At 33.4% G+C, this 576,716-nt stretch overlaps 17 protein-coding genes, 3 long non-coding RNA genes and 1 other non-coding gene across 22 annotated transcripts; 5 read left to right on the top strand and 16 right to left on the bottom strand.

The window, feature by feature from the left end:
- Positions 1-16,409: 16,409 nt before the first annotated feature.
- Positions 16,410-17,949, bottom strand: LOC149904939 (uncharacterized). Its single transcript, XM_090106870.1, has 2 exons — positions 17,711-17,949; positions 16,410-17,616 (listed from the first exon to the last, which is right to left on the bottom strand). Exon 2 carries the CDS (start codon positions 17,541-17,543, stop codon positions 16,410-16,412), a length of 1,134 nt encoding a protein of 377 aa, XP_089962996.1. The 5' UTR covers positions 17,544-17,616; positions 17,711-17,949.
- Positions 17,950-37,315: 19,366 nt separating this feature from the next.
- Positions 37,316-38,240, bottom strand: LOC149904938 (uncharacterized). The gene is made up of 3 exons (XR_016457247.1): positions 37,984-38,240; positions 37,793-37,854; positions 37,316-37,718 (listed from the first exon to the last, which is right to left on the bottom strand). It is a non-coding gene; the product is annotated as an uncharacterized LOC149904938 (long non-coding RNA).
- A 153,455-nt stretch (positions 38,241-191,695) lies between these two features.
- On the bottom strand, positions 191,696-191,767 carry TRNAM-CAU (transfer RNA methionine (anticodon CAU)). The gene has a single exon. It is a non-coding gene; the product is annotated as a tRNA-Met (tRNA).
- Positions 191,768-267,949: 76,182 nt separating this feature from the next.
- On the bottom strand, positions 267,950-270,387 carry LOC149904936 (uncharacterized). Its single transcript, XM_090107122.1, has 3 exons — positions 270,362-270,387; positions 268,653-268,857; positions 267,950-268,400 (listed from the first exon to the last, which is right to left on the bottom strand). Exons 1-3 carry the CDS (start codon positions 270,385-270,387, stop codon positions 268,236-268,238), a joined length of 396 nt encoding a protein of 131 aa, XP_089963248.1. The 3' UTR covers positions 267,950-268,235.
- A 33,997-nt stretch (positions 270,388-304,384) lies between these two features.
- LOC149904935 (uncharacterized) lies at positions 304,385-306,360 on the bottom strand. Its single transcript, XR_016457239.1, has 3 exons — positions 306,078-306,360; positions 305,889-305,950; positions 304,385-305,814 (listed from the first exon to the last, which is right to left on the bottom strand). It is a non-coding gene; the product is annotated as an uncharacterized LOC149904935 (long non-coding RNA).
- A 1,647-nt stretch (positions 306,361-308,007) lies between these two features.
- LOC149904934 (uncharacterized) lies at positions 308,008-310,054 on the top strand. The gene is made up of 4 exons (XM_090107121.1): positions 308,008-308,236; positions 308,768-308,875; positions 309,313-309,398; positions 309,900-310,054. The coding sequence occupies exons 1-4, from the start codon at positions 308,008-308,010 to the stop codon at positions 310,047-310,049; spliced, it is 573 nt and encodes a 190-aa protein (XP_089963247.1). The 3' UTR covers positions 310,050-310,054.
- Positions 310,055-311,613: 1,559 nt separating this feature from the next.
- Positions 311,614-353,765, bottom strand: Pus7 (pseudouridine synthase 7). Its single transcript, XM_090107120.1, has 11 exons — positions 353,316-353,765; positions 352,642-352,855; positions 344,611-344,752; positions 343,647-343,767; positions 341,966-342,160; positions 336,644-336,818; positions 316,529-316,714; positions 315,775-315,913; positions 314,339-314,612; positions 312,637-312,788; positions 311,614-312,002 (listed from the first exon to the last, which is right to left on the bottom strand). Exons 1-11 carry the CDS (start codon positions 353,564-353,566, stop codon positions 311,614-311,616), a joined length of 2,238 nt encoding a protein of 745 aa, XP_089963246.1. The 5' UTR covers positions 353,567-353,765.
- Positions 353,766-357,652: 3,887 nt separating this feature from the next.
- On the bottom strand, positions 357,653-363,204 carry LOC149904932 (uncharacterized). The gene is made up of 4 exons (XM_090106874.1): positions 362,656-363,204; positions 362,437-362,547; positions 359,855-360,040; positions 357,653-358,918 (listed from the first exon to the last, which is right to left on the bottom strand). Exons 1-4 carry the CDS (start codon positions 362,872-362,874, stop codon positions 358,232-358,234), a joined length of 1,203 nt encoding a protein of 400 aa, XP_089963000.1. The 5' UTR covers positions 362,875-363,204; the 3' UTR covers positions 357,653-358,231.
- A 676-nt stretch (positions 363,205-363,880) lies between these two features.
- LOC149904931 (odorant receptor 4-like) lies at positions 363,881-368,837 on the bottom strand. The gene is made up of 5 exons (XM_090106875.1): positions 368,053-368,837; positions 365,471-365,567; positions 364,886-364,990; positions 364,328-364,483; positions 363,881-364,030 (listed from the first exon to the last, which is right to left on the bottom strand). The coding sequence occupies exons 1-5, from the start codon at positions 368,835-368,837 to the stop codon at positions 363,989-363,991; spliced, it is 1,185 nt and encodes a 394-aa protein (XP_089963001.1). The 3' UTR covers positions 363,881-363,988.
- A 2,279-nt stretch (positions 368,838-371,116) lies between these two features.
- Positions 371,117-511,868, top strand: LOC149904927 (uncharacterized). The gene is made up of 8 exons (XM_090107432.1): positions 371,117-371,546; positions 505,080-505,233; positions 505,471-507,892; positions 508,098-508,284; positions 508,799-508,971; positions 509,348-509,573; positions 510,102-510,429; positions 510,717-511,868. The coding sequence occupies exons 1-8, from the start codon at positions 371,384-371,386 to the stop codon at positions 511,165-511,167; spliced, it is 4,104 nt and encodes a 1,367-aa protein (XP_089963558.1). The 5' UTR covers positions 371,117-371,383; the 3' UTR covers positions 511,168-511,868.
- Positions 379,396-381,118, top strand: LOC149904930 (uncharacterized). The gene is made up of 3 exons (XR_016457242.1): positions 379,396-379,752; positions 380,287-380,428; positions 380,779-381,118. It is a non-coding gene; the product is annotated as an uncharacterized LOC149904930 (long non-coding RNA).
- LOC149904929 (putative palmitoyltransferase ZDHHC24) lies at positions 448,405-449,251 on the bottom strand. Its single transcript, XM_090106826.1, has one exon. It carries the CDS (start codon positions 449,235-449,237, stop codon positions 448,431-448,433), a length of 807 nt encoding a protein of 268 aa, XP_089962952.1. The 5' UTR covers positions 449,238-449,251; the 3' UTR covers positions 448,405-448,430.
- Positions 472,857-473,836, bottom strand: LOC149904928 (uncharacterized). The gene has a single exon (XM_090107019.1). It carries the CDS (start codon positions 473,505-473,507, stop codon positions 472,857-472,859), a length of 651 nt encoding a protein of 216 aa, XP_089963145.1. The 5' UTR covers positions 473,508-473,836.
- Positions 511,869-515,828: 3,960 nt separating the features above from the next.
- NT1 (Neurotrophin 1) lies at positions 515,829-530,233 on the top strand. 2 transcript variants are annotated; one of them, XM_090107464.1, is made up of 8 exons: positions 515,829-516,312; positions 525,111-525,479; positions 525,827-526,001; positions 526,475-526,661; positions 527,686-527,832; positions 528,309-528,479; positions 528,789-528,912; positions 528,990-530,233. In XM_090107464.1, the coding sequence occupies exons 1-8, from the start codon at positions 515,893-515,895 to the stop codon at positions 529,983-529,985; spliced, it is 2,589 nt and encodes an 862-aa protein (XP_089963590.1). In that variant the 5' UTR covers positions 515,829-515,892; the 3' UTR covers positions 529,986-530,233. The 2 variants fall into 2 exon arrangements, with proteins under 2 accessions (XP_089963590.1, XP_089963591.1); XM_090107465.1 differs by lacking the exon at positions 525,111-525,479.
- Positions 530,234-530,489: 256 nt separating this feature from the next.
- On the bottom strand, positions 530,490-535,258 carry LOC149904925 (uncharacterized). Its single transcript, XM_090107463.1, has one exon. It carries the CDS (start codon positions 535,191-535,193, stop codon positions 530,709-530,711), a length of 4,485 nt encoding a protein of 1,494 aa, XP_089963589.1. The 5' UTR covers positions 535,194-535,258; the 3' UTR covers positions 530,490-530,708.
- A 1,508-nt stretch (positions 535,259-536,766) lies between these two features.
- LOC149904924 (uncharacterized) lies at positions 536,767-539,898 on the bottom strand. Its single transcript, XM_090107119.1, has 2 exons — positions 539,855-539,898; positions 536,767-537,361 (listed from the first exon to the last, which is right to left on the bottom strand). The coding sequence occupies exons 1-2, from the start codon at positions 539,896-539,898 to the stop codon at positions 536,767-536,769; spliced, it is 639 nt and encodes a 212-aa protein (XP_089963245.1).
- A 5,872-nt stretch (positions 539,899-545,770) lies between these two features.
- LOC149904923 (uncharacterized) lies at positions 545,771-548,586 on the top strand. The gene is made up of 3 exons (XM_090107439.1): positions 545,771-545,851; positions 547,672-547,768; positions 548,365-548,586. The coding sequence occupies exons 1-3, from the start codon at positions 545,834-545,836 to the stop codon at positions 548,493-548,495; spliced, it is 246 nt and encodes an 81-aa protein (XP_089963565.1). The 5' UTR covers positions 545,771-545,833; the 3' UTR covers positions 548,496-548,586.
- A 336-nt stretch (positions 548,587-548,922) lies between these two features.
- LOC149904922 (cytochrome P450 6B5-like) lies at positions 548,923-550,508 on the bottom strand. The gene has a single exon (XM_090107057.1). The coding sequence runs from the start codon at positions 550,465-550,467 to the stop codon at positions 548,968-548,970; it is 1,500 nt and encodes a 499-aa protein (XP_089963183.1). The 5' UTR covers positions 550,468-550,508; the 3' UTR covers positions 548,923-548,967.
- Positions 550,509-552,728: 2,220 nt separating this feature from the next.
- Positions 552,729-560,357, bottom strand: LOC149904921 (cytochrome P450 6B5-like). Its single transcript, XM_090107250.1, has 3 exons — positions 559,446-560,357; positions 559,204-559,206; positions 552,729-553,316 (listed from the first exon to the last, which is right to left on the bottom strand). The coding sequence occupies exons 1-3, from the start codon at positions 560,355-560,357 to the stop codon at positions 552,729-552,731; spliced, it is 1,503 nt and encodes a 500-aa protein (XP_089963376.1).
- Positions 560,358-564,275: 3,918 nt separating this feature from the next.
- On the bottom strand, positions 564,276-565,914 carry LOC149904920 (cytochrome P450 9e2-like). The gene has a single exon (XM_090106856.1). The coding sequence runs from the start codon at positions 565,833-565,835 to the stop codon at positions 564,336-564,338; it is 1,500 nt and encodes a 499-aa protein (XP_089962982.1). The 5' UTR covers positions 565,836-565,914; the 3' UTR covers positions 564,276-564,335.
- Positions 565,915-573,630: 7,716 nt separating this feature from the next.
- LOC149904919 (cytochrome P450 6B5-like) lies at positions 573,631-575,215 on the bottom strand. The gene has a single exon (XM_090106891.1). It carries the CDS (start codon positions 575,204-575,206, stop codon positions 573,704-573,706), a length of 1,503 nt encoding a protein of 500 aa, XP_089963017.1. The 5' UTR covers positions 575,207-575,215; the 3' UTR covers positions 573,631-573,703.
- Between the last annotated feature and the right edge of the window lie 1,501 nt (positions 575,216-576,716).

Here is a 576,716-nt window from a genome sequence, read left to right as displayed (position 1 = left end):
GCAACGTTATTATTACTTTGTAAAAAATTTGCATATACAACCTGCATATTATTTTAACAAATTTACCAATGTTTTGTAAGTTATATTTTCAAATTTTATAAGATAAATTCTTCACTAATTACCATATAATTGTTTCATAAATTAAACCGTTTGTGCCGGCACGGGCGTAGAGGTGTAATGTATACGAGCCTTTAGATGTATAAGATTCTATCCATACTAATTATTATCTGTGACCATCACTTTTATCTCAAGTCTTAATTTCATTACGCATTAAAAAAAACTAAAGCCCAAAATAAAAGTAAAAAGCAAATAAATTTATCATACAATTACCATAATGAGTATGATTTATAATAATATAATTTGTTTTAAATTACAGTAAAAGCGTGCATTTTGCGTAAATATTTTTCTAAATAACTAACTATAATTTTTTATCTAAACGCAAATTTCTGGTCGGTGAAGCCGCATAATTTATTTGGCTCTGTTTATTTTGTTAATTAAATTAAAAACAAACAGTTATGTGAGATTTTATTCGGTTAATACGGAACTTCATTTTTTTATATCACGAATTTCGTACACTATTTTGAATATTATCTATATGCAAATTATACTCGCTCTTATAGTTTTTATAAATTGGTTTCATAACTATGCTCTATGCATAAACATATTTTTTTAATTTACATTACCAGCCTAAGGCCTGCGCTAGTATACTGATATAATAGGTATATGAAGACTCTTCTCACAGAAAATGTAGGTACCATACCAAAGATCGAGAATCCTGTGCGAAAAATAAAATGCCAAATTTATCAATTCGATATTCTTGATGCCTTCGCTTTCGGAACCGACAATTTTTTGAAAGAACAGAAAATGGAATCTAAAGTGTGTGTTTTAACAAGTTTTATTATAGCTTTATCTGTATGTTTGTTTGTAACCGACATTGTATGTATCGGATAGATTTAATCCAAAATTTGAAAACTTAAAAAGAATGCGTGACAATCTTAGTGACAACTGACAATACAATAATTTCAAGAAATTATCTTAATATTCTGTTTATAATCGCCCGAATCAAATATTTTCTTACGTATACTCTGTATAAGAGCAAGCGAGACAATTTATTTCATTTTTAAGCGTGTTTTAGTTTTTTAACGATATTTATTATTATAATAAAAACGAAATAAAATAAATTTTAAACAAACTGGCAATCTATTGAACGCTGTAAATCTTCTAGACGTCCTCCCGCCGAGCGAAAATTATGATCATTGATTTGTCGTTTATTAATATACTATATTTTTTTTATAAGATTCCTTGATTAAGGTTAAGATAATAATATCTAAATATTTTTAAGATTTGCAATGTGTGACACAAAAAATAGATGTGCTGAATTTATTTATTATCAATTAATTAATTCAATTGTTATTCATATTTATACACTTTTATTCAATACGAAGTACCAGGCGCCCAGAATGCCTAAAGAGTTACGGAGCACACTGCACGACGTAATATTATAATCAATTTATGTTAATGCCCTTATCGGCCTGCATTTCGCGAATGTCGCACCTGCGCTGCTAACTGTACTAAGTAGGCACGTATTTATATTAAGATTACGATGTTTGTAAGGATATTTATACGATACTGGTCAACAAGCAGAACCATTGGAAGTGCGTAGGTTAAAGCTTCCGTGGCATAAATTAAAATTTTATTATGTAAACATCAGAATATTATGTGGTAAGTGCAAAGTAGTAACGAAAGTGATACAATTTTTTAGTCTGAAACCTATTTTATTTACGAACTGGCAAATACAAGAATTTTCTACATTTATCCTCATAAAACAATGTTTCTCATTAGAGACATTCGTCTGCGAATTCCATTAAAGTTTTAATTTAAAATAAAGAAAGTAAATGTTCTTCAGTCTATTTCTGTCGATGTATTTTTTATTAATCTAATAAAAATCAAATTCAATAAATTGGTGGATATCTCAAAATAAAACGACAACTTTACGACACTCATATAGTCACAACTATTTTTAATATCGATTTCACATGTAGAAATTCTTTATCATTTTTATATTAGCTTACATTTTTTTTGAATTTCGTTTTGTAGAGTCGGCCGTGAGGTGCCGACCTTGAAGCACTATGTCAAGGAAATACTGTCCTTAGATATTATCTACATGTTGTATGGTTATCCTTGATACAGTCAGACTAAAGTGTTATTGTAGAACTGAGGTAATACGGGTTAATAAAATTGCCATATTTGGAACTCTTCCCTATTGAATAGAATTTAAGGAATAAAATAAGCGAAGACATTTTGAATGATATAGGGTTGCAGAATAAATAAAGAAACACTATTGAAAAATTGCTAAGTAGGTCAATTTTGTGACAACTTTTCTCTGAACTAACAGCTAACAGCTGTTATTTAGACTTGTATATTAAACCACCGTGTTCAAACTTGTTCGAATTGGGCTGTTTGATTCACATTATTTGCATATTTTTTTAAACCTGCCGATCTTTTCATTCAGATCAACCGATCGACGGACCATGGATTGTGATCAGACCCAGCGACAGGCACGTCTCCCGCCAGACGCAGAACAGTTGACAGACGCAGAAGCTGACGGACGCCCTACATGGCCACGCCAAATAGAGCCTGCTACGTTGCGGGAATAATAATTGATTTGTAAGAAACCTTACTTACTTTTGGTGAGCACTATTTAAAGAACAAAACCATGAATCACGCTATTGTTTATGATGTGACGTAGAGTTTGGATATAAATTGAAAATCTAACGATGAAAGAATATAGTTAAGTTTAAGAAATAATCATTTATATTGGTAGTCCTTTAGACACCATAAACGACTACCTACTATACTAGTTACAGAAAAAAGGCTTTACATAGATGTACAAATTTAAAAATTGGCGTGTGTTGTATGTAGAGCATGAGTTAGAAACATTCTAATTCGCACTTGAAAATCAAAATATAAATTGAAAAAAAAATTATATAAATCTCCATATATTTAAATTTAACTAGATAAAAATAAACGTTTATAAATTTTTATTTACCTACCTCCGCTAATGACTTTTATTTGGTTTTCGTTTTAGAAACAATCCTATAAATATTATGATTCAGAAAGTGGATGCTAACTTTTACGATTTTTGTTGCTGTGTGAAGCAAAAATACCGCACATATTTGAAATTTGATATGCGAATTTATAGCTGATAATAATCTCATACATATACTAGCTACCGGCGCGAGGCTTTTCTCCGTTTTGTTGAAAACTTAACAAATTTGTATATACTAAAAACTTCCTCCAATCACTACTCTATCTATTAAAAAAAACGCACCCAAAATCCGTTGCGTAGTTTTAAAGATCTAAGCATACATAGGGACTCATACACGGCGCAGGCAATTTTTTATAGGTATATATAATAGGTAATAATATGTACTACGTAGTGATTACGGAAGTGCGTTTTAAAGTTACAAATCAAACTGCATGAAGAAACGAATAAAAATCACTCATCTTAATTTTGTTTATTAATTAGTTACACAGAGAAAGCCTGAACTCGTAAACAACGGCGATAAAATTATTTACCATATTATCTTTTGATCGTCCTCGACGAATTATAACAATTTCTCTTAATTTCTAATATATTCGACAATATGAATAATGCTAACGATATTTAGTTTAAAATAAATCACGCGACGTTTTCTATTGTAATAAGGTAATTAACGTTTAGGCACTTGACTATTTGTTATGAATAATTTTTTGCAATGTATGAAACGATACAGTATAACTTGTATAGTATGTAGTTTAATATTAAAATATTTTATTACGGACAAAAATATTCTCTTCAATTTTAATAATGTTTAAACTGTATAGGTTTAAACTGTATGTTTTTGCTGTTTGTATTTAGATTGCAATCTATACTACCTCAGTTATGATACACACATTTAGCTTTTAATTCTTTCTAAGTTTTTTCCCCTCAAACAAGAGACATACGATGATAAACTAATTATGCCACAAAACACTTTCAGAAATGAAAATGGAGTAAAATTTTGACTCATTAATAACGTAATAGCAAAGATAAGATCTCACTATAACATACCGTACATGGTAATGTGTTTCATTATTGACAGTTATAAAACATTGAGTTAATTCAATTTGCGCTTAATTGTACGTTGTCGAGAAATTGAAGACTTTTATGTGTACTTTATGAGTTTTTTGGAAGTAATGTATTATGTTGTGGATGTACGAAAAATACAGCTAAAACTTAAATTGAAGATTTTGTTAAATATGTTGTAGTATTATAATTTAAATAATGTATGTAAAATATTATTAAACTGTTCACGCACGCTTTGCTTGAATGTGCAATTTACTCATAGTAAATTAACTTGAGGGATATAGTAATAGTACTATCCCAACAAAAACATAAATGTAAAAATTGGAGCCAAGTTCAACCGTCGACTTGCCGAAAAAAGAATTGAGATCTAAATGTGTGCCAAGTTCTGTAGACAGTCCAGAAATTTATTTACTAAGATGTATAAAATTCTTAGGTGAACTGAAAACTCAATTGTTTTATTTTCCCTTATAGAACAATGTTTATTCAAAATATGATTTTTTTTTAATTTTAATAAAAGAATTATTTACACATAGCAAACAACTAATGACCTACTGAACCTCATAATTTAACCAGGCTAGTTTTTAGGTACTGTTTATCTATATAATATCTTCTCAAATTGCTGATATTGAACGTTATTATTTTAGAAACTTGTAAAAACTAGCCAAGTCAAATTATGAGGTTCAGTAGGTCATTAGTTGTTTGCTATGTGTAAATAATTCTTTTATTAAAATAAAAAAAAAAATCATATTTTGAATAAACATTGTTCTATAAGGGAAAATAAAACAATTGAGTTTTCAGTTCACCTAAGAATTTTATACATCTTAGTAAATAAATTTCTGGACTGTCTACAGAACTTGGCACACATTTAGATCTCAATTCTTTTTTCGGCAAGTCGACGGTTGAACTTGGCTCCAATTTTTACATTTATGTTTTTGTTGGGATATCATTACTTTTTGTACAGAAAATTACTTTGCAAAGATTTAATTTATGTATTTAATGCTTTTTATAAACGATTTTATTTTATTTTTTCTTGCGTTTTCGTTCGCTCTATATATAATTTACGTGCTCGGGACTCACTAAGAGATCATTTTAAGAATACTGGTATCCTTACTGTACCATCACAGTATATATTTAATAATATTTTGCATGTACACAAAAGCTCTGACTTACACACAAGAGTAGGAGATAGACACGATTATGGCACAAGGAACAGGAATAGAATTGAAATGCCATTTTTCCGATTAGCCAAAGTTAAAAATTCATTTATGGGTCAAGATATACGCTTATACAATAGAATTCCTCACAATATTAAAGAGTTTAGTAGTTCTAAATTTAAAACTTACATAAAAAATGTACTAGTTCAGAGAGCGTACTACAGTATTCAGGAATAAGTATATGGACGATAAAGACCCATGGAGGGTTGTCGCGTAAAAACCACAGGACAGTTCTTTGGCATATTATGTACTTAGTTAGATATAAGTTACATATTATGTAAATTTATTGACATTATTTTAAAAGAGCAACTATGGAGTTTCTTGCCGATTCTTCTCCATAGATACTGCTTTCCGAATCGGTGGTAAATGTTAAAATACTATGTAATGACGATTCGAAAGTGCTACTAAATAGTAGGTAGTCTAATTGAATAAATGAATGTTTGAATTTGAATTTGAATAATACACTTGTTAATAATTATATTGCATTAATCAATCTTACACACGTCAAGATGAAGAATAGGTATTAAATAGCAATAAAAATATATTATTTAAAAACTTTTGTATAACTGTTCAGGCTATTGCCTAAGTTTAGTATCTAGATTTTTACTTGGTTACATCTACTATCTTTCAGTGCAAGTCCTATCAAAATCGGTCCAGCCGTTCCAGATAAAAAGGGCAAAGTTTGAAAAAAGCGTGTGTGCCGAGCACACGTGTCAGAAGTAAAACTTCTTTGGCAAGATGCAAAGATCGTCGTAGAAGAATCGTCGCCTTACTCCATGACGTGACGGTATTGTCATGACGCGATCTTGACATTTTACTCTCAACGCGCCTAAGAAGTTTCACTTATTATAATTTTAATATTACGCAAATTAAATCATTTCGACCTTCGACGAAGCCTTCTTCCATTGTACTGAAATTAAAACTAAACTAAACACTCATAATTAATAAAGAATAAATAAATGTGAATATGTAAAATTATATATTATTTTTAACTGTATGAGCAATATTTTTATTACAATTTTCTTTTATTTTATGTAGTGATGCAACGAATACGAATACGAATATTCGTATTCGCCGAATACTAGACATTTACCGAATATTCGTATTCGGCGAATATATACGAATATTTAAAAACGAACATTTTTGTACGCAACTCTATTTACTACAGATTTAAAAATCGCGCGTTAAAATATGACGTGTGCAGAGACTGCTGATCCACTGGCCTTTTGGCGAGAAGAAAGCCTTTTTTCAACGGCTGGAAACATCCAGACTTAAAAAAAAATCGCCTAAAACCAGAAAATCTAAGAATTTTGTGTTTTTTAAATAAAAATTTGCCTATTGTAAATTTTAATTATTAGAAGAGTAAACATTCATTAAATAAATAAGTCTTTTATTACCAAGGCGAGATATTCGTATTCGTATTCGTATTCGCCGAATAGTAGGTTTGATATTCGTATTCGTATTCGTATTCGTAAAAGTAGTATTCGTTGCATCACTAATTTTATGTTTAATAACAGTTTTGAATAAAGAAATCATGCAATCGAAGTAATCTGCCCTAGCGATACTAGCGCGAGTGAGTGTGATGTCAGAGGCGCATCGAATCCACAGATGTTTCGCGCTAAAATATGTAAACTTCAATAATCTATATCTCAGTCATTTATTGATGGATTTCAATTTTTTTTTCTGCCACTGATTAGTTTTGATCTATATTTTAACACTATTATGGTGAATATAATATTTTCTATTTTTTTTAACTTTTCCATTTTTCCATACAAACAAAATTAATGTCATTGAAAAAAAAATTAAATACAGATAAATTCAGTATTTTCTGATTTTTTCCTTTGTACACTCACTATTACCTAGTTGATTACAAAATTTGAACTTTCTAGGTCATCTGGAAGTGGGTTAGGTTTTGTATATGTCTATAAGTCAGTCAGTCTTAAAAATTGCGATTTTTGGACATTAATATCTACGCAACTGTTTAATCTATATTTATGAAATTTAAGGTTCTTGTTTATCTCGAGGTCCTCTTGATATGTACCAAATTTGGTTTATTTAACTTAAATAGTTTTCGAGTTATAAGGGGGTGAAAAGTGGCTCGAAATGGTTCGTGTAAATATACACACGGCCGCTGCTCGCCAGTTCTCTTCGCTTGAACTTGGCTTGACACGCTGCCGCGTGTCTAGATGTAGTATGTACTACTAATTTAAATACATGCATATAGTAAGTTCTTTTCCTCATTTTTATTTTTATTTCAGCCAATAACGAAATTGACTTTCAATATTATGCCTGGTGAAAAAGAAGACATTTGTCATATGAGAAATCATTGAATGAAAATCTTTTTCAAAAGAGTAAAAATTTAAATTAGTAAGAACAATTTAACCAAGCGACGTAGAGCGTCAGTTACCTATGAAATAATTGTAGATTTCATAATAGGTTGTCGGCATGAAGAAATTCAATAAATACATAGATATATAATATGAGGTTTTCGATGAAATTCCTGGCATTGGCAGTTTTATCACGTAGCGGCGTAATCGCGTTATATCTAACTACTGGTATACGCCTACACCACTCCGCTTATTGAGAGACTAGCTGCGCCCGCGGGTCTGCTTGTCATCGGCTACTGCTGTTTGTGAAAGTAGGTGGAAAACTTTTCAGATTTATGTTAAATGTTTTGTAATAATCAAGTTGCATTTGAATGCATGAGAAATCATCATTCATCAAATCATCAACAATACATGCATCGTGTTTTATTGTTTTAGCGTAATGTGGAATAAGAACCAATAACAAATTCTAAATTGAAAACTATTACCTTAAAATCAATCAATTACGTAAACATATAAGTTACCAATCAATTCTTTTAAAATGTAGGTAAGTATTCATTTTCCTAATAACAGGGACTACTTTGTTAGGGCGACGGAAATACGAATACAGTTAAAATGTATATTAAATCCGACACTATAATGTAAAAAGTTACGATTTTATCAGATCCTACTAATAAGTCAACCAGCCCTTTAAAGGACATTTAACTTTTTATTGCAGACCAAAATATTAATAAAGCGCATTCATATTCTGCCTATTTTGTAAATAAACATAAACTTTTAAGTTTCCTTATTTCGCGTTTAGTCTAACTATGGTCTAGACTCAGACGTATAATTGAGATAAAGGTAAGTCTTGTTTCTTAAGCTTCCTCCTTGAAATAGCGACATTTTTCCTTCAAATGGTAATAGCGCGGAATTGCCTTCATTGGTTAAATATAATGTGGAATTTAACACGATTGAAAATAAAGTATAAATGTAACTACGCTATGGTGTAGTGGTTAGAAACGAGTGAGGAGGTCCCGGGTTCCAAATTCTAATACACGAGAAGACTAAGACGGTATCTGTTACCAAGGTTGAGCAGATAATCAATTGTACAAGGAAAATATTAAAAACATTAACCTGTACTTTTAACATTTCACATTAAATTGAAGAATTTAAGTAAGCAAATTAAATCAACTTAATTGTTGCAATAGGAAAGATTTTTGATCCAATGATTTTTTTATCAAAGCTGAGCTTCTGTGACATGAAATATTAGTATAAAATTATACTTGGAAAGGAATTCCAAATATTTCAACGTAAAGCTGAGAAATTGCTCAATTCTAGCACATCCGATAAATACATCCTAACATAGGAAAATATTTAGTAAACATCATTGATATAACCTGCAGTAAAGGAAGCCGGTATAATTTCCTATAGAGACTACTTCCTGTACATCAATTCTTAAGTTTGGTAAGTCCTTGCTACGTGCTGATGTGATGCTTCCTTGAAAACTGGAGGCAAATCTATACTAATATTATAAAGAGGAAAGGTTTGTATGTATGTATGTATGTATGGTTTTCACGCATAAACTACTGGACCTATTTTGATGAAATTTGGCACAGATAATCTTTAGACCCTGAGGAAGAACATAGGCTACCTTTTATTGCGAAATATGTACCGCGGGCGAAGCCGGGGCGGACCGCTAGTATATTATAAAGTGATAATCTTTGATACTGTAGGTGATACTTGATATGAGGTGATAAAATAATAAGATAATTTTTGTTAGGTATCAACTGTATTCGTTAAGTATGGGACTGTAAGGCAGTAAACAAAAATTTTCAAACTGATTGCATTTAGCATTAAGAATTATATAACTAGGTACCTAATACAATTTCAAAGAACAGTCAAATTATAATAAAAAAGCTAAGCTATTATTATATAGGTATACCTATATATATTTTTTTGTACTGCGGATTCAGATATATATGTACCTAACATTTTTCTTATCAGTTTGCCATACAATTAAAAACACAATAATGTAAGTACAAGCCAAACACTTTACCCGCGTATATTAGTGAAAATGTGTGCGTTGTGTGAGTGAAAACAAACAAACATACATATAAACAAGCCGGCGTCACCCGGATGTCGCTTCATAGTTGGGTATGTGCGGCTCGTCGTGCGTAGAAAGTGTCGTCGGGACGCACTTTTATAGTGTACGACACGACCACGATAAATTTATATTCGATTTTGTAAAAATATCGTGATATTTGAAGTTAATAATTATTTGAATCAGCGGTATAATTGAAATTCTTTGATTAATATATTCCATTGCATACATTTTCTACATCACTTTTCTTCTCTTATTAGTGAAATAATATATGTTTGAGCCACAGTATTACTATGGTAATACTGTTTTTATTAATAATCGGTAAAATTAGTTATTATATTAAAAGTAGTTATTTTTATTAATAATCGGTAAAATTAACCAAAACATAAGAAATATTTTAGTATATTTAAATATTAATCAAGTTTTATTGTATTCATAAATAATACTTACCTAATTAATTTATCAAACCTTATCACGACTCCATAAACTATTAGGTTTTACATTTATACGATACAAATAAAATAATAATCCTTCCGTTCTTCATTTATTATTTATTCAAAAGGTATGAATGTCGTTAGCAGTAAGTGTCCCCGTACCTGACTGCGCACCGGGCGCTATATATTACCATCGTGAGACGTGGCCAATGCCATCGAATACCTAATTACATTCGGTTTCTAGACTAGAGAAAATTCGTCTAAACCCAACTCTCACTGTCGTCCTTTTGTTACTGATTCTAGCCCACACACTTTTAAGTAATACCCTTTTTTGGTTAACTTGATACATACGAAGCAAATACATTTTCTTTCAGTTTCAATCTGTATGTTCCTTGTTATATAAAAAGTGTCGTCTTGTAGATATCATGCTTGTTATTTAAAGTTTACTTGAGTTTTTACAAAAACAAAAGCAAGTTGTAAAATTGTGGTTTTATTTTGTTTAACCTTACGGGTCATATACGAGTAGTTTGTTTGTTTTCAGCTTGCCACCACTAAACAACAACATATTGAAGATACCTATTTAAGTAAGTTCATTACCCCGTACTAAGTTTGTTTAACTTGCGTTCAGTAAGAAGCAGTAATTGTCCCCTTTCTTAGGTGTCATCGCTGCGTTATTAATTGCCAATAGTTATGTCACCGTTCATGCTGCTTGTAAAAAACGACGTCACAACTGCTATTCCTTACATTGTATGGCCATTTAAGATGTAAAGTAAGATACAGTCATTTATCGAGGAAAAAACTGGTTAGTTTTGTTATAACAACCGGATCGTTAAATTTATATCGATATTTTGCATTATTGTAGCAACAATGACGTTGTTTATGCAAAGATTCAAACAAAAAATCGAGATATTGTTTGCCCCGTATACCTTTGTCAGGAGCAGCGTCTAAACCCGCCAATAAGTTGACGTCCCCGGAGTTTGATCCCACATTTCCATTAATTAACGTCAAAAACGCATTAAAAGAGAAAGTAAACAAAAGACATCGATCAGACGAAAGGAAGACTGACGTCGAGACGGCCACAAAAACGGGGAGTGGATGCAATAACTCAAAACTTGGTATATAGCCGCAGTAGGTAAGTTACGCTGTCGTTTTTGCCCGCTCTTGTCACCCGTCAAACAGTCGTCGGTCTCATGATGGGCTGCCTTCGATGGACGCCTGCCAACCTCCTGCCTAGCTGCAGAACGCTGTAACTCCCCTACACGACTATCGTACATTCAGCTTTATGTCGAGCAGTATAAAGTTCACAATGGATTGATATACAATTGCGTGGTAGATCGTTTTAGGTATCGCACAAGCAAGTGGTAGTGTTTTTTTGCCCTTCTCGACCTGGCGGGCTCAACGGAACTGCTTGCTATTGTATGGTAATACTCGGCCGGATTTTGTTCGGCTCAATTATATTATGAAGCTTAGGCAAAGTCAAAAGTCACCCAAGCGCCTTTTGTTGGGCGCGTGGCGTGTTAGAGATATTCGAAATGTAGGATGGGTAGTTATTTTCGGTTTGAGGACGCTAGTTAACTGGGTATTTGGAAAGTCACCTTGATAACGTTATGTAAGCATTCATAAACTAAAAAAAAACTGACATGATTTCTTGGAAATTTTTGAAAAAATTTGAAAATAAAATTTGTATGTTGTACCATTTTATTGACCTTTCTTAAGTGTATTTATCGTTCATATTTTTATCCTGCGTTACATAAACAACCGTTTGTATCATTATCTATAAATCATCCCAATATTTTACAGGGTTTAACGACATTTGGCGATAACGCTACCACGAGCCCAAAAGCCCAAAAGCCTATAAGCAGATCAAAGTTGACCGCGGCCATAAGTTCTGAACTTTATCGACTTCGCCGTGCACCTTCCGTGATTGAAAAATTGTTCCCATACGACGAAGACGGTGCGGATAGAGCTGGAATGCGTTTCTTTGGGGGTTCCGTCCTATTAATTAAATCTATCCATATACGATTTATCGCAATTTTGAATGCAAGTGTCTTATTCCTTTGTCTGGAATGCCGTCAAAAGAAATTAACATAGAACTTTAAAATATGTTACATTTTGCACCTACAACTATGTAAGTATCAAAAACAAAATTAATATTAGTTTTCTGCCGAAAATTCTAATTCCAAGGAAACATGCACATTCATAATAACATGTCCAAAGCAAACATTAAATCCTACTGCCAGCGCTTTATGAATGCACTTAGAAAGCAGTGACATAAATATATCAAAATAAGCTACAGAAGTAAGAGAACCTTCCTACGTAACCCTAAAATCTATTCCCTACAAGTATTCGTCTGATTATCACTGGTCTTATTGAAAAATCTTTAACATATTCCCGATTGGACACGGATTACGGCTCGTTATTTGGCTACTGTTAGATTGATTCTAAATTATTGCCTTTCGGACCATGGGCACACAGACACGGTCTATATTAAGCGATATAAATGTACGCATTTGAATATGATTTGCGTAAATATGTCACTTTTAGTTCAATAATACGTAGGATTTGATATATCCATCGAATAAACGGTTATAATTGATGATTTATGAGTTTTCGCTCGAAATCGCAGTTGGCACGCTCAAACTGAATAATTGAGTAATGATTGCTGTTTTGTTGTATACAATACAATTATTTTTCTAATATAAATATAAGGTATTTTCCCAAGTTTTGGGCGACACAAAACACAATTGAGTTTCTCTGTAAATAAAGTTTTTATTGTAATTAGTTTACATAGTTCACATTTAGTATTCATTAGTTCAATTTCACATTTAGTATTAACACAAGATCGTACCTGTAAATAAAGAAACAACATTTAATGTTTATAATTGTGTCGTTTCTTAATTAAATCACAATAAAGGATCAATAGTAATTTTATCCACAATGACGAGCGCTTTTTGTGAGATCCATAGATTACCTTCAAGTTTTCTTTACCACAGATTAGACTCAAACATAGAATTATAAACTGTTTTGATGTTTCGGTCAGATTGCGCGGGAATTCAAATTAATGAAAAATATATTTTTCATTACATCTCCCTCCCAAAGAGAAAAATAATGAGCTCAACACTCTTCAAGTGCAGTCAGGGGCTGGCGTTAGTTTCGAGATGTGGAAAAAATTTGATTCTGACTTCCTATGATCCGTGTTTATCCTGTAAATTGACTTTGATATTTTTTCTAAAATTTTGTAGGGCCCAAGTTTTAATACATCAAGCTTCTTCCTATTAAGTCTGTTTCCATTCTCCACAAAAACGGTATCACCAATTTTGAAGTCTATATGTCTGCGATTTTTATCATAAATTGTCTTGTTGTAATCATGTGATCTGATTGTATTTTCAAGAGCTTTTTCCCTGGCCTGGAACAAATTGTATTCTGTCTTCTTTTGCTTCAGCTCATTTGGTAAAATTGTCACATCTGTGCCATAGAGTAGGTATTTTGGAGCATACCCTGTAACAGTGTGTTCTGTTTCGTTGTAATTTTTTACACAGTTGTGGGCTATAGTTGACCAAGCTATTTTTGTTTCACGTTCATTTATCCGGCACCTGATTCTATTGACTAGCGTTTGGTTTAGTCTTTCATTTATGCCATTTGAGAAAGGAGAGTTCACTGCAGTAAAAATTAATGAAATATTCTTTTCATCCAAAAAATTTTTGAACTCCTTTGAATTGATACCTGGGTACTGGTCTGAGAGTATCAATTCAATCTCATCTGTTTCTGCACAGTTGCTTATCAGTTTGATGAAATCATTTGCATTTTGAGTGCTTGATGTTAAAATATATGCATACCTAGTAAAGTGGTCTGATAGCAGGTGTAAGTATCTCTTTGTTGATCTAGAACCTCCAAAACCCCCAATGGTATCAATAGAGCATATCTGAAAAGGTTTTGTAGCAGGACCCAAGTGGGACATCAATCCATATTTATTTTGTCCTCTTGATTTATTTTTTAAACATACTATACAATTTTCACAGATACTTTTTATATTTTTTGACATGTTTTCTGCTGTATACACTGAGCTAATCATTCTTTGCATCTGTTTAATTCCTATGTGACCAAGATCTGTATGGACATTTTTCATAAATTCTAAGCTGAATTTCTCAGATATAATTATTTTCTCTTTTTTGTTTACTTTCTTGTAGTAAACATTGTTCCTTATTTGTAACTTATCTTTTCTGCACTGTATATATTTATTTTTTATTTGATCTTTTAAGATGTCTTCTAGTGTTATTGTGTTAACTATTTTTAACTGTTCATCTTGGTTTTCATTTGCTTCCAACACAGGATTCCTACTGAGGCAGTCCGCTTCCAAATTATCTTTTCCTGGAGCATATTTTATATTAAAATCATACTGTGATAGGTAGTATGTCAAGTCGCCTAATTCTTCATCTGTTCTCGCTTTCAAATTCATATGTTCTAGTGGTTTATGGTCTGAATAAACTGTAAATGATTTTCCTATCAGCCAGTACTGCCAGTATCGCACTGCTTCTTTGATAGCCAAGCACTCTAAATATATCGCTTTTTTTTTCTTTTGGGCTCCATTAAGTTTCTTAGAAAAATAAGCGACTGGTTTTTCTTTTCCATCTAACTGCGTCTGTTTCAAAATAGCTCCAACACCTTGAATAGAAGCATCTGTGTAAATATTAATCGGTAAATCTTTATCAAAAATTTCTAGCACTGGTTGAGAGCATAGGAGACTTTTTATTTTCTCAAATGCTTTCTGACATTCATCAGACCAAATAAATGGTTGATTTTTCCTAAGTAAATTATGCAACGGATCTAATATTATCGCACTTCCTGGTATATATTCATTATAAAAATTGATTTTTCCTAGAAACTGTCTTACATTTTTCTGAGTTTTAGGAGTAGGGAAATTCCTTATCGAAATCAGATTATCTTTCACTGGTTTAATAGAATTATTTTGAATTATATGACCTAGGTATTTTACAGAGTTTGATGCAAATGTACACTTTTTAAATTTTAATCTGAATCCTTCTGTTTTTATGGCTTCAAACAGCTGTGTTAGGTGATGGATATGTTCGTCAAAAGATTTTGAAAATATCAAAATGTCATCTATGTAATTTACAGCAAAATCTGTGAGTCTGTATTTTCTTAGTATGTTACTTAATATCCTTTGGAAAATTGCTGGTGCAGTTTTTAGACCAAACGGGAGACAAGTCCACTGGAAGTGTCCTTCTTGTGTTACAAATCCTGTCTTCTTCCTGTCTTCTATTCTCAAAGGGATAGACCAGAATGCAGAGTTTATGTCAAGTGTTGAATAAAAATTGCAATTTCTTGTCTTAGTTATTAAATCTTCTATTAGCGGAAATGGTTGGGCTTCTGGTACTACAATCTTGTTTAAATCTCTGAAGTCTATACATAGCCTTGATTTTTTATTTTCTTCTTTTTTAAATGCCAATGTGACAGGTGCAGCAAATGGGCTGTAGGATTCTTCTATAAGTGTATTATCCAATAATTTACCTATTTGCTCTTCTATTTCTCTTTTGTCTTCGACAGTGCATCTGTAGGGCCTTTTATTGCAATATGTGTCTACTAACAAATCTATTCTGGCTTCATAGCCGTTAACAGTTCCAACATCATATTTATTCTTTGCAAAAACTGTGTTATATTTATTAATCAATTTATTTATTTCCGCTTTCTGATATTCATTTAAATTGTTAGTATTTATTTCAAAATCCTCTTCTTTTACATTTTCATTAAAATTAATCCTATATTCTTTCTTTATATTTTTGTTTTCTATTATTTCATTAGAAGCTTCTTCCACTTTCTTTTGTTTTTTTCTCTTAGTATTTATTTGTATATTTGTATCAATATCTTCTACTTGTTCTTCATTCAAGTTTAGTTTTTGGGTAATTTTTAAGTCCTCATTTTGTATTAACTTGAACTTCTTTATCATGTCTAATCCAATCAAAAAATCATATTTGAAGTTTTGTTCATCTATAATGTATACTTTGACATTTTCTTCTATTTTAAATATTTTAATTTTTAAGTTTGTCAAACCACTTGCCTTTTTGACACCATTAATTGTTACTAAATTTGCTTTGTTCAAACTGTTTCCTTTGCCTTTTAGTTTTAATAATTTTGAATTAATTAGAGAAACATTTGAACCCGAATCATATATTCCATCAATTGCTAATGTATCATTTATTAACAGTTTGACATTTATTAACGGTGTCACTATTAGTTTTTTTGTTCCGTTTCATGTAATTCTGCTTCTATCACTGAGTTATTTATATGTTTTATGTTTTTCTCTTTTGTTTTATCATCTTCTCTTGTTTTAAACCAACAGGCAGATTCGGGGTGATAGCGAATTCCCTTTTTTAACATTTCACAAATTTTACATGGGGTTTTATCTTCGTTTTTATAGTTGCCTTTTAAGTTTCCATATTTTCTATAGTTAGAATAATTCTTTTTGTTTTCCAAATGTTCAAACTTTCTCAGTTCATTGAAAAGATCTATTGTATCTTTCAATGTTTCCCTATCAATCCTGTTAAGTACATGTTCTGGCAAACCAGCCGCAATAAGGTCTATTAGGGTACCTGAATCCATTGTTTTCCTTATCTCGAGTAAAAGTTTTTCCTTTTTCACTGCATAGTCTAGTAAAGATCCTGATTGATACTTGAACGATAAAGCATACTTGCTAGATGTCCAACCTTTATTGGCATAGGTTTGCAAGAAACTTGATTTCCATTTTGACCATTCGGAGTGTATACTTAACTTTATCATCATGGAAGAATACCAATCAATGCATGATTTTTCTAAAAATAGTCGGAAGATTTCAATTTTTTCTTCATCTTTTATTATATCAAACCTTGTACATTCTTTTTCAAATACATTCATCCACTCATATGCACTTGAGTTTCTTCCGTCAAACTTTTCAATAACAAATCTCTCGGCTAACTTTTTTACGCTTTGTTTTTCTTTGTTTTGTTGATCTTCAACTAATTTTTCTAAAATTTTTATTACAGGATCTTCAGAATACTTTTTACTCTCAAAAGATAATTGTTCTTGGGTACTTTCCTCTAGAAATTGGTCCTGGAAAATCATGTTGCCGTCCTCATCAACATATGTTTTCAAAATATCCTCTGTAGTTTTTATCCAAACATTTCTGGTTTGATATCGTTTTTTTAATGTATTTTTCACAGTGGTGAAGCTTTTCGAGGCTAAGATATGTTTATGAAACGATATTGTTTGATATTCTTCAGGGATTAAGTAGACTCTGTCATCTTGCATGGCAATTGAGGTTATGGCAATAAAGTTTGACTTTCCATCTGTTGTTGGTTTTACTTGGAACATAAATTTTAATTTTTCCATCTTCTTACAATAAATGTTGTTTTATAAGGTATTTTCCCAAGTTTTGGGCGACACAAAACACAATTGAGTTTCTCTGTAAATAAAGTTTTTATTGTAATTAGTTTACATAGTTCACATTTAGTATTCATTAGTTCAATTTCACATTTAGTATTAACACAAGATCGTACCTGTAAATAAAGAAACAACATTTAATGTTTATAATTGTGTCGTTTCTTAATTAAATCACAATAAAGGATCAATAGTAATTTTATCCACAATGACGAGCGCTTTTTGTGAGATCCATAGATTACCTTCAAGTTTTCTTTACCACAGATTAGACTCAAACATAGAATTATAAACTGTTTTGATGTTTCGGTCAGATTGCGCGGGAATTCAAATTAATGAAAAATATATTTTTCATTACATAAATATTATGTAATAGACACTTATACATAATAGGTGATATTAAAATATCAAATTCAAATAAAATAATAATGTAACTCAAAACTATGGAATTTTTAAGTTTTTTGTTGTTGTTTGTGGAAGTATGAAGCTAAAATATTGAGGGGAGTTTTTTTGCTCTACAATTTGAATAATTGTATAATTATTGTGTCTATGACTTTGTGTTCTTCCTTTTCATTACTTAATTAGATTAAGACAATATTGTGTATATTGTATATTACCTTAGCCGTGTGGTGCCGGCCTAGAATAGCACTACCCCATCTCTACCCGTGGGTGTCGTAAAAGGCGACTAAGGGTTAACTACATGCAAACGGGCAGCAGCGTTATGCATGATCTCCCTCACCATCAACTGCGCTCGCCAACCCGCCTGCCAAGCGTGGCGAGTATTGGCACTTTTCCCCCCGTAGACTCAAAACAACATGAAAAGTACGACCACAACCAGGCCCCTAGTACCCGGCAGCCCCGCTATTCCTGGCTACGGTAGCGGTCATGGTAACGGCGGGGCGGGGGGTGCTAAGAATCACCGGATGCGATCCGGCTACCACTCCCGACGACCCCTGGCCCTGGTAACATACAACGCACGCACATTGAGGACGGACAAAAAGATTGTTGAGCTGGAAGAAGAATTGAGTAAATTACGATGGGATGTTATAGGGTTATCAGAAGTCCGAAGAGAGGGGGAGGACACGGTAACCCTGACGTCCGGTAATTTATTCTTCTACCGGGAGGGCGACCAAAAAGCCCAAGGTGGAATAGGGTTTATCGTTCGCAGACCCCTCATCAACAATATCATAGCCATCGAAAGTGTGTCGAGCAGGGTAGCGTACCTGATCCTCAAAATATCAGATAGATATTCTTTGAAGGTCATTCAGGTCTACGCACCGACCTCAACACACTCCGATGAAGATGTGGAGGTTATGTATGAGGACATCAGTAGAGCCATACACACCTCGAAAACACATTTCAATATTGTGATGGGGGATTTCAACGCGAAACTGGGCAAAAGAGGCGATGATGAGTTGAGAGTGGGGCAATTTGGATTTGGGCAGCGCAACCCGAGGGGCCAGAGGCTCGCTGAGTTTCTGGAAAGAGAAGGACTCTTTATGATGAATTCTTTTTTCCAGAAATCTCCGCATAGGAAGTGGACCTGGATAAGCCCCGACGGTAAAACGAGGAATGAGATTGACTTTATCATGACAACAAAGAGACATATATTCAATGATGTTTCTGTGATCAACAGGGTGAAAACCGGCAGCGATCACCGTATGGTAAGAGGCACATTGAATATAGATATAAAACTCGAAAGGTCTCGCTTGATGAAGTCAACTCTTCGACCGTTCCGCACCCAGATTCAGAACCCCGAAAGCTTTCAACTCGAGCTCCAAAATCGCTTCGCTTGCCTAGGCGATGACGTATCTGTGGACGATTTGAACAACAGGCTTATCGAAACGATTCGTACGGTAGGGTTGCATCACTGCAAGATTCCCCGTAAGAATCAATCACAAAAACTTTCCAACCATACCCTCAAGCTCCTGGCAGAGCGACGCTCTTTGCTACTGAATACTTCCGACGATGCGAAGTCATATAGGCAGCTCAATAGACGAATTACAAAGTCCTTGCGACACGATATCCGCTCCTTCAATACTAAAAATATTGAAGAAGCGATACAGCGAAATAAAGGCTCAAAAGTGTTCGCAAGAGATGGATCTATTGGGCAAAGCCGGCTGACTAAGCTGAAGACGGAAAGTGGCAAAATTGTGTCGTCTCAACCGGAGCTACTAGGAGAGGTCGAGAAGTTTTATGGACAACTTTACACCTCCGTTGCTAAGCCTGTTGCGAGTCCGGCGAAAGATCCTAGAGCCCGACTTACCCGACATTACACCGAAGATATCCCGGACATCAGCCTGTACGAGATTAGGATGGCTCTCAAACAGCTTAAGAACAACAAGGCGCCGGGTGAGGATGGAATCACCTCTGAGCTTCTGAGAGCGGGTGGCAAACCAATCCTCAGAGTGCTACAGAGATTATTCACTTCCACCTTACTCGAGGGCACAGCGCCACAAGCGTGGAGCAGCAGTATGGTTGTCCTCTTCTTCAAAAAGGGAGACAAAACCCAGTTGAAGAACTACAGGCCAATATCACTGCTGAGCCACGTTTATAAGTTGTTCTCGAGAGTCATCACGAATCGTCTCGAACGCAGGCTAGATGACTTCCAGCCTCCCGAACAAGCCGGTTTCCGAAGAGGCTTTAGCACCATGGACCACATTCATACGCTGCGGCAGATTATACAGAAGACGGAGGAGTATAATCTGCCATTATGCTTAGCGTTTGTGGACTATGAAAAAGCCTTTGATTCGATCGAGACTTGGGCCGTGTTGAAGTCTCTCCAGCGTTGCCGCATTGACTATCGGTATGTCGAAGTGTTGAGAAGCTTGTATGATAACGCCACTATGTCAGTCCGGGTTCAGGAGCATTGCACGAAGGCAATTCCTCTGCAGCGCGGCGTCAGACAAGGAGACGTCATATCTCCAAAACTTTTTACCGCTGCTTTGGAAGATGTCTTCAAGCTCCTGGACTGGCAAGGATTTGGCATCAATGTTAATGGCGAGTACATCACTCACCTTCGATTTGCCGACGATATCGTAGTCATGGCGGAGTCCCTGGAGGACCTCAATACAATGCTCGGTGACCTCTACAGAGTTTCACAACAAGTGGGCCTTAGCATGAACATGGACAAGACGAAAATCATGTCGAATGTCCATGTTGTGCCCACTCCGGTTTCAGTTGGAAACTCTGTGCTCGAAATTGTTGACGAGTATATTTACCTGGGACAAACTGTCCAATTAGGTAAGTCCAATTTCGGGAAAGAGGTCAATCGTCGAATCCGACTCGGATGGGCAGCGTTCGGGAAACTATACAACATCTTTTCGTCCAAGATCCCGCAGTGCCTGAAGACGAAAGTCTTCGAGCAGTGTGTGTTGCCAGTGTTGACCTACGGATCTGAGACGTGGTCCCTAACCGCGGGCATTGTGCACAAGCTCCGCGTCGCTCAACGAGCTATGGAAAGGGCTATGCTCGGGGTTTCTTTGCGTGATCGAATCAGAAATGAGGAGATCCGCAAAAGAACTCAAGTCACCGACATAGCCCACCGGATTAGCAAGTTGAAGTGGAGCTGGGCTGGGCACATAGCCCGTAGAACCGATGGCCGTTGGGGCAGAAAGGTTCTAGAATGGAGACCACGTACAGGACGACGCAGCGTAGGACGGCCTCAAACAAGATGGACAGACGACCTGATCAAGGTGGCGGGGAGCCGCTGGATGCAGGCCGCTGGTGATCGGCCGTTCTGGAAGTCTTTGGGGGAGGCCTATGTCCAACAGTGGACGTCCAATGGCTGACGACGACGACGACGTATATTACCTACTTATATTACAAATTAACAAAATAAAAGCAAGACAATAGATGTAAATTCTGCAATCGTAAATGTTACTAAGTTACCTACGATAATATTAAAACTTAAAAGCCTACTTAATTTTTTTTAAGCTATTGCATAGCTTCTATCGCGGGCCTTGAGCGCGGGGACCGAATGGAGAAATTCCGTAACGAAAAAACCTCACGCTCCCCACTCCGACGGACACGGAGGTGTGGCTTGAAGGCATGCTGGGCAATAGCTTTACCGCGGCAGTCCCCGAGTGCCACATGTCTTTTTTTTGTATGAAATACAAAAAAAAAATATTTAATAATTTTGTAAAGATACAGTGTAAACAAATATATATCCATGTCTATACTTTTTAGCCAATAATACATACCTTCAGTCTTTTCACCATATATTGTGTGTTTTGTATCATTCTGGAGCATAACACAGAGAATAATTTAAACATTTTATATTTGTCGAGCACATTACGACAAGTTAGTCGGCTCCACGCGGCGCTCACAATTTATGTCCCCCTGATCCAGAGCATCTCTGTCACATTTGTTTATAATATTGTCTTCATTTTTCTATGTATTTCAAACTTCAAGCGGAAAATATGGTCTTGAGTAGGTAGTACCGTTAGGAATAGAATCAATTGTTGGATGTACAATTTATTGGTTTGCATTCGTGTATAATATAAATTAAGAATTATAAATAAACCGTCTCTTATTATGTTTTTTTCTTCTGTTTAACTGTTGCAATAATATTCATCAATTCTTAACATAAAGACAGTAATTAACATTACAGAGAAATGCCACATATCGGCCTTATCAAATAAAGAAATAAATTAAGTTAGGTACTTGCTACCATCGTACAATATCAACAACATTATTTTCGAAAAACGTCATCGGGGTCTTGAAAAAATTCCAGAACAAAGGGGTTCAAAGTCCACACGGAAGACACGAGTATGTGGAGCGCCCTTAGCAGTGACCCCTGGACACAAATTACCATTCAAATATATTCAATACAGTCGACAATGACCGGCGGTTGGACGCAAGAAACACGATAAATTTCACATCGGCTAACGTATGGGTAATTTGATAGTCTTAGTGACCGGTGGTCAAGAGTTCCACCTGCCTGTACTCATCGATGATCTTCGATCGAAGGGTTATAAGCTGTTACTGTGATGTTGGTTCCGTAGATTTTTTTTATTGCAATCTAAATTGTAAAAATATTTTGTCTGAAAATTTATCTATTTGCTATTTCAGTAAAAAAGTAATGAATTGAGGAGGTTATTAATGTTTGAATTTCGTTAGTATGTAAATTTATTTTCCTTAGATTTATACACACAGAATTAATATCAAATTAATGTGATTGATGTTCATAATTATTATAATGAATCAAAACGCTATAAGTAAATAAATATTACTTCCATCGTTCGTAACTGGTCAAATTTAAACCACTTCACACAGAACCCTAAGCCTAGGCTTGACCGTTGGAAAGAAGTCAATTGTCACGAGCGCTGTAAATGAAATCGGATAGTTTTGTGCAAGTTATGGGCGAGGCTTGATCGCTCAATTACCGATGTTTTGTTTGGTGAGGAAGCGATAAATATTGAACCCAATGGGAATGTAAGAAATGGTGTGGATCATTGCTCCACGATTACACGTGTCGCGTTAGATAACGTGGGAAGGGACTTGGAAATTCAGTCTTGTATGTTCCTTACAATATTTGAAAGTTACGTAAATCACGTAGTGATATATACGATAATGTGTAATCGTGTTAACTTTTAAAATTTAATTTATTTAATATTTTCTTAGTGCAAATGTACCTATTGGTCAGCTGTATTTTCAATCATGCCCTTGTCTTGTGATTTAGTTAATCCATACTGCGTGTAGTAATAACTTCCTGCATAACGAGTTATTCCAGAACGATTTTGTATGACAGTCGGAGACAACGGTTTGTATGTTGTTACGTCATTGTTTTAGTTAATCAGCTAAATCAGATCACCAGGTTAATTCCATTTTAGCTAGGAATAGCAAAAATATTATGCTGATAGAAATAGTAGGCCTTGGGAATGAAATTATCGTAAGTATAGTATCGTATCGTATCGTAGGCGCGTAGCTCATGCGCTGGCTGAAGAACTGAACTACATTCGCGTCAAAAAAAAAATGGAACTAATTTTAATTAGGTGTGGAACACATAGTAACGCATAACACTTTCCCAAGATATCATTGATATTCCTCATCATTACCACATGTAGAAAAATGATCTAACGGAGCTACTAAGGTAAACGGTAACAGTTGACAGTCAACAGAGCGGTGGGAGTTGGCGGCGGTTCCGAGAAGTGTGGACACAGCCTAATTAAACATTCATTGTCTATTTTATGCCGAAAGACGTGCTAGCTACAGATGCGCCACTTGTATAAGTTTAAATTGACTATTGGATATTTAAGAATGGTCTCAAACTAGTCTGCACTTTGTCTCATCAAACCATCAACGAAACTTTATTCCATTTAATTTTGTACAAATTTAGTTTATACAAACTCCTATATATTTTTAAATGCTTGACATGGGACGTGTGATAAAAGTGTGATCATCGCTGTCAGGTCTGTAGACAAAACGTACAGTATTGGAGAAAATGAGTACCTATATGTCTTACAGATCCAGGAGCCTTTCAGCTAAACAGAGTTCATCATAACCCATAAGCAGTAAGCACTACTACAGCGTCTACTGGCACCTTCTACTCTATGTCCCCGGCAGCTCAAAGGGCCAGCATGTTTGTATCACATAGTGGCACCACACCGCGAGCCGCATGTTACACCGCTTGTCGAAGTCGGTCAATATTGGAACACGACATTCACAGTTCATATCGAGCCGATTGTTTTGGAGCTACGTGAGATTTTTGTGTTTGGTGTCACTGGCGGTTTGTTTTGACTTATGTAATCGATGTCTTTGTTACAATTAGTGGTACAATGCGAGCCAGTTATAGGTAGTGAGAGATTTTCAATGTTTAAGAGGTGGATAAGTATCATATTAGTTTTTAAAATATTTTTTTACAATACAGACTAAAGCTTACAAGTAGTTTACATTCAAAACTTTTGCCAATAACAAAGTGATTCCTACCCTTTTGGTCTTCATACTGAATGACCTGAAGATGACGAACAAAGTTATTCTTTAAACCATAAGAATGTATTTATATCGCGAATTGTGTTCCAATCAGGAGGATGTTATGACAGTGCACACACGGTTTAGCGAGACACGACACGGCATTTCTCCTTTTGGGCCGGGCGCGACCGCCTAATCTGATCGCTTCTTAGTTTCAATCATATGGAGATGTGCATAGTGTGGACATGCTTCTTTTGTTATACCTCATAATATAATTTGTGGTAATTTAGGTAATATATTCTGCATCACTAAGTCAAATTCATATTATTATGTGTGCCGAAATTCAGATCGATGGAAAATAGGGGTTAAACGCAAGTAGGTACATATATTATCTTTGGAGGTAAGCACGATTCCATAGGACAAGCTGCACCTGAAAAATAAAAAATAAATATGTTAAATTGATTTTTACCTAATCCACATAAAGTAAATGCATTAGAAACACTATAAATTGATTCCTTACATTCTATGAACTAATTCCACGACACAAGTGAAAGGATCTAATGATAATACGTGTCAATTGAATACCATTAACATTATCATAAAATATCTAAATGTTTAACAGGCGTATCTCCTCAATTCCGACGCGAGCGGAGATTAGCCCATGAAATCGGATAAAAGTCAAGTAATAAGCTCGCGACGTTTGTCCGATAACGGAATATTTATATTACGAGACGCGACGGGGACGCGACGACACCGACACGATTGCTACACAACGTATTTAATAAATAAAAAATATCAGACTGAAATTTATACTTCATAACTTGAGATACGTAATTGTGAATATTTTATACAATATGAATGTTCTCTTGTTTCTTGTAATATGGCTATTATGTAAATCAAATAAAATAATAGAATTTAAATTATTTGGAACTTTTATTGCAATATTTGTATGAGTTTGTATTACACCAATTATTTAATATACAATTGATTCATTGTGTGCTTCTACACAAAATATTCAAACATGCGAATAGCTGTTGCCCTACAAATAGGAATCAAAATAATTTGGGATTCCATCATTCCATCACATTGTCCTTTTATCCACTTTGACCAAATAGCTTTTATTTTACAAGCTTTGTGAAACGAAGAACGAAAACATTATTTAGCAATTGTAAATACCACTCAATACGTTTTAAAAATGAAGTCGTCAAAATTAAAAATACAACGATATCACAAGTTTTGAACGTAATTTTATAATATTGCGTAATCCTGCCAATTTGGAGATCATCGATCAACTCCTGAAGATAAATAATATTAATGATTTCGAACATTTTAAATGAGCCTTTACATAAATTAAGTGCCATTTGATAAATAGATAAGATGTAAGCTGATCTAATAATTAATATATAATAATATTATAGCACTTTTATGTTCGGTAGCTTGCCTTTATAGTCATCTGCTCTTAACGTAAAATGGCTTGCGTATTATTTTTAAATGTTAGAACTGCAATTGCATCGCAAAAACATGGTATACCGCTTTCTCCGGTAGTACCATGACGATAAGCCGCATCTGCTAACCTTTTAGCCCGTGTAGGCTAATTGCTTCCGTCACATAAAAATAAATATTCACTAAGTAAGTTACGTTTTTAGTAATTTTCCGTTTTAGCCGGGCTCTTGTAGTGTTTGCTCAGCGAAGGTTGCCGAGTGTTTGCGCGCCGATGTTTGGCTTCCAACGATTGTCTTGTCAGCTACTTAGATGCGTGCATGCTGTTTGACTTGCTGTGTAATGGTTTTGAGAATTAAATTTTAAACTTGATCGCTTTTGTTTTTGGGGTCTAATGCTTGGTCCGATTTAGGGTTTGTTGAACTGATTACATGTGGGCATTGGTTACAATAACGTTACACCTATGGAATAATATCTGGCATACCTATTTGTACACTTCTTCACCGTATAATCAAACCTCATCCTAGTTAGCAATTAATTTTAATAAATGCCAATTCGCAATATGTTATAACATTGGAACAGTGCTTTTCCAATAGCGTGTACGCATAATTTTTTTAAGTCAACATTCCGGTATTTTTTATCGAAACCACTGTGACTAGATCAACTAGAGCGATTTACATTTTTTATGTACTTTTGGATCGAATAGTAGGTATATTGAATAGGTCGGCAAATAGTTTTATAATCACCTGTTGGTACATGAGTCGCGAAATAAATCAACTAAGTCAGGTCGGTAGGAATGTGAGGTCGCGCCGCGCCCACCGTGCAGCGCCGCGCGTGGCGCCTAGTGCAGTCAACTTCTGTGCGATCATGCGTTACTTAGGATGGGAGCTGGCTGGGATATTTTATTGTTAAATGGGATATCTATTGTAGGGAAATGTTTGATAATTAAATGTTAAATTATATTGACATTAGATCAGTATCTAATGTCAATATAATTTAACATTTAATTGATACCAGTGTATCAATGTTAAGAAAATCAGTTATTAAGTAAAAAAATAGAAGTAATTGAAAGTTGTAGCTTCGTGTTTGATAGATGTTGTGTAGGCTTTGTAAGAAACATATTATTCAAGGATAGATAAGGATATTAGAGATTAATTTTAACTGAATTCAATTTCAATTACTGGTCCTATTTCTAGGTAAAATATAAATGTAAATGTCTTGTTCGACGTATACAATGTATAAACAGCCAAACACATAAAAATTGTAAAGATTTTCATATGATTATAACAGTTAAGAAATTTCTCAGCCCGCTCCCTGCCTATGTTTATGTTTCGCTTGCTACGCCTGTTAGTGCTTTTTGCAAGACGCTCTTCCATTTAGCTACTAATACGCTTTTAACTGTGTCCTTATACAGTATTTATCTTATTTCGCAATATTATTTCTATCTAAATCTTAAACAAAAAAATTATAGCGTCTTTTTCTAATGTAAATAGCTAATTAATAAATATGTTTCGAAAAACTTTGAACTATTTTACATTTATCTTCGTGAAATATACGTTTAATATGTTAATTTATAAAATTCTTAATTCAACATCTGTTTAGAAAAGGCATTATTTAAAGCAAAGCACCATTAACAATTAAGAATGCCCACATTGATAAGAATTACTACTTTTAATTTATAAAATAATGTATTTTTATGTAAATGTTTTTGTATTTTATTTATTTAACTCATAAAATGCATATTTAATTAAGCATTGATTTTCACCATTAATTCATTATGTCATTATTTTGGAAATTAACATTATTATCTTTATTTAGTACATACTAGCTTTCCTACCGCGGCTTCGCCCGCGTTTCCAAAGAAAAACCCGCGTAGTTCCCGTTTCCGTGGGATTTCCGGGATAAAACCTATCCTATGTGTTAATCCAATTTACCTATATGTCCCTCTATATGTGTGCTAAATTTTATAGTAATCGATTCAGTAGTATTTGCGTGAAAAAGTAACAAACATACACATACACATCCATCCTCACATACTTTCGCATTTAGGTATATGTAATTAGCAAGATAGGATAGGATAGCATTTATAATATAAGTAGGATTTCCTATTTAAAAATGTCTCAATTTTTATAAGAATAAACTCTATGTAATTTTTTAATTCACAATTATGTAGAACCTTATTTGTTACATGTAAGTATAATATTTGTTTAATTATACAAAAAAAAAATAATCTGTATAAAAATTAAATGTTAATTTACATGTATTTTCAGAGTTCTCACGTTTATTCTAAATATATCGTTTCCTAATTCACTTTATTCACATAATATCTTTATAATACATAGAAACATAATATATCTAACAAGGATCTTAGTTCATCAACATTAGTGGATCAAGGTTCCTATAAAAAATGCTAATGCAAGATGATTCTAATTTCAATACAATCTTTATCAAGATTATACGCATCTTAATTTAAAATAAAAAGTAGTTAAATAAAATCTTATGGCCGATTTTATCTTCGCAATTAAATTTTAGCCGCTATTTCTATGTCTATATCTCGTTGTAGGCGCTTTCTTAAATATTTTAATGAAATACAAATTCTTGCACTCATTTTTGGAATATTTTAGGCTCGGACGTTAATATGTTTGGCAATTAAGAAGAAATAAAAACAAACAATATTGAGGTATATGTATTAGAGCGATACTTTATAATTTGCATATAATTAGTATCACCGGTTTTGTAGAAATAGTAAGAACTTCTGTTACTACTAAATCATAATATTTTCGAAGACACACGAACTCATATTGAATTTTTCCATACGTTAGACGTATTTCGTAAATATGAAAGATTGGTCAAAACATTTAAACACATATGACCTGATCACAGCGTCCGTAATAAATTCGCTATAATAAAAATCATGCAAACATACAATATAAAAGATTTGCTACTACAATAGCAGTGTTCCCGCTGCGTGGTATCGTCCAAAACCAGTAGGTACAAGTATATACATTAATCAGGTAATAACATATATCATTATTTAGAAATCGACTAGAACATTAAATTTACGATACGAGTTGCCAAATTAACGAGCTGAGATGCGATAAGATTTAATTAAGTTTAGTGAATTTTTTAGGCGTCGTTCGAACGAGTTTGGAGCCGGCCATAATGAGAAACTAGTCTTATATCTACACGGTGACAGATACAATGTTGATTTATAAAAACATATTTGAAAATAATGTGTCAAAGACTGAAATACTTGAATTTACAAACATTCCATACAAAAAGATTTCTCTATGCTACGTATTATTTAGTGACGAGTAATTTGATTGTCATTGTTTACCATTGAAAATATCGTATAGGAGCTACCAACGTTGACAAGTGAGCATTTTAGTATAGTTGGTTCTTTGATATACTGTTCCTCTTGCTATTTCGGTTAGAGTCCGGGCTGTCTGGCTGGTCGCAGTGGTTGCGTTTTTTAGTGCGCATCTCATCTGCACAGGATAATTTCCTTAATTTAAAGTCATTTTTTAACGCGTAATTTTTAATATTTTACCTTTAGATAGATCCATTAGACATAATTTTTTAATTGCAAGACGTTTTTTTCGTTGTTAAATAGGTGCCAGACGCAATTTTTTATTTCGTTTTTATACAAAATTCAAATTATTTTAGAATGTCTGTAAATTTCATATTATGTTCTTCAAACATAATATAATCTAAAATTAATTAGCCAGACGCTAATTCGATTGTTAAGTATTAAATAATGTGTATAAATAAAAAAAAGTAATGAAGCATGCAGCTCATCAGCTAGTGTATTTTAACTATGCGACAGGAAATAATTGCAAGAATACAATATTATTTACACTTGTTCTTATAAATAAAAGCTAAAATGAAAAAAAATAAACATAAAAGTGAAAAATAAATTAAAGTTACCATACATTGAAAAGAATGGAATAAAAACTTTATCAATGAAGGTTAAACAATTACATTGTTAAATTTAAAAAGCCATCTTCATAATCATCATCATCGTCATCTTTCCTCACACTGTCAGAATTATTTATGTTATCGTCTAAGGAATTGTTATTGTTTTCCAATATTCCATCATCTGTAAACAACTAGAAAGTTTGTTTCAATATTGATGTACACACATACACACACACAACACACACACACCACACCACACACGACACACACACGTGAACACACACACACTCGCATGTTTAAGTTTGTATTGAATTTAACTAAAGTAGTTAGCATGAATTTATATAGGTATACTAGCGGTCCGCCCCGGCTTCGCCTGTATGGTACCTACATGTATAAACTATCATATCTCTCAAGTTGGATCGAACTGCACATGGTGTGCGAATTTTATTATAATCGGTTAAGTGGTTTAGGAGTCCATTGAGGACAAACATTATGACACGAGATTTATGTATATATATTAAGAATTAAGATTAATGAATTAATATTGTTATCATCATCACTACATAGTATAAAACAAAGTCGCTTTCTCTGTCCCTAGGTCTCTTTAAATCTTTGAAACTACGCAACGGATTTTGATGTGGTTTTTTTAAATAGATAGAGTGATTCAAGTGGGGGGTTTATATGTATAATAACATCCATTAAATAGTGGAGAATTACTGTTATTTTTGAGGTTTCTAATGTGATTTCGTAAATAATTACATTTTTTCCACTTACAGTGCAAACGCAGGCACCCTACGAGTTTTATCAAAATAATGTACTAACTATAGTACACATTGAAAAGGTCTACAGAAAAGTCCGTGATGGTATATGTCTATCTCTTATGGATAACCCATAATAACTTATTTTGTCATTTACTTTTTACGACAAATAATGGCTAATTTTCTAATAATTATGTCTGATGGATCTATCTAAAGGCAAAATATTAAAAATTACGCGTTAAAAAATGACTTTAAATTAAGGAAATTATCCTGTGCAGATGAGATGCGCACTAAAAAACGCAACCACTGCGACCAGCCAGACAGCCCGGACTCTAACCGAAATAGCAAGAGGAACAGTATATCAAAAAACCAACTATACTAAAATGACTTTTTTTTAAACGTTAATAGCTCCCGTACCAATAGATGGTCATGTTAATCATCTTATAATGGACGCCTAAATAGCCAATTAGTACTAGTTTCCAAAGAAATTTATTAAAAGTAACGTTTAAAACGTTCGATGATACTTCGCCATTTATTGCAAAAACAAAATGCGCATCTTTCTGTTGCAATATATTAGCATTGGTAAAAGTAATATTTATTTTAATATCTGTTTATATTTCTTCATTACTGTGTTGTGATATATAGTTCCAATCTCTGCGTGTTAGAATTGCGAGTTTTTGAAAATTGTGACTCTACATAGTATTTTAGAAGATCAAATTTTTACTATTAATGATAATCTCTTATTCATGTTATAAATTAGCAAACCATAACAGCATTGGAAACGTGTAACATTATTAGTAAAAATTATCACGAAAAACGAAAAAAGCTTCCCTTAAAACTACCTACATTTAACTGTAGTAACTAGTAACTAGGAACATTAGCACACATAGAGCCCTTAGTATTTTTTGTAGGCGCCCGCGCCAGCGCATTGCACTGAACAGCAGCATCCCGTTATGTCGAAGGGAGTTTGGCAGAGGTTAGAATAAAGTAAACCCACTGAGTGACTGAGTGGGCAAACATTTTACAATACATATAATATTCAAATATGTACTCGTTTGACATGTGTGTGCTACTTGATTCTTTTGGGCTACTGCTAATACTCACTTGTTTGATCATATCGTATCGGTATAGGTATTTATGATAACAAAACATTAGAATGCATATGGTGAGAATATACAGAAAAACGTATGCAATTCTTATTAAGGTTGTATCTTTGTCATTAAATCTATAAAATAAATAAATAATATGTCTGACTGCGAGTATAATAAAATTGTGAGGATTCTAATACGTAATACGTATAATACTATGTATTTCAAGTATCATTTCTTTATTAACCATCCAGAACATATAATTTAAAATTCGTCACCAGCCTATGACATCATACTATTGTAATAGACATTGTTCTACATACAAGAGAATACTAGTGTTAGATCATCTTAGTTTTGAAAGCAGGTGTGGTTCAACATTTGGCGTAAAATCTAGATCAAGTGAAACGGTATGCGATGTGTAGAAATCGCTTTTTTGGTTCCAAAATTAGTGTTTTATTTGTAGATAGAAGAATTTATGGTAATTATCAAAAGAAAATTAGTTATTTATATAGAAGATGGTAATGGTATTGTTTAATTTATAAGTACAAATTAATTATAATTTTCTTATTATTATCATGAACAAAACATTGAACATTGTAAAAAAATGTAGTAAAGATATAGAAATGCGCTAATTCCTACGCCGCAAATAGATATATATAAGACATTTTTTGCTATCAAAATTAGCGAGCGCATGTCAATGTCGATTAAAAAATTACCTTAACGAATGCGATATATTAACATATTATACCAATATATGAATCAGCACAAACACATTGAAAAGCTCTTTCAAAATAGTTATTTCTCAGTGATTTGTGTCATGTAGAAACAGATTATTGGTTTTGGTAAAACTCTAACGGTAGAGTGGCATGGCCACTTCACCCGCGAGTAGGCGGGACCGGATTATGCTAATGCAACTAATTACTATATTTAATTATACTATTTGTGTATAATTATTTATCTGTAGGATATTTGGTTGTTTTTTTTATGAGATACTGTATCACGTGTGTTTGTTTTTTTAATATAAATTTATTGTATACTCTTTATAACGTCGACAAAAAAATGAGCTTTGGTGCAATTATACAATTTGCGGAAGTTAAGCTTGTTATTTTGTATAAATAAATTTAATTCATATAGTATGTAAATATTATGATTCGAAGCAATAGAAAAACGGGTATGATTAAGTATATAAATCTTATTTTACGAGGCTTATGAACTCATGGTTTTTATTATACTATGTATCTAATACGGAGTATCGAGCAAATATCAAGAAGCTCATTTTTCTTTATAGATCAAATAGATTAAATGCAACGAACACGTGATACAATATCTACGTGGTGACGTCAATCGGTTATTAACATAGCAGATATAATTGCCCGCACAATATTTATTACTAGATCTCTGGACACGTGTTTTTATTAGAAAATCTAGTACAATTATTGCTTGGAGAATGAGCTTAAATGTTACTATTAATTTGTATGTAAATTCCTTGTGTAAATTGCAAACTGTAAATGATTTAATTCATATGTCACACACGACAAGCATCTATAACGTATTTTTGTAATCAAATTATTTAATTATTACAGCTTTATTATTAATAAATTGTCTTTATAGTAATTGAAATTTTTTCTTTTGGTTTCTCATATTAAACTGTTACGATCTCTATCAACATCCACACACATAAACTTCACAGTTTCCCATCTAATTTGACTCCCAAATCAATACAAAATGATATGTTAACACAATTTAACACTCTCAATTTCTCTTCAAATAGCTTGCATAATAAACCGAGTTGTAATAAAATAAATATCGAGATCCCTATCGCATAACGCGGTCCAGTGACACTAGAACTTAGAACAAGTATGACGAAATCGTGGCACGGGCATCTGTCTACCGGTTTTTAGGGTTCCCCAGAAGGCACAGTATGCTCAACAAGTAAACTGAGTAAATTATATCAAGAACATGATGAAGTATGCAAATGTATGTCTCGAAAATTTGACTCCTACAGTCGAATTTTTGTGACAATCTTTGAGAATATGATTAGTGCGTAAGACTGTTTGTTGAGTGACAATGTCAAGTTTTGTTTGCTTCTTGATCAAAATGAATAAACTTTGTGCTCATAGTAGTTTCAATTTTCATGTTTAAAACACCTGTCTCTATATTTTGAAAAGTGATGTAGAATGTGATGAAAAATACCATAATAACTTATTTTTTCCTCTGCTCGTGTTTAAGTATCAGTATTTGCTTGATCGATAATGAAGGTCACTTTCATATGACATAAAAGATAATAAGGATTGATTGATGGATTAATTTCTAATGCTGCATAGTGTATTTTAGCTTAGTAAATTAAAGCAGTCATATAGTATTTAAATATAATGAAAGGTGTACAAATACATATTCATTAAAAATGTGATTTATAACAATCTAGAGCACTAAGCCTTTTTTGAAGATATAATATATTGTAAAAGATCTAATTGTAGATATGTTTAATAGAACTCTAAACTTAATTCTAAGTATTGTACCACATTTTATCTGGTATCACTTCAAACGTCCTTGAGCTGCGTGAAATAACATTAACAAAGGCTAAATCTAAACAGATTACATTGCTGCTGCACAAGCGACAAGGCACTGTCCACTCAGTGGTTTTCCTTGAATCTACGACGCACAATGTTTACTCTCTGTTATGATTATTGAACTATGGAATGTTCTAAATTGTACAGATTTGTTTGCTCTTTTAGCTGATTTCGTTTATATTGATAACGATAAATGGGGTAATTTATTCGTTGATCGTTGGTAATAACAAGTGTAATGCAAATTTAATTGGGCAGGTTAGGTGGTGGGATACTTATTTAATATTATAAAGCAGAGGAGTTTGTTTGTTTGATAGCTTTAATCTCAGGAACTACTGGTCCGATTTGAAAAATTCTTTCGGTGTTAGATAGCCCATTTATCGAGGAAGGCTATAGTCTAGATATCAACACGCTTAGACCAACAGGGGCGGAGAAATGCGGGTAAAAATGTTTATTTAAGTTTTATGTCAGTTGATGTTATTGTCCATAAAGAAATGCGTATTGAAAATATTTCGTACTTGTTATAATATAACTGGGATTTGAAATATTCACACAAATTCACAAGTTACGTTACGCTTTCGATAAAAAACACTTAACAACAATAAAGTAAGAGGTACATCGAGTGAAATGGTGTAATTATGGTAGACATTGACAAAAATACGTTTCAGTCGGTTTAGTTCAGCAATTACGAGAGATACCGTCACGGCTTCAGGCTCTTATTGCCATGTCTCAAATGTTAACTTTCTATTTTGGTTAATGGAAATTTATTGTCAATTTCATACTTAGCTAAATATTTAGCAATATTGTAGTGGATACACTTTATTGTGTGACATAAGAAGGGTCAGATATCAGGAGATATGTCTGAACGGCACTTATTTTACCTTACCTTACATAGATAGTTACCTTATACTTATACTTGCGTTATGTGATTGCTTTTAATAAAATATGGGTATAACCTATAAACATGGGCGTAGCCACGGTGGGGCAGGGTGAGGCACTTGCCCCACCCTGGCTCTGACCTGGAAGGTACCTAACCAAATCTAACAAAACTAAATTATCTATGTACTAACTACAATACTTATCTGTAAGAAAATTCACACTCTGAAGTCGTCAGTCGACACAAAAAATGCGATCAAAACAAAGCTAGTACACAAATGCAATCCTTTTTTTGTGATTTTTGGATTGATTTCGTGGTGTAAATAGGTGAGCAATAAGTTTTTTTTGGATTAAGATCGAATTAAAGAAGATAGCTGATGCTTGGAAAAAAATGAAAATAGCCGATGCTTCTATGTCACATGATAATATGTACTTTGGTAACTGAAAGAGTAGTGTAGTCGTCGTCGTCGTCATCGTGATATTTCATGATAAAAATAAATTAATGAATTTAATTATTGTATTTATAGAAAGCTAAACGATATAATATAGTGGTAGCCCTAACCATATTTTTAGGTTTCCGAACCACAAAAAGAAAAAACGCAGCAAGCAAGCAGTGAAAAAATCAAGCTACTAGCCAACACATTAAAAAAATACAGCCGCTTTTGCTGAATATTTTTAACATTCGCAAGTGTAGGTCGCAAGGAATCAAAACCTACAGTACTTCCCGTGAACCCAGTATCTTGAAATTTTCTATGAAATAACGTCTTATAGCGCAGAAAAACATAAATTTAAAGTTAAAAGTTACAATATATAAAAAAAACATGTTTGTATGAAACCCTCGGTGCGCGAGTCCAATTCGCACTTGGCCGGTTTTTTGGTTGTGTTCACTATAAACTTCATCCATGTAGTATAGAATACAACTGTTTACATTTTTCCGTGTACCTACTTACAGATACAGGGTAACCATTTTGTATGAAATAAAAACCGGCTGTAATGTAATTAAAAAAAAATCATTTTTTGCTTTTCGCAATTATTTCTATATTAATTAATGTCTAATGTCGAAATTTGCGAAAACTTTCACAATTTACGGATGTATCTGCTGATTGCGTTAAGACGATACACAAAAAAAAATCCACTGCTTGGCGGGCGGAGTCTAATAGCTCGCTATCGCGAACGCGGGTGTGCGCGATGTCATTCTTCCATACTCGCCGCGCTGCCGCTGGCCGACTCGGGACAAACATGTATGGAGTCGTCATACAGTTATAATATTGTTATACATATATTTAATTGTTGATTTATTGGTTTTATTTTCTTGCTTATAAACACAAAATTATCTTCTTTTTAACAACTACTTAGACATTATTAATAATTATTAATTATTATTATTTCGTAATGTTTACTTTATTACAAAATAATACAGGTTATAAATAATCTTTAAAATAACAAAAAAAATTGTTACTCTGAAAAAATGAAATGGTACCTAATTACGCGGACTACTGAATTGATTTAGATAGAATTTGATGCTGACGTAGATATTACATCATGCCCAGAAATGAAAGGTACTATTTCTGAAAGAAGTTATACACCCTAATTCTTCTCAGTCAAAGTCAAGAGTGGAAGATATCGCTAATACAGTAAAACTGATGCGAAACTTTGGATGTTAATTTGTATATTTTTTTGTTAGTTGTTACTTAATCACGTCAAGACTACATTACCAATTTTGATAAAATATAGCTAATTGCCTGGATTTACACATAGGATACTTTTTATCCGAACTGAACACTTCTGTGGGATAAAACAGGATTCACGATATAACCTAATTCCACGCGGGCAAAGCCGCGGTCGGAATGATATTTTTTTAAATAAAAAAAATTGTTTAAAAAAAACACAAAATATATTGACGCATGTATTTATTTTTTGCACTCTATTATAATTGTAATTATTCATTACAAATAATCAAAATAAAATAGCCAGAACAAAGTTAGGCCCTGGTAGGATAGGTAGGCAGGTACAGAAATGTGAGACGAACACTGGCTTATTTATACCAATAATAATGTATTATAAATATTAAATTAAGTTTACTTTCTAACAACAAAAATACATAATATTAGCTAATGTGAAAACGAATCAACCAATCATCCCACAACAATGAAATCTGTACACAAATATTCATCCAAATCGGTTTATGTGATTAGGAGGAGTGACTGCAGCGCCATCCTCCGGGCCCAATTGTGTTTCCAGATCACCCAGGAACTCAATTTAATATACTTACACAAAATTTTTCGAAATGAAAACTCACATTACTATGTAAATATGAATATAAACCGGTTTTAGTACTAAGCAATTTCCCGCACAGGTGTAGTAAGTATAAATGAAATAAATATCAACATCAAATTCTTTATACAACATACTTATCTACCACCTACTAAGAAATTCTTGAAATTTTTTCGTATTTTTTTAAAATATAATACTACTCCAACGAGCTCCTGTTCCATAATTCCATATTACGTCCACCATACTTCCACTAAGTTCACCATGATTTTTTATTTCTTTGCACTTTGTTGCTTTTTGCTAAAAATGGAATCATGCGATAAAACCAGTAGAGCGTTGATAACATACATTTTTGACTGAATAAAGGTACTTACGAAGGAGTGGGTTCACATTGTGAACAATCAGTGGGTTTATTTTCCTTCTGGATTCCGGATTTCTGAAAAGATTATTTATGCTATAAATGAAAAAATCTTACACATTCGTTATGTACTTAAAACAGGGGTACATAATATCAAACATCGTCTATAATACAATTATCATCAAATTTAAAATAAAACCAACTTACTTCATTAATTTGTTCCAATTGTAAGCATTCTTTTTCCTCCAACCTTTATGTTTCTTCTTCTTATTTTCTTTATTGTCCCCATTTTGTCTTATCGTGTTGTCACCCTTTTTTACGATTGCGCAAGCGACACAAGTTCCCCGTGTGACGGCCGTAGCGGGAATGACTCGTGCAGCGATCGGGGTAGGAAGGTACAGGGCGGCTCTCGCTATATTGGCTGGTCAGGCGCTAATTTCAAGTATTTCTTGTTTATTTCAAAACCATCGCAAATTTCAAAATTCTAACACGGTAGACGTATAGGTTGTATATTTTATAGTTAATATCCAAAAAGTCGTAACTTTACGTTTGTTATTTTGAAGATGCCAGAGATTAAAAAAAAATAACAATGAGAACTTTGTATTTTTTTTCTATCGAGAAAATATCATGGAATCATGTTTCTAAAACGGTAGACGTATTGTGTTACTATTGAACTTTCTTGTCAAGAATTTTCATCACGACAACTTTAATAATATAAAAATTACGAAGGTTTAAAAAGGGCCGTAAATGTTAGAAAAATTTATTCATCACCTTAACATAGAAGTTTGATTTTATTACATTTCTATAGATATTATAGACCTGAGTTTTTGTGAATATCAATTTAATGCATGTGAGCGTTCATGAGTAAAAGGGTTGTAAGTAATTAAAAATTATTAAAAATATTTTTTTATATAACGTAATTAAAAATTCATGTTTTAATTGATATTTTGGTTTTATGGCATTCAAATGCTTTATAAATATAAATTTATAAAGAATAGAAAAAAAAATATATTCTTTATAAATTTATAATTCATGTTTTTCGTAATTATTCCTATATCTAATATCTGTGTTACTTTGTACCAAATTTCAAGACTCTGTGTTCATGGGAAGTATACCCGGTAGGTTTTGATTCCCTTCCGAATGTCGAAATTTGCGAATATTTTCAGCATTTATGGCAGTATATTTTGATTGCGTTGGCTTATAAATTTTTTCACAGCATCAAGGGATCATAGACTTGATATATTCGATATAAATTTCAGCTTTATACCTCCACGCGTTCCTGAGAAAAAGGGTTTTGACAGACAGACAGAGAAACGGACAACAAAGTGATCCTATAAGGGTACCGTTTTTTCCTTTTGAGGTTCGGAACCCTAAAAATAAGTTTGTTCACCCTCAGTGCGCGAGTCCGACTCGCACTTGACCGGTCTTTTCCTTTTGAGGTTCAGAATCGTCAAAATTAACCGGGATAAGGGTATAGTTGCTAGTTACATAGTATTTTATATTTTTGCCCCACCCCAAGCCTATGGCTAGCTACGCCCATGCCTATAAATACAAATTTCTTATTTTAATGTCATGAACTCTACATTCAAAATACGAATTTTGATTTTTTTTTTTACAATAATATAGAACCAGCACAAAACCTTTTTAAGTCAAGTCCGCCTGTACAGTTGATTTTAAACCTGCGTTATTTCTATAGAAAAGCGTATATTTTGTAGTAATTTAAAGGTAAAGCCGTGAAGTGTGAGGTTCAACGGCCTAGCTAGTGTGTGCCCGCGTGTTCACTTCAATTACAACTACATTTTTCGCCTGTCACGCCCGCTGCCTTGCTTAATGTTCGAAGCTCTTTATTAAATGTTCTTAATCTAATTTAGTACTTCAATTAAATATTTTTAATTATTTTTTTGAACATTTTCTAAAGGTGATGGGAACTACTGACTTTGTTGTGGCGTTTTTTGAGTTTTATTCGTTTTAAATGAGTTTGATGCTTTCTAGTGTAAATTTACTCCCGTAAATTAATTGTATATTTTTTTAAATTTTTACGTAATTGTTGAAGATTTGTGTTGTATATGAAGCAATTCCATGCGAGTAAATTACATATATAAAAAGGACATAGTAACATTAACCTGCAAAGGGGAGCGTATTTTTAGAAATTGACTTATTTAGAAATAGATTTGAAATCGCTTCACGAAGCAAAAGCTCCTACAAGCTTTCGTAAATAAACAAATATAGTTCAAATAAAACGAATTTTATTTATTTATGAAAACCAATAATTGCCTGCACAAGCTAGAGGCTAAAGGGTCGTAAATATACTTGCATGCAAACCCTTCTATGTCATCGATGGGCTATTTACTCGACTGCGTACCATAAAATATGTTATGAGCTCCCGTGCGTGGTAGCACTAATTAATTTTGCTCGCGGCGGAATCGTATCTTAGACCACGGGATTAGCGTGTTGCTTGATCTATGGGCGCAGTGGTAATGGGTTTTTATCTCGTAATATAGCATTATAGATTAAAAAACTAGTCTGAGTGGTTATTTAGGAGCGTTTATACCTAAATAGCTATAATAGTATAAATCGGATTTTATTTTAACCTGTTACCTTTTATTTATACACTAGCTGCGCTTCGCGGTTTCACCCGCGTGGCTCCGCTCTTGTTGGTCTTAGCGTAATGATATATATAGCCTATAGCCTTCCTCGATAAATTGGCTATCTAACATCGAAATATTTTTTCAAATCGGACCAGTAGTTCCCGAGATAAGCGCGTTCAAACAAGCAAACTCTTCAGCCTTATAATATTAGTATAGATTCAACGGATTTGGAGCTTTTTTTCTATTAATGAAAGGAAGCTTGGAGTATAGTCATCACCTTGGAGACAGATTCACTTTCTGATTTATAGTTTATTAAAATCATATTCTTCCAAAAAAAAATTATTTATATATTTATAAACAAATTATTTTTACAAAATAATAAATAGAATCTGTATTTCAGCACAAATTTGGTTTCTAGATTAATTTTGATATTTTAGGTATCTTTGCTCTGTTTCGAATAATACAAAAACAGTTCTAGAACAACTTGCTCATAAATAATACGCACTAAAAATGTTTTTAATTAGCCTCATGATTTAAATGTTACTACTAACAAATAAAATTATTTTGGCGTGATTCATTTTAAATACAAGTTTTCGCGCGAAATTAAGTTTTAATGAGTTTTTTGAATAAAAAGTTTTCTTATGTAACACAAGGTCTGGATGAAATGTAAAATTTTACGAGTTCAAATCGGTTCTTTTATGACACATTAAGTTGACGTAAAGTACGCAATACAATGGTTAATAAATTACTGTTTATTGCTTTGTGTAAGTTAATTTATAAATAATCAGCCCATTTCAATGTTTAATGACATGTTGGAGCGGGTAATTGATTATTTTTAACATTTGTGGATTTTAAGACTTGTCAGTTTTAGGTACCTAGTGTAAAAGCTCTATCGTTTTTTAAATGTTTTAAAAATGAAATTTTGTTTTGACCAAATTGTCCCGTGACGAAGGTGTGATGGCGATGTATGTTCAATAGTAAATAATGTTTTTAATTTGACGGGCGTAACAAAGCCATTTATATCTATGTACTTAGTTATGATAAGAAAAATGTAAATCAATTGCTCAATATATGTACTTATCTGATTTATTTTTACTCATTACTTACTAAGCTCTAACATTTGCTTCGATTATTAATTCTTAGTTAATTATGATAAATGGGCGAACCTCGTAATTCGACCGAAATGTAATCAGTCAGTTAAGATTAGCAAGCCGTTGAAAACGCAACATGGCTTGAGCGTTTATTTCTTGAGTTATCAGTTTGAAACGCAATGTTTTGGAACTTTTTGTTGCATTAGTTCTAATTAAACAGCGTGTACTCAGAGAGAAACCACTATATAAATCTCTGGCTAGTTACTCGGTCAGAATTAATTGGCCGTCACTGCGGCTATAAAGACCCCTAACCGTATCGACTTACCGAAAAATTCTACGCTTTCCAACTACGCGCACGGGCTCTCTCTACCCGTGTTGAGTCGGACACAGAGCGACTCTGTGTTAACGGATACGTAGGATGGAAACGAAGTAGCCAAGTTTTGACTTTGAGAAATTAATTGGCGGAACGAGATGTTTTTAATTGGAGGTGAAGCGAACGCACTTGGCCGCTACATGAGCGTCGGCACATGCTCTGCGGTTTGGAGACAACCATACTCTGTATTTTACATTTTACAGTTACTTAATTTCTATTCTATAATGTTAATACGGTTTTTATTCGGTGCTAAGAGACTTTCTTTTTTTTAGACTTTTAAATTATTTAATTACCGTTAAATATTATTATAAACAGCCTGTAGGTATATAATTAAAGCGCAGCTTAACTCTGTGTAACTGTTATAATGTATTTTATTGTTATATTATAGATGTTTAGTCGCAATTTAAGAGGAAACGGTCGTGTTTATTTGTTATTTATTTTAATATTATGACCGCAAATCTCTTCACCATGGGGTTACAAACATAAATGCCGTTAATATGCAGTTTAACATAAATCGGTTACCTTGGCAACCAACAAAGTATTTCTTTGTTTATAAAAAAAATAAGTTTTATTAAAAAAATGCACAAATAAAACTAAATTTAAATGAATAAAGGAAAATAGTGTTTGTTTTAGCATCCCATTTACATTGTTAATGAATTCAAGATGAAATATAGAAACTTGTTAATTAACTCGTTAGTGTATTAAGAATCATTTAGAATTAAAAAACTTTTCATTTAAAATGACAACATTACATTAGCAATAATTATATTATAAACGGTTTGGAGTTTTATGAATAATCCACAGATAAGCAATTAATTTCGAGAAAGTTGTACATGGACGATATTTTCATCCAAACCATATTGTAATTAATTGATTATATTTTGTTTAATGATAAATAATTATTATAAACAAATTATCGTATCGCTATTCTACGAAGTATTCTTAATTTTTTTTTGATATTCGTTTAAGTCTTTATTGTTATAGCGTGACCAAGGGAAATAATATTTTCCATACATAATACTATTGTCTGGCTAACGAAAGATGAGACTGGAAAAAGGCGGCAAATTCAAAAAATCAATATATGGCAACTTAGGTTATAGTTGGAAATATAGTTTTAATACTTTTATTTATTATTTTCTCTTACGAGCAAAAAAAACAACAAACTCTTCATCTTTATAATATTGTTTTATGTAATATACTGAGTACAGTTACGTGATACAGATAGACAAAAAAGAACACCGAATGAAAGCAAGAAAAAACACAATAACAATTAAATTTTGTTTAATCAATCTAAAAATTCAACCGCGAGTGAATAGTAAGAATCACTATCATTATCTCTGACTCTTATTATGAACCCTTCCATTTCTGCAGTTATTCCATCTCGTTTTTTATAGGTACTATCTTCCAACACGAATAATAGAATCCGGTCCGGTCATAGAAGAAATCTCGTCAAGATACTGATTTTGTGTCTTTAAACATTTTGAACGAAACAGATCATTCAATTTTTTTTTATTATTGCTTGAATAGTTTATAACTGGACTATTGGTATCATCCATGTTACTTGCAAAATAATAAATATTAAACAATGCAATCAAAATGAATAGTATCAAAATATCAAAGTCACACTTAACAATGCATTGAGATATTTCACGTAAACACTCTTGTTTTTCCTTGAAAACTACATCTCTTTCAACTTGTTTCTTTTCAAATTTACTAATCATAGTAAAAAGAACCTTTTTTAAGTCGCATTTCAATGTTTTCGTCTCGTTTTCAATTAGAAATCACTAAAATCTCGGAAATAATTTTCACTTTGACACATCAACAACTCAGGTTTTAATAACAATTACGTAATTAAAAGTGTTGCCATATAAATTTTCGAAATAAAAAGCCAGTCTCATCTTTCGTTAGCCAAACTCTATCTGAGTCGTGTCCACTTCGCTGGGAGCAAAATAGTGTTGATATTTCACGCTAAAATATATTAATTAGGTATTCCGTATTAATTACAAATAATTTAGCTTTCAACTTCAAACTAACTTTAAAATCATTTCCTTATTTACAAAGATGAGGCTTGATACTATTTCGTACACAAAACCAAAGTAACAATGTATAATTAGTACATAATAATGTAGCAAAATATTATCTACAATTCTCTTAATTATCGCTCATATTAAGTAAATTATAAAGTGATACATTGTAACGTCACATAGCGGTGACGGTGTCGCCTCGCATCCACATGGCTGCTCACACGTCGCTCTGGTCTACTAACGAATTCGTAAAGCACTTATTTCTAGACACTTTCTAGTGCCTAATGAAACCTAGGATTTTAGACTGGAAAGTAGATAAGGACTAGTTTGAGTGCCGTTTTTGCTTTAGTTATGCAAATATGTTTTTTATTAAAATTTCTTTTTGGTTTTTGTAAGATGTGTTTTTTATTATAATTTTGTTTTAAGTTTTTGAAGTGCTAGTTAACTTTCTTTTTCAGGTGTTAGGACCTCGCACTTCAATTAAAAAGTCGGCACTTCGAGATCAGACAAGCGTGTAAGAAATAAATACATTTTTCAATTTATCAGCACACTAGCTGTGCTTCGCGGTTTCACCCGCATTGCTACGCTCCTGTTGGTTTTAGCGTGATAACATATAGCCTATAGCCTTCCTCGATAAATGGGCTATCTAACAAAGAAATAATTTTTCAATTCAAGTTCCTGAGATTAGCGCGTTTAAACAAACAAACAAACAAAAACTTTATAACATTAAGTATAGATTATCAATATTGCTACTGCTCGAAAGTGATGGAAAACATCGTGAAGAAATTTGCATGTTCAAAAATAAATAATTCGACGACATAATTGTGACATCTGCGATTTGCGAATCCGCACTTGGCCAGCGTGGTGCATCGCCTGCAAGCTCATTGGAGCCTGGTATTGCAATGGAACATGGCCGGATGATGAACCACTCCCTGCTTCTGGTATCTGAAAGAAAAAGCGTTGTTTATGGTACTTGCTTTTTATGACCTTATTTTAAATTGCAATACATTAAAAAGTGAAGTCCCATGTCCCCGTAGTGGGGTAAGGGGCAGATGCATTATGCATACATCTGTTTCACTGATCGATTTTTTTAGGGACAAGTAGGTGATCAGCCTTCTGTGTCCTGCCGGACCGAGACATTTTTTTTCTTCATCTCCACAGGGAATCGAACCCAGGACCCCTCAGTTCTACGCTGTCGTGTCAACCACTGTACCAAGGAGGCAGTCAATACATTAGGACATACTAAATTGCGATTTTAATCGGAAAATTTTCTTAAGATTATGATGATCAGTTAGTTTATTGATTGCATTCCATCGTTAACAATTTAAAACAACATAGACAGTCATCAACTCTACGCTATCTACGAATTGTAACTTTAATTACCAAACTATAAAACACCAATTATCATAACTTTTATCTCAATCATTAGCACTTTGATTTGTGCTGGAAAGCTATCAGTAAAAGTGTTTTCGCTTTCTCCAGAACAAGAAACACCCACATAGGATTAGACCGCCATTTCGGTTTTGAAAGTTGGTAATGTAATGTAACGAAATTCCATGCACAGGTATTAGCTATCTATACTAATATTATAAAGCTGAAGAGTTAGTTTGTTTATTTGAACGCGCTAATCTCAGGAACTACTTACTGGTCCGATTTGAAAAATTCTTTCGGTGTAAGATAGCCCATTCATCGATGAAGGCTATCATCACGCTAAGACCAACAGGAGCGGAGCGCAGCTAGTGTATAATTATCTGGAGCTGTAATATTAATTATTATCGTCGTATATACGTATATATACGTCTAGGTAAGTACCTATGTATCTATTTAATGCTGAATCTTCTTAAATTCTATCAACTGTTATATTTCTGATTATATTGTGTGCTTTATATTATGATGAAGACTCCGATTTGCTCCATTTAAGTACAGTTAGACTATATATACCTTTCAATTTCTGTTTTTTTTTGACGTACCTACACTAATATTATTCGCTGTCAACTTGCGTGATAAAAATAAGCGGGTATGTCCTTAGAAGATATGGACATTTTTTCAGTAGGTACGCAAAAATTAAAGCATACAATGTTGCAATACTTAATGTATTGAAATTCAGAGCGGAAACTATAATTTACCTATGCCTAATATCTTTGGCCTAATTTGTCACAACGCTTATGCTAATTTGGAAAGACATATATTACAAATGTTGTACAACGTTTATATACTTTTTGCACGGAGTTTACCGCCTCTAAACACCGGAACTCTCATAACAACAGTAGTCAAGATGTATTAAGATTTGTTAAAGTTTTAGAACATACAGAAGCGATATTGCTACGTTAATACATGAATACCAGACAACCGTAGGAAGAATTTGCAAAAAAAGTTAACTCGTTGCATCCATTTGTAAGCTATCAACACGAAAGCGATTCATCATGGAACATTATTTAAGAAGTTGCGTAAAATCATTGATAAAAACGCGGCAAAATGAGTCATGTAGCATTGAATCTGGTAAATATGTATGAAGGAATGCAAGATCATTTGTCATTCGGACCTCCGAAACAAAGTTCATGTTAATTGATGCTAATTGTTATTAATTATACATTAAATGATTTTTCATTGCGTTAAATGGAATGCTTGGGGGTTATGGATGGTTTTGCGATTACTTTTGGTTAAGGATTTCGTTTGTAGCGAAATTGGTACAAGTTTCGACGTATTTGTAAATAGATATATGTATTCTGAGTAATGATTTCAAGTGATAGGAAGATATCTATGTACACTCATTTTAAGTCAAGTTATCATTTACAAATTTTATTCGTATTTACAGGGTTATCAAAATAAATGTTACGTATTTTAATTTTATAAAATATATTCAATAAAATAGTAGAATTTGAGCTATATTGGTCTTATAATAACAATATAACTATCGTACGTAGAAAATTTTAATGATTAATGGCAACTCACTACTGACATGTAGAGTTGCGATTCCACTTATTACTTCCACTTATTGTTGGGGTTCACATTCACAGATCACATTTGATGGAAAACTATTTTTTTAATAAGAAAAATATTGTAATAATAGTCATATTATAGGCCGAGTCTCAACTAGAGGTCCGCGCCACGCCGGCGTGCCGCCGCCGAGAGACCCCGGCGCGCCGCCGCCGCCGCCGGGTCACAGAAAAATTGGCGCCGAATTCAAATTTTGCCCGCGAACCATGTGTCATGCACGCGTTGTTGTCTACAACACGGCAACGTCGCATCGATATAGTAGACAATGTCTACTATATCGATGCCAGATGTTTTACTCCAAAAGCTAGCCAAAAAACACTCCAATAGATTTATTGATGAGGATGACGACGTCGCTCAAGAGTGTTGGAGATATTTGGCTACGGCTAACCCTTCAGATTTAGGAGATGTAGAGGACAACATTCTTAAGTTCTGGGAACAAAAAAAAGTTGTATTTCCTTGGCTTGCCGGATTAGCGCGATCGCTTCTATCTATCTCAGCTACAAGCACGCCAAATGAAAGGGTTTTTTCTGTAGCTGGGCTAGTCTTAACTGCGAAGAGATCGCGTCTAAATCCTGCAAAAGTTAACAAAATTATTTTTATCCATGATAATTATAAACATGATTTGTTACAAATCAGTAACATTCATTGCTATGCAGACGAGACGACATGCTCTTTATCCCGGCCGTGCAAACACCTCAAAGGAAAGCCTCAATGAGAGTGTCTGAAGTCGAGTCTTCTCTCCAAGAAGTCTCAGATTGGGGCGAACTTAATCTTGTCGAGTTCAATCCCCTAAAGACACAGGTTTGCGCGTTCACCGCTAAAAAGACCCCATTTGTCGTAGAACATCGGTTTAAGAGTACTCCCCTTAGTATATCGCTGAAAATCGGAGTCCTCGGAGTTGAAATCTCGAGTGACGTTCAATTCCGCAGTCATTTGGAAGCGAAGGCTAAATTAGCCTCGAAAAAACTTGGTGTGCTCAGTAGATCGAGACAGTACTTCAAGCCGGCCCACCGACTTCAGCTGTACAAGGCTCAGGTGCGACCGCATATGGAGTACTGTTCTCATCTCTGGGCCGGAGCCCCACAGTACCAACTCCTTCCTCTTGACCGCATCCAACGTCGAGCAGCTCGAATTGTCGATGATCGTAGGCTTTCCGATAGGCTCGATCCTCTGTCAGTGCGAAGAGACGTTGCGTCTCTCTGTATACTGTACAGAATCTACTATGGGGAGTGCTCTGAGGAATTGTTCCACCTTTTACCAGCCGCACAGTTCAACCACCGGACCACACGCCGTAAAAACCAGTTCCATCCGCACCATCTGGATGGTTGGCGCTCCACCACTGTCCGCTTCACCCGCAACTTCCTTCCGCGTACGGTGAAACTGTGGAACGATTTGCCACCTGCGGTGTTCCCGAACAACTACGACATTGGGGCCTTCAAGAAAAGAGCTTATTTGTCCATAAAAGGCCGGCAAAGCACTTGTAACACTAGACACCTGTAACACTTCTAGTGTTACAAGTGTTTATGGGCGGTGGTGACCACTTAACATCACGTGGCCCACCTGCTCCTTTGCTTGCTCTGACATAACATTGCCAATAAAATTATTGGCAATGTTTATAATTATCATGTTCATCACTAAATAGTTAAGCTACTTGATTTTAATAAAAATATTTTTTCTATTAAACTTAAAGAGAGATTTTTCTACTGCCCGCCCACCCCCTAATAACTTTAAAAATAACTAGCCCACGCCGGCGACGCCGCGCCGCGCCGGGTGCCGCACCCGGCGCGCCGCCGCTGGGCTTTTGGACTGCGGCGCGGACCTCTAGTCTCAACTCGGTATTATGATAAGTTCAAATTCATTAAAAAACAATTCAACCACTATTTTTAGGGCAATTAAATATTAAGATTTTTATACTTTTGGCAATCAAGATCAATAATCAAAATAAATGATATTTAATGTGGATAAAACAAGGCTATAAAAATTTACGACCGATACTTAAAAAAAAACAAATATAATATTTTTTATTTCCAATAGAAACTGATGAACCAGAATTATATTTAATTTATTTATTACAACACACTAAATGGATCTGTCGTTAGTTCACAAAAAATAGATTCTTCCATCTTTTAATTAAATTAAAGTGGTTTTTACCATACATTATGTTTTATCTATAAGTTGGTCTTTAATAAAAACTCCGAGTGACACATATTGGCCGGTGAATGTTGGAGCCGGTTCTAAAATAAACAAGAATTTGTAATTAACTCACTATGTTTGATTATTTTATTGGTTTAGCCGTGTTTTAGAGTTGTTTGCGTTATTCTGCTCTTAGTTCTAGTACATAACCTATCTGCTATAACGTATTTATAGTCTTATCTCACTATAAATTATTTATCCTTTCAGCCGAGCCCGGTTAGAATATTTTATTGGATTAAATATATTGAAATCATGGAAGTTGTTTGATGTTGATATTATTTCAGATTTGTAAAAAACAAGTAGTGTTTATGCAATAAAAACACAATAATGTTGCTACTTCATAATATTATGATCAACTACAATTAAAAACGCTGACTATAATTAATGAATTAATGACACAATAATTAATTAAAGTTGTTTATGGAGTGACGTTATCTCGTGCTCTGATCATGATTATTTTAAAACAAGCAAATTATTGTCATCACCAGAGCAAAATTGAATACATAAGTGTATCTAAAATATTAGAGAAATAACTATGTGGAATGCTGAATAGATAAAACGAAATATTTGCTATCGCTATTCAAATTAGCAAGCATATTAAACTATCATATAAGATGGTAATTTACGTAAAATAAAATGCTCAAAATGAGATAAAAAAAAACTCGAAATCCGGGCACGCGTTTGGTCCGCATTTCACCATTTCTCCGCGCTACAAACGGGCTATTACCTCGTCGGGCTGTCTCCGCCGCGCGAGCGCACGCGCCTCAACTCGAAAACATATTATAATATATGCAGATACTTGCAAAAGATCCGCTTCATTTTTTGCTCTCGATTCTAGGGCAATAAGCGACGCGATACATTGAAAAAGTTAAATAATATTCATGACATGTTAATTTAAAGATTTATAAGTGTTAAAGCTCGGTAATTGAGCGGCGGAACCATTAATTTGTGAGGTTTTTGTGTTTGTTTGACTCTCGCCAATACAAACTGCGCGTGCCTGGCGTTTGGAGCTTGTTTGCGTGAGATGAGTGGAATGGTATCACCAAACAAATGTTGCTATGGGTACAAGCTTTGCTGGGATAATGTGTTTTTGGCTTCTAGTGACGCGTCACTATTTTGTAAGCAAAAACTTTCATCTATATCACCTAGTAGCTAATACAGTTTTCGAAAGCTCGTCAAAAAGCTCATTTGCAATGTGTTGTTCAAACTCTATGATTTTTACAATGTGTTTTAGAAATTGCGTTTTTCGGTCAGTCAAAAATTGTGTAGCTGTGAATGAAAGTTTACCTACGTGATTTACACACGCATTGTTTTAATTATAGTATATATAATGTATTTTTGAATTGTATAATTTAATAATTAAACAACGCACAGCGTATATCACAGTGCTTAAAATTTGCAAAAAATATACATTAAAACCAGTTTTTCGATTTAGCGAAAAAAAAACATTTTTAATTACCTACTTGTACAAGTACTAACGAATGAAATTTTAAAATATTTTATAAAAGATTTTTTGTTGAAGCAGCTATCATCAAAAGCCACACAACAGTTAAAAAATTCCATACACTATGAATAAAAAGTGTTCACTATCCATTCACTGTTTTCCAAGTATCGGCATAGAACAATGTAACAAATTGAAATCGATCAGTCGAAATCGATATAAATATCTGGAGGTCCGCAGGCTGTATGCAAATGCGTGCTCCCGAGTTACACGGGCAGCTAATAGACCCACTTGTTGTAATTCCCACTTGTTTCTACTTCATTTTATTTCATTTTGCTTTTATTTATAAGGGCAATAAACTATGCAACGTGTACGCTATTTATGTAATCGATTTTATGGATGATGCTCCATAAAAATGGGTATTAGGTGGATACAAGTTTGTAATTTACTTTATAATTGCTTAGCGTTTGACTCGGACAATCGCGGATGAGGTTTTTTGTAGATTGGAAGGAAGTCGTAAAGCATTGATATGATATTTTTTAAATATTATTTGTATGTAGGTCTATTACTTTTTTTTGTATTACGTTGTTTGAAAAAAAAGAGATAGATATTATTTTTACATTAATTATTTTGTTAAAAGTGTGAACAATAAATATCTTACATAGATATTTATTGTTTTTTTAAATTTTTATGTTAAATGAAATCAATTGCATACGCCTCTTAAATTGCAAATACACCTATCGTGAGTTCGTTAGTTACTATAAAAAATACTATAAAAAAATCTTGAAACCATCGTATCCAGGAAGACATCTAGCAGCGATCATAAATATCGAAATGCTATTTTATACCCGATAAGCAATTTCGATATTCAGCCAACGTAAACGGGCGTTGGCTTGTCCATACATGGCGTTGAAAAAACGTTGGTATCAAATAAAAACGCACTAATTACATAGCTTCATTTGAGCGTGATGGTGTTTTTGTCGCGTTCCGCACGGACGGGCTGGGAATCGAAATGTTATGAAGCCCTTACTGATCCCGTATAAGGCTCGGACCGGACGGCGCATGCAAACCTCGGGTGCGGAATTTTAATCGTAACTTCCCGAAAATATGCGATAGTAATTATTGTTGTTGTCCCATTTGCATAGACCTGCTTTGGTGGATTGCTGGATCGCTTTAGGAGTTTAGTTGGCTTCCGAATAAAGCGCGCTTTCAGGGCATCTATTAGGCTTAAAACTTTAAATTTGTGCTTAGGATAAAGTTGATGCGTTGTTTGTTAGAACAAGATAATCTTAGAAAAACCCACTGGGGCCAACAGGTGTGGAACGTTAGTGAAAAGTGTCGTGAAAATGAGACAAAAATTGATTTTAGATTCTCGATGTAGCCAAGTCAAGTCCTCAAAAAGACAATTTCATAAAAAAGCAAGAACAAAAATTTATATTACATTGATAGAGCCCACGAAAACATGTTTGTAGTGCGTAATTTTAATATTTCTGCCTTCGTACTATGTTGATTTTAACAGACGACGGCGCCAATTTGAAAAAAAATCATCAAACAAAAAGTAATTAATATCGGTATAACCTGAAGTTTTAACAAATAGACTAGGGACCTAGAGCTTTTTTTCACAGATTTTCTAGCATGATTTGGTTTCATAAAAATACAATTAATAACCTTATAAGAAAATGTTTTACCATAAACAATCTATAATCTATATATCCACCATTATAAAGATAGTGTAAGAAAATATTTTCTGAAAAAATTGCCTTACTGGGAGTTTATAATTAAAGCAAAATCATATTTGTTAATTTATCAGTCTCTTACATAAAGCGAGATCGCTCACAGCTCGATAAATAAATATCGATCGGTTCCAAGTAATTGCGAATCGCAAAAACTGTGTTGACTTCACGCGAGCAAGGGGACAAGGGATGGGCGGAAGCGGTAGCGATTTGTTAGCTATATGAATCATGCTTTATGTTGTTAGTTCAATATAGTGCACACATTAACAAACAAGGCTGTAACAGGTATGGATGTATTAAACCTATTCACAACTAATGTATTACATACCTACTTACCTACTAGATTGGGTCAATTTCATTTATTTGTGTACCAACGGTACAGAAAACGGTACGGTACTGAAAAACCGAAAAATCAATGCAATCCTTTTGGCTCTCACGCAATTTACGAGAACATACAATTATCAAATTATCTTAAACTATAAATTGTAATAAATAAACTTCCACGTGCACGCCCTGCTAATCCACTCGCAATATCCTGCGTTATTTACCAACCGTTCCCGCCTGTCTCTTGCACCACGTACAATATTTACTGATTTGGTTGCATTATCCGTTGATTTAGCACAAACAATCGATAGCTCGGATACGTCGCACCGCGCACGCTATCCGCTCGTTGGGATATACGATGATTTATAGCGACGAAACGCATCAATGCCTTACTGTTATATTATTGGCTGAATTTGATCAGTATTCCTTTATGTTATCTAATGGCAGATAAAAAAGGTTAATTGTGTTTGATGTGATTACTTAAGTTGTCTAAAAATATAATCATTAAATATTATAATATTGATATTTAAAGTGAAACTTTTATTACATCGTCTCAAACTTTTTGGTCTGTGTAGCGCATGTCGCGTGTATCGCGGCTGCCGAGTAGGTATACCTACTCGGCACGCGACATACGCTACACAAAGCAGTGTTCGGAACCGTTCGAACAGTTTCACTTTTACCGTGGTTTCATAAAACCACACATCTTTTTTTTTGTAAGCTTTTGTAATACCATTGCATTTTTTTACCCACTAGATAATATGCTTGCTTAGATTCCTAATTTCCTCTTCTTCTCTAATTTCTAATTTGTTAAAAAAAACTAAGCAACAGTTCTTCAAATACTATAATAAGTTTAAATAACATTTATATTCAATGAAGATTTGTAAAAAAAACAGTGTTTCATCCAAAACATCATTAGAAAATAATTTGCATTCTAAAAAGATATTTGACGCAAATGACTCCCTCTAATTACCCTTTTTTAAACTCTTAACTTAGTTAAACTATAAGAAAATGTTCTTAGCAAACGGTTTCCACGTTATATAATGGAAAACAAGTGATCCGAAGACAATAAATTAATGGTTGATGATCCTTTACACTAACAGATGTTTTTGTGCACGAGCGTGTAAAACGCGGCGTTTTTCTTCCACTCAATTGGTCTTATCATAATATATTAATGCCAGAAACCTTTCCAAAGGACTATCTGTATTCTTGTGACTTATATTTACTATATTCTCAGGAACGATCTTATTGTGATAGACACTAGTACGAAGATCTATTAAATATGAGTATTGAGTTTTCAATAAAATCCTTAAACTAAATGGATTCTGCGCTTGCGCCAGGATCGACAATTAGTTACAAGTTCGTGTTGTAACTTAAATCATTGCATGTTTTTAGTTCACTAGTTATTACATCCGCCGTTAAACCTCCCTCAATTTTTTTCATCTCAATGGATATATAATTTATAATCATTTTCATCGTTTAAAAATTCAAGGAAAATTAAAATCAGCATCTGAACAGAGTTACATAGTTGTTGAGAGACTGTAAAGGTTAAACTGTAAACTTAATTATAAACACAAATCAAGCCCTTATTGTATAAATTAATGAAAACATAAAACTAAACGAGGCTTTATTGAATAATATTAATGAAATTGTTACCTTTTTTCACTATTTTTTGCAAATAAAGATAAGATTAGGATGAGAAATTTGGTCGTGATTGTCGTCGTCACCGTTGGTAGTGTGACCGAAACATTAGCCAAAGGTCATAAGCTTATGTCAATAGCGAGTTATATTTTTAGCGTTTCTGCCATTTATCTAGAGGCCATTTTCTTCCCTGTCTGAATCTTACTGAATCGAAAACACACATTTCAAAAGAATAAGGAAGTTATAAGGACATTTTATATCCCTACTACCTAGCGTTCCCCCGCTCGCTTATCACCATCGTAAACTTGCGATATTATGAAAGAAACAAGTACTTATAATTACGAGGGAAATGCAAACCCTATCTCATTGATACGAAGATAAACTAAACGTTTAATTGATGGTCGATATTATCAATTCGAATAGATACAGCTGCTGATTAAGGTTTTATTTTTGTACGCATGTTTATTGTGGCTTCTGTTAATACCTCGTTTAAGTAACTGTGTTTGTTTTTTATTTAATTTAATATGAATATAATATTTTATAGTTATAGAGGGCTTTATATTTTTATGAGATTTGTTAAACGCTTAGTTTCTAACATTACCTACGGATAAACAAAGCATTTACTAATTTATACTAAAACAATATACAGTTATTTTTTATCAGTCGTACTATGATAGTATGTTAATGAGATTAAATTGAATTTATTTACAATTTAAAAACGATCAAAAGTTTTATGATCTCTCCAAATTATAAATGCATCTTAAACAGGCATTCGCTAGATTTTCGTTATCTAAAACGCGTTAAGAAATTTTAGGCTAAATGGCATGTTTAAAAGGTGAATAAAATCGATATATCTCGACTGATGACGTCACGAGATGGTGCTTATCACGATATATGTGACACTAATGTTTATAACATATCTATAAGTTGTAGATAAGTGGTGTTCGTAGTTAAGTCTATGTAGTCAGCGATACAGGCCCGTTCCCACGTACCGCCAATAATTATAAAAATAACTTTTTATTACATTGTTTTTTACCGCGATAATTAGTGAAACCGGTTTCAATTAGTTTAAAACGTAAGATTTGAAAAATTGATAATACTGCACATATATATTTGATAGTTTATTCGCAGTTATCGCTTCTTCCTTGATGATTATAATATTATTATTTTATTTATACTTATAGTTAATATAGTTGTACGAGAATATGTGTCTTTGTGTTTGTATGTTAATTTATTATTCTTAGGGCCGATTTTTCAACGCTTGCGGATAAAACTTATTTGTCGAATAATGTATAAAACTACCATTTTAAAAACGTATTCTAATTGCCCGTATTTGACAGTTTACGTGACATTTTAATATTATCGTGTAATTATTTATTGGACGGATAAGTTTTATCAAAGCATTGTAAAATCAGCCCTTAATTGCTCAATTGGATTGGATGAACTTTGATACATGGAAAGTTTGATAACATATCTAAAGCTAGGAGAAAATAAATTTTGTTTGTGGTTAACTCATATTTTACAGAAGCTTTGAATACATTATTTTTTATATTAAAATATTCTATCTCTACATTTGAACAGTACTATTTTCTATAGCTTTTCCGTTTTGGGTAACATTTTAAACAGCAATTATAAATTGACCTATAGGTATTACAATATTATATAGGTTAAAAAAGGTTTTATATACTGGTAAAAATATTATATTTATATGTATCCTTTATTCCCTCATCCTACTAATATTATAAATGCGAAAGTTTGTGAGGATGTGTGTGTTTGTTACTCTTTCACGCAAATACTACTGAACCGATTACAATGAAATTTAGCACACATATAGAAGGTAACTTGGATTACCACAAAGGATATGTTTTATCCCGTAAATCCCAAGGGAACGGGAACTATGCGGGTTTTTCTTTGAAAACGGGCGGAAAGCTAGTATAAACTCAAACTCAAACATTTATTTATTCAATTAGACTTCTTATAGAAGCATTTTTGAAACGTCATTACATTTTTTAACATTTACCACCGATTCGGAAAGCAGTATCTACGGAGAAGAACCGGCAAGAAACTCCATAGTTGCTTTTTTAAATCATGTACCAATCACATTTAAAAAATGTATTCCATACACACAAGAAATAATCACCATTTAATTGAGTTAAAAATAAAATAAATCAAAACGTGATTGATCGTATGATATCAGTTGTCAAGAACAAGGATTAGTATTAATAAAAACAATTACCTAATATGGATGTAGGCTCAGTGGCGCCTTTAATCAATAAATAAATAATTAACATTACATACATCACATGAATTTATTTGAATTTTTACATGCATTTGCAAAGATTACAAACAGATTATCATATCTAATACTTGTGAACTTGAAGTTTGTTTTATTTTCCATTTTTAATTTTAGTTTGTGTAAATTTTTGTTATTTTTAATGTACAAAAACTGTTTTAATTAAATAAATTGTACGTGGCAACAATCGAATTATTATAATGCTTATAAAAAATGTGCAAACTTATTTCAAATTAGGGATAAAGCCTTTATAAATTAAAGCAACAAAAAACAAGGAAAAAGGCATAGGAAAATCTACAGACAAAAAATATAATAGCACACAAAATCATGCCATTATCCATTATCTATGATAATATTATACACAAACAAGATTTTTATATTTAAAATATCAATTATACACATTGTAGAATTATTCCTAACACCGGTTTTTTCAAATTTTTTCCAAACAATTTTTTATGAAAAAATGCATTGTTTATTTTTTATAATATTATTATAATGTAACATATCAGTACTAATAATACAAATTTAAACTCTATTTTTACTTGTTCTCCAACCAGAACAAAACAAAAGATCATCAAAGAATATATTAAAATGTCCCTTAATTATCCACTAACGGAACATTAGAGTCGCAAACACAATTGGAAACTAACAAAAGATCTCATGAATGAACGCGTGGCAGACATGAGGCATGCTAATATACGAAACAAACAAACAGTTTCAATTACCACGCGGTAATCCCAATTTATTTGAATCACAAATCGCACACACACAGTTTTAGCGCGTAGAATAAATAATTTGATATTATGCAAAAGATGATGGCGACCTTGACATACACCCATAAATAAGAATATCTTAGCCGCTCATACATATGGACGCTCGCACTCAAATATGGTAAGTGTTTATGAATAAATTTTATTATTTAAAACTCGGTATGTTCATTACTAAAACAAATACTAGTAAGGTGTAGTAACACAGGATGTTCTTTTCGCGAACGTGATTGTGTATGTCGGGACAAAAATGCGATCGAATACGAGTTTTTATGTAAGCGGTTAGATTGGAGCGTAGTCAAGGTGAGCGAGGCTGCGCCCACGCGCCTCCCGCCTTGCGTCAGCGATCTGGGATATTGAGACAATACGCGAGTACATGCTGGGCTGCGTGTTACCGGCTCTTACCGGTTACGCAATGCGACACCTAACGTCTCCATTTTTATTGTTTGCTATTTTCTATTGCCGATTTGACAATGTTTATTGCCTAGTCTAAAACATTTCGTAACTATAAACAAATTACCTATCTATCCTAAGTCTAAAAATGGAAAAACGATGGTGCTCTATGGTATAAAATAAAATGTACTAAATTAGCACATACTTTACGCAGAGAGCACACACATTATATATTATGTCTTCCCAAATTATAATTTAAAACGAAATAGGAATCAGTCAGAAACACCCTGTGCTTGAAGCGAGTGAGTGCAACAATAAAAACAAAACAATCGAGTGTTGCCATTAAACAAATTCGTGAATACGTATTACGTAATGCAACTCAATGGCCGATATTAATATTTATACGTCGCACCGATTTGAATAGATCGCAGATATCGCTCGTTAGCGCTTCGCGTTTTGTCTAGCCGACACGATGTCGTGTGATGGAACGAATACGATTTTTATTATGTTTAATAATTGTTCTAATTTTATCGGTTACTGTTGGTGTGAATATTTGCTAAATTAGTAATTTTTTGTCTCTCATTCAAATCAATTAAATAAATTCATACTAAAAAACGTTATCAATCGGTGTATAATTCAAGTTTGTGCTTCATGTTTAATGTATTTTATAACGACCATGTGCTCATAATATAATATTATATCCTTATCTAAAGATTTAAATACGAAACGGAAGACTAAATTACGTATTATAATTCGACACATTCTACTGGTATTCTGACGATATTTTCAATACCAGATTTTGCTAATAAACAATAGTAATATTATTATTCAGAATATCGTGTCGTATGGTGTAAATCTGTCATGGGTGTGAACAAGGAGATTCTATCTCAATCTAGCGTTTCTTGTAAATATTGCCAGCAATTACCTTATCTGTTTATTTTTATATAATCTGTGCTTTATTGTACACGTGCCAACACTTAGAATTAGAGTTTAGTGTAGCTGTGTGTAGGGAGATGAAATAAAGAATGCAGTCAATAGAAATTATATATTCCTCTAAATTACACAAAAATATAGTACTTTAATTTACTAACTACTAGACGTGGGTCGGTAGCGCGAGTTACGGGACAACTGGGGGCGACGCTATATGAAAGTGCGACGCGACCGAAAATCCTGCGTCAGCACAGCACCTACAAGAGCATTAATATTACATCTTAACAAGATCTATAGAATGTATCAAGAAAACCATTTACATCCGATTCAAAATATTTTATTACACATTGTGTCATCACATTTGTCTATAAGCTACATACCTAATCTTTAGATCAGTCCTAATATTATTTCACTGTAGATATTATAATCATACGAAGCATCAGATCAAGATGCACGTGATGACGTCACGGGAGCTTTTTCTGGAGCCATTCATAGCGATTTCAATAGAGGTTTTTGTAGCGTGATGTCTTTAAGGTTAAAATGTTAGGGAGAAAATTAGTTTGAGTAACGAATTGTATTATTGGAGAGTGATGAATGAATTGTTATTTATGTATTAACTAGCGGTCCACCCCGGCTTGCCCGTGGTACATGTTTACGTTTTCTCTACATAAGAACCATCCTCGTACTTCAAGGAATATAATAAAAAAAGAATTATTGAAATCGGTTCAGCCGTTCTCGAGTTATGCGCTTACCAACACATTTTGCGATTCATTTTTATATATAAGAGAGATAATTGAAATAGAGGGATTTGCAGTTTGCTCTACACTATGACAAGTGATGTTTTTTTAAATAAATAAATAAATAAACTTAAAATTTTACCTACCTATTTAATAACTTGGGAGATGCTATAGATAGATAATTAAAAAGGTATGGTACCTAGTAAATAAAACTTTTTTTGAAAGGTTTTCTAGTAAGTGATTCGATCCTATAGGTAGATACTTAAATATGTATTTTCGTTTTAATTTCACATTCGGATTAAATCTCAAAATATAATCAAACTCATCGAAACGAATTGTTTCCAATCCTTTGTCCTGACTATAGCACACTTAATACCCGTATAAAGCCCTGAATGTCAGAGCCGAATAGCGACAGACCTCGGGACAAAGAGTACGTGGCCCACAATAGCGGGGACTATATTAGCCCGCGACTACGCATCCTTTCTTTGTATTGTTTTTATAACTGTTACCGTGGATCGGCGCGTAGAATATTGATGTGATGTACATTTTCCGGTCGCCATGGCAACCGTTGTGCTATCATACAAAGATCATACATTTCTTCGTTGTTTGAGATTATTATTTACTAGCGACCGACCCGCAGCTTCGCCCGCTTTGTCTAAACCCAAAAAATTATATACTAAAACATTCCTCGAAAATCAGGACATCAACCTCGATCTATTTAAAAAAAATGTATGCGTGTACTAGAGTACACACGTAAGAAGTGAAACTTCTTTATGACCTTAAAAATGTCACGAGTATGGCGTAACGCAAAAATGTCACGCGTACGGCGTAACGCAAAAATGTCACGCGTACGGCGTAACGCAAAAATGTCACGCGTACGGCGTAACGCAAAAATGTTACACTAAATTTTTGTCCAACCCCGATTAAGAAGTTTCACTTCAAAAAAATGCATCAAAATACGTTGCGTAGTTTTAAAGTTTTAACTTTTAAGCATACCTACATAGGGATATAGGGACAGAAAAAGCGACTTTGTTTTATACTATGAAGTGATGATACATCTTTAGATAAAGCGTGATGCAGAAACACTTACAGAAACATATTATAAATTGCAAAATTCATTTTGCAATCTGCTCTTTCTCACACTCTAGCAATCGTAAGATTAGAATTCAGGCCATAGTGAGCCCACGCTTAATTTTTCTATAACATAAAGAGGTTTGTTTACTTAATAAACTATATAGTTTAAACTATATTGATTCCATATAAGCATGCACCCACGCTCCTACGTCATGGATAACGCCTGTTTAGATTTTTTATGAAAATAACAGCTCATAGTTCAAACATCACTACATAGTATAAAACAAAGTCTCCTTCTCTATCCCTATGTCCCTATGTATGCTTAAAACTTTAAAACTACGCAACGGACTTTGATGCGGTTTTTTTAATACATAGAGTGATTCAAGAGGAAGGTTTCAGTATATAATCTATTAGGCTTTCGACAAAGCGTGCGAAACCGCGGGCGGAAAGCTAGTCTACATAAAAAAACTTTATCATCCTTATCCCAAGGGTTCTATGCAAACTTCATAATGAGTAAACACAGCGGTTATTTTCATAGTTGCAATAAATGCTTGTATAACGGACACTTAAAAGTTACATAACATATTATTAAAGCTATAAATCTTGAAATGAACACTAATGATAACTGTTAAAGAGTAAATTTCTTAATTTAGTTAGACAAGGTCACAACTCCGCAATACAAACTGTGTAGAAACATCCTTTTGTAACTAACCCTGAATTAATGTGATTTTAACACGAGCGTTTCATACGCGACGTTCTTTTACTTTTTTAGCGTTTCAAACGCGTCGTATAATAACACAATTTTTATACTTTTCAATAATTTTCTATCGATGTGATAGTATATCTATTTAATTTTAAATTATTTATTGAACGTCTTAGAAAACAAGCTTATAAGACCGTTAATTAAGAGCCTAGCCGTTTAAGAAATGATCGGAATGACAGTCAGCCATTCAATCAAACAGTAAAATAAGGAAAACGATTTCGATCTATTCCAAGTAATCACTTGCTTATTAATAAATAACATAATTTAGCTTGTCCTGTTGTCAACAACTTCGCTTTTATTTTTGTTTTTATTTGTGTACTAGCTTTCAGCCCACGGCTTCGCCCGCGTTTTCAAAGAAAAACCTGCGTATCTCCCGTTCCCGTGGGATTTCCAGGATAAAACCTAGCCTATGTGTTAATTCAAGTTACCCTCTATATGTGTGCTAAATTTCATTGAAATCGGTCCAGTAGTGAAAACCATACATAGGTACATACATAATTACAAACCTTTCCTCTTTATAATATTAGTATAGATTCCCCAAATAAATTAAATTTCAAGTAGCTTAAAAACCGCTGCGTTTGTACCACTAGTTACACTAAAAGATACCAAAACAGACACATAAGAATAACAACGAAAATCTTACCTTATCCTCAAAACTTAAAGTTTAAATTTACCTAATAATAGCTGAGATGCGATACAACACGATACGATAAGAAAGCGACAATGCTACATATCGGCGCGACTCGCGAGTATTGTAGAGATTAGAGGTGATTGACGTAAATCGGTATTTTTGGAATATTATATAATAAAGCTATTTTTAAAACTATAACACAGCTATAATCTATGTAAAAGGACGTTTACTTTCGATATTTGTCTGTACGATAAATTACTGTAATTGATGTTCATATAGGTAAGCAAATATTTGGCATTATGTCATTTCTTCTTTAAAAATCAGCACAAATAACATTTAGACATCTTTTAAACAGGGTCTTCTATTACCAAAATATTATCGCTATCTCATAAGGACCTTTACCAACAAAAATAGTACCTTCGCATGCAAATACCTTCAAACTTCAATGATAAAGTGATAATAAGTGGCTAATTATGTCGGAAGCAGTCACCTGTCACTATCTACGAGTAGAGGTCACGCGAAGGTCAAGCGAGCCCGAATCTAGATAAGGTGTACGTGCGCCGCCGTGGGATCAACATGAGTAGCCTGGAGTTATAGCGTAGTATCATAGTAGCTTATACATAGTATAGAAGTTACCTGTATAGTACCATAGTATATTACAGTATAGGAGTTACCTGTATAGTAACAAAGTATGGTATAGTATAGGAGTGCATGCATAGTAACATAGTATGTATATTATAGAATAGGAGTTACCTGTATAGTACCATAGTATGTTATAGTATAGGAGTTACCTGTATAGTAACAAAGTATGGTATAGTATAGGAGTGCATGCATAGTAACATAGTATGTATATTATAGTATAGGAGTTACCTGTATAGTACCATAGTATGTTATAGTATAGGGGCTACCTGCATAGTAAGTTATAATACGGTCTATAGTTGTTACATGCATTGTATCATAGTATGTTATAATATAGGATTTACCTGCATAGTACAAACCATAACATACTTACAAAGTATGTTATGGTATTGGTAGACGCGTGAATGTGTGAGGGAATGTAAAGAAAGGAGTGTCATTGGTTGCGGTCATAAATGCTATGTTATGGGTACAGTCTCTTATTCCATGTCATATACGACTCATATTGTGCTCATAGTTAGGACGACATGTAAAACTGTTTTAATTTTCGAGGTTAATGGTTGATATGAAAACTAGGCACAGGTAATTGTCCACTATATAATATATGTAGTGCATTTTCCGTGGGCTCTAACAAAAATTTTACGCTATCAGGATTTGTTAATTTATGTTTATAACGCGCCTCCCAAGTCAATTGTGGTATCATTGAGTCAAAAGCTTTAGATAAGAGATGTAAGGGTCCCAACTAATGATTAGTGATAAACACCTAAAAATGTTACTTTTGACAAAGAATCCGAACAATAATAACAATAAATACGTAGCATACGAGGTCATTGCCACGAGCACGTGGGAAAGACGAAACAATACTCCCGTCTCACGATGGAAGATAACATTTCGGTAATTATTTAACTGACGCTTCCTTTGGTTCACTTCCTAACATTTTGTTGATATTTTAATTAATAAGCTTTTAAAGGTTATGATAGTAAGATTTTTTAGTAAATTTGGGGAAAGCTTTCAATCATAATAATGTAAATAGATTAATTATATTCGATTGTGATTCCTTACTGGAGAAATTAAGTTTTAATAAGCAGATGATAATTGAGCTTTTTATAAAACTGTTATAATCAACAATTATTATGAAAGTTTAAAGTTACAATGACGATTAAATTACCCTTTTGAAATTCTCCTTGCACATACATAGAATTAATTAGAAAATAATCCAACAAATAGACATCATTATATGGGTTAAGAAATCTCTCATAAAAAGCAATGCCTAATCAGAACAGATTCCGTGTTCACCGATTAAAAAACAGAATAAAAACATGCATACGTCTCGAAAAGGTAAATACTAAAAACTAAATAGATTACATTAGATCGTGTCCTCGCGCGCAAGGTATTTCCTCAAGCAGGAAAATGCGGGCCTTCCGCCGTTCCAACGTGGCCAAAACTTATCTATACGTATTGTTTTGCTTCTTATGTACGGTCAGCAGATGGTTTTTTTATATGTAGAGAATGAGAAATTTATAAAGAACAGCATTTGAATGCTATTAAAACTAAATAAAGTAAGGTAGAGTTTTCGTTACAGTAACGAAGTATATTTTGAATTATATAATGATTGATTGATTTGTTTATTATATTTATTGGCAAATGGTGTAATTATTTATTGATTACTCAGAGTTCGATAAGAATACGATGTATTCTCATGCATTGAAATATTTAAATTGAAACCCAAATATTGATTAATTCTTTAATAATATACTTTTGAGGGAGCCTTTAATTAGTCATGATAATTACATAGGTACTATTGTGATATAGTCCATATACTAAAATTATTCTGTTTGCATAATATTATAATAATTTGAATTTTAATATGGCGCTCTTTTCCATTTTATATCTGCGAGTGAAACCGCGCGGCACAACTAGTACACACATAAATCAAAATCAATCAAACACATAGAGAATGTAATACCTACTACATATATACATACACTTTCCACAAATGATAATTAAAGAATTAAAACTCCGTACAAGGCCCGGCGCCCGGCGTTTCCTGCGATAAACGGAGAGATAATATTTTGTTTTATTGTTACGTGTTATCCGCATAACGCGATTGTCTTGCTTTGAAGGATAGCTTTGCGTTTTTTCGAAGTATTTTTTGTTAGGTGATAAAAAGAATGTGCAATGCAAGGTGTGCAAGTGAAAATATTTTGTAAAAATTTAAAGCATGAACCATATTTTTAAATACCGTAAAATCCTTTTAAAAATACATATTTTAATTAAGTGTTTAATATATAAATTGCAGACAGTTATTTAGAAGACTGATTATTAAGAATTGATAAAACATCACACGGACAACGAAATTGACCAGTCTTCTTTAAACGTTTAAAAAAGGGATTAGAAATAAATAGCCACAAAATGTACTTTAATATTTTTAGCATTATATTCTAGTACAATGAAACAGCAAGGGTGTATTGTACTACGACACTAGCGATTGATGACCATCGCGGATTACTGATCCCTTTATAAAGGGCCAAATCGAACACATTAGTCCTGTGACAGTTACACCTATTTGCTATACATTGCTGCTTATACAGTAGTGTTGTTAAAGATAGTGATAGTAAAAGTGCAATGTATTGGTAACAAGTATCAAATGTTGTTCCTTTTGTAGTAATGATGCTTTCGATGTAAGGGTGGATCTTCGTGCGTGAATTTGGACATTAGATCTCATCTATCATCAAATGATTTTGATCGATTTTAAATGTAAGGACGATAGATTTGAACGACAAAGAAGGATATAATTGAATTAAATAAATACTCTACTAAGTCTTGTATAGGTACCTACTCGTAACTACTTCTAATAATTACTATATTAAAAAAAATAAGTATGTAAACTATAACATCATCATATTTTATGGAAATTAACGTCAATTGTGAAATTTTTTAAGATGCATCATCTCTATCTTACATGATTTGTTTTCCTAACGACTAAGTGACCATCATTACTAGACTAGCTAATTTTAAGTAAGTATTTTCCAATAAACATAAGTGATAAGACCGAATAATTAACGAAATCTAGAGTCACACCAGGCCCCAATACATACAAAAATTAATGTACTTGAAACACGACACTGTATTTTAAACTACTTTAAAGCCTGTATTTCATAAAAAGGAGGTTTAGAAAAAGGGTTTATTAAAGGGAAACCAAACATGTGAAGACATCAAGCAATTATGAGGAATGCGTTGGTATCGTGACTCACTGTGCGGATGTGTGATTCATACATATTGTTATTGACTTTAAACTCAGTTTAAACTCTGTTTTGATATTTATCCTACATTTTATAATTTTTTATTCAATTTGATATTTTCTAAGTAATCGAATGTAGGTATGCTCTAAATTGCTCTATGGCGTTTAATTCTTTTGAATGCCTTATTTTCTTCTCTTACATTAAATATAATTGAGTTCCTACTATATTACTAACTACAATCATATACAGACAGATTTTCTGGCATTTCAAAATTGTTTTCTGATGCAGTTCTTACGAACACACAATTTAACTTTTTTTTACAACTTTTGGCAATTTTCTCTATTTTCCTACTCCTAAATTGCGTAAATCAACATTATTTTAGATAATAATATTTATTTTATTGTTTTTGTATCATAGTTAAAATAATATACAATATAAGATACGATATTTATTTAGCGCATTTCCCTGCCTTTGTTGCTCCAACACTATTATATTCACCCTTCTCTCCGCACAATGTGTAGGATCTACTCTGATCCATGCTATAATAGCGATCGATCATGCGACCCCAAATATCCAATATTTGAAATCTCTTTAATGCTATATAGATTACCAGCGACGATGGAATTTTGTTAAAGATTAGGTTTATTAAAATATATTTTTTTTTTGTTTAAAGTTTTCTGTTTTAATTATTTTATTTATTTATTTATTTATCCTTTATTGCTCTTAGATTTAAACTAAAATATGAACTTAATCTAATTATAAATTAAAACAAATGGCGGTCTTATCGCTGAATAGCGATTTCTTCCAGACAACCGGAGTACGGAAGGAAATTAGTTAGAGGAGAGGGATAGGGCAGAGCATAAATATAATATGTAAGAATATAATATAAAGATATGTATAAATATAATATATATATCCACAAAAGTATAGGAAAGAATAATTAAAGCCATAAAAACATGATAATAAATATATAAAGCGACAAAGATATAATATAATATATAGGTTATTAAGTACGACAAGAAGAGTGATAGTTATCGCTTACCATTATTTTAAACTTATTCAATGACTGTGCCTTTTTTATTGGCTCAGGTAAAGCGTTCCACAATTTAATAGCCTGAACAGTGAATGAAGTATCGTAGAAACGAGTAAGATGTTGAGGCATTCGTAATCGATACATTTCAGTGGAGCGAACTGGTTCATCATTGTTTCCCCTGAAGACAAATTTTTCTTTTAGGTATTTCGGCATCTTTGGGTTAAACATAACCTGATAGAGAAGATGCAGCACATGAGCATCCCGGCGAAATCGGATCGGTAGCCATTTGAGTTTAGACCGGAACTCAGATACATGGTCATATTTCCGTAGACCAAATATGAATCGTATACAGAGATTTTGTAGACGTTCGAGTTTGTTTATTTGATCTACGGAGAGATTGACATAACTCACATCGGCGTAGTCAAGTATGGGCAAAAGGAGGGATTGTGCTAACAGGATTTTGGTTGGGAGAGGAAGGAAATTTTGTAGACGACGCAAAGACGCCACAGTTGCGTACATTTTCTTGCTAACCTCCTTGATATGATGCCTCCAAGATAAAGTATTGTCGAAGTACACACCAAGATTCTTAACAGTTTCGCTATAAGGGATCAACGTGCCGTCAACAACAATAGGAGGGAGATTCACCCAATTCACCCTTGCAATTAAAGAAAGACTGCCAATGATTATAGCTTGAGTCTTTAAAGGATTTACTTGCAAACCATAAGCCGAACTCCATGAAACTATGCTTTGCAAATCCTTGTTGGTTAAATTGATAGCCTGGTGTAAATCGTCAAGGGTTGATTGGGTATAGATTTGGAGATCGTCGGCATACATGTGGTAGTCGCATGTTAAGTTGTTCGAAATGGAGTTGATGAATATGGAAAACAATAATGGAGATAGGACCCCGCCTTGCGGGACACCAGCGCCGATTTCACACCATGATGATACAACCTCATCTATTCGTATACGCTGACGCCGCCCATGTAAGTAACTGGAGAACCAGTCGATTACCGGAGGCGATAAGTTAAGAGAACGTAATAGACTCAGGAGTACATCATAATCTACTGTATTAAACGCGTTGCTAAAATCTAGTAAAGTTAAGACTGTAAGCTTTTTATTATCCATTCCGAAACGAATATCGTCTGTGATCTTGACAAGTGCAGTGGTCGTACTATGACCCGATCGGAAACCAGATTGGAGAGGATTAAGAAGATTGTGCATGTTTAGGAATCTGTGGAGTTGTAATTATGTATTACTAGTAGGCTAAAATGTACTTTATTGTGTAGACTATAGAGAATAAAAAGTCAACAGATCGTAAAATACAAATAGTTTGTCAGACTTATTTTTAATTGTTAGATACCTATAATATTATAATTCGGCGCTAGACAGGTGAAAATTATCATCAGATGCAGCATTTATTAGTTCTAACTTAAACTTCATGGCATAAAATACTGAGTTTTTTTCGACTGCAAAGTCTAGTTTCTATTAATTCCATTATATAAAAAGCAATAAAAGTAAATGGATGATAGATTAAATGTTATATCCTTCACCTGGCCTTGTCTGTCAAATAGTGCTAAAATGGTTTGATACGATTAAAACGCAATAATCCATTGAAATGTGTTTGTGGGCGTGTGTGTGTGTGTAATTGATGTGCCTGTCACACATGCGCAAAATATGTTCTTGGTAATGCGTGTTGAATTGTTGGTTTTGTTGAAAATGGTTTATTTTAAACGCAATTACGGTGGAAAGGTGGAAATAGTGGCTTGTATGTATTTGTTTTGAAAAGGCTGCAAGGTGCCTCTTTCGACTAAATTGTTAAATTTTATTGTAAAATCTATATCTAAACAAATAATTTTATAAAGCTGAAGAGTTTGTTTGTTTATTTGAACGCGCTAATCTCAGGAACTACTGGTCCGGTTTGAAAAATTCTTTCGGTGTTAGATAGCCCATTTATCGAGGAAGGCCATATATTATCACGCTAAGACCAACAGGAGCAGAGCCGAAACCGCCGTAGCACAACTAGTTACAAATATTACAATATTTTTTTTATTGATACATTGCTGATTTGCTCCGGTTATCAGTGTACATATCTGTTTTTTCATTTATCAAGGATACTATTTGCAATCAAAACACCATCCACCTCAGCTATTCCTGTGTAACATAGGTACATACATAAGGAATATACTCATAGGAATTTGTGCCTAACATCTAAATTTAGCAAGTTACCGGTAGCCTTTCCACGCGCAACCTTGAGGCAAGATGTCGCGCAACATCGCCTGCGACCTACTTCAGTCTAGACCAGCTGATCTTGAGTCCACTTGGGCCTTATTTATAGATTTAGCTGGCTACTGTCTTGGTATGTGATAAGAGATAACAAATATATTGTGTGGACATTAAAGGACGCGTTTTCAATTGTAAAAGACATTTGCGAGGACGTATAGTCGATAACAATAAATAATTGTGAATATTATTATTTTTTATAGTCAGAACTGACTTGTGTTTTTTTAAAAAAAACGAATCTTAAGATTCGTCGACTAAGAGCTTTAAAAAAATGAGTATGGCAGTTCTTCTATATCTATTAGCGATTACCTATGGGAGCTTTAAAAAATATTGTATGAATGATTATTTTCTATAAGCAATTAAGTGATAAAAATACAAATGCACGTGGATAAGTGTGTGCAATCTTAATCTCATTGCGAGAACTAAGTTGCGATTAAGTACTTATTGATTGCAAAAAACAAGTAATTAAATGTTCATGTCTAATGCATCCTTCTTAAATACTTAACGATTAGCTTACTTTTTCAAGTAATATCATGAAGTATATTAATTTTGTATCTTAAAAGCATTTATTAGACTATTTTAATATAATAATTTTACCCTTATTGATTACACTAATAATTTACTCTTTTACAAAGTTATGATTGTTTTTTCATGAGCATTGTTGAAGTGAAACTTCTTTAGGTGCGTTAAGCGGTTGAGGGTATTTCAAGGTCGCGTCATGGCAATACCGTCACGTCCTGGAGTAAGGCGACGATTTTGTCTGAATCTTGCCAAAGAAGTTTCATATCTGGCACACACGCTCTTTTTTAATTACTTATATCCTTTTAGTTATCTCAATGATTATTAACCTACCAACTATTTGATTTTTTAAAGCTCTTATGGTCATAATGTTAATTGTTATCCAATAAGTATGCAGACGAGCCAATCGAACGGATCATTAAAAATAGACATACAGAAGCCAACAAGTAAGTTAATTATAATCAGCATGGCGAGTCGAAGATCATAATCAGCTCAGCATGACGCCAGCGTCTGCCATCTAGGGACTTCCGTGATGCTATGCCTATTTCACAGTTAGCGTTATTTTTAGAACTTGCAAGCCCACACTTGTATTGAATAGATGATAAATAAATGTTTTTGGATATGATATGGATCGTTAACTTCCAAAATGTGTATGAAAAATTGGTAATTTATAAACACAAGCAGGTATTTTATTTTATGAAATCGTACGAGTAGATACATATGGATTTACAGTCTGAACTCACTCTCTGAAAGATAAAATGTATATTTTAAAATTAGCCATATGTGTGTCTCTCTGTGCATCCCATATGGATGGAATGGAAAGTCCTGTGAAAGAAAAAAAATATTGCAAATTTGTTAACACTATGATTATTGGAGTACATCCCTTCGTCCGTCTTTTGTGCATTATTTGAGATTATTTAGACACTGAACAAACCTTGTCGTAAAGTTGGTATGGGTTTTTATAGATCTTAGATTAATAACGATGTGATAAAGTCACGATTGATCAGATAAATTTGTACTATACCAAGAATATTTATTATTTCTATCAATTATATCTCTATATTTTATACTATTAATGTTCCTATAAATAATTTTAACAAAATATAATTACTGCGCTGTCGTTTAAAACAATTGCCTAATAGAAATTATCACTTGAAGGTGCCGAGATGTTTAATCGGACTTTGATAAATTGACAAGTTATAGCAAGTGACATTTGTATAGGAATTGATAGTTATTAATATTTTGAATACTAGTTTGTACTTGCGACTTGGCACGCATTTTATTGTGGAAAATGTGTTCCTTATGTTTGCCATTTCAGGGCTAAAATATTAGGGTTGATTGAGAAGGAGTCGACTTTCATTACAATCGGTTAACTACTTATTTGGCTATAAAAAACATATTTTATCATTATTACCTGAACATTAATTATACTATTATGAATTAAAACTCAGCATCCTACAAGATACACACACTATCAACCCTACACCCTCATGTGCGAAAGCTAGTCACTAACCATTGAATTGTAGTCACCAACTATCACATAATATATTTATTTATTTATTCTATATAGTAAAACCAAACCATGCAAAATGTTCAAATGGCAACCTTATGACTCAAAACCATTTCTGCCAGGCAACCTTCAGGCAAAGGGCAAATCAGTATCTTAAGTTAGTTAATATAATATTTTATTACCTCTAAATAAATCTAGCATCAAATGTGCAACGCAAAGTCAAATATATTTTGATCGCGTCCATTTTGATAAACACAAGTGACATATTGTCGTGTCTAATTCTGCTCTATCTGTAGATCTGTTTCACTTGTAATGACAGACAGACATTATTCTTTGTGATTAATAGTACTAGTTTCAATAAACAGGCTAGGTTTATGGTAAAAATATTTTCAACTTCAATAAGGTACTTAATTTTGTTTTATAGGTTCTATGAATGATGTTTTCTTGATATTGATGCTTTTTTTAATATTTGAGATTTGCCTCATCAAAATGTATTTTATTATTGATATTACTTTAAAAAAATACACTTATTAATGTTTAAACTGTAGATGCTTTTATAACAATATTAAATTGCAAAATAAGTCACATCTTTATAACCGTAGAAAGATACAGTTTTAAAGAAATTATATTTTTACGTAGTTTTTATCGTACACACACTATCTGAAGCAATAATGTCATCATTTTATTGACATCAAAAGTGCGAAGAAACTTCTCTATAGAATTACAGGCCCACTGAAATACAATTTTAATCCATAATATTCAAATGCTAACAATAACTTATAGCTTGTAAAGACATCGTGTAAATAAGTGTAAGTAAGAGACAGCTTTATTGTAGTTTGCGGCGTAATCATAAAGTTACTTGTATTGGCATTTGATGTACGGAACTGCGTGACTATTGTCGGTGATGTTGCTGGCAAGTGAAAGATTCGGAAATTAGGAAAATATCTGGATATTTTTTTAATGTTTTAGTTTTAACTGACTTTATCCAAGTAAGACTTTAATCATAAGATATCTTGATTCTTTGTGAAAGTGTTCACTTTTTACCTTAATGTGTCAATTTTGCAGTTCTGTTCTTTAGAAATAAAAAGACGTGTGGCACTCGGGGACTGCCGCGGTAAAGCATGTTATGCCTTCAAGCCACACCTCCGTGCCCGTCGGAGTGGGGAGCGTGAGGTTTTTTCGTTACGTAATTTCTGGATTCGGTCCCCGCGCTCAAGGCCCGCGATAGAAGCTATGCAATAGCTTAATATGTGGAAATATTTTGATTTATAGCGTGTCACAATAAACGTGGATTTTATCTAAACACCCAGTTACTTGCTGGTACAGTGGAGGAAACGAATGAAATGTTGGACCATATATCATTATAATATGACACATAATATATACGATGTATGGTTATCATGTACTTGTAAATTATAGCCTAATATAAATTAATTGTATATACATATTATGAAATCTGAAAAATAGTGCCTAGATTTTTTTTTTAATCATAAATTCTAAACTCTCTCTTATAGTTTTTTAAAACAAATACGTCCTACATTTTTTTTTGTAAGGTCAATAAAATATTGCATATCAATAAATTAAAATGTCCATTTTTACAATTGATCGGTGACATAGGTATAATACCTAGCAGTTAGCTGTCATACTTGTCAAGAGATTTAAATTAGGACGCTTGTGAAGCGAGTTTTGCTGAGCCGTTTTTGATGTCTTGTATTGCTCGAATTTTTGCAGTCGATTGAGTATACATACTCAATCGACTGGTTTTATTAAAACAATTCTAGTTATCTATATATATAAAACTCGAAGGTATAGTGATCTATCAACGCACAGCCCAAACCACTGGACGTATCGGGCTGAAATTTGGCATGCAGGTAAATGTCATAACGTAGGCGTCCCCTAAGAAAGGATTTTAGAAAATTCATCCCCTAAAGGGGTAAAATAGGGGATAGAAGTTTGTGTGAATCTTTTTATTCCTTCGGTGAATTTGCATGAAATTTAGCACACATATAGAGGGTAACTTGGATAAACACATAGCATAGGTTTTATCCCGGAAATCCCACGGGAACGGGAACTATGCGGGTTTTTCTTTGAGAACGCGGGCGAAGCCGCGGGCGGAAAGCTAGTTAGTAGTTACATATAAAATTAAAGACTTCTTTATAATTTTGAGAAAATTAGGAAGCCATTAATTTATTTACATAAAATTAATAGAAATAAAATAAAATATTTTTTATTGAATATTCATATGTTTGCACAGATTTCGAAGTTATTTCGATCTCATTAATTATATTACATTTTAATAGAAAATTTTCCACCTTATAATTTATGCACTAGGCCTATCAGTTTCTAGATTAATTAATATTATTTGTTAATAAAATTAAATAGTACAATCAGATACATAATATATTCGGTATCAAATGGTTATTTATGTTATAGGTATAGGTAATAAAAAAGTTAGCGACAAGTTTTGAAACCCAATACTAGTCTGTCGGAGCCACTAATAGTGGATAGATAGTTTATGTTGTTGTTTGTTGGTCGCCTTGACGGCGCTTAGACTTAGAAAACTGGATGAGAATTTTATTGACTAATAAGTTTAGGACAAATTAAAATAATATAAAAAATCCTGCACTATTATTTTGTAATGTTACTTTAGAAATATACGCCTTGTGGCGGTGTTTTTTTATTATTATTCATCTAGTTTATCATAAGGTTTTACAAAGGTACTAGAATAGAAATATATATGTAGGTAGCTCAAAATTTGTGATGATCTTTCAAATGTAATAAGAACCTTGTCGTTTAGAGGTTACTTGAAAATAACAAAAATTAGAAGTCTATTCAAAAAGATAAACCTTAAATTAAATTCAAGTTGTTGCTACGAGGAAAATATTATATTGCATACCTACATTCAAGTTTCAGTTTGAAATTAAGATATATACAGAAACACACATTCATATTTATGTCTCCAACAGGCATACATTAACATTTATTTTGTACATTGTAGAAATGTTTAAACCACTTTGCGATATCTAGCACGAACTAAATCCTTGTTCGAGATCACTTTCCGACTCCTAGCTTAAACATCTGGATTCTTTTTTATCTAAATATCTTTTGCAATCTATCGCTAGGAAAACTGTAGTTAGAAAATTGAGATTTCATTGTATATAACGATAAAATTTTGTCACTCATTTTTGTGATAGTTATATATTTTTAAATGAACATGGCCGTGTAAACGAGTTAATTCAAAATTAAAATTATAAATTGAATGATAAGATAAACTTCCTGATGTAATATTATTATATATTGCACCATCTAGTTCCATATATCAATGACCATAGTCACGTGTCGCCTCTATACTGTATATTGATACCAACTTTATATCAATGTATTTCTTCCTTATTCACAAATTATTTAAAACTCATTTTGTATTTGCTTAGAAAATAAGTTCGTCCCATTTGAGAATTATTTTTGCGATCGTTAGATTAAAATATTGCGTCTATTCGTAATTAAATACATATTTTGTATATTTATTTTTAATTTGAAGAATATTTTTTTTAGAAACATAATATTCATTTAAACAAATAATTTTTATTATTAAAATTTAATAATAATAATGAGGGATGTGTTAGGCCGCGGCGCAGATTCATATTACATCGGTTTTTTATTAATGTGGTTGTTCATTTGTATTTTTATGTGGACTTTTTTCAAGCCAAATTCCATGCTGCCTTACTCGGTCGCCACTAAAACTCCTTATCAACTGCAAAGAAAGCAATTAAAAAAACCCAGCTAATATTGTCGATTAAGTTCTATATTCGCGTATATTTTCCGTGTAAGTCTAGAACATTTCCCGCGTCCATCAAACAGTGATAAAGCGAATAATATCGTATAAACGCTGATCGATAAATAAGGTGGATATATTGCAATTTGTAGGCAGTGGACATTCCGGGGGCCGGTTAGCATTGAGGCTTCACCGGTGAAATATAGCCCGGGTATACTTGCCCGCAAAATTGATTTGTAATCGGATGAAAGAAAATAAAATGTAGTGAAATTAAGAAAAATAATAGATTCAGTTTTATAATAACATAAAAGTAATCAGGGATCAGAAATATTGATTTTTCTATTGCTCTATATTTTAAAGCAAAACTGCACTAAACTTTTTCTAGTTCAAATAAGTTTTTGTTACGTTGTTTATTGTTATTAGAAGACTGCCCATTACATAAATTTAAATCATGCCAGTCAACAAAAAATATGAAGAAAAAACTTAAGTAAATAAAATAGTTTACAATGTTGTTCGCGACAGTACGAGCCCGTCGTCCTTGCTGGGATAAAGCGCGTTAGTTCGCTAATCATTTCCTTTGCCATTTTCATCTATTTAGAACGCAGTAATACAAAATACAACCAGTAATTAAATGTTTAGTGCGTAAATATTCAATGTAAAACAATAATCGATGTTGAATGAATTTTGTTCAAGACAAATTTGATGAATACCAGCCAACTACGCTTGAGACTTTAATAAATTAGATACAATATACATAGGCGAATATGTTATTGTAGTGAACAATAAATTATAATATTCTATAACTATTCTATCAATCACATAGTCAGCCAGAAGACTTCGGAGAGAGCTCAGGTAGCGATAGCTACTATTAAGTATTCTGTGGCTCAGACGCAAGATCCACAGCTAGGTATATACACGAATCCCGATCTACGAGGTATTAGTTGTTTTCCAACACCACCTCCCTGACTTTGGGCTTTTATTGATATTAAATAATAATTAATTAAATATTGTTAATTACTGTTAAAGTCTTTTTTTTTCGTCTTGATCTAGGACAACTTGTATAGATTCGTCTGAGCTGACGGGGGAGCTTTTGCAGCAATACAATATATTTTAAGTTATAACTAGAAAAATCGTCATAAGGTACCGTACGTACGTACATTTATCTATTGCGCATTATCCTATAATTGCATGCCATATATTATGCACCTACTTGTTGTCTTATTGATCAAAAAATTGTTATTTGTATCAATATATTATGTTAAAATTATTAAAATATGCTAAAACACAAACGCTCAAGTAATTTGCTTACAACAAAATTGCCATATTTCTTAACAGAGGGTAATGTTGTGGAAAAACAAATCAATTATTTGTTATAGTGGTGTGTGTAAACAGTTTGAATATGTTTGAAATGCCAGGTTATTATTATAGCAGTGGTGGCTCAGTGGTGAGACCTTGGACTTCGAATCGATACCTAAGTCCAGGGTTCGAGACCAGGCGAGCGCGCAGGAAAAAATATATTGATTTTTCAATTTATCTGCGCATGTTGTAGCATCACCACTGCTCGAACGGTGAAGGAAAACATCGTGAGGAAACCGACATGTCTTAAAATCAAAAGTTCGCTGACATGTGACATCCGCCAACCCGCACTTGGCCAGCGTGGTGGATTATGGTCTGTGGTCTCCTATGGTCATAGGAGGCCCGTGTCCCAGCAGTGGGAACTGTATATGGGCTGATGATGATGATGATGATGCCAGTTTATTCTTTCCTTATTAGGTCGAGATATTAAAAATACACCCGATCATCTGTAACATAGGTAAAAACAAATAATAATATATCATGGAAATATACATACATTATCTTTGAACGCATTAGAGAATATAACAAACATGTTTGAAACGCGACCGCAAACAAAATGGACTAAAATATTTTGGAAAGTTCGTCTCCATTAATGCCTTTCTATAAGATAATGAAATAAATTGCTTGTAAACGGCAGTGAAACAAAATCTTAACACCTGTATCGAAAAGCGGAATTAGTATGATAATAGCCCCCAAGTATGCGCTCCGGCCGAGTCTGTATAATGAGGGCATATCCAATGCCGTTTTTGTACGCAACGGTACAAATAATTGCACATATCAGGAGCAATGTAAAGCGCTAATTACATAATTGCAGCGTGTTTGTTTTGTTTAACAGTTGTATAATTGCGTGGTGATTGGTGTTATTTGAACGTTTTTGCAATGTTCGTTTAACGAATGATTGCTTTATATTTATGAAGTGCGATTTTAATTTTATCACTTTATTTTATGTTTGACTAATTATGTAATTAAATTAAATTGTATATGAGACAAATATGCTAATATTCGGTGTAAATTTTGCATTAATCGCTTGAAGCGAGATTTTTTGCAGCTTTCATTTTTATATTATATTGATTTTAAATAAAACAAACAATTTTATTAGTCTGTGATTAATATCTCTATTTATAAAATTTTGTAGATATCTGTATTGTAATTTTAAAAGTATATTCATTATTCATTTAAGTACTTTATTTTTTTTAATTACTGTTACATATAGGTTACTTATATTTTACGTATGTATTTCACTGATATATCTTCTAACCTAGAACCAAGTTTTTACCGTCATTCGTTTCTGTCCGTTCCCTTTTTAGTTTTTGTTACTACCAAGCTATGTAACAATTAGCATTAATTATTTTTTGTCATTTTCAATAATTTGAATACAATTTATAGATTTCAAATACCACAGATTCATTACAGGACTTTAAACTAATTAGGTATATACATGATGTTAACGAAAGAATTGTTGAATTATATTATTATACAACCAGTTAAAGATGTATGTTCGTTATTCCTTAGTCTTCAAACCGTAAGGCGGAATTGAATGCAATATACTACATAAGTAAAACATAACTTAGTGGAAGACTATCGTAGTCAATGGTTTTTGGCAAGCTGCAAGTACCTACATTTTTTAGACAAACGTCTGAGTAATCACGCTCTAAAAGGGCGGAAAATGAAAACTATGCATATCATTTAAAAATAAGGCGCTCATAATTAATCAGTCAACCAAATAGGTGGGTTGTAAATCTTTTCCCGCACATGTCCGTCACGTCGTGGTGACGTCACGCATTGTCACCGGGTCGTTCACTCGGCCATCGAAGCTGATTGATGGCGGCTACGTGCAGCAGTCTTCCTTCTTGGCAGCGACGCGATGTCGCCAACGTCTGAACGCTGACTAACTCATTTTCAATGGGAGTTCGAATTTTTGAATTTTGAAGACGTTTTGTTTTTTTCTTTTTTTGTGATGTGCCAGTTTTAAGTTGCTACAGATTACAAAAATTCTGGTGTTCTATCTAATATTTGAATAATCTTACGAGTCAATAACATATTATGTATTATTATTTAAAGAAACGGTTAAAATCAAGCCGGTAGAGCTCGCGAGCTTTGTGAGCTTGAGGTAAAATTTACTCTACTCGCATTAAAACATGGTATTATTTTCTTATATTATTTACTCAGTTACATACAATATAGGTGGCTGATAGATAAATTGATCGTTAACACAAAATATGTATATCACAGCAATCATAAAACAACGTTGAATACTCAAAATATGAGCTTTCCTATAATAACATACCGCCGACTTCATTACAGGTTACACTAATTATTTAGTCTTAGACAAATTAGTTGATGTTAAAGAAGATCATCATAATCAATATAGTCTGTCATGGCACAAAATTGTTGAAACACAGCTTTTCAAAGCCAGCCCCTCGGAGAGGCGTGCGCAGCCGGGCGTCACGGCTAGTAGCGTTTTTTGTCGCGTGAGGGTAACCGCCACTTTCATTATTACAAACATCACCTAATATGGCACAAAGAGCGATTCTTGCCCGTTTCGATTCATCGAGCAGTTTTTATATCGATTCGTGCAACTGAATGTTAGACCGATTGTTTCGCTGATATTTTTCTGTTTTTTTTTTTGCGATGTTTTATATTGTTGTCAGACATTTCAGCTATTTGTGTTAGAGCTACATTTATACTGTTTTAATTGTAAGAAAAATCATTAAAAATAGCTGGCATAAATTGTAATAGAGCATTGAACGTTTTTCTATCCGACAACTACATCTTTACTAATATTATAATAAAGAGGAAAAGTTTGTAATTATGTATGTATGGTTTTCAAGCATAAACTACTGGACCGATTATGATGAAATTTGGCACAGATAATCTTTAGACCCTGAGAAAGAACACAGGCTACCTTTTATTGCGAAATATGTACCACGAGCGTAGCCGGGGCGGACCACTAGTTGACTATAAAATAATATTATATTTTTTCACCTAAGAAGCAGGTAATCATTAAGGTGTATTTTTTATATTTGTATATTTTGTGTCGACCCTCAAAAATAAACCAAGAAAACTCACCACTATCAACCCTGTTACCTGTTCTACGGACTATTCTAAAAACATTCAATAAATATAATGCAAAAAGATCGATACATGATTATAATGATGAATCCCACTATCCCATAAAAGGACCGTGCGTGACTCCTAGATAACTTGGTAACCAATCACCATGCCTAATAAACTAAACTAATTAATCATGAATGGTAGAAAAGATAATTCAAAACAATTGTCATATTTTGAAAACAAAGTACAGGTAATTATGCAAAGTAAAATATTAGTTACGAAGTATGTATTTTATTGCACGCTTCAGGAGCTTTCTGTTAGTATGTTAATTAATAAATAATTATTAATAAATAAATATTTATTAATTAAGTATGTGTTCGTTATCTGTACGTAATTTAAATTGTGATAAAATAGCTAACTATATTAATAAGTAATTATTTTTAAAGCATTGTTTAAACCGAATTTAGAAAGGTAGAGATTCTTGATTCGAATGCATGCATAATTTTTATGGGGACTTATTTTTATGTTAAATAGTTTATCATTTTTCGATCATAAGAAATACCTACTTAAATGTTTTGATGTAGACAGTAAGTATATTTAATTATTATTTATTATAATTAGTTCTGCGTAATTCCGCTACTATCCGGTCAAACAATTTGTGGTATTTATTCTGTGCTATTATTTTCTTTTCGAATTAGAAATTTATCATATTTTGGTTTGTTTTATTTACTTTCTACAGGCGTAAACATATCGTTGTATAACTTTATATCAAGTCAAAATAATATATACCTATAGAATAAACATATTCTGTTTTAAAATGGACCAATTCTGTTCATATTTTACACATCCTTTATCCTTAACCACTCTAACTTGACCCGTCACCGCTCATACTCTTATCCTATACGTATTAGTTAGTTCTTTAAAGAAACGAATCTTCAATGGCGGCGCTTATCATTCCCTCTCGCTCACACACGGCCGTACGGTATGCAAAAAAAAAATGGAAAAATAAAATCACTAAAATGTATTTGATTTTCCCTATAATAGCTTTTATCATAAATTTACAATGACAATTATGCATTTGCGAAAGTAAATAATGTTTTATTGGAATTTGACAAAATATGTTCTTTGGGAAAAGTTGTTCAGTTTTATGGGCTTATTACAAGTATTATGGGGATTTTATTACATTCTGTATACGTAAATATGATAATTCATATAAATACACAAATACAATAACAAAAAAGTTTGTCAACAAACAATTTGAAATAATTAATAAAATAATTATCAATTTACGTTATTTTTATTTTCTTTTTTGATGATCCTACCATCTGTCAAAGTCAGCTTTGGCCGCCATTGAAGATTCGTTTCTTTATTGAACTGACTAATACGAGTAATTACATTGAGGTAAAAGTGTCAGGGGTCAAGCTAGACTGGTGAGCTCGTGACAATCAGTGTTGAATATGTATGCATCGGAGCAATTTGGATTTGTAATAGCGAGCAAAACAACGGGTAATGACTATGTCAGGTTTTAGCTTAATGTAGCTGAGAAAAGATTTAAGTTTAAATAAAATGCGTTACTTGCCTTATTTTAGAGATAGATAGAAATTATAATCTTTCTATAAGCACCTAAGATAAGTTTTTAGGAGCCTTTCTATAAGCACCTACATATTATTATAGTTTGATTTTTTTAAATATCTTCAAAAATAGTTCATTTCGTTACCATCTTACTCTCATATTTTATTTAAGGTCGAAATTATTATATATATGTGAATTGTGATGATAATGTTATATTTTTCACTGAAATAGGACAAGTAAAAATCATCAAATCGGTAGATACTGGCTGTATGTACATGTTTAAAAAAAATGTTATTTTCAAGTCGAGCTTTTTCTGCGCTACAAAAGATAACTAAGCTTTTAAATTTTTATAAAATAAAATCATATCATTAATGTAGAAGTTAAATATGCGGTTCATAAGCTGAAACCATACAGCGCTGGTTTTCACACCGCCCAAAGGTTACCTATGCAATAGCTATCATAATTATTAGAATTGTTAAATTTTAAACCGTTGCATATACCACCAGATGGCGCCTCTAGGTGGCATCTGCTACAAAGGTTGTAGTTTATCATTGATTGTCAATAGCTCAGGAAACTCATTTGCAATTCAAATACGTTTGTAGCTACTACGTCACGGTAAAAATTGCGTGACGCACGGAAGGTGGTGGTTTGGTTCCGTAGTATATTCGTTTATTAATGTAACTCTTCAACATAACTAAATTTACATTATATTTGTTTATAGTTAGTTTATAATTTTTAGATATGTGATATGAGATATTTATTACTGACTCTATATTAATATTATTAACAAGAATTATATGATTATGTGTATGATTGTTTGAAATGCATAAAATAAATCTTTCACCAGCGGTATAAGCTCTATCATTTTTTAATCAAAGTGAAAAAAAAACTTAAATATTGAACATACAAACATATGGTACGTAGATTTACATGTTGTATTTGCAGTAAAATGTATGTAATAAATAATATTAATTTCCTATAATATTTTGCCATTCCAATCTAATAAAAACCAAATAAAACTCGCGCCACGCATCCCTAAATAGCGGTACAAGTCGCAGGGTTGGCATTAACATATAAATAACAAGTGATTTGAACTATCGGAGTTAAATGGATCATATTTATGGCTCGGAATTAGCATACCTACAGCTCAATGCAGCTGCAGTCTGCACTCACAATGTCACCTGAGATTCGCACTTTGCCCTTTGATTGTAATTTTGTATCGGTTATCGGTACATATAAAAAAATATTTTGAAGTATAAAGAAAATAAAGTCTCTCTCTAATTACTTTAAACCTAAAAATTCATTAAATAATTGATCTTAGCATTTTATTGAAAATGAGAATAGGTAAATTATGAAATATGTTTGTTTTAATACTTTATGTTTCTTTATCACATGAAATTGTAATGGGATCTGGTTGGATTTAATTTTTTCTTTTATATGTATCAATTTAACTAAGAAGGAAGCGGAACCACAGGATGGTTCCTACCTAGATACTATTTCTGAGTGCAAAACTCATTTAAATAGTCATAATAAATTAATTAACATTATATTTTATAGTTTTATTTACATGCAATTGTGTATTTTGCACATAAATTAAAACGAACTGATATAATTTAGTTCCTACTCAAGTTAAGCACATATTAACACAATTCCTGTTATAAGGCAGCTGTAAATAAAACTAATAAATCGCCATTATCCTCACACCTTTACTATTATAATGCTAATTCTAACAAAACTATAGAAATCAATAAATTCAATAAAATCATTTAAATAATTCGACAATTAATCAAACGCGCAGTGATCAAGCTAAAATTATAAATTCAGTTTCTATTGTTGGTGTATATTTTAATTTTATATATCGTGACATTATTTACTTATTTCTTTTTGTTACAAGTTCGTGATTCTATCACTAATACCTACCTACCTATTTGTATTTTAATTCTTTAAAAGTATTTGACTAAAATACATTCATTAATATTAATGTTGCAATCAATGTATTTAAAAGTTTAAAACATTGAAATGTAAAACATTAACAAATCTGATTTAAAACAAAATCTGATAACATCGAATCGTAAGTCGTATTAAAATCACATTTTTGAAGGAAGCATAAGTTGTTTACAAAATGTCCCATTTAAATTAACAAAAACTAACGGAAACGGTGTATAATTTACAGAAAATATACAGTAGCCCTAATTTAAACAGAACTATAATCAAAATAACTAACAGTTCATCTATTAACAATCAGCGGAAAAGACCTTTAGTTTATAATTTCTTATCCAACTCAAATCTAATGACGAAATTAAACGCCGTGTCAAAGGAACAACCGTTAAACTGTTTATAGTGGGACGTTCCGACTTTCCGCCTACGAATTACCGATCAAAACGAATTTTAACATGCATTACGACTACCGTTTGAAAAAAAAGGCGGCGGGCGAAACAATAAATTCGCTAAATAATAGTTATCGAAAAATAAGCTAAAACATTATTGTCATCCGGAAAACATTAAGCATTTCAAACGAGCAAGACAATAGAGCGGAGACAATAGCGCCGCAAAAAGGGACCGAGCTGGAGGTGTTTTTTTTTTTTTTTATAAAAAATATTGTTTTTTGCGAAAGGTCCGACAATCAGTGCGTTCGCCTTTTTTAACGTTTGTTTATTTTGTCGGTTGCTGTGTAATGTGTTTTTATATTAAAAAGCAAATCGGTAAAGTCGTAAAGATAAGAAAAATATGGAAAAAGTTACGGCCGCTAGCTTCTGAGAACGGTTCGATCGACCACGATCTACGTGTTGTACCACAGTTTTTATATCACGTACATTTATCAATTATTATGATTACAATAATAATGATTTTCTTTTACAACAATTTATCTTCATTTACAGTATATTACAATGTTCAATCGAGATTAAGTTGTAATTACTCTAAGTTTTCTTCGAGAGCAATAATTATATTACTTTTTATTTTAAAATGTAAAAGCTTATTTAATGATATTGTAATTAGGATAGTGCATATTTCAATTTAAATATTTATGAAGGGGGTATACCAAATTTGTTGTCACATATGTTTGTTTTTTGTGTTAATGTTAAATAGATGGTTAATGAATAAATTGACAGTAAAAAGTGCAACACACGAAAGGGAATGTAATGCTGAATATCATTATACTGTAATTGATATTATGTATGCCTGTTTATCTGTTAGAAAGGTTTTTGCAACTGCCTTTCTAACAGATAAACAGACATGGACGATTGATAAGTGACCACGGGACTGCTCCTTCATATCTCTCACCCAATTTCATAATGTCATGAAAATTATATAAAATGAAAACTTCAAGGAAAGCTCGCCTCTAAGTTACGTACTCTTAACCCAATAATCTAAATTCTAAGCTAACAAGATTTTTTCCATGACAAAAGCGCAAGGTGTAAAGTTCAGAAAAATACAGTTAAATGCAAAAGGCGTTAAATGTGTCACGGAGTAACGGCGGGCTTCCGAACACCGTAAAGGAAGTAATTACATATTCTAATCCAAATCCCGGTTCGTATGTCACTCCACAATAAAACTAACTAACGCAACGGTAACTCATTCTTCTTGCATGAGAAAAAATCAACCGCATTCTTAAGACCCTTCGAAAAAATTGCATACTTTCCTATAATCCAGAAAAACAAAACCAAGATCGCAATCTAAATCAAGCCTTAATAGCAAAATCTAAGAACCATATTCCATTGAACCCTCCGCCGTGTGTAACTTTAAATTTATGCACGCATTTGCATAATGTGCATAGCCCCTAAATTTTATTGAATAAAAAAAATAGGATGGGTAAAACTTTTTTGCATATTCTTACAAAGGAAACGGGTTAAACCATTCAGGAAGTAAACTGTCGTGGATCTCGACTTCGCGGGTTAAAAATCAAAGTTCAAAATAATCATAATGAACTTTAACTACAGTTCCTAGGGGACAAAATCGCGAAACAGAATTATTCGCATTACAACCTTTGTTAAATAATCCCTTCCGCGATGCACAATAGCCCAAAATGTACCTGACTGTAATTTATGCGAGAATATTAAGAGAAATGTACCTGCCCTTTTTGAATATTAAGTGCAACCTAACCCCTGACATTATTGAATAGGGTTAAGATACTATTTGAATGGGAATAATACAAAAAATGCAAATAAACTGTCCCCACATCTATGCAAGGGTTACAGGTACGGAGCGAAAAAATCGCAACCGTATCGCGAGTGCAGAAGGGACCCCATTTTTTCTTTAGAAACTATCGAAGGAGCCGCGTAGTGAATGCACGCACTTGTCACCTTGCGTATAATTTGGGTGTACGGTTCTTTCTTATGCAGAGTCGGGGTCGCACAGATAGTTCGTTTTTTAATAGCGTTTTTTTATTAGGGGCCATATGCAAAGATTTATTGTTGGGCGCCGGGATGTGCGTGAGAATATGAGATAATCGAATTTGCCTATACTCATCCACCCCAAGCAACCCTTTCGATTGAAAGGAATCATGGGAAGATGTGAATATTCAAACAAGGTGTCATCTTTGTGAATATCGATTGCCGTTGAGTCTTTTATGAGCGCATGGGAATTGATACAGTGAAAAGGAAGAGTTCGAACCTTTTTTGCATAATCTATCGGCGAAGATGCTTTGTGCCTCTAACGGAATATTTCTAAAGGGTTCAAAAATGTCGTTAAAAAATCGAGACCGTTACGTTTTTTGCCGGCTACTGTCCTCTCATTGTCGCCCGATATTTTTTGCTTTGACCATAACTGTTTAATGTGTACGCTTTAAGCGTTTGTCGAACAAAAGAATTTATGAATTCAAAATTAATGCAAATAAGGCTATAAATCGCTCGGAACATATTTATATCGAGATTTGTGGGCGTCGCTCGCGTAGCAAAATATTTGACTAATGATTTAGATATAACTTTATTAATATCTTCGCTAAATAGAAATAAGTATGTTTATTTTTTGTAGTGTCGGGTAATTCCACTCGGTCGGATGAGACCATATTAGTTTTTATGAGTTTTAGTGTTTTATTTGTTTGCTCTAGTTTCGGGTCGGGACAGTTTAAATAAATATTGTAGGAGAGGTAAATGTTTTGAACATTATGAGAACAAAGGGTTGGGCAAGCGTGAGCGCTCGTAAAATAGTATTGTGGTTAGTTATATTGGACCGAGTGTAATGTGTTTTATTTTGTATAATTTTTAAACTCCGTGTGTTGATAAGAATAAATGATGTTAAGTAGATAAGAATATTATGTATACTAAAATTTTATCGCTTTCCGTATTTGTATTTACAAAAACGTAATATCACGATGATGCAATATAAGAAAATGTCATAATATACTAATAAAAACACTAGCGACATCTTTTAATATTACCAGGAACTCATAAAAGTTAAGCGCCGTTAGTTATTCCTCCCAATTATGGATAATAATTACATACTAATTGTGGAATAGTAAGAATATAACTCGATGTATCCATCTGTCGATAACTTGTAAATTCATTACACCTTTATTTTACATACATTAGCATTAATACGGGCTTCTGTGTACATTTTAATAACAGAGGCGCGTGCGCAAGATTTTTGAATGAACGATCTTTTATTGAATGCATAATTAGTAATTTAAATGTTGTGGTTAGGGTAAATATATAAATATTTGTTACGAGTGTGATTTGTGAATGTATTTGAATATTTTTTACGTTTAAGTTATGCTAAATGGTTATAAATATTATGTGAGGAGTTATTATTTATTCTCGTAGTTAACGACACACATTATTTGATAACTATGACATACAGTGATTTTTTGGTGAAATAATTGTGTATTGATTAGGTTATGTAGATAATAGATCACCACGTGGAGGTCTCAATTTTTCATAACCTAAGTCGAACATTAAGAACACCAAATATTTTTTTCGGACTTACCATACACAAATTTCAGTACAAACCATTTTTTCTCAACAGTGTTCCAATTTTTTCCGCCCCGCTTTCACCATAAAGAAATCGTCAGCAAACAGTTATAAAATTTCGCGTTTTTTGCTCCAATAAAATGGACATATTGTCCCTTCACAGTGAAGGGTTAAATTATGCAAATTGCTTATAAACAAAAGTACCGGTGTTGTGTCGATTGTTCATATTGTAAGAAATGGTACTTTTTGTCAACTAAAACTTGCGTAAGCTTTTAAGTGTTAGTTTTTGTAATGCAAACAGTGAGTTACAGTTTTGGTAAAGATATGGAAATATGTGTTTTTGGAATTTCATTGTATTTAGATGTTTGATCGTATTATCAAATGTTTTAATCTAGTTATTAATCATTATTTTTATGAAGAAATGGCTCTATTAAAGCTTTATAAATATTGTTGAGTCATATAATCGTTCTTTTTATAACTTGAGTGAACTTTAAAGGATACAATCTCTTCAAAAACATTAAAAGATTAAGTTTCTCATCCAAAATTAATCATTTTCTATTAAATAATATAAGAACTGAGGTCACGGCCACTTATTATTTCTCATTACTAGAAAGAAATTTATCTACAATTTACTAGAAAGGAATTTAATTGTTCATAAAACGGTTTGTGTAATTTCACCGTAATTATTGTAACCTTTACGAAGCACCGGAGCGTTTCTCAAATGTAACATTTAATAATACGTGCTAGTAGTGGTATGTGAGACGCGAATTATGATTTATGTTTTTACTGTTGCTTGGGGCATGAGTTTTTGAACGACGTACTCGAAATCGCCTTCGTGTTTAGTGCAGAACCGAAGCTATAGGAATTACGTATTTTACTTGATTTAGAAACGATTACATAGAACTTAAACAGGGTTGCAGGAGTTGTAAAACAAAGCTGAATCTTATATTTAATATGTACCTACTAAAAAGGCATGTCTTTAAGATTCAAAGATTTAATAAATAAAAAAAATAAAAAAAAATAAAAGATAGTATAGTTAGAAATGTTTTTCTTAAATGGCTTTTTCTTAATTTAGCGTGATGTGAAAATGCCTAGGTGGAATAAGGTAATTCAAAAAGTTGACTTGTTTCTAAATCTTGCCATAATTTACATAAGCAGCCCTATATATTTTAACAATAAAATATAATATTCTAAAATAAAACATTTCTCTGGCGTGTCCATGGCAATTTTCTTAACTCCTAATAATTTGTAATAACAAAATTCTAGCACCCTAATTTTAATAACAATATTCAACTTATTATTATAATAAAGTTGCTACTAATAGACTATATAAATACATCCAGACAGAAAGTTGTTCTTGTCATCAGGTGAACAGCCTTTACATAAAGTAAAACATGTTTTCAACATATTCCGATAAATGTTATCTCAATAAGTTTGATAACATTTTGTATCGTTTTTCTGATGAGATGTGCAAACTACTTGCAATAAAAAAATATATTAAAAACAAGCTATTAATGATGTTCCGTATTTACTATTTCTATGTTTAATTTTTTTCTATTTATATACTTAGTTGTAACTGCGGGTTTTATTGAGTTATCTAAGAATAGAATAGAATAGAATAGAATAGAAACACATTTTCACATCTGTCAGTTTATGATTATTATTATGTTTCCCGTATTTAATTCCCATGTATTAGTTGCACTATGATTTTATATTGGTTTTCAAAATATTCAAAATATTCTTATAGTTTAAAATAGCGTTGATATAATTCTTATGAGAAAAATTTAGATCGTCATCAATTGAAATAATTTAAGCTCTCATAAGCTTCGAAAAAAGCTTTTAAGTAAACTATATAGGTAAATAATAAATATCCAGGGCATTATAAACTTTCAGAATCTGACTTTGTATTAGAAATCAAATATTAAATTAAAAAGTCTACGAAACATTTATTTAAGGAATTCTTCTCTATAGAACTTCGATAGCTCAACTAGTGCCGCAGTTTCTTCAAAATAGATACTTATTTCTATATAATACGTATAATTATAATCAGCATCTACAGACTACACCAAATAAAATATAGAGTACACAGATCGAACCGGACGGTAGCTCACAAAGTATGTACTTTATATCGCTCACGTCAAAACATAATTGAATCTTGTTAAATACAACGTTATCGTAAGAAGATAACTATAATTGCACTGCGAAAGGTTCTGTCCGTTCGTAGGGAATTAAAAATGATGTTTATTGTTCCCTTGCTCTCGCGTGTTTTAAATTTGACTGTGTACTGTTTCAATGTCACGCGAAAATTATTTGATTTAAAAATTTTATGACCGTGTAGTAGTTAAAGCAAAAAAATAGTTTTGGGTACGTCTCCTCTCCTGTGGAATGACGTTTGATAGTACCTACTTACTCTAGTTTATGCGGATTAAAGGAGGAGGAAGGGATATTCGGTTCAAAAGAAGAAGGGATGTTGTCATAACATATTGAATACATGTAGGTACCTAGCAATTTTAGCCATTTGGAAAAAAAAATATTTTACCTAGATCAATTTCTTGGAATACTTTACTGCGGAATATAAAATTAAACCAATTCTAAAAACAGTTGTCTGTGATTTGCTGATAATCATGATAATTTAAATTTTGAATCTGAATTTCATACAACTCATTTTTATTTGGCTCTTATTAAACCTAGATAGGTACTATGTATATATTAATTCTTATAAGAAAAACACAGAAAAATTTATAATAAGCATTTTTAGAATTTTCAATATAAATGACCCGGATCTTGTTTAAATATAGATTTATTAAAAGAATAGGCTATTATAATAAAAAAGCGTGTTTTAAAAAATCTAAACGATTAGACATCCTCAATAAAAATATCATAGATTTTATATTGCGGATTGAATTACTAGGACTCAAAAACTATTAAATTTATTAATAACTAATAATAATTGTAAAAAAAGACATTAAGGAATTTTCCACAAATATCCTTTTAAGGAGCTTTTTAGTATCCAAACCCAGTTAATTTTTATTATTTTAATAAAATGGTAGTAAATTATAGACTACCCTCTAGGCCACATGCTCTAGGCTATGTTCGTATAGTAGGTATTTGCATGCATCATTTTTTTATTTGATTTAATTTTTTTTTGAAAGAACAGTCAACACTTACATCCTGAATAATTTGTATACTGTATAAAAATACTTACAGCAGTACTTTAAAACTTAAGTAAGAAAAAGTAATAAAAAATAATCCTATCGGAAGAATAATAATTTCGTACAGCCTTAAATTCACCATGTCCAAAACAAATCAGTAATGATATAGCATTAAATATTTTGTTGGCAGATTAAATAACAGTGCAAGTGAGTTATGGCCAGCAGAAGCAACGCCGGGGGAACAACTTGTATGTTTTGAGAATTATTTTAATAATTCATGGACATGTAAGGGAGGGATCGATGTACTTTCTTTTTATTGGTGTTGTAGGTACCTATAAGATTTTAATTCTAATATATTTTATAATACGAAGGTTTTCTGTAGCATATTTTTTACAGATTTTATATTATTTTAAGATATATGCAACAAATTGAATATTCAGATAAAATTAACTGGTTGGATAACATTAACATAAGCGCCTTTTTATTTATTCAAAAAGGTTTGAGTCGTCTCAATACTGAGAATAATAATTAACGTTAATTTATATATTTCTAAACAAAACTAATACAAAGCTAAATAAGCAATCAAGTAAGAACATTCAAAGCGTTGGAATATCGTAACTAATAAATCCGACTTTAGAAAAATGATAATCGCTAATTAGTCACGGAGGTTTCAAGACAAAATTGTAGCTATCGAGAAAAAAACACGAATGACCGCAAGCGCATCCCGATCGATACGTATAATCGATACTTATAAATCGATTCTGTTATGAGACGATAAAATCGAGTTGGATCGCCGCCGGCTACCGGGCGTCGGGCTAAGCGACGATTACTCGCCGATCGTCTTATTTCTTAAGACTGTGGTCTTGGCTGAGACTATGGTAGAGCGGGAGCGACAGCGGATTGGAAAACGCTGTATTTGACAGTGACGGTTTATAAATTGACATGTGCTGTGCTAATATGAAGATGGATTAGCTGACAGAGACCGTTTATAAAATGTCACAAGCGTGTTTAGCTGAAGTTCTATACTCACCGAGTGATGCGTACATTAAACTAAATGATAGAGTTAAGTATATGCTGTTGAATTAATTATCTCCTCCTTTAGTAACCTGTAAAAGAAAACGCTTTTCCTAACTAGTCAAACTTTCACAATTATTTACTTACAAATAATTATGTGGCTCCTGTTTAAGTCTCGTCTTTATTTACGAGCATAGCTTACAAGCATGCTAAATAATATTATTAAAAGCAAAATCGCTCATTTATTGCGTATGGATAAACCCGGCCTTACCAACGCAAGATTATCGATAAAATAATTAAATGGTTAGTCTCGAAATCGATTCTCGAGTGTTGTTATCGAGGAAGGGTTATTTGTTCCCTTTTTTGGCGGAATAGCGGACCTGTTTTGAAAATTGCGTGAGCGATCGAAATTATTCGCCTTAATTCGGTTATAAGCTTTTGTTCAGAATCATCTTAGAATAAGAGAGTATAAGAATTTGTGCTTATTATCAGTAAGCATCTGATTATTATCTAGTTCATTGTCAGTAAAACAATCTTATTAGATTTATAAATAACTTGTCTAATACTTAAAATTACTATGACGTTTATGCAAACAACATAATATGCCCCTTACATACGAGGAATGAATACACAACAAAGCTTACAACAAAAAATTCAACAACGATCTTTAAAACTTTTAATATACCTACTTCTGAAATTTGGTCATCCATACGTCACACAGGAATAATTTCGACACCATTTTAATGGTTCTTAAATTACATCCATACGTCATTCCACACAATAAGGTGCATTAAAAGACATTAAATTGTCGCATATGTAAGTCACCAACAAGTTAATTGTGTCGATGGCGACGGCTGTGATTTATAAGAGCTTTGTCGGCTTATCGGCTTCCGCTGGACCTTTGTATCTTTTATCCTTTTATGTTTTAAAACGTTAGGAATTCGTGCAAGACTTAGAGGTTGGTGATGAAATGGACAGTACAATAATTATATTGTGTGTTTATGGCGCTTGATTAGAAGTTAAAATCGAAAAGAATAGATTACAATCCTACTAAAATCTTAATAAAAGTAACAGACAAGTGTTTTTGTTAATAAGTGTATTCGTGATAATGTTATGAGCTATTTATTTACATGCACTACATTACTTTTAATATAAAGAAATTTTTGGTAGGTACGATTTTCAAGTTTTATTTAACAACAAAGCGTAGTTCGCGTCGATGAAAAGTTATTTAAATCTAGAGAAATATACAACGAGGTCATTAAATTATTATTTCACAGTTTTAATGAATGTTTTAATCACTTTGACAGAAGAGGTCTTATCACTAATGTATAATTAAAAATTATATCATCTACTAAAAGAAAACACCGTAAAACTCAACCAGTATTAAAGGTGTCAATACGTTATTCGTATTTAAATATGAAAGAATCACAAATGCTTTGACAAAGGCCTCCCAAACATTTATGGCCGTCGAATGAGCAATAAAATGGCGAATATTCTTTATTATTGCTTTAGGATTTGTTTCCTGTTTAATTTTGGTTATGAGAGATAAAATGTTAAAATAAAAGCTGTATTCAATCAATCTTGAAATATATTTCAGCTTTTGTTTCAGCTGCATTAAAAAGTGGACTCTATATTCTCTAGATTCTCGATAGAATTAAAATTGAGCAGTTTTCTTATAGTTTTCTAAATAGAATTATGAAAATAAATTAAAAGGTAATAATTTTCAACATAGATGTTCAGCGTGTGATCAAAATTTGGAAATAGAGTTGTCTCCATATTCCTACTGAATTTAATATTAAATATGGTTTCTTACATAAGAGATAGATTTACTTTCTTACATAAGATCAAAGAAACAACTCTGAACATATCAATCTCCAATCAGATAGCATAACAATAATGCAACGAAAATGAATAACAAACAAATAATGAAAAAATAATTAATTTCCACGCGGGAACGCTCTCCAGACGTGTAGTGATGAATTGACATGTAGCCGGGCCATTAAGAGGAGATAAAAGGCATTTAACTCAATCCACGGCGCGGTGCCCGATCCGCCGACACTACCTTTGTGTACAGGGTGCTTTATTTTCATAAATCCAAGGTATTATAATACATTAGAAAGGTTATGTGATTATTCAAACTGAAGTTTCTAACATCTAACTAATATTATTGTAATTTGAAAGTTTATTTGTTTGTTTGTTACTCCTTCACGAAAAAGCTGCCGATTTTCATGAAATTTGGCATACAAAATCTCAAGGGAACGAGTTTTCTTATAACTAAGCGGGCGAGGCTGCGGGCAAAGCTGCGGGTGAAAAACTATATAAACCAAATATTTCAACTTACTACTTAAATTTTTAATACATCTTAAAAGAATATACACAATTAATCAGGTTAAATTTAATTGGTAGAGTTCTAGTTAGAGAGGATTATAAATTCGTAACACATAATTAATACATGAAGTTTATTGTCTTGTGCTTTAATTTATGATGTCCTAATAATAGCTATTTCAACTGGTGACGATTCTTTGCTATCAGATGATTAATGAATCAACAAATTAGTTTTAAATATCTAATAATTTTCTATAAATCTATATAACATGAAAAATAATTATCAACCGACGTCCATATAGTATAACAAGTTTATGACTATATGTCTATATACTAACAAAAATATTCGTTCTAAAAACAACACGCTGTATAAGGGCACGGCCGATAACCGCGGTTGAGCCGTTCGGTAGCTCACTAATGAACTCCCAACAGATACAGCGCTACAGAGATTAGCTTATTTTTAAACCTTTTTAAACCTGCTAGTAACTTCGATAACTTACTAACGGGCTACCATTGATGTCGCCGCTGCTACTGTAACCTCAGCTTCACTAAAATACGGAAATTTATAAAAGATCTTATGTATAGAAGAGTGGAAGTGATTCTAGTTGCATAAACTTCTTCTTTAGTTCGTTTTTGTTGGTGTTTAAAACTTAAACTGATGTTTCAATATAATGTTGACTGCAAAATACGCGAATGGCTTGAAGTATCAATAATTCCCTTCAATACAATATTTAAATCAACTCGAAATAAAAATCATCTTCTCTCGTCAAGATGTAAAGAATTTGTATTCTGATTAGAAATAATCGCCTTTTTTAACTTTCTTCTTTTACTTAAGTTAGAAAAAGTGCACTCAAATCTAAAATATATATATCTAGCAACTATATATTTAACGTTAACGAATCTAAGCGATTTATTTTTATTACTTAAAAAATATAACAGTATCACATACACTATAAACTTATATCTCAAATGTGGTACTTTAAAAAAATGACCATTGATAAACACACACACACACACACACTTACAAAAGTTGATTATTTTCAGATTGACTTATCATTGACGAGTTGATAAAAACCTATAAAAGTTTACGTGATTCTTTAAATTGACTTTGATTCACCATTGACGAGACACTTCCAACTTTGAACTTAAGCCCTAATTGGCCCAATCTGTTCAATGCAGTGTGGGTAGTGCGTGATATCCTTATCAGCTGATATCGCAGCCGTTAATTAACTTGTTCATTAGAGCCCGGCCGTGCGTGTATAACACGGGAACTATTTTTGTATTTTTCCTAATTAAAATTTAATTCTTGTCTCGCATGAAGCGAAGGCTTGAGATCAGACCTAGTTTATGATACGATTGATTTTTTCTACACCTACCTGAAAACCTAAAAACAATAAAAACGTCCCTATATTTCTTACTACCTATATTATCTGGAATTGGGAACAAACCTGAGTACGTATTATTATGAAAGTGTTTTACTGGCAGTATAAAATAAATATATATATCTTGGTCAGAAAGACACAGATAACAATATATGTACAAACCACAATAACAATAAACATCGTTCAATTTAGTTTAAAAACAAATTCCAATAAGACTATTTAATAAAGCAGTAACTTATTAGATTTTATCATTTTTATTTTGAACAAATAAATGAAATATTGACATTAACATAATATCATCAAATGTATTTCGACACAAAATTGATTCAGTGACACACTAAGCCGCAGACTTAATGTACCATTTTCTAAGCAATAATAACGGTGCCCTAGCGTAATTACTTATTAGCCGCTAATGCATCTTAGTCCGAGATCCAGTTGGGAAAAAATATATATTCTATCTAAAAATCCAACTGGACATGTTAATAGTAATAAAAAATTTATGAAGTTTCTTTTTATATTTAAAATATTATTTACTCCTAACTTAAATAAGTAATAGATCAATTTCTTGCAGTCACTTGATTGGTTTGAAATACACCGAAATAAATAAGGTGAACGGGCTCCCAGACAGAATTTTTGAATGAACTAAGCTTGTATTATGATTGTTAGATTATAGGGAACACTTCGTAAAAGTCTGTGAAAAATCTTACAGATCTAGCAAAATATAGTCTATGAATGTTTACAAAGTGCAATACCTATTGTACCTTCTACACGTTAACAAAAAAATCTAACTTCTATCTCCATTCCGTCAGCCCTATCAAATTTAATTGCAACTTCAATAATTGAATCAAACTAAAAGTGAAATTAAAACGGCCTCTGATTCACATTTAAGAAATAATCCCCAACCAGACCTCGTACTAACTCTCAAATCCATTGACCCGCCGGCTTCTTTACAATATTTTTTGTTTTATTCGTTCACGAGATACAAGCAACACGGCATATATTAAGCTACTGAATTTGAGGACCCACGTTAAGATAAATGATGTTATTTATATGCATATTGATAACACGGAATTAGGACCTTTTAAGTAATGAACACTTTGAACTTTTATTTCTGTACTTTATAATGGACGGGTTTGATGTATGGGGTGTGTTTACTAGTCTCACCCGGTTTTGCCCGTGTTGAGTTGGTAAATTAAATATTCGTACAGGGTTTTTTAACATACTTTGTTTAATAACAAAGTTTATTATGTCTTCAATTTGCTTCTAATAAGCGACAATCCAATTTGATTTTGAAGTATTAAAGATTTTGTCACAACATTGAAAAATACATGCTCTTAAAATATTCGTATAATTTATTTGAATATCACATCTTTATTAATTATTATCCAAAGATCAATCTTTCGGGCAAGGAAAATAATATTTCAATACTTACCTCTACGCGATGTTAGGGGCGTTCTCTCGTGATGTATAGCGCCAATCGCCAAAACCAAATTGTGGCATTTGTTCTGCGGTTTTGCGGTCCTTGTGGTTATTATTCTTATACTTTAGTTCAACAAGTTAGTGTGAAATATGTGATAATTTATGACAATAAAATAAATATTCTATTAGAAAGGTCAATTGTCATTGGCGAAATTGTAAGCTCTAGAAATATAGAGGCTGTTTCTTCCTATAGTATTTGTCGTAAGTTTTCTTTAGGCAATAAAATATTGCCTTAATTCTGATAAGAAAGTATATTTCCTTGTAAGTTTCGATGGATACAGCAAGTTATAATTATACCTAAATATATTTAAATTCGTAATTAATTAAATTCGTAATTTCCCCTTGAAATTGTAAATTCTAAAGTAACTAGTGCTATATAAATATCAAGGAAAGACCAGGAATGAATGTACTTATTCAGTTGGAGTGTTAGGTTTGTTTGCAATCGTGTTCCATCAGCGATGGTCACGAGTCCGATAGAGATGTCCAGTAATTAGCTATATATTGAGCTTTTAGCTGCGTTTGCTTTTATAGTTTTTGAATAAATTGTGACTTAGGTCTTTGCACTGCACTTTTCCATGTGTATTTATTTTGTAACAGATTCGACTAAGAGATATATGAAATGCATCGCATGATATTGGCGGTAACATTTAATTGTAACGAAATCAGATTGAATTGATTCCCTTTTTAATCTAAAACATTTACTAATCTTACCTATAGTCAGGTGTTTATGTATCAATGCACACCAATACTAAGATTATTTTATATTTCTGTAACTTGACTATTAAAATAAATGAAACAGCACACGTCCCAGATAAAACGACGCTTTTAACGTGCAATAAAATCCAAAAGGGTTTGCAAATTGCGGCATAAACACCAATAAATACGAAATCCGTTAAAACCGTATCCCAATACGGTTTCCCATAAGTATACCGACCTTTCTAATAAGTTTAAAAGCCAAGATTACATTCCCGGATCCCGTTTTAACGAGAGCCAAGGTCGTACCTCCCGAGACACTTATACCATCTTATACGGTACAAGGGAAACGCATTTGAGACGGTAGCTGCAGATAGAGGTCGCTGTTGTCTTATCTAGCCGATAAACTAGATAAGCAGGTGGGAGGAAACTACGCACGGATTTATCTACCGAATTTCTTGGACTATTTCCATTTAATTTTATTGTGCTGACGACTTTAGACTATCTATAGGACAAGTATAGTGGTGCAACAATGTATAATGTATTTATTAATTAAGAACCCGTTAGTTCCCTACATTCCTTATAATTTTACCATCACAAAAAGGAGTAATAACTCTAGGTTCCTTTGCCAAATAGGAATGTCAAAATTAATCCATATCTGTTTAGCAATTCTGGTGTAAAAACGATTGACAGGCATTGCATTTACTTTTGCCTGTAGAGCGCGTTTTAAACATGTTAATTTTATTGCTACTGTATTACTTATGTATTTATATATTTTGTATTATTTCCGAAAATTATCAAATAAAATTTGTAATTGTAATTGTATAGTGACTATTTATTGAAATAAAAAAATATTTTAAATTATTTATTGTTTATGACGACAAGTTAATTTGTATGTTAAATTTATTTATATATAAAAAATAGACTAGGTAATAAGGTATGTTATCTATGATCATAGTTAACTCCTAGACACGGTTGTAATACCAGGCACGCATGAGTAGTGAGGAGCTTCGAGTGTCGATGGAAAAACGCAGTACTTGCACGATCTTAATGAGAGTGGACAAACTGGATGTCCAAGGGCTTATACGTTAGCTTTATATGGATACGATTGTACGTAATTTTTGTACTTTGTATATATTATTTTCTCTGTATCATTTTATTACAATTAAACCATATTAAAATTATTACAGAAGAAAGTTCAGAGTGTTGTACGATTTTGAAGACTAAAACACAAATTTCTCGTCTAATTGCTTAAATTTTTTATAATCTCTTATCCATACTAAATTGTATTATAATTTAGTATGGATAAGAATTCTTCATTTTATTTCTTGCATTATTAACATTAATTAGAATATTGTATTTTCAATAATCTTGTATACTTAAACGAACACAAATTAAGACCTCGAAGCATACCATAAACACATCTGTTAATTGACATATTAAATGTAATTGCGCTATATTTTAATTGCAAGATGTCGTATCCACAGTATTTCAAGCAGGCATCATATCACGCGCCCTAAAAGGCAGTGGTATCATTACTTCGACCGGTCGCTACTGGCCACCTTCTTGGCGCGCTGCTAGCCTGGTACTTGGTCACCTAGCCTCGACTAAACCTTATTATATCGATATTTCTTTCGATAATTGTTATTTACTTAAGAAATGTATATAAAAGTTCTTGTTTTTGTTTATTAAACCAAAATAAAAATAATTATGGAATTGGATTACGTTAATGTTCGAACTTCAAAGCATATTTTAGTTTTCAGTCAGTTTTGTGTTACAGTTTTAATGTAAAACAAATAATATATTCACAAATTATTAAATACATATAAATACCTAAAGCTTTGAGAAAATTGAATTCAAAATGTGATTTTTAAGCTCTCAAAAAGTTTTCCAAGTTGACCTTGTACAAATTAGACAAATCAATTACAACGGGTGTAACACACTGAAGTAATTATAAAAGTGTATTATCCCACATATCATCGAAGAACAATATTTAACCGAAGATTAGTATTGAAAAATAACAGCTTGCATAGTGATACGCCTATAAAATATAGATAAATTCAGTAGCCAGCCTGTCATAGAAGCAAGGCTCAAAACAGGCCATTATAGGCAATTTTCAGAGCTAGCTGTCGGGTGCAATTTTGCCGTATTATACAGTAGCCGACTTGCAGGTAATTGGTAACATTTATTACGTTGTAACAGCCGATCGTTCTATGGCAATATTTAACAGGAGTTAGTGATGGCTTTGGAAAAATCTGGTTAGTTTGATAAATAAGATGAATTTTCAGCTGACTCATATTAAGACAGATATTTTTAGGACCAAGACAAAAGACAATCGAAAATTTTTTAATGTATTATAAAACACTGTGTTGTACATGTCTTGCTTGAAATTGCGGACACCTATATTTATTAAGCCTAAAATATTCATCCAAAGAGGATATTTAATATTAGTTTATAGGAATATAATATAAGGGTTGATAAAATAAAACAATTTTTATCAAAAATGTAAACTACCGATTTTTTCGAAGAAGTAACTAAGATAAGAGTAAATATCAGGGTTTGATACACAACCATGTAATGACAGGTCTCCGCCAATACGCAGTTATTTTCATTTTATATTACATCGTCATTATGGCGCGGCGTCAAGAATTACGTCGAAATATATTCTTATAATTATTATATCATAAGTATTAACCCCTTGACCACAATAGATTTTCTATTGTGTCTGTGATTCCGGGGACTGAGGGGTTAAATAAACTGTTATATTTATTGCAATTTCATTAATAATCGGCATTATATGACCTCCTTTTTATAACATAAACTCATAAAATTATTTATTTTCACCGATCCATAATAAGTTTGAATTAAATCTGTCCGTTTAAACTTTTAAGTGTGTCAAAATCAACTCCAAAGAAGTCGGTTACATAAACATACAGGTGAAGCTAATAAAAACGTGTTAAAAACGATTGTTTTTATTTTTCTTTTATTGATAACGATGGTTGACAAACATTCCTATAAATTATTCATTTAAATTATAAAATAATGTAAAATATGTTGTAGTGTTATTAAACAACTTTTGAATCACTTACAAGACATTAAACATAACGGATTGCAATTACAATAATGCGTAAATTAAATATGATGAATTAATTTGCTTTTAAATGTACATAATATTATAATTTACTAGCTGCGCTCCGCGGTTTCACCCGCGTGTCTCCGCTCCTATTGGTCTTAGCGTGATGATATATAGCCTAGGTATAGCCTTCCTGGATAAATGGACTATCTAATACCGAAATAATTTTTCAAATCAGACCAGTAGTTCCTAGGATTAGCGCGTTCAAAAAAACAAACAAACTCTTCAGCTTTATAATATTAGTATAGATAAGTTGACTTCGTTTCAATACCTGTATAATATGAAAGATGTAAACAAAATCCCACGTGTGGTCCCATAAGTTGTAATATTTCCGTGGTTTAATACAAACAAATAAAAACAATAATTATCACACGCTGCATACAACGAATAAATACATATTATATTTGTATAATTTCTCATTGAAACGAGCGACGTGTATTGATTATCATATTTTAATACTATGTTATATTAATTGAAGTAGAAATTTTAATTTTATATTGATTTGTTGTATTTTTATACGCTTTTTCGCTGAATAACTTTCTGTTGGTGGTCATGCTATTTTATTTTTCCTTTTACGTCAAATAAAATATAATTATCTGGTCAATACGGTACTCGTTTACGGTATCTTTTTAAATAAATAAATAAATAAAAGTTCATTTATTTGCCTTCACAACTTAAAACTATTACAAAGGAACTAAATATGTAAACGTGTAGCATTTTCGTTGTGAAGGACTAGTGTCTGAAATAGGTCTTTGAAAGACCTGTAGTACAGATCACTAGCCCCCCTCGCGGATAGCACTACTAAAATACATTTAAAGTTTCAATAACTAAATATCAATCGACAATAAGAAGAGAAAAACAAAACAATAGACTGAACTTAAATTTACTTCTGCTTAAAAAGTAACTTAAAATTATATACGTGACCAGTGTGTTAGTGTTTGTCTGTATGTGTGCGCGTGTATATGTATGTTTGTATGTGTGAGTGTGCGTGAATGTGTATGTTTGTGTGTGCGTCTACGTGTGTGTGTGTGTGTGCGTGCGTTTTTGCGTTTGTGCGTGTGTGTGCCATACACAATAAGATGTTAATACAGTGCGAAATAAACATTAAGTTTTTATATTTAAAAGATTTTCAGTTTGTTGGTAATCTAGGGTTTTCAAATAATTAGTTACGGCTGATTTACAATTATATTTATTTTGAGGATATATGTTTAACGTTTTATTTATTCGGTTATAAAGAAAAGGTCCCAAAAAGCAGAAAAAATTGTGTGAATGAAAACTTTTGAATTGTAAGGTCGGGCATATTTTATCTTTACGACGTTGGGTAGATTGTAAGTTTTTGTCAAAAACTAGTTGAGAATGCTGTTTTATGATTGTCTGTAGTATAAATGATTGCCTAACTGTCAGTAAGTCCCATTTTTTGTAAAGCTCGGTGGTAGGAAAACGGTAAGGGAGGCCAGCACCAACTTTGAGGATCGAGCGCTGGGCACGCTCAACTTCTATCAGGTAACACTTAGCACTACCGCCCCAAGATGTGATACAATAATTTATTAAAGAGCTACAAAGGGCAAAGTAAACCATTTTAATGACTTGGTGATCTCCTATATGTCTTAAGCCTTTAAAAATGTAAATTAATTTACGCAGTCTTGTAACAAGAACATTTATATGTGGTTTGAAAGATAGGAGCTGATCAATAGTTATGCCCAGATATTTAATAACTTCAGTCCTCTCGAGTATGGGACATTGGCAATTCGGAAGAATGGAAGAACAAGAGTGAGCAGCAATAGCAAAAGATGAAGATGGAAGCATTTTATTTCTATGTGCAAAGACCATATATTTTGTTTTCGTTACGTTTAACGTTAGAATGTTGCGTTGTAGCCAGTTACAGACACTATTAAATCCCTGTTGAGCGTAATTGAATACCTCCTCCCATGAATTGCCAACAAAGAAAAGGGCAGTATCATCGGCAAAAGTGATGACTTTTCCATTGGAAAGATTGAGGTTGCACAAGCCATTGATATAAATCAAGAAAAGCGTTGGCCCGAGTATACTTCCTTGAGGAATTCCATATTTAACTGATAGTTCATCACTAGTTGCATCACTATTTAGCCTGACACGTTGTCTTCTATCAGTCAAATAGTCACTGATTAGTTTTAATGGGATATCACGTACACCGATACATTCTAGTTTATCTAATAGGTGAGGAATAGAGACTGTGTCGAATGCTTTTGCCAAATCAAGAAAGATCGCTAAGCAATTTTTGTGTTTATCTAAATTATTGATGATAGAGTTGACTAGCTCATGGACAGCATCACTAGTGGATTTGCCACGTCTAAACCCATATTGATTTAACCCGCGAGCACTCGCGCTATGAGCATTTTGCTCACAGTAAATTTAAAACATCCGCCATTTTGTCAAAATTATTCGTACGTACATCGTTCATTTGGTAGCTGAGTTTTGTTCCGTCCCCCACCCCTGTATGCAGTTCACTTCTCGAAAGTGTGCGCCAGTCACTTGGACGAGGTGGTTTGTTGCGCCGTGTACCATCAGGCGGCGTTTTGCTCATCGCGCGGGTATCGACGCAAGTACTTTTTTTTACTCATGACTTTATTTTTTTTCATCTTAGCGACTGTTTTACTGCTACTTTTATGTAATATTATGATTTTACATTACTGAAATAGTAATCTATTATGAATTTCTGTTATAGATGGATCGTGATCGAAGGGATGAACAAATTTTATTTTATTTTAGACCAAAACCTAGTAGTATCTTTGGTTTTCATAAGAGCAAGGTTCTGGTATCTTACGTACCAAACAAGAAGAATAAAAAAATGTTCTTATGATAAGTACACTTCATAACGACGACCAAATCGATCCAACAACTGGAACTACCGCGAAACCAGAAATTATCACCTTTTATAATAAACCGAAAGGAGGTGTTGATGTTGTGGATCGACTAAAAGAAGAGTATTCTGTGGCAAGAGTGGCATGTAGATGGCCGCTGAGATTATTTTTCACGATCCTAAACATAGCCGGAATCAACAGTCAAATCATTTACAAAGAAAATACGGGTATAATCATCACGCGCAAAGACTACTTGAAACAACTAGCTTTTCAACTAACACAGCCACATATCCAAAGAAGAAGCACCTTCCAAAATATTTCATATCCTCTTCAGCAAGTGTTGAATCGTTTTTTTACCAGAATCTGAGTTACCAGAAGAAGAAAAACCAAATGGTATCTGCGCGGTTTGCCCAAGACGCAAAAATCGCAAGACCAAAAAGAGCTGCATTTACTGCCAAAAATTTTTATGTACCGAGCATAGTCGTACAGTATGTGATATGTGTAAAGCTCGCGTATACGACGAAGATTAGTTATTTATATTTAGTTAAGTTTTTTTTTTGAAAAGTTTTTTTTGTCGAATTTTTTCCGTAAGACTGCCTTACAAGACTGGCAAATTAGTTTCTATGATTGTCAATTAAAATAAAAAAGATTAATATTGTTAACTCTTTGAATATATATTTTGTAGAATAAATAATGTGTATTTTATTGAATAAAATGTTTTTTTATTCATATTTTTTGGTAAAACATGCATTTATTGACATTCATAAACGTGAGCAAAATGCTCTACACGCGAGTGCTGATGTAATTTCTTGAGGCGCGAGTGCTGGCGGGTTAAAGAAAGCTTACTATTTGACTCTAAGAAACCAATTAATCTTTTATTTACTAGACGTTCTAAAATTTTTGATAGTGTGGGCAATATTGATATAGGCCTGTAATTATTCACACAGTCTCTATCACCTCCCTTATGTATTGGATTTATCAAAGCTATTTTAAAAGCGTTAGGGAATATACCTGATACCAAGCTCAAGTTGCAGATATGTAGTATTGGTGGAATCAACAAGTTAGCATACCTCTTAACAATTTTTCCTGAAATAAAGTCAACACCGGAGAGAGAATCATTATTTAAACCATTAATAAGATTTTGTATTTCTTCTTTATCAGTGGGAAGTAAGACAAGTGAATCAAGAGAGGATGAACAACTTGGATATAAATATGAGTCAGTTACTGGATGTGAATTTTGATTCAAGCTTATTATCTTATCCGCCAATTCAGCACCAACGTTGGCAAAGAAATTGTTAAAATCATTAGCACTTTGGACAGGATTTGTAGACCCTAAGCTAATGTTACCAATTGATGTTTTTTTACAGTTACAAATAGATTTTATAGAATCCCATATTTTTTTATTATTTCCTTTACATTTCTGGACTTCTTGCTTTTCAAAGTTTCGTTTTGCCTTTCTCAATAGAGCGTTACAAAAGTTCCTATAGCGATGATAAGTATCTTTTAGCGTTTCGTTATTAGGATTTCGCTTTAATTTTTTATGTAAATTATCACGGTTTCGCATCACGCGCAAAAGTGATTTAGTTATCCATGGTTTACGTATTCTTTGCCGTAATGGAGTTTTAAAAGTACGAGTATTTTTAATTATGAAGCTTGATAAACTGTTTATAAATTTATCAGTAGCAAGGTTAGCATCATTAAATTCAGAAATATAATTGAAATTAAAAGAAGATAAATCTGCGTCAAGGCCCGAGAAATCCACAAGATACGATTTATTAGAGTTATTGAACGATGATGTTACTTGCTGTAAGTTGACGGCAACACACTCATGGTCCGTGATAGATGATTCAATTATAAAGCAAGTAGCTTTTAGATTAGTTCTGATCATAGCATGATCGAGGCAAGTCCTCCCGTGAGTTGGCACAATGTGGCCAGGTAAGATGCGATGACCAGCTAGTAAATTAAGGTAATCGTATGCCCGTTTATCGGTTGTGTTTGATGAGATATCTATATTAATATCACCACACAATATAATATTTTTATAAGAACTAAGTTTTGTGAGGAGTACGTCTAGAGAGTTTATGAATTTCGATGTATTCGTTTGGCTCGGCGGGCGATATATTGCAATAATACAAGTATCTGAATTTACGGACAATAATAAACAGTTAGTATCACTAAGACAAGGTTCCTCGTGCGTTACAATGAGGTGTTTGTTGTAATAAATAACTACTCCTTCGTTTTGAGTGTTATGAGAAGATGTAGAAATGTAATGGTAATTATCAAGACTTGGGATGTTTCTAGTTGATGACAGCCAACATTCCGATAACACAAGTATGTCCCACGAAATATTAGATCTTTGGAGAAATGTTATAAGATTCGGCATGTTACGGTTAATACTGCGTATATTTTGTGACAAGAGATTCAAATTGAGTTTACTATTAGAATTTATGAGATGTTTATCAATGTCATCTATGTCGCATATTATAGAATTGGCCACTTGTATATTATCTAGATCAGAGTTTAAGGTTTCAACTATTGGCATCATTTTAAGTAATATATTAAACGGGGTAAAATTACGTGTCGACGGCAACACCGTGGCACGTTAATTCTATAATAATTATTGTAATAAAAATAATAATATAATCTCTGATCATAAACGCAAGTGGCTATTAGCTGTTTTTTAATTAGTAAGTAAAATAGAAAATTGATATTGGTAATAATTGTATGGCACGTTTTATTTGTAGGAATAGGTATGATATTTATATTTAGTGTAAATGTGTATAAAATACAGCATGTGTGTGGGTAACTGGATTTTGTGTATTTTGTGTAGTGAGTTGATTGTATGTATAATGGTTGTTTATAGGTATTTATGTGTTTTGGTCCGTATATAGGTATAGAAAAAGTTGAAAAAATTATATAAAAATAAAGAGAAATATAAGGTGTAATACGTAACAATAAGTTGAAATACATAATGCGTACATTATATAGTCATTTTTTTTTCATTTATGCAGCAAAATAATACGAAGTCAAAAGTGCGAATTGTTTTATAAAATAAAACGCCTTATTCGTGTACATACAATTCATTCTCATAACAGAATACACAGATGTGTATAATATATGTTTTAGGATTACTAATCTAGATAGATATCTAGAGTGGTAATTCTAAAACATTTCCTAATCCAATCATTATTGATTGGATGGACCATAATCAATAAAATTTTCTAGACGCATTATATGTATATCAAATGCTGCGTATCAGTAGCAGTTATAATAAATGCTGACAATATATAATTGAAATTCAATTAACAATGAATATTCAATAACGTGACTAAGTTGTAGGAACTGTGCGGCCCGCGTCACGGGCGGGTCACGACGGGCGAATGATCACTACTGATTTATATTTTATTTATGTCAATTGTTTTGTACACGAGTTTATAGTGGGTTGTGTACATGAGAGATTTGTTACTAATGGTACAGGTGCTTTTATTGAGTAAGGTAATAGAACATTCACAACAAATCAGCAGTTACGACATCAAATACGACCTACATTTTTCCACCAGCAAACAAAAAGCATAGCAACAGTTAGCAAATACCCTTTTAATATAGTCAATTCATCTGCTTTAGTCACTGACAACAATAAGACAGGTTTGGTTCAAAAAGAAATAAATGGATTAAAAGGGATAGTATCAGTACCATGCTTCCCAATAGAAATTCAGCTACTTGATAATATATAAATCAAAAGTAATAGTTATAGCCAGACCAAAAAGCAATTCTATTTAAACAACATCACAAGGAATCACCATACTGTTAAACCATCTACATTACAAAATAAAAAGACATTATATCCCAAAGTAGTTCTCAAACATTCAAGCCATTTATTACATGACGAACCACAACACTGCTAAACCATCTCAATTTAAAATGACCACAATCTCAAAGTTCCCAAAGATGCCAGCTATTTATTACATGACAGTGTCACGTGTGCGCTGCTCCTTACGAACTTAATCGGCTCGTTAGCCGTCATGTATCCACGGCCATTATTTGCAAACCAGTTCCAATACGTAATATCTCTTGTTTACTTTAAAGGAATGCGATAACCGACTGCGTGTTTGTGTTATTATAGAGCCACTGTTAGATACTAGTTTATTAGGGCTAGGATAAATATTAAGGCATTAGGGTCCGGTCCCATATCTAAATTCTAGGGAGAAATTCTGTTCCCAAAGCAAAGTCCCTTGCCGCGTCTTTATGTCAGTCTGGTCTGAAATGAACTCAAGTAGTGGTCGAATTTTCTTACAAATTAAGTAGTTTTTAAATATTGTCAATTAAAAAGAGGGATTCTAGAAACTTGATTCTCATTTGTAAATCGATGATATTTGTGCGGGTTACTTCTCCATTATCTCCGATTTAGGTATACTCTTGTTTTGCTCTAAAACTAATAAAAAAAACAGGTTTAAAAGCTTTGCAATGTTCTCTAATACCATACCCTAACAGTGATGAAACAAAACAAACACAAGTGGTCCATAGAGCACAGTCATGAAACGAGAAGCAATAAAATAACAACTCGAGATCCAAACCCAGTAGCAGGGAGCTGTCTCCACGAGCAAGTACTTATCCACCAGACAAAAAAAAAACATAAAGATTTATTGTGTATCGATCGTCAAAAGAAATCGAATGGCCAGTGCTTAGGCACGGAACAAACATGGTAAGTATTTGAATACTTTATTCGTAATACTAATGATATGAGATTTGATTGGTTTGTGGGATTGTTTGTAATAGTTAAATTCAATTAACAGGTAAATGATATTTCATAATTAAAACCTATATTTTTTCAGAAATGCAATATTTAACTTATCATGGATGGAGGTGGGTGCAGCAGGATAAACGATTAGTAAATTTTAAATGGCAACTGAAATGGTTCTAGATTACTTTAGATAAATCTAAATATCATCATGATGATGATGTTGAACAACTAATCCTGTAATTATTTCGGATAAGGTAAAAATATCTAAACATATATATCCTACTTTTTTTCAGATTGCATACGATTCGATAAATAGTTCCAGTGTGCTTATGATGTATCAGAATGCATCACCAACAAGTCTGAATTCGGCCTTATGTTTACGACGTGTGTGACGCATAGCAATATTATCTTTATAGCGTTTTACATTTTGTCTTTCCATTTCGCGTTTATATTTAATACAATTTAATAAAAATATCTTCTTGCTCGCATTCTATTACACATAAACTTTATCAAGTATTGATCTTCAAAAGCAATCGGATAGCGTGTTATGCCATCTCTTTCTAACGTATAGGTTTGTCTCGTTCCTATCAATCTATTTGATCTCTCCGTTTAAGTATGATGAATGAAATGAAAATGCGATGTGATTGACAGGGATATTTCGTTGTTTTAATCATTGGTTAAGTAACGTTTAAGATTCTATTGTCTATCGCTACTGGTGTTTTTTGTTGGTTTAATACATATTACATCATCTAGTGTTTTATTTCTTCTATCTGACATATTATTATAACATTTATACTTTCAAATGTTTAATTATTTTTATCAGTGTTGTTGAAATTGATACTTTAAATCTTTTCTTCATTTTCTAGTTAATTACCATCAACATAGTACCTATCTCCTACTTCTTAATTACACTAGCAATAGCACATCCATCTCGTCTGAACAGACTACATGATTTCGCGGATAATTGTATGTTTAGCTGATTAAATAACCATTTTCTGACATAAACAGACATTAATCTGCGGTTTCTATAATGATAGTGTGAGCTTGTAAATTGTTGGTTGTGTGCTATTTTTATTTGATATGAAAGATCTACAATTTCACGGTACATTGATGATGTTTAAGTGCGTACTTTAAGAGATGAAGATATTATTATGTCATGTAGTTAGATTTTCTATTGACGTAAATAATGTATTATTATGGATACATACCTACATCGACAAACAAACAGACTAAATTCAAAGTGTTATTTTTAAACATATAAGATCTTGTGACAATCGCTTGGTATGATAATTATTATTCGCAGTGTCTATAAGTTAAGAGAACCATAAGCCTCTCGATGCTATCTAACTACATAGTTAAAAATAATATTAAAAAAAAAACTAAAAAACACGCTTTTAGTTCGGTTTTCTATATAACGCGTGTTTTTTTTATTTTTTTTAACTATTATTTATTTTATCAAATTAGTGTATTGTCATCGGTCCTAAATAAATCTACAAAGTTTGAACGAAATCTGGCCGTTTAAAGTGGGTCAAAATCGCGCCCAAAGAAGTCGGTTACAAACATACCTACAGGTGAAGCTAATATAAAGCGTGTAATAACCCATAATTAACCAATAAGGCACATAAAGATCTCAACGACAGAATAGAAAACGCGTGTTATGTAAAATAGAAAATTATTAGATTCCGAGTTTTATCGAAACTAGTTGTGACCCGGACTTGCTTTCACTTAAATACATGTAATCGGTGTAAAATTAACAACTGGACATATTATTGCTAGTATTTCTGATGATTACTGTTATCTTTTGGTATGTAGGTAAGGTCCTCCTAACCGGTTTTCAACGGATCTCGATAGATAGGCGCAGGAGCAAAAGGATCTGCCAGTTGAGGTACCATTGAGCAAAGGGGTGTTAAAATTCATACTAGGCGTTTGGAGACAGGACCTTAAATAACTGCAGGATTTATAATTATTGCTTGGCTGCAAATAAGAGGAATTAAGTCCTAGATAGCACAAAAATTTTGGCTTAAATAAGTACACATTTTTATAATGCCCTCGGCTCAGGAAGTTAGCGCTTTCATCTCTCAAAGTATAGCCATATCTCATGTTATGTTTTACTTATATACGGTAGGGCAGGAATTCTATCAAAGGTGAGGTATTTATCCCATTAATATTTTTATATAATTTGTCCAATTGTCTGGTCTTTCATATTGAAATAGGATATTTGAGGAAATTTGAAATATTGTGAAATATTAGAAAAAAATTGGACGATTCGACTAGTAACTATAAATACAAATGGAGACTAAAAAACCGATTACACAACACTTTCTCGAAGATGCGCAGGCGCAAGGTTATCTTTGCTAACTCGTGGTTTCTCACTAATGACTCTTACGTAACATAATATATGGCAATTATCTCAATATCTCCAATTAACGATATATCACGACTATATGAAGCCATTATTTATTGACCTTAAATAAACTGTTTCCTCTTCTATTTATTTATGTTCTTTTTATGTTGGATTGTTGTTTATCGGCTTTATACGTGATGATTGTATCGTCATTTCACCTACAATTGTTATTATAATGGGTACATGCTGTATTAGCTTGTCTTTGTAATCAGTACCAAATTATTTTTTTAAGTTGAAGAAAAACAGTGACTTTTTCAAACTATGTTTTCATTTTTGTAGCTATGATTTGTCATACTGTATTTGAATAGTCAGATTATTTACTAAATTAATGCCTTACGTATGTAGGTACATAATATTATCTACGGTAACATAATCTTTGTATTTTTGTTTCTCATAAATAAGCAAGACAAAGAGATACCATAATATAACAAAATGATGATGCAGCCGTCTTCATTGATCTTAATATAGCAATAAAACATAAATCTTGAAAACCATTTATTGATTCCAAAGAAAAATCAATAAAAATAGATCTCATATAAATAAGACAGTCAGTAATTAGATTGAAGAGATGACGTGTGAAATATTGGCGTGGAATGAATTAGAGCTGTGATAAGGCTTTATCACCACAAGCGTTCCACAATCTCACTGTAATAACGAAATAACCTTCAATTTATGCTCCTCTTTACGAAATACTGGGTAGCGTTAGCAAATTCATTTTCTTAAGTGTAATTGAAATATATTGTTTAAAATATGTAGTTTGTTTCAATTGTCGATTACTACAGTCATGAGTGAATATTTAAGTTAATATAAATTATTATAGCTTCATACAAAATTTTAAATTATAAAATTAAATTAAAAAAAGATAATTTCCAGTTAGGTATATCGTTATTCATACACGTAAGGAAAAACTAGGTATTGTGCAGTATTTAATAATTTGTGTTTTGTATCTATCACAGCTTTTGAATTGGTTAAATAAATTTTCTGGATCAACATATATGATTCTCGTGTTTTAATTAATTTTAAATTGTATTATGATGAGTATAAATTCGTAACTGTAAAATAATGAATGTCTGTGTTGCTATCCGTACACAGGTCGCTATGTTAACAGCGACAGGCTAAGTTTTATTGCGCAGTAATCTGCCCGAGGTATCCGGTGACTCTCGTTCTTATAATTCCTAATCATACCACAATAATATCCTAATACTAAGTCGTTTTAATATGTTTAGTTCGTAATATTTATATTGCAGTATATTATATATATATTATATTATAGGTTATATTATATTATAGGTTAATCATCCTAAATTGGTTCATCCGTTTTGAGGATGGGGACAAACAGAGTGACAAATTTTGTTTTCATTGATGTAGAGTAACTAACCAGTGTTTATAGTAACATTGCACGTTGATTTCCAATTCATATTATATTATACATTTTATAAATCAATGTGTGTTATCGAAAATATAGCGTATAATAATTATATTTTTTAAGCGTGTGCTCACAACAGAGCGTGCGCGAGCGCTATAATTCAAAATCATTATCTTAACAAATTGTTCGTGCGTCGATCAATTACTATAACGTTGCTAATTGTTCACATTGGTTTTCGAAGATTCGCACCGCAAGGTCAAATGCTTTCCGCATCTCAGTATATTGAGGACGAACCAAATTTGGTCATCGGTTTCATGCCTAGCCTTGGGTTTAATGTAAAAAGGCACGCGATTATTAGATAACTTGAAATTACGAATGGTCAATACTTTACGTGTTAAATTTTACTGATGTTGTTGTTCTGTTTCTATTTTATGTATAGGTATGTTGCAGGCATCATCAGACACCACTTAACATCAGGTGGCCCACTTGCCCCTTTGCTTGCTCTGACATAAAAAAAATGTTATGATTGTGACGTAGACGTTGCATAAATCATTCAGAAGCTTGATACTCTTAAAATTGTCTTTCATTTAATTCACAGTGATGATTTATGGTATTTTTTCAAGGCCTTCAACACAATTAAAATTATATAATTTGCTTGACAAATATCGAATGTTTTTTGATACACAAATAACAATGAAGTGAATAACATCCAAATTTACAATGTATTGTATGTGACTCAGTGGCAAATCTCTTGACAAGTTACCAAATTTCGCACTTAAATATAGCAAATGTATACTTACGTCGAGACGATACCATCGGTTTAGTAATTAACGCGTAGGTAAGCTTATAACCTAGAAGTTCTAGATTAAAACCCATTAGAGCTTTCAAAATAAGCTGCAATCTAGCACTGCACAGGAAATTAGTCCTCAAAGAAAAATCAGCAACAGATAATTTAAAAATTTTTCGGCCCCATATCCTACAAGTGCCGCGCAATTCTCCGCTTTTACCCGTAATTCTCTGCTCCTATTGGTAGCGTGATAATAATATATAGCCTATAACTATCCTCTATAAATAGACTATCTTACAGTGAAATATTTATTTTAATCGGACCTGTTGCTCCTGACATTAGCGCATTCTATAACTATTTTTTTAATATAAGTATAGATAACAAAGGCCTTTTAAACGTAATTTCATCTCAATCGATGTTACAAATAACAAACGTAAAAAGTTACTAACCTCGCCGGAATCTCCCGATAAAATAATTTCGTAACTAATAAGTACAAGACGAAAATATTCATCAGCATGTGGTCCAGAGATTTATGGTGCATGGGTTATCATTGGCTGCTCACCTTACTCGCGAACGGGGTTCCAAGCACTCATTCCCACGGTAATAGTTTATATTTATTGTTAATTAAGTAGATAATTAAGTGGAAAAATCGCTAATGGATAGAAAAACGGATTTAAAGATACATTAATTAATAAGGCTGAAATGTATTCATTGCTTTCGAGTTTTTTTATACCGAAGTTAATAACTAGTCCTGAATATATCTTGTCCTTACAAAAGCTTATTGCTTCTTATTATTATAAAAATAGAGCCAATTTCAATAAAAAATTATATATCTACAGTTATTTACAAATAAATTTAATGTTTTCCTGTAACATAATATTATCTTATTAACTTGCAGTACCTACTTTATAATGTAACTATAGATAAATAATTATTTACGAACATTTTAAACTATTACTAATAATATATAAATGTTCTGACTCCATCATTTTCTTTAATCAATAAAGTTGGTTCGGTCGTCAAGTTGGGAGTTGGAGCAAATTTCACGAGTCAACCGCATAAGTTTATTCCTAAGTTCGGAATCTAGTAGAAGTTCTAACTATGTGTTATAAGTTTTATTAATAGACCACCTATTTTAGAATGTGTGTGGAAAATAATAACGGTGAAATTGAATAGTCTGTTTATTAAATCAAAATAACTGCTTAATTTTTTATTCCACCACAAACAAAACAACTATCACTACGTAGAATTTTAATCTGAACTTTAAAAAATCATTGAGAATCATTCGATGATTTACAGATGTCTATTTTAAACAATGCCCAATCAAAACAGATGAATATCTAAAACAAAACAGCGATAATCATTTGGATAATTATCAAAAAGATCGCATAGAGACGTAATAAATAGCTGAAATAAATCAATTGCAGAAATCGACGTTATCTCGATGAAATATGTCGATTTGCCAAAACGGTTGGCAAAAAACCTACATACTAGAGTCGTGAGACGGAAGAGATTGTCATCTCGACATAATTCAACTGGTCACGCGTGAGCTACCGAACGCCTTGTGCGTCTGACAGCCTGGTACTTCGCGCTGACTGACCGACCTTGCAGGAAAAATTATCATTGTTTTTTTTTTTATTAAATCACGATTAAAAGCTGTCATAAGTCAGAGTTTGTTTAACGTAAAAATCTCTCGGGACAATAACAATTTTTTTTAATTGATCATCTCTACTTAACTTGTCATGAGTCATAATTAATATTTTACATAATTCGAAATATAACTGGCAAAATAAAAAGAAGGCTTAATTTAAATTTATTGTTTTTTTGTTTATTTCAAGCCAACAACATTTAGTTTTTTTGTTTTATGGCAAAGCTTAGCCAGTCGAAGCGAAAAATTAAAGCATTAAAAGTGATTATGACATTTATAGAATGATCTATAACTGTATGTATTATAATAATAATCAACAAACGCGTTAATTATATAATATAACATATTACCATTATGAATCATCATAAATCAATACATACACACGTCGATATAACACTCCATATTATGTGTAATTAAATAATGAAAAAAATTTAAATAATGTTTTGGCTTCCGAAACGATAATGTATGAAAATGTATTCAAAGTCGGTCCGTAAAAATTACTCGGTTATGAATGGACGGACATAATTGTGGATTAAAATAATATTGGGTTTGATTCTATACAATTATGGTAATTATTTCTACGGTCAGAGCGCTGGATAGCTTCTACGTATATTATAGCAAGAGAGCTATTGAACACTTTTGGAAAAATGTTCGTAGGGAATAGAAATTGCTATGAGGTATATGTCATAATATAATAATATGTGTTTATTATATTGACATATTTAATAAGATCTTCAATATCATTTAATATTTATCAATACTTTAAGTAGGTATGTCTTGACTTATGACTGAAGAGAAATTGTGAATCTGAACCATATTAAGTGGGCATATTAATGCGTTCCTCCCGTGTTTCTGGAAAATAACATTTGTTTTTTATTATGATGTAAGCAATCCTAATTCCTATAATATTATCATAAGCCAGAAAGTTCGACACGCGCTACAAATTACATGTATTTATTCATAGTAATTGGTTCTCGTGCTTTCATTCATAATTATTTTATATAATTCAGAAGCAGGATAATAAGCACGATTAAATCCGGACAAATTAACGTGTTTTTATAAAACTTGGTACGACTGTATCCTGAATAAACATAATTATTTTCTACTGTATGTGTTCCCTCAGGGGAAAGCCGGAGGGCATAGCTAGTTGATGGATATTAGAATAAGCTGTCGTTGTATAATGTCTCAAGTAGGATATAGTGCGCAGTAGATGCACGCGCCGATCAAGGTCGCAGACACTTCCATATGTGCGTCAAACATAGATATTACCTGTTTACGTAGGACCAAGTGTTGTTTCTTTTTATGAGAGAGGAGGCAACGAGCAGACGCGACGCCTGATGGTAAGCGGTCAGCGTCGCCCATGACCACCCACAACGCCGGGGACATTGTTAGTGTGTTGCCTTTAGAGAGGAATACGCTCTCTTCTTAAAGGTCCCCAGTTTGTAACCATTCGGGAACACCGCACAAGGAAACTGGTTCCATATAACTGTTGTGCGTGGAAAGAAGCTCCTTTAAAGCGCGCAGTTGTCGACCGCCAGCAGTCAAGTTATTGTAAAACTTTGTAACAAAACAAGAATTCTTAGATAAGCAGAAGGTGGATTCTAGGATCTGTAAAATACTCACCCAATAAAGATGTATTCTTTATTGGGTATTTTACAGATCACCAGTACGATCGTAAATGCATCTACATCTTCAGCTGCCTCTGTAATGTCAGATTTAGTCTTTATTTAGATATCAGAGGTTTTGGTAGAGTCCTGCTAACATAAGCCATCATAAACAGGACTTGAATCTTCATAGTTCATACTATACAAAAAAAAGAAGGTCTGTACAAGCAACAAAGTTTCAGCTAAGCATTTATGATAGATCATACCTTACTGTCCTTACGAACGTACCTTAAGAACTATACTTAAATTTTTCCGCTTTCTGCAATCGTACTGAAGTTCAGCATAACTAACAATGAGTACAGTTAAAAACATGTAACACAGAGCGATTTGTGGCCAGCCAAGACATCGATTGACCGACTGGAGCGACGCGTAATCTTCGGGCGCGGCGCGAGGCGCATACAAACTAGCCGCAATCGCTCACCCCATTACATTGCGATACTTGGTGTTTAAGGCACGAGCTGAAGCGATTTGGTATTGTAAGAATATAGTTTATTGATATAACTAAGCTAAAGCTCCGTATAGTTATAGAGATAGTGTTCCTGCAGTGTGAATATGGACTGATTAAAATTGAGAAAACAGGATTAAGAGATAGGTTTCTTCATAAATTTAAATTCAGACTCACACATGAAACCTAAAACTAAGTAAATTATTAATGTGTTCCTACCGTGAGAATAAATTTAAGCTAATAAAAATAGTAAAAGTTATGGGACAATGTTATGGAATACAGCATATATATACAGTACATATGTATAGCAGATATTTCTTTGTTATTCTAAATTCAGTCTCAAACTTCAATTAAAACATTTATTTATTCAATCAGACCTTGTTCAGGTTTCGTACATTCCATCTGCGATGTCTTCTTTGTTTTTGTTATTTGGAAGATGGAACTGCAATTGCTGATATTATGTACTCCAATTCTTCTTGTCTGGAAAAAAAGGTCGGTAACTATTATTTTCTGCATGTACAGTATGTATTATATTTTTTATGAAAATTTTGCACTTACTGCCAATTTCTTTCGCTTGCTCTTGTGTTTTGGACCAAAACAAAACATTACTAGGATCGATGTCAGATCGAAGCGGTAATCAAGGGGCTTTCTTATTATCTACACAGTAGCAACGAAAATGCTATCTTACAATATCTATTGTATACGTATTATAGTTACGTCTTACTTGATTGGGTACCTATCTAATCATACTTATGAAACCCCACAGATTATGTCATATATTTTTTAACTGTACAATTAAATAAAATTAGACATTTATTTTTATTTTATAAATTTATAAATAGGTAAATGTTTTGATTCATTAGTTTGATGATACGTTTAAAATAATGTTATGGCTATTTAATAATTATTATATTACATGTTCTTAGGATATTGTGTGTACTAAGGGCGCGTTCCCACTATGTCGTAACGACTAATTTATCGTTCGACGACTGTCGTCTCTATCTGTTCCCATTATAACGATTGTTTGTCGTCAACATTTTTTATCGTTTAGCGACTGTCGTATCTAGCTGTTCCCATTGGATCGCGACCACATTTTATCGTTTCCTGGGAGTCGCTTTGTCGTTTACACATCATCAGCAAGCTACAAATCTAGTCGCCTCTGTGTTCGCTTGGTGATTACTAGTGCGTTTACTCTCCTGAGTTCAATGGACGTTATAGAGTTGCCGTCCACGATTTTTTATCGTTTTACGACTGTCGTGCTTGCCGTTCCCACTGTCACGACAAAGTGTCGTCACTGCAAAAACTGTCGTAGACGACAGTAAATTGTGTCGTTCTAAATGTGAACACCTCCATTTAAACATATAAGCCACGACACTTAAAACTACACGATTATCTGTCGTCACGACACGGTGGGAACGCGCCCTAAGGCATGATTTTTTAAGGGATCGTAATATTATTTTTTACGTATAAAATTTATCATTATTAGTTCTTTATTTTCCTGCGACATCCAATAGGAAAATATTTCTACAATTTATCAATCTGGCTTAAATCAAATCACTTTAATCCATCCAATCATACATTTTTACTTGCAATCTCACTGACGTTTCATTTCCCGCCAATATTTCGTCGCACAGATAACCTAGAAAAACGTTCAGAACATGGCCGTACGTGCGTAAAGCGGGGTGCACATGCATACGTGCGTGTATCGCATTGCGTCTGGCGTCTTGTGTACGCGGGCTTATATTCATGGAGCTTGACAATGTTGAATAATATTGTTATTGAATGGAATGTATGTAGTGGATGACAGTATTGTTTAAATTGAATGTCTTAAATCCGAGTTTTCATATGATTAGAGGCAACGTTTGTAGACCATAGGAGAAAAACTTATACATATATATATATATATATGCCGATTGCTGATTGAGCTGTATGTTATTACGTAGGTCTAAGCTGGGTTTGGACTTTGGAGATATAGATTAAATTCCAGTAACGAACATAATATACATAAAATCGTTAACGATAGTGAACTGTTCTGCTACGGTTCAGTATTTTTCCAAAGAATTTGTGTGATTTCTCTCTCTGCACATCTGTAAAACATAATAATGCTACACCTACACGATACACTCATCAATGCGGACATCATCATCGCAATAGTTCGATTAAGAACAATTAAGTCCATCCACGTCACACACAATATAATAACAATTCCTACTCCACGTAATCGAATAAAAAAATCGGAATACGAATAATCGTTCGATCAATGAGAACAATTCGTTTTTGCCGCGCTCGACTTTGTAACCTTTCAACGAACTGTGGCTGCTTTTCTTGCTAACCGATTACCAGACATCCTCGGTCTATCCGATATGAGTCGCTAATTAAAGTGACGTCACAAAAACTGGTAGCGAGTACATTGCGCGCTGGAGACATGGGATATCGTAAACAAAAAGCGCGACGCTAGTGATGGATGGTGTGTCGATGTTTGTGTCGTCATACTATATTTTAGGGTTATTGTTAATGAATATTTCACGCGATAATTAATATCAAATTGAAATGTAATTACTTAGCTTATATATTAATTTAAAATTACTTTTCTTAATCATATTACCTAATACTTATTTTATTGCATTAATTCATTAAATATTTTTAAAATTGCTTTCATTATCTTGAAATAATAATAAAAAATCTTCATCTCTATCTGAGCGTAGCCGTTAAACATATTTCCAATGGTCCATTAATTTTCTAGCAGATATTATCTACTAAATATCCAGCAGATACAATCTTACAGCAAAAAAAAGAGCTAATATACACTCTAGATCTTACAATCTAGAATAATAACGTCAATACTGAATTTGATTTTTTTATAGCATTTAAATGCGTTATAAATATTATTTCTATTGTATTATATTATTATATTATTTCTATTCTATTAAAAAAATATATAACTTAAATACTGTTTACAAATTTCACTAAAACACACTAACACATAAATATAAATAGGTAATAAACTATCGACACGGGCACATCCCTATCTCGCCTGTCGCTCCCTTCGCGACAGCACGTACGATCCTCATTCCTATAATTCTTTTTAAATGTGAAACGTTATTTTTTTGACAGCCCTGCTCACGGAACCCACTAAATAATTTCACTTCATTTTATGCTTGGAAAAATTCAGGCACAACATTATCTGAAGCACAATGATTGGAGAAACTGTATGTTTTTTATATGTTTATGAGTCTCATCTTTACTAGTGATGTGTATTAAAACCTCCTTAATTGTTAGCAGCTTTTACTACACAATCAGTTGGCTAAAGCTTGGAGCCAAAATTCTATTGGCTCTTATAACAGAGACTGAAATTTATATTACACAATAATATTATAATATGAAGAATATAGTATTCAGTTTTGGCTATTTTGTAACATTCAGCGGTCAAATATAATTACGTAATATATATTTATTTCTTTTCAAACTCAAACTCAAACTCAAACATTTATTTATTCAATTAGACTTCTTCTAGAAGCACTTTTGAAACGTCATTAAGTACATGTTTTTAACATTTACCACCGATTCGGAAAGCAGTATCTACGGAGAAGAATCGGCAAGAAACTCCATAGTTGCTCTTTTTAATCATGTCAGTTTTACAATTTTACAAATTACATATGTAATATCATAATATATTATCATAATATACCAAAGAACTGTCCTGTGGTTTTTACGCGACAACCCTCCATGGGTTTTTATCTTCCATATATTCCTTAATACTGTAATAGGCTCTCTTGACAAGTACATTTTTTATATAAGATTTAAATTTAGAACTACTAAACTCTTTAATATTATGAGGAATTCTGTTGTAAAAGCGTATACCTTGGCCCATAAATGAATTTTTAACTTTAGCTAGCCGGAATAATGGCATTTCAATTTTATTTCTGTTTCTTGTGTCATAACAATGTCTATCTCCTACTTTTGTGTGTAAGTAAGCGTTATTATGTGCATATAAAATATTATTAAATATAATATTATTAAATATATCATTTTCATTATCGATTCATTTTCCATACTCTATTTTTAGCATATGCAATGTCATTATCTAAATTTCAATAAAATATATTTAAATGTGGTTGTGATTGTAACGTATTCATTATCTTCTGCCATATAAGTAACGTTGACTTTAACACCTTAATTTCTACAACCAATATAATATATTACTGTTATATAAATGACGAAGTACTAATTAGATTCCCAATTTATCAAAGAGCCAAGAACACCAAAATCATACGGAGTAATCTTGAATTATAGATGCTTACCAAAAACCAAACACCCTCACAGGAAACCAGCCTTCAATCCATCAAAATAAGAAGCAAAATACTGTGCACGGTTTCCAATAAAAATCTTAAGTATATTGACGATTGTATATCTATTTTTATGACGCTCGTTCGATGGCAAGAGGTTTTTTTATGGCTGTAATATATTTGGTGGAGTTGCAGAAAGGTCCGGGTCACGGAGTTATAGATAACTAGATGTTACTAGAAAATAAAAGGTTTAAACGTAGTATACTATTATTTTATTAACCGACTTCAAAAAAAGGAGGAGGTTATCAATTCGGCCGGTATGTTTTTTTTTTTATGTATGTACACCGATTACTCCGTGGTTTCTGAACCGATTTACGTGATTCTTTTTTTGTTCGATGCGGGATGGTGTCGAATTGGTCCCATAAAAATTTTATTCGGATAGGCCCAGTAGTTTTTATTTTATGAGCATTTTTGTCTGTATTTGTAAATGTTGCAAGTGCAAGTTTGAAGTCGGTTGTTTTTAACGCAGTTATTGACTTGTTGATTGAGAATTAATAACACTTAAATGTAAATATTATGGGAAAAGTCTAAATTGAGGTAGATGCATGATCATAATATTTGAAGACGATGACATGGTTAGCAAACAGCAGACATCCATCATATTTGAAATGAAAAAGAAAAACATTGGAGCTCTTATTACAAATAATATTGAACATCTTTGTGTGTAGGTAATAGGTATATCAATGAAATAATATGTTAAGAACGGTTACACAATATACAAAACCGACCTTGCAAATACAGTTTTAAATGAAAACCTATTCTAACAACAGAGCGAAAAGATCCCGAGCTTATCCAGTGTATTATGAAGTTGAAGTCCTGGGCTATGACATCTAGTCGTCCTAAATCCACGAGTAGGATTGTATTGAGAGGCTGAATACAGTTGTGTTCGCGAATTCGCATAAATACGCAGCCAATAAGCGTTATAGCTGTCCTCTTAGCTATCATAATTCTTGCTTTAGATTCCTGTTTATTGGCGTTATCTACAATAGTATGTTATAAATTATTTAGGCTGTATTTCAAAGGACAACTGTCGCTATTGCTTAATTCTGGATCGGATAAGGATTCGATATGATTACAAATAAACAGAATATATTCTAAAATATCTACGAATTCAATAAAATGATTCCTGTGTTGCTACAAAGTGAACACAATTTTGCGGCAAAAGATAGATTTGTAGCAAAATATATAAAATCTCTATACCTACAGCTAAGCATTTTGATCTAATAAAGTAAATAAAGCATTTTATTAACATTTCTAAAAAATATTAAATTGCTTGCCTACCTACTTAATAAAAATAACATCGATAATTTTCTACAATTAATTAGCAAAACAAACAGATAATCGACAAAGTTGCGGATTCTACAGAACGAGTTTGTGATTCTAATGCTCTCAGTGACATTCCCTACCATTTACCTATCTTCCGAGTACACTTACATTTACGTACTTATGGTATTAATTAATCATTTAATTATTATGGTTCAACTATTTTAACTAAGCGCTTTTTCTTGCGAGGGAAATATAGACTTTACGTTGACAACTGAAATGTCGATTAAATTTTGGCTTTGAAAAAAATATCAACATCCAGTTACTATTGAAGTGAAACTTCTTTATCGGGGTTGGAAAAAAATTTAGTGTAACATTTTTTCGTTACGCGTGACTTTTTTCCGTTACACTTACGCGCCATCTTTTTCTTATCTAAGTTGCATATAGTAAATTATTTTTTGAAAAATAAGGTCATAAAGAAGTTTCATTTCTTACGTATGTACACTAGTACACGCACACATTTTTTTTAAATTCATGAATTTTGTTACGACAAATGAATGTTTTTGACACTTTTATACAAAACCAGGTGATCAGATCTTAATTAAAATTGGTAATCACATAGATTTGGTGATGAAGCAGATGCGAGATGAAATTAAATCTAAATATTTATAAAGATACACCAGTAAATATAAAATGTACAGTCAGTTTTTAAACAAGTAATACGTCGATATTTAGTTCAGTTCACTGCAGTGCAATTATTGGCAGATCTAATTGAATTATTTGGGCCTACAGCGCGGGATGCGCCCGTAGCAGTTTCTGCAAATGTCAAAGAATATCTACTAGGTAGGTATGACAAAAAGTATTTAATTTGTTTGTGTATTATTATAATTTGTGATAATTTTAATTATGCCATTGATCATTCATTTTCATATATAAAAAAATAATATACTATTACACAAAATCATTTTTATTAATATATTATAAATTCTTTGCTTTTAATGTGTACCTAATTTTACCGTAATATTTTATATTCCTTAAAAATTTTCAGCTAATTATAGCGTGATACTTTTCTTAGTCATAATTTTATTTAAGAATGCATCAAAAAGCTTCATTTTCAATTTTTTTTTTAATTTGTCTGTTAAGAGTTAAACATGAACTCTATATCGGTTCTGTGACACTATCTTTGCCAGATCTCTGAGCACGTGTACCGAAGTCATGTGTTTTTATAGCTAGCCGCAGATAATTATGCTAACGGTACATAGCTGGCGTGGATGGAATTGTGCAACCATTTTATTTTCTAATCGTGTGTGAATTTACTACTATCGAGTTACTTTCGTGCGACATCATATGGTATAAGGAAATTATAAATAAAAAATTTAGCCAAAATATATCTTTATTTCATCTTTGTTCAAACAATTTTTGTTACTTTACTTATTAATAATATGATAGAGTAAAACAATAGATTCTATATACTCGGACTATATGGCAGATGTAGATATATCTACAAGATAATATTAACTCAGAGATGCTTTATAAGTTATCTATAAAATAAATGATGTTAATTTTAGTGTTATCTAATGGATAAAAGGAGATTTAATCTTTGATTTATAATCATGTTAGATTTACAAAACTGTTGGTAAATCAACGGGACAAATTACTTAAATTGTTAGTTTTTGTGGTCACCACGGGGAATCGAATCCACCACCATTGTAACATGGAAATTGGCAAACTGAAATACCCGAAAAAGGAAATGTATCAATATAAAAATCAAAGACATACTCTTAATAAAAAAGTCCGTGTGTGCTGAGCACACAAGTCAGAAGTGAAACTTCTTTGGCAAGATTAAAAGATCTTTTTCTTTCTTCTTTTTCAGCCCGGTGTAACCCACAGTTGGGTATAGGCCTCTTCATGTGCACGCCATTTCTTTCGGTTCGTCGCCACTCGCATCCACTTCCTTCCAGATTAAAAGATACTGTCGCCTTATTCCATGACGTGATGGTATTGGCATGACATTTCAAGATAAAATTTAACTCGCCTAGAGAATTTTCACTTCCAAAAATCCTTACTATGTGTGACAAGTTTAAAGAAAGTAATTAAATTAATATTATCACATAAATTCGCACATTTAGTGCAATTAATAAACGTCAACAAGTGCATAATATCTCTAATTTACTTCGCAAAATGGAGACTGAAGGGGTAAGTAACTTAATGATGGGGTTAGCGAGACTCGATTAGATTTTTAGGGGATTCTGCAGGAACTTTGTTAATCTATCGTTAATTAAAATTATCTGGCTGTAATAATGGTTATCTTTGTAGTTTTGGTGATGATATATAGCCTAAAGCCCTCCTCGATAAATGGGCTATTTTTAACACGGAAATAATTTTTCAAATCGGACCAGTAGTTCCCGAGATTAGCGCGTTCAAACATACAAACAAATAACAAGAGACGATACAAAATAACACATACAACTGCGACATAAAAAAGTTAGTTGACGAGTACACGCGTACGTGTTCCTATAATTATATAAATAATTGTTATTGACAAACGGATAGAATGAAAAAACAACCAGTATTGTTTTGCAACTTAAAGTCTAATTGCGATATCCGAGGAATGTTTATAATAATAGTAATTATAGAACATTTATTCGCGATTAAGAGCTGTAAATCAATACGATGTTACATCACATCACCTGTTAGACGCCTACGTACTGGGTTTGCTGAGTTCCATTGGGAATTATTTATAGCAAACGATATCGTATCGTGGCGCAGTCGTCAAGTTTAAAGAGCATGTCTAAAGTCGCTGCACAATTCATAATCAAAATAACTCAGAGATTATATAACTAAATTATATTCATTCAATGGCAAGGAACCGTTAGTAGGTCTAGGACATGTCTACTTTGGAAAATTCGTTTAAAGTCCTTAGCAATTGAGTATTAAAATGTAGACTAGTATTTACACTAATTTATTCTCACATATTATCTTAGAATATAAATTGAAGAGCTTTACTGCATTCAAAACATTTAAACAATAAACAAATCAATGTCAATATTATAAAGCTGAAGAGTTTGTTTGTTTGAATGCGCTAATCTCAGGAACTACTGGTCCGATTTGCAAAATTCTTTCGGAGTTAGATAGCCCTTTATCGAGTAAGGCCATTTGTCTGATAGTATTGTCATACTATCGAAGATGCCGGCGTTGAGCTTTTCCTACTAATATTATAAATGCGAAAGTTTGTGAGGATCGATGTATGAAAACAACTAAACAGATTTAATTAAACTTGGCAGAGATGCTTATGTATCAGAATAACACATAAGTTATATTAGTACTTGCTTTTACACAAGTGAAACCGCGAAGCGCAGCTAGTCATTCATAAACAAGAAGAAGACAAACAAAACAAAACTTTTTCATTCATGTTTAATATTGTATCGAACAATACGCTACATTTATTCATATTCTTAATTCTTCCTTGAATGAAATGTTGAATTTAGGCTTATAAAATATTATTATTACCTTCCTTGTGTGAAGTGTTTTAAGCTATTTTACATACATATATATCCTATCTCAGAGCAAGGTTATAATTACATAGGAACCATGCCATTATATTGTTGTGTATTGTGTGGCGACATGAAGGTGTGATCGCTATGCAGCCGGCTTGGCTTCGCATTCCGAAACGTGGAAGTGACAGATCATTTTATATTGAACTAGCTTTGCTGCGCGGTTTCACCTGTGTGCAAAAGTACTAATATAGATTATGTGTTATTCTTATGTATAACCTATAGTGTTATAATGTTTCATCCAAATCTGCTTAGTGGTTTTCGAGTAAAAGAGTAACAAACATACATACATACTCACAACTTTCGTATTTATAAATTTACGAACTTTCCCGTAGCTTCGCCCGTGTTGTCTAAAACTTTAAAAATTTGAAATTATACTTACCCTAAAACCTTCCTCTTGAATCACTCTATAAATAAAAAAAATACATCAAAATATACAACTATGCTACATGCATAGTTTTAAAGATCTAAACATAGATAGGGACAGACAGACAGCGAGACCAACTTTTATATTATATAATAATATAGTGATGTATGCAAGGATTAGAATAATTAACTTGTGTATACTAATTCATTATTAATTAGTTTGCATATAGATTGATTAAGTTAAGTGGGTTTTTTAGGAAATATTATGGTAGCCTGTTTCTAGGAAGAGAAAACTTATGTGGTTTCTAATTTAAAAGCATACTGTTAAATATTTAATGATTGTAGGTACTTAATACAGTTATCTATTCCTAATGAATAATTAAAAAATACAACAACAACATCAAATTTTGAAAAAATACTTTCAATAAGTTAGCATTATTTTGAATATGCAAATTTGAGTTCAATCAAATTCATAAAAATTCATGAAAATGTTTACATAGTTTTTAAACATTTATTTATGTGCCCTCCTTGATCCGAATACTACAGTTAATCAATGAACCAACAAACAAAACAACCGAATACGTCATCACAGTATTTGTGTATATATGTACTTAATGTAAAAGGTTAAGGAAATAAAACTTAAACATTTATTTATTCAATAAGACTTCTAGAAGCACTTTTGAATCGCCATAGCATAGTTTTACTATATACCACCGATTCAGAAAGCAGTATCTTTGGAGATGAACCAGTATAGAGATAAGATTAAAATTTAGTTACATGTATATCTATATAAATAACCAAAAACCATAATATATTATGTACGAATTAAAGAAATCCGAATTACATTTACAAGAGCAATTTGTACGAATGTCTTTACGTCTCAAATAAAGGATTTGCGAGACACGACGGTGGGCGAGCGTCTTGTTATCGCTTGTTTATTCGTTTGTCTGTCAATTAGTCTGTAACGTTTCACGGATTTATTAGATGTTTAGTTTATTGTTCGGGATAGGTAAAAACTGCGAAGCTGTGAATCTCGTAAGTTAGTAATCAACGAATTTTGAAAACAATGTATGGAGTAAGACACAAATTTATATCAAAGATAACAATAGAGTTAATAATAATCATGATATACCAGAAATAGATGGATAAATAAGAAGATAACAATACTTTTGGAAATATATCTAAAAAATTCACTCATATTAATTCTTTTAGATTCCCTTTACTATTAGACTACAGGTACGGCATCTGTGTCATACTATTTCTATACTGCTTTTAATCCATTATTCCGCAACGCCGTACAAAAATCATGGAGACAAGAGGAAATAATCTCTACCTGAGCTTTCGAATTCTCATCTGCACTCAGATCAGCTTACAAGTGACGTCATAGTGCTGAATCTTATTATTTTATGCTCTTATATCGTTCTAGATAGGTCACCTGGTGGGTCAAATGACCCATAATTTTTTCAACACGGGCCTGTAGTCTTTATATTATGAATCATTTAATCCAATCAACCTGTAATTCATAATCAATCTACATTCAAATTATAAAATAACAAACGCCAGACGGTTTGATTAGTCTGTCACAAATAAAATTGAATTAACACTATCAATAGTGTAGCGAGATACAATATGGTGACAAGTTTTAGAGAATGTTGGTCGATTTAAATGTAAATCGCAAATATAACTGGGTTAAGGTTGTATTTTGTCACGAATAGACTTATGCGATTTGTGTCTTCTAAAACTAAATATTCATTAATTGCTTTTATCGCATTTTATTGGATATTTTATAAAAAATCAGAACAATAAATAACAATTATTGCATAGCTTAAGTGGTCTGAGTGGTTTGTTTTACGATGTTGTGATGTTTCCTGATTTCAAATTAAAATATATTAATGTACATAATTGGATGAAATAAGATCATTTTAATTCAGCTATCGCATTCTTTAAACCAAATACATGGTGATAAACGTTGAAAAAGTCGAAATTCTAGACTATGTAGCGGGCAAAAATGTTTGGGATTTTTTTGTAAATGAATTATTGTGAATTGATGTGATGAGCGAATTATTGTTTTAATTTAGAAACTGTATTTGAAAGTTTCATTTCCCCAATTAATTTTCCTAAGATTTAGGACAATAATCCATAACATACTAGGGACAACTCTAAAAAAGTATGTACTCTAATTATTATAAATAAATAAAAGTTCATTTATTTGCCTACAAGGAACTCTAGTCTCTAACTCTCTACAAATTCTCATTTCTCCTAATATAATGCAGTATGAATAGAACATAATATATTATTATAACTTTATATTATGCCGTTTATGTTCGCATCCCCAAAGTATTGTAAGCAGTAAAATGTTAAACTTTATTATATTTAACCTTGTTCGTTTATGATAGTATTGCGATTATGTGTGTATGATTTTATATCTCAACTTTTTGTCAAGGAACAGTGTTAAATTAAGATATTTTTTATAAGGTCTTTCCCTGTAAGGGCATCGATTTTTCTGGCTCCAGGTTTTTTACGTTTTATCGGGATAATATAAAGTGTTATCGTTACAGTTCAGATATTTCGATATCTTCTTAATAAGTTAACTATATACTTAACCAGCTTACCGCCCGCGGCTTCGCCCGCTTTGTCTATATAACCTAATAAATTATATACTAAAACCTTCCTCTTGAATCACTCTATCTATTAGAAAAAACCGCATCAAATTCCGTTGCGTAGTTTTAAAGATTTAAGCATACAAAGGGACATAGGGACAGAGAAAGCGACTTTGTTTTATACTATGTAGTGATGATTAAGAGACTATAAAAATGTGTCTACGTGATTGAAGCTACAGTCCCTATAAAATACCGAAAAGATTTAATGATAAAATCACGATTTAAAAATGAATAGTTTAAATTTATAAGCATGTCCAAACATAAAATAAATCCATTGTATTTAACAAGCGTAATCCATACGCCTCAAGGAAAATAAACTAAATCACAAAGCCAACGTTGCATGCCAAAAAAATTACCTACAATCAATATAACTGGGGTTTACTTTAAACTGCTTCTAAATCTTCACCCCAGCTTAATTCTTAGGGGATGTAAAAAAAAACAGTTTCAAGGACAGTTAGTTTACCTCCCACCCTTGAGGCACTTACTGGTAAAAAATTAGGTAATTTGGTGAACAATCTCATAAAAATGTTGTAATGTCCTATTATGTTCGTGTTTTATAAGTATTTAGAATTGCTTAAAATTGTGAATTTTCTGTGATTTTCGTATGTCAGATTTATTGAAGAATTATCCAGAAATGTTTAAATAAATAATTTCTAAATAATATAATGTTTAATTAACAAAAAAATCATATATTAAAGAAGCGTATATTTTATTGGATGCAGTAGAAAAAAATGTCATAGCTGAAATAAAATTTATAGACTAAAGAATTAATTTTAAACAATTCGGCGTCGAAATTTATCTAACCCCAATAAACGGTGAAATTCTTTCCAAATTAGAGTCGTTTAAATGTATTAACTTAAATCTTTTACAGCCAAAGGAAAAACTTCCACCATCGATCATAACTTACAAATAAATAAATCAGTAATGTTAATCTTGGTGAGGCTCGAAATTTTATTTACAACCTCAGAAATGTGGATATAAAATCTACTGAACACTCCACCGCGCATTTGTTTTATTAAAACATTTGATTCCATGCTATTCTATACCTTATTTACTAAATGATAGAGTAGAGATTGGTCTGTAATGAAATGTCGTAAAGTATGAACCTTCCATCCGATGATACACGATAAATCACAAAGCAAAGATATGGGAGCTAGCTGTAGGCTGACGTTAATAGCGAAAATCTTTTGATTTCGTCATCTTGTTCCCACAATAATTTGTTACTTTCCTTCATTAGTTGATTGAAAAACGTGTTTTATTTATCTATAAGTTTAACCTTGGTGCTATAGCTCGAGGGTATTAAGATAGATTTAGTATGGAGTACAATATTGTAAGAAAATCTGTATATTTAAGAAAAGAGGTAAGCAGATGAAACTTCTTAAGGCGCTTTGAGAGTAACATTCCATGGTCGCGTCATGGAAATGCCGTCACGTCATGGAGTAAGGCGACAATTTTGATATCTTTGAATCAAGTAACTTCTGACACGTCTATAACACGCGCTCTTTTTTTGTTATTAATTAATGTTTCGTTTTTGGATAGTTTTAGAAACACAAGTAAGACGGGAGAAATATTTAACACACATGAATTAAAGAAGGAAAATACCATTAATAGGTACTTATATATTATTAACTATGTATAATATTGTACAAATTATTTGTTTTCCCTACCATGTAACTGCCAGCTATCCCGTATTGGTTTAAAAGATTTATAGAAGCAATAATTTGTTTCTACGAACTTAAATACATCTCTGATATATTGGTTAGGTGTTGAATTTGCATAACAGCTTTAATTATTTTGAACGTTAAAAATAGAAACTTTATGGCGACAAGAGAAGAACATAATTTTAGGTGTAATAATTCTTTACGCTTGTCAAATGAATCAAATTTTGTAGGTTTATAAGATATTGGTGAATATAATGGCTTAGTTTATATTTATTTATTTGCTAATATGGGTGTGTCCACATTAGTTTAAATGATAATTAATATTGATGGTAATATAAATGTTTTCAACAGCATTTTACTTTGAATATTCTAAAACACAAAACGATTTAAATTTGATATACCTAGGTACGTCTTCGTTACCTCTATAAAAGGCAAATCATACAATATTTAATCATAATCATTCAAACATATTATATGTAAAGCCGGCTGCAAGTCTAGTCCCTAATAGAAAACAACACCATCAATCCCACCACCAGAACTTCTTCAATTAAAAACGTTCAAGTTTTATTGCCCTGTACATTACAGGGAAACGTGTGCATATTGAGTCTTACTTCTAAGTACAATTTTTAGTTTGTATCTGGGGAGTCTCCAAATTGCCGTAACAGTAGGGTTCGCTTGAGGGAGACTTTTTTATTTTAGAGTAATTTCCCATTACATTTTACGTGAGCCTCGATACTGTGGGGTGGAGTTTTTGTTACAAGCTAACGTTTTGTTTTCCGTCCGTTTTCATTTCAGTTCAATTTTTTGTACTAATTCTATTTGCGGGTGCAGAGATTTGCGTTTATGCTTTGGATTTTCAATTGCTATTATTTTGAAAACAAAGTTATCTACTTCATAAGTAATTAAAAGGTATTATCTGCCTGGCGATCTGCACTACAGGCTACGGCCTATCGCAGACACCAGTCCTCTTGGTTATGTTTACTTGTACTTTTATTAATGTAGTTATAAGTTTTTTTTTTGAGGAAATAAACTATTTATTTATCTACATTATAAATAATATGATTTACAAGTATTCAAGTCTAGACATAAATCTCTTTAGTGACTTGTAAACGTAATCACTAATCACTTAAAACGTTCCAAAAGCATCGAACGTCGATTCTGAGACATTTAATATAAAATGACGTCACGTAAGACGGAAGTATTAAAGTCGTACGAGCGCCCCACGACTTTAAATACATCCGATAAAAAACTAAACTTACCCCTGAGCCCACCCCACGCAAATAGAAACGTCCATAAAGGAAAATTTATCCGCAAATTAATTTGTACAGAGAAATAAAATTAAAGGAATTCGCTTCCGTGTCGAATTCGAACACTTTAATTTTTGCATTGAAGAGGTTTGCTAAATTGAAGAAGTAATGTTATTGCGTGTTTTTGTGAAAGATGAGGTTGTAATTAAGTGTAATAATTTGTAGGAAAATTGTGACAATAGTTATGTTGTTTCAATGCGCTTTATTAATCACTTTAAAGTGAAGGTTAACCGCGGTCTGTAGCGTCATCAATAAAAACTCAAAAACGTGTTGGGGTCAAAGATGAAACTTGCGTGAATATACTAATTAATTGTTTGTTTATTTGGCTGATAGAAAAACAATAAATAGGTAATAAATAAAACTATGTAGCATGATGCAATACCTTTTACACATTGCATGATATTAAATGAAATCAAGAAACAGGGTCTTAAATCACAATATTACATATCAGATCTAGAATAATTGTATCAATAAATGTAAACAATGTAACATCTACTTCCTTTATTTTATTTACTTCGACCAATACTTTAGATGAAAGCGAAAAGCTCTCTCGGAGTTTATATATCATAACAAAACGCACACGAAGTTTGTCAATCTTTTTATATAGCCCCCAACGTTTAGCTAATCCTGCAAAAAAACACAATAAGCCGTAACAACGTCATAAGAGCACTAGCAAAATTATATTGAAGTCATTTCAACCCCACGGCGATCTCAGTAAAGCGTTTGATAAAGTGGATCACAAAACGAGCACTGCAATGTAACATAAATAAAAACGGGCCCGTGAGTGTTCCTTGCGGTATGCTGAAATATTAAGCTGCTTATATACGAAACAATGTTACTCAAAGGTGTAGTAACCCTTATTGATTTACATATCTAATATCCCAATAGCTATTAGAAAGCGTCACTAATAATATATAATAGTGTCAAGGTTTCTTAATTGCTAAATTTGATTTTATCTTTAAACAATAAACATAGAGATGTTCCTAATCTAAACCTTATCAGCTTGTTAATGTAAATTTTTATCAATTTATGTGGCCATTAAACAAAACTTCACTATAAATTATGATTAAATCACAAACTCAATATGTGGAAAATTGTAAAAGTATAAACAGCTTTGTCCAAAAGGAATAATTGTATTAAAACGAAAAAAAGAAACATTTATTTTCACAAACACACACACAAACATTGCAAACTTCTTTGGCACGATACAAAGATACCAAATTCGTCACCTTACTCCATGACGTGACGGTATTGCCATGACGTGACTTGACATTTTGCTCTCAATGCGTCTAAAGAAGTTTTACTTCAACATATTTTAGAAGAAAAAGATGTAACATGACGTGCGTCCTAAATAAAAAAAAACGTAGCGTTCCAACCGCTCGTAGCCACCACGACTACCTCAGAAGTGGTTTCATGAGCTAACCGTGCGAAACGCCTCCTCAGTTGTTATGAAACGTGAATTATGAAAATAATAAAAAATAAAACTGCAGGGGTCTAACACGCGGCACGCGGCGGCACGTGCGGTACCGACGCGCCAACCAAAATATTGAAAATTTTAACCGCAAAATTGTGCTTCAAATTCTTTGTGGAGCGCTCCTTTTATATGACACGTGACGATCTTAATTTCGTCTATTATTTCGAGGTGTTGCCTTTACATCGGGTGATGGATAAATGAATTGAAAGGGCATTGATTGTGAATGCTGTAATTTATCTGGCTGTGGGTTAAATATATTGTTGTGATAGCAAGAGAGACGCGATGGATTCGCTCTTCTATCTTAAAGAGGTATGTACGAATTTAATACTCTACACAGCTTTTCTTGGCAAATAACCCTACAACAATGTAATAGGTTGTTTTACTGACCTATTTTAAATTAGACAGACATAAAGAACAAATAATAACGAATAGAACATTCCATTTTAGCACAAATATTGCACGCCTCATAAGCGAAGCGTTGAGGTGGGTACTACTGTCACTTCGCGCAAAACATCTGATTTTTCAAACTTAAAATGTCTTTATGTATCATACATTGCACTTGTAAGATAATGTTACACACACATATTAAGAAAAAACACTATTTTTAACGTTCATGATATTTTTGATGTCATTTTTGTTATTTAAACTAGTTAAAAAACAGTTTAAAAAAGTTCTGTCTTGGACGTCCGTGTGTCTGTATGTGCGGATCCTTTTTAGGGTTCCGTAGCCAAAATGGCAAAAACGGAACCCTTATAGTTTCGTCATGTCCGTCTGTCCGTCTGTCCGTCTGTCCGTCTGTCACAGCCGATTTACTCGGAAACTATAAGTACTACAGTGATGAAATTTGATGGGAATATGTGTTGTATGAACCGCTACAAAAATATGACACTAAATAGTAAAAAAAAGAATTGGGGGTGGGGCCCCCCATACATGTAACTGAGGGATGAAATTTTTTTTTTCGATGTACATACCCGTGTGGGGTATCAATGGAAAGGTCTTTTAAAATGATATAAAGTTTTCTAAAAAACATTTTTCTTAAAGTGAACGGTTTTTGAGATATCAGCTCTCAAAGTCGTAAAAAGTATGTCCCCCCCCCTCTATTTTTATAACTACGGGGTATAAAATTCTAAAAAAAATAGAGGTGATGCATGCTAATTAACTCTTTCAACGATTTTTGGTTTGATCAAAGTATCTCTTATAGTTTTTGAGATAGGTTGATTTAACTGTAATTTATTATATTTGCTGCTACGGAACCCTTTGTGCGCGAGCCCGACTCGCACTTGGCCGGTTTTTCTTGTTAACACGATAGCGACCGAAATACTTTACTAATCGAGTCTTTTTTTTTCTCTTACGCTTGAGTATGCTCAGGAATAGAACCCTTTCATTTTTCAGGGTCTGATTCGATGTGGTTTAATTGTTATTAAATAAACAAAAATAATAATTAATAAATATTTATTAAAAAAAAATTATGAGGCGTGAACTTTTGGATTTTCCAAATTATTTAATTCTTCAGACAAAGATATCTTGTTTTATTTATTGCATTTCGCAGATGAATCACAATCCAAAGTTATATTTGCATCACCATTGTTTTTATATAATCTGACAACAAAATATTTTTCATTAAGTGATCACTCTTTGTTCCGTCGCGGGTCTATTTAATATTCGATTTCGCTTAATAAGGATTATCTCCGTTCTATTCATCCAATATTTATTTGCCGCCGACGCCATTGTATTAAACCAAAATTTTACAGATGTTCGACGCGATGATTATTAACTTTATCGCAAAATACATTGCGGGCCCCAACAGCATTATTATTGGGAGCGAACAAAATGTTCCTATAAAAGTAGCAATGTATTAAACCGTATGCGATTCTGCATGCTGTTGCATGTGTGACAAAAACGCTACTACTAGAAAAATTTAATACTGTTAGCGCGTACCAGCGTCGGATTATAGAGGGTGTAGTTTTTTAAATAGGGTTAGGCGCATTTTTTCGTTCGAGGGGGTCATGATAAATGACACATGCGAATTTCGAAATACCCAATTTCGGATTTAAGTCACCCCAAAGTGGCCGAAGGTGGACAATAAGGGGTAAGCTAGCGATCTTTCGCGTAATTTACACCGGCTCAAAGGGTGCTGTTTACTGTATATATTGGAATGGTTATGGGGCTTAATAATGCATTTTTCTATCGTTTTCCGACAGGACAATATCGTGAATTGATGGTGGCCATAATTTGATATTTATAAATAATTTATAAGTATTTATTGTATGTGACGCATTTGGTGACCAGAAAATTGTATTTCTAATGGTAAAAGTTCCAATAAATCTTCAATTTTGTATTGCAGTTAATACACCAAAAATTTATGTTCCTCCACTTTTCTTAACGGCTCTGGAAATTTGCAAATTTTTTTACTGAGTAAATTATATTTTCCAATATTTTATCACCATAATGTTATGAATTCGTTCAACAAAACACAATACAGGTATTTTTTAAACATAATTTCATTACATTATTAATAATACAACATTAAAAACAATTTGAAACTATTATACCGCGGCTAGAATAAGAGCTATTACGCACTGTCGACCAGTCGCCGGCGACTCAGTCTCTCGGCGACCAAAACAGAGAAACTAGGGGCAGGAAACCAAGCCGAGCGACAGTATTATAAGTACATTCGTGCAGAATCCGGTCATACAAGAGTCGCTACGACAGTTGCTTGCAGTGCGAACGCTCCCATTTGAAGCCGTGCTTCTATTGGTCGCCGGCGACCGCCAGTCGCCTGTGCGTCGCCACAACGCGGCGAGTCGCCGAGTCGCCGGGACGACTGACGACCAAGTGCGCAAGCCCCTATTTAAACTATAGTAAGTCACAGTCGCCGGCGACTGAGTCGCCAGCGACTGGTCGACAGTGCGTAATAGCTCTAAATGACGGTTCACGGAAACTGCGCGACCCTTTGATAGTTGTTTTAGCTTGTTGGATAGCTTTTTGATTTGCTTTTCACTTGCAATATTACTTTATAGCGATAAAGTTGGAGTTTAATCGATTTAAAAGTTCATTATGGTGAACAATCGTTTTAATTATACAATACTGCGCTGAGTAAAGTAAAATTCCTTGTTATAATATAATTTATAATATAGTCATAGGATAATATGAGAAAGATAATTTCGCATGTATGGATGGTCGTTTTCTAAGGAAGAGACAATCCAGACTGGGGTTTTAATTGAAACTTTAGGTAGTCAAATCTACCTATTTTTAGAAATGCGTGATACCAAATACTTAAAAAAAAATTTAAAAAAGCTTGTAATATAGGTACGATAGTAAAATATAGATAGAGCTCTTACAGTCTCTACAAAATACATATAATGTAGCATCCGAATTCGAAAATCCGGTCGCGTATTGCTCTTTCATTTCCAGTGTTTTTAATATCTATTCGGAACTATTACATGTAAACAACATTTACCGTAGGAGTTATGGTTGTTTTTCAATTCCTATCAGAAATTATGGTTGTTTTGCTATCTTAATTGAATTAGGCATACCAAGTTACTAACAAGCTTTGTAATCATTAAAATTTACGTGTTTTTACAATTGTTTACAAAAATACAACAAAAGTACAGGTCAGTGTACAGTCAGTCACCCTTGTAGATGTAAAAAATAGTGAGGAATTCTTGAGGAACCCTTTGGGCCGTTAATAAATGTCACGGACAGGCATGTTGAGGGCGTATGTATTGTTCGTTTGTTAGGAAAAACATGGTATGGAGTTCTTTTGGTATTTTTAATTGGTGGTGCAAAATGACTGGTAGAGGTTATTCTTGTTTGGAATCGTGTTTTCGAATATCAAGAACTTATAAATGTTTGTTTTTATAATATTTGGGTGGTGGATTTATTTAATGCACTCTATTTCAACAACGGATTTTGTTTAAACGTTTTTAAGACTACCCATATCTTTCCAAGATCGGTGTACATTATTAGTTTTTCAAAGGTATTGTTGCATTACTAAGGGCCGATTTTTCAATGCTTGGATAAAACTTATCCGACTATCCGTCCAATAAAGTATTACACGATAATATTAAAATGTTACGTAAACTGTCAAATACGGGCAATTAGAATACGTTTTTTGAATGGTAGTTTTATACATTATTCGACGAATAAGTTTTATCCAAGGATTGAAAAATCAGCCGTAATAAATAGAAGCTAGTTTACCAGACTTCTAGTCTCACAAAATTAAAATAAATAAGCGTAGATAGTTAAATTTTACAGAGATTTTAAACAACGATACTAAATAATAAACACCTGCATACAATTGCACGTACACGCTACAGCAACAGTAAATTGCTTGTCACATAAAATTCCCAATTCTTGTACTTACGCAAAAACTCATTTAATTTCGACGTTATTAATATTTTGCGCACGACAAGACCTGGCTACCGAATCGTTTTTATATCCAAATGCACCTTTAGGTTTTTTATCGTAAGACAACAAATTATTGGCAAAAAAGTTTTGGAATTGTTCGCGATGCCAATAAATTTTTATACGCATTAAGCGGCTTTTTGTTTAAAGTTACATGTTTATTATGAGGGTACTTTTATTTATTACACATAAGTTATTGATAGCTGTTAATAGCACCCTGAGTATAAAGAGGACGATACACTGGATGCTACGCATGACAAATATACCTAGGCATTGCATTCGATACCTCTAGTGACTAGTCTATGTTAATATTATTATAACTACGCAATCATAAAATATTTATTATGAATTAGTTTAACAAGTTTCAATTTAAAGCACATCATAATCAACCCGTATTTGTTTCCACTGCTTAGACAGTAAGCAGATAAACTAAGGTGAGTAGATAATGCGTTAGTGAATTGAAAAATTAATTTATTTTTTATGCACATGGCCAATTATTTCCGTCACCACTACTATAGTATACTGAAGTAGTCTCCTATTTTAATATACCAGCTGCACCGCGCGGTTTTACCCGCGGACGAACACGGCAAAAGCAAGTAAGTATTTAAATATAGCTTATCTGTTACATAAGTTATTTCACTACCGAGTATCATCAAAAACCGTTCAGTACTTTTTGCGTGAAAGAGAAACAAACACACATCCTGATAAACTTTTGCATTTATAATATTTGTAGTGGGATGATGAATATCATTATTTAAGAACTTAATGCTAAAATTATGAAGTGCGTGTATCCTTGCTTAATTGTAATGAAATGATAATCTTGTAACTAATCGCTTCACGATGTAAATTTAATTGGCGTGACATGAAATACATTTCCATTTGATTGTGTGTTTTCTTATTGTTTCTTTGTCACGTAGAATCTCTGTAGTAGATCATCTTTCTTGTAAAATGATGCTTTTTAAGCTATTGCATAGCTTCTATCGCGGGCCTTGAGCGCGGGGGCCGAATCGAGAAATTCCGTAACGAAAAAACCTCACGCTCCCCACTCCGACGGGCTCGGAGGTGTGGCTTGAAGGCATGCTATGCATAATAGCTTTACCGCGGCAGTCCCCGAGTGCCACACGTCTTTTTTTTATTATATTTTCATGAAATATCATTTGCTCAACAATACTTTTATTGGAGCAATTTTTTTTTATTTAGCACATGAATAGCGCGGATTTACATTGCATTTTACCAATAATTCTGCGTGTTATTCATGAGGTTTAAACACTACTCGTCTCGATATCTGCTTCTACTAAGTCTTTACTGATTTGTAAAATTGTGTTACTTATATTCGTTTCAAATTATTACAACTTCCACTATTATTGTTTCCGCTTTTTATAAAGCTTGCTCTACATTATTTTTCATAGCTTCAAGTGCCGACAAATACCTACTCGAATAACACGGATTTAACTAATGCTTGATTAATTGATTGACTCACTGATCTTCTGCTTTTATAAAAAAAGTTTTTAAAAAGTTATTAGCTTGAGATTGATTACATCTAATTTGATTTAATTTGATTTGAAACAACCGAATTCTTAAAGCTCCATACCAAAACATTTATTACGCATAATAATTAAAAAAACTAACGATATCGCCTTGCACAGTGGGTAAAGCAACAAACGAATGCAGTTATTTCGCAATAGAGAGAATACTGGAAGTGCGTAAATGCGTGAACGAGTTATTTGCTAACCAATAACACGCTTAATTTCACTTATTTTGTTGCTATTTTAGGTAACATGGCCAAAATAATAAAACTGAAACATCTATAGAAGAATGATTTATATGAGCTTGAAACAAAAGTTGAAAAAAAATTGCACGACTGACCAATATGACCAGTCCTAATAAACATCAATATTTTTAGTTTTTTTTTTATATTTTCAAGAGATTTTTTATGACTAAAACTATATTACCCATTTCGAAAATTCTTACACCCTTAGAAACCGACATTACATTTGAATTTCATAAACTATGTGGTGGTGTTTTTAAATATTACAATGGGGGTCAAACCCGGCGAAGCCAGTGCGATAAGCATGAATTAATTATCTAATAAGAAAAACAATACAAGGAATAGTCACATAGTTTTGAATCGTTACAAATCCTTACTACTACAAATAAGCTAATCACCTGACTAATCCAGTGATTTCGTCACACGTTTTCAATTCATATAGACAGGCTAATAGGCAACAAATACGAGTTAATAAAGAAAGTGTCCAGATGCGTGGCCACTAATCAGTTGTCACGGTGTCATTACAGGCCGCAACGGTCTCCGCGCACCTTGCAGACACCTTGCGTAACGTTCGGATACTATATCAATTATTCATCCACCACACAACGGAAAAACAACCCTATATCTTTAAACTAGAGTCTAAAATCCCTTGGGAGAGTGTACACACCCTACCTGTAAATTTTATTAAGCTAAATATCGTTGTATACAGCTACGCTTGTCTCAAGAATTGGTTCTATACGTTGAGATCTTATTCGATAAGATAGGGGTGGTTGGGGTGACGGACAGATGGACTTAATTACGTAATAACTATGACGAAAGCGTGTAATGGACAACTATAGGACTACAATTGCGTAAAGGCAAATTATTAAGTCGTTGGTTGATCAGTGATAGATAATTTGGAGGTCGAGAAATGTTAGCAAAGTTTGGTAAGTTCGTAGGTACGCGTTGGGTGTAAGTACAGAATTTAAAGGGAAGTTATCAGAAATATAGTCAAAATGCGTGTTAATATCATTAGAAGTCAGATAGGTGTGTTATTGTAAATTCTTAAAGAATGTAGGTCTATTAATCAATTTTATATATAAGTAGTATATATGTATAATTATGTATCAAGTGAATAAGGAATTAAATGATGATAAATGCTAAAACTCATGCATTTATCTCTTGAAAAAGACATGTGGCAAAGCACTTTAAATAAACTTTACTAGCTAATGCACAATGTGTTAATAATTCAAACAATAATTAAAAGTAAATTAGCATTTATCAAACGACCGTTTGAGAAACTAATAATATGGTACAAAATGAGTCAATATGTACATAATATTTGCAATGAATTAACGTTTTATTTCTTTCCTTATTTTAATGGCAATGACAGAGCTCAATATCCTTTAAAAAATAAACAAAAAACTAGAACTCATCATTAATAATAAACACGCAAAACAACCAAAACAAGTGAACAGCACATCTCCAATAAATAACTTCTTATGCGACGTTTTGACAAAATGTAAGTTGATAAAATTTCCCTCTATCTAAGTACAAATCTCGACAATTTATGTCCGTCGTTATTCGTCGAAATACCTTGGCGATGCAGCGATAAACCGCCGGTAACGGGATAGAAATATGGTTAGCCAAAAGTTGAGGAAATTGTTTAAGTGGTAGGTACATTTATTTTTACATTAATTATCTGTTTGGTGCAGTAGTTAAACGCTTTGGTTCGGTCCGTGGCTCGGATGCTGGTGGAAGGAAGAAAAAAAATATACAGCTTGAAGAAACGTTTATTTTAGTTATGGATAGATTCAAAAAATCTAAATGCTTTAAATTTTAGGTAGGTACTGATATTTTTGATTAACGTTCAAATATATTCGCAGATAGTCAATAAATCAATAAATTAAAAAATTTTGCATATATATATTTTCTGTGCACATTGCACATATACTTACAAAACATAATAGTAATGTGTATATTTCAAAAGTACAGTTACTATAACATTGTAAAGCTTCATTTGTTAACAAATTCACTTTCATTTTACGAGCAATTTCTTTAAAAAATGACGAATCATTCTTCATTAATAAAACAAGATAATATAACTGGATTCGTTCATAAATCCAACTTGATGTTTATGTAGACATACGATTAGTGAGATATAATCTGCATACAAAATTAAGTGGATGTTAAAAGTTGAATATGACCGTAATAACAATGACTGTTTGTGACTTGTTTTATTTCCATTTGGAACAAATATTACCTTAAATTGTTGCTCTTAATACCAAATGAAAAAAATGAAAGATTGAAAAGAAAAAAAGAGGGATTGATTTGTCACGAATTTAAAAAAAAATACATTGCACAAGGCAGAACTTAAAGTAAATTTATAATGAATCTATATTAATTTAGATAATAATGTTCGTCTAAATACACATAAAACTTTAAACAAATCATATATCAAATCACATACAAAACTTATAATCTCAAACATTCACCACTATTCGACATTTCATACCCTATCCCATAGTCCCATTCCAAAGTTGGAAAGAAAAATGCCTCTTAAAGAGACTCTCGTGACATGTGACCCGTGGGGTCCGACACCACCCCGTTATCAGATGACCCCAAGCTCCTTATCAACAAATTTACTACTGTATAAGGCATTTTCTGGTGTTTATTGCGTCGTAAAAGAGAGGGTTGAAACTGTGGAGTTTTATCTCGTGTGAGATTTAAATTGAGTATTGAAGATTGAGATTATATTGGTTATAGAAAGTTCATTGATTATAAACACTTTTAAATAATCTTTTTAGTTAAGTGTCATTATTTTGTAATTTACGAATCCATTTATTACTTACTAGCTGTGCCCCGCGGTTTTACTCGCAGTGCTCCGCTTCTGTTGGTCTTAGCGTGATGATAATATATGCCTATAGCCTTCCTCGATAAATGGGCTATCCATAACCAAAGAATTTTTCAAATCGAAAAAGTAGTTCCTGAGATTAGCGTGTTCAAACAAACAAACAAGCTCTTCAGCTTTATAATATTAGTATAGATTTTCGAAATCAGAAACATTATAGAGCACACAGCTATAATAAAAATCACATTTTTTACATAATACATATAATTTATAAATATTTGGTGGATTAATTCATAGATAGTAGATAGTATTTCAAAACCTTTTTTTCAATGAAACACTTGAACGTCGAAAAGCTCTTGGCTCGACCACAATTTTACATTTGTGTGCTGTTTATGTAAATGAGTACACGCTAGACATGTGAAACTTTTCGATGTACGACTGTTTCTAACTTCGACAAAATATAATAGAATGTAAGGATAATATACTTTTTGGATAAGTTTTTTTGGAAAGCTTTCGATTATGAACGAATGATGTATAGGATATTATTATTAATATATTTATAACTAGCAGTCCGCCCCAGCTTTGCTCGTGGTACAAATATAGCCTATAGCCTTCCTCAATAAATGGACTATCTAACACTGAAATAATTTTTGAAATTGGACCAAGTTCCTGAGATTAGTGCGTTCAAACAAACAAACAAACAAACTCTTCAGCTTTATAATATTATTATAGTATTATAGTATATAGATAAGGTAATTGTATGAATATTAATACAATACTCTTTTAAAATAGAATATCCATTAGAACTAGAGAAACATTAGCTTCAAGACTTTTACAAGGATTTCAGAAATTATTATAAAAACACTTTCACAGAAATTAAAATTACAATATTATTATTTGATAACACACCAAAAACCATTGTAAATATAAAGGTAATTTTTTAAAAGTATTGCATGAAATTGCTTCATACACGAATATAATAATATATCTTACAGAAAAGGACACAAAGGGCCGTATAATTGTTTTATTGGTTCCGTACATTTTTTACTTTAAATTTCAGTTCCGAAAGCCAATTATTTCTTCGTATCTGTCATCATCGATTGTTACAAAATGACGGTGAAAGATGACTATCATCAGCCCCCGGCGTTGCTTCACACTTTTGGTTTTTACGCACATTACATTTCACCTGTTTTGTACACGCAAGCCTTCGCATGATATTTTATTATGTAGCGTAAATCGTTTTCTCAATTACCTGTATTATTGTGTTTTAATGCTTTTGGACAATTAAGTTATGCAATTATGCATGTTTTTGTGTATTTGTATAATCTTATTAGTTGAAATAAATTTGCATGCATTGTTTTGGCATTATCTATTATTTTAATTAATTTATTTTATGTATTTTATTGTGGGATTGCTCGCGAACCTGGCTGATATTTATTTTAAGATCTAGCAGAAATACATCTAATATCTATCACTATACATAGTAAAATTAATTAAAATTACTGAAACGGTTCAAATAAGAAAGATCATGATTCCAAGTATTTTATACATGTCATAAACTAAGAAAACTACCCACATTTTTCGCCATGATAAAATAATTATTATATCGTCGTTGGAGGTCTCACTCATTTAAAAATTTTGTGATTTGAACTTGAATTGTATGCCTTTTTAATTACTTGGCTTTATTGCTAATGCGACGTCCTTAAAATTCCTCTTCTGTTATTTACAAGATTTTATGAGAGCGTCATACTATAACTAATCCATTACGTCATAATATTTTAAAGCAAAAAAAAATTGTATTTACTTACACAATTTTTTTATGAATAAGTAAATTAACACAAAAATATATAAAATAGCAATTTTATCATTAAATCCTTACTTTTTAAATATATTTTTACGATAGCATTTCTAAAACCATCTAAAATTAAAACCCTCTTTCGAACAACTAGAACCATTGTTAAGAATGTCACACAAATCGTCTTATCCCTGTATTCTTAAATCCTGCATGTCATTATACAACTGACCCTTGGCCAGTCTAAATTGGCATTGCCCGGTAAATTCGAGTTATGTCCGACTAAACCCGACTTTGATTGACATCTTTAGCTTACGAGTGGAGCGTCAGGTATTTGGTATGTTTTATTCATCTTTATGGGTAGAATATCTCTCTCATCTTACTTACTAGTCTCCCTTATAGATGCGCACGTACGCTACGTAAGTATACTATAATCTATACTATCTGTACTAAATTCTGTAATATTATAAAGCTGAAGAGTTTATTTGTTTGTGTGTTTGAACGCGCTAATCTCAAGAACTATTTGAAAATTATTTCGGTGTTGGATAGCCCATTTATCGAGGAAGGCTATAGGCTATATAATTATCATCACGCTAAGACCAACAGAAGCGGAGCCACGCGGGTGAAACCGCGGGCGCAGCTAGTTATAAATATAAAGCTGAAGAGTTTGTTTGTTTGCTTGAACGCATTAATCTCAGGAACCAAGGGCCCGATTTGAAAAATTATTCAACTGTAAGACACTTATTACATTTATGGAGGAAGGTTATAAGTATATATTATCATCACTTTAAAATCAATAGGAGCGGAGCAATGCGAGTAAAGCAGCTAGAAGAAGTATAAAAATAATTTGTAAACATTAGCTATATATAGGCTTAAAGTCTTCAATGCTCATCAAAAAATTGTATTTTAATACTTTTTAACGTTTATTTCAGTTCAATTATATCTATTTTCGTAAAACTAGGTAGATAACATAAATGAGCTTTCTTAAATGATAACAACCATTTTAAAATGAATTACCCAAGTACATGTAACATTGGAGCTAAGGGTCCCGACGCATGTAGAAACCGCAGTCGTTTGCGGCAAGGCTCTAACCGCTATGTTTGTTTAACCGCTTCTTGTACATCATCATTTACTTTAGAACGCATCATTATGAGAACAGATTGATGTAAGGAACTGGAGTGTTATAATTTAAGGTTATGTTTGGTTAGGAAATGTTAAAAAGAAAAACCTTGAAAGATATTAATTTTAGTAATGTTTGTACACCTATATTGTAATTATTTAAGTTATGTAACTGATAAGTTGTTATTGAATAAATATCACGATTAGGTACCTACTACCTACACTGTAAGGTGTTTTACAAAGTGTATTAAAAATTAAAAATTTTAAATATTTCTGGACAATTTTCACACACGGCACGATCATGGGAACCTACGACCACTGGCTTGAAAGGCAGGATCACTACCAACCCAACTAACCGGTCAGTCATTTGGAAAGTAGTGGCTCAAACTTAGTTTACTTAATCAGTAATCTTTAATTACCTAACCTATCCCTTTTCACTGCTATTCTCCATATTCTGAACCATACCATATAAATGTTCTGCCCTGCCCTGCCCTCCAAAAGTTTATCAGTACAAAACAACTTAAAACGGGGTCCATCGAAACTTATTCGCATAAATCATTGACCGGGGGAGATGTACCACGTACCAGCAATATGTCATTTTGACCGGCTGCTATTTGTCTTGCAAAAATTCGGGAGACATCTTAAGAATGTCCGGTAGGAATGTCTAGGGTTAGGGGACTATTAGATGTCAACAAGTCTTGAGTTCAATACAACGGTTCGATCGTTGTTATTCGAGCTTGGAATACGGGTTGAATGTTTTGGAGGCAATTTGGAATACTGTATGGAAGATGGAACCTTAGGCTTGTAGAAATTCTAGTTGGTGTAATTTACGAATTAAAAAGCAGTTATAAAACAAGTAGGTAGGTACCTATCTACACTTAAATTTTCAAAGTCAGATTCAAATTATTTTGAAATAATTAATTATTTTTTTACATTGAAGAGCAAGAGCAAGAGCTTAATGTATTATTATCAGAATAACAAGAAAATAAAGCATAATTATGAATATTCGCGATTAGAGCATATTTTCTCAATAACTGTCTTTTTCAGAAAACTCATTTAAAATTATCTTCTTATGAATGAGTTCTAAAAACTGAGGCAGTATTCGTATTTCCCTTCACAAATGTAATCCCGCGAGCATGATATTCAATATTGCCACAAAAAGTGAACATAAGGGCCCGCCCAGGAGATTTCAGAACTGCCCTACGGTCACTTGACGAATTGTTTCTCTGCGAAGTGCAAAAAGAATGACCTATGACAATATAATACGAATTCTTCAAGATGAAATTCATCAATTGAATTGAATTTAAGATGTTTAGTTTAAATAAGATGTAGAAAACTTGGTTGTGGGTAGTTACTAGTTTTTAATTTAAATGGAATTCAAGGATGGATTCATTCAATTCAAGAGGATAGGTTTAAGCTACGGTAGTAGAAGAATAGGTACAGAATTCAAATTTATAGGTAGTTAATATTTTATTTGCTAAATATTTTAATTGAGTATGGAATTGATGATTAACTTTTAACTTTGTACACAGTTTGTGAGTTTGTTACTCATACAGTTGACTTAAACAAAAATAGAAAACAAAACGATGATATACGTGAAAGTCTGATCAGGTTTAGATAAGTGGTCTGCGGAGAGCCATCTGTCTCATTTTCCATCCGAGCACATTTCTACTAAGCATATACCGGACATACAAATCCGCCCTTTGTCGGGCCACGAAACGGGCTACACATTGATATAATTTAGTAAGGTATATTTGACCTTACTATATATATTATTATCATGTTGGTGAGTTCATAAGCTGGTGGATGATACACAAAGATTAATAGGTACATAAAAACCAATAAATCGCTTCGCTTTTATAAAAATTTGGTTGATTTGAATGCTCTGATACACAAATTTTATTGACTAAAATGTAAGGATCTTGCACATTACAAGAATCGAAAAATATAATTAGTCTAATCTAATCTTTTAAATAGTTTTAATTCAGAAATTAAACACAATAATTAAAATAATTAAGCAAGCTACATAACTTTTGCTCTTCACTTCTCTTTTCTTTAATATTGAAGTGATATGTTATAAAGCGAGAATAATTAGTGTAAGGCTATGGTTAGCTTTAACGTGCCATTTTATGCTTACTCTTATCCTGATTAATATCGAAATTTAATAAAAAAGTTAATAGATAAAGTTGAAATAAACGCGTTATTCATGGCCCCATAGCAACCGCAGTTCTTGGGCGGCAGCGGTCAGTCGCGACGTTTTATTTCGCCCTTATCTGATTTATCCCTGATTTGGGACGGTCCCACATCCGCCGGGAAACAATTACCTTATTGGAGGCTTTCCATCATTTGCCTGCGCTTGGAGATTTAGTGAATGTAGAAGGGTTTAGTACAATTGATTGTTTTTTGTTTTAAATCAAAAGTCGACGAGTGAGTTTCATTGACGGATGACCCAAAATATGTTAAATATGTACACGAAGCTTAAGCCTGTTTAAATTAATGGCAAAATCTAGCGTAAGGTAGTAGCTTGATTTAAGCTTCATTTTGCATTAAGTGTTTGATTTATGATAAGTATCGTTTCTAAAATAATACTACCTGACCCACGCAACGTCTACTCTCAAAAGCAAAAGCAATATTATTCCCATTTTTCATTACTTCTCTGCTCTACACCTATTAGTTCACGTATGCCTATAGAATCTCCGTACCGTATATAAGCGTCGATAAATGGACCAGCTAACAATTCTAAATTGAGTAATTCTGGATGCTCATTCACCTAACTGTTAAGTTACGTAAGTATACTTAATATTATCAAGAGGAAAGGTTTGTAATTATGTATGTATAGTTTTCACGCATAAACTACTGGACCGATTTTGATGAAATTTGGCACAGATAATCTTTAGACCCTGAGAAAGAACATAGGCTACCTTTTATTGTGAAATATGTACCACGGGCGAAGCTGGGGCGGACCGCTAGTATATGATATTATTAATACTATAACACACGTATTCTATACCGACCTAGAACATACCGCGACATCCAGCGTGACTCAACACGAAACACAATGGCCATTGTGACGGACTCGATTGTTTTACCGACTTTCTATTAACCTTTAGCGATTGTGAAAAACTGTCAAACGCTCCTGTGAGTGTAATGAGTGTGAAGTTTTGATGAGGCATCTGTAGGGTAGAATTAAGGCTGGTTTTACTGCAGTTGTTGTTTTAGCGTGTTCTTTATTGAGTTAGTTGTCTTTTCTTGCGTTTAAATCAACCTACAAGTTGTAGAGTACTGTAACTGTCCGTCAATTATTGCTGTTTTAAACTGATTTTCATTTTCCCACAAATAAAGTTTTAATCGGGATGTTTTGTTCATTTTATAACAAAAACATAACACGCTTAATTTGATGCTGATGAGCTTACTTAAATTTCATTCAAAATATAATCAGTGAAGTTATTCATAAATTAAAGATATAAATTACCGTATCCAAAAGTATATTGCTTCGTGTTATTCCCGCCAATCGTAGACCTTCTGCCTCTTGCCATGGCGTGTCCTAGTTACTGCACTGTCAAACTATCAACTATTTAAAACCTTTTTAAGTTACTTCTTGTTTTTATGATGCTTTACCATTTCCTTTTTACGTTATTATAACTACAATTTAATTATCATCGTAATTTTGTACATTAATACAAAAATAAATCTGTACACATATTTTAACAGACAGATAATTCTAATTAATTTACATAAACATACATATTATTTAGCTAAACTGGAATAAAAAATATACATATATTTAAATACTTACTTTTTCTGTAATATTTTTTAGATTTTCAGAGCTTTAGTCATAACAATATGACAGACGGATAAATATGTAGTTATTAATTAACCCTTCACAACGCTCCCAAAATTTGTTATTTAAGACTCTAATTGCATTTTTAAATTCACTAAGCCTAAATAAGAATGAAGAATGAAAAAGTGTTATTAAATAAAAATTATAACATAACACAGTAAGCGTCAGTTTCATCACTTGCTGATAAAGCTACTGATACCATAACCAACACTATAACTAATAAATTATTTGTCACTTAACTGACAGATAAGCTAAACAGAACACATCCAGAACTTGAAACTGGCTATTATTCAATTACCATCATATCAATAACAGTTTTGACACATCCACTCTGTTTGGATGGAACAATACTGGACTTATGAATAATCATTTCACATAGTTCCTACCTGTGTACACGTCTACACGTCTGGTGTATGTCAGATGTTAGAGGTCTGTTAACAGACGAAAATAGTTTCAATTAAGATGTAAGTGTTAAGTGTTTTATGTAAATGTATTTATTTTTGTAAAGCCTGATGTTCTATGTGATTAAATCGTTTGTTATTTCGATACCGTGTTTTATTTCATTATATTTAAGTATGGTTTATACCAATGCCCAGTGTCTCCTTGGTACAATGGTTTGCTAGGGACTCAAGAAGTCTTGGATTTGTTCTCTATATAATATATTTTATACACATACTTACCCGTCACGTATAGCAAATCGAACTTTTAAACAGATGTTGAATACATCTGCCCCATACCCCTAGGGAAAATCCAAGACATCCTAAAATACATAATAAGTTGCACATGCTAATATCTATGCGGGCAGGGCTGGTCACACTTAATTAAATTAAGTTAACCCTCGATCGGTATTTAAAAGTACCTAATAGGCCTCTATATCTTTATTAAGCAGCGAAGGGTTAAGAGGGAATTGCGCGCAATAAACTGAATGGAATAGTTAACCCTGCAGCGTTCACACTCACTTTAATTTCGTTAAATGTTCCGTTGCGCTCGGGGCCATGCAGCCGCTAAAGGGTTGCGCGGGATGGGATGATTTGTCGATGTTTGGCTCGATAACAATCTATCGATATATTTATGGTGATGTATTGGCAATTAATTTTGAATGTAGTTTGTGTGGATTTTATTTTTAGATGTAAAAAATTACCTGTCGTTTGCTGGTGGATGTAAATTCTGATGACGTGTACTACCTACAGCTTAAAATGTAAAGGAATATTTAATAATGTTTAATCCAGTGTTTTAACTTTTAGTGAAAAGACACAAGTGATTAATTATAATATTACAATAATGTTATCGCTCTATAACTTGGATAAGCTACAATAATTTAATGGAGTCACAAAGGTGAGTAAGTTTATTTTGTAGTTAATTGGTAATTTTTTAACATTAATCTTATAGCCACAAACAATATGAGTTATTATCGAAAATGTATATATACTCTACTATCGACAAATAATCATAATACTCAGCATCCCATCACTAGAGCTTTTCATCACCAGCTAATTTATATAGAGCTGTTGCACCCTCGCGAAAGCTTATAATCGCACGATGAAGCCAGTTGATTAATAGACGCGCAAATATCTCCAATTGTACCAGCTTAAAGCTATAATAAGACTCATTAATTCCTTATTTTCCTGTTCCAATTTACGCGGGAAAAGGTTGAGGAACGTTTTAGGGATTGAAAATACATTTATGTAATTTCATGATTGACATTATGCGATAATGATATTTAAACAATAAATACTCAATAGATGAATAGTCATACTTTTTTGGTATGGTACCTACACAAATCGGAGATATTCTAGAAATATTCACTTATAATACCACAAGAGCTTCAAAATTATCGGGTATTTTCCGATAGGTTCGTTGCAAACAAATGAAGGAGTCAAGTTTTTAGTCAAGGTTAAAGGTTTTTTTCCTGAAAAACTTGACGACTTTATTTGTTTGCAGGGAACCTTGAGGGAAATGCCAGATAATTTTGAAGCTCGTGTGGTATTCGGGGGATTATTTTTCCGTCCCAAATGTCGGCCAATAATTTCACAATTGAATTCAACCTGTCAGTTTGACGTCAACGACCAGAGAAAATTTTCAAAAAATTATCAGTATAATACCATGTAGCTTGTACCACGTGACGTCGAATGGTGCAATTCTATTGGTCGATATTTGGGTCGGAAAAATAATCATCAAAAGTTTAAAATAGTAAGAAGAAGTGACAGGAATTTCCATGGAGAAAGTAATATTTAAACAAAATAATCAACTATTAAACACTATTAATATATTTGAAGAATATATAGACAGGTGTTCAAATAATAATTATATTATTTTAATATCAATATGCAGGTCCAAATACAATGTGCAAAAAGTTAAAAAGAAACATATCGACATGCAGTCACTTAGTAGGTATTCAAGGCATCTTTTTCTCCTATAAGAATTAAAAAAAACCTCATCATTCGACCCTGTTAATATTCTAAGCGATAGCAATATCATTGTTTATGAAATATCCATTCCAAGTATCAAAGACAATTATATTTTTTGCGACAAAACATTCCGAACTCAATTTTATGTCACCTTCCTACTACGAAGAGCATTGTAAAGTTAGGGCGACTTTTTATAAAATTAACCTTTTAGCAAAAAAGAAAGTTAACTGGTATGTTTGAAGAAAAATGTAATTTTCTCGGGCTATAAAGAGGTATTTTAATGGTTGCAATTAAATTACATAACAATAATGAGCGCACCCGGGAGGCGAGCCTACACCTGCCGGTACTGGTTCTGTGGTGGGTTAAGCAAGGCTTACATGGCGTTTGCGAAATACTATTAATATGAAAATGAAATTCCTATTGGACGCCTATTTGATTGCTACAACGTTTGATTTTGTTTCTAAACCTGCATGCTTTCTATTCATTTATTCTTTAATACACAAAATAAAAATTTTAATACCAAAAGTTACTAGCTCTAGGTAGTAATTTATCTAAAAAATGTTGTGTGGTTTTATGAAACCACGGTAAAAGTGAAACTGTTCGAACGGTTCCGAACACTGCTTTGTGTAGCGCATGTCGCTTGTCGGTCGGCTGCCGAGTAGGTATACCTACTCGGCAGCCGCGATACACGCGACATGCGCTACACAGACCAAAAAGTTTGAGACGATGTAATAAAAGTTTCACTTTAATAAATGATTCCCTCGCCACAAAATATCATTAATTAACACTGATAATAAAGTTTAACTTTAAAATACTTCAATTAGAAATGGTTATAAAATAAAAAACATAGATTGCTTAGAAATATATTTATTCATTCAACAAAGCTCCTATAAAGCTGTAATAAAAATAAAAAAACACTTACCGTTTATATAGAATCGAAAGAATCAGCTCTTATACTCCAATAAGAAAAGCAATATAAATCATTTTAAACTAAGCACCATGTAGCCCCACCACGTACATAGGTATCACAACAAGCTGTATGATAAAATCAATCGATCGCAGTCACATCGCTAAGTAATGGCGGGACATAACTAGCCACTGGACGGACGGGGTGAAGGATAATAAATCTTAAGCCAACTGTGTAAGGTGCAAAATTACATTGACAAATACCCGGATGTTGCAGCGCCATCTAGTTTCAAATAAGGACTGGACGATTTTTTTTATATTTATTATACTTTATTTGAGTTATCATACCTATTTATAATACTTAGTTAATTTTAAGTACATTCCAATTGCTATTTATCAATAAAATTATAATAGGTATACTAGAGCTGTGCCGCGTGTGTTTCGCCCGCGGACGAAGCTCATGTATTATTCTGATGTATGTATGATTCTATGTATATTGTTTTAAAGTTTCATCCAAAACCGTACATCACTTTTTACAAAACACCGCTAAAAACTTTCGCGTTTATATTATTAGTATGCTAAAACGATCTGGCCCACGCAACTTCGTATGTTTTAAAAAGGAATATTTTTGCAACAATTTTAATTACCGCTGGGTGCATATTTGTCGAAGCGTGATGTAAAAGAGCCTAGAGCATTTCTCGATAATAGGATTATCCAACACAAAAGTAATATTTCAATTCGGACCACTAGTTCCTGGGATTAGCGCGTTCAACCAAACAACAAATTTTACATCGTCATAATGTTGTTAGCTCTTACAATTTAGATCCTTTTATACTTTACCATCAGTCACCATTTCAAAAAGGATTTCCTTTAATTTCAGAAGAGGTAGAGCAACTTACAAAACAGATGCATTTTCACGATTCTAAAGGTTCTGAGTACATAGCATATTTTCGTGTGCTTTTACATGGGGATTTACGTCAATAATAATCAAAGCTAGAACTTGAACTTACCTTTTTAACCGTGAATCTGCTCTCTCTAAAGTGTTCGAAACATCTAAAAAATATGGTAACGCAACAATTAACATTATTAAAATTTATTTAATATCAATAATTTCATAGCGTATTTTTAATATGCTTTACGTTAAATTCATGAAGAATTACAGTTGTTGGAAAAGCTTGGAAAATGGCATAATAACTTGAAACAGAAAGCGCGTACAAGTTATATATTGTTAGCGGTTTCGTCTGAAAGTCAACAGGCCGCAATACAAAGGCATTTATTGTACGAATTTCACGCTTCCACGTAGGGTTGATTATACTGCAATCTATCGGTTTGATACTTGATGTAACGAATATGGAGATATGTACATATTAAACAAAATATGTACCATATTTTGACTTTTCATAGAAGACAAAAAAATAATAGAGCAATCAGTTAAAAAAGTATTTTTTTTATTTCATAAAGTATTGGCTTTTTCCTTACCTGTTAGTTTGATGATTAAATTGATTTTAGATGATATAAGTTTTGTTATATTCAATATACATGTCATATCATTTTAAACATCTTTGCTTTTAAAAATTATAAATGACAACTTTTTAACGTACCTTTACCTTTACTGGACCTTTTGTAACGTTATCTCATAATTTTCTACGATCAAACATACAAGTCGCATTACACAGCATCTCTGCCGCAACGCGGTGTGTGGAAGGGTTGCATCAATACCCCACACAATTTCGTCACGGTTGTCCCTAACCTTAACAAAAATACGTGCCACAGTATACCCTAAAACGATCACCAAAAGTTACGCTACTGCAAGAATATCGATACATTGTTCGAATGTTGTTTACTCTGTGGCTCGATTACGCTAGGGTGAGAACCCTTCGTCACGGCTTGAATAAAATTACTAATTTTTATTCTAACAATGCAAAAGGATAACTAGTTTCTAGTGTAAACAAATTGCTGAGAGTCGTGCTTTTTAACTTTTATTGTTGACAACGAATGCAAACGTGTCCAAATATTTCGCTTGTATTATGTAAATTTACATTAAAATTACAATGAGATAATATTTTGGAAACTTTACTTGTTTAACTTGTAGCTGTATTTAAATATACATTAGAATTTAATAATCTGTGGGACAACCGATCCGATTTTAAACTGTCTTTGTGACAATTCTTATGGAATTTTCTCGTTTTATGAAATTCCAATTATTATATCCTTGGTACAGTGGTTGACGCGTGAGCGTAGAACCGAGGGGTCCTGGGTTCGATTCCCGGTGGAGACGAAGAAAAAAAATGTCTCGGTCTGGCAGGACACAGAAGGCTGATCACCTACTTATCCCTAAAGAAAATCGATCAGTGAAACAGATGTATGAATAATGCATCTGCCCCTTACCCCACTAGGGGACACGGGACTTCACTATTATTATCATGTTTTTTGAGATTGTTTATATTTTAAGAATCTTACGTAACACCACAATATATAACACCGAGCATTCAATTAAGTCCTGTGACCTCTCTGCGCTATGCACTTCTAAACGTCGAAACAAACAATAAAATTGCAGTCATTAGTAAGACAGTTAACTATAATAATGTCCTTTAATAATTGAAGAACAAAAGTTCCCAATAAATAAGTAAGTACTTGACTTCACATTGCCTGGAGAGCAAGCATTTCATTTGTAAATAGACTTGATTATTGCTAACGCTTTCAAACTTATTCATCTGGTCATGGATATAGCTAATACTGACAATCGTAAAGTACACTCTAAATTACATGATTAAGGTTTAAATTAGATAAGCTTTAATTTCAATCATTCAGCGCATTTCAAGAGATTAATTATTTTGAGCTTGTATTTACAAGGGGACCTATATATCAATATAGTGCATTTGCACTATATTGATATATAGGTCCTGTTGGTCTTAGGCCTTAGCATGATGATATATAGCCTATAGCCTTCTTCGATGAATGCGTTATCTAACACCGAAAAAATATTTCAAATCGGACAAGTAATTCCTGAGATTAACACGTTCAAACAAACAAACAAACTCTTCAGCTTTATAATATTAGTATAGAAAATGTTAAGTACGTGTATACATTTTAACAATGTACCACCCAAGAACTTTTTAAATACTAATTAAAATCCTTAATTAATGAATTTTAATTACGTTCAAAATGATGAAGTCCAATATGTCGGCAGGTGGTTGAACAAATAAGTTAATTACAAATGAAATACTCGATTATTAAATAAATATTTTTAGTATGAAACAACATTTTATTTTGGGTTAAACCCAAATATACGGGAATGGATGAGTATCGTTTATCTATTATATTTTTAACATCGTTTTACATACATCAAAATGATAAAAAATCATCAAAATGATTGTATAAATTCCTGTAATTGCCCTAATATTTTCAGAATCTTCCATACATAAGCAGAGACGGTTTTTTATATAAGTATAGAAATAACAATAAATCAATATAACATTTCGAAATAGCAATTGAAATTACATCGCGCACATGGTATTTATTATAAAGCGTAAACTTAGCGAGGGGCCAGGGGTAAAATCGACATATGTGGTCAATTCCACCTCGCTTCTCTTCAGTCACATCGTATTATGGATAATCCTGCCATCATGTCAATACTTCTATGTAAAGTTAATGAGATTTTTCTATGTACAATTGTTAAAGTGGCAAAATTTGACTCAGATTATTTTTTAGGAGAGACTTAACAATTATTTTAATTTATTTGGCATGATTACTTTCACACATTGCACGATTAAGAATACAAAATAAAAAAGACAAAGATACGTAAAAAAAACGTAATTTTAATACCTATAATATGCCGAAACAGATAAAAACTTCAATAATCTGTGTTTTAGATACATTTCAATCATCATTTATCACATAATTTCTAAAATTATACGCCAACAAACTTCTAACCAAAATATTGGCATATAAGCGAACAGATTTATATAATTGCATTAATACCCCCATATATCAGTAATTAAAACAATAACGGGCCGCTAATCCTATCAGCGGGGAGACTGGGGCTTATTGCAAGCCTTTGTCCCTTGTCTTTCATTAAACTACTCATATTGGCTGGATGAGATAGTTTTTACAGGTGCATGTAATTGAAAGTTATAGCTAAAATGTGACGCATTTGTTGTCAGTTTGGCAAAAAAGTAATTGACTTTTAGGAAACTTGAAAGTAGAAGTCGCAGACTGATTCTAATAATGTAATACATCGCTTCTTTCTTCTTCCTAAATCTGAGTTCAAATATCAATAGTAAATGTAAGATTAGTAGAGTCCACACCATATTAACAACGTTGTAAAGTAGAGTTACTTATTATCGCATAGTTTAATACATATTTTGACATAATTTGGTGATGTTATTGCTCTCAAACGAACAAACCGATCTCGGTGTGTTTTTTAATCGAAGATATGGTTAAAAGTATGAACGCTTCTACGTATTATTGATGCAGTGGTAGAGAAGATATTATGGCTTATCTATAAGTTAGATAGATAGATACTTGCAATGAATATTACAAAGCTGAAGAGTTTGTTTGTTTGTTTTAACGCGCTAATCTCAGGAAATACTCGTCTGATTTGAAAAATTCTTTCGGTGTTAATATTCGCCCATTTATCGAGGAAGGCTTATATCATCACACTCATTATGTAAAAAACCAACAGGAGCGCAACAATGCGGGTGAAACCGCGGAGCACAGCTAGTATAATCTATGTCTCATGATGATGATGATGATGCAGTGGTAGATAAAATGTATTATTCAGGAACAAATTAAAAGTTTTATTTTACGTAATTTCGACAACTTGTCGGGATTTAATTCTACACAACCCTAACCCATGTATTCAGTCTTTATGAAACGCGTTAATACTGAAAGATCATTAGGGCTCCATCATTTGTCACATTCCTCGAATGCTGGGGTCTCCGCCCCCACTTTATAATTCGATTTGAACAAGCTGTCGCGATCTGCGGCTACCCTTATTGATATTTTGGCTTTGCAGCCGGTTCATTAGAGTTAATTAAAACTGCAGTCTTTTGTTTGAGTTCGACACTGTTTGGATTTCGTGTTGAAGGGATTTTGTGATTTTGGTAGTCGTGTAAAATCTTAAAATTAACTTGGGCACCTGAAGTTATTTTTGCTACTACCACTGTGTATTAAATAAAGAAGACGATGAAAAGTTACTAAGAATAAAGTAACTTAACATAAACTTTGATTTAATGGTGACAATATAAAAATAGTTCAAATACATATTTGTAGACAGATGATACTTGCGATTAATAATTACAAAAAATTTGTCCAATTGTTTATACGTTACACCAAAAAAAAAATTAAAACTTCTTTCGTAAGATTCGAAGATCGTCGCGTTACTTCATGACGGGACGGTATTGTCATGACCTTGAAATTTTACTCTCAACGCGCCTAAAGAATACTTAAAAAAATTATCCCTTTAGTCCAAAATGTATCACAAGAAACCAAAATAACCATACTAACCCGTCACATCACACCAACTCAACTCCAAACCATAACGCATCCCGCGAAAGCTTACCGAACAATTACAAGCCACAAGGGCAGACGTAACAAACTTTGGTACATCTGTAATTTCATGTTTTGTCTGCGGTTTTTGTGTTCGTACTGTGGCAATTAAAACTTGATTGAGGGGACTGAATTGTGTATGTAGAGCGTTATTTCGTCATGGATGTCATGCAGTTAAAGACTTTTTCTAATGAGTGAGAATTTTTACTAAGCTACATGTATATATCTGTCAACTGTGCTACATAACATATATACGTAATTGAATTCAGAATTTTTCTTAGAATATTTTGTTTGCGCACTTTCAATATTGCACTACAGGCTTTTTTATAGTAGCGACTAATACGCATTATTCCATTATTTTTATAACCTTAATTAACACAGTGCAATGGACATAAAAAACTCATCATTTCATTTATTTCATTTCATTTCATTAAACTGAAAATGAACATAAAATTTTCGAATATTTATATAACTTCTCGAACAACGTTCTCTCAGTAAATATACTGCGAATTTTTCCTAAAATATTACTAAAATTTACTAAAGTACAAGGCACTGGCACACAAGGCAGAGCTTTTTCTATTCTTTAACAATTTCTCATTGATATTGAATCCCTACTAATAATATAAATGCGAAAGTAACTCTGTCTGTCTGTCTGTCTGTTACACTTTCCCGCCTCTCAACCGATTTTGATGCACAGACAATCTTTAGACCCTGAGAAAGAACATAGGCTACCTTTTATTGCGAAATATGTACCACGGGCGAAGCCGGGGCGGACCGCTAGTTGTGTTATAAAACTAACAAGGCATTATCTAACAAAGTTAAACAGTTCCAATATCACTTATTGTTTTACTAATGTTATAAAGGGCCCTCCACACAGCACGTACAAAGGGATCTGTCACACGCACATGGCGCAACCGCTGACACTTGTCAAATATTACATTTGATTTTAAGATGTGGATTGAAATTGTAAAAATGTATTGGAAAAGGGGGAACTTTGATAAAAATATATTATAAGTTCTATTTAGGTCACATAATTTTGTTGTTGAACTAATTCTGATAAAACTTGCATTGTTCATTTCAAAGTTTATCAAAATTAATTCAGTGGGTTAAAAGATGATCGAACACAGACGTTCGTTCAATAAATTGTTATTTACATATTAATTGATTTTTATAATACTATACGTTCTCAAATTGTTTATTAAAACTTTGTTAGTAAGGGATACGGATGTAATTCTATCCTCATATTTTTAAGGATGTAAAAACTGAAATATTATTATTATCTTATGAATTAAAATGCTCATGGGCATTAGTAAATTCTAATTCATAGTGAGTAGTGCACAAACGAGCGATCTCGGAGCCATTAGTGACTCTAATTGTGAACCTGCTTTCAGTGTTTGGCTGTAAAGCTTTTCTTTAGGCCGGCTATCACAAAGCGTTTATAATGTAGCGCTTAGATCTATTGATGAATGATCAAATCTATTGATTTATCTAAGCGCTACATTATAAACGCTTTGTGATAGCCGGCCTAAAGATACATAGATTGGATGAGACTTTAAAGGTTTGATTATGATACAATTTGAGTCATGTTATAAAATACAATTATAAAAAATGAATGATATTGCTTTGATTAAATAAATTTGAATGCGCTTTTAATAATAGGAAAACGTTCGTTTTAAAGAAATTAAATTATTTTATTGATAATTAATAATTTTCAATTAAAAAATAATTTTTGGCCTTAATTTCTTTACAAAAAATTGGTAAAGTCATTAATTTCTACATAAAAATCATACTGATTGCTGCATTTCATTTTAGTATTTTTATTCAAGTGTCATTTATCTTCATTGCCACTTTCAAATTATATATAAATGCGTCATGTTAGCTGCTATACTACAACCAGCCTTACCCCACCAGACAAGGAAACCTCAGTTGTCACGCAGACGGTTTATCGAGTGTGACCGACGAGATTGGCGTTCTCAAAAAAGCGCACTTTAATTTTGAACGCGAGCAGACGCTCGTGCGTGACGCCCCTTTTATTTGATTAGCTATAAAAACGTTTTAGTGAAGATTTAATGAAACTTGGAGGTGTGCTCGATGACCACCATTAGTACTACATGTCTATGAGTACGTTGTGCTAAAAATATTTTCCAAAATGGTATTCTTGGATGGCATAAAATACATCAAAAATTTTGCGTAGGTACAGTTTGTTATGATTTTTTTTTATTACAACTTCTTTTATTCAAACCACGCCACTTGTTACGAACAACGAATGTACAAATTTGTAAGATATCAGATGTTCAAAATAGAACTTCAATTCAATGAAAAACTTTACTTTTTAAACGAATATTAAAAAATCTTAAACCGAGATCTTAACAAAAGTAAACCCAACGCACAACAATGGGCACCATTAAACAAACAAACGACAGTTCGCAATTTTTCTAATAACAAGGCAATTTTTCTTTTTTAATTAACAATAGTCTCCCATAGGGATGTTCTGCGAACTCCCGAAACTAATGGCCAATCGATATTGGACTTTTTTACCCTCCAGACAAATTGTCTTCGAGGAGAAATTAATTTGACAAGTCTAGGAGGTCCCAAGACGCCTGTATTAATTTATTTTGACGTAAAAATGTGGTTCTGGTCAGGGGTGTCGCGGCCGTTGGGGAGACGTTATATCCGCTGTTTCACTTACGATACGGTCACTTCACTTGTATTGATGGCTGCATTTTTCATAGAAGAAATGATGCAGAAATCTTGGAAAGGAATAAATTATGTCAAAGATGTGATAAAGTATGGAAGAAAAATTTTAAGGGGTCTTGTTGTTTTTTATTTCAATGTGGTAATATCGATAATAGTTATTATTTTGTACCAAAGACGACGTGTAATAATTACTATAAATAAAGTGACTAAAATTAAAACAATGCTTTCATTAATAAAGCAAAATAAATATTTTATGTACAAAGTTTATAAATACGAATTAACACTACGCGTTATTAAATTATTAAAACATTCCAATTCTGCAAATTTACGTTTTTATTTATACGTATTTATTTATATTTATTACAAAAGCTTAACCATAATATAGCTTTGACTATAAAAACTAACAATATAATCTTATCACACAAATCCAACACAAAGAAAACCATCTCAAAAACTTCATTAGCAGCTTGACTCCGCAACAGAGGATTTAGTTATCGTCTAAACATGGACATAATACGATCACAAGGAAATATCGATACGTAGGGGAAGTAACAAGTAGGGAGACGATTTATGACGTCCTGATGATACAATCGAATCAAATAAACCATCTATAAATCAATGTTGGACGCTGAGAGGTGAGAGTTTTCCTTGTTTCTGCTTAGTTTGAGTATGAGCGTGATTTGATGTTGTGTACTGTTACTCTTTCATGTCTTGTGCGATTCCTGAATGCTTCGTAGTAATGCAGATTCTCCGAATGAAATCTTACGCGTCTTGCCTTGTGAAAATTACCTTAAGAATTTACTGAATCATTTGCTCATTTTTTGTCACAATGTTAACGAAAGTACTTTTTTAAACTAACACAATTAATATACTGTATTTGTTTGATCATATTATTCGCTTTGATTTATTGACAACCCTAGGAAGCAGCTGTAGTACAAATATTTATTTAGACTTTCTCTGGAAGCCGTTTTGAACTCGTAATATTTTACCATTTACCACCAGTTCAGAAAGCCGTTGAATATAAAATGTTTATCAACCAAAACCTCTATGACACAGTCACACAAGCACACACACACTCGATTTCAATTAATAATGTTCCGATAAGTTTGCTAATGAGTGGTTGTGTGGATTTATTGGTTGGTAACCGACAATTAAACGTCTTTGTTTGAGACGGGACAACGCCCATCGACGACCTCACAAAATGTATCCTGTACATGGAGGTACGAAAACAATTGGTGATTATAATGTGCTAAATGAAATGGTTAGTGTTAAAGATCAGTAGAATAAAGAATGAAGTAATAGTGAAAGTAGTTGTGTTTGTTATTTATTTGATTACAAGAAAGCTATTACTTACGAATATTTATTATCAGAATGTTTTAAAATTTTCAAAATTTTATTAAACAGATTCCTCAGGTACAATTCAATAGAATCGACTATAAAATAGATATTGGGCTCATTTTAATATTTACTTTGAGTATCAATTATGGAATTCACCTTTACTTTAGCAGTATTACTACATCCATGGTGCAAAGGCGCAAAAGACAAAAAGTAAGCCCTCACAAGTCGTTGTATTGTCCGCAATCTGTAGTTATGTGAACAAAGCTCTCTGTAGCCAACAAATGCGTGCTTTCAAATTGTAACCACTCATTTTAGTTTAATGAACGATTTATAAAGCTGTATTTATCATTTTGGTAAGAGCCATATGTTATGTTTTGTTCAACAACGATATTGAAAATAAAGTTTAAATTTCCTTAGTCATACTTACTGCTTTTTTCTTTATTATTAAATTGACGAACATATTTTACGTATATAAAACTTAGCTTAGTGTCTATAAGTACACGATAACTATTTAGTTTATTAACAAAAGATGTGGCACTGATTTCTTCTAACCTTCCCTAACAAAATTTGAGCTTGTAAGCAACACGGTGGCCTAAATATCCAAAATAGATGCCAAATTTTCGAAAATAGATAAATTACATATTCATTATACACATACGAAACGATGTTCTTTGTAACTTTGTTACCAAAATAACAATCGCAACAAAGAGGTACGGATCAAAATAATCCTCAACAATACAAATGTATCAAGTTCCTAATCATTACAACAACACCTTCTCCGTCAAATCTTAAATCAATTCCCAATAAATCCATTGTGCCCTGTGTAACTTATCGGGCGTCATCTTCATCTCCCTTTACATGCAATGACTAGACATCTTTAACCTCTCGTTCATCTTCACCAATTTGACTTTTATCATCTTCATCATAAAGCTGACTATTCCGTACACGCTTATCTTAACTACAATTTCTTCAAGTATATCACGATAAGACTTTTTAGTTGCCCATAAGGTCGAATATGTTTTAAAATTCTGACAATGAACTAACAATGTAGGAACGTCCGTCAATTGCGTTTCTTGTCTCATTCATCGGGTAACCATTCATGTTTTGATAGTAATTCTAAATTGAATGAAGTGATGTTCATTCATGATTGTAATTAAGGTTACACGACTTTATAATGACGCGTGTTCTGTGTAGAGGTAGCCAGCCTTCAATCATTATGTCTGTAGACTCTTTAGATTGTGACCTCATGTTTATTTCAGTTCGTAATGACTATCAAGAACTTTATGGTGCCTATTTTATGCCTTATTTTAAATATTTAGTGATATTAGCTTAATAATTCGAAATTAATGTTAAACAATAAGAAAACCCACACAATCCATCATACAAGTATTATAATATTTGAATCCTGACTTAAAAATTTTTATTGTGACAATTATTTAAATGCTATCGTAGTTAGCTTTTTTCCAGCTCACTTCCCTACTACTGAGAGAAAATATAAGTATAGGTATCTATTCGCAATACACAATACACTACCTCTAAATCATGTTCTTGGGTTCTGTCAGTATTATAATTATCCTTACCATTATCGATGTCACAACATTCATCGAGGATTTTTTCAGCCCACAGGATCTGCCTACGTGCGAAGAGACAAAGGCATTTATTACCATAACCCGGGGTTGGAGGGTGTGGTCGAATTAATCATGCGCACGAGCACGACAAGCAAACGCTTTAGTTTTGTTCCTTTTCGATCGTAATGACAGTTTCGATAATCCTGAAGATCAACTGAGGAACACAATTGTTGTATGATAAATGAAAAAATAATATTAAATCATGTTTTGTAAAGACTTTGTTTTCTGTGTGATGTGTCCTATAGATCCTTTAGATAGAATTATTTAGAATAATACCTATAGATCTAGATCTATAAACAAATCGTCTACAAGAAAGTTATTGTAAAAATATAGTTTTAGTAAGCTTAGATGATATCTTTATAAATTGCATTGATTATAACTTGCAAAAATCTGAATATTATAATCCTTTTATATTTATGGCACATAATAAAAAGAACACAATAATATAACAATTAATCGTTTTAGAATTTTCTAAAAATATGACACATTTATTCCATGAATACATAATGTTATTTTCTATTTTTTTCATAAATAATTATATCTATTGCCATAATATCATTATCTTTAAATATATTTCTATCGCACCTATAAGCACCTAAAAAAACTCCTAAAAGAACTTTATTATGATAGTATATAACAACAAGACAAATGCTTGTATTGTACTTAGGAATGTTCAGCATTAGTAAGAATCACGTAAACCCGTCTAAAGTAAACATTTCGAGACGAGGAAATAACTAAAACAGTAAGCTCTCATTGTCAGCACAAATACGGCACATTTGCTATAATTATAGTGTGCTCCCCACACAATCCTCGGCATTAGCTTCCTCTACTTTCAGCTGGACCCAGAACATTTCCTTGTACCATCCCAGCAAACTACATCGCTTATTTTTGTATACAATGCTCCGCGGATTGGCAACAAAGACTTTTGTTATAAGCAGGAACCGTCAATGTAACGCACATCGTTGTAGAAGTCGACAAAGATTTAAACGGCATACCATGACGGGGTGTCAGACCCATGATTATAGCATTATTAACAGAAGGGCACATTTGTGGCTAAAAATGTTGCAACACAATACAATATGACGTCCCATATTTTACTGCAAAGCAATAGCTATTAGTTTAAAACTCTGAACATGGCTTATTCTATACTAGATACAGATCGCTTCGTTTAAATTAGTCAATATTAAATTGCCTGTCCGTAAAAGTTAAATTGGAGTCAATCAAACACCCTTAACAGGTGAAAAATTGCGTTACCTTCGTGGAATCGAGAGCAAAGCACTATTGCATTGTCGAGTCAATAAAACCATCTCTGATTGATGAACTTCATTTTTTTGTCAAGCCCAATACGAAAAACATCGAAACTCGTAACAATAGACGCTTTTTCTATTCGATCATCGATTACTTTTTTATTAACGAAAATATCAATAATCTGTTTACGCCCACTGTTAATTCCGACGTTAGTAAAATTGAAACTTGACACGTGTTACGAGGCAAAAATAATTTGGTGGGTGCGTGATTGTGCGCTTTTATCACTTTTGTTTGTTTCTTTTGACCGACGCCTCGCATTGTGGAGGCATTTAGTGCGTGACTAGCGCTTTTTTATTACCATTGTAATGAAAAGTGGTCGTATCATTGCCTCGAGTGCATCTCGATTGCCCCACCTGACGGTACCATTAACGGCCCATCTTTCCGAACAATCTTCAAATTGCCCTTTTTACGAACATAATTGCAATCAATTTGGCAAGGGTCAGTTCCTTCACGTATGTTATTAATGTCGGTTCAATATTTAGTATGGGACTTAAAGTAATTTGTTTAAAACTAACAGTTACCTTTTCCAAATAATTTCAATCCACACGTTTGAAGGCGCATGTCACTAATTCAACGTGCATTCATTGAACTCTGACCAAAAAACAGATAACGTTCGAGTTCCGACATATTTTCTACATTACTATTCCCATGTGTGAGAATTGACAGCTAATTTGAATGCTTTTTTATTACCGAAAGTCGATTTGTTGGACAAACACGATAATGGGCATTAAATATCGATTTCCCACTAAGGAGCCGGAGCAACGGTATTTACGGCATGATCGGAGCGTCATAGGACGCGTTGATTGTATCAATATCATTTCAATTATCAAAAATGAGCGTTACTTTCACATATTTACTTACAGCTCGTTAGTTGATAGGGTTGCCGATGATACTTACTTAATTTGGAAATTAATATTTCTTAATTGATTTTTTTCTAATTAATGATCCTTCATCTTATTTTAAAGTGCGCTTATTTTAAATACGATTTCTATTGATTTATCCCATTATATGGGAGATATAGTTATTTATAAATTAAGACAATTGATTGTGTATTATAATCGACATATTTGAATCCAGTTAGCAGCTCGTTAGGCCCTCAACCTAGGAAGACAGCCCTATTCTCGCGGCGGGAACCACGAAACATTCAATAACATAACTTATAACTCGAAAACGACCCTTCAAATTACACAAAACTGACAGCTTTAATATTTGCCCTAAGCCTCGGCCAGAACACCTCATGCTGCGCTTTTAATTTGTTCCATACATCGGTTCACGTGGTTTTTTCTGTGTTTTGTTTGTGGCCAGCGGTGATCAATCGTTCGCCTGTTTTTTATGTTGTTTAATTTTGGAAGGAGTTCGGTTTCGCCACGTCATTAGGGACGTGCTAAACGGTGGAGTTTCGAATACAGGTTAAATATTGAACGGAGTTCAAAGATTTATGGATTTGATAAAGTCTTCTAGATTATTGGAAGTACAATATAATACATTTATTATAATATTGTTGGATATTTGAAAATCGGATGATATTTTAAAAGTCGGAGTTAAATAATATGTAGAAAGTAGAAACCATCATTGTATATAGGGAGTCTTTTTTTACTGAAAATAAAAAGAAGCTACATTCAAAATTATGTACCAAGAACTACAGAATTAGGTGCATTCATTTTATATTTTGTAAAATAACTCAACTTGAAGCTTACACCATAATTTTCGGCAGCCATAACTCAAATGTGTGAATTCAAAAATTAAAGGAAAATCGTTGTATCTTCGATAATAAATCACAAATTAATAATAACTTAACCTTTGTTCACAGTGGCGAAACTGCGCTCAATTATCCGGTATAATTCATTGACTTTCTGGATATACACGTCGCTTTCTAAATCACGTTAAGAATAAATCAATCGTTTATGAATGTTCCAGAAATTTGGTAATTTTTAAACTGGAAAAATGTTAATGTATTGGCTCATACACAAACTCTATAGTACCTACCTATGTGTCGGGCTTCTGTAGAAAGTATGATATTCAAAACATTATTTTTCCATTTTTTATATGTCTTACAAGGACCTTGAATAGAATACATGGTTGGCTATGTTACTTAAAACCATAAATTGCCAATTTTATTTAGATTGACTATATCTGCAAATAATATTTACAATACGAAACCAAATCTACACTCCTCAAGATATCATCATATGATCGTCACATATACCGTGATTATAATAAACTCCCCTGTTACTGATATAATAATAATATAACATAAATAAAGCAACATTTTCAAGTAAGCATAAAAATTAAAAAAGCAAGACATTTTAGCATTCCCCGGAGCGGTTGGTGTCATTGAGTTGTCGTCGGGACTCGTAAAGATGCTTGTGAAAATTTTACAATCATATTTATTTACCACCCACATTTTTACAGCGCCTGCAGGCTAATAGATTTCTGATAAAAAGCTCTTTTATTTAAGATGGTGATGATGAGATAATACGTAAAGTTTTCTAATATTATGTTAAAAGGTTATAGAAGTAACAATATTAAAAAAAAAAAAAAAAAAAAAACTAGTTTTCATAAATTGCGGAATGCAAGAGCCCAATATGTAGGTACACATATTTCAAATGTAAGATTAAATCGATATAGAATTTGGAATGCACCAAGGAAGTAAGTATATCAGTGTTTAAACCTCTGATCGGCAGATGGATTTTTTCTTTATTATAATGGCAAGTTTTTCGAACCTGTATTTTTCAAAGGTACCTACAATTTAAATTTTAACAATAAACTGATTTTATTAATTTACGCGATTAATAGTCTAATAGTCTTTTTAGTCATGCTTTGTAATATGTAGAGCACGTAAAGATAGGAAATTCCAGTCCTATATTAAACCTGATTTAATAAAAACTATAATCATGAGGTGTGAAACATAAATATTAATTTTAAAGGGCATCTTTATAAATATAATTTATGAAATATTAACCAATTATGATTTCAATGTATTATTTAAATAAATGAATAAATTAACAATTAAAACAGATTTATATATTTATAATTGGTCTATAGATGCATATTATATCGCTCGCTAGTGTCATGATTGATTAAATTTATAGCTATGTTAATAATGATGAATAAAACAACAGTTCATAAAAGTAATAAAATATTCTGTACATATTATGTAGTTAAATCCAAAAACTTCGTCACTTACGTATTTATCTACGTACAAGCTGACCATACATTACTCTTCTATGTTACTTTGTCGCTTTTAGTATAAACTACCTCCCGCGGCTTCGCCCACTTTGTCTAGAACCTAATAAATCCATACTAATATTATAAATGCGAAAGTAACTCTGTCTGTCTGTCTGTTACTCAATCACGCCTTAACTACTGAACCAATTTGCATGAAATTTGGTATAGAGATATTTTGATACCCGAGAAAGGACATAGGCCACTTTTTATTGCGAAATATGTACAATAATATTATGTAGTAGTTAATAATATCAAATCTTTTTTAATTCTTACTTTTCCGTTTTTGAAGTCGGTTGTTTTTAACGCAGTTATTTTTATTTAATTCTTTTTAGTGTATTTTTCAACACGTATCAAATGAGCCCAAACTCGATAAAGTTGAGTCAATATATTAATGAGTTCCTATGGCCACCTTCCGATTCCATCATCAAATCAGCTTCATGTCATGATAATGTTTCATCGCTATCAAATTTACATACGTATACAAAATTTCAGCTCAATCGGTTACCGGGAAATGAATCAAAGTTACTTGCTACATATCAACTTAGTCATCGAGTACAGACAAAAATGCTCATAAAATAAAAACTACTGGGCCTATCCGAAAAAACATACGGTGTACGGTGTACATACATAAAAAAAAATATATACCGGCCGAATTGATAACCGCATAAAATCGCATGGAGAGCTTAATTTTCATTAAATGCTCTAATCGCACGGAAAGCTAAATTTTCACAAAAAAGCTCAAATCGCACGGAGAGCTTAATTTTCACAAAAAACTCTCATCGCACGGAGAGCTTAATTTTCACAAAAAGCTTTACTCGCACGGAAAGATTAATTTTCACAAAAAGCTCTAATCGCACGGAGAGCTTAATTTTCGCAAAAAGCTCTAATCGCACGGAAAGCTTAATTTTCACAAAAAGCTCTTAATCACACGGAGAGCTTAATTTTCATAAAAAGCTCTAATCGCACGGAAAGCTTTATATTCACAAAAAGCTCTATTCGCACGGAAAGCTTAATTTTCACAAAAAAGCTCTAATCGCATGGAGAGCTTAATTTTCACAAAAAGCTCTAATCACACGGCAAGCTTAATTTTCACAAGAAGCTCTAATCACACAGAGAGCTTAATTTTCTCAAGAAGCTCTAATCACACGGAGAGCTTTATTTTCATAAAAAGCTCTAATCGCACGGAAAGCTTAATTTTCATTAAAAACTAATCGCATGGAGAGCTTAATTTTCATTAAAGGCTCTAATCGCACGGAGCTTAATTTTCATAAAAAGCTCTAATCGCACGGAGAGCTTAATTGTCACAAAAAGCTCTAAACGCATGGAGAGCTTAATTTTCACAAAAAGCTCTAATCGCACGGAGAGCTTAATTTTCACAAAAAGCTCCTATCGCACGGAAAGCTTAATTTTCACAAAAAGCTCTAATCGCACGGAGAGCTTAATTTTCACAAAGAGCTCTAATCCCATGGAGAGCTTAATTTTCACAAAAAGCTCTATTCGCACGGAAAGCTTAATTTTCACAAAAAAACTCTAATCGCACGGAGCTTTAATTTCACAAAAAACTCTCATCGCACGGAGAGCTTAATTTTTCTCACTAAGCTCTAATCGCACGGAAAGCTTAATTTTCACAAAAAGCTCTAATCGCACGGAGAGCTTAATTTTCACAAAAAGCTCCTATCGCACGGAGAGCTTAATTTTCACAAAAAGCTCTAATCACACGGCAAGTTTAATTATCACAAGAAGCTCTAATCACACAGAGAGCTTAATTTTCACAAGAAGCTCTTATCACACGGAGAGCTTAATTTTCACAAAAAAATAATCGCACGGAGAGCTTTATTTTCACAAAAAGCTCTAATCGCACGGAGGCTTAATTTTCAAAAAAGCTATAATCGCACGGAGAGCTTAATTTTCATTAAGAGCTCTAATCGAACGGAAAGCTTAATTTTCACAAAAAGCTCTAATCGCACGGAGCTTAATTTTCACAAAAAGCTCTAATCGCACGGAGAGCTTAATTTTCACAAAAAGCTCTAATCGCATGGAGACCTTAATTTTCACAAAAAGCTCTATTCGCACGGAAAGCTTAATTTTCACAAAAAAACTAATCGCACTAAGCTTTATTTTCACAAAAAACTCATCGCACGGAGAGCTTAACTTTTCTCATTAAGCTCTGATCGCACGGAAAGCTTAATTTTCACAAAAAGCTCTAATCGCACGGAGAGCTTAATTTTCACAAAAAGCTCTAATCGCATGGAGAGCTAAATTTTCACAAAAAGCTCTAATCGCATGGAGAGATTAATTTTCACAAAAAGCTCTAATCGCACGGAGAGCTTAATTTTCACAAAAAAACTCATCGCACGGAGAGCTTAATTTTCATAAAAAGCTCTAATCGCACGGAGAGCTTAATTTTCACAAAAAGCTCTAAACGCATGGAGAGCTTAATTTTCACAAAAAGCTCTAATCGCACGGAGAGCTTAATTTTCACAAAAAGCTCCTATCGCACGGAAAGCTTAATTTTCACAAAAAGCTCTAATCGCACGGAGAGCTTAATTTTCACAAAGAGCTCTAATCCCATGGAGAGCTTAATTTTCACAAAAAGCTCTATTCGCACGGAAAGCTTAATTTTCACAAAAAAACTCTAATCGCACGGAGCTTTAATTTCACAAAAAACTCATCGCACGGAGAGCTTAATTTTTCTCACTAAGCTCTAATCGCACGGAAAGCTTAATTTTCACAAAAAGCTCTAATCGCACGGAGAGCTTAATTTTCACAAAAAGCTCCTATCGCACGGAGAGCTTAATTTTCACAAAAAGCTCTAATCACACGGCAAGTTTAATTATCACATGAAGCTCTAATCACACAGAGAGCTTAATTTTCACAAGAAGCTCTAATCACACAGAGAGCTTAATTTTCACAAAAAAATAATCGCACGGAGATCTTTATTTTCACAAAAAGCTCTAATCGCACGGAGGCTTAATTTTCAAAAAAGCTATAATCGCACGGAGAGCTTAATTTTCATTAAGAGCTCTAATCGAACGGAAAGCTTAATTTTCACAAAAAGCTCTAATCGCACGGAGAGCTTAATTTTCACAAAAATCTCTAATCGCACGCAGAGCTTAATTTTCATTAAAGGCTCTTATCGCACGGAGAGCTTAATTTTCACAAAAAGCTCTAATCGCATGGAGAGCTTAATTTTCACAAAAAGCTCTATTCGCACGGAAAGCTAAATTTTCACAAAAAGCTCTAATCGCACGGAGAGTTAAATTTTCACTAAAGCTCTAATCACACGGAGGCTTAATTTTCAAAAAAGCTATAATCGCACGGAGAGCTTAATTTTCATTAAAAGCTCTAATCGAACGGAAAGCTTAATTTTCACAAAAAGTTCTAATCGCACGGAGAGCTTAATTTTCACAAAAATCTCTAATCGCACGCAGAGCTTAATTTTCATTAAAGGCTCTTATCGCACGGAGAGCTTAATTTTCACAAAAAGCTCTAATCGCATGGAGAGCTTAATTTTCACAAAAAGCTCTATTCGCACGAAAAGCTAAATTTTCACAAAAAAGCTCTTAATCACACGGAGAGCTTAATTTTCACAAAAAGCTCTAATCGCACGGAGAGTTAAATTTTCACTCAAGCTCTAATCGCACGGAAAGCTTAATTTTCACAAAAAAACTCTAATCGCACGGAGCTTTAATTTCACAAAAAACTCTCATCGCACGGAGAGCTTAATTTTTCTCACTAAGCTCTAATCGCACGGAGAGCTTAATTTTCACAAAAAGCTCTAATCGCACGGAGAGCTTAATTTTCACAAAAAGCTCCTATCGCACGGAGAGCTTAATTTTCACAAAAAGCTCTAATCGCATGGAGAGCTTAATTTTCACAAAAAGCTCTATTCGCACGGAAAGCTAAATTTTCACAAAAAAGCTCTTAATCACACGGAGAGCTTAATTTTCACAAAAAGCTCTAATTGCACGGAGAGTTAAATTTTCACTAAAGCTCTAATCGCATGGAGGCTTAATTTTCAAAAAAGCTATAATCGCACGGAGAGCTTAATTTTCATTAAAAGCTCTAATCGAACGGAAAGCTTAATTTTCACAAAAAGCTTTAATCGCACGGAGAGCTTAATTTTCACAAAAATCTCTAATCGCACGCAGAGCTTAATTTTCATTAAAGGCTCTTATCGCACGGAGAGCTTAATTTTCACAAGAAGTGCTAATCATACGGAGAGCTTAATTTTCATAAAAAGCTCTAGTCGCACGGTAAGCTTAATATTCACTAATACAAAATAACTGCGTTAAAAACAACCGACTTCAAAAACGGAAAAGTAAGAAATAAAAAAGATTTGACATTATTATTTACTACATATTATTTATATGTGCTATTTATTAAAAAGGTTTGATGTCGGTGCACGGGCTTAATACTAAGTGCTTAATGTTCGCACCAACTTCAAACCTATTTAATAAATAGCACATCCATACTAATATTATAAATGCGAAAGTAACTCTGTCTGTCTGTCTGTTACTCAATCACGCCTTAACTACTGAACCAATTTGCATGAAATTTGGTATAGAGATATTTTGATACCCGAGAAAGGACATAGGCCACTTTTTATTGCGAAATATGTACCACGGGCGAAGCCGGGGCGGACCGCTAGTTATATACTAAAACCTTCCTCTTGAATCACTCTATCTATTAAAAAAAAACCGCATGCAAAATCCGTTGCGCAGTTTTAAAGATTTAAGGGACATAGGGACAGAGAAAGCGGCTTTGTTTTATACTATGAAGTGATACATAATATACAGCCCAACGAAATCTACCAAATACAAATATTAGTCTAGCCATATCCGATGAGTTTGGTTGCAGTCTGCAGATAACAATAAAACTTCACTTCAGGTAAGTTCGTTTATTTTTTGAATTATCGATTAATGTTAAATGAATTAAGTAATAATTTAATTAATAAATTACATGAGAAGCAATTTTTTTAAAGACAATAATACTTTATAAAAAGCATACTATTGTTATAATTTTATGGTATTGTCTGATTTTATATCAAAGTTAAGATGCTCTGTGTTTTACAATTGCAGTTTATTGTATTGCTGTTATAAATGTAGCCGAGGGTTGCTACAATACAATCGATATTTGCAATATTTATTTTATACTAGCGGTCCGCCCCGGCTTCGCCCGTGGTACATGTTTACGTTTTCTCTACATGAGAACCATCCTCGTACTTCAAGGAATATAATAAAAAAAGAATTATCGAAATCGGTTCAGCCGTTCTCGAGTTATGCGCTTACCAACACATTTTGCTATTCATTTTTATATATAAGATTATCCGTTTTCGTTGAACCAGTATAGATAGATCTATGTTTTGATTGGTTACTGATATGTTATAGAGATCATGTTATGTTAGTGGATTTTATTAAATATCATATCGTTGAGGTCAGTTCCTAACAATGCTGTAACAGAACTTTTTTATGAAACTATAGATACTATCAGATACTCTAAAACACTTTTAATTACCGAAGCTTTTCATCAGAATTAAAGCTACGAGTAACTTTTTTGTTTATGCAGTACGATATTTAATTAAAAGTACATGAAATATCGTATTGCTAAATCCATACTAATATTATAAATGCGAAAGTAGCTCTGTCTGTCTGTTACTCAATCACGCCTTAGCTACTGAACCAATTTGCATGAAATTTGGTAGGTATAGAGATATTTTGATACCCGAGAAAGGACATAGGCTACTTCTTATCTCGGGAAATAGGATAGGTTTTATCCCGGAAATCCCACGGAAACTGGAACTATACGGGTTTTTCTTTGACTGCGCGGGCGAAGCTGCGGGTGGAAAGCTAGTATAAAATAAATCATCAGTCAGATTCAGCGAACGGAATAACTGATATTTTAGAAGTGTATTGGTAATTCTGGTTACATTTCAGGCGATTCCAACTCTTTCTATTTTTGGCGTTAAAACTAGCACCGAGATAACAGGTGCAACTAGTTCTCCCAGCCCTGCCTACACAGGACAGTGTCGACAGAGAGCACTAGGGGGCCGAGCCCATAGCTTACGGCTCGTAATTTAAAATGCCTGATTTATAGTCCAACAGTAGCATTAAATTTGTAATCATATATTGATTTACAGCCGCGATACGGCGCGCCCGCAGACTTCTGGGAACTCGAAAGCACGTGGGTGCGATGTATGCCAATATGACAATAGGATATCGTCATATTGTCTATTGCCTCCTTTAATGCAGCAGTTTGAAAGGTAAAGGTGTGCTAGAAGGCTTATTAGAATTTTGTGCTAGGACTCAGAAATAAAATTTGTATTGGGATTGTTTTTTGGAAGTAACGATAAGGAACGAAATACAAATTAGACGTACCTATATTCAAAAAGTTTTACTGCTAAGTAGGTTTATCGTTTATGATAGCTAGTCTTAGACTGATGAATCACCGTAAACAAAAACTACTAAAGACTAAAGATGATGTATCGTTAGTTAGTAAAGATACACCCCCATAACAAGAGCCTGAAATATATGTGGCCAGTCTACAAATTTAAAAATAACATGTAAAAAGGACTATAGTAATCTCTCTTTATTTCCCTATATCTTGTTCCTCTTAAACTTCTCAAATAGCGATAAAAAAGACCACTATCGTTATAGCAATTTACAACGCTACATAATTTTTTATTTAATCGTCAAACGCCCAAATCAATCTAACTAACAATTGGGAACAATGGTGACGTATCAAAATGAAACAAAATGCATGCGAGTAATTCGATTTAGTCGACACTTCCTGTGTATTGTCGTCTCCCACTGAGAGTGCGCGCGCGCAGAGTTAACGCAGAACCGACACATGTATTTTGTGTTGTGGTTCATCAGTTCATGCCTCGTAAATGTAAGAATTGTATAGCTGTATTGATAATTCTTATTTTGGTTTAGGACATAAATTTACAGAAGTTCGGCCTTACTTATAAAAAGTTAAACAATGGATAAATGTCAACCATTTCCTACCATAGCTGTGTCCTGCTCTTGCTCACATGAAACGTCATTCATAAAAACAAGACAGGTTATTGCAATAACTAATCCATTGCTTAGCGAATGGGTAACATTTTATAAGTAAGACCGATTATGTTTAAACATGACATTGTACATTTTTAAATTATAAAGTCAAGAAGGTAGAGACCAGATTTAGTTCAAAGATTTAGTTAAAAATTAAATTGTATAGTATTCTTAGTCAATAATTATGTAACAGGGAACGATATAAACGACAATTCGAATAAAAAAAAATGTATGATAGTACTTTTTCCATTATTATGAAGAAATGAGGCTAATTCACAACGCATTCAATGAAAAAAATCACACAATAAAACAAATCTATTGAGGAGCAGACGAATTTTCATCTTAAAGAATTGCATAGGTCAGCAACTGAAGTAGCGTAGATCAGCTAGCATAAAATATTTTCTATACAACACGTTAAAATCTTTCAAATAAACACCAGATACATGACATGTCTGTTCTACCTACTCTTTGTCCACACTAGGGATGTGGGTGTCAGAGCGACGCTGCAGGACTATGATTTGCGCCTCGCTCCGCTTGCCGCCAACAATGATTGATGTGAGCTAATCTTTACGATCGAACTGCGTGTAATCATTATGATTTTTAAATTGTTTCACGGTTTGTTCCGCTGTTGTTAATTGTGTGCAAGTGTTTGTTTAGCAAGGTATCGATGTGGGATTTTTCAAATGTAATCTGTGAATTTTCATTTGTCAGAAGTCCGGTGGCACTATCATAAAAATAATAAACAGTATCAATTACGTTTTCTAAAATATATACACACCCCACTTTTAACATTACTGTCACATAAACATAAAAATTGTTTGGTAAAGATGTTATACCTAGTTAGTAATATTGAAAATTTACTGTCTAAATGAATTTTCACATTAAATTCACTGAATTTTTATACCGTATTATTAAAAAAAGCACTTAAAAATCCTTTATTAACAATCAATACAAGCATTTTCTAAACGAAACTCCATTTACAAAGCCGGCCAAACAAAACGGCACGGGAGATAAACATTTCTAAGAACAAAAGCGCTATCAGTCGTACGACGCCGCTAAAAGCGTGAAGTCGTAACCGCTAATAATAAAACATTATATATTCGAGACCACGTGCCTCAAATAATGACAATACGCACGTAAAGAGAAACAAAAGTGGGTCTTTTTTGTTGCCAGTCGGTGCTTTGCGATAGTGATTGTTCCCTTAATGTGCACGCAGTGTACGTCACTTTCGCAATAGATGTTTAAAATGAAAATTAAATGTTTTATTTATTGGTAGAAAAAAAATAGTATATATTCATAAAGTTTTTCATTACTTTTTACATTAAAACAGTTCTTTAGTGTAGAAATAAAATCTGACTTCAAGAGTCATTGAAAATTTAAATTATATGACTAGTCTGTAGGCTACATAACATAAAGTTGGTTGGTTGGCTGGTTACTAACGGTTTGGTTTAATTTGGAAAACTCAAAATATAACAACCATCGTTTACGAAGTAACTATTCTCTAATCTGTGCCATCGTGCACCTTTTAATTTGCTCTCCAAATACTTACGTACGTAAATAACATTAAACAACAAAAATAAATTATACCAATTTGATAACAATTTTGAAATTAATCTTCCTCGTATCAAAATTATAAATTAACAAAAAGGTCAAAATATTACATGTCCCACGACATGTTCTGTTCCGCTAAAGTCAAAACCTAAATATGCCGGAAATATAAATCATCAGAGATCGTTCAGTGTACCGTAAAATAAAGAATTAACGAATAATTTTCACCATAATGTAATTACAGGCAATTTGGTCATAGCCCGTGAACCACTTGACCGGTAATTGCTTGCTAATTTCATTTACCGGGCTTTGTCCGTGCTGGCGGGTTTTAAAATTTATTTGTTGGGTTTTACCAATATTTTTTTTGTAATGATATTTCAAAAAAGATAATTAATCATCGATTTAGTGCGAAATAGTAACAATATTATGTCAATAATGAATATATTATAGAGCAACAGTAACTATTTTTAACAGGTAAAGCTTTTTCTTTTAGAGTTAAAACTATGTTTTATATTGAACTACATTATATAAACGTAGGAGTCACGAAGTACAGGAGAGATTCAATCCTGAGAGAAGATTAATAAATTAACAATGATAATGTTTGCCTGGAAGAGATAACTGTTTTAGCGATAGTGCCGCCTTTTTAGTTTTTATACGTATTTTTATTGTCTGTGTCATTTCGTATTGATTTGGTGCAAATAAAGTATTTTCATTCATTCATCATATTTTATTCATCATATTAAAGACCATTTTCACACAACAGAATATACGTAAAATCTCAAAACAAAAGACTGATTCCCTTATCTTTACCAGAATCAAAACAAACAATAAAGGCTCAAACGAGGTGACATAAACGTACAAGAGGTTACGATGAACAAACTGTGGTCACTTAAAGTGCACTAAACACTGGGGTGACGTCAGATGTCACAGATTACGATAACTACAATTTGGGGATTTTTTTCTTGATCGGATAGGTTAGTGTGGAGACGACTTGTGAGTTTGTTACACTGAGTAGGAATAAATTGAGTTCTGCTTAATACAAATTTTAAGTTTTAGTTTAGTTTATATTGTTAAAGTAGGTATTGTCGGAAGTTTTATGAGCTGATGAGCGGATGATAAAAATAACTACAGAAAATAATTAGAGTAACTACACATTTCGGAGTACTAGATATGTAGTCGTGATAACATATTCATTTCGATATAATTTTCTCTATTTAAGTTGAAGTTCAATTGATTTGAGACGCTTATGTATCTGTTAATTTTCTTTCTATTCATTTATGTTACGACTCAAATTTCAAAAACCATTAATGCCTTGGTTGAAATATTGGTCATTTCATCATGGATTTATAAACATTTCTCCACGTTATGTAGCCCTCACCGCAGGGTCAGCGAAACGGACACATTAAAGAAAGTCCCTAACACTTGTTGAGCAAACCAGCGGGTACACTGTAGAGACATGCGGAGATGTGATTATCACTTCTAATAGATCTCATTAATTCCATGTTTTTACAAGATTTTCTTTTTCTCTCATTTTGGAGATCAATGAAGATTTAGCTATGAGTAGGCTGGGTGCACCGTGCAATACTATATCAATAGTGTCATATACCCAAAAGGTATGGGAAATGTAAATGTTTTTCTTAGACATAATTGTGACTTTTAAATATTTATAGGGATGGAGAATGAATTGGACGAAGGTGAAATATAAGAAAAGGAAATGACCAGAAGATGAAGATATTTCTTTTGCTACTACGTGTATGTGAAGAGTTTTCATTTCCATAATATATTGACGATCTGATAACTTAACTAAGGTTTAAAGGTCATTTAAATCGAGTTCGATAGCGTTTACTTGCTAAGTAATTACAACTTGCATTTTAAAAGTATTGTTTAAACTGCCACAACCATCAGTTTAATACATTATTCCACACTAAAACGTGAAGAATATAAGCACAAACAGCATCAATAGTACCCATTTTGTCACCTATAAAACGTAAAGACACCGTCTCTCCGATCAAACAAAAGAAATCCTCTATTGACTGAGGGAGTGACGAACCTAATATAGATTGATAAGATGTCCGATAACACTACTTAGTTCCGTGGGAACTTGGGGACACATGATGATACGGGGAAACGGATAATCGTCAAACTATCAGGCTTTATTGGGGGCGTTGTCGAGCCTTTGATTGGTTCTGGAGGAAGAGGCTTTTGTTTTATGAAAACAGATGGAGCAAAGAAAATGTGTATTATAGATCTGAAAACTTGGGCGAGGAATTTATTTATTGCTGCTAGCTGGTAACTAGACAACAAGAGATAATAAGTCGTGACAATAGTCTACGTCACAACTTATTATTATACACCAACTTCATATTAATTTCTTAGTTGGGGTCAATTATAGAAATTGAAAAATTAACGTTATATTAATATTATTTACGTGGACCATTTGTTCCTGTCTCTCTAAAATGTAAAATGGTGAATCCGATGTGGAATCAAACAGCAAGACTATATTTTGATATATCATAGAGCAAACTTAATGGCAATAAAATGTTTAGTTCTACTTAATTTAACTTTTAATTTTTATTAAAAAAATTGACTTTGAAATAATCTCCTCACTAGAGAACTATAAAACTGTACATACAGTAGCAAAGAGGGCAGATGGTCAGATAGGCGGGTCGGCTGGCCAGAGGTCGGCCCTTCCTTCCCGATGCTTACCGCAATTTGTTTCGGAACACATGAAAAAGAATTTATTTTATTATCATTTGTGTTTAACTTTTACAGGAGATTTTGAGATTTTTATGTTTTACCTACTATGGGACTTGGCTTTGCCTGTAGTATCTACAGAGTCGAAGGTTGGTAGTTATATCAACACAGAAACCTTCGTGGGCTCATACACAATACCTTCAAATCTGTATTATTTTACGATCTTGTATATAGGACATACCTACAGAAAAAAATACATTTTTAAATTTATAGATTTAACAATTTAATAGTTAAAATGCTTATAACTCAGGCAAAGACGTGATACAACTTTAAAAATTATATTGTAAGACCATTAACAGTTTTCTTATTTGTCTGCAAAGGTAAATGTTCAGTATTGGCTGAAGTCCAAGCACCAGTTGCAATGAAGGCTGCATTTTTTAAAAAGACGAATATTTTTACTAAACCAAGCTTTAGGTTAGAAATCAATTGATAAAATCAGCAATGGAATCGATTCATCCGTTTTGGAACTTTAATGCCAATCACATACAGATATAAATATTATAGGAATTTTAGAAGAAACTACAAAATTATTGAATTTCGTGGACTAAATCATTATTTTCACAACGAATATAATTTAGCAAACAACACATATATAAACATATTTCATTTAATTTCATTCATTTCATTTCATTTCATTTCACATATATTATATATAACTATGTACGCGAGCGTTGAACTGAGAAGTCTAATCGAGTTTGGGATCTAAGTTATTCTATATAACGAAGACACGGCTTGTGACGTATTTACACTGCACGGAATATATTATTTCAATAGCATATTATATAGGTCATACATTTGGTATGAAGATATTAAAGTTACAAATTAGGAACTAACTGGAATTTTACAATAGGAATAAAACAAGAGTTGTGATTTTACACTTTTAATTTTCATATAAATATGTATATAGTAAGTAATATGAAGATATGGATAGATATAGTATATTTTCTTTAACCTATATGTCGTATCTACGTCTAGTATCAAGCTTTTTGATTAAAGTAAACAAAATTCTAAACTTAAATTAATTTCTACTGGACATACCTACTTAGTTAGGACGACTGACCGGTTGGCTTGGTTGGTAGTGGCCCTGCCTTCCAAGCCAGATGTCGTGGGTTCGATTCCCACCCGGGGCAAATATTTGTGTGATGAACTAGATGTTTACTCTGTGTCTGGGTGTTAATTATCTATATAAGTATTTATTTAAAAATTATATATGTATGTTTATCAGCCATCTGGTTTCCATAACACAAGCGAAAGCTTAGTATGGGATCAGATTGTGCCGTGTGTGAAAATTGTCCTGAAATATTTATTTATTTATTTATTATTATTTATGTTCCCTATATCCATCATCAATAATTAATCTTAATAAATATCGTATAGTCTAAAAGCCCCCGTGTCGTATCGCAACGGTAAGGAACGAATTTGTGCGTTAAGACGTCAATCCTGTCCCTGGCTTATATCATGTACCGGGGTAAGTTTTATAATTATACCGGAATTTGCAAATGATCATGTGGTTTAATTGAAATACGAAGATTTGTGTTAATGTTATTGTGTTATTATCAAAATGAAATAGCAATGGAATATAATATAATCTAAAAACACGAACAGTATGGTCTTTATCGTATGTTAAACTAGCAACCACCCGCGGTTTCTGGCGAGATTACGTTTATCATCGTACATTACGTTATCGCCCAACAGCCGCATACTTACTGTTTTCCCGTATTTCTACCACAAAGTGTACTTTTCTTAATGAACTACCACTACCACTATTTGTTAATCTCCAAACTTTCGTTGGGTTTCGTTCGGTCTGTTTATCAAATTTAATTTCAACCATCCAAGTAATAGCGTGAAACCTTAACTTTTAGATTATACTTTACTAGCTGTGCCCTGCGGTTTTACCCGCAGTGCTCCACTCCTGTTGGTCTTAGCGTGATGATAATAATATAATATAGCCTATAGCCGTCCTCGATAAATGGGACATTTAACACGGAAATAATTTTTAAAATTGGACCAGTAGTTCCCGAGATTAGCGCGTTCAAACAAACATACAAACTCTTCAGCTTTATAATATTTGAATGAACAACCGATATTGGCGTGAATGAAAAATGCTTTCAATATGTTTTAGAGTTGTGCACGTTTTAAAACAACAAAACATGAATTGTCAACGACATGGTGTACTAGCCAGGGCCGATTAAAATCTATTAGCAAGGGGAGAGGTCATTAATATTCCTATCACGCACGATTCGTATGGCATCGTGTAATCTTTTTATCGATGCGTCTCGTCACGCCGTAAAAGCATCGACAGTCGATGTTGCGTCACGTCACTATGTCCTGATGACCTCTATTGGCTTTCTTGTTGGTCCAAGTACTTTTCGTTGGATTTATGTTCATCTCAAACAAATAAATTAAAAGTGGTAATAGGTAGAACTTGGTCTTGAAGATTGCCAGGTTTGAATTCAAAGTCTTCTACTAGAAACACTCAGGTAAGTAAAATCTGCCATAAGTTCTAGATTATTCCTGTAGGTGAATTGTACTAAAAAAAATAAAGGAGGAAATTTTTACATTTAATTATTTACCCTGTTTTGAATATGGAATTACTTCACACCGCTTTCTTTTTGCAATCGATTGACAAACAGTCTTATACCATAGGTAATAATATATGCACCAAAATAGCATTGCGCTACCAAATCTCTCGCTCTCTCAAAAGCTTATCGTAAGTGCGTTTCGGATGTTTTTATCTATTTTAAAATATTAAAATAGTTAAGAGCATTACAGTCGCCCTTGTTTTTATACAGTATTTGCATGTTGGGGGCTATTTGCATACGGATCAAAGATGCATTATAGCAATGTATTCGCTAACACGTAAATAAATAAAGATAAACATTATGTGACGCGTAAATACGGGTATTAGTCGAAGCGTGGGATTGCGAATAGTTTAAAAGTCTGGTGTGTTTGTGGGAGTGTACCTCGCGAATGGATGTACTGAATGAGATGACAATATGTTCTAGTTGTGATGGTCAATAGTTTGGTGTGTTTTGATGATATGACAGGATAAATGTTTAAATCGAATTTTAGATTTTGCTGAATAACTGGAGTATATGGTACCTATTAAGCGTTTTAGTACTTATTATGGAATAAATTACTAGGTTCAACTGCATTTTTATATGAAATCAAATTAACAGTACTGATATACTGAAACAATAAATTATCGCAAACCAAATTTGACCAAAATACTCATGTTAAACATGGAGCAAATAGGACTTGATCGAAAACATTTGCCCACGGAAACGAGCAAACCTCCAATCCTATTTAATACGGTAAAAAGTAATTTTAAATTGTATCCCGAATTAAGAGACAAGGCATCTGATCGAAGGTCGTTTGCGGCTATCGATTTTTCACCCCGACTGTTGACAAAGGCAGGTTCTTAAGCAAATGAGATGCACCCTAAAGAATATTATGGGCAGACATCGTCCCACTATGCGTATATATGAGCTCCGTCACGCTGGAACCCGCTTTAAAAAAAACCTTACTTTTTTTCAGCCTATTTTACCTACAAACGATGCTAATAAATGTAGTATAGGTCAATTTTTTGTAGTCTTATTAGTTACTTAGAAAACATCATTGATATCGTTCGAAGTAAAAAATATAAATAATAGCGTGTTGATTAGTTTTGGAATGGGTTCCAAATTGATTGTAGTTTATTGTAGTGGCAAGAAAATTCTTTATTTGCGTTGTTTTATCTCAAATTATTGCAAGAAGGTCACAATAACAAGATTTTAAAAAATAAATAACACTTGTTCAAAAACTACAAACGATGCCAATAAATGTAGTATAGGTCAATTTTTTGTAGTCTTATTAGTTACTTAGAAAACATCATTGATATCGTTCGAAGTAAAAAATATAAATAATAGCGTGTTGATTAGTTTTGGAATGGGTTCCAAATTGATTGTAGTTTATTGTAGTGGCAAGAAAATTTTTTATTTGCGTTGTTTTATCTCAAATTATTGCAAGAAGGTCACAATAACAAGATTTAAAAAAATAAATAACACTTGTTCAAAAACTACAAACGATGCCAATAAATGTAGTATAGGTCATTTTTTTGTAGTCTTATTAGTTACTTAGAAAACATCATTGATATCGTTCGAAGTAAAAAATATAAATAATAGCATGTTGATTAGTTTTGGGATGGGTTCCAAATTGATTGTAGTTTATTGTAGTGGCAAGAAAATTTTTTATTTGCGTTGTTTCATCTCAAATTATTGCAAGAAGGTCACAATAACAAGATTTTAAAAAATAAATAACACTTGTTCAAAAACTACAAACGATGCCAATAAATGTAGTATAGGTCAATTTTTTGCAGCTCAAGTTTTCTTTATTTGCGTTCTTCTTTATTTGCGTTGTTTTATCTCAAATTATTGCAATAAGGTCACAATAACAAGATTTTAAAAAATAAATAACACTTGTTCAAAAACTACAAACGATGCCAATAAATGTAGTAACTATAGGTCAATTTTTTGTACTTAATACCTCAAAATATAAATTCAAAATCGTTGGACTTACAAGTATGTGCTGTTTTTCGTATTAAAAAATAATGACAGCCAACTATACACGGACTTTCGTAAGTATTGAAAACTTGAGCTGCAAAAAATTGACCTATACTACATTTATTGGCATCGTTTGTAGTTTTTGAACAAGTGTTATTTATTTTTTAAAATCCTGTTATTGTGACCTTCTTGCAATAATTTGAGATAAAACAACGCAAATAAAGAATTTTCTTGCCACTACAATAAACTACAATCAATTTGGAACCCATTCCAAAACTAATCAACACGCTATTATTTATATTTTTTACTTCGAACGATATCAATGATGTTTTCTAAGTAACTAATAAGACTACAAAAAATTGACCTATACTACATTTATTGGCATCGTTTGTAGTTTTTGAACAAGTGTTATTTATTTTTTAAAATCTTGTTATTGTGACCTTCTTGCAATAATTTGAGATGAAACAACGCAAATAAAAAATTTTCTTGCCACTACAATAAACTACAATCAATTTGGAACCCATTCCAAAACTAATCAACACGCTATTATTTATATTTTTTACTTCGAACGATATCAATGATGTTTTCTAAGTAACTAATAAGACTACAAAAAATTGACCTATACTACATTTATTGGCATCGTTTGTAGTTTTTGAACAAGTGTTATTTATTTTTTAAAATCTTGTTATTGTGACCTTCTTGCAATAATTTGAGATAAAACAACGCAAATAAAGAATTTTCTTGCCACTACAATAAACTACAATCAATTTGGAACCCATTCCAAAACTAATCAACACGCTATTATTTATATTTTTTACTTCGAACGATATCAATGATGTTTTCTAAGTAACTAATAAGACTACAAAAAATTGACCTATACTACATTTATTGGCATCGTTTGTAGTTTTTGAACAAGTGTTATTTATTTTTTAAAATCTTGTTATTGTGACCTTCTTGCAATAATTTGAGATAAAACAACGCAAATAAAGAACAACGCAAATAAAGAAAACTTGAGCTGCAAAAAATTGACCTATACTACATTTATTGGCATCGTTTGTAGTTTTCGAACAAGTGTTATTTATTTTTTAAAATCTTGTTATTGTGACCTTCTTGCAATAATTTGAGATGAAACAACGCAAATAAAAAATTTTCTTGCCACTACAATAAACTACAATCAATTTGGAACCCATTCCAAAACTAATCAACACGCTATTATTTATATTTTTTACTTCGAACGATATCAATGATGTTTTCTAAGTAACTAATAAGACTACAAAAAATTGACCTATACTACATTTATTGGCATCGTTTGTAGTTTTTGAACAAGTGTTATTTATTTTTTAAAATCTTGTTATTGTGACCTTCTTGCAATAATTTGAGATGAAACAACGCAAATAAAAAATTTTCTTGCCACTACAATAAACTACAATCAATTTGGAACGCATTCCAAAACTAATCAACACGCTATTATTTATATTTTTTACTTCGAACGATATCAATGATGTTTTCTAAGTAACTAATAAGACTACAAAAAATTGACCTATACTACATTTATTGGCATCGTTTGTAGTTTTTGAACAAGTGTTATTTATTTTTTAAAATCTTGTTATTGTGACCTTCTTGCAATAATTTGAGATAAAACAACGCAAATAAAGAATTTTCTTGCCACTACAATAAACTACAATCAATTTGGAACCCATTCCAAAACTAATCAACACGCTATTATTTATATTTTTTACTTCGAACGATATCAATGATGTTTTCTAAGTAACTAATAAGACTACAAAAAATTGACCTATACTACATTTATTGGCATCGATTGTAGTTTTTGAACAAGTGTTATTTATTTTTTAAAATCTTGTTATTGTGACCTTCTTGCAATAATTTGAGATAAAACAACGCAAATAAAGAATTTTCTTGTCACTACAATAAACTACAATCAATTTGGAATCCATTCCAAAACTAATCAACACGCTATTATTTATATTTTTTACTTCGAACGATATCAATGATGTTTTCTAAGTAACTAAGAAGACTACAAAAAATTGACCTATACTACATTTATTGGCATCGTTTGTAGTTTTTGAACAAGTGTTATTTATTTTTTAAAATCTTGTTATTGTGACCTTCTTGCAATAATTTGAGATAAAACAACGCAAATAAAGAATTTTCTTGCCACTACAATAAACTACAATCAATTTGGAACCCATTCCAAAACTAATCAACACGCTATTATTTATATTTTTTACTTCGAACGATATCAATGATGTTTTCTAAGTAACTAATAAGACTACAAAAAATTGACCTATACTACATTTATTGGCATCGTTTGTAGTTTTTGAACAAGTGTTATTTATTTTTTAAAATCTTGTTATTGTGACCTTCTTGCAATAATTTGAGATAAAACAACGCAAATAAAGAATTTTCTTGCCACTACAATAAACTACAATCAATTTGGAACCCATTCCAAAACTAATCAACACGCTATTATTTATATTTTTTACTTCGAACGATATCAATGATGTTTTCTAAGTATCTAATAAGACTACAAAAAATTGACCTATACTACATTTATTGGCATCGTTTGTAGTTTTTGAACAAGTGTTATTTATTTTTTAAAATCTTGTTATTGTGACCTTCTTGCAATAATTTGAGATAAAACAACGCAAATAAAGAATTTTCTTGCCACTACAATAAACTACAATCAATTTGGAACCCATTCCAAAACTAATCAACACGCTATTATTTATATTTTTTACTTCGAACGATATCAATGATGTTTTCTAAGTAACTAATAAGACTACAAAAAATTGACCTATACTACATTTATTAGCATCGTTTGTAGGTAAAATAGGCTGAAAAAAAGTAAGGTTTTTTTTAAAGCGGGTTCCAGCGTGACGGAGCTGTATATATGCGCAGATATCCTGCCTTTATTGATCTCATGGAGCTATAGATATTTTGTAGTGGAGCAAAATGTTTTGAGTTTGAGGAACTAATAGTTGTTGAGTTGTATTGTTATATTTTGAGGTTAAATTGTTATATGACCAAGTTGCACTAAATAGCATGAAAATAATAGAAATTTGGTTAAATTATTTCTATCATTAGATAGAGCGGGCAGGGCAGTTTTTATCGGCCTTCTTCCCCGGAGGCCGTGGGTATCTATGCAAGATTTCCCCACTAAAAAAAAAAAGGGCAGTTTTTATTACTTGAGTTTCTTATGAGAAATAGAGCTAAAATGCTCTACAATGAAGTTAAATTGATGAAATTTTTATTGTAAATTTAATCGCAGAGAATTTATGTTCTATAATTTATTATATGATTTTATCACTGTTTAATTAGTTTAATGTACTATAATTTATATTACTGTATTTATTGTAAGGTACTTTAAGAATTACACCTGTAAAATATGTTGTAATTTTCTAATGGCTGCATATAACAAAACAATCCATACTAATATGTATTATAAATGCGAAAGTAACTCTGTCTGTCTGTTACTCAATCACGCCTTAACTACAGAACCAATTTGCATGAAATTTGGTATAGAGATATTTTGATACCCTAGAAAGGACATAGGATAGGTTTTATCCCGGAAATCCTACGGGAACGGGTTTTTCTTTGAAAACGCGGGCGAAGCCGCGGGCGGAAAGCTAGTTATTAATAAAATACAAATGTTAAGTGTTATATAAGACCACAAATATCCTAGTAAATAGTTTTTATTAATAATAGCGGCATAACACAGAACAAATATTCAATGAATGCTCATTTGTTACCACATTTATGCGAACGTAGTTTTTCTTGTAGTTTTCTTTGATTTATGATTCGTTCCTAGAAGCATCCTAGCAATTAGTAGTATTTTTTATAAATTGTACTTGTTTAAGTGAATATGTTACTAACTTGATAATAATCTGATAGATGTATAGTTTTTAAATACATAAGAAAAAATATATAGAAAAATTAGGTAGAGTTTATTTGTTTTATCTTGTAAAATTAAGAACTACCTAAGTACTTATATAGATTATTTAAATGAATGAAAATTTCAAAAATAAATTGTATCTAATGAATCTTGTTTTATTGAAAAAGGTTAAATTATAAAGAATACCGAAAATATAGGTAGTATCATCTTCACACATCTCTAACTAAACGTAGTTTCACAAAACACAACCAAACAATTATCACATTCTACAGAAAAAAGCATTATATTTCACAACAAAAGATTCGTTCAACAACGTCCGCCGAATTTAAATCAGCGTTATTACGTCGATATGTAAATTTTGTAGCGTCACTACCCTTATAAAGGCCCTGTTTGAATTGAAAATTTAGCGGAGAGGCCGAGTTCAGTGCGACAACGACTTTCAGTGAATCCACAGCTTCTAGCCTTTAAAAAACGTGTAAAAAAAAAACAAAAAAAAAGCAAAGTGAATTATAATCTGTGTGTGCTGTCACGATTTTGCGGTAAACGCGTTGACATCTGTCAAACGAGCGAGATGGCAGATTAGAGGGAGACGGATGCATTGCGTGTAAGTAGACTGTAGATAAGGCTTCGTAAACAATTTTATTGGACTTGATAAAGATGGCATGCAAGATCTGGTTGGATTGTGATTTACGATGGATGGTTCAGGGGTATATTTTGTTTATATGAGGTCCGCTGCTTAAGTATGACTGTGAAAAAAGGAATTGATGAAAAACGTAATTTACAATTAGTGATAATTCTTAACTTGGTACTCATTAATTTATTTAAATAAATACAGTCATGTAGAGTCTAATAATTATTATTGTATGTAAAAGTAAGTAAGATTAGGTACTCTATGAACAATTTAGAATAAATATTATGTTCGGTCGAGTAGTAAAGTGATATACTAGGTACTTGAACGAGTGGTAACATTAAAATTAGGTAAGTACCTAACTAATTATGAATTTATTTATTGCTTCAAAAGCTATAGGTTTACTGTACCTATTTACTATCATACTGTATTTCTACATCAATCAAATCTAAAATAGTTATAACTTATAAGCCATAACGAACTAGAAGAAAATCGGCCACTTTACAAGTACTTACCTTCGTTTCAGCTCTATATGCTCCTCAAGTAAAACCGCGTGCAAAAGCTGTATACAATAAGCAGTACACAATACGTCACGATTTCATTTAATGCATACCGTAGACATGCCATCGAACGATGAGATCATTCGTGACATACAAAACGTATAATTTGTTTTTCAAACATTGAATAATTGTCTTCAGCTTATGGTGTAGGACATAGGTATATGCATTTTTACTATTCCACAAAACTCTACAATTTCGGTGAAGACCTACAGCTACAGACAGGACATTGATTCCTTGTGTTGAAAAAAACCTTGATCACTGATATTTTTAAACAAACTGTTATACTTACTTCTAATAACTTCTATTGAATGGAATATCTAAACCAAAATATTTGCGATTTTTTTACACTTTAATTTATAGATTTTTTCGTATCAGCTCATATTTCTATCTCATATTATGGGAAACATTCGATTCACACAGATGCAAGCACTTAATTTATATACAATTCACCCACCATTACATAGGTACTCCAGTACATACGAGTACCTACTTAGTTAAGAGCACTCAATAAAATTAGTTATATTCTTACAATTGAGTTGCAATCGATGGCAGAAGACGTCCCCTACCACGGAGCCTCAGGGCACCGATTAACATAACAAGAACCCCCATTACGCACCTAGAAAACCAACTGCCAAAATGTTTTGCCAACCCTATCGCACAGATGACTCATATGTCAACGACATAGGGTTGTCAATCCGCTGTTTTTTATATCACCGGTGGAAAATTTTTCTTTTTGTTACGTTGAAGACTAGAATTTGACAGTCGGCTGGTTCGTTTGTCGATTGCCATCGATTACTCACAGCTAGTTGGCAGCCCGAGGCTAGCCTGGGGTCCGTAGTTAGGTATTTTTGTCGCTAACTAGATAACAAGTGGTTTTAAATTGGAATCTACATAATAATCAGGGTGTGAGGGTGCGACTACGAGGCATTAGATGCAATTTTCAAATAACGTTATAGAATGGTTCGTTCAAAATAGCAGACAGTGTTGGCAAAAGTGACACCTAGACGACAAGTAGAAAATTTTATAACAATATAATTTTCGCAAAAAATAAATATTTTCAACTTCCATTTACACTCTATTAAGTAATGTTAAGTAGATAATGTATTCTAGAGCTATTTTGTGGTAAAAGATGTTGACCGAATACATTACCATCTAAATTATTGTTATACAGAATTGATAAACTGACAAAAAAACTCACCTACTACGGGCGAAGCCGGGTCAAACGAACACATAAACTTCAGATTACTAAATAGTTACAACGTAAACAGAACATTGATAGCATACATTCAAACATGGTTTAGCTCTTTTGAAGTAAAAAGAGTAACATACACATTCCAAATGAAAGACGTATGATATTCAGCACATAAATACAATAACAAGGCTAGCAAAACATTTGACAACATGTGCAATAAATGATCATCATCCCATGCTAAAACAAACGATGGTTGTTTGTTTGCGCGTGTTTATACAGAAAACTGTTAACAGTCGGCTGGCTAGGGCCAGTTTGGCTTGAAGCGGTGCAATGTTAAAAATACAACTTCGTTTGATGGTCTGGTTCCTGATGTTCTGGGGGTAGGAGCTTCTAAATACAAATTATAATGTGTACCTACTTATACTAATGTAATAGGTACCTAGGTAGTTAGGTACTGTATCTGTAATGATTAGATGCGAAAGCTTAATGTATCCATATATCATTATATTATATACTAATACTAGCGGCCCGCCCCGGCTTCGCCCGTGGTACATATGAAAAATAGATGTTGGCCGATTCTCAGACTTACCCGATATGCACAGAAAATTTCATGAGAATCGGTCCACCCGTTTCGGAGGAGTATGCAGACTAACATTGTGACACGAGAATTTTATATATAAGATTATAAATGCGAAAGTAACTCTGTCTGTCTGTTACTCAATCATGCCTAAACTACTCAACCAATTTTCATGAAATTTGGTATGGAGATATTTTGATACGCGAGAAAGGACATAGGCTACTTTTTATCCCGGGAAAATGACGCAATCCCGGAAATCCCACGGGAACGGAAACTATGCGGGTTTTTCTTTGACTGCGCGGGCGAAGCCGCGGGCGGAAACCTAGTTATATTATGTATATGTTAAAGAATAACTCACATAAATTTCATCGAAATCAGTTCAGCCGTTCTTTTGCACTTTTATTAAATATGTACGTTCACTAATTTACCCAGATGTGCAGATATCTTTTTTTTTTTTTTTTTTATTCATAACAGAGCAGGCATTTGACCGCGATCCCGCCTGGTGGTAAGCGTGGATGCGGTCGATCGCAAATGATGCCTGTCCTGAAAAAGCCTATTCACTCTGGTTTTAAACAATTCCAAATTATAGTTCTCAGGGAACACAGAAGGCGGGAGGGAGTTCCACTCCTTCGCAGTTTGAATTAAAAAAGATCTTTCAAAGCGTTTAGTGCGTAATCGAGGTATATCTACTACGAACGGGTGAAAGCCGGCCGCTCTTCGCGAGGTTCTATAGTGGAATGGAGATGGCGGAATAAGATTATGCAGCTCGGATGCACACTCACCAAAGTTGAAACTTTGGTGAGTGTGCATCCGAGCATGTGCATCCTAATTTTTACCGGTTGCACTTGCAACCGGTAAAAGATAGAAAGGCAGGCTATTCTTCTACGGTGTTCTAGAGATCCAAAACTTTTGGTAATTAGTTTAGGTTCGGCTATAAGTCTTTTCGCGCGTTTTTCCATTGAATCTAGAGCTTGAAGATGGGTTTTTGCAGCGCCAGCCCATATGTGGCTGCAATATTCCACACAGATCAAATTGCTTTTTTTATAAATTTTTAATCATTATTAATCTTGAAAACCTGAAAGTAGGTATATTTCAGTTCAATTTTATATGATTTTATTTTTACTTCCAGGAAAAATGCATTAAAACTTTATCGCATGATGCAATAAAATGTGCCTAGAATTATTAAATATTTATTATTGTTTCACATAAGTTGGCAGCTAGACAATAGAAAACATGAGCCAAACATACAAACACTACTAGGAAAACGGATTACCTATTGAACATGTACTTACTTACATTTATAAATACTTAATACACCTATCGTAGAAATAAATGATTAAAATTTTTGTGTTGACTACAAGTATTTTAAAAAGCGATTAAAAATAATAACAATGTGTAGGTGTAAAAAAAAAAACAAATGTATCTAACATGTTCTTTGAGGTAAATATGAGAAAGACGAATAGATACGGATAGAAGCGATATGAAAAAATCCATAAAACAGTCTTATAGCTAGATTTGTATTTTATTAAATAAATTTGTGTAAGAATACCAAAATTTCTTAGATATTACTTTATAAAAGAAAGTATTATTATTAAGATAAAAACAATCAAAATATTATGAGACTAATAAAATATTGGTCTTAGAATAAAATTTCAAATTATAAAAAAAATAACGTTATTTTATTTCCAAAAATTTATATAAGTGAATATGGCACTATAAATAAAAAAATTAAATGAAAAAAAAATAAAAAGTTATTTTAGCAGAGCGTGGTTTCGATCCACGGACCTCTGGGTTATGGGCCCAGCACGCTTCCACTGCGCCACTCTGCTCTTGTGATAAGTTATGAAATTACTGTATATAAAGATAACAGCTATTGTAACATGTAACAATATAGCACGTGTCTCAGATTTTGTATTGTAATCTTTCTTATATATAAAAATGAATCGCAAAATGTGTTGGTAAGCGCATAACTCGAGAACGGCTGAACCGATTTCGATAATTCTTTTTTTATTATATTCCTTGAAGTACGAGGATGGTTTTTATGTAGAGAAAACGTAAATATGTACCACGGGCGAAGCCGGGGCGGACCGCTAGTAAATTATAAAAATATTGCTTTTATTGATTTTTATTTATATAAATTTTTGAAGTATGAATATTCGTAACTTTGTAATACGATGAATTGTTGAAACATATTTTTGTCAATACTCAAAAATATTTGAAACCACTTCAAAAGAGTTTTCAATGGGGGCTATAATAGTAGCCTCCAGCCATAACTACTTCATTAGTTCCACATGATGTGTTCTTACAAATGTAATATTTTCTTATATATAAAAAATCAGTATCTTCTCAGTAGTGTATATTTAAATTAAATTAAAATAAATATAACTATGTAATTATTTTTAAACATTTTTTAAATGTATTAACTAAGTGCATTTTACGATACCTTCATTATTTTTACTTACTAATTATTTTTGATAATTCAATAGAGTACAGATACCATACTTTTATTATTTTCCCGAATTATTAGTATTTTCAGATTCTATTGAAACTTTCTTTCAATAAGGATACAACTAATATCTATTCCCAAATGTATAGTGCTAATATCATCTCATCACAGACTATAGAATTAGCAGAACCGGCAGAAAGATACCAATAATCTCGTCACCTCAGGGAGTCACCAATAAGCTAGTACAATGACCCCCTGCAGTGCCTGTCCCTAGAAGGTTAATCTGCACTGGGTTTTATTGCTTTTTACTAGAGCTCATTTAGAAATGGGTTCCGTAGCAATGATGGGATTCGGATGTTTTATTTCTAATCCTGGAGGATTAGGTTTTATGGAACGCGATTTAAGATGATTAAGAAGTGAAGATTTTTTCTTTATTGGTGAGATTAATTGTTTTAAAAAATAAAACGCTTGCTGTACGAGTTTGAAACATCAGGATAAATAATGAGTAAATTACGCTTTAAATCCATTATAATTTGGTAATTTATTTCGAAATGTATAAAACTTGAAGAAAATCAGTCGCAATTTATAAAAATTATAGTAACACTTTATCTTTTTACATCGGTTTTTAATCGATTTATAGGTAAAATTTTATTTGATTATTTTAAATTTTAACATAATAACTATAATCTATATACTTATCAACCGTCAAATATTTACAACGTAGGAAGCTGAAGAAAACGTTGAAAAACTGTTTTTTAATTATGATACCGTATCGATAACATAACAAGAACAAAGATAAACAGGCAGATATCATAAAACAATTCGCAAAATTACCGAAATAATTTATTGAAATGGGGCAGTCACACAACCCCATTCATAAAGAATTTTTATCACAACTTTCCCCGAACTAAACGACGTATCCACCAAAAGGACTCGCCTAAATATAAACTTTATGGAGTTACTTTAAAGTTTAATATTCTTTGAGGTTTTGTAGCTAGTGTAAAGGCGGAAAGTACTACGTCATTTGACTAATGACACCTAAATGTTACGTATTTAGTAAGCGGAATGGTTTTATTGTGCGAATGCAATGTATCGAGAACTTTTAATTTTGGTTTATGATCCATTCTTTGGGGTGACTTACTCGCTCTGTTTGGACAAATGAGCATTGTACTATTAGTTCTATGGAATAACTTTTGACTAGTATAAAATATATTTTATTACTTACTGGATTATTTGTGTTTGTGATTGTTTTATGAAAATGGTTGAGACGTTATTAAATAAAAACGGTTAGGTATATGCAAAAAGTAAATTGTAATAAATTTTTATAATTTTATTTTCACTTGTTGAATTATCTCTTTTTCAATCAATAGATATTATTTCCTTAACATCCTATAATTTTACTAATATGTATCTATTATGTTTAGTGAAAGTTTCACATTGAAAAGTAGCGTACAATTGACTGAATTTTTTTTTATAATTTATTTATAGCTAATTTATAATAAAATGACGGAATTGTATGAAGTGACTTTCATATTGTAATAAGTTCAACGAGATTGTATGCTTGATTTTTGAATAAATATTTTTTTGAATAAATAAATATACGACAACTTCACTAGTATTATGCAGCTAAAGATTAATTATTGTGTCCAAACCCTCAGCTTTCTTAGAATACATCATACAAAAGACTCAGCCCCTAACTATAAATAAAAACAATGAATTGCGCTGTAAAAAGTAATATCATGGTGGTCATATCACTACCCTCGTATCATTCATAAAATAATAGTCAAAAGGGACGTTTAACAAATGATACAATGTATTGTAAAAAATGCTTTTCCACACGGTTATTCGCAAGCATGCGCAATCTAAATGCATACATTTGATTCGTTGATATCGTAGTTTGCACAAACTACGCTCAAGTATGAAGCACTGTCTAGACCAAACTTTATTCACATTTATCGTGATATAAAAATGTTAAGTCATCGTTTGTCATTCGTTTTTAAACTCTATTCAGGTATGATAGAGTTCTTTTTAGGGGATTGTGTTAAGTGGGTGGTTTCTGGCCGGTAATGACAGGCTAATACGTCACATGTGTATAATTATTATTTTAGTGCCAATTCGAATGCAAGTCATGTTACAATCGTTTCGTATCGATTTTTTTACTCGTTTATAGTTATAGTAACTGTTCTTCTTTTATGTTCCAGCGAATCTATAAAGAAAATAGAAAATATGTTTTTACAATTCTAATTTGTAGATATTTGCAGTAATTCTTAAATTTGAAAATTATTTTAATATTCATTGCTGGAGATCAGATTGTAAGGTTTAGGAAGTCTTTAATCTCACAAATCTAAAGGTTGCGGTCACATGTATAGATTTTCATGGATTTTCTCTCTCAAGGAAGTTATCTACCACACAAAAATAATTTGCCACCATCCATCGGTAAAACCATTCACAAAACAATAAAATGATCAATAAATTAGCATAATAGTACGTTTGTTTCACACCGATAGCGATCGCCACGCGTCCATTGTCCACGGGAGTGTGGGGCATAGTATAAAGAGAATTATACTAGGGTATGGGGCATGGGCCAAACACGTGACGTTCATTATTTTGTGCCAAAACGTCCGCGCAGGAGATTAGGCGTGAGCGTAATGGGACTACTGTTTAGATCGAAAGTTGGTACTTATCGGAGTTTTTGTCTAAAAACGTAGGTTTAGATACATGTTAGATAGTTATTCGAATGTTAAGTTTGTGATAAGAAGTCGCAAAGTTTATTTTATAGAACAGACGGCAAAAAATGGATGTAAATCTGAAGGTCTCTCCCGTAGCAACGCTCTCTGAAAGGTGTCCGAAGAGTTGTATAATATTACTAGCATGTTATATAATATTACTAGCTTTCCGTCCGCGGCTTCGCCCGCTTTGTTTAAACATAATAAATTATACTAAAACCTTCCTCTTGAATTACTCTATCTATTAAAAATAAACCGCATCAAAATCCGTTGCGTATAGTTTTAAAGATTTAAGCATACATAGGGACATAGGTTCATAGGGTCAGAGAAAGCGACTTTGTTTTATACTGTGTAGGAAGTGATTATGATGGATAAATCGCGTTTAAAATCAGTCGAAAAGTAATCAATATCTAAAATACTTCCCTTCCTTGCGCAAAACGCATGAAAAAATAACTATAAGAAAAGATGAAATGAAGAAGACAATTTATAATGTTTGCTAGTGTTGTATAAGTATGTAATTTCAATAGATTTTTTGCGATAGGTACCTATTACAAAAAAATGTGAAAAAATATGAAAAAAGTGACCGTGGTTTGGAAATTGGAACATGCGTCATTCGCATAACCAAAACATTGACAAACTAGGTCACAAATAGTGTGCAAAATAGTGTGCAAATAGTTAATTAATTGTGTTTTAATGATGATACTTATAGTTTAGAATTTATAAAAAATTGTTTGCTTTCTTATTTCTTCCGACAGTATATTATGTAAAATGTAAAAAAACCGTAACATTACTTTTATAACGTGAGCCTTTTAAAGAATAACTTTTTGCATGAATATTACATAAAAAGTAAAATTATGAAACATATTTTTGACGAGAACAAAGCCGAAACTTATTACTTGTAATTATTTTACCTCGGTTCCCACCAGGTGGTTCAGCACAATAAATTTAATATCGATTAAACCCAAGTATCCACCTACATGAGATATTTGAATAATATTAGTATAAATTAACACCTTCATTCCATCCAAAATAACTATGCTTTATGCAATTTGTTGTAGAATAGCATTTACCTTATTCGTTAGTTTATTATCTCAAATAGCACTTAGTAACTATAGTTTGATTCTATGTTTGGATCATGAATTCTCATTGTCCTACATTTGAATGGGTTTAGAAATAAACAGACACAGAAGTGCAGAAGAATATAATAAATATTCTAGACGAGTCATAGACTCTACATAGAGAAATACTCTTAAATAACTATATTATCAAATAAAAATATTATATGACAAAGACAGTAGTTTATATAATTTTATTCCACTTTTTAAGTATTTGGTATCGAATAATAACGAATAAAAGATACATCACGAAATAATAAAAATATAAATAAATAAAACAAGGGTTTAAAATGTTTTATTTTTATACAAAAACTTGTGATCTTTCTTTCAATTATTATTTATTAGGTATTATAGCAAAAATAAATTTCACTAGTATCAAGTACATTAAATTAAACTTAAAGTTTCTATAATTTTATTAACACTAACACTCGATCAAATCGCACGCAATAAACACTAACAATAATTTATAGACCGCTCAAAGTTATAACCTATAAAGTTAAAATTGTAATCGTAAACTGCGCCTACGCCGCGAAAATCGATACCAAAGCTACCACGAAAAAAAGAGATTAGCCAGCCTTATCCCCAATTTCATCTAAATGCTTTAATCCGTGGTACAATGGTGACAAAAATAATAAATATGGCTCAGAGACGCCCACCAGAACAATGGCGATACAATATTTTTGTATGGGGCGATTTCTGAGGGCGAAAAAGTGGTATAAAACAAATGTGCTATTGATAGGAGCACGAACGCCTGTGTTGCCGATCATTTCTTTGTTGTTGGCTTTATTTATTGTTACCGTTTGTTTTTGTGACGGATAGTTTTGTCTGTATGGTAGTGGAGTGCTAATGTTCAATATAATATGGGTAAAAATTATATTTAGTTCACTAGATTACGTCTCATGCGTATTATCATTGCTATGTCGTAAAATGTATTGTATGGTCGACTTTGTTATTAAAAAACGTTGAAGTTATTTCTTTTTGACATTTTTTAGTCCAATAGACAAACGGTACTACTTTTTATTTAGTGATAGTTTAAATTGTCACGGTTCTAGAAGTTAGAAACAGATGTTTTACATGTCATAGGTAATTTTGTGCTCGCAAGTCTTTAGGGGAGCATTTCTTGAAATATGTAGAGTACCTACATTTAAACATTTTACATAAACTATTTCAAAACAAATTGTATACGTATAACGTACATTTAGTATGCTAAATATTTTACAACTTACATAATTTAGTTGACAAAAACTGCCAAAATTAATTGTCCTCAACACTGAATAGGTAGGCACATTTACAAGCTGACGAAGATCAAATACGGTTCATCAGGCACTCGAAACTCCTCAAGTTTGTACCCACGTAGCACTAACCGGGCTATAAGTACCAAATACAAGTACCAAACAGTACGTTAGCACTACAGTAACCCTTGAACGCCGCCGCGGGTCAAAACGACCCTATCTGATCGAAGACGCTGACGGTTGATTTGGGGAGATAGGAAATACAGTGAGAATGAATAGTGAAATATATTTAAATTGCGTTCCAAATGATGGAGTACGGAATAGCGGAATGGTGCGTCATTTGTACGCTATTATTCTGGTAAAAGGAGATTACGATATACATTTTTAAATAATTGAAAAAAATTAAAGCATTTGAGACCTATAAAAAACTAAATATCGAGTGATGCTATGAAAAGAGTATCAAGAAAAAAGTCATATTATTCAATTATTTCATACATAAAGAACCAAAAATTGATATTCTAGAAATAATAGATTGCATCAAATATCTTAACACCTATTTTATGAGATGCATCGAGTCAAGTAAAAACTAATAAAATATTTCAATTAGGTAAATCTGTCTCAGATATTTTAAAGCTACCTTTTCTTATTAGTTAGTTCCTGGTAAGACGAAAATAATAAAAGCAATCTGCTACTATGCTCATTGATTTCGTACTTATAATGCGCCAAACAGTATAAAATATCCATAAATCTACGGAAATTTTAACGTTTATAGAAATTTTAACATTCACAAACCAAAGGTTGGGGCTTACCGTGAACATAGACCAATTCGCGTCTAACATGTCTTATTTAAATCGTATCCAATATGTTTTACAACCACAAACCGAAGCTGCACATCGACAACAAGAAAAAACATCAATAGCGAAAAAATCATTACATCTTTGGATTGTTTTGAAGCGCCCTAGCGAGGCAGGCGGGGGCAGCAATCAATACTGGGTGCTACTCGCCCGGAATACTAAACAGGTGTACGTGAGCCAGCCGCGTGCAGCGCCGTCTACTGATCTAATTATACCTTTTATTTTGATATGTGCAAAGATTCACTGCAGTGAAGTTATGGAACTGGAGCTAAACTGATTCGCTTGTGAGATTCGAACTGTAGTTGAAACAAATTCAGTTGAAACAAACTTCAAGTTTGGTGTTTTTATAAACGCAACGAAAGATCATTTTGATATGGTTCATACATTTTTTCTCTATTTGACTGTAACATGGACAAGCAGCATGATACAGTTCCATCATAGTTCTAAAATAAAATGAGTTCTGATCACTATTACATGTGCCGCTGTATCGCGTGTCCTTTTTGTGTTAGTGTGCAGGCGACACAGTTCAGCCTATTGTTACTCGTGCGAGCCAGCTATGAAACGGATATAGAAATGTTTATCAGCGAGTCGAGATCTTCAATGTCAACAGATAACCCGTTTCTAGTAACACAAACATCGAGCAAACAATGAAGCACTCATCCTGAGAGCCAATCCAATCATCTCAAACAGTAACTATCTGAGATAACAATACTCGAACAACCCTTGAGAATACGGCCAAATCAACTTAACGTTTCATTCCGAAAACGCCCTTGTTGACTTTTGACGTTACTACATTGCAAATGTTATCTTAGTTTACTTAATCAGCACTGGAACGCAACCGATTCTATGTATGGTCTCAGGGGCCCCTTAACCGGTTAACTGGTCCCAAAACGTGGCTCCCCATTCGAGGGTCAAAAGGGGTTTTCCTTCATAATCTCGATGCGAAAGGAAAATATTCCTTATCTTTTTAATTATAACTCAGTGATCGTTCCGCTACGTCATCTGTTTTAATTTTCATCTCGCCTCTGGGGAGTGCGATAATGCCGCGATATATTGTGGACATTATGATTAATTCGAACTCATTTAATAGCCGTTTTGATAAGAATGTGCTGTGGAAATTGCACTCAATGCGTATTCATTTCATTTTAGTTTATTTTGTTGGTTGTGACGTGTCTACGTATAGGTACGGAGTTAGCCTGTATTTAATAATTTACATTTACTGATACGTTTAAAATTTAACTTACATCAAAGTTTTTAAAAGCATTGACCACAATAATTGTAAGCTTGAGTAATGTGTTATTATTTTAGACATGTTTTATATTAATGCACTAGCGACCCGCCCCGGCTTCGCACGGGTGCAATTCTGATACTAAATACACTACAGAAAAACTGTGAACGTTGTATATAAAAACATAGCGGCCCGCTCCGGCTTCGCACGGGCATAAAATAGATAGCCGGGCGGCCGGCCGGTACCGCCGCAAACGCTACGTCCCGCAATTTTTAAATCTGTAATATCTTCGAAAATATTCACTTAAATCATACGGTGTAAAGGGCCATATAGATCTATATTAAATGAACAATGTATTCAAGGTATTTAATTGGTTAAGGATTAATGCTGTATTGGTTAAAATCGCTTCGAAAATTAGCCATTATTTGTCGTAAAAAGTAAATGACAAAAAAAAGTTATTGTGGGTTATCCATAAGAGATAGACATATACCATCGCGGACTTTTCTGTAGACCTTTTCAATGTGTATAATACTTAGTACATTATTTTGATAAAACTCGTAGGGTTCAGCCTGCGTTTGCAATGTAAGCGGAAAAAATCTAATTTTTTACGACATCACATTAGAAACCTCAAAAATAACAGTACTTCTTCACTATTTAATGGATGTTATTATACATATAAACCTTCCTCTTGAATCACTCTATCTATTAAAAAAAACCGCATCAAAATCCGTTGCGTAGTTTCAAAGATTTAAGCGTACAAAGGGACATAGGGACATAGGGACAGGGAAAGCGACTTTGTTTTATACTATGTAGTGATAACAATAAATAAAATAAACGTAACGTAACCACAAAGCAGAACAAGTAATATATTTGTTTGTTTCTATAATTTATCAGAATTACAGAAACAAACACTACCATCGCCTTACTACAAACTACACACCGCAACCGCAATAATCTCTATTTAACAGAGACATAAATAACAAGCGAAATAACAAATCGTTACAATTAATTTCGCAGCACCAAGTCTCCCCCTCCCCCCACCCCGGAGCCCTCAAATCTGGTGTCAAACTACATCACATCTGTCACTATCGCGCCGCCATAAAAACTTAATAAGCGATCCGTCACCATAAAATAACCATTAAAAAGCCGTCGGACGCTTTTAAAAATGCATCAAGAAATGAAATCGGTAGTTAATTACCAAGAGACTTGCGGATCGGATTTCGGGAGGGAGACCCGGGGTGCGAAATATGGTATGATACTGAAGGATATAGGAAACAACCCTATGTATAAATAATATTGTCAGTCAAGTCCAGTGTATCGGGTGAGGGATACTGCGTGTGTTACGCGATTTTGTTCAGTGGATAAGAAAATGAAATTATTCCTCAATATTTCGCGTCATGACCGTCGTCAGAGTTGAAGGAATACAATAGATATTTAGAGAACATTTTAAATCGAATTTACCAAAATGATCCTACACTTTTAAATATTTGTTCACACCACTAAAAGACCAACTCAATCGCAAAAATCATCCACATTTAAAACTTGGCACCCCAAAACGCAAATAGATCAATAGGATCTTCAAAATCCCTGACGCATTACCTAAACACTTCCCTTGATATATGCAAATATTTACTAGTACATAACAGGTGGGGTACAGCCGACCCCATTCACGAGTGAACGCTCGACTGACTCCTAACGAATCACTCGGTCACCCCTTCACCACCCACGCAGGTATTTACCTACGACCTATGGTTCGAAATGTCTGTGGGTCCTTTACACCCAATCGTAGCATTCGAAGGGTTAGATTTTGATTGTTAATTACGCACTTGTCTACGTTGAACTGATGAATTGCGTTCAGCGGACAGATTTGTCGATCCTTTTATATTATTTGTTAATTTGTGAGGCATTTACTACGGCGCGGCGGTTCAATTAATGTGAATTTCTGTTAGGCTTGACGGCTTAGAATTTATGCTAATAAACGTACAATTTCAACCGAGTTTCAATAATGTTAGAATCCATAATACACTGTTAATTGTATATCATATTTTGTTTATTTAATATATTTATTTATTACAGTTTGTTAACTTATAAAACAGCTATAAAAAGTAAATTAAAATGCATTTTAACGATATATTGAAGGCACTCCAAATCTACTAAAGACACAAGAGTCCTTTTTCGTGCGTTTAAAAAGAGACTAAGTAAATCAAAAATCTTCCAAACACATAGACAAGATATTCAGTAGCGAGCACGGATTAGCGAAGTTTGTGAGCTTTCCGATACAAATGCGTCTCCAGAGGGACGAGTTAGTCGCTCACAAATATATCATGTTCTTATGCGTGCTATTTCTTTTCTTTTAAAGATATTATTTAGTGTTTTTTCAACGTATTGACAATAAATCGTTACATCATTGATCCGAAATGAATGTTCTATTAAATCTAATGTAAGTTTATACAATCGAATTTTTTACAGATAAATAATATTGGGTTAATTATACAGATATTACAAGCACCTACTCTGGGTTCTAAATGAGAAGTAACTTTAATTCAATGTTTAGTTCATTATAATATAAAATGTACTGTTAGCCATCCATATCGTATAATGTGTATTTTCTAGTTCTTTACTTTTGACGATTAATATGATGGACATGTACAATGTACATTACGAAATGAAATAAATATATTTTGTACGCAGTACATTTATGTATTAAATGTATTATTATAACGATAACTAACATGTCATTAGATTAAATTTGGCTATTTACTTATGTCGCTCTATGGAGAGACAGGTTGCTTCATTTAGATTTAATTTTTTGATACGATTCTGATGTAACTATAGACCTTGACTTTAAATTAAGTTCTAGTTATTTTTTTACTGGAATATTTTAATTTGATAACGTTTTTGGACAGGAAGACATGTATACAAAGATGATCTAAATCTTAACAACAAAATTGTTAAAGTTACACTCATGAAGTATAGGAATACTTTTCTAAACATTTATGAAAAATATCATGAAATATAGTAATTTCATCTGTTTCTATGATATTAAGAAACGTTTATGAAACGTTAACAGTTGTTCTTTTTCATAATATTCTCAGGTTTGGAAAAGGTGGTAATATAATTGAACAAGCAATTTTGGTGTAGGTTAAAGGAACTAAAGAATAAATTAATTTTGTTTCTAACATAATATATCGTTCAGACTGCTTTTCAAATAAGTAGTTGCTATAGATTTCCATCGACACAACACTAATATAAAATTCACACGATAACCATCAAAACAGCCCCAAAAAAATAGTTATTTCGCATCGCAAATCCAATCTCAATATCTCGCTGCGTCAAAGTTATCTTTTTATCTCCAATTAGGATTCCGACACCTCCCCGCGGACCTTCAAAGGCCTCTCATTATGTCACTTTATTGAGTTATCAAGGAGGGAGATTAGTTCATACTGCCATCAAATCCTATCATACAGGCTGACGCCTTTCACTACAAACAAGCTTCATTTTGGTTCACCACAATCTTTCACACGAGTTTTGATTGCGAAGCAAATTGGACTCTATTGGAATGAGGTAACTGTTAGATTTGTGCGTTGGTACGTAATAGGACTGTAGTGAAACGCAATCCCCTGTCCTTTATTTAGTTTTTAGGGTGATTAGAGACGAGGTTTTGCAACGATGTAACTGTAACAGCAAATGTAATGCATTTAAAATAATGATAACAATGTCGAACCCTTATTAAACTTAAATTAGTTTTTCTTTATCACGTTTTCAAATACTAACAATCTGCTACCATACGTAGTACTAGCTGCTACTGATAACATATTATTATACGGTTATATATGCGGTTATCAATCATTTAAAAGCTACATTTAGCTTTACAAACCGAAAGCTTAAAAACGGATTTTATTTATTTTTAGTGCAAGTGAAGTAGCTGTTAGTATTTTTTTCGGGATAGTTAATTATCAAATGAATGGAAACAATGAAATTACAATTTACTGTTAAGTTTGTAATGCTGTACGTTTTTAATGCACGCATAAAATAATGCTAAAACTTTATATTCATAAACGTCGCTGTAACACACTTCGTCTGTCTCCAGCCTAACTCGCAAAGCTCGTAGGGATTCTTCCCCAAATTTAAAACCGCGATAATGAGATGCATGATTCGATTATCTTTCTATTTTTGATTTTGACATCGTCTTAATAAACCTATTCTTTGGAAATAAACCTGCCTGTGTAGATTTGCTTTATATATGAGGTATGTAATGTTGTACCAACGATTTTAAATAAATAAAGATGTATTCCTTCTTACCTCTATTTCTGCTCTTCGTGGTATATAATAAATTATATACTAAAACCTTCCTCTTGAATCACTCTATCTATTACAAAAAACCGCATCAAAATCCGTTGCGTAGTTTTAAATATTTAAGCATACATTGGGACATAGGGACAGAAAAAGCGACTTTGTTTTATACTATGTAGTGATAGTGATTATGATTTATGAGTGGTACCGAAGTCCTAAACTTTAACCATGCTTATTATATTGGGTATAGGTGTTATAATTTTAGTCAGAAGTTTTGTTCACACATAAGTAAATAAATAAATAAATCATTTAATATAATAATTTTACAAATCAAAGTACAATCATATTATTCTTTTATATGTGTAATCTACGTAAGTACGCAATACGTATCACCTGTTGTGGAATTCGTAAAAAACGTAAAATAATATACGACATTGAAGGCCCTCATTTTTGAAGTCGGTTAACCATAATACATAAGACACTGTCAGTGTCAAGGGTCGTCGTAATTCGTCGCGGTGCTAAAACGCAGGCGAGGAACTAAAAAACTATGGAGTCGAGTGGAACTAACATTGTTACGCTACTGTCGGTGATGGCTGAGATCTATGGAGTGGTTGGGAAGTGTTTTAGTCAAGCTTTGTGTGATGTATGTAGGGTTCCCTTTACATAAGTACTTATCTGTTATATATGTAAGGATAGAATATGACAAGAATGTTTTGGAGTACGTAATAATTGAACTAAACATATTTTGGAAATTATGCTGACTGTTGCTTAATTAAAATATTATTAAATATGGTTTAGATAAAATATGTTATTATAAGTAGAATTTTTTAAATAACACGTAAAAAGCACACGTTTATACGTATTTAATATTTTATGGCAACACAAACATTATGAAATATAAAATGTTTGCAAACGATTAAAATTTAAATTGCGTTCTTAAATTAGTTAATTAATAATTATTATTTTATAAAAATCGTAAATAATTATTCGTTCACTGAAAACTTATAACTTGAGCATTCAAAGCAAGTAAGCATGAATAAAGGAAAATAAATTATTATTTCTTTATTTATTAACTTAAGTTATACAATATTAGGCCTACTTGATATTACAAGTAACAATTACAACCCCAACCTTGAACCAAAAAGAAACAGCCAAACTTTTGCCCAAAAATACGTTACCCAAAGCAAACGCAAAACTAAATATTTACCGAATATAGTTGTTTAACGTGTTCGTAATTAGTACAGCAATTAACTCTGCCATTATTTTTCGCGTCTACACAAAACGATTTTATCGTCGCATGTTTATTTCTAAATACGTTTGAAGGTTGGTTTTACGGTACTTTGGGTTTCAGAATATGCGTGTAATCTGATTTTTAATGGTGAAACAGCTATATTATAGACTTGTGTTATGAAAATAAAAATTACATGAAAATCGGACAAGGAATTGGTAGAGTAAATAATTGAGAAAGTTTAAAAATAAGAGCCTGAAATTCTATACTTAACAAAATAAATTCTTCATCTAATATCTAATATCTAATATATATTATAAAGGCGAAAGTTTGTAAGGATGTATGGATGTATGGATGTATGGATGTTTGTTACTCTTTCACGTAAAAACTACTGAACCGATTACAATGAAATTTAGCACACATATAGAGGGTAACTTGGATTAACACATAGGATAGTTTTTATCCCGGAAATCCCACGGGAACGGGAAGTATGCGGTTTTTCCTTTGCAAACGCGGGCGAAGCCGCGGGCGGAAATCTAGTATTCCTATAAACGTTGAAAATAATTACTTCTACTGGAACTTATAGGAAGGACAAATGAAATAAATGTTTAAATCAGGAACTATAAAGAGAAGAAATAAGGACCAACTTTTCAGTTAATTTATTTCAACAATAAAGACATTAATCATTTTTTTTCAATTAGTATTTTAAATAGTAAGTACATTAAGTATGTTTCTGTGTTTCTCTTTAAGTGTTCAACGTGCATCTTTGTCTATAACGAGGTAAATCTAAATACTATTTAATATAGATACAAGACGTTCCAAAACATAAATACTGTGCCTCCAGTGAATAAGGGAGTAAGACGAGTTATTCCCTTTGGTTTTTATTGCACCATTGGATTCAGCTCGTCAAAATACACAACATATCAAAAGGTCATATCTCTAGCTGCGTCCTAACCCATTTTTTCGAATGACCCAAACGGTATAAGTAGGGTGTGATTAACGGTATAAGTTACCTTATCCATCATTTTAGGCAATCGCAAAGGAACTATTCGTCTCGAGTCAAAAGTACCCACGAACACAAAGACGTATGTGTAGTTATACTTTTTGAATAAAGACTTAATTCATTTTGTTCCATCAGTCCTAACACTATTTTAGTATAAACGCATTTGTGTCATTTTTCTAACATGAGCATAAAGGAACAACTCTTTTAGTGTCATTGGTTCAAGTGACGACATGAGACAGTTTGGCATTAATGCCGTGTTGCTATTGGTCTAATAATTGAATACTGCACGGAAACAACACACCATACCTATTCCTTATTATTTTTAAATCGTTTTTTTCAATAAATCTCCAACAACAAATCTTTATATTTTTTTAAAAAAGGTATTTATCAGTTAACTTGGGATACTAATATATTTCTATGGAAATTAACTATTTTTTGCAATAGATATTAAAAATACAGTTAACACATTAAGTGCATTTAGTAATATTATACCTACTCTTTGTTTATATAAATACAGAACGATAATTAAAAATTAAAAAAAGCCAACAAAAATGTTAAACTTATATTTTCTTCTTAAATAATTGGGTAAGTTTAAAAAAAAAAACTCGTTTTTAATTTTTTTTTTTAAATTATCTAACTACAATAATCAAGACAATAATATTATAGTCTATAATAGTCACATAAAAAAAAGTATTTATAACCAGGCTTGACAATAATTATGAATATTGTTTTCTCCGCATATAGCGTTTTAGCCACTGTGCTTTGGTAATTTGCCTTTTTTATAGGAAAAAAATCCGCAATATCGATACTTCTTTGGTCCTGCATTTTCGTAAACATTTTATGGATACTCAGGTACCACATATTTTGAAAAAATTGGGCTATTGTCACGTAGAGTCTCTTCAAAGTGCGTGCCACAAGTCCTATTTGCATCCAAGGCACCTTCAAATCTATGCTTAATTTTGCATAAAATCTTTGCGGCTCATTGTATTTTCTTTATTTATCTACATTATATTGATACTATATGATATAGACATTGTTAAAATTCTATATCATGCCGTAAAAAATCGCCACTGACCACCTATAACTTTTCCTGTATTAACTGAACATACAGGAATATAGTTTTCGGTCTTCTCTTATCTCTTTATAGTGCTTGTATCCTCAATGTATACCACCATGACATTGTGGCGTTGCCACTTTTATTATCTATATTTTACGAAACGGAACGCACTTGATCGAATTTTAAATTGATTCGACGATTAATTTTCACTAGGACAATAGTTAATACGCAAAACGCAATACGCAGTTGATACGTATTTAATACCAATACTCAATGATTGTCTCCTGCTAACCTGTACAGACTAGGCTCATTGTGGTGACTGGTGAAACATTGTATAGCATTAACAACATAGTACTGTATTATTGAAAGATCGATTAAACGTTTATTTTACAATCTACGACTTTCATTATACATGGGTAACAAAACCCCATAACATATTCGGTTTTACTTCGGACAACATCTTCAGCCACCCAATCCCCTTGCTTGAAGTCCAAATCCAGCGGAGGACAATAATCGTCATTTACTAAAATTGAAGGTTTTTCGTCCTAGTATAAAAGTTGTCTGGATCCCATTTTATACACAATCTATAGTATAATACTATAGATATCATGTGAAACGTGACTTGGAAAAAAATTATTCAAATAAATCACAAAATAAAAATTTGAAACAATCTTAAAAGTTACGAAAAGCCCAATTATACGTCAAAATGACGCACAACATCCTCTTTACAACCAAATGGCGGAATTTACCTGGATGAGCCAACTATGTACTGCTAGGTCTCGACGGCTAATAAGTTGGTTCTGGATTTTGCAGCGATTCGATGGTAAATATAGAAGAGTTCATACGTCAAATTTACGTAGATTGGACTTCTAGGGTTAAATGCATAAATACCTAAATGTTGCTTTGTTTTTATTATCTAATAACGAAAAAAAACCCGTTGATTTCATTCGTTTTTCAAGCTACGTGCATAGTTTTTCCACTAAAATGCCTCAATTGAGTCATAAAGTACACAAATTTCAAGCATAATAAGTCACATAATTTCTATAAAACCAAAACTGGCAATAATATAAGTCGTGTTGTGCGATTATGAACATAGTACATAAGGGCATAAGTCGTTATATTGCAAAGAGTAAAAAAAAAAATTATGTGAATACATTGAGTTATTCCATGAAGTACTCGTTCATAAGGCCACAACTACAAAAAAACACGAAAAAAGTATATTTATGGGGTTGTTACAATATGTGTTCCTATGTAAAAATATAGTCTAACATCATATCTTACACATACAAGCTTAAAATTTTGAATTACTAAAGATTTAGTATTGATATACAGTTTTTTGTCTCTCCTGAAAAGTGCTGTTTTTGAGTTATTCCCTTATTCACTGGAGGCACAGAATAACAAGGCACAGACATCACATTGAAGCTTCTCAAATAAAATCAAATCTCTTTCAGCGATAGATATGAACTGCAGGAAAGTGAGGGTGCACCAGCCATGAATATGTATGAGCCACGAGGGGGGATGTAAATGGAAATTTCAAATAAAAACGGTTCAAATATTAACATGAGCTGGATCCATGTTTTTCGCCGTTTCTCTGGGACACCTGTGATAACATAAAACTCAGCTTTTACTGATTCGCTTTTGAGTTATGGTCATGGAATGACGGTGACGTCACGTTTTTGTAATTGCTCAGGTTCGTAATGGTGGTAATGGTTGTGTGTTGTGATTTTTGTATGTAGAGAGAAAATTATTGTAGAACTTTGTGCGGAAATTACGTTGTTGCTGTCTAAATTCTAAGTCAGCTATTTACGTTTAATCGTTGCTGATTGTTCCTTAAATATTTATATTCTTCTCTGTGATTTTGTAGTTTATTCAGTGTTTTCTAATTAGTCGTATTGTATTCAATACTAACAATACCATATCCTGCGGGAATCAGAACTAGCCTTCCACCAAATTTTACAAGTTACACTGTGAAGATCTTTTTAAATAACAACCAATACCTTCCTTTCGGTGTTTCTCTTTGGATGTATGTAAAAAAAGCCTTTAAACACACAGCAATACATCACACGAATCTGAAAATCTAGTACACAAGCGTGTCACGCAACGGACGCGCACGTGACGTCACACCGGAAGTGACGGCGCCACGCCGGAAGCGGACACCGGACATCTTGGAGGTTAATGACTTGCGCGAACGATATCGAAAGCCTTAAGGACTTTGTCAGTTAAATACTGGGAAAGAGTATTTATCACGCTGACGAAGGCTTAACTTTGATCATTGTAGTTGTAACATAAACATTAGGTACATTACATTACCTATTCGGTTTACGTAATCAAAGATATATAGACTATTTTATATTTTGTAACAACAGTTAACTAAAAACCTAAAAGTTATAACCTAGTTCAGCATATAATTTTTTTTCATGAAATGCAATATGAAAGAAAATGTTCCGTACTACCCTGTATGAAACTTATCTGAAACAATTCTTCAATTAAAGCCTCATAATATTCCCTCATTTTCCCTCCGTCAAATAAGTGTTTTCGCCTTATCTGTACCGCAAGTCGACAACTAGACTATCCCAACTTCGATATCTACGTGAAATTATTTCACAAACTTTACCTAACCAACGACCCTCCATATAAAATGAAAAACAAACAATAATCAACTCTAACTACGAGTAATACGATTCAAACTCCAACGCTCCCAGTTTCAGAACACGTGATTAGTGACAAGCTGGATAGCGGGAATCATTTGCGAAGTGAAAAGGACAGGTGACATGATATTATGCAAATTTGATAAGTGCAAGCGAGACAGCAATGAAATCGTCGCTTCGTACAGACTCCAATGAAATATTACACGTTGAGTACCGAAAATTAATTATTTTGAATCTGTGGCGTTATTTGGCGGGTTTTTACGGATTCAGGGGATTTATGACTTTGTTCTTGTGAAAGATTTGACTTATGACTTAAGATGGAAGCGGGACTGTTGAATTGTTAATGTATTGTTTGTTATCTTTGAATTTTAATTTGATTTCGTGTCAATTTTTCTTCTACTGATATCTTGATAGTATAACTTTGATGATGAGATTCTAGTAAATAGATAGTATTTTATCTCTTATAACATAGATATATGTCAATAACAGTTTACTTCAATGGTGTCCTTTGCATCCCAAAGTAAAACAGCTAAAAAATAGTGTAGGTACCTACGAAATTTGCAAAAATGCTAACATATTTTATCCATACATTTTCATTTTCCAATCAAACACCATAGACCCGAAACCAAAACACAAATAAACTATGCACCCAATAATTCCAAGATCAAAACACACTTTGATCACTGGCTTGTACAAAAAGCGGCCGCCATGGCGGGTGTCAAACGTAAAATATTCCAACCTTTGATCCTGGAATGTGATCCCAGATCCCAGGCCAATCCGAATTGCAGCCAATCAGCGACAAGTTTGATTGCTCCAGGGATTGTTAATTACTAAATGACCTTTAGACGGGGTCTATACCAATTTGCGACCAAAATAGTTGGAGAGTTAAAATTACTGGATACAGCCTGGAAGTGTTAAAATTTTTGGTATACGAAAATATAAAAAATTCAGTCAGAAATAGTTATGTATAAAACTTATACGTATTTTTTATGCAAATTTGAGAGATTGCCTATTTTATTTCTTCCCTTGGTACATAGAAAATTATAAGTAACTACAAATTATATTTATTTAGGTTGGACATAATTATCAGATTTGATACCTCTTTTAATTCCGTACATAAACAGAATTGACATTGATTACTATCTTTTATAACAACTAATTTGTTTAATTTTTTAGAAGTAGTCGTAAATGTATTTTAACACAGTAAGTATATAGGTATAAGCAGAAATTCGCAAACAAAACTTCGAAGCCACAAATAGACCGCTGAAAAGCAACATTCCTACCCGTACATTGTTTATATCACCTTCGATTTGTTTTCAAAACAAAACGCACATTTATCACTCAGGCTAGATAACTGCAGAAAAAAATTACTCTTAATTATCGTTAACAAGTAAAAACAGGCGTGTCACGTAATTAAGTTAATTAACATATTCAATGTTAAAATAACAGTCGATACATAAATTAAAGATGTCACTGTATCGAGACAGACAGACAGACAGCTGATTCGATCAATCCTTCTGGAAATACCTGTTCGCGATCTTAGTGCAACGGTAAAATGCATCTTATACGGAGGTTTCAAGGTTTCAATTCAGGTGTACGATTGTTATGTACGATTCAATAAATTCCTAAGACAGGAGCGATTGTTTTCGCATTAAAAAAGTTCAGACATTGTCTACGGACTCGCTGTATTTTTTGGTTTTTTGGAACATGGTATGAAATCGGTTTATGTTCGCTTATTTAACCTTTATGTTTTCCTTATGGCGATGTCATTTGAGATAATGTATTCAGAAGCGTTACGTTTTGCGATTATTCGTTATAATATTATGTAGTTCTTTTCTAAACGTTTCTCGTAAATATACCTACCTACTTAGTAACTACGAATGGGAAAAAGTGTTTATAATGTTATCTTAAAAATAAGGTAGTGAAATAGGATCTCTACTGGTACTTGTTCTCAATCAAAGGCTTTTTTTATAATTCGTATTGATTCATAAGTAATTGTTAGATAGTGGTTATAAAATAATGTTTTCTCTACAAATTTAATCTAGTAATAATCTCCTATAGTGACTGCTATTTTATAGGTATTATTTTATTTTATTTTTTTTTATTTTTTGCTATTTTATTTATTAGAAATACATACGAAAGGCATGCAACAACATTATTGTATAGGATAATTTAATGTTTGGAAAGTCTATACATTTGTTAACTCTATGTTTTGTGATACCAAGTACGTACGTAGCTTTATCAAGACCTTAAAGCCAAATCAACTTACCTTGTAAGGTAAGAATTCAAGGGCTTGCTAAATTATTTGAAATACTATTACTTTAAATTACTATAAACCTAAAACAATTTTATAAAAATCACAATAAAATAAAGAAATTCTATCATTACATACATCTTGTATGGAATTAAAGACTTCGCTAAGGAAAAAAAAGGCAAATACCTTACACGAATGTCATCCAAAATCTGAAACAAAAGGAATTAACACGGGCCACTACTTAGCTAACTGAGGTCTCCTTTTTAGGCGAGTGTGAAGTAGAGAACTAATTAAGCGCAACAAGCGCTTGCGCAGCGTTAATCACAACCCCCCTCGCTACCTGGGGGGTAACAGCGAGTTGCTTTTAGCGCTTGTGTCGCTGTAATCTCCGGAATTCCAATATATTCCGTTAATTAACTAATTATACGTGTGATTTATTTCAGTTTGTGGCGTTGGTTTGGTAATTAGATTCTGAAATATAGTGTGATAGAGACACAATTGTTCAAATGTAGATAATAAAGTGTCCAAGGCAAAATACGGTAGATAGAATTTCTGAAGCCTTATAGACATAAAACTGTCTTCAATATGGATCCAAAAACTAAAGAATGAATGAGCCTATAAGGAAAACAATTTCAAAAATAAAATTTTCTTTGCCATTAATAAGCATTAATGTCTGGATACAGTAAAGTTGAAAAACCTTAATGCTATATTAAAATAAGAATTCGACCATAAACTTTATCTGGGAGATGTGAAGAATTCAATTTAATTTCCTGATAGTTTCATACCAAACGGACATATTCGCAAATTCTCAGAAGCTGTTGCTATTAAAATTCGCCCATAAAATTCTCACTCGAACAACGGAATTTGGGGTAAAAAACCTTCCTACGTGACAAATTAATCGTCTCTACTCCGATAATTAACAGTTAATCCGGTAACACGTTAACAAAACTGAAAATAAATGAAAAAACGAAACAATACGATAGCACGGCTGTATTACTTCATTCCACGCGCTTCGGCGAACAAAAACGAATGCGGTGCAATGCGGTCAACGGTAGCGAAATAATAAGATCGCACAACAAAATAAATAAGCCGAAACAAAAGGGAGGCTCAAATAAGGCCAAAAGGTTTGAGAGTGACGCGGTGTGGGCCGTGCTCATTGTCTTCTAAACTGTGGCGAGCAGGAACAAGTGGAGGAGGCAAACACGATTCATATTATGTTTCAAATAATAACATTTTATATTTCAAAATTGTATCCTTAAGCAGTCTTTAAGGAGAAACACTTCCTGGTTGTAGTAACCTGCAATTATTCAACCAAAACTTTGTGCATCTTGCATCTTTTATTCGATTTCAGGGCCACTTTACATTAAATGTTTAAATTTTCCATTGTTTGTCCGCTTTGTAACAAAAACCTTAATTATCAACAATTAAAAGTACCTACAACATTCTCCACTTATCTTATTATTTAACAATATAAAGAAGTAATTAAAGAATTAGAAATAATAGCACCGCCATAATAACATTAACAAAACATTTAATGGCTATGCGTGACACTAAGCAATGGGTACTTAACCATTTAAGGGACCGCTTTACAACCAACAGACCTCCTAGCAACCGATATGAATGATAATGATAATTTCATTGATCACTCCGGTCTAGAAAGGATAATTGATCATATCAAACGCATTGGTAGTCAATGGGCTGTTTGAGCGGAATACGAATGGTGTTGAGAGAGATCTTGCTATATGGTTGGCAAAACAAATTAGTCATCTTATGGTGGTAAATTAAGCCACAATTAATATGGTACGGATGCACAAAACACATAAGTAGTATCATGGCGGTAAATCATCGTAATCACTTAGTTTTTCGATGATGTTAAAATAGAATGATAAACAGCTTTACATCATGCCTTCAGAATCTCCAGATTCTACAACTTTCTAAGAATTTGGTACAACTATAAATATCCCATATTTCCTGGAAAGTTGTAATGTTATGTTTCATGGTCTGATTAAAATTGCTCATGATGTTATATGCAAATCAGTTCCATAATAGAATTAAAAATCTCATCCACAATTCGTACTCCATGTATCGCAGGATTCCGAAAGAAAAAAGTCTTGCAATGGAATCGAAGCCTTGCTTCCGACGTGCTGTGCGGCATGACTCTTATTGCCCAGCAATTAGAGTGAGAATCCATCAGCCACCGCTAATTAAGCCTGTCATACTGGCCATTGATAAGTTGACAGTAAGTCCAGTTTTTAGAATAACACAATAAGTTTAGTCATTGCTTTCTTACCAGTCCACTGATACGTTCTGAATTGGCGTTTACGAAATGCCAATGTCTGCTATAATGAAAGAGAAAAAGCGAGTGGCAAGTGAAAAAATTCAGAATTCTTTCAACTTTATTTTACCTATCTTTTAAAATCTCTGAACGTTGGCAATGCGAAACGTATTGCCAACTTTGTTTCCTCATTTTTATTAAATAAGAGTCAGCATGCTTTATTGTGATTTGTTTACATTCAGTACATTTAAACTTAGTGCTGCTTAGTGCTCTTATTACCACACTTTTTACATCCATACTGTAAAATTGAGCTGTTTTCTTGTCTGTAAAATAAAAATCATCATCGTAAATTTTAGAATCTCTGTACACATAATAACATCCATATAGTCTCGACACCGATAGCTATTCTCTAATCTGTGCCGATAGCTCAACTAGTCTTAACATTATATACCAGGTACATATAAGCACATAAACCCGTCTAAGTCTGTCGGTACAGTCAAGTACAGTCGAGATATTTGAGGTACAGCCGAGTTTCAAACACGAATGTCGGTTTTACATTACAATTGTCGCGCCAACCTGCGACGGAATATGATAAATCAGTACGTGGATGTACAGTCAGTGAAACAATACTTTATAATTTTTATTAACATTTAACTGGTCATATTTGTCTGAATTAATATTTAAAACTCTTCCATGATCTTCCAAGGCACAATTTTATACTTTATTTGTTTTAATAAATATATGTACTTTTATTTTTATATCGAGTTTGAATGTATGTATCTGGAATACTTTATTTCACATTTATACTGGCATAATTTACGTTTAGCTACATTGATATATATGTGCATTTATACTAAACAATTATTTCCTGAACAAATCATCATGCTATCTAGAATATTATATTTGCTTCTTTATCGAGCCTAGACAGTAGTAACTCAGTTTTGTTGTGAAAAATTAAAATAAATAATAAAATAATTTGCGCGCTTCTCTCCGCGACAGTACAAAGCATAGATTTACAAGCTCACTGCGGCTCATATCCACGGGTATTTACAGACGAACGAACGATTATCTGAGACTGCATGTCCTTACAAGTAGAGGTCGCCGGTTCAATCCTCTTATTTCATTATACCCACTGTCAATATGACGCCAACACGATCTTATATCGAAAATGAGATCTTTATAGGTGCAAAAACATACCTAACTTTATCCCGGAAAAATTCTGAAATTTTTGGCAGTTGGTACCTATTGACCAATAATTTGAGAGTCGGAGTATGTTGTAAAGATTATAAATTTCACTGATATTTTGTGCTAATTTAACGTTTTGGACCTTGCAAATATGTAGGTAGTTCCCAAATAAACAGCCGTTCTCACATATGGCTTAAAAGTAACATCTAGTGTTAACTTTATTTTATTTCGCTCAGGCAAGTTGTTTTTTCACGACGTGTTAGATAGGACGTTCGGGGAAGGCCTAATGAAGATCTTAATTGGGTGTCGTGTGCGGACGGCCTTATCTCGCGATGTGACGTCACACTATTGTTGGAATTTACTACGAAAGTTATATAATGTGCGCTCGTTTTGTAATATGTTGTAAATGCGTGTTAGGAGAAAAAACAATGAATATTAATATGTATATTAAAATGTTATATTTGCTAAATGTTCACGCAAAAACAAGGAAGAAATCAAACGGTCTTATTATATGCATAATGCTCTGACATAGATTACTTCAATATGCTCCTTAAAAAAATAATCAATCGTGTTATTCATGTTATTCGACAGAACTGTTGTTTAATGTGGCTCTATATATGGCTCTACCTTTGTGTTTATAACAGAACATAAGAATGAATATGTTAGTTAAAATCTTCAAATCATCGACACGTGATCGCTAGATACAGTAACTCTGAAAGAGCCATCATCAGCTCAGTTGGTTCTTATTATTTGGCAATATTACAACTCTTTGCTGATCCTACTATCCTCAACAACTAAACCAAGTACGCCAGCACTACCCACACGGCCACACCGACCAGCAAATCCACAACGACCTTCAAATACTCATATCATTAACATATCCAGCGTCAAGCAGGCATTAATCACACGCGACGACAGTGCCATATCAACCTTACAAAAATAAACAATGTGGAAAAAATCACGCGATACAACCATTACAAAATAACTCCGTGTAGTGATTCGATTTACCAGATACAAAATCAATCCCGGGACACGCGACGAAATGTAAATTATTGCTCGTAAACGCCATTTTCGGCGTTTCGCCTGTGACGTCACAGTAGCGGTAAAGATCCTTTGATAACGTGCAAAACGTTCCGTTTCAAGTATTTGCATTTACTTATGAATTACATTATGTTTAACTGGGTCCGAATAAAGCATTTGTGTTTCTGTTTGTATTAACATTAGAGAGTTCTGATTTATTTTCATTATTGTGTTTCTGTATCTCTTATTATGTGATCTGTTAAATTTATAGATAGTTTTGGTTGTTCCTCTTGGTGAAGAATATTCATTTCAGTGTCAAAGAATATTCGTTTCGGTAATTTGCTACTAGGTACGTAGGAAGAAAACAAATTCTGAAGGATAGAAATAGAAGATGTTCCCGCCGCAAATTATATGGAATCATAAATTTTGGCAACATTGTCCTACATCCTGATAGGAAACCGATATATATTTTACTTAATCATAGTACGCTAGTATAAAAAATGAAACATCTTAATTCTATGTATTGCAAATCTTGTCTTTTTCAAAGAATTCCCGAACGTCGCTTCACATCAAAATCGTATTTAAAATAGGACAAAAGCTGTCAGGGCAGTAAACCTCAAACGTCACTGTGTGGTGTATCTACGAGGGTGGCACGCACACACCCACACGGAGACGATCATTTACATACGACGGGGCGCTTGGAGTGAAAAGGACGGAACTCAGGGAGTACACCCTCGCTCGGGTAGAACAGAGACAACCATATTCCCATCATTTGCTAAAAAAGCGAAAAGTGGGCGGGGGATTACATTATAGTAGCGAAAGTAATCGATATTCTGTTTTAGTATAAGGTTGTTAGACCCGTGCATCTGCAGCCTAAATACGCAGCCGAGGTCACGGAGCTTGCTTTTTATGCTGCCCTAATGTTTGCTTTATTGAGTTAGATTCTAAGATACCTAAATGCGGGTAATACAATAATTACTTGCTATTCTATAGATACGTAGCTTCCAGATTGGGATATATACTGTTCCTGAAAAGTTTACAAGGAAGGCTTTATTTTCTTATTGGACGGCATATTTTAGACGGCTAATGGCCAATTTTAATACAAGATTGTTACTCTCCATATTATGATATCTGAATCACTTGTAGATAAATAAGATTGTATCTTGCTTTTGATCCGAGATCGCGATGGCTCTTGAATAATTTGCTGTCTTCATTAAAAATACTTTAGCAGATTTCCAAAATTGCTATTAATTATTTGTTCTAGTACGAACATAATTCCACATTTCGAGTATAAACTATGAAACTAATGCTTCCAGAAGCTTCTACCAATACCACCAAGGACCTTCATTTACTATTAATTCAACCAAAACTAACATCAAAAAGATTATTGAGCACCTGGTCCGATCCTCGATTACCGCAACGAAGGGGTTTTAATAGAAGGGTCAATTGGGTATCAAAGATGCACCGTTTAGAGCGAATGAGCCGTGGGACATTTTGCGAGTAATTTCACCGGCCCACAAGCCCAAGTCGCAAATGACCGCTACAAGATAAACTGCTTTGCCTTTATGCCACCCTGGTACTTTTTTTGATAGCATGTTTATTTGAGCGTGATAATATAGACATATATCTTTTGAATTGTGATGTCCTGGTATTTCCTGAATATTTCATACTAGCTGTGCTCCACGGTTTCCCCCGCGTGACTTCGCTCTTGTTGGTCCTAGCGTGATAATATTATATAGCCTTCCTCGATGAATAGCCCATTCATCTAACACCGAAAGAATTTTTCAAATCAGACCAGTAGTTCCTGAGATTGGCGCGTTCAAACAAACAAACAAACTCTTCAGCTTATAATATTAGTATTGATTTATATTTCTCTTTTCTCCGATTTCAACTGCTTCCTTAGTAATTGTAAATATGGCATGGTAGTTTTGTTAGTGAAGGTTTAAATAGTTGAAGAAAAGTTCAATTCTAATATATGAGTTATCAAAATAAATGAGATTCTTGAACTCATGGACTCATCAACAATGCTGCGTTGATATAAAACATTTGTTACTGCAAAACAGAAGATGTCTTTATTAAAACTCAAATCAACTTGATTTACATAATATGGTGAAATAATATAGAGACACTGAGGTTCTTATAATAATAAAATGTCTGTAGATGTTAATCATCCCCAAACGGTAATTTTTTCAATAATTTAATAGCCTTTCGTAGCATTTTTCTACTAAAGATTAAATGTTAATAGTAGATGACTTGACCACTTACTTATCATTTCTATTCATAATTTGTGTTTCTATACGTTAATTTAGCTAAATCATGGAACAGTTCTAAAAACCAATTTCACCATGATAGAGACTTTTTTTTATTATTAGTGCAATATTCTTATTAGCTTTTAAATATTATATTTAACTAGCGGTCCGCCCCGGCTTCGCCCGTGGTACATCTTTACGTTTTCTCTACATAAAAACCATCCTCGTACTTCAAGGAATATAATAAAAAAAGAATTATCGAAATCGGTTCAGCCGTTCTCGAGTTATGCGCTTACCAACACATTTTGCGATTCATTTTTATATATAAGACTAGCGGTCCGCCCCGGCTTCGCCCGTGGTACATATTTACGTTTTCTCTAAATAAAAACCATCCTCGTACTTCAAGGAATATAATAAAAAAAGAATTATCGAAATCGGTTCAGCCGTTCTCGAGTTATGCGCTTACCAACACATTTTGCGATTCATTTTTATATATAAGATAAGATTTATTTGTCACCAAATGTAAATCAACTGTCTTAAGAATTTTCTTCTATATTAAGCCGAGCCGATACACAATAACTGCACTTGCAACATAAAATCCACATATATCATTGACGTAATAAAATATCATCCGGGAATCCCGCGTCACGTAAATCTGCAATGACGTGACGTAACGTGACGTATCGTGCCGTAACGTAACAGCGGGTAAGGGGATATTTATATAGTGATAAAATCCATTTACGAGCGCTGCCTTACAATGCGGGACGTACAAACTTTATTTCCATAGCTTTCATATCTAGCTGGCTAGGGATGGGACGCTGTCGATAGATTTGATTTAATAATTTACGATTTTTTTTGTGTGGATGTTATTGTTTGGTATGCTTTCAGCGCAATGAACCACATGCAATATCATATCAAAATAACTGTTAAACTTAATCGCTTTAATATAAAAAAGAATAAAGTTACAAAATAATAGAACTTCTCATGATTGACATTTGTTTTTATGCAATAGTATTTTACTTTAAAGAATTCATATTTTACGTTGAAATTAAAAGATATAAACGAAGTGTTACACACTAAATATTAATATGTAGAGCTTTTCCAACCTCTACATCAAAATATTGTTAGATATACAAAATGATAACATAGAGCTTTTCTAACCTCAACGTCAAAATATTACAAAGGTCCATAAAATTCACTCCCATAAAATAGTATCGACAAATACCATCGACAAGCGATTGTCACCAACCATTCACTATCCAAAGCCACCCTCAGTTTTCCTTCAATTTTCCTTTTGCGATCTCCACTCACTTAATTGACGAAGAATTTTGATTGGTCCCAGAGTAGACGCCATATTCCTATGCATCCGTCGCGACGGTTTTTTTTTAATTTCATCCCAACTGATTTATATTCCGTTTATTTTAATGGTAAGGTTCGTTATTGTTCTCGGTCCCGATAATATTTTCGACTCTAATTGCTCTCTTGTACGCCTCTCGAAGTATGTTTGTATTCATTGAATATTTCAATTGTGCTCGCCTTTGATTTCTTTTTCCATGTTTCTGTTGGAAGCAAAGATTTTATTTTTAGTTATTCTATGTTAGATTATAACAACAACATTTTTAATATTATAAATTAATATATTATTGTAATCAGAAAAGTTTTAATAAAGATAATTCGACGCAATAACCTGTAAAAAAATAATATATGAAAACATGTCTAAAAAGCATGTAACAAAATCTAACATGTATTTGATCAAAGACACTATCTATCTGACCTATGTCTATACTAAAGTGTAGGTACACATTCCTGTACATACACTCACGTCACTCTGAGCTGAGATGTTACACATTCCCAAACACACAAGTAACATTTCAGCATCTACCAAAACATAACCCACTAATAAAACCTTAACCATCTAAACGTTCACACTCAAAGCACTAAATAACATTTCAATCACAGCAATTACTCGTCAGCGGTACCTGAATGCTAACTGATTAAACAGTAGGACATGAGACAGCGATGACAAAATGGACGCCGATTCACTTGTTCCCATTCAAGCGGAAGGCTCTACAAATTTCCAGAATGGGGACCATTGAAATGTCAGTATGGCCCCATTGTGAGGGAACAGCTGGTGTTTTCAACGTCAGACTGTAGAATCATTTATCGATTGCGCCTGCGCATGCGTCTTGACTCGCGCTGCTTTGGTCTTCCTGTAATGTGGGATGATGGTGATTGTTTCGTTTCTATAGGATTTTCTATTTTACTGGGAACCTTAATTTCTTTTATAATTGACTGACACACTATACAGTGAAAATGCATTTTTCGTTTAGATCGGTTCGATATAAATGATTTGTATTTTCTTTTAATTTTGTGAATAACAAAGCTAAAGAAATATTATTGCATAGTACCGAAATAAAGGGTAGTATAATTTCTTATTAGATTTTTCAATATGCACACAAAAAGCAAAACTTATAATTCTCTCTTAATCGGCAAAGTAAATATTCCACCCAAGAGGTAGTAGAAAAATTATAATTTACGATTCTTTTTCTAAAGAAGCATCCCATTATGAAGACTTATATTATTTTCTCAAATCTATCATATTATCAGTAAATGTTCCATACTTTAACATTAATCCTTACGAACAAAACCATAATCTTTTATATCTTAGCCAACAGAATAGCAAACAAAGTCACATGTAACACATAGTTCTTCTATCAGAATTTAGGAGAGGTTTTATGAGGCTGCTTTTATGTTAATTGGACCCGCCAAATGAGCTTTCTAATTCAGGCGGAATTAGTAATTTTATTACTCCCTTATCTTATATCCTCGTGTGCCTGATTGCTGATATACTATTGATAGGAAGTGAACTATTCGAGGTCCGTGACTTTGTTGATTTCGCCAAAAAATTCACACTTTTTCTCTCTGTTTGTGTTTATTATATAGAAGTAGTCCTCTTATAATAATCAAATCGGACAGGTCATTTTTTTAATTCTGGAAAGCCTTTGATATTGAATTTCGAAAGAGCATGCAGTCTTTGATTTTCAAATATTTAACTAACTAAACCAAGCAAATACGTCTGCTCTCATAAAGAACATTGTTAAGAAAAAATAACATTGATTATTATGAACGTTAAATTTACGTTAAAGTTACGTTTTAAGATTGTATATTTCAATCGTCATCCAGAAATACAATGTTGACTTGGAAATCGAGCTAAAAGATGCGTCACCAACAAACATAAAGCATAGGTACTACAAATAAATATAGTTAAAAAATCTACTATTCAAACAGCATTAAATTAGAAATACAAAACAGCAGCTATATTTCGTTTTAAACAGCATACACAACCTTTAAATTGAAACCTTCTCAAAATCGATAATCTAGATACAAGCTAGTATATCCTGGGAACTATTATAGCAATGTCGGCTTGCATCCCGGCAGGTTCATTAACCCCTCCCACCCTGTCCGGGAAAGGTGAATATTGTAAGTCTGTTATGAAATATTTGCTGAAGGTGGTGGTTTATTTGAATTTAGTTTCGGTGAATGAATAATTGCGTTGTAGGATTCGTAGGATCTTGAATAATTGTATAAATTGTAATATCTCTCATCTTATAGTTTACAATGTGTATAAATGTTTTTTTTTTCAAATTCGTATTGAATGTGCTCTACGAAAATTGCTATCTTTTCTGGAATCAAAAGCTGCTTGATAAATTTGGATGCGAAATTGAATATTTTGTGTATTTATTTAATGATTTGCCATTTCACTTGTTATTACTGCATAATTTTAAGATATAGTTTTTACCATAATATATTATTTGTCCACGCTAAAGATTTTGCAACCAGGCAAACTGACGTATTTCTTTAGCATAGTAGCGCATGGGTTTGACCACAAAAGTTCTGAAACCGAATGCTCTATTTTTAATAGTTCAATTTGGAAACTTACCTTACCGTATTGAACACAGGTAGACACTGTTTAGTCTCACATATTATACACTTACCCCTATACCAAGGATGCTAGTTTGTACCTCTATGTCACTAACCTATCATAACAATCAAATATTTTGTTTGTTGCAGATGAGCCTTCACACGCACATATATACATTATTTTGTGTAATGAGTGGACACAGAGTGGGGAAGCTACAAGCAGATACCAAAAGTTTCCCTGAAAGAAGAGAAGAATTGCAAATAAACATGACGTGAGGATAATAATTGAAGCATACGCAGGAATCTATTATAAATTTAATTGAAAACTAATCTTTTGCGTTATTATAATATGTATTTTCTTTAATGCATAAATAGCACTTGCTTAATAAATTATACTATCAGATATGACATTTATTAAAGTTTCCCTAAACAAGATAATAGTTTATTAGCTTTTCTAAACAAGCAATGATCATAGTTTATCACGATGATCCAATAAAATCATTGATTGAATATATTATCATTATTAAGTTTGAGATATTTGCTTTAATAGTTCTACATTAGTTCATAACAAATAACACCTTTATTGATATTTTCACAACTTTCAAAACTATTAAATTGTCTACTGTTTTCCCCCAACTGTGGCGTCACTGCATGTGTGTAGGCTGGCTCATGTAAAATGCATAAGATACGCTTTCAAAGAAAGCAGATGTCCCGGCTTGCCCGTGAAAACTTATTGTTTCGCGATTCCAGACCTTGAAGAGTTATAAATTTTTATACGATTCTGTTTCTTGAATTTACTGTGGCTGTGGAATAAAGATAGACAGAAATATGTGTATAGTGTATTTTTTGAGAGTCTTAAGCCCACGTATAATTTAAGAACAAGTTCTCATATATATAAGAAATTTAAGCCACACTGATTTAGTAGTTTTTACATAATTGGGCCATAAACATTTACATAAGTTGTGGAAAATGCATTTTTAACTTTTATTTAATACAAGTAAGGTGCCTATAAATTAAAAAAAGTTTATACATACCTGTTAATTGTATAACCTAGATGTAATAAAATTCTGCCTACAATTATTGACAATTAACAAAGTCGTTATCATCATCTGCCCAAATCACACTAAAAGCCGCTAATTAAAGCTTTGTAAGTACAATTTCAAGATTTTCCCTCCATGAAGTATTTTTAAACTTAAAGTATCCTGTTCAGCGTCATTACAAACAAATCAAACATTGTTTGTAACCCACATCCACAATGAGCCCGACCTTATTCAGTCGGCGACAAAAGTCAAGCGTGTGTCGCATCTTAATCAGGTCGTTGCCCCCGAGCAGGATACGTGGGCTATGTCTTCATATGAATTAAAAGAAGCTTTGAAAGTATTGGAGGAACTTCAAGTTTAAAGAGTAGAAATTTTTATGGTGGTAGAGTTTTCAATTCTAAAACAAGCAAATAACGCTGTTTTACATATAGGTAAACAAACATACTAGTAAGCAATTTAATTTGAGGAGTCACTTGATTTTGATAATACTTTTAAAAATAAGTAATTGAATATCTTTTCCAACGACATGCATACAATTGAACTTAAAAAGTATAGGTACAATCTATGATTCGCGATGCCATTATTTTATTGGTCAAACTAACTTCTTCCAAAAGCTAATAAATTATATACTAATACCTTCCTCGATAATCACTCTATATATTAAAAAAAACCGCATCAAAATCCGTTGCGTAGTTTTAAAGATTTAAACATATATAGGAACTGAGAAAGCGACTTTGTTTTTAACTATGTAGTGATAATGATTAACAATCATTGCTCCAAAACCTTATTACCATAACGATAATAAATAGAATGAAGCTTAAATTTTCTCACCTATGTTTCAACACACGTTATATATGGTTAATTTCCTCCCATCGAACACTGTGTTATATATTAATTAATTCATAATATTCTGTATAAAACGCAGCACAATGCTGTAGGCACGTCTAAGCGTTTTAATCTGGTACAGCGAGCAATATCGATAGAGATGGCAAAGATGGCCGCCGATACGAGCTTTACGTAAGCTTATTTCTTATATAAGTATTGGCTGACTTTATCTTAACTATGTGTAATTTTAAAAATTGAAAATAATAAATTTTTAGTTAAGTTACAGCGAAATAGGAATTATTTTTTAAAATTATCACATAGGTACGTAAAAGATTGCTTTTCCTATTTACTTAGGTATATTAAGTTTGAATACAAAATTGTACTTACAGTACTGATTAAAAAATGGAAGATATTTATTTAGACCTCTAGACCGTAGAATTTAATGTCATATCATACATTTTTGCGTAATTACACTTGTAGGTTTCAAGAATTCGATCACAACTGTGAACTGGTACAAGAAAATACTGTGATATTTTGGTTCAGACTCATTAATAATAAGGAGGATGATAAATATAATCCGATGAATATATCTATTAATAAATACTATTTGTTTGATTGATCGAGCTTACCTCAGTAACTACTGGCCCGAATTGAAAACATCTCCTCTTGTTACATACCTACCTTGTTCATTTATAGATGAAGCATCTATGAAAAGTAAGGAAAAATGTAACATTTAAAATCAGCCAAATTTTCTTCTCTTGTACTAGTCAGTTTTTTGTAAATAGAAAAATATGGCGCCACCTTTTTAATTATACTCAGTTCAAAATACAGCACACCGCTTTGTTCATATTAGACAATGTTCGTAAGGTATCTGCAGGGACGAGACAGGAATAGCAATACCCCACTTTCCATAGGGGCTCGGCCATAATGCGTGATACAAATAGATGAGTTATATTGTGTAGGACATGTAGAAAACCCTTCTTTTTCAACCGATCAATGAAGAAATGATACAAGAATCAGAAGAAATTTTTGTAAGGATTGTATTGTATACCTACTATAATATTATGCTGGTTTTTGAAGTCATTGTAAATATATTTTAAGGAACAACAACTTAATTACAAAAGGAAACAAAGTAACTACCTACATCTAAATAACTACAGATAATATTTTAATCTTAACAAAATATGTCGTAAAATTTATGAAACTACTTACGTGTTTATCATCACTACATAGTATAAAACAAAGTCGCTTTCTCTGTCCCTATGTCCCTTTGTATGCTTAAATCTTTAAAACTACGCAACGGATCTGGATGCAGTTTTTTTAATAGATAGAGTGATTCAAGAGGAAGGTTTTGGTATATAATTTACTAGGTTTTAGACAAAGCGGGCGAAGCCGCGGGCGGTAAGCTAGTTCCTTATAAACATTGGTGGCGAGTGGCGACCAACTATTTCGTATAAATTTTGGAATCTAGTTACATAATATAAAATACTGTATTAAATAAAATATTCAGTTCATATGACTGTATCTTAATAGCTTGCTATTTCCAGAGGAGAAGCGTCAATTGTATAAACTGCTGCATTGTTAATATCCTTTTGAGCTACGGAAATGATGGTTCGCTTTTAAGATAACTTGCCTACATAGTTGATAGTAGTCAACTTGTAGCTTCGGATATTATTATTAGTTTCATTTTTAAATCATCATCATTAGGTATCATTACATCTTTCACTGCTGGATATAGGCTTTTAAAGACTATTTCAAAATAATGGTAACTTCCAGAAAGTTACCATTATTCCCGTTTAAATTTGTTTACCGTTTCCCGTTTAATTTTGAGATATGCGTAAAAGAAAAAAACATTTTGTTCGAGCTGAACCGAAAACTGGAAAAAAAAGTACCTATTTAATTGATTTTTCTTTAATTTAAATTAAATTGCATTCTTCTAATCAATTTGTCATTAACCTTATAGCATTACCGTCCGGGAAATTATCTTTAACAGATCGCATGTAAAACCTGAAAACTATCTTTTTTATTTATTGCAGATGCATCAAACGCACCGTCTCCACGCTCAGGTGATACCAACCTTGCGATCAACAAAGCTACTTCACATTTAGATTCCTACAAACATCCCGAAAAAGCGTGCACGAAACAAAATCGGTTGAACTTAAGAGGACGACGACCACCGCTTCAAATGTATTCAAATATATGCGCGATTAATTCAGGCTGCATAGCCAACGGGACGGTGTTAGTAGTGGCGGTCTCACTTTCGTCGGATCGATGGGGCCGTGACCTTCAGTGCCTCTTATTTGATTCGCTTTTTTGTTTCCTGAAAAAAAAACGCGGTGGTAGGTGGTGGCCAGCGCGCAGCCCGTGCGCCTCTGCACTTCCTGCGATCCTGGTAGATGCGTGGATGCGTGATGTTATAATCCATGACCTATAACAGTGCTCCTCTCATTTGGTTAGTTATGTTTCCTGAAAAAACCATGCAATACAGTGGTAGGTGGTAACGAAACGCGTGGCCGGCGTGGGCCTTTGCGCTTCCTGCGATCCTGGTAGATGCTATACGTGGTTACAAGGACAATGCGGTTCATGATCTACAGTGACTCTTAATACCCTTCTTTGTTTTCTAGAATATAGCAGTGGTGGTAGATTGGAAGGCGCTCGCAGCACGTGTGCAGGGCCTCTGCGATTCCTGCGATCCTGGTAGATGCTAAGTGTTTACCATTTCAGTGTATAGTCCATGACCTACAGTGACTATAGTATGATTCACATTTTTGTTTCTTGACAGAAAGTTGCAGTGGTGGTAGGTTGTGAATCTGCCGGACGCTCACTGAACAACAAAATTTCATCACTTCCTAAGATCCAGAAGTGTATAATGAATGCTTTTGGTGATGACAATGACATTATAGTCCTTTCAGTACCTTTTAGTTGTTTCGCTTTTGTTTTCTAAAGAATTTGCGAAGTTGAGATAGATGATCTCCGCTTCTTACGATTTCAGAGAGAGTTGTGTGTCGAGTGTCGATCGATCAGAATATGGGGATTTGATCCTAAATGAGAACAATTTTTGAGAAAAATGGCTAAATGCGAACCCACGGAAAAAATATTATGGTTACACGATTTGTAAAACCGTGAAAATAGATAGGAATATCTGTGTATTTAGATCTGCTGTTAAATGTACCTACTTGTATGTAATGTATACTTTATTAAATTTTTAAGTGTGGTTTCTAGCCAAATTTCAGCTTTAACCATGTAACGATAGGTACATAAATAATTTTAATATATTAGGAAACATCTGGACAATATCTATATGATTCCATAACATAACAGACTACTTTCATTTCAGCATATAAATTTGAAATTTATTGTTCATACAGATCGTAAAATGTCATAAAGTTTAGCATCGATAATACCTAAACATGTTACCAGCGAATTGGGAAATTGAATGAAAATTCTACGAAATGAAAGTAGTAAAGAACATATAAATTTCATAATAAAAACTGAATTTTATGAGACATAATGATATTTTAGTTATTACTACGTCAACATAGTTATTTTTATACAACAACGGTAGATATTATGTGAACACTCTATTTGCGGACACTTTTTTGAAAGAACATTTTAACCTTAAATATGCTGTTTCTTGCCGTGAATAAACAATATTTAAACTGCAATAACGTGCAACAAAGCTGTAATCGATTGTCAAGCACAAATAGCAATACATGAGCTTATATAAACGGTAGTACATACCAGGCTCTTACATTTAAGGCCCTCTATCAGGCATCAAAGAATCGTCGGTTTTACGATTATCTCCCGTGAGAGTCCACAAAGGCTTTAACGGTTAAAAGCCGAAGGTTTCAAAAGGCCCTTGGAAATCTCCTTTTCAGGTCTCTACGGAATTTACGTATAGCATAGATAGTGGGGCGTGGTGCGTCTGTGTGCGTGCGACGTGACGCAGTAAATACATGCGGTGTGCGTGTGTGCGCGCCGCGCGCATGTGTGCTGTAGTCCTCGTACGGTGTAATGGCGTGTTGTGACGTCATCGATTTAATATATTTAGAAATATGCGTAAATAAATCGTTTAGTGCAGTGTGTCATTGACTTTGAAGACATGTGCTTTTGATTCGGTTGGAACGCTTATTTGTTTATATTATTTATTAATGTTAATACTTGAATGATATCTTGTCGTTTTTGTACAATTATTTCTTGTTATATAGCCGATCTACGGGATGTTATTGTTCATGCAAAAAATTGATATGCATTAAAATATTTCAAAAATACAGTTGTTTTTTATTAATCGTTATGTTGTTGTTTCACGATTGGAATGCTTCCAATAATTTTCAATAAAGAAACGCATTCCTTTATAACGAAGGCACATATCGATTCTTTTCCATATCAAAGAACTTATATCTTGCTATCATGTCTTTTATCACAATAATTTACAAGTTTATTTAATATTTTATAACCAAATGTACTATCTAATCGGAAAAATAACAACATATAAACAGCTGTTTTAATTTTTTAAACGGAACACCAAAAGCTGATATCCACGCTGTAACTCACACAGACGCAGTTACGTGCGGTTGTCTTGACAACGGGACGCATGCGCGGCAACGCCTACATCCCCCCCCGCCCGACCCGCCCGGTGGACGAGCAAATGTATTTTGTATGATTGGTCATTGGAAGATAACGTACACCACACTCTAGGACGGGATTTTTCCTATGCCACGACAGCCATTGTAATTAATATATTTTTGTATACGTTTGGTAGCCTATGTTTCGTATTTGTGAGGAACACACGAAAATGTTTTTAAAACAAGCAATCGTTTAGCAAATCCTTATAAGTTTGAAATGCATAGGTAAATGAGAATCTTCACAAAACTGTCGTAGCCTACAAAATTATATTTTTTAAGTAAATTCAGCAATTATGCATTATGAAAAACATCGCGCTACCGCCAAAGCATACCTCTAGGCCTAGCTAACTTTTAACAATCAATCTTTGTAAAAGGAACAAAATATACAAAGAAAAGCAAAGAAAAACCAACTTTCCACTCCAAGGTCACGAAAAATTTCAATTTATGACCAAACATCTGAATTACTAAGCGCTGCATAATAGACTACAAAATACATCACTTCACTATAGGCGAGTGAGATGGGAAATGCGCTTGTAATATGTGCGAAAGAGATAGTTGCACGCACACAAAGACAGATGGAAATCTATGCGTGTGTGCGGAAAATGGAATGTACGACAGTTGATAATTTATATACGAGTATGTGTTGTGATTTTCCGTTAGCACTAAAATGTCACTCTAGAGGGAATATTCTATTGAAAACACTAGTTTTTGCATAAGTTATTAGGGAATCTGCATAGGAATAAACAAATGTATATTAGATGTACGCATAGTTTTGGAAGTAAGTGCTCTATAAATATTTTCTTAATAACTCATAGATTGTTATAAATTATAATACTTCTTAATCGAAACCAAAATGACAAATAGGTAAGTATGAAAGTATAATATTACCTGCGTGCAATATTAGGTACTATTCAGTAGATATAGTGCAATATTACTATTCAGTAGGTATATAATGTATATCTGTACGGAAATAAGTTTAAATCTCATTTATACAATCCTGTCGATATGGTCTGATTAAGTTCTAATAAGAAATAAAAAAATATTCGTAAAGTCACAATAAACCTTATTCTGAAACACGAGAGATTTGTTTTACTTATTTCCCTCGCATTTTTTAGCCTATAAAAGATAACTACAGTCAAAATGTTTTCATTCATTAGTTCCTAAACATGTTTTTTTCACATTGACTAGTAACAGTATTTATTTTTACACAAAACCTCTATATTTATCAAAACTTTTAAGTTTAACAGTGAATAATTATTATAACCACTAAACCCAGCGTAATTCACATTCACAATAACACTACCACATTACAACATAATCCATTTAATAAAAACGTCTCATTAATAGCCTCTATTAGAGAGACAATGTCAAAAACCTTAAAAACAAAGTTTGCGTGTGGTTGAGCATTACTTACTGAAATATTGTAATGATCCCACTAAACCGACTCACTATATTAACATAACTACGTCAGTGTTGAGTCTGCAGCCTAGACAAGCGGCAAACTTTTATTGCGAGCTTCAGGCGATAGAAAATACAGACGTCAAATTGTTTCAGTACACGTTACGCCATCTAGCGGCGGGTAGCGGAACCAATGGTTCGTATCTGAGCGCGCGTCGTAATGAATTTATTGTATAGTTAACATAAATTATAATGACGTAGCGAGCACGTTGAACACGAAAGTAAACGGAAAATGTATTCAAGCGACCTTGCTTCATTAATTCGTAACATAATTTATACATGCAGCGAGTTATCTGTGAGTTTTTTCAATGTCGATCGAGATTTCACACCTTGCGTTGAATGCGTTTTGTATGTGTATAGATAATTATATACATAATGTGTTGACTGGGATAATTAATGTAAACATGGTTAGAAATAAATTATTGTAGTGGCGTGACAAATTTCGACGAATCGTTTTTATTTGCTAATATTGTTGAACGCATATTTCAGTTTGATTTATAATGTACCTAATGTGTGACTGTTATATTTTTTTTATAATTACACCAATTATCGATATACTAGTGTTAATTATGAACAACATATTTTTAATTATGTATGTTATGAAATTATAACATTTCCTTCTACAACATTAGCTTAAATTGTTTTTACAAGCTTTTCGCCCGCGGCTTCGCCCGTGTTGTCTACAACTTAAAAAATACCATATTAAAACTTACCACTGAAACCACTCTATCTATTAAATAAATCAAAATCAAAATCCGCACCTTATTTTTCTGGATCTAAACACATAGGGCCAGACAGTTAGCGGGCAGCGACTTTGTTTTCTACTCCGTAGTGATTCCAATGCATTTTAACATCACCTCTTTGTAACCACATGACAAAGACGAACCAATACCAAAACTACATCATTACCTCGTATGGAAAGTGACAATTATTTACATAATGCGTATGTGCGTGTGTGTGTGTGTGTGTGTGTGTAGGCGGTTAAGTTCATTTCACGCAGCGCGCACACAAATGATTGTTAACAATGGACGAGACAGTTTACTGGCTACTTATTTGTACGGAAAATGAGTCGTGTTATCGTTTACTATATGTACTATGTTATAGTTAACTATATGCTTTAGGAATCGATAGTAGATGCGTATTAATAGCAAAGCGAGGAAGGTAAATGGCCGTTAAGTTTGCTGTTAGTTTTGCGAATATCAACTTCTGATTTAAATACAATTGCAAATGCAAGAAAGTAACAAGAATTTATGAATTTGAAAATAAACAATAACAGAAAGTATTTTTTAAATGTGAATTTTGATATTTTATATGTAATGTAAACAAACGTTGGTAGACCAAAATAAATAAATAAATAAATAAATCATTAGTTGTGTGTTTTTTTGTGTTTTCCTCAACAGGAATCTAAAAACTGAATGCATTTAGAATTACGATTGAAAATACTTACCTACATAATTTAAAAGTACCAATGCGATTGCTATTGAAATTCATTGTTTCCTAAGTAGGTATTTATATCAATGATCCATACATTAATTTATTTTTTCTTCAAGCAGGTAGGATATCATCTTAGGCGCAGCAAAGTATTTTTTTTACTTATCTATAGACATCAACTGCCACATACCTATTAATATTATAAAGAATTTACTGTCATGAACAAAAGTAGATACCTACTACCAATACTTAAGTAGGTATCTATTAATAATTAAACATTCGTATAATTTAAGCATTTTGAAAATAACGCCGTAACGCAAATTTATGATGTATCTCAGAATGTCTATTTAAAACACACGCAACACTTTTTTACTTTGTCCATTACAAAAAGAAATCTGTTCTTTCATAGACAAATTTATAGTTATTCCTGAAATGGAGTTGTTTTTACCTGTATCATAAATAGAAAGATTTGTTACAAAAAGTTGAACGTCTAAACGGAAAATGTAAGAAATAAAAAGCGAAGATTATGACCGTTTAGTGTGTATGTACCTATGGTAGGTGCAACACACAATTTGCCCGTACCGCGATGCGTGAAATTACGCGTCTGAGACCGGCGCCGGCGCATTTACGTTGAATACATTATGTTTTAAAGAACATAGTCTAAATAATTGACTTTCGTTGCAGTTGTTTTATGTGACAATAATTATTTTTCTAAAGCAGGTAAATAGTGATAAAATTGTCTTTCCTTATGTTATATTTTAGAAAATATCAATTAAAAATGTTATTATGGTATAGATCGGCAAACAAACACATAAATTGTCAATCCTCTTTTTTATTAGCTGGTTGATAGAAATCCTAACCAAGCATGAGAATAAAAGCGTTTTAAATATATCTGCTACTGTTATTTATATACCTATATTTGAAATATGACATCAGTATCATGTACCTTATATCTAAAGATTTAAATATCTAGCAATATTTAATGCTTACTTACCTATATAAGAATGAAATCGATTATATGGAGGAACTATAGCTTCCGCCCACGGCTTTGTACGTGCATCCCCGTTTTTCCCCGTTCCCGCAAGAATTTCGAGAAATCCTTTTTTAGCGGATGCCTACGTCCTAACATCTACCTGCATGCCAAATTTCAGCCCGATACGTCCAGTGGTTTGGGCTGTGCGTTGATAGATCACTATATCAGTCACCTTTGAGTTTTATATATATCTATAGATATGTTACATATTTTAGTCTTGTCTAGAATATACCGCCTGGCCAGCTATAGTATACCAACAAAAAGGTCAACTGCAGTCCTGTGTCCAGCAAAAACCCACAATCAATTAAAAGCAAACAGTCTGTCTATATCGTGTAGCTCGGTGAATACAATTAGTGAGATCTGCACAATCCCCGAATTATAAATTCGGTGGGAAGTCGACAGGTGGCGGCTGATCTGGGCATTCATACCGGAACGTTATATGGACGCTGTGAACCGAATTGCAGGATTGTATTACCTGAGGTTAATAAATATATCTTTTTGGGTTTTAATATGCATGAAGTACAGGGAAATGCGAAATACAGGGTAAAGCACCTGGGTGCGTCTAGGACGCTGTCGTTCCTACAGAAATCTGGGCAGATACCATGAGCTTCATAGAGATTTGATTTACGCTGCAACTTTCACGATTTTCTCAAAATTTGAGTTTTGGCTAGATGTTCATTATTAACTAGTCTACGGATATTTCTGAGTATTTCACGCTGTGATCTTGCACCTAGCTATTATCAAGAGTTAAATCATATCATACAAAGTAGGCACAATTTTTTTGGTACAAGATATTTGCCACTACACTGTAATTTTACGTTTATTGACGTGATATTAATAATAGTTCAATTTTTCTGACTTTTTCGCTCTTGAAATGTTAAATCCTTAAAATTATGTAAAGATACACACAACAATGATGACTCTCACCATCATACCAATAACAATAGAACATAGACTGTTTAAAGATTATATCAATTTAATTTTAACACATCTCTAGTCACCAAGCCTCTTCTTTTTATTGTACCAATATGCCTATAAAGTGGCTTTAACCTTTCAACCATGTTCAATATTCATATAATATAAATATAATATAAAAATGTCCTTCCCTCAGTCCATCATACAGCATAGTAATTAAACGGTGACCATACATCTCGGATATCTAGTAACTAATGAAACAATACCACTTACCCGACTGTCTCCCTAAATCATACTCGCTGGAATAGTGATGGGATATAGTCGATAGAAAATTACTGATTACATATAATATTTAATAAATTGTAAATGTATAAATCGTATGAATTATATATGTAGTTAGTTAATTGACTTCTTCTTCTTCTTCTTCTTTCAAGTGGCAACTCTCGATCCCAGTGAGGACGGATTCTGCCAATGTCAAGTTTTGAACAGATGATCAGTTTAAGTTTATGCGCATATTAAGCGTACTCTGTGCTGAGAAAAACGGATGAGACGATTCACTAGTAAATTGACTTCATGCTGATTTTATATCATGTGTATAAAATATTATCGCATGCGATTGAGCCGATTTTGTTTAATTGAATCATACAGCAATATCTATTCTCTATAGTATTGAATATGCACGCTTAAAAGTAATGCACTATTGCGAGTATGCTCATGTATTCAGTAAGTTACAAGTAAGTTTATGTTGCCTTGAATAATGATAAAGAAACTCATTACTTCATTGCTGAATGTCTCATTGTACGAAATATAAGATCTATCTAATTGTTTACTTACCTACTTATTAGAATCTACTTTTTGTAAGAACGAAATCTACATTACATTTGGAGGAAAAAATTTGAAATAAGAAGAAAGAATTATGTTTTAGAAAACTTAAAAATAAATTTTTAAAATTACTCACCAACGTAAATTCCTGAGTGTTGTTAGGCTCTAAGTATATACCTACTTTTTAACTATAATTCCGGGAGCTTAAGCGAGCAATAGGGGAAAGGGGCCTAAAGTGGGCACAGAGCCTAAAGAGGGCACTCAGTATAGTCGGCATTTTAAATAATGGCGCGCGCGCGACTCGTGAGCACGATCCCCACACCCCTCCCACCTCGCGGGAGTCGTTGGATTCGCTTGCGAGCACGCATTTACAAGCTGCAACAAATAAATGTTTTTCGACGATTTTTGAAAAATATTGCAAGGTATGTAATATGTGTTCTTTTTATTTTGGTGTTTACAATCCTTTAACCAAAATTTGTTAGTTATTAAGTGGCTATCTGGCCATATTTTGGTTCCATAAAAATCCACGTGTCTAAAAATTTTGAGGTAGAATTTCGTCTGAACCTTTCAAATGTCGAAAAAGGCAAAGCGGGCAGGGTAAAGCGGGCACGCGCCCGCTTTGCCCCGTCCGCTAAAATGTTACATTATTTTGTTAATTTGCTTTTTCCTTTCAGATGACCGCTCATAACCGGCGTAAATATAAGCGTAAAACTTCACAAGCCTCATGGCAACGCTCAACTATGCAGCATGCAAAACGAGAAGTGCAAGAGTTAGGAAAACCTGTCAAAAAAGTAACAACTAAATATGGGATTCCAAGAACGACATTGCAGACATCTTAAATTGGGTTCGTGTAATGTAAAGCTTGGTAGGTTTACTACTTACTGTCTTTTCTACGGAACAAGAAATGGAGCTTTTGGAATACGTATTCCACATGGACTCTTTATTTTACGGGCTGTCTAAACAAGAATTTTTGGAACTTGTATACCTACCTATTACATTATTTTAGGATTTATAAAAAAATATATATATGAAATAATTGTATCGCTTATTAGAGACTAAATAATGATAGACTGTAAACAGGGCGTTATTTTTTAAATATTATTTCAGATATATCTGGAAATATTGTACCTAAACGTTTAAAGCTCCTAAGAAGTTCCTTTGTTTCATATATTCATTTAAAAATAATTGTATGACTGTTTGAAATACATAACTTATAAAATATTTTTGTGTCTTTTAGTCTATTTATTATTGTATATATATTATTTGTGGCTGTATATTTTGAAATCTACTGTTTAAATCCAGGTCTGCCCGCTTTACCCAACTACTGCCCGTTTTGCCCTAAACGAAAGCCCGCTTTAGGCCTCCCCTTCGGGCAAAGCGGGCAATCGTAGGCTTTTAGTAATCTGTTAATAATGATTATATACTTTAACTTTTGACAAATTTAACCACTTAGCATTCAAAAGTATTTATTAATGGAACTTTTGGCAAAAAAATAAATGGATTAACTTCTTTTCAAACTTCATTTTTTTTAATTTTCCCGTAAGGTGCCCGCTTTGGGCCCATCTCCCCTACTTATTAATTTATTTAACCACACGTATGTTAATCGTCACATCACTATTGCGGCTAAATGCGACGGAATAATGTTGTATTTGGCCAGCACTATGTGAAATAACATTCAACGGATAACGTCCTATCGCTGTACTATTGTTTTTGCAGCGATCTCCAATTTTATTGTGTCATTTTATTGGTAAATGTGTACCACCGTACCTGCTTAGGTAACGCTATACACTCTTTTATGACAGCCAATTGTATTAGAAAAGCATATAAAATTCTATCTTGAATGCTTACAGATACATTAAATTAATCACTTTTTAATATTATACATGTTAAAACGTTATTTTCAGCAGCCTGCAAACGATCCAGCCTCTCAAAGCTTCGACTCTACTGACTTTCTAAGAATTCTTACTACACATTGTTTGATGGAATGGCCTTGCTTGATTATTTATATCCTGACTCAGATGGAAAAAAAGTATATAATTCAGTAATGATAATATAGCTTACTAGCTGCAGATGAATTTTCATCATTGTCATTACCAACAAATCATCCTGCTTATAACATCAGTATATAGACACAATATATCCGCATCATTATTTTAACTCGAAATCTATACTAATATTATAAAGCTGAAGTGTTTGTTTGGATGCGCTTATCTCAGGAACTACTGGTCCGATTTGAAAAATTCTTTCGGTGTTAGCTCATTTATCGAAGAAGGCTATATATCATCACGCCAACACCAACAGGAGCGAAGCAATGCGGGTGAAACCGCGGAGCACGGCTAGTATAATATAATAATTTCTAAAACCTGACCTAACAAGACCACTAAAATCCCCCAACCGGATATACGGTCAGCTGATCCACCAATACCAACCTCCCCTCACCGGAAGTGACCTAATGTACATTATTTTCACGTAGATACTTTAATGTTAAAACTAAAAAGCGTTAAATAACAAGAAAATACTAACATGTAAAACTTTCTTATCGTGAAGTTTCGAATTTCAGCGTGAAATTATATTAAGAGCATAGAATATTTTTTTCTTATGTTAAGCGATTGAAAATTGATTAATCGCCTTTAAAGTTTAAACTCTTAATTCCTATGACTTAAGCTTCTATTATTTTCTTCGAATATAGAGCCGATAGTATTTTTGCATGTTGTATGTTTGTTATCTAGTTATATTCAATCTCAAAACTTCAAAATTTTCAAACTTCAAGCTACAAATACTATCTTAATAGTTTTTTTTTTATAACAGAATTACCTTTAATTGACATTTGACTAACAGTGTATTTGTTAAACTTAAAATGAAATAAACAATTTATGTGTTTACAATTAAACTCGATAAATTAATTACAAGACAATCAAATTCCTTTAAAACAAAGGCAATACAGCAAAATAACCACAAAATATGAATCCGTTACCATAACTAGGGCATGCATAGCATATGTAAATCATATGCTAATATATGTATCAGGGAATCGAAGGGACTTCCTTCCTCTGCTAATTACCACTGAGGCGGGGGTCACGGCGGTAAACGGTTGACCTCATGGCTTGATATTATTAACTTTTAGTTTTTTTAACTGACATTTTATAGTTTTTAGGGTTCCGTAGCCAAAATGGCAAAAACGGAACCCTTATAGTTTCGTCATGTCCGTCTGTCCGTCTGTCCGTCTGTCCGTCTGTCACAGCCGATTTACTCGGAAACTATAAGTACTACAGTGATGAAATTTGATGGGAATATGTGTTGTATGAACCGCTACAAAAATATGACACTAAATAGTAAAAAAAAGAATTGGGGGTGGGGCCCCCCATACATGTAACTGAGGGATGAAATTTTTTTTTTCGATGTACATACCCGTGTGGGGTATCAATGGAAAGGTCTTTTAAAATGATATAAAGTTTTCTAAAAAACATTTTTCTTAAAGTGAACGGTTTTTGAGATATCAGCTCTCAAAGTCGTAAAAAGTATGTCCCCCCCCCCTCTATTTTTATAACTACGGGGTATAAAATTCTAAAAAAAATAGAGGTGATGCATGCTAATTAACTCTTTCAACGATTTTTGGTTTGATCAAAGTATCTCTTATAGTTTTTGAGATAGGTTGATTTAACTGTAATTTATTATATTTGCTGCTACGGAACCCTTTGTGCGCGAGCCCGACTCGCACTTGGCCGGTTTTATTTAAGGTTGCTTTTGGTAGGATACATAAGTATAGGCTTCGTCTTGAATTTATTTGACAATGAACAAATTTTGTTAAAAATTGTATGTTATTGAGCAAATAGCATATTCCAAGGGTATATATAGTTTCTGACAGAAGTAGCATTATGTATATATACTAAATAATATTATATGCGTTTGTATAGTTAGGTAATTTACTTCTATCCTCGTTACCGCGGTCATAAATAACGCCTATTTCATATCTTTCTTCCTTCTTTTCTAGATATTTCTATCTGAAAAAAAGAAAATAACACCATATTATGTAATCCTCACACAAAATATAATAACTACTCTACTGAAACAATTGTTCAAATCCGCCAGTGTCAGGAGCGAATGCAAAACTAGGTAAACCATAGGTACTATTGTACCCATTATACCTACCTATACTAAAACTACATAATATTACTATACGAAAATATGTTATCCCAGTTCTTTATATAAGCATGTCATAACTGTAGCTTATAAGCAGTTCATTAATACTTAACATATTTAATTCGAGCGTGATAAAATAAAACAAACAAGGAAAACATTAGCCGAGCCACGTCAGCACTCATCAACACACAAATATTTAACAATATTAACATGTTAATTAAATCATAAATACGTCACACTAATTTCCCCATTATCGAGGTGGAAATAGAGGGGGGAATAGCGTGCAATTTTCCGTAGTTTGCGGTGTAATGTATTGTAACGTTAGTATTTAGACGATAACCGTACATGCTATGGTTGTGTTTTAATTACCAAGTTTTCTGTTACAATTATAATAAAATACATAGACGTTTTACCTAGCTAGAAAATGTTTATGACGTTTAATTATATTTAATAACTACGGTTTATGTAACAAATAAAAATAACATACGGCGATCAACGTTTTTTTTCTTACGATTTTTTTTAATAAGGCATGAGAAAATAAATTAAATAGCTTATTTTTGTACTTGCCAGACTTAAAAACTTCACCTACATATAAAATAGTTCATTGAAAATTGCAACTACCTATAATAGCAGAAGGAGGTGAAATTAAAATGTGTGTAACTGCATTTACCACAGATTAAATAGGCCAAAGATGATAAGCTTTTCCTCTGTTTTCCAGCTCCTTCATCTTATTAATATTTAAAGTGTGTGTGTGTTTTTTTAACCGACTTCAAAAAAGGTGGTTCTCATTTCGGCCGGTATATTTTTTATGTATGTACACCGACTTCGCCGAGGTTTTTACTATATTTATTGCTATCGACAATTTTTATATATTAAATTTTACATTTCCACCCTAAAACGATACCCAGCTTACGTAAATACGGTAAACAAAGTCACCCAACATAAAAATTTCTCACGATGAAAAATGTACAGGCATATGGTGTATCTACTCATGAATATTCATGGCCCTCGGTGCGGGTAACGAACAAACACACAAACCTTGTATAGTTTGTATCTATAGGTGTAAATCATAGAAGATAAACTGACTGGCTTTGCTTTTATTTTATGACAATTCCCAGTTAAGGGGACTGCTTGTTTTCAGGAAGAGAAGTTTGCGCGGAGTTTTTGAGAAATAAGTATGTATGTGGTTGGTATTATTTTACGAAAAAATACAAAGAAATCTCAGTTATTTAAATGTAATGTATAGGTATTGTACGTGTTATACATAGCTATATTATATATCTATACTTAATACATATTATTAACCTGAAGAGCTTGTTTGTTTGTTTGAACGCGCTAATCTCAGGAACTACTGGTCCGATTTGAAAAATTATTTCGGTGTTAGATAGCCTATTTATCGAGGAAGGATATAGGAGACGATCAATGCGGGTAAAACCGCGGGGCACAGCTAGTTTACTTGTAATGGAATTGCAGAGTACAACAACTGTTTAAAATCTATGTAAGTACCTACCTACATCTTTATTACTCACCAAAATTTTACAATAGTTATTCAAATAACATGTACTTCATTTTGAAAAGAATAACGTTTATTTTGAAAATATAAATCCTAAAGCAAACATATTAAGTTTTGGAATGCCATTTAATTCTGTTTATCCCGATTAATAAAACATTAGTAAAATCAATCGTACAATACTTGAACAATGTGATTCAATAATCCTACCAAATAAGAAGTAGTCGTGAGGAATGTCTGCTTTATTCATTAATTCATTCATCGTGGAAGAATAAATTTGCTTGCATTAGTGCCAATGCATTACGGTCAAATGTTTTGCTTGTTATTCAATGTCAATGTTAAATTTGAAGTTAATTCATTTAATTTATCCATGGAGGGTTATCGCGTAAGAACCACAGGACAGCTCTTTTGGCATATTATGATGTAGGTATGCAGTTACATATTATTTTGTAAAATTAAATTGTAATATTGACATGATTTAAAAGAGCAACTATGGAGTTTCTTCCCGGTTCTTCTCCTTTCCGAATCGGTGGTAGATGTTAAAAATAAGTTATGATGATTCAAAAGTGCTTCTAGAAGAAGTCTAATTGAATAAATAAATGTTTTAATGTGCGTCTTGAAATACAATTCAAGTCTTAAAAATATTGGTTCATTTTCATTAGTACATACATACTTTCTATATCTTATAATATATACCTACCAACTTAATATTATACTCTATGATGATTTATTTTTAATATTTAACTACTTGAGTGAAAGTAGTTTAATTTAATCATTTAGTATTCTCATTTCTCATGTCACTGTTTAAGTTAAGCTAATATTTATGGAAATGTTCCCAAATATCTCCATCTTTTATCTTATTTAGATAACTTTATCAATTATCAGTTAATTAAGATGAATTTGTGCTAATAAATGTATGTATTAAGAAATAAATAAATAAATTATTTTTTTATTCATGAGAGCAGTTTCTGCAATAGAATATCAGTTACCAGGTTATAGAGCGCCATCTTTTGATGAATAGATTAAAAAAACGCAAAAAATTAATTAAAGCAAATTAATTTTATTTTTAAAACATTAAAAGTAAAGAAAATTTTACCTAATAATACAGAATCACTTTACCAATATTGTTAGTAATATTGTAAGTTATTTGTAAGTTTTTAAGTATGGAATTGGATGTATGGATGTTTGTTACTCTTTCACGCGAAAATCACTGAACGGATTATGATAATACTTAGCTGTGATGTAGCTTATGTATCAGAATAACACATAAGCTGCTATTGAAATCACTTTTGCCCGCGGGTTCGTCTGCAGGTGAAACCACTCGGCACAGCTACTTCATAAAAGCTATGCAGATGAAATATTTTAACGTCCCAGAAATCCATAGATCATTCAAGTTCTCAAAGCCGAGCACACGTGTCAGAAGTGAAACTTTCTGGCATGATTCAAAGATAACAAAATCGTCGACTTACTCCATGACGTGACGGTATTGCCATGACGCGACCTTTAAATTTTACTCTCGACTCGCCTTTACTTCAAAATCTATTTTATCTAAGTTTTCGGCTTAGTTTTCGGCATACAAAAACCCATGGGAAAGAGCGGCCGTTAAAAAGCAACGGTTCCGAGCCCATGTGCGTCTAATTTTATTCCCCTGTTCACTGGATATGAAATAAATGCAAATTTATGCGATCGGCCGTCGTTCGGTTATCGGTTGCCATCGGTTCTAAAAAAATAATTAGAGATATCGCGTAACAAACGCAATGTCAGCTGGTGTATGTTGCTCTATTTCGACCAGATTCGGGTAATTTGTACATACTGTTGTTTTGGGCTTTTTCGTAGTTCATCGATGAAGTAAAGGGTAGGTACTCATGCAACTTGTGGTATCTATGGGGCACATGCACACTTTGAATATGCCTAAATGATGTGTAGTAGGTAGTGAGTCAAGAGTTGATGAAAGGTGTATGCGTGTTAGTCATTATGATATCTATACTAATATAATAAAGCTGAAGAGTTTGTTTGTTTGAACGCGCTAATCTCAGGAACTACGGTCCGATTTGAAAAATTCTTTCAGTCTTAGTTAGCCCATTCAACGAGGAAGGCTATAGGCTGTATATCATCACGCAATTGCAAGACCAACAGCAGCGGAGCGGCGGAGCCACACGGGTGAAACCGCGGAGCGCAGCGAGTATATATTATGAAAAATTATATGAATTGGCATGCTTTAAAAGAGCAACCTAGTTTCCTATTGGATCTTCTCTGTAGAAACTGCCTTCCGAATCGGTGATAAATGTGAAATTATGTATTTTTATTATTGATAAGCCCTTGTAAAATGAATAATAAATAGGTAATTAATGTTTAAGTTTGAGTTAAGTTTGATTTTCTTAGCTCATAGCATCTTATATAACTTTTGCCTCAATAAAAAGACAGATTATATAGGCTAAATATAACAATCGTAATTAGAGCATGATAAAGCCATAAATATAAATATATCATAATATATGTATTTAGTACAAGCAATACCACGGGCAGTAACTAGTAATTTCTAGAGCACTCGTGACGTCACAAATCGGAATGCCATAGTAACGGCAGATGAGCTTGTTTAAATTCACTACACATTTAACTCGAAATTCCGTGGACAGTAGTAGGTACCTAAATGGAAAATTTTCGGTTGTGATACTTACTTGCTATGTCTTCTTTTATCTTTGAATTTTTATAATAAAATGTAAAGATTAAATCATGCACAATAAATATGTAGAAAAACTTAGGTACATGGGTGCTATACTTATTTCCGGTTATGTTTCTGCATTATTTAAAAATATAGGTATGTACAGATTACTTTCAACGAACATATAGGCTTAAAAATTTACTAAAAATGTCATATCAATAGCACATTTTCGAATTAAAAATATTAAATACATTTTTATGATTTTTTCTTACGAATAAAACAACAATAATGTAAGCAACAATAATTAGGTAGTACTTACATTTAATTTCCTATGCTATTTTCTACTTTTATGTTATGTATGATTGTGAATTTAATATGACCTGTGTCATATTATCTTATCATTAAGGTTAAAAACCATAACATATTATTTTATACCATTTCATTTCACAACGGAACACAAAGTTAAATTATTTAAAGAGTAAGTAAATAGCAACGCATCATTTACAATAAAATATATTTTCGTCCGTACCAAAATAATATTGTAGAATACGAAATAAAGTCCACTCATAGTTTATTCGCTTCTCATGTACCGGGAGGGGGAGGGGGAGGGGGTTCCGTTATTTAAATGAGGGTACAAATAAAATCCGTGGACACTCAAACTTTTCAATTTAGCCGCGGACATGGAATATATTAACAGGCGTCAAGATTGAAATTAATAAATGGAAAAAATTAAAAAACAACCACGAACAAACAGAAAGTTTTAAAATATTATTGTAATGTATTCAAATTGAAAAAGGCATCGCCGTGTCAATTTAACGAAGTTTGGACTGGTTTATATTTAAGTTTAGGGGTTTATGGCTTAATTTAAATATATGAAACCTTTTTAAAGCAACCTGCACAGAAAAAAAAAAATCCAAATTCGAATCGGAATTGTGTAAAGTACAGATTACAAATATGCAAGTTCGTCCGCTCCCCACAAGAGGGCGCGAGTAATTAACGTAAGCCGCCAATTAGCATAGTCTTTGATTCCACAAGGAGGCTTTTTTGCTAAATCTCCTTAATTTCCTTTCGTAAATTCGAGACGAAAACCCGGGTTCAAAAATCATGAATATGTATAGGTACGGGAGTTACAAAGCCGCGGCAACCCGCTTTCCGAATTTAGCCGCCAAATGTTTGAGTATTTTGGGGATATAGTTTTATTTTTATACGAATTATTTTATTCGGTTGCCGTTTTTCACACTGAAATATTTACAATACAGGTACGAATGAACCGATAAAAACTTTGTTTCTTAATTCAATCAAATATTTAGTGGTGAAAATATTATAATGATCTACTTGTACCTCTTTTATCAGAGCATTGCCTTACCTAAACCTTTTTATAAAATATACACTTCATATTATTATAATGTTTCAAAGGGAAAATAAGGCATTTATCGAAATGCAAATTGTTCGCAATTAGCGGGAAAAGATAAGAAACGGGATTACCGCTTAATTTCAGCGGGGAGGAAATCCAAGAAGTGATTAGTGTCTTAACGGATTAACAGTTACTATCTGATTTTAGTAAAAACATAGCCTGTAGCCACTAAAATCATCACTTTAATTTATAAAAAGAAAAAAAATATGCACTTGATAGTAAGTGATAGGTAAGGTATAAAATATCTACACTTTTTATATGAACTCTAAACCACCACAAACAATATTTCTTACAATTTTGTAATCTTGCTGCGATTTGTTATCTTATCAACTACCTAACTACATCAATTAGGTAGCTGTGTAGAATCGCAGTACATTCTTATTAAATTCAAACTAATATTTAACCCGGCCTCGCGTGTTATTTCTTATAATTGTATTACTGTGGTATTATAATTTATTCTTAGTTATTATATTTTCTTACTATAAAATAATTTATAAGATGGGGAAAAAGTTTCATTCCTCCAACAATACCCCATAACTTTACAATCGATAACAAATTTAAAACGAATCTCAGTTTACAAAAACTTTAAATATTATACCGATTCAAATTTTAATGAACCTAATACTAAAATATACGTAGGTACCTATAGGTATACAAGAACACAACGCTTCCACAGAATTGTCTCCCTTGAGTGTTTTTATCAATAACCACAAGATAGTACCTATTGATAAAATAAAGGCTGGCAATAACAATAAAATATAACGGTCTCGGAATCTATAAATTTTCTTTTATTTTTCCTCTGGCCAACGTCCAGGGTGCATATAAATGTGGGGCTTGGAATAAGATGGATTGATTCGGCCATAATTTATCACATATCGTCTGTTTGCTTATTGAATATAATGGATTGACTATTTACTGGAGTTCTGTTAAGTCACCTGACTAATGTTTTTGGTTGGGTATTCTTGTAAGGGATGTAAATTATGGTGTTTTGTTTTTAGTAGGATAAATTATTCAGTATTGTTGCGTTTGAGATTCACACACATTAATATTTAATTCTATTCATTTGTTGTTGTTTTTATATTACGTACACTAAGATACAACTTTTTAAGTACTTACAAAATTTTCTATTGCATATTGTGCAGTTAAAACACACAAGGCATTATATTTTCTTTAATATTTAAAACAACCCATTAATTAAACACAAAAGTAATACAGCAGAAAAATAAACACAATCTCTCACCCAGTCATTATTTATCTCAACCTTAATATCCAAAATTTCAGTAAGAAAATCGTGAAAATGGCGGCTTCATTACCGCGGGTCATCAGTATGCATAATGAATTAGTTCAGCGCCATCTAGCGGCGGCTGCTCGAACTACGTAATGGATATGAAAACAAGATGGATAGCGGTGCGCTGTGAGAAATGGTTTGTTGTTCTATCATTAATTGTTGTTATTTTATTGCAATTTTGTGTTGGTATGAAAGCGAATAAGTACATAGTAGGAATGAGGTTTTAAAGTAACATTAACTGATAGTAACTTTTAACTACATTTTAAACAGTTTGCCGATGATATTTTCATTTTATGGGAATGCACTTTTTCGTCCTAAGTAATTCTTACCTAAACGATTATAATATTATATTGAATTCACATTATAGTCTAGATAGATTCAATCCCTAGATTGTTTATTCAAAGTGCTTCTAAAGGAAGTCTGGTTAAATAAATAGATGTTTGAGTTAGATTCAGATTTCTTACTTATTATCATAGACTAATATAATCAAGAAGACTTACAATCGCCATAGTAAAAAACGTAACTCGTTTCTCAGTTCCCAATTTTGTCGATAGATGTCACTCACAGTAGCATTTGGCATTTTTATAAGCTTTTTTATACGTTTAAGAACTAGATGTCGCCTTAGAGCATTAAGTCGGTTTAATGAAGCTAAGAGATGTCGCTACTAAAAAAATCAATGTGCCAAATAGTATCTTGACGTAAAATATAATACGCAAAAAACGTAAACTATAACGTAAAATATAATACGTAAAATATAAAACGCAAAAAAATATTTTTATTTAAATGTTATTTTTTGCTCTGAATCGCGCAAGCGAAATGTTTTCGCTACAGAGCATATATACAACTTTCCGCCATCAATAATCGGGGCCTTTACGGCCGGCCGGTCGAGTAGACTAGTCTCTCCCTTTTTCGATTGAGGAAATCCACCTCCCTACCTCCACATCATTTTGTTTTAGTTTTAAAGATTTAATAAGCGTAAAATAATACTTTCTTCATTTTTGTATTTTGAGTAAACGTAACACTAATATCGGTTAGTTTGACCAGAGGCGACTCGTGACAAAATTGTATGGGTGTTTAATTAAGTATTGAACTAAAGTCTAAAACAAAGAAAATACAGTAGCGTAGTAAATTCATTACAAAAAAAAAGCACCACAAAGGGTGCTATTACAGATTTTTAACAAAAAACGCTATTTTACGGTACAATTTTAACTCAAAGCATGAGAACAAAGTAATATCTTAAATTAAAGATAATAATATATTCAGTTCTACGATCATCTTATAAAAATTGTACGACGTTATACAAAATTGTCGCTGAAATACGATTTTCCCAGCACAATGATCGCATAAAATGCAAAAAAATGGGGTCTAAAACGGTACAATTTTAAGAAAATTAAAAGCCTAATCTATCTTCCTATAAATTATTGAGGGATATATAGTCCTTTATAGATTCTGATAATTTTTTTGTATCTAAATCAAAATTTTATTTCAATTACTAGCGGTCCGCCCCGGCTTCGCCCGTGGTACATATTTACGTTTTCTCTACGTAAAAACCATCCTCGTACTTCAAGGAATATAATTAAAAAAAAAAAGAATTATCGAAATCGGTTCAGCCGTTCTCGAGTTATGCGCTTACCAACACATTTTGCGATTCATTTTTATATATAAGATTAGCTAAATTAAAAATACTTGTCGATTTCTTCATACATTTTGCTCTCGCGAGTCGCGACTCGCGGGTCGTCAGACCGCGCTCAGAAGCGCTCTTGGAAGGACGGGTGTATCGCTCCTCGTCCCAAAAACAAAACGAATTAAAAAAAGATTATTATGCGTGCACTGTCGTTTTCGTGATTTGAAATATTTGATACTTTATAAGAGTAAACTGTATAAGTTTCATATTCCAATTATTTGTAATATAAAATTATGTTTTAAAAATTACCTTGCCTGAGATGCTCTTTTTTATGGGTTGTTGAATAGATTGGTGGGGTAAAACAATTCAAGATGGCGTCGACGAAAATTTGACTTTTTTCGTGATGGGTGTCATTTTCATAGTTTTTGGGGTAGCTATTAACGAATATGAGGTCAAAACTGAAATCCAAGATGGCGCCGACGAAAATTGTACTTACATCTTTTCGTCATGGGTGTCATTTTCATGGTTTCTGGGGTAGCTATTAACCAATATGAGGTCAAAACTATAATCCAAGATGGCGCTGACGAAAATTTGACTTTTTTCGTGATGGGTGTCATTTTCATGGTTTTTGGGGTAGCTATTAACGAATATGAGGTCAAAATTATAATCCAAGATGGCGCCGACGAAAATTTTACATCTTTTCGTCATGGGTGTCATTTTCATGGTTTTTGGGGTAGCTATTAACCAATATGAGGTCAAAACTAAAATCCAAGATGGCGCCGACGAAAAATTTGAGATATTTTCGTCATGGGTGTCATTTTCATGGTTTTTGGGGTAGCTATTAACGAATATGAGGTCAAAACTATAATCCAAGATGGCGCTGACGAAAATTTGACTTTTCTTCGTGATGGGTGTCATTTTCATGGTTTTTGGGGTAGCTATTAACGAATATGAGGTCAAAATTATAATCCAAGATGGCGCCGACGAAAATTTTACATCTTTTCGTCATGGGTGACATTTTCATGGTTTTTGGGGTAGCTATTAACGAATATGAGGTCAAAACTAAAATCCAAGATGGCGCTGACGAAAATTTGACTTTTTTCGAGATGGGTGTCATTTTCATGGTTTTTGGGGTAGCTATTAACGAATATGAGGTCAAAATTATAATCCAAGATGGCGCCGACGAAAATTTTAAATCTTTTCGTCATGGGTGTCATTTTCGTGGTTTTTGGGGTAGCTATTAACGAATATAAGGTCAAAATTATAATCCAAGATGGCGCCGACGAAAATTTTACATCTTTTCGTCATGGGTGTCATTTTCATGGTTTTTGGGGTAGCTATTAACGAATATGAGGTCAAAATTATAATCCAAGATGGCGCCGACGAAAATTTTACATCTTTTCGTCATGGGTGTCATTTTCATGGTTTTTGGGGTAGCTATTAACGAATATGAGGTCAAAATTATAATCCAAGATGGCGCCGACGAAAATTTTACATCTTTTCGTTATGGGTGTCATTTTCATGGCTTATTAACCAATTTGAGGTCAAAAATAAAATTCAAGATGGCGCCGACGAAAAATTTGACATCTTTTCATCATCGGTGTCATTTTCATGGTTTTTGGGGTAGCTATTAACGAATATGAGGTCAAAACTATAATCCAAGATGGCGCTGACGAAAATTTTACTTTTTTCGTTATGGGTGTCATTTTCATGGTTTTTGGGGTAGCTATTAACGAATATGAGGTCAAAACTAAAATCCAAGATGGTCGTCGAATTTCAAGATCGCGTCATGGTAATACTGTCACGTTACGGAGCAAGGCGGCGATTTTGGTATCTATGAATCTCGCCAAAGAAGTTTCACTCCTGACACGTTTTCTCGGCACACACGTTCTTTTTTATTTTATTCTCTTCGTTTAAATGTTTTAGATAAACTTTATTTTAAATAAAGTTTAGCGAATATAATATTTAAAGTTAATAATATCTGTCAGAATATTAACACAGATGATGATTGCCACAGAGTTGCGTTTTATATTACATTTCTAAAATAATATGCATTTCAAATTTCAATGTTCTTTAAAATTGTTTTTTAAGACTTTCTACAAAACTGTAGTTGTTAAAGTTTTTGTTATTTTATTTAAGTTAACTTTAAAGGAGTAAGAAAAATATACCTAATTATCGACGGTTATATTGGGGATTTGGTAATACTGTCTCAAAAACCTTAGAAATGACACCCATGCCGAAACGATGTAAAAGTTTTGTCAACACCATCTTGGATTTTAGCTTAGACCACATATTGGTTAATAGATACCCCAATAACCATGAAAATGACACCCATAACGAAAATATGTAAAATTTTCGTCCGCGCCATCTTGGATTTTAGTTTTGACCTCGTATTGGTTAATAGCTACCCCAAAAACCATGAAAAGGACACCCATGACGAAATGATGTCAAATTTTCGTCGGCGCCATTTTGGATTTTAGATTTGACCTCATATTGATTAATAGCTACTCCAACTCCTTGAAAATGACACCCATGACGAAAAGATTTCAAATTTTCGTCGGCGCCATCTTGGCTTTTAGTTTTGATCTCATATTGGTTAATACTTAATAGCTACCCCAAAAGCCACCCACATTTGCAAATGTGTTTGCTACTTAGGAAAAGTTCAGTTTTGACGAATTTAATTTATTTCTTTCCGACTGTTTCTCGGAATAACATACATTTACTAAGAATTGCATATTAAAATGCCGGGTTTAATAATATATTGCCGGTAACATAATATTATGTATGATAATAATTCTTAAAAAAGTATTTTATACATTTCTTAAAAAGCTTCGATATTGTATACAATTCATATTCAAATTGTTGTAAAATAGTCACACTTTTTTAAGTTGGTTGAATACACTAAAATACTTATAAGGATCGTACCTACTAATAAAAGTAACAAAATGAATTTTTAAAGTTCCCAGTAATCTTCTGGAATCAATTTCAATAAAAATATAAAAAAATAATACTAGATATCAAGTATGAAGATGATCTATAAAATGGATTGCGCTCATATTGCGCTATGTTTACGTGATCTTTTGTTTCGCGAAGGACTGAAAATTATTGGATTCCGTATTTAGGCATTTGATATTCGTATTGGAGTTTAGGTATACGATAAATTTAATTTAAAATTAAAGATATATTAATTGTTAAATGAATGAGCACAACTTTATTATAATTATTTATGGGAGTTCACTGCACCAGCGCTCCTTAGGATGGACCGCCTATTTTTGTCACTTCGTTCATCGCTGTTCGAGAGTGCCTTCGTGACCACCATGGACTTAGATGATAGATCATTAAGTAATCGATAACACTCGCAGGTGTTTCCCCTTTTGTCGAGGTATAAGATTATTCGAATCGAAAAATCTTATGCTTTCATAAAAACTACTTGCGTAATCGATTACAAACACTCTGCGTTTTCCTAGGCTAAAACATCGAAAGGACGTCTTCGAGTGCTCCGCTAAAAATGCCGTTTTGCACTGTCAAGCCTTGCAGAAGCAATTCAAACATGTCGAATATTAAAAAAGATGGAATAACCTTTCATTTGTGTATATTTTTTTAACATACATTTCTAATTAAATGCAATTTCTAATAATCGTCGATGTATCGTTTAGCGATATGATCAAGACAAATAATCGAGTCGTTTACTCGATCATTGATGCGGCCCCACGAGACTATCATGGAAAGAAAATATACAAATTTAATCTTTATGAACTAAGAGATAAAGTTGAATTTAAAACGCGATAATGAACCGCATTCCTTACGAGTCTATCTTTTAGCCCCTTGACCACCGAGCGGCCCGATCGGACCACGGCCCACGACACAATAGATTTTCTATTGTGTCTGTGATTCCGGGGGCTGAGGCATTAAAGAAATACAAATTTAATCTTTATGATCTAAGATATAAAGTTGAATTTAGAACGCGATATTGAACCGCACTCCCCACGAGACAACTTGGAATGAAATACAAATTTAATCTTTATGAACTTAGGGATAGAGTTGAATTTAAAAACTCGTCGCTTAAAAGGTCATAAATTTTTACGATTTTCGTGACACAAATTATTTTTGTGAATGTGTGATTGTGTTTCAATAGTGTGAGTTACCTTCCCCGCACCAAAATCAGCAGAAAGTTTAGTTAGAACATTTACCAGCGTACTCCATCCATTACATAATGATCTAAGACCATGGACCACGTTGCTATGAACCGTTTTTGTCAAAGAATTACTCGAACAATTAGAGCATAAATTTCAACGTAAGATGTATAGGTGCCCGTAGCTGTATTGATGAGTCTCGTACTTAAAAACCGATAGATGCTGGTTCAAATCATTGCCGTACATCAACATTTTTTTTCTTTTCCCGTATTTTATTGTCATATAAATAATACTGTTTACAAGGGAATAATTAAGAAGAAAAAAGTTATAGACATTTTTTTTAACAGAAAATAAAGAATATATATAAATATAATATATATGTATTATAATATACACTACTCTGATCACTATGTCGAATGTTTGTAGTGGGTGTCGAAATCTTATTAAAGGTACTCTCTTCCTTAAGATGCTCCACAATCCCATATAAGTTACTCTATGATGCTCCACCACCGCGTTGCTATGAACTGTATTTATCAAAGAAATACTCGAACAATTAGAGCATAAAGGAGAATGACCACGGGTGGTATCGGTAAAATTTTAGTTGTGCCACGTATTCGTGATATTGTTAATTCTTATTTGTATTTATAATGATCATATGTATCAATATTAAGTCTTAATTATACCGGATAAATTGAAATAATAGTAAAAGTTATTCTTTTGAAACATGTATGACCACGTATGGAATCGGTAAAATACTAGTTGTGTCACGTGTTCGTGATATTGTTAATTCCTATTTGTATTTATAATGATCATATTTATCACTATTAAGTCGTAATTATAACGAATAAATAGAAATAAAAGTAAAAGTTTCTGTTTTGACACATATATATCTATCTCTCTTGCAAGCGTCCTGCGTCATATGTCATAGTTGAATGAATGTGTTCGACGCATTGTTCGACGTTATTTATTTTGAAATAATGTGAAAAGTAAATCGTAAAAAACACGATTTACTTTTCACATTTGTCTTGTAAATTAAAATATTACCTATGTAATAAATGTAAAACTTAACGTTCATCGTTAGTATAAACTCGATAAAGTATTTTTTTGAAGCGTTGAATAAAACTATTGTTTTATTTTTATTGTCGTGAACTGCGGCTTATTTACATAAAAACTTTAATCGTTTCTAAAAGTACTAACATCAAGCTTTAAATTGAGCTATATTTCATCTTGACACAATAAGTTTGATTGCGATACCAAGTGCCATAGTCACTTGGGCAATCTCCTTTCAATGTAAGACGTATAAGTGCCTGTAGCTGTGTTGACTGAGTCACGTACTTTAAAATCGATAGATGCTGGTTCAAATCATCGCTGTACATCCACATTTTTTTTCTTTTCCCGTATTTTATATTTCATATAAATAATACTGTTTACAAATTACAATGGAATACTTAAGAAGAAAAAAGATATAGAAATTTTTTTTAACAGAAAATAAAGAATATATATAATATAATTATATTATATACAGTACTCTGATCACTATGTCGAATGTTTGTAGCGGGTGTCGAAATCGTATTAAAGGTACTCACTTCCTTAGATGCCCTAAAAACTAAAATAATAATTCAAAAACACCGGAGTTTTTAAAACAACGCCCTCTAGATGTAATAATTGAAAATCGATAGTTTGCTGTTTCCTTAGTTCTAAAATTGGTCACTAGGTGGCGCTTTTATAACTGCAAATTAAATAATAAGCTCAAATGAGAGCGCCATCTAGCAATAAGCTGAAATTACGGGGTACGATCTTTAGTATGACGTTCATCAGTCCTATATATTTATTAGTCCATGCTTATTATAAAATAAATTCTTTAACAGCACTTATTTAGCATCCAATACAAAACTAAACCCTAGTTTCAATATAACTATTTTATACAGTTTATAATGCGGATATAACAAACAGATCCTCTTACCGCCCCATATATAATTAAATCGGAAATTTATCATAAAAGCAACGTAACCTCCGCCATTATACCAAAACTGTTACAATATTCTCGCAAACTTTTCTTCATTGCTTCCCATTTTTCATGACAACCATATCTCATAAACCTTATTTCTATAAATTTAAAGTTCAAAATCACATGGCAAGTTTAACAGTAGGTGTATTTTCAATTTGGTCGGATAGTACATAAAGCGACTATAAGTAGCAGACAAGAGATGGCGCGACAGTCGATTTATCACCGACTCCTGGAGAGGCTGTCCTTGCCACGAGATACTTTTTACTATAACAGATGCTGTATAATTTTTGGATAAGCCGAACTGTCTGCAAATAAATTTCAGATTATTTGCGACAGTTTCTTACACTCGACTGATAAGAATGGATCATATTTTTGTGCTGTCGATATATTTGTAGGTATCTAGTAAAAAATATATAGTGCAAAATAATAAAGCGTTTTTTTTTTATTTTACAGTTCACTGTAAAAGAAAAAAAAAATCAAAGCACCATCTTATTTTTAAATAGTAGGTACGTTAAAAACTGGAACGTATGATACCTATTCAGATTTCAGACACCACAACTTATCTTAACTATTTAATAATCCGTGGTAGGTACTATTAAAAAAATATTTCTATAGTTATTATAAGTACAAAACATACAAACATCTCCAGGCTATGTTAATGAGGTGTAAGGACCATCTTTCATTTCACCCCATTTGGCACGAAGCGACAGGTCACCGCTAAATTATGTCTAAAATATACTGTAAGTTTGTCAAGTGGCTGTATAGAAAGTTTTTCGTTGGTGTTATTAATTTTTTGACCACACTTTTTAACACACTAGTTATTACTTATTTCTTTATCATTTTGGGGTACCTACGTAATTTACCTATTACTTATTTATTAAGACAATTTTTTAAGGCCTGAAAAATTTAATTATAAACTGACTTAGGTAGGTAGGTAGGTACATTACATAGATAATCAAAACTGTTAAATGAAAATTTATTGTAAAAATCACAACGGTTTTAGTTTGATACACAAATCATTTTATTATTTACATTAAGTACCTAATAAATAAATAAAACCCATATTGAGTTATTTGATGTGTTTCAATTAGTGTGAGCTTGCATAATGCATTGAGATTTCAAAATACTCGTGTACTTATAAGAAAATTTTGATTTAAAAAAATTTGAAGAAATTTATGAAAATGCAAGGCATTTTCAACGAGCAGAGATACCTATCAAGTACGTAAAACCGGGGGTTTAAAGCGACTGTCTCTAATGAAACTCCGTGGTTTTTCATGATTATTCATACCTGTTGGATACTCTCCTTTCCTTTGAAATAACACGGGCACTGTGTAGAATGTGGTAAGGGCGTTTTCAGTCACTTTCTACGTTTAATTGGACGGTAAATGCTAATGATGTCTCTTATGACAATTTATTTTCAGGTATGTCTAATGGTTTGGTTGCTAAATTGGTTTAATTTTATAAAATATCTACTAACAAGATATTATAATATCAAGTTCAATTACTAAAGACTATAGGCCCTATATAGGCCCTATATTATGTATCAGCTTTCGATTATTCGACAAACGATACCTATACTTATTACAAGTCGATGATAATCTTAGAGCAATAATATACAAAACGATTTCACAAAATAAAAGCGCACATTAGTCATTATAATTCACGTTGTTTACGATGATAAGTGATCGTAAGTTAACGTCATCCTTACTGAATGAAATGAAGACTAATTTTTTTATTAAATCAATTAATAAAAAGTCTGTCTCTTATATAAATATGATTTAATCAACCACTGAAAACGAGCATCACATAAGCCGATATTTACGTTACTCCCCTACGATATCCGATAGCCTGAAAATAAAACGTCACTTACCATGATTTCCTGTGTGCTCTCCTCATTTTGATACAGTGACCTGCGCTAAATCACCCCCCCTCCTCCCTTATTATCATTCCCCTCCATTAATGTAATTGCTTGCAAGTGGTCACATACTTTTGGTGAAATTAATTAAGTTTATCTGGCTGTTTATTGCGTCATAACGTTGTGGTTTAGTATATGGAAGGATTGTTTGTTTTTATTTGTTATTTTTATTGAATTAAGATGAAACTATAGCGATATTATGCTTTTTCGGAGCAAAGATCTCACCATGGCTTTGTAGTTGTAGTCGCTAATGGATCTAATTATTAATTATAAAATAATAATTGTTTAAAACATTCATGAAATATGAAACAATGTTTAAAAATTTTCCACTTTTATTTACTGTAATCGAAAGAGAATTTTATGTGTATTGTGTCGTGTTATAATTGGACATAGAAAAATAGCCTCTTTACTAAAGAGTCCTAGTAACCAAAGAGTGTTTGTCGCTACGGTCTTTACCGGGTCATCAAAAAACTATTATCTACAATTAAAGTTAAACAGCTTTGTACCTCATAATAAAATATTCGATTAAATAGGCTTTTAAGATATATAAATTTTATTAAATGTATAGATTTTAATATAAAATGTCTGTAAGAAATCTGTATTTTGAAACACGCTATACGCAAAATTACCAGCATTTAGATATTATATCTTATTTTACATAAATTCGGAACGCTTTCAATGTATAAAAACTATATCTTTGAATATCCATTATCCGCAGTAGTACAAATTACTGTTTTAATTCATGATAAAGTAGTCATTCATTCATGCCTTATTCGCTTCTGAGAAACTTAATTGACATAATATTCATAATACATAGACTTAATGTATCCTTAAACGATTTAAATCGTAAACACATAAACAATAATACTATAAATTGAACAACTTCATATTTATCAAAGAACTTTAATTTCTCTACTAAAAGATACTGTTTCATAATAATAGGTAAACAGTACAAGTTAAGATTTCTGCGCGAAATCGAGCGACATAAAACTAAAAATATAAATCAAAGACAACGCTTGCACATAGACAAAGGAAGATAGTTAAAAGCTGAAATAGGACGGCTATGTACAGCTGTTGTACATACTTAGTTGGCGGGTTTCGTATATACAGCCAGCTTCGTAAATGGGCTAGGGTTGTGCTTCATCATTTCTTAGGTTGTAATATAATTTTGAGAATTTTTTTTTGTCATTGCACTGCTTGTCATATCACTTCAAGCAATGCTTCGGAAATTACATTACTTGTAAACAAAATTAAAATGCATTATTTTAATATTTTTTTTTTTAATACGCTGCTCAGGCATTTGACCGCCATTTCACTTGATGGTAAGCGAAGATGCGGTCTTACAGGTTAGCATGCCTGATCAGTAAGGTAAGGTAAAGCACTTTGGCCTTGAATAGATAAATAAAACTAACTTCACTCTGTTACTATCTGTAAAAATATATTTGCACTGCTTGAGCTCGTGAATTTAAGAATTATTTTGGTAGTTATTGAATGATGTGAATTTTAATATTTTGAATATCAACGAATTTAACGAAAAGGTGTTCAAAGAAAAATAAATTATACTTGCAAGAAACAGCTATATAAAGTTATTAATGAATTCAACAGTGTTGGTGATTTTGCATAAAACTTTTAAATACAAGAAAACCTACTTACCAATAACATATTTGTATTACTAATTAGGTATATCAAAATTTAGCATGTGCTACTTAATATATTTTAGTAGTTACCTTTGTTAACTTTTTTTTTTTTTTTTATTGGTAATAGGGAAGCGCTTGACCACAATCTCGCCTGATGTTAAGCTGAGATGTGGTCTAAGGTGGAGCGCGCTTCCCTAGAAGGTACCTGTTCACTCTACGCTTGAAGACCCCCATATTGTACTCGTCGGGGAACACAGACTCAGGAAGCATGTTCCAGTCCCTCGCGGTTCGGATAAAGAATGTGGAACCAAACCGCTTAGTAACTTGTGAGATTTGTTCAAATACCAAAAATAATTTCCAAAAACTGCCTCATTACCAGCCCTATCCCAGCTCAGGCGCGGACACCTCCCCCGCAGTTGTAAAAGAAAATACGAGCCACCCTCCCAACTCCCAAGAACACTCCAGATCAACGATTGTTCATGTATGAATTCAGCACATTAGAAGTCAAGTAGGATAAAAACAAGACGCAGAGAAAGCTTTGAAAAATATCGCGAATGATACCTTCGAAAAGGAGCAAAAATGGAAGGAAGCTTATCTGATGAACGGATAATCATGACCACGCTTTTTGTCATTGGTCTTTTTACATATCTAGATTCATGCATATTATTATCTTATAAAGAATCGTAATTTGTAAGATGTTGTTTGGCAACTGTTGCATATTTAAGTGAACTGGCAACACAAGTTACCTTTTTTTATTTATATAATAATTATTATCAATACCATAATATTATGCCATACTCATAATTAAAAAATAATTATTTTTAATTACTTATACCACAGATTACTAAATAGTTTATTTCAGCCATAGCAAGAGATTATTTTTTTATCAATCGCAATCGCTATTATAGTCCATTGAATAAAAAGTTCTAGAGTGCGTGAGTTAGTAACGTAAGATGTTTCTTTGGAAACATGTCAAGAGTCCCTAGGTAATAAACATACTAAAACCCCGGGCCACTAGGAGGAGCCCCGGAGTGGGGGGAGGGGGAAAATGGGTCCATTTTTTCATTTTTCGCTTAAATCTCAAAAACGGTACATGTTAGAGAAAAACTTTCAAGGAAAAGTTGAAAGGCCATAAAATTATCCACAAGTTGTACCTGAATCATTTTTTCCTATATCCTACCGTTTCTGAGTTATACGCAGTAAAACATGATTTTGGCTCAAACAATTTCCACATCAATCGATCAAAAAATATTTCTTTCTTCCAAAAAACTCAAAAGTGCAACTTGTGACCGGTACTGATAGATTGCTCTTAATTAAGTCTATAATTGGTAAAATAAACACATTCCTCCATGGAAGCCTTTAGGAGGAATCGATTGTCAAAATATTATATTATGGTAGTTTGAGTTACTGAACTTGATCTTTTTATTTTTTTCTTCCAAAAAACTCATAAGTGCAACTTGTGACCGGTACAGATAGATTGCTCATAATTGGGTCTATCATTGATAAAAATACCAGATTCCAACACGGAGGCGTTTACGGGGAATTGCATTTTATTAGGGTAGTTACGATACTTGAACTTTTTATTTTTTTTCTCCAAAAAAACTCAAAAGTGCAACTTGTGACCGATACTGATAGATTGCTCTTAATTAGGTCTATAATTAGTAAAATAAACACATTCCTCCATGGAAGCCTTTAGGAGGAATCGATTTTCAAAATACTATATTAGGGTAGTTTGAGTTACTGAACTTGATCTTTTTATTTTTTTCTTCCAAAAAACTCAAAAGTGCAACTTGTGACTGGTACTGTTAGATTGCTCTTAATTAGGTCTATAATTGGTAAAATAAACACATTCCTCCATGGAAGCCTTTAGGAGGAATCGATTGTCAAAATACTATATTAGGGTAGTTTGAGTTACTGAACTTGATCTTTTTATTTTTTTCTTCCAAAAAACTCAAAAGTGCAACTTATGACCGGTACAGATAGATTGCTCATTATTAGGTCTATCATTGATAAAAATACTAGATTCCACCATGGAGGCGTTTACGGGGAATTGAATTTTATTAGGGTAGATACGATACTTGAACTTTTTATTTTTTTTCTTCCAAAAAAACTCAAAAGTGCAACTTGTGACCGGTACCGATAGATTGCTCATAATTAGGTCTATCATTGATAAAAAAACCAGATTCCACCATGGAGGCCTTTAGGAGGTATTGAATTTTATTAGGGTAGTTACGATACATGAACTTTTTAACTAACTACCCTAATAAAATTCAATTCCCCGTAAACGCCTCCATGGTGGAATCTGGTATTTTTATCAATGATAGACCTAATTATGAGCAATCTATCTGTACCGGTCACAAGTTGCACTTTTGAGCTTTTTGGAAGAAAAAAAATAAAAAGTTCATGTATCGTAACTACCCTGATAAAATTCAATTCCCCGTAAACGCCTCCGTGGTGGAATCTGGTATTTTTAGCAATGATAGACCTAATTATGAGCAATCTATCTGTACCGGTCACAAGTTGCACTTTTGAGTTTTTTGGAAGAAAAAAATAAAAAGATCAAGTTCAGTAACTCAAACTGCCCTAATATAATATTTTGACAATCGATTCCTCCTAAAGGCTTCCATGGAGGAATGTGTTTATTTTACCAATTATAGAACTAATTAAGAGCAATCTATCAGTACTGGTCACAAGTTGCACATTTGAGTTTTTTGGAAGAAAGAAATATTTTTTGATCGATTGATGTTGAAATTGTTTGAGCCAAAATCATGTTTTACTGCGTATAACTCAGAAACGGTAGGATATAGGAAAAAATGATTCAGGTACAACTTGTAGATAATTTTATGGCCTTTCAATTTTTCCTTGAAAGTTTTTCTCTAACATGTACCGTTTTTGAGATTTAAGCGAAAAATGAAAAAATGGACCCATTTCCCCCCTCCCCCCACTCCGGGGCTCCTCCTAGTGGCCCGGGGTTTTAGTATGTTTATTACCTAGGGACTCTTGACATGTTTCCGAAGAAACATCTTACGTTACTAACTCACGCACTCTAGACCCCCCTTGGAGGGACTCATTCAATGGACTAATTAGGTACCTATTATAATCGAGCTTAAAATAATACATACTTGTCATATTATAATAAAGCTTCCCATCAAGTTCCCATCATCTATAAGATTTAAATACATTTAAATTTTTTAACGTTCTCAAAAAAGGCGGTGGTTCTGTAATCTACTGTCAATGTATTTTTTTTTTTACTTACCATACTCTCTAAGTGGTCACATACTAAAAAGTAATAATGTGATTTTTATTTGAATCACGAAAATTCACAGATCACCTTATTAAAAATATCCAAGTGATCGAAAATAAAAAATAATAATTTTATTATCCTAAATATGACTAATAGCCTAACAAAATTAAAAAGATTTCAATAATTTGAAAATTTTGTTACTGGCCGGCTATAAAAATGACGCGCATTTTATTTTTAATTCACATTCTTAATTCAAATTTCGAATGAAGCCAGGTTCTCTTGAAAATTGTCTCATTTGGCGCCAATCATTCAGTTTACCATCGATTATTAAAAATGTTTTGTTTAATTTAATAGTTGTTTAAATGACAATTTTGTTATCTTATCATTGTTAATGTTAGTTAAAGTGATAAAAGATGGAGAAGAATTGCAGCTCATCATTGTTGTTTCGTGGAATAACCGTGAGTATTCTTTGATTAGATTATTAGATTAGGTATATTTATTGTATAGAATAATATACTAAAAATATAAGAATAAAATATTAGCTTATCGCTTGGTTATATTTCATATTTATTGTCTGAATATTTAAATCTGTAGGATATCATAATCCCTTTCATAAGAGACACATAATATATCGCGTTCTGTCTAAAGAAAAAACTTTTGTGTTAATTGATAATATATAAGAAAGCTTTTTTTTTTCGCGGTAATTTCTGTTCATCCTATGAACAAATGTAGGAATCTGAAAGAAGTTGATTTTTTTCATCAGTTCACGCCCCATACGAACTCTATTCCAATCCCATATAAAATAATAAAAGGGAAAACATCCTAATAATATTCACCCGCAGAAAGATGAAGATATAACCTGGCTATAAAGCCTTATTACACATTTGCGTTCAATTATATTGAATACGCACGCGTGTTATGCTAATTTCATACTGAATCCCAAATGTAGGTACTTGATTACATTGCTTTGGAGATTGTTTTTCATGAAAATGTATGAAAGAATGAGATAATATGGATATAAGGAAAAGGATTATTAGATGTCTAGTATTAATCTATTGTAAATGTAATGTCTTGTGAAAACTTCAAATTATTCTAAATTATTCATTGTTTACTTTTGGTCCGTCTGGAATAGGAATTCACATTTTTTGGACTTTTAAAATATATACGAAGAATGCTATTAAAAAAATGTGAAGATGGTTTTTTGTGTGTTATCATCAAATTGGATGTAAAAAAAACCCCAGCATACATAATATTGACTGTGTTAATTATAATATTATTAACTCAAGCAGTTAATTGTACAATTTGTTATTGTTATATTCTAAGTATCAACAAATATACTTTCTAATCATCGCATAAAATTACCAAACCCACAAATATTTCTACAGGATATTAAAACAAGCAATCTGATAAATAAATAAGGGTTAGAACATGAATATGGATAGACTTAATGAAAGAAAGAAAGGTGTTAATCTTAGTGAAAGTTTGAGGGAAAGCTTTTAATTAATACAATCAAAACAAACTGCGGGACCTCTCAACGGATTATAACTTGCTGGGGTGTATTTTGGTATATTTTTTAATAAGAACATAAATGTAATTGGAAAAACATTATTTTGTACTAGTTTTTTATAAAAAAAAATTTTTAAGGAAAAATGTATGGATGTTTCCTACTTAATCACGTATTTTGGCAGGAATATAAATTATAGTCTGGTTTAGTAGTATTTCCTTTTACTATGTAGATGAAAACGGGGGTTCGAGTCGGTCAGTTTCTATAAACTGTAATAAACCTACAATATAAAATAACAATCAAAATCTTCGAATGAGCAATTTAAACAAATTATTGAAGTAAAAATTAAAATTATTAATAAGTATATAATATATGCAATGTTTTACATTCGAAATCAAACTTTCGTTTAAGTTCTTTATTAAAAGAAAACCACATTTCATCAGTTAATAGAAAAACCTTTTCCAACAAATATTCTATCCCCTCAGTCCACTTAACCCCTTTAAAACCAAATAGCTTCTGAAATATAGTCGGCGAACAGCTTTAATTTACATAAAACATTTTAATATAGCCCTCACCTGGCGGTTTTTCACAAAATAAGGCAAACTTTGATGCCTTCTTAACCCCTTATAACGGTTTATTATTTATGAAGCAAACTTTTTATCGAGAAATCTGAGTAATTCATAAATTTAAATGTATGGAAAATTTGTGGAATATTTTTTCATATCCGAAGCGGAATCGATTCGATTTATACGGTTTGTATGTTTTATACATGCGTTAAAAGTAAAATTAGTCTGAAGAACGTTTTTGTGAAATCGAAGACTGCTTTGTTTCATATTTAAACTTTAAAGTCATATTTTTATGTGTTGTTTCATATTATGAAAGAAAGAGACAGAAAACAGATCTGTTTGTTTTGATCTACATAAAGTTTGTTATTTTTATGGAAAAAATACATCGTTTAGAAAACGGTCATATAATTAATTTTGTACGTAATTATTATAACAGCATGTAAAACTTATCACTTACTGAAGCAAAGCTGACATGATTGACAGCATTACACACTACTTTATCTTCATCAATGCAGAATATAGTCGAGACAATTTCTGAAAAAGTATTAATCGCCATAAAGTCAGAAATAAACACCGCTTTAGATAAACTTCGATCAGAATTCACACAAACAACCGATTTCCTGGCTGAAGAGCAAAGGGAATTAAAGTCTAAACTGACGTCTGTCTCTAAAACTTTAAAAGAGGTCCAGTCTGAGAACGCGCGTTTACGGGAATCCGTCTTAAAATTAAACACAAAAATAGAGACCATTGATAACATTTCCAGATCTTGTAATCTTGAGATTCACTCTGTACCCGAGCGAAAGGACGAGAACACTGTTGCTCTATTCAAAAGACTCTGTGAGGTGTGTAAAATACAATGCGATGACCAATCAATTCGCGCCTGCCGTCGTGTTACTAGGACGCAATCTTCTCCACGACCTCGTAATATTCTAGTTACCCTTGGCTCTTCGCGTCAGCGGGATGAAATCATTTCTGCTATTCACCGTCACAATAAAAATCACCCTAATGACCACATAAACTCATCCCACCTGGGCATAGAAGGTTCACCTGCCAAAATTTATGTAGCAGAGCATTTATCACCTGAAATGAAATACCTTTACTACGAAACTAGACGGACAGCGAAAATAAAATCTTTTAAATTTGTTTGGGTTCGCTTTGGAAAGATTTACGTACGTCGAAATGAGTCATCTAACGCTATTTTAATAAAAAACACTGACACTCTCAGTGCACTTTAGTTTTAACCTTACTCACACGGACTTATGTACAATGTTGTCATTTTATTTTTTCTATTTTATGGACGTATTTTATCAAAATGTAAATAGGATAAGATCTAAAACTAAGGACATTTATCTTAATATCTTAAGTAACGACTACGACATTATTTGTTTAACCGAAACAAATTTAAACAATTCTATAAATGATAACGAATTGTTCGATGATCGCTATATCATTTTTCGAAGAGATAGATACACAACGAATATTACAAAGAAAGAGGGTGGAGGAATTTTAATTGCTATAAATAAAAGGCTTAATGTGGTTCGTAGGTATGAATGGGAGGGTGAGATTGAAGATCTTTGGGTGACGATTATCCCATCCCAATCAAATAATAGGCGTATACATTTATGTTTATGTTACTTACCACCAGACTTAACTTTACCCTATATCAAAAGTTTTTATCAATCTATTCATAATATAGTTCTTCAATCTGATAATACTGACGAATTTATATGCCTTGGTGACTTTAATACTACTAATATTGATTGGCTAAAAAGCTCTGATAACTCCTCACTATTGCCTTCTAATCCACGGGATCAAAAAGCTAACCTTCTCTTGGAAACTATTAATCTTTGCAATTTTTACCAATTTAATCATATTGAGAACATTAATAATCGTTATCTTGACTTAGTCTTATCAACAATAACTTGTGTTTCAGTAAATGACGCAGACCCCATTAGCCGAGTTGACCGTCACCATCCCGCATTGTCAGTTACAGTAAATTATACAGTTAATAACTACCCATCATCCCGCTTCAAACAACCTAAGCGTCCCAATTTTAATAAGTGTAATTTCTCACGTGCTCGGTATGAAGTTTCTCAAATCGAATGGAACAACGTGCTTTGTTCCAACGATATTGACGTCAACGTCGATATATTTTACGGCATAATAAATACAATCATTCGCGATACATGCCCTTTAACATCCAAAAGAATCGATGAATTTCCCTTATGGTTTACGCCCGCATTGAAACGATGTATTCGTGAAAAATTAAAGTTTCACAAAAAATTTAAAAAGTTTAAAAATCCACGCGATTACGACACATACTCTGTATTACGTCGTCGCAGTAAATTGCTTATTTCTAAATCTTATAATAACTTTATCTCCTCAATTGAAAGTGCCTTGCAGGATAATAATATTAAATGTTTTTGGCGGTACGTTAATGATAAGAAATCTTCCAAGTCCTCAATTCCTAAGACGATGAAGTATGGTGATCTAACATGTTCTGATAGTAGGGGGATATGTGAGTTGTTTTCTAATTATTTTAATTCTGTTTATCAAGGCGCGCAATCCTCCACTTCATCATTTACCGAAAATACAGTATCTGCATCTTTAAGCAACTCTGTACTCAACAACATCGCAGTCAGTAAGCAGAAGATTATTACAACAATCCGAAGACTAGATGTGCGTAAGGGAGCAGGTCCAGATGGTATACCACCCCTCTTTATTAAAAATTGTTGCAAGGAATTGGCGATTCCATTAACGATCATGTTTAATCAATCCCTGAAGACTGGTACATTTCCTAAGGTATGGAAAACGGCTCACATAATACCCATTTTGAAGTCTGGTGACAAATCGAGCTGTGAGAATTACCGACCGATTAGCATACTATCTTGCCTGGCTAAATTATTTGAAGCAGTAGTCTACGATACACTATATTTTCATCTCCTTCCCTTGATTTCTCCGAATCAACACGGATTTATAAGACAACGCTCGACAACTACAAACCTCTTGACTTACCAGTCATATTTATGTTCTGCCTTTGATAAAAGACAACAAGTGGACGCCATCTATACCGATTTTTCCAAGGCTTTCGATAGAGTAAACCACATAATACTTTGTAATAAATTAAGTGCTTGGGGAATACATGGTAATTTACTCCGATGGATTACTTCCTACCTGTCCAATCGTAGTCAGCTTGTTGCTCTAAATGGCTCATTATCCTCACCTGTTCTAATACCTTCCGGCGTCCCGCAAGGGTCCCATCTCGGCCCCTTACTCTTTATCGTATTTATCAATGACCTCATTGACAACTTAAAATGCCCATCTCTTATGTATGCTGATGACTTAAAGGTATTCTCCACTGTGGCCAATATTCAAGATGCTTATATACTACAAAATGACCTAGATTCTATAGCGAAATGGTGTGAACTTAACCAAATGACCCTGAACGTCAATAAATGTGCTGTTATAAGCTTTACGCGAAAGTTTAACAAATTAAATTTTAATTACAGTTTTAACAGTCAGCTTCTTCCTCGTGTTTCCGTCATTAAAGATCTTGGTGTCTACTTTGACGACAAATTGTCTTTTAGAAGTCATTTCGATGACATTATTAATAGAAGCTCTCGTCTCCTTGGGTTTATCTCAAGGATCACGAAGGGTTTTAAAACACCATCTAGTCTTTTACATTTGTTTAAAACCCTGATTCGTTCAATCCTAGAATTTAACTGTGTCATTTGGTCACCGCACTATACAATTCACATCAGACGCATTGAACGACTTCAGAAGTGCTGCTTAAGGCTGGTTTCTCTTCGTTACCACATCGGACGAAGTGGATCTAGCTACGAAAGTCTTCTTGAGAAATTTAATCTTGTCTCGTTGGAAAAGCGTCGACAGAGGCTAGAACTCATAACACTCCATAAAATCGTTCACTCATCTATCCACTCTCCGTCGCTACTGTCAACTGTTAATTTTAATGCTTCATTTCGCTTCCGGACTAACAATACTTTTTCTTTATCTTTAACCAGGAATAATACCTCTTTTTATAACCCTATATCTCGTTTCTGCCGTTTATACAATGATTTATCCAAAAAATTTCCCGATTTTGATATATTTGATCATCGAATAAACATATTTAAAGAACATGTTTGTCAAATAGTGAAATGATGTCCTAGTTGTCTAATTTTGTAATTTTGTTATTATTGTATAAGAGAGCATTATTTTAATTATTTTAATTGTCTTTCTTTTATATCTAATGTTTAATTATGGAATTTTTAATTATGATTTTATTGTAACACGCTTTAAATAACTGTAAGCTGTATCTCATTATAGTAGTAATTGTACACATTTTGTTGGGTTGCGATCTGCTCCAGAAATTGATATGTCGCCTATGGGTCCGGCAAGATCGCGACCTGTTGTGTGTATTTAATTTAAATAAATAAATAAATCCTTTCATATTAATCTCAAATAATATATAATTCAATTCGAATTCTGGTAGCGTCAAAAATCCGTTCATCTGTCACCTCGAATCCCTCTCGACACTCAAGAGGCTTATACATATACGGAGTGCGGAGTGCGGACGTCAAAAGCCAGCGGCTTGTCGCGTCCTCTCGCAAATTATGCACATACCTTACATTAAGAGCCCTCCGTCACATTGCCAACACACGCGAGAAATATTTTTAAATATAAATACGTTTTGTGTACGCTGCTGTATATAAGGTTTTAGTGTAAAACTGTTTTAAGACGCTAATGCTACACAGTACGCTATCCTATCGATACACACGTCTGAAAAATTACGCATATATTTAACAATCCGTACAAGGGTATATACGAGTATAATATACTTACACGTATCTGCTGTTTTTCCCCACTGAAAACTTTTTTCATAGAACAATTAGTATACTAAGTAGTTGATGCTTAATATTTGAAGTACCTACATACCGACTATTTGGTTAAGATTTCAGTCATATGATTCATAAACGTTATACATTACTTTTTTATTAAAAAGTAACTCCTAATTCCTATACTAGTTTTAACTATAGGGGAGATGGGCCCAAAGGGGGCACCTTACGGGAAAATTAAAAAAAATGAAGTTTGAAAAGAAGTTAATCCATTTATTTTTTTGCCAAAAGTTCCATTAATAAATACTTTTGAATGCTAAGTGGTTAAATTTGTCAAAAGTTAAAGTATATAATAATTATTAGCAGATTACTAAAAGCCTACGATTGCCCGCTTTGCCCGAAGGGGAGGCCTAAAGCGGGCTTTCGTTTAGGGCAAAACGGGCAGTAGTTGGGTAAAGCGGGCAGGCCTGGATTTAAACAGTAGATTTCAAAATATACAGCCACAAATAATATATACAATAATAAATAGAGTAAAAGACACAAAAATATTTTATAAGTTATGTATTTCAAACAGTCATACAATTATTTTTAAATGAATATATGAAACAAAGGAACTTCTTAGCAGCTTCAAACTTTTAGGTACAATATTTCCAGATAATATATATCTGAAATAATATTTAAAAAAATAACGCCCTGTTTACAGTCTATCATTATTTAGTCTCTAATAAGCGATACAATTATTTCATATATATATTTTTTTATAAATCCTAAAATAATGTAATAGGTAGGTATACAAGTTCCAAAAATTCTTGTTTAGACAGCCCGTAAAATAAAGAGTCCATGTGGAATACGTATTCCAAAAGCTCCATTTCTTGTTCCGTAGAAAAGACAGTAAGTAGTAAACCTACCAAGCTTTACATTACACGAACCCAATTTAAGATGTCTGCAATGTCGTTCTTGGAATCCCATATTTAGTTGTTACTTTTTTGACAGGTTTTCCTAACTCTTGCACTTCTCGTTTTGCTTGCTGCATAGTTGAGCGTTGCCATGAGGCTTGTGAAGTTTTACGCTTATATTTACGCCGGTTATAAGCGGTCATCTGAAAGGAAAAAGCAAATTAACAAAAGAATGTAACATTTTAGCGGACGGGGCAAAGCGGGCGCGTGCCCGCTTTACCCTGCCCGCTTTGCCTTTTTCGACATTTGAAAGGTTCAGACAAAATTCTACCTCAAAATTTTTAGACACGTGGATTTTTATGGAACCAAAATATGGCCAGATAGCCACTTAATAACTTACAAATTTTGGTTAAAGGATTGTAAACACCAAAATAAAAAGAACACATATTACATACCTTGCAATATTTTTCAAAAATCGTCGAAAAACATTTATTTGTTGCAGCTTGTAAATGCGTGCTCGCAAGCGAATCCAACGACTGCCGCGAGGTGGGAGGGGTGTGGGGATCGTGCTCACGAGTCGCGCGCGCGCCATTATTTAAAATTCCGATACTATACTGAGTGCCCTCTTTAGGCTCTGTGCCCACTTTGGGCCCCTTTCCCCTAAGCAATAAAATACAAACCCTTGAACTAGGCTACAATCCGCTTTGTTAAGATAAATAGTTTGAGATAAAGTTGACACCAGTTTGATAGCAACTTGATGGGAAGCGAATCGGGGATCAAATGGGAGTCATGTTATACATGTCAATGAATTAGGGGCTATAACACGAACAAGAGAGATTCTGTTTCCGATAAACATCCGAACAAACAATTAGATTGTGTAATTAGCACGTTTGTATGGGCGGAGGAACGTAATTGAATTAAATTTGAATTTGAATTTATGAATCGCGCAAAAGACAAAAAAAACATTTTATGACTTACCTTGAGAGAATTAGCTAGAAATTTAATATTAAACTTGAATTCGCATTGAAAAACTATTGACTTAATCAATAGTTTTATTTTTTATTCATTATTCAACCCTTCTGACCCTTTTTCTGATAAAGATTGATCATCCTCAATCTATCTCTTGTAATAGACACAAGACGAAATTTTAATATATTTTTTTTATTTCGGAATAAAGACGGATGGATAAACTGTTACCTACCGAATCTCTATAGAAATATCATTTTCTTTTCTTAATTATCATATGAAATACATGTTTTCAAAATTTATAAGAATATTATATCGAATGGTCTTACAGATATTCGATACCTAATCATAATAAAAAAAATTATATAAATATTTGAGCTGCCCTCTCGCAACCACGAACAATAATATTTTGCGCTAAGCGAACAAAAAATAACAAATCACCGCAACTCCTAAAAGTTGTAAACTTAATACAAAACGATAAAGACAAACAACAGAACTCGTAACTGAATCAAAACAAAGGTTTATTTAAACAATTACATAAAAACAGACGAAAATTAAATTGAAGCGAATTTCCGATAGCGTCAGTGAAATTTTTGCCCGCCTTATTCAGGACATTACTTATGCATGCAGCAAGGAAAATATTACAAGATTTTAATGAAAGAAATATTAATTTCGAGGTGAGTTCTGTGGCGGGAACTAAATTAAGTTTCTCTAAGGATTCAGACTTGCATTAGGTGTAAGTCATTTTAAAATTTCGCGTCTGGTTCAGTGCTTGATGTTTATTTTGTGGGTTGATGGAAATTGTTTACTTAGGTTAGTCAAAAATTGTAGTTTCAAATACATGGATTCTGAAAATTATACTGTAGATTTAATCCTAGATAAGCTAATTTGAGATAATTGGAAGTAACACTACAAATAATAATAAGTTGACATAATCAATGATGGTGATAATTCCTTCCTTTGTACTATCAAATAAATATGTATAATAAGCTTTTGGCACTAAAATATCTTTTCGTCTAAAACATGAAACATATTAATACGCCTATCAATATATTAATCAAGCATAACAACAAGAATTTAACACACGTAAACAAAACAAAGGTATTCATAAAGGAGCCGTCGACGCACTTTATTCAAATATCTCGTCAGAGCAGTTGAGGCGTAAAAAAATATGAATATGATTTCCGCATTCACTTACAGAAGTTTCTGCGCCAAATGAAGCATATTTTGGGCCATAACACTCGCATTATTCAAGAAAAAAATTAGAACTGCCCATGCACCATGCGACTTTATATTTGAAGATCCTTGGTACGAATTAGAGGACAAAAACACTGATTATTCAAATGTTTGGGAATCAAGTGATTATTACAGAGATCTCTATGATTTTGGCACATTTATGAACAACTGAATTTACACATGTTTTATAAAATTCTGAACTTAACGAAACCTTTCTACATGATTACTGATTAAGGCAGTCTTTATATGTTATAATCTAAATATTATGTGTGTTTTTATCACACTACTCCTCACTACTTACCTACTACAAAAATATTTAAGTAACACAATGGAAAAAACAAAATGCCAAAAAAAAAATCCCGGAATGAATGGCAAGCTTTATTCAAAGTGAGTCTTAAGAATACTTTGGGAGGGAAGCCTGTTAACTTTTTATATACGTTTCGGTGGCTAAATGAACTGAAATACAGTTTCACAGATGCTGAGTATAATTTTATACGTTTGTGAGGCGTTTTTATCTATTTTTCGGATGTAAATGTTGGTAGAAGTTTGTCTAGACTTCAATATTATATTTAATATTAGTGTGTATTATTTAACTTACTAGACAAAAACAATCAGAAAAGATATAAAGATGAGGAGATTTAATCCATACTAATATTATAAATGCGAAAGTAACTCTGTCTGTCTCAATCTCAATCACGCCTTAACTATTGAACCAATTTGCATGAAATTTGGTATAGAGATATTTTGATACCCGAGAAAGGACATAGGCCACTTTTTATTGCGAAATATGTATGTACAATAACAATGTAGTAGTTAATAATATCAAATCTTTTTTATTTCTTACTTTTCCGTTTTTGAAGTCGGTTGTTTTTAACGCAGTTATTTTTATTTAATACTTTTTAGTGTATTTTTCAACACGAATCAAACGAGCCCAAACTCGATAAAGTTGAGTCAATATATTACTGAGTTCCTATGGCCACCTTCCGATTCCATCATCAAATCAGCTTCATGTCATGAGATCTAATCCCATGGAGAGCTTAATTTTCACAAAAAGCTCTATTCGCACGGAAAGCTTAATTTTCACAAAAAAACTCTAATCGCACGGAGCTTTATTCTCACAAAAAACTCTCATCGCACGGAGAGCTTAATTTTTCTCATTAAGCTCTAATCGCACGGAAAGCTTAATTTTCACAAAAAGCTCTAATCGCACGGAGAGCTTAATTTTCACAAAAAGCTCTAATGGCATGGAGAGCTTAATTTTCACAAAAAGCTCTAATCGCACGGAGAGCTTATTTTTCACAAAAAACTCATCGCACGGAGAGCTTAATTTTCACAAAAAGCTCTCATCGCACGGAGAGCTTAATTTTCACAAAAAGCTCTAATCGCACGGAGAGCTTAATTTTCACAAAAAGCTCTATTCGCACGGAAAGCTAAATTTTCACAAAAAAGCTCTAATCGCACGGAGAGCTTAATTTTCACAAAAAACTAATCGCACGGAAAGCTTAATTTTCACAAAAAGCTCTAATTGCACGGTGAGCTTCATTTTCACAAAAAAGCTCTTAATCGCACGGAGAGCTTAATTTTCACAAAAAGCTCTAATCGCTCGGAGAGTTAAATTTTCACAAAAGCTCTAATCGCACGGAGGCTTAATTTTCAAAAAAAGCTATAATCGCACGGAGAGCTTAATTTTCACAAAAAGCTCTAATCGCACGGAGAGCTTAATTTTCACAAAAATCTCTAATCGCACGCAGAGCTTAATTTTCATTAAAGGCTCTTATCGCACGGAGAGCTTAATTTTCACAGGAAGCGCTAATCACACGGAGAGCTTAATTTTCATTAAAAGCTCTAATCGCACGGTAAGCTTAATATTCACTAATAAAAATAACTGCGTTAAAAACAACCGACTTCAAAAACGGAAAAGTAAGAAATAAAAAAGATTTGACATTATTATTTACTACATATTATTTATATGTGCTATTTATTAAAAAGGTTTGATGTCGGTGCACGGGCTTAATACTAAGTGCTTAATGTTCGGCACCAACTTCAAACCTATTTAATAAATAGCACATCTATACTTAATACTATAAATGCGAAAGTAACTCTGTCTGTCTGTCTGTTACTCAATCACGCCTTAACTACTAAACCAATTTGCATGAAATTTGGTATAGAGATATTTTGATACCCGAGAAAGGACATAGGCCACTTTTTATTGCGAAATATGTACCACGGGCGAAGCCGGGGCGGACCGCTAGTAATACTATAATTATCAAATAGGATAACAATTAGGTGTACCACAATATTTGATTGGATACATAACATATACATAAGCTGTAGCTTGTGGTGTGGAAATGCTCATAGATTTCGAAGTGTAACTATTTTAACTGGTTCCATCTCAAAATATTTTATTTCAATTTCCTAGAGAAATAAACAATCTCCTTATAAATATCTCCTAATTATAATCTCATTAAAGCGTAGCACCTGTGAGAAGGGTGGTCAAAGGGGGGTTTCCACTTGACTCTCCAAAAGTATTTTCCTTGGTCATCCATCATCGGCGCGATAAATAACTTACCCAGTGATTTATACGCGGTGTAATTTTGGGTACGTAGACGAGAGATAAAAATTCTTGTGAGATATTTAAATGAACAGGCTTTCTAAATAATCATTTAGTTACACGTTCATTTATTTTGACTGAATTGATACATCGGTCGTTCAAATTAATTTTAGTAAAAATACTTTTTTATTACTTACTCAATATCATTTAACTTTAGGGCGTTTCAATGGACCCTGTCTTAATTCAAAATCTATGACATCGGAAAAACTAATAACTAAGTTTCATATTATAGTCTGAACTGTCCTCTAAGAAATACAAGCTTTCAAATCTTCGGTCCTCGGTATAACCATTTTACCCAGCAAACCATTTTGTTTGCCTCAATATTTCACAATCTAAGCATCTAGCAGTACACATCAACCAATCCATGTAGAACAGACAAAACAAATTAAACAAAAACAGCTCCGATTGAACCGAAATCAATTCTTGTCGGCAATTCAATTTATCTACAAACAAAGTAAAAATGTCTGGCAAGACAAACACCCGTTTAATTCACCCTTCGCATATATTACTCGCTATTTGTTTTTGCTACATTAACATTTTTATGACTGAACTAAGCTGAAATTTTAAATGTCTCCTTTTAACTTAATGTCTATGGGTAATGTTGATTTTTGTCTATACATTTTTAGTTCGTTTGATGTCTATGTTATTTTTCTTTAACCATCGTCCGAACCTTATTTCTCCAGGCTCAGAATCGTATGAATAGGGTGCAATCCTTACTTATCAATGTTGTTTTATTTTTCAATATTATTTTATTTTCTATCAATTTCATTTAGATTCAGTTACTTTCTTTTTTGTTTTCCATGCACAAAATATATTATACCAATTTAGATGTTCAGTGTTTTCTTTTAACTTTCAATTAAGTAACTATGATAACTTTCGTTGGAAGCCAACATTTTTGAAAATATCTTTGTTGGTTTTGATGATTGATCATCTTAATTTTTCTATTGATCGAAACAATAATTTACATATTGAATTATCATCATCAAGTTTCGAGATTTCTTTATCGCGAGAACATCGAGTAGAAATTATTTCTAAATTTTATTAAGTTTTCAGTTTAGATTCCCATTACCAAGCCTTACCTTTCTCAGTAACACGTTACACCAAAACAAGCATATAATTCAACGTCCATTTAACATTGTTTAAACTCCACATAAGTCTCAAAGACCTCACCCAAATGAAATTTAAAAGCATTTAAATTTTGTAAGTACCAAAAATCACGAGTTGGGACTCGCATACATTAAGGTGTAACAAAATCATTATTCAAATCTCCTGAATAATGTTTTCAGGAATGGAGACAGAGTTTCGGTCGTTTTTGAATTTTAATATGGACTGTAACAAGTTTTGTTCGTCAAAGGAGATCGGTCCGTCTAGCTTATTAGCATGGTCACGAGGGAAAGGGACATTATCAATATCATTTTAAGGCGAAACTTAGAAGCTATCTGATTATAATTATTGATCGCAAATCGCAGATGCAGATCGCATTTTATTTTTCAATAAAACAGAGATTTGGGAGTCTATAATATGATACTTATGAAAATATAAATCGACTATGCAATATGCATTATGTGAATCATAAACAAGAAATATAGTGGCTCGCATATTTAGAGAATATGATTTTACGTTACATAAAACAATAACTGTCCTTTTTATAAATTAAAAAGAACACTTTATACTTCCTGAAATGAAATTCGACTTACAAAGTCTAATATAAAGTATTTTTTAATTAAATACCCATGTCCGCAAAGCTCTTGAGCTCCAAGGAGCCGATCAAAGCAAGATGATCAAAGGCGCCGGCAGTGTCCAGCTGTAATTAGCTTCACACCGCTGGGAAGGGCAACTTCTACGGAATAGAGAATCTCATTACTGCAGCGAAGTTTCTGGAATATGGCTAAAGGATCTCTAGAAAATTACAGTTTTTAAGCTGATATTTGTGGATGAGGTGTGTATGAGGACTTTGAAATTAAATCGGGAGTTATAAATTGAAGGAATAGAAGTAAAATGCTAAATTGATACAAATGTCGATCAATGCGTTTCAATAAAAGTTCTCTATTAAATCCTGGTACGAGGGAAGCATATTTTATATCATAAAACTGTATGTGCAAAACCTCTCGTACAGGCTTGTGGTAGTTCAATTGTATCCAATGGTTTTTATCCCCTCGTGTTTTGCAAAACCCGCAGGTAAGTGAAGACAATCTCCGATGGATCAAGATAATATTGGCCGATGATAGCAGCGGGAGGTCCGGTCACTCGGTCATTACTGCCCTCTTCTATGAAATATTTATGACGACTCCCATAATAACGCCGGCGACGATATCATTATACTTTGTGATAGGGGGGGACGGGCGGGGTGGAATTTCAGAACGCTCCTTACCATTGCAAAATCGCAATTGCGAACGCTTCAACGAAACATGCCCTGGCGAACTTTAAAGGATCTTCGCTATGTAAATAGAGAAATCTCAAACTCGATTTCGCGACGCTAAAACGAATTCAAAATTTTTCGCGTAGCGGGCGGTGCGCAGACGCGCAGCCGTGTTCACTTGTTAATTAGCTCCTAAATACGACTTGCAGATGAGATACATTTAGATGTTGAATACATAAAAAGCCCTTTTTCAGCGATCGCATGCATTGTCGGTCGGATTTTCGTCGGGATCAGGGGACGAGCCTATATTGTATATCCACGTCCGACCACCAGAAGTTTGCCTGTTCATAAATAAACGCGAGCGCTATTCAACAGCCCTTGGTGCTGTATGCATAACGAATTTGAAGGAGGCAAACTTGGAGGCTCTGGTGCCTGGGATGGAGTATAAAATTCAGTAACAACATGGTGGAGCTTTTCATTCGACGATCTGCTGTCGTTGAAGGCATAGCTCCGTTATGCTAATTAGTAATTAAATAACTAATTATCAATTCTAATTACCGATGTGAATAGTCGCGTTCGAGTTTGAGTGATGTGGTCAATTGTGCGTATGTTTGTACATGGAGCTAATCGAGTTATGGTTGTGTAATTAATTATCGTTAATTATGGTGTTGTGGGTTGTGCGGTGTGTTGTGGAATGCAAGTTTAGTGCAATAGCAATGGGATCTGCGCGAGATGTCGGCGGGAAAGCGGCCATATTGCAGCAGTTGTCAGAATGATGTGTGAGTATTGCCACTAGGTGGCGTGCATTCTAATACGATTGTAAGAGTTTTGGTTTGAATAACTTTGCATTTGTTTTGATCTTCGTGAATGTGAGATTATAATACATATTTAATGATTAGATACATGCTTGTACTCGTATTGTAGTCCTACTTATAATATTATTTTTAAATTTAGGTACCTAGTAAGTACTTATGTTAGCTAGATTAGTCATGGTGTTAGAATGAAGAGGAATTATAATTTAAAGATATAGATGGATAGGTAAAGAAGATATATAAAAAAAATTTAAGCTCCTGAAGACGAATATAACATATTTATTTCAAAATAAAGAAGAACAATGTTGGTTCTTAAAATAATTATCGAACTTTAATTAATTCGATCATCTTACAAAAATGTAGATACGTTATTTAAGTAATTAAGAGTTTAATCCACACCTAAGTAGACAATTTAATTAATAGTTGGGGCTACTTCTACTTCATCTTCTTTTGTGTCTCTGTTTAATGCTCTAAGGTCTCTGGCCTTCCCGATCCCAATAAATACGGATTCTGCCAAAGTCCAGTGACATGTAGGTACGTCAAGATTGATATTTTATTTCAATAAAATTATTTTGAAACTGCCATTCTTAATATGCATCATTTTAGCTATTTGGTCGTATTATTTTAACTATTTGCGGGTAGGAAATTTTAGTATTATTAAATGTTATTTTTTAACGTTTCTAATGCGATAAAGTTAGGTCACAAAAAAGTATTCCCATCACCTATAGCATTAACAACACGTTCAGTCATATCATTTTCACTTCAAACGCACAAATAGCATGTCACCACACTTGACTTTTCATCTGCAAGCCAAAATAGACGCTATTATCATGTCATACCGTTCATAATACCAAATCGCAGAAATAACTAGTGCAGTTTACGAGCGCAAAGGGAAATGGGCTCTAAGCATTTGTGATAAGGTTTATTTTGTAAAGATGTAGATTTTGCGAAATAGGGTCGCGCAACGACGCAGAAAATAACATGTCAACGTGACGGGATATGTATGACAGCAGTGGATAGTGGGAGTTTTGTTCGCACCTCGTATTGCTAAATATTCAAATTTTCCGATTTTACCTCGTTGGATTTTCTTTAACGACCATTTGAGGGTGAAATTAAGGGCTAACCTGTGTATTCCAATTTGAAATTACAGATTGAAATCAATTGCTTTTTGTTTTATTCGTGTTTACAAATTAGAATTAAGTACGTATTTTTACGAATTAAAATGAATAACTACAGAAAACCATAATTAGTCTGATTAATATTAACTTATAGCTTATTTATCCCAGCATTGATAAATAATATTAGAAAATCTTTCATATTATCAATATTTAAACTCTTATTTGAACCTCTGGTCAGGGCCGCGCCGACCCCCGGCAGCGCCTGTGTGCGAAACCTATGAAGCGCCTCTTTTTTTATAAAAATTCAATGCGCACCTTACACACACACACACTTTCAATCCAATGATTGTTCATTTGTATTGTTTTGCCTTAGCTATCTCGTTCGTTAAAATCGGGGAATACCCATGACCCCACCCCCGGGCCCCGCTTGCGTCGCAGTCGCACGCATCGCATCGGGTTGCGTTCAGAAACTCATTCATATTTAGTCCACTCATTATATACATTTAAAAAAAAGTGAATTTGCGCATCTAATTTTGATATATTGTAGGGATACCCAGAAAAGCTTAACTTGAGTTTTTCGACCAAGATTTCCTATGAGCTTTCGCCGCCATCTTAAAAAAAAGGTGTAAAATTTGTTTTTCGGCAATAACTCGGCTATCCGATGAAATTCGGAAATCACTTATAAGACACTTTTTGTTCATGCATCGTTATCGAGATATTGATCGATAAAGTAAAAAAAATGTGTGCGTGTACTAGTGTACACACGTACGAAGTGAAACTTCTTTATGACCTTATTTTTCAAAAAATAATCTACTACATAATATATGCAACTTTACAGAAATACGTCGAATCACGCGTGGTAGGGATAAGAAAAAGATGGCGCGTAACGGAAAAAGTCACGCGTAACGAAAAAATGTTACACTCAATTTTTTTCCAACCCCGATAAAGAAGTTTCACTTCAAAAATTCAGGACACATTTTTAGTTTTTTGCTTTTTTTTGTTTAGGACATAAAACATATACCTACATTATGTATAATATGTATCTAATACATATACATGTATTTAAAAAATCGTACAATTCGAACTTGTAGAGAATATTCAGACCTACAATTTTCTTTTTGGACTTTTTTAGTTGGACAAAAATTACGATCTCCAGCACGCCGCAGAGTCGGTGAATTCACGCTCACCGTCGAGCGAGCTGCTCGCTCGGTTGTGTTCGCATGGCGAAGCGAATGGGAAATTGTTTAGGAAATTGATGGGATAAAAAATAAGTAGGTACATAGACCAGACTTTAGAACAAATTAAAGATCACACTAAAGTATATTTTTTAAACAAATAATTTGTTTGTGCAGTAAAAAAAAAGTTGAACTGTACATTTGAGCGAAAAAAAGTACAACACACGGTAAAATGAATGAAAAATGGTTTCAAGAAAATTTTGTAATTGAAAAAATGCAAACACACTCGTCAAAACGGATGCCAGGTCTTACAATAATTTTTTACTTTATCGATCGATATCTCGATAACTATGCACGATACAGTAAAAATGGTCAGGACTTAATTGTAGAGCATTAAAAAAGGAACAAAAAGTGTCTTATAAGTGATTTCCTAATTTCATCGGATAGCCGAGTTATTGCCGAAAAACCAATTTTACCCCTTTTTTCAAGAGGGCGACGAAAGCTCATAGGAAATCTTGGTCGAAAAACTCAAGTTAAGCTTTTCTAGATATCCCCTACAACATATCAAAAAAATAGATGCGCTAATTCACTTTCTTTTATTTGCCTTTTTTTTCGGACGAAATGAGTGGACTAATTTCATACTCATACAAACTCGACGCCTCTACGGTTTAAAATACTAGTACTTTTTCTCTTGTTCAAAGAACTGCCGCCGTTTTAACGTTGAGCTCGTAAGGAATGTAAACTAAAACCCTAAACGTAAAATGAAACCATAAACGTGAATAATAATAAACATTAAATATTGAGAGACTTGTTCAATAAGCGTTATAGATGTTTTGTTGTTTACAAGGCCTATGTTGCGCCTATTGTACCTACTTACTTGTTGATACTCCACTACAAAAAACAATCATATAGGTAACAAAAATAATTTTGGTGGCAATGGCGGCGCGGCGCCCCTATTGTCTTGGCGCCTGTGTGCGCCGCACACTTCGCACACAGGGGCGGCTCGGCCCTGCCTCTGGTACATAGTCTTTGAATAATTTTAATTAATTTTGAATGACATTTAAAATACTAGCGCCTACACTTATACGAACAGCAATCATGTATAACTACCTCGCAATCTGGTGTTGCCTGTACATGTATAGTAACAAAATAATTTCAAATATCAATTGTTTTGCTTCTGCCTACTGATTGAAACATTTACACGGATTCCAAAAAAAAAATCATAAAACTAGATAAATCATTATAGTTTGTACCCTGTACAAGATAGCTTGATCTTTTTTTGACCGATGTAATTTTTTTTCTGATTTAAAGAACTGACGTCGTTAAAAATATGTAACGTCAGTTAACTTTTTTTCTTTTAAATATCTACTAGAGACGTTACTCTAAAAATCGAAAGCTGATATCTAGAATCGAAAGCAATGATTACTTGAGAATAATTAATATCACCATTTATTAATATATGGGTTGTGATTAGGTATACCTAGTAAAACAGAATTTTATGTATTAATCTCTTAATTATCCATATCTAAGGCTATAAAAGTACACCTGAATAAAAGCAATTTTTCAAAATTATGTAGATATTTGCTTTTGCTTCTTAAATTTACGAAAGAAAATATATTACTGGGACAGGGTTAGTCTGATGATTTTTAAAATTGACATAATATGTTTCAAGTCCGCATGTAACCTCTCTGCTACTACTGTACTTTCATTTATTGTATTAATAAATTATTCTTTCTTTCTTTCTATTGCGAGTACCCGGTAGTAGAAGTACTTAGATGAAAATCTATTACATTTTCAACTTTTGAATCTTTCTTTTATTTAAAATCTGCAGATGCTTTCTGTGTTTTCAATTTTCTATAATAGTTCTGACAATTTGAAGGCGATTTAGGTTTTTTTATAATAATCTGGTGTTAATCGATAATTAATTAATTAGCAACTGGACCAGATAAAACAGTCAGTCTAAAGTTTGATCACCTTCTGTCGTCTCTCTCGCCGTTGTCCTTCTCACATACAGTTTTATATAATTATGAAACTTAGTCAAATGTTTGTAAAACTTACAACAATTCATTAAGCGCAGAAAAGAAGCTGTACCTACCCTTAAGTTGAATTTGCGAATCGTTATTCTCAATCTATAGGAATTACTGAATGAATGTTACGACCAAAAAAGCCGCTAATTAGGCCTGGGAAATAAACCCTGCCATAAACTACCTTCCGAACAAAAAGGCCAATGTTCAAGTTAATTGAAAATCACCACTAAAGCTAAACGGTTAAGGTTGGAATTGATCTAGAGTTACAGATAGTTAAGCTAACGAGTGAAGATGTTTCACATGAAGCCGGGATCTAAGAGTAATGACAGGTTGTGGCGTTTGCCTGCGGCGTTTGATAGCACACGCTGCTACCGGCTCCCACGGTCATTTAGTTATACAGGGTGCTTGTATTTCCAAAATCAAATTCAAAATTTACAATTACAAGCACAAATAAGAATCTGTCAACAAAAGAGCACAACAGGCGATCTTATCGCTAATACAGCGATCTCTTCCACACAACTTTTTGTAATAAGACTTTAAGTTGGGTCTAGGCCATTTTTTTTTAACGTTGGGAAATGCCTTTACGCATCCCCCTCGGCAGTTTTACTGTCCAAGGGGGTATGTGGGACTCGCTGCGAAGCCATACCCACTAAAACCCAACGGTGGCCGTCTATTACCCTGCGCGACGGGGGTTAACAGCCAAAGTTGGGTCTAGGGCCTAGGCCATGGTTACAACGCGTTTTAGACCCGGTTTTAGTAAATTCGTATCTTGAATTAAGATCACATGTGTCAAAACCATACCTATAACCTACTAAAAAATTACCATACCACGCGTTTCATTACCTGAATTGAAATAATACATGAATTGCTAGCTTATTATACATATATTATATGTAGTAGGTACATTAAAAATATTGTGCGTGTGAAAAATCTCGCCCTATTTTATTTCACTCTAAGTAGGTACACTGTCAGCTCCGTAATTAAATTATTTCCCATATAATTTCTCATATTGTATATTCGTAGCATCCTATATAAATCGATAAAGGCAATCTTTCACATCGCAGGCGTCTGTTTGCACAGAGGCGCGATTATCGGCTGATCACGACAGCCTGACGCCATTGCAATACTGGTATTTTCTCTTCTGTGTACAAAAAATATAAGAAATAATATATAGAAGGCCTAACTAGCTGTCATTAACACTACATTGTATACATCTATACATTAATAAGGTGAGGAAAGAAATCTCTATAATTCTGCTTAGATCAGTTTGAAAGCATTTCTTTAAATACTTCAGCATATCTGCACAGTATTACAATATCTTGTAATACTGTGATATCTGCGTGCAAATACATCTAATCTTATTTAAAATCCATAGAATAAAGAAAGATTCAAATGTTGTAATCTAATTCCATCTGTAATCGGCTCCGCAGTTTTTATACAAGCTACAAAAATCATGCCATAACGTTATCATAATCTGCATTTTTACATAATGAGTGGTCATATGTAAAAATTCGGATTTATAATACCTTTTTTTTATATAGTGGGGAAATCTTCCAAAGATACCCACGGCCCCCGGGGAAGGAGCCGTGGGTTATGTCGGATTCTTACAGACTAAAACCCCACTGTGTTCCGTCGAGCCGCTGGCCGCGGCAAAGAGTAGGTACTATAATAATACGGCAGGCCGCGGGTATATGTTAGAATTCTTCCGAAAGAAACACGACCAAAGAATGACTTTGCCTTAGCAAAGATAAAGCTTATGGTTTGCTTAACTTTGCTGTTTTAATTTTTCATATTATATTTTACGAAACATATCTTGGTACATAAGACATCAGGTGAAAGAAATAGGACTGGACTGGATTTGATGATGAACAAACTTATCAGGTAAAACTAATTATAAATTCAAAGGATAATTAATATCCTAACAACATTTATTCACTACACACGTATTAGCACATTTACCTTCAATTTATCATTTTAATACACATTAAAATAAAACATTAGCATCAAGACAAAACACTACAAAGATAAAAGTGCAGAATAAATCTTCCAAAGTACGCATTTTTACTTTTTAACGTTAGCTAACAGCGTTTTTATTTAAAACAGCCACTTAGTAAATAAAATATGTCTGTATCTAAAACAATAAACAAGGATGCGGTCCTTTTTCCCCCGAATTTCCTTTTTGTGTTTTTCACTTTGTGAGGGAATTTGTACACTCGTGGTTATATTAGAAGGTACGCGTATTTTAATCTTTATTTGATGATAACGTGTGTGCAATGGTTTTATTTTATATTAATAATGAAATATGATACCTGTGGTTTTCTAAAATATGTTACATTTTATATTTTTTGAATTATAATTTCGGTTTAACTGTTAAAACGAAGTTAAAATTCAAACAATTTAACAAAACTAAATTTAACAATGGTAAGCTTACCTACGAAAAATAACGATCGATCGAAAACACGATGGTAGATAGTGTAGGCATAAGAAAGTACTTATTAAATGTTATATTTATTAATTTTTTTTAAAGCGTAAAATACATAAACAGAGACATATTCTAAATAATTTATTAAAGAAATGTGTCCATTTGTTTACCACCGTCTGTTTTCCTCTTTTTGTTTCTGCCAGAACCGAAAAATGTCGAGTAGTTAAAAAATTAGCATTTGTTTGGTCCCAGTTTGAATAGAACGCTTTTGATGATTTCCTCTTACTTATTCAGTTAATTTAAAAACATTTTGTCCATAGAATCCGTAGAATTTGTAACGCAATAACAAACAAGTGAAATTTTCATATTTTGTAGGTATAAAGACCTTACAAACAGTGTAGCTACCGATAAACTGTAAACATGAAATAAACTGTAAAACTTAATAAATACCTATATTCAATGGTTTCTATCCACGAATATCAGGTCAAACAATAGATTAGGTACTTATTATAAATAATACAATATACCTAAGTGAAAATTGTATTAAATTGCACGCAGCAGTTAGGTATCTATTTATATAATTATACATATATGTAACTGTAAACTGTAATGGCAATAGAATAATCACTTAAATAAGGTATCAATAGGTACTCATCGAAATTAACTTATATTATAAACTAGCGGTCCGCCCCGGCTTCGCCCATGGTACCTACATGTTTACGTTTTTTTTTCATAAAATCTATCCTATCTCTCAAGTTGGTTCGAACTGCACATGGTGTGCGAATTTTATTACAATCGGTTAAGTGGTTTAGGAGTCCATTGAGGACAAACATTGTGACACGAGATTTATATATATTAAGATTACTAGCGGTCCGCCCCGGCTTTGCCCGTGTTATATATTTATATAACACGCGCGAAGCCGGTGTTATATAAATATATATTAGGTATAGTGTTCGCATATTTATGTTTTCTCTACATAAGAACCATCCTCGTACCTACTTCAAGGACTATAAAAAAAAAGAATTATCGAAATCGGTTCAGCCGTTCTCGAGTTATGCGCTTACCAACACATTTTGCGATTCATTTTTATATATATAAGATTAGTAACAATCAACAGAAAGAGATTGATAATTTTTTAATTTGAATTGGTTGAGCAAATATAAAATTTGTACCTATGCCACCTAATTGTTTGGCAAGTTGTGTGACTATATTATGAACATAGGTATAGGTAACATTTCAAAATTGAAAATTACTCTCTTATATACATAATTCCTTTATTTTTATTATTATAGGTACCTAAGTAGCCGCCGGCTTTTCGCGAGTTGAACCGGGATAGAAAAAATTGGAAGCCTATGTCACTCCTGAATAAGTATTGAAGCTTTCTGTTAGTGAAATAACTTTCTAGATCATATCAGTGTTACCAAAGGTTAACTACTTACTTCCCAGAGAATGCTTTATAGAAAATTTAACTCTGTATGATATTCAGCAGATTAATTATTATTCATGCAGCTGCAGAGGTGATCAAAGCAACTAAAAGATATGTGAACAATGAAGGCAAACCAATCTTAATTTTGAATAAAAATTAAAAATATATCGCGTATCGTAACTATTCAGAAATCCATAAGCAGAAAATAGCACTAAAACTGAAACATTTCGATCAAAAGCATTTTCATATTAATAACAAAAATTCCTCGCATTTGCATATAAAACGAATCCAATCTAAGTTTCCACTTAAACATTATTTCAAATAATGAAGGAATTTTTCCTACCGATTCGTATGAAAACTTGGCCCTGCCCAGTCGGCTGGGCGTGGTTCGCCAGACCACGCCTCTAGGAAAATACTAGGATCTTATATAAACTTCCCAGGGTGGTGGGTAGATGGGAAGCTTGCCAGATTAAATTTACCGAGCAAAAACAAAATGGTTGAATCTGGAGCCGTTTCTCTTTAGCGAATTGCTTTTGTTACTTATCTTTAGTGGCTGTATTTATGGAATAAGTATTTTTTGTTTTCTATTTATTTGTTTATTTTTATACGTAGTTATAGCTTATATTTACCTAATAGATAGTAACTTAAAGATAGGTATATATTTTGCAAAGTATAATAAACAGCAAATATGTTAAAAACAAATAAAATACTAAAATCTTTAAAACCTTGTTAATCATTGTAATATTTTCCAACTTTATTTATCAAAATGTCTGCCAATGTATAGGATAAAGACATTACTATAATCCTATAAACTAATTATCATCTACTAGGTATAATAAATCAATGACTTCTTTAATCTACCATCTATGTAGGTATATCTGTATCTATCTAAATCTATGGAACTAAGCTATGGAATACCATCATTTACAATTTGCAACATTTACTTATAAATTATGAATAATATTGTCTGTAAATTTACATGTTAGAACAGATTTAATAATTAAAATAACATTAAATAACGATTTTTATGAGAACTAAAAAAATAACTTGATATAATTTGGTAGACCTAGTACATGACAATTTATATTTTATGAAAATACACATTTATTACATTGCATAAAATTTAAGATGAACTACAAAAGTTAAATACTGTAATGAAAAATGGTTCTGAAAAAAATATACCAAGTATGAGAGAAGTGGCAGAATGTTTTAATTCAATTTCATGGAATTCAATAAACTTCTCAATTTATTTGAAGCAAGCTGTGTCCCGCAGTTTGATCTGCAGACAAAACCAGTGGAAAATACTATCACCCTTATTTCTATGGCTTTTGAACATTTTTTAACATACTTTTACCTATTTGACCTTCAACTATTTTCATTCCAAACTTCATCCAAATCGTTTCTTCTGTTTTGCTAAACAGCATAACAGACCGAAAAAGATTTCAATTTCCTTAGCACGAAGAAACATAAACAAGATTTACGAAAACTTATTCGTAAAATAACCTTGTACTTTTAGATAAAACATGACAATGCATTTAAACACGTGAAGGAAATTATCAAAAACATGTGGGTACTTCGTAAATTCTAGAAAGACGTAGTAATAAACGCGATGAATACATGCGTAAGTGAAAAATGTGTTTAGATTGGTTGAAAATATTAATATTTACAATTTAATATTTCAATCAGTTTTGACCTGGTATTTTTTTTTGTTTTTGCTTTTTATAGTTAGGTATTATTTGCGGGTAAATGTTATTAAGTAGAATTCTTTGATTTGGTCATATAAAATATTTTAATGAATAATAATATTACTACGCTATTGTCACCGTCTGCCATTATTTTCAATTCTTAATATTGAGAAGGCAGACGTCCATAGTCCCCATAGAGTCATAGACCCAACCTACCAATCCCTTGAACACACCCTTTCCAGCCCAGATTTGTAATTCCTATACTTTGCAATAGTCCTACATCGGCCGCGGACTTCCCAGGGCTGTATCTCTATAGTGCAGTCATGGGCAGGCTGCGGCTGGTGTCCCACAACACATTAATAATATTATCTAAAGGGCTTCTGCGTGTTGGACCTGTGTCCCCACGTAAGCTTTCCAAAGGACCGGGTATCTTCCTTATGGCGGTACCCGTGTATTATGGAGAGAGACATTACTACGCTATCATTCATATATTTTGTAAGTAAGAAGGCATTTTGTTATTTCATTACCTTAATAAAATGAATATAAAAATTTGTATAAATATTTTTATAAATGAAAGAGTTATAGGTACTTGTACAAATTGTATTCCAACTTAACATTCTACATTTTAACAGTGAATTCAATTTATAATGCATTCAAAGTAAATTTTAAAGCAATCAATAAACGTAGGATTTAATTTTATAGTAACCTATATCTGTGACGATTTTTTTAAAAGCGCTTCAGATATTAAATTAAATTTCATAAGGATTTATATTTTTATCCTTAAAACACTATCTAATAAATAAATAAATTAATTTTAAAAAATTTAATTACACCGTTTTGCATAACGATAATATTCTGCATAAGGTATAAAAGCGCACGCGCACAGAATCAATTCGCATTCGGTGTTGTCACAGGACGTAAGTAAAAACTCTGTTCATTTTTTCTGTATCATCTATTTTTTCTTTTTTGCTTTATTTCCCCTTTTGCATAATCTTTTTTATTATTATTTTAATAATCTCTTTCTGCAATTTTAAACTAAGATTTACATCCTTTGTCTGTGGAGTCGATAACTTGAGTTATTTTGTTCATACACGTGGTTTATCTAAATCGTGGTTCCTTCCTTTCTATTATAATTTAATTATTACTTACTGTATACAAATCTTATACGTGGTTTCAGTAAATTTCTCAAAAGGGTGTTAATTTTGGTTAAATTTTAGACCACGTGGCCACGTGGCTAACCTAACCTAACTTTCTTAGCTAGTATGGACTTGATAAGTTGCATATGCCCAACGATCTCCATGATGTATTTGTTAATTAAATAACTAATCGTATTTTTTTCTTTTCAGTGGGCCAGGGTACCTGTGAATGTGGCCTGCATCTGGGAGGTGAGTAAAATATAATATATTCCTTGTATTATAAAAGGTCCCCATTACTTTATTTTTGACTGGCTGAGTGCATAGGATGTGAATTCTTTTTGTAACATTAGGGATGTTTTTGCATAATACATTTTAATTCAACATGAGTTTTTTGGTATAACACGTGCTAATTCAACGTCCGCCATCTTGTACACCTTGTGATGGCGACGCGGACGTGTATATCGCTGATTTGTTACCATACAGTATTTATTTAATGACCTATACTGTAATTTAGCTTGTCGTTTGCCAACCTAAAAATAATTTTCGAATTAGTTTTTAATTTTTGTTAGTAACTGGCAATCATACTGCATAGTGCATGCTGCGGTTACTGAAAGTCGACAATTGCCTGCGTTCTTTCATAATATATTTTACTGATATTGGACCACTTGATGTGTCTGCCGGTCCGTCTATCACCAGGCTGTATCCAGTTATAAATGAAATTTACCGGTATACTAATCTATACTTACTTATAATATGTTTGTTTGAACGCGCTAATCTCGGGAAGTACTGGTCTGATTTGAAAAATTCCTGCGGTGTTAGATAGCCCATTAATCGAGGAAGGCTATAATATATCACGCTAAGACCAACAGGAGCGGAGCCACGTGGGTAAATCCGCGGTGCACAGCTAGTCATTTATAAAATCTAGGTTATGCAACGATGGCACGGTCATAAATAGATGGGAAGCCCTGTTTATCAATTTTCGCTTCAGCATATTTGTACAAGAACATGTGTCTCGACGTTGTTCATTGTATTTACCTTACATCTTTATTTTTGAAGTGAAAACTTCTTTAGCGGCGTTGAGCGTTTTTCTGTAAATGGGTATAAAATCTGAAACTCACGTCAGGACACGTGACCTGATCGAAAAAGCGTAAGACGGATGGATATCAAACATGCTCAACGTTAATAATCAAGTTTTAACTTCTGCCGGCACTCCCGGAGTGCAACCCGTCTTTTTATCTTTATTTGGTGGTATGTGTGTGCAGGCAGGCTGGGTCCTGCCCCCGGGCGCAGGCCCGCGCACCGGTGCGGCGGCCGCCGGCGTGTGCCGCACGCCGCCCGGCCGCGCCGCTGGCCCGCGCCGCTGTCGCCGCTCCACGCGAGCCGCGCACAGATAGCGCTTTGTGAGTTACACTATACATCGTTTATTTAAATAAATAAATATTTCAGGACAATTTTCACACACGGCACGATCTGATCCCATAAGTACTAAGCTTTCGCTTGTGTTATGGTAACCAGATGGCTGAAAATAAATACTTATATAGATAATTAACACCCAGACACAGAGCAAACATCTATGTTCATCACACAAATATTTGCCCCGGGTGGGAATCGAACCCACGACCTCTGGCTTGGAAGGCAGGGCCACTGCCAACCAAGCCAACCGGTCAGTTATTATAGTCTTTGTTTTAGATTGTTTATTCATGGTGGCAAATTAAATGTATTTATATTCTTTTATATTTATACCACAGGGAAACATCACTACACATAGTATAAAAAATTGCAAGGATTTAAATTATTGTTGGTTTGTCATAACTTAATATTTGTTATTAATCGTGCTTTTTTGTTTCAGTTAAAATCTAAGCCATCGGAAACGCAGAATAAAAGCAGATATTTTAAAACAATGGTGTTATTTTTAAGTACGTGTAAGTGTAACCAATGTGTGCAAAACGATAGACTATATATATCACTTTTTCGTTACAATAAAATTAAGTTGTGGGAGTTTAGTTTTTGCGACAATAAGTTAAGATTTAAGTTAGGTTAAGCGACAACATAGGGCGACCATTGCAAGTCTTGTGTACAGAGTGTTTTCTATTTATAAAGAACTAAGACCATTGTGCCTTTCGTAAGTCTTTGTTTGTAGAATTTTTTTCATTATATATTTTTGCATTATTTTGTCTTTTTATTTATTCCCCCCTTTTTGGACACCAATTATTCACAAATACATTGCACTTAATACCTAGATCTTAAAGTCATGGATTCAGTTCTTCATTAATATTCTATACTAGCGGTCCGCCCCGGCTTCGCCCGTGGTACATATTAACGTTTTCTCTACATGAAAACCATCCTCGTACTTCAAGGAATATAATAAAAAAAGAATTATCGAAATCGGTTCAGCCGTTCTCGAGTTATGCGCTTACCAACACATTTTGCGATTCATTTTTATATATAAGATTATTTATATTTATGAATATTGTATTTTATTTAGAAGAATTTATAAACTTTGCAACTTACGAGTCACTGAACAATTGTTAATCACGTGGTAATATATATATATATATATATATATATATATATATATAGGCATAGGAGGCATGTTTTAGGTAACATCATAACAGGAGCCCTTTATCACTAATATCGTCGCTAAGTGTCACTCGCCCGCCTTGATCCCTTTATATTGACTCGCTTAGTTTTTGGGCGTTCCACACTGACCGATTTTTAGATATTTTAAATCAAAATATAGAAAGCACAAATTTGGACTTGGTTTCATGCTATCTACATAAACGTACCTACATGTATTTATGTAGTATGCATATTTGATACTTAAATTTTATTTATTTAGGTATTATTTTTTCTTTTTGCACTATCCCAAACTTCATTCATTACGTTTCCCATCAGGTTGCCTGCAGGTAGATTTCTGCTTAAAAATAAGGCCGCCTCTTGTACAAATTATGCCTTTCTTTTCTTTTTCTTTTGTAAATGTTATTTTTATCATAATTTAATTTTTGCAATAAAGTGTTATAAATAAATCACGTAGTGTGGTCTAGCGCCACACCCCAGCGTCGCTCGCAGATATTTAAATGAGGATCATCTGTTACTTTACGCTTTTTACTGTCGCCATCTTGGACCAGCCCTCACTAAATATTGTTCCAAAATTTCCCTAACTGTTGTTTTAAACTACCCCGTGATATTCGTGAAATTGATTATTTTATTGAACTAGGTTTTGGCACGCGGTTTAAGGTGATGAATTAATTTTTCTAACATTTACGGCCCTTTTTAAACCTTCGTAATTTTTATATTATTAAAGTTGTCGTGATGAAAATTCTTGACAAGAAAGTTCAATAGTAACACAATACGTCTACCGTTTTAGAAACATGATTCCATGATATTTTCTCGATAGAAAAAAAATACAAAGTTCTCATTGTTATTTTTTTTTAATCTCTGGCATCTTCAAAATAACAAACGTAAAGTTACGACTTTTTGGATATTAACTATAAAATATACAACCTATACGTCTACCGATTTAGAATTTTGAAATATGCGATGGTTTTGAAATAAACAAGAAATACTTGAAATTAGCGCGCGACCAGCCAATATAGCGAGAGCCGCCCTGTACCTTCCTACCCCGATCGCTGCACGAGTCATTCCCGCTACGGCCGTCACACGGGGAACTTGTGTCGCTCGCGCAATCGTAAAAAAGGGTGACAACACGATAAGACAAATGGGGACAATAAAGAAAATAAGAAGAAGAAACATAAAGGTTGGAGGAAAAAGAATGCTTACAATTGGAACAAATCAATGAAATAAATTGGTTTTATTTTAAATTTGATGATAATTGTATTATAGACGATGTTTGATATGTACCCCTGTTTTAAGTACATAACGAATGTGTAAGGTTTTTTCATTTATAGCATAGATAATCTTTTCAGAAATCCGGAATCCAGAAGGAAAATAAACCCACTGATTGTTCATAATGTGAACCCACTCCTTCGTTAGTACCTTTATTCAGTCAAAAATGTATGTTATCAACGCTCTACTGGTTTTATCGCATGATTCCATTTTTAGCAAAAAGCAACAAAGTGCAAAGAAATAAAAAATCATGGTGAACTTAGTGGAAGTATGGTGGACATAATATGGAACAGGAGCTCATTGGAGTAGTATTATATTAAAAAAAATACGAAAAAATTTCAAGAATTACATTTCTTAGTAGGTGGTAGATAAGTATGTTGTATAAAGAATTTGATGTTGATATTTATTTCATTTATACTTACTACACCTGTGCGGGAAATTGCTTAGTACTAAAACAGGTTTATATTCATATTTACATAGTAATGTGAGTTTTCATTTCGAAAAATTTTGTGTAAGTATATTAAATTGAGTTCCTGGGTGATCTGGAAACACAATTGGGCCCGGAAGATGGCGCTGCAGTCACTCCTCCTAATCACATGAACCGATTTGGATGAATATTTTTGTGCACATTTCATTGTTGTGTGATGATTGGTTGATTCGTTTTCACATTAGCTAATATTATGTATTTTTGTTGTAAACTTAATTTAATGTTTATAATACATTATTATTGGTATAAATAACTAAATAAGCCAGTGTTCGTCTCACATTGCTGTACCTGCCTACCTACCCTACCAGGGCCTAACTTTGTTCGGGCTATTTTATTTTGATTATTTGTAATGAATAATTTCAATTATAATAGAGTGCAAAAAATAAATACATGCGTCAATATATTTTGTGTTTTTTTTTAAACATTTTTTTTATTTAAAAAAATATCATTCCGACCGCGGCTTTGCCCGCGTGGAATTAGGTTATATCGTGAATCCTGTTTTATCCCACAGAAGTGTTCAGTTCGGATAAAAAGTATCCTATGTGTAAATCCAGGCAATTAGCTATATTTTATCAAAATTGGTAATGTAGTCTTGACGTGATTAAGTAACAACTAGTAGAGCAACAACTAGTAGTGTAGCGCATCTCGCGTGACGGTCGGCTGCCGAGTAGGTATAGGTAGTAGGTAGGTACGATACACGCGACATGCGCTACACAGACCAAAAAGTTTGAGACGATGTAATAAAAGTTTCACTTTAAAAAAATATACAAATTAACATCCAAAGTTTCGCATCAGTTTTACTGTATTGCACGCCTCATAAGCGAAGCGTTGAGGTGGGTACTACTGTCACTTCGCGCAAAACATCTGATTTTTCAAACTTAAAATGTCTTTATGTATCATACATTACACTTGTAAGATAATACATACACACACATATTAAGAAAAAACACTATTTTTAACGTTCATGATATTTTTGATGTCATTTTTGTTATTTAAACTAGTTAAAAAACAGTTTAAAAAAGTTCTGTCTTGGACGTCCGTGTGTCTGTATGTGCGGATCCTTTTTCTTGTTAACACGATAGCGACCGAAATACTTTACTAATCGAGTCTTTTTTTTTCTCTTACGCTTGAGTATGCTCAGGAATAGAACCCTTTCATTTTTCAGGGTCTGATTCGATGTGGTTTAATTGTTATTAAATAAACAAAAATAATAATTAATAAATATTTATTAAAAAAAAATTATGAGGCGTGCACTTTTGGATTTTCCAAATTATTAGTGATATCTTCCACTCTTGACTGAGAAGAATTAGGGTTTATAATTTCTTTCAGAAATAGTACCTTTCATTTCTGGGCATGATGTAATATCTACGTCAGCATCAAATTCTATCTAAATCAATTCAGTAGTCCGCGTTATAGAGTACCATTTCATTTTTTCGGAGTAACAATATTTTTTGTTATTTTAAAAATTATTTATAACCTGTACTATTTTGTAATAAAGTAAACATTACGAAATAATAATAATTATTAATAATGTCTAAGTAGTTGTTAAAAAGAAGATTATTTGTTTATAAGCAAGAAAATAAAACCAATGAATCAACAATTAAATAAATGTATAACAATAATATTATAACTGTATGACGACTCCATACATGTTTGTCCCGAGTCGGCCAGCGGCAGCGCGGCGAGTTTGCAAGAATGACTTCGCGCACACCCGCGTTCGCGATAGCGAGCTATTAGACTCCGCCCGCCAAGCACTGGATTTTTTTTTGTGTATCGTCTTAACATGTTTCCTTTTTATGCCACAGAAAGTAGGAACCCTTCCCAGTCTCTCGGAGAGATACACATTAGTATAATACTTATTACTTTAAATACTGTTTTAACTTGGATAAAAGTCCATAATCTAAAATCTGTTTGTCAAATTTAAGTCCTATTATGTCTTCAACTTCAGCTAGTTATCATGCTGCATTAAAATAATATTTTCTTGCCAGTAGACATACACAATGAAGTAGATTTACATTAAAAAAAGCTTTTCTATAAATAATTCTTAATTTACGAGCCTTACTCGTGTCCATTAGGTAGGTAGATATAGGTAACAAATTGTAATCTATGTTTAATAATCATTATTTAAGACTTTTGTTTTAAGCACTTTGATTTAAATTTCTATTTAAGCACAAATACTTACAAAACTTCAGCACAACGTTTACAAGCTGGCAATATTTCATTTAAATGTAAATTATCGTTTGAGAATAACTCAAAAGCGATCAGAATAATACATTTACATAGAAACAAGATGTGGATACAAATGCGTGTACAAAGCGGCCATAAATTGAAATGAGATGGCGAATTAAAAAATAAATCAAAAGAGGATTTTTCTTGACACGTCCTCCGCGGTGAAATTGGAAAAATGTAACGCGGGGTGCGTTTGCACTGTCGCACGGTACGGTTTTATGGTGGTCTTTAAAAATAATAGGTTCTTGCACTTAATAATATAACTGAGCGCACGTTCGGTTTTCTTGTAAGAAATTCTGAACAAATTTAACTGGATTTTTGATATTAAATGTGGAGCAAACTTTAAGTATTTAGTATTCTATTGTAAAAATGGCATAGAAATGGTTAGAACGAGAAAGGAGAGTTACTACTTATTTGTCAATTAGGTATGTAAAACCAATAATATTTGAAATTCATATTTATTTTTTGTGTAAGAAGATTTCACTTGTGCTAATTAAATAAAATAATAGACTTCACATTTCAAAAGAATGTGTTTTCTAATTTATCTGGTTTTAACTATTTACTTATACCTAGTAGGTAAGGATCAACTAAAAAATTGAAAGAAAAGAAAAGCAAGAAAAATGAGTCGCCATTTTTTTCGTGATACAATGGAAACAGAATATTCCAAAGATAATAAGAATGTTCCAGAAACATATTAAGTAGGTACCTCTCGCTGTTATACAAAGCTCATTTAAATAAACATGATGAAATTGAAGGAATTACTGCGGGAGCTGCTTTATCAACATCCTTATATTATTAAATTGTTCTCGTTTTGATATCCATATTTTGATATCTAAGAAAATATTGCTGTACCTACCTATGTATTCTAACCACGTCATGTATGGCTCATAGATTACGATTTAAGACCTACAGAATACAGATTTAGATTGGTATTTTGAGTAAATTATCGTGAAATTTTAATTTAAAAATGTTTGTTGCTATGCTACATTAAAATTAGTGAAACAAGTTGATTTATATGAGACCTTGAAGTACCATGTACGTCAGGTAATACAGTGACCAATTAAAAAATTATTAATAAAGTCATATTATGTCATATTATGTAGGTATTTAATATGTCTGTATTAAATATTTATTAAGTGTTAAAGTGAAATGTTTTTCAGTTAACTTTACCTATGTAGGTAGGTACCTACTCATACTATGTCTAAGTAGGTATATAGTGAACTTGTTATGCCTTAATTACTGCAGTACCATACCAATTAGATACCTATTTATGCATGTTTCTACTATACTGTGTTAATATGTGTATGACGTATGTGTACTGTGTAGGTATATTTTTTCTGAAGACTTTCTCACACAATATCAACATAATTATTATTTACTAGGTTTCCGCCCGCGGCTTCGCCCGCGCAGTCAAAGAAAAACCCGCATAGTTCCCGTTCCCGTGGGATATCCGGGATTGCGTCATTTTTCCGGGATAAAAAGTAGCCTATGTCCTTTCTCGGGTATCAAAATATCTCCATACCAAATTTCATGAAAATTGGTTCAGTAGTTTAGGCGTGATTTAGTAACAGACAGACAGACAGAGTTACTTTCGCATTTATAATATTAGTATGGATTAATTCATACGTCATCTATTGTAAGTCTGTAAGACCTATTAACAAATAAGTAGTAAAGTACAGTAGATACTAGATTCTATTAATCATGTCTGTTCTTTTGCTTCATCAATTAATTGCCTTCCTAATTATTAAGCTACAGTTGATTCCAATACATTAGCTCTAGAAATAACGATACATCCAATAACAAAACAACGATATACCACGACTTCACTTACATAACAAATAGAAGCAGAATAAAAAGCAATCCAATCACTATACTGTATAAAATCCTGAATCAAGTGTTTGACACAGTTAGCAAGCTCCGCCCATCGCCCCGCCCACCGTAAGCCACGCCCACCCAGAGGTTTTTATGGAAGCTATACGTATCCTCGTATAAACTGTATATAGATCTCCCATTTCCTGTTGGGAACACTTCGGATGATTCATAAGTGAGTTATGAAGCTTTGAAGTTGATATTAAGTCTTATAAAATTATTAATGCAGCCAAAAGCTTCTAGCTTAGAGTATCTGCTTTCTGTACATCTGACTAATGTAAAGTTAGCTATTTTTAGGACATAATAGAAAGCAAGAAGATAAAGTTCTCTCTTTTATTTCAAGGTAGAGGTAGAATTCCTTTTCTGAGGTAGGTATAGTTCAATTTGTCTAAAAGGTTTTCAAATGAATGCATTTTTAATCAAAATTATATTAAAAATTTAAAATAAATCAGAAATATGACCTTTTCTGATACAAATATATAAAAGGACTAGAATATTTTCTAAAGCTTTGAGGTAATAATATTGACAGAAACCAAAATCATAGTGGCAAAAACTATTCGTTAATACTGGATCAATTTCAAACAGGATCACTTGGAATGGTTACAAATAAAAACATCAATATAATTAACAAAATTGTTTATTTTTCATTAAAACTTAGGTACAGTGTAATTGAGATCATGACTTCCAAATTAACTTGATATTTAAAACAATCAAATGAAATATCCATTAGATCTCGTGTATTAGCTAGCTACTCGTATAAAAGACATCTACTAATTAATAATTTCATAAAATGTACCTAAACATTGAAAATAATACTGTGCCCAGTGCCCCGGTCGCGGTGGAGCATTCCTTACGCTTCATTGTTTATTAATTTCTATAATCGAGTTATCTTCAGAGAAATAACGACGTATATTGTAATAAAAATGTTCCTGTAATAAAATTGAAAAGAGAATTTACATAGCACCAGTATAGCCTATTACAATTAGCAAATTCTTAGCTAAGAAATACAGAAGGTAAGTACAGTTGAGTAGACCATATTGTTGCTAAATAAAAATAAACCTTCGTCCTTCGATAGTCAGTTAAAAAGGCCAGATATCCACTCCACCTGCAATAACCAGAAAACATTGGTAAAAAGAGCAAAATAAATAAACGATGAGGCAATATCGCCAGCAAATTGATCCCAAAGCGTTGTGGATCAACCGTCCCCGGGGACCCTCGACTCAAAGTGGGAGATATCAAAAAAATACATCCTGCCTTTCGGCCGGCCTTTCAGCGCTTTATTAAGAATAAATTTACGGCTGCCGTGTGGTATAGAGTGTGAGAGACAAGCGTGGGAGTGAGGGTATTAGGTATTAACTGGCTGTCCCGACATACGTTGTTTTTCAAGATAAGAAAGAACCTTCCTTGAGCCATTAGACAGTGTTTATCTATATGTTTTATTATGTTGTGTAAAATGTAAAATTTTTAAATGTTATATTTTAAGAGCATGATACCATCAAATAAAAGACCAATAGAAAATATGGGGAAAATATGGAGGCACTTGTGAAAGTTGAAAGGTTGAAAATACACATATTTCTATGTATTTTTTTTTTCACTAATTTTCATATCAAATATGATCAATAAAAGTAAATTTTGGCAATACGAGCTAGTACTAGTACCGCAGAGGATCCATAATCAGTGCCTTCAACAATAAAGGAGATCGACTCGGGAGTTTTGTAGCTTTTTCAAATATATTTGTGGAAGTTGAGAGAATATTTTAATGGTTTCGATTATGTAAAAGTACCCACCTAAGGAAAGAAGAAACAATCATGATTTTTTTTCTGCAATCATGCAAAAACCACGTAAAAAGTGAAAATTTCTTCTACAAGTCGACCCCGAAAATAACTGTGTAAGTTTCATTTCCGAAATAAACAATTAAAAAAGCATTTGAAAGAATATTGATATTTCAATATTTAATTTGACGACGCGGTTGGCGCAGTGGTAAAGTAACTGCCTACTGAGCCGACGGTCCCGGGTTCGATCCCCGGTCAGGGCAAATATTTGTGTGATTAACTCAATTATTTGTTCTTGGGTCTGGGTGTTATTATCTATTAGACTAGAGTAGATAATTTTTGAAACAAAAAAAAATCGCAGTCGGATGAAACCCATTACAAAAGGAGGGGAATATGATAAAAATGTAAGGAAAAATAAATTACGGTCAATCCGAGTTCGGGAAGCGGGAGGGGGGAACTTTTAAGAGAAAAAAATGGTTTCTCTCGATTTCCGACAAAACTACAAGTCCTATAGAAAAAAGTTCTATGGCAAAGTTGTAGGTAATTAAAAGTTCTACAACTTTTGTATTCACAATTTTTTCACATAACCTAAAAATTTAGGTGAAAAATTCAAAAAACCAAGTTTTTGGTCTTTTATTTCTATCTACTTCAAAATTTATTTTTTTTCTACGAAATTTGGTGGAAACTTACTTTATTATGTCCCAAATACACTGTAATTTATTTGATTGAAAATATTTATTTTTTCGCCTTATTTTGAATTAATACCAAAAAAACAACCTAATTTTCAATCGAAAAGTCACCCGTCAAAATATCAGCTTTTTTCAAAAACTTGGGGTGCCTTTTATTTATTGAAATCTCTACTTTCATATGGTGTAAAAAAAATAAACACCACCATAGTAAATGCTCTCAGGAAATGCATACAAACAGTCTGAAAATTAGCTTTTACTAAATCAGGCACAATTCTTGAACTCTATATCTTCTCTTGTATCGGCTTTTCGGTAATATTTCAAAAGAAAAATAATTATCTGTTCTAAGTTTAATATTTTACAGCATATTCAAAAGCAAAATGGTGTCGATAAAAACATTTCAGGTAGTTCGAGAAGTGTGCCTGATTTAGTAAAAGCTAATTTTCAGACTGTTTGTATGCATTTCCTGAGAACATTTACTATGGTGGTGTTTATTTTTTTTACACCATATGAAAGTAGAGATTTCAATAAATAAAAGGCACCCCAAGTTTTTGAAAAAAGCTGATATTTTGACGGGTGACTTTTCGATTGAAAATTAGGTTGTTTTTTTGGTATTAATTCAAAATAAGGCGAAAAAATAAATATTTTCGATCAAATAAATTACAGTGTATTTGGGACATAATAAAGTAAGTTTCCACCAAATTTCGTAGAAAAAAAATAAATTTTGAAGTAGATAGAAATAAAAGACCAAAAACTTGGTTTTTTGAATTTTTCACCTAAATTTTTAGGTTATGTGAAAAAATTGTGAATACAAAAGTTGTAGAACTTTTAATTACCTACAACTTTGCCATAGAACTTTTTTCTATAAGACTTGCAGTTTTGTCGGAAATTGAGAGAAACCATTTTTTTCTCTTAAAAGCTCCCCCCTCCCGCTTCCCGAACTCGGATTGACCGTAATTTATTTTTCCTTACATTTTTATCATATTCCCCTCCTTTTCTAATGGGTTTCATCCGACTGCGATTTTTTTTATCTTTTCATTATTTTCAAAGGCTTCTACCCCAGGCTAATATGTATTTATTAAATATTATATTTATCGTCGCCTAGTACCCACAACACAAGCCTTAATTGAGCTTACTGTGGGACTAGGTCGATTTGTGTAATAATGTCCTATAATATTTATTTATTTATTTATTTATTTCCGCTACAGCCTATGCCTTTCACCTCGTCCACGTAGGCGCCTATCTTCAGACTAATGCATTTATGCAGTAGCTCGATCGATACAACGCGTAATTTCGCACGATGTTCACAAAGATTTCCTTTTATCTCTTTATGCTTGAAAAAACTATGTTTGTGTCCGGGAATTGTGTAGCTTTTTCAAATGTTTGCTGGATATGAAGAAACAATTTTACATTATTTTCATACAGTAAATTATTGTCTCTATAAAATGTGTATTTTAAAAATTAAAATATTGATGAGTTCTAAAGAATGTGCTCTGAATTTTGAGACACGATCATTGTAACATTTAAATTTTAATGTATAAAAAATAATTTTCTTTTCTATCCTTAACATTCAACGACGAAAAATAAGTTATGAAAAACTAAATCAACATTAAGTTCTGAAAATTATTTTAGATTCAGCAAGTTACGGCTGTAAAATAATGTCTCTCTTTCATGTTTTGAATAATTGTGATTTAACTATTACTTGTGGTACTTGGACAATTTTATGTCGTAATTCAAAATGAAAATATAGCTGGAACTCCAAGAACCTTACTTAAAATTGTCAAAAAAAGCCGTAATTACGTTCAAAGTCCCAACTTTTAAAAGCGATGCATAATTTATATTTTTTCGTCCAACTTCTTACTACAAAGAAATAAATAAAGGGAATGCTAAGTTAAACAAGTCTTAACAAGGCGGAGAATAAATCGGATTTGCGAACATTTGAATAAGACGGTATTTAAATATCTTCATGCACCTTTGCCGTTTTTCCATTTCTAGTTGCGGCGCTTAAAATATGTGCATATTGAAAATGCTAGACGAATTTTGCTGGGTTATTGTTGGGTTTAGATGTGGTTAATTTGAATTTGTTGTTATTCCATAACAATAAAATTAAATAATTTTATCTGTATATAGGTTTTCAATGTAATAAAATTGTTGAAATGAGAAAAAATTAAAATTGTCGAAAGGCTTTCGAGCTCTGCAATTTTCAACTCCCATGAAAAATGTAATTTTGGCTTGAAGTGCCTTTGCTTCTATCTATAGGTACCCGCACCCCTTAAATACAATCATGAGGTCCTTAAATAAATATAACATAGATTCTTTTAGCTTAAAGATAAAATTAATCAAAATAATAAGTTTTTTAGGATTTCAGATATCCAGTGAAATAAGTAGGTATCTAGTCTATTTCCTCAATAGAAGTACATCAGTCTGTAGGTATCATTAGTTTCCAACATTTATTAATTGTTATACACCAAGAAAGTCAACATTACAGTTACCAGCTAAATTTATTACTAATCAATGGTAATAAACTAAATTATCGATACCATTAGCATATTACGATGCAGCTATAGTTAACCCAAACAATAAACTTGCGTCGTCACTTCCAAGTTCCATAAATTCACAAACTTACGTTATGCTAAAAGGTTTTAAACAAATAAAGTCCAATGAGGTCGCCTGCTACGATACAACTTCAAATTTTATTCAGTTACCTAATGTCAAAATATAATCACTATTCTTCTTTCATTGGGTTAATTTCTTCTTTCATTTTTCTAAGAAAATGAAAGAATATGGGGAGGTAATTTATGTAATTTCCATCAAGGAAAACCTCTCAAATATGGTTCTGTGAAGTAATATCGTCCTTGAGTTGTTACACTAATTTTAATGTATTTTATTTTTTTTATTTTATTGAATTTATCTCTAGATACTAGAAGTATGATTTATTTACTTGAAAACCTCACTAAAAATGTTTACCCGGGCGAACCCGGGGCGAGCAGCCAGTACAAAATAAAATAGTTTGGAAAATCCAAAAGTGCACGCCTCATATTTTTTTTTAATAATTATTTATTAATTATTATTTTTGTTTATTTAAGGTAAACGCAGGTATTAGAGACCCCTCTAAGGCAATTTCAAAATCAACCATATTTTTTAAGTATACTGGTTCTGCTAAAGATTTATAGTTTCATTTTATATGCTAGTGTTATGTATAAAAAATGTTTTTATTGAAGCAAATACATTCTAATAAAGGATTATCTTGTAAAAAATAATTTACATTGTGACTTTGTCGATTGTTGCAATTACCGACCCATAAAAACGGCTGTGAAGCTATTAACGATTTTTATGCAGCTATTCCCGATCGTATGTGAGAGGAGGCCTTTTTCCAGCAATGGAATGTATAGAAGCTAGTGATGATGATGATTGAATCTTAATAAAATGAAATAAAAATGCAAATATATTCGTATTTTTTTATTATAGTTATTTTTAATAAAACAAATGAGTACTTCTTAGTAATGAACTAAATAATTATAAACTTTTAAATTAATCAACATAATACTATTAATATATGTACATATTATATTAAATTAAGGATTTCAAACTCTAGGATATTTATTTCCTTATGCTATTTGATTGATTGCTTCGGCGAGTTGTGTTTTACTGTATACTTTTCGCCGCTTTTGTGGCTCCATATTTCTGGAAAAAAATATAATAATTATATGTTTTATGTTAATTTAACCATAAAGAAGCATTTTTTAATAGGCACCTATTATGTCATAAAAGTAGTAAAAATATATTTGCACGCTCAACTACGAGCAGAATGTTTAAGGATCAATATTATCTATATCTACAAACATCCTTATTCTACATTCTGCAAATAAAGCAATTTGAATTTGAATTTGTAGATGAGAAACTAAACAATCTATATTCGATCGGTAATAGCTTCCTATAGTTGCTATTGCCGACCCACATGGGTCGGTAATAAAGTATGTAAGTATAAACCTAAATTGTATTACCGACCCATAAAAAAAATGGTTATTTTAATTCATTTGACCATCAGACTATAAAATAGATTATAATTGATTAATGTCATACAAAATATGAACAAATGCATATTGTTTAAACAAAAAAACAATGATTTACTACTGTAACTATTCGATACCGATCCTCGAAAAATATCATAACTTTGTATAAATTGACAACGCTAAAAAATAAACACTAGACAAAAAAGTTTAGTCGCTAATAGATTTTTATGAAGACTCATAGCTTAGATTTAAACTGGTCCATAAAACCACTTGTGTTAGTGTGATACAATAACATAAAAGAAATTTAAAACAAAAAGTTACGTTGCTGCCATTGCCGACTTATGGGTCGTTGATACCTGCCACGACTTAAACTGGTGAAGCTAACACCGTCCCATTTTTATTTAAAGTTTTATCGTTTCAAATTACTTTTTATTAATAAAATGTTGTAAGAAATGAAAAGTTGACACTTAAATGCATTGACATATTTTAGTAATATAAATTAAAGTATAGATGTCATTTGTTTGTAAATGTCTTAGGGCCGATTTTTCAATCGAGAGATAAACAGTCTAATAACTACCCCTCGAATAGATTTATTCAATTATTTATCTAACTCATAACCGCTCGCCTATTTTTCAATCGTGATTTATTTGATGAACAACTATCTGACCAAATATTTCCATATTGGCAGCTCTGCTCTCGGAGTGGCGAAACAAACATATTAAATTAGTCAGGTTAGAGCGGGATAGAGTCAACTCTTGCAATTTGTCAACAACCGTCATTATGACTCACGTCTTGTATTGCTCTTGTCTTCTATGATTGTTGATTGTTGTTTTGATTCGAGTAAAGAGTTTGGTTAAATTTGTGTTTCAATTTATATATTTTACGATGGAAACGACATACTTAAAGGCAGCGTTCGGCAAATTTTCAATGGCATGGTCATCAGTACTATCAAAAACATCAATTTCAATATGATTTTAATTGATAATAATTATATAGAAAGAGGTTTAATTGATAATAATTCTACGCTCTATGTTATGACATACGAAAATATCCCAAATTTGACGCGTCAGTTGTCAACTCAAACGCCTAACCGTCGAATAGCGCGCTATCTGGCCGTTGGAGCGGCAAATAGATTTATTCCTCAAATAACGTAGTTATTCGATAGATACGCCCTATTCGTCTGTTGAAAAATTGAATATTTTGTTAACTGAAGAATAAAGTCTATCTAGCTGTTTATCTGGGCATTGAAAAATCGGCCCTTAAAAAGATAAATCACAGTACTTACCCGAAGGAACAACGGAACAGTACGAAACGTCCTGCGTCCACGCTACCCCGCAGCAACTTACGTATTTTAACTCTTTTCTGCACAGTTATTCACACTAACGTAAAAGTATACGATGCTCAAGTAATACATTCGTGTAAAACTTTGCCTACCTATAGCTAGAATAGTTCTGGAAACGTTTAAATTTCGAATTACTTTTATAGGTCGGTAATACCTTCAGATTTTCGATGGGTCGTTGATAGCTGCGTTTACCCTAATAACAATTAAACCACATCGAATCAGACCCTGAAAAATGAAAGGGTTCTATTCCTGAGCATACTCAAGCGTAAGAGAAAAAAAAAGACTCGATTAGTAAAGTATTTCGGTCGCTATCGTGTTAACAAGAAAAAGGATCCGCACATACAGACACACGGACGTCCAAGACAGAACTTTTTTAAACTGTTTTTTAACTAGTTTAAATAACAAAAATAACATCAAAAATATCATGAACGTTAAAAATAGTGTTTTTTCTTAATATGTGTGTGTATGTATTATCTTACAAGTGCAATGTATGATACATAAAGACATTTTAAGTTTGAAAAATCAGATGTTTTGCGCGAAGTGACAGTAGTACCCACCTCAACGCTTCGCTTATGAGGCGTGCAATAAGCAATAAGTTTCATATTTCAAGTATATCGCTAACCATCAATCTGTCATCGCACAATGGGTATACCCACAACGTTTGGTAATCGGAAATTTGGTGTATTGTGAACGCACAAAAACGTTGTACAGGTGGGACGGTGACCATGTATTGGGGGAAATTTGGATATATTCTTATCTTAATATTAATAATTTAATATTAATTCTATTATATTGCACTTCCCAATTTATTTATTGCCTGTTAGTGATCTTGATTCTTAACACAGTAAATAGATTAATCGTCTTCGCTTTGCGTTGGGACAAACGTTTTTCGTAAGCTGTGCCTCCCGTTTTACCGGTTTCACATGCAGACCGCAAAACCACGGCAGAAGTAAGTATAATTAAGACGATACACAAAAAAAAATCCACTGCTTGGCGGGCGGAGTCTAATAGCTCGCTATCGCGAACGCGGGTGTGCGCGAAGTCATTCTTGCAAACTCGCCGCGCTGCCGCTGGCCGACTCGGGACAAACATGTATGGAGTCGTCATACAGTTATAATATTGTCATACATTTATTTAATTGTTGATTTATTGGTTTTATTTTCTTGCTTATAAACAAATAATCTTCTTTTTAACAACTACTTAGACATTATTAATAATTATTATCATTTCGTAATGTTTACTTTATTACAAAATAATACAGGTTATAAATAATCTTTAAAATAACAAAAAATATTGTTACTCTGAAAAAATGAAATGGTACTCAATAACGCGGACTACTGAATTGATTTAGATAGAATTTGATGCTGACGTAGATATTACATCATGCCCAGAAATGAAAGGTACTATTTCTGAAAGAAGTTATAAACCCTAATTCTTCTCAGTCAAAGTCAACAGTGGAAGATATCACTAATACAGTAAAACTGATGCGAAACTTTGGATGTTAATTTGTATATTTTTTTGTTAGTTGTTACTTAATCACGTCAAGACTACATTACCAATTTTGATAAAATATAGCTAATTGCCTGGATTTACACATAGGATACTTTTTATCCGAACTGAACACTTCTGTGGGAAAAAACAGGATTCACGATATAACCTAATTCCACGCGGGCAAAGCCGCGGTCGGAATGATATTTTTTTAAATAAAAAAATTGTTTAAAAAAAAACACAAAATATATTGACGCATGTATTTATTTTTTGCACTCTATTATAATTGTAATTATTCATTACAAATAATCAAAATAAAATAGCCAGAACAAAGTTAGGCCCTGGTAGGGTAGGTAGGCAGGTACAGCAATATGAGACGAACACTGGCTTATTTATACCAATAATAATGTATTATAAACATTAAATTAAGTTTACAACAAAAATACATAATATTAGCTAATGTGAAAACGAATCAACCAATCATCCCACAACAATGAAATGTGCACACAAATATTCATCCAAATCGGTTCATGTGATTAGGAGGAGTGACTGCAGCGCCATCTTCCGGGCCCAATTGTGTTTCCAGATCACCCAGGAACTCAATTTAATATACTTACACAAAATTTTTCGAAATGAAAACTCACATTACTATGTAAATATGAATATAAACCTGTTTTAGTACTAAGCAATTTCCCGCACAGGTGTAGTAAGTATAAATGAAATAAATATCAACATCAAATTATTTATACAACATACTTATCTACCACCTACTAACAAATGTAATTCTTGAAATTTTTTCGTATTTTTTTAAATATAATACTACTCCAATGAGCTCCTGTTCCATATTACGGCCACCATACTTCCACTAAGTTCACCATGATTTTTTATTTCTTTGCACTTTGTTGCTTTTTGCTAAAAATGGAATCATGCGATAAAACCAGTAGAGCGTTGATAACATACATTTTTGACTGAATAAAGGTACTTACGAAGGAGTGGGTTCACATTGTGAACAATCAGTGGGTTTATTTTCCTTCTGGATTCCGGATTTCTGAAAAGATTATCTATGCTATAAATGAAAAAAATCTTACACATTCGTTATGTACTTAAAACAGGGGTACATATCAAACATTGTCTATAATACAATTATCATCAAATTTAAAATAAAACCAACTTACTTCATTAATTTGTTCCAATTGTAAGCATTCTTTTTCCTCCAACCTTTATGTTTCTTCTTCTTATTTTCTTTATTGTCCCCATTTGTCTCATTTTGTCTTATTGTGTTGTCACCCTTTTTTACGATGGCGCGAGCGACACAAGTTCCCCGTGTGACGGCCGTAGCGGGAATGACTCGTGCAGCGATCGGGGTAGGAAGGTACAGGGCGGCTCTCGCTATATTGGCTGGTCGCGCGCTAATTTCAAGTATTTCTTGTTTATTTCAAAACCATCGCATATTTCAAAATTCTAAAACGGTAGACGTATAGGTTGTATATTTTATAGTTAATATCCAAAAAGTCGTAACTTTACGTTTGTTATTTTGAAGATGCCAGAGATTTAAAAAAAATAACAATGAGAACTTTGTATTTTTTTTCTATCGAGAAAATATCATGGAATCATGTTTCTAAAACGGTAGACGTATTGTGTTACTATTGAACTTTCTTGTCAAGAATTTTCATCACGACAACTTTAATAATATAAAAATTACGAAGGTTTAAAAAGGGCCGTAAATGTTAGAAAAATTAATTCATCACCTTAATAGTAAGTTGTATAGCTTATATTTCCACACATACGTAGGACAGGTTATAGGCAAATGTAATGTTACGAAAGCTTAGGGCCATTTTTTATTTCCAATGCATCTTGACATAAAAAGATTAAAAAGCATAAACAAATGAACAATTATTATAAGTCTTTAATTAAATGAACACTGTCGAATTATTAGACTCGGAAAGAATTTTTTTACATTTAATGGCTATCTTTCCGATAGAAGATGAAATGAATCTATCTGTATTAATACAATATCTTGACGAGAGCGAAATACATGACACGGTGGTATGAAAATTATAAAGTCCAAGAAAATCCCACTACACAGTCACCCTACAGTATAATGGTACGGGCAGACAGGGCTCGTTTGGTCGCCGTACAAAGCTCCAATTCAAACAGGCCGTGCTTCGTCACCTCTATAACCGATTACGTTTTCTTCAATACATCACATTTGAATACGATTTTTTGGATGTGTTTTGATTTATTATTTTATTTGCATTTTTCGTTTAAATCTAGCTTCCAGAAATTATAAACTAACGGTAAGTATATGAATATCGGTGGAAAAAATATTATGTACAAATACGTTAAAAACATGTAGCAGATAGGTATGTTTCGTTTTAACCTTATTCATTTAACTCCATAATCTTGTATATGAACTTTATTACGTACCAGTCTTAATTCTAAGATGTACCGGGAAATTCTACATTTTTAGTAAAAGTAAATAACGATTAACGTTTAACAGGTTGTTTGTGTAGCAAATGAAATTTAGCAAAAGAACACAGACTACGCGTACGTCAAATATCGGTTTAACAATAAGAAAACGTGAACATTCGAAATAAGGATAAACATATCCATTCCAAACGATTTTCCTAGCTCCATGTTACATAAAAAACAGTCAAATCACGACGATTAGTGCGAGCTGTAAACCTTATTGTTGTCACCTCAATACCTTACTCAATCCGATACAAATACCCTTCAGCTATTTAAGGGACTATCCTCAAATGCCCACTGCAGTTATCAGTGGAAAATTGGAAGGAAATCTTGTTAAATATCATTCTTATCTAATAATGGAATAGATAATTCGTGTAAAAGAAAAACGTAATCGATCATTTATGTTAATAATGTCGAGTGGAATACGTTCATAAGTATTAACTAATACATAACTAATTAAACAACTTTTAACCAAATCATTATTAACCAACTTCAAATTTAAAACAGAACTCAACTACAAACGTTAAAATTAAGAACTAACTTTTCTGGATGAACAATTGAAACAAAGATCTCCTAAAAACATTTTTCATTAATAACAAACAACCACATTAATTACTTAAACCATTAATTAAAACCATGAACCAATCAGAGCCCCTCGATTTATCAACGAAAACGTCAAACCTAAAAATCGTCGATTTCAAATTCTTATGCGGTCTCAACGATCACTTGATGAAGTTGTACGAAAGTACGAATAAGTTGGATAAGGCAGTGTGCATGAAACCTAAGAGTGTGCTGCCTTGTGAAGTGTGCTTCAAGACGTTTGATAGGCCGTCGCTGCTCAAGAGGCATATGCGTACTCATACCGGTAAATACTAATGTTATATGGCGAATAGTGTGTGCTGTTTTACTGGTAGGTCATGAATTCATCCTACATTGTATGTTACTAAAAACAAGCCATGCAGTTTTAGAAGTGCGAGTTGGACGCGCGCACCGAGGGCTCCGGACCGAACAAACCCTTTTTTATTATATTATGTTGTTACTATGCTTTTAGCAATATTTCCTTTATCTGTACTTGCTTTGTACCAAATTTCAAAATTCTATGTTCATGTGATGTAGGTTATATACCCTGTAGGTTATGATTCCCTTGCAAATGTCGAATTTGCAGCATGTATTCCACACAAATATTGAAATCTATTCACTCATTTAAAATTTATTTTTTATGTCAAAAATTAGCCTTTCCTATCTCATTTTCAAGTCTAGTAAAGACTTGAAATTCTTAATTTCATCCAAATCGGTTTAGCAATTTAGGCGTAAAGGATAACAGACGAACAAACAGAGTCACTTTCTAAATTAAAATGTTAGAAGATATATTTGAGTGGAAATATAATTCAAATAGGATTAATTTATATATTTATTTCAGGAGAGAAGCCCCACGTGTGCAATATTTGCGGCAAAGGTTTCAGCACGTCCAGCTCTCTCAACACTCACAGAAGAATTCACACCGGTAACCTTTTATTATTATTATATTTTTTTTTTTTTAATATTTATCTACATACATAAAAATCAATTGCTATTGGCTAGTCTCGTTAAACCTCAAGAACAGCTGGGCCGATTTAGATGATTTTGAATGTCCATCGTAATTCAGAGAAGTTTTAAACGGTTTGAAAAAAATTACGGGTGATACGAAGCTCGCTGGGTTATCAAGTTAATATTAATTTCGATCGTTAGTTCACTATATCCAGTTGTGAGGAATGTTTAAGTTTATCTATGGTTTTTGTTCCCTAACGTGTACCTACAATACAAGCGTTATAGAGAGATCAGAGAACATGTACCTTCGAGGGATAATCGCTTCCCTTTTCACATTAAAAAATAATAATTTTACTAGGTATATGTATAATATTTAAGTAGTTACCTAAAATTAAAATTTTATATTATTTGCAGGTGAAAAGCCACACAAGTGTCCGGAGTGCGGAAAATGCTTCACAGCGAGTTCCAATCTTTACTACCATCGAATGACACATACAAAGGTTACCTTTTTAACTTTACCTCACTAATGTTTTTCGATTATATTGTCCGATACAATAGATTATCAATCGTTACTTAGTTTTGTTACGTTGTAAGTTTTCAGCAATCTTAATTAACAATGAACACAAATCAAATTATGAATTAGGTACTATTTCGTATATACTTTAGCAAAATAAGAAAAATGAAATGTTTAATGGTATTCATAGGTATAAATTATCTTACAATTTTCATCATCACAAATATTTATAACGATGTGTCCATTTTTAATCACTACATAGTATAAAACAAAGTCGCTTTCTCTGTCCCTATGTATGCTTAAATCTTTATAACTACGCAACGGATTTTGATGCGATTTTTTTTAATAGATAGAGTGATTCAAGAGGAAGGCTTAGTATATTTATTATGTTTTAGACAAAGCGGGCGAAGCTGCGGGCGGAAAGCTAGTTAATAATAAAAAAATATTTTACGATAATATTATTTATCTTTTTTTTATTGTCTTTCAGAACAAGCCCCACAAATGCACATGGTGTCCCCGGTCGTTCCCCACGCCGGGGGAACTGCGGGCACATTTGCAGTCCCATAGCGGGGCCAAGAGTGTAGCGCAGTGGCCCTTTGCGAAGTTACAGGACTTTCGGACGGGTTATAAGAAATAATTTAGTGCAATTCTAATGTGTAGGTTGTAATTTTATTGAAATTGAAACCTAAAATTAACTAGGTACCATATGTTGTGATAAATTAAAAATGAAAATAGTCATGTTAGTAATTGTTGATTATGTTTCTTCTTTCTTCTTTCAAGCCTTAATTCACCCATAGTCGGGTATAGGCCTCCTCATGTTTTTTCCATTCTTTTCGGTCTTTGGCCAGACGCATCCAAGATTTACCCGCTGTTTTAGAAATATCGTCTGACCACCGTGCTTTCGGTTTGCCTGGCTTACGTCTACCACTCCATGGTCTCCATTCCGCCACTTTCAACGCCCATCGTCCGTCGCTCCTTCGGCACATGTGGCCTGCCCATCTCCACTTGAGTTGGCATACTTTGAGAACAATATCAGTAACCTTTGTACGTTTTCTGATAGTTCTATTTGGTATGTGGTCTAAAAGGGAGATTCCGAGCATGGCACGCTCCATTGAACGTTGAGCTACTTGCAGTTTGTGAGTAACTTTTTTAGTCAATGTCCACGTTTCTGCACCGTATGTGATTGAAGGTGTGACGCATTGATCGAACATTCGCCGCCTGAGAAATAGTGGGATCTTCTGGTTTTTAAGGATATCGGCAAGTTTACTGAAAGCCGCCCAACCTAGTTGTATTCTTCTGTCTATTTCATCTGTCTGCCCATCCCCTTCCAGTTGTATGGTTTGGCCTAGGTATATGTATGTTGTTACTCTTTGTATTGTGTGTTCCCTAACGGCTAAGCTGATTATGTTTGTTTGATGCATTGATTATGTTTGTTTGATGCATTATATGATATGAAATTACCTTTTCGTTATAATTATTGTTTGTCTGATATGTTATAATGTAATACCTATATCTGATTTACGAAATAGAAAATGGGTCCCTATACTATCTGTCCTCGTTTGAAGTGAATAGATATTTTCTAATTAAATCGGTTCATAGATTTCTATTATTAAATGTGTAAATGACTAATATTATATTATTATTAATGTTCACGCTAAGAATTAATATGAATATGTTTATTAGGTCCATATTTATAGAAAATGAATGACACGATGATTGCATTTGTGAGAAAAACGTTGTTATTATTATTAGTTGTAGTAATACTTAAGTATAATGTTGACTTAAGCACAATTTACCAAAGATTAAACTATTAAGAGAACTAATAAATATAATAAGAGATATATTGTTATTTTATTTCACCTTATTTCTTAAATTTACCTACTTATATTTTAGTGACTCCAAAACTACAGAAATAAGTAGTTCCTAACTATAAACTCATTCATAGCAAAGATTAGTAATTTTAAGAGAAATTCATATATCTCATAAATAGTTCATACATCTCATAAATAGTTAGACTATTTCTAAAATTAAATCTTTTGAATAAAATCCGACTAAAAAAGGAATTTCACATAAAGCTAAATTAGAAATATTTATACACAGAGAAGTCATAGGAATATAAATTCTTAAACCACCTATATAACGATTATCTTGATTATCATTTAAAAAGAGTCAAAATAAAACAGCAAAATTTCTTTAATATTTTATCCATCATTCATCTTAGCTTTCTTACAATCACCATTCTCACTATCATCTTCACCTTTCCTCTTTTCCGCACCATCCTCATTTCCTTTCTTGACATTATTTTCCTGTTTGACATTTTCTGGTTTGGAATTTTCTTGTTTGGAATTTTCTTGTTTGACATTTTCTGGTTTGGAATTTTCTTCGCTGACATTTTCCCGTTTGAAGTTTGCTTCGTTGACATTTTCTTGTTTGATATTAACTTCGTTGATATTATGCTTTTTGTGATAGTTGTTCTGTTGAGCTTGTGTGTCGGAGGAAGTATCGACTCGGAGTAGTTCTCGTAATGCCATAGTAGCGTAGACACTGGTTGGTAATATCATTGTTATGAGAAGCGCCTTGTATTTGCCATCTGGAGAAGAAATTAATATAGTTTTAGTTAAATATTTAAAACGAATATAATTTTGATGTATAACATTCGGTATTAAGTTGAATGCACTATGTTTTTATCAGTTTGTGCTACAACAATGTATGGAAACAAGGAATTCATGATTGTTACTGAAATAAATGGTGGCATTGTGTTTTAAATGTTATTTGAAATAAATTTGTTATCTATACTAGTGAGCCAACGATTTTATATCTTGCATTAAAGAGTCGAGTATATTAAAAAAATATCATAGAAACTTCTCTGCGTTCGAGCAACGTTCACAATAAAAATGTCGTTTATAATTAAAAAGCACAATATCCAAATAATTGATTCGTTGTTAACTCTCGTCTCGTATATTAAACCGAATCACTCATAGTATAAAACAAAGTCGCTTTCTCTGTTCCTATGTCCCTATGTATGCTTAAACCTTTAAAACTACGCAACGGAATTTGATGCGGTTTTTTTAATAGATAGAGAGATTCAATAGGAAGGTATATAATTTATTTTAGGTATATAATTAATTTAATTTAGGTATATAATTTATTATGCTTCAGACAAAGCGGGCGAAGCCGCGGGCGGAAAGCTAGTTTTATATATAAAAAACAACCAAAACACTAACCTTTCACCTCCCCAGTGTCCTTTTTCCCCGCAATTTCATCAGCATCCGACAGAAAAAGATCTGCGAACGGATCGTCATATCTCACCGACCGCCAGCTCACGGACCGAGCACGAACTAGCGCGTGTCTGTAGCCACCACATAGTGAATATTCCCTGTTATAATAATATATTAGGTATAATTAAAAAAAATTGTGATAAAAAAAGACGTGTGTCACTCGGGGACTGCCGCGGTAAAGCTATTGCATGCTATGCCTTCAAGCCACACCTCCGCGCCCGTCCCCGTGGGGAGCGTGAGGTTTTTTTCGTTACGGAATTTCTCGATTCGGTCCCCGCGCTCAAGGCCCGCGATAGAAGCTATGTAATTGCTTAAAAAGAAATAAAATTTATATTATAATCTATTAATCAATCTGTTGTTGGTACATGGGTTGATCCAAAAGTAATGATAATCAATATTAAACAAGGTCATTACAGTTAAAATTATTATGTATTCCTCTAGATAGTCTTCTAACTAGATAATATACATCGATATTTTTTTCTTAAACTTAAAAAAAAAAAACTTTGACTTCATCCACAAAAACCCCTCTACTGCGGCCATCACTTCGCTGTCGTCTTAAAATTTTTTGCCTCGAAGGTGTTTCTTGTGCCGAGGAGAGAGATAGAAATAACTAGGAGCTAGATCTAACAAACAGGGTGGGTGTTCAAGCATTTGGAATGCCGATTTTTGAATGGCAGCCATTGCAACTGACGCTTTGTGATCTGGTGCGTTGTCTGGGTGAAACAGCATTCAAGCCCGCATTTTGCCATGTCTCTTTTCCTTACTAACCTACTGCAATCTTTTAATTTGGTATGTGTAGTAAGAGCCCAATACAGTGGCTACCTTCTTAAAATATCCCACCATAATTATTCCTTCAGCGTCCCAAAAAACTACCGCTTTAATCTACCCCACTAATTTTCACTTTGAATTTCTTCATCGTCACTTTGGAAGCTCGCATCCAGGAGATTAATTGTTTCTTGGTTTCAGCATAAACATGGTGAACCCGGGTAACGTCCATGATCACAAATCGTGACAAAAAATTATCCTGATCTCATAAAAAATTTGGAAATTCACCCTCTAAATGTCGAATCGTTGTTTCTTCTTTTCGTCGGGAAACATTCTGGCACCCACGGTTCACATTCAAATTAATGTAAATACTTGGAAACGTGGCCTGTTGATATGATTTTTTTGTGATAACTTAGTGAGTACATGAGCAAGCAAAAAATAATTATTTTATATTTTTATGTGCACAGGAAATACCCAATTATCATTACTTTTGGATCAACCTAGTAACTAGGCTCGTAGCCTAGTTACCAACAACGTATTTATGTAGAATTGATTGTGTAGTTTTTTATGGTTTTTTATACGCCTAATTCGTACTTTGTCCTAGGTTCGATTCCTGATGGGGACGAAGAAAAAATATCTAGGTTAGGTAGGATACAGAAGGCTGACCCACCTACTTGCCAATAGAGAAAATCGATCAATGTAATAGATGTATAATGCATCTGCCCTATACGCCACTCAGGGGAAAACGGACTTCACTTTCAAATGTTATTAAAAAAAACAAATAAGAAACTTATCTCCCTGCATTGGCAACACACTAAAAATTGTAATCACCTTAGTATAAGCTTACAAATATCCTTAACTTCTAGGTAACAAAAGCACTTACTTAATCTTATGTTTCATTTTCAACGTCAGACCATCTTTAGTGAGTAATTCTTCATAATACTCCTTTACATTAGGGGGATATTCCACACTATGTCCGGGCAAAGGTAGAACAATATCGAAAATGGTATATTTCCCACTATCTATATCTTCTTGAGTTAATATTTTGACTCGAGGGATCTTTTTGGGAACATTTCTTTCCTCTTTCTTCTCTGTTTTCTCTAGTTCCTCTTGCTCTATGTCGTCTAATGTGCTAGAGTCATCTTCCTCTACTGTATCTGGAATGATAAATACGTATATTAAGTATTGGTTTTGATTTTTGTTTGTGAAGTCCCATGTCCCCAAGTGGGGTAAGGGACAGATGCATAAGGGCCGGCGCCCACTGCCGGCACGGCATGGCATGGCAGGGCAGAGGTTTTATTACTAATGAAGTTATTTTGAATCTTATTTCAATCAGTTTAGAATTCAAGTTACTTTATTTCGATGCCACGATGCCGCGACGTGTTGCAGAATGCTGCAGCATGACGCGGCACGCCGCGGGATGCGGTGGCATGACGTGTCTTGCTGTTTCATTCCAAGGAATGTCGCGGCGCGCCATTGCATCCCGCGATGCGTATGCGTCACTTTGGGGTCGAGGAATTATGATTACTAGCTAGTTGAAATAAGGTTGAAACTTATGCAGCATTAGCGCGGAGCAAAACTGATGGATGCCAGAGTGGCTGGGCTTTTAGCAGGATGCTACTGCATGTCACTGAATGCCGCGGGATGCCACTGCACGCCGCGGGATGCCATTGCACGCCGCGGGATGCTCTGCCGTGCCATGCCGTGCCGTGCCGGCAGTGGGCGCCGGCCCTTATACATCTGTTTCACTGATCGATTTTCTTCAGGGACAAGTAGGTTATCAGCCTTCTGTGTCCTACCAGACCGAGATATTTTTTTTCTTCGTCTCCACCGGGAATCAAACCCAGGACCCCGCTACGCTCACGCGTCAACCACTGTACCAAGGAGGCGGTCCAATGGTTTTGATACTTTATCGTAAATGTCCATAAAAATTATAGCGTTGTTCAAACCATAATTGGCTTGTAAAATGGCCATTATATGCGTTGTTATAAGCCAATATCCATTGCAAGATGTTTGGTCCATCAAGTAATAATTTTTGATGATATTATATTATAACTCATCGACATAATTATTTATAAATTTTATTCAATTTTTAAAGCAAAATGTACCTAAATGTAATTCACCATCACCATAAAATATTTTGTAATCCTTATGGTTTTGCGGGTTGTCTGGCAGATATCGCTTATAGCGATAAGCAATATTTTTGTGTGCAATAAAGAATTTTTCATTCATTCATTCATTATAACTCATATCTTTTTCTGTCTTTCAAGTTCGAATATAGTTAAATAACTTTGTCTTAAATATGAATATCTTTCTTACCTTCTTCAATTTCTTCGAGCGGCACCAAATCCCCGACCGCCGGCTTATACGAGAAGCGCTTTAACCTCTCGGATACAACTTTGTTCCAAATGAGAGATTGATACGAGTGTAAGTAGAGCAGACGTGTGTTTCGGGGCACCTAAATTATAATTAATATTAGTTTCTCATTATAATGAGTGATGTTATCGAATTTATAATACCAATTAATAACAATATATACGCAACAATACATACGCAATCTTATTGCAATTAGCTTTTTTATTATAAAATTTACTATTGCATATCATAAGGACAACAATTTGGGGGAGAAATTATTACAATTTCATTGAAAACGTTTGACTGGACGATGAAATTTGGTAATAACAACGATGACAGTCTGTAGTAATTATTATCATAATAACATAGGTTATAATATTATTTAATGATTGTGATGATGATGCTTATGATGAAAGTGATGGTGGTAATGGTAGTTATAAAAGTTTTGATAATGGTGGAGTTTGAGTTTGAGTATGCAGCGTCACTCAGCTACTCGCTCACTCAGGCTGTGGAGCGTCACTTACCATGGCGAGCGCGCGGGCGTCCTGTGCAGGTTGCTGCGCGAGCGCGTGTATGTCACTCATGCTATGGAGTGTTACTAACGCTGTGGAGCGCCACTCAGTCTGTGGAGCGTCACTTACCATGGCGAGCGCGCGGGCAGGCTGTGCAGCATCACTCACGCTGTGGAGTGTCACTAACACTATGGAGCGTCACTTACCATGGCGAGTGCACGGGCGGGCTGTGCAGGGCACTGCGCGAGCGCGTGTATGAGGCGCGCCTCCGCGGCGCAGTGCGGCGCGCGGCGCGGCAGCAGCGCGGCGCCCGCCACAGCCCCGCTGCTGTGGAACGCGCGCAACGCACCCGCCATCGGACCTGCACGCTCCTCGAGAATGCTATGGATGGCCTGCGTAATAGCGATGCTATTTAATTTATAAAATAACATCGCCATTACTAAAATAATCATGATACAAACTAATATTTTAAAGACTTAAACTTCGTAACTTTGCATTTTTGTAGGAATAACCTTCAGACCTACGAGTTAAAAATTATGTTGTTTGATGTTTCTTTATAAGATCATGCATTGCATGACTGATTCAAGCTTGTTATTGGAAAAAATAAAATTCAGAATTCGCAGAATTTCCTCACGTTGCAAATACACATTTGAATGCCTTTTTAAAAAGAGCAGCCAAATTTTATAATGATAAATTATTAGACATGGATATTTTTCAATGTTCTTGTAATACCTAGTTATAGAAATAAATTAAGAAATATCATTTTATGTAGCTAATGTGTAACTTATGTATAATTTAAATTATTTACTTTTCTAAGTTTGTAATGAAATGTAGGCTTTATTTATTATTTTAAGATTAAGATTAGTTAGTTCATTTGCGTGAGGCTTGTTTTCTTTTTTATATGCTGTTTTTCTTTTTTTAATAATAGAACATGTTGTGTGGTCGTAGTGAATTTTAGAACTTTATTATATTAAATCATGTATGACTGTTATGTTCTTATACAAATAAATAAATAAAAATAAATATATTGCTAGAGTGTACGATTAAGTACCTAATCGTACAGACAATGCAAATTCCCGAAATACAATCCGTCGATGTTGCATCTTTTATTATAATGAATTAATTATTTTAACATAGTAGTTCGCAATAGGAATCCGCACCGGGCGGAACTCCATCATAAATCCCAATCTCATCTCATCCCATCAGTTCATAGTGAAGAAATAAATATCTCTATATATCTCAATCTTGAATATAATTTATCCCAACCCCCAACGTAGAGTGTCGAAAAATTATCAACTAAATTTCCAAAAAAACCAAGGGGAAGAACAAAAAACAGAAACAAAGAGCAAGTAAATGCATATTCATTTTCCATATACGTCCACGTAAAAACGTCCTGTGTCGCGTACGTGTGCTAATAGCATTATAGCAAAGCATAGCAATATTAAAGCCTAATCTTAGTAGCTTAGTTTTAATTATTACCGGCAGCATCCCCAGGTGTACGAACCGTACAGACAGGCAGTAAACGTTAAAACTTTTATGTGAACAGCTTACTGTATTGATGTTGAAAAAAATTGAATAAAATGAAAATTTGAAAATGTACTTTGTACGAGCAAGCACGTCCAAAGTGCAATAAGGTGCTTTGCTTATTGCGTAACTCAAAAAGTTTCCAATATTTTAAACTTTATATTATATTCAAATCAGTTCATCGTCGACGGTCATTAAGAGTACCTCGCGTGACTCATCCATTTTATTACAAGTTTCCGTTTAATACAAGTTTCAATAGTTTAATGATTCTTTTATTTCTAATTATATTTATTAATTATATACAAGTACGGGATAGGCCCGTACATTCTGGTCCTTCGAGCAACCGTAAAGCGGGACCCTTGTACGTTCGCGTGTGTGGTTCCGTAGACCTGTGCACCTGTGGCAATACATTGCATTGTAGATGTTAAATCCTAAGTTAAGTTAAGTTGTTAAGTCACAATGCAATAGATGGCGTCACAAGTTGTTTAGATGGCGCTATCGAAATGTTTTATTAAAACCGTATTATAACATTATTGTTGTTGATAATATACGATTGATACGCCCTCTAGTGTTTTATTTCAAAACTCTTATTGTGGCATTTTTGGGATTTATACAGTAGACAGGTGCAGATACTTGAGATACCAAGCGTACTTGAGGAGGTGATGAAACTGGATACTGAGCTATCGCGAGTTAAAATGATTGAAGGCAGTAAATAATAAAATGAACTCGGTCTCATTTAGAGAGAAATCAACGCCGCATTTGGACATACTAACGTTCAGCGGAAATTTCCAGCAATGGATATCTTTTAAGGATTTGTTCAATGAAACCATACATAGCAATAATTCATTACCGAATGCTCAGAAAATGCAACACTTAAAAAATAAATTGAGAGGAGAAGCGTCGTAATTAGTACAACACTTAACCATAAGTTCCGATAACTATCTTTGTTGGGATATTCTAAACCATCGTTATAATAATATGCGAATTATATTTAACTCTCATATTCAAATTATTTTATCGATGCCTAGTGGGCAACACAACAGTCAGCTGGGCAAATAAAGAAAATACATGACACTACCAACGAGTGTCTCAATGCCATTAAAGCCATGGGGGTTAACATAACGTCTTGGGATCCTCTTATAGTGCAGATATATATATATACTATCGCAGAAATTGGATGCAGACACCCACTCATGATTATATTGAGTCGCTAAAGAACCCTAGAGATTTAGCAACAATTTCTAGATTTTCTTGAAACAAAATTTATGTCATTAGAGTCTTCCCGAAGAAAACAAGATTTAATCAAGCCTAAACAATTACAATATCAAGACAACTATTCATAAGTGAAAGTCTATACATATTATTAAAGACGACTATAGTTTTTGCGAAACGACGCCAAAGGAAAGTAAATGTAAAACGACAATTTCGGCTTGCAAGAACAGATGGTTGGAGCTAAGCAGCTTAAATAAATATTTTTTCTTTTGTTGTGAACCATGTTTCATAATAGTTATATGCAATGATCAAATTACGCCTCTACTACTCTGAAATCTTTAGTATTGAAGAAGGATGCGTTATAAAATCATCCGATTTCTTCGTTGTCTCTCACAGTCGAAGGGAGAATAATCTGAATATATAGTCTTACATGCCGGCATCGCCCAAGATATCTCAGATCAACAATGTCATAAACATCTCCTTACCGAGTGGCTCTACAAATAATACCCCTGTCTCGTCTCTCAATTATAACAACCAGCATCAAGATATTCAGCGAAATATTGAATTCTTTTATTGAAATTCTTTTATTTACTCTTAAATAAAAGAATTTCATAATATAATTCTTTTATATTATGAAATTCTTTTATTTACTCTGTACGGGCCCTACAACCCCGTACAACGCGATACTTAGAACTTAGAATATTTCAAAACGGAAATGGCAAGAAATGATGAGGGACTTCTTCGTAAACAAGAGGACATATTCGACAGAATAAAAAGGGCAGAGATAAATTATAAAAAATCACCTAAAGAAAGAATTTCAGTACATTATTTAAAATACTTATTTGTACTCGTCACCATCAGCCACCGGCGCACAACACCAGCGTCCCCGTCATCTACTATATAAGTACCTCTCTTTCAGTCTTGGTGGTTAGTGTCACTAACCACCTCTTTGCAATTTTTTTACTTAACACTCACGCCATCTAGCGACAAACGGTTGAATTACTATGCAAGGTGACTTTGACGTTGACAAGTTACGGCTAACTGCCCACATATTTGAATCAATGACAGTTCATTTTCGTTGAATTGAAGACTGGGCTAACGTGCTTTTATTTGCGTGTGTGATAACAAAATTCGGAAAAAGGGGTAAGTAAGTATTTTTCTTTAATGTTTTTTACTCAGCGTATTGTCATATATGTATTTTATACGTGTTCACATAAAATTACTAATACTTTTGTGTTCTCGATGTGTATTCAAAACGAAAGTATGGTGGTTAGTAAACTAACCACCGTGACTGCTGCGTGTTTAATGTTTATGTTCATAAGTTACATGAAACGTTTGTATGTAACTTTAAGAGTCTTTTTCGTATTTATTACAGTATGTCGCGCCGGCTGCAAGATAAAGAAATAGCAGAATACTTGTTGGAAGACCTTCCTTCAGGTAGCGAGAGTATTTGTAGCGATGAGGACGACGAGGCAGGTACAGAAGATCAGCCAAATCCGTTGGTATTAGGCGATTTGATTGGAGAAGTTCAAGTTTCCGATGATGATAATTTTGATCCCGATGATGACCTCCCTTTGTCTATCTTAGTATCAAATCAATCAAATCAAATCAAATCATTTATTTATTTCTCCTCACAATTCCCAATCACATAAATTAATCTACATGCATACAAAATTATCAAACAATAAGCTGGAGTTGGAGGAGCTGGTGTCTGAAATGGGTTTTTACCGGTATCACAGATCACCAGGTCCCCGGAATCGTCGAATAGTAGGCCGGAATCTAGATTCTACAGAGTCCAACACTGTAAATTCAAACAAAGCTCCAAAATGGAAGAAGAGTTTTAAGATGGACATACCAGGTGAGTTTTCTGAAAGTGTGGGACTCACCGATCAAATTCTATGCATGGAGAGTGTTACACCGGTTTTGCTATTTGGTTAACGCTGAAAGAAGATAATCGTTTGCAAAGAGGCGAACACGATTACCGGATAAGTGACACAAACGTATGTTTGTTGAAATGGAAAGACAAGAGATCAGTATTTATTTTGTCAAACTATCATGACCCTAAGAATGTCGGTAAAGTTAACCGCAGGGAGCGCGATGGTACCAGTGTTGAAGTGTCCTGTCCAGAAGCCGTAAAAGACTATAACGCAAATATGAATTTTCTCGACAAATTCGATCAACTCAAAGGCAGTTATGCTATTGACAGAAAATCCCATAAGTGGTGGCACAGGATTTTTTTTCATTTCCTTGATTGTTGCGTCGTCAACGCCTTTTTGATTTATAAAGAACTTCAGTCCGCACGCCCGGACCTTGACAAATTGACTCTGAAAGAATTCAGGCGAAGCGTATACCAGGGTCTACTGGCGCCAGCATATGTCAAACAAAGGTCTGAATCAGTAAACAGTAACCGTAGTTCCACGGCCTTTTCTCCAGGACCTGCATTTATAAAACGTCATAAGCCTACAGTCCCTCAGGAAATTCGCCTAGAATGCAGTCGCCATCAACCAGAGAGAAGTACTTCGAGAAGATGCTGCAAATGCAGCACTAAAATATCTCCAGTGCGTACTTTATGGCAGTGCAGTACATGTAAAGTGCCACTTTGCTTACGTAAAGGAAAAACATGTTTTTCTGATTTTCATAAAAAGTGATTTTTACATGGATTTTATGAAAATCTTTATAATAACTGATAATATTAATAATTAATAAATATAATTCATCATAGTTTTGTTTGTATCAATAGTCATGGTGGTTAGTGTCACTAACCACCTCATTCCTTGAAAGCCTTCATAACTAGATTTTTTTTTCTTACTTTCTGTGAAATTTTAGTTGTAAATGATCCTTAAAGTAACATGAAAGTTTGTAAAATATTCTCTATTTAAAAGTGTGACTGAAAGAGTTAATTAATTTTAAGTTAACTTTAAGATATTTTAAAACTCACTTTTACATATTTTAATAAAAATGTCAAGCAAAAGCGAACCCGCTAAAACTTCCCGCAACCATGCCGCGGAGGCGCCTAGCAGGCCAACGCGCACTTTGCGCGAAAAGACTCTGGTGAGAGCAGCCACGGCTCTGCCACCAACCACATCTAAGACAACAGCTCCTAAGCCCCTACCACCTTTACCGGAACCGGAATCGTCGCCACAGTCATCCGCATTACAGATGGACGACCTCAAAACGCCAGATTCACAGGCTGCAGGTGGCGGCACCCAGGATGAGATGGAGACCTCGTCGGTGGGATCCGAGACATCCATCGAGAGGCGAGTGAGTCTCCTCTATAAGTATCCCAAAAGGGGCACAGGAGGGGAAATGGACGTGGCAACAAAGGTTGCAAACGACATGCTTCTCAGAGGCAAAGAATCACTTGAGACGGCCGGTAATATGAAGAGGGAAAATAAGACCGTAGCCCTCAACAGCTTGCAGGGGCTGTACGAAACTGTCTTGTCTCTGGCGGACCCACGCTCGAGACATAAATTCAACCTTGAAAAAGAACGCTCACGCCACGCACAAGAGCTGGTGCGAGTGGAGAGGGCCCACTCTGCAGAAGTGAAGCAAATCAAGGAGGCCCTCCTCTCGGAAGTGAGTCTCACCAGAGCAGGCATCACGGAAACCCTAAAAGAGACGCAAGCTGTACGCAGCTGGCTAGGGTACGAGACCGCGGAACCCTTCAGCCAGCTGAAGGAGCTTCACCGGGAGACTGGCAACCTCGTTGCCGAAATCAAGACAAAACTATCTGCCAAAGACATAGTTTCTTATTCCAACAATATTATAGATAAAGAAATAACAAATGTTAGAAATAAGTTTTTTCGCGTATAAAGACACTCCTACAAATTTTAAAATTTTACATCAAAATATTGCTAGCATTTTATCAAAAAAGGAAATTTTAGAATTAACGATAAATGAATTAAAACTTGTTGATTGCTATCCAGATGTTATTTGCCTTACTGAGACATTTTTAAAAAAAGGGTGTGAATGTTTTTTCAAAATAAATAATTATATTATGGCAACATGCTTCTGCCGTGAAAAGAAGCGCGGTGGATCTTGTATCTTACTAAGAAATAACTTACATTTTAAAGATCTATCATTTCTTAATCAATATGCTTCACAGAATGTATTTGAAGTATGTGGGGTAGAGATTCCAAGCATAAAATTAATTATTATTTGTATATATCGAACACCTTTATCAGATCCGTATTCGTTTTTAAATAGACTTGACCGACTGTTACATGACTTAAATTTAAAATATAACTCAAAAACAAAATTTGTTCTTACAGGAGACTTAAATATTAACACCTTAAGGAAAGGGAAAGTTACTGATGACTTTAAGCATTTGATGCGAAACTTTAATTTAAACATCCATATTAATGTTCCAACTAGAAATACTGCCTGTATAGATCACATATTAAGCAATATACCTAATGCCTCTGCATCCGTTTTGCCTCTTTATTTGTCAGATCACGAGACAGCACAATTGATAAGTTTTCCAACAAACATCATAAAACATCTCCCTACACCTCATTACATTTTTAAAAGAGATTATAATCAAACTAATATAAAAAAATTTAGGGAATGTCTGAGTAATCTCTCCTGGGCAAATGTTTGTGAAGAGTTAGATTTTAACGCATCATTTAATTCATTTCACGAACACTTCTGCCTTTTTTATAACCTGTGCTTTCCATATACTAAAATTAAATTGAAAAGTAGCTGCACAATACCTAAAAATTGGATCAGTAAGGGTCTAAGAAAAAGTTGCAAAACAAAGCGTTTACTACGATGCAATTATTATAAAGTAAAAAATGCAGCAAATAAAATAAGATACCTGAAATACTCGAATGTATTGAAAAAATGTATTTATAAATCAAAAAAATTAGTTAATATAAAATTTATACATAACAGTTCTAATACTACTAAAGCAGTTTGGAAAGTAATAAAAAATGAAGTTGCGGATCAAAATAACATAGATTTCATAGATACAATTACATACAACAATACTACAATTACAGACCCTACACATATTGCTAATACATTTAATACACATTATATAGATTCAATTACGACCCTGACAAATCGCAATGTTATGGTACATGAAAGTAATATTAGTTTAAATACAAACACTATGTTTCTTAATCCCATGACGACTAATGAAGTAAAGATGATAGTAAACTCTTTGAAGACGACTAGCTCTGTAGGTTATGATGGATTGACTACTAAAGTGATAAAGTCATGTATCGATGAAATTCTAGATGTTCTTACCTATCTTATAAACGTCTCCTTTTCATTGGGGATTTTTCCAGAAGCGTTAAAGAAATCTATAGTAAAGCCGTTATTTAAAAAAGGCAACAAACATGACGTAAATAACTATCGACCTATTACTTTGGTACCCATTCTATCAAAAATCTTTGAAAAGTGTATGCATAAAAGACTAGTTAATTTTTGTGATAAATTTAATATTATTGCTAAAGATCAGTATGCGTTTCAGAAAAATAAATCAACCACATTGGCTATATATTCCCTGATGGATAAAGTTTTAGGCAGCATTAATCAAAATAAATTAACTACAGCTCTTTTCTTTGACCTTTCCAAAGCGTTCGACTTCGTGTCACACTATAAACTATTAAAAAAACTAGAATCGTACGGTATAAGAGGGCAAACGCTTCACTGGATAAGATCTTACCTTCAAAATAGGCAGCAGTGTGTAACAATTTCTGAAGTAAATAAAAACGATGAAATAACGCATTATTTTTCTGACTACGAAATAATAAAATATGGCGTACCGCAAGGCAGTGTACTTGGTCCAATTCTTTTTGTATTATATGTGAATGACATAGTTAATATAACAAATCACAAGTGCATCTTATTTGCTGACGACATTTCTTTAATTGTAACTTCTGACAAAAATAATATACATGACCACATAAATGACATTAATTATAGTATTGACAACATAATAAAATGGCTTGACATTAATGATTTGAAAATAAATTTGGACAAAACAAAATTTTTACAATTTAATAAATTTAACTTTGACATTCCTAAAATACAAGCAAAAAATGAAATAAAGTTTCTAGGTGTGACAATAGATACAAATATAGACTGGAAACTACATATAGAAAATGTGTGTATTAGATTAAATAAATTTGTTTATGCATTAAGGCAAGTAAGAAGGGTTACAAACTTAAAAACCGCACTTACTTCTTATTACGCTTACGTGGAATCTGTTTTGCGTTATGGCCTTGTTATCTGGGGCAATAGTACCGATATAACAAGAGCATTTCTGGCTCAAAAGAGATGTATACGGGCCTTATGTGGTATGAGATCGGATCAGTCCTGTAAGCCGATATTTAAAAAACTTTGTCTGCTGCCATTGCCATCTCTTTACATTTATGATATGTGCGTGTTTGTGACTAAGCATATGTATCTTTATAAAAAGGCAAGTGATTTAAATAGCCGTAGTCGCAGAGATCCAAGTAAACTAATTTTAAAAGATAATCCTAGATTAAAAAAATATAATAAAAACTGTCTTTGTATGAGTGTAAAAATATATAATAAAGTGCCAACTAAATTAAAAAACTTAGATACTAAATTATTTTTTAAAGAACTTCATAAATGGCTTCAACAGAAATGTTTTTATAGTGTTAAAGAATATCTAAACTCGTAATTAACATTGTCTACTTGCGTCTTAATATTGATTTGGTAATAATGTATGTAATTTTTGTAATGAATATGAATGAATTGTGAAATATTAATTATAATAATGTGAATGAATAACAAATGAATTGATTTTAATAAAATAAAATTAAGAGGACATAATATAAAATGTATATCTATAAATGTAAAATGTATTTGCATGCCGTTGAATAACGGCTAAACATGCTGAAATAATGTATCTTATTCTTGACACCTGTGTATACCATGTTTACTTGCAAATAAACGATTTATTTATTTATTTATTTATTTAAGGAGCTCGGCAGCGAATCCAGGGACGATAAATTAAATTCCCTATAGGATCTTTCCTAATTCATTGCATTTTAAATAACTACATTGCAATGGGTACATTGCAATGGGTTTTATTTTATAAAGAGATATTTCTGATTAAGGAAATATCATTTGAAACAATAGCTTTTCATGTTGTTTCTCTTTTACAGGTAATTAAGTGTTACCTGTATTTAGTAATTAATGGTGTTTCCTGAAAATAAAAATTAAACTATTTTTACAGAGCAACAACTTTGGTGTTTATTTCAATAAACAACTTTTTACAAAACAACATCATCATAGCTATTATAAGCAATGGAGAAGTTAAAGTTTGAATTTACTGTGCACCAAAGTGAAGATCCGAAAACAAATGCAATATAACCTCAATTATGGTCCGCCGATAACCATACCATAACCCAAGTCCCAATATTTTCAAAAAGTAAAAGCTACACTTCAAAGAAGACATGAAAAAAGACACGTAGGTATGGATTGCACTAACACCTGAGTACATACAGGATGCTTATATGGACTGTACGGTATTCGTACATCACGTTGCGCGCTGTCAGCATTTTACTGTGATTTTACGCCGACACGCGACATTTCAGTGTTATATTCAGTTCGCATTCGACCACCATACCAATCGCGCGTACTCATTACCATTAACCAAAACATATACAATTAAGGCAATAAACAAATTATTGTACTTAATTCTTTTATTTACGAACAATCTCAAAATACTCTGTACGGTACAACCCCGTACATGGCAAAGATAGAAAATGCAGTTTAAGGATTATTTACTGGAGGAAAGTACGTCAAAAACACAACAGCAGATTTTTATGAAGGAATCCCCAACGGAAGCAGATTCTTAGAGCGAAGAAAAGGTCACACTTCGATTGATACTGTGTTTAATACAGATGACGCTACTAATTACCCTGTTGAATTTTTAAATTCATTGAAACCGCCAGGTTTGCCTTATCATAAGCTAATTCTGCGTGTGGGCACTCCAATTATATTGTTGCGAAATTTAAACCCACCGAAACTTTGTAACGGTACGACACTGCAAGTGAAAGCGTTACATCGCAATATAGTGGAAGTCACTATATTAACTGGTTGTGCGAAAGGGAAGACTGTATTTATACCACGAATCCCATTAATACCTAATGATATCCCGTTCGAATTTAAACGATTACTATTTCCCCTAAAAGTCTGTTTTGCCATGACAATTAACAAATCTCAGGGGCAAACTCTCAAGTTCGCGGGTATTGACTTGGGAGAACATTGAACAACAGCTTCTCCCATGGACAATTTTATGTTGCTTGCTCACGAGTAAGTTCGTCCAAAAGTTTGATAGTTTTAGCGCCTAATGACAGATTAGTTAAGAATATTGTGTACAAAGAAGTTTTGTAGGCCCTAAGTTTTTACATACGCAAACAAAAGTACCAAAGCCGCAAAAAATACACCTAATTAATATTAATACTTCTTAACGCGAGCGAAGCCGCGGGTAAAAGCTAGTATAATATATATATACGGACAACTCACGAAACTACAGGGCGGTGGCAGCGGAAAAAAATAAAATTTTATAACACTGTACGATTAAGTACCTCATCGTACAGACAATGCGACTTCCCGGAATACAATCCGTCGAAGTTGCACCTTTTATTATAATGTATTAATTATCATTTTAACACAGTTAGTTCGCAGTCGGATTCTGCACCGGGCGGAGCTTCATCCTAGATCATCTCATCTCATCCCATCAGTGTATTAATAAATATCTTAATATATCGTAATCTCATATCTAATAATTTACCCCAACCCCCAACAAACATAAAAAAATACTACATATAAAAATTAAATATCACCATGGAACCCGTTTAAGAAGAATTTGCAAGCTTATCGTCAATCTCCATTACGGCCCGCATCCCAGAATTTTGGAAGAAATCGCCGGAGATATGGTTTATACAAACGGAAGCAGTTTTATCACCACAGAAAATGTCGGATGAGGCGAAATATCAAATTGTAATTTCAAAATTAACGCCAGAAGTCATCGAGCAAGTCACGACATTTTAATTAGCCCACCGGAGACAGGAAAATATGAAAAATTAAAAAGAAGTTATGAGTACTACTAGCTTATCTGTTCCTGAAATCAAGGTGGAAAGACCACGAGAATTAAATAAAGTTGTGCATTAACAAACGTGTAAGTTATATTTCTCTGTGTGTTATTAAATTTTAATGTCATGACGTTTCATACATTGTTATTGTATCGTCATAGTGTAAGAAACGGTGTACGGTGCAACCGTACAGAGTGCAAATTCATCATTTTTTGTATGTCACAGCATTTTCATTTTCATATAGCGTTAGTTCACGTTAAAACGTCGCGAGCCGCGTACGTGTGTAACTCTTAGCATAACAGCATAGCATCATTAAAGCATATAATCTTAGCAGCTTAGTTTTATTATCAGCAGCAGCATCCCCAGGTGTACGAACTGTACATCTTTATGGTCCTTCGGATGCGACGCCTTCGCGATTTGTTCACCGTCCAGTCGGGAGGGCGAACGAAGAGTGGTAGGAATGCTCCCCTTATACGAGGAATAAAGCTGCTCAATGACATGCTCGCTCACAGCAATGAAACCGATATATTTTGTTTAAGTTTATATAAATTTAAAAATATTATTTTGTTCTTTCTTAGTTATAAAAAATGATGTAATTTTAGTTAAGTAACTGCCATGTAATGTTTTGGGTATACATACCTGTAAATTACTTGTGTTGGAAAATAAAGAATAAAGAATAACACTAGCAACGTAGCCCACCACTGGGTATATCGCCCTACAAGAGATTTTATTCATCTCGCATAACAGACCGCACAAAAACAGTACCTAGAAATTAAAAATTGTATCGCTAGGGTGTCGAAATAATTAATAACGAACTTTGCAAATCAAAGGAAAGGGGCAAGTTCTTAAAGTAAGCAACAAACAGAAACAGAGAGACAGGCTGACACACACCCACACCCGTTTCAATAGAATCCAATAAGATACAAGAAATGTTGCAAAGGCAGGCAGTAAATTTTAAAGCTTTGCATTGATTTAGAAAAATATATGTACAAAATGGAAATTTGAAGACGTGCTTCAGCAATTAAATTCACGATGGGGGATGATACTCACTGCACTGAGAGATAGCATTTTAGATGGACAAGACCTTGACTATGAGAATGCCTTTACATATAACGAAAGTATTTTAAACAATCTCAAAGAATCTATCAACACCAAGCTCTAGTCGGTATCTCATAGAGAGCACATCGCCACAGGTCGACATACCTATCTTCACAGGGAATTATCAACAATGGGTCTCATTTAAAAATATTTTTAACGAAACAGGGCCATTTAAAAATATTTTTAACGAATTAGGCCTGGAAATAAGAAAGGCGATCTTGTCGTTACAGATATTTGCGCCTTACTATACTTGCCAGAAGGAAAAATTAAATATAGAATCAATTTCGAGGATGATTATGAGTATTTGCCACGGCGGGTTTCAAACACTGATATGATTACATCAGCTTTGTACACATCGCCGTTGCCCATCGAATTGACAAAATTTATACACTTGCAAGAGATGAAACCCTTAATTCCGAATGATTGTCACCCTTTTTCATCCCTTGGTCGCCCATACCCTGACAAGGTCGACCTGATTCACACGGTGGGCCCACTACGACACCCTTCACGAGGGTACTAGTACCGCCCGCTACCAATTGAAGAAGGATTCTCCCTGTGCCGAGGGTTCACTGCCCGGCACCTGCTGCTGCCATCGCTGCCAAGACTCCACTGTGTCTGATTCACTATCAGGCACCGAGCCCATTTACCAGGCACCGAGCCCATTTACCAGGCACCGAGCCCATTTACCAGCCAGCCAGCTAGCCAGCCAACCATCATCAAGCCTCATAGCTCGCCATCGACACAATAGGGTGTCATATGTAGGTGATAATTAAAATATTATATTAAATAATTGTCAACTAACTAACAAGTAAACTAACAAGTAAATAACTATAACATTAACAAGTAACAGTGTAATTACAGTGATTTTAGCAATATTATTCACAGCATCGCCTGAGTGCTCTCGAATCCGCGTTAATCAATTATTATAAACAGCAATTAAAGTGTTCCCAGTTGTCCCATCTCATATCATTATTAGCAATGTTTAGCGCGACCTATATACAGTCCGCTTTCGATGTAATACGTAAACCGCACATGCTGGTTGACTCAATCTGATAATATCCCGAAATGGAACAAGCTAAAGTCCGGTGGCGGAGCAGGAAGAATTTCGTACAATGACCTCTTTACACAGTGACAGTGGTCACAAACATTTTTGAATGAAGTGCAGTTAACATGAAATATTTGGAGGAGAAAATGTTTTTTACTAACTTATTAAATAAATGTCCTTTATTCATTTACAATACTTTTTGAAAAATATATCAAATATAAGTCATAAACAAACAACAAAACAGAAGAAGTTTCATACAAGAGTACGAGGCGAGCGAAGTTTTTTTTATATTAATAAAAATATTGAAACGTGGGACAAACCACAATCTCTGCTCATTAAACCTCCCACGTACGAACTTAACAAACCGGACCCTAAGCAAGGATTCCCTCAAGAGAATCCACAACCGGGCGGCAGCAGGCCTGCTCATCATCAACAAACAACTACGGAAAGCAAGAACGTAGACATGTTGAGAAAACAACAAATCAATTTTAAGGCTTTCCATCGGACAGTGGGAAGCATTTATTTAGATTTATTAAATGAACGATGGGAATTTGAGGATCTGCTGAGCACGGCGCAGTCCCACTGGGCGGCTATCGACTCGCTACACTGGGAACTGGACATCAAGCTGGACGGATCAAATGAAGAATATGAGCGTGCTTTCTCGGCCTATAAGAGTAAGTACCAGGCCGTTAAGAAGACCATCAATAAGAAGATCTGGTCAGCAACACATATGGCTAAATCCGCCCTCAGCTGGAAATTCTTACATTTCGATAACCGGGCGATGACTTTATATTTTTACTCAGTGTGTAGTGCAGTGTGATACACGAACAGAAGCGCCTTTCCAAAACAAAGCCCGTGGTTTTTGTTTCTGGGAAATCGGTGCAGAATTGGCGAAAATACAGACAAAAACCTGTTCTAACCAACAAAACAGAAACTTTCTTTCGCCAAAACTGTACTTTCCCCTCTTTCCCCTACCTTGTTTCCTACTGAACTGAGTACCTAGATACTTCATACACCTTCCTTCACAAAGACTATAACTGTATAAAAAAAACTTCGTTTTAGTAGTGCAAAAATAAGTTCCAATTATTAAACAGTTTTTATTTACTACTAAAATCATATTTTAGCAACTTTTAGTTATGTCCGTACTCTGTACGCTAACATGCTCACCCTACATCCTTTTCGCTTGTTCAGCATTTCTCTACATTCTTTCCTTTGCATATCATCCAATGTCAGTCTCTCTCCATGTTCCAATTCCGACGGACGGCTGTCTTATAAAATATACTTATTCGTTTTTTTAAAAAAAGCCTTATCCAGAGAGTCTCATAACAGAACGTCGTTTCCAAAGAAGGTAGAAAAATATCATTTGTTTGCAATATTAGAGCAGGTGTGCCACAGGGTTCAATGCTAGGACCGGTGCTTTATACACTTTACACAGCAGACTTACCATGTATTGAAAACATCACTACTGAAACATTTGCTGATGCAGTTATACTGGCAAGAAGTAAGGATACGTTGCCAGACTGGAGAAGCATTCCAATACACTTGCTAGCCAATTGACAAAAAAGATGTATCAAATACGATTTAAAAGAAAAGACATAATTTAAATTTGCTACTTGAAAGAGTAGTTATTTCTCACTGGAGAGCTCGCTCTACACATCATACATTACCCGGCAACACATCAGCTTATGAACCTGCCGAAATTAAAAAGTCATGAGAACTACGACGACTGGTTATGAACCTGCCGAAATTAAAAAGTCGTGAGAACTAAGACGACTGGTTATGAACCTGCCGAAATTAAAGTCGTGAGAACTAAGACGACTGGTTATGAACCTGCCGAAATTAAAGTCGTGAGAACTAAGACGACTGGTTATGAACCTGCCGAAATTAAAGTCGTGAGAACTAAGACGACTGGTTATGAACCTGCCGAAATTAAAGTCGTGAGAACTAAGACGACTGGTTATGAACCTGCCGAAATTAAAAAGTCGTGAGAACTACGACGACTGGGTGTTCGCGGTGGAACATTTGCTGATACTTGGAAAGTAACCGAAACAAGAAAGTCTGGCTGGCTGAAGCGACAATAGATGAAAAAGTGCGAACTAAATTTAAGCGATTTTAACGATCGATGCATCGCTATTTGTGCACATAAAGAATGTAAAAAATGCGCTATTTGTGCTATTTGTGGATTATCTGATGAGGAACATGAGGGTTATTCCACTATTTCTCTTTGGTTCGAACGCCGCAACGCAGCAAACTCATCACCATACCACGGAAAAATACAAAACCATCAAGGAACGTCTAATAAGTTGCTACAAAGAATTAGAACAGCGCCAGTTTTAAAAAATACTGACGGAAATGTAGGTCTACTTCCGACAGTATTTTTTAAAACTGATTGGAAACAAAATTTTATCTCTTCTTCTTCTTTCAAATGGCAACTCCCGATCCCAGGGCGGATTCTGCCAATGTCAAGTTTTGAACGGATGGTCAGTTTAGGTTAATACAGACCATATGATGGCCACGACCACTCTGTCAAGAGCAACACGAAAAAATCAAGAAAACAAATTGAATTGGAACACGGTGGGGTTTTAGTCGGTAAGAATCCTACATAACCAACGGCTCCTTTCCCGGTTAACCTTATCAGTGATAAGTTGCAACAATTTAATTCAAAATTTAAGATGAATCCACGATACTTTATTAGATACAACCGCCGAAATGTATCATGGCCAGATTAATGCATTTATTGTCACCGAAACAATTGTGCGACGAGCTTCAAATTATATCAAGCCAAATATCCGAAGTCGTCACGTTACCCATATAAAATATTCACACAGATCTATGTAACATTTATAAATTAATAAAAGTAAAAGCGAGAATCACTGAAAACTATTTTATATTCGAAATAGTCATACCTTTGATTAGCCGAGATAATTTCCATCTATACAGATTGATACCTATATCTAAGCAAATTAAAATCAAAATTAATCAGCATGAAACCAATAGCGAAGTATGTTTTGATACATATAAAGACAGACGCTTAAATCACATATACAGTCGCGCCATACCAGCAAGGCCAGACTTGTAATAAAAAGAAATAAAAAATAAAAATCGTTTATTTGGAAACAATACATAGATATTGAGAGTTTCCAACAGGGCATTACTGGAAGACATAAAAGATCTACAGACATATTTGAATTTTCATCCAATTTAAGATCTGATCTTATATATTCCCAATTAAGATTTGAAATTGAATTCATATTGAAACAGATAAATAAAAACTTGATTCTGATCCAAAATCATATACATAATATGTGATTTCTTACATATGAGATGGATGACACTTTATCCCCTCCCGATAAAGATCTCCTTCGAAAAATAGCAGAATATATTACATTTTCCCTTTAGGCCGTATCTTGGCATCCAAACGCGAAACCTTCTCTGGCTCAATGGACGAAAGTCGCAGCTGTCCCTTGAAAATAAAATACTTTAATACAAATCCATATTCAAGCCCATCTGGACATATGGTATCCAACTGTGGGGAACTGCCTCACATTCAAACATCGAGATCATACAAAGGTTCAAAATAAAACACTCCAGATGAAAACCAATGCACCCTGTTTCGTACCTAACGAACTATTACATCGCGACCTATGTATGCCCACCATAAAACAAGTACGCTCTACTAAAACATACAAAAAGTGCATAGAACAACACCCAAGTCACTGGCCTGGTCACTTATGACAGATCGTAACAATGCGCGACGCTTAAACCGTAAAATACCTCAATACCTCATACAATCGCAGTAAATACAATTACTATTGTAACAATAAGGATGTGACACGGATCACATGCCGAGCACGCCAGCATACTGCTGAATGTCCTCCAAGGAGACAGATTGTATTAATTGAGAAAACAAAAAAAAATCTAAGCCGGAGATATAAGAAACTAAATTAAATCCCATACACATTAGCTCATCTCTGCCTATCACAAATAACTCAGATAACGACAATGAAATTGATACATCATTAAAAACTCTTGGGGAGCAAATCAAAAACATGAAAAACGCTGTCGATGAAACGGATACCTTAGCTATTTCACAACATGCCATACATCAATACGCGGTATCGTATGGAAAGCCAGTGTAGGGGTTTTGCTTACCTACAAAAAATATAATGTATTGTGTGTAACGCAGTGTACAACTTCCTACCGATATCGCCGGACGTATACGCCGAGCGCATTAAATATGTACACCTGGTATGTGAGCCTTTCATTAGTACACCTAACACCCCTAAAGTAGTATTATCGGCAATAGCAAGCAGAAATTCTTCGTTTGGTCGTGAAGAAGACTAACGACTTAACAACAAAGCGTCCCAGCAACTCAACAGACTATTCATAATTTAATTGGAATCATTGATGTATGTACTATGTATTAGGTAATAAATGGACAAACATTCTTTGTAATGAGTAAAGTCCCGGCCTTAACAGCAAACTGCTGACTACGCCGTTCACTTGGGAACGGAATGCGAACGAAGTTTCGCTGTGTTAGCTTTAAGATTTCCTTAGAATAATTATTAATATTGTATAATGATTCCTTAACTGCGGTCTGCACCGAGCAGACGTGATTGTAAAGTTTCATTTTAATTATTAAATGTAGTTTTAAAGTAAATCTGGTTTTCTTTTGGGGCCTCCGGCTGTGGGAAATGTAATTAAAGGCTAAACATGTAATGTGTCGGTTCTAGTGTGTGCGTGCATCAAAAAAGTGTTACAACTAGTGTTCGTGCGTCTCCCTTACCCGAGCGGGGAGAGTGTATAAGTGAAGAAGCATGTGAACAAAATACAAAATAGACTTAAACGATGGGCAAATGCGCGTTTTAAAAAAAGCGATAGGTCGACATCGCCAATAGCTAACAAACGCTCTGCTATAATAAGTGACTCAGTGGTGGAATTATAATCTTTAAGCATTATAAGCATTTCAAGACTTATAAAAATTTAATATATATCTTCTGTGGGCCTCGGGAGCATGTTCGAGCAGCGAACAAATATTTTATTTTAAACATTTATTAGTTATTATCTATAGCTACATTACATATTACAATAATTGAGCAATAACGTAAATCAGATCAAGCTGCCTCAGCAGTATTATCGTGCGACAGCCGAGCCGGCCGGAAAGCGCAGTTCATTCATAACAGCGCCCGAGTGCTATTCTATCCACTCGAATCCGCGTAAATCGTATATAATTATTAGCAGTAATTAAAGTGTTCCCAGTTGTCCCATGTCATACCATTATTAGCAGCATTTAGCGCGACCTATATACAGTCCACTATCGAAGTAATACGTAAACCGTACACTTACTGTAACTAAAACAAATGTGAGAGAGTGTCGGTTCTAATGTGAGGCCTCGAAAAAGTGTTCCAACTAGTGTTCGTGCCTCGAGGGGAAAGTGTTTAAGTGAGGAATTGTGTGAGCAAAACACTCATATTGGCAAGTGTGCGCTTGAAAAGAAGCGATAGATCGACATCGTCAATAACAAAAAAACGCTCTGTTTCAATAAGCGACCCGGTTGTGAAATTCAAAGCATTACAAACATTTCATAAAAGACATAAGAAAATGTTCAATAATTTTTAGGTAACGACGCACATTCACATAGCGTCGCCCCCAGTTGTCCCGTAACTCGCGCCACCGACCAACGTCTAGTTAGTAAATTAAAGTAATATATTTTTGTGTAATTTAGAGGAATATATAATTTCTATTGGCTGCAATCTTTAATTCATCTACCTACACACCGCTACACTGAAAATGTAATATAGTGTGTAACGCAATGTACAACTTCCTACCGATATCGCCAGACGTATACGCCGAGCGCAACGAAATTAGTTCACCAAATTCCCCTAATTTGGCCCTCGAGAGCATGTTTGAGTATCGAACAAATGTATTATTTTAAACATTATAATCTATACATTTAAAAAATTCAACAAAAAACATCTAAAATTTTTAGCACTTGCATCGTGCAAGACATTGTAATTATTATAATTAAAGTATTTTTATAAGTAAATTCGAGATTTTTTTGGGGCCTCCGGCTGTGTGAAACATAATTCACATATTATGCAAATAAATTTATTAATTTATTTGTATCAATAAATGGAAAAAAAATGTGTGCGTGTACTAGTGTACACGCGTAAGAAGTGAAACTTCTTTATGGCCTTATTTTTCAAAAAATAATTTACTATATGCAACTTTACACAAATACGTCAAACACGCGTGGTAGGGATAAGAAAAAGATGGCGCGTAACGGAAAAACGTCACGCGTAACGAAAAAATTTTACACTACCTATATTTTTTTCCATAAAGAAGTTTCACTTCAAACAACTAACCTCTTCAAAATTTCCTTTCAGTAAATGTAACCCGACCACATGTGTAGGAACACTGGATCTTGAACCAAATCGTTGCAATCCGTAGTAATTGATGAAGCCATTGTCTTGTAACTGTTTGCACGCTTTGTGTATTGTCTCGTCTGATTCTGTCACATTGCGGAGACATATACGGAACCTGGAATGTTTTTAGTAATATCTTATTGAAAGAAAGAAAGAAAAGTAAGAAAAAAAGCTTTATTGCCAACAAACTCAAAACTCAAACTCAAACATTTATTTATTCAGTTAGACTTCTTATAGAAGCACTTTTGAAACGTCATTACATATTTTAAAATTTACCACCGATTCGGAAAGCAGTATCTACGGAGAAGAACCGGCGAGAAACTCCATAGTTGCTCTTTTAAATCATGTCAGTTTTACAATTTTACAAAATACATAATATGTAACATCATATATTATAATAACATGCCAAAGAACTGTCCTGTGGATTTTACACGACAACCCTCCATGGGTTTTTATTGTCCATATATTTCTGAATACTGTAGTACGCTCTCTGAACTAGTACATTTTTTATATAAGTTTTAAATTTAGAACTACTTATTGAAAGAAAGAAAGAAAGAAAAGTAAGAAAAAGAGCTTTATTGCCAACAAAAACTTAGACTTTCTTAACTTAAAAAGTAAACACGTATTAGGTAATCGGAACAAACTCAGCCATGCTGTGGGCTAACACCCGAACAGGGCTGATTTTCAGTCTGCCCGCGTATTATATATTCTTATCTTATCCTATATATCTATACTAATATTATAAAGAGGAAAAGTTTGTAATTATGTATGTATGTATGTATGTATGGTTTTCACGCATAAACCTCTCATCCGATTTTGATGAAATTTGGCACAGATAATCTTTAGACCCTGAGAAAGAACATAGGCTACCTTTTATTGCGAAATATGTACCACGGGCGAAGCCAGGGCGGACCGCTAGTCTTTAATATACAGGGTGTCCCAAAAAGTTGTGATGAACGGAAGCTGGGAGGTAGAGGACCTAGAGGGCTATCCGAATCACCGTATGTTATGCGATTTTTCGTATTTTCGGAGTTATGACGTTTTTTTAACTGTGCAAGTGCGACATCACCGTAAAAAGTTGTCTTTTAAATGTCTGAATGCCCTTTTATCATTTTTAATGGTTTCTTCTGCTACTATGAATTTTCGGGTTATTTCGTTCAACAAACGGAAAACTTTTTTTGTGTGATTTTATTTTTTTACGGGCCCTTGAAGTGGTGATGTTCACCACTGGGTAAGTTAATCTTTCTTGGCATTTAATTATTTTTTTTATTCCATTCGAAGATCTGACGATAGTAAATGTTACCATACTGAATTGGCCTATCTTTCAGCTTAGCAAACCTGCATGAAAATCTCCGTGTGAAAATCTCTGTGTGAAAATATCCATGTGAAAATCTCTGTGTGAAAATCTCTATGTGAAAATCTCCGTGTGAAGATCTCCGTGTGAAAATATCTGTGTGAAAATCTATGTGTGTTAATCTCTGTCTGAAAATCTCTGTGTGAAAATGTCTGTGTGAAAATCTCTGTGTGAAATTCTCGGTGTGAAAATCTGTGTGAAAATCTCTGTGTGAAAATCTCTGTGTGAAAATCTCTGTGTGAAAATTTGTGTGAAAATCTCTGTGTGAAAATCTGTGTGAAAATCTCTGTGTGAAAATCTCTGTGTGAAAATCTCTGTGTGAAAATCTCTGTGTGAAAATCTCTGTGTGAAAATCTCTGTGTGAAAATCTCTGTGTGAAAATCTCTGTGTGAAAATCTCTGTGTGAAAATCTGTGTGAAAATCTCTGTGTGAAAATCTCTGTGTGAAAATCTCTGTGTGAAAATCTCTGTGTGAAAATCTCTATGTGAAAATCTCTATGTGAAAATCTGTGCCTATCGCTCGCGACTGCGCTCGCGACAGGCACAGATTTTCAATAAGTGACATTTGGCTTACAGTTGTGCGTAGCAGAGAGTTATATTACGTGATGGTCATACTTTACTAAACTATATGCTTATTTATAATGTCCAAACTCAAGTAGGTATATGAATTCATTCAGAAGTCTCGTGAAAGGCCATAAGCACAGATGTAACGCTACGAAATATCATGTAGCTGTCGGAACGCTTGCAATGATTTTTTATGTGATTTTATTTTTTTACGGGCCCTTGAAGTGGTGAACATACTGGGTAATTTTATCTTTCTTGGCATTTAATTCTTTTTTTATTCCATTCGAAGATCTAACGATAGTAAATGTTACCATACTGAATTGGCCTATCTTTCAGCTTAGCAAATAAAAAAAAATCAAGCATCTAGCGCAACAATTGACGTCACCAATCACCATGAGTGAAAATATCATCGTACTCGGCGATAGGTAAAAAATTGAAAAAAACGTCATAACTCCGAAAATACGAAAAATCGCATAACATACATGGGGGTCGGATAGCCCTCTAGGTCCTCTACCTCCCAGCTTCCGTTCATCACTACTTTTTGGGATACCCTGTATATAAATCTCGTGTCACAATGTTTGTCCTCAATGGACTCCTAAACCACTTAACCGATTATAATAAAATTCGCACACCATGTGCAGTTTGATCCAACTTGAGAGATAGGATAGTTTAAACATGTAGGTACCACGGGCGAAGCCGGAGCGGACCGCTAGTATATATATAAAATATAAAAATGAAACCTGTTTCGCGTTGTCACGTGTGAACGGGTGAACCGATTTCGATAATTCTTTTTTTATTATATTCCTTGAAGTACGAGGATGGTTCTTATGTAGAGAAAACGTAAATATGTACCACGGGCGAAGCCGGGGTGGACCACTAGTATAAGTATAATTTTTATGTTAATACTAGTTGCGCTCCGCGGTTTTACCCGCGTGGCTACGCTCCTGTTGGTCTTAGCGTGATGATATATAAGCCTATAGCTTTCCTCGATGAATGGGCTATCTAACACCGAAAGAATTTTTCAAATCGGATCAGTTGTTCCTGAGATTAGCGCTTTCAAATGAACAAACTCTTCAGCTTTATAATTTTAAGTATAGATTAATACTGTTCTAATTAACAGATGTTCCCATTAGAATGAGATGTTTTATCAAAGTGAAGAGTAGATAATATCACACTTTAGCCTCCTAACTATCGCCAGACACAAATATCATACCATAAAATCACTCCATTGCGAGTTGCAATGTGAAAAAAAGACAAACATACAAACCCTTCAATAATTTATCTAAATACTCGCTTTCGCCGCGACTTCTATTGAATGTACTTCACGTTAACGTGTTGTTTCTGTAAATATTTCTGCCAAATATACAAAATTCCGCCGGCGGCTCCGCCCGCGATTTCAAAGAAAACCTCGCATAGATCCCGTTCCCGTGGAATTTCCGGGATAAAACATATCCTATATTACTCGTGGAAAGCTTTCGAATGGTGAAAGAATTTTTAAAATCGGTCCAGTAGTTTATGAGCATTACAATCAAACAAACAAACAAACAAAGTTTTCCTCTTTATAATATTAGTGTAGATAAAAGTACAAAATCGGTCAAGTCGTTTTGGAGAAGATTCGTTACGAACATGAGATGTAACATAATAATTATTTTATTAAGGTACGTATATGCAGTGGCGTGCATTCCATAAAGACATAAAGACACTGCCTACCCTACCATTTACCAAACTCTGATCAATATTTAATATGCATAAATGAAATTCACAGCGTCATTAAATTTTATTAATTGCGCAATGTAGTTATGGAATAAAAATATATTTCAAATATATTTTAGATCCATCTATCGGTATTTTGGTAGCATTATTATCTAATTTCTATAACACCGGCTCGGCTCAAGTCACTATTCATGCGCTGCACTAGCGCCGCCACAGGACCCAGTACGTCACGGGACGGCAAAGACACAAACTATCCGTGTCTAAGTTTTTATATGTGTGCTCTGCGTGTCTACGCATATTTTATATGTGTGCGTGCCTATAAACACGGCACACTGATGTAATAAAACCACGCACACAAACACACAAGGTAGGCAGTGTCTTTTTACGAAGATATACGAATTAGGTACGAACCGAATTCGGAACTACATCGAAAGTCGAAACTGAAGTTGAATATGCGACCAATTTAAGAAGTGTGATAATGTATACAATTTTGTAGCGGTAAAGACCATCTGCAAATAGTATCATTATTCGTTTGTTTTGTTTTGGAAATAACAAACGTTTACTTTGAGGTTAAATTTGTTTTTTGAGAAAATTAATAATGTTTACTACGACAATTTGCAAGTGAAGTGTTTTGAGAGTAACTAAATAGATTATGTATATCATCAGTGTATTTTGTAAGATAATAAGGCATAAGTACCTAATTTAACGAAAAATTCTTATTTTTCTTTTATGAATAAACTTTTATCAAACAGAGAGTGATAGGGAAAAGGCCGATCTATAAATGGATCTATACCGGAATTTGTAATACACCAAGGTAAAGTTAATCATTAATTACATAATATAGAATAATAGTTAGGATATCATACCTACTTTGACAATTATTTTATAGATAATATGACCTATGTTCGTGATATGTTTTCCATTATTTTGCGGAAATACTATGTATCTCCAATCAAATATCAGTACTGCAATATGAAATATTAGTTTTTATGACTTATTATCATTGCAATATTTCTGCCTACCCTGTCCAAAAACTCTGTGCACGCCCCTGCGTATATGTAGGTATCAAGGTATGTATTTTGTGTTTCATTCCACACATTATAATCGCTCCTCTGCTTAATTTAAGAAAAAAATCTTAAATAGTTTGGAAAATCCAAAAGTGCACGCCTCATAATTTTTTTAAATAATTATTTATTAATTATTATTTTTGTTTATTTAATAACAATTAAACCACATCGAATCAGACCCTGAAAAATGAAAGGGTTCTATTCCTGAGCATACTCAAGCGTAAGAGAAAAAAAAAGACTCGATTAGTAAAGTATTTCGGTCGCTATCGTGTTAACAAGAAAAAGGATCCGCACATACAGACACACGGACGTCCAAGACAGAACTTTTTTAAACTGTTTTTAACTAGTTTAAATAACAAAAATGACATCAAAAATATCATGAATGTTAAAAATAGTGTTTTTTCTTAATATGTGTGTGTATGTATTATCTTACAAGTGCAATGTATGATACATAAAGACATTTTAAGTTTGAAAAATCAGATGTTTTGCGCGAAGTGACAGTAGTACCCACCTCAACGCTTCGCTTATGAGGCGTGCAAAATTCACCATAAAATAAAATAATTACCTGTTCCCCTGCAACATTCCGAGTTTCAAATGCGCATTACTAAATGTATAATTGCCCACTTTAATATCAGGTAACCCCTTGCATGCTGCGGCTATCTTCCGTGGGTCCACTTTACGTAAACTGAACCATTGTGATGTTTTGGCCCTTCGGTCTTTTGTACCCGCGTAACCCACCATCGAGGGTTTTAGACTTGCACTGAAAAATAAGATAAACATTAAATTATTTTATCGCTGGTTTGTAGGAAACAATTTTTTATTGAACTGAAAGTTCTTTATCTGGGTTGGAAAAAAATTTAGTGTAACATTTTTTCGTTACGCGCCATCTTTTTCTTATCCCTACCACGCGTGATTCGACGTATTTCTGTAAAGTTGCATAATATAGCAATTTTTTTTGACAAATAACGTCATAAAGAAGTTTCACTTCTTACGTGTGTACACTAGTACACGCACACATTTTTTTATTTTACCAGATAATATAGGCTAGGTAAACTTTTCAGCTTCTAAATGATTCATCGAAATCGGTTCAATAGTTGAAGACTTGACACACATATAAGTGAAACATTTAGGCTACGCGCAGACATACAGCGTTCTGCGTTCCGCGTTCTGCGTTCTGCGTTCGTCAGTTCTGCGTTCTGCGTTCTAGCGCACACAGGAGCCGTTCAAGACATTTGCGTTCTATTTCGTGACTCTCCGCACGTGAAACATGTCTCTCGAAAGTTCATCTTCCGAAGATGAAGCCTTGCTTTTGTGGAGTCTAGAGGAGTCAAAAAAAAGTAGAAAATGTTGGGTACACCCTATCAACACGAAACGAGATGATATGGGAGAATTTAGTATTCTTATCCCTGAGCTGCTTCAAGATGAAGAGGGATTTTATTATATTTATTTTCGAATGTCAATAAATAGCTTCAATGAGTTACATGGCTATGTAAAATCTGAAATAGAAAAACAAGATACCAATTGGAGAAGACGGACCAGTCATAGCGAGAACGCGAGTTCTTTGTAATTCTGTACAGAGAACGCGAGAACGCAAGCGTTCCGAATGACCGCCGCGGTCTAATTGCGTTCTGTGTGCGCCGGCGCTATAGATCCTTCACATTACAAAGAACGCGGAACGCAGAACGCAGAACGCGGAACGCAGAACGCTCTCTGTCTGCGCGTACCCTTACAAAGACTATAACACAGTTACGCAATATGCCATTGTGTGCATTATTCATATTTGTTCAGGTAATTTGCTTTATTAACATTTTTATAAATACATAATGTAATATTATATTACAACATATTGTAATGTAGTTGCAGAGTATTGTAAAAAATTAATTTATGCTAGACTAGCTTTCCGCCCGCGGCTTCGCCCGCGTTTTCAAAGAAAAACTCGCATAGTTCCCATTCCCGTGGGATTTCCAGGATAAAACCTATCCTATGTGTTAATCCAAGTTACCCTCTATATGTGGGCTAAATTTCATCGTAATCGGTTCAGTAGTATTTACGTAAAAGAGTAACACACATCCTCACAAACTTTCGTATTTATAATATTAGTAGGATAGTAATATCATGTTCCCGGACGGAGTTCCAAACAATATAAAGGCCAATTGTTACCTAACAGATTGCCTGGTCGCAGTTATATAAAAAAAAAAAGTAGGATAGTAGGATAGGATAATTTACCAATAATTATAACTACTTACTTCATTCTCAGCTGTTTAATAATCCGAGACGCAGCTTCCATAGTATCGCAGTTCTCTTTATACACGATAAAGCGCACATATTCGCCCGGCCATACCCACTTCACTCTGTTATCTACGCGAACTGAAAAAAAAATATAATTGAGTTATGTGTACACTAAATAAAATAATTATTGAGGTAAAATTATTTATAAATTGGTAGTAACTTTTATTTGATGTTTATATATGACTAGCTGTGCTCCACGGTTTTACCCGCAGTGCTCCACTCGTGTTGGTCTTAGCGGGATGATGATATCATTAAAGATATTATACACACAACAAAGAGAAATATCATAAAGCTATAGGGCTATATATTATATAGCCTATGCCCTATAGCTTTCCTATATAAAAATGGATAAATGGGCTATCTAACACCGAAAGAATTTTTCAAATCGGAACAGTAGTTCCCGAGATTAGCACGTTCAAACAAACAAACAAACTCTTTAGCTTTATAATATGAGTATAGATTAAAGTTTAATAAGACGATTGAGCCTTAACTGTTATGCATTGAAGTGAAATATGATACATTGTATAAATAATTTGCACCAATTGAAATTCAAACCTTGCAAAATGGTTTATATTCATCATTAAAATAGTTATGCGAATCTAGTCACATATCATATTACATGGACTGTAAAAATTTTAGGGAATTTTAGTGGAAAAAAAAACTTTTTTTTACGATTATTATTTTTGGCAAAATGAATATTTGATATATAGAATAATTTAATAGAAAAAAAGTGTGCCTGTACTAGTGTACACACGTAAGAAGTGAAACTTCTATAAGATCTTATTTTTCAAAAAATAATTTACTATGTGCAACTTAACAGAAGTACGTCGAATAAAAGATGGCGCGTAACGAAAAAATGTTACACTAAATTTTTTTCCAACCCCGATAAAGAAGTTTCACTTCAAATATATAAAAACTCACCTCCTTTCCTATATTTAACAAAGGTACAATATTTCTTCTCGTCTCTAGTGACAGTGCTGCCAACAATACCTTCTCCAAATGCCTTCTTTACAGCATCATGTATCTTTGTTCTGTCTTCTTTTGACATTCCTGTGACATCTACCTGGAACATATAGAATCCATACTAATATTATAAATGCGAAAGTAACTCTGTCTGTCTGTCTGTTACTCAATCACGCCTTAACTACTGAACCAATTTGCATGAAATTAGGTATATAATTATTTTGATATCCGAGATAGGACATAGGCTACTTTTTATCCCGGGAAATAGAATGGGTTTTATCCCGGAAATCCCACGGGAACGGGAACTATGCGGGTTTTTCTTTGACTGCGCGGGCGAAGCTGCGGGTGGAAAGCTAGTGTTTTCATAAAAACTAGAGTAAGAGCTGAGGGACTATTTATTTATATAAGTACCACTAATATCATAAATGCCAAAGTTTGTGAGTATGTTCGTTACTCTATCCCGCACATACTACCAATATAGAACCAATTACAATGTAATTTGGTTTGTAGGTAGCTGAAGACCCAGAATAAAACATAGGCTATATAATGCGGAGTTCTTTTTTTAAAAACGCGGGCGAAGCCGCGGGCGGAAATCTAGTATGTATAACAATAAACTTGTCCAGCCTTGATTTTATACTATAGGAGGATGAAGATGAAAAAAATTGTACATACCTATACATACATATAGATTGAAATAAAAAAATCATGAATTACGACGCTAGAGCCAAATCCCGAAAAAAAAACGTGCAGGGCGATATACCTAGCGGTGAATTTGATAGTTTGTTAAATTAAACTAAATGTACACTTATTAATTTATTACTAAAATCACTGCTTTTACACTTTTACTTGTTAATATTATTGTTAATTGTTATAATATGTTAAAACGTTACGTCGCGACGGTTAAATGTTGTTTAGTGGACTGCCTTAATTTGGGTTGAACGCTGCCCGCGATACCTAGTATTGCTGACTAGGGTGTTCAGTGGTCATCGCACTGAACAAAATGAATTTTTAAAACTACATTTAATTAAAATAAAACTTAGTACACTTATGTCTGCTCAATGCAGACCGGATATCTAGAATAACAATGTAATATTATCAATTGTTTAAAAGAGAACTGCTTATGCTAACACAGCAAAACCATTCCCACATTCCGTTCCCGTGCGAACGGCGCGAGTCGCATCGTCAGCAGTTTGTTAAGGCCAGGCAGTAACATGTGTAAAATATTTTGACTTCTCATTGCAATAATTTGTGAAGATAAAAAATTTATTTATTATAAAAACTAACTTTAGACATTTGGCTTTGCCAGTTTTGTCTATAACCTAATGAAGCATATACTATAAATCTTCCTCAAGAATCACTCTATCTATAAAAAAATGCAAAATCTGTTGCCTTATTTTTAAACATTTAAGAATAGTAGACAGACAGCGTCAGCAACTTTGTTTTATTATATACTAGCTTTCCGCCCGCAGCTTCGCCCGCTCTGTCTAAAACCTAATAAATAATATACTAAAACCTTTCTCTTGAATCACTCTATCTATTACAAAAAACCGCATCAAAATCCGTTGCGTAGTTTTAAAGATTTAAGCATACATAGGGACATAGGGACAGAAAAAGCGACTTTGTTTTATACTATGTGTAGTGTATGTCCTTCCCTATTATCGGCTCTTAGACGCACACGACCTCTCACTCCGACCGCCTGCAACCAACTGAGCTGTGTGAGCGGTGTCACCGTTGCACGTGCGCAAGAGATGACATAATACTTCCCTCTCTTTCACTCACATACACTACATCCCTCCTTTATTTTAGAAATTTTTAATTTTTTCAATTAATTTTATTAAATAAAATATTATGTTCTATTCGGGTATGTTATATGTATGCTTCTATTCTAGTCTATACCTAAGCACCAGTATCAGTTAGTAAACAACTCAGGGACACGTCCGCTCCATACCAGCGATAGAGTAGAATGTGTCACCTGGCCTAGTAATATAATTCTATCTATATGCAACATCTCTCCTTTTCATTTTTTTTTCTTTTTTTTTCCATAAAGTGTATGTACCTATATTCAAAATTATAATAATTTTTACAATATATGTATTCAAATCGATGTTAATTAATAATTTTTTCAAACTCAAACCTTCATTCATCAACCAGACCTCGTCCAGAAACGTTTTAAAATCGTCAGTATAAGGACAAAATATGAATTTACCACTGGTTCGGAAAGCCGCCTCAACAGAGAAGAGCCGGCAAGAATATATATAGGCATATAGTCGCTCCTTCAAAATCATAGAAATGTAACATCTTACATAGGTATTTATAATAACAATAATGACAATTTATTTAAGTATACGACAATCTATCATGAATAAGTTGTATACTTATATTTAAGTTTATTAAGTCATTATTTATTTATTAACCAATGGGACGAAATCGTTTTCAGTAACTTAATGTATATGTAAGGTATAATGTCTAAACTATGTTCCTTCTGTAACTTAACTATACTTTTGACTAACTGTACCTGTACTGTACCTGTACTGTACTTAACCTGTTTTATTTGTTCCTTACATGACTATTGCACTACCTTGTTGATATGTTTCACTCACTATTTATCATGACCTGCACTCCAGGTCATTTAGAAGAGGTGAATGCTGCTTCTTCTGACGCATAATTTAATTCACTTTACCTGCACCGGCATCTGCACCATCTAAGTAACCACTGTTTTCCCACATATTAAAATTATTAATAAATGATAGCTGCAAACCGAATTATTACCAAGTGAAATGCCTATAGACTGGGTACATACTTAAATGCTCGGTTATTATTTAATATCTATATTCTGTATATTATGTACTTCGTTACTAAAATATATGTTCCGATTTTAATTCAATATACCTAATAAAATCGGAATGTAATATAATATGTATATATAATATGTACCCTAAATAATATAATGAATATTATACGGCAAAATTTAAACCAAACATTAATTGGTTCATTATTTATTCTTATTTAAGCAACAACAACTTATCATATGATCCTTAGGCACAGGGGAGATATGTTTATTTATTCGTTTGTCCGTCTCTCTTTCATATCGCAATAAAGCGATTTATGATATATTTTTGGGTGATAGTTTAGAGGCTAGAAAGTGGCAGCCTTTTTTATAGCGCATTAAAAATATTTAATTCATACAGATACATAGTATTACAATGTTAAGGTTCATAATTATCAATTATTTAAATACCAACTTTCGGGTATAAACCACTCTGACAGAATTATAGTCTTAGTGGAGCTTGCTCTGCAACAGTACAATATCATACTATACTGTGCCATTGACTTCTATTGAACCGCTTTTAGCTTAACCTGTATGTTCGTATGACTGTTATCCACCGATTCTTTTCGATTCGCTTATGACCTACCCAAACCGTACAGATTTAACTTCAGTGACAATATTACAACAATTTATTGACAATACAATAATGAATATTTAGTAAAGCGTGATTAATAATGTATTACTTTTTTTATACTTCTTATTGTAACCTCAACACACACGCGGTGTTGTTCATTGTATGATTATTACATTAATAACACATAGGTATTTAAAATTAAATAACGAATCAAAATGTATCATTTTGTTAATGACTTTTTTTATTTGTTACTTATGATAACATTTGTATATTTTGTATTACTGACAACTTAATACCCACTTGAAAAAGAAAAAGATAACTTAATGACTATAATAATGGCTAGACATTAATCACACATTAATGGTCTGAAAATAAGTAGTTGGATACATATTTTTTTTTAACTGTACAATGTTAACTGTAACAATCAATAAAAACTTTGTTACCTATAACTATATAAGTATTTGCATAAATTAATTAACTTGAATTTACAATATTCAATTTTGCATTTCGAAATCAATACCACTATACCACCTCAATATTGTAGAGATTAATACTTGGAATTTATATTCTGACTAAGGCACGAATGGTGACCTTTTCGCGATAATACATTTTTTTTTGCTTTGACAAGAAATCTTTAACGTATTTCTTAATTGATAATCTTTTATTCAATCTAGTACGATATCCATTATTTTCTCGCAGCGGTGTTAATGCATTAGGTGCGATATTTAATGTTCAAAAGATGAGCTCTTAAAAGATGTATTACGTAAGTACCTACTTTATGAATATGAAATCAGACCAGTCTTACAAACCACCATTAAAACTTGGATTTTATATGAATTACTACGTTGTAAATCTTATTAAATTCTTAATAACTTTTTAAACTTGTAAATAAAATTATTAGTGTATTTACTTTTATAATACTATTCACGTGATGTTTGTGTTGCTGATTTTCTCGTCTATTATAAAATTGGTGTTTTTAAATTAAAAACAGTCGTTATTAATATAGTAATAACTAGATGCACATGGTGTATGATTTTACCATGGTTCTTACATATACTTTGCATATACCAATATTTGCGGTATGATGTGGTTATGATCCATTTTTTTATTTTACATTAAATGTTCGTCTTGAAATTGACCTTTATTATCTATCTAAAAATTTTAAGTGTATATTTGACAGGTTGTTTGTCACTATACACTATCTATCAAAGTAATCTACTATATAAAAATAAGTCGGGTTTTCCTTCCTGACGCTACAACTCCAGAACGCACGAACCGATTTCCACGGCTTTGCACTCGTTGGAAAGGTCTCGTGAGGTTTATAACAAGGAAAAGGTGTCTCTGGTGCGAAACGGACATCGCCAGGTTTGCTAGTTATTAACAATTAACGATTCATATTTTATGCCAACTGTCTATTGTCCAACTATTGTCTTTCACGGTATATTATTGTATAAATTACGTAAAAGTCGTTTTCAACGTTCCAACATGTAATGATTAACAGTGTGTTATACCTAACCCCAAACCGGGGTGCTACATTTCCGCTGAGGGAGTGGTGTTATGCTACTGCTACGTTCCGTTTAGAAAGCTTCTACACACCCGCAACGTTCCCGCGCAGGGAATTGTCGCGTCCTTGCCACGTTCCGATAAGGAACCTCATACGCTGCTACATACCGCTTAAGACCCATCTTCAGTAGTACTACGACATTGCTACGATTGCCGCTGAGGAAATCCTTCTACGTCTTGCTTGCTTCGGCTCCTTAATTCCTGTTGAAGGAATTCAGCGACCAACCCTAAAGACATCCTACCGCCTAGCCTTCGCAACGAGACGCGCACTCCATCTTACGTCCACCTATATCAGTAAGAGTCCTACCGGAGGGTTTGGACCTAGGCACACCACGACCCTTATTGTTACTGATATTTGTATTTTATTTTATTAATTAACTAAATTAATTGTCGACTGTATGGTGAGTATCTAGTTCTTATTATTATTTTTTTGTTTCCACCTCACCTACAACACCACATAGTATATACAATAAAAATGAATAGCCAAATATGTTGCTAAGTGTAAAACTCAAACCTCGGCGCGCGGCGTATCGGCTCGACCAATTCGGATAATATTCATGTTCCAATTCGTTTAACGAACCGATAAAAGGCGAAAGAGCATTACAACGTCTGCCAGGTGGGTAGTTTGAAATAATGAATATTGAGACTACTCTGTATGTCTCTCATTCCATTTATTTTTGTTTTCGAATATTCATTGTTTTATTACCTTACCCTGTTTATGATTATTATATTATCACTTAACCTGTCTAACTTTATAGTTGTCGGTTAAATGTGCAATACCTATCGCAGATATTTTAGGTATTGTTATCATTATGATTATTCTTTCGTTGTTTAACAAAATCTGCTATGAAATTATGAAAATATTAAGTCACTTTTAGATAAGAATAATAAAAGCTACTGTAAATATTTTAGTATTTACTGTATGCTCTTAAAAATTGTATTATTCCATTTTTTATTTGGATATCAATACTAACCGTAAGTATTTTCGAAGATACAATCTATCTTACGAACAATAAATACTTCACTGTGAAATGGTGACGAACTATCACTTTTTTTTTTTAGATCGCGTATTTAAGTGCATGAATTCGCAATATGGGCATCACCCAAAATATAAACTTTTTATACGAGCATCACCCGTATCACATCACTACAGGCATCACCTGTATTGTAATTATATTACGACCACCAGGCATCATCTGGTATAACGTTATAAAATACACACGGGCCGGGCGTCACCCGATTTTTCTTGACCACCAGGCATTATCTGGTAACACAGTACAAAGTACACACAGGCATCACCCGTTTTTTCCTGTACTACCAGGCATCATCTGGTAACACATTTAAAATTACGTACACGGGCGTTACCCTTTTTTAAAAGTGAAACTTTTATTACATCGTCTCAAACTTTTTGGACTGTGTAGCGCATGTCGCGTGACGGTCGGCTGCCGAGTAGGTATAAAGCAGTGTTCGGAACCGTTCGAACAGTTTCACTTTTACCGTGGTTTCATAAACCACACAACATTTTTTTTTTTTGTCAGGCTTCATCTTGTAACATTATAGCTTAACAACAACAACTTTAGAAATCCCTTGTCGTGGTCCACATCACCATCGAAACACATACTTCAACTTACATGAACTTACATAATGTTACTATATTGGCCTGTCCAGGAAACTTACGTTCCTTGCATGATAACCATTAATTACTTCTTTATGCAATAATGAATAATCTTAAATAATACTCATGCAACTTCACATCGAGTAATTATATAAGATATAAGTGGGTATTTGGTATAATTATATTTTTGTAACCAGACAAATCTATTCTGAGCTGATCGGGAATCGAACCTTCTTAGCTCATTTAATCATGTTTAACCAATCCTTTAAGCAGGTTTTTACATATCAGTATCAATAAATTTATATGTAAACAAATGTCCCAAAATAATAATCTACAGCCTTGACTAAACAAAATAATATCACATAAATTAGTCTCGCTTAACGCAGTTACAGTCCTATGAATGACTACGTGAGTACTGGACGACGCTAGCTGTATACCCGTACACTGTACAGTGTATTTATCATACAGGCACCATACGCTCGAGCAATAAAGACAGCCCGCTTATGCATTGGTATCAGTGTAGTTGTGTATACGAGAAACAATTTACAACACCTACTTTATCCTTCTGGCTACAATGACTCTATTATACAGCTAGTAGACGCGGCATACGCCAACATCATTGCACTAAAAAAAACAGCGTAATTAATACATACCTACTTACTAACGCATTATCACCAATACAGTTGTTCTCTCTTTCACTCTCACGCACGAGACATAATACATGTCTCACTCATGTACTTCGTAATAACAACTGCCGATTAAAATATAGAAAGAACGTCCAGTCACGACGCTGAATGGTGCGTGACTAAGTGAAACTCGGGCACTTAGCTGAGTTTTTCTTGCCAAAATAGAGAGCGGGTAACGTATCTAGCTTTTTTATATATCATAGTCTGGCTACAATTATTTAAGAGGTTTTGCTAAATCTTTATGTAAACGAAACCTTCGTTTTCTACGGAGGCACGCACATGTTATTTATTTACTTTGTGCGGGTATTTTTTATGTAAGCGGCACAAAATATCATAATGAAAATAAGTATGTGTGTATATTATTATTAACTTTAATATTCCCTTCGATGTAACTCGACTGTGGATATAATTAGTTCAATAGTTATCACAGCACACCTATTTCCTCCCCTTTTTTTTTGTTTTGTAATTTTTTTTTTTATTATCAAAAAAAATTACTTACATTTATTCCCGATTTACCTCGTCGCCAAAAATGTAGTGTATGTCCTTCCCTATTATCGGCTCTTAGACGCACACGACCTCTCACTCCGACCGCCTGCAACCAACTGAGCTGTGTGAGCGGTGTCACCGTTGCACGTGCGCAAGAGATGACATAATACTTCCCTCTCTTTCACTCACATACACTACACTATGTAGTGATAGTGAAACAATAAAAAAAACTACAAACCTCAACAGTATCATAATCGGGACCAGTACTCATCGCAAGCTTGTTTATCCTATCCCATGTTTCCATCGGCAGTATTTCCAGGTTATACTTATTAAGCAGTAGATCCTCGTCTTCGAGTACTGTTTCATCCTCGGGAGGCTCTGGCGGCGAGAGATTCGTTAGTTTCGCTATCTCACCGTTTTCATTCACTTCTGATACTTGGAAGTCTGAAAATCTAATCGTTTGTTGCGTTAATTGATAATTCAATTACTTTAGCAATTTGATGTGAAATCATGTTGCGGCTTTATATTGTTCGGATAGCTAAATAGAGCAACTGAAGTGACAACTGCTTTATATTGAAGCCAATTGCCAACTGAACAATAGAGACACTACATATTAGATAGAGACAATACACATTTCAACATAATATGTAACATGATACCTGTAACCTGACACAATAAGTAATGTAAAATGTGCTTATGGCACACATGTTGTGCAATGTGTGTGAGTTAAAAACGCTTATTTCACTTCTGTGAATAATTTTAATCAGTCTATCAATTTTATACAATGCAGTAATAATATTATAAAATATGCAGGTCAAGTTTCGATTCACATAACCAAAGAACTTTACAATAAAATAATTGCAACAAAACTTGCCGTATATGGATCAAGGTGTAGAGAGAAAAATAAATTACCTTGACTTAATAATACCGTTAAAACCATCATGTTCGCTGACGTATTCTGTGACACCAATCTCTTTTTCCGTTAAGCCTCTAGCGCCTGCCGGCTTTTCTTCCTTTCTCCATTCACTTTTATTATCGTTATAATTATGTCTTCCACCAGAAGGGCCGTAGCCGTAGGGTCTACGGGAACCTCTGAAACCTCTGGAACCTCTGTTCCCTCTTCCTCTCCAAGGTCTATAGTTATTTCCACCGCGGCCACTCATATTTCAATCTTAACCTATAAAATTTTCTATATACTGTATTAGTACAACTACAACGAACTCTCTATTCGACTTATACAGTTTTGCTGATAGCAGCACTTGGAATTCTGTATAGAATATATAACAATTTCTATATCATTTGTTTATTAATCATAAAGCCACCCTTGCTTAAAATTTATAAACATTAGGTATTGAATTTTGCTGACATTGACAACTAATAAACGTGCCGCATGTTTGTATGTCAATGCCAATTAATGTCAATTTGAGAACTGTCATCCTATAAACCACAGATAAAATTTATTTATATTTGAGAGTATACACTATAGCTACCTCAAATATCTTTGCGGAATCCCCCACGGCTTTGCTCGGGGATTTCCTGTAGCATACTTATAACAAGCTTCTTGCTTATAACATAAACTTATATTACTAAATAACACAAATTCTGACCATAAAAGAACTCCGATGCGATATAAACGACTGACAAATATAATATACAATTTCAAATCTATACTCATGATAAAAAACTGAAGAGTTTGTTTGTTTGTTTAATCTCAAGAACTTCTGGTCAGATTTGAAAATTTCTGTCGGTGTTGGATAGCCCATTTATCGAGGAAAGCTATAGGCTATATCACCACGTCGCGTCGCGCTCTAACGCGCTAATCTCGGGAACTACCTGATCCGATTTGAAAAATTCTTTCGGTGTTAGATACCTATACACTAAACATTTATCGAGGAAGGTTATAGGCTATGTATATAATATCATCACGCTACGACCAACAGTCGAACCACGGGGATGAAACCGCGCGGAGCAGCTAGTTACCTATAATCAACTAGCTCTTAGAATTTAAAACAGATTAAAGCAATATGAACATTATCTACAAAGAAAATAAAATCAATGCAAAGGTCTATAAGAACTAATTTTATACCTACATATTTGGTTTAAAATTATAATGTATTTGGATTCATAAATAACTAGCTATTCCCTGCGATTTTACCCGCATTGCTCCGCTCCTAATTACATATTATAGGCTCATGCCTTCTTCGATGGATTATATACGATTAGGTCCTTCAATAAAACACAAAAACCAGTCTTGTAAATGACATGTAATTTAAATACTGTAAACAAGAGATCCGATATTTTATTCGTTTATAGTTATTAGGTACGACGTACATTGAAACATAGTCTAGCTTCAAAGTAAACACTAACTGCGTTGTAGCACTATTAAACATTAATTATATGAGAATAAGTTTATTGCATAACATATTGCAAATATGAACATATTATACCAAATGTAATAAGTATACCGTTGAAATAAGTATTTAAAATTAATAAAATTTGTGCTCAAAAGATATACAAGAGTGGTTTTAAAATCCCTAAAATACGGTATTTAAGAATAAATAAGCACACAGAGTACAGACATATATGTATATTATTTATAATATACTTAATGTTTGTATAATTCAAATAGAGCTGCCATATTAAAAGAAAAGAAATATAAAATTAATTAAATGCGTTCTTAAGTAATATTGTTATAAATAAATATAATAAAAAAATCTCTGAATAACATTAATTAGCCCTTATTATTGGTCATTGATTTGATCGTAAAAAAGATTTCATATACATAGCATTACTTGAAATAAAAATAATTCACTGTAATAAAAAAGCACCACAATGATTATCCCACATATACATTTGGTATAATGCATTCCTTAAAAGACTAGCAAAGCTAAATAATCTAATATACTCTCAAAACTATAGATACATCAATAAAAGGAACAATAATAATAATTCGATACTGCTATGGCTAACACGTTCTTAAAAAAAAGAATACCTTTCCAAATCTATGAAAATAAAATCTAAACATTAAAATTACTTGTCAAAAAATATACATAAAATATATTGTTGATAAATGCAATTAATATCAAGCAGAAGGTAATAACTTGCGTATACAGTGTTATAGCATCAACCCCTTGAAAACACATTAAAAAAAATTTGTCGACATTTTACAAAACCCGATTAAAAATTACTTGAGAAAATAAACATGGAAATATTAATAATCAAAGTGTCAATAATTCATTTAATTAAATACATTCAATATTATTTTTAATTGATTTCATCAAACGTTACTTTTTCAAAATTCTCTAATATAATAATAATAATATAAAATAAAACCAACAACAATAATTGCGTGAAAATATCCAATGGATCTAGTCTATGACATATCTAGTCTAGTTATTCACAAGAGGTAAAAAACCACGAAATACAAGGTAATAAAAACTATCTTCAAACAGAAATACCCAAAAATTTTAAGTACTGTAAAATTGGGTTAATTTGAGGATAGACAGTAAATATAACCTTTAAAATCGTGTATGTGAAATATTAAATGCAACATCAAGCATACTTTGGCAGTGATGGGAATTGACAATAAGGGCATCACTTGGATAATAATATTTGAGATCATAAATGATCAAATATTTAAGTATTTGATACAAGTCAATGTGAATACAGTCTATGAGTCTAGTATGATTCGTCTATAATTTAATTATTTTTTGAAGACCAGTGTTGCCGTGTGAAATATTTTAAATATCAAATCGATATTTGCACAAATTTTCAAATATAAAATATTAATGAATTGGTTTGTGAGTAAAATGTTAATAATAATGGATCAATATACAGACTCATATGCAAGACTATATTCTTATAAAAATATGAACAAATATGAGCAAGAATTATAATATTATTCGTCGTTTAATTTATCGCCATCTTTAGACTTTTTAGTTTTTAATGATTACATAAAAATGTATTGTGTACATTGAAGTATTATTACTACGTATAGAGAGGACACCACGAACAAAATCTGAAAAGAGCGGCCGCGGCGGCGCGGGGCGCGCGTGTCGCGGCTAGTGAGTCATACCTTTGTAGATATTCTGCCTCTTATTACTTATAAATTAAAAGCAATCAATGCAACAAAAAAATATTGTTTATCTTATTAAAAAAATATGAATAAACTTATCAATTAAAACCAATCAATGTAACAAAAAAAAATTGGCTCTAACTCGTGTTACAAAATATAGTGTAGTAGCGATGTCCTCTCTAGCACGTAGTACATAGTAACTCAATGATTGTGTACGAAATATTAGCTAAAAGCAAGTGGTAGAAGCTTAAGGAATAAAATATGTTACTTGTTTTTAAACAAGAAATAGTGAATTAAAACATTGTGTGTAAATTGAATTGTCATAATCAATTAATATAATAAATAATTTGATCATTGAGATTAAGAATTAATATCTCTTAACTCTACGGATATTATGTTATTTTGTTTAAGGCTCAAGACATTGTCTTTGCTTTAAAGACACAACACACATGCATGTACTGACAATTAGTTTTGTTAATTTCATACATTTCAAGTTCACAGGCCTTTTTCTGGAAGATTCCATTTGGCGATAAAAGAAACGAGCAGATACATCAAGTATCAACAACGATTATTAATATTTCAAATTGGCAACAGTGAAAATATAGCAATGTATAAATTTATCAATAGCAACATTGAGCGAATGCTCAGTCAGATAAGGCGATTAACACACGGTACCGCGTACCGCCGCGGTTGGCAGTGAAGCCCTACGTGTATGTGTGTTTGGTATCACCTAGGTAGTTAGTTAGGTGTGAAAGGGATAAAAAAACATACAGGCGTCATTCATGGTCATATTTTCTTGTTACAAGTTAATGTTCATACTGAAATCTCCAGTGTATTAGATATAAGCTGCTTGGTATCAACGGATTTAATAGAAGCCAATGCAACTTGAGAACCGTTTCACTGCCAACCGCGGCGGTACGCGGTACCGTGTGTTAATCGCCTAATCGAACACACAAATATATTTTATTTTATACACAACCCTTAATATACACAAGCATGCAAATTATACTTCCAATCATAATCTACACATATGTTTTTTTGATAATTGACAGTGTTTCATAAATATTAATTATTTAAGCAAATTATTTAGGTCCTGTCTTTATACCTAGCGAAATTAATAAATTGTTTTTTATAGAAATTAAAAAAAACTCAATTTAAAGAATATTTTCACAATTGGATTTAAATAACTTTATATGCCTCATTTAGTTGTGAGTAATGTAACGAATTACAAAATAAATCGTCACTGGTAATTATCAAAAAAACTATAAGTGCTAAACACAAGTCTACAGTGACATTCAATAGTACACACATGCCGTTAGCATACTTTGTGGCTTTTCTTTACATAAAATCGCCGTAATTTGTGCCAGTTAAAAAAAAGAAATACCATAGACAACTTACCAATTTTTGAACATGACAATATTTTGTAAAAAAAGATCATTGTGAGATTTCAATGTCAATTTTCCCGCCTTTTAAAAATTTGTTCGCATACTACAGTATTGTCCAAAAGAACTTGACTAGTCCTGTATTCTGTTCACTATACTAAACATATAAATTGTCAACATACAAGCATTAATTATTATTTATGGAAACCCCCGATTAACAGTTGCCACAAAAATTGGCGCAAAAAGTTTATTTTTTTTCATGAATAATTTTTACAATATGAGGGCACTTTTAACTTGTAGAACTGCATCTAAGGATCTTTATACACAGGCAATCCATACAAATGCCATATAAAAGTTGTTTATAAAAAGCTTTACGAACTAAATGAGCTGAGAGCACTTGATTTATTATCACAAATTTTATTATCAGTCGAATGCAGAACTAATTTCTGCATTGGATCTATTATTATTTTAGAATTGTCTTCATTACTAATATCTTGTTTTATACTGTCTTCCGCGACTTCTTGGTCATTTCGGTTGTCGAATACTGGGAAAAAATCGTAATGCGCTTTGCCGTTGCTCATTTCTTTTTTGTCTTTTTTATGTTTTTTTCCTTCTTCCGTTTTCATTTGAGAGACGTTTCGTTTCGAGAACTCGTCCCAACTTTGTGCTGTTTTACCGTGCACTGAATTCCAGTCTTTTCTGAATGAGCTTGAAGGTTTTGTTTCGTTGCCGGCGAATTTTTGTTGTATATCATTTATTTGGTTGTGATTCTCTCTGCTTGAGACCATTTGCCCATACTTCGGCGTGCAATATGTCGTATCAGCGTCTGTATTTGCGATTCTATTGTCTTTTGTCGGTATATTTTGAGTCAGTTGACAGTTATTCATACCGGAGTCGAATTCCGATTTTTGTCCAGCATTCATGAGTATTTGTTTTGATGATTTCACACTTTTCTTGTCAAAATTCTGACTTTTGTTCGGCGAGTTGCCGTCATACTGTTTCCCGTTTCTGTCTTCTTCGTTGACTTCATCACTGCCGATACCATCTATGTCATATACCTGGAATTTAATAATAAAAATTTTAATTACTTTCTGTCACTAAACTCAAAGTATAAGAGATTTTCTCATATAACTTATATGTATAATATGTTTTGTATGTATAGTTTGAAAAAACTCTTCACATTTTACCACAATAAAGAAACGAAAAGATTACAAAAAATATCTACTAACTACTCTAAACATTTTTGTACAACATTTAAAATAAAAAAATAAAGTCCACTCCAACTCACATACAAAATACTACAAAATAAACAATATTTACATAATCTATAGTCCTTTCCACCTAAGATGATTTCTGTGACACATCGATTTTTGACACGTGTAGAGATGTCGGTTACTGAAATCGTATCAATTGTTTCCGATAATCGATAATATTCTATATGGAAATGAAATCGATTTGAATAAAGTACCAAAATTAGTTTTTTCGGCATTTCGCCAACAATTAACTAAGGAAACTTAGCAAACAACAGCAACAAAAAGTCAACAATAACAATTAGTAACAATAACAGAATACCACGTAAAGTATCAATATAAAAATGCAACTTGTATACAAGGCTGACGCACTCGTACAGACGATTGACTCGATTGTCAAACGATCACAAGATGGGCGCCGATTATATGATTTTCCAACTCTATGATTTTTCAACGATCCATTTCATGTACACGAATTGCGTAGGTATTATATTTTTGTGTTATTTTATTTTATTTTTCATTATATTAAACTAAACAATACTGTTTTTGATTTATAAGCTTAAGATGTTTCATTTTTATATTTTTGGTAATAATGCCGCCATAAAATAAAAATATTATGCACTAAAATTATTTTGACTTTTTAAACATAAAATTCGTAATTCGGAACACGATGAAGTGTCACAGGAATCATCATAGGTGAAAAGGACTATAATAATAAACTAATCTCTAATATTGCTCACAAACCTTATACATAACATCCTGGTTCATTCCCTTCTCCCTTTCTCGTTTATTTTGCACAGCGAGCCACACATCTTTAAGCTCGCCCGCTAAATCCCGATCTTTCAATATAACTGGATTCCTTGCTAGCACGAGCCCTGGGTTCATTGCCTCTACAAAATCACACAGTAGACTGACTAGCGCTTCTCTATCCTGTAATGAAAAACATATTTATAAGACATTTGCGCAGATTTATTTTTCAAAGTGACCAAAATTTAAACAATAACAAAGAGTGGATGTAGTTAAAGGTTATTTTATAAAAATTAAAATTGATAGGTGTTGTTTGTAATGTTAAGCCAGCTACTCACGTATCTGCCACAGGGGCAATATTAGAATTGCACCCTTAATTGGCTCCTTAATTGTGATGTGTATAGGCAAGCAAGGGCAATTTAGAGAACAGCTGAAATTACTCTGACTGCTGTGCAACCGAGATTGTTCCAATATTTTCCCTGCAGCCTGTGAGTAGCCGGCTTTAGAAAGACACCATAACAATCATAACTTACAACATAGTTCTTCCTTGGCTTTTTAGAACCTTGTATATAACAAAAAAAAAATACATTTACTTTGAACTAGTTATACAGTATAATATTAACATAAAATCTACATTTATAATTAAAAATCTTTGTGATGAACAATTATTTTAAATTCAAACTCAATACCCTGTTTAAACTTAATTTAATTAGCACACAAAGGAGAATGGGCATTTTACTATGGAAGTTGGGCCTGAACCCTTGAGTTGGACCAATACACATGAGATATTGTTTTTATAATAGATCATAACACATACATAAAGGGAAAAATATATATAAAAAAATAATCAACCGGGTTTTTGTACAGTCACATCAAGTTTTATTTCTTTGTGTATAATATTTTTTGCAATAAATAACTGTTATAAGACAATGACAATATCTTTATGTTACTCCAATTCACTTTCACTTACAAATACGTACTAATCTTAAGCCTTCTAATAACCGAAATACACTAATATTATGTTTTGTAACATGTACCTATACCGTGTTTATTATAATTCAACGTAGTAAGACGTTTTTTTGTGGTTAAACTCAGTCACTCCAGTGACATTTAGATTTATATTTACTTCACTCGAATTAAAAACACCGTTATTGTGCGCAAAATAAGAGCCAAATAAATAAAACTTTTTGCCTTGACTGTACAAGAACCCGGTTTATTTATTTTTTTATTTTATTTTTTTCGTAAGGTATGTGTAATGATCTATCACAAAAACAATATTTCGTGTGTATTGGTCTTAGCCCAAGTTTCAGGCCCAATTTGCCCATTCTCCTTTACTACAAGTGTTTGCAGTATTTGTCATTAGGTCAAGGATATTGTACATTGCAGTAATTTTTTAGGCAGCGGCAATGATTAGTTCAGAACTTTATTGCTTCATCTAAAGCAATGAGTCTATGGAAAAGTTTTTGTGTAATTCCATGTACCAATATAGTATAGATGATTTTTAACACAAATTTTAAGCTATTGCCACACCCCGGACACTCCATACAAAATGATCGTTTTGACAGTCACACTGTAGAGACTGCAAATGTGTGTGTTAACGTTTTATGGTTGGCACATTTGTGACTAGCGTAAAAAAAAATTCGCGTTTTTCAGATGAAATACATCCGTAAACAGCACAATATCTAACCATTTTCTACGAAAAACGATAATCACAAATCCAAAATAATAAAATTACTTTAAGTCAATTTGATTAATGTTGTCAATCTTCGTTGCGTATCGTCCTTGCAGAAAAATATGGCCCATTTTATGTCTGATCGCGCGGGGGTGAGGTAAGTTTAATTTTGGCGGGAGGCGGAGAGTGTCCGTTCTGTAGCGTTTAGCTACTATTATGTATTCTGTGCTATTGCATAGCTTCTATCGCGGGCCTTGAGCGCGGGGACCGAATCGAGAAATTCCGTAACGAAAAAAACCTCACGCTCCCCACTCCGACGGGCTCGGAGGTGTGGCTTGAAGGCATGCTATGCAATAGCTTTACCGCGGCAGTCCCCGAGTGCCACACATCTTTTTTTACTGTTTTTTTTTTTTATTTTTGGACAAATATAGTTACCTATTTGTAATGTGCTAATGTTTTCTGAGACTGAGAATTTTTGATTAGTGAGTTTTTTGTTACTCACATCAGAGTATACACCAGAGTATATACTGATCAATGGTAAAGGATGATTAGCTTTTAAAAAACTTTTCACATTTCACTTCAATCTCAATAGATTTTCTTATATAAATAAACTTACAAATATGACCTTTACTATTCTATTAACACAATAAAATTTTAATGCTCTAGTTCCATCTTATTCTAATGTAACACACATGTGATATTATTTTGCGGAAAAGGATATGAATTGTATGTAGTGAAAACTAGTACATTTTGTCAATGTATATTATTATATCTATTAATTAAAACTAACTACTGATTTTCTTATAAAATATATTTTAAAATGATGCCCAATATTTCAAAATTTGACCTCTATTCCATACATATCCTATTTCATTGATTTCCAACTAGAAAAAATGTAATTACTTACTGTTGGATTTGATGCATTTTTCCCATTAGCTTTCAAAATGTCTGGGTTCACCATCACTGCAAATACTAATAAAGGAGGTCTGTTGCTGTTTGGTCCACACCCTTGATGAACCTAAAAATACATGTTTCATTCAGAAATCGATTTCTCTTCGCTCCGCAAACAAATAACGCAAATACAAAGTAGAAGTAGCACAAAGACTTTCAAGTAACGATAACTAACCTGCATGCCGCCATATAAGGGTATTGGATCTGTAAACTGCTTGGGGTTTGCGATTTTCTGCCATCCTAGCACGTTTATAAACAGTTTCTCCGTAGAATCCTTTATTGTATCTTGTATACACATATGAGGCTGGGGCGGGTTTTTAAATTGCCGAAAAGCTCGCGAAGCACGCACATATTGTATTGGAACCGTACGTTCTGGTGAATTTTGGTTTTCCATAGCACACTCTTTGTTTAAAACAAATACATTCAATACGAATCACTCAAAACACCAAGCAATGCCAATAAACGAACAAGCAACAACGTAAACCGAATTCTGACATTTCTTGAAGGCCTCCGCTCGAGTTTATTGAACTTTTACGGGCTGCATTTTATTTACATGGGTGTTGACTTTGAATTTTATACGCTATCCCATAATCTTGAGTTATCTTTTATGAGTTTCAATAAACGATTGATTCTCTCGAATAGTTTTGTTAAAATTATACGACGAGAGTAATAGTTAGTGTGAACTGTGAAAAATAAAATGGAAAATATAAATTACAGGCATCTAATCGAGAGAACACGAACAGAAATAATACCATAGACAAAGAAAATAATAGACCGATTCAGAGTTCACTGTATGACACTTAGGGAAATAGACTAAAAATAAAAACTGAATTATGGTAAAAATTTTAAAATATTACCTATTTATTAGGTTTAAAATATTATATTATATACCTGTGTATATTACGTACCCGTATTCTGATATTAATTCAAATATTCTTTTGAAATAAGCTGTGTGATATACGCGAAAGACAATCATGTAGCATGACATGCTTCGAGTGAGACAGTGCGCGCACGAGCAACTTTGTCTCCGCAACTATTTTGTCTCTCCCACCTATGGGCTAGTATGAAAGTGCGCGCACGTAGCGACGCAACTCCCCATACAAATTGATGGGAGAGACAAAATAGTTGCGGAGACAAAGTTGCTCGTGCGCGCTCGCTCATAAGACTAGGCTCAAAGACAAACCGAAACATTTATTTATTAGGACTAGACTTATTTTAAAACGATTAAATGTAAATCGTTAGTTTAGATAGGTACATTATAAATTTAAAAGGTGACGAAAAATATCGTAAAGTGAAAAGTGTATACATATACAGTATACTTAAGTATAAATTATATTGTACAATATGTACGTAGAAACTAAAGACTTGGGATTTGGGATAATATTGAATGGAAATAATTTAAACCTGTATTTTTTCAAATAATTTTGTTTTATTTTCCTTGTTTCTTTAATGTGAACTATACTTATTTCATATAGACGATAAATTAACATTTATATGTCGACTAAAATTTATTTTAGTAATGTATAATAGCTGTATGCTCCCTTGAGAATCTGAAATTAAAAAAAAAACATAAAATTAATATTCACACAATACACAGCGCCATCTATTTTCCGCTAAGCAAAACTAGATAATAACCCAATCTTCTATGTAATTTAAAGTTTATATCAGAACGTGATTATTTATAATTAGCTACCTATAAAAACAAAACAAGATTTTGTACATAATATACATCAAATTGCAATTTAAAAATACAGAAATGAATAAATGTGCTTTATATCCGGATATTTTATCACACATTACTTTGGTACTTAAGTACAATATTATTATTAAGCAAAAAAAATAACTACCGTAATAAAAGTAGCAACGGTTAGGTTCGTAAACGGCCCAGCCCTAAATATGTGAACTATTTTTAGCTGACCAGCCAGTGTCAGAATATATTTCCTTTCAGTGACGCTGGCTTTCCACCATTTACTTTCGTAAGGGCCACTCGATACGTCGCCACTCTGTAACGAAATAATACTAGATCTATTGCTGCTGTTTACAGTAAATATTTCTATATTACATAAAATAATGAGGTTTGTCAAAAATTACAGATAAAACTATCTGTGATCAAACTGGATAAGTAAAAATAAAAATTGATAAGGGTACAATTGTATTAAAATATTCATAGGCGTGCAAATTTCTTTAAAGATAATTTTCATTTATGAGTACCTAAATTGATTTATGAGAATACGCGATGATGATGCAAAATTAATTAATCAATGTAATCTATTATGTATTTTGTATTTATATGTATTTTTTTAATTATATACGCCTACTGCAATTATAAAGGCAATCACGACAAAATCAAACATTAACTTTGAGAAATGTGGTAGAGTAATAAATAGAATAAAAAATTTGCAAACTTTGATTAAGACGTCGTTGCTATGCCAACAGTACATGAATAACTGAGCCACACCAAATACAAGGTATTCCGCTGTGAGCAGCAGTTGAGTGGTATCTGGAGCCGACTGTTAAAATAAAGAAAATAACACATGTACACATAATATAATACAGACATAATATAGAAAAAGGTAAAAATTAACTAAGTTGAAAATGCTCGGGATTAAATCTAATGAACATAACTAATATTTCAATAATAATCTTATCTTTTCGATAATAATTTTGACTGAAAGGTAATTAATAAATTTGTTAACTAGGTAGTTACCGTAAAACTTATTTTAAATATTTTTTATTATTTATGAATTAATTGTAAAAATATCGCTGTCTATAATGTAGGTACACTACTTTTAATTTTGAAAAAATTTGCATTGGTTTTTCTTATCAGCCATAGTAAAACTTAATAACTTCTTATAGCAATAATCGTTATTTTTAACGAAATTTATATAACAGAGAAATAATTAGAGTTACAGGAGATTAAAACGCAGTAGAAATTTACGAATTATTGTACCTACATATAATAGTGTATGGTAGGTACCTTAAATACTTACAGTCAATTCAAATGCGCTTACACACAGCATCAAAGAACAAATGACAACGTAGAAAAACATAACCGGTGAAAGAAGTGAATCGAATGTTCGCGAATATCTGAAACAAAAGAAAATCTATGAATTGAAAATTTTGATTGATTTGGACCATTATTTGGGCAAAGATTTTTGATTTTTTTCGTTATGCGTTTTGGTTTGTTTGCAGGTCAAATATAAAAAGAATTCTAACAAATACCCGCGGCCCCATCATTAAAGCGGCTCGACGGAACACAGTGGGGTTTTAGTCGGTAAGAATCCGACATAACCCACGGCTCCTTCCCCGGGGGCCGTGGGTATCTTTGGAAGATTTCCCCACTATAAAAAAAAGGTCAAATATAAAAATCGTATTCTAATGTCTACAGCTGTGGAGTTGTTACGTAACTACATATTTAAGATTTCTTCTTGATAGGGATTTAATTTTGAAATTAAACCAATGCTCAAAATCTAATAGGAATTATAAGTTCCAGTATTATAAACATAGAAAACTTTCCCAAAAGTATGGTGTTTTAAAGTACCTACTTACAAAAAAAATCTTAATAAACGACCCACTTGGTTTCTCTATGTTTCCATAAATAATTAAACTTATGTTTTTCGAATTTGGTTTAGAGATACATGCTATCACAATTTAATAATACTTTTATCCTTAAAACATATATTAAATAAATTATTGTTTACAGTGAAAGTTAATGATGTGCGTTAAAAACTTTTCGAACTAGTGCATGCGGACTTTATTTTATCGATACTTTCACGAATTTACGGTACGGTATAAAATACGGTAAATTTTTATCGACAAGTAGGTTTTATATTTATTATAAATTAATTAATTAGTAATGTTCTTAGATTTATCTGCTTTAGGATGAAAATCTGAAAATTAAACTTTTAATAAACATAAAATAATTTATAGACATACTAGCGGCCCGCCCCGGCTTCGCCTGTGGTACATATAAAAAATAGATGTTGGCCGATTCTCAGACTTACCCGATATGCACAGAAAATTTCATGAGAATCGGTCCACCCGTTTCGGAGGAGTATGCAGACTAACATTGTGACACGAGAATTTTATATATAAGATTTCAAGATAAATAATGTAAGTAACAACCATTAATTAACTCATAAACATTAAACAGCTTCTTTATTTTTACAATAAGAATTTTTTAATTCCGATTTTTAATCTACTTGTATGAGTTTTATATAGGTACCTACAATAACTTATGTGTAATTGGTTATATTATATAGAATGTTAATAAATCTTCTCTGAAATTATTTTTGACGTAATTTATTAATATTGATTAGTGTGTAATTAAAGGGGCTATTTTTAATGGAGTTGGATTAAATGCTTAACATTTAGCAATTTCAAAATAAAAACACGAGACAAGTTTTAGCTTTAAAATGTTGTAAAATAGTGAAAGGAAATAGTGTATATTAGATATTTTAATGTGTATAAAATAAATAAGAATCCGTATTGACCTGAATGTGTTGAGAGTTGCATTTAGATGACGATCGTTTTTATGTTGAGAGCGTTGCGAAATTATATACGGAATGTCGAATTAATAAAACAAGTCCAATCGCGAAAAGGTCAATTAACTGATTAGAACCACAAATTTAACGGAATATTGTTAAAACGCCATCCATGTTCTAATTTTTCGATCGAGTAGTAAGAAAATTAGAAGATCCTCATTTGTTTGTTTACAATTGTGTATAATTTTCCGGCAACGTCAATTAACTGATGAGAAGCTATATTTTACTATGTTTTACTATCAACAAAATTTATTTCAAGCATTATGTTATAGTGTTTTGGAAATCGAAGTAAATATCGCCTCCAAAGAAAGCACACTCTAATGGATTTTTTTTTAATGTGAAACATTAAACATATTTGTAACAAATTGTTCTGTTTACTTTAAAATAAATGTACACATCAGAATGGTTTTTTGAATAGAATAGGAGCTATTCTTTAACTAGCACCTTAGGAGTTAAGCAAAGTCATGGGAGACGCCGAGAAAGAGTGCTTATTTGAAAATAATAAATCTGTGCTTATCTAAATTAAAATTTTATTCAAATATTCTTAATTGTGACCATTTACGAGAGGATATAAGTGAAAAGTGTAAATAGTTTCCTCTTGAGGGTTCATTACAATATATTTTGTGTAGAATTGTCTGCATTATTGTTACAAATCACACATAATATTTAATTTATAGTGTAGATTTGAAAAAAATATTCTTATTGGGTTTATAGATTACATGCTCGGCTAAATATTGGACGTGGCTCAAAGTTGCTCAATTTTCCAACACACAGAATATATTTTGAGATGCTTAGGAATCTTAACTCATATTGGTATAAGTTATATTTATTTATTTTTTATAGTGACTAAAACTGTTTTTAATAGTTAACAAACTAGTCTATGGAAACAAATGGATAGTAAAGCTGAGATTTTGTCAGTTTGAAATCTAAAGTGCCCTAAACAACGAAGATGAATTCCAACAGTAGATTTCTAATTATCTAGTAGCTAGTACCCAACACACGTTGTTTTAAACAATTATCATACTTACTTCATAAGCGAAACATGTATTTCATGCAGTTCCTTAATTTTGGCAATGACTTCTTCTTCTGTGTGAACGTCCTTGAATATATCCTTGCATCTTTCTTTCAAGAGATCCAATTTTCCACCAAAGAACACCATGATCACCAAAACGCAAGTATCATAAGAGGCCATTATGCCTGCGCCTTCTAAACAAAAGTATGTATGCATGGCCATAGTGATCCAGGAACCAGGCGAGTGATACTTATCAAATGGTGTCCAAGAACTAAATATATGTGGAAATAGTTCAGTTCCATTATGCAATGCTTCACGGTAACTAGACGATGAGAGATACCTGAACAGCGGCGTGCCACATACAGTAGTTGCTGTTATCACAAGTAATACCCAGTAGAAATTCAACAATTTGCGGCAATAACTCGTGTATTTGTCAATTATTCGGCCTTTAACATCGTCTCTCGTTTGCCTCTCCCATTTGTCAGCTTCAGTGAGATATTTGATGACTTGTTTCCATCTATCTTGCCAAAGAATGAACGTGTTAGACTTGACAACGCAGACAATGCTGAGCATTGAAATCTTCAGGTTCGTCAATACGAGCTCAAAATCTGATCTCACGATATACAATTCAATGTACTGAGTTATCACGAATAGTGTGACTAATTCGTGCATGAAAATGTAAACAATTTTGCCTTTGTAGTTGTTAGGTAGAATTAAGCCCATTTTTTTGAGGATCCAGAAATTTGGACCGAATAAAGGTTTTTCTGGGTCTTCTAAACTGTTGATGAATTTTTTTAACATGATGTTAGTTTGAAAGAAAGCGATATGAATGGTAAAAGAAAAGAATTCGCCTCGTATTTATAAGCTACTTTGTCGCCCTAAAGTAGTAACCCTCGGCTTGAAATAAATCAAACAAATACAGGGTTTAATAGAAAAACACTTTTTAGTATCTGTTCTATACATTTTTTATTAGAACGTCACGTAGAATATTATAAGGGCTAGTAGAGAATAGATTGATACTTAAACTGTAAAATACATTTATTAAGCTAATGATAGTAAATTTTTAAGACTTTTCAAAAAATAAAAATTACAGTCTTTTCTAAGTTTATTTTTTATTAGATAGATAAATAAGCTATTTACAATATTTCGTAATTCATAATTATTTTCTACTTAAATATAGTACCTAACTACTAACTGCAACCCGAGGTTTCGCTCACGCTCACATTACAAAATTGAAAAAATGGCTTATAACTTTTTTTCAGAATTTATAATATTGTATCTTTAAAGCGAATATCAGCATAATCTGTTCAGTAGATTTTGCATAAAATAAATTTCAAACATCTTAACAGTCATATCCTTCGCTCCACCATATATGCCAACTTTAGGATCAACATTTTAAATGGAAGCAGTTGAAAGGATCTGTAGAATGAAGAACAGAAAAAATTTACATGTTGTAAGGCTCAAGCATATCAATATCCAGCGTAATTTATTATAACTTCAAAAGTGTTTCTGTTTTGGTTAAATAAATAGATCTTCTTATTCAAAGATGGACTATGTCTGTATTAGTATTCTATTATTTTTTATGAATAAAACTGTACACGATACAACATCTCAGAAATATCATTCTAAATAACATTTTTAAATATCACAATTAAAATCATCGAAAGGTGTAAGTTTAGCCTAATAAATAGAGGAAACCAGTTCAAACAGTTTATTCATATGCAATTATATTGTAGTTATGTTAAAATAAATAAATTAAAACAATTCCAATAATAATAAAAAATACGATGTTTTTATCGATACATCGAGCACTGCACTATTTAAAAACACAGTAAAATGATGTTGTATTCTAACCTATAATTTGAATGTCTGTGTTGAAACCGCGAAATGGGGGCGGGACCGACACTAAATATCGGCCGATGTTTGAAAAAATAATGAAGACATCACGTCCATATTATTTAATACCCCTATTTAACGTTTATTGTAAGGGTTGATAAAATAGAAATGCATATTACCAATCATTCTAAATTGCTATACATATATATATTATTATAATGATATTATTATTATCTTCTGATCTTGACATGATATTATAATCTACACTAATATTATAAAGAGGAAAACTTTGTTTGTTTGTTTGTTTGTTTGATTGTTTGTTTGATTGTTTGTTTGATTGTAATGAATAGGCTCATAAACTACTGGACCGATTTTAAAAATTCTTTCACCATTCGAAAGCTACATTATCCACGAGTAACATAGGCTAGGTTTTATCCCGGAAATCCCACGGGAACGGGAACTATGCGGGTTTTTCTTTGAAAACGCGGGCGAAGCCGCAGGCGGAAAGCTAGTTTACAATATAGGTATTGGTTATGTTCTCTAGTTAATATTGTTACGTACTTAATTAATTTTTGTTTACTAATTACGTTTTTGACCTAAAAAGTTTTGACATTTAATTTCCTTTGCTGAGAGGTGATTTATGAACACATTCAAATTAGTTATATAATATGTATAAGTAAATACCTATGCATACCTATTTACAAAATACGTTTATTATTCTAGTTTTATTATGGTCAATGTGCAGACAGACGAAATTTTAAAAAGATTTTTCGTAGGTAGGTCCCTATTATAAATCAAATATAATATTATATATCTACAATACAAGGTGTATAATAGTAAGATTGCACTTTATAGGACAATATCAGGAAGAAAGTTACATAATAATTAATATTATAGGTAGGTAGGTACATAGGTAGTTAATATGCCTAAATCCCAGACAAACTTCTTCTGTCTACCGTCCGGATAAGTTGGACAGTGGACACATAACACATCCATGGGACCATGCCTATTAAATTATTTTAAATATACCTAGGTAGGTAGTTTTTGAGTGAAAAAACCTATCACTATCATCACAATACGAACGGTAAAATATCAACGTTCAATTACACTGACCGCAGGTTTAGATATCTTATCGGCTATTAGAAACCTCAGCCACAGCCTCAGCGATCCATTGAACGCGCCGCGGCCGTACGAAGCCTTGCGCACCCGCATGAGTGGGGGCTCCACTCCACGACCAATCAACGTTCACTAGTACCTTCGCTCAAGCGACGACGAACGCCCGTGTTGATTGTCATTCAAAATTCAAATTCAAATTCGATCGAATTACGCTGTTCTGTTTTTAAAAGTGCACGTGTGTGTTCGAAGTTTAAATCTCTATCTCTAACTATGTTCATCCATGTGTGAGTGATTGTTGTTGAAAATGTGACTGTGTTTGGATCATACGTGAAATCGATCTGCGATCGAAAAATGGCACTTACTGACGTTTACAAATAGCCGCCGATTTCGCTAAAATGCGTGAGTTCATAAGAATCATATTGTTGTGTTTGTGTGCGTTTTTGTTATCCGTCCGTGAAGTGACGAGTGAGGAAAGCACGGGATTTGGGGAAGTGAGTGTTTCCGAGGGAAAGGCGGAGGAGCAAGGCGAGAGGAAAGATGTCAAAAGCAATTTACCAGGTGAGTGGTGTTAGAACGCGGTCTTGTCACTTGTCTAAATAAAAAGTACTTAATTGATTATCGTTAAGTTAATTGACTTTCTGAGTAATGAGAATGTCATCGTCGGTCTAATGGCTAGATGGGTATTGATGGTAAAATAATTGTGTAGACTCACCATTATGAAAACTTATGCACGGAAATGAAGTGCACTTATCAGGCAATCTCGTGTTTCTCAATTATGGTTTACATTGCATTTCTAGTATGAATCTAATTGATAAATACTTGCATTTGTATAAACTATAAAGTATAAACCAATAGGTTCGTAACTGTATGCTTTGTTATAGGTACTTAATGCTTCTATGGTGGTTTACTAAGAATATTCTGAATATTAATTATTTGAAATCACATAACTTACTGTAAAATTATCCCCAAAAAACCTCACCACGAGTTACGTCTACTATGCTATTTAGATTTCCAATAAGAGGTCGCTACTTAACCTTTATGCTTACCTACTGATATAATCACGAAGTGACGTACCTATCTATAATCTATACCTTCCTAACAATAGCATCATCTAAATTCTAAGTGCTTGACTGATATTTTAGCGCCCCAGGCCTTCTTCAATTTAGCAAACCTATATTTTGAGACTCTTATAGGTATAATTATTAACTCCGTACTTCCTAGTTTCAATCTATTCATCTATGTAAAGTTGAAAAGCTGATTTTAACATATTATTGCATTGAAGTAGCAGATAATATTAATAATGACATCTACCCACGGTCCAAAGGTCAAAACATTGGATACACGTTATTAAATAGTTAGTTTTACCTGTCTATCAATTGATTGAATACATAATCTGCATCAATGAAATTATCTGACTGACTGATCGGCCAGCACGAAATCGTGTTCATTGTCCAACGAGAATTATAAAAAGTAAAAACATTATTTAAGGTGATTCCTACGATCTGTTCCCAGCCAATGTCCCGCTAGATGGTGCTGAATTCTACATTTCTAGTTTATTTGAGTTTTTGCGTAATTGGAAAAGATTAAGGTCGTAGGAATAGTCATGGCGGTTACTGAATATTATATTTTATTGAAATATGTCATATCATTGCCTTAAAATCCACCCAATTCGGTAAAAAAATGCATTATAACATCTGTCATTGCATACAGGGTCGTTTACACACACAGACGTATACAAAAATGATAAAGATTTAAGTCTAGATGGCGTGAATGTAAAACAAGTAGGATTGTTATAAAAATAAAAGTTATATTTGTTGGCGTAAACTATTTTGTTGTAATTTTGGGAAATAAATAATGTCAAAATTGATTACAATAAAACGCAGTTTTATTTTATTACCTACATTACACTATTGTTTTTTTTTTATCAAAACATGTATTTGAAGTAGCAAATATGATATTATGCTGATCCAAGCATTTTCACTCAAAACTAATATCACTAGTGATTTGTAAAAGTAAATTATTTCAATATACATTTCATAACCAACAAGTAAGAATAATTATTCATACAACAACAAATCAAAAACACTATTTACTATGGAAAAAAAACCAGGAAGGTGAAAAACATATTTACGATTTCGATGCACTCGACTTTTAGTAAAATAATAGGTAAAAATATTATTATGGTTTTGATCACAGACATATCTGTGGTTTTGATTTTAGCTACTAGTATCAGAAAGCTGCGTGTTCAATGCACGTCGGGGTCCCACAACTGTGGAGGAAGGAAGGTAGAATACCTCCATCGAATAAGTGAAGTTTCTCGACATACTCGATTTGCCGGCCGGCCTCAATGAAGATTGTCCGAAAGTTGTATATGTGCTCTGTAACGAAAAAATTTCGCTAGCGCGATTCAGAGTGAGGTGTCGTACAATATACCTAATGAAGTTTTTCATCTTTTTATTTTACTGCAAATACAAAATAAAAATTAAACAATGGTAATGTAAATTCTAAACAAACTACTACCAAAATACAATTAGAACAAAAATCATTTGACTTGTTTATTTCACCCAGAGGCCAGAGGCGGCTCGTGACAAAATTGTATAGGTGTTTACTTGAAATAAAACAACGAAAATACAATAGCGTTCGGGATGATTTATTACAAAAAAATGAGCACCACATTTTATAAATGTCTATAACACTAAAAATTACAAAGTACAGGCTATTTCAAAACGAATTCAATGACTAGGTATCAATAATTAGTAAATCACCGAATTTGCATTCGCGAGCGTAGGTATCCATAGTGTTTGTCACTGACGGTCACTGACCTCTATAACTTATAGTTATAGAGGTCAGTGGTGTTTGTTGTGTAAACATGTATGTATTTGAGTAGTTAGTAGCATATTATATTCTGAATTTCTGATCCATGCCTATTCACTCAAAACTAATAACACTAATGATTTGTAACAGTAAATTATTTCAATAGGTAGGTATTTGAACATTTCCCAACAAGACGTAAGAATAATTATTCGTAGGTATACAAGATACAATAACAAATCTAATACACTATTTATTATTTTATTATTTACTAGCGGTCCGCCCCGGCTTCGCCCGTGGTACATGTTTACGTTTTCTCTCCATAAGAAGTAATAGCTAGAGAGCTAGCGCAAAGCTACCTGTATGTATTTGACCAGACCTGGATTTTTGTGTGTTGATTCCCCTATACCTACTATACATGAGATGAGGAGTCACTAAGCCCAGAGTGGTGGACGGGGCGCGCGCTTAGGTAAGACAGGTGGAAATTTTTGGCGAACTTTGAAACCATTTGACCACGTCTGCCATTTTGATATTTGAAAATAGATTATTATTACTATCGGAAAATAACAATGGCAGACCATTATCACGCGGATAACATTCTGGCAGACACTTATGAAAGTGCTGTAAAAAATACAATTTTGAAAGTATTTGACCAGATCTGCCATTCATATATTTTATTTATTAGGGTCTTAAAAACTTATTTTCGAAACGGCAGACATTTTCATTGCGTACAGACTTCAGCAGACAACAAAACTTTACAGACTTCAGCAGTCAACAAGACTTAGCTTCTACATGGTCAGATGTATATATGTATTACGTTCCCTGACCTTACATCAATGATTTACTTTATTAATGTTTTTATGGTCATTTACATTTAATTTTGAAAACTATGGAATAAAATTTATAAATTTGATGATACAAAACTAAATATACATTTGTAAAGAATCTCAAATATAAAGTTGTGTTGCAAATAACAAATCATCATTTAAATATTTAGTTTATTTCTTTATTTAAGAAACAATTAACAATTACAAAACAACATAAAAAAACACGCATGCATTTATTGAAATGTTCATTCATCATCACTATCGTATGGCGTTGTGTGACTCGTCTTCATAATCCATTGAATCGGATTCTGTAAAAGTAAAACGTAAATTATATAATAAGGAAATGAGTCATTATAAACTTACCTAGTAAGGCAATGCCTTTGATGTCGCACGATGCCGCCGCGCCGCCAGTGTAGGTACTTCTGCTGCTACATGAAAATATGCTAGGGTTGCAACAAATGGGAAATAAAACAATTGTGATTATTACTATTATGATGTAATCATTTATTCATATTATGTACATTCAAAACAATTGCTATTATTAAATCTGATGTAATTATTTTTTCATAAATATATAATTATTATTAATTACATAATATATTGCACTGTGAAATATTTACGTATCACTTTATTTTTGATGTTCTTAATTGTCTTTTATAAAATTTAAGTGACGCATTCGCATTGGGATCAACAATCCGATAAGAAAAGAATGGAGACAACATATACATAGCTTTGATTTCAATTCTACAGATACAAAATATACAATCTATCTAAAATGATACAACGGATGTTTCCTGCGTTTTCTCGTCAAAATACCGAAACAACGTAATTATTGTATAGTAGTTGGGCGTGAAAGTAAAAAAACAAATGAAAAGTGTTTTCCATATGATTATTTATTAAATTTACGCGATTAAGAATAATTTCAACGATACAATTTAGTAACCGAGAATTCAGAGGATTAAAGAAAATACCTGCCTGATCATTTTATCAAACTCTAAAAGAATTATGGTTATTTCGCATCACTCGGTTTATTAGTTTGGTAATAATTATTAAAGGTAGTTACAACCCTAGCCATTGAGTCGAACGGTAGGCAACACAATATCGACTTTGTGCGGGTACATATGGTACATTTCTTCTTGCTGTGAAGCGTAATTATTATTATTAAGATTTTTTAGGCTATTTTGAATCAGCTGTTCTAATTTAATTCTAGAAATTTATTAAAACGTGATTTTTTTAAAAGTATATTATGAGTTTATAAATACCTCAACCAATAGTTATTGTGTCCTATCCTCATTTCTTTATATCTTGGTAGTTAACTAAAGTGTTAAATTTACATAACCTCAACAACAACATTTACACTGCCACTGCACTAAAACTAAACTAACTAGCTCTCTAGCTATAAGAACCATCCTCGTACTTCAAGGGATATAATAAAAAAAGAATTATCGAAATCGGTTCAGCCGTTCTCGAGTTATGCGCTTACCAACACATTTTGCGATTCATTTTTATATATAAGACTAGCGGTCCGCCCCGGCTTCGCCCGTGGTACATGTTTACGTTTTCTCTACATAAGAACCATCCTCGTACTTCAAGGAATATAATAAAAAAAGAATTATCGAAATCGGTTCAGCCGTTCTCGAGTTATGCGCTTACCAACACATTTTGCGATTCATTTATATATATATACTAGCGGTCCGCCCCGGCTTCGCCCGTGGTACATAATATTTACGTTTTCTCTACATAAAAACCATCCTCGTACTTCAAGGAATATAATAAAAAAAGAATGATCGAAATCGGTTCAGCCGTTCTCGAGTTATGCGCTTACCAACACATTTTGCGATTCATTTTTATATATAAGAAGATAAGATTATGTGAAAATAACCAGGAAGGTGAAAAACATATTTACGAAAACATAGTAACATAATATGGCTGTCGCTACAATAATTATATTTCAATTTTATCTTTTTATACCTAGTAGAACTGGCCGACGAATAAAAAAAATCGTATTAGAATAAATACAATAAATTACGGAACAAAAAAAGGATTGTAACTGAATTAGGTATGTTTGTTTCTGGGCGCACCGTTTTCGACGACGCGACGCGCGACGTAAGCGTATAGGTATAGGTACCTACTTTGCTAAAACAAACTAATAAAATTGTGTGTCTGTCTGAAAATTCGGAAAAGCATATTTTGCAAGTTTGTAATTACTTTGATAGTTTACCGATTTATAATAATTGTAATTGTAATTGTATAATATATAATTTGCAATGTGGTGAAATTTCATAAAAATCACGGGCCAATTTTTTGTTTTGAATCCCACCGAAAATATAATTGCGTTATTAGAATAATTAATTACTATACCTACCCACGATCAATTATTACAATATAGTCTCAAATGCATACTAGAGAAATATTGCAATTTGATTCAATTAAAATGCATAGCATACAAAAATAAATTCACAACACAAGAAATTCCGCGCGCAAATCATAGCGCGTGTCAATGAAATCAAGAATGTTTTATATCAAGCCGACGCGGACGACGACGCGACGCCGAACAAAAGTACCTACGACGGACGACCACGCTTCGAGTTGCCAAACAACATGAGTAATAAATTGTTTACAAAAAAAACAAGTTTTCCATTTTTCTGTATGAGTAGACAGAACTTCAAAACGCCACCTGCTACGGTTTATATTATGAACGATTGTTATAAAAATAAAAGTTATATTTGTTGGTGTAAACTATTTTATTGATCAATAATTTTGGAATTTAAAATTGTCAACATTGATTACAATAAAACGCAGTTTTATTTTATTACACTATTGTTTTTTTTATCAAAACATGTATTTGAAGTACCATATAATATTATGCTGATCCAAGCATTTTCACTCAAAACTTATATCACTAATGATTTGTAAAAGTAAATTATTTCAATATACATTTCATAACCAACATGTAAGAATAATTATTATTATTCCTACCTACAACAACAAACCTAAAACACTATTTACTATGGGAAAATAACCAGGAAGGTGAAAAACATATTATTATTTACGATTTCGACGCACTCGACTTTTAGTAAAATATAGTAGGTAAACATAATATTATGGTTTTGATTTTTGCTACTAGTATAAGAAAACTGCGTGTTCAAACTACTTGTTTGTCTGTCTGAAAATTCGGAAGTACTTTGGTAGTTTACCGATTTATAATAATATTGTATATATCGTTGTTTAAAAAATATTCAAACACAATAAAATATGATATATGTACTGATTTATCACTGGTTTCAGTGATGAACTGATGAGTCAATTATAGCCACTATACTTTCGTCATACGTGTGTATGATTGATGTGATTTGCAACGTGGTGATATTTCAGAAAAATCACGGGTCAAATTGTCCCACCGAAAATATAACTGCGTTATAAGAATAACTATACCTACGATAAATTATACATAATACAATATAGTCTCAAATGCATACTAGTGAAATATTTTATTTGAATCAATAAAATAAAAAAATAAATAAAAAAAAATAATAATACAAAAATAAATTCACAACACAAGAAAATCCGCGCGCAAATCATAGCGCGTGACAATGAAATCAAGAACTTTCGAGCCGACGCGGACGACGAAGGAGCCTAACAAAAGTACCTACAATCATAGGCGGCTCGTGACAAAATTGTATGGCCGTGTTCACTTGAAATAAAACAACGAAAATAGGTACCTACAATAGCGTTAGCAGTACAAAAAAAATTAGCACCACATTATAAATGTCTATTTATACACTAAAAATTATAGAGTATTTCAAAACGAATTCAATTATTATTTAGCAATAATTAGAAAATCCCCGAATTTGCATTCGTGATCGTATTCATAGTGTTTGTCTACACTAATATTATAAAGAGGAAAACTTTGTTTGTTTGTTTGATTGTAATGAATAGGCTCATAAACTACTGGACATTTTACCAATGTTTGCAAGTTTGTGATTACTTTGATAGTTTACCGATTTATAATAATTGTATACTTATATCATTGTTTAAAAATATTCAAACACAATATGATATAGGTACTGATTTATCACTGGTTTCAGTGATGAACTGATGAGTCAATGTTAGCCACAATACTAATCACTTTCGTCATACATGTGTATGAACTATGATTGATGTGATTTGCAATGTGGTGAAATTTCATAAAAATCACGGGCCAATTTTTTGTTTTGAATCCCACCGAAAATACATATATTACTAATTGCGTTATTAGAATAATTAATTACTATACCCACGATCAATTATTACAATTTACAATATAGTCTCAAATGCATACTAGAGAAACATTGCAATTTGAATCAATTAAAATGCATAGCATACAAAAATAAATTCACAACACAAGAAATTCCGCGCGCAAATCATAGCGCGTGTCAATGAAATCAAGAATGTAATTTTATATCAAGCCGACGAGCGACGACGCCGAACTAAAGTACCTACAGTACCATTTACCTTCAGTGTACAATACAGTTTACAGACCTACGACGGACGAACAATAATGAGTAATAAATAAAAAAAAACATAGTTTCTAAGGTCATTAGTTTTATTTTATTTTATTGTTATTTTCTTTGAACGATTGGAAATGAAATTACTCAATTTTTACACAGAACTTTGATTTATTAGAATTATGCTCATTATGCATAAGATAACGAACGCGAATGCACGACATCTAGCGCGTCAATGTCTAAACATCGCCTTTCGTTTAGACATTGACGCGCTAGATCTGTAATAAGCACAGATCTAGTACCAGTAGATATGCAATGCTATGGTGAAAAGAGATAGATAGCTACGCTTACATTATGTGAGTGAAGGGGATGTAGATACGTTTTTTTTGTCCTTATCTGCGTGGCCACTTTTTTGTTTGGCCCCTGTCAAACCTGGGCCAAACAAACAAAGCAGATCTGATATTTAATTAGTTTTCTTGTGTCTAATGTTCTTTTTGGTGATAAATACATTTGGAAGTTAATTATAAAAGTGTTCTGAATGTACTACGTGTACTGAGTGTTTATAATTATGGGTGGTTGCAGCGTATTAGGCTATAACAGCCGCACGGAAACAAACGCCGATGGAATTTCATTTCATTCGTAAGTAAACAATTAAATAAAGATACATAATATCAGAATCATTATAATTGACTGTTTCCTATCAACTGATCATTCTTATTGTTAATATTTCGTGGTAATTTTAGCTTTTAAGTGTAAGATAACCTCAATCACAATGTTGCCTGCAAATGGGAAAAAAAGTCCACAAAATTGCAAAAAAATGTTTGTCCCATAGTTTTCCAACGTATAATGGCATTTGTATATATGGATTGATGCTAGTCGGTAAAATTGGGTACCATCTAAAAAGCGAGAATATGTTCAAAGAATTTTAACGAAATAATCTCTCCTTGAGTCAAATGCTACGCCAACAATCAGCATGAATGTAATTACTTATCTACATTTTAAGAAGTTGATTTTAAATCACAATCAAATTCCATTGTTAGATTTCCCTATAACCCTAAGATAGATTATTTTCATATGCGTTTATTAAACTTTGTTACATATTCAATTGCTTTTTACATTAACTCTCTAGTAAAATAAAAGTAAAATATAAATCTAAGAATTTATATTTTTTAGTTTGAATCTGTGCAGTCAGTATCGGCAACACAAAATGATGATCCAAATTCCAATACCATCAACGAGCTATAGAGGAGTTAAAAGGAATAGACAGAAATCAAATGATTAAAATGTGTCCCCAGGTGCTAAAACTCGAAAACTGGTTTGTACTAAAAAAATACATCTTTATTAATAAAAATAACAAGTTATTTGGTAATACATAGTTAATAATGGATAAAAATTTATAACCGGAGTAAATTAAGCATTAATTCCATTTTATTTGCCATTAATTGTTAGCATTTCTCTTTAAAAATGTTTTTATTTCTAAAAGCAGAGTTGTTTTGATGCCATAGTTTCAAATTTAATATATTGAAGTATTTTTATTTCTAATTATTTGCTATTAATGTTAGTATATTAATGTTATACTTTGATACCAATACATCGGTATTAAAATAATTAATATAATGGCCTTGACACAAAAAATATTTTATATTCTAAAATTTATTTTTTCAGTTGCAGAAGCAAAAACAGATATCAGCTAATCGTCTTAAGAAATTGCTTGTTAAATGCTTATAAATATGGAAGAAACAGAAGTTCTCCGCAGCATCGAAAACGGAAATAAAGATTTTCTAAAACTCAAGGAAACGATATTCAAGCCAACTACGCAACTTTTCCTTATGTCTAAATTTCATAAGCCCAAAAGCGTACATTTACGTACGAAAAACATTCGACATCGGGCTACGTAGATTTTGTACCTACTTGATTTTTATGTTCCAATATTTGTAATCGGCCCTTAGCACAGAAATTTATACATGTGTAAAATAACCTATGATAATAAAACACATTGAAACTGTATCTGAATTTAATATTCCTTTATTTGTGGTCTTCCCTTCTCGAATGTATATTATGTATATAAAAACTACAAAGGTAAATTTTCATTAAAAATACGTCCTCAAATTCACCTAACATTATTTATTTATTACACTGAATTGTTTATTGTAATAAATAATTAATGTAAGAGTGAATTTGAGGACGTATTTTTAATGAAAATTTTCCCTAAAATGAAGGAAAGTTTATAAAATGGCAACACTCGAAGATAGAGCGAAATGCACTGAGGTGGCCACGCATGTTCTGAATCTAGTGGTACTAGATCTGTGGTAATAAGTATATAGTCTATGCGCTAGATGTCGTGCTTTATGTCGTGTTTCGCTTGGCAAAAGTCACGCACACTACTGTAGAAGTGTCAAATTTTTCCGGTATTTTACTGTTGTTTTTCTAAGTAAATATTGTAAATTATTGATTAAAAAGGTCGAACGCGCACACATTTCATTATAGAGAAGTGATAAAATGATTAGTTTTAAAGAAATAGTGTCTGTGTTAAGTGTTTAGAGGTAATCAAAAATGTATGGAGGGACGGTCGGAACATCAACCTTAAAACAACGTTTTTATACAAAAAAAACTCGACAGATCTTATCGATCTCATGATTTTATAGAATTAAACATACGAACACAGGAATCGTTGTCTAATCAACACACAATTGAATTAGCAGACGCTCTTAGTATGATTGCTAATTAAACATCTATTAGGTATTTAATATCGTACAAATAAGTTTTTCGTATTATGTGTCTTTCTAAAACACACAGCGTTGGTGAAGAAAGCTGTCTATGAATCCTATATATCTCTATGAAAAGGGTCACCTTACCGAATATCGATGGATCTTTCACCTCACTAGCAAGAGCGCGTCCCTAGTATGTCATCTGTCATCGCCAATTTGACATCACCTTTGAAGCGCTGTCATCTACCTCTGCCGGCATAGCGTTTATGAATTCGTGCGCAATAACATCGCGCAGAATATTATTAGTATTTATCTCTAGTAAAAGTGATCAGATTAAGTTACTTTTACCTGAATAAAACACATAAAGCGTTAAATTTTAGTAGTAATTGGTTTAGGAATGGAATTAGTTCCAATATGAAACACAAAAGACCACGTTGTCGGAAGAAAATTCGAAAACCGGTGCTTTGGTATGTATAATAGTGGCGGTAACTCTTTTTCGTCCTCGGAGGACGAGAGAAGCAATGGTTCGTCACTGCCCAAGAGACCGGGAGACGAGAAATTCCGTAAGTACAATCAGACTTGTCATAACATGTCCGGACTCGTGCATAGAATTCCATGCAACACGTGGCATACATATTTTCACAGTATTTGACACAAATACATCAATATTTAGATGTAGGTAATTAATAATAAAACACAATGCATGCCTATAGTGAGATCGCTATATTATCATCGGGTTTATTTATCATACACAGGCACATTGGTTACTGTGTCAAGTATTGCTTTTAACCAGAATTGTGAGATATCGTTAGGCTACCTAGGTAGAAGGTACTTAGGTTTATGGAATCGACCGTGATCCCCTATGACTAACGAGCCCCAGCAGCAGGTAGTGAGGTATCTCAATCACTTTGACCATTCAATTATTGTAACTACCTCAACAAAAGTGAGTACCTACTACTTAGTGCCCACTACTACACAATTAGTTCAAAACAATTAAGAGGTACTTATATTTTAGATAGGTACAAAACCTGTCTATCACAATATTCTAAAGAGAAGAAATTGTTAATTAACTATTATAATATAATTTACATATCTATCATGTATCAAACATGTCACATATAGATTTTACATTACTTAAGATATGATATAGAATGTATAATGTGAACAACGGTCTCACACAATTTTCAGTATGAGGTACTGATTACTACAAGTTGAGATTACCTAGTTTATGGTAAATAATTCTTAACATAAAGAGCGTGTTTTCATAGTCAATTGATACCAGAATAAGCTTTGATTCTATGGGTACTTATTTGAATAAGTATTGAAAAATCATAAGAAATAGACATTGCATATTAGGAGATGTAGATATGTTTATATACGTTATCATCATCAAGGACCCATATTTACCATATCCCCGAACAGTTGAATGATATCATTCTTGCTTATAATGTTACCGATGATAATGATGTTTATCTAGTTCCTTTCTTACTTAAGTGAAAGAGCTTGCCTTAAAATTAACACTCAGGCGTGATAAAGTTTTTATAATATCAACAGTAAAGTAACCAAAATCTTTGTATTTTTTATTTGTATCTTCTACAAAAATATGTACTGAAAATATGTACAAGGCGTCCTTAGCCATGATTAGCTTAGTATGATTATGCTGAAAGAACTGAGTGTCCAGAAAGACACAGAAAAATATATGCCATACTTACATTCAGATATGCTTCTGGCAATAAGAGCTGATGGCTCCGCCAGGTTGATATTCAATCTGAGACACCTAAACACCTAGGTATTAACCAGGTAATTTTGTTACATATCACAGGTTATAACGGTAATTAAATTTTTACAAAGCCAGGATTGGCTTGTAAAATTAGACATCATTGGTAACAGTAATGAGATTCTTCCAAGGCCAGGATTGGCTTGTACAATCAGGCATCATTGGCCTATTTTCTGCCTGCATATTGCAGCCATTACAAATGGTCGCGGAGACCCTACAAGCTAGAGGTGCCCTCTTTCTGTTTTATTTAAGCTATTAAGTTTGGTCTATTGAGACCGTTACAAAATTAACTTCACAGGTCTTGTAGACTGTGAGGATTTTGGAAAAGCTTGATTGGCACTACAGCCACAAAGTCCATTGCCTTCTGGTTTAGTTGGACAATTATCTTTTGGGTCTACCATGACTAATCCAATTTAACTTCACAGGTCGCGGAGACCATGGAGGTTTTGGTAAAGCCTGATGGGCAGAACTATTCCAATTCAACTTCACAGGTCGCGAAGACCATGGAGATATTGGTAAAGCTTGATTGGCACTCCAATCACAAAAAGGGCCACAGCCCTCTGATTTAGTTAGACTATCAGGATTATTCTAATAATTTAACTTCACAGGTCTCGGAGACCATGGAGATTTTAGTAAAGCCACAGAATGAGCCACAGCCTTCTAGTTAGACAATTATCTTTTTGTCTACAAGGATTGTTCCAATTAACTTTACAGGTCCCGGAGACCATAGAGATTTTGGGAAAGCAGGTTTGGCACATCAATTACAAAATGTACATTGTAAACCTGGATACTTGTGCCTCATGTGTGATAGTATAGAAATGTCTGTGTTATTGCTAGTCCCAAAAGCTTCAAAGATAGAGCATACTGTGGTAGTCATTAAGAGGACCATGTCTTGCACTAAATAAGAGTTGCAGACAGTTCTAGACATCTAACACTGAGAGGACTGTACAGTTGTCGCCTCCAGGTATTTCTCTAGAGTTTCGCGCACAGCAGACCAAGAGAGAAAGGCTTTCCCTCTACATGCTACACAAGACTTACGAGCTGTGGAAAAGACAACATACACAGAAATGTCATAGTCTTTGTAAAAGAACAAGTTTGTCACTTCCTAACTACAGATACCGCGGATGCGGGCTGAGTAGGACATCTGAACAGTACTTACCTGTCAGAGAAATGGAGAGGGAAGCAGGGGACTTGGCCTTAGAATTTCTGACTTATATGTAGTGTACCATAGGTATGCAATAAAAATGCTTCTGAGTAGATTGAGAGGGGCGCACATCCTGTAGCCCAAGCAACCAATCAGACTTTGGTCGCCCACATACAAAGGTTGCTAACTCTCTTAGCCCTCACAACTGAGTAACTGTACCTAGATGAGAAGTTGAGAATAACTCTTGGCACGCTTCCAGGACGCCTAAATGGCTTTTGATTTAGATTGCCTCTCAAGAAATCTACCTGTACCGGAGTGGCTTCTCCTACCTTGTACAACAGGAAATATATTTCGGAGGCTCCTGATATGGTCCATTCCGCTATCCAAAGAGGTGCTTTAGTGCCAGGGCATATTTGCCAAAGCCTGCTTCGAATTATGCGACATCTGCAGTCGTTGATGGAGCTGACGCCTAGGCTGAATATTCCCTTCCAAGGATAATCCTCCAGGTGTACTAGCGCACCTCGCACCCCGGGACCCGGGCAGATACATAGCACCCAAGGGTGGCTTATGGTTAATATAATAAATAATAATAATATACGGGCATTTCTCCGCAACTCGATGTCAAGCGCCTAAAGATGGCTTATGGTTATTGACTATTATGGTTATATATGGTTATTGACCCGGAAGTCAGGAGCACTCAGACCATTGGTGAATGGCCTTACCCCCCAACTGCTCAGTCGAAAAAGGGGGGGGGGGGAGAAAAAAGCCCATTGTAGAGCAAAGGAGAAAGAGCAGTTAGGTAGTGGTGCCCCTCCACAGTGCCAACATATGATCCTCCAAGCAGGAGGTGACTTTCATAATGCAAAAAAAAAAAAAAAGAAGAATGCATGTAATCTAGTACACAGAGACTCTATTTAGCTAATTAAATTAAATTAATTAATTTTAATTAGCCTAGGTCTATCATAAGCAAGCTGACCCTATTCTCTCAGGAGCTCTTATGCTATTACTGGGGTCAGGCCGAGAAGCTCATGACATGAACATGACTTCTGAAGATCTCAAAATAGAGTTTTTTATCGCAGCAAAATAAGATTATAACCTGACCTGAATTTGGATTATAAAATGGATACAACAACATATTATCCATCAGGGGTCGGTTGTGAGGACAACCAGACACATAAATATGCCCAGTGACCCATGTGGAAAGGTTGATTCAAGTAACAAAGGACTGATTTTCAGTCTTAAAAGTAAATAATTGATTCTTATCTATAGAGGGGCGGACCCTTTAAGCTTGCAACACAAACCTTTATGTCTGGCTAGATAAGGTCCTTCCAGATCTTAAAGACAGTAGCAACCCTGTCCAGCAGTGGCTTCAAGAAGGTGGTAAGGGCACCAACATGTTGAGGCAATGGAAGGACCATACGCATACAGTCCTTTATAAAGTTTTACTGTCAATCAGTCAATTTAGCCAGTGCCAGTGAGTCTGGTTTACTTTAAGGTAACCTTAAACTGTTTAATTAATAATTTAATTAATTGTAATTGATTTAAGATCCAAGTAATGATCAATGTGTAACAAACATGCTTAAAGCTTAAGGTACAGTTGTGTTAACATTGGTTTTATAGTTATTTTATATACAGATGTTATTTACTGTAGTATTTAGCCTTAGAGGCTCCATTGTTTATCCTTGATGACATTGATCTTCCTTTGAGTTATAATTTTTAAAATGTTATTTTTATCTTATTATTTGAACTTTGATTTGTTTCAAAGATACAGAGAAATAATAAATCAGTTCTTAGGTTCTAAGACTTAGTTCATTAGTATTGGCTTATCTGAGGAGAATAATTTAAAATTTAGAGGATATATGGTTAGTTCTTACATAAAAGAAAAACAATTTTTGTTGTTGCTACATAACCCCCTTGTATTGTTTTTAGAATTTAAAATATAACTTTATTTTACAATACAAAAGGTTCATTTAACATTCTGAAAGGAATAAAATTTAAGTTGTGAATACTCTTAGGTATTACAATATTAACAAGATAATTTATTTTCAACATAGCGTTTGTATGTCTTTCTTCACCAGCAGATATCAAACACATCTTCACCAACGCTGTGTGTTTTAGAAAGACACATAATATTGATGTTTTGCATTAAAACAAAACATGTATTATGTGTCGAATAAAACACACAGCGTTGCAGTTTACTGCTTGCTGATGAAGATGCTATGCCGGCAGAGGTAGATGACAGCGCTTCAAAGGTGATGTCAAATTGGCGATGACAGATGACATACTAGGGACGCGCTCTTGCTAGTGAGGTGAAAGATCCATCGATATTCGGTAAGGTGATCCTTTTCATAGAGATATATAGGATTCATAGACAGCTTTCTTCACCAACGCTGTGTGTTTTATTCGACACATAATACATGTTTTGTTTTAATGCAAAACATCAATATTAATAATGAGTCATTATTCACGATAAATGCAATAATTTGGATGACAGGTACCGTAGTCCGTACACCTACCATTTAAATTCAAATAATTTATACCTACGTATAACCGTTCGGAAATACAAAATTTATGAGCTATGCGCATTTGACCGATGCTTTTTTAAAAGCTGCTAAGAAGTTCTCACACAAGGCTATGTTTTTTGATAACCATTATAATACATGTGAGATTTAGATCCGTTGTTCTATTGTATGCATATGTGACTACTGTACTGGTACATATTTACAATACAATTAACTACGGTGCTGTCAATTCTAACATCAAAACTGGCTTATCCGTCTCGGCTTTATGCACTACCTTTATCTATAAACTTTCTTATTGATATCTGAATTATATTTACAAGCCTTTGCCTTGGATATATCAAAACACTCGTATTTTTTACGTTATGAATATTTAATAAACAAGTCCGAACCAACTGCGTATAACAGAATCATTTGATAAACAACACATTGATTTATTTTTTAGTTTCCTAATTTCGTGGAATCTTCAAATAATATTTACTAGGAATCAAGATGTTTCGTCATATCAAACAAAACTTAATCATATCGCGCGCCCACATAAAATTCCTCTGTTGTTTTTGTGTTCAAATATTCGTACCGGTAGTTTATTAGATGATTATATTACAATAAAATTTAAGTGTTTATTTTTATGTATTAGAAATGTGTATTGATTGGCATACTTCGCCCGTTTTGGTAAAGAGTAAGTATCTATTTAAAATAATAAGCCTTAGATTCGCATATAAAATATAGACCAGATTGTTAGTTTTAAATTAAAATTAAAATTCAACACAAATCTCAATGAATTCTGATGAATTTGTCAAAAATATAGATAGTTTCTGTTCATATAAATATTTATAGAAATTAATACTTATAATAATAACTACTAGATAAAGTTCTGCAGATTCCTCACAGCATCTCAAAGAAAGAAACAATACACAGTTTCAGTTTGAACCTAAATTTATATTATCTGTGGTTTGAACCGTTCCCTAATTCCAAAACCCGTCTATCCCAACATACATTGCGCCATCACCGAACAATAGAACGCATTGTGAGTACCACAGTATTGTGGTATACCAGCGTTGTAATGCAAATCGCTTCACACGGCTTCCGTGACGAAATATTTTCGCAATCTAACCTACGCATAGTTTATCTGTGGCATTTTAATTGCAGTACTATTGAAATTTGATTCGGCTATTGTAGCTAGGTATAATTGTTAAACTCAGATTATGGTTAGATTTGTATTTTTTTGAAACAAGAGAGAGGCAATAATTTGTACCAGTATATTTTCATTCCACAGAGTTTCTACGACAAATCGGTATATCTTTTTAATAACAATAAATTATTAAAAATAAATTAAAGAAACCTTTTCAATTTATCTTCATCGAAACAAATGCAAAATCGCAACCACGAATGTTAACATACCTCCAGGCTACATACTATGTATAATTTAGTCAAAATTTTTAGCTTAAACCGTCACATTACTAGAATAATTGCAAAACCTATTTCCTAGGTAATTTAGAACACGTAATTACGTCTAGACTTAGCTCTAGTAAAGTGCAGCTATGTCGGAATGTTGCTTTCTGATGTGTAGTGAAGGGGACGCCATTTTCTATGTTTATTGTCGACAAAGGTTACGTGACATATTTGCTCTGTTCCTATATGGCGATCATGTATTTGTGCGTATTTTATAGTTAACTAGCCGTGCCCCGCGGTTTTACCCGCAGTGCTTCTCCTGTTGGTCTTAGCGTGATGATATACAGCCTATAACCTTCCTCGATTAATGGGCTATCTAACACCGAAATAATTTTTCAATTAGGACCGTAGTTCCTGAGATTAGCGCGTTCAAACAAACTCTTCAGATTTATAATATTAGTATAGATTTGCGAAAGTGTGTTTGTTACCTGCATGGATTTGTTTTGTTCCTGATGCAATCAAGTGATTTGATGACATTGTCGGATCTTTTGCAGGCATTATCTATTTAATACAAATATTATTTATCAAATAGCTATTAGGTATCTACTAAAATAAACATTGTACGCACTATTAGTATGGATTAAGGGTCAATTCTTACTTCTTACTTTATAACTAATAAAAAATATAGCGGATAAATCATATTCATATTAAGTTTTTGTTTGATAATTCGAGCAGGATGTGGTAACTTTCTCGGTATTTATAATAATTTTAAACGTATTCAATAATTAAATGTTAATTGTTATGTCATTAATTACGTTATGGATTCGTGGTAGCTGTTTTTAGACATGTGTTACATAATATTGTGTTGGGGATGAAGAATTTAGAAATCGATTGTAGATAAAAAAAAATCTAATATTTTTTTTTCTAATTTCTATTACTGCAGATTGCCTGTTTTATGTGTTATTTTTTTTATCTAAGTAATAACGCAATAACATGAAACTGGTTGCCAGGCACTAATTATTTATTTATTATTTGCAGTTCTTATATTAAAACGATTAGATAAAAAAACTAATTTAAAAGGCTGTTTTGATGTTTGCGGTTTGCGGTTGTTATTCTATTCGCTAATTTATTTACGACTCTGTTTTCGAGGACAGTCTGTGCAATTACGAATATATGTATTAAAAAACGATAGTGGCTGATTTATAAAGCTAACCATTCATGAACCCTTGTCTAGTATTTACTATACATATACATAGTATATTTTTTAGATATATAACATTTTTTAACTTTTTATTTAACTTTTTACTTATTATTTGTATAGTTTGGCATTTCATTTTGTAATACATACGTATATGTAATGGAAAAGTACGTTTTTACGATATTTTAATGTACCTACACTAAAATATATTATAAAGAAATATGTATATTATACTCTGTAGGAGTATAATATATTTCAAAATTTCATTATAATCGAAGTTACAACAAAATTTTACAACTTACAAGGATGACAGTTCAATTTCGAAATGAAAATCTTTTCTTTAGTGTTGTACCTATCGACAATAGATTGATTCGTTGCTAAATAGTGATGTCTTGACCGTGAACTGTTTTGTGAAATGATCGATGCAAATTGATGTACAAAGAATAAGTTAAATTCTTTGAAATGTATTGTAGATGTTAGTTAACTTTTGGAAAATTTACTCGAATGATTTTTTATTTTTATTTGAGATGTTTCGCAAATATTGCAATGTGTTCTTGGATTTGTTGACCTCTGTTTTCGCATTTTTACAGTACAGACGTCGATGTATTGTAGTTTATTTCTAAGGTTTAAAGCTCACTGCTGATTTCAAGGTTGCTATAATTAATCTATTTTGAATATGATTGTCAATCGCATTACATATAAATATATATTATAAACTAAATAATTCATAGATTAAGGCCACTGATTGAACTAGACTTTTATTTTAGCCAGACCATATCTGTTTTAGTGTGACTGTGATGTTACGAAACAGTTTAAATAATTCAGCCTGTGATCTCGTGTTAGTCTCCTTCTAGCGGTGTGCCCGAAAAAATTAAGCTACACTTCTGTTATATCTGCAATAATAATGTCCTTATGAAATTAATATGATATTATAGAGATTAGAGATCGATATATTCATCAATTTTTTCTGTACTTTTTTATGAGTATACTTTGTTTTAGTATTTCCTGCAGAGGTTGTGTGTAAAAAAAACAAATATTATTTGATATTATTTTAATTATTATCTATAGTTCTATACTATAAGCACAATAAAATTATAAAATATGCAAACAATACAACAAAGACCTATTCATTGATAGTTTTATGCCACGGTAAGGCATTGAGAATTGTATGTACTTTACTTAGTACATAGTACGGTAAAAATAAATCGCACATGATGAAACTTTTGTTCCCAATGTTCATTGAGTTCTACGCAGTTTTATGCTCTTGTTATTTATTGCGTTTAATTTGATAAAATGATTAGATACTTTCCGGTTTTATTAATTAGTTGCATTTGTATGTGAAATTTCATTTAAATTTCTCTGTAAAGGGTTTTTGCGTAAATTTTGTCTTAAAGCATGAAGTAATAAGTAAGAATTGATTACGCAATTTTTAGCCACATTTTATTGGTATAAATAAGTAAATAACGATAAGTAGTTACTTTTATATACGTTCTTACGTATAGGTACATATCTCTGCATAGTTATTTAGATATTTACCTATCCCTATACTAATATTATAAATGCGAAAGTAACTCTGTCTGTTACGCTTTCCCGTTTAAACCTCTCAACCAATTTTGATGAAATTTGGCACAGACAATTTTTAGACCCTGATAAAGAACATAGGCTACCTTTTATCAAAACACCACGCGGGCGGAAGCTAGTATAATATAAAACCTTTGATACTATGTATATATATACTATTATATACCTAACAGTAAATACTTAGGTAATTATCGTTTCAATGTTAAAAATAACTTCTATACATGCGATAAGGTTAAACAGAATATCGGTTTCATAACCAAACCGTTCGTGGTATAGAACAATGAAATAATATTTTGCCTGACTTGAATTTTAATTATTTTGAGTCGGTGCTAACTTCACTTTCTATTTGACATGAATTTTCTAAGTGTGTGTTTGAAGTAGCAGTTTTAAGAATTACATATATCTAATAATTAGGGGAATGTAAGACTACAAAGAGATATATGTAGGTATAATATTATGTACTTCAGGTATTTTCATGGACTAATGTATTATAATTTATCCATATGTAACGCAAGCAATGAGCGTAGTTTTCACTAAAATTCTAATTTGAGATTCAGTTTATTCTTACAAACACACACTTAAATAAAATCTATTCATTTATATACAGTATAGAAAATGAGTAATATTTTATGTATTTTCAAAACTGTGAATCTCTCTAAAACATAAGTAGAAACTAACTAGAAAACATGATTTATTGACAAGTGATACTTCCTCATTCCTCAATATATCATGAGAGTTTTCACCGGCCTTTGTGTTAGTTTAATGGGAAATAAAGCTTTGAAACAACAATGATACAGTACAGTAAAGAGTTTTTTTCGTCGTAATCTTTGTATTCTATAGTGGTGATAAAAGATTAGCCGTTTTATGCAGAAAATTCAGTCAATTGGTCGTGATTTTGTGGTTTTAGTAAATGCCAAGAAAACGATTGATGAATAAACAACACCAGTAAGTAATTTTCAATCAAACTTATTTCAAATGTTTTAAACCTTAGCTTTCAACCATTATTTTATGTGTATGCTTACATTATAAGCAAAAGCAGTATTTATTGTTACAATCATAAACTTAAATTAAGTGTATTTAATTTTTCATACATACATGTAAATTGTAAATGTCATAGATATTCATATCTTATGTTTATTATGCATATTTTTTACGATTTCATTAGATAATCATGTGATTCAACATTGATATCGCGTGACAACACGAAGTGACATCTAAATGATTTGTACAATAAAATACTAAAATAAATTTTAAAGGATTTTACACGCAATATATTATAGTCAGTAAACACGCATTCGATCTCTTACCAACGGGGTGTTTAAAACCCTGCAAAAGATAAAAACGTAACTAAAATATCTTGTTCATCATCATCATCAGCCCATATACGTTCCCACTGCTGGGACACGGGCCTCCTTTGAGGGTACAGCCTACAGGCCATAATCCACCACGCTGGCTGCTCGAACGGTGAAGGAAATATCTTCATAGCAAAGCAAATTGGTTAAAATATTAATAGTAGAAATGTTTCATCAAAAGACAATTATTGTTGAGACTGCTATTCTATATATTTTTCTTTTTATAAAGGTTGGAGTACATTAAGCACCACTTGGTATGTAGTGCACTGTGCATGGGTACACACTCACCATGAAGCGACATTGATCGCGTTATTATTGTAATTAAATTATTGCGTTTCGAAAGATTGTAGAACAGTCTTTGCGGAAAAGACAAACTCAGGCACAAACTTATTGGATACATCTAGATTTACAACAGAATTGTTTTGCATCGTCATATTACGTAACAAATAGGTACCATAGTTTTTAAAGCAGTTTCAACAGAGATAAGTTAGTAATTAATTATTGTAGGTGCTCTTTCAAGTTAGCTGCAATTAACTAGGTACACTATTACACATTTACACAATTATCTTGCTCTCATATCGATAGTTTCTCTCATACCTTATTAAGTGTCTGCTCGTTTGCGTTATTTCACAAAATAACGCACAGCAGACCATCCACGTCAATCTCGTTCATAATTACCTGTCATTGCGTTGCGGCGCGCCCGGCCCCGTTGAGTACTGCGTATAGCGTATACTGTGACTGCGGTAATACAGGAGCAAGTGGATATTTCGTAAGTCCTTGACGTTTTCTTGTTTGGTTTTATGAGAGCATTATACATTTTGATTTTTGACAGTCTAAGCTCGCTGTAGTTGCCAAAATGTTGTTCAATGATATTTCTTCGATTTATCCCAATATATTGTAGGTACGCGTGAGTAATTAAAATAAAATACAATGATATGTGGGCACAAAACCGTTGCGTTTTATCCTAATGTACGCATACCTTTAAATAAATTTTACTATGTAGAATGTATCTTTTTATAAATCAACTGTTATACTATTTGGCTATAAATCAAGAATTGAAACCAATACTCAATGAATGAATACATTATAACCAACCCATATTATAACGCGTTTAATTCGCGTATCAAACATAATATATTAAACCAGCAAAGGACGTATAAAAAGGTACCGTTCCGCTAGTAGGTTGCGTAACTGGTAAATAGTTACAATAAACAACACGGAATAATCGTCCTTTTGTGTACACAATAAGAGCTATAATAGCATCACACACACGCCTAGTTTTTACCGCTATTACGGGTAAAGTTACATGAACTTCGCTTTCGCAATTAGCGCGGTTTCGATTACGATGTATTTTGTAATATCCTGACTTAAATGTAAAGAGAATAATTGGGTTTGTCCTCGAAGCATCTGTTTAATAATTGTTTGTAATTAGCGAGTAAAAGTGTTTGTTAATTTTGTATTGAATTTTTTCTGGACTGCAATTTGTAAGAGAATATTGTATTAATTTTCGTTTAACATTTACATATTGTGATTGTTTCTTGAAGTATGTTACAAATAAAAAAATATAATATTGGCATTTGGCAAAAGTATAAGTTTTGATCTGCAAAAGAATAAAAACGATTTGATATACAGTTATCCTATTTTTTAAACAATTCTAAAATTATTCATTCACCCTGATTGAATGTTTTTAGAATTGTTTAAAAAATAAGATTTTGCATAGGTACGTACCTCAACTAATTAATATTACCTAGATAATACCTTGTTAGTTGTTTCTGTAAGAACTGTATTATAGAAGTAGGAAGGGATTTCATAAACGGTTCCAAGACAGACAAATAGACACAACATGTCTTCATTATTCATCCTTCGTAATTAAAAAGAAGAATACGCTATGTAATTTTACTTGAGAATGTCATCTCAATGCAAGTACTTATGTACAGAATAATATTTGAGTGTTTGCATTCAAGATCATCGCCTACAGACTAACAATGACATACACAAGGCTTCGCGAAGGCGGTACAATGGAGATTAAAAATTTCAATACAATGCCACGCGTTTGAACATAATTAATTTTTAAGAACTCTGCTATTTTTTAGAATGTACGAGCATGAATAATTGCTCAACATCAAATCTTTGTTTTTAATAAATGAGGATAATCGTATTCGATAATTCATTCGTTATAGTAACTATATCAGATTTAGAGAATATAGGATATGAGAATATGCAATTTTGTTGATTATTCTGAAGTAAAATAATATAGATTTGTTTGTTAATCGAATAAAACGGTTGTTTAAATATTTTGTATGTGTGTATTAGTACCTAGATATTTTATTTCGCCCCCAAAAGCAATCTATGTTCTTTCAGGATTAGTAAATATATCTCTGATACAAATATTCATAGATTGTAGTGCCGTTTTGTAGACAATAGAACATACATAACTACTAGTAAGGGAGACGTGGAAATGCTCCCAGAATATTGCAAAATGGAGAACGATGCGAAACAAACAGACAGACATAGAAACTATGTAGCTGCTTTGATAAAAAGATTGTAAATGTTATACTAGTATGAGTTAGTTTTAAATGTTAAAGGGATTCAATCCCAAAAATCAAGCAAGAACTTCAAGTTGTTTCCAATTTGGTCGTTCAAGATCTAATTGTTATGCAAATCACGATGTGGTTTGGAATGTTGGACAAAAAATATGACTTGGTGTACCTACGTGTACAGCCGGATGATGTAGTAAATGTATAGCTATGGATATACTTATATATAGAAAAAGAAGTTAAAGACTGATACATTGACAACCGGATGATACGAATGTATAGCTTTAAATATATGTATACTAGAGGTCCGCCCCGGCTTCGCCCGTGGTACATATTTCGCAATAAAAGGTAGCCTATGTCCTTTCTCGGGTATCAAAATATCTCCATACCAAATTTCATGCAAATTGGTTCAGTAGTTTAGGCGTGATTGAGTAACAGACAGACAGACAGAGTTACTTTCGCATTTATAATATTAGTATGGATTAATTATTAAAGAATAGGCTGATACATGGAGTTGAGCTTTATATGATTGGGTCAATAAGATAGTAAAGTACAAATGTTATAAAAAATTGGAGACAAGATTTGATTACATCTCACATGTTTATTAGATTTTTAAATTAAAACCCATAACTAATTACTTATCAGTTACTTCGAACGTTATTATAAATTTGAGTAAGTTTAAATATTGAAAGTAAAATTCACACGTAAAATAATATATGTATGATGTGTTTGACCTTTTTTGATTTTGTCGAATATCGATATATCGATATACATGTATTTTACTGACTATTGCATTAAATTCTGTTAAACCAGTAGCGCCTGTATTGCAAAAATTGTATATTAGCAATATTTATAAGTATCTTTCGTAACATAAGGAACCGGAATGTTAACAAATGATTGATATTAACATAAAATACATTTAGAATGGCAACCAGCTTGGTGATTTCTAATTGCCTACATAGGTAAGGGCAAATATACTACGAATATAGTTGTTATGAGGATTCAAAAGCGCTTTAAAAAAATCTAGTTTATCAATTAATAAATAATAATAAGAGTTTGCTATCGAATATAACAATTGTTTAAAATGGTAGAGCCATTTTGGTATTTATAAGAAAAGATTATGCAGACACAGTATGACAAACAATATTTTTTGCCGTTTCACTGTTAGGTTGATATTTAAAGTTTAAACGATATTTCTTCTACAAGAAGAAATAGAAGAATACATCTTCACATATTTTAATTTTAGTATTTAAGTAAGACCATTTTTGTTGCTTTTTTTATTTAGGCGCAGTTTTCCCGGCTGTTCGTTGGAAAATACGTCCAAATCTTATATATAAAAATGAATCGCAAAATGTGTTGGTAAGCGCATAACTCGAGAACGGCTGAACCGATTTCGATAATTCTTTTTTTATTATATTCCTTGAAGTACGAGGATGGTTTTTACGTAGAGAAAACGTAAATATGTACCACGGGCGAAGCCGGGGCGGACCGCTAGTATAGAATAAAGAAAAACGCTCGTATTTTAAAAACAAATCTTTTAAAGGCTAAAGGATGGAAACTGACTTTTTTATTTCATCAAAGCCTTGAATATATTTTAATGTTGCTACCATACAAGTCGTATAGGAAAACAATTTTATCTATTTATGCATAGCTTGTATTTGCGTGAATCGAAAATTTCCGAACAAGGCTAAATGAGGATGTAAACAAAACGATGTATTTTATTTTGTTATAAAAAGGTCAAATCTAATCAGAATGTGGTTAATATGTTAATATAACTTGGATATAATATAATTCAAATAATAAAGGTTGTTTGGGCATAAGCTTGGAAACAAATTTGCGAGTAGACCATGCAAGTAGGATATTGATAGGCTGATAGCACAACATTAAGTTACTTCATAATTATTATATTATCTAAGGCATAGTACTTCAAATTTTATTTTAGTTAAATTACTTGACATATTCAAAATTTTCAATTACATAACCTGCGTCTAAATGTAACAAATTTTTAACCGACTTCAAAAAAAAGCAGGAGGTTATCAATTCGGCCGGTATATTTTAATAATTAAGAACTTAGTATACTTCATAACATTCAGTCAAACAAAAAATATAATTGAATACAATTACTTTTATTATATTATGTTACATTACACTTTCTATTTCAAGTGTGTAATTAATAAGAATAATAACAGTTAAATGAAGGCAGTTACACTAATGGCTAACACGATTGAGATAAATAGTTAATGATTCTATTAAATGGTATTAATTACTCTAATTTGTACTTGGGTTTGTTCATAATCAGTTACAGAAATATAAACTGTTGCTGTCAAGAAGGTACTTAATATATTTTGGACAGTAAAAGTTCAAAAATATTGTATATATATAATATTAAATTGTTTATCACAATACATAATTACTAGCTTTTTTTTAAAGAAAAACCCGCATAGTTCCCGTTCCTGTGTTTCCCAGTTTGTTACTCTTTCACGCGAATACTACTGAACCGATTACAATGAAATTTAGCACACATATTTTTTGTTTGGTTACTTGGATTAACACATAGGATAGGGAACGGGAAATATGCGGGGTTTTCTTTGAAAAGCGGGCGGAAAGCTAGTCGGCTATAAACTTATAAAGCACCACAAAATATATCTACCATTATTTCAGGTAACCAAGACTAAACAGATAGAATTTAAGAAAATAGAAATAAAACCTTGTGTGACGATAAAAACAAGACTCAAACATGCTATCAAGGAAAAAAAGGTAAACATCGAATTTAACATTTTATAAGCTTGACTTTAATTTATTATTTCACTGATTTATAACAATATTATAAAATTCCTAAAAAATAGACTATAATGAACGATTTAAAAATACAGCATGTAAATAATCATTAGTTGTGTATAATTTCAAGGATATAACGTTCGTTTATTTACTTAATCGTTATATGGACAATATGTCCGTATCATTATTATTCTAAAGGCCATATAAACGGGAAAGCGAAATATTATAATCTGTAGCAGTGTTTATATTGAACGCATTTTATTTGATTATCTGTGAAAATTTTTGTAGATGAGCGTGTTTTTTTTTATAACTCGATGTTGCCTTTTCAATCAATTGTTTTTCCTGTAAAATTTTTGTAAACATACCAAATGTTGTTGTCAATTGTTGAAACTGTAGTACCTGGAGGGTTTTAGATACACTATGATCAATTATTATTACGAAGTTCATTATTAATGATGAATAAACTGCAAGCAGATTCATTTATTTAATTGTTAATTTATGATTTAACCTTTAAAATCAAATAAAACACATTATTATTAAAACGATAGCTCATAAAACAAAATTAAAAACAAAACTTATTTATAATTTATTACAATCCAAAGACGCATAGTTTCCACATTCAGGTCGCCGGTTTTCCACGCCAATATTATACAATTTCCATCCTTATTTATTTATTTATTTATTTATTTATTTATGCTTTATTGCTCTAGATAAATTACAAATCGAGACTTAGCCTAGGATACAATATAACAAACGGCGGTCTTATCGCTAAATAGCGATTTCTTCCAGACAACCGGTTGTACAGAGAGAAATTAAGTAAAGGATAGGAATAGGGCAGAGCACAAATAAATATATACATACAAATATAAAATAAATAGGTAATAATAATAAATAAAATAATAACAGCATAAAATACAAGCCACAAGAATGAGATTTAAATAATATACATATGTTCACAAATAGATACATACCTAGGAGAAGAAAAAAAATATATATATATATACCTATATAAATATATACCTATATAAATATATACATATAATAAACAAAACTACTAGGGACATTGAGAAAGATAAAAATCACGAACCATATTTTTAAAAGTATTTATAGATTGAGCCTTCTTGATTGAATCCGGCAATGCATTCCATAATTTAATTGCACGAACAGTGAAAGAGTTATCCAGAAAGCTTGTATGGTGCGCTGGCATTATTAATCGGAGCTTTTCCGATGAGCGGACAGAATCTCCGTTCTCTCCTCTGAATACGAAATTGTCCTTGAGATATTTCGGTGTTTTAGGGTTAAACAAAACTTGATATAATAGTTGCAGCACGTGAGCATCCCGGCGAAATCGAATGGGTAGCCACTTGAGCTGAGAACGAAACTCAGAGACGTGGTCATATTTCCGTAGACCAAATATGAAGCGGATACAAAGGTTTTGGAGACGTTCGAGCTTATTTAATTGGTCTACGGTAATATTGACATAGCTTACATCGGCGTAGTCAAGTATGGGTAAAAGGAGGGATTGTGCTAGCAGAATTTTGGTTGGGATGGGAAGAAAATTTTGAAGACGACGGAGTGAACCAGCAGTTGCATACACTTTCCTACATACCTCCTTAATATGAAAGCTCCACGAGAGAGTGTTGTCAAAGTAAACTCCAAGGTTCCTTACAGCCTCACTATAAGGAATAGGTGTGCCGTGGACTAAAATAGGAGGAAGATTCACCCAGTTAACCCTTGCAATCAAAGAAGGACTGCCAACAATAATAACTTGTGTTTTTAAGGGATTCACTTGAAGACCATAATCCGAACTCCAAGTTACAATGTTGCTTAAGTCCTTGTTGACTGAAACGATTGCCTGGGGTAAATCATCAAGGGCAGATTGGGTATAGATTTGGAGATCGTCGGCATACATGTGGTAGTCGCACGTTAACTTGTTTGAAATAGTGTTAATAAATATGGAAAATAACAATGGCGAGAGGACTCCTCCTTGCGGGACACCAGCACTAACATCACACCATGACGACTCAACCTCGTCTATACGTATACGCTGACGACGCCCATGTAAGTAACTGTAAAACCAGTCATTTACTGAAGCCGATATATTTATAGAACTTAATATGCTCAGCAGTATATCAAAGTCGACAGTGTTAAATGCATTGCTGAAGTCCAATAATGTTAGAACCGTGAGCTTTTTATTATCCATTCCATGACGAATATCGTCGGTTATTTTAACAAGTGCAGTGGCCGTACTATGACCGGATCGGAAACCGGATTGGAAGGGATTAAGAAGATCGTGTAGGTTTAAGAATCTATGTAGCTGTTCATACACTAACTTCTCAAGGATTTTAGATAGGAAAGGCAGGATAGAAATGGGACGATAATCGGAAAAGGAAGATGGATTTATTTTCTTAGGTAAAGGGATAAGGTGGGAGTCTTTCCAGGACTTAGGAAAAGTACTAGTGGATAGGGAATGGTTAAGGATGTGAGTTATAACCGGGATTATGAGATCTAGGATGGGTAGAATCATTTTACGGCCAATACAATCGCTGCCAACAGCATTCGATGTAATGGATAATACACCCCGCCTAACATCATTTTCGCTAAAACATTTAAACACAAAAGGTGGATAGTTTGGTGCTGGTGTTTCTGAGACCGATTTTAATGTAAGTTGCTTATTTAAGTTATTAAGAACGGATGGGGTATTTGAAAAATGCTGATTCAGTAGTTCAAGATTTAAAGAAGCATTATTAGATATATTACGCTGCTTACCAATCCCCAACGTTTTCAGAAATTTCCATATTATGGGAGGGTCACCACTCTCTACAGAAGCATGGAAGTATCGTCTTTGTGCGTCTCTACAACATGTATTACAACGATTCCTTATCTTGTGGTACTTATCACGACTCTCGTCAGTCTTTGTCCGCTTAAACTTGCTCTTGGCTCTAGCTTTAGCTTTGAGTAAACATTTTAAATCTTCAGAAAGCCATGGAGCAGGTAAATGTTTAACTTTAATCCGCCGAAGTGGAGCGTGTACATCATAGAGATTCGATAAACAGTTGTTAAAAAAGGCCACTTTTTCATTTACACAAGCGGAAGATAAGAGCGGAGACCAATCAATGTTACGGACATCGCGTTGGAGTGCATCAATATCAACTGCGTTAAAATTTCGACGAAGGATGAATTTAGGTTTTTCTTTAGGAGGACGGATATTACAGGACAGGTACAGGAGATCGTGATGTGAAAACGCGTCAGCAGGGAGCTGTCCGTGTTGATACACCAGATCAGGACAGGACATAACTATAAGGTCGAGGAGCGACGGAACGCAGTTTGGGACATGATGTGTGGAGTTGAGAGGAAGGAGGCTAAGGTTATGCGAGTCAACAATAGACAACAATCTACGAGAACGGCTATCCTTCTTAAGGAGGCATGTATTAAAGTCTCCCATAAATATGCAATTATTGTATGAAGGAACAAGTTTATCGAATATTGAATCTAAAGAGGAAAAATAATCAATTAACAAGGAAGGACTATAGAAAACGCCAAGGAGAACTTTGCAATGGGACAGGATGATTTCTAGGATAAGGTGTTCTGCAGCATCGGAAGGAGGAGGTTGGGGTGATTGAGAAATAACAGAATAGGGAATGTGGGATCGAAGATAAATCGCAACGCCCCCACCAGTTTTACCAATGCGGTCGTTGCGAATAAGATGATAGCCTGGGAGAGAATAGGAGGACGAAGGTAAACAGGGCTTAAACCAGGATTCAGATATTAGGATTGCGTGGATATTACTTGACTCGAACGATGTAAGCATGTCTGAGTAGTGAGCCGGGATGCTTTGCGCGTTAATATGTACTACGTTGAAAGTTTTTGGGCTATCAGAGAATACATTGGAAAGTGCATCATTAAGAGGGACAAAACTTGTGCTAAAATAACTACCTTCACTGTCAGAATCCGTGCTAAGTGACACAAAGCTATCACTGGATGTATCAGCAACAATCGACATTACCAAAAAACAAACGAATATATAAATATTTTTGAATAAAAATGTAAGTAATTAGATGTATATATTTAAAATAGACTAAATAAATATTTTATAGGGCTTATAATTAAATATACTAAATACTAAATTTAAAATAATGTTAGTTTGTACAGTCCAGCATCTGAAAGAAATATATTTTTAACATTGTGCAAAAAGACTTGTATCTATGACAGTAAATTAGAATGACAGTAGGAAGAAAGAAGTAATGCTTGTCACTTGTCAGTGGTAAATGTAAACAAAAATATTCTATGTAGGGTGATGGTGAAATTAATATTTAACTACCAGCATTAAAATAAAAGCAATATATATAGTAAAATAGAAGATATAAAAGAGAATAATATAATAAGTTATATTATTACAAGTGACAAGTACTTATATAAGTGACTAAATAAATATTACTGACAAGCAACTATTTAACAAATTGTTATCAAATATTAACAAATTATGTTTGATACTAATAATGTTACAAAATGAAAATATAAGGAGAATAAACAAGATTACTTTCTTTGGACTCGGCGTGTACGAAGATTTGGGGCCGTGGAATCCTTCGCATTATCCGTCTGTGCACCACGAGCAGGTCCTGCAGGAGCAGAATCAGATACGGGACCAGGGATTGCTTCAAGTTCCGTTTGAGAAGAGATTTTATGCCGCTTTCCTTGACTAGTAATGAAAATGATTCCATCCTTGGTCCAGCAGTTAGCAATTCCAAACCGTTGACGGGCTGCCATGAATGTATCATGTCTGGGTTTTGTCAAAAACTCAGAGATGGTTATGCCAGACCCCTTAAGGTTACTTTTAGAAAACCAGATCCGGTTCCTCTCTCCAAGGACCTTAAACTTCATTAGAACAGGCCTGGGTTTGTTGTTGACTGTGCGACCAATTCTGTGACATTCATTTAAAACTTCAGAGATGTCCCCAATGTCTCCGTGCTCAGCGAGTGCCTTAGTCACAACATTGGCAGTATTCTCCTTTTGCGTCTCAGGAACACCATGAACAAGAAGAATTTTGCGCCTGCTTCTCATTTCTTGTTTGTCATAAAGTTTAGAGAGCATGTCAACTTGAGATTGTATACAATGGAGAGATGACATAACAAGACCGCGGAACATGTAAAACTCGGATGAAATATTAGCATTAGGGTTTCCTGGATTTTGTGAGGACATATCTAATTGGCGTTGGAAATCTTCCATTCTGTCCTTAAACATTTGAGACATCTGCGCAACTGATTGTTTAATGTCATCCATATTGTGTGCTTCAGAATTTGCGTAATAAAGTTTTCAAAAAGTGATGTGATATTATAAAGGATATTTATACTGGTATGTACAAACTTTTAGATCAGCATAATACAACTTTTAACATTAAAATCAAAGTAAATACTTAATTTAAACTTTTGAGTCTTAACAAAAACGTGTGCTCTTTTTGACAATCTACCCCCGAAAAAAAGAAATTTTAGAGTGCGTTGTGCTTATTATTATTACATAAGATGCATAATAGCCTGCGGTGTAACATCCTTTCCGTAGCCTCGGTGATATGATCAGCTGTTAATATGAATGGGTAAATAGACTTTATTGTGTTGTATTAAGATTTATTTTTGCTTGTAGGATTAATAGACGGGGTCTCGTCTTACAGTTGGTTTGTGTTACTTATTTATAATCATATTAATATAAGTTAGTATGTACTTACATTATTATAGTTTTAAAATTAATCAAGTCTGGTCTAAAAATATTTATTTTTCAATGTTAGATACATTCATACGCTCATAGATTTCACTTAAAGAAATGCCTGCAGTCTGCACCTACTATGTTATAGTTTTTATTTTTGTTTAGTTGTGGTGTGCATCACATATTTTTGACGTGAACAAACAAACAAACTCCTACAAATAAGTGTTGCCAATTGCCATGCTCTTCCTTATTCTAAGGAAACTAGATTTATTTATAAAATTGTTAATTTAGGTATTAAGCGTAGATTGTTGTTTTTTTTTGTAATGCCAATGAGGGTGGCATGATCATGTCTGATCAAACCCTCGTTAATAAAATAAAGATTAAAAAAAATGTGTTGCCAATTGCCATATGGATTTTTGTAATAGCGAATAAATTTTATTTATGTTCTTTTTTTGACTCAGCTTCGAATTAATGTATCCATGTTTCGTTTAATAATATTATGTTTTTGCACATCTGTGGAATTTGAACTTTTGACGTATGGTAATGATAGGTCGAGGAACTTGTCATTTTAGAGTGCTTTGTGTTGTTTTTATATAAAATTTATGTTTTTGTGTAAATATACGTAAGTATTAACAAAATTTAAATAGGTAAAAACTAAAAACGATATCCTGTCATGTAAATGTAAATTATGAGCTTTATATCTATTTAAAGTGAACACATTCATATTGACAAATGTATAGTCTACAAACTTCATGATAACATACTGTTAAATTTTATGGTATTTCATTTAAATTTGAAACACTTCATATGAATTTCAACCCAAATAAAATATGTATAATAATGTATTCTACATACTTTCTAGTGCACTATCATTCTCTTCCATATACGCAGTCTTATCTAACCTCCTTGATTAAAAAAAAAATATTAAAAAAGTAAGAAACAGAATTCTCAAAAAGCGCGGCAATATAACAATGCCATCATTGCCATCATTGATTCTTCACGGAGTGTATAAGAGCGTGAATGCACAATAGCATTGGCGATACCTTGACCTGACCACATTTGTTTCCCTTTTATATTGTTTATTTAATTAGTTAGATTTGGTTTTATTACTGCTTATAAATACTTTATTCTAATCAAGGGTATTATGCGACTAATGACTAATTTTAATATGGACAAAGTAACCGTTAAATCCAAAAATCCTTTCTAAAATATTCAAATTAAAACAATCTATGTATCGTATGATCGTATCGTAATTCGTATGTCTCATACAGAATGAGGTTAATTATCAAGTCATCTAATACCACAGACTAATAATAATATACTACGTATATAACTAATACTAATATTACAAAAGCTGAAGAGTTTGTTTGTTTGAACGCGCTAATCTCAAGAACTACTGGTCCGATTTGAAAAATTCTTTCGGTGTTTGATAGCCCATTCATCGAGGAAACCTATAGGCATATATCATAGCCACGCGGGTGAAACCGTGGAGCGCAACTAGTAATTAATGTGTCTACAAAAAACAAAATGGGTAAGTTTTTCTAGCTGTGTTATAACTGTTATAAGTGTTTAATATGTAATATATTATATTATGTACATCGCCTTCAAGAATTTGGCAGCAAAAATGACCTGATAATTATGATATAACGTGAATAATTGTACATGTGCAATATCCAAGTTACGTTAACGATAGTAAGTAATAAAATTATGCAGTTGTTAAAAATTTGTTTGGAGCAATATTTGCTTTCATTATCTGTGATTAATGAAGTATATTGATCTGTTGTGGTAATTTCGATCTTGGAGTAAAGGAATAAGGTTGAATTTCAATTGTATTGTTTGTAATAAAATGCATCAGTTATTTCGCGCGCTTTTCTCTGCTTTCTCAAATAGTCTGTGCGTGACGACGCGTGGTTGGTTATCTCTTTCTAACATATGGCGTTCTCGTTCACGATTGGAACAGTTTGATTTTCTCTTGTGGAAAACTAACTTTTTAAATGAATTAAATACATATTAATGTTTAATAATATTGCACGCCTCACAAACGAAGCGTTGAGGTGGGTACTACTGTCACTTCGCGCAAAACATCTGATTTTTCAAACTTAAAATGTCTTTATGTATCATACATTGCACTTGTAAGATAATACATACACACACATATTAAGAAAAAACACTATTTTTAACGTTCATGATATTTTTGATGTCATTTTTGTTATTTAAACTAGTTAAAACACAGTTTAAAAAAGTTCTGTCTTGGACGTCCGTGTGTCTGTATGTGCGGATCCTTTTTCTTGATAACACGATAGCGACCGAAATACTTTACTAATCGAGTCTTTTTTTTTCTCTTACGCTTGAGTATGCTCAGGAATAGAACCCTTTCATTTTTCAGGGTCTGATTCGATGTGGTTTAATTGTTATTAAATAAACAAATTTTGTCCTTATTCTAATTTAATAGGAAAATCATTACGGGCTGTAAAATCGCAGATTATTTTTAAACTAAACGTTATTTAAACTTTTAATTAATAGAATAATTAAATTAACGAAACAAAAGAGACCAAGTATGTTAATAAAAATTTCATTATATTATAAAATCATTAATTTTTAGTGTAAAATAAATTATTTAAATAAAAGAAACTCAATTTGCATAGTTCACGAGTTTATTGGCTCTTGTTTTAAACTATCTAGATAAAATAACGGAATTGAAATTTCGGTACTTTTTAAATAATTAATGGTTTTTACTTTTTAATTTTTATTCGTCGACCGGTTTTAATCCTGGTCAAATATTTTCCATTTTTTTTAAGAATCTAGATGAATCAAATTAATTTTTGTTTTTTTTTTTTCAAACAGAGAATTTTTTCAAACTTCTTCAAAATTAAAATATTATTTGTACTAAGTAGAATCGATTTCTATAAAAAAAGAGTAGCTAGGTACTAGAGTTCTTATTCCATGACGTGATGGTATTGCCATGACGCGACCTTGAAATTTTACTCTCAACGTGTCTCAAAGAAGTTTCAAAAATCGCCCTCCAAAGTTCTCATAGTTTTCGTTCATACTTCTAAGATGTTTTAACATGACATCCAATGTAGTTTTGCACTCTATTTAACATATTAATAAATGAATTCCAACAATTGAAAATGTTCGCTTTAGAGTAAATATCTCAAAGGTTACGCGATGTGCCGACCTTGGTCCCTTCACCGGTGACTGACATCATATGGTTTTGTTTGCTTACGAAATACTTGGAATCCATCTTGAACAGGCTTCAAGTGGAGCCCCGGGTCTGATAACTTAAAAAAGGAGGTTCTGAATTAGTTGGAATTTTGTTGTTGTTTTTTAAATCTATAAAATAATGTCTGGGACCGATCGGGCCGCTTGGGGCTCAATAGGTTAAAAACACAAACATACACTTCAGCTTCATAATATATTATCTTCTCTTCGTATTATTTTGACGACGACGATGCACGAACGAACACAAAAATGTTATTTGTATTGAAATTATCAAATGCCAAAATAATTATACCCATAATTGAATTTGTATTTACCTACTATTATTCACGATCTTTTTATAGCTTGAACATCTTTGATCACGATCGTCTTACAAAATTGCGATTAATTGAATGAAATTAACACGAATCCCTTATAATAAAACCTATAAAAAAGGTAGTTTTATTACAAGCAAAGCGGCAAAGACTCTCAATCAAGATATTGTATTTACAAGTCGTGTTTTCGTGACTCTGTTTATAAATTCGCCTCATTGGTTTTAAAGTAATTGATTCACTTAAAATTCTTAGTTTTGCAATATTTGTTTGTCATTATAGATTTTTTGTGTAGTTTTGTAATTCTGATCAATGGTATGTGAAATAAATTGAATGTACATGTGGAAGATTGCGAAATGCTGTGAATTAATTGGATAATTGTTTTAAAAGTTAATATTGTAGTTTTAGTTTGATAATTGTACCTACATGAATGCACATAAGTACACTTATATAGCAAATTATAAAATACAGATATTTGTTTATTAGATTACACCGTGAGAGGCGAATTAAATGCTCATACATCAAGCGCGGATCCAGGGGGGGGGTCACGGGGTCATGACCCCCCCTGGGCTAGGTCCACGACCTAAGTGGACCACTAATTTAATATTAACTTTTTTAAATTAACAAATTAATACTGTTCAACATGATGTTTTATTGAATTTTGAGACAAAAGTAATATAGAACAATGAAATCAATTACAAACGGTAACGGAAGAGAATATAGGTAACAAAAATTATAGAAAAAGTTTATTAGGGTCGACCTGTGGTCGTAGTTAAAGGACAAAAAACAGGTGTTTCGATTTTTGAAAAAATCTATAACTGCGGAATAAAGTGTAATGGTGAAGTTGTATGTAATTAATTTTTTTTCTACAACTTTTGCTGTTACACTTTTCACACAAAACCTCAAATATCGAAATATTTCAGTTCGTGGATAAGACATAAAATAGCAAATTTTTTTTTAAATGAACAATAGAAAAAAGTCTATTGTTCATTTAAAAAAAAACGCATATTACAGAATATGCGGCTCTAATTGCTTTTTCTTCAGATTGCGTTGACATAGAATTTGAATTAAATAACAGATTTAAGTTATTATAGACCTGAGTTCTGATGTGAATATCAATTAAATACATGTATATTTTTATTTAATTTAATTAAATAATTATTAGGGTTTTCGCAGTTATTACTACATCTGTGCTATAACACGATACTTTTTTCTCAATTTCAAGGCTGTGTTTACGGGACAGGGTGCTCCCTGCAGGTATTGATTCCCTTGCTAATGTCGAAATCCTACGGTCTACGGTCCTTTGATGCTGTGAAAAATTCAAACGTTTTAGCCAACGCAATCAAAAGATGCAGCTGTAAATGCTGAAATTTTTCGCATAACTCGACACTCCCTAAGAAATCAAAACCTACAGGGTAGTTCCCGAGTACACAGAGTCATGAAATTTAGTACAATCAAACGTCTTATAACGCAGACTAGCTTACCACCCGCGGCTTCGCCCGCTTTCTCTAAATCCTTATAAATTATATACTATTCCCCTTGAATCACTCTATCTTTAAAAAAAACTGCATCGAAATTCGTTGCGTAGTTTTAAAGATTTAATCATACATAGGGACATAGGCACAGAGACAACGACTTTGTTTACTAATTGCGAAAAGCATGAATTTTTCCTTAGATTATAATATAAAAAAATATTTTTAAAATTTTTTAACTTAGGTACAACCCTGTTACTCATGAACGCTGTATTTATTAACTGACATGTATTAACTTGATATTCATACCAAAAACTCAAGTCTATAATACCTTTACGCTATAATAAAATCAAACTTCTATGTCAACGAATCAGAAGATACAGCCGTAAATGCCGAAAAATTTCGCAAATTTCGACATTCGCAAGGGAATCAAAACTCAAAACCTACAGGGTAGTACTTTCCGTAAACTCAGAATCTTGAAATTCGGTACAAAGCAACATCTTATAGTACAGATACAGGAATAATTGCAAAAAATATATATTTTTCAAGTTTGTCTGCCTGTCAAGACCCTTTTTCTCGGGAACGTGTGGAGGTATCAATCTGAAATTCATACCGAATACTCAAATCCACGGTTCCTTTAAGCTGTGAAAAAATCAAACTTATAAGCCAACGCAATCAAAAGATACAGACGTTTATGCTGTAAATTATCGCAAACTTCGACATTATCGCAAGGGAATCAAAATCTGTAGGTATTGTACTACTTCCCGTGAACACAGAGTTCTGAAATTTGGTTAAAAGCAATGTCAGCACAGATGGAGGAAAAATTGCTAAAACATACATTTCATGCTTATCAACATTCGCAAGTGTTGCCAGGAATCAAAACCTAGAGGGTACTTCCCGTGAACACAGAATCTTGATATTTAATAGAAACTTACGTCCACTTACGTCTTATAGCACAGATAAAGGAAAAATTGCAAAGAGCATAAATTTAATATTAAAACATATAAAAATGTTTGTACGGAACTCTTGGTTCGCGAATCCGACTCGCACTTGACCAATTTTTTTTAAATGTACGTATCAATTAAATTACCAAAATATAGCTTTTGAAAATTGCCCACGTCTATGTGACCCCCCCCTGGCACTAAGGCTGGATCCGCCCTTGTCATACATATACCTACTATGTGTCTGTCTTCTAATTGATTCGACTTCATAAAGACGTATAAGTAAATAATATGAATATGAAACAAATTATTATTAGTAGATTCAAAAGCTCTTTTGAAAGAAAGTTTGCAAAATATACTTCCACACATACATTCTATCTCATCCTACATTCGCTTCGTTTTGCTCAAGTATGTATCTGATACAGTAGGTCAGTAGATACACCACTTTACTTACGAGTGTAGTTCTATGTGACTGCAATGTTGATATTTGTGACACTAAATTTTAAATTTGCAAGTAACTTTGTTATATGCAAGGTTAGGTACTTATTCTTAAATTCATAATTGTATTAGGAAAAACTAGTTCTACGTGATAAACATCTTTATATTTTTTCTATGACTTAAATTCCGCTTCAATTCAAGTACTCAAGAATGCTACTTCCAAGAGGAACCACCAAATCAGTAAGTAACCTTTTCTCAATTTAAAATTATCCGAAATAAAAATAATTTAAACAAGAAATAATATAAATCACATGCAAGTCAGTTAAAACTGTCCAAATATGGTACAAGGTGACCCGAATTAATGAATTCATTAAAATATCTCAAGTTAGTGTTGAACCAAATTCCTTCAATTCCTATAGTATTTGCTTTAATGTGACTTTTGCCATTTCAATGAAGGTAAATGGTTGGTAATACCATGTAATACCTTATAAAATAATTTATCAACGTTTCTAGATTAAATCTATGTTCACTGGATTTACATTTTGAACAAATATAACCTTTATAGTGCCACAAACTTATCTGACCCGGTGACAGTGTCACTGATGTCGCTTTCTTTTATATAAACAAAATATTCCGTATGAAAAGTCTGTGAAAATGTGACATTTCAAAATGGCGGCACGTAGTTCCAGTTTTTGCCACCGGGTCAGATAAGTTTGTGGCACTGTAAATGCATTTACTGCAATAGATGTGTTAATTGTAGACAGGAGTATCATAGATTACTAAATAGTTAGGTAGTAACTTCAGCTTGCTTCATTTATGGGCGTATTCAGAAAGAAAGCTTGAAACTTATATGCGCCTATAAGCGCTTATCGGCGCTTATAAGCGCTGGTAACCCGCGCAGGAAAATAAGAGGAAAATATATGAACATGCGCTTATAAGCGCTGATCGGCGCCGACAAGTTTGTTGAAACTTGTTGAAACTTGTCGGCGCCTATCAGCGCTTATATAAGCGCATGTTCATATATTTTCCTGCGCGGGTTACCAGCGCTTATAAGCGCCGATAAGCGCTTATAAGCGCTTATAAGTTTCAAGCTTTCTTTCTGAATACGCCCTATGGTACCAATCCTTTATTTTCTGTGATCTGTGGTACCAATAAATGAACGCGGATAAATAGTAGACTGTAGTTATTCCAGTCCATATTAATTTTGTTTATCAATTTTCAGCCGATCGGTTCATGTCAATAAATTAAAATTAACACTTATTTATGTAGTTAAATACTGAAATTTTAGGTTGAGAAGGTACCTATAGGTATAGGAAAGGGAAAAATATTATTGTCATCGATTATAATGACTACATGTGGTGTCATATCTATTAATTATCTACTCTGTGATGAGTCGAAATAAATATATACGAATTTATAAAAATGCGTCTGCGGAAAAAGAACAAAAGCGATCATATAATATCTAGGTTTATCAAGAAAAATAAAAGCTTGTTATAAAATATGCGAACTGAGAAATAAAACTAGTTCCAACACTAGTCATAGTCATAGATAAATTTTCTTATATCGCCCACTCAAACTATTTAATTAAAGAACGATTAAAGCTTCTGTTAACTATAAAATATGTTGATAAATTTATGGCTAAGAAAAAAAAATACCTTATGTAGGTTTATAATATTTAAGAGCATTTGACATTTAAATTTAACCTACTAGCCGATATTTTATTTGCTGTTTTTTTTAGTTTCCGTGTCAATGCAATAATTCAATAAGTTAACATAAAACCTGTGAAAGAGGGATTTTTATTTTTTTGCTAGGTATTTTGTTATTTCTATGTTTTATATTCATCGACTGGGGTGTAATGGCTGTCTACCATCTATCAGCCAAAGCCAACCTCACCTGCTCGCGGTGCACCCTGCTGATCAACGAACGAGGCTCTGGTGACAAACACATACAGTGGTAGAGCTACAGTTGCTTATATAATCTATAAGTAGCACGAATGGGCGGTAGCTCGTCCGGGGTGGAACCACTGTCTCGCAGAACACCGGCGTGAAGTTTTTCATCTTAAAAGCGTTTCGCATAGGTAAGCGAGATAACCGGGCGCCCATCTCTCCCTTCCCCTCTCTCTTTCAATGGCAGCGGAATTAAATAGATATATACCCCAGGAGGGTACCAGCACACATCGTGCAGGAGAATCCCTCCCTGAGCTCTCTGGTTCAGGCTGCCCAGCGTATTCTGGGGTGGGCAAAATTTCGCACAAATCACCTTCTACCCGGACTTATAGGAACAAACATCGTCCCATACCCTCCCCCACACTTCATGTGGATTTCTGCAACGTGAGGGGTTTGCACTCAAACATGAATGCCGTTCACTTTCACCTGGAGACCACGAAACCGGCATTACTCTTCCTAACGGAAACTCAAATCTCCTCTCCACCCGATACCTCCTACCTCCATTACCCTGGCTACAGCCTTGAGCATAAGTTCCTGCCACGTGCCGGTGTATGCGCGTACATCCGAGAGGATTTGTGTTTTCGTCGCCTTGGGAATTTTGAAGTAAAGGACCTATCAATATTATGGCTGCGTTTAGATTGTGACGACCACCCCCGCATCTATGCGTGCCTCTATAGGTCCCATAGTGGTAACCCGGAGACCAATAAACTTATTGAGCACATGGAATCCGTGACAGATCACATACTCCGTGAGATCCCTTCTGCTGAAGTCGTGATACTGGGCGATTTCAATGCCCACCACACAGAATGGCTAAACTCTCGTACGACCGACCACGCAGGGAGATCTTTCTATGAGTTCGCCATTGCCTATGGCCTGACGCAACTAGTGCCCTCGCCTACACGAGTGCCCGATGTGGAAAATCATTTACCTTCCCTGTTAGACCTCCTGCTAACTTCTCACTCTGAAGGCTATCAGGTTAGAGTCGATGCTCCCATCGGCTCGTCAGACCATTGCCTAGTACGATGTGTAGTGCCAATAACGTACTGTCGCCGCCCACCTTGTGCGAGTTCTCGTCACTTATGGCACTTCAAGTCGGCGGATTGGGACGGGATGCGCACATTTTTCTCATCGTATCCCTGGGACAAAGGATCCTAGCGCATGTGCCGAAAGTGTTGCTGATGTATTATTGCAGGGCATGGAACTCTATGTCCCTAGCTCGAAGGTTCCCATCGGCGGCAAGTCTAAGCCCTGGTTTGGTGGCTCTTGTAAAGCGGCAGCTCGCGATAAACAAGAATGCTACCAGGCCTGGGTTGCTGGTTTAGCGTCTAGTGATCCAAATTCTCGAACACTTAAAAAGAAGTTTAACTCTGCCTCAAGAGCCTTTAAAAGAGCGATTGCGAAAGCGAAGTCGGAGTATATTACCAAACTTGGGGAAAAACTAGCCCGCCTTCCTTCTGGTACAAAAGCTTTTTGGGCTCTCGCCAAGGCCGTACAAGGCAACTTCTGTCGCCCGTCTCTTCCATCCTTACACATGGAAAATGACCAGCTAGCACACACGGCAAAAGAGAAAGCCGATCTTCTGGGCTCTCTTTTTGCAGTTAATTCTACTTTGGAGGACAAGGGTAATCCACCACCTCATATACCGCACTCTAAATGCTCTATGCCCGAAATCCGTTTCACGCAGAGAGCGGTACGTAAAGCCCTTCTTTCTTTAAACGTGAACAAGTCATGCGGTCCGGATGGTATTCCACCGATTGTGCTAAGGATGTGCGCTCCAGAGCTGACTCCGGTGTTGACGCGACTCTTCCAATTCTCGTACTCTACAAGCATTGTCCCGTGCTCCTGGAAAACTGCTTTAGTGCATCCCATTCCCAAAAAAGGCGATCGCTCTGATCCGTCCAATTATAGACCTATTGCTATCACTTCCTTGCTTTCAAAAATAATGGAATCCATTATTAATCGCCAACTTCTTGAGTTCCTAGAGGAGCACCAGCTGATTAGCGATTGCCAGTACAGAGCGGAGCATTAAAGTCGTTGTCGACGGTTCGTGCTCCGAGTCTAAGCCTGTGAATGCTGGGGTCCCACAAGGCTGCGTTCTTTCTCCAACTCTGTTTCTTCTGCATATCAATGACATGCTACTAACCAGTGGCATTCATTGCTATGCAGACGACAGTACTGTTGACGCGCTTTATACCGGCCGATGCAATATGTCTCGGGATACCACTATTGAGCACCGGAACGAACTTGTGTCTCAAATTGAGAACTCTCTCGAGAAGATCTCGAATTGGGGAAAAGCCAACCTCGTTGAGTTTAACCCTAAAAAGACACAAGTTTGTGCGTTTACCACAAAAAAAACACCCTTCATCATATCTCCATGCTTTCAGGGCATTCCTACCAGAGTCTCAGCTAGTATTAGTATACTTGGTGTCGACATTTCGTGTGATGTCCAGTTTCGTTGTCATCTGGAAGGCAAGGCTAAGTTAGCCTCTCAAAAACTTGGTGTGCTCTGTAGAGCGGGACAGTATTTCACACCCGGCCAACGCCTTCAACTCTATAAGGCACAGGTCAGGCCGCACATGGAATACTGTTCCCATCTCTGGGCCGGTGCACCCAAGTACCAGCTCCTTCCTTTTGACCGAATCCAGCGACGTGCAACACGGTTTGTGGATGATCCTTGTATTACTGATCGGCTGGACTCTTTGGCTCTCCGTAGAGATGTCGCATCTCTCTGCGTTTTTTACCGCATTTTCCACGGTGAATGCTCTGAAGAGCTGTTCGGTACAATACCAGCCGCCGAATTTCACCACCGAAGCGCACGCCACAAGCTCAAATTTCACCCACATCATCTCGATACTTGGCGTTCTTCCACCGTGCGTTTTAGGAGGAACTTCCTACCGCGCACTACTCCTCTGTGGAACGACCTTCCAAATTCGGCATTTCCCAAGGTCTATAATTTAGAATACTTTAAGAAGAGAGCGTATTCCTCCCTCAAAGGCCGGCAACGCAACCACAATACTCCAGAGTCTGTGGTTGTTCATGGGCGGCGCCAATCATCGCCTTCTGTACGGTGACGCGCAAGCTCGTTTGCCGACTTATACATAAAAAAAAAAAAAAAAAAAAATCGACTGGGTATAGTTAAATATCTACTTAAATTATTCCCTCAGAAATAAACGAGGTTTTATTATGTAGTTCTAAATGATTTTCTTCGCTTCAAACGCTACCCATAAAAGTTGCATGTGCGAAAATCATTAAACTAAGTTTTTAATGCAACGATTTTTTTTTCTTTTTTTGCTATCATTTTTAAAGAAATCATTTAATTCGAAGACAAATACAAAAGAATAGCGACTCTCGTCCCACATTCCCAACACGGAAGCCGTTTCCGCGGTAATCGGAATGTCAATGCAAGCCACTCGAGGCATGCGTTTATACGTCTGTATTTATTTATTGTTATTTTATAACGTGCCATTGAAAATACATTGAATAACGGACTTTATAGCGGTGTAATATGATTTATTTTTTTATTTTATTGATGTACGAATATCTTGTCTGTGCATCGCATGTCAATGTCATTGTCCTGTCATTTTTTATTGATTATCTGTAGATTAATAATAATTGGTAGGATTGGGAGTTGGCAATAAAGAAAAAAGAAGAAAATATTAAACGTTGTGTAACATGATCTGATTAAATAACTACAAATTATCTAGCACAAGTATAAAGGTAATAAATTGGGAAATTAATTAGAAACATTATTGTTCTACATAATTTTTATTGGCGGGCTACAAACCGCTTTTATTAGATACAAATTTACGTTGTTTCAAAACATGTTTCTTTGTTATTGCATAATATACAAGTTCAAATAAAATTTCAATGATTTATAGTGATGTATTACACACCCAGCAAGATTATTTTAATCAATTAATTACGTAATTATTGGTCTACTTTTATCATACTAATTACTTTAAGATCATTTCGCTTCATTTTATTAATAACTAGCTTTCCGCCCGCGGCTTCGCCCACGTTTTCAAAGAAAAACCCGTTCCCGTAGAATTTCCGGGATAAAACCTATCCTATGTCCTTTCTCGGGTATCGAAATATCTCTATACCGAATTTCATGCAAATTGGTTCTGTAGTTAAAGCGTGATTGAGTAACAGACAGACAGACAGAGTTACTTTCGCATTTATAATATTAGTATGGATTAACATACAGTGTATACTTTTTACGTCATAAAAATTTGTTAAAATTAAGCAGTACGTACTGTAAAACGTTTCAATTTTGCGAACAAATCGAACTTAATACGAAATTATAAAAAAGTAAAGCGTCATGCATTCTAATATAATACAACGAAGAAAGTTTTACGCGTCGTAAAAGTAGTAGACCGTATAAAGTATTTTTACTATTAATTAGTGATGTTATAAACAAACAACACTAACAGTTCACACATAAACCAATATTTGTTTGCACTGTAATTGACTTGCATAATGCCCACAAGCATTTGCGTAACTATAATATGAAAATACATCTACCATAAACACCGGCCAGTACAGTTGCAACCGGTCTGGCCAGCTTTTACTTTTACGGAGAAAGTTGTGAGGTTAAATGGATTTAATATAGTTCTTTTCATCTTATTTGGATGCGGATGTCCTGATTGTGTTAGTCATTTCGCCACAGATTATACAACTAGAATGACAGCTGACGCGGTGTTCGATTCGAATTTTGAAAAAAAAAAGAAATGACATTTAGCTAAGTATAGAGTTTAATTTGACACTGGTAAAGTCTTCGCTCATTGCCATAAAAGAAAAAAAACTATAGAATGACAGCTGAATGTTCGATTCAAATTTCGGAAAAAAAATGGCTTTAGAGTTCATTGACATTTCTCTCTGTATGTAGTTCAAAGGTTAATCTTTTAGGTTAGAATGGACTCGCATTGTTTGGTACTGTCTCGTAGTACTAGAAAGAATACACGATGATTCTCACGTTATACTTCCATAATTTATTTCCGGCGGGAACATGGTAAAAGTTAAGTAATTAGATGCGGTCAAATTTGTTGCAGATATTAAATTATTATCTGAACCTGAAATTTTTCGTTGTTACACATTTTTCGTTACAAGTTTTCTGTTGTCAACTATTCTCATTTACCTACCATATACCTATATTTATACTAGCTGCGCTCCACGTTTTCACCCGCGTGGGTCCGCTTCTGTTGGTCTTAGCGAGATAATATAATATAGGTATAGACTATATTATTATAGCCTATAGAGTATAGACTATAGGACTATAGCCTTCCTCGATAAATGGGCTATCTAACACCGAAAGAATCTTTTAAATCGGACCAGTAGTTCCTGAGATAAGCGCGTTCAAACAAACAAACAAGCCTTATAATATTAAACATAGATTCGTAAAATAAACCATAAAATAAAAACAAGTCGCTTCCAACGAAGCTTCAAATGCCATCTAATAAAGTTGACCTCTTCGTGTTTATGTAAGTCGTTTAGTGGAAACAACATTACGTAAAATTATGTTTATTTTGTGCTAGTTGTTTAAAAAACCTACGCTAGAACGTTCTGTGTGTTTATAACTTTATGGTTTTATACCTACGCGAATTTTTCAAGACTTCCTCGTTAATAAACAAATGCTGTTATTTTGTTAAGTATAATAAAGTGGCTTTCATTGGCGAAGGTTAGAATGTGTAGTTTTAGAGAATGTTTTAAATAAATTAAATGTGCATTCAAGCCAGCCTGTATGGAATAAGTAGGTATTTACCTAGTTCTTCCACACAGGCTGACCAAGAAAAACAAATTGGTCTCGTACAACCTATAGCACAGAATGCTTTAAAGTAGCTCGCTAGCCAATAGCCATGCTCGTTGTAGTTTCCAAAATATCAGGTTGAATCATATTTTACTATAGTAAATCGTAAAAATGATCTTTTTATGTTAAACTAGCTGTTGCCCGCGACTTCGTCCGCGATTACGTCGTTTTAGGTCATTCGTCGTTTAAAAAAAAATACGTGACACTTTATTTTTGAATGTTCTTAATTGTCTCTTATAAAATTTAACTACATTAAAATTGAACACTCTGAAAATCTTAAAATCGAAGAAAATTGAAAATCTGAGGAAAACATGAAGGAATGTGATTTAAATTCTAGGTACATTACTTAGTATTTCAAATAATAATCTAAATTAAATGTAGATTAACAGTTTGAGCGCACCGTTATAGAATATGTACCTAAGTATTAAATTACGTTAGTTTACATAGTAACAAAACAAAAACACGATGACATTCTTTCGCGCTCGGTACCACAAACTAAGCATGTTAATGGTACGTGGCCCGCGTCACTTGACCCCCCGCGAGTTCCCCTCCTTTGCTATGCGAAAATACATTCGTCGCCCTGCTGTAGGAAAAATTGTAATACTGTGGCCTGGGCGTTATACACGCCCAGGGAGTTCCTGAGTGCCGATAGACGTCCGTCTATCGGCATTTATAACAATCTTATATTAATATCACCATCTTGAGGAAAAGCTTCTAATGTCGATTTAAAACTGCATACATACGAATTAACCTGATGAAACATGTTCTAAAATTGTGAAATGAGTTCAGTTTTAAATTCGAGAAATATTGATAATTCTTGTATTCGACTATTCGTTGTAGTCGAATACAAAATATATTTAAAGAAACTTAGGTTGGCCTTCAGGCAAAAGGGATCCTATCAAATGGTAAACTTGACCTTGTATCTTAAAAGTAAGCATGAAAGGACCTTCTGATAATTGTTGAGCACCAAAGGATCATTTGAAACGCACTACTATAAGAGCGAATATTGTCTAAGAACTGTTTAGATTGCACGTCATGTTCCTCTAAAAGTAGTGATTTCAAAGGTTCCGGTGTATCTTCAAACGAAAGCCGACTCCTTACTCCACTTTAAAGCATTACAAAAATAACATACTACGTTAATATCGCCTATACAGAAGATGATCTGTAATCAATTGTGAGGTTATAAGAAAACCCACTTTTATATTTGTCGGACCCCACCACCGAATTCGTAGATTGATCTTCTATGTTTACCTCTAAGTCATTAAGACTATGCGAAATCTGTCTGCAGTAAGAGGGGCCTCTCGCTATTCGTCCGTTTCCAGAGACCGAATAGTTTCAATTCTTAATCTTTCATTAAACAAACTTAATAATCGTTTTTGTCTCAATTAATTGTAATATTCGCGTCCCTACTCTAGTCATTGCTTATGCTCATGTTCATCTTCAAGAGATCGAATAATAATATTATGGTGCACCCTATCATTTGTCAAACGGTCTTCATATTGAGTAAAAGTTTCAGATTCTCGAGATAAAATGTGACGGCCGTGATCAGCTGTGAGACGTTATACCCTCTCAGTGAAGGTTTCGGTCTCACGGTCAGCTGTGAGCCGCAATTCTCGTTGTGAAGCGGTTTCAGGTTCTCGGCATAACACGTGTTGTTTTCGGCCTAGAGTATACCTCTAACGATTCTTGAGAACTCTTATTTCTCATTTTCTTAGCTTTGCTCGAATTTCGAGATAAAGATTTTTTAGGTGGCACTGATGCATGAAAATAAAAATAGAGTTAAAACGGACTGAGAGTGTTATAGACAAATATAATCAGAAAGCTTCGAACTCCTAAGCTATCGGAAGTTACACGTGTTATTGTGAGTCAACCATAAAAGATAGACATTTATGATGTCGGGAGATATTTTTTATATAATAAGGAGAACATTTCTTTCATACATGATTTCTGTGTAGCTTTAACCATTAAGGTTGCACACGCGACGAAAGCTTAAAAATGGAGTTACTGCTCTGCTCAGGAATATGAAAAATAATTGTACCAAGTTTCGTTTAAATCCGTCGAGTAGTTTTTGTTTCTATACCGGTTATACGGACAAAAATTTTACTGTTTGCTTCTTTGGCATCAGTGTCGATCCCTAATCACCCCGTGATAGTTATTTAGGAAATATATTTCATGTACAGATTTAATATACCTAAGTATACATAATATATTTAGATTCCAATTTCCATGTAACGTTAAATTCGACTATACAATAACTAACAGACAACGCAGGTTACTCTCGTTTCCGTAAGTTGAGGCGGCTACATATTCGGTCCTCATAACATTACTTTTAGTGAACGAAACGACAGCGCGGTTTAATTCGATGCCAACACCATCAGAAAAAAGGAAATATTTTTAATTGTGAAAAAATATTATGATTTACACTATTTTAATATAAAATATATGGCTGTGAGTGTGTAAAAATAAATCCAGCTAGTTTCACATCACACTTATGTTTATAATTAGCTATACGACATGAAAATATACATATTAATTACCAAGCAATAATCATACAGGTAAATACTGAACAAAAGTATTAACAGTCAAAGTTTATTTTTACTAACATTTAACAACACCCATGTAAATGATGAATAAATGATAATTATCAACGAACTAACCTTTTCTATAATACTTAACACAGCACATTTTTTAAATTATCTTGCTCAACTCTGCTCAAAAATTTGAGGGTTTTGTTGGAACTGTAATGTGTCAAAACTATGATATATCTAAACTACGATACAACTTGCGTGCGGAAATGCTCATTACAATCAGTGAATTTAAAGAATAACTAACAACAACTATTCAATTTTATTGAGCTGATGAATATCTTTTGCCTGGAAGAGATCACCGCCGCCTAATAAATATACTGTGTTTTCTTATAAAATCGTAACATAATTTCTTTTATCTACTAAATTTTAATAAATAAGTTCTTTTTGATATTTTTATCTAAAAATGATCTTGAGCTTATATTAGGCAAAAGTATACATTAACTTTTTATAATTACAGGACCGCACCTTAAATGGGGTGCTCGGAAAATATGCCTACGGATTATTAATAGAGAAATGATACCTACACAACAAAGTTATGTTGGTTCCATTTTATTTATAAAATATAATGAAAATGGGCAAATATAAAACATATTATGTAAAATGATTAAAAATAAATAAATGAAGCAACTACGATTCAAAGAAAACATCTTTTTCAGTGTGAAAATGCTCTAAGCAATCCTGGATGATGAGTAGGTATAATATCATGTACTCTCATCCCAGTACGGTCGGTACCTCGATAGCCATAACGATAAATATTATAATCAGATAACAGCAAAGTCAGAATAAAAATCATAACTTGTACAGTTGTGAGTGCAAAATTTATGTTTCATTTGGCAATAACATTTTTTTCGGTACTAAAACGTAGTAGTTTGATATGTGGTTGGCTGCCCCTTCTCTCCTTCCTGAAAAATATCCTCCAAAATTACCCGAGATACTTCCAATGATTGAACCATACGTTGGACATTAACTTCAGTCAAAAATTGACGAAGCGGATGATTACTAATTTCCACTTAATCCTTGCTGCCACTATCTTCATCATCAAATCATCAATTTTCAAGTGGTGTTGTAAAATTGTCAGCAGAAATAGTCTTCCAAAGGCGATATAATTTTATGAACATTGAATCTGTAAATAAAAAATCAAACGTTAATAATTGTAAATCAATAAAAAAAGCTACTTACAAATCAAATTTTATCAACAAACTACTGTTCCCAACGCACCTCAAAATCTTGTAAAAGTCAAAAAGAATTCATCATTTTATTATTTCATTCTAAAAGTGTAATATAAAACCATTATAAAACCAATAAAAAACATGAATTGCTATCATTATAAAAATAAATACCTATAAAAGTAACAACTTACCTTTTGTGGGAACGCATGGTGAAAATTCACAAAACACGAAGATTGAATTTGATATTTTTGGTTTTATGACATTTATTTTAATTTTATTTATTTATTTATTCAAATGCTTTATAAATATAAATTTATAAATAATAAATTTATAAAGAATAGAAACATTCGATCACGAAATTATGTGGGTTCGAGTCCCGCCTCGTGATCGAATTTTTTCTATTCTTTATAAATTTATAAAACACGAAGATTAAAAATGTAACCAATGAACACAATCAATATTAGATTAATTGTAATGGTGTCTAGTTTGACTTAAAATAATAAACATCTACCCTCACTTTTAAAAATGTAGTATATTCACACGAAATATAAGCGCACCTTATAGGGAAGGGAAGATATGGGTTAAAGAGTTAAATAAATAACATGATTATATTTAAATTATTAATTTTCAACAGTTGTTCAGTAGTGATAACATGTAAATTGATTTGATTTATACGAAATCTCATAGATGGCGCTGTTTCAAATTTGTCTTTATACTACTAAATTCATTAAACTGTTTCTCTGCCCAAATTACGTAAATGACATAGTTTTTATTTTGTAAAGCTAGATAATAGCATGGCTTACTCGAAACCAACATTTAAACATGAGTCTTTAGATTGTACGCTGTCGTAGTACACGGAATATGTAAGAAAAATAAAGGTTCACAGCTCCTCCCGCGAAGGTGATATCATGATAATATGTTTAAACTATCCTCACCCGACCTCTTAGGAATATTCATGCAAAATTTGAAGTAAATCTATGCAGTACTTTCTGAGATTAGCCCGGAAATACATACAGACAAACAGACAAACAGACAAACCGACAAACAGACAAAAATTCTAAAAACTATATTTTTGGCTTCTATATCGATTATAGATCATGGATCAAGTATTCTTTTAAAAAAATATTCAATGTACAGTTTTGACTTTCCTACGATTTTATTATATGTATAGATTACATATTATTGATTGAATTAAAGTAAGCAATTGTCTAACTAAACTTAAAAATAAATAAATAATACTTCCTGTGTGTCCTCCGTTACAAGGTTATGTTTTTACATTTAAATTTTAGTCAAATGTAGTTTATTGAACTAGGTCACATAGTTTAGTCATTAACTGAATATTTATTTATCTATATGTTGCATTATTAATTAGAAAATCTTATAGGGTCAACCGGGGCAAATGCAACTATGGGGCTATGGCAACTAGTTATCATAACTAATTTATTAGAGTTGTTGTAATATGTCGCCACCTATGATTCAATAACTCAACGACTAATAAATCTTACAAGTAATAGATGGTGCCACTACGATGAAAACTATTTGATTGATAGGCCATTTTGTCAAACCGCTATTTTGAAGTTGGTGTGCGTAAAAACAGGTGTCGAGTTTTACAGACAAAAAAATTGTTTAGGAGTGATTTTTTGCAGGTGTTTTTGATTGGACACGATTATCACAAGCCGTTAAGCATATTTCATTTATATTTTTAATGCGTTAGTTGACTCTATTTTGTGTTATTGATGCAGTTACAATTGCCTCATGAAAATTTCACTGTGGGGTTATTGCAACTGTGAGGTTAGTTACAATAGCCCCTTATATTTTTGTATGAAACTAAAAACACTAGTGATGTGACAGTGTCGATATTTTTATTATGTATCCTTCTTGGTAGTCAAAATATACTTTCTTTATGATTAATTAAAGAAGAACCATCGATTATTTCTTCGATATTATACCCAGAGACGGGTTCATAAGTAAAATTAAAATTAGATAAAGCGTGGTTAAAGACTATAAGTAACTAAAAACGATAGGTAGGATAGTTCTGTGATTGTTCAAGTAATTTTTAGTTAACGGTTGATTAACTAATAAACGTATTTTGTTTGGTTTACGTTTTTAACAATATTTAACACAAAGAATATTATTTGTTCTGACCAAAAACTAATTTCTCTTAAATCTTAATTCACTTAGTAGGTAGTACACTGTAATTTTTTTTTGTTGCGATTTAAAGTGGTAAATCAAAGTAGGTACATGAGATTTTCCTCTAAATAATGCGGCGCCATCTACGATCGCAACGTTATTGTATAGATAACGTTATTGTATATACATATATATAGAATAATAAAAATATATCGATGAATAAGTTTTTTGCATTCCCCACACTAATTCTCTAACAAATAGTTGCATTTGCCCCACATTTAGAAAAATAAGATTTTTCCTGAAAACTCGTCCTTGCTACACGGTAATCCAGTTCAAAATCCTATGAATAACATGAAATCTCATAAATATATTCTATATTCGTTGTTTTATATGAAATAGAAGAAGAGCTATGGCAGTTAGTTGCATTTACCCCCGACTAGGGGTTAATGTAACTTTTTCTACCAATTTTAGGAAATATTCTCACTACCAGTTATTTATAAGACTACTGTATTGCTTGATTGGTTTAAAATAATCTTGAATAAATACAAAAAACAATAAATGGGTCAAATAAATGACCAAATATAAAAGGAGATAACTGCAACCGATCAAACTTGAAACTTGTTATTTTTTAGTTGCATTTGCCCCGGTTGACCCTACAGAATAAACAAGTTATGAGAATAACTATATATTGAATTATTTATTAGTTATTATATTTAACTAGCGGTCCGCCCCGGCTTCGCCCGTGGTACATATGAAAAATAGATGTTGGCCGATTCTCAGACTTACCCGATATGCACAGAAAATTTCATGAGAATCGGTCCACCCGTTTCGGAGGAGTATGCAGACTAACATTGTGACACGAGAATTTTATATAGGTATAAGATTATAAATAAATAAATAAATAAATCATTTATTTGCACCATTATCTTACAAAAATTTTAATGACCCAGGCTCCTAATATAGTTGTAAACTGTTTTTCAGGAGCCTGTGTTCACACTAATTTATATTACACTGTTAAATGGCGTATGTACACGAATTTATTCAGCTTTAGACATAATTTATTATAATATTATTTGTTACATTTCAACATTTGTTCATTATACATTATTATTAATTAATTACCTATTTAATAATTATGCATGCATTAAAAAAATAAAAAAAATAAAAAATAAAAATAGTTTATAATCCACTCGGTTAACCCTAGTGTGTGGACGTAAAACATGATAATTATGGTGTGTAGGTGTGAGAGTGTTGTATGAGAGTGTAGTGTTGGAGTGTAGTGTGTGAATGACTTTATTAGAGAAAAGAACTGTCCTAGTTAATAGAGTAAACGTTCAGTATTTAAATAATCAAAAGTAGAGAGCCAGTTTTTAATTTTAGATTTTATTTGGTAATTTGTACACCTAGTTACATTCTGGTAATTATTAAGGGCATTGTACATTTTAGGAGCCAAATGTTTATACTGTCTGTTAGCAAATTTACTCTTAGCCATCGGTACAGGGACGACTATTCTCCTGTTGAATTTCTTGATGCTGTTAAATGAGCATTGTCGATGGAAACGTCTAATACATTTATAAATAAACAATTTCCTAGCACTAAGTACCATAGTCCTCTCATACAAGAGGGCGGTTGGGTAGCGAAACGATTCTTTGATGGCTACTTTCAGCAAGGCCCTCTGAGCTCGTTCAATTTCTATGAAATGGCTTTTTGCAGCTCCACCCCAAGCAGTTAAACAGTAGAATAATAGAGATTCACCTAAGGCCTTATAAATCTGCAAAATTAGGTTGAAGTTAGCAAAAGTCCTCAATGTCTTAAAAATAAACAGCAACCGCCGGATTCTCATTGACACGTGCGCTATTTGGAGCTTCCAATTGAGCTTGTCATCGAGAATTATTCCTAAATACTTAATCTGCGTAGCCCTGCTTATGGATGGACACATGCATTGCGATTGGAAACTATGAGAACTACGATTGCAGGGAAACACATGTAATTTGAGCGACTTATTTACTGGTTCTAAAGCGGAAGTTTTGCTGAAGCAGAGGTAATTAGTTTTAGCGCAGTTAAGACTTAAGAGGCTATCTTCAAGCCATGCCGTTACTTCACCGAGACCACATTCTGTACCTTCAAATAGTTGTTTCCACGTTTTGGCCTTAAATATTATGACTGTGTCATCGGCAAACATGGTGATTTCGCCGCCGTTTAGTTTGAGCTTACATAATTCGTTTACATAGACAAGAAAAAGTGTAGGTCCTAATGTACTTCCCTGGGGGACTCCATACAAGCAATGTTCTTCCGTACTTAAAGAGCCTTCCAGACGAACAACTTGAGATCTATTAGATAGATAGTCTCGGAACCAGTCAAGAGTAACACCTCTTACTCCCGAATTTTCCAACCTGGCCAAGAGTATCGGAATTGAGACGGTGTCAAACGCTTTCTTTAGGTCTAGGAAGACACCCAAGCACTTATAGCCATCATCTAAATACGAAGAAATTGAAGTAGTGAGTCTCAGAGTGGCATCTTCAGTGGATTTTCCACACCTAAAGCCAAACTGATGGTTATGCAGTAGATTTTTCTTTTCCAAAAAGCTCATAAGTCTCCTGTTAACGCATTTCTCTAACACCTTAGAAAGGGTACATAATAAGGAAATTGGCCTATAATTTGTCGGTGAGAGTTTATTACCTGATTTATAAATTGGAGTGACTATCGCCTTTTTAAAGCTATGCGGAAAGATTCCAGTTGAAAAGCTTGTATTGCATAGGTGAGATATGGGCGCGGATAAATAATTTCTGAAATTCTTGAAAATAAATGTTGGTATTAAGTCATGACCGGAAGCACTCGTAATATTTATATTTGCAAGGATGGTTTGTATTTCGAGGTGATTAGTTGGAGTAAGCACGAAGGAGTCAAGAGGTGGCTCCTTATTTTTAGATTTAGAAGCCAATGTCTCTTCTGTTTCATTAAGGGAAGCTAGAGTAGTCTTTGCAAGTTCACCTCCTACAGATACAAAGTAATTGTTTATTTCAGCCAAGGCATCATGCTTATTGGGTTTAATATTCAAGAGGTCAGCATTGGGTACTTTACAAGGCTTTATGTTACAAGACTCTTTGATTATGTTCCAGACCTTCTTAGCGTTACCATTGTTTTTCTCCAACTTAGCTTTATAATACGCTATTTTAACATTTTTTATTATTTTGTTACACACATTCCTATATTTTTTGTATTCGTTAAGGGAGTCGCTATTCATGGATATTTTTAGTTTTTTGTGTAATTTATCTCTTTTTCTAATGCATTTTATCAAACCTTGGATTATCCACGGCTTAATAGGTTTCTTTCGATTGGGAATTTTCTTCAGGACTTTACAACTATCAAGTACTTCCCGTATCTTATTTAAGATGAATTCTAATATCTGGTTTGGGTCTTCAATTGTGTATATCTCAGACCAGTTTATATGTTTGAAGCGTTCTAAAAGGAGATCATTATTATAAACCGTGGTGTAACGAGGTACGTTATTTTTTGTAATTTTATTCATATTCATTAACAAGAGTATAGGGGCATGGTCAGTAAGAGGATCAAATACAACTGTTTTACATTCATTCTTGCTGCGAACCATGAAATGGTCAATACAGGAGTTCACTCGTGTAGGCCTGTTAATACCTTGCCTTAATCCATAGTAATGCATCAAGTTCAGATAATCACATGTATGACCGGTGATACTACCAGGCAATAAGTCAAGATTGATATCTCCAGTCAAAATAATATTATTAGTTCGCGTAGTGCCTAATATTTGATTTAGGTCTTCAATATATTTAGCTGGATTTGAGCTAGGGGATCGGTAAGAACAAATAAGTGTAGTACTGTTTTTTGCAAGAGATACGCTTAAGCACGAGCCACCATCCACTATTGGTTCAGAGAAAGAGTAATCAAGGTTATCCTTGATATATACAATTACACCGTCATTTTGGTTATGGCTTCTTTGTGTTTGGATAGAGGAATACGAATCAATAGATGGTATGATACTGTTTTTATCTATCCAACACTCAGTCAGTACCACAATATCAATATGGGCGTTTAGACATGACATGAAGAATACAAGAATATCAAAATTTTTAGAGATACTTCGTATGTTAACCGTCAGTACAGTCAGGGAATTTTTAGTAAAACTAGCATTAAATTTGTCCGTATATTCAGATGGACTGGATAGTTGATGACATTCTATTTCACAAATTTCTTCCAATTCAGATAAAATTATATTATTATTTAAAGAATCGAATTTGAAAAACGGGTAGTAGGTTGTCACATTTTAAAAGACTTGCATATTCATTTGTAGAGGTACGACACAACAAACTTGGCCAATGAACTATGATGAAATGGAAAAACATAATGTCCACATATTGGAACAGTTGGCTCTCATCTCTGAACGGATATGAATGAAGGGTAAATGAGTGAGTAATGTGCTTAAATTTATTTGATTTTGTAGCATGTATGTGTATTAGAGTGGATAGTAACAATAATTGTGTTGAATATAATATAATATTACAAGTACATTTAAAAACATGGTTAAAAGTATATAAAGTAAAAGTTCTAATATTGTACAAATCAGAAACAAAATTTATGAGATTTGCTAGTCATAGGGGGGCGTCGTTCATCCCTCTTAGCTGGGCTTCATCCTTGATAAGAATGTGTTGAGCGCCATCGGTCTTTCTGAGGAAGATCCTACCATTCGAAGTCCAACAAAATTTGTAGTTGCGATTTTTTGCAAAAATCCGAGTTAAATAAAATAATTTTCTTGATTTCGGTGTGAGACTTTCTGTTATGTAGATGGGCACGTTCGGGCCAGGGAAATCAAGATTATGAGAACTGAATTTATTATTTGGGTTCTTTTTATTATAATCCTTGACCTTAGCTAGGAGATTGTTTTTTATTGAAGACGAGGAAAAATCAACAAGCACAGTTTGCATAGCTGATTGGGGGTTATGTTTATTGTAGATTCTCACGGTTTCCTTTATGTCTGCTCGTTGTATGGGCACGTCCAAAGATTTGCACGTTTTAGTGACTATTGATGCGAGGTCCGGGCTCGTTTCGATGGCTTTAGAAGGGATGTTTCGTAGTTCAATCATATTTGATTTCTGTGCTCTTTGAATAGTTTCAATTTGGTCTTCTAATGTTTTGACATATTCTAGAGTTTTCTTCCTGTCTTTTTGCATTTCACCTACCAATATTTTTAAATCTTCGTATTTTTGAGATAAAAAGTTAAAAGATTTTTCAATTTCACTGTTTGTATTTCGAATTTCTATATTTGTTTTTTGTATGTTAGCATTTTGTTTTTTTACCTCATTAATATCATCACTAAGTTTTTTTAGAACACACTCTTGCTCCTTTTTCCAAGCATCGATTATTGATAAGATTTCATCTTTAGACTGTGAACGTTCTTCATTAGATTTGCAACTGTCCTCTTCCTGTGACGCACGCCGACGTTTTTGTCGTTTGGAAAATGCACCCTTTTTCTTGTCAATGGCGTTCTGATGCTTAAAGGTTTCTGAATCAGAATTACATACGCTGTGAATTTTATTATCAGGCGGGGTGCGCTGCATTTTATTTATTTATTTATTATTATTTTTTTTTTTCTCACTCTTCTTTCCCTATTCTATTTCCCTTAGTTCAGTTGGAAAATTACAACAACCCAAAAAAAATCAAAAAAATAAATAAACAATTATGGAAGGATGTCTGAGATTTGATCTCGGGGCTTCTGAGGTCTTGAAACGCTGTCCGAAGGCGATACCGTAAAGCTAGCACGACATTTAAGAGTGAACTTGAAAAAATGTATCTGCTTTAGCTTGAGTAAAACCGTTATAAAGTTCAAGGTCGAAGTGTCATTGCACAATTATAACGAACAAAGAAAAAGTTTATTGGTAATTTGCACTTGTGTATTAACTATTTTAGAACTTATTATGTTTGATAATCACTTTTATACGATGTTTTAAAAAGTTGTTTCACTTAATACACTAAGTATTTTTGTATATATTCTTTAACAAATAACACTTTTAGTAATTAACTTATTTTGATGACTTTATATAATTATGCACTTATTTTGATCCATGAACACAGTTCGAGGGTTAATTTACTTAAAGCACTTTACGTTAAAATAACTTATGACGATGGAATTACACGATAAATATTTTTAAGATTTAACTTTAACGGAGCTGAATAAACCGTGCGAGCGCCACCCGAGAACTGATGAACTTATTATTCAAATATTTCGCTTCACCTCCGGGTTTTTTACTTACCATTGTTATTAAAATCAAATCTTCCTCTTATTTGAATGTAAATAACCAATTACGAAGCATCTTTTAACGATTTGCATTTTTTATATTTTTATGTAATTATTTTAAATACAAGGATGTGAGTAGTGAGTACGACCACGTTTAGGTCACTGTATTTTGCACGCCTCATAAGCGAAGCGTTGAGGTGGGTACTACTGTCGCTTCGCGCAAAACATCTGTTTTAGTATTTTATTCGAAGAGACCTAGTTAGAATGCAGTACTTATACTTAGAGACTAATATTCTAAAATCTAAGCAAATAAGAAAATATTGCCACTGCATAAAAAAAAAATTATCTCGCTGTCGCTAAAAACATAAATAAACATGAAACTATAATAGTAAGCAGATTCTTAATTTTACGGTTTTGATAATTGTTCTGTAGTTAGTGTGAAATACATAACAAAATACAAATTAATTCTTAAAATAAAAAAATGTGTGCGTACGTACTAGTGTACACACGTAAGAAGTGAAACTTCTTTATAACCTTATTTTTCAAAAAATAATTTACTATATGCAACTTGACAGAAATACGTCGAATTACGCGTGGTAGGGCTAAGAACAAGATGGCGCGTAACGGAAAAATGTCACGCGTAACGAAAAAATGTTACACTAAATTTTTTTCCGACCCCGATAAAGAAGTTTCACTTCAATAAATCATGGGTTAAATTAAGTGAAATCCGCTGTAGATCCTAGTTTTAGACGACAGTATATTAGATCTATATTTAAGTACATAGTAAATATGTACTAATCTGTGCTTATATACAAAATGACAGACAAAATACATGGTACCTGTATCTTAATATCGCCACTCCCTTATACCTACTACCCGCTCGAGGCTGTGTTTATCTCTAGTGATATAGTGTAGTATGGTCCAAAACATAGACGATGGACTTTGTAATATTTTACACACACTAAAATATTTATTTTAATTTTATTAGTATTTAATTTTTAAAGATGTCATAATATGTGCATATAACTCGTATGAAAATTGATGGTATAAATGAAAGTAATATATTACATACTACTAAAATACATTCTTACCAAATATTAAGTAGTAAATACTAAATAGCTACTACCAAGAGGTAGTATTTTTTATCATTATTGTTTATCATCTGTTTATCTGTTTAATTTTATATCAGCTTAAAACAATAATTAAGCTGATATTACATTAAACGGATATTTTTCCAGTAATTTTACACTTATATTTTTTCATTTGTCATACATTTATTAGTAAATACTAAATACACTAAAGTGTATGTCTCAAACCATAACAGGGCACAGTTCAAGTCGCAAGGCGAGGCAATTTTGGCATGAAGATACGTCTGCTGTCTGCTCGAACGGTTGAAGGTTTTCCAGTTTCCACTGTTATAAAAGAAACGTATTATATTGAGATATCTGTGTTTAAAAGCTATTTAATATATTGATTACTTATTTATTTAAGTTAGGACATGTGTTTTAAGCAGATTAAAATGTTGCTAGTGCCGCAGTGCAAAAACTGAAGAGTTAAGTAACAAGAAGGGGGTTAAAAGATTATTATGAAAGGGGAATATTGCAATTATTATTACAATAATTTTACATATTACATACGTGTCAAATTTAAACTTTTGAAATCGGTCTAAAGAAGTAAAACGAAACAGAATACCTCATATCGATGACTTGTGGCTAAGAAAGTCTAGTGAAGGGGATATTATATGTCTACTATCTAATGATATAAATATATTAATAATTGATATTTTCCGTGCGTATATCCGCGATTAATTATAATGTATGGCATATGGAAGATTTATTGAAATACGGTAGTGATTAGACTATAAAGATCTTGAAAGTCAGGTACCTATGTGTCCTACAGTGTTGATAATAATAAATTAATAAATATAAATATAATATAAATAATATTATAAAGGCGAAAGTTTGTAAGGATGTATGGATGTATGGATGTTTGTTACTCTTTCACGTAAAAACTACTGAACCGATTACAATGAAATTTAGCACACATATAGAGGGTAACTTGGATTAACACATAGGATAGGTTTTATCCCGGAAATCCCACGGAAACGGGAACTATGCGGGTTTTCCTTTAAAAACGCGGGCGAAGCCGCGGGCGGAAATCTAGTAATAAATAATTTATGTAAAATACGCATACGCAACTTTTGAAATGCGAAAATTAATCTGTTACGCTTTCACAGTTAAACAATAGCATCAATATATGATGATGATCGGATGAAATTTCGAATGAAAATTGTTATCCAGGTACAAAGAGTACTTTTTTAAATCAATCATTCAAGGTTGGTTTTGTCCGCGTGTAAAATATATTAGAGCACAGGTTATTTTTAATTATATTAATCGACCAATAGCAGATGAACTGACAAAATTATTTTCGTTTTTAAATATATATAATTAAGTTCAGTAAAGCTGAATCGAACAGACTTTCATTGTCCTTAAGAATCCTAAGTCACATATGATTGCAGCTGAACCTTCAAACGAGAGATTGTAGTCCGGTCACCAATCTCTGAGCTATTGGTCAATATTTCCTCCAATTTAAATTTCAACTGTTTCATAGATCCGTTGCGATTTTAATGAGAACCTAAATTATAATTTCGAGACGATTTAAGATTGGATGTGGCAACATTGCGTAACCATGGCAACGGTTGTTAACAATATTTAAAAGTTGCTAAATAATGATGTTGATTTTTCGATTCCTTGCTTCAGTGAAGCATGGAACTTTAATACTTTTTTGAAATAAATTTCTTAATGATTATGAATTATGATTATAAGAATTAGGTACAAATGAATTTAATATCAGTAACTATGTTTTACTAAAAATTTTCAGATAACTTCCATAAATCTAAACAAAAATAGATACATAGGTATAGGTAATTGTAAAATGCGTAAGTAAGTAATCCATTAGGCCCAATGTTTATAAGTGATATTTATGTCCATGTATTTCATTCTACATTCGATGTCTAGACACTTTTAGATTGTTAATTGATTCATTTTTATTCCATAATCACGAGACAAATATTATCCAAACATTACACAGATTTTTGTGTCACTACTAACTGCATTTCAAACAAATAAAGCGTTTCCAGCACACGCCATAATGCCCACAATAGCGCCTATTGTTGCGGAAGCATTTCGACACATCCGACTTCCGGCCGCCATCTTTGTTCTTTAGTCACAGAGTTGCCAACGTCCGCGAAGAGAAATATTTGTACAGTCGAGTGGTTCAATGTAGGATTTCCTGTTTGTTTTTTAATATTGATGCATCAAATGTATGTAATTGAAGAGCCAATGAGCTTTAAAAAACATGCATATATAATTTATAGATAGGTATGTGAAGATAGGATTATGGCCTGTACCCTCATAGGAGGCCCGTGTCCCAGCAGAGGGAACGTATATGGGCTGATGATGATGATGTGAAAACAAGCAATGCGTTTTAATTTTCGTATCGTATTTATCTTAAAATTTGTTGTGTATTTTTCTTGTTTCTATATTTATGGAAACTAACGAAATTTTCTTATTTTTCAGGTAAGAATCGAGGATTATAATTTATAACGTTACTGCACTTCACATCTTTGTAATACAAAAACAACGATATATTTTTCATCTCGATAAGTGAAGGATGCATCATGTACATAATATGGTACGTATGTACGAGACGAATCTTCTACGTGTTAATAAGGGTACATAATATTTGCTGAGTATGGATTTTTGAAAATAATCAACTCCAAAGCCGTTGAAATGTATTGGACTGTATGGAAATTGAGCAAAACTTACTCTTTAGCATGAATTTTAAAACGACCTCCTACAAAGATTCAATTCACAGCTTATCTATATTAGGAAGTTTTGAGCTCGTAAAAAATTGATGGCTTGCCATCGTGATGAATCAAAACGAATTAATTTACAATTTATTTCTATTATTTTTAAATTATTCAGGCTCATCTTAATTGAAATTAGCACCGTCCTTGTTACAGCGTGCTTTTTGTTTCGATAATTGTGCGACTCCGTGATTCTGCCATTATTGTTTGTAATTATTTAAAATTATTCACAAATCTCACGAAACTGGTTGCTGAGATGTTCCTAAGATTATTATTTTTTATTTACCGATGGTAAATGGAAAGACGTCATCAGCTGTATTCGATAGTTTGCTATGAAATGCTGATCTCATAATACTGTCCTGATAATTTTATTTTATTTTCTTTATTTAAGGATCACAAAAGGTCGTTACATGTGTACTTAGGCTAAATACAGTTTTTTATATATAAATTGGCGTATGCACAACCGGTTATATGTGACCACAACTTACACACAAGCGTTAACATAAATAATATCCGTAGTCATAGATAAAATAATATTGATGTCAATAAGAAGAGATTTTACCGTCATCCCTAAATTGTGGATGGTGGATTCTTATTTTCTGTATTTGAGCAATCAAAAGCGCTTCTAAACGAAGATTAAATAAATATTTGAGTTTGAAGTTGAGCATTTTCGGAGATTCACCTTATTCGCATTCGCCTTTGTAAATTGTACCTAATCGCTTATGGGCAGTGGATTCGCAGCAGCTCGTTTGCCAACGAACAAACTATTCGTTATATAGATACCAAATGAGTATGCTCAATTGAGATACAGGATATCTGGATAACTTTATAGCTCAGAAAAAAAAATGAAAAATTTGATGTGAGCACATAAAATAGGTATCACATTTCATAATTCAGTAAATTATAGTACCAACATAGTAAAGAATTTTTAAAGTGAAACTTTTATTACATCGTCTCAAACTTTTTGGTCTGTGTAGCGCATGTCGCGTGACGGTCGGCTGCCGAGTATACCTACTCGGCAGCCGACTACACTAAAGCAGTGTTCGGAAAGTTTCACTTTTACCGTGGTTTCATAAAACCACACAACATTTTTTATAGTCAGAAGTTTATTTTTATGCAACTCATGAGTGAGTCTTGTGAGTCAATATGTAGGTACGTTTATTAAAATCCAAGTCGAACAAAGTGATAATTATGTACTTAGTCACTATTCACTACCAAAATTGTGGGCGGAAATTCTTGCATATTGATATAATGATGTGATTTTGAACTCAACCCACTAACAATTTCAATTTGTACAGTGATTTTTTTTATGAATGAATAAATATTTTTACAAACAAGTAACAAATGAACCACCTTCCATTTGTGAAAACTGGACAGAATGAAAAGGGACCAGAAGGCACTTCAAGCTTTCAAATAAAACAAGTTTCATCAAAATCGGTTCACCCAGTCGAAAGTTCTGTATTCTGATTAACACATAGGATAGGTTTTATCCAGAGAAATTCCACGGGAACGGGAACTATGCGGGTTCTTCTTTGATAAAGCGGGCGAAGCCGAAAGCTAGTTAATTAATGAAACAATAGAATCATTCATTAAACAAGTGACACAAGTACCGACCTCATAAAACCCACTTTAATTGAAAAACCTTCAACATTACTTGAATATTTACCTCTCAAATAAAGGCTTCCCACGAGTTTTTACTTCGAGTAATAACAAAGTAATCTATTTGATCTTATGATGGAAAAACACAGAAAATCGTTAGGTTCTTATAATTATAGTCATAGATATAAAATATCAATATCAGATAATGTATTTTCCACTACAGAGGTCAAGGTGATATGTTTCAGTAGTTTCAAAGTAATTTCTAAGTAATTGAAAATGCTGCGCTTAGTTCCACATACAGTTCACATAAAACACAATAGGAATGAGCACAATGCAATGCAAATAAAAAATATTGACATAACATAGTGCTTTTGTTACCTATGCGTTTCCTATAATCATTACTGGAAAATGTCAAGCATGCTTGAAATATTGTTTTCCGCGAACTTTGACCTTAAATTGTACTTATTAAGGTTTAAAATGAAACGACGTAATGAATATCTTACCTTGTTCGTTAAAAATATGTTTTTCCATTGAATTGAATTAATTATTGTTTGTTTTGTCGATGTGCGTTTCCGATTGTTTGTTTAAGGCGCTTCGTCGAAAATATTGTGTAAAAAAATATTATTACATATTTGTGTTTTATTGTTTAACTAGCTGCTCCGCGCGGTTTCACCCCCGTCACCACTCCTGTTGGTCGTAGCGTGATGATATATATAGCCCATAGCCTTCCTCGATAAATGAGCTATCTAACACCGAAAGAATTTTTCAAATCGGACCTGTAGTTCCCGTGATTAGCGCGTTCAAAAAAACAAACAAACTCTTCAGCTTTATAATATTCGTATAGATAATTGAAGATAGTTTTCTTTTTCATAAATTTAGAAAATTATCAAAGCAAAATAAATTACTTACAATTTTTTTAAGTGAAAATCACGAAATAACAAACCAAGTAAAATACTGCGAAATTGTATTTCCAAGTAATGAAGTCCGGTTTTAAACTATGCTACTACATGAACAGGTTGTCTAAAATTCTAATGAAACAAAGATGGAATCTTACAAAAATAATGTCAAAATGGTGCAGTAGAAACTTAAAAACACAGATTATATCAAATAGGACGCCACTGGATTACTACTTGTGTTAAAAATAAAAAATGTAGATAAAACAACGGTCTAACTGTGATCTAGTACTTAGATGGAGGATTAGGAGTCCGTGTGTAGTAAACCACATGCTATTTAGGTACTTGTAAATGGGTATGTTTTTTTAATATTGTTCATGACGAATTTTTGGTAGTGTTTCTACATTTAGCAAGCAAATAAAATTATTTTTAAGAGCAATTAAATAGTTAAAACGAGGTAAAATAATTTTCAGTAATATTAATGTACTATTTATGCTTTCAAACTAATTAAATCATAGTTGATACATGTCTGTGAATTAAATTTTATATATGAGCCGTTTTTTTTCAGATTACCAAAAATGTTGGCTATGTTACAACATTACAGTGTCGCTTTTCTGAAAGTTTTAAAATCGGTTGAAGAGTTTTTGAGATCAGTTGTGACGACTGACAAACAAAGAAACAAAGATCAAAATTTCCTACAATAATGTTATTATTTAGAAAAAAAAAAATAAGCTAAGTAAGGTATGTTGTTTAAGGTTAATTGAACTGTATTAAAAGTAAGGAAGTAAAGGCTTATTATTACAGATCGTCCTGAATAAAAAAATGCCACGATCTAAATCGTTAGTTAATTAGTCTTGTATTGTAATTACATCATCCTCTTAGTTTTTGCTGATCTTCATCTTATAACAATAATATGATAATTGAATAAAATTGTGATTTGTTGTAATAATAGTCTTCTAAGATTAATCTTTTAATAATGTGCAGGTGTGCAGTTTTATATTGTATTTAATTATAAAATGAAGACGCAACATTTTTTTTGTTTTCATACCCGCTAGGTATAAAATGTATTGTAATATAAATGCGTGGTCATTTTTATTAATTAAAAGATTAACTATTAATTTAGTTTAAAGTGAAATTAAAAGAAATCGTTTTTTATATTTTTAAATCCAACTTGAAATTTTATGCTTATTTAAAAGATTGTTTCTCGAGCATACGCTAAAGAAAATTATAACAATATTTGACATTGCTTTTGAAGTTAAATATTATTTTTGTTCAATTTAAATTATAAATATAATTTGGGGTTTTAAGCCTTTAATTTCCACGGGGAAATTAATTAATTTAATGAATTACTTACGAAGTAATGTTCCAGTTAGGGCTGATTTTTCAATCCTTGGTTAAAACTTATTCGTCGAATAACGTATTAAACTACCATTTATGAAAGGTATTCTAATTGCCCGTATTTGACAGTTTACAAGTGGCATTTTAATATTATCGTGTAGTACTTTATTGGACGGGTAAGATTTATCCAAGGATTGAAAAATCGGCCCTACATGTACGAATTTTGAGGTAAAATTTCAATTGCAAAACAACCCGACGAAAAGCTGCATTTTTATTGTTCCCTCGCAATTATGCTTAATTCAAAGCCTTTGCTCTTTCAACGAAAACTCGTTTATTTTACGCTTAAACCCGACCTTTATAATATGACCTAGGTCGTTTGATTGATGCAAGATATTTTGGTTGTGTTTAGCAAAACACGTTGTGTTCAATTTTGTTTTTTATAGAGAAGAACCTTACCGCCTGTTGCTTATTTGATGTAATCTTCACGTTGCAATGGCGTTATAAAAACTTGTAATAAATAGCCTTTCTAACCATTTATTTCTTATTTATTCTTCTTTATTAATCTCTGAGAAATTTTGTATAAAATATAAGATATTATATTTTTGCCCGGGTCCACTGGAGATAAAAATAAATTCATTGTCACTCAGCAAAAAATTCATTATTCAGGTTTCGCCTCGTGGAATTATTTTCGAAATCAGTAGAGTTGCTTCGGAGCGTGATACTTAAACAAACAAAAAAATAATATCCTCCTTGTAATATGTATAAGCATACAATTATAGATTATAATCAGTATCACGACATCAATTTGATCAATTGCTTATATCTCTTCATGCTCAATAATATTATTAATGACTGATTAAAACTATACAAAACAAACAAAAAATATTTTAATCACGACAATTGATACCATTCATTCTGATACAACGGAAATAAAATAAAACAATAAATAAACAATAAAACTTTTTGATCGTAATTTACAACCAATTACATAATTAACAACGTCAATCATTGAATAATTAAAAAGGACCTTGACGATTCATCGATTACTTTTGTGATCTCGGCTAAAAATAAATTTAAAACTAGCACATATTCGGCTTTGTATATTGTCTTCTAAAAAAATGGACGTACCTAAATAGTTTTTTTTATAGCCGATATACTTACATGCAGGATGTAGGAATGTTCAAGGAAAAACTATTGAAGTAATTTGATGAAACATATTGTTATAGTAAGTATATGGCTTCGGATGTGTATAGGAGTGAAGTACATATTTTGTATGCTCTTGTACTACATACTATTACCACAACGCGAGTAAAGCCGGGTCTAAAGCTAATAAACATACATTGCATGTTCATCTATATAAGTACATAACTAATATTATAAAGCTGAAGAGTTTGTTTGTTTCTTTGTTTGAACGCGCTAATCTCGGGAACTACTGGTCCGATTTGAAAAATTCTTTCGCTGTTAGATAGTCCATTTATCGAGGAAGGTTATAGGCTATGGATTATCACGCTACGACCAACAGGAGTGGAGCCACGGGGGTGAAACCACGCGGAGCAGCTAGTAAGTACATAAAACTCGTTAAAACGAAAGTTTCCTTTGCGTATGAATTTTAAACGTCCGGACGGACAAAGACCTCGTTTTTTATGTTTTTATAAATTAAGAGCATTCGTTTATTTTTGAGTCGCAAAAACTTACCTAAGGAATTAAATTTTTTGTACTTACGTACTTTTCGGAATAGAGGGCTTTGTTGTTCCGTGAAGATGGCATCATGTTTAATTACCCGACTGCGTTACCTAGAGTAATGTTTTTTCATGTAGATGTGTGTGGGCGGGGTGAGCACTAGAGAGGTTTTGGTAATCTGAAGAAATATATTATTTACGATTGATTTATTGGGGTATACGTATAAATCAAAAAACCTCATGTTTTGTGTGTGCACTTACTGCAGAGGGCAATCGCCCTGAACAGTATTCCCCGCACAGCTTGAGTCGATTTTGTGTGTATGAAGGTACATTTGTACGAGTGTATTTATGCTTGTAAAAAGCTGCAGGTTACATAATTTGGTACAGAGTTTATATTTTCATTAGGTTAATAGATCGTACATTACAGCACCTACTAATAAATGAAACCATTAATTTTTATTGCTTCGCAAACAACATAATAAATGTAATATCATCAATTTTTGTATGTTTCTTCATCTACGTAATAACTTCAAAACTAGTTTAACATAACAGGCAAAACCAGTCATACAAGATGTCTAGTTAAATAGGTCAAGCTATAACTTTGGAAACGCCTCCAAAATAAAGCTCGATCTAGACAAAACTAGTCACGATTTTAACAACTTCCTCCTTTTTAAGAATTCACATACAAATTGAAGAAGAAATAACCGGGTAATTAAACAGTTAATTGTTGTTTTCGACATCCTAAAAACGGATACGATTACATGGTCTAAAAACATCTCAAGTTATAAATAACGTTAGTCTAAAAACTGGTGGATTATGAAAAAATTGAGGTCAAAAATTATTGAAAATTTATGTAATTGAGGCAGCTAGAATATAAATTGCATAAGGGTTGGAAGAAGGGGCATTTTTAATTGCTCATATTATTATATACCTACTATCGGTCTTAAATACTGAACTAATATTTATAATCAATAAATAAAAAATGATATCCTCCAGATTAAACAGTTTCATAAAGATTACAATTTCTTAACATTATATTTTGATCGTATCAAATCGTCCAACCAATGAAATATTTAAAAATAGACGGCTAGAAAAACAGTTAGTAAATCATCGTCTTTAGGCCATTTCAAAGTATTTCAAAATTGACTAAAGAAATGTTTCCCTTCGAATCTTATTAAGATCGTCAGTTACAAAAAGTTCATTGAATCCATTCTGTCACGGCTGCTTTAAGCCCAGTGGAGTGTACAAAATGACCCACTTATCCCTCTACCATGATGTCTTAGCTTGTCTTCCAGTGTGGAAAAGTGACAGCGCTATATAGGTCGTATAGCGCCATCACTTTCCCACACTGGGAAAATTACTGCTAAGACAGCATGGGAAGTCCCTTGTAGTGTTTACGGTGCACTGATTTTAATGGTCATCTTGGTAAAGTAGATTGTTTTGTAACAATTTGATAATAAAAATTACAAGGTTTGTGTTGGTTCATCTCTGTAAGAGTTTCTTGAAGGGGTGGTAAATCTTTATAATGGTGCTTCTTAAAGAAGAAGCCTAGTTGTTATAAATGAATCTTTGAGTTTGATAAATATCGTGATTTAAGAAGAAAACATATGATTTCTGTTTATGGATGAAATTAAGAACTTACCTTCGTCGTATGTACGTATTTCACACTACAATAATTTTTCTCCTAAACCCATTCACAATACTTTTTTGTAACGTAAACATGCAAAAATTTCAACAATGAAATTATAATGAACTATAGACTTTCGTCCGCGGCTTCGCCCGCGTTTTCAAAGAAAAAAGAAACCTGTTCCCGTTCCCGTGAGATTTGCGTGATAAAACTTATCCTATGTGTTAATCCAAATTACCTTCTATATGTGTGCTAAATTTCATCGTCATCGGTATTTGCGGAAAGAGTCAATCTAGTGTTATTATTTAGCGACTGTTATATGACGAATCGATTAAATTCAATGGCCTTATATAATAGTTTGAACTTTCAAAACTTTATATAATACTAGTAACTAGACATATAAACAAAATAAACGTGACTCAGCACTTTGTTACAATTGCATCGAACATACCGAACGGATGAATCAGGATTGATGTTGTTGAGACAATGGAAGTAGATGTGCGCACTTGATTGGAATTATTATCAGTTTTGTGTCATCCGGCAAGAGAATGTAGTTTATATTGCAAAAAGGATCTAAAAAATATATTGTACATACAAGTTTAATATAGACTAGGTGCTTTATCCGGCTTTACCTGAATTTAATTGATTAAATAAAATCAGCGAAGATGTAGGTAGAGAAGCTATATGGTATAGATTAGATATTAGGTATTGTAAAATATTATTTTAAAATCGGTCGAGTAGGCTTCGCCTTAAAGATGCCTTAAAGAGTTTCAAATAATCACTTATAATACCATAAGAGCTTCAAAATTATCGGGTATTTTCCGATAGGTTCGTTGCAAACAATATGAAAGAGTCAAGTTTTTAGTCAAGGTTAAAAAATCACGAGCGCGAAGCGCTAGTGATTTTTCCTGAAAAACTTGACGACTTTATTTGTTTGCTCAAGGTTTTGAGGGAAATGCCAGATAATTTTGAAGCTCGTGTGGTATTCGGGAGATTATTTTTCCGTCCCAAATGTCGGCCAATAATTTCACAATTGAATTGAACCTGTCAGTTTGACGTCAACGACCAGAGAAAATTTTCAAAAAATTATCAGTATAATACCATGTAGGTTGTACCACGTGACGTCGAATGGTGCAATTCTATTGGTCGATATTTGGGTCGGAAAAATAATCACACATAAACAAAAAATCTTCCTTTCTATTACCACAAAATACTTAATAGACAATACAGAATACGTTAAATATTACATTAGACCACCACTTTCAATTTGATTGAACAAATGTTAAGTGTTTGAGTTATGTATATGCAATTTACAAAATTACCAGTTCATACTACAAACTAAAGATAAAAAACACCATACATTGATTATTCAATACCCCATAATTTGCATATTATACGTAATTATTATATAAGAAAATTACCATGAGAAATTACGCTTTCTCCACACCAATTGAATAGTAATAAAATCCAAAAATAATTATGGGCCGACGAGAATTTGATAGGAAAATGATAACATTTGTGTAATTGTATTAAATAATGGCCTTTTTATTGCTGTGGTCTTGTGAATCTGTGGAAAATTGTGAAAGTGTTAATCGGATATATTGATAATAAAGAAGTAATTTAAAGCAGGAAACATCAGGCTTGAATCTGCTTAATATCTCGATATATAACTGACTAGCTTTCCGCCCGCGGCTTCGCCCGCGTTTTCATAGAAAGCCCGCATCGTTTCCGTTCCCGTGGGATTTCCGGGATAAAACCTATCCTATGTGTTAACCCAAGTTACCATCTATATTTGTGCTAAATTTCATTGTAATCGGTTCAGTAGTATTTGCGTGAAAGAGTAACAAACACACACACATCCACATCCATCCTCACAAACTTTCGCATTTATTATATTAGTAGGAATTAGTAGGATAGGATTACAGCCTTATTACAGCAGATTTTAGGTTGTAGTATGTATGCTTATATTATGGGTATATGTGTGTATATGTTCGTTCTTCAATTTTAGTGTAAATTAAATCGTCTAAAATTTAATAATGAAATATTTTACTCCTATAATAGATATGAATATCCTTTTATTTGATGATTCAAATGTAGTTTTTACATTAAGGCAACGTACCAAATACAATATAGGTAACAAAAATGTATTGCGAGTTACGACAAAATCACAGTCGTAACCTACTTATCTAAGAAGACTTTACTTTCATATATTTTTTGATATATATTTAATGTAATTGGTCTAACCGCAAAGCAATTTACACATTCAAAGACTTAAAATGAAGAAAAATAATTGTGATCACGTAACTACGATTAAATGAATTGCTAATTTTGTAACACATTTAGTTTTTTCCTCTTTTAATGACACAATTCATGTAATTGTTAGGATACTGATGACCTTATAGATTCTATGATTTATTTGTATTGAATAGCAGCATCGTAAGGAAAATAAATTTAACTTTTAACTTAATAAACTCGAATTATAAATGGAGTATTTTATAATATTTAAAGCCAAGAGGAATGACTATATATAACAAACAGTTCCAACTTTATCAGTAACTAGCTGTGCCCCGCGGTCTCACCCGCATTGCTCCGCTCCTGTTGGTCTTAGCGTGATGATACAATAGCCTAAAGCCTTCCTCGTTAAATGGGCTATCTAACACCGAAAGAATTTTTCAAATCGGACCAGTAGTTCCCGAGATTAGCGCGTTCAAACAAACAAACTCTTCAGCTTTATAATATTATGTATTTATAGTAAAGATTTATGAAAGTTTTAATTTCCATAGACCATTATTAGTAATTATTTCATTTATAATACATAGCATGTTCTTGAATATCATGATAGCAGCATGACATCAAGCAGCAGGTATCTAAAAACTGAAAAGCTTTGAACAGATCAACTTTTTATCTCCATTTTTTACTCTCTGTTTCTAGCTAGTGCCTAGTCTAATTGATATATCAATCTTTTGATATATTTGTTAACGTTTTTTTCTTTTCATTGCAGGTACGTTTCAACAGCAGCTACTGAGGCAATTATTGTAATTATATTTAAAATGTCCGTCACACTGTTTTTCTGGCAATTGCTTGTAATTCGGTTTCTGGCTTGGCAAAAAAGTTGCGAAGTGCTGTCATCATGGTATTTAGTTGAACCATTGCTTGTTTCGGAAAGCTGTTTTTTTGATGTTACAAAAGTATAGCTTTTTCCTCAATCGTGTTTTAGTTAGGTAAGTATCTTGATATATCTACGACTATAATCCACGACTGCCAATGTGTTCTCTATGACTGCGGTGACGCAAGATTTCTCGTCTGAAAAAAAAGTTCACATTATAAATTTTATTGTGATGCTTCATCAGTATCACACACAGTGACTAAACATTTAACAACTATATGTACATAAAATTAGCAGAAGACTGATTTATTTGATATTGATTTATATTTATATTTTATTATATTGTAACTTTTATTACACAATTTCAGTTATTTATTGTAGTGAAGTATGAAAATATTATAATCAAAACTTGATATAGACCGGGAGATACTGACACACGAGTCATTTGTAACAAGGATGGCGGTTCTACAGGGGTCTTAGTACGCAATGACAAAAAGAAAAATGATGGTGTGAACGCTGGTACCGGTGGCTTAGTCGCGTGGGCGTTTGTCGAACTCGTCGGAAAAATAGCGAAAGTCAAACGATTTGTAACACAAAAATTTTAGAATTTACCGATAGCCCATAAAAAAGTAGTAGGCGGTAGTGTCATGCCATACTTTTCCGGTGTGACTTACAGCCCGCCATACCTACCGACGCGAATGTGTTGATTTAAATAAAACAATCATTCAACCATTTGTACCAGGCTAACTTTTGCACAGGTAACTATCGTCGTGCAGCCATTTACGAAAATCGCCATGCCATACTTTTCGGACGATTCCAAATGGTCGCCATACCGCCGAAAATCTGCAAAAAATTTTTATTTCGCAAAACTTTTTGTACCAGTATTGCATTTGGATTTTTGGAGAGTATTTGATAAAATGTGACCATTATTATATTTGCCATACTTCTAGTAGGGGGAAAAAGTGCTGTCATACTTGAAAACTTAATTTATTATTAATTTATATAAGTGAAGATTTCCAACACATAGATCTTTGAAATTTTGTATTTATATTTGTTGATCCTCAAACTTACAGGAAAAATAAGTGCCAGACTGTTGCAAATCGTTTGACTTTCGCTATTTTCCGACGAGTTCGACTAACGCCCACGCGACTAAGCCGCCGGTACCAGCGTTCACGCCATCGTTTTTCTTTTTGTCATTGCGTACTAAGACCCCTGTAGAACCGCCATCCTGTTACAAATGACTCGAAATTTTGTGTCAGTATCTCCCGGTCTAATACATCTTCAAGGTGTGTGTTGTACATTTCCAGACAGTTTCCAGTCGAATGTTTGCACGCAATATTCGAGCATAATACAATATGAATATGCAATAAAATCGTATGACAAGTTTTTCATGTTTGTGTGTTTCCTTGATTTCTAATTGTTTTTTTGAGGAAACGTTTGGATGCCGGACGTCGGGTACTTCTTTTATATCCGATATCGGCTTGTTAAATTCGATTTACAATATACATGAACGAGGAACAAAGAGACTATTAATTATTATTAAGCTATTGCATAGCTTCTATGGCGGGCCTTGAGCGCGGGGACCGAATCCAGAAATTGCGTAACGAAAAACCTCACGCTCCCCACTCCGACGGGCACGGAGGTGTGGCTTGAAGGCATAGCGTGCAATTGCTTTACCGCGGCAGTCCCCGAGTGCCACACGTCTTCACGTCTTTTATCAATATATTATAAACCTGAAAACTTAGATTTTTGCTTGAACGCGCTAATTTCACTGCTAGCGGCTGAAGTAGCCTCTGCCGTTCACAACTTGCCGTTCGTCTGTTAGAACACTTAGTCCATTTATCCAGGAAGGAACTAGGCTATATATTATCAAGATGAGACCAAAAAGAGTGGAGCAATGCGGGTAAAACTGCGGGGCACAGCCAATTATTTTAGTATAGGTACGGTACCTTACATGGGCACATAATATGAAATTACCAAGCTAATGATTTTGACATTACGTAAATTATCCTAATTTATAAAGACCTTTCGAGAGCTTTTCTTGTCAATAAGCCAGGATTATATGTTCATAACTCATCTTTAGACCTCACGACATGTTGACGACATTTTGTCCGTCACGATTCCGTCCCTTATAAGGGAGCGTATCGTGATGTTTGTTTTAAATTTTTATGCACATTACGAAATGCTCTTTTGGATGAAAAATGAAGGTAATTATTTCAAGATCTGTTGGTATCTCCGCTACTTCATAATTGCAAGAAACTTGAGTTTTGCATCATGTTAAGTTTGATTTAATATTTTAAACTTTCTAATTTGTCAAAATAAATGGAGAAAAAATAGTTTTTGTTGTATAAATAGACCAGCGGCTAATTATGATTGCAACGCCAATTACATGCCGACTCCAATCGCGATTTTATGCTATTGGAGGCGACAGATACACACAAAAAATTGCATTATAATTTGCCCAGCCATTTTGAAAGACAGTTCAGATAAACATTTCCGTCTGAATCTGTTTCTTTGACGCATAGGTTCAATAAGATTGTATTTTTATATGCAAAAAGTAACTTTTCACTCCAATTGTGACGAGGTCAGCGACCTCTGCTTATATGTCATCAAAATCGATTCAGAACTGTGAAATAAAACTAAATTGATAGCTACGCGTGAGCGTAGAATCGAGCAGTCCTAGGTTCGATTCCCGGATAAGACGAAGAAAAAAACGTCTCCATCTGGCAGGACACAGAAGGCTGATCACCTACTTGCCCGTAAAAAAATCGATCTGTGGCACAGATACTGTATGAATTATAATGCATCTGCCCCTTACTAGAGGACACGCGATTTCACACGAAGTCCAAACCTTTATAGGAAGTAGGAACGTCTATAAAACAGGTATTACCAAGCTAAATCGAACCAGTCGGTACAGTAAGTCTAGACTATCCATTGAGTAAGCTAACGGGTCCCGTAACGGTGATCGGCGCGTGCGCATGTTATGTAATATCGACTTTATTGTAAATAAAAATAGTATTAACGTTTTGAATGACACATATCGTATAAATATATGAAATAATAATACGTAAGAATGAATATGAATAAAATTTTAAAGAGGTTGACTTTAATTCGATTTATTTCGGTATCGGATTCCCTATAGATTTTTCTGGTACATTATATTAGAACGACTTAAGATGCAGTATCAAAATCGATTATTTTGAATTATTAGGTTACTTGAATAATAAAATCTGACTTGTTTTTTCAAGTGATTACTAGAATTCTAGTTCTTATACTTTGTTTAAATGTAAAATTACTACAAAATAATTGTTAGTTATTAAATATAAGTCAATGTCGCATTGATTTTACCCGCTTAATAACATAGAGCAATATTATTCATTTAATTGTTTCACATTCACTGTGAATATATTTTATTTATTATTATGTCCTATGTCCTGCAGTGGACGTCCTGAAAGGCTGCAATGATGATGATGGTGACGATTATTATGTACATGACTTCATTTGGCTGCTCTATAAGCCATTGGAAAGGCCAGGGAAAGCCAAAGGATATTAATTAATTTAGATATCATTTTACACAAAGAAAAGTGAGACTAAAATAATAATAAGTGATTTTTATGTATAACTAGCGGTCCGCCCCGGCTTCGCCCGTGGTACATGTTTACGTTTTCTCTACATAAGAACCATCCTCGTACTTCAAGGAATATAATAAAAAAAGAATTATCGAAATCGGTTCAGCCGTTCTCGAGTTATGCGCTTACCAACACATTTTGCGATTCATTTTTATATATAAGATAAGACATTTCTTCCAAAATCTATCAAAAATTTATTTTGGAATATAAAAATATAAGTCCTTCATTTCATCACAAATCGGTTAAAACCCAACATGGCTCGACATAGCGGTTGTGTGGTTTGTTCAAATCAAACTAGCGGCTTATATAACCGTTACTGTTCTGGTAGTAGCTAAATAAATTGGCTTTGGTCCCTTTTGGGTCGTTCAACTTGATATAGTTTTTATACTTGTTATTTTAATTTGTACTGGTTTCAATTAAGTATGAAAACAATTTTTAAAGGCACAGATATCACGATGTCATTTCATTTTTATGCTATTGTTAGTAAAAGTCCAGTAATACCATAAAAAGTTTAGTCAGTAATAAGACGAAAGATGGTGCATTTATAAAACATTTTATTAGCCACAAAACTTAAACTTAAATTACTCCCATATAAATGATAAAACACTTAAATATTCTTAAGTACATACTCTCTTGGCAGTGGACTATTCGCTAGCGGCCAAAGAATTGCAAAATACCATCTTGTCCCACAAATGTTTCTCAAATTTTCTCTCAAAACAGGCCAACTCACCCTTTTCTTAAGTTTATACTCCCGCGCTGTTACACCTTTAATAGCATTTTTAAAATGAAAGCAAAATAACATTCCAGACCATATGATTAACCCTACATTCAACATCCAAAATAACACATAAACATCCTTTATGCCTATCGGTTCTGGAACCAAATATCTCACAAACGGATTTATAATTCTAAAAACAGAAATCATGAAGTCGTAGTCTTCCATTTTGGTTACAACGTACAGGTAATTGTAGATGCCTGAATACACCATGGATACGAAGATATAGGCGATATATAGGATGAAATATCGTTGGTTGTATAATCCAATGCAGCGTGAGAAGAAGTAACAATGGTGGTCTCGTCGTAGAATGCAGACGTTGCATATCTTACAATGCCACGCCATCGGGGGACGGTTCCTCTTACAAAACTCGCAGTATTCCCCGATTTGATAGCTCCTCTTAATACTCGTATCCGTGATGATGCTTAAAGTCATATTTCCAAGGACATTGATAAAGCAGAATACAGGACAGATAATATGAACGATCTGCTGCAAAATTCCATACTTGTAGTGTCTGACGACGATTGGCCAGACGATGCTCATTTCGAATATGAAGAAGCACGGTGTTATGACGAAAAATAATGAGTAACAAAGAACTTTTTCGTAAATTCTCGGAAATTTCTTGAGCAATGAAATCATTTTGATGTGCTTGACGTGTGTTTTGCCAATGTCATGTCATTTGCTAGATAAGAATAATGATACCACAATGATACTGATCTCTAAAAAGTTCTTATGAGAAGCGTCATAGGTACTAAAAGTATTCCACCTTCATGGAAATATGTGAAAAAAATCTACGATTATAATTGCAAAAATTATTTATATTAATTGAAAGATATTTTATAGCACAGAAATTCCAGTTAGTTGAGTTAGTCATAGAATAGATCCGATTTTACAAAGTTCTCAATTGCGATACTACTCGTATTTTAACTCAGTTAGGATGCAAATTGTTAGAATATTGTGAAATGCAGCTGAATCCGCTCCAATTGCTACAATTTAGTAGTCAATTGACATTTACAAGGACTCTTACTCAAACATAATATGTCGTCTTATTCAGAAAATTATAAACATGAAATAATTATTGGAATTATTTGTCCAGGCATTCAGATACAAAGACACTAATTACAAATCACTACATAGTATAAAACAAAGTCGCTTTCTCTGTCCCTATGTCCCTTTGTATGCTTAAATCTTTAAAACTACGCAACGGATTTTGTTGCGGTTTTTTTAAATAGATAGAGTGATTCAAGAGGAAGGTTTTAGTATATAATTTATTAGGTTTTAGACAAAGCAGGCGAAGCCGCGGGCGGTAAGCTAGTACTATTATATATAAAAGTCCTGAAGAAAATATTGTATATTGTTTTATCGTCATAGTATTCACAGGCATTTATGTATCCCTTATTGCACGCCTCATAAGCGAAGCGTTGAGGTGGGTACTATAACTGTCACTTCGCGCAAAACATCTGATTTTTCAAACTTAAAATGTCTTTATGTATCATACATTGCACTTGTAAGATAATACATACACACACATATTAAGAAAAAACACTATTTTTAACGTTCATGATATTTTTGATGTCATTTTTGTTATTTAAACTAGTTAAAAAACAGTTTAAAAAAGTTCTGTCTTGGACGTCCGTGTGTCTGTATGTGCGGATCCTTTTTCTTGTTAACACGATAGCGACCGAAATACTTTACTAATCGAGTCTTTTTTTTTCTCTTACGCTTGAGTATGCTCAGGAATAGAACCCTTTCATTTTTCAGGGTCTGATTCGATGTGGTTTAATTGTTATTAAATAAACAAAAATAATAATTAATAAATAATTATTTAAAAAAAATTATGAGGCGTGCACTTTTGGATTTTCCAAACTATAAAGGTTCTATTACCAATAACAAAATTTCGTAACGCGTACTGAACTTATGAAATAGTTGTAAACTCTTCCTAAGCATATCAGATTGAAAGCAAAGCAATCAGTTAACTATATTAACAGCTACAGAGCCCTTCAGGCACGATGTTGGCATTTATCCCTTCACCAATTACGATAATAGAAAGTGTTATCGCTCTTATTTATATCTGAACTGAAGGGAACATATACACTGACCTTTAGTTACATTATTTATGGTTCACGTATAACTTTCTTTATATTGGTTTAAAAGCTTTGATAACGAAGGCGTGAAGCAAGCACGTGGTCAAATTATCTTGCTTCTGTCGGATAACAAGGAAAGGGTTTTAGTACTGATTCGTGTACTTGATTACAGAAAACATGTAGCTGTAATACATGTTATCAATACTTATACTTACGATGTCACTGATAGTGTAGTAAAAATATGTGTTTAAGACGCATTTTTGCATGAATGGGGGCGTGAATATCTTCTGTTCATCATATATCTGTGATTTATCTTTTATCTCGTTCAGTGAATCAAAGTTTATTAGGAAGATAATGAAGGCTTCGTTGTTAAAATGTATTTGTCACGTGCGATTGAAGAAAGAGCGAAGAAATCGGTTGTTTTATTGTTGTTCAACATTTGAAAGTTACCATTAATTTATATTTATCTGAGGATTATATTTCGACAGCTGAAGTAAATAAATCTCCCTTATCTATCTACCTAAATAGGCTGATTTCGAAAACATACCTTTCGCTGAGTTATCCCTATGTGGGTCAAATATATTTAGTAATAGAAATATAATTGCACAAACAATAAGCATACTTATTGCAGAATTAATAACGTCTATTTTCCCGTCATGGGATTGCGCAATTGAAGATAGATTACATTGTATTATTTTGGTTTGCGATAATATACAGATGGGTGTATTACAAATTCGGGTATCTGATTAATATATTTTGGATAATAATAGTTATTGGAATGAAGCAAGCGTTTTATATTCGGATGTAAGTATTTTAATTTAATTATTTAATATCAGATTTGTTTGATAAGTAACTAATGTACTTCTAACTAATAGGCTATAGAAAAAACATCTTGGTCCGGAAAGTAATAATGAAGAATTTTCTATGAAAATACATGTATAGAAAATGACATAAGGGAACTTTGTTATAAATTTATTTAACCCATGCACAATATTATAATTTGTATAAAAGAATGACCTTAAATAACTACTATGATATAGATACTTTTTATTCCAATAAATTTTCTCGTCTTTTCGACGTCCGTCGTCCAAAAAACTGATATTTACAAACTTACATGTTTTTGTATGGACAATTTATATTTCTTCAATCACTCGGTAGCGGTACAGAAGACTTTATTATAAACAAAGTTATTTCACACCCATTACGCCACGAAGATAATAACTTTGATGGATGGGTATCATAATTTGCGAGCCATTTATCGACAGAGATAGATTAAATTGAGTTTCGATAGCTATTGTTCTGAAATATTTGATAGTCTCATTTGATATCCATAACGTATATGAAGTAAATTTTATTGAGAATTTCAAATATTTTAAAACAGCTTTAGTTACGAGTAAGTAATTAAATATGTTACTGTATAGATCTTTAAAATAAAGTGGTGATACTAAACAGGTTAATAACAAAAGTTGAAGAGATATACGTATTATAAGTCGTTAAAATGTTATACTGCGTCTTATTTGAAAATCCGGAAGTAATAAACTTTGTAGTTTTTTTTTTTTTTTCGAGGGTAGGTGTCAAAATAAAAACACGTGTTTATAACAGCTCTATTTTAAAATTATTTATTTTATTTGCAAATTCATTCAATTTTGTATAGTAATGTTCTAAATTTCATACCTGGTGTCGCTAGCAGTATTTCCTTTTAAAATTATTCTACTTTTCAATATATTAAGGCACAAAACACAATGGACACAGTAAAACAGTCAATGGTCAACATGACAGTTGCTTTTAACACACGTTTGGAGGAATTTCAACAGCAACTTGATGGAATGAAATCACCTGCAACGGCATCTTCTAGCCCTTCAGCAAAACTTGCTGCAGAATTTGATGTTTTTCGCACTTTTGTAGTTACTTCCTTAAAATGTTTAACATTGCAAGTCGAAACTCTGTCAAATCTTTTTGAAAAACAAGAGATGCGTAGCCGGCGAAAGATGTTACTGTTGCATGGCATACCTGAACAAGCCAAGGAAGATCCAACATCCACAGCTGTTAAAGTTATTAGTGAAAACTTAGAGTTGCCGGAGATCAATTCCAACGCAGTATCACTTTGTCATAGACTTGGTTCAGTTAGAAAGGATAAACCCCGGCCTATATTAATAGAATTGCAGGCTATACCTCTAAGAGACAAGATCTGGTATAGTAAAACCGCTTTCAAGGGCACCGACTACACCTTATCTGAATTTCTGACAAAAAGTAGACATTCTTTGTTTATGGCTGCTCGAAACAAGTTCGGTGTCTCAAAATGCTGGACGGTGAATGGGAACATCATGCTGGTGGCTCCTGATGGTTCGCGTCGTCGCCTGCAATCCCTGGCTGATCTAGATGAGTTGCCTGTAGTGGGTGGCTCAGCTGAAGTTCCTGCTGCCGTGACGGATCCGCAACGCCAGACGGAGTCAAAAAAGCCTCTTTCTGCTGCACAAAGAGCCCGAAGACCCAAAGCCAAGTAATTACACTGTCTCAATACTGAGTCCTCTCATATATATATAGTATTATTAGTATTGTCATTTCACTCGGTTTTAAGCTTAGTTGTTTACATTGTTGTATAGTTTCTGTTAATATTATATTTCACGTTTCTATTAATTTTAGTTATTATGAGTTGTCTTTTGTATGCTTCCTTTAAATAGTAGATTAAACTAGATATACATATATTATAGTGATAGTATGTACTCAGAAAACCATTTATAAGAAGTACCCACTGATTTATTTATAATTTAGATTTTTATTTTTGTTCACCTTTTTGTTTACTTTATAATATTGAAACGTCAAGTGTCAACAGCCATCTAATGTCACTGGTGACAAATTGTGTCAAATCAATGACAATTACGTCATAATGAGTTCTAGCTACTAGGCTTTTAGTTAGTGTTTATTTTATTTTAAGGTAGATAATATTATATGATTTACTTTGTACTTTCCTATGTTACTTTGCTATTGTGTCTCTTTGCCTTGAACAGAATATTGTGTTATTTCTGATTATGTGTTTAATTATTGATTTTATCTGGATTAGTCTTAGTGTTGCCTTCTCTGAGATAAGCTAGTGGTACAAGGTTAGCGAAATAATTATTGTAGCTTATTGAATTATAACTATAATTATATTTATATATTCAGATTTATTTATACATACTTTATTACTGCTTATTATTATTACTATTTTTTTTTGTAGTAGTTTGTTTGTTATTCTATCTTAAATATTTTATTATTATATTATAGTAGTATTTATTTATTTATTTTTCTTATTTATTTATTTAACTTACATATTACATTGCATATATTATCATGTCGAACGTTGATACTGACAGTGACGGCACTTATCATTCCCTTCCATTCGATGAACAGGACAGCGACAACAGTTTTCACAGTACATCCTTTTCTCCTTTATCTGATACTCTTTCCTCCCATTTTACTCCTTTCCCTAATAATTTCAATGTAGTGCATATTAATGCACAGAGTATTCCGGCACACTATCCTGATTTATTAACATCTTTTGATTCCCAACATATCCACGCCATTCTCATTTCCGAATCCTGGCTTAAGCCCTGCATCCCATCCATCTCCTACTCCTTACCCGGATTCCATCTTATACGCAATGACCGCGAGGGAAGAACAGGTGGCGGTGTTGCTATCTATCTTCGTACGCACATTCCTTACTCTGTTGTGAACTCCTCTCCTCAACCTCCACCAACCGATGCAGCCGAACATCTCCTTCTTGAAATAACCCTCTCCCACACTAAAATTCTCCTTGGCGTCTTTTACTCTCCTCACCTTTCCGTTGACTACTTCGATAAACTCGATATTATCCTTGACCAATTTACTCCCCTTTATGATCACACCATTTTAATGGGTGACTTTAACACCTGTCTCCTAAAATCCGATGCTCGCGCGCATAAACTATCTTCCATTGTCAATTCCTTTAATTTACACATACTTCCTCTTAATCCTACGCATTTCTTCCCAAATTGTGCTCCTTCCCTTTTAGACCTAATCCTAGTTTCCTCTCCTGATAAAATCTCAAAGTTTGGACAGTGTCCTGCGGAGGGGTTTTCCTATCATGATCTTATTTTTGTTTCCTATAAACTCCGACCTCCCAAACCTAAACGAAAGACAATCCTGCAGCGCAATTTTAGTGGTATTAATGCAGATCGTCTCCTTGATGATGCGTCCGAGATCAATTGGTCTGTAATTTTTGAGGCTCAAGACATCGACGAGAAGGTTAACCTCTTTAACGCACTTATTATAGACCTCTATGATAGGCACGCTCCATTAAAACCAATTAAAATAAAGCACCGGCCTGCTCCATGGTTAACTCCAGAAATTAAATCGATGTTAACTGCCAAAGCTAATGCCAAATCCAAACTGCGATCTGACAATAGTGACGCGCTTCGAGAAAAGTTCAAAAGAATTCGAAATCGCTGTAATACATTATGTAGAGATGCACAAAGACGCCACATTCACAAATCAGTCGAGAACGGCGACTCTGCCAAAGTTTGGAAATTCCTTAAATCCCTTGGTATTGGTAAATCCTCTCATAATTCCATATCGTCAAGCGTAAATTTGGATGGCCTGAATACGCATTTCTCATCTCATGTGCAAAACTTCGATGCTGATGTTAAAAAGCGAACCTTACATAAAATTTCCACAAATCCTAATCCTACACATCCTCCGTTCATTTTTAATCAATTTTCTGATTGTGATGTTAAGAAGAACGTACTATCTATAACTTCTAAAGCAGTTGGCAGTGACTGCATTAGCCGTAATATGATCATCCCAATCCTTGATATCATTCTTCCTGTAATAACTCATATCCTAAATTTCTCCGTTAGTTCACATACATTTCCCAGTGCATGGAAAAATGCACACATTATTCCTCTTCCAAAACTTTCAAAACCTGCCTCGTTTTCCGACTATCGACCTATTTCCATCCTTCCTTTCCTTTCTAAAGTCCTGGAGCGCTTAGTGCAACAGCAGTTAAGTGCCTTCCTTAATAAATATGATCTTTTGAATCCTTTCCAATCCGGCTTCCGTCCCGGTCATAGCACGGTTACTGCTCTTGTTAAAGTCACTGACGACATTCGCTTACACATGGATCAGAAACAACTAACGTTGCTAACATCTCTGGATTTTAGTAATGCGTTTAATACAGTTGACCATGACATCCTTCTTAGCATGTTACGTTCTCTTAACATATCTCCAACAGATATTGATTGGTTTCGTAGTTATCTACAGGGACGTCAGCAACGCATCCAAGTCGATAATTCTCTTTCTTCTTGGGCTAATGTTACTGCTGGTGTTCCACAAGGTGGTGTGCTTTCCCCTCTTCTTTTTAGTATATTTATAAATTCTATATCCCTAAACATCACTTCTCTCTATCATATGTATGCAGACGACTTTCAAATTTATTGCCACGCAGAGATCAATGATTTGCCGAATGCTGTGACAACAATGAACAATGACATTTCCACTATTGTTAGATGGAGTTTTAATCATGGCTTAAACGTGAATCCTAATAAGACACAAATTATTGTTTGTGGTACGAAATATTTCGTATCCAGGATAGATTGGACTTCACTGCCGAAAGTAGTAGTTGATGGCGTTGCAATACCATATAGCAACGAAATTAAGTGCTTAGGAATTTGGATAGATTCATGCCTAACTTGGAGTTATCAAATAAAGGAAGTGCGTAAAAAGGTTTTCGCTGCCGCTAGTTCCATTCGCCGGCTACGCAACTTTCTGCCGATACCAACTAAAATTGCGCTCGTTCAAACACTCCTTTTACCTATAATAGATTATGCCGACGCGTGCTATCCTGACCTCTATGAATACCACCTTGACTGCCTTGAGCGCCTTCAAAATTTTTGCATAAGATTTGTGTTTGGCTTGCGCAAATACGATCATGTCTCCGAATTTCGTACTAAGCTCAAATGGCTTCCCATTCGTCTTCGCCGAAATACTCATATCCTTCACCTCCTGTACTGTGTTCTGTTTGATCCGAAAACACCGCAATATTTAAAAGAGAGATTTGAGTTCCTTGTGTCTAATATCCACCCGATTCGATCATCAAACAAGTCTCGTCTGGTCGTACCAGGTCATGTAAATCATATATATAATTCTTCCTTTACTGTGCGTGCCATCAGACTATGGAACGATCTACCATTAGACATAAGAGAAGCTCAATCTCTACTCACATTCAAAACACTGCTGAAGCGATTTTACCTGTCCAAGTAACGAATTTAGATCTACCTGTTTAGTGTTAAATATCTTTGTATTGATGCTGTCTCCGTATGTGTCTGCTTTTCGACTAGTAAATAGCTCATTTCTTTCTGTATGTATGTATATGTATGTGTATGTACGTATATGTATATTTATGTGTATGTATGTATATGTATATTTATGTGTATGTATGTATGTTTATGTTTGTATGTGTATGTATATATGTATATGTTTGTATGTGTATGTATTTGTATGTATATAATATGGATATATGTGTATTTTATTTATGTGCTCTAAACTATAAACGCACCTCTTGCCCATTAACTTTTACTTCCACTGTTTCTCCTTGACCACCAGGTTGTCTGGAAGAGATCGCTGTCTTAGCGATAAGACCGCCTGTTGTGCTCAACTGTGTCTCTTTCTTTTATACATTTGATTTTGTAATTTTTATGTCCTGGTGCACAATAAAGTATTTTTGTTTGTTGTTTGTTTGTTTGTTAGTCCACACGAGCAAAGCCGCGGACGGAAAGCTAGTAATAACTAATAGCAGTATATTTCTTTTACAAACAACCAAATATTTTCTCTCCTCAAAATTACTGTAGATTATTGACTTACTCCAGGAACAACGTGAGTAAAGCCCTTGTAATGTATCATAATAAAAAAAGAAAATTTGGAAAATCCAAAAGTGCACGCCTCATAATTTTTTTTTAATAAATATTTATTAATTATTATTTTTGTTTATTTAATAACAATTAAACCACATCGAATCAGACCCTGAAAAATGAAAGGGTTCTATTCCTGAGCATACTCAAGCGTAAGAGAAAAAAAAGACTCGATTAGTAACGTATTTCGGTCGCTATCGTGTTAACAAGAAAAAGGATCCGCACATACAGACACACGGACGTCCAAGACAGAACTTTTTTAAACTGTTTTTTAACTAGTTTAAATAACAAAAATGACATCAAAAATATCATGAACGTTAAAAATAGTGTTTTTTCTTAATATGTGTGTGTATGTATTATCTTACAAGTGCAATTATATGATACATAAAGACATTTTAAGTTTGAAAAATCAGATGTTTTGCGCGAAGTGACAGTAGTAACTAGTACCCACCTCAAAGCTTCGCTTATGAGGCGTGCAAAAGTGAAAGACATTTCTCAGTAAGTATCATAAAGAGGACTCTAATGACCTCTTGCATAAGACCCATAATGTAATGACTAACGAGGTTTCATATCGCACGCGTGCCTAATCGTACAGTGAGAGTGCTTGCTCAATGACATTGTTATGTAGCTTACTAGCTTGAGCTCGCGGCTTTACTCGCTTTTTATCTGGGTATATATGATTATGACTATAATAATCCTTTAGTTTCTGTGATCTTGGATAATAATGTATAAGTATTTGCAAACAATCTACCTGTAACATTAATTTATAAGCGTAAAAGTTTATGTGTTATTTATTTAGAAATTAAATGCACAACACACGACGATGCAGGCTTATAGACGTAATCATTAATTTTGGGTACTTACAAAATGTTCACAATTATTATAACATGGCGAAACAGTTTAATAAAAAGGTTTTTCCAGAAGGTTATTACAGAAGAAAGTATATTTGCATAAAATGAACAAGTGTATGAACAGTTAGAAAAGCAGTTAACAATTTCATGAGAATTTGTCAAGCCGTTTATTCGAAAAATAGACATTTTCCTTGTGTTTTGTGTGCCCTTTTTTCCAAAACTATTATTGATCAATCTATCATACACGTTCCTGTGAAAACAATCACTTTTATAGGACATGGGACATAAAAATGTATGAAATAGAAGCCTTGCTCAATCTAAGCCCATACCGAATCGCCAAGGCGCATCCCATATTCTTCGTAACATTACGTGACGGTCCGTCCGTTGCAACACGCTATTTATAATGTGAAGATATGCTACGACATATATGGAATGATATTTATCAAGCAATACCATTAGTTCATAAAGTTGGGCAAAAGGATCAGATGGTTAACGTAAATGTCTGCACCATTATTTTTTATGTTATTACCTCATAGACGAGAAACAGCAATGAATTGTTTGAAACATTTCTCTTTATGTATTTTATTACTGGGTAAATGGTGTAGATCTATTCTGATTGTTATAGCAAGCAATCAGTTTCCGCTAGCAGAAAAAGACTGGTTTCGTATACCTATAAAACCTTTCGATTATAAACTATAAAACCAACTCTTAAATCACAATACCTATTAAAAACCCCATCAAAACCTGTTCCATAATTTTAACGTTCTAAGCATATAGACACAAATAAGGCGAAAAGCTACTTTGTTTTCTACTATGTACCTCATTTTTTCCTTATGTGCCAACTTAATTTTATCTAATACACTTAGCTTTGTTTTCTCAGCAGAAAAGAATGCAAATGTCCTAACACGATCCATTTGCAAGATTTACACCCATTGTTGATAAAATTCAAAAAGAAAATTAGAGAGAAAAATTTATTCGTCTTGTAGTGATAGTAATTGGTTGATATTTTTTATTGATTTTTTATTTTATAGATAGCAAAGAAAAAGATGTAATATGAACATGTTTTGATTGTGGAAAATAAACGATTATTAATTATTATCATAAAATCAATGTAATATGTACTTATGATACTCATTATTCTTATTAAAATAAAAGAAATCGCCAGACTTATGTATAAGTTTTCTTTAATAATTTGAATACGCTCTAGATCCAAATATCGAAATAAAATTAATTTATTCGAACTAACCTGCAATCAAGTTAAAAATAAGATTCTCGTAAAATTTCGTAATTTTTTTTTGTAACTGGTGTTCTGTAAATGTCAAAACAAGCAACAACATTGTAATCAATCGACCGGATCGAATCGATTAATCGATGAATCGATATGTACATCGATTCATCGGATTTGTATAAAATCGATATTGTATATCCCACGCCACCGCCTTCTATTGACCTATGTAATTGTATTTTTGAATTTGCATAATCGATTACTTCTATTTTTAGTGCTTTACGGTTTTTTTTCTTTGACTAGCTGTGCTCCGCGGTTTCACCCGCGTGGCTCCGCTTCTGTTGGTCTTAGCGTGATGACATATAGCCTATAGACTATAGTCTTCCTCGATAAATGGGCTATCCAACACCGAAATAATTTTTCAAATCAGACCAGAAGTTCTTGAGATTAGCGCGTTCAAACAAACAAACTCTTCAGCTTTATAATATTAGTATAGATATTTGCTACTAAAACGTTGAAATTCATTTAGAACAATTGTTTTAAATACATTTAAATAAAATGTTTTTTATTACCGTGTAGGTAAGTTGTTATAAAAAAATAAACAATATTGGTCCCAAGCCTACAGAATCGTTAAAACGTTTTGGTAGAACCTCTTTGAACACATAAAGCGAATTGAATATTGTACCACAGTATTACAATTAGGGATGTAACGATACCGATACCGATACCGATATATCGGCCGATATATCGGCAAGCCGATATATCGGTATCGCCGATAATAAATCAACCGATACCGATATTTTTTTATTAAATTCTTTCTTTTCTTTTATGTTTTTGCATTGTATTCATTCATATTGTTTTATTTCTGTTTCTGTAATAGTGTTAAGGAAGAGCGGAACCTCCTGACACAAGCATTTTATTTGCTTACTAGGAGTGTTCCAATCACAAATTTGTTTATGTAAAGGAAAGAAATAAATAATTTTGAATTTTTTTAATTTTTAATGTGATAACGTTTTTAAAATCGTTTTAGTCGGGTGACATGTTCATAAACTTGTGTCACACCAAAACCTCACGAGCGCGATCGCAGGTATAACGAGAGAGAGACGGACCGATCTCCCGTTTCATCTCGAGCGCTGCCACTGCATTATGTTATCACGTAAACATCTCGATCGTAAACCTACTTTACAAACAACCAATTTTTTTGATATCAAATAATTCAAAAACCCGCGCCCAATGAACGATGCGGGAGGCCGCCCGCGCGTGCGCACTTAGTTTTCTGAAAAAACTCTACCAATAGTAAACTTTTATTAGGTACTGATTGTATGTGTATTACCACAGACTAATAATAATATACTACGTATACAAGTATTACTTAAAGTTTAACTGACTTCGTAAAATAATAATACTAAAATAAATGGTTTTGTTGTTTTTTGATTTGGCATTTTTATTTAAAAGAATACGATTAACAGTTGTCTCTGTTAAATGTTGGTAACTTTTTATGCATAATTCACTATTTATTTTTCTACCAAGCCATCGATATCGGTATCGGTATCGGTATCGCCGATACATTACTACAAATATCGGTATCGGTATCGTATCGGCAAAATCATGTATCGTTACATCCCTAATTACAATGTTATTTCCTATGGTAAGGGCGTTTGTCCACTACAAGGAATTTTACGGTCCGGCATTCCGATTTTTTACGGTCCGGTATGGCACGCAATTAATCTATATACTAGCTTGTGCACTATACGTAATTTTACTGTCCGACATTTTACTTTTCCCTATTCCGGATGGTTTTTTGTGTCTACGAGTCGCTGTAGGTATAATTGTTTTCAAATGCCCACTTGCTTGGATTTTACTGTTTTTACTGCATATGCCAATTGAAAGCAAGCTCTTGTTTTACTTTCTTTTAGTTGGCAATGAGATTTGAGAAGTCGGTATTGTTATTTTATATACATTGACCAAGCATTGACCTATAATTATTATCTAAGTAAGTGTTGGTAAGTTAAAGTTCAAGTGGGAATAGCTTTAGCTCCTCGTCACCGATTAAAATAAATAAGTGAAACACGCATTTTAAATATCTTACGGAACTTTACTTTTTATTATAACGAAGTAATACATATAATATTTCACCTTCTCTATTTTTAATCGTTTCTTGTAAAATGCAAAAACAATCATTTATGATAGCATTATACCGCCAAACTTCCTTGAACTGTACCGCACTGATCCGAGTAAAGACGGACAGGTGCACAAGCATTTCATCGGTTTTTTCATGCCACACCGGACCGTAAAAAATCGGAATGCCGGACGGTAAATTTCCTTGTAGTGCACAAGCGCCCTAATACTGTGATATTACGGCATATTATGCTAACTATGTTTACAATTTACATACTTAACCAAATAAAAGAATACACAAACGAAAATCAACCTTACTCAGCTAAAGATAAAGCTGAATTCCACTTACCACCATGATCCAGTTACCATGAGAAGCGTGCCAATGTCAAAGCTTTGTCCATTATTTAAGTTTAAACAATTTGTTAATGGTTTTAAAATTAATGATTGCTAAACGAACAACTTTGCATTAGTAACCTTTGAGTGTTGGGAAATGTATGGAATTTTAACCTTAATTTGATGAATTGAACATTACAAAATGTATGGTTATGTACTGACCGCATTTCATGGGTTTAACAGACTGGCTACATATCATAGAAATTAGACCATAACTGTGTATATTTCAATGTTATATAAAATAACTTTTCATGAGGATAAAACTCGAAGGAAATAGGAAAACTTAATTTTCATGACAAAAGCAAACAAACGTAAAACTTATGAAATTGTGATGATGTTTTCATTCCATAAAAAATCTAATAATTTATACATTTTTAGTGTAGACCGAGAAAAATCTTTCCAATATTCACTGATCTTTGACCATGTCTTTTAATTACGACGATAATAATTAATTATGTAATCCAATCGAATTAACCATTATTTAGACTAATTCCAAATTTAACGCGATTAACCGCAAAATTATTATGTAAAGAGCTTTCTCGTTATGTTAAACGGTGTGAAAATTGCCCCAGTATCTGACATTTATATGGCTAAATAGTTTTTAAGATTGTATTTATTACTTCCTACTAACCTGTACACTTCCTTAGAGCATATGTTTTATCATTTATGTAACAGATGTTTTGACTGTGGTCTATATTTAAAGTTCAGTCATGTGCATGTTTTATGTAATACTTGTTTTTAGCTGTCTCTATTTATTATTAAAGGTGGTAAATGTTAAAAATACTATGTAATGACGATTCGAAAGTGCTACTAAATAGTAGTCTAATTGAATAAATGAATGTTTGAGTTTGAGTTTGAGTTTGAAAGCCGGTTACTCACCTACCTGCAGCAGGGGAAATATTGGAATTGCACACTTAATTGACTCCTTAATTGTGATGTGTATAGGCAAGCAGGGGCAATTTAGAGAACAACTGAAATTGCTCCGACCGCTGACTAACCGAGATTGTTCCAATATTGCCCTTACGGCAGGTACGTGAGTAGCCGGCACAGACATAATATGTGTGGTAGCCGGTTTTAGTATCATTGGTAAAATGATTGTAGCCTTTGAAAAACTTGTGGAAATGTGGAAAAACAGGAGATTTTAGGTTCCGCTTAGTAGGTCGCAGAACTCGGAAAGCTTACCATTAAATTTCCCAAGTTTATCAAGGTTCCCTTTAATATTGAAATTTTTGTCAGAAAAATCTCTACGAATTATAAAGCTTTCCGCTCATAAATATATAGTTGGAAGAAATAATTACTTCATCTTAAGATATTATAGAATCGTAACTTGTATTTATAATATATTATACCCATTCTACTTTTTAATACAAGGCTGTTTGAATGAAATTGCTTAGCAGATAAGACTGTTGAACAATGATATCTAATAATCATCAACAAATATTTTTATGCAAACAATTGTAAGTATACCCATTCGTATTTATATATTTATTATTTATATCTAAGTAACTGTTACTTTTGGTATTTAAGCTTACTAATCGATGACTAAATATTCAATTTAAAATCGTGATCTTATACTGAATACTAGTTTGAGTCAGCGGCTCCGCACTTGCTTGATATAATAAATATATTTTCGGATTGTATATATTTAAATATAATCCGAAAATATATTTATATACAATACCATTATGTATAAAGTACATATAAAGTATGTAACCACAGGACAGTTCTTTGGCATATCACTATAAATTATGATGTTACATATGTAATTTGTAAAATTAAATTGTAAAACTGACATGATTAAAAAGAGCAACTATGGAGTTTCTTGCCGATTCTTCTCCGTAGATACTGCTTTCCGAATCGGTGGTAAATGTTAAAAATATGTACCTATGACGTTTCAAAAGTGCTTCTAGAAGAAGTCTAATTGAATAAATAAATGTTTGAGTTTGAGTTTGAGTTTATTCAAAAATAGACTTTTTCCTTTAAATTTTATTTTTCGATTCCAATACCTATTAGAAAATAGTTTTACCTTATAAAATATATTTTAAAAGCTTTGATAGGAGTCATACCAAAATTCCTAAAAGAAAACTAATCATTTTCAATATAGAAACCGAGCCATATATTTTTAAGCAACGGATGTATCTAAATTATTTACCCACTCAATATGCTTACTCACTCAGTATTCCCACTCACTCTGAATACAAAGTTAGGTACAATACACAATGTCTATAAAACACTATTTTTATGCGAAAGACGTCACTCATTCATACAAATTGAAGCAATAGACTAGAGTAGATAATTTTTGAAACAAAAAAAAATCGCAGTCGGATGAAACCCATTAGAAAAGGAGGGGAATATGATAAAAATGTAAGGAAAAATAAATTACGGTCAATCCGAGTTCGGGAAGCGGGAGGGGGGAGCTTTTAAGAGAAAAAAATGGTTTCTCTCGATTTCCGACAAAACTACAAGTCCTATAGAAAAAAGTTCAATGGCAAAGTTGTAGGTAATTAAAAGTTCTACAACTTTTGTATTCACAATTTTTTCACATAACCTAAAAATTTCGGTGAAAAATTCAAAAAACCAAGCTTTGGTCTTTTATTTCTATCTACTTCAAAATTTATTTTTTTTCTACGAAATTTGGTGGAAACTTACTTTATTATGTCCCAAATACACTGTAATTTATTTGATTGAAAATATTTATTTTTTCGCCTTATTTTGAATTAATACCAAAAAAACAACCTAATTTTCAATCGAAAAGTCACCCGTCAAAATATCAGCTTTTTTCCAAAACTTGGGGTGCCTTTTATTCATTGAAATCTCTACTTTCATATGGTGTAAAAAAAATAAACACCACCATAGTAAATGTTCTCAGGAAATGCATACAAACAGTCTGAAAATTAGCTTTTACTAAATCAGGCACACTTCTCGAACTACCTGAAATGTTTTTATCGACATCATTTTGCTTTTGAATATGCTGTAAAATATTAAACTTAGAACAGATAATTATTTTTCTTTTGAAATATTACCGAAAAGCCGATACAAGAGAAGATATAGAGTTCAAGAAGTGTGCCTGATTTAGTAAAAGCTAATTTTCAGACTGTTTGTATGCATTTCCTGAGAACATTTACTATGGTGGTGTTTATTTTTTTTACACCATATGAAAGTAGAGATTTCAATGAATAAAAGGCACCCCAAGTTTTGGAAAAAAGCTGATATTTTGACGGGTGACTTTTCGATTGAAAATTAGGTTGTTTTTTTGGTATTAATTCAAAATAAGGCGAAAAAATAAATATTTTCAATCAAATAAATTACAGTGTATTTGGGACATAATAAAGTAAGTTTCCACCAAATTTCGTAGAAAATAAATAAATTTTGAAGTAGATAGAAATAAAAGACCAAAAACTTGGTTTTTTGAATTTTTCACCTAAATTTTTAGGTTATGTGAAAAAATTGTGAATACAAAAGTTGTAGAACTTTTAATTACCTACAACTTTGCCATTGAACTTTTTTCTATAGGACTTGTAGTTTTGTCGGAAATCGAGAGAAACCATTTTTTTCTCTTAAAAGCTCCCCCCTCCCGCTTCCCGAACTCGGATTGACCGTAATTTATTTTTCCTTACATTTTTATCATATTCCCCTCCTTTTCTAATGGGTTTCATCCGACTGCGATTTTTTTTATCTTTTCATTATTTTCAAAGGCTTCTACCCCAGTCTACAATGAGTTCAAGGAATTATTAGATCGATGTCAAGCAAAGTGTGGTGACGTAAGTAGTATATACCTAGTAATTCTTTGGGTAGATTCCTTGTAGATTCATAAAGGATATGTAATCTTCTTCTTCTTATATATAAAAATGAATCGCAAAATGTGTTGGTAAGCGCATAACTCGACGACGGCTGAACCGATTTCGATAATTCTTTTTTTATTATATTCCTTGAAGTACGAGGATGGTTTTTATGTAGAGAAAACGTAAACAATAAACACGTACCACGGGCGAAGCCGGGGCGGACCGCTAGTATTATATAAATTGTATGTGTATCATATTTTATATAAGAATCGATAATGAAAGTTTGTGAGTGTGGGTGGGTGGATTTTTAGTTCTATAAACTGATCGGATCTCTATGTAGTTTGGTACAGGGATATAATCTTTATTGAAAAAGTTGGAAACTTAAAATTAAAATGATACACCATAATATTATTGGAGAAACTAAAGCCTTTGTAAGTTTAAAACTGTGTTATAGGCTTTTGAATCCCTCACAATTTAAGTAAATTACCGAATATAGTCTGGATTCACCAATTGACTATTTTTTAGCCACTATTCCTGTTAGTGCCAACTACTGTATTACGTATTTATTTCCCTGTTAAAAAAATACATACAATAAGTTAAGCAGGAAGATTTTGTGTGGTTAATTTATCACGAATCAATCAGTTTTTGCCTCAAATTGTTAAAAGATCCCTCCTATACCGTCATCTTTTAACAACCTTTCAAAGCAAGTCACGATATCTTCATATCAAAAAGAATCATATATCCGTGATAATTAGTGTAATATAAACATCATATAAAAAGAGAAAAAATTATACGTATTTTTACATAAGAAGTTTACGGAACTTGTAACAAAGGCAAAAACATACGGAAATATATTTCTCTGTAATGCTTCTTCATATGATTACTAGTTAATATGTATTTTTATACGTTTTATATTGTTTACTTTTGATTTAATGAGCGTAATACATATTGTTATGTAAAGGAACGTGGAATTTGTACTTATTTTATCTACATATATTGTGTGTTATGTATTATTTCAGAGCTAGCTTTCCGCCCGCGACTTCGCCCGCGTTTTCAAAGAAAAACTCGCATAGTTCCCGTTCTCGTGAGATTTCCGGGATAAAACCTATCCTATGTGTTAATCCAATTTACCCTCTATATGCGTGCTAAATTTCATTGTAATCGGTTCAGTAGTATTTGCGTGAAAGAGTAACAAACACACACACATCCTCACCAAACTTTCGCATTTTTAAAATTAGTAGGATGTGTTTGTAAAGTTCTATTAATAAAATATGCAGATTATTTTAAGTACATCATAAATGGTCGAATGATTTTTCTTCACGTTGATTTTGTGATGGATATTTTATACATATTTATTTATTAGAAAATCGGTTCAGTTGTTTAGACCTGAAGAAGAAAGACAGATACTGCATTTCAAATCTGCTACATATTTTGTTAGTTCCTTTTATAACAACGAACTATTTTGTTTTATGTGTTTTTAACCGACTTCAAATAAAAGGAGGAGGTTATTAAGAATGTTTTAGATTATAGATATAATTATGTTATAGTTCAGCTTTCACCGCACAAGGACGGTCACTTTCTCTTCAATAAACTTTCTAATATCGATACGATGTTATAATACGAGTCATCTCGGTTAGATAATGGCGATCTTGGTGTTTATCTTTCTTTGAATAATCTTATTGTATAATATAATCGTGTGAAATTGTTTGGAATTGTGTAGAATGACGAATCGGATTTGAATAAGATTTTGTTGGTTACCTTCGTTCTTTCGTTTATATTTTACTAGTTTTCCGCCCGCGGCTTCTTCCGCTGTGTCTTAAACCTAATAAATTATACATATAAACCTTCCTTTTCAATCACTCTATATATAAAAACTGCATCAAAATCCGTTGCGTAGTTTTAAAGATTTAAGCATCCTACAAAGGGACATAGGGAGAGAGAAAGCGACTTTGTTTTAAACTATGTAGTGATGTGACATGTAATGCTTATTTTAAAGACATGCGATATCTGTATGGTCCATTGAAAGAAATATAGTATGTAGTATGTACCATGTATGTACCTTTAGTTATGTACATTACCAAATACGCAGTATCGTATTAATATAAAACCAATACAAAGGTGCTCATTACTCAAGGTTAAATAAATGATTTTAAACATAAATTAAAAATACAATATTTTTCTAACATATTTTGTTAATACCTACCCAAATGATAAAATAAGGAATCTTCTTGGAATTAAATTGAAAACATGAACGATTTACCTATCAGTAATCTTCACGATTCATACCTATGTTGTACATATATGTATAAAATCTTTTAGTATAAGAATTAAGAGTTTATGTTATGAGAGAATCAGATCATTATTGTTCGTTTCAAAAAAAGACAAAAAGATTAGAATATGAAAGAAATAAGGTATTTTTTTTTGCTAATTAGTAATTATGTATGAGAATTTGCTACTGACTATAAATTAATAATTGTATCTTAATACTATTATAAAGGCGAAAGTTTGTATGGATGTATGGATGTATGGATGTATGGATGTTTGTTACTCTTTCACCTAAAAACGACTGAACCGATTACAATGAAATTCAGCACACATATAGAGGGTAACTTGGATTAACACATAGGATAGGTTTTATCCCGGAAATCCCACGGGAACGGGAACTATGCGGGTTTTCCTTTGAAAACGCGGGCGAAGCCGCGGGCGGAAATCTAGTTATTATATAAATTCATTTGATATATTTTATAGTACCTAGGTATGCGTGTAGGCGCCTCGTGAATGAGTTGATTTATAATGTATGCCTAATTTGTATCAAGATGAAGTGAAACCGGGGTTAAAGAACTGTATAAATCTATCGTGTTTGTCTTAGAGAAATGTGAATACAACGCACACTGTTGTAACAGCAAGGCACTTCATATTGTTACAACATAAAATTTAATGAATGAATATGGATAAAATTTTAGAACAATGATACCTTTAGAAAATTGCATACAGCATACCGCTTGCCCGTTCTCATTCGGGTAACCAGAGTAATAGTATTAAAAATAATGAGTCTATTTTAATCGGTGAAGAGTTGTTAAGATGAAGATGATGAAGCTTTCTAGTTATGAAAGACATTTTAAAAAATCGATCTAGTTTAATTGTAACAAACAGACAAAACCTTCCCGCCTTTTTGATATACTTTACATTTATTATAAGGCTTTGTATACATATTCTTTTTATCGAGATATGTCTATAAACAACACACCACAAGTTGAGGAAGGTCAAAAGCTACTTTTATTTGTACTTATTACAACAAAAGAAATCACAAATGGATATAAATTGTCGCGTCAACGTTAAAATAAAAACAGTAGTGCGCACAGAGTTTCTACACGAATGATTGTCACGCAATCTGATTATATATAGTTTTTATCACAAAATGATATCTGACGATTTAAACATTTAATTTTATTTCAACCATAATTATGTACTTTATTAAAGTTAATGAAGGTCTGTTGTAACTTGTAAGTTAAGAAGGATTTTTTGCATATAATAAACTAGCTGCTCCGCGCGGTTTCACCCCCGTGACTCCACTCCTGTTGGTCGTAGCGTGATGATATAATATAGCCTATAACCTTCCTCGATAAATGGGCTATCTAACACCGAAAGAATTTTTCAAACCGGACCAGTAGTTCCCGAGATTAGCGCGTTCAAACAAACAAACTCTTCAGCTTTATAATATTAGTATAGATTTTGTCGTGATAATCTTTTGAAAATTACTTTAATTAAGTATTGTGTAAATGTTTGAGAATTATACATTATACAGTTGTAAGATTGGAAACATTGCAACAGAGTGTGTGTTTTCGATCTCGGTGAGGGCATAAATAAGGCATTCTTAGCTCTGACACCTTAGAAGGCTATATAAATATCAGGCAAGTATATTATTTTAATCATAGTACTTAACAATTATTGTAACAATAAATTAGTTATTTATATTCTGTTTGACAGTTTTTTTTAAACTTATTTTTTTTTTATATACGGACCTCTAAAAGCTCCTGTCGGAAGAGACGTATATACTACGTGCTTCGTGACGCGTCTCTTGAGTAATCGTCGGCCATAACTGGAGCCTACACGTATTGCAAATATATTTAATCAGCTGATGAAATCACTTCTTTTATGCTAACGAGTACTTCTGATTGATATGATACACGATAAGTTAAGGTTTAAATGCAAATTTTGAAAAAGGAGTTATGTTCTAAGGAACGGTCTTTGACCGTTTAAAAAGGGCTCAAATGAATCCCTATTTCCTTATAGTCATCACACCTCTCTCTGAAAATTTAAAGTTACGACATAATAAAAAAAAAAATTGTTCGGCCTGTTGTGTTTCAACAGTTTTTGTTGTTATTCTGAATTGGGAATAGAACTCTGAACCTATATGATTTCATGGGTCACACTCAGTCACACTTAAACTACTGAACTTGTGAGGATGTGAATAAATCTTATCTTCTTATATATAAAAATGAATCGCAAAATGTGTTGGTAAGCGCATAACTCTAGAACGGCTGAACCGATTTCGATAATTCTTTTTTTATTATATTCCTTGAAGTACGAGGATGGTTCTTATGTAGAGAAAACGTAAATAAGTACCACGGGCGAAGCCGGGGCGGACCGCTAGTCTATAATATAAAAATGAATCGCAAAATGTGTTGGTAAGCGCATAACTCGAGAACGGCTGAACCGATTTTGATAATTCTTTTTTTATTATATTCCTTGAAGTACGAGGATGGTTTTTATGTAGAGAAAACGTAAACATGTACCACGGGCGAAGCCGGGGCGGACCGCTAGTTTTATATAGAAATTAAAGTCACACATTATTAATTTTATTACTGACTGTTAAAACTTAACACTTTGAAAGACAATATCATTTACTTTAAGAATTTCTCCTTATAAGAGCAAAAAATATCCATTACTTACATATTAACACTTCAACTGACTAACATTCCTTTCACATACTACGAGCAAAGCCACAGTACATGCTTGTTGTTTAATGTACAGTCATAAACGGAAAACATGTCACGGCAACAACGTGAAAAACGTAGTATTGCTATATTTAGTAATATATGTAACAAGGTAACCACGCCCAACATACTACTACATATTATAATTCACCTATACTAATGTTATAAATCTGAAGAGTTTGTTTGTTTGAACGCGCTTATCTCAGGAACTACTGGTCCGATTTGAAAAATTATTAGTAATATAGCCCATTTATCGAGGAAGGCTATATACTTACATATATATATCATCACGCTAAGGCCAACAGGAGCGGAGCAATGCGGGTGAATTGCGTACCTAATAACTAGTAGGTAGCTAAGAATCTACGTCATGACTACGTATTTATATGTCTCTTCCAAGAATAATAGGTAAAAACCATATGTGTATTATACGATAGTTACTCCTACTGATTTGTTTCAGATGATTTACTAATTATATTCCGATACAACATGACCAAAACTAGTCGATAAAGATTTGTCATTCAACAAAATTACTATAAATTTGTTCTTAACCTAAAATATACAATTAATTATAAACACAGAAGTTCCTCTTTTTCGAAAGTCGGTTTATTAAGCACTGAATTAATTTTGATGAAACTAGAGCAATACCTTGAAATGTAAAGTAATTGTAGGACTATAAAAAGAAAGGTCATATAAAATCCAATAGGTACATAGATATCTTTTGAAGCGCTTTGAAAACTTATATACATACAGAATATGTATTAAATACATTTATATGGATGTATGTTTGTATGTTTGCTACTCTTTCACGTAAAAACTACTTTACGGATTTGGATGAAACTTTACAGGAATATAGATACATCAGAATACTATAGAAATATTAGATTTTGCACGCGGATACGTCCGCGGGTGAAACCGCGCGGCACAGCTATATTTTATCAATGCAATAATAATAATAATAAAGGCGTAGGGATGTGACGACCCCATCGCCCGCGGTTGGAATATCTGTTGTCTACGTGACAACAGATATTCCACCCGTGCAATCAGTCAACCCGCAGGACACCTTGTGGCGAGGTGTCGGGGAGTAGCGACCCCGCGGGAACCGAGTGCTCCCGGGGGAGGCCCCTGTCTTCATCTCCGGCTCGCCTTCACCGGCCGGTCGGAGTGAAGCCTGACGAGGACAGGACCCCCCACCTCTGGCTTGCCTTAACCAGCCGGCCAGAGTGGAGTCGCGAGAGCTTTTAGCTCGAAGGGTGGATGCGAATCATAAGTGGCGAGTGGGCACGTGATGCTGGACCCTCAGGGAGCGCGTGATCGTAGTTTAAAGTCCAGGGACGCCTCTCCACCCTTAGCTGCTCACAATATGTTGCCCCCTTGTCGCACTATTGCAGCGACTTATTTCGGGGGCCCATACAGTGAGAGGGCGAGTCACCACCTGCCAACATATTTTTACTTTCTTTTAGTAGAAAGGCAGGTGCCATAGTTTCCCATAGTCCCCAATACCAGTCCATTTAGCATCCCAATCCATAGCCCAGTTATTAAATTTCCATACCCTGCAATAGTCCTACATCGGCCGCGGACTGCCTGGGGCTGTATCTCTATAGTGCAGTCATGGGCAGGCTGCGGCTGGTGTCCCACAACACATTAAAAATCTCGAAAGGGCCTCTGCGTGTTGGATCCGTGTCCCCACGTAAGCCTTCCAAAGATCCGGGTACCGTCCTTCTGGTGGTACCCGAGTATTATGGAAATGAGAAACATAATAATAATAATAATAATTCATTTATTTATTCAAGTAACCAGGACTCATTTTGTTAGTAACAATTATTATCTTAAAAATTATGTTAGTAAAAATAATATTTATTATGACTGCTAGAAATGTACTCCACCGCTACAAAGCTATCAAGGAAGCAGACAGTCTGCAGCAGTGGTTCACATACCAGCAGTCGAGCCGACTCGCTATACAGCGCATGATTTCATTGGGGCTGTCCCGCACACGGCGCACCAGGGATGTGCATTTCTTTCGCATTGTAGCGTAAAAACAGTCTATATGAGCTTCTGCAAACATCCCTGATGCGCTGCAATAACGGGGCAGCCCCATTAACACCCGGAACGCATTGTTATATTGAACACGGAGCGAGCTGTAAGAATATTGAGTATGACTAGCCCATAGGCTGCACGTGTAAAAAGATGTACAATACGCACGAAATAGGGTTTTTTTAACTTCATTAGAACAACGTGCAAACCTACGAGCTATCATATTTGCCCTCACTGCCAGTGCCCGTCGTTCCCTTTCAATATCATCATCGTCTCTGAGTCTAGGGGTCAATATGTGTCCGAGATATTTGAATTTAAAGACCCTCCCCAATGGCACTCCGTTCAAACGTATTGGGGGTAAAAAATGCGTAACTCGGCGCCCAGACTCAAAGACCATGACTTCACTTTTCTTAGTATTGTAGACCAATCCATGAAGAGCAGCGTACTCTTCACAGATGGCCACCAATCTTCTAAGACCGCAGATTGAAGCACTCAGCAACGCCATATCATCTGCGTAACTTACATTGTTGATGCAAACTCCATCAATATGACAACCAATCCTTTCGTTGCTGAGTGATTCAATCAGCTCGTTGACATATACATTGAAAAGCGTGGGCGAACTTAACCCCCCCTGCCTCACGCCGCATTGCAGCCCAAACGGCTGAGATAAAGCCCCCGCCCATCGGACTTGATTGATCTGGCCTCTGTACCAACATTTAAATGTGTTAATAAGAGAGGACGGTACATTAGCTTTCTTTAACTTATCCCAAAGGATATCATAAGAAACCAGATCAAACGCCTTCGACAGGTCAAGGAAGCACGCATATATTGGCGTATTTCGGCCCATATAGTACTTGACAGCCCACTTTAAAGACAATATTGCACTTTCCGTAGAAAGTCCCGATCGAAATCCAAACTGATTTTGGTGTATTTCTACGTACCTGTTTAGTTGTTCATTAAGCAGGCTGTCAAATACCTTTGCAATTACCGTTGCAAGAGAAATAGGCCTATAGTTGGTCTGGTCCGCTAAATCACCTGTTTTATTTTTAACAATGGGCACTACGATAGTTTTTGTTAAATCACTGGGAAGATACTTATGCTGAATACACAGATTAAAAAACATTGATAACACTCTCGATATGTGAGGCCCTGCATACTTTAGGTGCTCAATACTTAGACCATCGTGACCGGGAGATTTTCCTTTAGACATTTTACTTATTATTCGCTGAATTTCTAAAGCAGTGACTTTAAATTCCCGATCATCCTGATCCACAGTATCAGGCACAGACAGACTCGGACCTAATGGAGACGTAACTTTAAAATGCTCTTTGAAGAGGTTAGCAATACTAACAGGATCATTAGCGCCACCTACAGATACAGGGAGGCCATGTTTACAGTTCAGTTTGTTAGTCTGTTTCCAAAAAGAACGAAAATCTTTACGCGAATGATGTGACGCTAAGTTGTCCATTTTGATTTGTTCTTCATGGTTCTGACACCATTTAAGACGTGCTTTAAAAATTTTTCTAGATTCACACATCTCATTATATTCAATTCCAATGTGTGGTTTACCCCTCCGCGCCCATACTGAATATTTATACCTGGCCTCCCTGTATGCACCAGCCACAAGTCTACTCCAACCTATCACTACTTTCTTGGACTTGCTACGTCCCGAACAGGCCACGGCAGAGTCACTGAGACCACGCACAATCAATTCATACAACTCGTCAATTACGCTATAATGGTTTTGATTATTACAGACGCCGTGCATATATTAAATATTAATTACATAGATAAAAATAGAGTATTTGAAGATATATTTAAAATGATACAGATCATTTAAAGCTACTATGAAGTAATATTTTCCCAAGACCACCATTACATTACTTGCTTGAAAGCTGTCGACCTTTCTATGTAATTAATTCACGTTAGTTTTCCGTTATAGATAATATATCGTGTATTTATTACAATGTATTGTGGAATATCTATTATTTATATTTGTTACTAGCTGTGTACCGCTGTTTTACCCGCATTGCTCCGCTCCTGATGGTCTGAGCGTGATGATAACTATATGGCCTTCCTCGATAAATGAACTATCTAACAGTGAAATAATTTTTCAAATAGGACACGTGGTTCCTGAGGTTAACGCGTTCAATCAAATAATCTCTTCAGCTGTATAGATTTGTGATTATTGTATTTGGGAAAACTTTGATTATTTTATTTTTTAAGAGTCTGCGTGAAGGTTATGTACCTACGTAGTAGTTAGTTTATGTATGATATTTAATATTTATATGATACGACCATGTATACATAATTATATTTATTAAAATGTATTTTATTATTCTAAATATATAATAGTAGATGAACGTAATATATTAATTATGTTTATCTACTAGTTTCCATGCAATGCTTAATTCGGAATAAATTGTATGAACTATTAAAAACTCATTTGTCTTACTGTTATACTACCGTATTAGTTTTGGTTCAAAATCGAATAAAAATCCTTTGCTTTTGATAGTGTTTTGATCAAGAAAATATCGCGATGACAAGGAGTAGCTACGAAAAAAGTTGCAAGAATCTATTTTACATATAATAAATCTGTAGAAGGGTCAATTCTGTACATTGAAAATATTGAAAAAATAAATAGCAGGGGGTGTTACTGGATCGATACCAAACCCAAATATGTGATCAAAAAAAATGTTGTCTGTCTGTCTGTCTGTCTGTCTGTATGTGAAGGCACCACGTAAAAACTAACGGTTCGATTTCGATGAATTTTGGTATAATTATACCTTATTATCCTGGGCATAAAATAGGATACTTTTTATCCCGGGAAAATACGTAGAAATAAATAAATCTTAATTTTTCCGCGCGGACGGAGTCGCGGGCGGAAGCTAGTTTGAAAATATATTCATTCTATCCTCTCTTAGAAGAGAAGTAAGGGCTTATGTATTGGATTATATAAAAGTACTTAAAACTTCTTAGCTAGGTGTGGCTCATGTAACCGGTTATATAGAGGTCACATATGGAACGGTGTACATTTATGTAACTTATCGTATAAGTGATTGAATCGTGTGTAGTTTTATCATGTACTAGCTGCACCGTGCGGTTTCACCCCGGTGGCTGCACTCCTGTTGGCCGTAGCGTGATAATATATAGCATATAACCTTCCTCGATAAATGGGCTATCTAACACCGAAATAATTTTTCAAATCGGACCAGTAGTTCCTGAGATTAGCGCGTTCAAACAAACAAACTCTTCAGCTGTATAATATTAGTATAGATTACTAAACAGCCAACACTGAACACATATCTATCGCAAATTCATGCAATAGCTACGATAATCTTCTAAACTAAACCTAGGTGCGCCGCCACACCTGTAGACCTATAGACCTCAAGTCTATAGACCTCTAGAGACCTCTCTAATGTTTTGTTACTTAATGAGTACATAAACTGATAAAGGTTTAATGTATTCATGTTTTGTTTAATGATGTTGGCTAAATAGGATGTGTTTTTCAATTTTGGTATTTTATGTTTTCTTTCTCGTTTCGTTATTAACGAAAAAATATTTGTAATTATTACGTTGATTCCAATGATAAACTTATTTCATAAACTTTATACTAACTTGAAATAAATACTCAATTTAAAAATTCAAATCTCAAACTGAACAAGTTATTTAAATAGACTTAGGGCCAATTTTTCAATGCTTGCTTGGATAAAACTTATTCGTCCAATAAAGTATTACACGACAATATTAAAATGTCACGTAAATTGTCGAATACGGGCAACTAGAATATGTTTTTAAAATGGTAGTTTTATACATTATTCGACGAATAAGTTTTAACCAAGGATTGAAAAATCAGCCCTAAAGTAAATTAAAATCAAAAGAAAAATTAAGAAACTTATCACAAATTATACATATTTATCACAGAATACCAAGCAATAACTTAATACTGAACACAACACAAAATGAGCGGAATTTAAACCTTCAGGCTTCAACGTAATAGAATGCCACGTATACTATAATTATTATCCACAAACCAACTAAAGTATTGTATAACCTATAGTTATTTAACACAAACCACTTAGATAATGGGAAAACGTACTTGACCGGTAATATTGACAAATTAGCAGTTTAGAGTGACCCCTGAGGTCAGATAGGTCATTGTCTATTAGCGGTGTGATTTGACCTTAATATGTGTGTGTTGCCTTAATATTTTTTAGGAATCGTGTAAGGGAAAGTTTTAGAAAAATGTTTTAAAAAATAAAAATCCCTGTTAATATCTGTGGTATTTGGTACGTACCACTTAAGTGCAAAATGGTGATTTTTGAGTATGAGCGTTTGAAAGTTTTCACGGTTGCTACCCTGTTGCTACAGATCGGAATAAACTCTTGAGTAAAACAAATTTATGATATTTAAATGTCTATTATGTTCAAGTTTTGAACACTTACAAAAAAAATAAAAAAAATGTTCTAGTTCAAGAGTAATTGTTACTTAACATGTTTGTACCAAAAGAAAAAAATGTGAAAATGATGTGAAAATGTCTAAAACGTGTGTACTTAAGTGGATTAGAGCATATTTATTTGTACTCTTAATTAGTATTTATTCCTATTTTTACCCTAATGGAAAGGATTTTTCATTTTTTTTTTCGACGGAGACATAAACAGACATTAAAAAACAAATATTATAGGGAAACGTCTTCCATACAAATAGATTTAACCATATATGTATAAAAACAAAAACGAATAGGAGTGTGATTTGCCACAAATAAGTACATACTCATAAAAAAGCCAGGAAATATTGTGACTTTCGTGCAATATGCAATTCTCTGAAACTCTCTCTACAAAGTAAAATCCTAAAAGTAGTGTGTATGTGCGTGTGTGGTTCAGAAGTCACGGTAGTTCGCTTGCCTGCCGTGCTAGAAGCTGCGGGATCGATCCCATCAACCGACATCTACGAATGTGTCTTTTTCGGATGCATAAGTACTTTTATAACAAGAAAACATCATCATTTCTAATAACAGGAAAACATCGAGATGGCAACCGGGATTTTGGTCTGAAATCACCAACCAGCAGTGAGCAAGCGTGGTGATTACTGCTCATGCCTTCTCCTTGTGAGAAGATGCCCTTACCCTGCAAATAGTTACGAGCTGGATCAAGTCAAATAAAATTTGTTTGTAAAACGTATTACTACAACATTCATTCATAGTCCTCATCACTGTCACTGAAAGTCACAAGATTGTTTCTAGTCGGACCATGAGACAATGATTTGAAATAATCATCATAAATTGGATCACTTATTGGCAGGAGATCTAAGAGATCTTTAAATTTCAGAGCATCGATATTGATAGGCTCATTAGAGGCCAATGGCAAAACCACTTCGGAGACTTCTCTCTTTTCTCAGTTCTCTTAAACCAGAAATACAGCAACTCTTCATTTTCACTCAAAGAGTATTTAAAATCTACGTCATTAGACTTTTCATACATCAACCAGAAAATACAGTTCTAACCAAATGTAGTTTTGTCTGTTGCAGTATTTCTTTTGATAAAATGAGTAGGCAGTCAATAGTTTAGAAAATGGAAGATCAGATTAGGGGAACGGAGATGGTGCTGTTTCTTTTTTGAAAATGAATCTTTCAATATCTCCTTAACAGGCAAGATATTATACCGATTTTGACCTGGACAACACTGAATATAAAATAAGCTACTCTATTTCTTCTGCCAAACCGTTAATAAAATGCCATAAGCATGATGCGATTTCATCCGCACCTCTGTGAGCTATTCCTTCATACATAACATAATGGAATGTTCGTTTAGTAATAACTTTGCGGATTTTTAAATTAAAAGCCCAAAGTTTCTTTTATAAAACGTTATATTTAAGTAAGGGAGAAGACCTGTTAAGTTCACAAATAATTTTATTTGATTTGGTACAAATAAGTGATGATAATAATTATTCAAGTTTGGTCTAATTATGTTAAGTGCTCTTACGTTGTAAATGGCCGTTCGTTGAATTGAGTATTCGTTTAACAAGTCTATGTTAAGTTATATTAATATATTTGTATCAAATAAAAATATATTTTTTTGTACTTAAGGGGTTTTGATACAACCTATTTAAGGTATTTCTACTATCAGTAGGCTTATGTGACATAGACCAAACGAAAGAGGACGTTTTTATCAGTATAGATGGCCAGAAAACAAAAAATGGCCATTTTTGCACTTACGAGGTATATACCAAACACCACAGATATTATAAATGAGAAAGTAACTCTATCTGTCTCTTCACGCCTTAACCGCTGAATCAATTTGGATGAAATTTAGTACTTATAAATAACCTGACCGGAGAAAGAACACAGGATAATTTTTATCCAGGAAATCCTACGTAACGGGAACTACGCGAGAGAGAGCTACAGTAAATTAAAACACATAACAAAATTGAAATTATTTACATAGTTTTTATCGAAATCTCCCTTATAAATTAAATGCATTAGATAATTAACATTAAGTTGTTATTAATTATCGAAACATTACCTTAATAAAAAATTAATAGTTTCTAATAGTTTAACTTAACCTTTAAATATATCACAGGAAATATTAAAATGGTGAATTGTCAAATTGTGCCAGGAAATATTGTCCATTTCCTGGCAAATCCATAAACGCTTATATAAATATAGTTTGATATATTTATTACTAGCTTAGTTAATTCTTTCCGGCTCTATTCTTCCTGATACTTTGTAGATAGTGCTTATATAAGCAATGGTTGAATAATACCTAGCTGATGCACTCGACCTTGTCCATGTGGATTGAATAATTAGATGTACAAAATATACTATTAAATAGTTATAATGTATAGACATTGGAAAAAAGACAAATCAATAACTTGTATTTTTAATTGTACGTAACATAATTTTTATCGCAGAAAATTTTTTAGTAATAACGATCGAAGAACCTTAATCCAAAATACTTCCTAGATTAGACTGTGGGCTGAATTTTGGAGATAAGCCGTTAAAACACGACTAAGTTGTATTTATTCAATTCAAAAGGATACACTACGAACAGGTCAAATCATTAAATATAATAATTAATATATATTGTACATACACATTATAATGTTTGTATTCTCATCATAGTACATTCCCTGAGCATTTTAGACATCAAAAGGCTTTTATCATTATTCTGGTAAATTTTCCACAAAAAGACATTCTTTTGGTTATACTCCCTTTATCCTTTAAAATTTCTTTAAAAACATACAATTCTAAAATCACATTTATAATATTATGTATTCAAAAACATATTTTATCGTGAATTATTACAAAATATTATACAAGACCAATTGACACATTGCTACAGCAGAGGGCGGTCGTCAATGCCATTTAGCAATAAGGTGACGAACATGAATACTGTTCATAGGTTTCTATATATGTAGCTGGTAATTGAAATATTTTAGTAGATTAGTTGGTATAGGTTGTGGATGTTTCCTGTATTGATAGTATTTTGTAGGTATTTTTAGGTTGAGAATATGTAGGTAGTTAAATTCGTGTAAAGAGTTGCATTTGGTAGGTTAAAATTAACAACAAAATCCAATAATTATTATAAACGACGATAAAATTATATTTTCGATACGATGGAGTATGCTAAAAGTGTTTAATATTAAAGAAGTCACAATGTTTTCTCCATAATTACCTGATCCAGTTAGTGTGTAAACATTGAGCTATGTATTTGTTTCACAAGTAATATTGTAATATTGTTTTTTCGAGTCTACGTAACATTTGCCCTCTGGTACGATGTTTACACACGGTATAGACTAATAAAAATGTTAGTGTGTTAGTTCGAAGTGCTATAAAATAGTTATTAATTTAAACAACAATATGAATAACAATTAACTTAAGAAACCTTTCGCGAGATGAAGTCATCAATTATATCATAATACTTTTTAATTTACATACAAGCTCCAAGGTATGAACATAATAATCAAATCAATTGCGTCCCAATTAAAACCATATTGTCCAATGTTGTAAGTAATCGCATTGAATATAATACATTGCGCAACGGTTACTAGGCCGCGATATATTCGCACGCACGTACCGAGCAATGGAAATGAAGTAATTGCTTCTAGGTGTTAATGTCGTACTTTGTATTGTAATGAGGGGTTGGGACATGGGGCATGGTTCATGATATATTTGAAAGGTGTAATTATGTCAACTATGTTGTGAATTATATTAGCATATTTGGTTATAAATATGTACACATGTACCGATGTATCTTTCTTGTTGAAGAAACAGTGATATATTATTTCTGTATGCCTTCGTAAGTTTTGGCACAAATAATTGCAAGTATACCATTACTTAGGTACTAGGATTTATTTATTGATATGTATCGAAATCATTTCAGCCGTTTTTGTGTGTTTAAAAAAATATGTATGTGAAATTTTACATGTCAAGTAAGTTAAAGTACCTACTTAAACATTACAAGTCCGTTGTATGTTAACTTAAATTGAGTTTAGTTAAACTATTTGTAAATCTATTTTTTAGTTTCAAAACTAAATGGTTAAAATGACGCTCATCAGATTTTGAAATGTATGTTATAAAAGTGTATTTATAATATTGCTAACAAAATATTTATAACCTTTAAACCATTTATTATGAGATATTGAACAGTTACCAATAAACTAGTGTTACAAAAATCACGATAGTTTGCAAATTATGACAATTATATAACGAATACAAAAGAATTATATTGTAACAGTTACAAATATTATGAATTGGATCCGTCTATTATAGCATTAACTATTTTATAATCCTAATATTATAATAATTAATAACTTTATACGGTTTCCCTTCTAAGGTTTAAACACAAATATTTTTGATTTGAATTTGAAATTCTATATTAATTTAAATAATATGTGATATTTTCAACTTTTAAAGTAATATTCTAAGTTTTTGAAGTGAAACTTTTTTAGGCACCTTGAGGCTAAAATTTAAAGGTCGCGTCTAGGCAATACCGTCACGTCATGGAGTAAGGTGATTATTTTGGTATCTTTGAATCTTTTCAAAGAAGTTTCACTTCTGACTCGTGTGCTCTGCACATACTCTCTTTTTATTTTATTCTTTTGTGTGTAGTTTCAAGGAAAATATGTTATCAAAACATTGTTGCAATGCAGTTTATTCGATAGATAATATACTGTGGGAAGGGCGTTTTGCACATACTATGAATAAAAATACATATGTGTTGCATACAAATTGTATAGATATTGAACAATCGTCACTTAGGTGCGCAGGCGCATGTTAATGTGATTTGAAATAAGAGCATTGTGTATTGGTAACTGAATGACTGTTAAAAATAGATATCGTTGTTGTTTATCTATATGGTGTGTCGGAAATTGATATGCAAATTTTGATGACGTTTTAACAAGTTAATAGTTATACCATGGACTAATAGATTCTATTAGTCCATGGTTATACGTATTAATTTTTGGTTAAGTTTTATGTACTTTAGGTTACAATAACTTTACATATATGTACATAGATGCTTCAATATATTATAATCATACACATAAACATTTATTTTTCTAAATATGAATTTTTCTTTTTGTTACAGGTAACGAGGGATTTCAAGACGTCCGTACGTACTAAGTATTATTCTAAATTGTATTACCTAAAAAAATTAGTTATTTGATCTGTATTTCTGTTTCAATTTGATATTTGAAATAGATGGCCGTATTTAAATTAAAAATGTCTACCGACATCTTGGACATGTTTTCACCAAATTTCACCAAAAAAAAATGTTTTCACCATGTTTTTGTGAAAACATAATGAAAATCGGTTCATTAGTTTTACAGTTTATCACGAACAGACTGACAGACAAACCAACAGACAGACGCGGCGGAGGACTTTGTTTTTGTAATATTTAGATATCCTTGAGTTTGAACTAGACTAGTCCGCCATTAGCCCCAATACAAGTTGCAATCTTATTTATTACAACCGAATAATCTTCTTAACCAATAATAATAATTATCCTTGCTTCACATCGACTGTTATCCAATCTCGAAATCTAGTATGAAACTACATAATAGAATGCTATCTGCATAAAAATTAAAGTTATTAACCGAGGTTACAATGAAAACCATAAACAATATAGAGTTCAATGCAAGCAATCGAAATGTCAAAACTATTTCACAGGTAAAATATAATTTGCATTACGATGACCTCTCTAGTGTTCCTCATTTAAAAATCGCATTAGTTGCGGTTTTGGCGGGTTTTCATTGATAGCGTGAAAATGGCGGGCTTTCGCTAAATCTTCGTTTATATAATCTGTGCATTGTTGGAGTATCTGTGACGCAATCTTTTTTATCTGTTAAATACAGAGTGACGTAAAGTAATGGTTAATTTGATAGCAATTTGGCTTTGTGCGGATTAGATTTTGGTGAAATGTTGAACTATATTGGTGTAATCTGACGTTCTCTTATGCGGATTATGTCATAATAATTATATTCAAACTAGATTTCCGCCGCGTTCCCGTTCCCGTGGGATTTCCGGGATAAGACCTATCCTATGTGTTAATCCAAGTTACCCTCTATATGTGTGCTAAATTTTATTGTAATCGGTTCAGTAGTTTTTACGTGAAAGAGTAACAAACATCCATACATCCTTACAAACTCTCGCCTTTATAATATATTAATTAAATTAATTAATTAATTAAGATATTAATATATATATTAGATTAAAGATAACCTTAATATATGTTACTTTTTAAATATTTTCGAGAATTCACTAGGTAGGTACATATTTTTTTTTCTAAACACGGTAAAATGAAAGACATTTCGCATATTTTAGATTTTTGAAGCAAAATAAGTTAAAATTATTTGTTTTCTTTTCGTCTTATATACGTTGAAAGAAAGGCTCACACAAGTCACACATGACATGACATCGAGATAAAGTTCCTCCATAAAGTTTATAATTTCTTACTTTTTAACCGACTTAAAAAAAGGAGGAGGTTATCAATTCGGTCGGTAATTTTTTTGTTCAATTATTTTTGATTCCCGTCAAACCGGTTATGATTACAATTTACAAGTGACATGCAATTGTAGCTGTCACATGAATGCGTGATGATTGCTAGCGGCCATTCTGTCTGTCCGTAACATCCGGTTTTAGTTGAAATTGGACCGTGAATTACATTGAAATCACATTCTATAGGTTAATTGCATGTGGGATTTGTGGTATTTATGTATGTACTAGCTGTGTCCCGCGGTTTTACCCAGTGCTCCGCTCCTGTTGTCATAGCGTGATGATATAATATAGCCTATAGCCTTCCTCGATAAATGGGCTATCTAACACCGAGAGAATTTTTCAAATCGGACTAGACCAAACAAACTAACTCTTCAGATTTATAATCGTGTTGAAAACCAGTACGAACTTCGAATCGCCACATGCTGATTCGTATACCAAATATAAGTCCAATAGTTGAACTTTTAACAAAAGGAACTGTGAAAATGTTAACTTTTCTTCACAATACACAAGTATTTACAAAAACGTCACCACGTAATACAAACCGTCACCGTTCCCAGTTCCCACGCGTTTGATATATGGCCCGTTTCTCAGAAGTAGCTGTGACATTATTTTTCCTCACGTTCAGAGATAAGTCCTGATTGATTGCTATGTGCAGTTAACCGACTTGCAGAATTGAGGGGATTACTATAATGTGTTGTTTAATGATATCTATAAACTTTTTAAAGAATAGAAAAATTCGATCACGAGGCGGGATTCAAACCCGCGTCTTCCGACTTTCCGGGGCGAAGATATTTTTTGCGGAAGATTTGATAAAAAACTGTTAATATCTAGTGTTATTACTTATTATTCTTAGGTACCTAAATAAAAGAAGCCTAATTTTCAATTTATTGCGTTATATACATATAATTTCGAAAGAATGTCCTCTTAAAATCTACCGATACTTAAAAAAAATTCTTACATATTGGTTACAATTATATTTTTACAGTACATTATATTATGTTGTGTTTGATAAATCATGAACTGTGAGTTCCTCATTGTAACTACTAAAAAGTCTCTGCATTGTCCAATCAAAATGAAAAAACATGAACCACTCTTATGTATGGGACAACAATTTCAAGTCAGTAAGTTTATGACCCTTTATTTTAATTTCAACAACACATTTGGTCTTCCTACATTCGAACCAAGGTTTTCCGCCTATGCGCGACCGACACCATATGAAAAACATATCTTTTGCTATATATTTGGTTATATATTCTTGATCTAGCTTTACAACTGAACCCTAAATGGATAAACAATTTACACGATCCAGTATTTTCCTCATTTACTTCTTGGAAGGGCTTGGCTAGGCGCCACTAAGGCTACGGTTATAAATACAGCGATGCATACGCGGTAGCGAGAGCGATTTTTTACATTTAAATTTAAATCTTATACCTGTGTAACTATTACATGGTGATAGGGGTTAATGTTGTCTGAAAACTATGATTTACCTAAATATCAGGTCATAATTTATGAACAAATACGCGTATGATAACTTGCCTTAAAAATTAGACTATACCTAGTCTGTCAAATCAAGTTTTATAGATTTTTCGATCAGGTTCTAGTATATGTAGTAATCTGAACGTGGGTATGTACGTAAATCTACTACAATCACAGAAAACAATATAATAAGAAATAAGCAATATACAGTGCATTAAATGCACTACCAAATTCTGTCATAAATTCAAATATAAACTTAAAAAATAACTCAAAAATCGCCTATACACCCAACGAACGTACCCTAACAACCGATCCCTTTAAACATCAATCCCAGTATCGACTGACATAAACACGTTACTATTATGTCGGTAAATGACGACAGCAGTTTGTTACACGAATTACAAGAGCCTCATGAATAGTTTTACAATGGGAATGAGTGGAAAAAAATTCTATTTTTATATGGGTTTAATTTTGTTGTATGTAGAATGTTCTTTTTAACTGAGTACTAACAGTATCCATACAGATGTTTAAATTTCGTGTTTATATATTTAAAAGGATATCAAATATTGAATTAATGTGCGAAATCATGTTGTCATGATACTTACGATATTTTTTGTTCGATTATTCAGTAGGAATCCTATATAGTTTGTGTCATGCATATATAAAACAAAACATAATATACTTTCGCAGTAATTAATTTCTTACGTATATACCCATGAATAATATTGAAATAAAATGTAGGTATGTGTTGAAATATTTTATCGATTGCCGAAATATCGAATCAGATGTATAAACCATCAATTTCAATAAAAAAGTCATCACTTATTTACATAATAAAACCTAATTTTAAAGAGTGTCTAATAATTATCTATATTCTATGCAATCTGCGTTTACAAGCGATTTTATAACAATGAAATAAAAAATATTACAGTGACTTAAAATCATAAAGATAATAAAAACTGCAACAGTCGAAAAAACATTGATTACTAAGGATGCGGTCAATTATTGCCGCTAGGTGGCACAGTTCAAGGAAAATTGATGATATCTTAGTAGGATGTACTGCAGAAGGTATCATAATGACTTCATACATTTTGAGGTAAAACGAAAAAAAGTACGACAATGGTACTTGTAGGTATGGAATTTCTTTATACTGTGGTAGTTTTCCGGCTGTAGCTTCTCCTGCTTTGTATAAAAGCTAACAAAGTATACATATATATGTTTACTAAAACTTCCTCTTGATGAGGTATTTATTACTTTAAAAAAAAATCAAATTCTGTTGAGCAGTTTTAAAAGATCTAGGCATACAGACACATGGACGGTGGAAAGCGACTTTCTTTTTATACTATGTTGTCTTGTCACTAGCTGTATGCCTCGGTACATTATATATAGCTTATAGCATCCAGGGATCTCGTATTATACCTAATAGTGAAATAATTTGCGAAGTCCAAGCGATAATCTCTTCAGGATTATGTTTTACCAGCACATACTTAGTTATAAATTATCGATTACTGCAGTGGAGCAGATATTGATTTAAAAATATTAACAATAATGTCAAGACTATCGTTTCAAAACATCCCGATATACAAGTCAAGCCAGTTGCAGTGCAGTATATTGTCACAGTATTACAATCACAATTACAATCAATGATATTATATATAGAAACAAGAGGTAGATACGTCATCAACGCACCAAAACTGATTCCGTGAATTGGTCCTATTTGGGACCAATGCAATCAGTCAGATTGTCACCGGTCCCAGTGAGCGTATATGCTGATAGGTACATTAAAGTTGTCGAAAATGCCTTCCTGTGTGTTCAGAAAGTGCACGTATTCGTGCAAAAAAATAAAAAAAGATAAAGGAATATCATATCACAGCAAAATATATTAAATTATACAGTTTAAGAGTAAAAATAACAATTTACAATTCTTTATGAATGACACTTGCTTGACACGTGTATTGAAATAATGAAAGGGATAAAACATTGCTTCAATCACTAGTGTGACAAAGCTAGCGTACACTGTGTTCAAAGATTATCATGTAGATACGATTATTGAAAATAGAACGGTTATTAAATACTTGATTATTTTTATATTTAAATCCACAGTTTACATCCAGTGCATATAATTAACAAATATAGCTATTTATTATATATGTCGGCGCAACGACGATAAACGACTACCCTCAAACTACTAAATAATTAAAACTAGCGAAAGTTTACTTTGATCTTTTTAAATAAGTGGTTGATTCATTAATCAACCACTAATGAAATAATTAAATTGACGAAATAATTAATCTTTGTTAAAAATGATAAAAATTCATTGTAAAAATTCGAGTGGCAACATTCAAACTAATTCTTGTGAGTCATGGTTTGCTTTAAATGCGATCGCCCGACGGCACAGAGCACATTCACTCGCCGGCCGTCGGAGCGTTCGGAGCTCTCTCTATAATTTCGACGTAGATTAAAAAGGCAGTAAAATACCCACAGGCGTTCTACTTCGAGTATGAGCGTCTGCTCTGATGATGGTGACGTCAGATTTGCTGACGTCACTCTTTTTAAAAATAGCCTTTGGGCCCTTCTTCCGTCATATACAATGAAATCGTGATGGCAAAAATGTTTGTTTGCAATAATAAAATGATAAATAAAAATAAAATGATGTTGAATCTGTGTGTTGAATATACGTAAACATTAAAGAAAAGATTATCGCTACTGACGAAAAATGCTATTTGCTTTTCTGTAAATAGCTATTGAACATAAATTTTATTTGTGTTTTAGATAAAAAAGGCTTATACTTCATCCTTTCTTTTATTTCATCCTTTTTTTCATCTAGGCACCACTATTATTATAATTATCCTACAAGTTGGAGTGATATGACCTTGTACGGGTTTCGGGAACTGCCTTGAAACGAATAGCGTAAGATCGGTCCTTATGGAGTTCTATAAGGAGGATTATGCAGTATGCTCAGCAGTGGGTGTTTATCGGGTGAAATGATGATGACCGAAAACGAACACCACAGCTAGTAATAAATACTTAATACAGCTGTTATATCTCCAAAAAAAATTTTTTTTTTTTTCATTGTAATACGACATCATAATAATCATAAAATAGTAAATGAAATTGTCACATTTATTTACTTGTGCAGGAAACCTAACATCTATATCTATAACATTGAACCTTCTGTGTCGTTAGTCTATGCCAATTACCATGGCAACTATTTGTTTATTTATATTTAATTGGCGAATTCTTATGACTTTTGCTTACACCTGCGCGGAAGTGACAAACTATCTTTGTCTTTTTTGTTTATATCATTTTATTAGAGCCATCTCTCTTATACAGTCTGTCAATGTAATAAATCAAGTAAAATGAAAATTGTATTTGTGTGTGCCTGACACTGCATATGAAGCATTTTTTTTGGATATATTGTGAGTATATAACGTATCTATACATAAAATATCATTGATTACAATACTGTGATATTTTCATATACTTGCTCAGCGGATTAGTGATTGTTGTTTTAACCTTCGACGATTTAATTACATAGATGATTTCATGTACAAATATGTTGCTAAATACTTCAGAGATACATACTTTTATTTGCCACCTGTATTATTTTTTAATAAATATAAATGAGACAGGAAGACTAGCTTTAAAAAATGAATCATCAAAATCCTTTGACCCAGTCGAAAGTTCTGAACATACAGTCGAATTAAGAATTTATTTTTTTGCAGTCGGTTGAAATGATAATTAAAGTCAGTGACGATTAAAACATGTCCAAAACCTAATTCTTCATAGGAACATGATATATTTTAGAAACCAGTTTTTTTTTCAAAATAGATAGATTAGCTATTACCTATTGATACATGTGCAATGTGCATACTGACCTACTTATTTACATACCTGAATCTTGTAAACATTTATTAAAACATTTAAAAAAATCCATTTAAGGCTTTATACAAAATGTCACAATGAGTCATTTTAATTTATTCCAGTAGACCTTTAAATAATTCATTTTAAAATAAGATGCAATTTAGTAAATTTTCTGTGTAAATTTATGAATAGGTCACGTGTGAATAGAAATAGAAAATTATTGCGGAAATGTCAATGTTTGTTTGGCTTTTCAACCGACTTCAAAAAAAGGAAGATGTAGATACTCAATTCTACTCTATTTTTTCGGTTTTTCAGCTAGGAAGTTTCGACTGGGTGAACCGATTTTAATGATTTTTTTTATTTGAAAAGTGTTTTCTCATTGGTTGGTTCTAGTGTTGCCGAACTATCGATAGTTTGACTATCGATAGTTGACCTTGAAAATAAGTCAGAATATCGATAGCACTATCGACAGTATCGATATTATCGATACTATCGATACTATCGATAGCGTTAATCATGGAATACTATTGATGAACTGCAATAGTATCGATAAAATCGATAGTATTGATTGCCAATAGTTGCTATACTATCGATACTGTCGATAGTATCGATACTATTGCTACTGAATATTGCAACTACAATCGATACTATCGATAGTACTGATACTATCGATAGTTTTGAGCTATCGATAGTAGTAAATTGTGCAATAGTATTGTTCACGATTTCTTGGTATAATGGGTCAGTCAATGGGCTTATTGGATTACGAATTAACGAACTAAAAAAAATGGATTGTACAAAGCGCCAATAGATAACTTGAAAAGTATTATAACCAAACATCTAGTTCTCTGTCATCCACTATAATATTATTGAAAAGCAATACTATCGAGAAAAAGGTCACTATCGATGGGACGATATTATCGATAGTATCGACACTATCGATAGTATCGATAGTTCGTTCGATATTGAGCTTCGATAGTATCGACACTATCGATAGTATCGATAGTTCGTTCGATATTGAGCTTCGATAGTATCGATACTATCGATGGTATTGCTATGTGTCGATAGTATTTACGCTTATAGGACTATCGATACTATCGATAGTATCGACACTATCGATAGTATCGATAGTGCTATCGATACTATTGCTTTTCCCCAACTATCGATAGTTAATCGATAGACTATCGATAGTGGACTATCGAGCGGCAACACTAGTTGGTTCCATTAAAATTTTGGCCAGTTCTGAGTTGGTTTAGTTTTTTGTTAAAAACATAATAATATCAAGATAACCTTTTGGCTTTAATCGCATCATTTTCATTTAAATACTAAACTTAAATGTATCCTTCTTTTTTTTTTTTACAAATGTATCAATGAATAATACAACAATATTATTTGCAACCCACATTCTTAATAACAAAAAATGCATGTACCAACGCCCATATTATAAGATCTATCCATTGTGATTTATGCAACAAAAAAAATTAGTATTTGTTTAGCCGTATTCTCACTATAGAAAAAATACTTATTTCAAAAACATTGAAATAATCAATCACTCCATCTGTCCGTTACATTCTATTGTTATTTTGAATGATTATATGCTAATGTATTTGAATAACATTGAGAACATATATTTGTTTATTGAAATATATTAATTTTCGAAATAACTGGTTGAACAACTAGAACGCCCCTTCTCCCTAATTCCTTCCAAATCCCTCTGAGGATAGCAACACATCCACTTCCCAGTGGAGTGGATGCTAAGGGCGGCGTGTATCGCTTAACACCAGGCGTCGCGTTTGCTCGTTTGCTATCCTATAGCATAAAAAAAAATTTCTAACACGACATATCTAAGGTTATTTTAACTTATAGGTAGTAATTATTATGTTTAACTTACTAATTATTATATGTATTTCTACTTACTATTTTATATAAATCTGTATTGAACTTTATATGTATAGATGTGCACATTGGATATATTACATTTTAGAGGACATAATGTTATAAGTTCTTTTTGTTGCTTACAAAGCTCAAATCTCAAATGAAGACTAACTAACCTTGCTAGCATAATTAATACGCATCAAAATACATATAATATCATACTACCATAAATATAGTTTTAGATTATGTAAAGGTGATCTTAGCTGATATTTATATTTGGCAACTACATAATATAAGCGCGAAGAACCACCTTGTCACCACGCCCTTACAATTCGTCCAGGAATGAAGGCTCTATCACTCGCCCCGTCCACCCACACCCGTGTTACACTTGGACAATAACTTATTAACATATAACATATTATATCTATTCATTTATTCAATACATAAATGTGGGTCATCAGTCAAAACCTGTTAATCTAGTCAACCACGACTCAAGGTGACACGATCTCTTGTCGATTTTTACCAAATCTCAAACTTAATTAATATGATTTTTAATGAGTTTTATTTCCTTATTATATGAAATATGTGCAACCTACGCAATTTGTTATCTGGTTTTATTAGATGTTATTTCAAATTGATAATTAAGATGACAATGATGATGAATTAATGTATTTTCAATTTTAAATATGTTATTTGATAAAATGAGTTTTAGAATTTTCCTTTAGGGGTTTCCTTTGTCAAACTACTATTAGAAGTGTGGTATATATTGAGCCTCCAGTTACATACTAGTTAATATGTATATATATCTGTTTTAATGAGGCAGATTGTTTACGTAGTAAAGAGTAAATATGTATCTAATTCCCCTGTACATTTACAGTATCAACTTTCATTCCTCGAAAATAAATAACGCATTGTAGTACATTGTTTACATTCTATCTTTATCACAGAATAAAAAATAAACAAGCCGTAAAGATAATAAAACAAAACATAAAATAATAAAATACTAGATTTACTGACCTGTAAGGTCCTTAAGATATTAAACTTATTGTAAGCTTATAGTTAAGAATTAATAATAAGGATAAACAGCGTACCTATTAGTACAGGTATTGGCTCATTGCCAAATCGTTAATTTTATTAAACACTAACTGCAATCCGCGGTTTCACCCGCGTGGCTTCGCATCTGTTGGTCTTAGCGTGATGATATATAGCCTTCCTCGATAAATGGGCTATCCAACACCGAAAGAATTTTTCAAATCGGACCAGTAGTTGTTGAGATTAGCGCGTTCAAACAAACAAACAAACAAACTCTTCAGCTTTATAATAGTAGTACCTATAGATAACGTTTTTCCTCAAAAGTATAATAGTCAAGAAGAGCTTTTAGTTCGTAATTATTCAAATATGTTTTTAAATTATTTTTTAATTTATTTATTACCACTTATAGTGTTGATATCTGTATTAAAGCTCGGAAAACTACTCAATTAGGTATATTCAAATTTTATAAGTGTAGATAAGAAAGATTTATGAATAGCAGTTTGATTAAAAAAAAAATAATATGCTATATAAAAAATACACATGTGGAAAATTTATAAATAATAAAATAAACAATGTCAAAGATCCTAATTCATAATAAAAATGCGAAAGTTTGTGAGATGGATGTATTTGCGTATACATACACATACGCAAATACATCCATTTTGTTACTCTTTCACGCAAATACTACTGAACCGATTACAATAAAATTTAGCACACATATAGAGGGAAACTTAGATTAACGTATAGGATAGTTTTGTCCCGGAAATCCCAAGGGAACGGGAACTGCGGGTTTTTCTTTGAAAACGCGCGCGAAGCCGCGGGTGCAAAGCTAGTAAAGTATAAAATAGCGATAGTTTTTGTCTCTCTTATCAATCGATTATTCTAGAAACACATTGTTAAATCTATTACGCATTGAATAACTAAAACAACTGATTGCAGGTGCTAAGGAATGCGCCAGATACCAAAATATTGTTCAGATAATCTATGCAAATAGACCACGTTACATTTCAATCTGCAAGGTCGGATTCCTTATAATATAATACAAAGTCGCGCTGTCTGTTGTTATTATATCAAAACTACGCAACATATTTTGATGCGGTTTTTAATTGATATAGTGATTTAAAACTTAGTTTAAGAGGAACGTTTATAGTCCTTATGTACCTATGCTTAGATCTTTAAAATTACGCAACAGATTTTGATGGGTTTTTTAAATAGATAGAACAGTTCTCGAGGAAGGTTTCAGTATATTTGTTAAGTTTTAGACCAAGCGGGTAAAACCGCGTGGCACAGCTAGTTAATAACAAGAGCGATCGCTTTGCGTGTACTTATAGATATCTTAGTGATCACGCTATTGTCTCTTCTGTTATGAAAATTACTGTTTTTGTAGTTAATGTGGTTAAGGAATGTACTTTCTATTTGTGATTGAAGTCGAGAGTTCAGAGTATCCTAAGACATTTGGACAAATGTTGCCGATATATGAATAAATGGTGAGATGCACTATTTAATAGGTACGCACTGTGGGTACACACAAACGGGAAATAATAAAAAAAAAAAATAAAAAAAATAAAAATAGTTTATTTCCTTTCTAAATTTTACACAATTTGGAGTAGTAGGGCCCTCCTAGTAAGTTTAAGATAAAACCTGTGTCAGGAGGACCCGCTCTTCCTTAACTTAAAATAGGTTATCTACATGAAAAAAATAAACTGTTGATAACTAAATATTAATAGTTAAGTGTGGAGTGTATGATTGTGTGTGTGTGATGTGTTTGTGTATTGTGTGTTGTGTGTGTGTGTGTGTGCGTGTGTGTGTGTGTGTGTGTGTGTTTGAATTTGTCGGTTTATGTATGAGCACGAGTTTGTGAGTGATCGAATTTAAATAGCAATTAATATTTACCACTTTTACCAGCTAATGATTACACGTGGTTATAGTTAAATAAATAATATAAAAGTAATAATTACACAGTGCATGACGTAGCAAGAAGGTTTTCTGTGTCATCATAATTTAGTGTTTTTAGCCAATTCATTATTTTATTTTTTAAATCACAACAAGTTAGTCTATTAATGTTAAGTAATTTATTTAGATGATTATATATATAAGCTGAGTTAGCTGAGTACTGGCGTCTGGCAAAAACAGTTTTGGTACAACGAGTTTTAATTACCTCCTTCCTTCTTCTTCCCTCCACTGTGGTATAAATAAATGGTGTTTTTTTGTGTGTTTTTATTGTAATAAGCAAGATGTATAGTTGTCTGACTGTTAGAATATCACATAGTTTATACAGATCTGTCGTTGGAAACCGGCGAGGTTTTTGATACATGACTTTCAGAAGACACCTATGCACACGCTCCATTTCTATGAATTTAGATTTGTTAGCTCCCCCCCAGATAGGAATACAATATGCTAAGATTGATTGAACTAAGGACTTGTATATTTGATTCCTAAGCTTATGTGAAGTTACATGTCTCAAAGATTTAAAAATCCAGATTAGTTTCCGTGCTCTTTCGTTCATATAATCAATGTGTGAATGCCAAGATAAGCGGTGATCAAGTATGATCCCGAGATATTTTGTAGTAAAAACTTTTTCAATAATGTCGCAAGTACAATTTAAATTATTAGTTCCGTCACATTCGTGGAGCTTAAGGTTAAGATTAGGATTAGGTTGTGTTTTATTATTAATTGAGAAGCATATGTAATTAGTTTTTTTAATGTTTAAAGTGAGGAGATTACTTATTAACCAATCAGAAATTTTAGAAATACCTATCTGTGCCGCGTTAAATACAGAAAGCCATGAATTCCCACTAAACACTATCGCCGTATCATCTGCGTAAGAGTAGATTTTTCCATTTAATATACTTAAATTAGTGAGATCATTGATATAGACTAAAAAGAGCGTTGGTCCGAGAACGCTTCCCTGTGGCACACCACAGGTAACGCCTCTATCGCAGCTAATATAATTTTCTATTTTTACACATTGAGTCCGCTCTGTTAAATAACTTTCCATTAGATTAAGGGGTGTACCACGAATGCCTGCATGCTCCAGCTTACGGATAAGAATAGGGATGGAAACGGTGTCAAAGGCCTTTTTCAGGTCTAGAAAAACAGCCAAACATTTTTTGCCTTCATCCAGTCTGTCAGATATAAGAGATGTTAATTTCAACACAGCATCTTCGGTTGAAAGACCGCGCCTGAACCCAAACTGTGAGTCAGAGAAGATGTTATATTTTTCAAAGTAATTAAGGAGTCTACTATTAATGAGCTTTTCGATAACTTTAGAGATTGCTGGCAGAACTGAGATGGGGCGATAATTATTGACATCGGATCCATCCCCACCCTTATACACCGGAACAACTACTGACTTTTTCAGCTGAGCAGGGAATATACCTGTACTAAAACATAAGTTCGCTAAGTGACAAATAGCAGGAGCTACAATAGAAGAGCAAATTTTAAGAAATTTTGTAGGTATTTTGTCCCACCCTGGGGCACTATCAGATTTTAACGTCGTGATTATTGTTTTAACTTCACTGACATCGGTTTTTAGAAGAACGAAAGAAGAGCTGTTTAGGTTAGTCGTGTTTGGAGCAGGGTTCCTTACCAAATTAGAGTTTTTAGTCAAAAGTTGATTTGCCAACTTTTTACCGACATCAGCGAAAAAATCATTAACCAAATTTACCGATTTGCAAGGAGAAGAATCCGACTTGAGAAGATCTTTACTGTGTAATTTAGCTGGTTTAAAGTTAGTAATTTGTCTTATCGATTTCCATAATTCTTTTGAGTTTTTAGCTGCTTTACTTAACATTTCTCTGTCATAATTTCGTTTTAATTTTTTAATCAAGTTATTACAATGGTTTCTGTAACATTCATAATAATCATTTAAATCTTTGAATTATTATATACTTACTAGCTTTCCGCCCGCGTCTTCGCCCGCGTTTTGAAAGAAAAACCTGCATAGTTCCCGTTCCCGTGGGATTTCCGGGATGAAACCTATCCTATGTGTTAATCCAAGTTACCCTCTATATGTGTGCTAAATTTCATTGTAATCGGTTCAGTAGTATTTGCGTGATAGAGTAACAAACACACACACATGCTGATGTGAAAAACAGCGCGAGCGGTTATAACAAATATTAGAATTTAATGAGTAAATATATTATGTGTTAATAATATGAATGGGAAATCGTGATGGGATAAAAAACTCGTGTTTTATCGATAGTTTCATTGATAGTTATCGACATTTGATCTCTATAACATTTGCGTAGAGTAACAAGAGGTCAATTTAACTTGCTATAAGCCTTCAAGATTATTCAATCAAAAATAACTTGAACCCTCTTAACCACATACCGTCTTATAAAACGGAGGTCAACTTTGGTCTTGATAGTATCGAATTTTTTATACAAGTGATTACATATAAAAACATTGGTTATATATCATGTCATAACTCAATGTAAATGATAATAATTAGTTTCTCGAAGGCTATATGACTTCCGTACACGACAAATTAATGGTAAGCAAAGGAAATATTATGTGTAATTTGCTATGTCAATGCCTTTTGTAATTATACAATAATCGAAATGTCCCTGTTGCTGTATGATTTGTGTGTTTGTCCTTCTTCCCTTCATGTGATAATAGTGATTTTTCTCAAGAAAACGAAACTTTGAGCCATTGAAAAGCATACCCACAAGTTATGTGCTATAATTGTTATGTCTATAATGAATAATATAATAATTTGTGTTTATTTAGTTCTAGTATATTAATGACTAGCTTTCGGCCCGCGGTTTCTCCCGCTTTTAAAACCTCATAAATTATATAGAAAAAGTTAAAACCTTCCTCCTACGCAACTGCTTCAAAATCAGTTGCGTAGTTTTATAAATGTAAGCATACATAGGGACGTAAGAAAGCGACTTTGTTTTATACCATGTACTTGGTGATTCATTAGTTCTATAATAAATTTATTTTATTAATAAAAGTTTTAAATTTTCATCTTAAACAAATTTGACTCACGACATCGACCAAAAGAATTCATCACACATTTATTTCCTCGCTCATATTTTTGTTAACAACCCACACGACTTACCCACATTCAATTATCACCCGTATTCCCACAGCACAAGAACCTTCACCTGCCAAGAAACCAAAATGCCATCTTCAGTCGTGAGGTTAAGCCCTTGAATGCATGTACGATAATCTCTATGCATTCAGATTGTGAGATATACCTACAGTACTGCATAATGATACGTGACCCTACTGGTTTCATAGAGGTTATCAATTCGGTAGGTTCTTTGAAACACGCATTAGATATTAGTTACAAAGATTTAACATAAGCATGATATCTTTACTAATATTGTAAAACTGAAGAGTTTGTTTGAACGCGCTAATCTCGGGAACTACTGGTCCGATTTGAAAAATTCTTTCGGTGTTAGATAGCCCATTTATCGAGGAAGGCGATAGGCTATTAATTATCTCGCTAAGACCAACAGGAGCGGAGCACTTCGGGTAAAACCGCGGAGCACAGCTAGTATCACATAAGGATGGAGACTTTATTCAAGTGGTATTTCCGTAATAAGTAGATTATTTGATAATCCAAAAATCTTCAAATTAAATACTATAAGCTTTTATTGAGTGACGAGTAATAATCAACTCTCCACACAAACATTCCAAATTTTACATTAATTAGGTTATTTATAACATTACTAGAATAAGATGATTTTCTCTACACAATTGAAACTGATAAAATAACTTATTATTTAAGGCATTTTTCAATGTATTTGATGCAGTCTTCAACAGTATAGATTGCAATAAACAATAAACATTACAATCAGAATTAATCGAAGATGCAAAACAAATTGCTATTTTCGTATTCAATAGTCGAAAGCCTGATCATAAAAATTCCTTGGCAATAATGTACCTAATTATTGTTTACAGCCGATACAAGGTGCAGTACTCATTGAATTTATAATATCCCCTCTCATTGAATTCATAGATAATCTCATGTTTTGGTTATCTTGCATCAGTAGGAGTATAATCTGGTGTGATTTATGCTCTATGGATAGAACCTTCTAGTATATACCATATTGTACGTTTGAATGTTTTTAATTTTTAGTTAGTTTAATTCCCGGTCTTGGCAAGTGAATATTCGAAAATATTGTAATGTATTAAAAAAAGGAATGAGCGAAAAATCATGACGATTTATGTGGTTGTTTTTTTGTATACTTATATGTCTGTTCTTTTATTAAAATTTACCAAGAAATGAAAAAAAAATGTTTGCTCTCAGCAAAATTTGCTATCTCCAGTATTTTTTAAACATCTAAGTTCATGCTTTTAATAGTTATCTATTAAGATTTTCCACAATAATGTTACTGAAAAAGGTCCTTTTTAAAGAATTTTGTATAAATTGTATAAAATTCCATACGTGACTTTAAAAGAAAATATCAATTGAAAAGCTATATAATATAGGAAACGCGAACAAGGCAAATATTTGTAATACCACGTTCGTGATAAGGCACGTATTGTTTATAAAATAACGATAAGCTTAGGTCATCGCATAACGAATCAGGAACTAGGATACCTGTATGCAAACTCAAACTCAAACTCAAACATTTATTTATTCAATTAGACTTCTTCTAGAAGCACTTTTGAAACGTCATGTAAATCCTACTAATATTATAAATGCGAAAGTTGGGGTTCGATGTATGTTTTTTACTATTTCACAAAAAAACGGATTTTGATGATGCTTGGCAGTGATATAGCTTATGAAAAGAATTAAGCGCGTCACACACGGTGAAGATACTATAATATTTTATCTTAAGATATTACTGTAATATTTTATATTACAGTATCTTAAGGTATCCGGTATCAGCGTTCTGACCATCATTTTTCTTTTTGTCATTGCGTACTAAGCCCTGTAGAACCGCCATCCTGTTACAAATGACCCGAAATTTGAAAAAAAAATCAAAATGTTTTTCGCTGATGTTATAGCCCGAAAAATATTATCGTGTCTATTTATTATAAATGGTACCATATAAAATTATGTTCGTATATATCGTTGTGTTTAAACTATTCTCCGAAATGTATTGCGTTGACGCATAGTACCTTTTACAGGTTGTTTTAACAAAAAATCTCACACATCTATGTCAAGAACTGCGCGATAAAATGACTCAGTACAGTTTAATATAAGTTTTGCGATTATTATTTATATGATAACTAGCGGTCCGCCCCGGCTTCGCCCGTGGTACATATGAAAAATAGATGTTGGCCGATTCTCAGACTTACCCGATATGCACAGAAAATTTCATGAGAATCGGTCCACCCGTTTCGGAGGAGTATGCAGACTAACATTGTGAGAATTTTATATATAAGATTTTCGGCATGTCATCAGTTCAAGTACCAACCCTGTTTAAGATATTGTCGATTTTTTTTTAATTTTAAGTGGAGACATTAACTATTCCTGATGACACTATATAATAACATTATTATGATTTATGTTTAATTAGAAAATAATTAATATATCCATTGTTTTTAAACAGCAGAATACCGTCTTACGGTCTTATTTCCCATGCAATGGTTAGTAAAAAATATTTGTTATTTAAGTTTTTGCAAGATTTATTACTTATAAAGTTAGTTCGTCTGACAGACAGACAGTAAGATAACAATCTGACCCTAGAGTTCAGGACCTTAAAAGTCCATACTATGGCATGAAGTAATTCATAATTATATCTATTCGAAGTATTTTTATTCTGAGTCAGTGTTTATTTTAGATTCAGGTCAGTACTAGAATGAGTAAGGCTTTTGTAGGCGAGGTCTTGAAGGGCTAGACACTTAGTGATGTAACTGTTAGAACTTTCTAGTTATGTAATGTGCTACTGGTAACTGTTTTTGTAATGTGCATATCAAAGTAGGTATATTCTAAGTAGAAAAATAAAATAAAAATAATGTTAAAAATTGTAAGTTTGAAAATTTTTTATGAGTAGAAAACGGAATTGATTCCGGATGGATATTAAAAAATAAGCCATATGTGAAAATACACAAAAAGCATGACCTCCTACCCCACAGGTCTGGGGACTAATAACCTACAATATAATTAGTGAATTCATATTAAAATTATTGAATTTGGCCCATGGTTTAATAATTTAATTGATTGCATACTGTCTGGAGTATGGAGATTGGAGCTTGGCATAGGTGCACTTAATATGATTTAATTTAATATACTTAGTCATTCGAGGATAAAAATTAAAAATAACGAAAAATACAGCCAATAATATTCGAACATTATTTTCATTTTCTAGTTTATAGTTGAAGAGTCGACTTTATCAAGCGACATACACACATTATGTGTAGCAGTGCTATTTAAACAACAAAAAACATTAATTCTGCTAAATGAAATATGAACGATGGTAAAGGAAGAGTTTCAATTTGCACACTATTTGAAAAAAAAAAAAAAGTTTTGAACGTGAACATTTTCAATTTTTCAACGTTAGGTACGTATTTATACCATCTTCACTACATAGTATATAAAACAAAGTCGCTTTCTCTGTCCCTATGTCCCTATGTCCCTATGTATGCTTAAATCTTTAAAACTACGCAACGGATTTTGATGCGGTTTTTTTTAATAGATAGAGAGATTCAAGAGGAAGGTTTTAGTATATAATTTATTATGTTTTATACAAAGCGGGCGAAGCCGCGGGCGGAAAGCTAGTATAATATAAAAATGAATCGCAAAATGTTTTGGTAAGCGCATAACTCGAGAACGGATAGACCGATTTCGATAATTCTTTTTTTATTATATTCCTTGAAGTACCAGGATGGTTCTTATGTAGAGAAAACGTAAACATGTACCACGGGCGAAGCCGGGGCGGACCGCTAGTTACATATAATTTGGCATTTCACAGATGCCATAAGCACACAAAAGGACCACATTATAAATATATTTTTTTTTCTATAAAAATAAAATGGTAGCATATTCCATCACCAGCTCCTAAACTATCAGTCAATAGACTGTTAAACAATGCAGAAACACAATTAGTATTCAAAGAGAATTCCCATTCATACCATATTGTATCGTTGTGCAACTCTTTTTAGGACTCAGACAAACGGAACTTGTTGCTTTTAAATTATATTTTAGTTTAGGAAATTTAAATAGGAAAATGTTCGAGAGACGGGATTCAAACTTGTGCATTTCTCTTTGATATAGTAATGCTATGAACTGCTACGTCACCTATGAAATAACCTCTATCAATGAATTCCTTCTACTCTTTTAGTTTTTCTCTTAAGTGAAACTGAAAAATATTATATGTACTGAACAGTATAACATATAAAAAATTGTAATCAAAACATAACAAGAAAATTTGTATAAGGATCTGGCGATTTCATCGTAAAACATAGTGTTATAGAAACAAAATAGAAATACTGTGATGTGTTGAACTTGGATCGGTTATCTGACAAATTAACAGATTGTTTTGACATCAAGAAATATAACAAATAACAGAAAATGCATAGCAATTGTACAAAAAAAAAAAGAAAACAATAAAAACGTAAAACTACTACTATAATAATACTATTTTAAAGTGCGTACGTCAAACATCCGTCATCCAACAAAACACATCAACATGTGTGATACACTTTCACAAAATTATGGTTCTGGTGTTTTGCACGCCTCATAAGCGAAGCGTTGAGGTGGGTACTACTGTCACTTCGCGCAAAACATCTGATTTTTCAAACTTAAAATGTCTTTATGTATCATACATTGCACTTGTAAGATAATACATACACACACATATTAAGAAAAAACACTATTTTTAACGTTCATGATATTTTTGATGTCATTTTTGTTATTTAAACTAGTTAAAAAACAGTTTAAAAAAGTTCTGTCTTGGACGTCCGTGTGTCTGTATGTGCGGATCCTTTTTCTTGTTAACACGATAGCGACCGAAATACTTTACTAATCGAGTCTTTTTTTTTCTCTTACGCTTGAGTATGCTCAGGAATAGAACCCTTTCATTTTTCAGGGTCTGATTCGATGTGGTTTAATTGTTATTAAATAAACAAAAATAATAATTAATAAATATTTATTAAAAAAAATTATGAGGCGTGCACTTTTGGATTTTCCAAATTATTTTTTTAATAGAGTTATTAGCGTGACAATCGACCTAGATAAAATAGATTTTAGTTTCATTCTAGATTTTAAATTCACTTATAAAAAAGCGTGTGTGAAGAGCACACGTGTCAGAAGTGAAACTTCTTTGGCGAGATTCAAAGATACCAAAATCGTCGCCTTACTCCATGACCTGACGGTATTGCCATGACGCGACCTTGAATTTTTAACACAAAAAATATACCACTTTGCATGAAGAAAATGAATGAACATTAATTTTTAATTGCTGATTACTACAAAGATATTCTGTTGTACTAATTGATCTCAACCTTAACATTATTCCAATCAAATTAATGCGTTGAAACAAAAGAAATAAATAATATATAATGATGTTATTCAACAGATTATATAAAGCTAACCGTGTTTCGGTTGGGATCTACTTGCGCACCGTTGCGTTTTAAGCGGTCGCTTGGCTAGTAGTGCGGACCGTTAGCTAGTGATGTTGGCAATGTCGATACGTGATGAATTTTCCAGTCGAATGTTTTTTTTTTATCCAGTTTAGAGCAATGGCTTTACAATGGTTTTAGTATTGATTACATCTTAGTTAATTAGTTGACATAATAGAAATTACAGAATGCTGACTTATTATCAAAATTGTCTCGACCTATCCGCTCTTCATTTAATATTGTGAAAATCGTCTTATTAGTTTACGTAAATAGGTATCTAATGTTATGTTAAAATATATAACAAATTTTACGACACGAAACTTGTATTCTGATATTTGATATAACGTAGCATAGGACGTGTAAAAAACAATTCCTCTTAATTTCTTTTTCTCCGTTTATAATTTGTATGTCTTTAAAATTCAACTATCTATTTTCAATCTGTTCAATAATAAACATGTAACAATTTTCCAAAAATACTAAACTATCGACAAATATCGACACTCTACATCCCTATCTCTAATAGAGCCGTGCAGCGACCGACAATGAGGACAACTATGCATTCGCACGCGACCTCCTCTGTGAATATTAACTAAAGTTACTAGCTAGTATCAAGGCTTGGTATTTGTTAAATTATTGTTTTGTATATGTATGTATGGATTGATTTTTTTTTTGTATTTATTTAGGGATTATTTCACTATATAAATGAAACTTGCACTAGGTACATACGAATAGAAATAAGCGTAGGACTTGTAAACTAATATTATAAATGCTAAAGTAACTCTGTTTGTCAGTCTGTCTATCTCTTCTTCACGTCTTAACTACTGTACCGATTTGGAGGAAATTCTGTGCTTGATGATAGCTTGAGACCTGAGAAAATACAAAGGACAGGTTTTATCCAGGATATCTCACGGGAACGGGAACTATGCGCGTTTTTCTTAGACTATGCGGGCGAAGCCATGGAAGGCTTGTATATTTATAGTGTAAATTTTCTTTTATAAATATTTCGATGAATAGAAAAACACTGAATGAAATAAACAGTAGTAACAGTACAAAATTGTTCCTAAAACTTTTGTTTCTCTTGTAACAAAATATCACATTGAAACATCGTTTAAATTTAAACAATTCGTATAAATCCAATGTCAAATACTGTTTACAAAATGTTAAGTAATATAACACAATGCACCAAAAGTTTTTGTTAACAGCAAGCATTGTTCAATGGGAATGATTGTGAATTGTTAATTCTGTTTGTAAATGTGCAAGAGTTTTTTTTAATTTATAGGCGTATTATTTCCCTGTAACATGTTTGTATTAGTGTAACTGGGTGGTGTGAAGTGTGCAATCATTTTAATCTAGATTCTAGAATATGTTTTTTTATTGCATGGAAGAAGGCAAAGTTTTTATTTCTTAATAGATGTAATATGGCTTTTTACATACCTTATCATAAAATATAAAAAAATAAATAAAATTATAGCAAAAAAACTATTCATCAAAAATTCTTCAAAATGCCGAAAGTTATGGTACTAAGCTCTCTAGAGCAATCACGACAAATAATAATCATAGGCATAAAATTTGTAAGTTTCCTCAAAATCAAGTGGAGAAATTTTTATGACAACTTCTAGGTTTAGAAATGACTTTCTTAACAGACGGCATAATAAACAAATCGCTTTTAAAAAGCGTTAAAATATTTTCTAATTTAGCCTATAAATTCAAAATAAGTTTCCTAAAGTTTCAATATCTTTTGATATAATTCACATAATCGTTTAGCAACTTTGCTAACATAAGCGACAGTTCGCGTGACGAGATAATAATTCTAACAATCAAATGATCCTTCACTTGAAACAAAAGTGTGGCCGTGACATACTGGCTGAGAAAGTCGTCTTCAGACATGGTAATGTAATTATTGCTGTATAATTTTAATCAATGAATCGTTTGTTTAAGTATTCTTTGCAACAATAAAATGACTTGTTTTACTCTATATAGTAGGTCCTGCGGACCTGTGGTCCTTTAGTAAAATACAACCCTTTTTGCGATAAAAGGTGATTGAATGTAAAACAAATAAATAATTAAATCGTACCTTGATAGTTTAGAGCACGATGAATTATTTCAAAAACATTGTTTTATTTAAAATTTAAATAATCCGTGAATCTCGCTAAGAATCATCGAAGGCTTCTAATTTATAAGCTAGCAAGATTATAAGAAGTATATTTTATGAAGCGGTTTGTGAACAAAGGTCGACTATCTACAGTACCACGACCTAGAAAACTCCTCCATACCAGTAATGCACACAAAACTAATTGTACGTCATCCATTGCAGGCTCAGTACGGCGGAGCACGACTCAGAGCAGTTCGAACACGACGAGGGACTCGCAACTCCTCTCAGTCCTCGCTGCGAGGCGGCGGCAACTCCTCACGGGACGCCTCGCCAGTCACATCAATACTCTCGCTACTATAGCGAATAAACCACACAAGTATGTTTTCTTATTAGAATCATGTTACCTAGTTATTAGAAGGCTTCTTGTTGGCTCCGTGTGAATATAATGTCATTCAAATTAAACAATAGCCTATAATTAAAAGTTTTCTTAGAATTAGTTGCAGTATCTCCTTGTATTCAAATATTTAACTTAGTAAAAAATATTATAAACAGTAAGAAAATCAACAATTTTATCAAGCAAATGTTTTAAAATTATTATTTTTCTCAATTTCAGAACCAACACCACCTTCGCTCAATTAGAAATTCGTGACTTAAATAATAGTGTCGTAAGAAGGATAACATTTGACAACTCGAGTAATGAAGCCATAGCACCGACTTTAAAACTGATCACTCACGATGGAGTTAAAGAAACACGACAAGATATAAAACCACACGAGATAAGACATCTATTTATACCTAGGTTATATCAAGATAATAAAAACAGAGCAGGATTTTTAAACAATCGACGATTTAACAAAACGAATGCTGCTGAAACGAAGACTGAAAGTTCTATAATTTACGTCCCACCAGAGAAAGGAGAGGAATTGGATAAAGGTATCGAATTAGACCCAGAAGAGGAATTCCAAGTTGATGAATCCAATCATGGCTTATATTTATTAAATTATTCTGATACTGATAACGTTACACAAAGTCCACCTGTAGCTCCCAACAAAACAACGTCCAGTAATGAAATTAAAGAAAATGCTACATTAATAACTGAAGCAGTATCCGTAACCACTGAAAAGGCCGTGGAAACCACTCCTAAGGTTGAAGATCAAGAGAAAAAAAAACTAGAAATAAATGCAATAGCTAACAGTACAGATGTTCAGAATACAAAGTTAATTAAAGTAGAGCATGAAAAAGATAAAACAAATCAAACATTATTTATGTCACAAGAGATTTATAACCATTTCCGGCCGTTAGAAACAGAACTTCCCGATGAAGAAATGGCGCCTTTTATATATTTTGGTCAAAAACTAGGTGGTCCTGTAATAAACGATAACTTGACAAATTCGCCCTCATTATCAGCTTCTACTAAAGCCGCTAATTTTATTGTTGCTCCATCTGAAAAAAGGAAATTTAATTCACGATACTCTGCAACAGAAAAGTATAGAAATACTAGTGCTGGGGAAGATGAAATTAATGAAGATATGGACGTTTCAGTTGTTAAAAATGTAATAGAAAAGAATAAAATAAGAAACACAGTGAAGGGACCGGCTCCTGCAAGACACGTTGGTTTGGTTAATGCTTATAGGAAATATCCGAGTACCACTCAAAAGCCATTAAACATTGGACAGTTAAATGTTACAGAACCTATCGTACAAAATGTTACGCCGAGCATACAAAATAAAACCAAAGATATTCTATCGAATACAACTGTAAATCCTGTTGAAAATATAAATGGAACTGCCATCAAAGAGAATTTGAATAAAACAACTACACCTCCCACATCTTCCACTCCACCTCCAATTCGTAATTTTACTCGGAATTATTTCAATCTACGTCGACGCCCATCAAAGATAACCACTCTTTTGAGTACTGAAAGCAGTCTGAATGCTCCAGTGGTAAATACAACTACAGAAAAAGCCTCTACTTCTGTATATACAGCTGTTGTAACATCTGTGTCAATAACTTCATCTGTGAGAGGACAAAATAAAACTGATCCTATTACAAATGAATCGGATAATAGCACGAGCGAAATAACATTTGGTAACATAGAGAATAAGTCGAATGTTACCGATGAGATTATAATTTATTTCAACGACACGGAAACAACAAATATACCCACAACAACGACCACTACCACATTTAAACCATACAGACATAGGATCAGAATAAGAACTACGACGACTGAAAATCCTTTCCACAACACCACAAAAACTACGCCTGCTCCAATAATGTATAAACCGATTGAATCTCCACTAACCAGTGAAAAATATAATGGAGATCTGAGTGTAGAAACGATAACATCGAAAATATCTGAAAGGCTAGCCAGTCTGTTCCGACAAAATGATTATGATAACGCTACGAATGGGATAACAATTCGACCAAAGAATATACTAAAAAGACGGCGACCAACGACTACTTCGACAACAACAACAACAACTACGAGTACAATAAAACCAACTGTTAGTATACGTGAAGAATCTACGACACTACTCCCAACGACCACAGCGCAAGAAACTACGACACAAAGAAACGAAGTTACTGAATCGATCTTAAAAACTTTATTCGTCACGTCTCGATCAGCATCATCGAGTTCAACAACTCTGCAACTCACAAACATGACGCAAGTTGAAAACGATACGGTACTTAATTTAACAAGAGTTAAGAATGAAAGCGACACTCAGAACGAAGTTGTTATAGAGGCAGAAAAGACATACACAGCGTCATACGTCTTAGCTGGTCTTGGATTTCTACCAGTGATAGCTGTAGTAGGTTTTGTATTAAGGAACTTACTGAATAAGAAAACGAAAGAAATCGACACGGAATATGAAGGATACTTCGACGATGGCGGCGATATTAAGAAAGAATCGCCGATCACGCCTGTAGCTCGACCGCCGATACCGCCGCCTACAAAGCCAGATCAAAAATGGGAATTCCCAAGGAATAAGCTTAGGTTGCAAACGTTGTTGGGTCAGGGAAATTTCGGACAGGTTAGTTATATATAGCTATTTAATTTAACTTTGTTATTTGCGACATGGTGGTATATTTTCCTATACAGAAGTAAAGGAAGTGCATTTAAAAAATTAAATTCTTAATGAAAAATTATGTAAGAGAGTTAGGGCAATTAAAATAGACATAAAAGTTGAAGTAAAAGAATAGGTATAATAAAATAACTGCGATTTTACTAAATTCCAGGTATGGAAAGCTGAGGCAGACGATCTGAACGGTCACGATGGTCTGACCCGTCTAGTAGCTGTGAAGACTATTAAGGAGTCAGCGTCACAGAAAGAGAAACAGGAGCTTTTACACGAGATCTACATTATGCAGAAGATCGGGACACACCCTAATGTGGTGACGCTGCTCGCTTGTTGTACTGAACAAGGTGGGTATGATTGATTGAAGATTTAGAAAGATTTGGTAATATCAATGGTCATAATGGTAATTAGTAATTATCTGTAAATGAAATTTTGTCTGGTAGACTATGGATTTTTAGTTGGATTTTTTGAAACCTACAGAGTATGCTAAAATGGATATTGATTAAAATTATTGGTAAACTGCAGAGCATTTTAAAATGTCTTCGTACAGTATGTCTTATGAAATTACAACGTTTGCACATTAGTGAAACAGATTTAAATTTAACATAATTACAACCATGGTGTTAAAGTAATAAAGTCACAAATCGTGTAAATGTTATCGTTGAGAGACGTTTTTAAGTTTGTTTTGTGTTGCGTTTAACTATGTAGCATGCATAATTGTGTGTTTATATTGTTTGCAATTATCAAAAAGAGCTTTTTGGTAGTTATATCATGCCGAAATTATAGCTATAACTGTGTGGCAGCGCATGTTCTGGTAATCACAGCAGTTTATATAGTTAATCATGTGAAAACGTATTCCAGAGCCCTACCTCCTCATAATGGAGTATGTGATGTGCGGCAAGCTGCTGACGTACCTGCGCGAGCGGCGCTCCCGCCCCGACCGGTTCAGTGGCGGCGGCTCCGTCACCTCACGGGATCTCACCGTGTTCGCGTACTGTGTGGCCAGGGGGATGGACTATATCGCTTCTAAGGGGGTGAGTTCCGTTTCACCATTTATTAAATATTATATGGATATTGTATAAAAACTCTGTTTTATCTTATATTGCCTAACTCGAACATTTTGTTTGAATGTTCGTTGCTTCTTAACTTAGGTTAATAATTGACTTGTGACGTAACAAAATGGCGCAGTATCGATCGTATTCTTAGTTGAATCGCAAAGTTCATTGATTATACGCTCGATAAAAAACTGCATGGAATTGGCAGAGTTTTGATTCAGACATTTTTTGAATGTCATTTTTAGTTTAGTTTAAAGTACCTTTACTTTTATCGTGAGAGAGATTGCTTGTTCTGATTTTATTATTATTTATACAATTATTTATATGTTACACTAAACTGTTTTGCATTTTGCAGATTGTACACCGTGACCTAGCCGCTCGCAACGTACTCGTCGACCACAACAAGCTATGCAAGATCGCGGACTTCGGCATGTCGCGGTGCGCGGGCGCGGCGGCGCGGGCGGCGCGGGGCGCGCTGCCCGTGCGGTGGATGGCCCCTGAAGCCTTGCTGTATAATGTGTACAGCCATCATTCTGATGTGTGGGCCTTTGGGATACTACTGTGGGAGATTGTTACGCTAGGTAAGTTGGTTAGTGAAGGTGGGAGTGTGATACATGTCGGTATATACCTTTCACATCAGAACTAGCACTACCAAACGGAAAGGTATAATTGGGCGTTTGCTTGGGATGGCGACTAAAGCATTGTAAACTTTAGTAAAAGGTGCATAGACTGTGAGTTGCATTTTTAAGGTGTGGATGATATTTCGTGGCGCTGTGTGCGCTGAAGCACGTTAAATTTTCATTACATGGTACAGTTATAGGATTAATCGTTGCTGTCTTTAAACCAGAATGTTTCATTTTGTATTTATACCTCCCTCCATTCAGTCACTCCCATATTCGTTTCTTAAGTAAAAATATAAATTCTTTCTCAGTTAGAAATTAAAGACTTTTTAACGGATTTTAAACGCGATTTATTCATTATATTATTTTACTGACGTTTCGAACACTTTACAGCGAGCGTGGTCACGGGGAGACTTCTTTCTCAGTCTCAACACAATTCCCAATTCTATAAAATCTAACATACATATAATAATTGTTTCTTCCTTCCAGGCTCAACACCGTACGCAGCGATGTCAGGTCGCGAAGTCCTCACCGCGGTCACAGAGGGCTACCGGCTCGAGCGCCCTCCGCACTGCAAGCCGCAACTCTACCGCGCAATGCATGCCTGTTGGCACGCGGACCCGAACCAACGACCCACGTTTGCACAACTAAAGTCTCAACTAGCAGAACTGCTGGATAATGAACCCGTAGAAGGGAATTACGTGGATCTGGACTCGTTTTACCAAGAGTCGTCCGTGTATAGCGATCCGTCGGCGATTATTAATGATGAAGAGGGGCTGTCGGCGGAGTATGATAGGGAGAGAAGGGTGTTTAGAGAGTAAGTATTGAGATAATTTAATTGTAATTGTATTGATGCTATTTCTTAGAATAAAATGGCACTTGGTAGAGGTTATATTATGTACGTGAGGTATTTATTGACTTTAAAAATATTTATTTATTTTGTTATAATAAAGTACACATAGAGATATACATCATCATACGCATACATAGAGATTTTAATCTTTTTATTCATGTTAATGTTGAACCGATTAGTACAAAACTCCTAAATTAATTTTGTATGAAACCTATTTTTCAATTTAACGATACCTTTTTTTCCCCTTCCAGATTAAAAACGGGCCAAGGAAAGTTCGAGAACAGAGCGTTCAACTTGCGCGATGAAGAAATGCGTAATAAATTCGGTATCGGCACGCCCCGTATGGGCGGCTTCGGCATCCGCGACCTGAACTTCGAGAGAAACTTCTCTGACGGCGAATTCGCCGAACGCAGTTTCACCGACAAAAACTTCGCTGACAGAAACTTCGCCGACAAGAATTTCGCCGACAAAAACTTCGCTGACAGAAATTTCACTGACAAAAACTTTAACGATCCCAATTTTGTTGAGCGTAAAGATGGGAAACTGTCGACCTCCAGTTTTCATAGAGATAGAGAAAGGGAGAATCCTTTAGTAAGCAGGAATAGTTTCAATGGATTTCCCCGGATAAATGCCAATAATCACTTTCAAATGACGCCCGACGGTAGGAACAAAAGAGTCTCCGAGTTTGAATGTGATATTTAAGGACTGAAGTTTGATAGCAAATTGTGTATCGCAAAGTGTTCTTGTATTGATAAAAATTCCGAATTTCTATTGGTAGAAAAGTTTTCGAATTTTATAGCTCGATACAGCGCAGTCTAACGAACTGTTTCTTTATTGATTGAGAAAAAAAGCCTCGATCGAAAGAAATCCTGTTTGATTAATATTGGAACCTGATATTTAACTAGTTTTAAAACTAGATTAAAAAACTACGAGTAAATTATTTGAATTGGACGTTCAATGACTGACTTATTCGTAGGAGCGTGGAATTCATGACACTAGGCTTTAAAATTGATTTCAATTGTATGAAATTTGTGTAAATTGTATTGTAAATAGTTTTATTTATAACAGTATTCTGCTGAGCTGGGTGTAATTGTAAATAATGTTAAGTTTAGTATAGAGCACAGGTTTTCGAAATGTAATATTTACTAAATGCGTGTTATTTTATCACAAGATTTATTGTATGTTGGAATTCTACACATTTTTAACATTTTTCATGAACAAGCTGTGGTGCTAAAATGGCTTGTTTTGTAAGGGCCGATTTTTCAATGCTTGGATAAAATTTATCCGTCCAATAAAGTATTACACGATAATATTAAAATGTCACGTAAACTGTCAAATCCGGGCATTTAGAATACGTTTTTAAAATGGTAGTTTTATATATTACTAGCGGTCCGCCCCGGCTTCGCCCGTGGTACATATGAAAAATAGATTCTCAGACTTACCCGATATGCACAGAAAATTTCATGAGAATCGGTCCACCCGTTTCGGAGGAGTATGCAGACTAACATTGTGACACGAGAATTTTATATATAAGAGATTATTTGACGAATAAGTTTTATCCAAGCATTGAAAAATCGGCCCTTAATGTATTTTAACAATCTATGTATAATCTTATATTGTAAATTTGTGGAATTTATTTTATTTCAAATCTCAGTTCAATATTACTGTCTAGTCTAAAATTTATAGTTATTGGATTGTAAAGATCTGTTTATTTGTATAAGTTTGAAAGATTTATTTTATTGAATAAAGTAATATGAAATGATTATAATCTTTGTTTTTTTCCTATCCTCATGTTACCTATGAAATGTAGAAACTTAAATTTATACTAATACATATATAAGCTGAACAGAACCCTGTTTGTTTGCATAAACGTGTTTATCTCAGGAACTACTTACTGGTCCGATTTAAATAGCCCATGTATCGAGGGTAGGCTCCCTATCACACTGACCAATATAAACGAAGTTTGCCGGTAAAACCGCGGGGCATAGCTAGTTCAAATATAATAATGCATTTACATTTGTAGTAGTGAGTCACACATACAAATTCAATTTCAAATTACATTTATTTGCAAGAATGTAGTTACAAATTATAGATGTTTTAATTACAATATAATATGGCTAATACATTCTACCCGTTGATTGTGTGTGCAAATATTAATGAGAAAACAAATTAATCTAATTAAGAAACAAACGAAATTCAGTTGTATCGAAATGAAGAGATACTTTTTAATCAGATAGGTACACTATTAAAATTTAAAAGAATCTGAGTGCAGTTGTAGAAAGTTGAAACTTACATTAGCTCTTTATACTGATAAATTATAAATTCGATAGTCTGTGTGGCTATAATTCTATTCCTATGTAAGGCTTTCAAGTCTGAAGTACTGTACTGATTTGAGTGAAATTTTTAACAAAATAATGGATTAACTATACATACCATAATTATTTTTAGTCAGCCCCGGGGTTTCAATCCATACTAATATTATAAATGCGAAAGTAACTGTCTGTCTGTCTGTTACTCAATCACGCCTAAACTACTGAACCAATTTGCATAAAATTTGGAATGGAGATATTTTGATACCCGAGAAAGGACATAGGCTACCTTTTATTGCAAAATATGTACCACGGGCGAAGCCGGGGCGGACCTCTAGTAGTATATAAAAGTTTCTTGTAAGCGTAATTATATATCTCAATATTATCCAGTATAGCAAATCGATCGTCTGTAGGTAAGTATCGATGCCTCACTGAAGAGGTATTTGAAATTTAAAGCCCCTTCTATGATCTGTCAGAGCAAATACGCTTAGACTCGTATCTCGAGAGAGCTTAGGGAAGGAGTACTTTAATATATTTCAACGTTATAACATTCATATGTATATAACTAATATGAATTAATTAAACTAAGTATTCTAGAATTTTTCTTTTCTTTGTTTTCCAACTGAACTAGAAAAATTAAAAAATGGATGACGACGTTCCAAAATTTTCACCGGCCGGCAGTGCCGGCGTAAGGGCCACTGACACCCCGGGCGAAAAGATTGTGGCGCCCACTTGAGGGAAGCAATATCAAGTGTTAGGTTAACCAACTTCGGCGCCCCCCAGAATTTATCGCCCTGGGCCATTGCCCCCTCAAGCCAATGGCGAACCCCTAACGCGGCACTGTTCACCGGCTTACATCATTGCTGATTCCTCATAGTCACTACTGAGTATAAAACAAAGTCGCTTTCTCTGTCCCTATCACCCTATGTATGCTTAAATCTTTTAAACTACGCAACGGATTTTGATGCGGTTTTTTTTATAGATAGAGTGATTCAAGAGGAAGGTTTTAGTATATAATTTATTATGTTTTAGTCAAAGCGGGCGAAGCCGCGGGCGGAAAACTACTTAATAATAAAAAGAAGTTATAAAACTTCTTAAAAGCTCTAGAAAACTAGGAAGTTCCCTTCTGCTTTTTATGAAAAGTGCTGTCTCATTTCCTGGTACTAAAGCGATAGTATAAAACTACAAAGCTACACCACAATTGTTATTTAAAATTAAGGAAATGTTCTTGTGGTTAAAACACTTACTATCTTTGGAATTGCGGTATAGTTCCTTATTTTCAAATACAGGGTGAATAATACATTTATCTTCCTATGGAATCTATATATATAAAACTCAAAGGTGACTGATATAGTGATCTATCAACGCACAGCCCAAACCACTGGACGTATCGGGCTGAAATTTGGCATGCAGGTAGATGTCATAACGTAGGCGTCCCCTAAGAAAGGATTTTAGAAAATTCATCCCCTAAAGGGGTAAAATAGGGGATAGAAGTTTGTATGAAACTTTTTATTCCTTGAATGTATTTGCATGAAATTTAGCACACATATAGAGGGTAACTTGGATAATCACATAGGATAGGTTTTATCCCGGAAATCCCACGGGAACGGGAACTATGCGGGTTTTTCTTTGAGAACGCGGGCGAAGCCGCGGGCGGAAAGCTAGTAAAATATAACGATCAAATGGCCTCATGGTAAACTATCACTCATTAATAATAAGGCATAGCGGTAATGCCATGCGAGAAATTTATAAATATAGAAATGATTCCTAAGGCTTTATTATTGAAAAATGCGAATATGATATCTTACAGCGTATTATTATTTAATATATTTTAACAACATACAATTGGGTAAACACATGCAATTGTTACCCAACGTGAATATGTATATCCATCACCATGTATGAATATAGAAATGATTTCTCCTGCGAAAAAATAATAAAAATAGTCTTCAGTTCTGCTACGTCTTTACTACCGAAAATCAGATAGTATATTTCATTATATTTCACTTTAATTCATTTTTAATAAAAGAGTAAAGTTATTTTTTATAATCAATAATATAATATTGAAAATTAATCCAAGCTCTACATCACTACATAGTATAAAACAAAGTCCCTTTCTCTGGCCCTATGTCCCTTTGTATGCTTAAATCTTTAAAACTACGCAACGGATTTTGATGCGGTTTTTTTTAATAGATAGAGTGATTCAAGAGGAAGGTTTTAGTATATAATTTGTTAGGTTTTAGACAAAGCGGGCGAAGCCGCAGGCGGTAAGCTAGTATACTACCTATAATTTGAATTTTGAAGCAAATCATAGAGTAACCTAATTTTTCATTGTATTAAAGTAAAACTCCATAAATAAGATATTTTAATGCACCATGTATAAAATGTATAGGTACAATTTATATTGTAAATGAAACGATTGGATTTAATAAATATGTAAAAGATAACAAAGAAGATAAAATGTGGTTATGAAAATTGGTAAACGTTGTTGGCGTAACATTTACTTATAGGAAATTCAATACAGTTCGTTGAAAACAATAGTAATTCATACTTGAATCTGGGATTTGTTATAAAAACTTATATTAAAGTTTTCTCTAAATCCACTTTAAAAATATAGACGCACTGTGAAAGCTATCAAGCTCCATGTAATATTTCATATTACACAATTAGCACATCTAAAATAATGATAATTAAGAGCAATTAACACTTAATGTTCACGTGCTTCAAAATTTGCTCTTAATTAAAACTACATATAACAATTTGGCAACAATTTGTTTATATCCACTTTCGTGACGCGACGTTATGAAGTGTGAAAGCATATCATAATTTTGCTATCATTCCCCCCTCTACAATACCAAACAGGCTTTATCATCCAAATAATAAGGTCAAAAATGCAACAAAAACTATTAAGCAAATGAAAATCTGATGAACAATGTCCAATTATTGTTTACGTAATTTTCTTTAGATGTATGGCCGCAGATTTGCAGGTCATAATTCTGACCCTACATAGGAGAAAGTCGCAAGATCCGGCCATACCATGTTATGTTCAGTATATGATAGTCACTCGTCGCTGAGTCCTACGCGTGTGCGCACAATGTGTAGTGATCTTTAAGAAAAAATGTTGCTCGTTAACATTGTTTTGATTTTCGCGCTCGTGAGAGCTCAGGAGCTAGACGACTTTGAATTCTATGATCCTGAAGAAATGATGATAGCGCAGGAATCGAGACATTATGAGACGATAGTGAAACCGCCAGTTAAAATAGTTAAGCCTCGTGGAGTAACCAATTCCCATAGACCGCAGTATAATATTGATTCTATAGAAGTTGACGATGATTTAGTTAATATGAGGAAGGAAAAGGAAGGCATGATACGGGACGCTGTGTTACGGGCTTTGGAAAAGAGGAATAATATGGGAAAGTTTGCGCAAATACTGCCAATAATTCGTGCGATGTCGGGGAACCAGAGGGTGGCTTTGGCGTCTCTGGTCGCTAGCCAAGTTACCAATCCACACGGGAAACAATATTTGAATATTAATCAGGTTAGTTAATACTTTGAATATAGAGGTAGATATAACAATTGTTAAATTTAATTATGTAGCGGATGAAATTACCGTTAGATGAAAAAAAATTATAGCGCTTTAGTAAAAATCCTCTATAGTATACAAATGAATTTGAGGTAAAAAATTAATACTACATACTTAATATCATGAAAATTTGAAGTGGCTAGTTAAAAAGTTGGCGGGCAATTAATATTGGCGGGAAAACTTACAAGCTCACCGTACAATATTTAAAACCATAGATATATGAAGTTGAATGTAATTATGACTTGTTACCTAGTGACGGGTTTATTTATTTTTTAGTGAAGATTAAAAAAATATAATAAAAATATAGAAAAATAAATATTTACCACCTCGTTCCGATGGGGAATTAGTTAAAATAATTAGCAGTACAGTTTTATTACAATATCACAACTGTAAGAAAAAATTATTTACTTAGCTAGTTCGCACTCTTATAATAATTAAAATTCGCCTCGTGTGGTTTCAAAAATTGAAAAAATAATATATTTACAGTGAAAACCGGTGCAATAGTTCTGAGTTTATCGTGAACAAGTAGATGCTGCAGCTAGAACTTTTTTCATAATTTAGATAAAATCCCAGTAATGTAATAATAAAAATCGATAAAAGATAATTTAATTAAAAATAGCCATGACCACTTTCGATAGGCAAGCAATTATAGGCATATTTGTTTATAAATACGTCTCATCTGGTAATCAGATCGGTGAAGGACGATCTCCCACGGGCTACTATTAATGCCAAAATGACATTAACAAAAATACCAAAACATAACAGAACAAAATAATTTAGTACTTTCAAATGTCGTGTGTTATTGATTCGAAAGCTGTTACGCAATGTAATACAGATTATATACATAATTGTTAAATTTGACAGTTTATCATATTGCAAGAGACTGTGAAATTAGGATTTTAATCATTATTTGTCTACTGTTAGATACGTATAAAGAAATAGTAGCTTGTTGCACGCGATTTTGCTGGCATGTAGCTTCTAAATTGACGCAATTTTAAACAAACTATACTTAAGACTTTTTAACCTACTCTTAAGATAGGATTACATTACATATTTAAATTTTATTTAATATATATATTTTGCTCCCACTGCTGACACAAAGTTGTCTTTAGAGGGTTTAGGACATAAACTAGTACGCTGGCCAAGTGCGGGTTGGCAGATAACATGTTGTCGAACTTTTGCTTCTTGGACATGGTTCCACGATATTTTTCTTCACCAATTGTTGCAATGGTGAAGACAATTTGTGATCAGCTAAATCAAAAAAAATACAATTTTATTATTAAAATCTACGTATCTAATGTTGTAGAAACTCGTGAGATATTATTGTTTATTTTTGCTTGGTTGTTTATAAAAATGGCAAAAATATCAGCTGAAGAGTCTGTGTTTATTATAACAATACATATTGTTTTAATTTCAAATATGTTTCAAACATAGTTACACACTATAATTTTTATTCATTGTTGATTGCTGTTATTGAATCAAATATTAAAGACATCAGAAAATATTTAAGACAATTAATATTTAAGAAAGAACAAACAAACAATAAGATTTAAATAGCATTGCATCGCTTTCCATTAGTAGAAAAAGTGATTAGTCATCATCCTATAGTATAAACAAACATACAAAATAGAAATAGATTTTACATAGAAAAGTTCTGCGTCATTACAGTAGAAACTAGAAAGTTCTCAAAATTTAACAAGGATGATTGACTTACTCCTCCCCTTATTTATTCCTCCTTTAAATATATTTGAAAATACTTATAAAAATATTACGAATAATTAATTAACATGACCGGCCATTAGAAATTTCAATATCTTTGTTAAGAAAGAGGTGATATTTCGTAATGCATTTTGTTCTCATAATTCGTTGCGATCAGATTGAAACTAGGTAAATGCGAATATTAAAATAGTTAGAGATATATTTTACAATATGATAACGATAAATCTTTACGTAACAATGATTTTTGTTGACAATTGATCAGTGAGGTCCAGTAAGAAACTCTCATTAATACCTAAGGGCCTATGAGAGATTCCCGGTCTTGCAGGAATAAGGTAGCTAAAATTAAAATAAATCGAATATATCAAAAAACACACAAATCGTCATGTTTAATACCTTTGTAGATAAATTGAATGATTATCTCAACTATTTGCTCTTATAAAACTAGACTAAGCCGAACTTTTACAAAGTGAGCTAATTTCCAACAAAAAGTATCCATTATGTTCAGTGAACGAACAAAAAATACCAATCCGATTTGCGACACGACACGATTAGAAAATTCCTTCCCACAGATACGTTTTTACACTTTCAACTCTGTTGCAATTATGAATTATGTATGTGAAAACAAATAATTTTCCTTTTAATTATTGTGGCAGATTGTTTAGTAAAAGTTGGAAAGAAATTACGATCACGTACCTACGTATGAATTATATTATGTGAGATATAATATGTGCACTCATGAGATTGCAATTTTTGTGTGCAATTTTTATGGCACAGTAAGGCAATGCATAGACATGATAGAAACTTACATTTATCTGGTGATATTCACAAGAAAAATTAATAAGAATAAACTGAAGGTTTGAATTATATCTATCAGTTTAAAGTGGGTCATAATCGAATCGGTTACATACAAACAAAAACAGCGTGTTTATATTGAGTACCTACTTTTAAAACTACTATTAGGTACTTTAAAACCTACAAAACTACGCTTTTATAAATAAAAGTATTAAATATGAAGCATTCTGATTCTAGTGAAAATATAAAATACATGAACCTCGCGATTTTATTTCATCGTCATCACATCAAACATGTTTCTTCTCATAGAGTAAATCATCTATTCATATTATGCAAAGGTATTAGGTATATCATATACTACAAAAGGCTAAAATATAGATAATACACCACATAATAAGTAATATACAGGAAATATTGAAAACAGCAGAAACGCTGTAAGCATTTATCTCTCTCGCTTACTGCAATTATGTATTCTGTTACATGAGCAAGTAGGTCAATAACCTCAAAGATGCGTGCTATCTTGGCTTCGATCGGAAATAGTGATATAAAATTAAATTTGTTGATATAGTAGTCGAGAATGAAAAGAAATAAGCAATGATTGAAGTGAAACTTCTTTATCGGGGTTGGAAAAAAAAATTGTGTAACATATTTTCGTTACGCGTGACATTTTTCCGTTACGCGCCATCTTGTTCGTATCCCTACCACGCGTGATTCGACGTATTTCTGTCAAGTTGCATATAGTAAATTATTTTTTGAAAAATAAGGTTTTAAAGAAGTTTCACTTCTTACGTGTGTACACTAGTTCACGCACACATTTTTTACATAGAACCTTACAAGCTACTTTTAGGTAAATTGTTGTATTAATGATGAGGTAAAATATAACACTTCTTAAGGGCTTGGTCTAGTAGTGCAAACAAATGCATCCTGTCATCCTATATGTAAATAATACAAATGTACTAAGGGAAAGTTGCTCCACTTAATTTTTAAAAATTAAATCATTCGTATAATTTAATATTCGTAATAAGTACCAAAAATGACAATTTGAAACAATTTTCGTGAAAATTACACCGGGTGATTTTTTTATCAGTACACAAAATTTGCGAATACTTTCTATTGATATCTTCAACTTCATGTTTATATAACTGATCAACTTTTACAAAGAAATTTGGACGAAATATAAAAAAAAATAAGCTTTCCATACAAAATGCATAACTCTATACATTTTTTTCGACCTAAGTTTCTTAGTGAAAGTTGTTCAGTTTAACTAATAAAACGGATAAACAAATTTTGTATATAATAAAAAAAATGTAATGTTTGTGTTAAAAAATTATAAAATAGAAAAATACGCAAATGAAAACAAAAGATATTTATTTCTGACTAGCTTCCGCCCGCGACTCCGTCCGCGCGGATGTCAGTCTTCGCGTCTTCTACAGATTTATTATATTATGTATAATATATAGATTTATATTGATAAACCTAATAAATCTTTTGCTAGCATTCTGATGCTTTATCGGTTGCACTGGATTTATCTCTTTTTTTTCAATCGCTTGAATGATATAGGATGGGTCCTTGATGGGCATCGAATGCTGAAGTCTCGAATCAATCAATTCTGACAGTAGGCAATTTATATAAAATCTTGATAATGGTCCATCATTTTATTTTGCCTAAACGTTACATACTTTTTTATATATTCTATTTTTAACGAATGATTCACTCCAGTCCAAACAGCAAATAAGCAGACTTCTGCTTCTGCAACGTTTAGTTGTCCCTGAATTTGGAAAAAATAGTCATGATTCTTATCTATGAAAAAAGTGTTATTTTTTGCATTGTATTTCAAATATTAAATTTTTTATTTTTAACTGCATCTACCGCATTCATGTCTTTTGCCGGAATTAGACATTTAACTTCTACTAGTCCCATTTTCCCTTTTTGATATGGGAGTGTATAAAGTAAATTTTTTAGATATTTCTCGTTATACTTTTAAAAAGTTATTATTGTCATTTTGCTCATTAGGTAAAGTAATTTCGATATCAGTTTTAAGTTTTTTGATACCTGCAATAATAACGTCATAATCGCCTGCACATACTTATCGATTACACCCTGTATACAATCCACCATCCACATTCATAATGTTTTCCTGTCCTCCTCTCCTTTACGCTGTTCACCTATACATTTTAAATGAGTAAATCTGCTACCACTGAAGGATGTTTCATTGTGATCAGCATATTTTCACCACTGTTGTTGATTATTTGTTTTTCATTTTTAATCAGCAATTGGGAATCATCAGTTTTGTTTTTTGCAGATTGGTGATGTACCCTAACAATACGTCGAAAAGGGAAAGCATCAACGAATTATCGTTTTCGTCCTCTTTTTTTATTCTTCGCGTCTCTGTTACTTCTGTTTGTTTAGTTTTCAACACCCACTGAATTTTCTATGTTATTGTGATCTTCCATTACATCTGAGTTTTGATGATGTGATGATAATCCATTCGTTTTAATATTGGTACTTAGAGTTGGTAGACTAAACTAGAAATGGCGGACTAAATTTGTCAGCGCGTCTGTAAGATCAGAATATAAAACCAACATCCTGTATTTAAGTTACAAAATTAATAATCAAACAACATGCCGCTACGTTGAAAATGACTAGAAGAAAAAATTAAAACACCTCGGATCAATTTTGGAGTAAACAAATCATTTTCTCCGTATGGGGATTTCCCCGGATGAACTTGGGAAGTTCAAGTTCTCAATACAAGTTTATATTATATTTCGTATTTCTCAAACGAAAAATAAATATTTTTGGAACTTCAAAAAAATTATATTATAAGAAAATTTATGAGCTTACTTTAGTTTTAAAGAAATATACATCCCTTTACTGACACCCCGTAAAATAAAGAAATTGTTGCCAATCACCTTTGCAATCTATTTCTAACTTTATGTTCGAAGATAATTTTTTTTCTAGTAGTTACACGCGTATTTTTTTCGTTTATTTTCCATATCGAAATCAAATGTTTAAAAATACGAATATTTGCACAAAACTAAGATAAAAATAATCAATTAACAAAAATATTAAATTTAATGAAGTAGAGCAACTTTCACTTCGGTATGAAGGAAAATCGAGCGTAGAGCACACGTCAGAACGCTCCGGCCCAAGGAGCGCGACTAAAGAAATTCGCTAGGATTTTTCCTAATTATTTTAAATATTTTTTTAATATTTAAAGAATTATCAAAATTCAAAAAAAAAAAATTTTTAAGGATTAATACTCATTGGTCTTCAACCAACTCGAATAAATTAATGGAAAAAATAACTTTTAGCAGTATTTATCAATAGATTTTGTAAGGCAAAAAATGGGAAATTTAATGAATTTATAACGTTCTAATTAAGAAAATCATAAGTTTTTCGCAAATTGTATTCAGCAGTTTTTAATAACGACTATATAAGGATAATAATGCGCTGATCAGATTGTGTAAATTGTAATCGGTTGCAACGTAGTGAGTGCACAAACTTAGCTCGAAATGTCTTTGGGGGAAAGAGACTTATCTTGAAGGCCTGATTAAGGTAACATAAAGTAACTTTACAAATGTGAAAAAATTCACGCGCATTGCGTATATAACACTAATTGATAAACAAGAAAAAAAAATTCAGTTTATCATTTCATTAGCCGGGAAAAAATTGTCAAATAACTTGTTGAAAACGCAATTTTGCTAGACTGCAGCCTTAAGATGAGATGCTCTACAAAGAGATTGTTTGCGTTATTCTTGTATGCGGTCCGTATGGCATTTCATTGTAGGATCTATAGATATGGTATATTATACTCACAGTATGTTTGATATTTTGCTACAAAATGCAAGAACAGTTTCAGAAATAGGTGATGATGATCATTTTGAAACTCGATTCAAAGTTCAAAGACAGCATCCGTGATGATAAAGTTACATAGTTACGTCGATGATAATATTAATCAATAAGTAAAAATAGCAAGAACTTTCAATGGTGAAGGTAACCTTTAAATGGGCTTCCTCGATAAATGGGCTATCTAACACCGAAATAATTCAAATCGGACTAGTAGTTCCTGAGATTAGCGCGTTCAAACAAACAACTTCAGCTTTATAATATTAGTATATAGAACAAGAACTGCAAGAACGGTCAATGCTGAAGAATGTAACCTTTATTTATTCCATCTAGTTGAGATGAGTTTCCGAGTATCTGACATATAAATATTAATACCGGTGGATTCTTGGCCGCCGTTCGACTATATCGGCCCACATACATCGGCTGTTACAGAGAATATAGTTGCTATTTACATGTGTTTTACCCTTATTTGCATTCAATATAATAGCCTATAGCCTTCCTCGATAAATGGGCTATCCAACACCGAAAGAATTTTTCAAATCGGACCAGCAGTTCTCGAGATTATCGCGTTCAAACAAACAAACAAACTTTACAAATATTAGTATAGATACAGCTCAAACGGTCCGGTCTATTTCTTGACAATATGAGTGAAAATGTTACAAAAAACGGCCCAGTTCCGATACACTTCCTATAGCTAGAAGCTAATTTAATTGAGAACAATACTGTGATGAAATGGAAGTTATCACAATCAAGTAAAACTGCATTTGTCACAAATGTATTGAATGTGAAACTATTGTGAGAGACTCGTGAGTTTCATGAGCATTGGTGTATTTTTCATTGTTATTGAACTGTTAATATTATAGGAATATGCTTCTTAATAACAATCATATAAATTAGTACAATAATTATAGTATTATATTTTTATTTATTTGTGGTAGTAGGTAGATTGTCCGTGTGAATAAAATCGTTTGGGCATAAGTTTTAGAAAAGACAAAAAGTAAAATTCTAAACATGTCGAATTACCTAAAAAAAAGTATATCATAATATTTTTTTATTTTAAAATTGAAAAGACACACATTTAAAGCAATTTCAACAGAACTATATAATAAAAAGAGTCTAGTGAAAGTTAGTTTATGTTAATTCTATAATATTTAATAACACGTTTGCAAATATAAAACGGAGAATAAAGATAAAAAAAAATAGACAAAATTCCATTTCTAACAGCATCTGAATTACAACAATTATTTTATAACTTTTAATTCTTATTAAATCAGTTTATTTCCACTATTCTATAGATATAGCTTGCTGATTACGAATTTTCCTGTAAAATTTTTCATGACGATATACATCAATACTAAATGGATATTGGATGATTACTTGTTAAATAAATCAACCCAGATTTACTATATATATATTTTCATTTACTATATAGTTTTCTATCAATTTTTTTGCAGATAGTGCTTGATGATTCCTATTTTAGAAAAAGTTTTTATAAAAATTACACTTAATTTTCTTGCCAGCTCTTCTCTGTAGAAGTTTCTATTCAAGCGGTTGCTTTCCAAAATTTAAATTAAGTATTTTCAATTTTATGTCTAAAAAGCGTTTGCCTTGTACCCGATTGATAAATAATTGAATTTGATTTTGAACATTCATCTCAAGTAACAAAAATACACCCAAAAGTTCTAATCTTCCCAAAAACCAATGACGTTTTTTTATCAATTTTCACAGTATAATCATTATGTCACAGAAACAAAGAACAATGACTACGAACACCTCCAGAAGCCAAGATTTTTAACGATACATCTTATACTTGAACTCTTTGACCTTAAGGTCTACAATTGCTATTCTAAAGTCTAAGATTACGTCTCACAAACTTACCTGATTCTCAGGACCGTGAATATTAAGATAACATTAGCATAGACAATACAGATCTGATTATATCTAACCACTGTTCATAGTAATTTGTAGATAGAATAACAAATTGGATAATAGAGACACTCTATATACGCAGTCTTATTGTTAATGTTTCGTTAAGTGTATCTTATCTTTAGAATAAAAATGATTTATATGTAGGTATTATGCGTTATTTCGTTCTAGATATTTATTATTACTTCAAATTTCCTTATTGACTTTCCTTTCCTTAGGGAAAGTAATAGATTTATACAAATTAATGCTAATGCCATTGCTAAAGCCTATCAAATTTCTACGAAAATAAGGAATTTTACCGTAACAAAGCTTAGAGTGAAACATTGCCAAAGTTTTCTTCCTTCTGCACCAAACCAACTAACTGAGTATGATTATGATCTATTACATTCTCTTCATATAAAAATTTACATTCTTCATAATTCCTTGTCACTTTACTTTAACATACCATTTAATAACCCACAATATTACAGGTGAGATCACTACTCAACAACAACTCAACAGCCGACCTCATGCTACCAATATTACTGGACACAGCAAACCTATTCAGAAAAGCACTACGTTCTGGCAAACAACCACGTGACATAAGATTCCCGAGACAACAGTTTCAAAGACGATCTTACACAGAAGACACATTTGAAGACGAACCATTTGATATTGGCGTACAAGATCAAACCAGACTAGATCCTATATCAAATGCACAAGAACAGAAACATGAACCAAAAACAGAATCAGCTACACTTAAACCAGACAAATTCAAAATGCCACCAAGAAATTTACTCACTAAACTTAATAATACAGATATTAAAGTTCACAATAAAACAGATGTTGGTGTTGATAATGTAAGTAGGTATAGTAGATTGACTATAAAATATGATAATCGTGGATATTTAAACTTACCCATATTTTGCTGTAGAATGGGTATGATACTAATTACTATTGTAAACATACTACAATTCATAATTATTTTACATTGTCAACATTTAATTTAGAACGTTTATCCGTTTCATTGGTAAGTTATCACTTATCATACAGCCTGAGGATGTCGAAAACGATTCAAGTTTATTTATTTCTGGAAGTGTCCTTAAAACTTTTTTATTATTGAATCGTCCATACTGAAAACTTCTAAGACATCACGATATTAAACTACAACGTATACAATAATAAAATATTTCAAATACATTTCCAGAGAAATGTATCCAGACAATCAACAGATTCTTCGAAGTCCAAACTGGAATCATCAACAAGAAACTACGATAATGGGACCTTAGACCTGATAACAGATGCCACAAACCAAACTATATCACAAGACCTGCCAGTTGCTGAAAAACTACGCTCTTTGAATAGATATATTGATAGAAAAGGTAAATTAGCAGTAGTTATATTAAACATATCTGGAAAAGAAGCCTCTGTATTTGAGAACGTGGTTAAAAATTCATGTATGCATTATGCGAAAAATTATGTTAAAATATGTAATTAGGGCATTCAAATGAAATTCTTTCTGTATTATAACTAGCCAAAACGATCTCGTCCATGTCACGTGAAATATTTTATGGGGTAACATAAATTAGTTTCCAAAATATTTACGCAGAAAGTATTTGTATAAAATCACATACTGATCAGTGAAAAATTCGTTAAAATTGGTTCAGACGCTGTACACAAATAATTCATTTAGCCATAACATAATTTAATGACAATATCCTTACGACTGCATGTACATCTAACCTTCAAGCAATACTTAAAATAATTCATCTATACACCATAACCCATATAGATATATTTGTCATCGATTCGCGGATATAACCCCATATCTATAATCTTTATTCTCTCATTCCAGGAAACCTAATCCGTCGTGGTACCTACCCTCCAAAGCCGCCACAGCGTCGAACCACAGCCGAACCTACTATAGGCCCCATCACCAGACGAAGACCAATACCAGCCAGGAAGCTACCAGTGCCTAATGAGCATGCGCAATGCGAGCTATTTACTAATACATTGTGTCTGCATAGTGAGGATTATCCAACGTAAGTTAGAGAAGAGAACGAAATGAAAATATAGTACCATAAAAGGGAATTTTAAATGTATTTATGCTGTTTGGCGATGGAATGTCTCGAATGTATTAAGTTGTTTTCGATCTTGAACCCAAATAGCGAATAAAAAAATAACGTTTTACTCAATAGTTTCATAGTTGGGGTATTATTATACTCTACAATACTATCTATGGTTTATTTATTTATATATTTTATAAATACATAGTTACTTTATTGCACTTAAAGATAAAAAAATACAAATACTTAAAGTTAGCTAACACTAAGTACAATTGGCGGTCTTATCGCTTAGAGCGATTTCCTCCAGACAACCTTTGGTACAATAGAGGAATAAATACATAAATGAGTAGTGCTATCGATAACTATTATGAAACATACACATACATATTTATAATGTAATATAAACTAAATAACTTCAATAAACACAAATCGACAATAGTGCTAAATCCATACACAATGAGAACTAAGAACTAAGATCCCATTCCATCCCATGGCTATACTAAGATGATAAAACAAAAAAGCGAGAGGTCAACGGTTGCGTAAGTAGAGCGGAGCAATGAAAGCAAAAGTAAATAAAAGGGAAAGAGTTACTAGCGCCAGGTATTAGCGAAAGTGGCTTTACTCGTTTAAGCAAATACGCTTCCGAAACAGCAGAATTTTAAAACGATGATACTTAGAGCTAGCGCGCAAGAGCAATTTTTGTCTCCGCAACTATTTTGTCTCTCCCATAAACTCTATGGGATAATAAAAAAGTCTCTCGGGAGTTGCGTCGCTACGTGCGCGCACTTTCTTATTAGCCCATAGAGTTGATGGGAGAGACAAAATAGTTGCGGAGACAAAAGTTGCTCTTGCGCGCTAGCCCTTAGTTTTGTTTAGTAGAATGTATAGGGAGGAATTTTTAATAGCATAGGCTACATGTTTATGTTTTTTTTTTGGAAATTTGCTCTAAAGTCACTTCACTATTATATTATAATATTTTGTACCCAATTATTATTTCCAGAGACGCAATAATGCAATCAATAAGACGGAACAAAGCGGCTGGCGCGTTACTAGCTGACTTCAAGGAACCGGGCGAGGGTGCGGTGGACGGCATCACAGCTGCACAAGAAGCGAAATATACAGCTGATCATTACTTGGTCTCTAATCGGTTAGTATCTCACTGCACAATAAGGCTAGAATAATTTATGTCAAAATAAAATATATCTACTTTTTTAATGCTAAAGTATTAATTTGTTAAAATATTTTCTCCAAAATAGTTGTTCTCATTTTATAAGTGATTTATAATCGGATCTTATTCGCCGCTTATGTATTTATTTATTAGACACACATTACAGTCAGTAACAAATACAAAATAAATCATCAGATCATAAATAAAGTTATTATACAGAGGCCATAATCCACCTTTAATCCACCATGCTGGCCAAGTCCGGGTTGGCAGATGTCACATATCGTCGAACTTTTGATTCTTCTAATGTTGGTTTCGAGCAGCGGTGATGTTATTACATGAACAGATAAATCACTTTATTACCTGGTCTCGAACCCCCAACTTATTGATTTGAAGTTCGAGGTCCTCGCCAGTGAGCCTCCTCTGTTATATCATTAAAAATTTGTTCCAAATTTCAGTCGCGGCGACACAGCAAACAGAGACTTCGCGGGCGCTGGGGAAGCTGGGTTCATGTGTCCCAGTACAGTGAAGTACGCACGACCACAGCGCGCGAGAGCAACGTCAGGACAGTGGAAGTATATCGTGAACACGGGGGAGCACACGCAGACTTTACGGCTGGAGAAATGCTTGTAAGGATTAGATTATTTTAAAATAATATGTCCTGATACTATTTACTATTTTTCGACAATCATTAAAATAAACAGTTAAATTCTTGCTAATATTATATACTCGAAGGTTAAAATTTTTTTTATTTTGCGTATTCAAATATTTTCCTCAAAATATATTCTTATGATGAAATTAAGTCTTAGCTTAAGCTATGTCAGCTATTATCATAATATAATATACAGTATCACTTTGTAACAACAAAATAAGATAAGTAATCGTATTTAATTAATAAAACTTACTTAATCTAATTGCTGTATGATTTTGTTTTTCAGGAAACCAAAGGAGCCTTGTACATACTTAACTGACAATTTTAAATCCAAATGCGTCCAAGTTTATAATTATCACCGACTTTTGACGTGGGATCAGCAGAATGGATTGCACATGGATATTTTTAAGGTAAGTCCTTACTCTTACATTGAAATTATTATCTTAATTATTTTACGATTTAATAATATCATAATATTATTTATCAGGTCCCAACATGTTGCTCATGCCACATCGAAGGCTACAGCGTATCATTCCCACCGGTGGGCCAGAGAGTCCACGAAACATCTTCTGAACATTTTCCCGGTGAAGACTTATCTTCTGAACAGGGTAACGGAGCTTATGAAGATGTCCAACAAAGCGTACATCGACCTTCCCTCAATAAATCACCTGGCTTTGGCTTCAGCAAACCAACAGAATCCTTTACTTCTTATGGTGACACCCAAAATGATCATAGAGGATCATCGTTTTCAAGCTCTAAAGTAAATATCGATGACCTTAACAATATACAAACAGGTCCTAAAGATTCATACGGCAATTCGTACTACGATACATTTAATCAGGCTAGTTCCATTAGATCTGTTAAAAGGCCAGTACCAAGAAATCCTGCTGGTCTGGGAAATCCTCCTAGTTTATTAGCTTCGGATTCAGCAACATTACCTAGCTACTTGGAACCACCTACACCATCAGCTCCTTCATCATCGTTTTCGTTTTCAAAGGATTCAGTAAATAAATATAAAATTAATGATCAGTATAAGCGGACACCGGTGCGACCAAACCGCAGGCCTATAAGGAAAAAGATTTCGGCTGTACCAGATGATCTAATGTCTTCTGGGACATCAGCGGTAGGAGCGTATCAGACTGATACCTTTGATACTATTGAAGAGATGGATGATGAGCTTGAAGAACCTAATGTTGCTCCAATCAGTCACCCTGTGCCAAGGCCAACGATAGCAACAAAGTTGCATTCTGTAACAGAAAATAAGTTTAGTCACAACCGCGAAACAAATATTAAAACGTCTGGAGACGATAATGGTAAAAAAATAAATTACAATTACCACCCTATTATAGATTTCTTTGGCGATGAAGAAAAAGAAGAAAACGAATCCATAGATAGAGAAGATAATTTAGATTCTTACTCAACTTCTTTAGAATCGGAATGGAAACCAATTAATCACACTCCTATAGATAGGAGGAAGCATTAAAATATAATATTTAGTTAAGGAATTAGATTAAATGACATCTAATTTTATAAGAAACTCGATTAAAAATACCATAAGCTTTACTTAGTCGTAATATTTACAAACTTACTTCATGATTTCATGAACGAAACCAAATTTTGTAACTATGTGTACATAGTTAATATTATTATTTATTTAATTTATAATTAATTATTTATTTTCTAGATAAGATTTTAATAGTTTTCCTTTATGTTAAGGACTATACTTGTAATCATGAAAACTTGCCAGTGGAATAGGATATTTATGGTCTAAATTATTTTATTACAAAATATGTAATTGCTATGAGGTGTTTTATTTTTTGTATAGATCATGACGTTCTTATATAAGTTACAATTGAGATTGCGTTGCTATTCATTGTTATGGATAATATTACTCAACTGTGCGTATTTTCTTTTTTTTCTTTTTTTTGTAGATACTGTTTTTGCGATGTTATCTCTTATGAGGAGAAAATTAAACAACTGTTTCAGAAATATATTCTTTTATTAAACTTGAATAATAGTTTTATTTCTTAATCTAAACACTAAATAAATTTAGAGTTATATAAACAATTTTTATCACAGAAATTAATAATAATACTTTGATAAAATACACAATAGCTAACAGTCGATAATTTTTTTTATATATTTAATGTCGTTGAGGGAGTTAGCGACAATTTTGGCACGTATAAACTTCTAAACAATTTAACAATTAATCAACATAATAATATTGTCGTTTACTAGGATCCAATATGAAAGCAGGAGGTGTTGTTAGTTCAGGAACTACGCGAGCGAAAGTGTTCAATAGTTCGGCTTCATTATTTCGATTTCTCGTTGGCGTTGGTCTTACTGTTGTACTAGTAGTAGTAGATGTCGTTGTTGGGGCTTGTACTATTTTAGCACTTCTATAGTTTCCTCCATGCATCGGTCTGTTATTATTTCTCGTGTTATATGTTCTAAAGTTCCCGCCATGCATACTCCTTGGATGATCGTCTACATTTTCATCTTGAAATTCAATTAGCTTCGCACTCTTTGCGTTTTCATTTCGGTTTCGTCGTAATTTTCTTAAGTTTTCTTCGCGTGTACTAATTGTCGTAGTTTCTGGTTTTGCTCCGCTCCGGTCAATTATCTTGGCATTTCGGTTACGCACATTTCTCGATCTTATCACATCGCTTCTTAATCTTGGTCTGACTGTTGCCGGCTCGACCTGAACAGTACTTTTAGTTTCACTTTGGGAGGCTTCAACATCAACATTTGAACTTTCATTTTCTTGACGTAATTCTTCTGGTTTGATACTTCTATAATTTCCACCATGTCGTGGACCACTTTCAAGGTCTATGTCGTCTCTAAATATTTCAACTCCACCTAATTGGTTAATGTCTTTAGCCAGATTATCATCTCTGTACAATTCTAAAGCTTCTAAATTCTTTAAAACTTTTTTCTTTGGTTCTTCCATCTCTTTCACGACTTCAACCTCCTTTATGTCTTGTTTGAAATGGGTAACATGAGGTGATTTCTTATCGACCGGTAATTCTTTATGAATTTCAATTTTTTTCCTAAAAACTGTTGGTCGTTGCTCATTCATTTTATTTAGTACTTCAGTAGTTGCTGTGGGTTCTGTTGTTCGTAAAAGAGTCCTTTTTGTAGGCTCCGATGTGGTTGTTTCTACTTTAACTTTTTCATTCGTGGTACTGACTCTTTCTTTATCCTTGTGATGTTTATCTTCACGATGGTTAGTTTTTTCTTCAACTTCTTCATCCTCGTCTTCATCATCATCGTCATCGTCGTCATCATCCTCGTCCTCATCTTCGTCATCATCATCATCATCATCTTCATTATGATGATCCTGCTCATTTTCATCGCTATCGTTTTTATGTTGTCTAGAAGATAACTTGCGTTTTTCTTCCTTTTCGTACATTGGTCTATACTCATCCATATCGTGTTGCACTCCTATCATGGCGTCGATTTCCTTTTCTCTCATATCATCATCATCATCGCCGTATGATTCTGTGTCTGTAACTAGAGTACTTTTAGTGCTCTTCTTTTTCTTCTCTCTATATTTGGGAGATCTTGTATTATCATCTCTGTTATGATATTTATCATCATTCATCTTTTCAATAGGCTTTGCAGTGGTACTTGTTGTATGAAAGCGGGTGATAAGGCGTAATTTGGGAGTTTCGGACTGTTCATTTACATCTGGTTTAACAGTAGTCGTTAATCGTATCCTTATTTTAGTGGGCTTTTTTGTTGTAGTTGTTGTAGTAACATCATCTTCATCCTCTTCCTCGTCATATTCTTCATAATCGTCGTCCTCATCAGTTTCCTCATTTTCTGCCTGAGGTTTAGAAGTTGTTGAACGAACAACTTTTTCAACTTTATTGCTAGCTGCTATATTTTGTGTTACTAAAGTTTGTGGTAAATATTTAGAAACATCGAAGTAGGGTCTATTAGTTACCTCTTTATTATTTATATCCATATATTTATCTGAATAATTTTCATTTAAAATCTTTTTTTTATAATCATCGACTGAAATCGATGATCTATTTTCGACGGGGCTATAAACAGATTTATGATTCCCTAGATCTAATTCATATCTTGGTTCCCCTCTTCTTTGGTCAACACTGACATCAACAAATGTTGTTTCTTGTGGATTGGCTGGTCTGTCGTTTTTACCAATATCTTTGTACTGCTTTTGATTATTTGAACCTGCCCTCTCAATGATATGTCTTGTTTGAAGTTTTTTTATGAGTGGACTTACATTTCCATTCGTGGTAAGTTTTTTCGAATCTTGTGATTGACTCTCTTTAATTACTTTATATGGTTCATACATGAATGTTGCAGATCTCTTATTTCTCAATGTATGTGGCATTTTTGTTACACTTTCTTTATTAACATGGTGATCATACTTTAACTCTGATGAATCATTTTTGGCTGAAATATTTTCAGTTATGTTATTTTTAAATGTATTGTTATCATATAGTTTATTTAGTAAGCTTAATATATCGAGGTTTGGTTCACTGGAATTATTTAAATTATTTTTTGTATGTTGCTGCAAGTTGCTATAAGGTAAAGTAAATATTTTAGAATTGGGTTTTGAAGGTGGCAATGGATTATTAATTATATCTTCTTTAAAAAAGGGACTATCCAACGGATCCTCTCCAAAGTACTTAGCCTTCAAGCAGTCAATTTTATCACCAAGTCCCTTCAGTCTTTGTTTATTTTTAAAGTTTTTAAATTCCTCTTCTCCTTTATCGTTCTCTTCTTCTTTTTCATCATCATCATCATCTTCACTGTCATCTGTGTTGGAAACTTTGTCTTTTTCAAATTTTTCCGGTACAGGATTAATTTCCGTTTCAACGTCAGGGCATTCAAGAGCAATCCTAGAATTGTAAAATGCAGTGTCGCTGTTGATTTTCTGTGGCATTAGTTTTAAATTTTCTGCATATCGCAACGGAGAATTCTTGTTAAGTATTTTTGAGTCTTTTAAATAGTACGGATATTTTTTCTTTAACTTGCTTTTATATTTATCAACCAAAATCTTTCGCTTTATTTCTTTTTCAGGTAAACTCAACTTCAAATTAGTTTCAGTAACATTTAAATTAATTTCTCTTTTTGCAACCTCGTGTTCTACTTTACTTTCGTCATTAATATTTTCAGAGCTATTTTCTTTTAAGTTGGTCTGATTATTGCTATCTTCTCGTTTATTTCTCTCATTGTATTCAGCGGAAGTAATATCTTCACTATCAGTTTCTACATCAAAGTCATTTTCGTCTTCAGAATAGTCTTCAGTTTCATTTTCATCTTGACTGTCAGTTTTTTCATCATTCCATTTTTCCCCATGTTCGACTTGTTCTCTTGAAGCTGTTTTTCCCTCATCAACAAAACCTATGTCAATGGTGGGTATTTTATATTTGCCTTTGCTGCTTTCCTTTTCTTTCAAAAATCCACCATGTCCTTCATGGTCTGATGCATGTTTCTGTTCACCACCATGATCATATGCGGAATCTTCATAACCTTCTTCAGAATAAACGACTTGATTTTTACTACTTTTAATCGCTTCCCTTAACCTGGGAGCATTTTGATATTCTTCTAAATTTTGTGCATCTCGGAAAGCTGCAGACTTGGGAAGATGTTTATATGTTTCGGTTTTTCGTACTTGAGCATAGTTTTTTATTGGAACAAACTCCTCTTCATCTTGCGCTTTATTTTCTTCATTTTCTTGCTTAAACTCTAAATTTTGCTTATCCGTGGGTCTGTTTTTTAAAACAGCTTTATTTATAGATTCATCAAAATTATTCCTTATTTTATTATAATTGTCCTTCCCTTTCTCGTATATATCGTAACCATCAGGTTTCTCAGCATATTGTTCTGGTGGTATTATTTGTGGGTATTCATTGCGTTCGTCATCATAAGTCATAGCGTGCTGTTGTCTTAATCGATGTAAATGATGCTTTAAAGGTCGGTAGTGCATTGGAGTAACCTTCGCATAGTTTTGGTTCCATGGATGTTTCAGTTTTTGATTCAAGTGATGTTCTCGTTGATTCGTTATTGGGATCGGTTGATAATATATCGGTCTTCTCTGAGGCCTATGTACTTCATATCTTACAGGCTTATTTCGAATGGGAAACCTCTTCTTATCCGTAGCTTCAGGACTCTCTAAATATTCATCCTTCTGTACATCCGGTTCTCCAGCATCGTGCTCATATTGTTGTAAACGATTCTTAGAATCCCGCACATCATTTCTTATTTTATTTAATACAGGATCTTTATATATTTCTTGCAGCGCGGGTATTTCTTCCTTATAAGGGTGATAGACTTCATAATAATTCGATACTGGGCTCACATGTCGATTGTTGTCTTGCTGAACATATTGTTGGTATGGTTTATAGTTTTGATTCGCACTATCCAGCATTTGATGTTTGCCAAATGCTGGTTTGGTCAGGCCCGTGTGCGGTTGAACGGGGTAGGACTCGTAGTGTTTCTCCGGCGACTTGACATCGTGGAATTGAGCGACGTCTACTGCGAACTGCGGCTTGTGAGCCGTGTATTGGAAGTAGTCATTGGGAGCGGGTTTATCCTCAAGCTTAACTGGTTTCACTTCACTAGCGTCCCAGTCCACTGGAACTCGAATAGCAAGGCATATTGTACACTGGACTATGATCTCTATGAGCACTATGATCGCGACAGGAATGTGCATTGTTTACATCACGGATCGGCGGGGCGCGGCGGTCGACTAGCCCGGCCGACTGCCCGGTCACCGTATTTATCGTCTCGGTCGAGCGTCGCAGAACGATTGCAATCCATTCGTTTTGTTGAACTCATTTTATTTTAAGCAACAGGCGGTAGCGTGTAAAAATAAAAGTGTTGGAAAAATTGTATGTTTGTTTTTTTTTACTACCCATAGTAATAACATGGACAAATAGAATCTATATTTGTCTATGGTAATAATAACAGTTAAATTGATAATGAATATGGATCCGTAAATTTTAAATGATAGTTGTATATTTAGATATTCAGCAATGGTAAAATATGACAAGAAAAATCGGTACACTGCCTTCGAAAAAAACATATTATTTGTATCTGTACCAAACATTAGTGTAAAGCTTTTCCACACAAAGTTATCGAGTCTCAATCTAAAGCCTAGTTTCAAAACTCCAAACCGCTCGACGCCAATCACTTGAACACCAGTGAAATTGAGCAAAAAAAGCATGTAACCAACCTTAATGATTAACAAAATAGATAGTGTTATTTTAGCGTACAAAGACAGCGGATACCGGCTAGTGTGAAAGGTATTACAAGTCCACTTTCGATTGTTAAGCCCGGTTTTGTGACCCACTTGTCCCTTAGCTGCATTTAATTTTAACCAGACTCGGTTTTATACGTACGGCTAAATATTAAGATGTTAGCAAAAGCTTTGAGTGGTAGTAAAATGGTAAAAATAGTACTACTAATAGTAAAACTTTTCTAATTAGCATTATTGTAGGCCTATTTACAAATTTTGGGAGTTCTAACAGTATTAAGGTAGTATAAATATTATAATTGCGAAAGTTTTATGTGTTTTATTACTCAATCTCGGAGAAATTAGTTTTGTTAGAAACTGGGTTATATAAATCTTATGTACATAGATAAGGCAGAGCTTATATGAGCAACATAAATTTTTGCCGTGATTTAGTCAGCTCAAGAAAGGTGGAACCTTTTTTGTAATTTGAAAAAAGCTTTAAAGCTGCCAAAATTTCAATACGAATCGTAGGGTCAGATGATTGAAGTTCAACAGATGAGGCTTTCAAGTTTCATAATATTTGTAAAATTTCCAATTTAAGTCTTTCTGAAACTTGGAAAACCGTGGTATTCCTAAATAAAATCTCCACATCGATGAAGATCACGACGTCAGCTACGTTTTTTTTTTTTTTTTTTTTTAACGTTGGGAAATGCCTTTACGCATCCCCCTCGCCAGTTTTACTGTCCAAGGGGGTATGTGGGACTCGCACGAAGCCATACCCACTAAAACCCAACGGTAGCCGTCTATCGCCTTGATCGGCGGGGGTTAACAGCCAGGCCTTATACCCCCGCCGTCTGTGGCCACTGCCGCTTCTTGGCGACACTCCGAGGCCCGGGAGTGGCAGTGGGCGACGATATTAAATAATATCTTCGTTCCATTTCCGGACCTATCCACCTTACGTCACGAGGGGATCCGGTTTCCTTGCCGCGAGCATAACTACAGTATGCGCGTACCTACGGAAAACCTCCCCCCGCGCTTTTTCTCTTAGGTCTTATGGCTGGCGCTGGTCATAAAGACGCCTACGCCTGCCGGGTCTCCGCCGACGCAGAGGATCCGCCGCTGGATCGTTCTCTCGGGCCCTCTCTGCGTCCTCCTTTCTTTTCATAACCGTCGCACAGAAAGTGACTACGGTTTTCCATGCACGGTCAGTGTCGCCAGTGACCATAGCCTCTACAAGAGCCCGCAGGGTCAGCTGGGTGTCTGTCCCTAGAAGGCTCTCGAGAGACCTACGTTCATTTGTCCATGCTGGGCATTCCGCAAGCGTATGCAAAGCCGTATCTTGAGGGCTGCTACAATGATGGCAGGCGGGGGCCGGCTCACGACCGATCCTGTGCAGGTAACTGCCGAAGCAACCGTGCCCAGACAGAACCTGCACAAGCCGGTAGCTGACCGATCCCCACCGCCTATCCACCCATTCCTTGAGCATCGGGCTGATTGCGTTCAAAGTCCAGGCCCCCACGCAAGACGAGTCTAGTTCTCGACGCCATCGGCGAAACACCGCGTCGCGAGCTTCCTGTTTCCATCCTTGGAGCGTTTCAGAGGGCAGGTTTTCGTCCCTCTCTCTTGCCTCAGTGACGTCAGCTACTCTATAATTAGCTTATTATCACTGTAACACTCAAAAGCCATGACTTTATAATATTTGGTCAAGGCGTTAATTACCAAGACCCTTAATTAAACTATTGTTAACTGACCATCCGTCCAAAACTTGACATTGGCAGAATCCGTCCTCACTGGGATCGGGAGTTGCCATTTGAAAAAAAGAAGAAGAAGAACTATTATTTTTAACCATTACTTATGATTAAGTAAGTGGGTATATTTTTCTAACAAAGTAATACACGAAAAAGCCAATTCTATATTAATAATACATAAAGGCTTATTTATGGAATTGGGTACAGCGAATGATCTAGTATTAAATATATCAGACACACCTGTATGAACTTTAATCGTTTCAATTTATATTTGAAATCAAAACTCTACAAATACGAATGTAGGCCATTATCTTTTAAAAGAAGGGTCGTCCTTGGGTGTGTTGTAATTAGGGGGTCGCAACTGTTTTAAAAATGTAAGACTAATTATTTAAATATTCTTTATTTATGGGATATTTCGAATTTTGGTGTGACCTATGGAAAGTAAATGATTCAAATGATTTTATCAAAATTATTGTTTCGGACGAAAGTGTGGGTAAATAATAACTATTATAATATTACACATACATATTATTACACTAGCGGTCCGCCCCGGCTTCGCCCGTGGTACATATTTACGTTTTCTACATAAGAACCATCCTCGTACTTCAAGGAATATAATAAAAAAAGAATTATCGAAATCGGTTCAGCCGTTCTCGAGTTATGCGCTTACCAACACATTTTGCGATTCATTTTTATATATATTACATAATATATCTATAACATTTGTAAAAATTTTGTTAAAATAATGTTAATATTTTGCAGTTCCAATAACTCAATAGGTCGAGTTAATTACTTCTTTACATTTGACAAAAGTTGAACACTGCTATTGTTCAATACTTTATACGAAGCTTTATTTTCCTTATTGCTCGTGCAATATTTGTATCTACAGTTGACTAATTTAAAACAGCATGTTTTAGCTATTACAGATGACAATGGAGAAGTTAATAAACTTTTCGAAATAAGTATCGTAACTGCAATGAAATCATCGAGACAGAAATGTAACAGTGATGAAAATCGGGTACAGTCGTCATTGATTTGGGCAACTGATTCGCTGAGTGACCTCTAAAGTAGGAATAGGATGCTGTATTTTGGCTAGTAACCTATTTCGTAGGGTTGTGAGTTCAATTGTCAGTGTTGTGTCATGTGATTTTAAAAAGATAATTGGCGTTTTTTATAAACCACTAGCTTTCCGCCCGCGGCTACGGCCGCGTTTTCAATAAAAATACGTTCCCGTAGGATTTCCGGGATAAAACCTATCCTATGTCCTTTCTCGGGTTTCAAAATATCTCTATACCAAATTTCATGCAAATTGGTTCAGTAGTTAAGGCGTGATTGAGTAACAGACAGACAGACAGAGTTACTTTCGCATTTATAATATTAGTATGGATATACATTTTTTACACATAGAATAGAGGTTTAATTTTTTTTATGTAGGTACAAGAATTTGTCTACAGTAACTTAAGATACCTATATGTGTTAAAGAATTGAAACAATTAATAGATCATTATTATTCAATTTCAACACGTTTTTGATTTTAAATACATTCGAGTCTTGGGTACAAATAACTACGATTTAACCATTAGCTATCTTGCTCATTTACCTGAGAAATAGTATAATATACCCTTTACATAAATACATGTTTATTGGTGGTCAATGATCCCAATATTTTCATAATACTACATTTAAAGCCAACTGAGCCTAGGCGTTCCACTTTTGGTTTCAACATCAAAAATGATTGGTTGCTAGGGCATATAAAAGTTATTCTAATGAATACATATTGGAATCAATTTAATGTTTAAATATGAGAAATTAAGTTCACGTAAATATAATATCATTTTAAACATGTAGATTGTAGGATATACAAGTTGGTATGTTACGTAAAAATATATTATTTTCTTAGTAATGCGCCAAATAATAGGTACATTTTCGCGTTGTCTACAAGTTTAAAACTAAATAATTAACATGTCAAGAATGTTATATTATATTCTAAGGCAGGCGCTAGACATGTGATCAAATACGCAAATACCTACAAAGTCGCGAAGTGTGGCACTGACATTTGCCTATTTGTTCAAAGTTTGAACACATATTTGAAGTTTGCCGAGTCGAGTCGGTTTTTCTGCGAACATCAAAGTAATCAAACTTCAAAGTTGCTTCAAAGTTTGTGCGCCCTGCCACACTTGTTGCAAATTGCAATGCTTAGTAACGCGCGCGCCGCTGACCGGAGCAGTTGTGTGTGTATATTTTGAGTGTCATAATGGAGTGGAGTAATGATGTAGTTATCGAATTTCTTCAGCTACTTGAAGCGGAACCCTCCATATGGGATCCAAAAAACAAAGACCACAAAAACCGTAACGTTGTAAACGACGCATGGGTCCGAATAAAAAATAAAACAGATTGACGGCGTCCACAAAATCGTCTTCCGATCTATCAGCCATCTTTGCAATAACTGTGCCGTAAAACATTTGAAAACAAGTCTAGCAGGCATATTTGTAATCGTGTTTGCGTCAAAGTTTTCACTTCAAAGTTTGTACAAATGTTTGCTCAAACTTTGAAGCCAATGTGTAGCGCCAGCATAAGACTAACTTGGGCACAATGCTGCACGTTTATTGTCATTATTTTTCCATGTTTTAATGGTTTAAGATATTTTTTATTAGCCGCTGATTCTACCAATTATGTATATAGTTAAGTTTATAGATAAGCAATAATAATTATGATAATTCATAGAACTTTCGAGTCCCCTTTTTTGTCTATAATATTTGGATAAAAATATCATAAAAACCTTGCACAGATAATCGATTCAAACAAATTCAAGGTGGTCTATTTCATGAAGCCACTTGCTGCAATGGTTGGTAACATTGGTCTCTTTATGTAACAGTTTACTTAGCAATAACTTGGTTTGAACAAATGATGACGTAAGAGTGGTCCCGAAACCACCGCTGGGTATAGCGAGCAATCTATATTGGAGCAATTTGTAGAGATTACATAATCTCAAAAGGATTACCTTTTGAGATTGTTTGTAATCCTTACTTTGTTATTGTAAGCGAAAGTGTGTCATAACGCGCTTTTATAAGCTTCACCTATTATGTCAGTATCAAACTTTGGACACTTATCAAGGATTGGTGATAATACAATAATTTCATTAGTTTAAGTGTGTTTTTTTTTGCTTTTTTTACACGCTTTATATTAGCTTCACCTGTATGTTTGTAACCGACTTCTTTGGGCGCGATTTTGACCCACTTTAAACGGCCAGATTTCGTTCAAACTTTGTAGATTTATTGAGGACCGATGACAATACACTAATTTGATAAAAATTTTCTATTTTTTAATTCGGTTTTCTATAAAAAGCGTGTTTTTTAGTTTTTTTTAACTATTATTATTTTAATCATATTAATTATTATTATTTAGTGTTTCTTTTATCGTCGCAAAATAGTGTATTTATTGCATTATTTTTGACTGCTACAATGTTAGAATAAATAACCTACTTTTCTACCTTAGTTAATAGTAGATATCTAACGCAACGCTACCGTAGACTAAGCAGGCGAAGCCGTGGGCGGCGCGGGAAAAGCGAGCCACTCTATGTCTCTATCTAAGGTCTCTATGTACAATCTAAAAGGACTTTATCTCTAAAAAACTTATATTTTGTTTGCCTTCTTTAGTGACTCGTAGCCTTATTTTGTCAATAATCACAACTTATAAATAAATGGAAGACAGATTGCGATAATCGCCTTTTAAATGTATTTTTATTTTAGTAGAGTTACCTTTTATTCTGGTTTCTACCGAATAAAGAGATATAATACTGAATCGAATAAATTACCAACGATACCAAATATGTTTTCTTCCATGTAGGTTTGACTTGTAAGATGAAATATTCCGAATTCAATGTTCTCACTTCTCACAAATGTCTTTTATTTATTTGTTTTAATAGTAAATAACGTTATGAATTGAAGGATAAAGATAATTAAGATAGGTCTTCTCAAAAATTTAATAAATGAAGGAATAATTATCATTTATTTTGTGTATAATAAATGTAATAAATGTAGAAATAGTTTAAAATAAATGATCATTTATCGATTACTAGCTTCCGCTCGCGGCTTCGTCCGCGTGGTGTTTTGATAAAAGGTAGCCTATGTTCTTTCTCAGGGTCTAAAGATTGTCTGTGCCAAATTTCATCAAAATCGGTTGAGAGGTTTAAGCGGGAAAGCGTAATAGACAGACAGACAGACAGACATAGTTACTTTCGCATTTATAATATTAGTAGGGATACCAACACACTACTATCCTAGTATGCAATACAAGTTTCTCATTGGCTTATATTGTATAAGTTTTCCCATTCCTTTGCTCTATATTTTAAAGACTTCTTGCTTATAATTTTAAGTTATTTATTACATGTGATGATGTAACAGTAGTAACAATATCTTTAGGTGTTCAATTTCACGGTTCGCTTAAAATCAATCTTTGTCTAGTTATTACGTTACAAAACTTCTATTAGTTTTCATCAGACATAATAATAGATTGTTTATTGTGATTCGTGAATAGATATTGTTTTATTGAGGTAAAATAAATATTTAATCTTTGCACAACATTATGCAGTTTCAATCGAATTGAATTTCTATATATAAATAATCAAAATAAGTACTATACTTACTTAATGATCTAAATACTATACGAATTTAGATCCTCCATTGTCAATGGAGTTTCTTTACCGGTTTTTCTTCATAGATCATTGAGTTACTATGTACTACGTATACTAGAGAGGCCATCGGTACTACACTATTTGTAACACGAGTTAGAGTCAATCGTTTTAAACCAATATTTATTTGTTTCATTGATTGGATTAATTGATAAGTTTATTATATATTTTTAATAAGATAAACAATATTTATTTGTTACAATGATTGGTTTTAATTTATAAGTAATAAGAGGCAGAATATCTACAAAGTCTCTCACTCCCCCCCCCGCGCCGCCGCGCTTGTTGCACAGATTTTGTTCGTGGTGTCCTCTCTATAATAATACCTCAATGTCATAGATACTGCTTTCCGAAGCTGTGGTAAACTGTTATGACGATTCAAAAGTGCTTCTAGAAGAAGTCTAATTGAATTACTAAATGTTTGATAGTTGGAAACAATTTATAGAAAATTAAAGCAATTGTCCAAAATATTTATATACAATATTGACATCGATTAAATAAAATAATTTATCATTAAAAATATCACATAAGATGATAATGCATATTTTCATGTTAATGAGTCAACTTCAATAATTGATCTGATAAGAATTAAATTTATATCTCCCAAGTTGAACACGTGCTATAGTTTTGAAAAAGATGTTTCATAATAATAAAACATAATATTCTTAGATAACGTTAATTTGTATAAATCATCATATCAATCATGGTCTGGCTTTCCGCCCGCGGCTTCGCCCGCTTTGTCTAAAACCTAATTAATTATATACTATACTTTCCTCTTGAATCACTCTATCTATTAAAAAAAAAAAAATTGTGTATTTTTAAAGATCTAAGCATACATACACAGACAGACGCGGGAAGCGACTTTACTTATTTATGTATTTACTTATTATGACTGCTATGTAGAGATGTTAAATTTATAAAAAGAAAATATCCGTAAATCATTCTTTGAACCCTAATTTGCGAGATCGTACAGGAAAAATCAAAGACATATTAACAAATCTTTTAAAAAAGAGGTAAAAGGAAAAAATAAACACACCATTCATTTCATTTTTGTAATAAATATAAAAGCTTGACACTTCATGGCAACTTAAATAAGAGCCTGTGAAAATTGATTGTCCTCATTTTGTGCAAGTTAAACATTTCGAAGCTATTTACAAAATACGAACCATGACCTAAGAGTTCAAATTAAAATAATGGTCTTATTAATATTTCAAAGTAAAGGCTTAAATGGAGAAACCAATTTAATTATTTCTAGAACTTGTTGTGTGTTGCAACTGTCTCTAATGGTTAGGGAAATGAACTGTGTGGACTAACTTTGGAAATTGGTGGGTCTCAAGTAACAAACGAAAACAAATTTTCGTTTATTAATTAAGAATCAATATTACCTAGGTACCGTGTTAGGCGTGGTGATGTTTAATTCAAATAAAAGTAATTGATTTTCTGTCTATTGTTATATTGGTTTTTTTTTAATTTTAACCTAATTCAGAGCTTGATCGATTTTTATTAAATTTTCTGTATAGATTGGATGAATACTTTCCTGTCAACCTTTATGATGAAGGTTAAATGTCTCGGTCTGACAGGACACAGAAGGCTGATCAGCTACTTGTCCCTAAAAGAAAATCGATCAGTGAAACAGATGTATGGATAATGCATTGGGGACATGGGACTTCACTTATATACTCGACTTCATTACCGGTTAGGTACTAATGAAATTTTATTAATATTATGTAGGTAGGTAGTACCTACTTATTGAAATAATTTTTTTTTGAAATTTTATAACAACCCTATTTGAAAACGATTATAATTTTATGGAATGAAAATGAACATTCGATCGAAATCGATTTTTTTTCCTAATTTATTATCGTCCCAGTAAAAAATATGTATATTTACATAAGATGCGTTGCATTACATACCTACATAATAACATATTATGCTTTGCATAACTTAAGCTGCGTAAAACTGGTACAGCTTATACTTAATCGGCATTTAGCTGTCAAGGCCCGTATGTAGCCTTAGATTGATATACACCTTCGTATGTGGATGGGTGTTTCTCATAAAATAAAATATTTATATTTATCCTAATAATTGGTTAATTTTTATAGGTTGTAGTATTTGGTAAATTAGTAGAAGTCTAGTTGAAATTTCGTCCCACTTTAAAATAAATGGAACATAATAGTCTTGACCCGCGACTCCGTCCGCGCGGTTAAGATATTTTTTAAGTATTTTTTCACGATAAAAAGGTATAATTATATCAAGTTTCATCGAAATCGAACCGTTAGTTTTTACGTGATGCCTGAACATACAGACAGACAGACAAAATTTTATTTATCAAATATTTAGGTTTGGTATCGATCCAGTAACACTGCTTTTTATTTTTCCCTTCTACAGATTTATTATATGTATAGATTTGATAATTTCGAATAATGTTATTTTTCAACTAGCGTAACGTAATAATAGTTTGAGGATTATGTTATAATCATGGCGTAAACTTGTTAGCGAAGATTTCTCTTTTTATGGGAAAATATACTAGATTACAATATAGAAAAGAAAACAGTTCTCATTGCTATGCGTTTAACAACATTTTTAATGGTTTTTATAAGTAAATTAATTACGCACGCCCGCCATAAAGTGAAAGTGGCAATTGAATTTTATTAAATAAATAAAATTTTTTACTCAAATGATTGTTTAAGTAACTTTTTTGTAGCACGTACAATTGGTAAGGATTCATTTATATACTTACATCTATGTGAGGATTTTGTCGTCTTCGTAATTCGTATACACATAGTCTTCACAAGTTATAGTTGGAGACATAATATTAAGGCAAGTTATTATAAATATGTATTGGTAATCTCTTATATATAAAAATGAATCGCAAAATGTGTTGGTAAGCGCATAACTCGAGAACGGCTGAACCGATTTCGATAATTCTTTTTTTATTATATTCCTTGAAGTACGAGGATGGTTCTTATGTAGAGAAAACGTAAACATGTACCACGGGCGAAGCCGGGGTGGACCGCTAGTAGTATATATTTTGAAGCTTAAATTAAATTTGGAAATCCTCAACTAGTGACGATATTTATAGGTACTTATATTATAGGCCACTTTAATGTTTATAAAATACACTGTATTATAACATTTATAGGTACTTATATAATAATGTTTATAAAATACACTGTATTTGGAAGGTTCTATTGAGTATTTTAGGTTTATTAGTAACACTTTCTACTGAATTGTTGGGTAACTATAATATTACAATGTATATAAATATAGAAATTATTAAATCACCAATCCGACAAATTGCACCACGAATTAGCAATCCAAAAAATCTACATAGAACCTACTCTATCAATACTCAAATTTCGTAATACTTACAAAATAACCAGAATACTCATAAATCTATAGGAATAATCAATCACTACGTAGTATAAAACAAAGTCGTTGTCTGTCCGTCTCTATGCTTAAATCTTTAAAACTACGCAACGGATTTAGTTGCGGTAAATTCTATTAAAAAGAGGGATTTTCAAGGAATGTTTTAGTATATAATTTATTAGGTTTTAGACAAGGCGGGCACAGCTGCGGGCGGAAAACTAGTTATACGTATTATTATAGAATAGCCCGCAGCTTTGGCGGTCGCATCGCGATATAACAGGGAATGTTTGCGCGGGCGCGGCGTAGTGCGCACAATGTCAACCATACGGCAGGTTAGTGTAACCTAGTTATTAATTAGTAATAACCTATTTTAAAAAACTATATGTATAGTAAACTCTATTGTCTATTGAAGTAATATAATTTAGCCACAGTAGCTAAGGAGAAGGACTTGTATGCATGTGCTTTTGTGAATTGTTAAAGCTCTTTTACTATTGTAAAGATTCTTTCTGTTTCGAGTGTTATAGGCTTCCTTTTTGTTTATATCGGATCAAGCTAGGCGAAGTAGGAGTAGCAGCGAGTATATAATGTAGTGTTCATGGGGATATTGGTTACGATATGATGTAGTTCATAATTGGCTTTGTGTTTGGCTAATTCAGAATCTAGTAAAACAAAAAATTTTTGAAACAAAAGTTTGTAAAAGTGGGAAATGTAATAAAAAATTGTTTTTCATTCAGTTTTAAGTATGTATTGTATTTAGGTGCATAAAATATTTGGCCTATGTTTGTGTTGTTCTTCGAGTGAGTCTATCTAGTCCTTTATTCAACCGCTAGAAAATTTATCAAAATTCATTGAGCCATTCAGGTGTCATCTACTTACAGACATACTGCTCTTTATCTAAAAATTATAACTATATGAAAGTCCCAGAACTAATAATTCGGTATCAGAATAACGTAAATGTAAATTGCATTACGTGGAATCCATTTCTCACTTTATTTAGACATATTTTGCTAAAGGGCGATCAATTACTCACTCGACTTTGGGATTTGGGAGCAAGATTGACTTTCAAGATGATCGTTGCTGTATTAGGATTTAGGAGTGATGCGATTTTATTACATAGGTATAGAAATATCTTAGTTTGGTCCCACATCAGTGTTTATCAAACAGTACAAGTAACAAACTTCTCCGTAACAGCGGGACCGATTTTTATGAAAATTTTTGAGTGTCTTTGTTTGATTTCGTATGTCTACGTAATAAATATGGGAGAGAAGAAATGCAATGCGACGGACACTGCTATTTATATACCAATAAATAGAATAAGTAGACCAGTTTCTATGATTATTAATTTATCATAATCACTTAAAATTAGTGCTTAATGATAATAAAAAAGCGTGTGTGCCGAGCACACGTGTCAGAAATGAAACTTCTTTGTCAAGATTAAAAATACAAATTTTACTCTTAACGCGCCTAAAGATGTTTCTGTTCAATAATCACTGTATGTTCTAGATTCTTTATCACACAAGATTATTTTCACATCATAAACACTTGTAATTTAAATTTTAAAGTCAATTCTGATTCAAAAAATGATAACTAGACTGCAAATGTACCTAGTCCACATAATATTTGCAAGGTCTTCAAAACAAACCTTCATACTCGCATTACTTCCGAAATTTGAAAGTCAAAGTCACGATTAAAAACATGTTCATAGCATTCATACTTCCTTATAGATATGAATTGCAGCTCAGAGGATAATATCAAGAGCATTTCTTTAAATATGTGAATCATAATTGAAATAGTTTTGCCCATAGAAATCTAAATAACAAGACAAATGTTATTTAGATTTCTATGTAGACAAATGTTATCTAGAGTTTTGCCCCAAGGCCAGGTTTCCTTCCATCTTGCATGGCTGTTTATGACTTCAAAATTTAATATGTACCATTTATATAATGTAATAACTAGTAAAACTAAATAAAAATAGGCGATTACTATAAATATGTATTTAATTATTTACTATCTACACACATTCAATATCATTGAAATAAGTATCATAATAAAATAATATTATCAAGGTGTACCGTCTAATCGTCTATTACGAAGTACACTATTTTCCTTAATTAGATTTTTAATGCACTAACAAAAGAAATACCAATTCCAGATAGCTGTGTTCCTCTGTGTGGCGAGCGTCGCCCTCGCACTCCCGGTCCCTGACAGTGCGGGATCTTTTCCCCTGCCTGCACCTGGCTTGTCTTATGGTTAGTTATCACATAGTATCTGTGGCTATCATCTAATTGGGAGTTACTAATATTATAAAGCTGAAGAGTTTGTTTGTTTGAACGCGCTAATCTCAGGAACTACTGGTCCGATTTGAAAAATTATTTCGGTGTTAGATAGCCCATTTATCGAGGAAGGCTATATCATCACGCTGAGACCAACAGGAGTGGAGCAGCTAGTAACTAATATAATAAATGCGAAAGTACCTCTGTCCGTCTGTTTTTTTTCTCACGTCTGAATGGATTTGGATAAATTTTAGTACAGATTATTTATTATGGACACAGTTAACCAAAAAAATACTCACAAAATACACAAGCAATCGGATATTGTATATAATTAATGCTGAATGAAACAAATTCAACGATTATGGCCAGGTACATCAACTGAAAGAGAAGAGAACCTTTATAATCGTACTAGCTGTAACCCGTAGCTTCACCTGCGTCGTCAAAGAAAATTTCCGTGAAAATCATACTAGATCATCATAAACGCTTTAATGTGACAATTTTAGAAGAAAGACAAACAAACAAACACATCTTCGCATTTATAATAATAATAATATACCTTCTAAAATTTTCAGGTGGCATACCATACGGCAGCGTGAGCGGAGATGTAGCGAGCTATTTCAGACAAGCGCCATCTGTGTTGCAAGCTAAGCAACTCCATGTCGCAAACGTCAATAGTTTCGCGCCCATAGAACAGTATTTATAATAGATGGCGCTAGTATATTTAAGATTGTAAATAAAACATTTTTTTTAAGATAAGTAATTGAAGTTTTAATTAAATAAATATATTGGTAGAATTGTATTTTTTTTCCAAATTTTATTATAAGAAAGGTTACAAAGTCTATATACTTAAAGTTATCTTTTTTTTCTATAAAATTTTGAGTACCTACTAAGTACATAGGTATGATTTTAATATTCATACGAAAATTTCAATGAAGTTTTAATTAGGTATTTAATTAATATTAATTAATAATTATATTCTATCGGTTTGATATTAATAATTTCACCCGTCATATTATCTTACTTCTTATTTGCATTTTGATTTTTTTAAATATCACAGGTTGTCTGGTACCTAGAGATAACTTGGTAGTGAGTAGTGATAACAATACAATAATAAATAAATCCAGATCCAATAAAAATACAAACACTCTTTTATTATTCTATATCATTTATTCTAATTAATTAGCAATATTTCTCGGTATAAACTTAACATCAACATTATCAAGTCTCACTTGCACTGGGTGTCGGCTGTATTTCTGTCCGCCATCATTGATGATGCTGCTCACAGTAAAGTTGCGCAATAAATGGACCAATCCAGCTTTAGCTTGAAGTGACGCGTACCTGAGACCTACACAAATCCTATTACCCTTTCCGAAAGGCATGTAAGTAATATCAGCAATTTTATGCCTGTTCTCAGGAGAGAATCTCTCTGGCATAAACTTTTCGGGCTCTGGGTAGTATTTTGGGTCGTGGTGAATCTCAAATATTGGTGTTAGTATCTTAGTACCTTTATCAACTTTAATGTTGCCAACAGGAAGAACGCTGTCCTTTACACAACGTCTGGTCAAAAAGCCGATAGGTGGATGTAATCGCATAGCTTCACTCATCACCATGTCAACATGTTTTAAATCCATAATGGTGTCGTAGCTCATTTTATTATCATTCTTTTTGAATGCTTCGTCGATTTCATTATGCACCTTTTCTAAATGTTCTGGAGATTTCCCTAATTCGTATAACGTTCCAAATAAAGCGGTGGCTGTTGGTTCGACGCCTGCGACGAAAAAGAAGAATGCTTGTGCCGCTAAGAGCTCATCAGTTGGTACCATTTCTAAACCAGTCTCTTTGTCCACCATTTTCCCCATACTCTGTAATGCTACACATAAGTCAGCGAAATCGTGTCTCTTTACATTTTCTAGTTCACGAGCGCGCAAAATTTGTTTTATTGCGCCGATAAAGAAACCCTCATGCTCTTTGAACAATTTTAGTCCAAGGAAGGTAGCTAGACCACTGCTCAGGTTTCCTATAGCAAACCTGATGTTAAATCTAAAGCTGGCTTTAAACGCATCTCGTGCCATGTTAAGGAACGGTGAATCGAAAATGGATCCTGTGCTAACACCGAACACGGCACCACCAATAGCCGCAGAGCAGAATGATGTCAAAGTATCAAAAGCATTTCCATTTAACAGTTGTTTGTTGTCGTTCAAATACTGAACGAAGTCTACAGCACTTTTATCGATGATGTAGTACATAGATTTGAGTTTTGCAGAAGTGAAGAGCGGTGTCATACTTTGCCGCATCAGTTTCCATCGATTGCCGTGCATGAAAAGAATATTGTCAGCGAGTAAATCATCCTCGTTGATATCCACTCCTCTGTGGTTGAAAGAGTTGAAGTCTGAAGCCAGCACATGTTGAACATTAGTGGGGTCTATCACATACAACGTTGGGGTCACAAACGTCCCGATCCCAACCGCTGGTTCCTTCCTGTAGTCCTTGTACACTTCACATAAATTCTGGAATACCGCTTTGTTTTTGAAGAGAAACTCCCAGAATATACCCATAACTTTGTTCTTCTTATAGAACGCAACTTTTCGTCTCTTCCAGTAGGATTCATTGTATTTGCCGTTTAAATAAACGACGCACGCGAGAAGCGCACTGAACACAAACAAAAATGCTATCATGTCTGCGGAATGAATCGTTCTGAGTGCCGGAGATTCGAGTTTTATAAACACATGTCTATTGACCCCTCTAATGATAGTCGTATCTTGCATTTAATGTTATCGTGTTTCAAGTTCAGTGCTATAATGGTTTTGTGACGCAGTATTAAATAACATGTAAACCTGAGTTTCCACTTATGTAGAGATAATGTCTATAGCATTGTGAACAAACACCTATACATACTTATATAGTTAAACAAACACACTCAAACTCATGAAATTACTGTATTGTCATCTATGCTTTTAAATGGGGGTCAAAATCGCAATGAGTCGGTTACATTCAAACATACTGCAGGTTTATTGCTTCTAAAATCGTGTTAAAAAAATAATGAACGGAGCAAAGAAAACATCAATAAGTATACCGAATATCGATAAAAGTTACATTTTCCATTTTAAAAAGTAACCATATTTTAATATTAATAGAATAGGTACATCAAAATGTAAGGATGGAAACATTGAGATAAATTATCATAATTGTTTCAGTTTATCGAGTTAACAAAACGTTCACTCGCAGATTTTTATGTTACAATCTAACTATACTAATATTATAAAGCTGAAGAGTTTGTTTGTTTGAACGCGCTAATCTCAGGAACTAGTCCGATTGAAAAATACTATCGTTGCTAGACAGCCCTTTTATCGAGGAAGGCTATAGGCTAAGATCAACAGGATCGGAGCAATGCGGGGAAAACCGTGGGGCACATCTAGTATGTTGTATGATGATAAAATATGCTTTAGCTGAAGTTAAGGTATCAAAATATCTTCAATAATTAGTTTTCTTTGGATCTCAAGCTTTATAGAGGTACAAAATAAATTATGATTGATTATATGTTGCTATATTCACGGTTTTGTTGTGCAATTTTAAACAGGTTTCTGAGAATTGTACATTCTGTGATATTATAATTTTTTTGAAAATAATCGTACACAGGACCAGGTAGTCTAATTTGGCGTAATGGTTCTGAATCGTTATATAGGTACTACAAAACTGAGAATAGCACATGCTATACATATAAATAATGCAAGAATATAATCTTTTATATATGTATTTCAAAAAAAATTATAATCTGATTTTTCCCGGGCAGACCCGGGACGATCGGCTAGTGTATTTACAACGCTATTGCTATATTTTATTGAATAGTTAAACATTAATGTGTAGCTATGTACATATTAGTAAATTAAACACTACAATTCCACTCGTTCATCATTACAAATTAAAAAGCTTCCGTGCAGTATATTTCACCATATTTTATAATATAATAATTATTAATTATTATGTATTTATTTTTTTTATTGTAGACCGCCTCCTTGGTACAGTGGTTGACGCGTGAGCGTAGCACCGTGGGGTCCTGGGTTCGATTTCCGGTGGAGACGAAGAAAAAAAAATGTATCGGTCTGGCAGGACACAGAAGGCTGATCACCTACTTGTCTCAAGGAAAATCGATCAGTGAAACAGATGTATAATGCATCTGCCCCTTACCCCACTAGGGGACATGGGACTTCATTTTATGTATTTACAGCGGGGCTAAAATGGACACTTTCGATGAATCGTAATATTATTATGAATCTGATTCGATATGATTTAAAAAGTATTTTATTTGACGTATTTTTTTGTACAGAAAGCTTAAAATGACGGAGAAAATGGACATTTCACGAAAAATAGAAGAATTGCAAATAATATGCTCCAAGTTCCGGTATTTCTTGGTCTCTTGAGTTTGGTAAATTACTGAGGTTTAAAAAATGTTGTATATCCTTAAATATGGGATACAATATAGGTGAGTTGGTAATAACAATAATAGAAGGAAAAAAAAAAGAAATAAATTTTCAAATAATTTATTAAATATAATATTTTTCCACGTTTGTGGGGATAGATGCAGGATGGTGGCATGGTTGACATTTCTCTCACAAACCACTAAACACATTTAAATTAAACTTTATAATATTAAAGTTTTTATATCAAAAGACACCGACACGGTAATTTTGTTTATTTAAAGCAGATTGCTGGAGGCGTGTGGTTCCTCCCTGGTGTGAGCTGGCCAATTCGTGCCAAAGCGTGCTCTTAAAGATTTCATTTCATTTATTACTAGGTATTAGAATTTAGAAGCGTAGCTTAATAGTTATCACAATAAGATATGTATACGTCATCGGTCATATAGTGCGCTATGATGCGCAAGCATTGATGCACAATGCAGTTGAAGCCAAGGACGCAAGCTAGTACTTAAATAATATAATTAACTAGAAATAGACCTCGGTATAAATTCAACATCTACATTCTCAAGTCGCACTTGCACTGGCTGAGGAAGGTATTTAATTCCACCGTCTTTAATAATCGTCCTTATTGTGAAATCTCGAAGCAAATGCACCAGACCAGCTTTGGCTTGTATCAAAGCGTATCTTTTACCCAGACATTCTCTATTTCCCTTCCCAAATGGCATATAATGAATATCAACTAATTTGTGCTTGTTTTCTGGAGCGAATCGTTCCGGCATAAATTTCTCGGGCTCTGTATAATATTTTTCGTCGTAATGCACTTCATATATTGGCGTTAATATTCTCGTTCCTTCTTTAATTTTAATATTACCCTCTGGTAGAATAGTATCTTTTATACATTGCCTTGTTAAAAATCCAATCGGCGGATGCAGTCGCAAAGCTTCATTCATAACCATATCAACGTTCTTCATACCCATTATAACATCAAAATCAATTTTATTATTATGATATTTAAACGTTTCGTCGATTTCTTGATGGACTTTTACTAAGTATTCCGGATGTCTTCCCAGTTCTATCAACGTAGCATATAGCGCTTGGGCAGTAGGCTCCTGCACCCCCCCATGGTCCAAGCCTTGTCGCGGCGGAGGGGCTCAGTAGCTTGGGGTGCAAGCCAGCACCTTGAGTGAAGCGAATATGGACCGAGCTGGTTGCTCTCTGTACCTCTCTCACTAGAAGAGTATACAAGAGATGCATGGCGCTTTGGCGCGTGTCTGTGGCTCAAAGGGGCCAGCGGAGCTTTTGCTCGCAGGATGGCAGACAGGGCCGGGAGTTCTTCGGGACTGCGGGGAAGACAACCCCTATAAAAAATTACCCCAATCCTAAGTCAGTGACACTCGGCGAGAGGATGAATGGTCGGTGGGAATCCGGCAGATAGAGATGTCTCAGGGGAGCGCCCCCTGGTTAACAAAAAAGCAAAAATGGAGGTCAATAAAACTAAAACTACTCCAGGAGGGTACCACCTCGCTTCGAGTGTGGAGAATCCCTCACGGGACTGTCCCGACGGGACAGTACCGTCAGCCCCATCGTATTCTGGAGGGGGCACTGGCCATCATACGGGTGATGCATCAGGCCCTAATGCTACTGAGCAACTGACCACTGGCAAACGACTAACGGATACCGATAAGCTTAGCGAAACGGAACGCGGGGTGGAGGCGCGCACCCAAACGGGGCGCGTTGAAACCAGAAGAAGGAAGACTGGACCCAGTGGGCTGTCCACGGCAACGTCCGTAGATAGTCTCATGACGGTCCAGTCATATGAGGAGGATAGACTGTGGGCCAAGCGAAAGCGGTCCTCTGGAGCGAGCTGCTCAGGCTCCTCCACGGAGGAAGGCCGAACGCGGCAGGCCAAGAAAGCCTCGAAAAGGGGCAAAGGGCGAGGGGCTGCAGCAGCTGGGTTCTGTGCAGGTACAGCCTCTGCAAGAAAGACCTTAGCGGACATGACAGCCGCTAGGAAGGCCTTGTCGCGCGTACGGAGGGAATCGGAGCTCGAGGCTAGCGAGGAAACGCAGGTCTCCCGAGCCTCTCGAGCCGGTACCTCTCGCGCTGGAGAAACTGGGGACGGACGTCTTGCCGACGATTCTACCGCGGCCCTCCAACGCCGTATAGAGGAGAGCCTGGATGCCATTGAGCAGGTGCGGGCAAAATCGACCAACCTAAGGGTGGCGTTCAAACGCTCCCTCAAGGATGCCTCGGACACCATTCAAGAAGCAGCGGTGCTTCTTGCACAGCGTACCGCAACAGAGGAGACGCGGCAGCTGCAAGCTGCGAACACTCAGTTACAGGCGGAAATCGCGGGCCTCCGAAAAGAGATGGGAGAGCTGAGGGCCATCATAGGGACCGCACAGCCCATGCAAACGCGAGTGGACTCCGAACTGACCGCGGAGATTTTGCGGCAAGTTGGGGGAATGGTGGACGCCCGGTTTGAAGCGTTGGAGGAGCGCCTCCCTCCAACGAGGCGTGTAAGGCCTCCATTGGCGGGGGATGGCAGGGTTGAGGGAATGGCGGTTGGGCAAGCCCCAATCGAGGACTTTCCTCCTCTTCCGCCGCCAAAGCCCCCTAATAGGGCGCCAGCGAAAGGTGCTGCCCCAGCAAAGGCGAGAAAACCGGAACAGCCTGCTGCGAAGCCTGCAAAACCGGATTCAGCTGCAAAAGCCAAGGGGAAGGGCAAGGGGAAGGCTGCACGGCAGCCGGAAAAGACCAAGTCAGCTGACAAGACTGTGCCCACCACTTCTTCTGCTCCCCAGTTGCAGCAACGTCTGGAGCAGGAATGGACGGTCGTTGGAAAGAAGGGCAAGGCGAAAAAGAAAAAGGGGCCGGCGCGAGTGCGCACGAGGGCGCAGAGGTTGCGCAATCCTTCGTCCTCGGCTGTCGTAATTGCTCTGCAGCCAGGCGCAGAGGAGCGAGGCGTCACTTATGCCTCTATAATGGCTGGATCACGTCAAAAGATTAATCTGGCGGAAATCGGCGTAGGTGCGCTGCGGTTCAAGCGTGCCGCGACTGGAGCAAGGATTTTAGAAATCCCTGGTGCCGCAAGCTCGAAGGAGGCAGATGCTCTCGCTGCAAAGATGCGGGAGATTTGGGACGAAAGCACCGTCAAGGTTTCCAGGCCGGTGAAATGCACTGAAGTGCACATCATCGGCTTGGACGACTCGGCGGCGGTAGATGATGTCGTGGCTGCGATTTCTCAGGCAGGAGAATGCCCTACAGAACACGTTAAGTGTAGTGGACTGCGCATGGGCTCTCGCGGCTTGACTTCAGCCTGGGTGAGCTGCCCGATAGCCGCGGCAAAGAAGGTGGCACAGGTGGGCCGTATCCAAGTAGGGTGGATCTCTGCAAGTGTCACGCTTGGCAGGGTGAAGCCGCAGCGTTGCTTCCGCTGCCTAGAGGTGGGGCACGTAAGAGCCACGTGCAAGTCGCCCGTAGACAGGAGCAACGTCTGTTTCCGATGTGGAGAAACAGGCCACAAGGCCGGGGAATGTTCTGCCTCCGCCGCTCGCTGCGTTCTATGTTCCGAGGCCAAGCTACCGGCAGGCCATCGGCTCGGGGGCCCGGCTTGCAAGGCTCCCAAGCGGAAAAGAGGAAATCGGGGACGCGATGGTCCAGGTACCACGCCGTGTCCTTGTCCCGCGCCCGTCGAGGCGAATGTGACGGTTAGCGAAATGGAAACGCAGTAATGGCTCCCCTCCATTTCCTCCAAGGCAATATCAACCACTGCGCCGGAGCTCAAGATCTTTTGCTCCAGAGTCTGGCGGAGTGGCGGATAGATGTGGCGGTGGTGGCTGAGCCCTATTTCGTGCCGTCCCGGGACAACTGGGCGGCCGACTTGGATGGACTGGTGACGCTAGTAACGCAGGGCGGCACAGTAATGGAAAGGGTAGTCCGGCGGCAGGGTTGTGTCTCGGCCTCGATCAATGGTAACACAGTGATCGGGGTCTACTTCTCTCCCAACCGTAGCCTGGATGAATTCGAGCGGTTCCTGGCAGATCTTGGGGAACTGATTGACCTCGCTCCTTCGCAGCCCGTGCTTCTGGCCGGAGATTTTAATGCCAAATCAATGGCATGGGGATCATCGGTGAGAAATGCGCGGGGTGCGGTGCTGCAGGACTGGGCGGTCGCAGCTGATCTCTCGGTCGTAAATCGCGGGAGTGAGCTAACATGCGTGCGGCAAAGAGGGGGCTCCATCGTCGACATCACCTTCGCTAGCCCCCCCCTTGCAAGGCGAATTAGCGACTGGAGGGTTGTAACTGATGTGGAAACGCTATCGGACCACAGATACATCCGCTTCAGCGTCTCTGCGCCATCCGCGTTTCGCGGTGAGCCTTCCCTAAATGGTGGACGTCCACGTTGGTCGATTCGTAGTCTCGATAGGGAACTCCTAATTGAGGCTGCCATAGTTCAGGCATGGATCCCTGCACCGCAGATCGCAACAGTAGAGGACGATGCAGCATGGATGGCTGATGCCATGGCGCAGGTGTGTGATGCGGCCATGAGTAGAGTTCGCTCTAATCCGCGCAGAAGACCGATGTATTGGTGGTCCGCCGAAATTGCCCAGCTGCGCGCATCCTGCGTGGCTGCGAGGCGGGCGTACACCAGGCACCGGCGACGGAGTGCACGGGACGAAGTGGAGGAAGCGCAACTGTATGCCTCCTACAGGGAGTGCGTTACCTCTCTGAAGGAGGCAATCAGCAGCGCCAAGGATAAAGCATGGGAAGAGATGCTCGAGGGTCTGAACCGAGTGCCGTGGGGTCGGCCGTATAAACGGGTGAGGCAGAAGCTCCGCCCGTGGGCTCCGCCCCTGTCTCAGTCTCTCGAGCCCCGTCTGTTAGAACAGGTTGTGGTGTCTCTGTTCCCGGACCGGGGAAGATATTCTCCTCCGCCGATGGCGGCGACACCTGCGTCACAGGAGGAGTCTGCAGAAGAAATCCCTGCCGTTACCCATGAGGAGTTGGAGTCGGCAGCTACGCGGCTTAAAGGGAAAAGCACTGCTCCTGGACCTGACGGTGTACCTGGCCGAGCGTGGATGCTAGCGTTGGAAGCCCTCGGGCCCCGGGTGGAGCGGTTGTTTTCGGCTTGCCTTGAGCGGGGCCAATTTCCCCGTCGGTGGAAGACAGGGAATTTGGTCCTGTTAAGAAAGGAGGGGCGCCCGCGCGATTCTCCCTCAGCGTACAGGCCTATTGTATTGCTTGACGAGGTGAGCAAGCTTTTTGAGCGCGTTTTCGCAGCTCGCCTCGTCAACCATTTGGAGGGAGTGGGACCAGACCTCAGCGGGAACCAGTTCGGCTTTCGCCGTGGTCGGTCCACACTTGACGCGATATCTCGCGTGAGAGCCACCGCAGAAGATGCGGCCGCTAGTGGAGAAGTCCTCCTGGCGGTGTCTTTGGACATCGCCAACGCGTTTAATACCTTACCGTGGGACAGTATTCTGCAAGCTCTCCACTATCATCGCGTGCCGGGCTACATGGTGCGACTGCTGCGGTCATACCTATCAGATAGGACTGTTGCCTATCCAACCCGCGATGGATGGAGTGAGAAGGAAGTGTCGTGCGGTGTCCCACAGGGGTCAGTCCTCGGGCCTCTTCTGTGGAACATCGGGTACGACTGGGTCCTGCGCGCCACTAACCTCCCAGGTGTTGGCGTAACTTGTTACGCCGACGATACTCTGGTGACTGCGCGTGGGGCCACATACGAGGAGGCAGCTTTATTAGCTACCACGGGAGTTGAGCAGGTGGTGTGCCGCATCCGGCGGTTGGGACTACGGGTGGCGCTGGAGAAATCCGAAGCCATCTTCTTTCCCGGTCGCCGGAGGCTACATAGCGCAGGCTCAGAGATCCGGGTGGATGGGGTAGCGATCAGGGTCACCACCACCATGAGATATCTAGGTATCGTGTTGGATAGCCGATGGAGGTTCACGGAGCACTTCCGTCGCCTCGCCCCCCGTCTTGTAGGGGCGGCCGGAGCACTGGGAAGTTTGCTGCCAAACCTTAGAGGTGCTGGGGGTGGGTGTCGCCGGCTATACACTGGCGTAATCCGCTCCATGGCCCTCTACGGGGCCCCCATCTGGGCAGACACCCTGAGCGCCCGTACCAGACCCCTCTTGCGGAGGCCGCAGCGGGTCATGGCGCTCAGGGTAGTTAGGGCATACCGCACGGTGTCTTTTGAGGCTGCCTGCGTAATGGCCGGAACGCCGCCATGGGATCTGGACGCCGAGATGCTAGCGGACGTGTACCGCCGCGTCTCGGCGTCTAGGTCACATGGGGTGAATCCTTCCTACGAGGAAGTAGAGGAGTGGAGGGTCGAGGCTGCCGAGCGGCGGTTCCGGGAGTGGGAACGCCGGCTCGAGGAGCCCAGCGCGGGTGAGAGGACAGTTGCGGCCATACGTCCAGTCCTCCAAGAGTGGTGCGACAGGCGGCACGGGGCCATAACCTTCCGCCTTACGCAGATGCTGTCCGGGCACGGCTGCTTCGGGCGGTACCTGTGTAAAGTCGCGAGGAGGGAGCCCAGCATGGTCTGCCACTGGTGTGCCTGCCCGGAGGACACGGCAGATCACACTCTTGGCGTGTGTCCCGCGTGGGCCGAGCCCCGTGCTCGCTTAGTCGCGATAATTGGGCCGGATCTCTCTCTACCCTCCGTTGTTCGTGCAATGGTGGATGGCGACAGATCCTGGCGTGCGGTGATCGCATTCTCGGAGAGCGTGATCTCGCAGAAAGAGGAGGCAGAGCGGGTGCGCGAGAGGGATCCTCACGCGGACCCGATCCGGCGCAGACGTCTTATTGGGCGTCGTCGCCGTGTTGCGGCCGCTTTACACGGTCGCAACGTGCCTCCTTGACGAAGGGCGCCGGGCGGTGGAACGGGGAATGTAATCCATCGTCCGGTGCGGTGAGGCGGCTTGAGACGTGTTCCGCTCATGCCGCCAACGGGAGGGAAGAGCAGGCAAACTACCTTTCCTGTTCTTGGCTTGCGCCTGGCCTGGAGATGGGCTGCCGCCGAGGGGGTCGCGGAAGAATTCCAACAAATACCCGCGGCCCCATCATTAAAGCGGCTCGACGGAACACAGTGGGGTTTTAGTCGGTAAGAATCCGACATAACCCACGGCTCCTTCCCCGGGGGCCGTGGGTATCTTTGGAAGATTTCCCCACTATAAAAAAAAAAAAAAAAAAAAAAAAAGTAGGCTCCTGCACGCCTGCGACAAAGAAGAAGAAAGCTTGCGCCGCCAATAACTCATCTGTTGGTTTTAATTCTAAGCCAGTTTCTTTATCTGCCATGATTCCAGCTTTCTGTAATGCTACGCATACATCAGCGAAGTCGTGTCGTTTGGTATTTTCCTGCTCTCGTGCGCGCAGAATTTTCTTAACAGCGCCGATGAAGAAATCTTCGTGTGCATCAAAAAATTTTATTCTTAAGATTTTGAATAATTCGTTGCTCAAGCTATTAATAGCAAATTTGATTTTAGTACTTAAACCTGCTTTTGACGCATTGCGTGCCATATCAAGGAATGGTGAATCGAAAATGGATCCAGTGCTCACTCCGAACACAGCGCCTCCTATAGCTGCGCTGCAGAATGAAGATAAAGTATCAAATGCATTACCTTTCCATAACTCTTTGTTAGCGTTCATGTGTTCTACGAAGTCCTTGGCACTTTTATCTATGATGTAGTACATGGATTTCAATTTAGCAGATGTGAACAGCGGTGTCATGTTTTGACGCATCAGTCTCCAGCGATTTCCATTCATGAAGAGAATATTGTCAGAGAGTTTATCACTATCGTTAATCTCCACTCCTCTATGGTTAAAAGAGCTGAAATCGGTCGCCAGCACATGTTGAATGTTAGTTGGATCTATTACATATATAGTCGGTAATAAAAAGGAGCCGATACCAACAGCTGGTTCATTGCGGTACTCTTTGTAAACTTCATACAGATTTAGAAAAACTGATTTCTGTTTAGTTGCAAAATCCCAAAGAATTCCTGTCACTTTGTGCTTCGAGTAGAATGCCACATTTCTTTTCTTCCAATAGTTTTCGTTGTATCTTCCGGTTATGTAAGTAAGACACAATATTGTCACAGTAAAAATTAAAATTGCGAACACGAACATGTTTGAGGAGCTTATGACGTATAATTAAATACTCCAAAGTATTTATAGTTATGGTGTATAATGTATGCACGACGAATTTTGGTCTTATCACCATTCACCAGTGATGATATCTAATTGATATTCTTTGGCATCAAATTATTTAATAAGCTTGTTTATATTATTTATTATCGCATTATTATGATATATATGTAGGTTTCAATATCTTTTTTATCATCAGTCAATGAAAATATTGTGAAATATGTTTATAGAGCAGGTTATTTTCGAACTATTACTTTTATTGGTTAATTTAATTTTTCATTAATTTCAATAAATTATATTCTATACCATTTTTAAACGTTATTCTCACTTGGAGACGATTTTATGCTTACCTATGTTATCATACATACTTCAAAACGAAGGGAACTTCATTCCAATCGAGTGTACCACATGTCAACATGTAGCACCTTTATATTAATCGAAATAATTGTTTGTTTGTCAGGGAGAAGAATATTATCTATCTAAAGAATCTAATGAATTATTAATTACTAGCTTACCGCCCGCGGCTTCACCCGCTTTGTCTAAAACCTAATAAATTATATACTAAAGCCTTCCTCTTGAATCACTCTATCTATTAAAAAAAACCCCCCTTCAAAAACCGTTGCGTAGTTTTAAAGATTTAAGCATACAAAGGGACATAGGGACAGAGAAAGTGACTTTATTTTATACTATGTAGTGAAGAGACATTCTACAATCCCGTCATTCACTTTATGCGATACAATATTACAATCATAATAATTATGTACACGTGGACAATATGAATAAATACTATGTTTAAGTGCCATTATTAATTTTGTTGTTAATAAAATGTATTCCACTTTACACGAAGTGCAATATCATGGTGAATAATAGACATTTAATCCTAACTTATAAATCATCATTATCGGCTTAATTTAATAATTACTAGTCCACGTTCATAAAATCTTATGTTAAGTAAAATAACTATATTTTGCCAAGAACTCATCTGTCATCTAGTCATTAATCAACATGCATTTTAAATTAAAAAACAGACCAATATGCAAATTATAATCAATGTACCGGTGTTTAACTCAAACTCAAACATTTATTTATTAAATTAGACTTCTTCGAGAAGCACTTTTGAAACTTCAATACATATTTACATGGTAAAACAAGGCTATGACCATTCAAACGTGCTCCAGACGTCTTATTGATAATTGAAGAAATAATTTTTAAGTTTGAGTTATGTTTGAAAGGTATTGTTATGTTGGACCACCCGGTAGCACCCGCACCATGGTTGGTTGTCTTCCGTAACTTTCTTCTGCACACGGTGAAGATATGGACCCCATCGCAAATATCGATTTTATAATATGTATGTGTTATAGTCAAACTCCGAAGCTCGGGCACTCTTAGGTTGGGCTGGTCAGACCTCAGGTCTGGCATAATGACTTTGTCAAAGCCCAAATAAATGTAATATTTCGTCCGTTTACTAAACAATTTTCGTCAGTCGTTGTCGAGCTGAGGGCTGAGGCGTCTAATGCGCGTGCAATGCCTATGCTGCGTTCGTCTACGCCCGAGACTGCTGCTCACTTCAGTCAAAACGTGAATTTCAAATGTATTTCGAGGATTGCCCGATGGCTTTTAGCAAACCTAAGATAGACTAGTCCTCCCGCGAAGAGATTGTGTTTCGGGATTTGACTATAACATAATATGTACATTGTACATAGTGGACATACACATAAACTTTTAACATATATTATTTGACGAAAATTTGGCTATCGCACACACTTAAGACCATTTGGTAAGGTACTAACTACTCGCCTGGGCACTACCTTTAAATCTATCAACTACCAAATTTGTTCAGCCTTTCTTGGGTTAAAAGTTGTTTAACAAACATGACTTTCTATTTAGAGATAAATATTGCGACATACAAAGCAATACAAAATTATGACTTTAGAACTTAAAAATAATAATATACAAAGTACGATAATACTTATCAACATGATTCATCAAAGTTTTCATTTTTATATGGAACTAGCTTCCGCCCGCGGCTTCGCCCGCGTGGTGTTTTGTTAAAGGTAGCCTTTGTTCTTTCTCAGGGTCTAAAGATTGTCTGTGCCAAATTTCATCAAAATCGATTGAGAAGTTTAAGCAGGAAAACGTAATAGACAGAGTTACTTTCGCATTTATAATATTAAGTAGGGAAGTAGGGATTATTAAAATGAATATGCAAACAAACATGGAAACTAGAGAATATACGTATCGTTATCAAATATTTATTTTATACATACATATTAGGTACGCCATGCATATAATACATACATCAAAACGATATGAGTAATTAAGTAGATAATCCTCAATAAATGACTTGCATTTTCGCAATTGTTTCACTAATTATTGAGATAAGTTCATACAAACGAACCGAAAATTTAACACAGTAACGTTTAGATATAGCGTAACGCGTCCAATCAACATTCAGAGATGCTATTGACCTGATTGTTATTGACCTGTCTGTAAAGACCCTTTTTCTTAGGAACGTGTGGAAGTATCAAGCTAATATTTATATCCAATACTCAAATCAACGGTACCTTCAAGTTGTATAAAAACAAACTTATAAGCCAACGCAATCTAAAGTTTTACAGCCGCTTATGCTGCAAATTTTCGCAAATTTTGACATTCGAAAGGGATTAAAAACTGGTTTGTAACAGTGAGTGTTAAATAATATTAATGTTAGAGCACAGAATACTAAATAGTTCATAGCTAACGTTAACAGTTGATTATTAAATACCTACTTGCGGCCGCGGCGTGAAGCTTGGTCTATGTAAGTCGCTCTGCCGAATGACGCATGTGCTGTCGCCTGTCAGTTGTAATCAGTAATGTAATTATAAAATATTTTTATATGAGAGTTTCTTATAAAAATATTAAAAAGGTTCTTTAAATGTTTCAAGAAGGCTGTAGAAATTTCGTGAACATTTTTTAGATCAACGTAAAGTTCAACATAAAGTGCTCCTGTTAATAATGAATGAGCAAATAAACTGTTTGGGATGTTTAAAAATCAAAGCGTTAGGATTAAAAATTTTGAAAACATGGCGATTATATGAATATTCTGTGATTGGAAACTTCCCTAAACCTGCCTCAAATTGCCCCAAGACTTTTTCTTTCCTGGATATCAAAATGGACATTTTTTACGAAAATTTAAATTCTCTAAATAATAATTAATGTTAAATAAACGAATGAATGCTTTGGAGTTTATACTTTATTTATTGAAATGAAAACTTTTTTTGCTTCGTTGGCAATTTTTTGGTAGGAGAATCTAAAAATTTGGACATAATGAAGAAAATTGCCCCACCATATTATTCCAGACACAAAAATCTTATCATAAAATCGTGAAAGAAAGACAAACAAACGAAGACATCTTCGAAATTATATTTATTATTATAGGAGCGCATCGCCAGAAAACGGTTTTAAAGTTGGCCGAAAATTTGTAAAAAAAAAATGTATATACATAATATACTTATTTATTAAAAGCCCAAAAAAATTCTTACTATAAATTCTGATAAGTATTACATTAAAAAACCGATTACCCACTTTATCACTCTATTTTTGTAGAAGGAGGAATCTACACAACAAATAAAATAATTTTTTTATCCGTAGAGGTATCTATTAAAACAAGGAAATTTAATTTATCGTTATTAGTAACTAGTCTAAAAATATATCCGAGAGTATTTATCGAAGAGTTTTTATCAATTAAACTTGATTGCTTTAATACAACTAAATCAATCAATTTGTCTGTTTAATATAATTAAATCTATCATTCGTAAGTCCATCTAGGTAAGAACAAATTCGTAATGTAACAACCCCATAGGGCTGCCAGGCCATAGCCTGCGGGATAGAAATGATTGGTGATAAAATAAAAATACCAAATTAATAATATCAAAATTTATTAAATACTTAAATTAAACTTCTTATTGATCTACTAATTAATTATTTTGGATTCCTCGGTATGAATTCAACATTTATATTACTAAGTCTAACTTGAGCTGGATGAGGTGCATATGTGGCTCCACCATCTCTTGTAACGGTCTTCACTGTGAAATCTCGAAGCAAATGAACCAAACCAGCTTTAGCTTGTAGCAATGCGTATCTATTACCTATACATACTCTATTTCCCTTCCCAAAGGGCATATAAGTAACATCTATTATTTTGTGCTTATTTTCTGGAGAGAATCTTTCTGGCACAAATTTCTCGGGCTCCGGATAATATTTTTCATCGTGATGCACTGCAAATATTGGTGTCATTATCCTGGTGCCTTTGTCAACTTTAATGTTACCCACTGGTAGAAGAGTGTCTTTTACACATCTTCTTGTTATGAATCCGACGGGTGGATGCAGTCGCAAAGCTTCACTTAAAACCATATCAAGGTGGGTCATATTCATGACAGCGTCGTAATCCATTTTATTATTATGTTTTTTAAAAGATTCGTCGATTTCATTGTGAACTTTTTCTAAGTGTTCCGGATTTCTTCCTAGTTCTAATAATGTTGAATATAAAGCTTGAGCTGTAGGCTCCACACCTGCGATAAAGAAGAAGAAGGCTTGCGCCGCCAATAACTCATCTGTTGGTTTTAATTCTAGGCCAGTTTCTTTATCTACAATGTTACCGCCACTCTGCAACGTTACGCATATATCAGCGAAATCATGTCGTTTGATTTTCTCCTGCTCTCGGGTGCGTATTATATTCTTAACGGCAGCAATGAAGAATTCCTCATGAGTTTTAAATAATTTTAAACCTAAGAGAGTGAACAATCTGTTGCTCAAGTTACCAGTAGCGACCTTTAAACTATTCGTCAAAGTTGCCTTTGTCGTATTGCGTGCCATATTTAAGAATGGGGAATCGAAAATGGATCCTGTACTCACTCCAAATACAGCAGCTCCTATAGCTGCGCTGCAGAATGTAGATAAAGTGTCAAATGCATTACCTTTTAACAACTCTCTGTTAATTTTCATGTAATCTACGAAGTCTATGGCGCTTTTATCTATGATGTAGTACATGGACTTCAGTTTAGAAGATGTGAACAGCGGTGACATACTTTGACGCATTAATTTCCATCGATTTCCATTCATAAAGAGAATATTGTCGGCGAGTTGATCCCCTTCGTTAATGTCCAGTCCTCGGTGATTGAAGGAAGAGAAGTCAGTCGCTAATACATATTGAATGTTAGTGGGATCTATTACACATAATGTAGGTGTTAGCAGTGCACCGATACCAACTGCTGGTTCATGGCTATGTTCTTTATAAACTTCGTACAGATTTTGAAAAACTGGCTTCTTTTTAGATGCAAATTCCGAGAATACACCCAACACTTTGTGCTTCGAGTGAAATGCTACATTTCTCTTCTTCCAATAATGTTCGTTGTATTTTCCGATGATGTAGGCGAAACATAGTATTATTAGAGCGCAAACTAATACCGCGAACACGATCATGGTTGAGGAGTTTCTGGCTGTGAATGGAGATATACAAATTTATATGTAGTGTGATGATTTCATACCGAATTTTAATCTTATCACAGCGTCATCTTATTTGATTGAAGTTCAATGCCGTCCAATTATTAGGTATATCTACTTATTTTTAAAGAGATTTACTAGAGCTAACAGATATATTGAAAATAATTGAAAAAATATTGTTCCTTCGTCCTTTATATATTTTATCATATAATTAATGAACGTTTAAATTTGTTGTAGTTGTATTAGTTTGTTGTAGTAGCTACACTATAATGTGCAACAAAAATCTCTATGCAAAATTTAATCTACCTATATCATTTTGTCTTCCTTTTGGAATTCACAAATTTGTAGAATTTCTTTTGATTTATTAAATTATGTTTTTGTTTTTGTTTTATTACTGCATTTGTTGTTAATAATTTAAATCATCTCAATCTAGAGCAGGCTCCAAGGAGATGTTCGTTTGCAAAAATAGCGGACCTAAATCTGACTTCTGATATATATTGTATAGATCCCAGACATCCTATAGACAGATGTTGCCAACCAGTTTTGTGGTCCCCCTCCCCCCACCCCGGTAATTAAATATGGCATACAAAGAAAAAAATAAAAATTTCCAAAATGGACTATTGTTAATCATTTAAAATAATAATTTAAAAAATATATTCATGAGTTCATCTATAGTGGTTTAAAATTAACTCAAAAAGGGAACATTTTCGTAAATTTTCTAAAAAATCTTAGAGAAAGTGTAAGAAATGTTATAGTATGCTATATATTCCGCTATTTTTGGAAACGAAACTCCACTGAGAGTCCGGTCTAATCTACAGCCTACAGGAAGTGATACAGTATCGCTAAGTAAAAATGGATAGATACAATTTTAATCTTGATTCGGATTCGGATTTATTGACGAGTTAAAAATCCGGCCACAATTACATCTATATCTATAATTTTAGTTTATTAAATTTTTATTGCCTTTAGTATCTCATTATCAGCCACGGTACCATCAGCATATTTATTTGCCTAGTAAACTATGCCTGTAGTAGGTGATCAGCCTTCTGTGTCCTACCAGACCGAGACATATTTTTTTCTTCGTCTCCACCGGGAATCGAACCCAGGACCCCGCGATTCTACGCTCAGGCGTCAAACACTGTACCAAGGAGGCGGTCACTAACTTTAGACTATAATCTATTTCTGTATCAATTTCATAATAAACTGATCAGCTGCTTTTGCGTAAAAGAATAACAAACAAAAATTATTAGAAACGTTCATGTTTATATTATTAGCAGGATAGGATAAGAATAAAAGAAAGAAAGAAACAAGCATTTATTTATCGACGGACAACACGACTCTTACAAAAGAACACAAAAGAAGACACCTCAGCTTCAGTTGCTGTGCTGTAAATGGCAGCATTTACCACCAAGATTGTTCATAGCAAGCCGAGTGAGCGGTAATTCCCGCTACGTCCCTGGCTTCTCACTTCTCACTTTGCAACATAAATAAATAATAATAATAAATAAATACACTTTATTCAGCACCAAGTAAATACACGTAAAAAAAAGAAACAGACAATATGTTATAAAGCTAAAAAGGCGGCCTTATCGCGCAATATAATCACATCTGAAGTTCAATTATTGTAAATATACCACTTTTAATTAATTAATTCACTATTAACACATAACTTTCTTAAAAATAATCCATTTTCTGCATAATCTTTAACATTTTCACGTACTACGTTGTAAGATCTTCATATAAGACTAGCAGTAGTTCCACCAATATCATTCAATATTATTTTGTAATAGTATTTTCAATAGTAGTAGTAATTGAAGTATACAAAATTGCTTCTCCGAAAACGCACTCGTACAGCGTCATATTGCATTCGTCGCATCGCCCCGCGTGTGAGGCTTTATGTTTTTTTTGATACTATTACGAATAAATATAAATCTTTTAAGTCCGCTCTTGTTAACACCAAAAGGACCCTTTGCTCTACTCGATCATAGTGAACACTTTAGCATGTATTACTTTTCTGTAGTCGATTTACTATTAATTTTTATCCACGGGTAATGCGGGCGCGGGGCGACTCATATTCACATAAAAAAGGCCTACTACGTTTGCTCTACTCGACCATAGTGAATATAGAATTCATTTTATAACATAGATTGCTATTCCATAGTCATGATGACACCATAAAAGAATTTGTTTACATGACTATACACATTCGCTGGAGCCTGGAACGTTGTATCTATACTATACATATTATCTATATTCTATACTATAATATTAAATAGAATATTAACTTGTTTGTTATCACTCATATTATCTTAGTCACGATGACTTTCATATTTTATTAATAAACAAACGAAAATTGATGATAAGGTAGACTGGGGTAGAAGCCTTTGAAAATAATGAAAAGATAAAAAAAATCGCAATCGGATGAAACCCATTAGAGAAGGAGGGGAATATGATAAAAATGTAAGGAAAAATAAATTACGGTCAATCCGAGTTCGGGGAGCGGGAGGGGGGAGCTTTTAAGAGAAAAAAATGGTTTCTCTCGATTTCCGACAAAACTACAAGTCCTATAGAAAAAAGTTCAATGGCAAAGTTGTAGGTAATTAAAAGTTCTACAACTTTTGTATTCACAATTTTTTCACATAACCTAAAAATTTAGATGAAAAATTCAAAAAATCAAGTTTTTGGTCTTTTATTTCTATCTACTTCAAAATTTATTTTTTTTCTACGAAATTTGGTGGAAACTTACTTTATTATGTCCCAAATACACTGTAATTTATTTGATAGAAAATATTTATTTTTTCGCCTTATTTTGAATTAATACCAAAAAAACAACCTAATTTTCAATCGAAAAGTCACCCGTCAAAATATCAGCTTTTTTCAAAAACTTGGGGTGCCTTTTATTCATTGAAATCTCTACTTTCATATGGTGTAAAAAAAATAAACACCACCATAGTAAATGTTCTCAGGAAATGCATACAAACAGTCTGAAAGTTAGCTTTTACTAAATCAGGCACAATTCTTGAACTCTATATCTTCTCTTGTATCGGCTTTTCGTTAATATTTCAAAAGAAAAATAATTATCTGTTCTAAGTTTAATATTTTACAGCATATTCAAAAGCAAAATGATGTCGATAAAAACATTTCAGGTAGTTCGAGAAGTGTGCCTGATTTAGTAAAAGCTAACTTTCAGACTGTTTGTATGCATTTCCTGAGAACATTTACTATGGTGGTGTTTATTTTTTTTACACCATATGAAAGTAGAGATTTCAATGAATAAAAGGCACCCCAAGTTTTTGAAAAAAGCTGATATTTTGACGGGTGACTTTTCGATTGAAAATTAGGTTGTTTTTTTGGTATTAATTCAAAATAAGGCGAAAAAATAAATATTTTCTATCAAATAAATTACAGTGTATTTGGGACATAATAAAGTAAGTTTCCACCAAATTTCGTAGAAAAAAAATAAATTTTGAAGTAGATAGAAATAAAAGACCAAAAACTTGATTTTTTGAATTTTTCATCTAAATTTTTAGGTTATGTGAAAAAATTGTGAATACAAAAGTTGTAGAACTTTTAATTACCTACAACTTTGCCATTGAACTTTTTTCTATAGGACTTGTAGTTTTGTCGGAAATCGAGAGAAACCATTTTTTTCTCTTAAAAGCTCCCCCCTCCCGCTTCCCGAACTCGGATTGACCGTAATTTATTTTTCCTTACATTTTTATCATATTCCCCTCCTTTTCGAATGGGTTTCATCCGACTGCGATTTTTTTTTGTTTCAAAAATTATCTACTCTAGTCTAAGGGGCCGTTCAAGTATTACGTGAGCAGATTTCTTACCATTTTTTACCCCCCCGCCCCCCTTGTCATCAAAAGTAAGCAAAGCACTTACCCCCTCCCCCTATGCTTACGTAAACATTTTTAGTAATAATTTTTTTTTATATTGTTATTTTTAAAATAGGAAAATTCATGAAAATATTAGGTTTTACTGATACATCTGATACATAGAGTAAATGACAAAAAAATATAATCAGAAATAAAGAACATAACTAACATAAAGAATATTTTCGGAACACATTAACAGCCTTCAGTCCATGAAACCTGAATCCTTGATTCTAAGTTATCGATGACATTGGATTGCTGCTCAGTGTTGTGAGTCTGCTCACTTTCATCCGATTTTGGAATGTCTACATCACTCGCATCGAGCCATTCAACATTTTGGTGCTCTAAATTTTGAATAATAGTGCCTACGCATATGTATTATTTGCGGGTATCCCCGAAAAAAACTTAAATAACTAACGATGACGTAATCATCATCTAGACCCCCCCACCCCCCATGTCATCCAAAATAAGCAAAACAGCTTAAGAGACCCCCCCACCCCCCTTTGGTGCTTACGTAATACTTGAACGGCCCCTAATGGCTCCTTAAATAGATTATAGGTATGTCACAGCAAATTAATTAAATCAGTCGCTTTTAAAGTCTAGGCTCTTCATAAAACGGCGCCGTATAATTATTTGCTTGAGTGATATCCGGCTATTTATTGAAGCAGATAGTAGTAATGGAAACCATGCTTCCAATCACTGGTAAAATCCAAAAATCCACACACTATGACATCATGTGTGATTATAGGGTAAAGATATTATAAAAAAACAATATTAATTGTTTGTAATGAAAAATACAATAAATAAAACAAACAAAAAAAATGCCACCATGGACAATAAGTGGGTACTTAGGTATATATAGATATTTATTAAATATTATATTTATCGTCGCCTAGTACCTACCCACAACACAAGCCTTAATTGAGCTTACTGTGGGACTAGGTCGATCTGTGTATATCGGCCGATATATCGGTATCGGTATCGGTATCGTTACATCCCTAATCTCATGTATAGAGTGCCTAATCTGCATCATGACCTTCAAATCCTAATTTTTAGATGGCGCCTCAGACATGTATCAAGATAGACTAAGCGAGTGTATGTACTTCCCGTGTCCAAACTAAGTTTATGAAACTTACTTGACGCTGGCCTACACTCAGTCCGCGCTTGCAGTTCGCCAAGGAAAGACGTGAAGCTGAATAAAGTAAAATGCCGAATTGCGCCGTTATAAACTGTAGAAACTCCACAGCTGTGAGTGGCCGAGTTAGCAGAGATGTTTCCTTCCACCGGTAAGTAATTTTCTAATCAGAATATGCACTATTTATTTTAAAATCAAATAAAGAATATCTGTGGAAAACGATCGTGACAAACACGGATACCAAATCATACGAAATGATTCGGAATACATTGCGGCTTTTACTTGGCACGGTAAAGATCGCGTCGTATGATAACAAGCAATGAATAGCGTTCTGTTCTCATTTTTCTGTCCAATTTTGTGGTTAGTGATGTTCATTTGATGCAACAGTTCTCGATTCTAATCGATTTTATAATCGAACAGAAAAATGATAATTTGAAGGAGCAATTTTTCAGAAAAAAAGGCATAGATTTTTTTTGTCATTTAATACGACTTGACCTAGAACTTTTAAGTATTTTAATACAAAGGTACTAAAAATAAATATTATGACATGGACGCCATTAGTTAAAGTGTCATCTTGGGAGTTTTTTAAGAAAACTCCTTATTGCTTAGACTATGTTTGTTTTTTCAGTTTTCCAAGTAACCCGAACATAAAAGGAAAATGGATCGATGCAACGGGACATAAAGATTGATTGATTGACAGTTTCATTACTTTCTTTCGATGGCCTCTCTAGTACGTAGTACATGGTAACTCAATGGGCATATGTAAGAAAAAGCTAAAACACATTAGTTTACTTGTTAGAATATTAAAAGGTTTATAACTTTATTTTATCATCCCTCTGTCTATGGTAATTATCATTTTTCTGTCTTGAATCGATTTAGTAATCGATTACGATTCATTTATTTGACTACCTCTTAGACATAGATCTAGTTTGATCTGATTTCTTTCGATTTACTTCGATGGGATAGGACGATACTAGAATCGCCGCGCGAGTGGCGGCCTAATCGATTTAGCGTAAAATGAAATTAACATCACTAAAAAGCGCTCGTGACGTCATAACGCGTCAAGGTCAGTACAAAAAATATGACACGCTTGGTTTTCATACAGATCGCGGTACTTGCGTTGTCTACTTAAATATACATGTCTGTGGATGGCGCCAATGTAAGTACGGGTTTACGGCGGAATTGATCTCAAATCCTACAAAGCGACTATTTTTGTCCGAAATATCGAAAATCTTTGATCCCTTTATAAGATGAGATTAAGTACATTATAAAATAATGTGATGATTATCTTACTATGAAACGATCTATGTATTTTTAAGCTATCACTGTTATCTACAAATATAAATACTACCAATGAATCTACCTACTATGATAAGGAAGAAATTAAAACCTCGAAAACAAAGAATTCATATCTCAAAACAATATGTCCCATGATCAGAGAACAACTGACACAATGCGACGCTATAATTTTACAGCTTGAGCACGAGTTCGGCGAATTGGAATATTATAATAACATTTTACTTATGAATGATTCGTTTGATATGGGAGCTGTATGAGTATGTTTTAATTGTAATCCTGGTTATTGTGGTTGATTGTGGCAATAATAACGTATTGGAAACAATTGCGTCGTCGACGAGCTTCAGCAGAGCCGGCGGTGGAGGCTGCGACCAGCGTCGCGGTCCCCGCTTGGACACCTCCAACCCCAGTGAAAAGTGATTGTGTGATAAGTGTTAGTGAAATAGTGAGTGTGATGTGCGCGTAAATGAACAAGATCTTTCGAGTGCTCCCCAACTTAAGTGAATCTGTGTAACGCTATTATAAAAAACAATTGAGTATTTGAATAATAAAAAAATATTGATTTTTTTTATGTATTTTAAAACTTTATTATTAACTAATAATATTGATATTTAATGCAAAAAACTCCAAAAAAAATATTTTTCAATTAATTATAAGCAATTAAAGATTGATGAAATTTAAATTAAAGTCACGTGACTATAAACGCGCCATGACTGGTCACGATAGATGTGACGTCAAAATGTTATAGTTGTATTCGTTTTTCTATCAACTGCAATGAGTGAAAACTAACATTATGACGTCACACGCGTTCGGGTGACGCTTCGGTTTTGTCGGTATGTTTTTGGTACTGGATTCAAAGACTAATTTTTATTTTGAAATAACTTTTGAATTATTGCAAAAAAAAATTAAAAAAAATAGTTTTGTTATAAAACTAATATATAATCTTTCCATTTAGCACAAAAAATTTTTTTATTCAAATACCCAATTGTAACTTAATCTTGTAACCCTATCGTAAAGAACAAATGTATCTTAATCTTATACTTATTGTATCTTCATCTTTTAATCAATGTATCTTCATCTTGTACTCATAACTAACACAATCATTTAGTAAATAGACACTAAATTGTAATATCACCTTGTTAGTTTTAAGTTCATCTTTCATTAAGTTACTAACCCTCATCTTTTCCTCCCCCGGGAACATGTACGATTAAGTACCTCATCGTACAGATAATACAGGTTCCCGGAATACTATCCGTCGATTTTGCACCTTTCATTATAATGTATTAATTATTTTACCACACAATAAGTTAGTACGCAGTCGGATTCCGCACTGGGCGGAGCTCCATCCTAAATCATCTCATAGGATACTTTTTATCCCGGAAAAATACGTAGAAAAAAAATAAATCTTAATTTTTCCGCGCGGACGGAGTCGCGGGCGGAAGCTAGTTAATAATAAATATCTCAATTTATCTTAAATCTCAATCTTATAATTTACCCCAAAACCTCCCCCAACAATTATTCTATATCATTTATTCTAATTAATTAGCAATATTTCTCGGTATAAACTTAACATCAACATTATCAAGTCTCACTTGCACTGGGTGTCGGCTGTATTTCTGTCCGCCATCATTGATGATGCTGCTCACAGTAAAGTTGCGCAATAAATGGACCAATCCAGCTTTAGCTTGAAGTGACGCGTACCTGAGACCTACACAAATTCTATTTCCCTTTCCGAAAGGCATGTAAGTAATATCAGCAATTTTATGCCTATTCTCTGGAGCGAATCTCTCTGGCATAAACTTTTCGGGCTCTGGGTAGTATTTCGGGTCGTGATGTATTTCAAATATTGGCGTAAGTATATTAGTGCCTTTATCAACTTTAATATTGCCAACCGGAAGAACGCTGTCCTTGACACACCGTCTGGTTAAAAAGCCGATAGGTGGATGTAATCGCATAGCTTCACTCAACACCATGTCAACATGTTTCAAATCCTTATGGATAGTGTCGTAGCTCATTTTGTTATCATTCTTTTTGAATGCTTCGTCAATTTCGTTATGCACCTTTTCTAAATGTTCTGGAGATTTTCCCAATTCGTATAACGTACCGAATAAAGCGGTGGCTGTCGGTTCCACACCAGCGACGAAGAAGAAGAATGCTTGTGCCGCTAAAAGCTCATCAGTTGGTACCATTTCTAAGCCTCTCTCTTTGTCCACCATTTTCCCCATACTCTGTAATGCTACACATAAGTCAGCGAAGTCGTGTCTGTTTACAGTTTCTAGTTCACGCGCGCGCAGAATTTGTTTTATTGCACGGATAAAGAAGCCCTCGTGCTCTTTGAAAAATTTTAGTCCAAGGAAGGTAGCCAGACCACTGCTCAGGAAACCTACAGCAAACCTTGTGTTAAATCTAAAGCTAGCTTTAAACGCATCTCGTGCCATATGCAGGAATGGTGAATCGAAAATGGATCCTGTGCTTACTCCGAACACGGCTCCACCAATAGCCGCAGAGCAGAACATCGTTAAAGTATCAAAAGCATTACCATTTAACAGTTGTTTATTATCGTTCAAATACTGGACAAAGTCTACAGCACTTTTATCGATGATGTAATACATAGATTTTAGTTTTGCAGAAGTGAAGAGCGGCGTCATACTTTGCCGCATCAATTTCCATCGATTCCCATGCATAAGAAGAATATTGTCAGCGAGTATATCACCCTCGCTAATATCCACTCCTCTGTGGTTGAAAGAGTTGAAATCTGAAGCCAGCACATGTTGCACATTAGTGGGGTCTATCACATACAACGTTGGGGTCACAAACGACCCGATCCCAACCGCTGGTTCCTTCCTATAATCTTTGTACACTTCACATAAATTCTGGAATACCGCTTTGTTTTTGAAGAGAAACTCCCAGAATATACCCATCACTTTGTTCTTCTTATAGAATGCAACTTTTCGTTTCTTCCAATAGAGTTCATTGTATTTGCCGTTTAAATAAACGAGGCATGCGAGAAACGCACTAAATACAAACAAAAATGCTATCATGTCTGCGGCATGAATCGTTCTGATTGCCAGAGATTCGAGACTTATAAACACATGTCTATTGACTGACCAGTGCCGGCGAAGGGGGGGGCGAGAGGGGGCGATGGCCCAGGGCGACAAATTTTGTGGGGCGCCAAGGTCTGAAGTTGGAGTCTCTTGCGTCTCCTGGTGCAAACCTTCAGAATACCTCAAGTGGGCGCCAGAATATTTTCGCCTGGGGTGTCAGTAGCCCTTACACCGGCACTGATTGACTCCTCTAATGATAGTCGTATCTTGCATTTAATGTTATCGTGTTTCAAGTTCAGTGCTTTAATGGTTTTGTGACGCAGTATTAAATAACATGTAAACCTGAGTTTCCACTCATGTAGAGATAATGTCTATAGCATTGTAAAAAAACACCTATACATACTTATATATAGGTAGGTTAATATTGTCATCGATCCTTGATAGGTGTATCTATGCTTTTAAATGGGGGTCAAAATCGCGTCGAAATGAGTCGGTTACATTCAAACATACAGGTTAAGCTTCTATAATCGTGTTAAAAAAATAATGAAAGGAGCAAAGGAAACATCAATATACCAAATATCGATAAAAGTTACATTTTCCAATAAAAAAAAAAACATTTCATCATCAAAATGCATCGCATGTAAGGAAGGAAACATTGAGATTAATTATCATAATTATTGTTTCAGTTAATCGAGTTAATAAAACGTTCACTGGCAGATATTTATATTACAATATCTATACTAATATTATAAAGCTGAAGAGTTTGTTTGTTTGAACGTGCTAATCTCAGGAACTAGTCTGACTACTAGTCCGATTTGAAAAATACTTTCGTTGTTAGATAGCCCATTTATCGAAGAAGGCTATAGGCTAAGATCAACAGGAGCGGAGCAATGCGGGTAAAACCGCGGGACACAGCTAGTATGTTGTATTATGAGAAAATAAGCTTTAGCTGAAATTAAAATATCAAAATATCTTCAATATTAGTTCCTATACATATAATAAAATCGTAGGAAAGTCCAAACTGTACATTGAATATTTTTTTAAATACTTGGGCCCTGATCTATAATCGATATAGAAGCCAAAAATATAGTTTATAGAATTTTTGTCTGTTTGTCTGTATGTTTGTCCGGGCTAATCTCGAAAAGTACTGTATAGATTGACTTCAAATTTTGCATGAATATTACTAATAGGTCGGGTGAGGCTTTTATATACATATTATCATGCTATCACCTCCGGGTGAGGAGCTGTGAACCTTTACTTTTCTTACGTATTCCGTGTACTACGACAGCGTACAATCTAAAGAGTTAAAGACTCATGTTTAAATGTTGTTTTTGAGTAAGCCATGCTATTATCTAGCTTTACACTATAAAAACTACGTAATTTGGGCAGAGAAACTGTTTAATGAATCTTAGTAGTATAAACGTGCCATGCTCGGAATCTCCCTTTTAGACCACATACCAAATAGAACTATCAGAAAACGTACAAAGGTTACTGATATTGTTCTCAA

This window comes from Colias eurytheme, chromosome 11 (genome assembly GCF_061535395.1).
Source record: "Colias eurytheme isolate Ceu_HAF_F1 chromosome 11, ilColEury1 Martin Lab GWU primary, whole genome shotgun sequence".
Classification (NCBI taxonomy): Eukaryota; Metazoa; Arthropoda; class Insecta; order Lepidoptera; family Pieridae; genus Colias; species Colias eurytheme.
Note: the sequence above shows the minus strand (reverse complement) of the source record. Positions and strands in the feature narration are given on the sequence as shown.

Excerpts from the sequence above, each read along its gene's own strand:
- LOC149904928 (XM_090107019.1), bottom strand. The coding sequence starts at position 473,507 with ATGGCGTTGCTGAGTGCTTCAATCTGCGGTCTTAGAAGATTGGTGGCC.
- LOC149904925 (XM_090107463.1), bottom strand. The coding sequence starts at position 535,193 with ATGCACATTCCTGTCGCGATCATAGTGCTCATAGAGATCATAGTCCAG.
- LOC149904931 (XM_090106875.1), bottom strand. The coding sequence starts at position 368,837 with ATGTTAAAAAAATTCATCAACAGTTTAGAAGACCCAGAAAAACCTTTA. Across the intron at positions 364,991-365,470 it reads TAAGCGCATTTGAATTGACT|TCGGCTCCAGATACCACTCA; the intron begins GTAAGTATTTAA and ends TTATTTTAACAG. Across the intron at positions 364,031-364,327 it reads CCGTTGCTACTTTTATTACG|ATTCTCAAGGGAGCATACAG; the intron begins GTAGTTATTTTT and ends TTTTAATTTCAG.
- LOC149904939 (XM_090106870.1), bottom strand. The coding sequence starts at position 17,543 with ATGGAAAAATTAAAATTTATGTTCCAAGTAAAACCAACAACAGATGGA.
- LOC149904924 (XM_090107119.1), bottom strand. The coding sequence starts at position 539,898 with ATGGCTGATAGATCGGAAGACGATTTTGTGGACGCCGTCAATCT. Across the intron at positions 537,362-539,854 it reads TTTGTGGACGCCGTCAATCT|AGTAGCTGACGTCACTGAGG; the intron begins GTTTTATTTTTT and ends AGCTAATTATAG.
- LOC149904919 (XM_090106891.1), bottom strand. The coding sequence starts at position 575,206 with ATGATAGCATTTTTGTTTGTATTTAGTGCGTTTCTCGCATGCCTCGTT.
- LOC149904927 (XM_090107432.1), top strand. The coding sequence starts at position 371,384 with ATGCGTGAGTTCATAAGAATCATATTGTTGTGTTTGTGTGCGTTTTTG. Across the intron at positions 371,547-505,079 it reads TGTCAAAAGCAATTTACCAG|GCTCAGTACGGCGGAGCACG; the intron begins GTGAGTGGTGTT and ends CATCCATTGCAG. Across the intron at positions 505,234-505,470 it reads ATAGCGAATAAACCACACAA|AACCAACACCACCTTCGCTC; the intron begins GTATGTTTTCTT and ends TCTCAATTTCAG.
- LOC149904934 (XM_090107121.1), top strand. The coding sequence starts at position 308,008 with ATGAACCAATCAGAGCCCCTCGATTTATCAACGAAAACGTCAAACCTA. Across the intron at positions 308,876-309,312 it reads TCACAGAAGAATTCACACCG|GTGAAAAGCCACACAAGTGT; the intron begins GTAACCTTTTAT and ends TATTATTTGCAG. Across the intron at positions 309,399-309,899 it reads ATCGAATGACACATACAAAG|AACAAGCCCCACAAATGCAC; the intron begins GTTACCTTTTTA and ends ATTGTCTTTCAG.
- LOC149904932 (XM_090106874.1), bottom strand. The coding sequence starts at position 362,874 with ATGGAAAACCAAAATTCACCAGAACGTACGGTTCCAATACAATATGTG. Across the intron at positions 362,548-362,655 it reads CCTTATATGGCGGCATGCAG|GTTCATCAAGGGTGTGGACC; the intron begins GTTAGTTATCGT and ends ATGTATTTTTAG. Across the intron at positions 360,041-362,436 it reads AAAATGCATCAAATCCAACA|GATAGAGAAGCGCTAGTCAG; the intron begins GTAAGTAATTAC and ends TTTTCATTACAG.
- LOC149904923 (XM_090107439.1), top strand. Across the intron at positions 547,769-548,364 it reads TGCACCTGGCTTGTCTTATG|GTGGCATACCATACGGCAGC; the intron begins GTTAGTTATCAC and ends TAAAATTTTCAG.
- LOC149904920 (XM_090106856.1), bottom strand. The coding sequence starts at position 565,835 with ATGATCGTGTTCGCGGTATTAGTTTGCGCTCTAATAATACTATGTTTC.
- NT1 (XM_090107464.1), top strand. The coding sequence starts at position 515,893 with ATGTTGCTCGTTAACATTGTTTTGATTTTCGCGCTCGTGAGAGCTCAG. Across the intron at positions 526,662-527,685 it reads CATAGTGAGGATTATCCAAC|AGACGCAATAATGCAATCAA; the intron begins GTAAGTTAGAGA and ends TATTATTTCCAG. Across the intron at positions 528,480-528,788 it reads TTACGGCTGGAGAAATGCTT|GAAACCAAAGGAGCCTTGTA; the intron begins GTAAGGATTAGA and ends TTTGTTTTTCAG.
- LOC149904921 (XM_090107250.1), bottom strand. The coding sequence starts at position 560,357 with ATGTTCGTGTTCGCAATTTTAATTTTTACTGTGACAATATTGTGTCTT.
- LOC149904922 (XM_090107057.1), bottom strand. The coding sequence starts at position 550,467 with ATGATAGCATTTTTGTTTGTGTTCAGTGCGCTTCTCGCGTGCGTCGTT.
- LOC149904929 (XM_090106826.1), bottom strand. The coding sequence starts at position 449,237 with ATGATTTCATTGCTCAAGAAATTTCCGAGAATTTACGAAAAAGTTCTT.
- Pus7 (XM_090107120.1), bottom strand. The coding sequence starts at position 353,566 with ATGAGTGGCCGCGGTGGAAATAACTATAGACCTTGGAGAGGAAGAGGG. Across the intron at positions 343,768-344,610 it reads TGTTAAATATAGGAAAGGAG|TTCGCGTAGATAACAGAGTG; the intron begins GTGAGTTTTTAT and ends TTTTTTTTTCAG. Across the intron at positions 312,789-314,338 it reads AAAATGAAACATAAGATTAA|GGAATATTCACTATGTGGTG; the intron begins GTAAGTGCTTTT and ends TTATTATAACAG.
- LOC149904936 (XM_090107122.1), bottom strand. The coding sequence starts at position 270,387 with ATGCTTCATTTGGCGCAGAAACTTCT. Across the intron at positions 268,858-270,361 it reads CATTTGGCGCAGAAACTTCT|GGGAAAGGGGCCCAAAGTGG; the intron begins GTAAGTGAATGC and ends TTTATTGCTTAG. Across the intron at positions 268,401-268,652 it reads TTTTTGAAAAATATTGCAAG|ATGACCGCTTATAACCGGCG; the intron begins GTATGTAATATG and ends TTTTCCTTTCAG.